General features: G+C 39.3%; 1 protein-coding gene and 2 pseudogenes across 2 annotated transcripts; 1 reads left to right on the top strand and 2 right to left on the bottom strand.

Moving 5' to 3' along the window:
* Positions 1-83,087: 83,087 nt before the first annotated feature.
* Positions 83,088-84,067, top strand: LOC116894304 (annotated as a pseudogene).
* Positions 84,068-165,902: 81,835 nt separating this feature from the next.
* Gabrb3 (gamma-aminobutyric acid type A receptor subunit beta3) lies at positions 165,903-401,890 on the bottom strand. Of its 2 annotated transcripts, none has more exons than XM_032893497.1 (9): positions 401,065-401,234; positions 400,848-400,939; positions 400,584-400,651; positions 231,010-231,230; positions 208,601-208,683; positions 205,228-205,365; positions 182,640-182,792; positions 178,461-178,705; positions 165,903-170,313 (listed from the first exon to the last, which is right to left on the bottom strand). In XM_032893497.1, the coding sequence occupies exons 1-9, from the start codon at positions 401,142-401,144 to the stop codon at positions 169,972-169,974; spliced, it is 1,422 nt and encodes a 473-aa protein (XP_032749388.1). In that variant the 5' UTR covers positions 401,145-401,234; the 3' UTR covers positions 165,903-169,971. The 2 variants fall into 2 exon arrangements, with proteins under 2 accessions (XP_032749388.1, XP_032749389.1); XM_032893498.1 differs by lacking the exon at positions 401,065-401,234 and adding an exon at positions 401,768-401,890 and having other exon boundaries at positions 169,827-170,313.
* An 8,346-nt stretch (positions 401,891-410,236) lies between these two features.
* LOC116894305 lies at positions 410,237-411,037 on the bottom strand (annotated as a pseudogene).
* Positions 411,038-479,942: the final 68,905 nt, after the last annotated feature.

Here is a 479,942-nt window from a genome sequence, read left to right on the forward strand (position 1 = left end):
ACACATACACAAAATTATTTGAATGATTAATAGCCTGCAGTACTGCTAACTGAACAATGGCTGCCTATTAACAAAAATCCTAAGAATCCAGTAGTTTCTGATTCCATGAGGTTGGATTTCTCAACTGATCTTCAGTATATGGTGTTTAGTCCTGAAGAAGTAGGTTCTAATGCTAGTGAAGGACTGGACTTGCTAGCAAGGTAGGGGTAAGCAGACAAACAACAAAAGCTTCTATCTTGTCTTTCTATAGGCTCAGAAGAAAGTGTGTCTTCCTGCCTGAAAATTCAGATTAAAGGCATGCTTCTTTCCAGATCAGAAGATCTGAATTAAAGCCTTGTCTTCCTATCTCAAAGATATAGATTTGAAGTGGATCTTCCTATTTCAAACTAAGCAAAAATCCCTCACAAGTCTGCACTCAATTTTTGGATTTTAGTTAATTGTAGATGTAGTCAAGTCAACAACCAAGAATAGTCATCATAGTGTCCAGTAACAAGTACCCTCCAAGCAAAACAACCAAGAATAGCCACCCCAGTGTCTGTTCACCTCAAATAGTCAATTCATGCTAAGAATTATTGCTTTCATCTCTGTGTTATTGGTCTAAATAGGTTTGGAGTTCTTATAACTGGAGGAACAATGTTTCTACCGTAGAACCCATCCTCTGGCACCAAAGTTGAAACTGTCTCTATGAAGCTATAAATGCTACTACAAACACACGAAGCTACAGAATTAACCCCAGATACATATGTAGCATAGGATGGTCTTATCACACGTCAATAGGAAGGGAGGGAGGTTTCATGCTCCAGGGTAGGAGGATGATAGAGGAGAGAGGCAGAAGTGGGTGAGTGATTGGAGGAGCAGCCTCCTAGAGGCGAAAGGGAAGGAGGAGACAGGGGTTGGGATTGGTGGTTTGTGGAAGAGTAACTAGGAAGGGGATATCATTTGAAATGTAAACAAATAAAAATTATTAATAAAGAAAGAACAAAGATACTTAAAGTTTCAATGAGTGTGAATTCACTCGATATGAGGTGCATGGGGCAATAGGACTTAAAATTTCTCTATGTCTCATTTGTTTTCCACATATACATAGAAATATTGGATACTGGGGGAATGGTTGATCACATTCACCTACTTTTGCCCCCCTGATCCATTCCCCTTTTGTGTTGTTGAAACCTGGGCAGTCTTCTCTCTGGAGTTTTCGGAGGTCTGATGTGTTTACAAGGATGTAAAAAGCAGCTCTCACACTGACTCTATGTCAGGCTTCCAGGACAGCAGTAGATATGTGCCTTTTCAAGAATCACTCTTCCAGTATCCCAGTGGAAAAACCATGCCTCTCTCTGCGTGTACCCTTTCAGGTATCTGCTGGTTATACCCTCCTCTTCTTGGTGGACTTGGGATACTTGCTGTTCTTTGCTCTTTTCCATTTCCTTATCCAAGTTATCACAAATAGTGGTTCCATTAAAATCTTCCTTAATGTGCCAACTGTTTCCTGTGAGAAGACAGATTGAAAATATTACAGCATCATAAATGCCAGGAAAGCAAGGGATCACAAAAACAGGAAGGAAAACCTGTTTCCCACAGCTAAAGCTTTTTTCTCATCTCTTCTACTGGAAGCTTTTGTTAAGGTTGACTGAAATAACTTGAAGATATAAATAGAGTGCAGAACTGAACAAATTCACCAAGTTGGGTGTTTACCCCTAAGGGCTCCACAGGGAAGTTAAGACATCAGGTCTTAACTGAGCCAAATGTGCCTGACTGTCCTTCCAACCCTACTATAGAGTATTTATAGTTTCCATATGACTCAAAGAATCAGTTTTATCTTTTACTTATCAGATATACATGCTAGAATTCCTTCTGAGAATCCAGTCATGCTAGGGAAGGTCTCCATTGTTTTTATTTCTAATTATCTTTTTCTTGGATATTTTATGTATTTACATTTCAAATATTATCCCCCTTCCCTCTAAGCCCCCTCATTGTTATTATAGAGCAGGTAATAGATGGTGATCATTTAGTCCCCAAAAGAATTTGCTCAAGGACTCTCAAGAATACCAAGGCATGCAGCTTCTCATGTGATTTATGTAAAACTGACAACTTAGCATAGAACCTCAGTGTATTTTTCCTTTATGCTGTAGTTTACTTATAGTACATAATGCAGTGGAGACTTACATAGTCATTACAGATATCATTTCAGAAATTGCTAGAAAGTCCATCTGTGATAATCTATCTGAAGTTGGTTATAGACAGTCAACTGTAATATTAGCCATCGTATGATTACCAGCTGAGGGAAAAAGGGACAAAGATCTAGGACTAATTTGTCTTTCAAACCTCCCTGAAAAAACAATTCAGGGGGCTGGAGAGATGATTCAGCAGTTAGGACTACTTGCTGGTCTTCCAGAGGTCCCAAGCTCAGTTCTCAGGACCCACATCCAGTGGCTAACAACCACCTGTAAGTTCAGCTCCAGGGGCCTCAGATGCCCTGTTTTGTACAGGCATGCACAGATGCCATGCACCTACATAGAAAGACACAATTAAAAAAAATGAACTTAAAAAGACAATTCAGGAAAATTGGTTTAAAATTAATGATGCTGGAACTGAAAAAATGGCTCTTCAGCAGCGCTACAACTCCAGCTATACACACATAGACGTATAGATACTTAATAAAATACATGTCTTAAAATATTATTTTAAACAACAAACAAATTAGAAAATATAATTGAGAGCAAGTGTTTTAAACGACAAAGGAAGGTTTGGAATAGCATGTAGTGCTTTGTTTGTACTGAAAGTGCTAGAAGATGCAGAAAAGAAAGATGAAGCATTATCAGGGTGACAGTCTGCAAGGCCACTGCATTTGCATGTCACAGTTTTCTAGTCTTGGATTTTCTATATGGCAAATGTTAACTTAGAATGGCTTCTGACACATACTAAATTCTCAATGAATATTTGCCACATAGAAGAGTGATGTTTCACTTTAAAATTGGGTTTTTGAGTTTAATAACTCTGGAGGAATCAGCAGGGCTTATGATCTTGTGATATAGCATGGCCTTCCTTTATTTCCTGGCATACACACCTGAAAGTCCTTGTAACTGTCAATATGTTACATCTTTTGTGTGCCATTAAACTAACTGATGGATGACAGTCTCTGGATGCCTGAGAATGTAGGCTAGAAAGATCATGGCAGATTGAGACTGTTAGCACCATACCAGACGTCAATGACTTCATCAATCTCACCTGTGTAATGAATCCTCCCTGAAACATCAAATTGCCAGAGCTGGGGAGATTATGCAAACCAAATTTACAGAGAATAGCAAGTCAAGAGGTTTTTTAAGCCCCACATGTATTCCTGGCACCTACAAATTTCTTCATCTTTATCCCTCATAACACTCTTGATAGCACACCATGAAATGAGCTTCCTTTTGTTCTGTGAGCAGGTCTAGCAAATTAATCAAGTGTGAAACTGGGTATGGGAATCCCTGTTTACCGCTTGAAGGTAGGAGGCACACCTGGGGTTTATGATTGACATCTGAAGTGTTGGGGTGTTATTCTTGGCATCCAATCTCTCAACTTGTGAGAACTAACCCTGTCTCCAGGCATGTAAGTGTTAGAATTGAATTAAATTGAGGGATTCCCAGCAGATGTTAACTGTGGAATCACTTTCTTGCTTACTGGATTGGGAACCTGCCCCCAAATAAGCTAGTTCAGAACCCTGTTGCAAATGCATAGTGAGTTTGAATATGACTTTTTTCCATTTATTTTCAGACAAGATTTTTTTTTAAATCCTAGGGATGTGTAAAACAGTTGAATTGTCTTTATTGCAGTAGAGAGTGCTAGGAAGAACTCCACCATCTCTTATGTGGACAGAGTAATCCTGAGACAGTATCTCAGGGTCTACTCACATACCACATACATGAATAGGAAAGGCAACATAAAGAAAGGGATGTGAGAGGTAGATTGTTAGGTCACAATCCTACCAAAATGGCAGTGCTACTGAAGTCTTCCTGGATGATGTCTGGGCTCAGCTCAGGCTCTGACCAGGTAAACAGAAGGATGACTAATTAAAAACGGAATTCCTCAAAAAACCTTGTAAAATGGCTTTCTGTTTTCCAGAATAAGCTATTACTTTAAAATGGCCTCTACCAATCCCCTACCTCTGGAAAGAACATCTAGTTCCTTAATCACTCAGACAAGCCCCCAACGCAGTGGTTTCCCCCCTCCCTAATGCTGCAATCCTTTAATACAGCTCCTCATGTTGTGGTGACCCCCCCCAAATAAAATTATTTGGTTGTTATGTCATAATTGCAATTTTGTTACTGTTCTGAATCATAGTACAAATATCTGATATGTGACCCCCAAAGGCGTCATGACCTACAGGGTAGGAACGACTCCTCTAATAGATCAAAACCTCACATTACTTCCCAAGATGTTTCAACTAACTCTCTTAACTCTAGAAGCAATATAACTGCTTATAACTGGCAAGATTCTACCATTTTTGCTATTCTCTCTGTCCCTCAGAGCTAGCCTTGGCAGTTTTAAACTCCCCAAATAAGCATTTCTTTATGTTCATATAGTGGTCTAGTTTGGTGTTTTTACTGCATAGCCCTGTCAACACTTAAATTTTGTTTAATTAGAGTTAGGGAATTGTTATTGTGTCTCTGACCCAATGATCCTACAAGGTAATGGGACATCCTTTTTGTTTTCTTACCCCAAAGCTGTACACACCTAGATTCACTGGACCTGCATAAACCCATCTCCAGATCTCCACTTTGCCCAGAGTATCCAGAGTACACAATGTCTATTGTAAAGTTTTGTGCAGAGATAACCTGCTATCAGTGCAGTCTGTGAGAGTTGAGCCATGTTTTCTTGGCTGCATTCCTTTGCTTGGTCTTGCTCATGCCAAGATGTTTGAGGACAAAATCAGTTTTCAAGTGAACTACATCACTTCTAGGTATAAGATAAAGTTTGCAGTGTAATCAGAAAGGGCCAAATTTACTTGCCAATTTCTCTGAAGTGACTCTCTCAACTCAAGCTATTTCATAGTAGCTAAGAAGGTGTACTTCTCTATGAATGTCAGAAATTGCAGGCTGCTTGTGTTCTCAGACCCAGAGCAAAAGCATTATCCTGGATCTGAAGCAAGTATATTCAAAATGAAATCGCCTGCCACCGATAAAACAGGAGACTGAAACCCACATGATCAGTGTTGATAGCTATGGCACTCTCAGTTGCTACAGAACGTTATTTCTGTAATAATTCATAAGATTCTTTAAATATAACACAGTGCATGACATACAGTTTTGTACAATAAATCTTACAAGGGATGCTACTGTGACTACTGAAAATTTATTAATAAATGCTCAGATTCAAAAACAGATAGACACTGAGAATGTTGATATTCATTAGCTGTGCTTCCTCTCTTCACAGAGTTTAAAGTTTTTAGACTATCAGCACAGCATGATTTCCTGGGGAGTTTTAGTTAATGGGTGGTGCTGGGATTGCAGAGTCTTAGGCATGGCAGGCAAATAAAGTGCTGAAAGCTGGTACCTGCTTTGTCAGAACACCTGAGTGTTACCTGGTGTACTTTCTCAAAGCTCCTGGGATGACTCAACATCTTGCTTCCAGGCAACAAAAATGAATTCAAAGATTAAGTTTTAACATCTCAAAGCCCCTTAGCTCTGTCTCATGAGAGGCCACATTCAAAGTCTCTTCTAGAAAGTACCAGGTGACAAATAACTGAGTGGACTTTCTCTGACAAGTAATTACTTTCAATGGGGGAAGATAAGGTTGTCAGTGGCTGGAAGGAGATGCAGGGAGGAAGGGCATCTTGCCATAGCGAGGAAGCCCTGGTGTCTGGCTTCATCTCAGTTAGTTTGCGGTAAGCACAGTCTCTTTCTGAAAATAGTACCATCAAATGAGCTACCTTGAGCAAAACCAGAGGCAGAACTGCCTCCTCAGCACAACTCTCTTCCTGAGCATTATTGGTCTCTAGAATCAACTGAAACCACGTTTGATTCAGAACTACATTCTGCTTGAATCAGGACTTTTCTGTTATTCTATCAGAATTCCTGGATAAAATTCTAAGCTTTAAAAACATATTAAGGATCCAGAAAATGTATCTCTGTGGGAAATTACAGAAGTTATTCTTACACCTTTTATCTATATATTTATGTATACACAGAACACACATTTTCTCCCATTTAAAAAAAATCTGTAAAGGTGCCTGAAATTTTAACCACTGAAGAAACCTTTATATGATTTTGACCAAACTGTCAATGAAAATCTGGCCTGTGAAAGAAAAACACTTTCAAATGAATAGTTTAACATCTTCTATACTGGAAACTTCTGCACATAGCACTTTAAATACAGACTTGAGTAATTGAAGTAATAGTGGCCTTGCCAAGAGACAGTCTAAGAAAGCAGGTCCTGATCCACCTAGAGGAACAAAGTTGCCAGCATCAAATGAAGGGAAAAGCAGAGTCTCATCAGGAACCCATCCAGTGCTTTTTGTTCATATTGTGGAGAATTCACCCAGAAGTTGTTGAGCTCATGACTTTGGATAAACAGGAATCAGGCCCAGAAAATTGATCAGCTCCTTAGAAAGAATTACCTGGCCTTGAGAGGAAAATCTAGGTTATACCCAATACCTACTAAATGTTTCATATTCTCACTGATTCCGCCTCCTCTTCATTTCCCTCTCTCCTTTTTCCTCTTCCTCCTCTCTTCTTTCTTTGTCATTTTCTTTTTCCTTTTTTTCTTCTTGATGGCATCTCCTTAGAAGACTCAGGCTGGTCTAGAAAACACAGACCTGGAAACCCCTGCCGCAGTCCGCTGAGGCTTACAGGTATATGCATGACCATAACCTACTATCATTTTTGTTCATTAATATTTTGAAAATATGAATAGGGCTGTGCTTCTACATCTGCGCATAAACTATGTTGTGTAACAGAGCACTGTAGGTGACTAGAACAATATTCAATGAGAATATCTCCAACCATAACATTTACAGACAAAATACCATAGAGAGTTTAGCTACTAAACGTAAAACTGCCAGAAATTCCTAACAACTATTTCTATAAGAAAGTGCTTAGCAATTGTGCAAGTTATAGAGTGTGTGTAGCAATAATTAACTTAGAAATAAGGAAAGAAAACATTTTAAGTATTGTGTGTTGATGGGAAACATTATAGCACAGTAACATCAGTAGATTGAACCAGTGTAATTCTGAAACTCAGTGACTATAAACAGACATCCAGTTAGAAGCCAAGTCTGGCCTATTTTATATTCCCAAATTACTAGAACTGTTTGTATTGTAAAAATAATAAAGACCACGTTAAAGCCAATCACTGATACTGCATGCAGGCCTGAGGAACGTATTGTCTAGGGTCATGGTTTGAATGAGAAATGTCCCCCATCAACTAAGGTATTTAAACACTTGGTTCAAAGTTGGCACAGTTTAGATGTGTTATGGAATAACTAGGACATGCAGCACTGCTTGATGAAGTACATCACTGGAGCAGGTTTTGAAAATTTGAACTCTTACCCCTTATAGTGGTTTGAATAAGAATGGCCCCCATAGAATCATATATTTGATTGCTTAGTCCTCGTGGATTGGCACTACTTGAGAAGGTTTGAGAGGTTTGGTCTTGGAGTAGATTCACAGAAAGTATGTCACTAAGAATGGGCTTCGAGGTTTCAAAAGCCCAAGCCAGGTCCAGTGATATTCTCTTCCTGCTGTGTCTAAATCCACAGGCAGAGCTCTCAGGTACTTCTCCAGCACCATGCCTGCATATGTGCTGCCGTGGACTAAACCTGGAATACTGTAAGCAAGCTCCAATGAAATATTTTCTTTTGTAAGAGTTGCCTCTGTCGTGCTAGCCCTTCATTCTCTCTGTGCTGGGGGCCTGTCTAGGCTCTTCTTTCTTGTTTTCTATTTAGGCAGCGGAGGGGAAAGAGTATCAGAAAGAGACAAGACTTGGTCTTGAAAGATGTTGGGGGTTGCTGTTTAATAATGAGCATGTACCTAACTTAAGTCTAAATCACTTTGCTACTGTAACTGACCTGCCTGAGTTCCTTTAAGACCAGAAATTGTAGTCTCTGGCTTCAAGGTTAAACAGCAGAGGATTGAGTAAAGGATTAGTTGCTAGAGTCGTTTCCCTCTTGTCAGGATGCTTCTCTCTTATCAGGCTAGGAGAAGGCTTGGAGCAACAAACTTCTATTGAACCAGAGGAGAATCATGCTCACAGAAGGAAAACTTTTACACAAACAGATATGGATTAAACTCACATAAATTCATATACAAATTCATGCTTGCACATTTATACATCGCCATTCAACTCCTATCCACAGAGCCACTTACCACTACTTCTGTTCTGCTTTAATATATTAATGTAGCAATATATTAATTATTAATTAATATATTAACTATATTTGATATATTAACTCTAGTGTTACTGCAAGCTCATAGACTACTAAAAACTTGTGTGCTATTATATGGTCAAGTATTTCCACTGACCCACAGACTACTATAGCCTCAAGTAGTACCATAAGCTCATGGACTATCACAGAATCATGCATTAGGGTAGGTTCACGGATGATCACATGCTCATAAACTATTATAAATTCTCAGAATACTGTAGCCTGACCTACTACAACAGGCTCATGGACAATCATAGCCTCATGGACTTCTATGGGTTCATGAACAACTATGAGCTCATAGAATATTATAGCCTCATGGCCTACCACTGGCTTGTAAACTTTGAGTGTTTTCCAGAATCTCACATCAGTCAGAATGGCAATAGATGCTAGCGAGGATATGGAGAAAGAGAACTCCTTAATTGTTGGTAGGATTGCAAACTGGTGCAATCACTCTGGAAATCAGTCTGGAGGTTCCTCAGAAAATTAGACATGGTACTACCTGAGGACCCAGCTACACCACTCCTGGGCATATACCCAAAAGATGTTCCAACATATAACAAGGACACATGCTCCACTATGTTCATAGTAGCCTTATTTATAATAGCCAGAAGCTGGAAAGAACCCAGATGTTCCTCAACAGAAGAATGGATACAGAAAATGTGGTATATTAACACGATTGAGTAATATTCAGCAATTAAAAACAATGATTTCATGAAATGCTTAGACAAGTGGATGGAACTAGAAAATATCATCCTAAGTGATGTAACCCAATCACAAAAGAACACACATGGTATGCATTCACTAGTAAGTGGATATTAGCCTAAAAGCTCGAATTACCCAAGATATAATCCACAGACCATATGAAGCTCAAAAAGAAAGATGACCAAAGTATGGATGCCTCAGTCCTTCTTAAAAGGTGGAACAAAAATATTCACAGGAGGGGAAATGGAGGCAAAGTTTGGAACATAGACTGAAGGAACAGCCATTAAAAGCCTGCTCCACATGGGTACACAGTCCATATATATACAGCCACTAAAACTAGATAAAATTGATGAAGCTAAGAAGTGCATGCTGACTGGAACAGGATATAAATCTCTCCTGAGAGGCACAGCTAGAGAATGTCAAATACAGGGGTGAATGCTAGCAGCAAATCATTGAACAGAGAATGGAATGCTTAATGGAGGAATGAGAGAAAAGATTGAAGGAGCTGAAGGGCTTTGGTAACCCCATAAAAAACAATGCCAACCAACCAGAGCTCCCAGGGTCTAAACCACTACCCAAAGACTATACCTGGACTACCCATGGCTCCTGCTGCATATGTAGCAGAGGATGGCCATGCTGGGCACCAATGGAAGGAGAAGCCATTGGTCCTGCCAAGGCTGATGCCCCAGTGTAGGAGAAGGTCAGTGGGCATGTTAGGGGAGGGGAAAACCCTTATAGAAGAAGGGGAAGTGGATGGGATAGGAGGCTTATGTCCAGGAAACCTGGAAAGGGGATAAAATTAAATATAAATAAAAATACCTGATAAAAAATTTAAAAAAAACCTCAGGTGACAACAGATGCTGGCCAGGATGTGGAGAAAGAGGAAAACTCCTCTATTGTTGGTAGAATTGCAAGCTGGTACAACCACTCGGGAAATCAGTCTAGAGGTTCCTCAGAAAATTGGACATGGTATTACGTGAGGACCCAGCTAAACCACTCCTCAGCATATACTCAAAAGATGTTCCAGCATATAACAAGGACACATGCTCCATTAAGTTTATAGCAGTCTTGTTTATAATAGCCAAAAGCTGGATAGAACCCAGATGCCCCTCAACAGAGGAATGGATACAGAAAATGTGGTATATTTACTCAATGGACTAATATTCAGTTATTAAAAACAATGTCTTCATGAAATTTTTAGGCAAATGGATGGAACTAGAAAGTATCATCCTGAGTGAGGTAACAACTCAATTACAAAAGGACACACATGGTATGCACTCACTAGTAAGTGGATATTAGACCAAAAGCTCGGAATACCCTAGATAAAATTCACAAACCCCATGAAGCTCAAGAATTTGGAAGGCCAGAGAGTGGATGCTTCAGATCTTCTTAGAAAGGGGAACAAAAATATTCACAGGGGGAAATACAGACACAAAGTGTGGAGCAGAAATTGAGAAAAGGGGCATCCAAAGATGGCCCCACCTGGGCATCCATCCCATACATTGTCACCAAACCCAGACAATATTGGGGATGCCAAGGAGTGCATGCTGACAGGAGGAGGCTGATATAGCTGTCTCCTGAGAGGCTCTTTCAGAACATGACAAATACAGAGTCAGGTGCTTGCAGCCAACCATTGAACTGAGAATGGGGTCCCTAATGGAGGAATTAGAGAAAGGACTGAAGGAGCTGAAGTGGTTTTCAACCTCATAGGAAGAACAACAATTTCAACCAACCAGACACCCCAGAGCTCCCAAAGAATAAACCACCAACCAAAAAGTATACACAGTGGGACCTGTGGCTTCAGCCACATATGTCACAGAAGATGGCCTTATTGGGCATCAATGAGAGGAGAGGCCCTTGGCCCTATGAAGGCTCAGTGTTTCCATGTAGGGGGAAGCCAGGGCAGGGAGATTGGTATGAGTGGGTGGATGAGTGGGGGAACACTGTCGTAGAGGCAGGGGGAGGGTGACAGGGGTAGGGGGACTTCAGAGGGGAAATTGGAAAAGGGAATAACATTTGAAATGTAAGTAAAGAAAATATCCAAATAAAAAAATAAAGGAAAAAAAGAACACATTACTAAAAATTCAAATATCATATCCATTCAGTATGCTTATACTTCATACCTCTCTGTGCCTCAGTAGAGGTATGTGGACCCTGATAGAATAAATAGATAAGCTTTATAGTTTAAGATTATATCTACAAATTTTATTTTCTAAACAGGTATTTTCATAAAGCATATACTTTAATAGTTTGAATAAGTGGTTGCAGTAGAGGAACAAAGTTGACATGGACTTTTAGTTGGCCATTTCAGTTTGGCCTAATTTTTCTCAACACTTGCAGAAGAAAACTAGAGCTCCTCAAAGTGTTGCTATGTTTGTCTCATCATCTACTGTCTAATTTTCTATAAAAATGATGATGCAGCCAACATTTCATCTAGAGATTGCTAATTGGCTATTAACAACTTCTCTGCCATGTGAGCTGAGTAAGATAAGAGGATAGGTAGGTCATTAATTATTGCTGTGTGGGACAATGAAAGACAGTTCCCAACTACTAGTTCTCTAGTCTCCTCTATTGTCTTCAACACTCATTCAGAAGAAAAATGAAAAAATAAAAGGATTTCTTTTTAGGTTCCTCAAATTCCAAAATCAGTGGTTATAATAGAACTTGGGTGACCTTGAACTTTTACCTGTGAGTGGATCTATGTCTAGTTTACTCCAAGTCCTGTCTAAGCACCTCAGTAAGCATAAATCAGATTCAAGAATCAAGTCTGGTTTTCCTTTCAAGACAGTAGAATGACTGTTTGTGTGGCCATCTTACTATTGCCAGGTACTGTTTTTATTGAAGGGAACCATGTGGGAGAATAGAAATATGCACAAAGGAGAATACTTTAGTATTAAAATAAATTAAATTAAAGCAACTTTACCTGTTGCTGATGTTATTTTTTTTCTAAATACAGGCTTAGTATAAATTATAAGCAGAACACTGCAATTCTCTTTATTTTCTTTCTGCTGCCTTTGTATTGTTAAAAAAAATATAGTTGCACCAAGAAACAGTGATCCCATGTCCATAGCCTCTGAACCTTTGTTCTTAGCAAAATCCTACTCCTTATCCTCTGCTGTGTCAGCTCAGGATACTATCTAGTTACTTTGTTTTTTAATCTTAAAATATTTATGTAATATAACTGAAAATGATTATTTAAAAATATCTTTCTTGGGGTTTCTGGCTGTGGCCAGAACTTCTCTGATCCCAGCCCATAGCTCCCTGATCCCAAATCCTGTGGGAGAGAGAGCTAAACACCCAGAAGTGCAGGCAATACTGAGACTGCAGGGCAGGAAAGACTGCCACTTCTGCCCACATTTGCCCACATCCTTGCTCAGGAGGAAACTGCATAGTGCCACTGGACACAGGAATATAGGAGCAGTCAGCTGCAGGAGCCCCACGGTCCAGATCTGTGCCCAGACCTGAACTGAACGGGTCAAACAGCTCCCTGCGCCCCAATCCCATGGGGAGGGGGAGAGCTGGACCCTCAGAGGTGCAGACACTCCTGAGAACTCAGAGGAGACTACTCTCTGCTCACATTCCAAGCAAGAGGAAAATGCCTAGTGCCACCTGTGCACCCTGCTCACAGGGACCTAGGAGCAGTAGGGGCAGGGAACTTCTGGTTGCTGCCAAGAGCTGAAAGCCAGCCACCAGGAGCGACTACACACTTGAGACCAAAACACTCTGTTCCCATAAGTGGCCCAGATCTCCCACTAAAGCAAATACTGGATACCCAAATACACTGGAAAAGCAAGATTTAGACTTAAAATCACATTTTATCATGAGGATGGAGGACTTTAAGTAAACAAGTAGAAGCCCTTAAAAAGGAAACACAAAAATCCCTTAAAGAACTACAGGAAAATACAATCAAACAGGAGAAGGAAATGAAGAAAAATACCCAGGAGTTAAAAATGGAAATAGAAACAATAAAGAAAGCACAAAGGGAGACAACTCTGGAGATAGAAAACCTAGGGAAGAGATCAAAAATCATAGATGCCAGCAACACCAACAGAATACAAGAGATAGAAGAGAATTTCAGGAGCAGAGGATACCATAGAAAAAAATCAACACAACTGTCAAAGATAATGTAATCTGGAAAAAGCTCTTAGCCCCAAACATACAGGAAATCCAGGACACAATGAGAAGATCAAACCCAAGGATAATAGGTATAGAAGAGAGTGAAGACACACAACTTAAAGGGCCATGGCATATCTTCAACAAAATCATAGAAGAAAACGTCCCTAACCTAAAGAAAGAAATGCTCATACAAGAAGCCTACAGATCTTCAAATAGATTGGGCAGAAGAGAAATTCCTCCAATCACATAATAGTCAAAAGACCAAATGGAGAGAACAAAGAAAGAATATTAAAAGCAGTAAGGGAAAAAGGTCAAGTAACATATAAAGGCAGACCTATCAGAATTACACCAGACTTCTCACCAGAGACTAAGAAAGCCTGAAGATCCCGGACAGCTGTCATACAGATCCTAAGAGAACACAAATGCCAGCCCAGGCTAGTATATCCAGCAAAACTATCAATTAACATTGAAGGAGAAACCAAGATATTCCATGACAATACCAAATTTACAAAATATCTTTCTCAAATCCAGTCATACAAATGGAAAAGCCAACACAAGGAGGGGAACTATATCCTAGAAAAAGCAAGAAAGTAATCTCTTTGCAACAAAACCAAAAGAAGAGAAGAATACAAACATAATCCCACCTCTAAATAAAAAAATAACAGGAAACAACAATCACTATTCCTTAATATCTCTCAACATCAATGGATTCAATCCCCCAACTAAAGGACACAGATTAACACACTGGATATATAAAGTGGACTCAGCATTTTGCTGCCTACAGGAAACACACCTGAGAGACAAAGACAGAGACTACCTCAGAGTAAAAGGCAGGAAAACCAATTTCCAATCAAATGGTCTGAAGAAACAAGCTGGAGTAGCCATTCTAATATGAAATGAAATTAACTTTCAACCAAAAGTCATCAAAAAAGGACACTTCATATTCATAAAAGGAAAAATCCAATCCTAAGTAAGAAACCTTACTAAAACTCAAAGCACACATTGCACCTTACACAATAACAGTGTGAGAATAGTTGAATCTCCACAATAGTTGGAGATTTCAACACCCCACTCTCATCAATGGACAGATCATGGAAACAGAAATTAAACAGAGACATTGATAGACTAACAGAAGTTATGAACCAAATGGACTTAACAGATATTAATAGAGCATTCTATCCTAAAACAAAAGGATATATCTTCTCACCACCTCATGGTAATTTCTCCAAAATTGACCACATAATCTGTCACAAAACAGGCCTCAACAGATAGAGAAAGATAGAAATAATCCCATGCATCCTATCGGACAACCACGGGCTAAAGCTGGTCTTCAATAACAATAAGGGAAGAACGCCCATATATACATGGAAGTTGAACAATGCTCTACTCAATGATAACCTGGTCAAGGAAGAAATAAAGAAAGAAATTAAAGATTTCTTAGAATTTAATGAAAATGAAGGTACAACATACCCAAACTTATATATAGGACACAATGAAAGCTGTGCTAAGAGAAAAACGCATAGCTCTGATTGCCTGCAGAAAGAAAGAGGAGAAAGCATATGTCAGCAGCTTGACAGCACACCTAAAAGCTCTAGAACAAAAAGAAGCAAATACACCCAAGAGGAGTAGAAGTCAGGAAATAATCAAACACAGGGCTGAACTCAATCAACAAAAAGTACTATACAAAGAATCAACAGAACTAAAAGCTGGATCTTTGAGGAAATCAACAAGATAGAAAAACTCTTAGCAGACTAAGCAGAGGGCACAGAGAGTACATCCAAATTAACAAAATCAGAAATGAAAAGGGAGACATAATAACAGAATCTGAGAAAATTCAAAAAATCAGCAGACCTTACTACGAAAGCCTATATTCAACAGAACTTGAAAATCTGGAGGAAATGGATAATTTCCTACACAAATACCAGGTACCAAAGCTAAATCAGGAACAAATAAAGCATCTAAATAAACCCATAACTTCTAAAGAAGTAGAAGTATTTATTAAAAGTCTCCCAACCAAAAGAGCACAGGACCTCATACCAAAACTGTACAAACTATTCTATAAAGTAGAAACAGTTGGAGAACTATCAATTTCCTTCTATGAAACCGCAATTACTCTTATACCGGAACCACACAAAGACCCAACAAAGAAAGAGAACTTCAGACCAATTTCCCTTATAAATATTGATGCAAAAATATTCCATAAAATTCTTGGAAACCAAATCAAAGAACACATCAAAGTGATCATCCTACATGGTCAGGTAGGCTTCATCCCAGGTATGCAGGGATGGTTAAATATACGGAAAACCATCAACGTGATCCATTATATAAACAAACTGAAAGATAAAAACCACACGATCATTTCATTAGATACTAAGAAAGCATTTGACAAAATTCAACACCCCTTCATGATAAAAGTCCTGGAAAGAACAGGAATTCAAGGCCCATACCTAAGCATAGTAATAGACATATACAGCAAACCAATAGCTAACGTTATACTAAATGGAGAGAAACTTGAAGCAATCCCACTAAAATCAGGGACTAGACAAGGCTGCCCACTCTTTCCCTACTTATTCCATATAGTTCCCAACGTCCTAGCTGGAGCAATCAGACAGCAAAAGGAGGTCAAAGGAAGGGAAGTAGTCAAAATATCACTATTTGCAGATGACATGATAGTATATTTAAGTGATCCCAAAAGTTCCACCAGAGAACTACTAAAGCTGATAAACAACTTCAGCAAAATGGCTGGGTATAAAATTAACTCAAATAAATCAGTAGCCTTCCTCTACACAAAAGAGAAACAAGCTGAGAAAGAAATTAGGGAAACGACACCCTTCATAATTGTCCCAAATAATATAAAATACCTCAGTCTGACTTGACCCAAGCAGGTGAAAGATCTGTATGATAAGAACTTCAAGTCTCTGAAGAAAGAAATTGAAGATCTCAGGGAATGGAAAGATCTCCCATAATCATGAATTGGTAGGATAATATAGTAAAAATTGGCCATTTTACCTAAAACAATATACAGACTCAATGCAATCCCCATCAAACTTCCAATTCAATTCTTCATAGAGTTAGAAAGAACAATTTGCTAATTCAGTTGGAATAAAAAGAAACCCAGGATAGCTAAAACTATCCTCAACAATAAAAGAACTTCTTGGGGAATCACCATCCCTGAACTCAAGCAGTATTACAGAGCAATAGTTATAAAAACTTTATGGTAGTGTACAGAGACAGGCAGATAGACCAGTGGAATAGAATTGAAGACCCAGAAATGAACCCACACACCTTAGGTTAATTGCTTTTTGACGAAGGAGCCAAAACCATCTAATGGAGAAAAGATAACATGTTGAAAATGGTGCTAGTTCAACCGGAGGTCAGCATGTAGAGGAATTCAAATCAATCCATTCTCATCACCCTGTACAAAGCTTAAGTCCAAGTGGATCAAGGACCTCCACATCAAACCAGATACACTCAAACTATTACAAGAAAAAGTGGGGAAGAGTCACAAAATCATGGGCACTGGGTAAAATTTCCTGAACAGAACATTAATGGCTTATGCTCTAAGATCAAGAATCGAAAAATGGGACCTCATAAAACTGCAAAGGTTCTGTAAGGCTAAGGACAATGTCATTAGGACAAAAGAGCAACCAACAGATTGGGAAAAGATCTTTACCAATCCTACATCTAATAGAGGGCTAATACGCAAAATATACAAAGAACTAACAGAGTTAGACTCCAGAGAGCTAAATAACCCTATTAAAAATGGGGTGTAGAGCTAAACAAAGAATTCACAGCTGAGGAATATTGAGTGACTAGGAAGTACCTAAAGAAATGTTTAGCCTCCTTAGTCTAAAGGGGAATGCAAATCAAAACAACCCTGAAATTCCACCTCACACCAGTCAGAATTGCTAAGATCAAAAACTCAAGGGACAGCAGATGCTGGCGAGGATGTGGAGAAAGAGGAGCACTCCTCCATTGTTGGTGGGATTGCAGACTGGTACAAACACTCTGGAAATAAGTCTAGCAGTTCCTCAGAAAACTGGACATTCCACTACCTGAGGACCCAGCTATACCTCTCCTGGGCATATACCCAAATGTTGCTGCAACGGGAACCCCATTGGAAGAATTAGAGAAAGGACTAAAAGAGCTGAAGGTGCTTGTGACCCCATAAGAACAACAATGCCAACTAACCAGAGCTTCCAGGTACTAAACCACTAAACAAAGACTATACATGGACTTCCACAGGACTCCAACTCCATATGTAGCAGGGAATAGCCTTGTTTTGGCACAAGTGGAAGTGGAAGCTCTTGGTCCTGCCAAGATTGGACCCCCATTGTAGGGGATTGTTTGGGGGGCAGTAATGGGTAGTGAATGGGTTGGGGAACAGCCATATAGAAAGGGAGGGAGAAGGGTTAGGGGCTGATGGACAGGAAACTGGGAATGTAAATAGAAATGTAAATAGAAAATACCCAATTTAATAAAAATGGAAAAAATCTTTCTCTGGTATAATAGTTTTTTTAATATCTCATTTGCTCTCTTTTTCTCTTCCTTGCTGACATCAGCATTTTTGACTATTTCAGCCTGCTTACATTTCTGGTACTGACAGGACATGTGCAATGCCACTTGTTTGCTCTCTGTCATTCCCTTCACTTCCTTCTAATGGACTGGGCTCTGTTCTTCTCTCTCTATACTTGGTCTCAACTCTGAGACTTCACTTTCAAACTCATGAGCCACTAGCATGACAACCACATCTTCTGTGGAGCTGGTTTCTCCTATCAAAATAAACTCTATTCACATTTATATAACCCTCTTCTGAAGCCTGTGAAACTCTGCTGTAGCCTTTATTAATCTTTTATATCCCTTATCCTATGCATACAAAGATTTATTCCCTGTGAGATATGATGTGTGATATATGAGTGAATGTTAGTAACTAAGTTATGTTTAACTTGCTCTGGTTACCGGAAATGCCAAGAATTATTTGGGAAATTGCTGCCATTAAAACTGCTATTCCTCCATTGTTGGTGGGATTGCAGACTGGTACAACCATTCTGGAAATCAGTCTGGTGGTTCCTCAGAAAATTGGACATTGAACTACCTGAGGACCCTGCTATACCTCTCTTGGGCATATACCCAAAAGATGCCCCAACATATAACAAAGACACGTGCTCCACTATGTTCATAGCAGCCTTATTTATAATAGCCAGAAGCCGGAAAGAACCCAGATGCCAGAGGAATGGATACAGAAAATGTGGTACATCTACACAATGTAATATTACTCAGCTATCAAAAACAATGACTTTATGAAATTCATAGGCAAATGGATGGAACTGGAAAATATTATACCAAGTGAGGTAACCCAATCACAGAAAAATACACATGGTATGCACTCATTGATAAGTGGCTATTAGCCCAAATGCTTGAATTACCCTAGATGTACCAAACACATGAAACTCAAGACAGATGATCAAAACGTGAATGCTTCACTCCTTCTTTAAAAGGGGAACAAGAATACCCTTGCCAGGGAATAGGGAGACAAAGATTAAAACAGAGGCAGAAGGAACACCCATTCAGAGCCTGCCCCACATGTGGCCCATACATATACAGCCACCCAATTAGACAAGATGGATGAAGCAAAGAAGTGCAAGCCAACAGGAACCAGATGTAGATCTCTCCTGAGAGACACAGCCAGAATACAGCAAATACATAGGCAAATGCCAACAGCAAACCACTGAACTGAGAACGGGACCCCGTTGAAGGAATCAGAAAAAGGACTGGAAGAGCTTGAAGGGGCTGGAGACCCCATATGAACAACAATGCCAAGCAACCAGAGCTTCCAGGGACTAAGCCACTACCCAAAGACTATACATGGACTGACCCTGGACTCTAACCTCATAGGTAGCAATGAATATCCTAGTAAGAGCACCAGTGGAAGGGGAAGCCCTTGGTCCTGCTAAGACTGAACCCCCAGTGAACATGGTTGTTGGGAGGAGGGCGGTAATGGGGGGAGGATGGGGAGGGGAACACCCATAAAGAAGGGGAGGGGTGGGGATTAGGGGGATGTTGGCCTGGAAACCAGGAAAGGGAATAACATTCTAAATGTAAATAAGAAATACTCAAGTTAATAAAAAAATAACATTAAATTTAAAACTAATATATAGGCGCATGCTAAATGACCTTTGGTTTTGTTGTTGTTCTAAAGGGATTTTTTTATAGTGAAATTTGTTGTTACAGTCCCTATACATAGAGCCTCACAATATGTTGATTAAGCATTTCTCTCCTGTTGAAAAGTGGCTATTTTAAAGAACATTTGCTTTGTTGGACTGTTATGGAAATCCTTTAAGGTTAATCCACACAAAATGATAGATCTACTGCAAGGACTTTCTCTACAAGGTAAACGGTTGAAAAAATTAAAAAAAAAACAAAAAACAAAAAACTGCTATCCCTATGATGGTCAGTAAATTCTGACATTATGAGAAGACAAAAATCGTATCCATCTATATTTCTAACCAAATAAACTCACAAAATTAAGGATGTAAGAAAATCAGTAAATTGTGCACTGAGAGAAGAGGTCATACTACAATAATACTAACATGAAAACCAAAATTAGAATCACAGTATCATTGAAAACTATACTAAATTAAGTGATATTCTTAGTTTTGACCCAAATAAAGCATAAAATCTTTATTATAATTTATAAAAAATAACCCTAAATCTCATGTCAAAATAAAAATGAACCATGATTGTGGACTGAAAGATTCAGCATAGTAAGACATTTGCTTCTTGACTCTGAGATGTAACTCAATGACACAATATTTTTCTAGCATATACAGGGTCCTGGGTTCTATCATTAGCACTGAAAGAATGAAAAAAACTTTAGTTCTTACTAAATTGATCAGTAGGGTTCATCTGATTCACCAAAATGTTATAAAAATTGTTGGGTTTTTGTCATTGCAGATAAGCTTATTTTTATATCTTGAAATAGAATATAGAATATTCAAAGTAGTGTTGATAAGAATATGGTCGGTGCTTACCTAGTTTTCTCAGGGTCTTAAGGTCAACCTCTAGCAGGAGCAAAAATAATTGTTATCTAAGCAATAAACAAAGTCAGAGTAATCCTTCTTCAGTTGAATAAATTGTCTATACTCTGCAAATTCTTGGGAGATAAACACTTACAAAATAAAATAAAAATATTGAGGCCAGAAATCAAATAAGTATTATCAATTAAAATTTTCAAAGATCCGTATCCTTGGACATACGTAAGTGTTAAAATCCGGTTATACGTTAAGTAATTCAATATCGTATATCAGAGTGGTCCTTCAGATGGCCTTTATTTAAGAGTCTATTTGTAATCAGCTTTTGACTCCATTTTGAGTGTGGAAGACAACTATTCTCCTAGGCAGATATGCAAACACCACCATCTGTCCAGAGTCATCCACATAGCACATACTAATAAATAAATTATTACTTGCAAAAAAATGTGCCAAAGTATAAGTTTATCAGGGGTAACTTGGTCTGTAGGAGTAGGCTGGCTTATAAAAATCATATCAAGAAAACTAGGCACGGGAATTTATTGGAGACACCAGGCTGAAGAAAGAATGAAACCCTTCCATCTGGACGCCATAAAGAGTACACCTAACACAAAAATGGCAACAAACCTGCGGACCAGCTATTCAAACCCCAGGCATGTAAATCTAGGGACACATCGGAAGAGAACTCTGTATTACTTTAGGGGCCGCAATACTATCACCTCAAATTGCTTTCTGTTCTTGAATAAACCTAGTTGAAAAAAATTTAACACGGGAAATAAAAATAGGACATGTGGGACACTATGAAGAGAGTAATTCTAATAATTAAAGAAATAATTAAATAACTAAAATTAGTAACTTGAATAATTAAATGAATGGATGAAGAAAAGAAATCCAAGATCAATAACTTAGACCAGATCTTCAACAATATTATAGAAGAAAACTGCCCCAAAGAAAGGAAAGGCATATACATGGAGATACAAGAAATACACAGAACACCAGTAGTGAAAACCAGAAAAGAAACTCCTCAAAAATGTATCATACTTAAGACACTGGTCATGCAGGATAAAGGGTATCAAAAGCAACACAAGTGAAATATAAAGGAAAACTTATCAGAATGACAGCTGATTTCTCAATAGAAACTTTGAAAGGCAGGAGGATCTAGAGCAGTGGTTCTAGTGGTTGTGACCTGTGAGTCACAACCCCTCCAGGTGTTGAATGACCCTTTCATGGGGATCATCTAAAACCCCATATTTGCATTGTGATTCATAAAATAGCAAAATTACAGTTATGAAGTAGCCATGAAAATAAGTTCCAAATCATGAGGAACTATATTAAAGGGTCGCAGCATTAGGAAGATTAAGAACCATTGGTCTAGAGCAAAAAATTTCAAGACCTAAAAAACAGATGACTTCCATCCTAGACTAATGTAACCGGTAAAACTATCTCCTACATTAAAAGAGAAAGAACTCCTCCCCATGATTTATATAACAAAGCAAATTATATTCAAAAGACCAAGGCTAAACAAAATACAAGAAGCAATATTTCTGACTGAAGAATAATAAGTGTAATGAAAAGATTGTATAAACAAAACAAAGGAAGCTATAATTACTAAAGCACAAAGCACCACTGAGAACATAATCAACAACAAAAATACAACACAATGACTGAAATCAACACACAGTTTTTTAATATCAATGATTTCAATTAAACCGTTTCTTCAGTTAAAATAAAAAGCCCTGCTCGATGAATATAACACAAAACCGTCTTTAAAAATCTTTTAACTTTCTAAAAAAAATTCATCTTAGTTTTAAAGATTCACCTTAGAATGATGGACTTGTCAAACATGGGAGGAGAGGCCCTTGGTCCTGGGAAGGCTCAATGCTCCAGTGTAGGCAAATGCCAGGGGAGAGAGGTGGGAGTGGGTGGGTTGGTGGGGGAGCACCTGCACAGAAGCAGGGGGACAGAGAATGGGATAGGGTCTTTCCATAAGGGAAACTGGGAAAGGAGATAACATTTGAAATGTAAATAAATAAAATAATCAATTAAAAAAAGACTGAATAGACAAAAGGAATTCAGTCAAATGAGACAAGGAAGCAAGCAAACATTGCTAGCCTAATGTGTGACAAATACACTTCCAACTGAAACTAACCAAGAGAGTAAAGAAGGTCAATTCATTGTAAATACAGAAGCAATTAACCAAAAAGTTTTAACAATTCTTAACATACATGGATGAAACCCTTGTGCACCCAATTTCATAAAAAGTGTACTACTAAAATTAATGACACAAATTAACATCCTTCTATCAATAGTAGGTGATTTCCATACCATACTTTCTCCATTAAACAAGTCTACAAAATATTAAGCAGAGAAAATTCAAAATTAAATGATATCATATGTTGAATGGACTTAACAGATATTAATTGAACATTTCACCTTAACAGCAAAAAATATGCCCTCTACTCAGCAACCCATAGAAAGAGCTCTAAAACAGGGAACATATCAACACACACACACACACACACACACACACACACACACACACACACACACAACACACACACACAACACAAACACACACAAAAAACACACACAAGCAAATTTAGTAACACTGAAATAGCTCTGAGTACCTTATCTTTTAACAATATGGGAAAAACTAAAATTGACAGCCAAGTATGGAAAATCATGGAAATTTTACAACAATCTGACAATGGCCATGCCTTTTACCTAGAATTACACCAAGTTTCTGTGAATCTCTTCACATTACCAGAAAGTTAAACATCCCCAAAGTCCCCAAACACCAGGTAAGGTGGAAAGAAAATTAATGCCACACACACAAACAAACTAAGTAATTTTCTTACTGTTTTCATGAGAATCTGATTACTACCCAGGCTTCAGGTGACCTATATCCTTTAAAACTGAAGCATGAAATGGCCTTTGTATTAAAAATTTTGACCTAATTACAGTGTCCCTTGCGTTATATGAAGCTTTGCAATTTTATTAGGTCTTATTTGTCAATTCCTGATCTTAGAAATCATTGGTGTTCTGTTCAGGAAATTTTCCTCTGTGCCCATGTGTTCAAGGTTCTCCCCTATTTTCTCTTCTATTAGTTTCAGTGTATCTGGTTTATGTAGAGGTCCTTGATCCACTTGGATTTAAGCTTTGTACAACACAGTAAGAAGGGATCAATTTGACGTCCAGTTGAACCAGCACCATTTGTTGAAACTGCTGTCTTTTTTCCAGTTGATGGTTTTACCTTTTTTGTCAAAGATCAAGAGTCATTACGACAAAACTGCAGCAATACATTGGGAAAATATCTTTACCAATCCTACGCCTGATAGAGGGCTAATATCCAATAATAACCCAAGAAGTTAGACTCTAGAGAATCAAATAACCCCTTTTAAAAGTGGGCTACAGAGCTAAACAAAGAATTCTCAACTGATTAAATGGCTGAGAAGCACCTAAAGAAATGCTCAACATCTTTAGTCATCAGGAAAATTCAAATTAAGACAATCCTGAAATTCTACCTCAGGTCAGTCAGAATGTCTAAGATCAAAAACTCAGGTGACAGAAGATGCTGACAAGGATGTGGAGAAAGAGGAACATTCATCCATTGTTGATGGGATTGCAAGCTGGTACAACCATTCTGGAAATCAGTCTGGAGATTCCTCAGAAAATTGGACATAGTACTACCTAAGGACCCAACTATACCACTGGCATATACCCAACTAATGTTCCAACATACAACAAAGACACATGCTCCACTACATTCATAGCTGCCTTATTTAAAATAGCCAGAAGCTGGAAAGAACTCAGATGCCCTTCAACAGAGGAATGGATACAGAAAATGTGGTCCATCTACACAATGGAGTACTACTCAGCTATCAAAAACAATGACTTCATGAAATTCTTAGGGAAATAGATGGAAATAGAAAATATCATCCTAAGTGAGGTAAACCAATCTCAAAGGAGCACACATGGTATGCACTCACTGATAAGTGGATATTAGCACAAAAGCTCAGAATACCCAAGATACAATTCACAAACGCCATGGAACTCAAGAAGAAGGAAGACCAAAGTGTGCATACTTCAGATCTTCTTTGAAGGGGGAACTAAAACTACTCACAGGAGGAAATATGGAGATAGTGTGTAGGGAAGAGACTGAAGGAAAAGCCACCTAGAGACTGCCCCACTTGGGGAATCCATCCAATATAAAGACACCAAATCCCGACAATATTGCAGATGCCAAGAAATGCATGCTGACAGGAGCCACATATAGCTATCTTCTGAGAGGCTCTGATAAATACAGAGGTGATTGCTCGCAGCCAACCATTGAATTAAGAACAGGGTCTCCAAAGGAGGAGTTAGAGAAAGGACTGAAGGAGTTGAAGAGATTAGCAACCCCTATAACATGAACAACAATATCAAACAACCAGACCCTTCCCACAGAGCTCCTAGCATCTAAACCACCATCCCAAGAGTTCACAGGGATGGACCTAGGTCTCCAGGCGCATATGTAGCAGAGGATGGTCTTGTCCAGGGCATCAATGGGAGGAGAGGCCCTTGGTCCTGTCAAGGCTCAATGTGATACCCCATTATAGGGGAATGTCAAGGATGGGGGTGGGAGGGAGTGGGTGGGTGGGTAAGAGAGCACCCTCCTAGTAGCAGGGGGAGGAGGGATGGGCTAGCTGATTTCTGGAGGGGAAAGTGGGAAAGGGTATAACATTTAAAATGTAAATTAAAAAAAGTATTTTGATTTTTCCTCCACAGATCTTGGTGAATGTATCCTGCCCCTCTCCCATACATGGGGCTTCACAAGACACATAGTTAATAAGCTTCTATCATATCTTCTGATTTACTGACCCTCCAAGACTACCCAGAAGACTGGGTGGAGTTCAAAAACTCTAAGCATTAAACCTCTCCAACTTACCTTTCCTGGATGTCACCTGGTGCTCCTCACCACCTCCACTGCCATTAAGCCATCAGTTCTTATCTCTTGGATTCATTTATTCAGATTGAAGGTGGCTCCCAGACCCTAGAGACAACACTTGTAGGAAGTAAACTGACACATACTCAAAACACATAAAGTAGTACATTTGGTCTTAACCTGGAGATGTATTTCTCAAAGAATGACCAACTGGTTAAGTCTATGTACTACTATGATCTCCTGGAGAATTTCAAACTCTTACTGAAAAACAACTGAGTGAGAAAATCTCCTTCGAAACTGTCCCTGCTTCTAGTATCCTTGTATGGATAGGTATAGGCCTTCCTTCAGCCTCTCCATCTCTGAAATTTAGACAGGGAGGATACTCAAATTTCTGAATTATAAGAACTCATAACAGTTAGCTACTGGGATTTCTCAGAGGTCTCACCCTGTTCTAAATCAGGTCCCTCATTTTAGCCCTAGTTTACCTTTGATTTATAATATCTCTTTTCTCCTGCTTTATTCCTTCTTGTTACTTCACTTATTTGAATCTAGTAAAGAGGATCCCAGTTCTAAACATCCTCAAGCATATTTGTAATCTTGCCCATCATTTAGTAATTCCATCACTGTTCCAGCCAATGATAAGGCCGATCTCTCTTCTCATTTGAACACACAACCTCCCTTATTCATTTGTTGGCTTGGATAAATTCAGAGGCATCACTATGAACATAAAAGGAAAACAGACCTACTTTTCCAGAGCTGGACAGATACCACATATCTCTAAAAGACCTCAAAATTATAACACATATGTGCAAAATAGTTTGAAACTTTGTGCAGTTATAACCAACAGCATCCTTCTCCTCGTTATTTACACTTCTTTTGTGGCTCAGGCTTACCTCTATTTCACAATGTACCTTATCCCTTGATAGGACATTTTAGTAATGCTATAACATATTTTATTTCAAGTCATACAAGAAAGCCTTGACTACATTGCTCAGCACCTAAGAGGAATCCAGCATTTGGTGCATTCCTTGGTAGCAATTACATTACAAATCAAGAGAGGGCTACATCTCCTGATGGCAGAAAAAGGAAAACTTTGCCTCTCCTTAGGAGAAGAATAATGCTCTTATGTAAATCATCCTGGTTTTATCAAAGACACAGAAAAAATATTAGTTGATCATGCTTCAAAACTCCAACAATAGTGGTCAGAATCAACGAATCACGTATTTTCACAACTGAGCTTGGACCTCCTGACTTACACTTGCATTCTCTTATAACTATTTAGATTCGTTCATCTACATACTTTACTCTAATCTCTGTGCTGGCCTGATTTACCCAGGCTACCATCCAACACACTATACAGACAACATGTGGACAACATATGTAACCTTAGAATACAGATACCAGCCTTAACCCAAAGATTACACCTTGATTGTTATTTTATATCTCTACTTAAACTTTATATTCATTTTTGGTTCACTTTTATAAATTTATGTATGTCCAGCCATTAACAAATTCAACTTAAGTTATCTCATGGGTTGGCATAGCACCTTATGTAACATTTTTCTAATCCATTGCTTCTTTGTGATGTCCACCATGGTAATTCTTGACTCTTGATCTTATAAGGCTATGTGTGTTCACCTACTATTAGCTGCTTTGTTGGATCTTTTTGTTACTTCAAAAGAAATGATATTTTTTGTTCCCTATAGTCCTTTCTTGTGTGTGAGAGTGACTTTTAATTTTCTGCAGTGAAGCTTCTGGAATCACTCATCACAGGGTCCAGCCTTGGATAGGCACAATGCTCCTGCTCACCAAGACTGGGTAATTTTGGTGTGCTTTTTTGATACTTTCACCCTAATCTCATTGAACATCTGCTGATCTGCATCTATTCTTATCACACCCAACTATTACCTTCCAGTAATTGCTGGCTAAATCATGTATTATTTTAAACAATTACTTCAAGCATACATTGTTCTGGAGTCTGATTCAGTTGAACCCAGGCACCCTGGCAATAATAGTGAATCAAGCTTTCTCTGTACTCTGGTACATAAACTGGGATCCAGAGGATGATGGTTTACTCCCTGCTGGTTACCTCCTGTGGATGTTTTCTGTGTGTCAGCATTTCATGAGGTAGAGGAACCGGTGCCAAGCTGCCTACATCACCAGCTCTGAATTTTCCACAGCTGGTCACAGGATATGGTATGGGGTCATGTTCACTGTAGCCAATACTACCTGTTACAGACCAACATCAGAAAGCCAGAAGCAATTGAAGCTGCCTTTCAGTTTCAAAGCTCACTGGAAAAGGTCCTTTCTGCACAGAACTATCAGGGAGAAGGCACTGTTCCCTTCCCCAGTTTCCTTTCCCTGATCCTCCCACATAGCAGATGGGAAAAACTGAAGGGCACACTTACAGTGATAGGCTCTTAGAGAAGACATATAAGCCTTGCTGTCCATGGACCTGTAGAAACTAGCATCTTCTAATGTGTCAGAACTACACAGCTGCACGGAGGAGCTCTTCCCATCGGGGAGCTGAGGGCATTAGAATCATAGCTTAGCTAGAGAGGCCATAGAAGAAGTCATTGTACAAGAAAAACTGAAGACCCGGGTATTTTTCCTGCCCACATGAAGCAGTCTCCCTGTGGTCTAACAGAGTTGGCATCACTTTCAAAGAATAGTTGGCTCTCAATTCATTATAAACGATTTTCAATTAGTCGCAATGCCTTTGCTTAAACAGAAAGATGTTGCATGCTGCCTTAACTGTTTAACTGTAGTAATACCCATCTACCCATGAGAGGCTTCCTTGGAAGCCTTATACTAGTATAGACTACATTTTGTCTTTATTGTGTTTTTTCTCGTGTCATCTTTTAATCGATGGAGATTAATAAAAGGCCAGAACCATTTACAATAATATTTGAATGTTCCTGTATAAAACCTGTGACTCATTCATCTAGATATTACTTTGGGCTATTTTATTTTCTAAATTGTTAAGATTAAGAAAAGTCCTCATGATTTTTCTTTTACCGCACACACTTGATAAGCGTAGGCTTCTGTGCCCATTCCCAGCTGATTTTGAGTTTCCTCCAGCTCCAGATGCTGTCTGCTCCATGTGGGCTGCAATTACTAGCACAAATGACCACGCCCCACCATCAGCCATTGTAGGCTAGCTTTGGGAGCAAAACAAATCTATTTTATGTTATCGCTATTAGATTTAAATTGAGATTCTTCTTGATCCTTACACATCCACAGCAGGATTGTTCTCTCTCTACCCTTACAAACACTGTACAAAGGATGACAGTCACCATCTGTGAGTGTGAGTATGAAATCTTCACTTCCTTCAAGGAAACATACCAAGCAGTGTAAACGACTAGGGGTCTCCTGTGTGTTGAATACCCACGAACTGAAGGTCCAAATCTTTTACCCTTCATCTGTGCAGGAAAATTAGAGACAGTTTGATGGCCAGTATGTACCATGGACTACTCTTCAACTTTGGCTTTTTGAAAATTATAATAAGATTCAGGTCCTTTAAGCCTCTTAAGTGTATACACTCTTAACCTGAATATTGGTGCTGTCTATAGCATATATAACTTCTAGCATGTATCTTACCAAAAAGGAAAGTCCACTATAGTGTACCCCTTAAACTCTTAATCTGAGATCTTTGGATGCCATTTGATTTTGGAAGAGACCAGTATTAAAACCTTAGATTTTTTTCTGCTAGATGAATGCAAGATTTTCTTATCCTTTTTTTTCCAATTTTTTTCTTTCTTGTTGTTTTATTTGGGGACGGGCATTAATATTTATTTTAATGGCAATCAACAATTATTGAAGTTTTATGTCTTAACTCCATTATGTTCAGCTGTATATATCATGATCCTCCAAAATATCATTTCGCATAGCTTAAAAAAACATTCTAAATTATTAAAATACAAAATATTCTTAAATTTTTATTTTTTGAGTTTTTATACTTATTAGTTTATTTATTCTGATTCATAAGTACCACCAATTGGCAAATTGGTTCCGCAGTTTTATAATCTAAAAGTCCAAGGTTAAACTGTCATGAGGGGAAGATGGGTTTTTTTTGTTTGTTTGTTTTAATTATTTTTATTTTTGTTTTTGATTTTTTTTTCTGAAGACTGGGTAGAGTCATCCATTTATTTGTTTTTTCCTAAGTTATGGTCATTTGCTGACAGACTTTGGCATCACTTGTCTTATAAAAAAAAATCACACTACCTTTATTTTTATATAGTATTCTCCCTGTGTGGAGGGTGAATTCAAATTCTTGCCCTTTGAATGAGCACTGGTCATATCACATTAGGGGCCCAGCATACTCTATTATTAGTAATTGTCTTCATAATTAGGTCTGTAATGACTTTGTCTTAAAGTGTTTACATTGTGATTAGTATTTCAGCATTTGAATCTGGAGTGGATAAAGTTCAACTCAAAGCCCTCAAGTGATTTTGTTTATATAGTTAGATTAAACTGCAAACTATGAGGAAATGGAGGAATTGTAAAAGATGCACTGTTTTCTTAGATATTCTTGCTTATCAACTTGACTACATCAGAATGAACTGGAGAAGATTCTGATCTCTTACAGAAAACCTGCAAAAGATTTCTGCTTGGTTTGAAGAGGGTAAATCTAATTCTAGTCTGGACCTTTGGCATAGGAAGACACATGGCCCCCACAAGTTCATATATTTGAATGCTTGATCATTAAGGAGTGCCACTATTATGAGGTGTGTCCTTGTTGGGGGATAGATGTGGTCTTTTTGTAGGAAGTGTGTCAACAGATGATGGGCTTTGGATTTCAAATGATGCTCAAGCCAAGTCCAATTTCCCTCTGTGTCTGTGTCTGTGGCTGTATCTGTGTCTCTCTCTGTCTCTGTCTCTCTGTCTGTCTGTCTGTCTGTCTCTCTGTCTTTGTCTGTCTGTCTCTGTCTCTCTCTGTCTCTCTCTCTCTCTCTCTCTCTCTGTCTCTCTCTCTCTCTCTCTCTCTCTCTCTCTCTCTGTCTTGCTCAAGCTTTTTCTCTTTCCCCCCCTACTTTCCAGTCTCATATCTTACCACATGTTGCTATTCTGCCTGATGTGATTTATGACAATGGATGAAGTTTTTGAACTGTAGGCCTTCCTCAAGTCAATGATTTACTTTACAGGAATTTCTGAGGTCATGATGTCTTTTTACAGCAAAAGAAACTCTATTAAGTCAACCATCATACTGAATTTTCCCAGAAGAAATACTTCTCTAGAATGTGTTCAATCCACTACAAACTACATGCATGCCTATGTGATATGCACTGATGTGCCTGTAGTAAAAATTTGGGTTTCTAAGAGGAGCCATTCTCTTTACCACAAAATAAACAAGAAGGAAGCTCACAAATTCCAAGATTGGAAACCTAATTTATCAACCACAAAATTGTCAAATCCCTATTTCTCCTTATAGAATATGCTTAGAAAATCCATCTAAGTTTTAAATTATCATGTGGATTTACCCTGAAAAACATATCAAATGAGAGTGAAATGTCACCTCTTTTAGGCTTTTGTAAAATATAGCCTTAAAATATATGTCCCAGGCTCTGGAGATAAGGAAGACTCAATTCTTTTCATTTCTTACCAAGTTCAAAATAAAATTGGAGGAAATGCTACCAAAAGTCTCTAAACCAGAGACTAGAGTGGAGTGTGTGGAAGACTACATGAATTGGAAATCCCATGGCTCACAGCGAGCCTGACCATCACCTCTTATGCTGGTGCTCCTACCCTAAACGTGACAGAGCCCCAGACGTGGGAGTTCACATGCTGGAGTGGACAAAGGAAGATAAAAGAAAAGTTCAGTATTGGACAGAGTGAAAAGAACTGGGATGTCTAAGGAACTACAGTGGATCCTTTATTGTTCTCCATTCTCTCAGCAATTAATATAGACAGTGCTTGCTCTCCTGGTTAGAATGGATGTGCTAGGACTGCCCCAATGTAGCACCCTTAGAGCCAGATATGTTAATCTGGTCCTTACAAAAAATTGGAACTAAAATCTGGTATCAATATACCCGGAAAATGCCAAAGTAATGAATTATGTCAAGACAAGACAATTCCTGAAAATCAGGCCTGGCAAGATCTTTGGTCAGCCAGATGATGTCAGTCTTAGAAGAGCTGTTTCTGGACAGCTTCAAATTCTATCATTTAAGTTGCTGTCTCCTCAAGTTGTGAGACTGCTGGCTATCAATATTTCTGTGGCACTGGAGATAAGATAGTATGTGGGAATAGAATTTAAACACTTATTTTGTATTTATACTTGATATTTCCCCACACAAATTTAACTTTTAAAAATATCTTTATTATTGAATTCTGGCAGTGCTCCATAGGGGTGCACATGCATTTTTTCTCAGGTTTTCTTCATCATCATTTTTGCATAATTGCACTATCATTCTTGAGTCATTATCTCAGTCTTCACTAAGTTCTTCAGACATTTTATTATGGAATATTCCTTGAGGACAGACTTTCACTTTATCATTTTTCTATAAAATCTCCTTCAACTTATTATGAATCTTCACCTTATCATACAGGCAATTTACCTGGATTCATAAATGAACACATTTACACTATTAATGCTTTAGGTCAATGATATAAACAGATTGATCTATGAGATAATCAGATATGAGTGCTTTGTGATATAGTGTGAGGATGTATGAGCTAGTTATATTTTTTCAGATGTAAACAGATGGACCAATGACAAAGTCACATAGTAATGTTTCAGATTTATGATACAAACTGGTAGATTTGTAAACTAGTCATATATCCCATCATTTTTTTTTGTGTTTACAAATGAAGTTTTACAATGTTCAGTTAAAAATGAACATTGGCGCCTGGAGAGGTGGCTCACGGGTTAAGAGCACTGGCTGCTCTTCTAGAGGACCCAGGTTCAATTCCCAGCACCCCCATGGCAGCTCACAACTGTCTGTGACTCCAGCTCCAGACACTGGAGTTCTGGCACCCTCACACAGACATACATTCTGGCAAAATACCAATGCACATAAAAACCTTTGGGAGATATTTTGCACCATAAAAAAAAATGAACATTGGTGAATTTTTATAGCTGGATGAAAATATAGCTACAAAAATTATGGCTGTAAGCAGAAAGCATCGAAGGTGGGTGTGGGAAGTTACCAAAGAAAAAGGTGGCCTTGAGACAAGGAAAGGAAATCTGTCTTTCCTACAGAAGTATCCGTTTTGTAGTATTGATGTCATTGAGAGATAAGCTTACTTTGTATTTAAGCAATTATAAATTTGGTACTCACTATTATAACCAAGTACTATTAAATCCCTCTGCCTTTTGAACATTAATGTAAAGATATTTAGACTGTGGTACATGGAACATTTTCTCACAAGCCATTCCATGAGGCCTTAAATTTAGTAGGTGCTCTGATGATATTTTGTAAAAACATTTTATTAACTGAACAAAAACAAAAAGGGACAGATTTGCGACACCGTAGTTTCCCAGCAGACACATGGTTCTAGTTTTGATGCTCAGCACTGCATAAACAGAGTTCACACCTGTAATCCTAACTTTTGAGAAATGGCCGGCAAAAGAATCAGAATTAGAAGGAAACCTTAAGCTGCACAGTGAGGTTGAGGCCAGCTATGATACCTGAGCACATGTCTTAAAGAACAAACACAACAAATTAACAAAGTCACTGTACAGAATTAAGTTTGTCATAGAGATTTCATACATTGTGCTAAATTTTCTTTTAAGTTAACTAATTATTTTTGTACATATGCTAGCCTGTGTGGATATGTGTGAGCTTTGTATATATGCATGTGAGAGTGTGAGTCAGGTGGCAACTTTCAGATTTGGTTCTCTCCTTCTATTGTGTATTGAACTCAGGTCCACAGTTTTGTTTGGAAAATTATTTTACTCACTGAGCCATCTTGATAGCTTTGTACTAAAATCGTACTCTTCTTTCTGTGATGCAGTTAAAAACTATAAACGTAAACATTTTTCTTGAGACTAGAGGATTTTACTTTTATCCTAGAGTTCGCTAAGTGGCTATAACACACACACACACACACACACACACACACACACACACACACACAGGGACATACATTATTTTTCTTCGTTTTGGACACCTGTTGATTTAATAATTTCTGAGAACCCAATTTTAAAAAATTTAACCCACTCACTAATTTCTATTCTCATTAAACATTTAACATTTGCAATTTCCTTTCTGTGTATATGCTGGATTATTAATTGCTTGTGAATCCATTCAAGAAAAGTCTTGTTGATTAATTATTTAGCAGTTAGAAGATGTGTTTCTCTATGAATCCATAGTTTGGTTTAGTGTTCAACTTTGAGGTTGAGAGTAAAACTTTCTACTTTCCCTGGTGGGTTTTTTTGGGGGGGGGCTTTTTGTTTTGTTTGCTGTTGAAATAGAGCCTTAAACTATGGTCATCTGATGAAATGTAAAGGGCTGTTTCAATATTCTTCTATCTACTGAAGCTTGTTTTATAACCAATTACATTGTCAAATTTTGAGAAAGTTCCTTGTGGCGCTGAGAAGATGGAATATTTTTTTTGTTTTGGTGGAAACTTCTGTAGAAATCTGTTAGATCATTTGGTTTGTAACTTCTGTTCGTTTCATGATGTCTCTGTTGACTTTCTGTTTCAATGACCTGTACATTGGTGAAAGTGGAATGTTTAAGTCCCTTACTATTATTGTGTGGAGTTCACGTGTGTTTTGAGTTTAGTAATATTTCTTTCCATCTTGTACTTTATTCCCACCTCTCTGATTTACTCACTTTTTTCCCTCTCAAATTCATAATCCCTCTTCTTTCTCTTCATATATATATATATACATATATATATATATATATTCTCCTTTTTTAGGGCAGGGCTTGTGTACCAAATGTCATTTATTTTATGCATTTTGGTTAGTGGATTTCTATGAGGAGCTCCTCCTTCATCCAATCCAAATAGTTTCTTTCTGTAGCAGGTAGAAGCTATAATAAACATCCTGAACAAAATATTGCTGAAAAGGTAATAGAAAATAGAGGAGATCCTACTAGAACGTCTTTCCAAACTAGTGAATTTTTGAACTTTGTTCTAAATATCTATTGTTATATATTGTTTTATATATTAAATATCTAATATATATATTGTTATATTCACTGGATATATATTCAAACTCTGAATCAAAGGAGTTTCTTTTTACAACAAATGGAGGAGCCCATCCCTAGTGGTTCCGATGACACTGTTCATTGTTTTGCTAATGGAACCTCCTTAATTCACTTTGCAATGAAATAGTAAAATCAACAAAGAAAAGAAAGTGTGGCTATGTCAAAATCATAGTCACAGTCTCAGCAATTTTATGCTAACTTACTTATGGCTGTCTTAGAAGTTCAGATGCAGCAGTGAACACCAGCCTCAAGTTCAGTTCAAACACTGAGAGTAAAATCTTCTTCAGTATAACTCAGGTCTCATATGTGCCTCTTTTCTCAGACAGATGCTCTTAAAGTATTCCCTGTGCCAACAATAGTGACCTGTGGCTCTTTAAATGGCAGAGCACTTTAGTAGGTGCCTTCTGGGCTTTACTTGTGGAAGAGCACTTTTCTGCTATTGTTATTTCTTCCTCTGACTTATATGTTTACTGATCGTTATTGTCTGTGTTCTCTCACAGTGACAAAATGAATGAGAATGTCAACTTAAGTCAGAAGGATTTTGATAGACTCACAGTTTCAAAGACTGAGACATCTGTGGTCACTTGAGAACAATATTCCTGAATGATGATAAAGCATAACATCAAGGTAGGATATACACAGTGGGGCAGAGCTGCTTGTCTGGAGCTGAGTGGAACCAAGAGAATGGAAGAGGAAAGAGGAAAGGGAGGGGCAAGTGAGGGTAAGAAGGGGTTTAGACAATGAATAGTCCACAAGGACACAGCCACAAAGACCCATTTCCTCCAGTTCCCACACTTCTGGTTTTTAATCTTTACCCAGTAGTCCATAAACCCATGAACATATTAGTGAGTAAATCCACGGAAGAAGCCAGAGCCCTAATCATTTCCACAAAAGACCCTGCCTGTGAACACCTACCATCTTGAAGAAAAATATAATTTGCATATCTCACTCAAGAATCACAGAGCCACTGATTGCAAGATGGGTTTTTCTCTTGAAACTTTGTCCATTTGCTTTGGAAAGAAAGCTGAAAACTTCTTGCCATAACATTTCTATCTGTGTCATCATTGCCACTGGGCCAATTCCAAGATTGCTATCCCTCACAATTACATTCTAATCATAGACTTGCAATGGACATGAAGTTGAAAACTTCCTATCCAGACAGCTTTCTGAGGCTCTAACAAGCCACACCACAAGAGTTGTTAAATGGCCTTTCCCAGAATACTTAGCTTGTGCTAAATACAATGTTAATCTGTGCTCTGTTTGTATCCATGTCTCTTCCTGTGGTTAGGATTTTATTTTGTAACATTTCATTTAATCATTAGTGAAAACCAGTGGGCACTTAAACTACAAAGTAAATAAATGAATTGAGCAGTGGATAAGTCTATTTGTAAATTAGTCAATTAGTCACCAGAAAACAAATAAATACAAAGATATGATGGGTTTAATGATTTGTGCTTGTAACGCAGAGGTTGAGTGACCTCCAGTTTTCACTTCTCGTCTTTTCCACTGACTGAAAATGGTAAGTTATAACTCTTCTTGCCACTTCAGGGGTGGTAGAAGTTGACAACTTCAGGACATGATGGATATTTTCCTGAGAATGCACATCAGTCACCTTGACTTCACTATAAGACATGCCTGATGCAGACTATTTATGCGGGGTAAGTTCACTGAGCTCAGTTTCAGCAGCTAAAGTATCACAAGGTTTATCTCAGGCTCCTGAAAGGCAAGAGTAATACCTGTATTAATCATGGTGTAGATGGGTAACAATGGTGCCAAGAGGTGCAGGAGCAAATACATTCTATGCCTCACTTGGATGGGTGGATACCAGCCTATTTTTATTACACTAACCTTTTGCTGAGAAGGGGTTAAACATGAATTCCCTGAAAAGATGCTCTCTATGACTCCAAATATTTTCTCCTGGTCTTTAAGTTTCCAACACTTCTTAATAGTGGCACCTCACAGAGTAATCAGTTGACAATGACCTTGAGAGAAATAATCAAGCCATGTCCAAAAGAAATCAATATGTCTTATGATATGCTGTTATAAATTTAAATAAACAGCAGAAGTATTTTGAACTGAAATTTTGCAAGCTTTTGTGGTTCTATGTGTAAGAGGCTTGGGCAGAGGAACTGGAAGTTCAAGGCCAGTCTGGACCATTTGTAAACTTTGTCTGAAGTAAAAGTAGAGATGGAGATGGATATAGCTCAGAGGAATGCTCTCACGACCTGAAGCTGTAGAATCAATTCCCAGTGCCACAAACTATTGACAAGCAGGACCTCATGAAAATCAAAAGCTTTTCACTCCCAGAGAAACAATCACTTGAAGATGAAGATGAAGATGAAGGCCATAAAATGGAAAAGATTATTTGTCAGTAATACATCTGACAAAGAATCCATATCCAGAATGAACAAAAAAACCACTCAAAAGACGCATTTTAAAAAATTGGATAGTGGTTTCTCATAAGAAGAAAAGAGACCAGTTTAGAAATAGATCAAAAAATGTTCATTGCTATTCTACTTAGGTTTGTTGAAGATTTGAAGATAAGAGCTTCCTATAAGTGAGAACTTGCTACATTTGTCCTTCAGACTCAGAGTTACCTCAGACACTACAATCTTTTCTGGTTCTATCCATTTATCTCCAAAGTTCATGATTTCAGCTTTTGTCATAGTTGTATAGTATTCCATAATGTATAAGTATATTCACTATCCATTGTATTAGTTACTTTTCTATTGTGGAGCAACATCAAGTGCTCCCTCCAAGAGCCAAAGACCACCTATCAAAAACTCTAGACATGAGAAGTCCTCTTTTGAGCTCTTGGGCAGGACTCCCAAAGCATACAACCTATTGTTCTTGCATTTTGTTATCCCTGAGAGATGAAGGTAAGTTCCTATTACAAAGGGCACAATGTACTTCAGCAAAAGGTCCCAGAGATCCCTGAACTTGACTTTCCCTAAGAACTAGATTTCATGGAACAAGAAGGCAGCATGCAAGGTTAAAAGCAGGGATATAGCTTACAGTCTTATCTAGCTATGATGCCCGTGAACCCTATCAATGACAAGGATGGCCTAATAACACTACAAGTGCAGTAGAGACATACATACCTTAATGTTATAAAACAAAAATGAGAAGAAAACAAACAAAATCCATAATTGTACTTAAAACCCATTCAAAAAGAGAAATCTCATGGTTGGTACTAGAAAACTAACTAAACTTCATTTTATGTAAAGTCATGGATTTTGGAGGAGAATGTACAACCTCCAATTTACTAAACCAGCAAAGTATGTATGCTTTCTCTGCAACGGATGAAGACTACTACAGAAAACCACAACCAATCAACTGTAGTGGCATGGAGTGCAATTGCAGTGTTTAATTCTACAGAAACATTCTAAACCTAAGGCTTAAGGAGAAAAGGTGAAATGATTATAAGCCAGAGATAAGAGACTGCTCTGAGATTATGACATCTAGTAACATAAAAAATATACCTCTAAAATCTCACCAACAGGACTGCTTAAATGTGAGCAAAACTAGTATCAGATCTCTAGTTTGTAGCATAGTTATCTGTATTTTATGACTAATATCCAGTTATATGTAAGTATGTACCATGAGTGTCTGTCTGGGTTTTAGTTGCCTGATTCAGGATGATATTTTCTAGTTCCATCCATTTGCCTTCCAATTTCATGATATCATTGTTTATAATGGCCTAAGTAAATGTATCATGTTTTCTTCTTCTAGTCTTCTGTTGAGGGTCACCTAGTTGTTTTTAGTTTCTGGCTATTGCAAATAAAGTTGCTATAAACATACTTGAACAAGAGTCCTTGTGCTATGGAGGACCTTCTCTTTGGGTACATGGCCAGAAATTGTATAGCTGAGCCTTGAGGTTGACTATTCCCAATTTTCAGAGAAACAACCAAATTTATTGCCAAAGTGGTTGTATGTGTTTGCACTCCCTTCAACAATGGAGGAGTATTCCCCTTATTCCACATCTTCACCAGCATGCGCTGGGACTGTTGAGTTTTTGAACTTAGCCATTCTGACTGGAGTAAGATGAAATCTCAGACTTATTTTGAGTTGCCTTTCACTGATGACTAAAGATATTGAATATACTTTTAAGTGTTTCATGGCCATTAGATATTCCACTGTTAGAGTTCTTGATTTAGATCTGTATCCCATTTTTAAAAATTGAGTTCAGTGATGTTTGGATTCTTGAGTTCTTTATATATTTTGGATGTCAGCCCTCGGTCAGATGGGGAATCGATGGAAATTTTTCCTGTTCAGTAAGCTGCCATTTTGTCCTTTGACAGTATCTTTTGCCTTATGAAGCTTTTCAGTTTCATGAATTCACATTTATTAATTGTTGATCTTAGTGCACAAGCTGTCATTGCTCTATTCAGGAAGTTGATTTTTGTACCAATATGTTCAAGACTATTTCTCATTTTCCCTTCTATCATGTTTAGTGAATCTGGTTTTATGTTGAAGTCTTTGATCCACTTGGACTTGAGTTTTATACAGGGTAAGAGAATGAATCTATTTACAATTTCTACACACCGACACCCAGTTGAAGTAGCAATATTTGTTAAAGATGCTTTCTATTTTTCATTGTATAATTTTGGCTTGTTTGTCAAACTCAAATGTCCATAGGTATGGGAATTTACTTTTGGTTCTTCCATTCAGTTCCATTGATCACCTGTCTGTTTTTACCCCGGAACAAAGTTGTTTTTATTTCTAGTGCTTTGTAGTGCAGCTTGAATTCAGGGATGGTGATACCTTCAGGAGTTCTTCTATTGTACAGTATCACTTTAGCTAGCCTGTGCTTTCTGATTTTCCATATGAATTTAGGTAATGTTCTTTCCAGATCTGTAGAGACTTGTGTTGGAATTTTGATGGGAAATGTATTTAATCTGTAGATTGCTTTTGGTAAAGTGGCCATTTTCACTATGTTAATCCTACCAGTATATGAGCATGGGAAATTTTTTTATCTTCTGATATCTCCTTAAATTTCTTTCTTCAAGGATTCAAAGTTCTTGTTGTACATGTCTTCTCCATGATTGATTAGAGTTTTATATTATTTGTGGATACTGTGAAGGATGTTATTTCCCTAATTTATAACTCAGTCTTTTTATCACTTGTATATAGAAGGATGCTGTCTTTTTTTTTTTGACTTATATGTTGCATCAATTCACTTCATTTAAGGTATATATCAGCTGTAGGACTTCCTTGGTAGAATTTTGGGGGACACTTGAGTATACTATCATATCATCTGGGAAGAGTGATATTTGGCTTCTTCCTTTTCGATTTGTATTTCCTTGATCTACTTTCGTTTTCTTATTGCTAAAGCTAAAACTGCAAGTACTATATTCAATAGATAGACAGAGAGTGGGCATCCTTATTTTGTCCCTGATTTTAGTGGAATTGCTTTAAGTTTTCTTTCCATTTAATTTGACACCAGTTATCAGCTTGCTGTATATTGCTTTTATATGATTTTGTATGTCCATTGTATCCCTGCTCTCTCTGAGACCTTTATCATGATGGGGTGGTGGATTTTTGTCAATTAGCATCTAATGAGATGATCATGTGGGCCTTTTTATTTTAGTTTGTTTACCAGGAGGGTTATATTGATGGGTTTTCATATATTGATCCATCCCTGCATCCCTGCAATGAAGCCTACTTGATCATGCTCAATGATGTTTTGATTCAGTGTTCAAGTATTTTATTGAGTATTTTTGCATTAGTGTTAATTCTTTCCTTTTTGAGTCTGTGTAGTTTACATATGAGGGTGACTCTTGCCTCATCCATTTCATTTAGATTATCCAATCTTGTTGAGTAGAGATCTTTTGAAGTAAGACCTAATCATTTTTTGGATTTTCTCAGTGTCTGTTATTATGCCCCCTCTTTTCATTTCTGATTTTGTTAATTTGGATATTCTCTCTCTGCCTTTTACTTATTTGGGGAAAGCTTTGTCTGTCTTGTTGATTTTTTTCAAAGATCCAACTCTTTGTTTCATTGATTCTTTGTGTTGTTCTCTTTGTTCCTAATTTACTGACTTCAGCCCTGAGTTTGGGTGTTTCCTACCATGTACTCCTCTTGAGGGCCTTTGCTTCTTTTGGTTCTAGGGTTTAGAGGTGTTCTGTTAAATCTCTAGTATGAAATATCACTACTTTCTGTATAAAGGCACTTATTGCTCTGAACTTTTCTCTTAGCACAGCTTTAATTTTGTCCTGTAAGATTGGGTATGTTGTGCAATAATTTTCATTGAATTCTAGAAAGTTTTTATTTTTATATTTATGTCTTCTTCGACCCAGAGGCCATTGATTAGAGAGCTGTTCAGTTTCCATGTGTTTGTAGGCTTTTTGCTATTTATGTTATTGTTGAAGTCCAGCTTTAATCCATGCTCATCTGATAACATACAGGGGGTTATTTCAATTTTCTTATGTGCATTTAGCCTTTTGTAATAACTGATTATTTGGTAAGTTTTGGAGAAGGGTCCATAAAGATGCTGAGAAGAAGGTATATTCATTTGGGTGAAGTGTTTTGTAGATATATGTTAAGTCCAGTTGATTCATAACCTTGGTTAGTTCATTATTTCTCTATTATTTTCTCTCTGGATATCTTCTTCAGTGCTGAGAGTTGAAAGTTGAAGTACCCTGTTATTATTGTATGGGGTTCAATCTGTGATTTAAGTTCTAGTCTTTTTTTTTTAAACAAATGTGGGTGCCCTTTCATTTGGGACATAAATATTCAGAATTGAGACATACTCTTGGTGGATTTTTCCTTTGTTGTATACGAAGTATCCTTCCACATCACTTTTGATTAAACTTTTTTCCAGCCATTTACTCTGAGGTAGTGTCTGTCTTTGTTGCTGAAGTGTGTTTCTTGTATACAGAGAATTATGAATCCTGTTTTGCACCCATTCTGCTAGCCTGTGTCCCTTTATTGGGGAATTGAGTGCACTGAAGTTGAGAGATATTAAAGACCAGTAACTGTTAATTCCTATTATTTTGACAATAATGTTGGTTGTGTGTGTGTGTGTGTGTGTGTGTGTGTGTGTGTTTCCTTGATTTGTTTTTGCTGATGTTAACTTATTTCTTATGTTATCTTGGGTGTAGTTAAGCTGCTTAGATTGCAGTTTTTTCTCTACTATCTTCTCTAGGGCCATATTTATGGATAGATATTGTATAAATTTAGTTTTGTCATAGAATATATTGTCTTCTCTGTCAATGTTGATTGCAGGTTTTGATGGGTATAGTAGTCAAGGTTTGCATCTCTTAGATAAATGTCTTAGACTATAAGATATTTGCCAAGGCCCTTTTGTCTTTTAAAGACTCTGCTGAGAATGTGGGTGTAAATCTAACAGGTCCAATATGATATGTTACTTGACTTTTTTCTCTTGATATTTTTAACATTCTTTCTTTGTTATGTATGTTTAATGTTTTGATTATTATGTGCTAGGAGGATTTTCTTTTTGTTTTAATCTATTTGCTGTTCTCTGGGGTTCTTGTACATTTATAGATAGCTCTTTCTTTAGATTAGGGATTTCTTTTTGATGATTTTGTTGAAAATATTTTCTAGTCTTTTGGTCTGGGAATCTCCTCCTCCTTATTCTTATTCTGTTCTTATTATTCTTAGGGTTTGTCCAAAAATTTCTGCATGTTTTATGTCAGAAAATTTTTAGGTTTAACATTTTCTTTTAGTGGTGTATCAATTTCCTCTATTATATCTTCTGCACCTGAAATTCTCTCTTCCAACTGCTGTATTCTATTACAGATGCATCTGTTGTTCCTGTTCTCTTTCCTAATCTTTTTATCTCTAGGATACCCTTGGTATTGTTTTTAAGAGATTTATTCATTTCCTCTTGAAAGTCTCTATCATCTTTATAAGATTTGATTCAACATTATTTTTCTGTGTGTTAATATATCCAGGGTTTGTAGTGCTATATTAGCCTGGTACCTACTGATTTTGTTCATATGTTGACTTTTAGCCATCTGGTTGTCCCTGTTGCCAGCAGGCTTCTGAGAATGCAGGCAGAATTTTGAACTAGAAAACAGAACACAGGAAACAGAGGAAACAGAGTGCAGTTTCCAGTTGTTGAGACCATTTTAGGAGGACTTGGCAGAGAAGGCATTGGGGGGGGGTATGCTGTGTCCTGTATGGAGGGATGATGTGGCATAATTCCTGCTCCTAGGAGCAGAGCTAAAAGGGCATGGTCTTCCATGAATGGTAATGATTTCTAGGGGTAAGGCTTGTTTGTATATTTTATTTTATGTTTTTCCTTCAGGGGAATATCTTCTCTGACAAGGTTAATGACTCCATGGTAATTAGAGACAGCATGAGTCCAGAAAATGAGGGTATATCTAATGTCTTTAGCAAAATGGTAAATGCTGTGACCTTTAGGACAGCCCTCAATGCTGTGGGAAAGAACTCTAAAAACATGAGTTCAAAACTATGTAAACAGGAGTTCTCAACTATGCAAAATGTAGATGCAATATGAATTGTATGAGGGGCTTCATGGCCCTAAAAGAACAAAGGCAGCTGCACTGTAAGCCACCTTGTCAGAAAGATATTAAAGAAAGAAAGAGAGAGAGATTTGAGGATTGGTGATCAAAGAGCCAGATCCCACACAGCTAAGTTTATTGTTGTTGCTTATGAAGGCAGGCAGATTTCTAAGTTCAAGGTCAGCCTGGTCTTGAGCAAATTTATGTCCAGCTGTGGTGGGAATGGTGATCTCAGAGCCAGATCCCATCCAGCTAGCTTATTGTCTGTGCTTAGAACGATAGACAGAACCATGAGTTCAAGATCATCCTGGGACAGAGGCAGGCATACTCCTGAGTTCATTTGCTATGTTAAAAAAATAGTACTTGCTATCTTTTTCAAAGAATCACAGGTCTAGGGTCATAAAATGCTGATTCATGGGATAACGAAGAGAGTACCCAGGTAAACTATAGAACTGATATTTAAATAAAAGACTAGGCTTTTGTCTGCAAGAGCTAAGCTGTCAGGAGATCTCTGGAGAGCTGTCTGGAGCAGAACACAAACTGTCAGCTTGACATCACATTTGACCTTGACTCACTTCTTTTGCTGTTCCCAAATACCAGTTACTCAGAACCTCTCCCTAAGCTGAGGCTGGTGCTTGGCAGGGGTTAGGTCTTTTCAAGTTGTCCCTGGTGTCTGCAGGACTTCAGGAATACAGACAGAAGTGACCAGAAAATGAAACTCCAGAGATAGGGTACAGTTAGCTTTTGGTGTGTGTGCCCTAAGTGGGACTGGCAGACAAGTGGCCTGGGACTGGGTCTTACCTGGTTGTCCTGAATGCTGGTAGGCCTCCAGGAATACAGGACAGGTTGCAACTCACCACTGTTCGAATTGACCCAGGGAGACTGAGTAGTCACTGAATTGGAGGAAGATGGTTCTCTCCTGGTTGTCCTAGAGAAGGTAGACCTCCTGGAAAACAGGAAGAGTTATGGGCTGGAAAATGAAGTGCAGGGGACAGCTATTATATTTTTTTAATTTGTCTTCTTTCTTCTTCATTACATGATTCATCATATGCTATAAGAACATCTCAAGTCATTATTCATTAACATTTTCAAATTTTACATCCCTAAAGTCTTGAAGCAAATAAATTGTGTCAGAACAAAGCTGTAAATACATAATATATATATACATGTATATATATATGTATAAATTTATTTTATTAGTGTCATTGGTGTATATTAATTATACATAGTGATGAATTTCATAAGGTCTATTAGTTTCAAATATGTCATGTACTATGATCATAGTCATTCCCATATTCAGGTTTTTGTATGTTTTCTCCTTTCCACTCTAATTTTATCAGTACCATTTGTTGAATGTCCAATATACATTTTCATCCTCTCTTTTAAAAACAGGCTCCTGTGAATACAGCTGCAATGTCTCTATTCTATTTATCCTCTATATGTGTGTTTTGGCAGCAGTCTCATGCTGCCATTTTAAATAATTCCGTCATATTATAACATGAAATTAATTATCGTTGTACCTTCAGGTTTGTTCTTTTTTCCTCAAAATTTCTTTGACTATGCATTAGCTTTTGTGTTCCCATAATTGATGCTTGCTTCCTTGAGATACATCATGGGGATCACTATGGAGATTGCATAGAATCTGTAGACTGCCTTTAGTAATGTAAACATGTATGCAGTATTCATTTTGTGACTCTGAGCATAGGAAGTATTTCCATAGTCTAATGTTTTCAAATTTGTTCTTTGAAGTTTCATAATTTTTTTGTATTCTTCCATTTTCTTTGTTAAGTAATTCTTAGGTGTTTTTAAAAGAATTGTGATTTGGCCTGTTTTCTTGATTTTTTTCCACCACATGTTGGTAATTGGAATATTGAAAAACCTTTTATACAGTTGTATATTTTGCTATTTGTTGAACTTTTTAAACATAATGTTTAATTGTTTTCTCCTGAATTCTGTGGGGCACTGTATAGGAAGCACTAGCTGCAAGAAGTGATAATTTACTTTTACTTTTCTACTTTTACCAATTTCTGTCTTAAATAATTCTTTGCAATGGACAAGGAAAGTTTCTAAGTTATAGACACACCAATGCTCTACTCTTCGAATCTTGAACAGTTGTGAATTTTGGTAATAATCTCTGTTTGCCAAGGGAAAATTTTTCTTTTATGTAAGGTGAGAACTACATTTATCTGTAGATATAAAGATAGATATTTAGAATGATGTTATAAATTATATTGGTTTAGAAAAGAGAAAATTGTAGAGACTGTGACATCATCAGCCACAAGTAGTTGGTTAGGTTTACTGTATTGTATAAATTCCCTCCTTTGGATTCTTACCTTATGTCCAATTAGATGGCGTTTGTTTACCAAGATAAAAGCGCTGCTTATGTACCACTGGGAATGTCTTGTCCAGCTTGTCATTGTTGCTGTTTGTAGGCATTACAATTGAATAGAATTATTAATTATTTTTCTACCTTGGCAACATGTGTTGTACCTTGTAATCCTGTGAGGCCTATGCTTCAAAAAGAAGACATATAGTTTAGCTCTTATTGGATTCCTCTAAGTCTTGTGTCTGAAGTGTGTGATACCACTTTAATGATAAGGTATTCTTGTTAACATCCAAGAGCAATGATTATATCCTATATTGGTTTGGAAGTCTTTTGGACTTCTCCAAGAAACTACTAAAAGGAAGGCTTCCTATGCCTGGTAATAAAAAGTTGTTAGATATTCTGTTTTTTTATTCATTTTAATTAAAAATTTTCAAGGAGACACATATCTACTTTCATTCTTCTACATAAAAATACTAGTTGTCTCAATACGAATTCTTTTAATTTTTTTTCCTTATTCACTTTACATTTCACTCACTGCCCTCCTCTTAGTCAGCCCCTCCCACAATAATTCCCCCATCCACCTCTCCTCATCTGAGAAGGTAGGTGTCCCTGATTATCTCCCCACCATGGCCTCAGTACCAATTTTTATAGAGGCTATTTCTCCATTTGGGTGTGTATGTTTTGAAATTTTCATTAAAGATCAGGTGACTGTAAGCATCTGTACTTAATTCTGTGCCCTGTGTCCTGTGCCATTTATCTGTTCAAATATGCTTAAACATTTCAATGATGCCTTTGTTGCTTTGGATATTTATATGATTTGAAATCATGTATTAAAATATCTAGCATTGTTGGTCTTTCTGATAAATACACTATCTGGGTTATTATATACATTTGATTAAATTTTAGAATTGTTTTTTCTATTTCTGTGGAAAATATGGGAAGTTTGATGGAGGTTGGATTGAATTTATAAATTTATAAATCTATACTGCTTTTGATTATGCACCAATTTTTACAAGGTTAATTCTACCAATTCATGAGCTTAGAGAATCTTTTCATATCTAATAAATTCTGTAGTTTCTTTCTACTGTGTTCTAAAATTTTCATTGTAGATGACTTTCACCTCCTCACAGAAAGTAAATCTGAGGTACTGTCGGAATCTCTTGTTAACAAGATTGTTGTCCTGGTTCTTTCTCAACATGGTTATTAATGATTTGCAGAAATGTTAATTGACTTTTCTACACTGATTTTATATCCTGCTCCTTTGATGGAAGTGTTAGTTCCAAGGGTTTCCTTAAGCTATTCTTTTTTTTTTAATATTTCTTATTTACATTTCGATTGCTATTCCCCTTCCCCTAGAGCGTAGGGGACCTGCCACTCGAGTGCCCTCCTTAAGCTATTCTTACAATCTCTTATTTACAGGATCACATTGACTACTATTAGAGGTAATTTTGCATTTTTCTTTCCTATATTTATTTATTTTATTTAGTTTTTGCTTTCTATCTGAGACTTTATACAGTATATAAGAATTAAGAAAGTGGAGGCACTTGTCTCGTTGCTGGCTTTACTATGAAAGCTTTGGACTTTTCTTCATTTAGTATGATGTGGACTGTAGGTCCCTTGTATGGAGCCATTATTATAGTAAGGTATACTTGCTTTACTCTGTTCCATTGGGGATATTTTTAATGAAAGAACATTTGACTTTGTCATAAGTCTTTTGTTTGTCTATTGAGATGATTGTTTAGTTTCTGTCATTGAATCTAATAATGTGGTCTGTGTGTCTTGAGAGATCCTTCCATTGATGGAATAAAGCCCACTTGGTAATGGTGAATGATCTTTTTGATGTTTGGTTGAACTTCATCTGTATTTTTGCATTCAAGTTCATTAGGGAGATTGACCTACAATTTTTGTATCTTTATCTGGCTTTAATATCAGAATAATGCTAGATTAATAAAAAGATTTATTTCTGTTTTGTGAAATATTTTAGAAGCACTGATCTTATTTCAAATGCCTCCTAAAATTCAACGGTGACTATCTGGGCTTTGAGTTGTTTTCAGATGGCACGCCTTATTATTGTTTCAGTTTCATTTCTTGTTATATATACTTTATTTATTTATATCATTTTTCTTTAATTTTATTAGATGGATCATATGTTTCTAGAAATATATCTATTTCTTTAGACTTCATAATTTACAGGAATATAGTTTTCCAACATATGACCAAACGACCTTCTGAATTTCATTGCTTTCTATTGTATTGAATCCTCTGTCAACTCTAGTTTTATTAACTATCCTCTCTGTCTCTTCTCTCTCTGTCTCACTCTGTTTCTGTCTCTGTCTCTCTGTCTCTGTCTGTGGCTGTGGCTCTGTCACTGTCTTTCTGTCTCTCTCTTCCTCTCTCTCTGTTAGCTCCACTAAGGATTTGTCAACCCATTTGTTCTTTCTCAGAACCAGTGTTCTGTTTCTTTAACTCTTAGCATTTTTCTTTTACTTTTTCATTTCCATTTCATAACTTTCACCCTTATCTCTGTTACTTTTTAATCTACTCATTCATAGATTACCACATTCTTGCTTTTCTAAAACATTGAGATAATATGACCCATTATGTTATTTCTTTAATATTTACAACTTTTTCAATGTATATATTTATAGACATAAACCTCTCTTAAATTTACTTTCTACATTCTAATGTATTGTAATTTCAGTTCTATTCAGATCTAGGGAACTTTCTCCCTCCACTTTTTTTTTTAGAATTATCCACTGACCATTTAGTAGTTTGTTGTTCCATCTTTGTAAGTTTGTATATTTTCTGTAGAGTTCTTTGCCGTTGATTTCTAATTTTATTGCATTATGATACGGTAGAATGGAGAGATATATTTCAATTGTCTGACATTTGGTAAGATTTGTTCTTATCTCTTAAAATGTGTTCTCATTTATGAAATTGGGTGTGCTGAAATTCAGTGCATGCACATTTGAATTGAAGCATCATCCTGATGGATTGTACCCTTGGCTAATGTGAGGTGAGCTCTTTGTTTCATGTGCCGATTTTGGTTTGAACTTTCATTTTGTCGGCATGTAGCGTTGTTGTTTCTGCCTTCTTTCTAATCTCACTTGTTTAGAAGCCCTTTGCTTTTATTTTTCATCTTTTGACCCCCCCCCCAAATTATGCTTCTCTTTGCTAGAGCAGAGATTTTGTTTTTCCAAATCAATGGGTATTATTTTAATTTTTTTGCTGGTGTTTCTCTTTTGACTAGAGAGTTGAAGCCAATAGTGTTCAGAGTTATTAGTGAAAGTCACATATTAATTCTTGTCACTTCAGTGTAATAAATTTTGGTATTTTCCTAATCTCTATTTTTTTATTCAGTGTTTATATGATTTATTCTTTCTTGTGGCCTCATGGATATGATAAACCTTTCTCATAAATGAGTTGATTTCCTTGAAATATCATCTATTGTTATGGCCCAGCATAAATTCCTCTAGTGTATGTTTATTATAGAAAGCTTTTATTCTTCATTTATGAAGAACATGTTAACATGACTTGACAATTATTTTTCTTTGAGAGTTTGAAATAAAAGATACTTCAGACTTTTTAGAGTTTATGTTGAGAAAAAGTTTCCTCTGAAATGTTTACCTTTGTGTGTTATTTGGCACCTTTCTCTGACAGCTTTCAATGTGTCCTGTTCTGCAATGTATACATAGTGTTTTAACTATAAAATTAACTGGAGAACTTCTTTTATGTCTTCGTCTGACTAGTCTTTGAAATACCTCCTATAACTTGATGGCCAACATTCTTTTCCCTAGATTGGGGGAATTTCATATGATATTTTCTGTGATCATTTTGTTGAATACTTTTTTAATTTTTAGTTTGAACTCCTTTTCTATGTTTGTAATTTATGTATTTGGTTCTTAATGATGTCGCATATTTCTTCTATATTTTGTTTATACTTTCTTATCTCTTGATCTTTGTCATTGCCTGGATGCTCTAATTTCTCTTCTCTGTTTTTAAGCCTGACATTCTACCTTCCATTTGATCCATTTTATTGGTAAAAACCTTCCATTAAAGATTGATTTGATTTATGTTGGTTTTCACTTCCAAAATTTTAATTACTTTTTTCAGTTCTTTGGAAGTTTGTGTCACTTTTTATTTCTTTGAATAATCTTTACCCCCTTTTTGAATTCTTCAGCACTTCATGTAAATTGCTCACAGTAGAGTTCATTATTGAAAAATTAGTTACTTTTTGAGACCCATGTCTTTCATATTCTTTATATTTTTGCACTGGGTCTTACAGAACTGTGGTTATATAATTGTTTAGATTGTTATTTTCCTTTTTAATTTACTTCTTGTATATGGGTGTTTCCTCTCTATGCATTTTTTGTACCCACATACATCTGTGATGCTTGTGGAATCCAGAACAGAACATCAGAGGTCAAGGTCTTTTCTCATGTGGTAGGTTGCTGTTTTGTCATGATGACAGTGTCCTTTGCCTTACAGAAGATTTTAAGTTTGAAATACACATGATACAACTCACAGACCATATGAAGCTCAAGAAGAAGGAAAATCAAAATGTGAATGCTTCAGTCCTACTTAGAAAGGGGAACAAAATAGTCATGGGAAGTAGAGGGAAGGAGGGTCCTGGAAGGGAAAAGAAAGGGGGAGAAATAAATAGGGACATATCAGGTGTGAAAGAAGATGGGGGAGAAGTACATAGAGTCAGGAAATTGAATGGAAGTATGTAGCAGTGAGGGATGGAACTGGAGGTAGCCACTATAAAGCCCCTGAGGGCAGCAAAGCAAGAGGCTCCAAAGACTCAATGGAAATAGCATTATCTGAAATTCCCAACAAAGGAGAGAAAGAACCTGTATAGACCATATTTAGAGGTTAGCTGTGGCCCCCAATTGAGGGAGGGTGCCAACTACCGATCTCAAAAATATTAACACAGAATTGTTCCTGTCTAAAGGGAATTCAGGGAGAAAGAGTGTGGTAAAAAGTGAAGGAAAGTCCATCCATACACTGCCACACCTAGGGATCCATTCCCTCTGCAGAGACCAAAGCAAGACACTATTGCTAATGCCAAGAAGTGCTAGCCGACAGGAGCCTGGTATGGCTGTCCCCTGAGAGGCTCTGCCAGTGCCTGACCAATAGAGATGGGGATGCTCACAGCCAATCATCAGACTGAGCACAGGGACACCAATGGAGGAGTTAGGGTAAGGACTGAAGAAGTTAAAGGGGATTTCAATTCTGTAAGAATGAAAGCATTACAAACCAACAAGACCTGCCAGAGCTCGAGGGATTAAACCACCAACAAAGAGTGCACATGAAGGAACCCATGGCTCCACCTACTTATGTAGCTGAGGGTTGCCTTATCTGGCATCAGTAGGAGGGGAGACCCTTAGTCCTGTGGAGACTTGATGGCCCGACATAGGAGAATTCTAGGATGGTGAGATAGGAGTAAGTGATTGGGTCAGGGAGCTCCCTTATTGTTGTGGGGGGAGAGAATATGGGGTAAGGGGTTTATGGAGGGGAAACTGAGAATGAGGATAATATATGAAATTTAAATAAATAAAAAACCAATAAAAAACCAAACTTTCCTTTAACTCAAATTTGAGTTGGGGAGATAAGGTAATAAGTATCATAGAATGTATTAAGATATTTTTTGGTAAGGCTAGAAGTTCAAAGGAAGTAAATGTTATCATTACAAATAGCACCTAACACCAGAACACCAAGAAATGGATGAGAAAGAAAAATAAAATAGAGGGGGTCAGTGAACATGAAGGAGGGAGTTAAGACAGCTCTAACTCAAGGTAACATGAAGGAAAGCAATTCCAGTACCCATAAGGCTGATGCAGAGAAACTCCAACACCAAGGCAACGAATGTTCCTTGGGAAAGCCAGGAAAAGGCAAATACAATAGAAGGACTGAATAAACCTGTTCTACTGATTGAAATTATAAATTAAATAAAAAGTGTAAAAGCAAAGGACCAGAAATTAGGCAGTGATTCACAGGTTGTTTGCCATACCCTGTCTGGGTCCAGGGGCTGAATATGTCCATACAGTCACACATATATTTACAGGTGCTTTTGCTCATGAGTGTTGAGTCTCTTTACTCATGTCACTGTCTGGGCCAGGTTTGCCTCTATGTGGCCCAGTCTAGTCTATGACTCAGAAAAGATTTCGGTCCTTTGAAAAGCTCAGCAGTTTTAACCCAAAGCTTTCTTTGCTACCATTTAAGGACAGTTTGCAAGCTCTCTCTGAATATAGTCCTGTGAAACCTTTTCTCTTTCCAAGAGTAAGCACTTCAAAGGATGACCCTTGCCTCCAATGCTACATAGCTGACTTAGCTCAAATTCTGCTTTCAGTTGTAAATAGCTCTACCCTCTGTCTGGATTGTGCTTTTTATTTTTTTTTCAGAACAAATACTTTCTTCTAATCAATCATATTATGTAAAATTTAGTAGCAATATTAGGTAAAAATGTGGGTATTAAAATTTGATTCATGAGTCCTATTAAAATATATGTTAGCTTTGTTGCCAAATGTTGTGAGGTTACTGGTGACCAAAAGTTGAAGAAAAGCCTTGGTAAGGCATAAAATAGTAGAAAGATATTTATTGCCTGCATTAGGTCTAGACTGCACAGTGGTTATTTCCCAAGCTCTTCCCTAACAAAGGAAATATAAGGGTTTTTTTTCTTGAAATAGCAGATAGAGTGGTGACCATATTCCATAGTATCTGCAGATATACAGCACATTTCTGAACATGCTCAGTTTAAGACCATAATTTAACAAAGAAAGACTAGAGATATATTTTGGAGGTGTCTTGGACATATGGATTTTTGTTTTTATTTTTTGGTTTTGTTTTTTCAGTTTTCTTTTTTTAATTACATTTTTATACTTATTCACTTTACATACCACTCATTATCCCACTCCAGGTCACCCCTTCCCACAATCCTTCCCTCGTTCCCCCTTATCTTCTCATCTAAGAGGGTAGAGGCTCCTTAGGGTATCCCTCAACCCTGGCACATCAAGTCTAAGAGGGTAGGCACATTCTCGCCCACTGAGGCCAGACAAGGCAGCCCAACTCAAAGCATATATCTCACATACAGGCAACATCTTTTGGGATAGCCCCTGATCCAGTTGTTTGGGATTCATGTGAAACCAAGCTGCACATCTGCTACATTGTGCAGGGAGGCCTAATTCGAGTCCATGTATGTTCTTTAGTTGATGGTTTAGACTCTGACAGCCCCAAGGTTCCAGGTTTGTGGACTCTGTTGGTTGATCTTCCTGTGGAGTTCCTATCCACTTCAGAACTATAATCCTTCCTTCTAGTCTTCTATAAGAAGAAATGATCATATGGGTTTTTTCCTTGAGTTTGTTTATATACTGGATTCCATTCAGGTATTTCCATATATTGAATCACCCTTGCATATCTGGAATGAAGCATACTTGGTCATAGTGAATGATTGTTTTGATGTGTTCTTGGATTCGGTTTGTGAGAATTTTTTTTCATTTTTATTAACTTTGGTATTTTCTATTTACATTTTGATTGTTTTTCCCTTTCCTGGTCTCCGGGCCAATATACCCTGAAACCTTAACCCTCCTCTTCTCTATGGGTGGTCCCCTACCCATCCTCCCCACATTACTGCCCTCCCCCCAACAATCACGTTCACTGGGGGTTCAGTCTTAGCAGGACCAAGGGCTTACCCTTCCACTGGTGCTCTTACTAGGCTTTTCATTGCTACCTGTGAGGTCGGATCCCAGGGTCAGTCTATGTCTTTGGGTAGTGACTTAGTCCCTGGAAGCTCTGGTTGCTTGGCATTGTTGTTCATATGGGGTTTCAAGCCGCTTCAAGCTCTTTAAGTCCTTTCTAAGATTCCTTCAATGGGGGTCCCATACTCAGTTCAGTGGTTAAATGATGGCATTTGCCTATGTATTTGCTGTATTATGGCTGTGTCTCTCAGGAGAGATCTACATACTGTTCCTGTCAGCCTGCACTTATTTGCTTCATCCATCCTATCTAGTTTGGTGGCTGTACATGTATGGGCCACGTGTGGGGCAGGCTCTGAATGGGTGTTCCTTCTGTGTCTGTTTTAATCTTTGCCTCTCTATTCCCTGCCAAGGGTATTCTTATTCCCCTTTTAAAGAAGGAGTGAAGCATTCACATTTTGGTCATCCTTCTTGAGTTTCATGTGTTCTGTGCAACTAGGCTAATTCCAGCATTTGGGCTAATATCCACTTATCAATAAGTGCATACCATGTGTGCTTTTCTGTGATTGGATTACCTCACTCTGGATGATATTTTCCAGTTCCATCCATTTGCCTATGAATTTCATAAAGTCATTGTTTTTGATAGCTGAGTAGTATTCCATTGTGCAGATGTACCACATTTTCTGTATCCATTCCTCTGTTGAAGGGCATCTGGGTTCTTTCCAGCTTCTGCCTATTATAAATAAGGCTGCTATGAACATAGTGGAGCATGTGTCTTTGTTATATGTTGGGGCATCTTTTGGGTATATGCCCAAGAGAGGTATAGCTGGGTCCTCAGGTAGTTCAATGTCCAATTTTCTGAGGAACCTCCAGACTGATTTCCAGAATGGTTGTACCAGTCTGCAATCCCACCAACAATGGAGGAGTGTTCCTCCTTCTCCACATCCTCGCCAGCATTTGGTGTCACCTGAGTTTTGATCTTAGCCATTCTCACTGGTGTGAGGTGAAATCTCAGGATTGTTTTGATTTGCATTTCCCTTAAGACTAAAGATGTTGAACATTTCTTTAGGTGTTTCTCAGCCATTCGGCATTCCTCAGCTGTGAATTCTTTGTGTAGCTCTGAACTCCAGTTTTTACTAGGGTTCTTTGTCTCCCTGTGGTCTAACTTCTTGAGTTCTTTGTATATTTTGGATATAAGCCCTCTATCTGTTGTAGGATTGGTAAAGATCTTTTCCCAATCTGTTCGTTGCCATTTTGTCCTAAAAACAATGTCCTTTGCTTTACAGAAGCTTTGCAGTTTTAGGACATACCATTTATCGATTCTTAATCTTATAGCACAAGTCATTGGTGTTTTGTTCAGGAAATTTTCTCCAGTGTCTATGTGTTCCAGATGCTTCCCCGCTTTTTCTTCTATTAGTTTGAGTGTATCTGGTTTGATGTGGAGGTCCTTGATCCACTCGGACTTAAGCTTTGTACAGGGTGATAAGTATGGATTGATCTGCATTCTTCTACATGCTGACCTCCACTTGAACCAGCACCATTTGTGGAACATGCTATCTTTTTTCCATTGGATGGTTTTGGCTCTTTTGACAAAAGTCAAGTGACCATAGGTGTGTGGGTTCATTTCTGTGTCTTCAATTCTATTCCATTTGTCTATCTGTCTGTCTCTGTACCAATACCATGCAGTTTTTATCACTATTGCTCTGTAATACTGCTTGAGTTCAGGGATAGTGATTTCCCCTGAAGTCCTTTTATTGTTGAGAATATTTTTAGCTATCCTGGGTTTTTTGTTATTCCAGATGAATTTGAAAATTGTTCTGTCTAGCTCTATGAAGAATTGGGTTGGAATTTTGATGGGGATTGCATTGAATCTGTAGATTGCTTTTGGTAAAATCGCCATTTTTACTATATTAATCCTGCCAATCCATGAGAATGGGAGATCTTTCCATCTTCTGAGATATTCTTCAATTTCTTTCTTCAGAGGCTTGAAGTTCTTATCATACAGATCTTTCACTTGCTTGGTTAAAGTCACACCAAGATATTTTATAATATTTGGGACTATTATGAAGGGTGTTGTTTCCCTAATTTCTTTCTCGGCTTGTTTCTCTTTTGTGTAGAGGAAGGCTACTGATTTATTTGAGTTAATTTCATACCCAGCCACTTTGCTGAAAGTGTTTTGTTTATCGGCTTTAGTAGTTCTCTGGTGGAACTTTTGGAATCACTTAAATATACTATCATATCATCTGTAAATAGTGATATTTTGACTTCTTCTTTTCCAATCTGGATCCCCTTGATCTCCTTTTGATGTCTGATTGCTCTGGCTAGAAGCAAGAACTATATTGAATAAGTAGGGAGAGAGTGAGCAGCCTTGTCTAGTCCCTGATGTTAGTGGGATTGCTTCAAGTTTCTCTCCATTTAGTTTAATGTTAGCAACTGGTTTGCTGTATATGGCTTTTACTATGTTTAGGTATGGGCCTTGAATGCCTATTCTTTCTGGGACTTTTATCATGAAGGGGTGTTGAATTTTGTCAAATGCTTTCTCAGCATCGAATGAAATGATCATGTGGTTTTGTTCTTTCAGTTTATTTATATAATTGATCACATTGATGGTTTTCCGTATATTAAACCATCCTTGCATCCCTGGGATGAAGCCTACTTGATCATGGTGGATGATTGTTTTGATGTGCTCTTGTATTTGGTTTGCAAAAATTTTATTGAGTATTTTTGCGTCGATATTCATAAGGGAAATTGATCTGAAGTTCTCTTTCTTTGTTGGATCTTTGTGTGGTTTAGGTATAAGAGTAATTGTGGTTTCATAGAAGGAATTCAGTAGCGCTCCATCTGTTTCAATTTTGTGGAATAGTTTGGATAGTATTGGTATGAGGTCTTCTATGAAGGTCTGATAGAATTCTGCACTGAACCCATCTGGACCTGGGCTCTTTTTGTTTGGGAGACCTTTAATGGCTGCTCGTATTATTTTAGGATTTATGGTGTTGTTTAAATGGTTTATTTGTTCCTGATTTAACTTTGGTACCTGGTTTCTGTCTAGGAAATTGTCCATTTCCTGCAGGTTTTCAAGTTTTGTTGAATATAGGCTTTTGTAGTAGGATCTGATGATTTTTTGAATTTCCTCTGATTCTTTACTTATGTCTCCCTTTTCATTTCTGATTTTTTTAATTTGGACACATTCTCTGTGTCCTCTTGTTAGTCTTGCTAATGGTTTATCTTTCTTGTTGATTTTCTCAAAGAACCAACTTTTGCTTTTGTTGATTCTTTGTATAGTTCTTTTTGTTTCTACTTGGTGGATTTCATCTATGAGTTTGATTACTTCCTGCCATCTACTCCTCCTGCGTGAATTTGCTTCCTTTTTTTTTCTAGAGATTTCAGGTGTACTGTCAAGCTATTAGTGTATTTTCTCTTCAATTTCTTTTTACAGGCACTCTGAGCTATGAGTTTTTATCTGAACACTGATTCCTTTGTATCCCTTAAGTTTGGGTATGTTGTGTCTTTATTTTCATTTCATTCTAAAAAGTCTTGAATTTCTTTCTTGATTTCTTCCTTGACCAAGTTGTCATTGAGTAGAGCATTTTTTACCTTCCATGTTTGCGTAGGTTTTCTGTTGTTGTTATTGAAGACCCACCTTATTCCATAGTGTTTTGATAGGATGTATGGGATTATTTCTATCACCTTTATATATTGATGCCTGTTTTGTCAATTTCTGAGAAGGTACCATGAGGTGCTGAGAAGAAGGTATATTCTGTTGTTTTAGGATGAAATGTTCTATAGATGTCTCTTAAATCCATTTGGTTCATTACTTTTGTCAGTTTCACTGTATTTCTGTTTAGTTTCTGTTTCCATGATCCCTTTATTGACGAGAGTAGGGTGTTGAAGTCTCCTACTATTATTGCGTGTGGTGCAGTGTATGCTTTGAGCTTTAGTAAAGCTCTTTATGAATGTGAATGCCCTTGTTTTTGGAGCATAGGTGTTTAGAATTGAAAGTTCATTCCGGTAGATTTTTTCTTTGATGACTGTGATGTGTCCTCCCTTACCTTTTTTGATAACTTTGGGTTGAATGTTGATTTTATTTGATATTATAATGGATACTCTAGCTTATTTCTTGGGACCATTTTCTTGGAAAAAAATTTTCCAGCCTTTTACTCTTATGTATTGTCGGGTTTTGTTACTTAGGTGTGTTCCTCTTGGCAGCAATATGCTGGGCTTTTATTTTATTTTATTTTTTACATATCCAGTCTGTTTGTCTATGTCTTTGTATTGGGGAATTAAGTCCATTAATGTTTTTCTTGTACAAACTCAAGTCCAAGTGGATCATGGACTTCCACATAAAACCAGGTACACTGAAACTAATAGAAGAGCAAGATTGAAAGAGCCTCAAACACATGGGCACAGGGGCAAATTTTCTGAACCGAACACCAATGGCTTAAGCTCTAAGGTCAAGGATCGGCAAATAAGACCTAATAAAATTGCAAAGCTTCACAGGACAAATGGCAACCAACCAACAGATTGGGAAAAGGTCTTTATCAGAGCCAAATAACCCTATTAAAAATGGGGTAGAGAGCTAAACAAAGATTTCTCAACTGAGGAATATTGACTGGCTGTGAAGCACCTAAAGAAATCTTCAAAAGACTTAGTCATCCAGGAAATGCAAATCAAAACAACTCTGAGATTCCACCTATACCAGTCAGAATGGCTAAGAATCAAATCTCAGGTGACTGCAGATGCTGGCAAGGATGTGGAGACAGAGGAAAACTCATTCCTTGTTGATGGGATTGCAAGCTGGTACAATCATCAGCAAATTAGTCTGGAGGTTGCTCAGAAAATTGGACATAGTACTACCTGATGACCCAGCTATACTATTCCCAGGCATATACCCAAAATATGCCCCAACATATAACAAGGACACATCCTCCACTATGTTCATAGCATCCTTATTTATAATAGCCAGAAGCTGGGAAGAACCCAGATGTCTTTCAACAGAGGAATGCAGAAAGAAATGTGGTACATTTACACAATGGAGTACTACACAGCTATTAAAATAATGACTACATGAAATTCTTGGGCAAATGTATGGAACTAGAAAGTATCCTGAGTAAGGTAACCCAGTCACAAAAGAATACACATGGTATGCGCTCCCTGGTAGTGATTATTAGCCCAAAAGCTTGGATGACCAAGATACAATTTACAGACCACATGAAGCTCAAGAAGTAAATGTGGATGCTTCAGTACTTCTTAGAAAAGGGAACAAATCCTCACAGGAGGAAATACAGAGACATAGTTTGGAGCAGAGACTGATGGAAATTCCATCCAGAGACTACCACATATGGGTATCCATCCCAGTTGCAGTCACTAAACTTAGTCACTATTGTGGTTTCCTAGAGATGCATGCTGGCAAAAGCCAAATACAGCTGTCTCCTGAGATGATCTGCCAGTGCCTGTCAAATACAGAGGAGAATGCTAGCAGCCAACTATTGGACTGAGATTGGTCAGCAATGGAGGAGTTAGAGAAAGGACTGAGGTTGCTGAGGGGCTTTGCAACCCCATAGGAAGAACAATAACATCAACCAAACAGACACCCCAGTGCTCCCAGGGACTAAACCACTGACCAAAGAGTACAAATGGAGTGACCCATGGCTCCACCTGCATATGTATCAGAGGATGGGCCTTTTCAGGCATCAATGTGGACAAAAGGACTTTGGTCCTGTGAAAGCTTGATGCCTCAGTGTAGGGCAATAACAGGGTGGAGAGGGGAAGGTAGTGGATGGGTGAGAGAGCACCCTCATGGATGCAGGGGGTAGAGATGAAATAGGGAGTTTCCAGAGGGGAAACCTGGAAGGGTGAAATATTTGAAATGTTGATAAATAAAATGTCCAATTAAAAAATGGGGAAAAAAGGCTTTAAGACCCATTCTTGTTGACCTACTTGTTCTGGTGATTCTATATCTCTTAATGGTTCCAGAGTCTTCCCAAAGCAGCTCTACCAGCTGGAAGAAAAAGTGCTCCAACAAATGAACCCATGGGCACAATTCATAGTCAAGCTATAGCACTAAAGTAAAACAATAGCAAGGCATCTGTCACCATTTGGGGAGTGTTGGACATTTTGAAAGTTGATGGTAAGATACCCAAGTTACTCTCATCTCCGTCCTGTCAGCCTTGAAGAAGGATCAAAGAGTCATGCATCATTGCTTTTTTAGATTCTCTGTGCATGATTGTGTGGGAGTAAGAAGAGGCCGGTCACAACAAAAAGAGATACTTACAAATGGACAGAGATGTCTTAGTGACTTATAGAACAGTTAGTGCTTTTTAGAATGAGCAGTGTCTAAGTGTCTGTTAGAGATGTTCTTTCATCTTTCTGCCTCTATCTTACTGCTAAAAAAAAAAGAGGTATAGCATTTGTAGCCATAGCAGTCACCATGGTACAGCTAGGGCAAAATAATGAGTTGATAGAACTCAAGGTGACTTATGTTCTCTTGTGCTTCTTTAAAGGAAAAAGGCAATGCACCTCTCTAATATTTCCCATTATCTGATGCTTCCTTTTCTATAGTTTGGGGCACTAGTGACCAGCTGAGGTTGGAAAATATTGAGTAAAATGTTTTCAAAAATAAACAGTTCATAAATTTAAGCCTGATGCTGCTCTGAGTACTTTGTAGCACACTGTTTGAGAGAGGAAGACAGACAGAGGTGTCAAGATAGGCTAAATGACTTTTGTCATTACAGTGTATTGTTAAAATTGGCCTATATTGCCATTATTTTTGACAATGTCTCACCATATGAAATTTATAAATTGAATTATGTATTTAAGAAAACAGTCATCACAGTCAAGATTTAATACTACTCATGATTTTATAGAACCACCCAGTGTTTTATAATCATTCAGCTGCAGACAACACAGAATTATGGTAAAATTGTTCATCAGCTAGATATTCTGGTCTTCCCTACCCACTCTTAAATGTAATGCTGACTAAAGAGTTTTATAAAATTTACTCGTTCATTTAAATTTATATGTAATTATAGTGCAGTATAAGGCAGAATTCACAGTTTTGTCCTTGAAGTCATCTAATCATGGAATTCTACATGTATTAAAGCATGTGCAGGAAGGGAAATGAGTCCCAGTAGACCTACACTCACTTAGCTACAGCAAGTTAAAGTGGAAGTTGTTTTTTAAAAAGCACAAATATAAATATTTTCCCATTGTGTATTCTATCTCACTTTAAAGATGTAACACTTTTTCAAATTATTTTGGAGTTTTAAGTCAGCTGAGGCCTGATCAGCATAGAAGGTGGAAAGTAGTCTGTTTTCTTATGGAAAAATCTATGTGTAATCTATGTGGACTGGACCATTTGCTGGCTAATTTTATTATTTTATTTTTAAATTTTTATGCAATATATTTTGACCACTTTCTTTCTTCTCCTTCATGTATGCCCTTCCCACCAATTTCATGTCATTTAACTTGCCATGACCTGGGACTACATAGAAAGGGAGGCTCAAGTGAGTGGGCAGCCAGATCCTAGACTCATAGACACTATGGATATATCTGTGGGGTATTTACTGTCTTGATGTTTAGTTACTGTGGGAAGACACAGCCGGTTGTGGGTGGAATGTTTCCTAGTTTGTGGTCAGAGACTGTATAACAATAAAGAGGACTAGCTGAGTACTAAGTAGCCAGCTGGAACATTAGAACATATTTACTCTCTTTTTGCTTTTGAATGTAGATGTCATGTGATTAGCAGCTTGAAGTTTCCTCTTTGATTCCTCGTGATGTAACATAACCTAAAATCACAAGCTAAATAAATCATTACCTGTATTTGCTTTTGATCAAGGCATTTGTCACAGCAACAGAAATGGAATGAAGATACTGTGTCAACCAACAGTTCTAAAATATCTAAAATATTCGAAAGCTTCTTTAAGGGCCCTTCAAGGTAGAAATCAGAGAGGCTGTGATCTATAACCCTTGACTTGAAAGGGAAGAAAGCTGATGTGTTCACACTGTGCCTTGTGATTCCAGGTGTCTATCATCAACTTGAGATACTGTAATGCCATCACACTCCTTTTGTTTTGTTAAACTCTTGAAGGTTTTACTTCTTATGAAGACTCCATTACTCCAGGTGTATTTAGGCTGGAATTCCACATCATAGTATTATTATTTACTCATATTCTGCCTTAGGGATTCTTACATTGATTGTCTACGTGTGGACATATCATATCTTAAATCTTATAGCCATTCTCATACTTAAAAGAGATCCTTTGAATATTTATTACACAATAAATGTTTCTTTACAGATTAATTTTTACTTGAGTGTACTAAAGAAAAAATTCAATTCAATAAAGCACAAGAATAAAGATTTTATTCAACACCATGATTCCAAGAATGAGGACTACTGTGATAGATTTCTGACATGAAAGAGAGCATCCATACTCAACTCCCAAATACAGTATGGAGATATGGGATATTTGAATTGAATAGGTTGGGGGATGCATGTAAATTACTACATATATGTAGTAATGCATGGTAAATTTCTAAAAAGGACAAAGGGTATCATGAACAGGCTGGCCTAAATATAAGGCCTGAGTGATCATTTATTACCAGGGGTATGAGAAAATAAGGAGCCTGATCTTACAGGGTAGTCACTAACCTGATATGACAGAACTCCTACTCAAACTAGATTTTAAAAGACAATTTTACCAAGAGACTGAAGAAAATGTCCAGAAACCCAACAAAAGGTTGACCAAGCAGAGACCCAGTGTCAAGTAATGCACAAGATGTTACACATTATCTTATAAAGCATTCATATATATTAGGTATTGATCTCTCTGTCACTGCTGGTAGTGGCTGAAGAGATCATGAAAACAGTCATTGGAGACCTCTATCCTGTGTTTCTAAGTTCTTGGCTTAATAAAAGAAGAGATTCCAAATGAAAACAATGTATGAGATTAGCATAAAATTTATTATTAAGTAAAAGAACACACTTAGGAGAGAATTAACTATTTCCAGGAACACTGCACAGACCTTCATTGGAGGTTTATACTAATTCTAAAGGGCATGATATATGTTACATGGGCAGTTTGGAACAGGGTGATTTGATAAGGGATACTTCATTTTCTATGATGTCTGGACAAATTAAAAGGTTAGATCCTTTATGAGTTACTTGTCTCACTGTTGTGGTAAAATAACCTTGCAAAAGCAATAAAATGGAGAAAGGGTTTATTTTGGCTTGTGGTTTTCAGACATAGTACATCATGGTAGGGAAATCATTGAGACAGCTGGTCATCTGTGTCCCCAACGGGAAAGAAGAAAATTATGAAATTATGAAAGCTTAGAATCTGCTAGCTTTCCCTTGTCTTCTAGTCCAGGACCCAATCCTGGGACCATGTTCTGTGGATTGGATCTTTTACCTTAATTATATTAATAGAAATAAACTCTCAAATGTGTGCCCAGAGATAATATAATCTAAATAATCCCACACAGGCATGCCTGGAGGCTTGTTTCCTAAGTGATTCAAAATTCTGTCAAATTGGCAATCAATATTAAGTATCAGAAGTTTACCCTTTGTCAACATGATACTCAAACATATTACTTTTAATCTAAAGTATTCCATTCTTTGCTATTTATCTCACAGTTTGAGACCCAAATTAGATTTTGAGTTGGAATTTTAAAGTGTTTGAGGTGTTAAAGACTATGTGGACTATTGGGTTGAGTGGATATATTTTTCTACTCTAATAGGGTCACAATATTTCCACTCAAAGTTCAAAAGTCTTCATAGTCTTTAACTACTCAAACACCTTTTAAAATTCCAAGTCCAAATCTCATTTAAGACGCAATGCAATCCCCTAACTGTGATTTCCTACAAAATAAAATCCAGTTTTATACTTCCTACACAAAATGTCACAGTAAACATTTCTACCCCAAAAAGTTTTATAAAAGAATTATCGAACCAACCCAACAGGGCAAATACCAAATGTTGAAGGTTTTTATCTGGAATCAGGGCCTATGATGGAATATTTTCGGCTTTTTCTTACTTTTTTAAGATAGTAAGGTTTTGGTTCAGAATTGCAAATACACTGCCCTCTGCTCTCTGTGCATACACTTTTAACGTTGGTTACACATGATTTTTTTGCCCAAACTTTATTTTTTAAACATCCTTTCCTTCTATTTCATGCTAAATGAGTGCATGCTTCAATAACCATGTCATATTCCTCTGTGAAACAAATTAGTTTACTGCTTCTGCATTCAGCTTCACTCAAGTCCTCAGGACACAGGTAGAATGAAGCCAAGTTCTTTTCAAGAATATAAAATAAATGGTCTCTAGTCTGGCTCTGAAAAGAGTTTTTTGAAAACCTCACAAGCTTGATGTCCACTGTACAATTTTCTACCAGGATTCTTGTTTTTTCAAACTTCCACAAGAATGACCCATTTATTTCTTCTTGCAGTATTTGAGAGTTTTTCAAACCCAAAGTTACAAAGTCTTCCATATTCCTTTCACAGAGGCGTAAAAGCCCCATGGTCAAGTTTGTCACAATAATAAATCAACTCTTAGTGACAATTCTATGCATCAAATATCTGTTTTACTATGATAAAATATTCTGACAAAGCAATTTAAGTGAGAAAGAATAATGATTTATTGTGACTCACAAATCCCGAGTGCATTTCTTTATGACAGGGACATTGTTGAGACATCTGATCACACTGTCTGTAGTCTGGAAGGAGAATGCAGTGAATGCCTTATTCAGCAAACTTCCTGCTTTTTTAAGCAGTTCAAGACCCAAGCCCAGGTAGTGGTGCCACTGTGGTGGTGAGTCATACATCAACAGGTTCACAGTGATTCCTCAAATGTATATCCAGACACCAACCTAGTCTTAAGTGCCAGTGGACCTGGAGGTTTCTACTAACTCTGTATATAGTACATATACTGTCAACTTAGCATTCAGTTAGTCATCACAGACATAGGTGTAGATGCAGGGTTTTCTCTTGCAATAGGAAGCCTACTTCAGTAGCTGCTAGGCCTGTCTAGACACTTAGGACTTACTATTTATCAGTTCTTGGGTTTATGTTTCTCTTCTTTGTCTTTAATTTCCTCTAACAAATTTCCTCCCTTTAACTGTTTTGTTCCCTGGAAAGTCTATTTCTCTTGAGTATTTAAAAATACTTTATCTTTTAATTAGTATCTAAAATATTAGGTTTCATTATGGAATTTTCAAGTGCAAATTTTGTTGATTTTCTTTTTCTTTCTCTCATCCTTTGGTTTGCATTGTACTCTTTCCCCTGTAACCTTCTTTCCACAGGTCAGATGTTCTATTGTTCTTCCTTCTTTCGTCAATACCTCTCATGGTCCCTCTTACAGTTTGATGAAACACACACATGCACACACACACACACACACACACACACACACACACACACACACATACACACATAAGGCAAGTGTAGATTTACATATGAGACAGAACACATGGCATTTTTGGTCATTTTGAATCTGGGTTATATCATTTAATAAAATAATTTATAAATCCATTTCTCTTTTTAATTCTTGGTAGCATCAAGAATGAAATACTTGATATCTTTAATACTTGGATCTCCCTGGTGGAGATCACTGGTAGATAAAAGTTAATGCTTATCTGCAAGAAGACTGATGTGACCATAGCTCTGCTCTTCCTTATCTGCTCCACCAAGGCAAGCTCTCCAGCACTGCTCCATCAAGATTATCCAATTTCACCCTTGGCAGGAGGCAGGGTCAGCTCTCCTAATCTCTTGGCTCACTGCCCCACCCACACCTCTAAAATCAGCTCCATTGTGCTGCCCAGTCAACATGCTCTATTCCCTCTCCAAGTGCTATAGTCTGTCAGGGGGCAGAACAGCTCTCCAGCCCTCACATTCTGTGCCAACTTCACCATTAGGGTCAGCTTCACTGTTTCCAGACAGGGTACAAGGATCACTCTCTTGAGTGTTAAACCTACTGAGGGGTCAATGGCTAGCTCTCCCACTCTTAGGCCCTCAAGGTCAGCTCTCCAGATTACCACAGGTGGGGAGAAGGAGGGGTGGAGTACCACCTCTGTACCCATGATACCACATAGCAGATGAGTGGCAGGGCCAGATCTTCATACTCTCACTTTTGGCAACTTTTCTGTACTTTTTTGGTCTGGGCCAAAATTACTGTGCTGCCCAGGTGAGGTACAAGGCCTGCTCTCCTGAGTACTGCAACTGGAGAGGGACAGGGCCAGTTCACCCCATCTCATGATCTAGTGGTCTGGCTTCCCAACTGACTCTGGGTCTGAGGGAATAGAGGGCATCTCACTCCCAACACAACCCACTATGCCCAGGCTAACTTGCGACAGACAGCAGAGGAGTCACAATTCTCCTGTGCTCTCACCATCTGTGTTGGTTCATGTGATCCCCAACCACAAGGGTAAGCTCTGTTTTGTTCAGACAAGGTCCAGGGCCAGTTCTCCCAAATGTTGTCACCAGTGAGAGGTAGGGTCAGATCTCCAGAGTGCTGCAGCCAGTGAGGGGCAGAGATAGTTCCACACAGTCCCCAAACATCCATGTGGTCCCTGGCAGCTTCACCAAACAGGGATGTCCCCAAGTTCTCTAGTGAACCATGGACATTGACACATGCCCCAGCTCAGTATGGGACCTTACCATGGACTCAGGTTGGGGACTGGCCACCAGCCACACACAATAGTTTACTCCTCTCCACTATGCTCAAGCTATCCAACTACTTTTTCTCTCCAAATCTTATGGAGAAATATTCTTAATTAATATTTATTATTCTTTGATAGCTCTACCTTATGTCAAATTGTTAAAAATAAAGCATTCAAGCCAGGGTTCTGTATGTTATCCCATACACTTCTTTTTGGTGCTGACACATTGATCTCAACTGCAACAAGTTTGGCTCTCTCATAGAAAAGTTATAATCTCTCAGGAATAGTAAATAATGGACTGTCAAGTACTATGATTGGCTCATCCTAGAGCAGTTACACGGTTATTTAAAATATGTACCAAATAAATATGCATTATACATCATGAGGCTCCATAATCTTGCTAGATTTTAAAACATTACATCTCATAAAATAAACTAGAGATCCTAAAAATTCCTGTGAGTCCCATGGTTGTATAGTGAGGAGACACTCTATGGTGCCAGTGGAAGACCCACAAGGCCAAAGGTCATTCATCTGCAGGAGTGCTTCTCTTCTGGAGACTTCAGAAAGTGGGAAAGGCTCTCACAGAGGCTTCCGGTCCATGAGGTTGAACGTTCTATAGGGGGACACGTCTGCATTAATTTACCCAGTTTGTCCTTTCATTTTTAACATCTTTGGAATTTCTTCCTGTCTTGTCAAACTTTATTACAAATGAATTTTCATTAACTCATGACAGCTTCTGACTCTAAATATTTCATTGTTATTTATTATCATTATTAGCATAATGTACAATCCTACATCATCTTTCTTGAATCACTCTTCAAACAGGGCTGACATTTTATTCTTCAAATCTAAATAGGATTGCTCAGTGTATACAGTGAGCAAAAACAGAGAGGTAGTCCAATAAGTGTGAAAAATGTCCACAAAATGGCCATGGTCACTCCATCACCTACGGAGTCATCTGGAGTGCATCTATCACTTTCTCAAGATTGTTTAGTGTACTTTTCCAATATATTTTATTTTTAGAGCAACTTTTCACAGAATAATGTGGCAAAAACTATAGAGATTTGCCCTATGGCTCTGGTCCCACTATTGTCGACACTTGCAATAGGGTCTTTGTTACAGTGGATGAAGCAACCTGAACTATGCCTGTCATCCCGAGCCCATGATCTATATGAAATTTCACTTCTGGGAATGTACCTTCTACAACTAGACCAAAGGTCAGTGATATGTATTTAGCATCACAGGACCATGTGGATTTTACTGCCCTGAAACCTCTGTGCCCTCCCCATTTTTGCTTTTCCTACCACAAATCTATTTATTAACTGTCATTCAGTGACTAGTTGGAAGCCAGTGGGTTGGTTTTATCTACATTGCTGGCTTCTCAGAAAGAGGAAACACTCAGTAAACCATTTGGGAAGGAAAGAACAAAGGAACAGTGAGTGGATTGGCCAAGATGATTAGGAATGGGACCAGGTTGCACCATAGACTGGGATACAAAAAGAACACCACCAATACTGTGCCTTTGCATGGCTTGACTCTTAGAACACTGTTTAAGATTCACAGAGAATAAAAAAAATGGAAGACATGTAGATACACAAAAGCCAAAATGGGGTGGTCTGGACCCTGATGGAGAAACAAAATACCTTATAACCTCAAGGTGTAGATTATATATAGGGAACAGGGAGGAGAGGTTATTGCACACAGCTGAAAAAGAAGGCTCAGTTATTATGTACAAATGAAAAGGAAGAAAGGTTATTATGCAGCTGATCAAGGAGGCAAGCTTAGTTAATCTCAGTGGGAGACCTCTATAGGAAGCAGTCTCAGGCTATATGCCTTCCACAGGAGGAAGTTGTGGATGAAAGTTTTATTGATAGTTTATTCACTGTCAAGATTTAAACTTGGATGGTAGAAAAGCTTTATCATTCTCCCTGAGCCTTATCTGAAAAGGGGATTCACTAGCATTCTTTTCTCTTCTCAATGAAAAGATCCTAGAAGAAACTCTCATTTCTTTGGAGATTGTTTTAATGATCTGAAACGTTGGCCGAGAAACACAATTGCCTCTTTAGAATACCTTTGCTTCTTCCAGACTTGCTACAACACCACTTCCTTTTTCTTTCTTAAGTTTGAATTTTTATTCTTTTTTATATTAGATATATTTCTTTGCTTACATTTCAAATGTTATTCCTTTCCTGGTTTCCTGTCCATAAACCCCCTTCCACTCCCCATCCCCCATACGGATATTCCTCCATCCATCACCCTTATTGCCTCTCCCCCATATTTCCCTGCACTGGGGGTTCAACCTTGGCAGGACCAAGGGCTTCCCCTTCCACTGGTGCCCCCACAAGGCTGTTCTCTGCTACATATGCAGTTGGAGCCCTGATTTAGTCCATGTATAGTCTTTTGGTAGTGGTTTAGTCCCTGGAAGCTCTGGTTGGTTGGCATTGTTGTTCGTATGGGGTTGCAAGCTCCATCACCTCTTTCAACCCTTCCTCTAATTCACCCCAAGGGGTCCTGTTCTCAGTTCAGTGGTTTGCTGCTAACATTGACCTCTGTATTAGACATGCTCTGGATGAGTCTCTTAGAAGAGATCTATATCAGATCCCTTTCCAGCATGCATTGTTTTAGCTTCATCAATCTTATCTAGTTTTTGTGGATATATATATATAAATATATATATATATATAGATAGATAGATAGATAGATAGATAGATATAGATATAGATATAGATATATATAGATATATATATATCTCACATGTGGGACAGGCTCTGAATGGCCATTCCTTCAGTCACAGCTCTAAACTTTGCTTCCATATCCCTTCCTATGGATATTTCTTCCCCCTTTAAGAAGGAGTGGGAGCATTCGCATTTTGGTCATCCTTCTTCTTGAGCTTTCTGTGGTCTGTAGATTACATCTTGGGTAATTTGAGCTTTTTGGTTAATATCCATTTATCAATGAGTGCATACCAAGTGTGTTTTTCTGTGACTGAGTTACCTCACTCAGGATGATATTTTCTAGTTCATTCCATTTGCCTATGAATTTCATGAAGTCATTGTTTTTAATAGCTGAGTAGTACTCCATTGTGTAGATCTAACACATTTTTTTGAATCTATTCTTCTGTTGAATGGCATCTGGGTCCTTTCCAACTTCTGGCTACTATAAACAAGGCTGCTATGAACATAGTGGAGCATGTCTTTGTTGTATGTTGGAGCATCTTTTGGGTACATGCCAAAGAGAGGTATAGCTGGGTCCTCAGGTAGTGGAATGCCCACTTTTCTGAGGAACCTCCAGACTGACTTCCATAGTGATTTTACCAGTTTGCAATCCCACCAACAATGGAGGAGTGCTCCTCTTTCTCCACATTCTCATCAGCATTTGCTGTCACCTGAGTTTTTTATCTTAGCCATTCTGACTGGTGTGAGGTATAATCTCAGGGTTGTTTTTATTTTCATTTCCCTGATGACTAAGGATGTTGAACATTTCTTTAGGTGATTATCAGCCATTCGATATTCCTCAGCTGAGAATGTTTTAGCTCTGTGCCCCATTTTTAATAGTGTTATTTGGCTCTTTGGAGTCTAATTTCTTGAGTTCTTTGTATATTTTGGATATTAGCCCTCAATCAGATGTAGGATTGGTAAAGATCTTTTCCCAGTTTGTTGGTTGCTGTTTTGTCCTAATGACAATGTCTTTTGCCTTACAGAGACTTTGCAATTTTATGAGGTCCCATTTGTTGATTCTTGATCTTAGAGCATAAGCCATTGGTTCAACACCACTTTCTTAATAAGCACCAACACTAACTTGTTAAGATCATCATCGATGCCTTTTTCTGGGTTTCGGAAATTTACAGTTGGTTATCAAACCCCTACCAGTAGTGTCCTGAGTAGAGGCTGTTTATTTTACCCATGTAAATATTTTTGTACAACCCTTGTTTTTATGTTAATTTATGTCTATTGATATCATCACCTTCCATTTGATATGCATGCAAAATTTTGTTCCCTGTGCTTGACAAAGTATCAATGATGTGCTACAGAGAATCATCATATCCAAGCCTCATTACCATAAACCCAAGGGTGAGAATAGGAGAACTGGCCCTTCATCCTGCCTGGACAAAGGGAGAGGGGTGGCCTTGGTAACACAAGTATGGAAGAATGGGTGGGTTGACCAACTCAGTTTCCACCCAGGCCCGGATCCAGGTCTCTGAGATAGCCCACCTCAACCTCCACCCTATGTATGAACTGCCGGATCATGTGAAGGGGTAATTCCAAAGCTGTAGTTCATGACATAGGAGAATAAAAGGATTTCCAAGAAGAGGCCTGGTAAGGATCCAGTATTGGTAGTGTAAGAGATGCCAGAGCCCTCACGCCAGACCAATGACACATTGCAACATAGATATGCAAATAAAACTGCTTAGGCTAAAGGGTATTCTATGTGACTCACTGTGAGACAGTGCAGCTACCATGGCAATTTGTTTTTTGTTTGATTGCTTTTTGCTTTTACTTTTATTTTTTGTTTTTATTTTTATTTTTTGTTTTCTTTTGGTGGGGAGGTTTCAAGGGTGGAGGGCAGACATGGAGAAACAGGGAGATGAGTAGGATTTGGTGCATAATGTGAAATTCCCAAAGAACCAATAAAAGTTTTTTTAATATCAAAACAAAATGCACACATACAAACAAACAAAAATCACAGAGTTCATTTTGTGTTGACTACTGGGCATGAGACCTTCCTTGAAGTATGGTTGACATAGCCAATGAAACTCCAATGAAAAAATTAATATTTCTTTTCCCAGCAGCTATCACCTGCATATTGTTTCTTGGTCAGGGGTAGGGCTTTGTGCTTACTTCTGCTTCTCTATACTATGGTTTTGTCCGAATTGAAATGTGTGTGTCTTATGTGTGCTTTCACAGTCTCTGTAAGTTCATATGTGCATTAATTTTGTGTCAAGAAGATTCTGCTTCACTGGAGTAATCCATCACCTCTAGCCCTTAAAATCTAATTTTCTTCCTATCCCTGAGCCTTGATGGGAGAGGTTTAATAAAGAAATTCTATTTAGGACTGAGTATTCCAAGGTTTCTCAATCTCTGCATATTGTCCAATTGTGAGTCTCTATGTTAATTACAACCCAGTGATTTAAGAAACTTCTCAGAATACAATTCACAGACCACACAAAGCTCAAGAAGAAGGAAGACCAAAGTTTGAATGCTTCAGTCCTTCTTAGAGGACTCACCAGAGGAAATATGGAGAGAAAGTGTCAGGCAGAGACTGAAGGAATGGCCATCCAGAGACTGCCCCACTTGGGAATTCATCCCATATGCAGCCACCAAACCCAGACACTATTGCAGATGCCAAGAAGTACATGCTGACAGGAGCCTGATATATCTGTCTCCTGAGAGGCTCTGCCAGAGTCTCACAACTACAGAGACAGATGCTTGCAGCCAACCATTAGACTGAGAATGAGCCCCCCATGGAGGAGATAGGACTGAAGGACTGAAGGGGTTTGCAACTCCATAAGAAGAACAACAATATCAACCAACCAGGTACACCATAGTTCCCAGGGACTAAACCACCTAACAAAGAGTACACATGGAGCAACCCATGGCTCCAGCTACATATGTAGCAGAGGATGGCCTTGTTGGGCATTGATGGGAGGAAAGGCCCTTGGTTCTGTGAAGACTCAATGCCCTAGTGTAAGGGAATGTCAGGGTGAGGAGGAGGGAGAGAGAATGTGGATAAGGGAGCACTCTCATAGGAGCGGGGGTGGGGGGTCTGATAGAATAGGGATTTCAAGAGGACAACCAGGAATGGGGGTTTGGAGTGTAAATAAAGAAAATATGCATAATTTTTCTTAAAGCAGGCTGAACCAAAGAGGCTAAAGCAGAAATCCCATTCCTCCATGCTCTCTTTTGGTTCCTGCTTGAGTTCTAGCCTTGACTTCCCTTCATGATAGACTGTGAGTTGTAAAGTGAAATAAATCCTTTCCTCTCCAATAAATAGATAGATAGATAGACAGACAGACAGAAAAAGAAAAAGAAAAAAGGAAAAAGAAAAGAAAAATTCTCTAATGAAGTTTGAGTAAAGTTCTGATATATGGGTATTAAAATATATCTTTAGTAGTCATTTACTAATATATTCTTTTACCAGAACAATAGTATTTGGTTATCCACTAGACCCATGACCTATTAAACCTTGCATTCTTGGCCACCCTAGTAGTGTTGAGGTTTCATCTCATGAAGTGTGCTCTAAATCCAATTTTTAAAAATTTCTAGTTATTTCCATGATGTTTGTGCTACTAGTGTACTGTCAGAGGCCACAATAGGACAAGCTAATAACTAGCAGGTCATCTTCCTGAGATGGTCTGCTTCAGATTAATCAGTGACAGATTTGCCCTTCAATGTCAGGTCCAAGAGAATTCATTTCAGGAAAGATTCCTGCTATTAGTACATATTTCCTGTCATTATTAAACATATATAACAATCACTGGGTATTAGCCCACCTCTTTTGAGCAGATCTCTGCAGATGTATGAAGATGTACTATTTTGTAGTGATGCTATTAGACAAATAGTTGACTTCTTAAGTATTAATGATGATCCTATAAGATTCCTAAAATTATATCAATGATTATTAACCTTTTTTATAGTAGGACTGTAGTTAGGTCCTTTTCTGATAGTCAAACTAAAATGAAAACTCAGTCTCCCATGTGTCACCAGTTAATTGCCTCTTAGATAGTAACCAGATTTTCTCCTACTCAAATCACATACAAAGAGGTTATAAAACAATTAACCAAAGGTCATATGAAGAGAACTAGTGATTTATTATAGGTGCTAAGACAGAAGATAAAATATTGACTGGCTTCATCCATACAAAGCTTCACTAATAATGTATGTTTTTTAACTTTCTATGAACCTCTGGAGCTCTGATAGGTGATGGATTTTTAGCCAGATACTCCTAATGGATATGCATGTAAGCATTCTTTGTAATTGTAAACTTCTATTTCAATTTATGATTTAATTTTATATGTGAACTTGTGATGGAATTTTTAACATGTGATCATGTATACTGAAAGATGTTCTAAGTGCTGAGGACAAAGAGAAGATTCAGAACTGAGCTAAGAAGAACTGAGTATGTAGGGAACTGAGCTGAGGAGAACTTTTTAGACAGAACACTTTTAGACAGAACTGAAATTAAGAACTTATAAGTATAGCCATAGCATTGGGAGAAAAGGCATTGAGAGTAAGAGCATTATTGTGACATCAGAACAGGAGGAAAGAGCAAGATTAGGAGTGTGAGTAGAATAACTTAGAAACTATAGATTGAGAACAATGTGCAGAATGAAGAGGGAAAGAGGAAAAAAGGTAGAAGCCACAGAGAGCAGAAGGAGCAGGCAGGATTCTCCGTACTGTGGGACAGAACAGGTCCTTTCTTAATAACAAGGCAGGTTTAGTCTTATCAAAAGGAGTAAAGTGTTTTTCTTACAAACTTGGGTTTAATTCATTTAGCATAAAAAGGATAGAAGCTTTTTCTTTACCTGTGTAATAAAGATTGGAGCACATTTCTCATCCAGAATGAGTTAAGTTCTTTCTGCATAGGTGCTTGGTCTTTTGTGCCATATGCACATGTAAGTATAGATATATGTATGTAAATATTAATTGTGAGAATGCGAGCAAGCTGAGCCCAAACCGTACAATGGAAATGTATAAATATGCATGCATGAATCTGTATATAAACTTATGTGAGTTTATGCATATTTGCTTATGTAAAAGTTTTTACTTCTGCAAGTTTTATTCTCTTTTCCTGGTTCAATAGAAGTTTGTTGCTCCAAACTTCCCCCTAGCCCAAGAGGCATCTGAAACAAAAAGGACTTTCATGGGTATCAACCATCCTTGGCACATCAAATTGCAATAAGACTAGAAACATCTTCTCTTACTTTAGGCTAGACAAAGCAGCCCAGTTTGAGGAAAGGATACAAAGGCACATAGCAGAGTCAGAGATAGACCCTGCTTCCATTGTTAGGAGTCCTACATGAAGATCCAGCTACACATCTGTTACATACGTACAGAGGGCCTAGGTCCATTCCCTACATGTTCTCTGATTGGCAGTTTAGTCTCTATGAGCCCCTATGTACTAGACTAGATAATTCTGTAGGGGTGTGTGTGTGTGTGTGTGTGTGTGTGTGTGTGTGCTTGTGTGATCTTTCTGACCTGTCCAATCTTTCCTATCCCTCTTTTGTGGGATTCTCCAACCTCCACCTAATGTTTGGCTATGAGTTTGTGTATCTGTTTCTATCCGTTGCTGGGTGAATTCTCTCTGATGGCAGTTATGCTATACTGCTGTTGGCAAGTATAGCAAAATATTATTAATAGTGTCAGGGGTGGACTTCCTCTTATGGGATGGGTTTCAAGTTTGACCAGTCTTTGGTTCACCATTCCCTCAAATTCTGTTCCATGTTTATCCCTGCACATCTTGTAGGCACAACAAATTGTGGGTCAAAGATTTTGTGGCTAAGTTGGTGTTCCAGGCCCTCCATTATAAGTCTTGCCTGGTTATAGAAAATGGTCATTTTAGGCTCCATATCTCCCTTTGCTAGGAGTTGACTTGTGTCAACTTTATAGATTCCTGGGAATTTTCATTATCCTAGTTTTCTAGTTTGTCCCACAGATGCCCCTCTTCATTCCAGTTGTCTTTCCCAGTACTTTCTTCCTCTGCCCTCCCTGTACCTGATCCTTCTTGTACCCCTGCAGACCCCATCCCCACCCAATCCCCTCCCTCCATACAAAATGTCCCATGTTTATTCTGTTTCCCCTTCTCAGTAAGATTCAAGATCCCCTTTTTGGCCTTCCTTGTTACTTAGCTTCTTTGGGTCTGTGGATTTTAGTATGGTGATACTCAACTTCATAGTTCAGAAAACCAAACATGGTATGCACTCACTAATATGTAGATATTAATTATGAAATGAGTACTTTTCTTAATACTACACAAGAGGATTTAAATTCCCACCCTTTTAAAATAATTATAGTTTTCAGTTAAAACACTGAGAAATAATCAGTAACTGAGTTAGTACAGCATTAATTATCCCAATGTAATGAAATAATTGAAACCTTTGAAAGACCACATCAGGTAAGATTAGCAGTAAGGAGGGAAATAAACTGACTCAACAAGATATTTAAAGTTTTATACTCCACCTACACAGTGAATTCAACAAGAGAAAGGTTGGATAAGAGCTCCTAACAGAGATATCATCTAAATAAAAATGCAAAGGTAATTTTAAAATTTATTTGTTATAAAACTGCATGTAGCCAATGAACATGATTTGATGATTTTAGATATAAACATATACTTAAGGTACAATAACTACAATCATATAAATAAACATACTTACACCTTTTAAAGTTTCCTTATCTTATATGTATTTTTGAAAACATAAATATTTTTAACTAAAATATTTCCAGTACAATGAAGATGGAGATTCCCATTTAAACGAATGAAAATGTTTTCTGTGTCACACTACTAATGACTCATAGGCAAAGGACAACAAATTCAGGAGTTATGAAGAGTGAAAGAACACTGGAATCTATAAAGAGTAGAAAAGATTGCTAAAAATATTGAGAATTTGAAAGGCACCATAGAGAAAAGTGAGAAACAGCCTGTGACTTCAAACCGGACTTCTTGAGAAGAAGACAAAAAGCTAAAACTACAGGCACGAGTAGCCTAGAAGAGAGATTCATGGTCAAGTGAACAAAATTAGAGTTCTTCAGAGTGAATGTCTTACTAGGAGCAAATGAGTAGTTCAAACTAACAACTATGTAATAACACAGTTGACTCTGTGACACCATTCAAGTCTGAATTAAAGGTATTCTGAAAGTTTCATGATTACTAATTCTCTGGGGCCCAGAATCAATAAAGAATATGTCTTAAATGTTTGCTTTTCAGTGTCACAGCTCTCTGTACCCAGATCCCACTAAAAGAAAGCTGTTCTCACAGGAGGGCTGACACACCTGAGAACACAGGTAAGAACACCACTTCTTCAAGGGACTGGCTCGGAGCCATCAGGACACAGGAATCAAGGAGCAGTCCAGAACACAATCCTTCCTGATTCTGCCTGCGCCTGTAGCTGACAGAGCCACAGGTCTCTGTACTCAGATCTCACTGGGAGAGAGCTGGATTCTCAGAAGTGCTGACACTCCTGAGAGCACAAGTGAGACCACCACTGCTGCTCACATTCCTAGCTCAGAAGGAACCTTCTGGAGCCCTCAGGACACAGGAATATAGGAGCGGTCTGGGACAGGATCCTTCTGCTTTATGTCTGTGCCCTGAGATGACCGTGTACCACAGCTTTCTATACCCAGATCCTGCTGAGAGAGAGTCACTCTCTAGGAGTGCTGAGACACAGGCTTACAGGAGGGTCAAGACACTGTCATAGACAGCTAGAACCGCTAATACCAGAGATAAGAAAAAGGCAAAAGGCAAGGGCAAGAATTTAAGCAAAGAAACTAAGGCCACTTGGCTTCATCAAAACCCAGTTTTCCCACCAAAGCAAGCCCTGGGTACTCAAACACACTGAAAAAAAAAAAACAAGATTCTGATTTAAAATCACAACTCATGGTGATGTTAGAGGACATTAAGAAGGAAGTAAATAACTCCGTTAAAGAAATACAGGAAAACACAGATTAAAAAATACAGAAGCCATTACAGAGGAAACACAAAAATCAACCAAACGGGTGAAGAAATTGAACAAAACCATTCTGGATCTAAAAATGGGAATAGAAACAATAAAGCAATCACAAAGGGAGACAACCTTGGAAATAGGAAACCTAGGAAAGAGATCAGGAGTCATAGATGCGAGCATTACTAACACAATACAAGAGAGAAGAGAGAATCTCAGGGGCAGAAGATACCTTAGAAAACACTGACACAACCATCAAAGAAAATGCGAAACTCAAAAAGATCCTAACCCAAAACATCCAAGAAATCCAGGACACACTGGGAAGATCATACCTAAGGATAATAGGAATAGCAGAGAATGAAGATTTCCAATTCATAGGGCCAGTAAATATCTTCAACAAAATTATAGAAAAACAATTTTCCTTTAACCTAAAGAAATAGATGCCCTTAACAAACAACAAGCCTACAGAACTTGAAACAGATTACACCAGAAAAGGAATTTGTCCCATCACATAATAGTCAAAACAACAAATGCACAAAAAAGAAAGAATGTTAAAAGCAGTAAAGGAAAAAGATCAAGTAACGTATAAAGGCAGACCTATCATAATTACACCAGACTTCTCAACAGAGAATATGAAAGCCAGGAATTCTGGGCAGAGGTCATATAGACCCTTAGGGAACACAAATGCCAGCCCAAGTTACCGTATACAGCAAAACTATCAACTAACATTGAAGGAGAAACTAAGATATTCCATGACAAACCAAATTTACACAATATCTTTCTATAAATGCAGCCCTACAAAGGATAATAAATGGCAAAGCCCAACCCAAGGACAGAAACTACGCCCAAGAAAAAGCAAGAAAGTAATCTCCTTGCAACAAAACCAGAAGAAGAGAAGCACAGAAATATAAACCCACCTCCAAATACAAAAATAACAGGAAGCAACAACCATTATTCTCTAATATCTCTCAACATGAATGGACTCAATTCAGCAATAAAAAGACACAGATTAACAGACTGGATACATAAAGAGGACACATGATATTCATCAAAGGAAAAATCCACCAAGATGAACTCTCAATTCTAAATATCTATGCTTCATATGCAAGGGAAACTACACTCATAAAAGAAACCTTACTGAAACTCAAAGCACATATGGCACCTCACACAATAATAATGGGAGACTTCAACAGCCCACTCTTATCAATGGACAGATCATGGAAACAGAAACTAAACAGAGACATGGAGAAACTAACAGAAGTTATGACCCATATAGATTTAACAGATATCTATATAACATTTCATTCTAAAACAGAAGAATATACCTTCTTCTCAGCATCTCATTGTACCTTCTCCAAAATTGACCATATAATCAGTCACAAAATAGATACAAGACTCAACAGATACAAGAAGATTGAAATAGTCCCAGAGATCTTATCAGATCACCAGGAATTAAGACTGATCACCAATAAAAATAAAAACAATAGAAAATCCACATACACTTGGAAGCTGAAAAATTATTTACCCAATGATAACTTGGTCAAGGAAGGAATAAATAAATTAGACTTTTTAGAATTTAATGAAAATGAAGGCACAGCAAACCCAAATTTATGAGACACAATGAAAGCAGTGCTAAGAGGAGCACTCATAGCTCTGAGTGCACCCCAAAAGAAGCTGGAGAGAGCATACAATAGTGGCTTGACAGCACACCTAAAAGCTCTAGAACAAAAAAAGAAGGAAACACACCCAAGAGGAGTAGACTGCAGGATATATTCAAATTCAGGGCTGAAATCAACAAAGTAGAAATGAAATGAACTATACAAAGAATCAACGAAACCAGAAACTGTTTCTAGAAAATCAACAAGATAGATAAACCCTTAGCCAGACTAACCAGAGGGCACAGAGAGATTATCCAAATTAACAAAATCAGAAATGAAAAGGGAGACATAACAACAGAATCTGAGGAAATTCAAAAAAAATCAAGAGATCCTATTACAAAACAGGAAAATCTGGATGAAAGTAAAATCAGGGTCAGATAAACCATCTAAACAATCCCATACCTCCTAAAGAAATAGAAGCAGTTATTAAAAGTCTCCCAACCAAAAAAAAGCCCAGGACTAAATATGTTTAGTGCAGAATTCTATCAGACTTTCAAAAAAGACATAATACCAATACTGTCCAAAATATTCCACAAGTTAGAAACAGAGCTCTGCACAATTCCTTATATGAAGCCACAATTTCACTTACACTTAAACTACACAAGGATCCAACAAAGAAAGACCAATTTCCCTTATGAATATTGACACAAAAATACTCAATAAAATTATTGCAAAATAATTTCAAGAACAGATCAAAATGATCATCTATCATGAAAAAGTAGTGTTCATCCTAGGGATGCAGGGACAGTTCATTATATGGAAGTCCATCAACGTAATCCACTATATAAACAAACTCAAAGAGAAAAAAACTACATGACCATCTCATTAAATGCTGAGACAGCATTTAACAATATCCAACACCCCTTCGTGTTAAGAGTCTTAGAAAGATCAGAAGTCAAGGCCAATACCTAAACATAGTAAAAGCAACATACAGCAAATCCGTAGCTAATATTAAACTAAATGGAGAGAAACTTGAAGCAATCCCATTAAATTCAAGAACTAAAAAAGGTTTCCCACTCTCCCTACCTTTTCAAATAGTACTTGAAGTCCTATCCAGAGCAATCAGACAACAAAAGGAGGTCAAAGGGATACAAATTGGAAAGGAAGAAGTCAAAATGTCACTATTTGCAGATGATATAATAATATACACAAGTAACCCCTAAAATTCCACCAGAGTACTACTAAGTCTGATAAACAAATTCAGCAAAGTGGCTGGATATAAAGTATTTACAAATAAATACTCCAGAACCTGAGAAATCTTTTTCCTTCTTGTTCTTTTTCATTCCTTCTCTCCTTTCTTTCCTTTTTCCTTCCTTTCTTGAAGTAATCTCACAGAAGTCAAGGCAAACCTCATATTTTCTGTCCTCTTACTGCATTCTGGGAAGATTACACTTACATCTGGCTACATTTTTCTTAACATCCCATATTATAGATCACATGCTATTTGAGAGTCCACAGGCCTATAATAGGGGTTATTTCAAGGTTCTCATGCTTGCTGATAAAATATCTTGTCTTGACCCCAATTTACTAGTTATCTAAAGTAACTTAGTTCTTGAGCAACCTGTTAAATATCTTTCTTGTTTTTCTCAGGCCAGGAATGCAGTTTGGGAGCTTCTTTAACTTTCTTTGCCTCCATATGTTTTAGTTAAAGATACTAGAAAGCCTGTGCAAACTCTCCTTTTTTCCCCATTTTAACCTTATCCTGGGGAAAACACCTGTAGGATACTTCTCCTGTTATCCTGCCTCAGATCTCTCAAGAAAAAACAACAACTGGTCAGTTGTATTTGCTGCATGGCTTTGTGTTGGGACAGGATGCTCACTGGATCAATTGCGTGAGATGAATTTGGACTTGCAATGAGTATATGAGGACATTACACCTTCATAAGTCAAGGAATACCTGCACCTCTCATGTCTGTGTGAATTTACCTTCCATGAGGATGTCATGAGTAATTAGTCTATAGAGGCTAATAAATAAAAAATGTGTGAGGTATTGATAATACAGCGACAGAATATTAAAGCAAACACAGAGAAGACAATAAGATATCCATTTTTAATCAGCTTTCTCCATCTGAGAATGCATCCTTCTACTCTGTAGTGATTTTAGTGAGACTGCCCACTACTTTTGTCTCAGATATTAAAGTATCTGGTGGGCTATTTGCAGAGGTTTAGTCTTGCTGGAGGGGCATACCACTGGAGGTGGCTTTTGAGAATGAAAACCTCTTGTCACTCCTAGTTCACTCTTTCTGGTGTGTGGTCACGGGTGAAAATGTGAGCTTTTAGCTTCCTGCTCCTGCCACTTGTAACTATGCTTCACCATCAGAATGGACCCTTATTCTTCTGAACCTTTACATCAAAATAAACTCCGTTTTCCCTTCTATCACAGTGTTTCCTCACTGAAACAGAGAAGTGATTATCATGCATTCAAACAACATATGGACTAAAATGCAACATATTCAGGAATATTAGTGCGGTATAATGGCAAATGATTCTGTACCATTATAATATAATCTCTGCATAAATAGTAGAAGGAGGTTTGACCACGATCATTTCATTAGATGCTGAGAAAGCATTTGACAAAATTCAACACTCCTTCATCATAAAAGTCGTGGAAAGAACAAGAATTCAAGGCCCATACCTAAACATAGTAAAAGCCATATAAGGCAAACTAGTAGAAAACATTAAATTAATGGAGAGAAACTTGAAGCAATCCCACTAAAATCAGGGACTAGACAAGGCTGCCCGCCCTCCCTCTCTCTCTCTCTCTCTCTCTCTCTCTCTCTCTCTCTCTCTCTCTCTCTCTCCTTATCTCTCTCTCTCTACTTATTCAATATAGTTCTCAAGTCCTAGCCAGAGCAATCAGACAAGAAAGGAGATCAAAGGAATGCAGATTGGAAAAGAAGATAGTCAAAATATCACTATTTGCAGATGATATGATAGTATATTTAAGTGATCCCAAAAGTGCCACCAGAGAACTACTAAACCTGATAAACAACTTCAGCAAAGTGGCTGGGTATAAAATTAACTCAAATAAATCAGTAGCCTTCCTCTACACAAAAGAGAAACAAGGCGAGAAAGAAATTAGAGAAACGACACCCTTCATAATAGTCCCAAATAATATAAAATACCAAAGTGAGACTTTAACCAAGTAAGTGAAAGATCTGTATGATAAGAACTTCAAGCCTCTGAAGAAAGAAATTGAAGGAGATCTCAGAAGATGGAAAGATCTCCCATGCTCATGGATTGGCAGGATTAATATTGTAAAAATGGCCATGTTACCAAAAGAGATCTACAGATTCAATGCAATCGCCATCAAAATTCCAACCCAATTCTTCAGAGAGTTAGACAGAACAATTTGCAAATTCATCTGGAATAACAAAGCACCCAGGATAGTTAAAACTATCCTCAACAATAAAAGAACTTGTTAGGGAATCACTATCCCTGAACTCAAGCAGTATTACAGAGCAATAGTGATAAAAACTGCATGGTATTGGTACAGAGAAAGGCAGATAGACCACTGGAATAGAATTGAAGAACCAGAAATGAGCTCACACACCTATGGTCACTTGATTTTTGACAAAGAAGCCAAAACCATCCAATGGAAAGAAGATAGCATTTTCAGCAAATGGTGCTGGTTCAACTGGAGGTCAGCATGTAGAAGAATGCAAATCGATCCATTCTTATGACTCTTTACAAAGCTTAAGTCCAAGTAGATCAAGGACCTCCACATCAAACCAGATACACTCAAACTAATGGAAGAAAATGTGGGGAAGCATCTCGAACATATGGGCACTGGAGAAAATTTCCTGAACAAAACACCAATGGCTTATGCTCTAAGATCAAGAATCTACAAATGGGATCTCATAAAACTGCAAACCTTCTGTAAGGCAAAGGACACTGCTGTTAGGACAAAATGGCAACCAACAGATTGGGAGGAAGAGGGATTAGGAGTATGTTTGCCTAGAAACCAGGAAAGGTAATAACAATTGAAATGTAAATAAGAAATACCCAATTTTAATAAAGATGGAGAAAAAAAGAACAATAACAAAAAAATAACAGACGGGGAAAAAAAGTAGGAGGTTTGAGAATTTGAGGCTTGCTTGCACTGTAGAGTAAAATTTTATCTGAAGGAAGGAAAGAAGTGAAGAGGGAAGCAATGGTGGGAAGGAGAAAGGGAACGGAGGAAAGGAAGGTCCCAGCAGATTAAAGAAAAAATGGACAATAAGAGTTGCATTTTCAGTGTCTCCTCCATCTGTGTACACACAGTCTGCCAGGCTAACAAGATGGTTAAGCCCATTGCCAAATGCAGAATGACTCCACGATTTTCTCAGCCGCATTACCTCCCCCACACACTATACCTGGCTGTACCAAGAGCAGCTGAAAACAGCTATAGAGCTGCAAGGTACTGATTCTTCAAGGAATGGGACATAAGACCCCAAAGCCAAAAGAGGAGGCAAAGAGTAGACTACACCTCAGCATGATATCATACATTATTCAAAACTACCTGCAAGCCTTCTCACCATAAATAACAGCTTATGAAAACAGTAAACAGAATTGTTCCTGTCTAAGAGAAATGCAGGGACAAAGAATGGAGCAGAGCCCGAAAGAAAGGCGGTCCAGAGACTACCCCACATAGGGATCCATGCCATCTGCAGGTAACAACCCAGACATTATTGCTGATGCCAAGAAATGCTTGCTGACAGGAGCCTGGTATGGCTGTCCCATGAGATGCTTTTCCAGAGCTTGACCAATACAGATGCTGATGTTTGCAGTCAAGCATCAGGCTAAGCACAGAGAGGGGAAGGATTGAAGAAGTTGAAAGGGTTTGCAATTCCATAGGAAGAACAACTGTATCAACCAACCAGGCACCCCAGAGCTCCTGGGATTAAACCACCAACCAAAGAGTAAAAATGGAGTGACCCATGGTTCCAGCTGCATATGTATCAGAGGATGGGTCTTGTCAGGCATAAATGGGACGAGAGGCCTTTGGTCCTGTGAAAGCTCGATGCCCCAGTGTACGGCAATGCCAGGGTGAGGAGGGGAAGAGAGTGAGTGGATGGGAGATCACCCTCATGGATGCAGGGGATGGGGGGATGGAATTTGGTTTCCGGAGGGGAACCAGGAAAGGGAGATAACATTTAAAATGTAAATAAATAAAAATAACCAATAAAAAATATTTTCAGGGTAGTCGGGGGCTGGCAGCTGACAGGACGGGGCTAGAAGCCGGTGAGACAGGGTGAGCAGCCGGCGGGACTGGTTTCGGAGACCGCACCTCTTGCTGCAAGTTGCCATGGCTGCTTTTGACAGCTTCTACCTCCTGTACAGGGAAATCGTCTAGTCTTGCAATTGCTGCATGGAAGCACTGGTCTTGGTGGGGGCCTGGTACACAACCCGAAAGAGCATCACAGTCATCTGTGACTTCTACAGACTGGTCAGGCTGCACTTCATCCCTAGCCTGGGGAGCAGGCGCCATCTGATCAAGCGGTATGGAAGATGGGTGGTCATCAGTGGAGCTACAGATGACATCGGAAAGGCCTATCCTGAGGAGTTAGCAAGCCATGGACTCAATATCATCCGGGTCAGCCAGGAGGAGGAGAAGCTGCAGGCTTTGACCAAGCACATAGCTGACACCTACAGGGTGGCGACACTTGTCTTGGTGGCAAACTTCAGCAGAGGCCAGGAAATTTATACTCCAACCGAAAAGCCCTGAGAGACAGAGATATTGGCATCCTGGTGATTGACGTGGTTGCATTCTACCCCTATCCACAGTATTTCAGCCAGTTTCCTGAGGACACACTCTGGAACTCATGAACACGAACATTGGGGCTGCGAGCCTGATGGTTCACATGGTGCTTCCTGGGATGATGGGACGCCATAGCCACAGTTTCTTCCTGTTCCTGCTGCAAGCCCACCCCACAGCTGGCTGCCTTTTCTGCGTTCAAGGCCTATCTGGACCACTTCAGCCAAGCTCTGCAGTATGAGTCTGCCTCTAGAGGGGTCTTTGCGCAGAGTGTGATCCCCTTCTATGTGATCAGCAGTGTGACTGCGCCTGTCAGCTTCCTGCACAGATGCGGGTGGCTGGCACCTTAGCCGAGAGTGTATGCACAGCATGCCATGTCGACCCTGAGCATTTCAAAAAGGACTACAGGGAACTGGTCTCATTCTATTCAGTTCCTTTTCGCACAGTATATGCCTGAGTGGCTCAGGGTGTAGGGTGCAAACCTCCTCAACCTCTCCTTATGGAAAGAGGCCTTATCCTGCCAAGCCTGAACAGGGAAGCTTGGGAGAAGCTTGGCCTAGTCACAATCATCTAAGGTATTCTGGCATTTGGAAGAACACATTTATTTGACTTGTGTATCATCTCTTACTGAGTACCTAGTGTACTGCCATCCTTCATGACACCGACTTTTAAGTGTGTGAGAAAACCTCAGGGACCACGTGGGTGGCCCAGGGCACATGGCCATGAAGCCTGAGAACAGAACCGGATATTTCTCCAACATTTAGAGTGTGTCTGGCTAGCTCCTGTAAGATCTTGTGTTGGCTTTTTTTCCTTGCTCTTATGAGAAATAACCTGTTTTCCTTTCATAGGTGGTTGATTATAGTATTGTCTTTCCAAGTGCCCATTATGCTGGGTGTGGTGGCTCATGCCTTTAAGTCCAGCACTTGGGAAGTTGAGACAGGCGGATCTCTATGAGTCTACCTGGGCTACGTAGTGAGTTCCAGGCCAGCCAGGGATATGCAGTTAAACCTATCATTTAAAAAATATGATGCTCATCAGGAAGACAACAGAAAAGTGTTATTTTCAAACTGTGAACTGTGAGTGTAGGTGGTGTTAACAGTAGACGTGTGTCATACCACATAGTTCCATGGGGAGGGGGTGTCTGTGTGTACACGCTGCATTTCCCTAAGGTCCCCTTAGTACCATGTGTGTGCTGCATGTCTGAGCAAAGTTATTGACAAGACTTTCCTAGAGACTTTGTCAGGAGAAGGTAATGGGGAAGCTTTCCCAAGGAAAACATCTGGGTTATTCCCTTTCCTCTCCTGGGCTTGCCGTGTCAGACACTGCTTTCTTGGAGTGGTTTTTGTCTTTCTAATTCTTTATGTAGGTTTCATTCCTAGACTGGGACACAAAACAAGTTGTCTTTTGATTTCTAAGGTAATTGTGTGGCTAAGTAGTGATTTTTCAGCGTATCCATATTTTAACTGATCCCCTTCAGAGCTTGTTAGAGCTGGTTTTCATATACTTTTCTAAGCAATACAACTCATCCCAGGAGCATTGTTGATAAAATCATCAACTGTTTGTGGAATAGTGGGCAACTTCTGTGTGTGGTACCAGGCAGTTGTTGAAGTGATTTTAGAAGCTCATTTTTAACCTGTGTAATGAATGCGTACATTACAGGAAATGCTTTTATTAGTGAGAAAGTACTTTACATAAATCTCACAACACGGGTGCACACTGAAACTTTAATTGGGTCTTATAAAACCAACCTCTTGAAAGGGTCTCATTCCTAACACTTGGGAACCCAGAAGTCATGGCAGCTTGTGCAGAGTGGAGATTGTGGCAATTACTCTTGTGGTGCTGCTACTGTACCTGGGAAGTGAAAATGGGTGACATGCTGGGACTTATGTGGTGTTTTTAGTGACATCCCATCACCTGTAGGCCCAAGTGCACTTTGCTCAGTACCTCAGATGTGGCATTTTCAGCTGTGACTCAGATCTAGAAGGTCAGGGTCTTCATGTCTTCAGTTATGTCTTCAAAAACATGTGCAGAACACCATGCTTGGCAAGTGCTCTACCACTGAGCTAAATCCCCAACCCCATGAGCTAAAGCCCCAACCCCTGAGCTAAAGCCCCAACCCCTATTGACCTCCTGAGAATGTTTATTCTCTTCAGATTGAAGTATCCTTCTCCTCTATAAATCTGGTTTAGCTGTTACATAATAGAAAGTGTTTTTTTTTTTTATCATCACACAATTTTAAAGTATTGTTTTTGTTGAGTATAATTATCTGTCTGGATTGACAATTGCAATATTTGAGAATTTAGAACATAGTTTTCCAGGAATTTATGGCTTTCAGATTTTCTGTCAATCAGGTGCTGTTCTAATAGACTTTTGATAAATAAATGACTTGAACTTTCCCTCTTGCAGCTTTCAACAAACTTTCTTTAGTTTGTATTTTAATGTTTTAAATATAATCATGTCATTTACAGCATTATTTCTATTTCATTTTCTTCAGCAATTCAAACACAATTTTAATGTCTTAGTTTGACTTATGTCCTTTATCTCTTTGTCTTTGAGTTATTTGAACAAACTATACTTGTTCTTTTGTACTGTGTGTCTGAAATTTCTTCTGTGTCATTTTCATTGTGACCATTACTATGCTGTTTACATTTTGGGAAAGTGATGTGTTATCTTGGTTTTTCATTTTTGTTTGGGAATGTGTGTTGTGTATGTGTGTTAGAATTTCCACATATGAAACTAGTTTATTTGTTCAGGCTTGGGTGTTTTGTATATTTGTTTGTTTTTGGTTCTGGTTTACAATTAGAGATCCAGGCTTTCATCCTGGCCACATATTCCCTCCCTTCTCTCCTCTCAGTTCCCACCCCTACATTTCCTCTCCTCCAGTCCATTTCCACTCGACTTCATACTCAGAAAAGAACAGGCCTCCAAGAGACAGTTACAGTCAAATAGGACAATACAAAATACAAGAAGACAAATGAAAAGCTCTCATATCTAGGACAGACAAGGCAAACCAATACAATGAAAAGAGTCTCAAGAAGGGGCATAAGAGTAAGATAAACGTCCACTCGCAATATTAGAAGCTCCCCCCTCACATATAAACAACCTAACAAGTATAATATAAACAAAGAAAAATGGTGCTGGTTCCCTGGTTATTTTCTCAGCCAATTTATCCTTTGTATGTAAGAGGGCTACTAGGCTACTGATTTCTCTTTTTTAGTTAATTTTCTATCCAGTCACTTGGCTGAAGGTGTTGATCAGCTGTAAGAGTTTCCTAGTAAAATTTTTGAGGCCACTTATGTCTACTATAATATAATCTTCAAAGAAAGATACTGTGATTTCTTCCTTTCCAAATTTTATTTCCTTGATCTCCTTCAGTTGTCTTATTGCTCTAGCTAGGAACTCAAGTATTTCATTGAGTAGATAATCAAGAGAGTTGACAGCTTTGTCTTGTTCCTGATTTTAGAGGAATTTCTTTGAGTTTTCATCCATTTAATTTGACTCTAAGAAACTACAGATATCAGCCCATATTGTTATGTCCAGCAAAACTTTTCAATCAACAGAGATGGAGAAAATAAGATATTTTATGATAAAATCAAGTCTAAACAATATATATCTATAAATTCAGCTCTATAAAATGTGCCAGAAGAAATAATCAAACGAAGAAATTAAACTATACCCAGAAACACAGGGAATAAATAATCTTACATCATCAAAACCAAAAGTAGACACACACACACACACACACACACACACACACACAACCACTACTACCACCACCAACAACAACAAAATAACAAGAATTCAGTCATTGATAGATGATATCTCTCAATGTCAGTGGCCTCAATTCCCCAGTAAAAAGACATATTAATAGAACTGATATGAAAAGAAGACCCATCTTTCACTTGCATACAAGAAACTCATGTCACTGCTACTCCAAAGGCTAGACTGGCATCAGGGACCCTAAGTGAGACCCTGTCCCCATGCCTGAAAAGACCCTTTAGAGCACACCAAACAGTTGTAAACCGTACCTCATCCCCTGGCTGTATATTCAGTGTTTGGCTGTGAATTACTTGCATCTGTTTCTATCAGTTTCTCAGTGAAGCCTTCTCTGATGACAGTTATGCTAGCATCCTGTCTGCAAGTATAGAAGATTATCATTAACAGTTTCAGGGACAAACTCCCTCTCATAGCTGGGTCTCAGGGCTAGAAAGATGGCTCAGTGGTTAAGAGCACTGACTGCTCTTCCAGACGTCCTGAGTTCAAGTCCCAGCAACCTCATATGATGTGGGTATCAAGCTGGACTAGTCATTGGTTGACCACTCCCATGGGTGACCTCTCCTTTACTGAAGAGACTGGGAGTAGAATATGGGAATAGAGGGGGAAGAACTGGAAGGAGAGGAGGGAGAAGAAATTGTAGTCAGGAAGTAAATTAATTGATTATTTAATTAATTAAAAAATTTACTCATAATTTTCAAACTTAAAATTTTAAATTTTAGTTAAGATTTTGTAATAGCTTTCAAAAATAATTTAGAAATACTAAAGGAAGCATCACTTAACTAAAATAAATTATTTTAGTAATAATAAATATAAAATAAATATTAATTAACATGTGAACAACTGTTTTAATGGTTCTATTAAATCTTTATGTACACTTGTATTGAAATGGATCAATATTTTAACTCTAGTGTATAATGCTTTATCAAAATTAAGGGACAAAATTTTAATTAGCAAACTATGATATTAGCACAATTTTTGTTCATTTAATTGCCCAACAGTGTAATCACATTTTTTCACTTTTTTGACAAAAACAATGAAGTATGGAATGGATAATGCTGGATTCCTTAAATACCATGTCTTAAGATTATAAAGGAAGGAAGGAAGGAAGGAAGGAAGGAAGGAAGGAAGGAAGAAAGGAAGGAAGGAAGGAAGAAAGGAAGGAAGGAAGAAAGGAAGGAAGAGAGAGAGAGAGAAAGAAAGAAAGAAAGAAAGAAAGAAAGAAAGAAAGAAAGAAAGAAAGAGAAAGAAAGAAAGAAAGAAAAGAAAGAAAGAAAGACAGACATACCTCAAAATAAGGAAAGACTTTACTCCAGGGAGTTCACTGGGCTGGGACTCAGGTATGTCATTTTTTTTTAATTTTTATTAGACATATTTCTTTACTTACATTACAAAAGTTATTCTCCTTCCTGGTTTCCTGTCCTTAAGCCCCCGTCCCCTCCCCTACCCCTCCCCCGTACAGATATTCCCTCCATACATACCCCTTACTGACCCCCCCATATTACCCAGCACTGGGGGTCCAACCTTGGCAGGACCAAGGGCTTCCCTTCCCCTGATGCCCCAACAAGGCTATTCTCTGCTACACATGCAGTTGGAGCCTGGGTCAGTCTTTCGGTAGTGCTTTAGTACATGGAAGCTATGGTTGGCATGGCATTGTTGTTCTTATGGGATTGCAAGATCCTTCAACTTTTTCAATACTTCCTCTAATTCCCCCCAAGGGGGGTCTTGTTCTCAATTCAGTGATTTGCTGTTAGCATTGACCTCTCTATTGGACATCCTCTGGGATGTGTCTCTCAGGAGAGATATATATCCAGTCCCTTTCAACATGTGTTTTTTAACTTCATCAATCTTACCTAGCTTTGGTGGAGATTATGCATATATATGGGCAACATGTTGGCCAGGTCTGAATGGCCGTTCCTTCAGTCACTGCTCTAAACTTTGCTTCCATATCCCCTCTTATGGATATTTTTCCCCTTTTAAGAAGGAGTGGGAGCATCCACATTTTGGTCATCCTTCTTCTTGAGCTTCCTGTGGTCTGTGGATTGCATCTTGGGTAATTTGAGCTTTTTGGCTAATATCCACTTATCAATGAGGCATACCAAGTGTGTTTTTCTGTTATTGAGTTATCTCACTCAGGATGATATTTTCTAGTTCATTCCATTTGCCTATGAATTTCATGAAGGCATTGTTTTTGATAGCTGAGTAGTAATCCATTGTGTAGATGTACCATATTTTTTTTAATCCATTCCTCTGTTGAAGAGCATCTGGATTCTTTCTAGCTTCTACTGTTATAAATAAGACTGCTATGAACATAGTGGAGCATGTGTCTCTGTTGTATGTTGGGGCATCTTTTGGGTATATGCCCAGGAGAGGTATAACTGGGTCCTCAGGTAGTGGAATGCCCAAATTTCTGAGGAACCTCGAGACTGATTTCCAGAGTGGTTGTACCAGTTTACAATCCCACCAACAATGGAGGAGGGTTCCTCTTTCTCCACATCCTCACCAGTATCTGCTGTCAACTGAGTTTTTTATCTTAGCTATTCTGACTGGAGTGAGGTGGAATCTAAGGGTTGTCTCGATTTCCATTTCACTGATAACTAAGGAAGTTGAACATTTTTTAGGTGCCTTTTGGCCATTCATTAATCCTCAGCTGAGAATGTTTTGCTTAGCTCTGTACCCCATTTTTTAATAGGGATATTTGGCTCTTTGGAGTCTAACTTCTTGAGTTCTTTGTATATTTTGGATATGAGCTTCTATAAGATGTGGGATTGGTAAAGATCTTTTTCCAATCTGTTGGTAACTGTTTTGTCCTAATGACAGTGTCTTTTTCCTTAGAGAAGGTTTGCAGGTTCCATTTGTTGATTCTTGATCTTAGAGCATAAGCCACTGGTGTTTTGTTCAGGAAATTTTCTCCAGTGCCCATGTGTTCAAGACCCTTTCCCACTTTTTCTTTTATTAGTTTGAGTGTATCTGGTTTGATGTGGAGGGCCTTGATCCTCTTGGACTTAAGCTTTGTACATGGTGATAAGAATGAACCGATTTGCATTCTTCTACATGCTGACCTCCAGTTGAACCAGCACCATTTGTTGAAAATGCTATCTTTCTTCCATTGGATGGGTTTAGCTCCTTTGTCAAAGATCAAGTGACCATAGGTGTGTGCGTTCATTTCTGGGGGTCTTCAATTCTGTTCCACTGATCTATCTGCCTATCTCTGTTCCAATCCCATACATTTTTATGACTACTCCTCTGTAATACTGCTTGAAGTCAGGGATGGTGATTCCCCCAGAACTTCTTTTATTGTTGAGTATATTTTTCCCTATCCTGGGTTTTTTGTTATTCCAAATGAATTTGCAAATTGCTTTTTCTATCTCTATATAGGATGTAGTAGAAAGTTTGATGGGGATTGCATTGAATCTGTAGATTGCTTTTGGCAAAATGGCCATCTTTACTATATTAATCCTGCCAATCCATCAACATGAAAGAACTTTCCATCCTCTGAGATCTTCCTCAATTTCTTTCTAAAGAGACTTGAAGTTCCTGTCATACAGATCTTTCACTTGCTTGGTTAAAGTCACACCAAGATATTTTATATTATTTGGGACTATTGTGAAGGGTGTCATTTCCCTAATTTATTTCTCAGCCTGTTTATCTTTTTGTTAGAGGAAGGCTACTGATTTGTTTGAGTTAATTTTATACCCTGACAATTGCTGAAGTTGTTTATCAGTTAAGTAATTCTCTGGTGGAACTTTTAGGGTCACTTAAATACACTATCTTATCATCTGCAAATAGTGATATTTTAATTTCTTCCCTTCCAATTTGCATCTCTTTGTCCTCCATTCACTCTCTGATTGCTCTGACTAGGACATTGGGTTCTATATTGAACAAGTAGGGAGAGAGTGGGCAGACTTATTTAGTGCCTGATTTTAGTGGGATTGCTTCAAGTTTCTCTTCATTTAGTTTGATGTTAGCTACTGGTTTGCTGTATATTGCTTTTACTATTTTTGGATATGTGCCATGAATTCTTGATATTTCCAGGACTTTTATCATGAAGGGGTGTTGAATTTTGTCAAATGCTTTCTTAGCACCTAATGGAATGATCATGTGGTTCTTTATTTTTGAGTTTGTTTATATAGTGGATTACATTGATGGATTTTCATATTTTAAACCATCCCTGTATCTCTGAGATGAAGCCTACTTGATCATGATGAATGATCATTTTGATGTGTTCTTGGATTCAGTTTGGAAGAATTTTATTGAGTATTTTTGCATCAATATTCATAGGGGAATTTGGACTGAAGTTTTCTTTCTTTGTTGGGTCTTTGTGTGGTTTTGGTATAAGAGTAATTGTGGTTTCATACAAGGAATTTGGTAGTGCTCCGTCTGTTTCTATTTTGTGGAATAGTTTGGACACTATTGATATGAGGTTTCCTATGAAGGTTTGGTAGAATTCTGTACTAAATCCATCTGGTCCTGGGTTCTTTTTGATTTGGAGGCTTTTAATGACTGCTTCTATTTCTTTAGGAGTTATGAGGTTGTTTAGATGGTTTATTTGTTCCTGATTTAGTTTTGGTACCTGCTATCTGTCTAGAAAATTGTCCATTTCCTCCAGGTTTTCCAGTTTTGTTGAATATAGGCTTTTGTAGTAGGATCTGATGATTTTCTTTTAATATCTTCAGATTCTGTTGTTATGTCTCCCTTTTCATTTCTGATTTTGTTAATTTGGATACACTCTCTGTGACCTCTGGTTAGTCTGGCTAAGGGTTTATCTATCTTGTTGATTTTCTCAAAGAACCAGCTCCTGGTTTTGCTGATTCTTTGTATAGTCCTTTTCATTTCTACTTGCTTGATTTCAGCCCTGAGTTTGATTATTTCCTGCCTTCTACTCCTCTTGGGTTTATTTATTTATTTATTTATTTATTTATTTTTGTTTTAGAGCTTTTAAGTGTGATGTCAAGCTGCTGACATATGCTCTCTCCTGTTTCTTTTTGCAGGCACTCAGAACTATAAGTCTTCATCTTAGTACTGCTTTCATTGTGTCCCATAAGTTTGGGAATGTTGTATCATCATTTTCATTAAATTTTAAGAAGTCTTTAATTTCTTTCTTTATTTCTTCCTTGACCAAGTTGTCATTGAGTTGAACATTGTTCAACTTCCATGTACAAGTGGGGCTTTCTGTCATTATTGTTGTTATTGAAGACCAGTCTTAGTGTGTGTTGACATGATAGTATGCATGGGATTATTTATATCTTCTTGTATCTGTTGAGGCATGTTTTGTGACTGATTATATGGTCAATTTTGGAGAAGGTTCCATGAGGTGCTGAGAAAAAGTTATATCCTTTTGATTTAGCATGGAATGTTCTATAAATATCTGTTAAATCCATTTGGTTTATAACTTCTGTTAATTTCTCTATGTCTCTGTATAATTTCTGTTTCAATGATCTGTCCATTGAAGAGAGTGGAGTATTGAAATCTCCTACTATTATCCTGTGAAGTACAATGTGTGCTTTAAACTTTAGTAAGGTTTCTTTTATGATGTAGGTGCCCTTGTGCTTGCAGCATAGATATTTAGGCTTGAGAGTTCATCTTGGTGGACTTTTCCTTCGATGAATATAAAGTGTCTTTCCTTATCTTTTTTAATGACTTTTGGTTGAAAGTCAGTTTTATTTGATATTAGAATGGCAACTCCAGGTTGTTTCTTTGGGGAATTTGCTTGGAAAATTGTTTTCCAGCCATTTACTCTGAGGTAGTGTCTGTCTTTGTCTCTGAGGTGTGATTCCTGCATGCAGCAAAATGCTGGGTCCTCCTTATGTACCAGTCTGTTAGTCTATGTCTTTTATTAATGAATTGAGTCCATTGATGTTGAGAGATATTAAGAAATAGTGATTGTCATTTCCTGTTATTTTTCTTGTTAGAGGTGGAATTATGTTTGTCTGTCTCTCTTTTGGTATCATTGCAAGGAAATTACATTCATTTTTATTACCCTTCTTGTCCTACATTACAATGTTTCAATTCTCAATTTTAGCCCTTAACAACTGGCTTGCAGGTGTCCCTCATCCCACCTAAACTCCATTACTGGAGATTCCAACTTGGTTCTGATGCTTGGCATTCACAATTTAAATCCCTGTCTCTCTAGATTATTCTTTGTCTATTGCAACCTACATTCAGGAATCTTCTCCTGCCACATCTACACCCCCCCACACACTGGAACTCACCTCATAGTGTGACAGGATCCTTTTAGCTCTTCCAAACAGCCACCACACTTTCCAGACCCATAGGCCATAGATGGCAACAAAATAACAAGGAATGAACCCAACCCCAAAACAAAACAAAACAAACCCAAATATAACAAGACCATATTTCAACACCTGAACTAACCTTAATCATATAGACTTTGCAAATGATCAGCCCAATATGTGTGCTGATGCCCAGGAATAATTAGGCTATAGTATAGTGGCAGAAAAGATTCACAGCTGAGGAATATTGAATGGCTGAGAGAAACCTAAAGAAATGTTCAACATCTTTAGTCATAAGAGAAATGCAAATAAAAACAACTGTGAAATCCACCTCACACCAGTCAGAATGGCTAAGATAAAAAACTCAGGTGACAGCAGATGCTGGCAAGGATGTGGAGAAAGAGGAACACTCCTCCATTGTTGCTGGGATTGCAGACTGGTACAACCATTCTGGAAATCAGTCTGGAGGTTCCTCAGAAAATTGGACATTGAACTACCTGAGGACCCAGCTATACCTCTCTTGGGCATATACCCAAAAGATGCTCCAAAAAATAACAAAGACACATGCTTCACTATGTTCATAGCAGCCTTATTTATAATTGCCAGAAACTGGAAAGAACCCAGATGCCCTTCAACAGAGGAATTGATACAGAAAATGTGGTACATCTACACAATGGAATACTACTCAGCTATCAAAAACAATGACTTTATGAAATTCATAGGCAAATGGAGGGAACTGGAAAATATCATCCTGAGTGAGGTAATTCAGTCACAGAAAAACACACATGGTATGCACTCATTGATAAGTGGATATTAGCCCAAATGCTCAAATTGCCCTAGATGCACAGAACACATGAAACTCAAGAAGGATGACCAAAATGCAGATACTTCACTCCTTTAAAAGGTGAACAAGAATACCCTTAGGAGGGGTAGGAAGGCAAGGTTTAGAAGAGAGGTTGAAGGGACACCCATTCAGAGCCTGCCCCGCATGTGGCCCATCCACATACAGCCACCAAACTAGATAAGATGGATGAAGCAAAGAAGTGCAGGCTGACAGGAACTGGATGTAGATCTCTCCTAAGAGACACAGACACAATACAACAAATACATAAGTGAATGCCAGCAGCAAACCACTGAACTGAGAATGGGACCCCCATTGAAAGAATCAGAGAAAGGACTAAAAGAGCTTTAAGGGGCTTGAGACCCCATATAAATAACAATGCCAACCAACCAGAGATCCCAGGGACTAAGCCACTACCCAAAGACTATACATGGACTGACCCTGGGCTCCAACTGCATAGGCATAGGTAGCAATGAATAGCCTAGTAAGGACGTCAGTGGAAGGGGAAGCCCTTGGTCCTGTCAAGGCTGGACCCCCAGTGAATGGGATTCTTGGCGGGAGGGCGGTAATGGGGAAGGATGGGGAGGGGAACACCCATATAGAAGGGGATAGGCAGGGGTTAGTGGTTTGTTGGCCTGGAAACTGGAAAAGGGAATGACATTTGAAATGTAAATAAGAAATATCCAATTTAATAAAGATGGGAAAGAATAGCGGCAGAAAAGGTATAACAGCAGTAAGAAGCCATCCTTAGGACCCTGAATTTCAAAGTGTACCCATCACAGCCATGCAAATTAGTGGGCCATCCTCAGAAAATGCATTTGCTTCCCTTGGCCTTTTTTGACAGAAAGAACATCTTCCAATTCTTTTCATAAGTTCACAATTTACAGAACACCTAGACTATACAAAGACTCCCCCTCCAACCCAAAAAAAGAAAATTACACACTATTTTCCTTTTGAATGTAGATGCAAAAGTTATCAATAAAATACCTGAAAATCAAATCCAAAAATATAGCAAAAACATCATGCATAATTAATATAACCTATTGAATGAACAACCTAATAGAAGCACACACACACACACACACACACACACACACACAAACACACATCCTTTGACAAAATCTCACTTCATGGTTAAAGTCCTGGAGAGTCTAGAGTTACAAGGGAAATACTTCAGTATAATAAAGGCAATGTATAGTCAGCCCAGGGCCCGCACCAATACAAACAGAGAGAAATTTAAAGAAGGTACAAGAATAAGACAAAAATTTTTGTTACAGGGCATTTAATCACACTGTGAACTCCAGCATTTTCTCAATTGAGGTTTCCTCCTCTGATGATTATAGCTTTTGTCAAGTTGACATAAAACTAGTCAGTACACATCTCCACATATGTTTAGATAACCACACACAGAGGCACATAATTTAAAATAATGGGATTATCTGATTACGTCTAAAAAGACTTCAGGAGCTACACTCACCACAATTTGTTTTGTATGTTAGAGGATAGAACAGGATTTTCTGGTGTGCAACATAGTCTAAGGAGGCTGGGCATTAATTTTCAATATGAGTCCCTCATATGGCTACTTGAAACTATTCTCTTACATCACATTAATGAAAGTCAAAACCAAAATACAAATAAATAAGTCTAATGCCTTGTAGACAATGTCTGGTGGGGGTTGGGGATTTAGCTCAGTGGTAGAGCACTTGCCTAGCAAGCACAAGGCCCTGAGTTCGGTCCCCAGCTCCGGAAAAAAAAAAAGACAATGTATGGTGATGATAGGCATGCTAAAAAAGAAGATAAGGACATACCCAGAGTCACAGGTGAGGCCACAACATCTGCCCCAATAACTGGACTGACTGGGAACCCCAGGATCCAAGAATGCAGGAACCTCTGCCCAGACATGGCTTCCACATGGTTTGTACCTGTGTCCAAAGTTGACCTGGGGTGCTGCTGCCCCACCCACTCCTATAATAACCAGAGGAAGCTCAAATCCAAGATGCTCTGACATACCCGAGATCATAGGAACACAGAGTAAGCTTGACTCCCAAAGATCTAACACACCCAAAATCACAAGTGAAGCCACAATATCTGTTCCAACACCTAGTGTAACTGGTACCCCCACAAGAACTAGGGGAGAAGGAACCCCCACGCAGCCAGAGGCACACATTTCTTCTAAATTGCACCTGTGCCCAGGACAGACCCAGAGTTTTGACTTACCACCCATTCCTGCAACACCTAGAGAAAGCTTGACTCCAAGGAGCTATGACAAAACAGGACCTCAGGAGCTCAGACCACCATGATCTTAGGATACAAATGACAGCTTGACTCCCAGGAGCTCTGCCACACCCAGAATCTCAGATCCAAAATTCACTGGACCACAGAGACAGCTGGATTTCCAGGAGTTCTGAAACAACCAGGATCACAGAAGGAACAGGCTCCAGTCAAAGACAGCAAGAAAGGATAGGAACAGAGGGAGAGAGTCAAGTGCAAGACCATAAACAACAATAACCAAGGCTATTTGTCAACATCAAAATCCAGTTCTCCAACCATACCACGTCCCAGATACCACAACATACCTGAAAAACAAGATTTAGATACAACATCCTGTCTCATGAATATGATAGAGGATTTTAAGAAGGACATAAATAACTCCCTTAAAGAAATACAGAAGAACACAACTCAAGAGGTGAAGCAACCATCCAGGATCTAAAAATGGAAATAGAAAAAATAAAGAAATCACAAAGGGTATCAACCTTGGAGATGGAAAACCAAGGAAAGAGATCAAGAGTCACAAATACAAGAACCACAAACAGAATACAAGAGATAGAAGAGAGAATATTAGGTATAGAAAATAACCAAGAGGACATTGACACAACAGTAATATAAAATACAAAAAGCAAAATGCTCATAATTCAAAACATTCAAGAAATCTAGGACACCATAAAAAGACCAAACCTTATAGTCATAGGTATAGAGGACAGTAAAGACTCCCAACTCAAAGGGCCAGGAAACATCTTCAACAAAGTTATGGAAGAAAGGTTTCCTAATAAGCCTCAACCAATTCAATAAGATTCAATTCATCCCATGAATTCTATCAGATCATACTGGAAGAAAGCTGATCTTCAACAACGACAACAAACAAACAAACAAAAAACCAGAAAGGTCCCACACACGGAAGTTGGACAACACTCTACTCAATGAAAACTTGGTCATGGAAAAAAATATAGAGAGAAATTAAAAGCTTTTTAGAACTCAATGAAAACCTATGGGACACAATGAAAGCAATGTTAAGAGGAAAACTCATAGCTCTGAGAGCCTCTAAAAATAAAAATAAAAAAAAAAACCTGGAAAGAGCACACACTAGCAGCTTGACAGCACACCTAAAAGCTCTAGAACAAAAAGAAGTAAATATCTGAAAGGAGTAGACTGCAGGAAATGATCAAACTCAGAGTTGATATCAATCAAGTAGAAACAAAAAGAACTATACAAAGAATCAACAAAACCAGGAGCTGGTTCTTTGAGAAAATTAACAAGATAGATGAACCTTAGCCAGACAAAGGGTACATAGACAATACACAAATTATCAAAATCAAAAGTGAAAATGGAGAAACAACATCAGAAACTGAAGAAACACAAAAAATTATCAGATCCTAATACAAAAGCCTATATTAAAAACTGGAAAATGTAGATGAAATGGATGGTTATCTAGACAGATACTAGATATCAAATTTAAATCAGGATCAAATAAACCATCTATATAGTCACATAAACCCTCAGTAAATGGAAGCCCTCATTACAAATCTTCCAACTAAAAAATTCCCAGGACTGGGTAGTTTTAATACAGAATTATATCAGGCCTTCAAAGAAGACCTAATACCAATACTTCTCTATTTCATAAAATAGAAACAGAAGGAATATATTCTATGATGCCACAGTTTTACAGAAACCTAAAGCACACAAAGATTCAACAAAGAAAGAGAACTTTAGATCAATTTCCCCCATGACTATTGGTGCAAAAATATTCAGCAAAATTCTTGCTAACCAAATCTAGGAACATATAAAAATGTTCATTCACCATGATCAAGTAGGCTTCATCCCAGGGATGCAGGGATGGTTCAATATATGAAAATCCATCAATGTAAGCCACTATGTAAACAAACTCAAAGATAGGAACTGCATGGTCATTTCATTAGATGCTGAGAAAGCATTTGACAAATTTAACACCCTTTCATGATAAAACTCCTGGAAAGATCAAGAATTCAAGACCCATATCTAAACAAAGTCAAAGCAATATACAACAAACCCGTAGCCAACAGCAAACTAAATGGAGAGAAACTTGAAGCAATTCCACTAAAGTCAGGAACAAGACAAGGCTGCCCATTCTCCTCCTATCTATTCAATATCATACTTGAAGTTCTACACAGAACAACTAGGCAACAAAAGGAGGTCAAAGGGATGCAAATTGGAAAGGATGAATTAAAGTTATTATTTGTAAGTGATATGATAATATACATAAGTGACCCCCCAAAAAAAAATCCACAGGAGAACTCATACAGCTGAAAAACAACTTCAGATATATATATATATATATATATATATATATATATATATATAACTGGATATAAGGTAACTCAAAGGATAATGGACTGAGAAAGAATTTAGGGAAATGAATAGTCACAAATAAATATAAAATGTCTTGGTGTGATACTAACCAAGAAAGTGAAAAATCTGTATGACAAGAACTTCAAGTCTCTGAAGAAAGAAATAGAAGAAGACTTCACAAGATGGAAAGATCTCCCATGCTCATGGATGGGGAGGATAAATATATTAAAATGACCATCTTACCAAAAGCAATCTACAGATTCAATGTAATCCCCATCAAAATTCTAACCCAATTCTTCACAGAGATAGAAAGAGCAATTCTGCAATTTATCTGGAATAATAAGAAAAACAGAATAGCAAACCCATTTTCAACAATAAAAGAACTTCTGGAGGAACCACCATCCCTAATCTCAAATTATACTACAGAGCAAAAGTGATAAAACCCACCTGGTATTGGTACACAGACAGACTAGTAGATCAATGCAGTAGAAATGAAGACGTAGAAATGAAGTCACACACCTTAGCTCACTTGATCATTGACAAAGGACCTAAAACCATCTAGTGGAAAAAAGACAGCATTCTCACCAAATGGTGCTGGTTCAACTGGTAGTTGGTTGGCATGTGGAAGAATGCATATTCTTGTTTCCTTGTACAAAGCTCTAGTCCAAGTGGATCAAGGACCTCCATATAAAATCAGATATGCTTAATAAAAGAGAAAGTGGGAAAGAAACTTGGACACATGGCACAAGGGAAAATTTCCTGAACAGAACACCAATGGATTATTTTCTATGATCAACAAATGACAAATGGGATCTCACAGAATTGAAAAGCTTCTGTGAGGCAAATGACAATGTCAATAGAAAAATAGAACACTGTCAGCAACCCACAGATTGGGAAAAGATGTTTACCCACTATACATCTGACAGATGGATAATTTCCAAAATATAGAAAGAATTCAAGAACTTAGATAGATTCCAGTGAACCAAGTAACCCTATTGAAAATGGGGTACAGATCTAAACAAAGAATTTTCAACTGAAAAATCTTGAATGACTGAGAAGCACTTGAAGAAGCGTTCAACTTCCTTAGTCATCAGTAATGCAAATCAAAAAGACCATGAGATTCTACCTCACACCAGTCATAATGGCTAAGATCAAAAACTCAGGTGACAGCAGATGTTGTCAAGGATATGAAGAAAGAGGAACATTCATCCATGACTCAGGTGGGTTTGCAAGCTGGAACAACCACTCCTGGGCATATATCTAAAAGACATATGAGATGCTCTATTAGAGGCTGACCAATACAGATGAAGTGGACACAGCCAAATATTGAAGTGTGGGGACCTCAAGGGACAAGGTATGGCAAGGACTGAAGGAGATGAAGAGGTTTGCAACCCCACAGGATGAATAAAAAGTATCAACCAAGAAGACTCCCCTAAGCTCCCAGGGACTAAACCACCAACCAAAGAGTACACATGGTGGAGGGACACATGGCTCCAGCTGGATATGTAACAGAGAAGATTACCTTATCAGGCATTACTGGGAGGGGAGACCCTTCATCAAGTGGTGATTGGATGACCCAGAGTAGGAGAATTTTAGGGCACTGAGACAGGAGTGGTTGGGTGGGTAGTGGAGCACCCTCATAGGGTCAGGGGGAGTGGGTTGGGGATAGGAGGCTTATGGAGGAGAAACTGGATATGGAGGGGGATAACATTTGAAATGTAAATAAATAAAATAACCAATTTTTAAAAAAGAAATATATAATACAAAGGAAAAAAGAGAAAAGATAAAATATATTTTTCCAGCAGTGGTCCAGTTGGAGACCAGATGAGGGTGTTTCTTTGTTTTCATACCACATCAGTTCTCAAATACTAGAAAAACAGTCAGAACACAATTAATGAATTGCTACTTGCAAGCTATACAATTATAATCCTGTGATGATCATTGCTATTCTACCAAGCCTTTTTTTTTTTTGGTAAGTTCATTCATTTTCATCAAGCTTTATAATTACAAATCACATAGCATCGTTGCAGGTATTCTGAACAAGAAATAAGGAGAATGCTGTCTTCAATAATGACTTGTGTTTATCAGTCAAAACAAGTTAAGCTTACACTGCTATAACAAACCATGCAACGATCTTAATGTCTTTAACATAAAAATAAAAATTCTATTTTTATCCCAATGCTATTTCAAGGAAGAAATAAAACTGAATAAAATTATCCTAAATGCTATTCAGAGGAAGAAATAAAACTGAATAAAATAAAAAGTGACAAAACCAAAAGAGGTTTTACAACCTTAATACAATATTTTCTTTTCAATACTAGAAAATTAATGTAGCCACTGTTTCATAAAACCTTAATATACTTCTCTTACCATATACTTAGGGACATTTCACAGGTTATAATGATATCAAAGATGAAGCCACCACCAAAGAACAAAACCTTCACTAAAACTAATATATTAACTTTCATTGTATCTCAGATTCTTTGATGTAACTAATCAAGACAATATGACCTAAATGCCAGGAACTCAATACCAATGAAAAGTAAAGAAACAACTCACTCGGATTTCCTACCTCCTCAACTCCCCAGGCAGTGAAAAAGAAGTCCCCACTAATGTTTGTGATGTTCATGTCCACAGGCTTGGGTTTGAGATATATCTGTCATCAACCATCCAAGTTCTTACTATTCTCTAGCAATAAGTTTAGCTACACTGCTTTGTGCTCCCAGTGGGTTACACACTTCCAGCACAAGAACTGTTTGGCGGGGTTGGGGATTTGGCTCAGTGGTAGAGCACTTATCTAGGAAGCGCAAGGTCCTGGGTTCGGTCCTCAAATCCAAAAAAAAAAAAAAAAAAAGAACTGTTTGGCTCAGCAAATGAAAGACACACATATATTAGCTTAGTTTTTAAATGCTATGATTTGCTCAAAGGTTGGGCAGTTCTAATTCTTTATCTGCTACCCCAGGCACAATCAGATAAGTGACCACTAGTATACTTACCCAAATTCTCACATGGCTCATTGGCTCACTTTCCTCCAGTTCTAAATCTGATCTGTCTCCCCCCATACCATGGAGATCCTCCGTCTCCTTTTCCCCAGTTCCTAGCCATCATAAATCTGAGGATCCTGCCCCATCTTCCTTTGCCCAGGCATTGGCTGCTGGCATCTTCACTAGTCAATCAAAAACCAATTGAGGAAAAGGACTGTTAACATTTGGACACACAGATTCTCAATTAAATCAAAGCGTTGGAACCAATCCCCAACACCTCACCTTTTCTGTTCAAACTTTTTAAAAAGAGGCCTTCTCTCATGTATAAATTGAGCATAATCATAAAAATTAAAATATAGAGCATAATTTACAATTAACAGCCAGTTCATCATATTTATCATAATTTGTCAATTAGATAACGTACTCTACCATCATATCCTAACTAAAAAGATTAAAATTCTATCCCTGAGTTATGTTTTGATTTTAGCCTGTATCACCATCTGAAAACCATACTTTCAACTCTATATCATATCTCTCAATGGTAAACAATTTAAGTTGGCTTATGAAACTATAACTAGTCTTCAACCATGTGAGAAATCCAAGAACAAATTACCTAAACATATAAGAAGCATAAAAACATTGTTTACAAATCTTAGATAAATTATAGAGACAGCTGACTGCCTGGACAGTCCCCTAATTTCTTATAACATTGGAGCATCTGTCATAGCCATTTGGCAGACCTGGAAATATGAAAGACTAGCTTACCCTGTCTTGGCAGAGCTTAGTAGTTGACCATCCCACTTCTGTTTTTTCTTTTTGGACAGTACTTTGTCTGCAAATAAAATAGACAATTTCTGCCCAGTGAAGCAGAAATTGCCACGATAGGCAAATTTTTCTGGAGGTAAAGATGCTCAATATCTTCTTTGAACTATGAACAGGGTACTATTAGGAGCAGACATGTCTGTAGTCAAATTTTCTAGTAATAATGAAGTGATTAAACATCAGATTCTGTGGACTTCTTTGTTTTTGAAGACTATATATGGCATATCTGAACCATTAAACCTTGAATACGTCTAGCTATTTCTAGTTGAATAATATTGAAAACACCTTAGCACAATTAACCAGAATTTAATATAACCATAAATTGACTATCTGGGCCTTAGCTTGTGTTACTTAGTCACCCTAAACAGTTGGTATTAGGAGCTATAAAAGGACTGGGTCTAAGCCTTGTGTTCTTCATTGAGATGTATAGGTCTACCTAAGAGTAACAAGGTTAATTTAAATTTTTAATTCAATATATGAATTTATACCAATGAAAATATTAATTATCTATCAATATATAAATTCTGTACCAATGGAAGAAATAGAACTTCAATTTTCCATCAATTTCAAAGATTTCTATCAATGTAAGGTTATAGCTACACAATGCTTTGCTCATTAATAAATTTAGTAATCCATCCTATCTGTTTCCTTCCTGTTCAAGATTATGACCATTCCCAAATTATCCCTTTAAATGACAACCTATCCATAGTTTGTAAAATAAACAGAACCAGAAACCCAAACTCAAGGAATCAGGGTGACAACCCTCTATGGCTTCTTCCTGCTGAATAGGGGTGAAGAGAAATTCTTTAAAAAGGGTGGGAAGGGGTAGGAAAAATAGAAAAGTTAGTGAGATTTAAGAAAGCTAGCTTTAGCTTCTGTTATTTAGACTCTGTATGCTTAGAAGCCTTGTGGCTTGACTGAAATTCTGAGTGGATTGGTGTGAAAGATTGGATGAGGCAAAATTATCTGGAATCAGTAGCAATTCCTGAAATTCTGCAACAGTATCAGGAAGCAAGAGGCTAGAGCAGCATCTCTAAGGATGAATCTTGCCAAAGCTGTACATTCAATAATATATGAATCTTACAACAAAAACTGTACCATTAAGAATTTGTATGGATTGTGCAGTATGTATAAATAAGAATGAAACTTTGCACCCTGTTTGAGCAGGTGAAAGACAACTGTCTTTTTATGACTTAATTTTGTCAATAACCAATTTAAATAAATCTTCATTCATGCCATATGAAGAAGGGCATGAAAAATTTTAAGGATTTCATAACCAACAAGATTGATTGTCTCATTTAGCTGAAGTTTTGGATAGAGACATTTTTATGTCTAAACCAGTTACTGAGCTGTTTCCATTTGGAGGAATCAGCAGATCAAGTTACTTTTCCTGTTTGATTTTCTTGAATTTGTCAAGAGCTTCAGGGGGTCTTCCCATGACATATCTGATCCATATCACTCTGGAAGGGGTCCAAAGCCTTTTCTCCTTTCCTGTCAACATAAATGCTCTCTCCCCAAATAGCATGTCCTCGGTCCAGTAGCCAGGGATCATTAGAGGTATAGATTGAATTAATTTAATAGCTTGTCCTCTCTCCCAGAGGAATTTTATTATAACTATTAACTCATAACCACATACATTTTGATAATTGAAGCAACTCAAAGCATTTAAAGTAATCTACACAAATATTAACCACTGAGACAGTACTCCTTCATCACCTCCTGCTTTTCGAACTATAATTTAAGGTTAAAAAAACCCCAATATTTTAACATCTATGTGGCTTACTGGGTTGTGTATATTGTGTAGTTATCTCTCAGGGTGGGACAAAAAGGTACTGATGGCACCTAATATCAGACTCTGTTGATGGCCGATATTTCCTGGCATAACCTGGGCACTGATGGTATACAATATTAGCAGCTAGGCACTGATGGCACCTACTATCCACCCTTCTGATGGAAGCAGGCAATTAAAGCCAGAGCCTATGGCTCCTGGCTTAAACTGGGCACTGATAGTACCTATCAGATGCAGCTAGGTACTGGTGGCATCTAGTGACTCTTAAATTTTCTTAAAGCACTTTTTCATTCAATCTCCCTAAATTATCCCTTTTGTCTTTAAAACAATTAGATCAAATACATAAATCTCTATCCTATATTTATCTTGTAGTTGGAGGCAGGGAGCTTTTATTCTCTGCTTCTCCCTATCTTCTTCCTAGCACCTGGTTAGGAAACCAACCAGCCTCTTTTCACAGCAGGAACTCCAAGTATCTCAGCCAAACGCTATCTGAGGCAGCTAGAATCCTTTAAAAAGGGCCCTGGGTAAGTCCCCTCCTCTGGTGGCTATATTCCTTTGTTCTAGTTTCACAGCTTGTACAGAAACCAGGTGATTTGTGACTCTCTGGGTGAGAAACTAATTCTCTCTCCTCCTAAACTATATCATTGCATGTGTGTATTCCATCTGATAATCTATAAATAATTTTTTTAATCTTTATTAACTTGAGTATTTCTTATTTACATTTCGATTGTTATTCCCTTTCCCTGTTTCCGGGCCAACATCCCCCAATCCATCCCCCACCCCTTCTATATTGGTGTTCCCCTCCCCATCCTCCCCACCAGTACCGCCCTCCCCCCAACAATCATTTTCACTAGGGGCTTCAGTCTTGGCAGGACCAAGGTCTTCCCCTTCCACTGGTGCTCTTACTAGGCTATTCATTGCTACCTATGATGTTGGAGCCCAGGGTCAGTCCATGTATAGTCTTTGGGTAGTGACTTAGTCCCTGGAAGCTCTGGTTGCTTGGCATTGTTGTTCATATGGGATCTCAAGCCTCTTCAAGCACTTCCAGTCCTTTCTCTGATTCCTTCAACGTGGGTCCCATTCTCAGTTCAGTGATTTGCTGCGGGCATTCGCCTATGTATTTGCTGTATTCTGGCTGTGTCTCTCAGGAGAGATCTACATCCGGTTCCTGTCGGCCTGCACTTCTTTGCTTCATCTGTCTTATTTAATTGGGTGGCTGTATAAGTATGGGCCACATGTGGGGCAGGCTCTGAATGGGTGTTCCTTCTGCCTCTGTTCTAAACTTTGCCTCCATATTCCCTGCCAAGGGTATTCTTGTTCCCCTTTTAAAGAAGGAGTGAAGCATTCGCATTTTGATCATCCTTCTTGAGTTTCATGTGTTCTGTGCATCTAGGGCAATTCAAGCATTTGGGCTAAAAGCCACTTATCAATGAGTGCATACCATGTGTGTTTTTCTGTGATTGGGTTACCTCACTCATGATGATATTTTCTAGTTCCATCCATTTGCCTATGAATTTCATAAAGTCATTGTTTTTGATAGCTGAGTAATATTCCATTGTGTAGATGTACCACATTTTCTGTATCAATTCCTCTGTTGAAGGGCATTTGGGTTCTTTCCAGCTTCTGGCTATTATAAATAAGGCTGCTATGAAAATAGTGGAGCATGTGTCTTTTTTATGTTGGGGCATCTTTTGGGTATATGCCCAAGAGAGGTATACCTGGTTATTCAGGTAGTTCAATGTCCAATTTTCTGAGGAACCTCCAGACTGATTTCCAGAATGGTTGTACCAGTCTGCAATCCCACCAACAATGGAGGAGTGTTCCTCTTTCTCCACATCCTGGCCAGCATTTGCTGTCACCTGAATTTTTGACCTTAGCCATTCTCACTGGTGTGAGGTGAAATCTCAGGGTTGTTTTGATTTGCATTTCCCTTATGACTAAAGATGTTGAACATTTCTTTAGGTGTTTCTCAGCTATTTGGCATTCCTCAGCTCTGAATTCTTTGTTTAGCTCTGAACTCAATTTTTTAATACGGTTATTTGTTTCCCTGCGGTCTAACTTCTTGAGTTCTTTGTATATTTTGGATGTAAGCCCTCTATCTGTTGTAGGATTGGTAAAGATCTTTTCCCAATCTGTTGTTTGTATTTTTTCCTAACAACAGTGTCCTTTGCCTTACAGAAGCTTTGCAGTTTTATGAGATCCCATTTGTTGATTCTTGATCTTAAAGCATAAGCCATTGGTGTTTTGTTCAGGAAATTTTCTCCAATGCCATGTGTTCGAGATGCTTCCCCACTTTTTCTTCTATTAGTTTAAATGTATCTGGTTTGATGTGGAGGTCCTTGATCCACTTGGACTTAAGCTTTGTACAGGGTGATAAGCATGGATCGATTTGCATTCTTCTACATGTTGACCTCCACTTGGACCAGCACCATTTGCTGAAAATGCTATCTTTTTTCCATTGGATGGTTTTGGCTCCTTTGTCAAAAATCAAGCAACCATACATGTGTGGGTTCATTTCTGGGTCTTCAATTGTATTCCACTGGTCTATCTGTCTGTCTTTGTACCAATACCATGCAGTTTTTTATCACTATTGCTCTGTAATAGTGCTGGAGTTCAGGGATAGTGATTTCCCCCAGAAGTCTGTTATTGTTGAGGATAGTTTTAACTATCCTGGGTTTTTTTGTTATTCCAGATGAATTTGCAAGTTCTTCTGACTAACTCTTTGAAGAATTGGATTGGTATTTTGATGGGGATTGCATTGAATTTGTAGATTGCTTTTTGTAAAATGGCCATTTTTACTATATTAATCCTGCCAATCCATGAGAATGGGAGATCTTTCCATCTTCTGAGGTCTTCTTCAATTTCTTTCTTCAGAGGCTTGAAGTTCTTATCATACAGATCTTTTACTTGCTTGGTTAAAGTCACACCGAGGTATTTTATATGATTGTTTTGATGTGCTCTTGGATTCGGTTTGACAGAATTTTATTGAGTATTTATGCATCGACATTCATAAGGGAAATTGGTCTGAAGTTCTCTTTCTTTGTTAGGTCCTTGTGTGGTTTGGGTATAAGAGTAATTGTGGCTTCATAGAAGGAATTCGGTAGTGCTCCATCTGTTTCAATTTTGTGGAATAATTTGGATAGTATTGATATGAGGTCTTCTATGAAGGTCTGATAGAATTCTGCACTAAACCCATCTGGACCTGGGCTCTTTTTGGTTGGGAGACCTTTAATGACTGCTTCTATTTCGTTAGGAGTTATGGGGTTGTTTAAATGGTTTATCTGTTCCTGATTTAACTTCGGTACCTGGTATCTGTCTAGGAAATTATCCATTTCCTGCAGATTTTCAAGTTTTGTCGAATATAGGCTTTTGTAGTAAGATCTGATGATTTTTTGAATTTCCTCTGATTCTGTAGTTATGTCTCCCTTTTCATTTCTGATTTTGTTAATTTGTACACACTCTCTGTGTCCTCTCATTAGTCTGGCTAAGGGTTTATCTATCTTGTTGATTTTCTCAAAGAACCAACTTTTGGTTCTGTTGATTCTTTCTATGGTCCTTTTTGTTTCTACTTGGTTGATTTGAGTAGCTCTGATTTTGATTATTTCCTGCCTTCTACTCCTCCTGGGTGTATTTGCTTATTTTTGCTCTAGAGCTTTTAGGTGTGCTGTCAAGCTGCTGATATATTTTCTCTCCTCTTTCTTTCTGCAGGCACTGAGAGCTAAGACTTTTCCTCTTAGCACAGCTTTAATTGTGTCCCATAAATTTGGGTATGTTGTACCTTCATTTTCACTAAATTCTAAAAAGTCTTTAATTTCTTTCTTTATTTCTTCCTTGACCAGGTTATCATTGAGTAGAGCATTATTCAACTTCCATGTATATGTGGGCGTTCTTCCCTTATTGTTATTGAAGACCAGCTTTAGCCCATGGTGGTCCGATAGCACGCATGGGATTATTTCTATCTTTCTGTATCTGTTGAGGCCTGTTTTGTGACCAATTATATGGTCAATTTTGGAGAAAGTACCATGAGGTACTGAGAAGAATATATATCCTTTTCCTTTAGGATAGAATGTTCTATTAATATCTGTTAACTCCATTTGGTTCATGACTTCTCTTAGTCTGTCTACATCTCTGTTTAACTTCTGTTTCCATGATCTGTCCATTGATGAAAGTGGGGTGTTGAAATCTCCTACTATTATTGTGTGAGGTGCAATGTGTGTTTTGAGCTTTAGTAAGTTTTCTTTTATGTATGTAGGTGCCCTTGTATTTGGAGCATAGATATTTAGGATTGAGAGTTCATCTTGGTGGATTTTTCCTTTGATGAATATGAAGTGTCCTTCGTTATCTTTTTTGATGACTTTTAGTTGAAAATTGATTGTATTTGATATTAGAATGGCTACTCCAGCTTGCTTCTTCCAACCATTTGCTTGGAAAGTTGTTTTCCAGCCTTTTACTCTGAGGTAGTGTCTGTCTTTGTCTCTGAGGTGTGTTTCCTGTAGGCAGCAGAATGCAGGGTCCTCGTTGCGTATCCAGTTTGTTAATCTATGTCTTTTTATTGGGGAGTTGAGGCCATTGATGTTGAGAGATATTAAGGAATAGTGCTTATTGCTTCCTGTTATATTCATATTTGGATGTGAGATTATGTTTGTGTGCTTTTCTTCTCTTTGTTTTGGTGCCAAGACGATTAGTTTCTTGCTTTTTCTAGGGTGTAGCTTGCTTCTTTATGTTGGGCTTTACCATTCTTTATCCTTTGTAGGGCTGGATTTGTAGAAAGATATGGTGTAAATTTGGTTTTGTCATGGAATATCTTGGTTTCTCCATCTATGTTAATTGAGAGTTTTTCAGGATACAGTAACCTGGGCTGGCAATTGTGTTCTGTTAGGGTCTGTATGACATCTGTCCAGGATCTTCTGGCTTTCATAGTCTCTGGCAAGAAATCTCCTGTGATTCTGATAGGTCTGCCTTTATATGTTACTTGACATTTTTCCCTTACTGCTTCTAATATTCTTTATTTTGTGCATTTGGTGTTTTGACTATTATGTGACGGGAGGAGTTTCTTTTCTGGTCCAATCTATTTGGAGTTCTGTAGGCTTCTTGTATGTTTATGTGCATTTCTTTCTTTAGGTTAGGGAAGTTTTCTTCTATGATTTTAAGATATTTACTGGTCCTTTGAGCTGGGAGTCTTCACTCTCTTCTATACCTATTATCCTTAGTTTTGATCTTCTCATTGAGTCCTGGATATCCTGTATGTTTTGGGCCAGTAGCTTTTTCCGTTTTACATTATCTTTGACAGTTGTGTCGATGATTTCTATGGAATCTTCTGCTCCTGAGATTCTTGCTTATATCTCTTGTATTCTGTTGGTGATGCTTGTATCTATGGCTCCTTGTCTCTTCCTTCGGTTTTCTAAATCCAGGGTTGTTTCCCTGTGTTCTTTCTTCATTGCTTCTATTTCCATTTTTAATTCCTTCACCTGTTTGTGTTTTCCTGGAATTCTTTCAGGGATTTTTGTGATTCCTCTCTATAGGCTTCTACTTGTTTATTTATGTTTTCCTGCATTTCTCTAAGGGAGTTCTTCATGTGTTTCTTGAAGTCCTCCAGCATCATGATCAAATGTGATTTTAAATCTAGATCTTGCTTTTCTGGTGTGTTTGGATATTCAGTGTTTGCTTTGGTGGGAGAATTGGGTTCTGATGATGCCATGTAGTCTTGGTTTTTGTTGCTTGGGTTCCTGAGCTTGCCTCTCACCATCAGATTGTCTCTGGTGCTACTTTGTTCTGCTATTTCTGACAGTGGCTAGACCATCCTATAGGCCTGTGTGTCAGGAGTGCTGTAGACCTGTTTTCCTGTTTCCTTTCTGCCAGTTATGGGAACAGAGTGTTCTGCTTTCGGGTGTGTAGTCTTTCCTGTCTACTTTTCTTCAGCTGTTCCTGTGGACTTGTGTCCTGAGTCGACCAGGCAGGTCACTTGGAGGAGAAAAGTTGGTCTTACCTGTGGTCCCGCAGCTCAAGTTTGCTCGTGGGAGACTGCTTTTGTGCTCTCAGTAAGGGCGGCAACCAGGAGGGCCTGCGTCGCCTTTTCAGGGAGACCCTGTGCACTGGGTTCCCAGATGGCATTAGTTGTTTTCCTCTGGAGTCAGAAATGTGGGCAGAGTGTAGTCTCATCTGGCTTCCCAGGCATGTCTGCCCCTCTGAAGTTTTAGCTCTCCCTCCCATGGGATTTGGGTTCTGAGAACTGTTGATCTGGTCCCTTCAGGTCTGGGCGGTGTCTGGTGCGCGGGGGACCTGCAGCTCCAGTACCCCTATCTTCTGGTTCCCAGAGGCCCTATACAGTTCCCTCTTGGGCCAGGGATGTGGGCAGGGGTGGGCAGTATTGGTGGTCTCTCCCGCTCTGCAGTCTCAGGAGTGCCTACCTGTCCAGGTGGTGAGCTCTCTCTCCCAAAGGGTTTGGGAACAGTGAGCTGCGGGCTGGGATCAGCAAGGTTGGGGCTCCAGCTAAAAACCAGAAGTGTCCGGTCCCAGAGAAATTTTGCCTCTGTGTGTCCTTAGACCACCAGGCAGGTTGCTTGGAGCAGAAAAGTTGGTCTTACCTGTGGTCCCGCAGCTCAAGTTTGCTAGTGGGTGGTTGCTTTTGAGCTCTCCATGAGGCCCTGCCCCGCCTTTTTCAGGAGCCCCCGTGCACAGGGGTCCCAGACGGCATTAGATGTTTTCCTCTGGAGTCAGAAATGTGGGCAGAGTGTAGTCTTGTCTGGCTTCCCAGGCATGTCTGCCCATCTGAAGGGTTAGCTCTCCCTCCCACAGGAATTGGATGCAGAGAACTGATGATCTGGTCCCTTCAGGTCCGGGCGGTGTCTGGAGTGCCTAAATAATTTTTAAAATGAGTTTTCACCCAGCACAACTGAAGTGATGAGTTTAGCTACACAGATCTGTGCTCCCAAGGAGTCATGTGCTTCCAGCCTCCCTTACAGAAATTCTTTGGATCAGTGAATGACAGGTGCACGTGCATGCACATGCCAACACACACAGGCACACCCACACACACTAGCTTAATTTTGAAATGTTGTAATTAACTCAAAGCCTGGGCAGTGCTAATCCTCTACCTGCTACTCCAGGCCCAATCAGGGAAAAGGCCAGTGGCCACTTATACAAATTCTTACATGGTTCATTAGTTCTCTCTCCTGCAGTTCTAAATTTGACAAACCCAACACATCATCACAATCCTCCATCTCCTTTTTCCCAGTTCCAAGCCCACAAAAATCAAAGGTCCACTCCCATCTCCCTTTTCCCAGTCAATGGCTTCTGGCATCTTTATTGATCAATCAGAAGCCAATTGGGGACAAGGAACTTTAGCATTTGGACATGCAGATTCCTGATTCAATCAAAGTATAGAACCAATTCCCAACACTATTCTCTAACTTTTATTTTTCTACTGTGACTAGGCAGAAAACAGTGATGAAATATCCCCTCAGTGATTAAATATAAAACAATGTAAAGTCAATGTTAAAATAAAATCACCATAAATCCAGTCTGTAACATATTTATTTGAAAGGCCTGATGAATTCATGTGGTAATTATAAAATGCAATGTATTATTTTATTAAAAATAAGAAATGCTAGCCAGACATAATTGTACATACCTGTGATATCAGTACTAGAGAAGCTGAAGCAGGAAGTTTGCTATGAATTCAAAGCCACATTGAGCTGTACAGTACATTATCAGGCCAAACATGGCTACATAACAAGAGTCTCCTTCAAATAACCAAAAGCAAGCTTTTAACGAACAGAAGTTGTTTTGTTTTATATACATATATATACATATATATATATATATTTCTGAACAATGGAAATATATTTATGTATATAAGAATACATATTTTTAAATTTTATATATTTTTATTTTATCATAAATATATAATTATGCATGTGAATATATATATACATATATATTTATATATGAAAAAGAAAGCTAAAAACAAAGCCTAAAATTGATCCAATTTAAAGTGAAGACGGGTATATCGATTTCGTCCTTTTGTTCTGCTCTCTACATTTGTATACTAACAGAAGTGGGCTCATAGGAAGCAGGCCTGCCGTTTCTCATTGAACGTGGAGCCAGACACAGAGTTGAACCTTTGCCAAGCTAAGCACCAGAAGCTCTTTGTCTTCTCTCTCACCAGCTACCCCCTTTCTGATACTTACAGGTGCATTTCAGATTAGTTGTTCTTTAAATTGCCATGGTGACCGTTCTAAATGATGAGTGCCTGGGTAGGCAGGCATATAACTAATAGGGAAGAAAACAACTGCTGTGAGGTCTCATTGACACCTAAGGCTCTAGATGCATTTAGCTTTTACAGAAGAATTTCAAGACTAGAAAATCATGCATTTGATTCCCTGGGAAAGAGGCCTAGTTGCTATTCAATTTTTCATTAATTCAATTTCCTCAGCAAAGAACCCAGTGGAATAAGAGGTATGATGTGTCCATCATTATTAAGCCACATTATTTTCTAGCACATATATTTTTCACTGTACATCCAACTTTCTTTGCTACAAGGAAGCATCACTCTGTTTTCTCAACACAAAGACCACATTAAGCTAGGCAGAAGAGCTCTGCCTTGTCACCTTACCTACACAGCTTCTCTCCTGCATGTTGTCATCACATTGATGTTCGTATGTCCCAGGGTATATCATCGCAATGGATGTTGATAGAGCTGTCATGTGAAAGAAATGATGTCTACAGACAGATAAGCTTGAGATACAATGTAACATAAAGTTGGTAACATCCCCCTGTCCATACTCAAATCCCGATCTTTGAAGCAGAACTTATCCATAGCGTGTAAGAACTCTGTGTTTCCCCTGACTGTATCATTAGACTTTTGATCCATAGTGGCTCTGTATTTTCTCTGGCATACTCAGGACTAAGACAATAAGAGATGGAGGAAATTACTATGAGGCACTATTAGCATTTCCTTCATAAAGACATCACATGTTTTGAGACACAATTCTCCCTTTCTAACAAAAAAGGACAAAAAAACCAAACAACAAACAAAAAGCCCTCACATGCACAGTAAGAATGAGCAGCATTTAAAGATAAAGCTTCCCACCAGGTAGTGCACGGAATTGATTATACAATGAGGAAGACACCTCATGGGAAACGGAGAAGGCAGTCTTTGCTTTTACTCTTCAGTTCTGATCTTGTGTGGAAAATTTAAACCATATATATACACACACATTATTCCTGGTCTTTTGTGATCTTTTTTGATACTGCTGTTTAGATCTTCTCAATTCCCTTTTATTTATTATCAACTTAAATGACAGCAAAAATCCTATGCCAAAGGCATGAAATTCATAAAGCCACAGTTTTATATGATTATGGGACCTAGGTATTCCCAGGTCAGGGCATATAATAAGCTTGAATGACCTTTTTACTCTAGACAGAAGTGGCACTCACTGAGAAATACTGGCATTTCTTGTTAATCCATCCTCTGTTTAATGTGTAATATAGGACAAGCATGGCACTGCGATCCCAGTTTAGTATGCCACAAACTAGAAGCTTTTGGTGACATCTCCTGACTTATTAGTAGCATGCCTATCAATATCTAGAAGTATTCAAGCTCATTAAAGTCTAAGAAGAAGAGACTGTCAACAATTCTCTAAGATCCCTAAGAATTTATTCAAGCTACAGTGAAGGCTTTGAAGAAACTATATACACTAGGGCATTTTTGGTTAGATTCTGTCAGCAAACTCAGCTGAATGTACATATAAAGAAAGGTAAATAGCTATCAATCGACCATAAAATTTATTCTTGGTATCATAGGCAAGCATTCCCACCCTTTTTCCGTTATTTATAGGATAGGAGAGATGATTATTAGAAATACGGCTGCTGGGATGGAGCGGAAAGGATGGTGGGACTAATACATTGTATATCTTTCTCTCTTTTTTTCTTGGATTTTTTAATTTACATTTCAAATGTTATGCCCTTTCCCCCACCCAACCACCCACCACTTCCGGCCATCCCCGCCATAACATTCCCCGACACTGGGGTGTCCAGCCTTGGCAGGACTAAGGGCTTCTCTTCTCTTTGCTGCCCAACAAGGCCGTCCTCTGCTACATATACAGCTGGAGCCATGGGTCTGTCCATGTGTACTTTTTGGATGGTGGTTTAGTCCCTGGGAGCTCTGGTTAGTTGATATTATTGTTTTTCCTATGGGGGTTGCAAACCCCTTCAGCTCTTTCAATCCTTTCTCTAACTCCTCCAATGGTAACCCAGTTCTCAGTTCAATGGTTGGCTATGAGCATTCGTCTCTGTATTTGTCATGCTCTGGCAGAGCCTCTCAGGAGACAGCTATATCAGGCTTCAGTCAGCTTGCATTTCTTGGTATTAGCAATATTGTCTGGGTTTGGTTGCTGTATGGGTATGGGCAGGCTCTGAATGGTCATTTCTTCAATCTCTGCTCCAAACTTTGTCTTCATATCTCCTCCTATGAATATTTATGTTTCCCCTTTTAAGAAGGAGTGAAGCATCTGCACTTTGGTTGTCTTTCTTCTTGAGCTCCATGTGGTCTGTGGATTGTACCTTGGGTATTTCAAGCTTTTGGGCTAATAACCACTTATCAGTGAGTGCATACCATGTTTGTGTATCTTGCTATGTCTAGGAAACATGATGCTATCAGGGAAAACTGGAGCAAATAAAAAGTGTGCTAAACACTGAAAGTAGTCCTGATTTTCTTTATTACAACTCAATCTAGCAGATTTGAGTAGCATTGAAGGGTATAAATGTAGAAAAAGAACAAAGAACCCCAAATTCCCTGTTGATGGGCATGGAGTTTGAGAGTACATGTCTAATAGCAAATAAGAGGCCTGAGGCCATCCTCCTGGTAAGAGGCCATAACTGTGGACACTTACTTGCACCCACACTAAAACATCAAAGTAGAATATAATGGACCCATGGGAGAAACAAACAGACAAACAAACAAGCAAACAGCAGCAAAAACCTGACCATTATCAATGGACTTAGAGCTCTAAAGGAAACCTATCACTAACACCAACCTCCCCCCCCCACAAATGTTATTGGATCCAAGGAAACCCATAGACTAGGTTTAAATCTAAAACACAATTACCTGGATCTTTGAGAAGATGGTACAGATAGCTGAGGCCTCATCTCTTCAAGAGCACCTGTGATCAAGCCTTGATGCCCTTAGTGTTCTGATGGAGGTTGCAGATGGAAGGAATTATAAGGGATCCTGATTGACGAAACAAGAATAGCTGACCCCAAGCCAAGGATGTAATGCGTAGGAACCTAACAAGTTAAAGGACGGGATCTTAAGCACAAAAGCAGCCACTAAAAAAAGAGGGTGCTTCCTAGAACTGTTCTGCAATGCTTGATTTTCAACCAAAGGTTATGAGATAAATCAGAAAATATGAGCATGGACAGGAAATAAGCAAGACTTTAACGAACAGGACCAGGAGCTAAAGAGAACTGTTTACAAAATAAAGACTGTCACGAAGGAAGTAGAGGTCAGAGAAATAGCTCAGCCATTAAGAACACTTGCTCCTCTTCCAAAAGTGCTGGTTTCAGTTCTCAGCACCCACATGGCCGCTAACAATACATGGTAATTTCAGTTTCAGGACATCCAATGCCCTCTTCTGGCCTCTGTAGGTACTGCCTGCATGTGGTGTACAAATAAACATTCACTCAAATCACCCATATGCCTACAATATAATTTTGGGAGTTCAGAACAGTTCAGAAGGCTGTTCAATAATCTTGGGTTGGAACAATTAATAAATCAGATGAAAGACTTTCTGAGAACTTACACAATAGTTTCCAACTGACAGAGCTCGTCACAAATGTCATTGTAGAAACAGTGAAACACAAGAGAAGAATATGAAAGTCTGCAGGAAGGATTGTAAGAGTACTGCTCTCTAAGCCTGTTGCTGTGATAAACACCTTGACCAAAAGGAACTTGGGGAAAAAGCTGTTTATTATAGCGTATAGCTTACAGTCTACTATGGATAAAAGCCAATCCATAAACTCAAGGCAGAAAACTAGTGGCAGAAACTGAAGCAGAGACTCTAAAGGAATGCTGCTTACTGTCTCGCTCTGTTCCATGACCTGCCCAGGCTCTCTCATACAAACCAAAACCACCTGCTTCAGGGTGGCACTGCCCACAGGCCCATGGCATCATTTAATTAGTAATTATAATATTAAAATTAATCTCTACGGTCATTGCCGAAGAAGCTGTGGAAAGACAAAAAAATTAATCTCATATCAATCAAGAAAATACCCCAAAGACATACTACAAGAACAATCTGATGGGGAGGGGGCACTTCTTCATTTGAAGTTCCCCCTTTTTTAGGATAGTCTACTTTGTGTCAAAATGACAAAAACTAATAGTATAGAGATATGAAAACTGACATATGAAGTGACATATAGCATTGTTCTGCCTGCTCTGTCTTCTTGGTTGTTCCAGGTCTTTGCTTCTATGTGAATTTCTGCAAAAGATGCCATTGGAACTTTGGTGGGAATTTTAAACTCTTCCTTATTGTTCTGTACTGACTTCTTTGCTCCTTTTGTAGCCTTCTGTGGGTTTAACTGAGTACTTCATATAGTTCTACTTTATCATACTGATTATGCTGATTTAAAAAAATCATTGTTGCCCACGAGTTGGTAACACACACCATCAGTCCAGTCTTAAACTACACTATAAGATTTCATATGTACCCCTAAGTCTCAGAGTAGAGCACCACAATCTTCTCCCTTGTCCCTCTTTTAGGCACCACCATTCACTTCACGAAGCCAAATTCTATCCTCTCTAGTGTGTCCTGAAGGCATTTATTTAAATGGCTCTCTGTTTAAGAGAAAGGAAAATGAAAGGCCTCATATCACTGTCACTCATTCCATCTATGATATGCTTGCTTTGTTTAGACAGATCCAATTTCTTTTACTTACATTATTTTTTATCTGTTTGGAGGAATTTTAGCACTTACCTCAGAGGAAATCTGACTGTGGACAATTCTTTCACTTTGTATTTGACAAAAGAACATTGTGATTTTTCCCTCTTCTGTTGATGGTTTATGTCTTTTTCATTTCCTGGTTATCAAGTATTTCTCTACACTTTCTTTTCCCTTGCTTGGCTTCTGACAAAGTATCACTTGCAGTTGTTATCCTTGTTCTTCAGCAAAGTAACTCCACTCCCTCAGAGCACTGTCACCCCCCTCAGAGTATTTCCCCATGATTTATTTTCTACACATCCAATATGCTTATATTCTTGGTGTTGGTTCCATAAATGATAGCCCTACTTGCCTGTGGACCTCCTGATTTAGCCTCTGCCATCGCACTGGGAAGGTTCTCAGTGACGATTGCATGCAATTCTTTTCTTCCCCTCAAGTATTCCAGTAATATATATTTTACACTTCTTAAAATTGCTCTACAGTTTAGGGTTTATTTTGATGAATTTGCACAGTTATTGGAATAGTTGTATACTTTTTGGACAATCATTAGCTTTGTTTTTGCATTTTACACTTCTCCACTTTGAATTTTAATTTGGCATGCTTCTGCTGACTTATTGTCAAGTCCTCTAATTCTTCCTTTGGTTGCATCCACTCTACTGATGAGATTCTAAGGGATTCCTTTCTGTTAACTCTTTCCTCGTGTACTTTTACTGGAGCATATTTGTTGTACATAGTAAAGGATTTCAAAACAACACTTTCCTGTAAGTATATAGTATACTTTAGACCTATCCATTCCAGGTGTCCTCTCCTTTCTCTGTCCCCTTCCCACCACTAGTCACCCAACTCTGCAAGTCTCATTTCTACATTGATGTCACTTATGTGAATTCATGATTTCATGTGTCTATATGAAATTTGGGATCCATAAACGAAAGAATGAAAGAAAACACATGGCATTTGTCCTCTTGAGGTTTTCATCCATTTTCCAGCAAATAACGTAGTTTTAATCTTCTTTATGGTTGAATAAAATAGTATGCATGTATACCACTTGTTCTTCATTTAATCATCAGTCAGTGAGTACCAAGGCTGATGCTTTCCTGTAGCTATTGTAAAAAAGTGCTCCAGTAACTGCAGACCTGCATGTAATTTTGCTTTGTCTTAACTTACAAACCTCCAAGGACTTTCCCAGAGGGATGAGTGTGGTTTCATTTGGTAGTTCTATTAGTTTTTGAGTGTCCCTACTGATCTACATAGTAACTGAACTAATATACATTTTTCACACATCGTCAAGAACATTTTTTGGTATTTGTTTTGAATGATAACCACCTTAACTAGGATAAGAGGAATCTAAGCATCCTGTTGAGTAGATGTCCTTAATGGCTAAGAATATTGATTATATTTTTATGTGTTCATTAACCATATGTATTTCATTTTTTAAACTCTTTGTTCATTGATCTACTTACTGACTTTTTAAAATTCTTGATATCTATCTTTTCTAGTTCTTTGTATATTATAGATCCCAATACTCTAATAAAATGTATAGTTACCATAGATTTTCTTTCTTACTCTGTAGACTACCTTAGCATTTCATTGTTTTCTTTGTTGGGTGGGAGCTTTTGGACTTTATAAAATACCATTTAGCAAGTTTCATCTTTTCTTCCTAATTGACTGCAGTGTTTTTAGAAAGGACTTTGTTCTCCCTACATCTTGAAGCATTGTCATTATGGCTTTCTCTAACAGTTTCACAAATGTACAGTATTATTATCTACATTTCAAATATCCTCCTTCCCAGTTTCCCACCCAGAAACATTCTATTCCATCCCCCCAGCCCCTGCCTCCATGAGGGTACTCCCCCACCCAACCCCCAACTCCCTCCTGCCTCCCCATACTGGCATTCCCCTACACTGGGGCACTGAGCCTTCATAGGCCCATTGATGCCAGACAAGGCCATCCTCTGCAACATATGCAGAGAAGCCATGGGTCGCTCCATATGTACTCTTTGGTTAGTGGTACAGTCTGTGGGAGCTCTGGGGTGTCTTGTTGGTTGATATTGTTGTTCTTTCTATGAGGTTGCAAACCCCCTCGGCTACCTTGGTTCTTTCTCTACTCCCTACTTGGGTACCCCATGCTCAGTGCAATGGTTGGCTGTGAGTGTCTGCCTCTGTATTTGTCAGACTCTGAGCCTCTCAAGAGACAACTGTATCTGGCTTCTGTTAGTATGCACCTCTTCACATCTCCAAGTAGTGACTGCATGCGGAATGGATCCCAATGTGTGGCAGTCTCTAAATGCCCTTTCCTTCAGTCTCTGCTCCAAACTTTGTTTCCATATCTCCTCCTATGAATATTTTTCTTCCCCCTTCTAAGAAGGACTGAAGCATCCACACTATGGTTGTCCTTCTTCTTGAACTTCAGGAGGTCTGTAAATTGTGTCTTGGGTATTCCGAGCTTTTAGACTAATATCCAGCCGTGTGTGTTCTTTTGTTATTGGGTTACCTCACTCAGGATGACATTTTCTAGTTCCATCTACTTGCCTAAGTATTTCATGTAGTCATTGTTTTTTTTTTTTTATTATTAACTTGAATATTTCTTATATACATTTCAGTGTTATTCCTTTCCGGTTTCGGGCAAACATCTCCTCCTCCCCTTCCTTATGGGTGTTCCTCCCCACCCTCCCCATTGCCGCCCCCCCCAACAATCACGTTCACTGGGGGGTTCAGTCTTAGCAGGACCCAGGGCTTCCCCCCCTTCCACTGGTGCTCTTACTAGGATATTCATTGCTACCTATGAGGTCAGAGTCAGGGTCAGTCCATGTATAGTCTTTAGGTAGTGGCTTAGTCCCTGGAAGCTCTGGTTGCTTGGCATTGTTGTACATATGGGGTCCTCGAGGCCTTCAAGCTCTTCCAGTTCTTTCTCTGATTCCTTCAATGGGGGTCCTATTCTCAGTTCAGTGGTTTGCTGCTGGCATTCGCCTCTGTATTTGCTGTATTCTGGCTGTGTCTCTCAGGGAGCGATCTACACTTCTGCACTTCTTTGCTTCATCCATCTTGTCTAATTGGGTGGCTGTATATATATGGGCCACATGTGGGGCAGGCTCTGAATGGGTGTCCTTCAGTCTCTGTTTTAATCTTTGCCTCTCTCTTCCCTGCCAAGGGTATTCTTGTTCCCCTTTTAAAGAAGGAGTGAAGCATTCACATTTTGATCATCCGTCTTGAGTTTCATTTGTTCTAGGCATCTAGGGTAATTCAAGCATTTGGGCTAATAGCCACTTATCAATGAGTGCATACCATGTAAGTCATTGTTTTTATAGCTGAGTAGTACTCCATTGTGTCGATGTACCACATTTTCTGTATCCATTCCTCTGTTGAAGGACATCTAGGTTCTTTCCAGCTTCTTGTCTTTTATTCTGTGGCAGTGTCCATTTTTGTCACTGAGATTAGTTTCCTATATGCAGCAAAGTGCTGGGTCCAGTTTTGTATCCAATTAATTAGTCTATGTCTTTTTATTAGGCAATTGAGTCAATTGATGTTAAGAGATATTAAGGAAAAGTGATTTTTGCTTCCTGCTACTTTTGTTGTTAGAGGCGGAATTATGTTTGTGTGGCTATCTTCTTTGGGGCTTGTTGAAAGATTACTTTCTTGCCTTTTCTAGTGTGTAGTTTCTCTCCTTATGTTGGAGTTTTCCATCTATTATCCTTTGTAGGGCTGGATTTGTGGTAAGATATTGTGTAAATTTGGTTTTATTGTGGAATATCTTGGTTTCTTTATCTATGTTAATTGAGGTTTTGCTGGATATAGTAGCCTGGGCTGGCATTTGGGTCCTCTTAGGGTTTGTATGACATCTGCCCAGGATCTTCTGGCTTTCAGTTTTTGTTGGGAAGTCTGATATAATTCTAATAGATCTGCCTTTAAATGTTAATTGACATTTTTCCCTTACTGCTTTTACTGTTTTGTCTTTGTTTCATGCATTTGTTGTTTTGATTATTATGTGACAAGAGGATTGTCTTTTCTGGTCCAATCTATTTGGAATTCTGTAGGTTTCTTGTATGTTTATGGACATCTCTTTCTTTAGGTTAACTTTGTTGAAGATACTTACCTGCCCTTTAAGTTGGGAATCTTCGATCTCTTCTATACCTATTATTCTTAGGTTTGATCCTCTCATTGTGTCCTGAATTTCCTGGATGTTTTGGGTTAGGAGATTTTTGCATTTTGCATTTTCCTTGAGCATTGTGCCAATGTTTTCTATGTTATTTTCTGCACCTGAGATTCTCTCTTCTATTTTCTTTCTTTTCTTTTCTTTTTTCTTTTCTTTTTTTTTTTTTTTTTTTTTTTTTTTTGAGCTGAGGACCTAACCCAGGGCCTCGTGCTTTCTAGGCAAGTGCTCTACCACTGAGCTAATTCCCTAACCCCTATTTTCTTGTTTTCTGTTGGTGATGCTTGCATCTGTGACTCCTGATCTCTTTCCAAATTGTTTCTATTTCTAGTTTTAGATCCTGAATGGTTTTGTTCAATTGCTTCACCTATTTGATTGTGTTTTCCTGTAGCTCTTTAAGGGATTTTTGTGTTTCTCCTTTAAGGGCTTCTACCTGTGTACTTGTGTTCTCCTGTATTTCTTTAAGGGAGTTATTCATGTCCTTACTAAAGTTCTCTATCATCATTATCATGAGATGTGACTTTTAAATCTGAATCTTGCTTTTCCAGTGTGGTGGGGTATCCAGGACTTGGCTGTAGTGGGAAAATTGGATACTGATCATGCCAAGTAGCCTTGGTTTCTGTTGCTTATGTTCTTGTGCTTTTCCCTCAACATTTGGTTATCTTTGGTTCTACCTGCCCTTGCTGTCTCTGATTGGAGCCTGTTTCTCCAGTGATACTGGTTGTGTCAGAACTCCTCAGTGTCCAATTGTCTCTGTGATCCTCTGATTATCGGATCTTGTGATCCTAAGATCTTGGGTGTGTCAGAGCTCCTGGGAGTCAAGCTTTCTCAGGGTGTTGCAAGAGTGGGTGGGAAGCCAGAGCCGTGGGTTTGCTCTGGACACAGGTGCAAGCTGGAAGGTATCCGTGCCTCTGGCTGGTGGGATTTGGATTTCTCTGATTCCTGTAGGGGTCCCAGTTTTGCTGCATATTGGGAAAGATGTTGTGGTCTCAACTGTGACTTGAGTGTATCAGAGGTCCAGTGCTCGTGGTTGTGTCTAATCTCCTAGGAGTCAAGCTTCCTGTAAGCCTGTGATCCTGGGAGTTTCAGAGCACCTCTGGTCATGTGCATGTTAGAGCACCTGGGAGTTGGACTTCCTCTGGGTATTATGTTCCTCTGATTGCATAGACAACACCCAAGGTCTGCTCAGGGCACTGGTTCAAACAGGAAGGACACTTTCCAATATTATATTAAGGTCTTTTATCTACTTGGAGTTCATTTTAATGCAGGGTGAAACAGGTGCTGTTCATTCTGCTACATACAGATTTGGACTACCACTTGCTGAATGGTTTTTGATAACAATGCAAAAAATTATCCTGATTAAGCTGTATGGATTTAAATTTTAGACAACCATTCTATTCTTTTAATCTATGTATCTGCTTTTATTACTATGGCTCTTGAGTATAAATGGAAATCAGCTAGTACCAGCATTTTTCTTTGTTCTCATAATTGATTTGGTGACCCCTTCTGGGCCTTAGGATATTGTCTGTTATCATATGTTTTATTACTGTTCTAATACTATTACTTATTACAGACCTATATAAGTTCTTTATATCTCTTCCTTTAAATTTGGTAGGGAATAGGCATTTATAAATTCATATATTTTTTAGGCTTTTAATTTATTAAAATGTATGTTTTAAAAATACTTTCTAAGTATCCTTTGAACTACAATGGTTTCTGTTATATCACCTTTTTGTGAATCTCTAATTGTATTAATTAGGTCTCCGTTGCCATTCTTTTGGCTAGTTTGTGTCAGAGTTAATCTTGCTTATCTTTTCAGTTAAACAAGTCAGGCTCTGTTTCCTTCTTTGTGTTTTTGTTTTATTTTTTTCATTTTCATTTCATCAATTTCTGCCCAATTACTTATTTTTCCTTTATTCTACTGGATATTCATTTATACTGTTCTTGTTTTTCTAGAACACAGATGTGGACTATTAATATATTTGCTTTTCCTCTGACATTTTGGTGTAAGCACATATGGCTATAAACTTCCCACTCAGAGGTGCTATCATATTGTCTTATAGCTTCTGATATGTTGTATCTTCATTTTTGTTCACTCCTAGAAAATTTTAAATCCTAATTTCTTAATTTGCCCACTCATCATTTAACGTGTTCATTTTCCAAGATTTTGGTATTTTCTATAGTTTCTACTACTGTCAACTTTATTTTTCTTTCATGGTAACCAAATATAAGACAAAATGTTTTACTTTTGTGATATTTGTTAAGACTTCCTTTGAGTCTTAAAATGTGTTCTACTTTAGAGAAAATGTGTGTTCTTTATTTGGGTAGAATATTACATAGATGCCTCTTAAGTCCAAAGGTTTTATAATGTATTTTTGTTTGCTTGTTTCTTTCTGGACATTTTGCTAATTGGGGTGAGTTATTGTAGTAGCCTGCCATTGTTGTATTGAGATCAGCTTGTATTTTTACATCTTTGGTGAAATGGGTACACTAGTGATTAAAACATTCATGGTACAAGTTGTTCCTGTTGACGAGATTTTCCTTTAATCACTGTGAATTGATGTCTGTTGTCTCTTCTAACTTTGTTTGAAGTTTGCTTCAACATATGTTAGAATAGGACACTTGGTTTTGCCTAGGTCCACCTGCTTGAAATGCATTTGTCCCTCTTTTCACCCTAAGCCTGCATTTGTCTTGGCCGATGAAGATATATTTTCACAAACTATTAGATGGGTACTGGTTTTCTAACTTTCTAAGTCTCTATTTTAATTGGAGAATGGAAGTCATTAACATTCAAGGCTATTATTTTTTTTTCTTCTTTTTTTTCGGAGCTGGGGACCGAACCCAGGGCCTTGCGCTCGCTAGGCAAGTGCTCTACCGCTGAGCTAAATCCCCAACCCCATTCAGGGCTATTATTGAAAGACGTTTATGAATTCTTCTCATGTTGCTGTTTTGTAATGATTGATGTTTACTTAAACTCATTTGCTTAGCAACTGTTCTAGAGCAACATGTTCTTTTTTGTGACCTCATGGATTTATTTTAGTATGTAAGATAAGCATCTTATGCAGTTTTAGCTTAGAGGTCATTCATTCTCTTCAGCGTTTACTACAAAAATTTTTATTTCTCTTTCAATTATAAATATTACATTCAATCATGAATAAAACATGGAATGCTGTAATTTGAATAGACAGTTGTCATCCTTCAGAGCTTATAATACGCTGCTCTTTGTTCTCCTGATTTATCTGGAGTTTGCTGTTATTCTCATATGCTTATCTTTATATTTGACTTCATGTTTCTACTCTTTTCACTATTTTTGCTTTGCCCTGTATACTTAACATTTTGACTGTAATGTGACTTGGACAGCAGGTATTGATCTTGTTTCCCTGCCATTACAGTTGCTTGCTATATCTGGGTAGCTTTCTCTTTCCCTAGATTTGAAATTTTTTCTCTGTCTTTTATTGAACATACTTTCTATGCATTTTATTTAAACTTTTCTCTTTCTGATGCTCATAACTTGTAAATTTGATCTTTCATGTGCCATGTAGATTTCTTATGCTCTGTTCATATGTTTATCATATTGCTTAAATATTGTAACTCATCTACTTTGTTTTCAAGACTTGATATTGTTTTACTAAGTAAAAAGTAGAAGAAATAGGGACTAAGACAAAGAGAAAATGAGGTGATATTAAAAGGGGAAATTTATGGTTTGTATATAAAGAAAACATGTTAGAATAAGTACAGAAGCAGAATTATCGTAAAACATAAGCAATTGATATAAAAATAAGAAAAGCAATAGAGATATGTTTATACAGTAGTGAGGGCAGTGAATGTGTTTCTTCTGTAGACCAAAATATGAAGAATAACTCATTAATACATTGCAGAAGACAGTGAACTGGGCAGTTTAGAGGGCCACTTTCATGGACTGGTGATGTGTGTTCTCTAAGAGAACTCTTATAGTTGGAGTGAGTTATGTGCACTTTCCTATGATGACTAGGATACCATGCAAAGAAGTACAGTCCATATCAGCTGATATGGAGTTCTGGGAGGTAGACATGAGCAGTCAATAAATGTAATTTCCAGTGTATAATCTGACATACAATAAGGCCATGTAAATCAATTCTGTACAAACACAAAAAATTCAAATCCATTAAAATCCTGTTCTAATCAAAACTTTGGGTAACAGAATACATTGACTACAGTTCTTTAGTGTCAGGTTGCAGCATTCTAAGGTTCTTCTGATAATTCTGATTATGGAATGGCTTCATTTCCTGGTCTCTTAATAATGAACTTCTTTCCATGGAATATCTATGTTGGATCTCTCCCCTTTCTGAAATGTCTTAGAAATCATACTGTATCAAAGAGAGACTGCTTGTGCTTTTAGGTTAGACAAGTTGAACCAGAGTAGTTAGTTTGAATAGTTGAGGTGGAATTTACAAAGTTTGCTATGACACTGTAGCAGTCGGCGATTCTGCAGAAGCTGCTGTCTACGTTATCCCATAAACACCAGTTCCCAAGGGATGGGTGGCCATGCCCATGTGGTATGTGGTTCCTTTTAGTTATGCTTCTCTTATCCGTGTTTGCTCCAGTAAAAGTAGTTCAGAGTAGCTCAGCTTCAGAAGGTTCTGTGACTGTCCAAGACTTGGAGGGGAGAGAAGGTTCGCAACTTTGAAGACTTGGTTATTCTGTTTTCTCTTTTCCTGTTCCCCTTTCCAGAAGAGCATTTTGCTCATAGAGTTTTCATGCCTCCCTATTCTAGTGTACTTGTCATTTTTTTATTGCTGTGATAAAATGCAAAATCTGAGAACAACTTATAGAAGAAATAGTTTATTTGAGCTTGAAATTCTTTACCTATTTTTCTATAGGGCCTACTTTTCTCTTTAAAATATTTGTTATATTAATGTGGTTACTTAAAATATCTATTTGATAACTCAAACTTCTAATTCTGCCTATTGAGTTGTCTTTTATGAATATATATATATATATATATATATATATATATATATATATACAACCTTTTTCCCTGCACATTGTGACATTCTTTTCTTTAAACCTTACCGCAGAATGGGTAAATTGGTTTTATAGTCTTTAGCAAACGAATTTTTGAAGCAGGCTAGGAGTTGTTCTGTGTTTAATATTGACAGTATCTATTGGCTTTTTTTCCTCAAAAAAATTTGTTTCCATTTTCTCTCTTGAATTTGAATTTTTAAAGAACTTTTTCTTAGGAAGGGTCTATAACTCGAAGAATTCACTTGTAATCCACCTTTACAACATTAGAATAATTTGTTACAGTAATAGGTTGTGAGTTAGGGACGAAGTTCTATAAACTACGGTCAAATTACAGTTTATACATGAAACAGGAAGACTGATGGAGTGGGAGCGAGGAGACTGTTGTTCCCCTGCTAAGATACATCTTACCGTACATTTCCCACAGAGAACAAATGTCAATTATGGAGAAGTGTTGGAGTTTTGATTTCTGCTTACATGGGAATTTGCATGTCCAACACAGGTCCATGCCAAAAGTTGGATTTTTGACTGATTAATAAAGAGCCAATGGACAATGGCTAGGTAGAGGGATAGAGGCATGACTTTGAGGAGACACAGGACAGGAGAAGGGTAGAATCACCATGACAGGGAAGCAGAGAAATCTGATTTAAAAGCCTGCTGACAAGTAAAAGTAAGGGAAATGACCCCAGGCGCCACTGTCCCAATTAGGTCTGGGGTAGCAGAGATAAATTATAGATTTAACAAATATTTTTAGGGGGAAGAAATTAGTATACTTTATTATGCTGCATGATAGATACATACAATGGCAATAAAGAGTAGACAGTTGTATCATTATTTCATTGTTTATTTAGATTTATTTATTTATTTTTATTAGATATATTTCTATACTTACATTTCAACATTAGTCCCGTTCCCAGTTTCTTGTCCATAAGCCCCCATTCCCTCCCCTCACCCAGACAAGTATTCCCCCTCCCATCCTCCTTATTCCCCCACCCCCCATATTCCCCTGCACTGGGCGTCCAACCTTGGCAGGACCAAGGCCTTCCACTTCCCATGGTGCCCCCAAAAGACTATTCTCTGCTACATATGCAGTTGGAGCCCTGGGTCAGTCCATGTGTAGTCTTTCAGTAGTGGTTTAGTCCCTGGAAGCTCTGGTTGGTTGGCATTGTTGTTTTTATAGGGTTGCAAGCTCCTTCAATTCTTTCAATACTTCCTGTAATTCTCAGTTTGGCAGTTTGCTGCTAGCATTGACCTCTATATAGGACATGCTCTGGATATGTCTCTCAGGATAGAACGATATCTGGTCCCTATCAGCATGCATTTTTTAGCTTCATCAATCTTATCTAGTTTTGGTGGCTGTATATATATGGGCCACATGTGGGGCAGGCTCTGAATGCCCATTCCTTGGTTTCTGCTCTAAACTTTGCTTCCATATCCCCTCCTATGAATATTTCCCCCCTTTTAAGAAGAAGTGGGAGCATCTGCATTTTGGTCATCCTTCTTCCTGAGCTTCCTGTGGTCTGTGGATTGCATCTTGGGTAATTCGAGCTTTTTGGCTAATGTCCATTTATCAATGCGTGCATACCAAATGTGTTTTTCTGTGATTGAGTAACCTCACTCAGTATGATATTTTCTGCTTCATTCCATTTACCTATGAATTTCATGAAGTCATTGATTTTGATAGCTGAGTAGTACTCCATTGTATAGATGTACCACATTTTTTTGAATCCATTCCTCTGTTGAAGGGCATCTGGGTTGTTTCCACCTTTTGGCTATTATAAATAAGACTGCTATGAATATAGTGGATCATGTGTCTTTGTTGTATGTTGGAGCATCTTTTGGGTATATGCCCAAAAGAGGTATAGCTGGGGCCTCAGGTAGTGGAATGACGAATTTTCTGAGGAACCTCCAGACTGATTTCCAGAGTGGTTGTAGCAGTTTGCAATCCCACCAGCAAGGGAGGAGTTTTCCTCTTTCTCCTCACCAGCATCTTCTGTCACCTGAGTTTTTTATTTTAGCCATTCTGACTGGTGTGAGGAGAAATCTAAGGGTTGTTTTGATTTTCATTTCCCTGATGACTAAGGATGTTGAACATTTCTTTAGGTGCTTTTTGGCCATTCAACAATCCACAGCAGAGAATGTTTTGTTTAGCTTTGTACCCCATTTTTAATAGGGTTATTTGGTTCTCTGGAGTCTAACTCCTTGAGTTCTTGTATACTTTGGATAATAGCCCTGTATCAGATATAGGATTGGTAAAGATCTTTTCCCAACCTGTTGGTTGCTGTTTTGCTCTAATGACAGCATCTTTTGCTTCACAAAAGCCTTGCAATTTTATGAGATACCATTTGTCGATTCTTGATCTTAGAGCATAAGCCATTGGTGTTTTGTTCAGGAAATTTTCCCCAGTGCCCATGTGTTTGAGACTCTTCCCCATTTTTTACTCTATTAGTTTAAGTGTATCTGGTTTGATGTGGAGGTCCTTGATCCACTTGAACTTAAGTTTTGTACAGGGTGATAAGAATGGATTGATTTGACACCCGCGGATCCCGGCCCGCAGCAGCTCTCTGCTCCCAGAACCCGTGGGAGAGATACCTTACCGCCTGGTCAGGTGGGCACTCCTGAGGCTGCAGAGCAGAAGAGACCACCAACACTGCCCACCTGCCCACATCCCTGGCCCAAGAGGAAACTGTATAAGGCCTCTGGGCTCCCGTGGGAAGGGCCCAGGTGAGGCAGGAGCCCTGCCTGAGACACGCGGAACCTGAAGGGAAACAGACCGGATAAACAGTTCTCTGCACCCAAATCCCGTTGGAGGGAGAGCTAAACCTTCAGAGAGGCAGACACGCATGCGAAACCAGAAGACGCCTGAACTCTACACACATTACTGCTCTCCATGACGGATCGGCTTGCCATATAGAACCCTGGTGCACGGAGGCTCCCGGAAGAGGCGGCGCATATGATCCAGGGCGGTGACAGGACTGAGGGCCCGTGCGCAGCAGACCGAAGACCAAAAGAAGCATTGGAAAGAAAAAAAAGAAGAAAGGAGACACCGCAAGTGAACAATAGAGAAAAAAACATATCTGAGAAGCAACAGAGGCAGAATCCCTCTAGGACCAGGCACGTCCTGTGTTTACCGGAAGTCCCACACCCGCGGATCCCGGCCCGCAGCAGCTCTCTGCTCCCAGAACCCGTGGGAGAGAGACCTCACCGCCTGGTCAGGTGGGCACTCCTGAGGCTGCAGAGCAGAAGAGACCACCAACACTGCCCACCCCTGCCCACATCCCTGGCCCAAGAGGAAACTGTATAAGGCCTCTGGGCTCCCGTGGGAGAGGGCCCAGGTGAGGCAGGAGCCCTGCCTGAGACACCGCCGGAACCTGAAGGAAACAGACCGGATAAACAGTTCTCTGCACCCAAATCCCGTGGGAGGGAGAGCTAAACCTTCAGAGAGGCAGACACGCCTGCGAAACCAGAAGAGACTGCTCTCTACACACATTGCTGATTCCAGAGGAAAACACCGGAGGCCATCTGGAACCCTGGTACACGGAGGCTCCCGGAAGAGGCGGCGCAGATCTTCCCGGTTGCTGCCACCGCAGAGAGCCCATGGGCAGCACCCCGCGAGCGAACTTGAGCCTCGGGACCACAGGTAAGACCAACTTTTCTGCTGCAAGTGACCTGCCTGGTGAACTCAAGACACAGGCCCACAGGAACAGCTGAAGACCTGTAGAGGGACAAAACTACACACACGAAAGCAGAACACTCTGTCCCCATAACTGGCTGAAAGAAAACAGTAAAACAGGTCTACAGCACTCCTGACACACAGGCTTATAGGACAGTCTAGCCACTGTCAGAATTAGCAGAACAAAGTAACACTAGAGATAATCTGATGGCGAGAGGCAAGCGCAGGCACACAAGCAACAGAAACCAAGACTACATGGCATCATCGGAGCCCAATTCTCCCACCAAAACAAACATGGAATATCCAAACACACCAGAAAAGCAAGATCTAGTTTCAAAATCAGATTTGATCATGATGCTGGAGGACTTCAAGAAAGACGTGAAGAACTCCCTTAGAGAACAAGTAGAAGCCTACAGAGAGGAATCGCAAAAATCCCTGAAAGAATTCCAGGAAAACACAATCAAACAGTTGAAGGAATTAAAAATGGAAATAGAAGCAATCAAGAAAGAACACATGGAAATAACCCTGGATATAGAAAACCAAAAGAAGAGACAAGGAGCTGTAGATACAAGCTTCACCAACAGAATACAAGAGATGGAAGAGAGAATCTCAGGAGCAGAAGATTCCATAGAAATCATTGACTCAACTGTCAAAGATAATGTAAAGCGAAAAAGCTACTGGTCCAAAACATACAGGAAATCCAGGACTCAATGAGAAGATCAAACCTAAGGATAATAGGTATAGAAGAGAGTGAAGACTCCCAGCTCAAAGGACCAGTAAATATCTTCAACAAAATCATAGAAGAAAACTTCCCTAACCTAAAAAAGAGATACCCATAGGCATACAAGAAGCCTACAGAACTCCAAATAGATTGGACCAGAAAAGAAACACCTCCCGTCACATAATAGTCAAAACACTAAACGCACAAAATAAAGAAAGAATATTAAAAGCAGTAAGGGAAAAAGGTCAAGTAACATATAAAGGCAGACCTATCAGAATCACAGGAGATTTCTTGCCAGAGACTATGAAAGCCAGAAGATCCTGGACAGATGTCATACAGACCCTAACAGAACACAATTGCCAGCCCAGGTTACTGTATCCTGCAAAACTCTCAATTAACATAGATGGAGAAACCAAGATATTCCATGACAAAACCAAATTTACACAATATCTTTCTACAAATCCAGCACTACAAAGGATAATAAATGGTAAAGCCCAACATAAGGAGGCAAGCTATACCCAAGAAGAGGCAAGAAACTAATCGTCTTGGCAACAAAACAAAGAGAAGAAAAGTATACAAACACAACCTCACATCCAAATATGAATATAACAGGAAGCAATAATCACTATTCCTTAATATCTCTCAACATCAATGGCCTCAACTCCCCAATAAAAAGATATAGATTAACAAACTGGATACAACGAGGACCCTGCATTCTGCTGCCTACAGGAAACACACCTCAGAGACAAAGACAGACACTACCTCAGAGTGAAAGGCTGGGAAACAACTTTCCAAGCAAATGGTCGGAAGAAGCAAGCTGGAGTAGCCATTCTAATATCAAATAAAAATGAATTTCAACTAAAAGTCATCAAAAAGATAAGGAAGGACACTTCATATTCATCAAAGGAAAAATCCACCAAGATGAACTCTCAATCCTAAATATCTATGCCCCAAATACAAGGGCACCTACATACGTAAAAGAAACTTTACTAAAGCTCAAAACACACATTGCCTCACACAATAATAGTAGGAGATTTCAACACCCCACTCATCAATGGACAGATCATGGAAACAGAAATTAAACAGAGACGTAGACAGACTAAGAGAAGTCATGAGCCAAATGGACTTAATGGATATTTATAGAAAGTTCTACCCTAAAGCAAAGGATATACCTTCTTCTCAGCTCCTCATGGTACTTTCTCCCAAAATTGACCATATAATTGGTCAAAAACAGGCCTCAACAGATACAGAAAGATAGAAATAATCCCACGCGTGCTATCGGACCACCACGGCCTAAAGCTGGTCTTCAATAACAATAAGGGAAGAATGCCCACATATACGTGGAAACTGAACAATGCTCTACTCAATGATAACGTGGTCAAGGAAGAAATAAAGAAAGAAATTAAAAACTTTTTAGAATTTAATGAAAATGAAGGTACAACATACCCAAACTTATGGGACACAATGAAAGCTGTGCTAAGAGGAAAACTCATAGCGCTGAGTGCCTGCAGAAAAAACAGGAAAGAGCATATGTCAGCAGCTTGACAGCACACCTAAAAGCTCTAGAACAAAAAGAAGCAAATACACCCAGGAGGAGTAGAAGGCAGGAAATAATCAAACTCAGAGCTGAAATCAACCAAGTAGAAACAAAAAGGACCATAGAAGAATCAACAGAACCAAAATTTGGTAATTTGAGAAAATCAACAAGATAGATAAACCCCTAGCCAGACTAACGAGAGGACACAGAGAGTGTGTCCAAATTAACAAAATCAGAAATGAAAAGGGAGACATAACTACAGATTCAGAGGAAATTCAAAAAATCAACAGATCTTACTATAAAAGCCTATATTCAACAAAACTTGAAAATCTACAGAAATGGACAATTTCTAGACAGATACCAGGTACGAAGTTAAATCAGGAACAGATAAACCAGTTAAACAACCCCATAACTCCTAAGGAAATAGAAGCAGTCATTAAAGGTCTCCCAACCAAAAAGAGCCCAGGTCCAGACGGGTTTAGTGCAGAATTCTATCAGACCTTCATAGAAGACCTCATACCAATATTATCCAAACTATTCCACAAAATTGAAACAGATGGGGCACTACCGAATTCCTTCTATGAAGCCACAATTACTCTTATACCTAAACCACACAAAGACCCAACAAAGAAAGAGAACTTCAGACCAATTTCCCTTATGAACATTGACGCAAAAAATACTCAACAAAATTCTGGCAAACCGAATCCAAGAGCACATCAAAACAATCATCCACCATGATCAAGTAGGCTTCATCCCAGGCATGCAGGGATGGTTTAATATACGGAAACCATCAACGTGATCCATTATATAAACAAACTGAAAGAACAAAACCACATGATCATTTCATTAGATGCTGAGAAAGCATTTGACAAAATTCAACACCCCTTCATGATAAAAGTCCTGGAAAGAATAGGAATACAAGGCCCATACCTAAACATAGTAAAAGCCATATACAGCAAACCAGTTGCTAACATTAAACTAAATGGAGAGAAACTTGAAGCAATCCCACTAAAATCAGGGACTAGACAAGGCTGCCCACTCTCTCCCTACTTATTCAATATAGTTCTTGAAGTTCTAGCCAGAGCAATCAGACAACAAAAGGAGATCAAGGGGATACAGATCAGAAAAGAAGAAGTCAAAATATCACTATTTGCAGATGATATGATAGTATATTTAAGTGATGCCAAAAGTTCCACCAGAGAACTACTAAAGCTGATAAACAACTTCAGCAAAGTGGCTGGGTATAAAATTAACTCAAATAAATCAGTAGCCTTCCTCTACACAAAAGAGAAACAAGCCGAGAAAGAAATTAGGGAAACGACACCCTTCATAATAGACCCAAATAATATAAAATACCTCGGTGTGACTTTAACCAAGCAAGTAAAAGATCTGTACAATAAGAACTTCAAGACACTGAAGAAAGAAATTGAAGAAGACCTCAGAAGGTGGAAAGATCTCCCATGCTCATGGATTGGCAGGATTAATATAGTAAAAATGGCCATTTTACCAAAAGCGATCTACAGATTCAATGCAATCCCCATCAAAATACCAATCCAATTCTTCAAAGAGTTAGACAGAACAATTTGCAAATTCATCTGGAATAACAAAAAACCCAGGATAGCTAAAACTATCCTCAACAATAAAAGGACTTCAGGGGAATCACTATCCCTGAACTCAAGCAGTATTACAGAGCAATAGTGATAAAAACTGCATGGTATTGGTACAGAGACAGACAGATAGACCAATGGAACAGAATTGAAGACCCAGAAATGAATCCACACACGTATGGTCACTTGATTTTTGACAAAGGAGCCAAATCCATCCAATGGAAAAAAGATAGCATTTTCAGCAAATGGTGCTGGTTCAACTGGAGGTCAACATGTAGAAGAATGCAGATCGATCCATGCTTATCACCCTGTACAAAGCTTAAGTCCAAGTGGATCAAGGACCTCCACATCAAACCAGACACACTCAAACTAATAGAAGAAAAACTAGGGAAGCATCTGGAACACATGGGCACTGGAAAAAAATTCCTGAACAAAACACCAATGGCGTATGCTCTAAGATCAAGAATCGACAAATGGGATCTCATAAAACTGCAAAGCTTCTGTAAGGCAAAGGACACTGTGGGTAGGACAAAACGGCAACCAACAGATTGGGAAAAGATCTTTACCAATCCTACAACAGATAGAGGCCTTATATCCAAAATATACAAAGAACTCAAAAAGTTAGACCGCAGGGAGACAAATAACCCTATTAAAAAATGGGGTTCAGAGCTAAACAAAGAATTCATAGCTGAGGAATGCCGAATGGCTGAGAAACACCTAAAGAAATGTTCAACATCTTTAGTCATAAGGGAAATGCAAATCAAAACAACCCTGAGATTTCACCTCACACCAGTGAGAATGGCTAAGATCAAAAACTCAGGTGACAGCAAATGCTGGCGAGGATGTGGAGAAAGAGGAACACTCCTCCATTGTTGGTGGAATTGCAGACTGGTACAACCATTCTGGAAATCAGTCTGGAGGTTCCTCAGAAAATTGGACATTAAACTGCCTGAGGATCCAGCTATCCCTCTCTTGGGCATATACCCAAAAGATGCCCCAACATATAAAAAAGACACGTGCTCCACTATGTTCATCGCAGCCTTATTTATAATAGCCAGAAGCTGGAAAAGAACCCAGATGCCCTTCAACAGAGGAATGGATACAGAAAATGTGGTATATCTACACAAATGGAATATTACTCAGCTATCAAAAACAACGAAGTTTATGAAATTTGTAGGCAAATGGTTGGAACTGGAAAATATCATCCTGAGTGAGCTAACCCAATCACAGAAAGACATACATGGTATGCACTCATTGATAAGTGGCTATTAGCCCAAATGCCTGAATTACCCTAGATGCCTAGAACAAATGAAACTCAAGACGGATGATCAAAATGTGAATGCTTCACTCCTTCTTTAAAAGGGGAACAAGAATACCCTTGGCAGGGAAGAGAGGCAAAGATTAAAACAGAGACTGAAGGAACATCCATTCAGAGCCTGCCCCACATGTGGCCCATATATATACAGCCACCCAATTAGACAAGATGGATGAAGCAAAGAAGTGCAGAAGTGTAGATCGCTCCTGAGAGACACAGCCAGAATACAGCAAATACAGAGGCGAATGTCAGCAGCAAACCTCTGAACTGAGAATAGGACCCCCGTTGAAGGAATCAGAGAAAGAACTGGAAGAGCTTGAAGGGGCTCGAGACCCTATATGTACAACAATGCCAAGCCACCAGAGCTTCCAGGGACTAAGCCACTACCTAAAGACTATACATGGACTGACCTGGACTCTGACCTCATAGGTAGCAATGAATATCCTAGTAAGAGCACCAGTGGAAGGGAAGCCCTGGGTCCTGCTAAGACTGAACCCCCAGTGAACGTGATTGTTGGGGGAGGGCGGCAATGGGGGAGGGGGGGAGGGACCCATAAGGAAGGGGAGGGGGAGGGAATGTTTGCCCGAAACCGGAAAGGAATAACACTCGAAATGTATATAAGAAATATTCAAGTTAATAAAAAAAATGGAAAAAACAAAAACAAAAAAAAAACCCAGAAGACCCCTGGGTTCGGTCCCAGCTCCAAAAAAAAAAAAAAAAAAAAAAAAAAAAAAAAAAAAAAAAAAAAAAAAAACAAAACAAAACCCCAGAAGACATGGGACTGAAGAGATGATTGAGATTAAAAGTCTGTACTAGGGCCTGGGGATTTAGCTCAGTGGTAGAGCATGGCAAGGCCCTGGGTTTGGGCTTCAGCTCTGGGGGGGGGGGGGAGTCCGTACCATTGCACAGGACCTGATTCAGTTCCCAGCACTCACAGTGGGTGCAGCTCCTTGGCATCCAATACTCTCTTCTGACCTCACGTGTCCATACCCGTTGACATCATTAAAATAAAGTCATGGGGGCTGGAGAGACGGCTCAGTGGTTAAGAGCACTGATTGCCTGCTTTTCCAAAGGGCCCTGGCTCAATTCCCAGCACTCACAAGGCCGGTCACAACTGTCTGTAACTCCAGGGAATCTGACACCCTCATTCAAAAATAAAAGGAGATCACTAAAAGAAAAAAAAAAAGAGAGAGAGAAAGAAAGAAAAAGAAAAAAGATACGATGCTGCTTCCCCTCCAGTCCCACTCCCCTTCCTTGGGACAGGGCTTCTCTGTGTAATTCAGCTAAACTGTAACTTGACCTGTAGACCAGGCTGGCCTTAACTGAGAGATCCTGCCAAAACTGCCGTCTGTGCTGACTGGTTTTATGCCTATTTGACACAAGCTACAGTCACAAACTATAGGGAACCTCTATTGTCAAATGGCCTCCATAAGATGGGCTGCAGGCAAGCCTGTAGGGCATTTTCTTAGTGACATAGAAGGTTACATCCATGGGGAATGGTGCTACCCCTGGGCTGGTCATGGGTGGTTTAAGAAAGCAGGCTGAGCAAGCCACAGGAAGCAAGCCAGTCAGCAGCACCTGTCCAAGGCCCCTGCTTCCAGGTTCCTGCCAGGTTTGAGTTCCTACCTTGGAATGTGTAAGCTAAATAAACCCTCTCCTCCCAAAAAAAAAAAAAAAAAAAAAAGAATGGATTGATTTACATTTTTCTACATGCTAACCTCCAGTTGAACCAGAACCATTTGCTGAAAATGCTATCTTTCTTCCATTGGATGGTTTTAGCTCCTTTGTCAAAGATCAAGTGACTATAAGGGGTGTGGGTTCATTTCTGGGTCTTCAATTCTATTCCACTGACTTATCTGTCTGTCTCTGTACCAATATCATACATTTTTATGATTATTGCTCTGTAATACTGCTTGAAGTCAGTGATGGTGATTCCGCCAGAAGTTATTTTATTGTTGAGTATAGTTTTTGCTATGTTGGGGTTTTTGTTATTCCAAATGAATTTGCAAATTGCTCTTTCTATACCTATAAAAATTGAGTAAGAATTTTGATAGGGATTGCATTGAATCTGTAAATTGCTTTTGGCAAAATGGCCATCTTTATTGTACTAATCCTGCCAATCCATGAGCATGGAAGATCTTTCCATCTTCTGAGATCTTCCTCAATTTCTTTCTTCAGAGACTTGAAGTTCTTGTCATATAGATCTTTCACTTTCTTGGTTAAAGTTATACCAAGATATTTTATATTATTTGGGACTCTTTGAAGGGTGTCATTTCCCTAATTTCTTTCTCAGCCTGTTTATCCTTTGAGTAGAGGAAGGCTACTGATTTGTTTGAGTTAATTTTATACCCGGACACTTTGCTGAAGTTGTGTATCCGGTTAAGTAGTTCTCTGGTAGAACTTTTGGGGTCACTTAAATACACTATCTTATCATCTGGAAATAGTGATATTTTGATTTCTTACCTTTCAATTTCTATCCCTTTGACCTCCTTTTGCTGTCTGATTGTTCTGGCTAGGACTTCGAATACCATATTGAATAAGTATGGAGAGAGATGGCAGCCTTGTCTAGTACCTGATTTTAGTGGGATTACTTCAAGTTTCTCTCCATTTAGTTTGATGTTAGTTACTAGTTTGCTGTATATGGCTTTTACTATGTTTAAATATGGGCCTTGAATTCTTGATCTTTCCAGGACTTTTATCATGAAGGGGTGTTCAATTTTGTCAAATGCCTTCTCAGCATCTAATGAAATGATCATGTTATTCTTATCTTTCAATTTGTTTATATAGTGGATTACACTGATGGATTTTTGTATATTAAACATTCCTGCATCCCTGGGATGAATCCTACTTGATCATGATGGATGATCATTTTGATGTGTTCTTGGATTCGGTTTGCAACAATTTTAATGAGTATTTTTGCATCAATATTAATAAGCGAAATTGGCCTGAAGTTCTCTCCTTATTTGTTTGGTCTTTGTGTATAAGAGTAATTGGTATAAGAGTATTTGTGACTTCATATAAGGAATTCGGTAGTGCTCCAACTCTTTCTATTTTGTAGAATAGTTTGGAAAGTATTGGTATGAGGTCTTCTATGAAGGTCTGATAGAATTCTGCACTGAACCATTCTGTACCTGGGCTCTTTTTGACTTTTAATAACTACTTCTGTTTCTTTAGGAGTTATGAGGTTGTTTAGAGGGTTTATTTGTTCCTGATTTAACTTTGGTACCTGGTATCTGTCTAGAAAACTGTCCATTTCCTCCAGGTTTTCCAGTTTTGTTGAATATAGGCTTTTGTAGTAGGATCTGATGATTTTTTTTTAATATTTTCAGATTCTGTTGTTATGTCTCCCTTTTCATTTCTGATTTTGATAATTTGGATACACTCTCTGTGCCCTCTGGTTAGTCTGGCTAAGGGTTTATCTATCTTGTTGATTTTCTCAAAGGAACAGCTCCTGGTTCTATTGATTCTTTGTATAGTCCTTTTCATTTCTACTTGCTTGATTTCAGCCCTGAGTTTGATTATTTCCTGCCTTCTACTCCTCTTGGGTTGGTTTGTTTGTTTGTTTATTTATTTATTTATTTATTTATTTTTGTTTTAGAGCTTTTAAGTGTGATGTCAAGCTGCTGACATATGCTCTTTCCTGTTTCTTTTTGCAGTCACTCAGAACTATAAGTTTTTCTCTTAGTACCACTATCATTGTGTCCCATAAGTTTAGGAAAGTTGTATCATCATTTTCATTAAATTTTAAGAAGTCTTTAATTTCATTCTTTATTTCTTCCTTGACCAAGTTGTCATTGAGTAGAGCACTATTCAACTTCCATGTATATGTGAGCTTTCTGTCATTATTGTTATTATCGAAGACCAGTCTTAGTGTGTGGTGATCTGACAGTATGCATGGGATTATTTCTATCTTCCTGTATCTGTTGAAGCCTGTTTTGTGACTGATTGTATGGTCAATTTTGGAGAAGGTTCTATGAGGTACTGAGAAGAAAGTGTATCCTGTTGTTTTAGGATGGAATGTTCTAAAAATATCTGTTAAATCCATTTGGTTCATAACTTCTGTTAGTTTCCCTATGTCTCTGCTTAATTTTTGTTTCCATGATCTGTCCGTTGATAAGAGTGGGGTGTTGAAATCTCCTACCAATTCGTGTGAGGTGCAACATGTGCTTTGAGCTTTAGTAAGGTTTCTTTCATGAATGTAAGTGCCATTGCATTTGGAGCATAGATATTTAGGATTTAGAGTTCATTTTGCTGGGTTTTTCTTTTAATGAATATGAAGTGTCCTCCCTTATCCTTTTTAATGACTTTTGGTTGAAAGTCAATTTTATTTTATATTAGAATGGCAACTCCAGCTTATTTCTTTAGGCCATTTGCTTTGAAAGTTGTTTTCCAGCCATTTACTCTGAGTTAGTGTCTGTCATTTTCTCTGAGGTGTGTTTCCTGCATTCAGCAAAACTCTGTGTCCTCTTTATATATCTAGTCTCTTAGTCTATGTCTTTTTTGGGGGGAATTGAGTCAGTTGATGTTAAGAGATGTTAAGGAATAGTGATTGTCACTTCCTGTTATTTTTCTTGTTAGAGGTGGAATTATGTTTGTTCGTCTCTCTTTTGGTTTCACTGCAAGGAAATTATATTCTTGCTTTCTGTATGGTGTAGTTTCTCTCATTGTGTTGGAGTTTTCCATCTATTATCCTTTGTAGGGCTTGTTTTGGAGGAAGATATCGTGTAAATTTGGCTTTATCCTGGAATATCTTGGTTTCTCCATCTATGTTAATTGAAAGTTTTGCTGGATACAATAACTTGGGCTGACATTTGTGTTCTCTTAGGGTCTGTATGACAGCTGTCCAGGGTCTTCTGGCTTTCATAGTCTCTGGTGAGAAGTCTGGTGTAATTCTGCCTTTATATGTCACTTGACCTTTTTTCCTTACTGCTTTTAATATTCTTCCTTTGTTTTATGCATTTGGTGTTTTAACTATTATGTGACAGGAGGAATTTCTCTTCTGGTTCAATCTATTTGGAGTTCTGCAGGCCTCGTGTATGTTTATGGGCATTTCTTTCTTTAGGTTAGGGAAGTTTTATTCTATAATTTTGTTGAATATATTTACTGGTCCTTTAAGTTGGGAGTCTTCACTTTCTTCTATACCTATTATCCTTAGGTTTGATCTTCTCATTGTGTCCTAAATTTACTGTATGTTTTGGGCTAGGAGCTTTTTGCATTTAACATTATCTTTGACAGTTGTGTTGATGTTTTCTATGATATCTTCTGCCCTTGAGATTCTCTCTTCTATCTCTTGTATTCTGTTCATGATGCTTGTATCTATGGCTCCTTGTCTTTTCCTTTGGTTTTCTATATCCAGTGTTGTCTCCTTTTGTGCTTTCTTTATTGTTTCTATTTTCATTTTCAATTCCTTCACCTGTTTGGTTGTGTTTTCCTGTAATTCTTTCATGGATTTTTGTGTTTCCTCTCTAAGGGCTTTCTACTTCTTTGCTTGTGTTTTCCTGCATTCTCTACAGGAGTTCTTTCTGCCTTTCTTAAAGTCCTCCATCATTACCAAGAAATGTGATTTTAAATCTAAATCTTGCTTTTCTGGTGTGTTTGTATATCCAGTATTTTCTTTGGTGGGAGATCTGGGCTCTGATGATGCCAAGGAGTCTTGGTTTCTGTTGCTTAGGTTACTCAGCTTGCCTCTAGCCATTGTGTTGTCTCTGGTGTTTGCTTGTCTTGCTGTTTCTGAGAGTGACTTGATCCTGTTGTAGGCCTCTGTGTCAGCTCCTGTAGAACTGTTTTCCTGTTTTCTTTCAGCCTTTCCTGAGAACAGGTGCTCTGATTTCAGGTGTATCAGTGCTCCTGGAGACTGTCTTACAGCCCTAAGTGTGGGCAGGAATCAAAGGGTCCTGCCCATGATTGCTTGTGTAGGTCCTTGCACCCCAAGGACAGAGTTGGCACTATGCGATTCCCTCTTCGGTCTCAGGATGTCTGCACTCCTGGGTGGTCCACTCTCTTCACCATGGGATTTGGGTGTAGGGAACTGTGGAATGGTATCAGTTCACTTCTAGGCAGAGGGAGAAGAGGAAATGCCCTTACCCAGAGGACTTCTGCCTCTGTGTATCCTGAATTCACCAAGCTGCTCACTTGGTAGCAGAAAAGTAGGTCTTTCCTCTGCTCTCCTCTGAGGCGGCACTCCTGGACACTGTCTTCTAGCTCTAGGCAAGGGCAGGAATCAAAGGATCCTGCCTGTGATTGCTTGTGTAGGTCCTTGCACCCCGAGAGCACAGTTGGCACTATGCTATTCTCTCTTGGGTCTGGACTGTGGGCAGAGTACCCTCTGCTTCTGTGGGCAGAGTCTCCTCTGACTTCTCAGGAGTATTCACACTTTTGCAAGTCCAGCTCTCTCCCCCACGGGATTTGGGTTCAGGGAGCTGGCTGGCTGGTTCAGTTCGGTCCTGGGCGAAGACCAGAACTATGGCTACCGGCAACTGTCTGTTCCTATATCCCTGTGTCCAGAGGCACTGTGCAGTTTTCACTTGGATCAGGGATGGGGGCCGAGGTGTTCAGAGGTGGCAGTCTGTGCTGAAGCTTCAGGATGTCTGCCGATTTAACAAATATTAACTCAGGAATATTGGAGGGGAATGTGTTAGCTACGTGGAATTTCAGGAGAGGGCCATCCTTTGAGCAAGTAAGGCGTATTAAAAATAACACTGCACATGTGTGTCTTTCATTTGTGATCCTAGAACTCTTGGGCAGGTGCAGAGCTATGTTCCCTGGCTGGGAGCATAGAGCAGCTTTTAACTATTTACCATTACAGAGAAGTAGATGGCCACATATCTTAACAACTTCATATGCTCTTCCAAAGTCACTAAGGGATCTTTTAGATTTTTACCAAAAGAAAACGAATGCAAATGATTAACTTTTTTACGGTTGGCCCTCTAAATATGGAATTTCAAAACACTTGTCACTGGCCTTTTCCACATTCAGCTTTATCACTTAAAAAATTGCCATCTAAGCATCCACACTGCTCTAGGGCTGAAGCAGCCTCTGCTTCATGTGAGAACATTGTTCCCATGCCTCTCTAGACCCAGGGTTTTTTTTTTTTTTTTTGAACTATGATCCCAGCATTTTGGTGTATTCAAGAAAGGACAGTTGTTTTCAGTATTTCAGCATCTGTCATTTTTTATTCAAAGGAAGTCAATGGCAACTTCCAAGTTCTCTCTGTTAAACTGGAGATCATAGTGTATGCCTGTGCTTTATAATATGCTGGTTTAGAATGAGACATGAGAGATTATTTATTGCCCACACTTATAGAAGGTTCTAGAAAAATACCATTGGCCATGTATTTTGGACTCATCCCAGGAGGCAGAATCTCTAAAACAAGGTTTCAGAACTTAGTAGGCACCTAGACCTTAGCACAACTGACTCTATAATGGAAGTGCCATTCAGGTTAAAAACCCAGCATGTAGCCAGCACCACCAGCCAAAATTAAAACAAAGACCTAATCTGTTAAAGTCTATAGTTCTGGGAAATACTATAAATGTACTAACCTTGCTTTTTGGATTTTTTAGTCATTTTGAACTAAACTGTTCTTTTGACTATTCTTCCTAACTAAAGTGTGTCAACTCAGAACAAGGTTGTTGTGCTTAAAAGTTCATCCTAAGAAAGGCTCAGGGCTACATTATTAACCTGAACACTCAAAGTAGTCATGAGCTAGACTTTTGGTTTAAACCCAAGAAGAATTTTCTGGTGGATAACTTTTAGAAAAGCGAGCCTCAAAGTGCTAAGTAATTAATACACATAACGTCATACTTGAAAATATCGGTGGTTACTTGAATTACAGAAAATTAAAATTAGTAAATGACTAAAATCTGTAGTTTTGATGGGTTATCCTTATATTATATTGATAATGTATTAAGGAGATAAACTTCAGTCAGAGAGACCTGGATTTTCACTTGTTAATTCTAGATCATAGGAGACATGAAGCTCTTCAAGAGATGGTTAGAAGCTAAGCACACCCATAGTATTCAAAGAGATCATATTGTCCATATTCCAGGCTTGCTTTCCATGAGAAGACTGGAGACTCCACTATGAATTTCAGTTGAATCTCAATTCTACTCTTATGGTCTCACACACAATGATTATGTTTTCTGATACTGAATGAGAAATATGAGGAGGTGTTAGTAAACTGGTTCAGATATAGCCCAGTTTGGATTTCCACAAGAATAAAAGCCTGTCCATTAGGCATGGAGTTCTTCTGGCCAGCTCCTTGAGTTGCTGTCTGGGAGTACCGAACGTATTTAAAATTTAACTTAGATGCGCTAATCTTGGGTTTGATTTGGCAGGACATGGCACTTTTTCTTAGTTACAAATATAACTTCAAATCTATAAAATTCTTAGGACAAAATAGAGTCAATTTACTGAATGAAGCTTTATCCCAATCTTCCAATCTTTGTTTATATTAATCTATTGATTATTAACTTGATTGTTGTTGTTGTTGTTGTTGTTGTTGTTGCTGCTGCTGCTGCTGCTGCTGCTACTGCTGCTGCTGCTGCTGCTGCTGCTGCAGCATTCATGTTTGGGCTACTGGGCTATATGGCCAGTCCTTACATTATTATAGTATCACAAGCTTTCTCCACACAAAAAAGTCACTGCACTTTTATTATAAATGTTTGATACTAGAAAAACTTATGAACATAAAATTTGGATATTCTCATTCCCATCTTTTTATAAATTTAAAATTCTAAATATCCTATCAAGTTTTTAAATGGGTGAGGAACTAAATGTATCATTTTCTAATGCCATTCAATTAAATCACTTCTAATTGAAAAAGTTAGACAATTTAATGAAGAAAACTGAAGATTTGTGTTCTTATGACATTTCATGATATTTGGGCATCCATCTTTTTAGATCAACTAATCACTATACTAATTAAAAGCACATAATGTTTGCAAATGTCAAAACTATCACCTACATTGTCAATGTTCTAGTCACATAACATTAACGAAACAGACCGTATTTCATCAGCAATTTTCTGGCATGAAAATATCTCAGAACAGTGTCGATGACAAAAGGCCTTGCCCCACAGAATATACTATAAACTCAAGGTGGCTTGGTATACACATACAGAATACCATTGGGCTTAAGACATTGGCCAGTCTACACAGCTAATTGCCTACTCAGACAGGAAGAGTGCTACCTTGCAGTCAGAACTTAAAAAATTACCAAAAGGCTCGTTGAGCCCTTCCATAAAATATCCTGTTTAGTAGGTCCATTTGGGGATGTGGAGTTTGCATCAACAGTCTCCTCTTGCATAGCCTGAAGATATTAATTTATAGTATGTGTCCTTGGGCAGGGGGCCTTTATCAGGGATTTTTTTCCCTTAGTTTTTATGTGCATTTCAGGAATCAAACTTAGGTTTCCAGGTTTGCTGAGCAAGTGCCTTTGCTCACTGAGCCATCTTGGTGGCCTGTGAACATCCTTTATAAGGAATTTTGATAATTGTTTTATTGTTTTTATAAAATAGACTTGGAAAATGGATATAAGTAATGCATTCGGAGACAGCATATTTGTTTTCCAAAAAGGACAAAGTAATTGCAATATGAAAAGTTCTTATCTACCATTCATGAGAGCCCAAGTTTGATAGGGTCCTGTTCTTGGGTGGTCTTTATGAGCCTGAGGTTTCTCACTCACTCTTAGAAGCCAACAACTGTCTTATGAGCCAGGCAAACATTATCGTGGTAAGTTCAGTTGCATTTCCTTGCAAACAAATTATTCCAGATAGGTTTGTTTACTGTGTTATCTCTCATAGAGTAGTGGGTATGGTCACAAAACCCTTGCCTAAATATCTAGCCATTCCTTGAAACCTGTTTTGTGCAACTCTGACTCAATTTTACATAACCTTACTGGGAAGCTAGAGTATATAGGCAAGGAAGAATAGGGATGTATAAACTAACAACAGGACTGCTACATGGTATGTTTTAGGGGGAGGATTTTATTGTAGATATGAGAGAGAGAATAGTCAGACGCATCTGGAAATATCCAGAGTAGAGAAAGGAAGAAATAAACTGAAGTTGACTAACATCCTGGACATAGTTAGGGCTCTTTGTGTCAGAAGGGAGAAAGAAGGGAGAATAGAGAAGACATAGTAAGAGAAGCATAATTAGAGCATGGATGGGGGTGCATGGCAAGACTATCAGAATTATAAGGGGAATGGGTAGCTGGGGAAAGAGAATCCTGGAAGCAGGAGGGAGTTTAGGGTAGGAGAAGAGATGAGGAGGGCTAGGCAGCATGAACTTTGAAATGCATAATTGGGGTTTGTAAGGGAGCCTGGAGGCCAGAATTAGCATTGATATGCTTATAGACCACAGATAGCCATATATTTTTCTCTCAGAAGTATAGGAAGTGACTCTCTTTGATTGAGGGGAACTGGTTTCTCAAGTTCATGAGAAATGCTGGCCATTATGTAACTACCAGAAATCCTCCTATAACCAATGTTGAGCTCATTTCTGGGTATTTTGACTGCCGTTTAGAATTTGGGGAATTTGAGGTCCCTTTGGACCTGACAGTGGAGAGCCAGGGCTTTATCCATGTGACTGGGTAAGGCTTTCTAGGAGCAGTGGATTGGAGGTAGAGTACCAACATCCCTAGAAATAATAATAATTTACCTTAATTCTCTATAAGGAAGCTCAATAAACTCATTGGTTCTTCAGAGTAAACTGGTAAAATTGTGCCTTGGTTTAACCTTGGAACGTTAGGATGAGGAGTAGATATTGTCTACATACCACTCCCAAAAGCATTTTAGCAACAGAGACCCATTACATGCATCAGCACAAACACGTTTCCCTGAATCAACTAAGACCTACAGGACATAGGAAAGTACACGCATGCCTTGTGTCTCTAGATTGCTTTTCAAATTAGTGGCTGCTGCATAATGTGATAGTGAAGGTACAGTCAACTGCAAACCGATTGATGTCCTAATCATTCAGGTAGTGCTTACTTTTTTCCTCTGAAGATATGAATTGTCAGTAGCATCCATTTAGGCACTGAACACAAGGCAACAGACTCTCTTCGGTATCACACACATAAGAAAATATACTGCAGGAAGTCCTTGTGTATGCACACTGCCTTAGGATACTGCCATCTGCGCAACCATAATCTCCAGCCTTCTAATTACACAGGAGCAAATAAATAATTAGGACATCAATCACCTTTTACTCATGAGCAACATCTAATTCATTCCAGGTCCATACTTTCCCAAGGTCTGCAACTCCTCTGCACATTTGGCAAAGCAGCTACAGGTTTATTTGACAAGTGAAGCTAATAATGCTTATCTCCCATAATTGCTCGAAGGACTTCAGAGAACAAATAAAAATGCATATGAAGGCCGCAGCACAGTGCAGAGTACCATAATTGAATGACATCTGAGACTGAGAAGTGCTTCTTGACTACATTTGAAGCAGTCACATTGGAAGCAGTTACTTAAGCCCTGGTCTGGGGTCTGGGTTCATCTGTAATATAAAGAAGAAACAGAAGTCAGCCCAAAACCTTCTAGAAAATCAGCCTCCATTATTTTTCTTAGAAGTGGGAGTCACTGGGGAGAATGAATGCCCCGAGCAACATGTTTGGAGTCTTTTTTATGCAGTTGCTTTCTGCCTTCTGGAGCTGGAGCATTGAGGATGCTCATTCTTTTCTTGATGTTAATCTTCTCCATGGAGAAAAAAACTGCTATATCATCTAGGACATCAATTTTTATTTACTGTGGTAAATAAAGTCCTGAAAATGGACATTCGTCCCACCTCTTGTCCAGAATATCAATGGTTAAAGCTCTGGGGAGGTAGCCCATAAGTTCTTTTCATGTTGAGGAACAAGAACAGACTCAAGCCCCTGACTGGAATGGATCATTGACTGCAACAGTAGGTGATCAACTGTAACAGGCCACTTCCTAGCAGTTCACACCATGCTCTGCATCAAGGTTCAGGGAGTAAGTTCCCAAAATATGTCCTCATACTTCCAGTAATCCCTGTACACAGAAAGACCTTCCAAAGTGTTCATCCTTTCATCAATTCACTATCACCTCATAAACTCAGTATCCTCACAACAGAGGCTTTCTGAAGTCAAATGTTCATTGATAGCTCATGCTTTGAGATCATCCGAGTGCTGGGTAGAGAAGGCAACTGGTAAAAAGTGAGTGGAAACCATAGTGCTACCAGAGTGGATATAGCTTCACCAGTAGATATTTTTTGATGTCCTTATAATGTGCTTCTGGAGAAACACCTATGGAAATTCTCCTATCTTGCAAATGCCAGAAAGACAATGAAGCAGGAGGGTCTGGTGCAGCTCTTTGTCTGAAACACTGATGTAGTTAGAGTTCCATACAGCAGAGCCTCAGACCCAGCAGACCAAGAAGAGAAGTCTTTGTGGGACATACAGGTCAAGGTCATAGGGCCTCTTCCCATCCCAGAAAATGAGTCATTAACAGTCTCAATAGGATGGCCTGGTTGTGCATCAGTGGGAGGAGAGGCCCTTAATCCTGAGAAGGCTCGAAGCCCCAGTGTAGGGAAATGCCAGGGCAGGGAGGCAGGAGTGAGTGGTTGGGTGGATGGGGGAGCACCCTCATAGAAGGGGGAGGAGGGTTGGCATAAGGGGTTTCCTGAGAGGAAACTAGGAAATGGGGTAACATTTGAAATGTAAATAAACAAACTATCCAATAAAAGAAAAGAAAAAAAAAAGAGTGTCTCAATATGGCTAAGGGAGTATAATTCTGCTTTCAAGTCAAGGTCTCTGTAGCAGGAATCACTCTTTTATTATTAAACAAGTTTCCTTCTCCACTGCTCTCTTCCTCCACAGTCTTTGTTATTCTCATGGGTAGCAGGAATGTTCCCATAAGTATCATAGTTTGGGGACTTTGTACATTGCTAATGGTTACCATGGCAACTGAAGCCTTGTAAGCAGAGCTGCAATGAGAATGTTGTTATGCTCTCATGGTCATATTTCCCTAAGATTCATGACAAAATCTTGGCCCTCTGCCTGACGGTGTTGAAGGCGGGGTCTTTGGGAAATTACTAGGCACCGGAGACTTGCCTTATCATTTTAACAAATGAAAATATCACTATGGTAACCAAATTATGACTCTGAAAACATCCTGCATGTTGAACTGAAGGTTTAGGTCTGTGGTAGAGCACTTCACAACATGTACAGGGCACTAGGTTCAACCTACTTCCATCATCACAACAATGAACAGGTCTTCAATTTTCCAACTTCCTGTGATGAAAGACATAAATTTCTATATTATACAATACATTGCTTATGATATTTTCTTGTAGCAACCCAACCAAACTATAATGAAAATCAATGTGATCCGGTTACTACTTTCCAAGGTATCAATAATGTATCAAAAATGCAAGGTCATCTTCCATATATCTTTGAGGAAGAACGCCATCTTATGCTATATGCTGACAACACTACACAACTTCTATACTTACACTGATTTAGCTGCTTAAGTGGATATAGTGGGCATATCTGGCCAGGCTTGTGACCCTACAATCTTTCTTTCTTCCATACAATCCAGGTTCTCTCAGACCCAAGCAGGACCCTGAGCAGTATCTTCTGCCAAGCACCAGCCTGGGCTTGGTGAAGGGTACTAAGCAAGAGGTGTCTGGGAAAGGTGAAACACATGACTTGAAGTCAAATTGTGGGTCTAAGATTATGACCTATGTCCTACTTAAGACAGCTTTCCAGATTGTTATCTCTAAATTCTGCTCTCTCTGGAAATCTCCAGACATCTCTCTCTCTCTCTCTCTCTCTCTCTCTCTCTCTCTCTCTCTCTCTCTCTCTCTCTCTCTCTCTCTCTCTCTTCCCCCACCCATACGTGTGTGCGTGTGTGTGTGTGCATGTGTGTGTTCTGCTCCTGCTCATTCTCCAAGCAATTCTCTTGTCATTATGAAAACCTCTCCGGATAGCTTATTTTTTGCAAATCATAAGCCTAGTCTTTTATTTTAGAGATTAATCTAGTCACTTACTCCATGTTTCCTTTGATTGTCCTGTGAATTGACTTCACCCCATGACCCCTAGCCCTTTAATTCTTAGGGGACAGCAAGCGCATATTTTCTTTTAACATTGCAAAAAGAATTCAGAGATCTGCCTACCTTTGTTAATCAGACAATAAGCTAACTGGGTGGGAACCTGGCCTGAAATTATTGTTTCAGCTACTCATGGGACTAACCTAGCTCTGTCCCAGACTGACCCTGAACACAGGAATCTGTCTAGCTTTGTAAGTACAAACAAACAAACAAACAAACAAACAAACAAACAAGAACAAAAATCTTAGCTGGGTGAGATCTCACATGATCATCACTCCCTAAATCTCTTTATCTCCTTCTTCAGTTTCTTTCTGACAAGTTGGCTCACAGCCCAGCTGCTTTTGTTCCTTTAGATTTGTGAAGCCCCTCAGATAAGTCATATTGAATCCTTATTTTTATTTGAGAAATTATGTTTTTTTAAACCCATGTTTTTATAGTTCTTTTCTACAGCCTTAAGGACTGTCCTGAAGGTCTCAGCATTTACCATTTCGCTGAGACCATAGTCACACCTTTGTCTCCCAGAATCATGCTGTTCCTGATTTTCATGGAGTCACTGACATTAACCAAGAGGACATCCCATGAAGGAAGAAAGTAAAATATGAACATTACTATACAAAAAAGCTTTACACCCACAGTAGCCATTGATATCTCTGGAGGCCCATACCTGGTAGCCCTGTCCCAGGGGCAGGAACCATGTCATTCTGTCCCTACCATGGACATGCCAGGTTCCAGTATACAGGAGTCAGTCAAGTATGAGCTATAAACCACTCATGTCCATTTCACCGGAGTATCTTTGTAGTTAATAGCAAGTTTTGCTTCTATGTCCTAAGTCAAGTCCATCTCACCTCTAATAAAACTGAATCTCCAGTGTTATAAGATTTTGTTTCCTTTTGTTGATGATTGTTTTTCTATTTTTAAATATTTTTTTCACTTTTATTTTTGAGATTACAATGTAATTATATCATTTACCCCTTCTGTTTACTCATACTAACTAATTCTGAAACTTGGGCAGCTGGAAGTCAAGGCTGTAATTTTGCAGCAAAAATGTTGCCATTGTTTGGAAAATTATGGTAATTATGAGACCATTAGCATGTACATGTTGTTGGCAGCACAAGCTGAGTTCATGACAACATGCTTCAAGAAAATCATCTCTGTGGACCATCATATATAGTACAAAGTGTATTTCACATTTCTCTTTGCAATAACACCACAACAACTTATATGCTTGAATTCTCAATATTACAAAGGCCATTTTTCAGTTGGACCTTTAGTACACACAAGCTACATGGGAATTTACTTTCTGTGATCTACCATAAAACAGATCTCATCACATTGTCATTGACTCTTCACACTTCTCCTGGACCAGAGTAAACAAAGCTCTTGTTCATTACAATAAACTACTTAATTAAAAACAGTTGTTGAAATGTCAATAAATATTCAAAGGGAAGCTTTCTGGAGATCATTTCAAATTCTAATGATCTGGCCATGATAAATGAAAGCTGAAGGTAGGATATTATTAGTGTGCCACCAGAATTCACTTATGACTACCGTCATATGACACAGAGAGTGATGGGACACAGTAAAGCCCTTGAGAGGCTAACCTGGACAAGTGAACAGAGAGGAAGAGAATCAGACTACCCATTCCTAGCCTGTTCAGTTGTAAGGTTTCTATATGCTTTCATGAATTAAATTAATTAATTCCTTAATTTCCATTCTGAGTTGTTCATTATGTATAGTGAAAGACAGTATTTTTTTTATCCTGCATTCTTTATTAGTTCTGTATCTCTGTAGTGAAAGTAAATTCCTTAGATTTGGCACATATAACTAAGACATCAACAAATAAGAATAAATTATTTGTGTGTGTGTGTGTATGTTTTATTCCTTCTTGTCTGACTGCTTAAAACCTTTATTATAGTGTTGAATAGAAGTGGAAGAAAAACATACATGACTACTGCTAATTGTTCAGGGGAGAAGCTCTTCTTTCACTACTGAATGCAACGTTGTCTGTGAGTGTTTGAAGATCCTCTTCATTGGGTTGAAGAACTTTCCTTTTATTTCCAGTGTGCTGATGTGAGGTGTTTGCTCCTTCTATCACAAGTATTGGATTTTGTTAAATGCTTTTCTGAATTTATTGGAATGAACTTCTGGCTTTTAAAATGAATGTGCGTTTTTAGTTTTTATTTTTATTAATATAATATTTACTTATGCATATATCTTTTTTACTTTCTAGTACCTTGGTTATTTAAAATTGTTTCACATTATCATATTCTTTCCCATCCTCCGATTCCTGCCAGATCCTCTGTACATCATATTAGGCCCAACTTTACAATGTATCTCTCTGTCTCTCTCTGTCTGTCTCCCTGTCTGTCTTTGTCTCTCTGTCTCTGTCTCTTCCTTTCTCCCTCTCTCTCTCTCTCTCTCTCTCTCTCTTTCTCTGTCTGTCTGTCTGTCTGTCTTTCTCTCTCTGTCTTTCAAAAAATGTAAAAAACAGGAGTCAACCCAAAAAAATAAACACCAATAAGACAAAAAGTACCGAAACAAAGCACACACACACACACACACACACACACACACACACACACACACACACACACTCTGTCTTTTATGTTGGCATTCATCCTGAGCATGGAACCTGCCCTGAAGTATGGTTGAGAAATCTAGTGACATTCTGTTAGATTCTACTCATTTCCCCTTTCCCAGCAGATACCAGGTACAGCTAGCTTCTTAGAAGCGGAACTGTGGCTATAGTTCCCCTTCTCCACGCTTGGATTCTGTCTGCTTGAACTTGTGAAGTTTCTGTGCCTGCTTGTCACAGTTTCTGTGAGCTCATATATGAATCAAGCCTGTTATGCCTACTTCAGAGCATCATTCAACCTTCAGCAGAAAGTTTTCGCTAAGTGAAAAATTTCCACAGGTAATTAATTTTGTTTTAAATAGATGGGACTGAGAAGCAGAACACAGGTCAACAATAGCCAAGGACTGTACATTTCTCTTTGATTAATGTTTCCCTATTATTTGAAAATAATAGTTTTATTTTTTATAATGACTCTTTGTATATGAAGCCTCTAAATGACCTAAGATAATAAATCCCCCAAAAGAGAGTCTTCTCCTTCAATTAAGAAGTCGATTCTTTCCTGAGAGAGGCATCACCAGTTAAGGGAGTTCAACAGTGATTTAAAGTCATTTAGGTAAATTAACTTTGATTTGATGCTATATTATCAAATAATTGTCCATGGCTTATTTTAATTATAAGATCAAGTTTTTATTTTTAATTCTCACTACCAAATTATCTTCTAAATGATAGTGTGCTGCTTAAAAGCTGACTTAAGAATCTGTAAGTCTATTACTTTTTATATATGTATACTTATATATTTATTTTTTATATTTTATATACTTATAATATTTCAACAACTTTACTGTATTCAATCTATAATAATGAAGATATGAATATTTTAAGAGAAAAACTTTGGGGGTTCAAGGTTACACTGTCATTTTATATATGAAGCTAACTTGTTTCTGACTGCAGGTTCACCTAAGAAGTTATCTGTAAAAGCTAGAAAATAATGTTGGATTTTATCATCCATGCAATCTCTGCCACACTTTCAACTTTGCCATGGTAACATGAAAGCAAATGTAGAAATTATGTAGCTGGGTACAGCTCTGTTCCAATCAATGCTGAATGTCAAAGTCTGGTACTGATAATTTGGCTTACTGGCTGAAGTTTGGCAAACCCTGAATTAGATGAACATGTAACTAAGACTAGCTTCGTCAGGGTTTCTATTGCTGTGAGAAAAGCCATGGTCAAAAACAACACAAGAAGGAGAGAGCCTATTTGAACTTATGATTGTAGTTTAGCATAAAAGGAAGTTAGGGCTGAAGCTCAAGCAGAGAAAATAACCAGGAAGCAGGAGCTGATGCAGAAGCCATAGAAGAATGCTGCTTATTGGCTTGTTCAGCATGCTTTCTCACAACATCCAAGACCAACAGCTCAGGGATGGTATGTCCCGAAGTGTTCTGGCTTTCCCAAATAAATTATCAGTCATCAATTGGTAAACGTATCACAGGTCAAATTGGTAGAAGCATATTTTTCAGCTGAGGTTCCCCCTTCAAAAATGATGCGAGCTTCTATTGATCTGACATAAAACTAGCCAGTATGAAGATAAGTAATGAAATAAACTAAGTCTCGTGGGATGACTTTCTAATTTTTCTGAAAGCATACCCATAATGCACTTAAAAATTCATAAGTATTTGAGTGAGTCTTCGACTCCCCTCATAAGTAAGAAAATCAGAAAGACAATAAACTTTGAGGTAAAGTTAATTATAGACTCAGTCAGACAGTTAAAGAAGAAAAGGAGATGGCGTCCCATAGAAAAAAAAGAAAAGAAAAAAATGAAAAAAACCTTATTTGCAAAATGTAAATTTTAGTCAGTAAGAGAATGTTATCATCCACGCATGTGCAGAAAGGATACTAGCAGATGAGGCAGACACAAGCAATAAGCTGAGATGTTACTGGAAATATGCATTAAAAGCTATCATCCCCGTTTTGTGAATTGGCAAATTAGTAAAATTCTTCCCTTCTCTCTTCACCCCATATGGTATACATTTTATTACCAGGATAAAACTGAGTAGCAAATGAGTAAGTACAACAGCAAAAAAATATATATTTACTGGCTTTCTCAATAGAGAAAGTGCCTTATTAGCAGGGCTCCAGTAGACCCAAAAGAATGTTTTATTCTGACACATGTGGTCCTCATATCCAAGTTTGCATTCTCTTTGCTTTCCCTAAAATAAATCATTTCTTTTAACATCCCCAAAAGCATATTCAGACATAAACCAAACAATATTGATAATTTAAGTGTGGTTGTAGATGGAAAGCTAGCTCAGGCATTTATAGCATTTGCTGTTCTTCTAGAGTATCCAAGTTCAATTTCCAATGCCCAAAATAGGTAACTCATAACTGCTTCTAATCCCAGCTCCAAGCGATCTGAAGCCCCCTTTTCTGGATTCTGTTGGCACGTGTGACACTTGCAACATACACAATCTCTTCTCACTCCCTTTCTCCTCTCTTCTCTTCTCTCCATCTCTGTCACTTAGTAGAGACAGAAATGGAGAAGAGACAGAGAGACACAAAAACAGAGATAAAAGTTTCGTTAAAATAAATCACAAGGAGGGACATAAACATCTCTTAATAAAGCCAGGAAAATTTAAATAGTTCCTTGTACCTTATCTGAGGACAGTGGAATAGAACTCCATTTCAATAACAAAAGGAAGCACAGGAAATGTGTACTGTTGTGGAAATTAAACCACACATCTCTGAATTATAATAGATCACTGAATAAATAAAAAGGAAGCTGAAAAGCTCTTAGAATCAAATGAAAGGAAAAACAGAACAGACTCAAGTCTATCAAATACAATCATGGCAACCCTAACAGGCAACTTTAGAACACTGTGTTTATACATAAAAATCTGGAAAAGAACTAAAATAAACAACTTAATGATACACTATAAAGCCTTAGAAAAACAAGAACAAAAATCATTCAAAAGCAGCAAGCAAAGAGAAATAGTCAAGAGGAGAGCAGAGATTAGCAAGATAGAAATAAACAACACACAACTCAAAGAAAGGATAATTGAATGAAGAGTTGGTCCTTGAAAAGATTACCAAGGATAGTAACCTGAGAAGATCCAAATTAATAAGATTAGAGGTAAACTGGAAGATACTACAATCTATATGGATGAAATTCAGAGAATCATAAGTATATACTGGAAAACTTATTCTACTAAACTGGAAAATGTAAAAGAAACTGATGTGACCTAACGCGGTTAAACCAAGAAGTAAATCATTTATACAGACACATAACAAGACAGAAAGGTTATTCTAAATCTCCTAAGTAAGAAAAGGCCATGGGCGAGATGGATTTATCACAGATATCAATGAACCGATACAATTGTCTCATAAAACAAAAAAGCCTCCCAAATTCCTGTTACCAGGCAAATAGTATCATAATATTAAAATCAGATAGAGACCTAACAAAAAAAGAAGATGTACTGGGAATCTTCCTGAAGACCATAAACAAAACACTCTGAATAAAATATTTACAAACTAAATTCAAGAAACATAAAAAATATTATCAAGCATAATTAAGCAAGCTTTCTCCAGAGATGCAGAGCAGGTTAAACAGACATAAATCAATAAATATAATCTATCACATAATGGGATCCATGGACATAAATCTCATGATCACCTCAGTAGATGCAGAAATGGCCTTTGATTAAATTCTAACTGTTATTAAAACCCCGAAGAATATGGGAAATACAGGAACATTAGAATATATGACAGTATTTGGCATAATGGAATATAGGCAATATTTGACAGGCCTGCAGCATCCATAATGGTATCATTCACAATAAACTCAGAAGGAAACAAAGTATCTTGGAATAAACCTAACCCAGGAACTGAATGAATTGAACAGTGGAAACTAAGATGACAGAAAAGTAAACAATAGATACCAAAGAAAGAAACCGAAGAGGACACCAGAAGATGCAAATGCCACCAATCATGCTCATGGATATTGTAAAAATAGTAATCCCACCAGAAGAAATCCACAGATCCAACCAAATACCCATCCAATCTGAAACATATTTCTTAGCAGAAATTGAAAAAATAATCTTAAAACAAATACAGATGGTCAGGCATGGCAGTGCATACCTCTAATCCTAGTGTGTGTGAGAAGCAGAAACAAGCATGTTTCTGAGTTCAAGTTTATATTTTAGTTTACATAATGAGTTCCAGAACACTAGGATTATGTAGAAAGGCTGCCTCAAAAATTAATATAGAAACAAAAACAGACCTAGGATAGCCAAAACACTTTTGAACAATAAAAATTCTTGTGGACAGATGACTATTCCCAATTTTAAACTAAACTACAAAGCCATATTAATAAAAGCTACATGGTACTGCCATAAAAACAGAGACACCATAAGACCTCATGAAGCTAAAATGCTTTTATATACTAAAAGACACTATTCTTTGAATCCAGAGGCAAGCTACGGCATGATAAGGCAAAACATCTTTACCAGATTTACAGCTAAGTGGAACCAAACAGAATTGTCAGAGGATAAAATACAACTGTCAGAGAAATAAGCCTTAGAATATTTATCATTCTTAGTTATCGAAAAATATAATTTAAAATAACTTTGAGATTTCATCTTAAAGATCCTGAGATCAAAACCAGCACGACAAATGAAGTGAAACCCTGACCTGGGTTCAGGGATGGGGGTAAGGAACACTTATTCTTTATTAGTGGAAGTGCAAACTGGTGCAGCTACTTGGAAATCAGTGTGGAGGCTCTTTTACAAAACTAAAAATAGATCTACCATATGACCCAGCTATATTACTATTAGGTATGTATCCAAAACCTCAAATCTTATTAGAGAGATAACTGGTTATCCATATACACTGATGTTCTGTGTACATAACTCAGGACATAGAAACAACATATATACTCATCAACCATTGAGTGGAGAATAAAATGTGGCACATACACACAGTGGAATCTTATTAAGCTCTAACAATGAGGAAATTTCCGGGAAAACAGATGAAGCTGGCAATAATTCTTTTGGATGAAGTAACTCAAGCCTAGAAAGGCAAACCCTGTACCTTCTCTCCCTTATATTGATTTTAGTTTTAAGTCTTCAAATATTTGTGTTTAAAATGGAGTACCAATTGATGACAGCAAAATTGTAAGGGTCCATAGTAGTGAATGTCCACCAACTGAAGATAAAATGTGCGTTTTAAGAAGGGGATGGGAATAATGGAGCAAGGAGGGTTAACTAGGGAAATAAGAAAGTAGGGTGGACAGAGCTCCAACTGCATATGTAGCAGAGAATAGCCTTGTTGGGGCACCAGTGGAAGGGGAAGCCCTTGGTCCTGCCAAGGTTGGACCCCCAGTGCAGGGGAATATGGGGGGCAGTAAGGGGGATGTGTGGGGAATACTGGTATGGAGGAGGGGGAGAGGAGGGGATGGGGGCTTATGGACAGGAAACCGGGAAGGGGAATAACATTTGAAATGTAAGTAAAGAAATATGTCTAATAAATTTAAAAAAGCAAACTATTAAAAAGTCAAATAAAATAATAAAAACTGTAATAAAAATTTAAAAGAAAAGAAAGAAAGTAGGGTGGAGGAAAGTGTATGGAGAGGGCTAACACTAAATACCTTTGGTAAAGACAGGAAAGCACAATAGCTTAGAAATGTCCTAAACGTACTTAGGATGGTTACTTAGAAAAACCATACCTAGATGTATACATATATTATGTATGTACATATTTAAATATATGTGTACTGTGTGCATGTGTGTATTTAATTCAAAGGCAATTGCTCCATGGCAGGAGGACAATGCCCTTCCAGGACAACATAGGTTACTGAATGAAAAACCCAGTGCTAGGGATTTGCCATCTCTCTTAGAGACTTTTGTCAGTGGGATCCCATAAACCTTCCAAAAGTTTCAGACTGTTTCCATTATTCTTAGTTATCTTTTAGAATGATGATAAAATCCTATCCTTGAAGATTCCAAGTATGTATCAGAGGAGTTTATCAAGCCCTACCCCTAGCTGAGGAGCTACTGACAACTGATGGTTGCTGAAGGAAGGATGGTCAGTATAAGGATGTGGCATCCATGAGGTTATCCATCTTCCAAGAACTTCACATGCTCTATGATCCCATACATGGCCTCAGTATTAAAGTAAGAACTCAGAGGGATTTTATTTTAAGAAAATTAATACATGATATTGGGAAGGAATACAATGAGGGTGTAGGGAGGAATTGAAGGGGAGATAAATGAGAATTCGATGGTTCATATTTCTAAAAAAATGAAAATTAAATTTTAAAAAAGTTTAAAAGAAAGCAAAAATTAAAACAAAAGAAAATAGCAACATATACCATGGAGAGTGACTAATATTTTAAAAAACCAAGCAGAAATGTTGGGAAATACATGTAAGAATTTAAATTGTTATATGCAAGTGTTATTGCACAATGGCTAAAAGCACTATCAAACTATCATCTGAAAGTTTCACAAAGTTGAACACACACTACCATAATATCTATTCTCGGGTGTTTACTTAAGAAACGTGAAAGCATTGGCAAATACAAAGGCTAGTATATTCATGCTCATGGTAGATAGGTAAGATTAAAAATGAAAGAATGCAAAGAGCTATCAAGAAATGAATGAATGAGTACATTGTATATACATCCAATGGAATACTGTCCAACAATAAAATGAAGGAACTTCTGATAGACACGTGAGAGAATTAATTTTATATTATGTTGGGAAAATAAAGATAACTCACATTGTTTGATTCCATTCATGTCACATGTTAGAGAATTCTGCCAAATGTTTTGTCTACTGATAATTGAGAATACATTAGCTATTGGTCAGATAATGGGAATATGTTCACAATTTAGATGATTTTTCACATTCCAAATTTTATTCAAGTCCATACTTTAACTGTAATTTTTGACATTATTTGTCATTCTAAAATGATACTCAGGAAATGGAACAGAATTGTTAAAAGGCAAAGTAAATTTCTCAGCACACATTACTCGTAGACCATCTTCCTCCCATATAAAACAGTAGGAAAAGACCTAAAACAAATGAGAAACATTATACACCAGGAGCTGCTATCCTCTGAATAGGGCTTTCTGCTACCCAAGCTCCTGCTGGTTAGTTCCTCAGAGGGGAGGGTGGGAACCGCTGGGAGTGATTTTTCTGGTGGAGAAGTGGGAGCTATTGGAAATTCTTTTTCTTGTGGGACTAGAGATTCATTATGCTTTGCCACCAGGACATGAATAAAACACTTTGGAATCTTTCTCCTTTGTATATTTTTCTCTAGTGCCCAATTTCCTCCTCTCTCTCTCTCTCTCTCTCTCTCTCTCTCTCTCTCTCTCTCTCTCTCTCTCTCTCAAGTCAAGAATTGAACAATCATGTAACTCTCACTAAGTGCCACCACTGGGGCTTGTCAGTCTCCAGAGCTTTGAATGAAAATAAATCCTTGTGTATTCTACTATGTCAATAGAAAATTGAGAAAAATGAGGAGCAATCTGGTAGTAATCAAAATTACAGGAGAGAGGATGAAACTTTCTTTAAAATAGTAGAAGTGAACTGTTCAAAGCTAAGAGATGCAGGCCTTAGGTTTGCCTAAGATCCAACACAGTAATGAAAGATTTACAGTAAATATCTACCCTGTGAAGCTGGAAAGATAGTCCTTGGATTAGAAGCAGTTGTGTTGGGTGTGAAAACAGGAATACACGTGGCTAGGACAGAGGAAAGCATAAGGGAAGAAAGTACTAACATTAAGGTTATTTGAAAAAGCCATATGAGTAGTATTGTCTTGTGTAGATGTACCATATTTTCTTTATCCATCCTTTAGTTGAGGGACACCAAGGTTGCTTCCAGATTCTGGTTACTACAAATAAAGCTGCTATGAACATAGCTGAGCAACTGTCCCTGTGATATAGTGGTATGTCTTTTGGGTGTATGTCCAGGAGTGGCACAGCTGGATCTTGAGGTAGACCAATTTCCAATTCCTATAGCTGATGAACACTTAGATGTACCTCAACTGAAGAATGGATAAACAAAAAGTGGTATATCTACACAATGGAAGACATTCAGCTATTAGAAACAAAGACAGCGTGAAATTTGCAGGTAAATGGATGGAACTTGAGAATATGATTCTCAGTGAGGTACTAGAAACTCAGAAAGACACGTATGATATGTACTTGCTTATAAGTCGATAGTAGCTTTAAAACTCAGGATTAGCATGCTACAATCCAGACCCAAAGAAAATGGGTAATAAGGAGGGTCCAAGAGGAAGATGTATGAATCTAACTCAGAAGTGGAAGCAAAATAGCCATCTGAGGTGGATGGAGAGAAAGAACTGGATGGAACAGAGGATGAAGAGGGGTTTGGGGATAGAGAGCAGGTGTTGGGGGTGACAGAACATGAGAGGTCTGGGTGTGAGAATGGAAATTGATGGTAGTGAGGCATCTCTGGGACTAACTGGAGACTTGGTTTAGGGGAGGCTCCAGGGAGTCTAGGAGGTGATTCTAGATGATATTTCCACTGGAGGGGGATACCTGGGCTGAAGTGGCTATCTCCGGTAGCCAGGCACAACTTACAGTGGGAGGCGGGGGACATCAACCTACCCACAAAACCTTCAATGCAAAATTTACCCTGCCTACAAAATGTGCAGGGATAGAGATGGAGCAAGGGTACAGTCAACTAATGACTGGCCCAAGTTGAGACCCATCCCATGAGAGACATCTAAATCGCTATACCATAGATGATACTCTGTTATGCTTGCAGATAGGAACCTAGCATAACCATCCTCTGAGAGGCTCCACACAGCAGTTGACTGAAACAGATGCAGAAACTCACAGCCAAACACTGGATGGAGCTCAGGGACTCTTAAGGAAGAGTTGGAAGATTTAGGGCCCTGAAGGGGACAGGAAGACCAATCGAGTCAACTAGCCTTGGGGGTTCTCAGAGATTGAACCACCAACCAAAGAGCATGCAGGAGCTGGACATAGTCCTCACACACATTTGTAGCAGATATGCAGCTTAATCTTCATGTAGGTCCTCTAAAATTTGGAGTGGGAGCTGTCTTTGTTGCCTGCCATTGGATCTCCTTCCCCTAGTTAGACTGCCTGATAGGACCTTGGTGGGAGAGAAGTGCTTAGTCCTGTTGGGACTAGATGTCCCAGAGTGGGATAGTAGCCAAGAGGTGCTTCCTCTTCTCTGAAGGTGAGGAGATAATGGGGGGATTTGTAAGGGCAGGACTTGGAATACAGGAGGGAAGGGGCTGCTATTGGGATGTACTTTGAATAAAAAAAATAAATTATGAAAAAGGAAAATCATAAGGAGATGTATATACTAAGCTTTCCGAATATATATTCATATAGAAGAGTTCATTGGCATTAATTCTACACAAAGAAAAATGGGCCCCCAAGGGGTCACGGACTGCCAATAAAGACGTTCAGTGCCTGATTTGAGACACCTTCTCTCCATTTCTTTCTCAAAGATGGTTTTTATCATTGTTTTTATTTGCCCATCAGAACTTAATGGTAAGATCCTATTGCTGAAGACTCCACACAATCTGGTCACAGGAAAAGAAGATATCTTCTTTGGAAATGAGCAGGAAACTTCCACTGTAATGGCCAGCTTTCAAAATAGGCTTCTGAGGAAACTGAATTCTACAAACACAATAATTGGACTGCATAGGAAAATAGGTCCATTAGTGAAGCAATGACATGAAAGTTAGGGAATCATCACATTTTTATTAAATATTTAACTTAATACTCATACACATATTTTTGATTAGCTTTAAGGCTCACTCAACAAAAGTAAGCCCATAACTTTTTCTGTAAGTCCGGATAAGCACCATACTTAAGGAGCCCAGAAGATCCAATGATAATTTATTATTATTCTACTGAACGGATATAGTGACAATCTGTCCTCTAAATATTTATCTCTATCCATCAATTAGTACAGCTGTATATCTCATCAGAGTTGATGTGCTGGATGATGGTTACTGTGGAAACTCACAGCTGGTTGAAATACAAGGAAGAAGTGTCAGCAGAGTAATCATCTACCTCCGAGGCTTTGGAACCATTGAAGAAGAGAGGGTGGGTAGACCAAAAGAGCCAGAGGTTTGGGCAAGATAACATCATGAAACAAGGTCTTTTGGCCATGACAGGACCTCTACACTTAGAATTTCAGCAGCTGTGGTTGCCCAGATAAGACCTGTCTAAAGTAAAGCCAGTCAATATCCTAGCATAAATGAGGAGGAACTCCTGACTGAGGAGCTATTCTTGGAGAAGGAGAAGTTTTCTTTGTTGATGTGGCACATGTATGCAGACCACTCTCCGGAGATGGGCACATGCCCTTGAGTATGTAGGCAGCACAATAACTCTGTGTGTCTTTTTTTAAAAGACAATACAGAATCGGGAGATTTTAGGGGAGACGGAGGAAGATTAGGGAATACATGAGGATGGATACGATTACAATGTTATAAGAAATTACCAAAGAATTAATAATTGTGTTTTAAAGAGAATGTCTGATATCACAATTGTTATCAGCCTTACTTCATAACAAATACAGCAGAATGGAAGTGTCCACAAGCCAGGGGAAATTCTCATGCACAAGTCAGCTAAACACACATAAAAACAAGGAAGAAAAGTGAGGTATAAGAAAATCTTTGGTCAAGTAACACTTTCCTGGAACATTACCTCCATATGAATGGAGGAGTTCTGATGGATAGTGACAGGAACAAGGGAAAGAGGAGCCAAGAATCTTAAAGTTACTCTAAGGGCTAAATGGACTGAAAGAAATGAAGCTGAGTCTTGTATCCAGTCCCCCCAAATAAGCAGATTTAAACAGCATGGGAAATCATCAAACAGCAAGAGCATATTTTCATGGAGAAAACTGGAGAATATCTTGATACTCGGTCTGAAGTGATAGACAGGAGTAGGTTCTTAACATGCCTTTCCTCATTAAGAAAAAGTAAGATGCAGGGTGAGCCTCATGGTTCACCTGTGGCCGCTCTGGGCTATGCACTGAATTCCATGCCAGCCTGAGATTAATAAGGAAAGAACCTCAAAATAAAACGGGGGGATATAGAGGAAAGGGGGATAAAGGAAAAAGAGGAAAGAAGGACAAAAACTAGAACCAATAAATACATATGATAAGTAATCCAACCCAGGGAAACCATGCCATGTGCTGTAGTTTGAATTGATTGGAAGAACTTTTTTTTTTTAAAAAAAAAAAAAAAACATAACCCATTTATCTGGACCTTACTATGTCTGTTTTCCTTTTATTTGAGGTTAAGACCTGAGACTTAAAGTTTAAAGGAAACCAAGCTAACTGGTTAGAGTTTCCTCAAATATTTGTAAAATTTGAAATCTCTAAGTTGGTGATTACTTTCATTTTTAGAGAGAAATTTCTAATTAAGTTCCTCCAGGATGGAGTCCATTGAAGTGTGGCTCATAGATGTTCTCAGTTTTTCTTGGGCCATCAACTTTTTAGACAGAAACCTGCAATGTTTAGAGTGATTCTCTTTTCTATTTTGTCATTAATGATTTATTTTACATATTTAACAGGAATAATAAGCCTTTAACCGTATTCACAAAGTGCAGTTCAAAAATGTGAGTGTTAGTTCTCAACTTTCATGAGAAGTTTGTAAACATAATATTAAACACTGGCATCTTGTGACTGCAGGCAGAGTACAAATATTTTAAACCTTGATAACATAAAATTAAACATACAGCCAACAGAATATCGGAGGTGGAAAAGAAGAGAAAGCCATTTAAGGATAGAGATGTTAGTGATTTTTGTCTTAAAAAACTAGTGCCTTTATTTCTGTACCAAGTCAAGACATGGAATCAGAATGACCTAGAATCAACAGATGAAAGGATAAACTGTGTCCTATCCACACATTATCATTACCTAGCATGAAAAACAAAGATGTCCTATCTTTTGTATCAAAAATGGATTTGGAACTGGGGGATCCTGAAATGACATCAACCAGATGTAGAATAACCCTCTTACATGTGGAAGCTGCAAAATTGATCTTAGAATAGAAAAGAGGAGACTAGTGATTGCCAGAGGCTAGGAGGAGTTGTAGGAAGATGGATGGCAAAAGGCTAGCCAACCAGCATAAGCTCAAGTGTTCTGCAGCACAGTGGGCAACTATATTTCACAGTAACCTGTCACACACTTTAGGAAATACTAGCAGAGAGGAATAATCAGGCTCTAAATATAGAAAAAGATGAGGTTAATGCACTTAGTACACAAGGTAACACTGTATTGTTACCATTACATGCTAAAGTTGAAAGCAAAATGACAAAAATTAATTAAATATAGAAAGCTAGAGGCAAATACCTAAACCAACTATAATAAGACATAGAGACTTAACTTATTAAGAGATGTTTTTAATCACCTAGTAGTCAGAGTCATTAATCTGTTTCTAGAAGCACAGAGCCACCTAGGCACACTGTGTTCTCCCATTTTAGTGCTTTTGTTTCATTCTTTATCCTTGTTTTGTTTCTTAGAGACACTGGAGACTGAATTCGGGGTCTGGGGTATGCATGCACCATAGCTCTGCCCAGCTGCAGTTGATTGCATTTTCAGCATTTGTGCTTTCTCTGTTGCTGCCTGCTGCTTCTGAGTTGAACTTACTTATCCAAAAGCAAGAAGTGTCTCTCTAACACTAGAAAGACCTTAGTCAATAATAACGGCTGCTTTAGTCTACCTGGTTCAAGTCTCTACCTTAAAAATTGAAAGTGCAGTCTTCTCTGCAGTTCATCTCCATGGCGAGAGGCAGTGATTAGGCTCATCCTTTACAAAGTAAGGGACTATTAAACAAGAACTGAGAAGCAAACACATGTGAGTGCAGGCCATGTTGGGGAATGAACAGTCTGGATGAAGGTTCCCTAGGGGGCCACTGGACCCATTGGCCACCAAAATAGGTATGAAGTAAGAAGTATTTAGTGGTCTTTTAAGTTTATCACAAATTGGCTCAGACCTAAGTGAGAAATGTTCCCACAGAAATGTTACCTCAGTTAACAATTCAGTTTAAGACCCCAAGTCATGACCCCAGAGAAGACTTGGAATACAAAAGACTTGTTTATATACAAGAACAATGGTTCAAAATGTCCCTTGTCTCACTCCTGACAGCTTTATTTCCAGTTGCTATACATGGATGTATATCTGCTGAGCTGATCAATCCCACCTTGCTAAGAGCATTATGAGAGCCTCGGGATCCACAGGAGTAGTACATGGCTCTCAGTAACCTGTCTGCATGGAAATGTCCATAATTTGAATGCATTTATTCATTTATTCACTCATTTGTTCATTCTATGAGATCATCTCACCTTCACACTAGAAATTCAACAAGGGAAGGTGGCTACCTCAGAAGTGGAAGATTATTCCCTAGCTTTTAATATAAAAATGTGTAGTCCTTAAAAGACTAGAACAGATCACATCTATATGGTTAGTTGTTCTTTGAAGTTCAATTTCCAAGCTAAATTGTCACCCTTTTTCTTCAGTACAAAGGACTGAACCTAGATCCTCACTTAAAAATCACGTAAATTGTGATTTTTTTTGAAAAATAAACAGTTTAGCTGTTCTCTTAAGCCATCAGCTTGAGTCTTCAAATTCATGTTCCTTTCACATAACCTAAATGGGCATGTGTAGTTAAACAAGGTTAGATTAAAACAATGACAATATTCATCAACAGATAGACAAGGAGAAAAAAATCAGTCTTCACATTTATCAGTTAGTCCTTTTTTAATAAATTTGAATTCATTCAACAAGTTTCATATTGTATCTGTCACTCAATTTTGCTGTTTTTTTCATGTCAAATAATACCAAAAAATTACATCAATGTGCTTAAGCAAAACCGGGTTTAAGTTTATCTTTACAATGAAATGAAATTGACGGGGATATCAATCAGGACAGCAACCGCCTATTCCTACGAGAACAATCCTGTACTTACCTTGAACACATCTACTGACTTGGGAAGTAGAAAAATGAGTCACGAATGACATGTTTGTGGGCCATCCCTAGGAGAGGTATGGTTCGTGAGCCACTCTGGGAGGTCACTTACAAGTTGAGGGGGATTTAGTCATTCAGGAAAACATGGCACCTTTCAATGCAGTAGAAGAGGTAATCAGTCCAAGGCACACTCGCCAGTGTCCAGGGAAATTTACTCCACCAGGGCAGTTCTTTGCCCAAAGAGTCAATGTTACTCTGATGGAAAGTTCACACTGACATGAAAGCCAGAGTTCATTCCAAAAGTAACAAAATATTTTACCATTGGTTCAGTTGGCTTACAGAAAATGGCCGGAAATATGAACTCATCTTTTTAGGTGGAGGGTTAAAATATGAGTTATAGTAGGCTTATGCTTTTAATCAAGGAGATTCAACAGTGGACACATTTTTTCAGAATGTGTTTACCTGGTTCACACACCTACAGCTACAATGTGCCTGTCCCCTTCTGAGATCATCTCATTGGTGAAATTGTCAACTCCATGTTTCAAAAGAAGAGAACTACTTTTCATGGGAACAACTGAAGATGTCCTCATGTTGGCATCAAACACACAATACTGCAGATGGACATGTCACTTAAAGCCTAATGGGAACGTTATTATGATATACATTTTAGTTCATCTGAGATTCAGGGGCAGTGAGTGGGTCATGGCATTGACAACACAACCCCTTAACAGTCCTGGGACTGGTGAGCAGGAGTGACTTTCATTTTAAAGGTAATTCCACTCTGGTGAGTCGTTTCTCTGCTGGGACTGATCGAGGAGGGCTATCGAGTTGTCACAGACATATCTGGAAATGACTAATAAAAGGGCTGTCCTCAAGGCGTCAACACCATGAGCCCTCTGCGAAGCATTTCATTTTGGAAAGACAGTACTATTGAGAAAATGAATGGTTTATTGAATTGGTGAGAAGTTAAATTTTTCTGTTCTTAAGAGCTCTGGGCATGGGTAACAGCCACCTCCCATCAGAGGTCCTGGTGGAATCCCTCTGCAGCCTCACTTACTGGCTCAAATGGCTGCTGTAAAGTCACTAGAGGTCTCTTCCCTAGATAGGGATCAGATCCCACTCTTCTGCTAGCACAGCCAGACTTCTCTTCTCAACACTTCTCATAGCTTTAAAAAATAGAGAAGCCATAAAATAAGTTATTAGAAGAAAAATACTTTTCTTCTGAAATGGAGTAAAGCAAACACATACCCAAGGATCTTAGAAAGGATTTTTTTTTTACAGAATACAGTATGTATTTGTGTATGTGTGTGTATGTGTGTGTGTGTATGTATGTGTGTGTGTAATTACAAATACTACTTAGAATCTAGCTACTATGGTAACTTCATTGCAGTGTCTATAAAGTTGTGGATCCCAGTCTCGGTGCCAAATGCATATAAAAAGCTCAAAAGCTATTATGACTACACCATGCAAATTTATATCCAGAGATTCCCCGGGAGTGCACTGCTGCTCTTCTGAGCCCTGTGGGGTCTCTGCCTTGATATGTGGGTATCTCAACTATGCATCAAAAAAGCTGAGTCACTTCCCCAGAAAAAAATGTCACAGTTCTGAGTATAATAAATTATCCGTCTCTGACTGTTTCTGCCACACTGCTGCATTGTGGAGTTCCTCGTGTACATGTGGCATTTACATCTTGAGTTACAGGATACAGAGAGAGAGATACCTGAAGTATTGAAAGGGATAAGGTCTTTGCAAACGTTTGTTTTCTTTTAACATGTTACAATGATAAGGCCACTTACAGAATTTTTTTTTTAAAATCTGTTTAACTTTTTGTCTCCTCCCACTGTTACCCATGAAAAAGAAAATTTCCAGAGAAAAGCCAGAGGGCAAAATTCACAGGCTCAACTCCAGATAGAAAGTAAAACGAAGGAGCAGTGATTTAAAGAAGACTTAGCAGAAAAGAATGGAGGAGGCAAAGGGTATAAAAATCAGTAACTGTCCCTCACATGGATTTTTGTGGATTTAGCTTTTATTTAATGTTAGGTTAGAACAGTCAGACTCCCACATATTAGAGATTGCAATGGCCACCGAAAAATCAAGTAGTGCCAGTCCATGGTGACAGTCCACACCACACGCATCCTGGGGAGGGTGGTGGTGCTGCCTGTGCGGAAACCGATGGTGCCAGACTTGAAGGTGCCGCATGTGTGGGATTTGGGGGTTATTAATTTAGCAGTTCTTTACTGTGTGTTTTGTTTTGTTTTTTCCTGCCTTCCAAATGCTTCGCTGTGACACCTGTTTACACAACTGCAGTCTATTTATGGATGCCTGTGATAGAAATAGTTTACAAAAAATATATCATCTTTGTTTTTCTTTAGAAAGAGCTCATCTAAATAGTAAGTTAAGGTTGCATCTATGAAACCGGTGCACCTTGTCTTGTTTCTACGAGCTTTAAAAAGTCCAAATCCTGATGAGGCTGTGGATCAGAAGGAACCAAAAGAGACTGTATTTGTGTCAGGTTGCCCTCCTTGCCTCAGGAACGGTCATGGGTTGTTGTGTGATCATGGTGTATACTGGAAGTGTTCCTGCAGAATCCTAGTCAGTCTAGGAGGAGTTGGGTGTGCTTATGAGATAAGTTAGTACAGAAATAAAGGCTGTGAGGATGTTTCTTAAGTTTCCAAAAGTGAACAGTAGAAATATTTTAGATTCAATCCTAATTTCTAGATAACAGAAAATAGTTACATCACAGAATGAAAAATATGACGTCGCATGCTGCCATGAGAGCAAGCAGAAGAAACAAAATCTTGGTAATATACGTAGGTATGCATATTATGCAAATATATTTATATTAACATACAATGTTATAAGAATGGTAACATAACTGCAAGGGAGGAACCACTCTAGATGGTTTTGCCTTAGAGTAACAAAGAACCTGAGACGTCTATGCTTCCAGTTAAATAGCAGACCTAGAAATCTGGATGAGATGTGGAGCACATTTCCAGTGATTGAATGTCATTATCAAAATGTGCCACTGTGTTCCCACAGACAGTTAAGCTGGACCCACTTAAGGTTAACAGAAATCTCCCACATGTATGGGACAGTGGAGTACTTAAAACGGGACACCATTTGCTCCCAGTGAGTTTTAAAAGATGAACATTCAGACACGAGAGTAGGAGCTACCTACCAGTAAGAGTCAGGTAAGTGCATTGCCAGCAACTCATCTCATATGCTAACCCACTACAGAACAACACACCTGATGAAACACGCCCATCACAGAGAAGCCAACAAGCCTCGGTTGCAAACTGAGAGGGTATGAGGTGTACAACTACCGCTGTGGGAGTGCCCAAAGAGTAACTAAGAATTCCGTTTTGATTCTTAAGCAAAAAATATCTAACTTATGATAATAAAAGACACACTTTGGGATGACTGTGTTTCACGCCCTCATTCTTGAGGCATAATATTTAGATACTTGTCCCTTTCAATTAAAAAAGAAAAAAAAAGCTATGACTTTCTTTAATATGCATCCTGTGTTAAATTGTCCATAGTTGCAAAATGTATGGTATGTATGCGTATTTGTGTTACATACACAGGCACTCTCGCCTGTGTACATAAACATATACACATACATTCTCATATACACGTGTATTTTATATATATGCTGAGAAAGTTCACATATATATACAATTGTGTGTGTCCGTGTATGTGTGTGTGTGTTTGTGTATGTGTGTGTCTGTGTGTGTGTGTGTGTTTGTGTGTGTGTGTATACTGGTATAAAAACTTGACAGGCAGGGTAATATTTCACTCAGTGTTAAATGAAGTCTTTGAAAAATCAAGTACAGTCACTCAGTTAACATAGTACAGCCAGTAAACTAAGTTGAAGAGAGAAAAGGTGAATGGAAACACGATCCGGGACCATCTGTCTATGGCATTCACATCGGTTAGATCAGGGATTTTGATTTTGAGCTGCGAAGACCTCCTCCGTAGGTGCGTCTTCTTGTGCGGGATGCTTCTGTCTCCCATGTACCGCCCATGCCCTTCCTTGGGCATGCTCTGTTTCCTATACTGGATTCCTGAGTTGTCAAAGGATATTGCTGAATTCCTGGTGTCACCAACGCTGCCTGCAACCTCATTCATTTCATTGTGAACATCCATCGGTGCTAATAGGATATTCCCGTGAGCATCCACCTAATGGGAAGAAAACATACACTTTTAGGAAGCTGGAATGCCCATCAAATTTTAATATGCAAGACCTGGACATAATGATGTTACATAATCGTGCAACATAGTTTATAAGAATCTGTGTGTCAAATCCATGCCTCATTTTACAGGAAAATACTATTTTGCAAATTTAACTCCAGTTTTCAGAGTGTATTTCCTTTATCCGAAAGTTCTTATAGAGAAAAGAAAGGGAGTTTTGGCAGATTGCTATTTCACATTATAGAATCCCTACTGAAGAGAAAACTGAAAGGGTGAATCCCTTGCAGGATTTATTTCTCTGTGAGTGACAGCTTATAATAGTGCACTGAGTGGAAATGATATAGTTCTCTCTGTCTTGTCTGCAATACAACAGGTATCATCTAGATTTGGCAATGCCACATTACCTATGTCACGCAATCTCTCTTCCTAGTGACATGAGTATTGCGTCATCAGACCGCTCCATCAGAAATGGAGGTGAGCACAACACATACAGGAGTGTTGCTACAGAAGACCCATGCGCATAACTTTCATTGAAGTTCATTGTTAGGATTCCTCCATTTTCTTACCATGCCCTGCTGTTAATTTCTTACTGCGTCTACTGATAACGTAAAGTTTGTCTTAGGCGTGAACTAATAGGAGTGGCAGAGTACATGTAACATTTGCTGCCAGCTATAGTTTCAAGTAGATACAGGGATTTTCTTAGGAAGTTAGCTTGTTCTATTTTGAATGTTTGCACTGGATGCAAAGCCAACCTCTGCGAAGTATTCTCTCTGTTGCTCCATATATCCCAGCCTGCTAGCCCTTCCTCTGATGATTTAAACTGCCAGATTACTGTGAGGAAGCACAGGGACAATCATGATGGTGCTCATGGTGACTGCTGGGGTAGAGCCAGATGTGGGCCTCTGCTTAATGTGACCCTAGAAGAAGTCCTCTTTCGCAAGAGCTCCATTTAAAGTAGCAAGTCTCTTTCCACTGTGAAGACAAACTTAAAAATAATAAAGTTTTATTCTTTGTTAAATATAACTGCAGACCTTCATTGGCAATACCTTTGATCCATGTGTTTATTGGTTTGCCACAGAATTTTTCAGCAGCCTCCCTGTGGCTGAGAGACCATGCAACTTAAGGAACCTGGGATGGGGTCCCTGGTAGAGTTGCAATAGGGATCATACTGTAGTTGCTGTGGCCTGGTTCTCTAAGCTCTCCATGATCCCATCTGTGTCTATCCTTTCCCCTGGAAGTCTATATTCCCTTTTCTGTTCTTTCTCCCTGGACAGTCTACTTCTTTTAGCACTAGATTGTTAGTTGATGGATTTTTCCATGAACCATTAGTTATTTTGTACAATGACTTACTGATATGTTAACTTGAGTCTTTCCAGCTTATAGATAGAAATTCCTTTCATTAAAGGTATTAAGTTCAATGTGAAGGTGGTAAGGTAGGCAGGGAGGATTCCTGAGCCTTACACAGGAACAGATAGGGAGACATATGAAACATTGAGCAGAATAAAGAGCCCCAAATCAAAGCTACCAACTCCAAAGTGCTCAAGGCTCAGGAAGGACTGCAAATAGTAGAGGACACTCAGTCTCTTGCCAGTGAGTTGATCACACTCTTGTTTGAGAATACCTCTGAAGATAACTTAAGTATATGTTAGTATTGCTCAATTCTCATGAGCAATAGCCTGTGAGCTGGCTATAAGAGTCTGTGTAGATATAATTAAGGGTACAGTCCTCAAGATAGTTAGTTCATTTTAAATTATTGGGTGGCCACAATATCATCATGTATTCTTTCCTAAGCATAATAGAGAACATTTCTAGCTAGAAACAGATGTCAGCAGGCAAATACCTGGTCAACTTGCCTCTGGTAGGAAGAACTGCAGGAACAGGTTCATTAAGACGGAATAAGAAAGTCTATAGGAGTAAAGACTGACACCAGAGGACAGCCAAGCCAATTCTATAACACAAGGACTTAACTTGTCCAGCCACCTGATTGTGCAGTGCTAACTCAGAGAAACTTTGGTTTTATTCTGTATGATAGAGGCAGCCCCATCCTACCCCTACTCTCCTAGTATTTTTGACCTAAAAGATGTCTGCTAAAACTGTTTTGCCCTGTTAAATTCGTTTTATTTTGCCATAGCAACATTCAAAAAACCTATAGGATGAGGGAAAACATGAGATCTACATTTGCCTACTACATTAAAGACCACAGGCAGAAAAAGAGAGAACTTTTCAGGCCAAAGTATGAAGCACATCAAATACCCAAAGTCAAGCACTCTCTGTAAGGTAAGCTAGCTGGATAAACTCAAGGTTTCAAGTTAATAATACAGCTAGTTCTGGAACCATGCTATGCCTCTTGGTGGGTAGAATGTGCGCTGTTTTTTCTCTGTTATTGTCATCTTTCTACAATATAATGGTAATAATAAAGGACATGTAGTCATGAATGTGAAGGTCGATGAGAGCCTGGGCTGAGTAAGGTTTTCTGTTTGTTATGCTAAGACACTCCAAGCCCATACTTTTAGAACACAACACAAAAAGTCAACTCTAAGCAGGAAAACAATAATGTAGAGTACACATCAAAGGGATCGAGAATAAAAAGCTAAATCTGAGATGTGACAAGGGAGACCATTATATAGGTCTCCATCCTAGTAGCAGTCGGAAAAGAAACACTAAAGGTCAGACCAATGGCCTCTTCCTGCTTTTGTTCTCTGGTGCCTACTGTGTGTGTAGCAGCAGAAGTTCTGTATTTTTGCCCATTCTGCTTTGTGTTCGTTTCATTCTCTGTTTTCTGAAGCAGAATCCCAGTCTAGCCTAGGCTAACTAACAACTCACTTAGGAGCACAGAATGGATTCGAACTCATGGCAGTCTTCTTTCTTATCTCAGCCTCCTTTGTGCTTGAATTACAGGTAGGAGTCACTAGGCTTGCCCTTTATCTTAGAAGTTGTAAAGGAAGAGAGAGAAATTTCCTCTCTCTGACTCCACCTAGACTTGATAACTTACAAGGATTACATCTTAATCTTACAGGGACTGAAAAAGTTAGGATTGGGTAGGATTTTGTGTTTTCTCTCTAAGTTTTTGTTTTTCTTTCTATTTTCCCCTGGAATGATCAACAATAAACACCTCTCAATGACAACTGTTTGTCTTCAGAGCCAGAAAGACTGTTCCAGAGACTTTTCAGACTGAGTTGTTAGTGGTTGGTTATTTGTTGTTAATAGTTCCAGCAGGAAGAGATAGCCAAAGCCACAGATGACTTTTGCCATAGCTGAAACATAAGGGGACAGGAAAGGGTTGTGTCCTTCACTTCACTTTCACTGAAGCACGGCAGTAACAAAGTCCAGCTGTGGGAGAAACTTGTACACACCAACTCTACCTAAGAAAGGGCACCTTAAACTACCTATGGCTGGGCAGGAAGGAACCTATGAACAGATAACTTAGCTAATATTTAAATAAAGATGTACAGGTCAGGGCCTATCTCACTGGTGCTGACTTCTCTTCCTGACACAGCCCACAGTGTTTTATGGCATTACGCAGTGAGCAGGTCAGAGATGAAAGGGCCAACAGCATCTTGGCTTGGAAAGTGGTAGGGAAGGGACATAGCCAGTTGATCCTGCCATTTAGTTTATTTCATTACTTCATTTGACTGCAGTGAATTGGCATCGTTCAACCTGGTACCTATCGGGCTTTACATCATGGAGATGGTACACTCTCTCACCATGTATTTAAATAAAGTTGCAGTCACATTAAATATCTAATTTGGTTCTTTTTCTATGTTCAACATTTTAAACAAATCTACCTTCATGGTAAGTTGACCTTTTTAAAACTTCTTTGTTCCTAAAATTGAGCCAAGAAAGCCCTAAAGAGAGAGACACTGACTTTTTAAAGTACTAATGTAGAACTTATACTTTTCTATAATAATAACACATCCATTACAGTAGCTACCATCCTAGAAAGTTCAAAAATTTCCCTCCAAGATAGAAAAAACACAGACAACATTAGTAGCTATTAAAAACATTCCTTATAGCCTTTGCTATTTTTAAAAGGGAAAACGGAGAGATGGACGACTTGTGGTCCACCCCAGTGCCTCACTGGGGACAGAGACAAACAGTTTGCATCACTTGTGGTCATTCATGGAAACTGTAAGTACACACCTGTTTACCACCAGGGTCATTCACAGTCTAAGCTATGGACCATGAAGATGAACGCAGGGATTCCTCCTTTCAAGCAGTCTAGTAGGTGGGAACTTCTAACGATCAACAAATACAATCTTTTATAAAAGAATTTTAAAACATGTTCCCAGTTATCAAAAACATAATATGAAAAGTTCCTTTTGTTTTTTTTTATCAAAATCTGTAGAATTCAAATTAAAAATTATGTGACAGGGTGGAGCCTACCTGTCCAGTAGGAGCAGATTTACAGTGATAAATACCACCAGACATGAGCAGTTGCCATAACGGAGTCAGCCTCTGTGTATTACAGTAGGAGCAAGAGACTCAGTGCAGCCTGATAGTGGAAATAACTTGGATGACCTGCCATTGCATGTACAGAGAATGAACTGGAAAGTGAAAGAGCAGCAACAAAAGCAGTGATTCTGCCTAAAGCAAGATGCAAACACGAATGGGGAAGAAATAAATTAGACTCTGGAAAGAAACACTTGACTTGGGTATTGAAGAAAGGGAAGATATAAGTCATGGGATAAGTGACCAGAATAAAGGAAAAGCAGAGATGGCATGTGTAGCAACTCAGAATATATTCAGGCTAAAGAAGATATAAAAATAAGATTGATATTCTGACATCTAGGGACAGATCTGTCAGCCAGCATTCTGTCTTTTCTAGTCCCTTCTGGATACAGTTGTGTGTCTGGGAAATGATCTAATGACAGCAGAAATCTGTTTCTTCGGATTTCAGTGAAAGCTTAGTCTGAGGGAAGCCATTCCTACTTTGGAACCTTGCTTGTAGCTTACAAATGAAAGAACTTGACCAGTTGGTTCAGTTCTCTTGGTTCCTGTCAATGTTGATGACAAGCCTACAGCTGTCTCAGGACTGAGACAGAGCTCAATAATCAATATACAATTCTATTTTAGAAAGGTTACATCCATGCAATGGAAACTCTATTAGAAATAATACTTATTCTGGCATGCAAAAGAGTACAAACATGCACTGAATTATGATCATAGTTTAAAATAGCTTGGCTGCTTTGCTTATGGATTTACTGTTACATGGGTCTCATTTAAACATGAACCAATGTACAGAAAATTACTCATTTTTTTGTCCAGAATGCTTAAAAGGTATTATATCTTATTAACTTTTAGAACTTTTAAAAATCAGTGTTTCTAGAAGAGACAGTAACCTCTTCCTCTCTTCCTTACCTCTAAAATGTAGGTCTCAGAATAGAAATAGGTGACTGAAGCAAATCTCAGCCTGAAATGTTTTTTACAGAATGACAGGTGGCTTGTAATTTTTAAATTGTTTCATGAATTCTTGTTATTTTGAAGGGTCCAGCTCACACCGACTATAATTAGAGCCAATGACTTCAATGTAGGTTTTCCTTCCGCTCGGAACCTAGACAGGTGCAGCTACCCAAAATTAAAATCACTTCATCCAGAAAAGATCACATTTTTCTTCTCTAGACTACGTCACTAGATTGGCACCTAGTGGCTTTCTCATTCTTTACCACTTTCCACATTCTAGTTAAGTTAACATTCTAGTTTTAGAAGAACAAGACAGAAATTGCAATTTGTGGGTGGCATGAGATCTTCCTTCTTATTAAGAATAATATTGAATCTTTATTTATAAGAGTATGTCTATGCCTAGCACATTTTAGGTATAAGATCAATTGCTAGTAAAACACACACACACACACACACACACACACACACACACACACACACACACACACAAACACCATACACAATTATGGGTGTATCGTGTGATTACATTATAATACCATGCCAACTGGTCAACTCTTCAGATATTACAAGATTTGCAAATGTAATGTGTACACTATGACCAAAGGATTGCTCTTAGGTATAGAGGAAATTCCGTAATAAACAGGAAGTATACATAGATGAATCAAGGTTTAGAGACTTACACTATACCAAGATGATAAACTGAAAGAATATAGAAACATTCTGAGCATTTACGTATCAGCCGCTAAGCTCCAATACTGTGTAACCACTAAGTATATGAGGAACCTACTCATGGTTTTACAGCAGAGTCAGTAAAACCCTGTGTCTTATGGTCTTGTAGTGGTTGTTGGCAGCTGATTGTCTGCAATGCCTGCAGGACACTCCCTTGCCTATGACATGCCCCATGGGACAGTTAACTTTATTCAGGAAAGACTGTAAGAAGCAGGTTCCTTGCAGTAATTGGACAGTTTCCCTGCTAGAGAAAACAGGGCTGTGGCTCTACACACTGGTGACCAAGTGTCATCACTGAGAACTACAGTGGGACTGTTTCAATGACTGTCACACTCCTGTCCCTCCTGCTGAACCTGTTCTGTCTTGTATGAAGTGTGTGACTCCTGTTTCTTATATTCTTATATTCTCTACATCCCTTTAAACAAATGTTTTTAGGAAGTCGACTAAAAATCATCACTAAATTCTTAAGTGAGGGAGGAATAACTTTTAATGATGAACTGTAAGAGCATCAAGTAGATGTAAAAATGAGAATGTTTGATGTTCGTATGTTGCTTTTAAAATCTAAGAACAATCATATATTTTGAAAAGTGCTAATATATAAAGGTCCCAGTAAAAGTGCTCAGAAAAGAGAAACAAGATTTAAAACGTACTCAGGAGTCAACTTAAATTTCCTCTACATCTAATCTGTATTCTTTCTGCATTCTGATAATTTTGTTTGTGAATGTTAGAGTTTTTTCTTTAAATTTTGTATTTCATAGTCAAAAAGATGTTTCTGAGTAATGATGATTTGCCTGTTTTCAGCAGTCTCATTTAGAGAAATGAAAACAAAGCTGCAAAACAAAGACAATAGGAATTGGGAAAGAAACACAGTTCATATATGCATCGATACATATGCTTGGCCACAGAGAAAACATGTGATTAATTCTAGTTTCCTTAGAAACAGCAGGACCAAGACATATTGTGTATTCAGAGTATGGTAGGATCTCCATAGAAACATTAACAGTCTGGCACACAGTAGATTCTTCCAGTAAGATATCACAGATAATTTTGTCTATGGAAAACCTATTTCTATTCAGAGACCAACTTCATTTATGTTTTACAGATAAGAAGAGGTCATTTCCACTCACTGACAGGTCTGCATCAATTCGTGGACAGTTGCCACCCCAGGTTAGGCAGCATTACAGATCTGTGTTGGCACAAATATTCAGATGCATGAAAAGAGACTTTCGAGGGCTTGAAAAAATGTGTGGGTTTGACAAGATTGATTTGAACAGTGTAACAAGGAAGGACGGAAGGGAGGAAGGAAGGAAGGAAGGAAGGAAGGAAGGAAGGAAGGAAGGAAGTTTGGCCTTTAATCTGGTAGTAATATATCACTGAAAATGTTAGATGAAAGTGCAATAGGGCACATTCAAAAAACTTTATATAAACTGTACCATTTCATTAAGATTTCATGAATAATTATAATAAAATAATTATTATAATTATAATAAAATAACACGTTATGAGCAAACGTGTCCAATGCCAAGTCCCTCTGTGACTGGAAGGCAAGCATTCCTCAGCTGGGATATGGCTTTCTGGTGGAGTGGGAAGCTGTGCTGTGCAAAGACCAAAGCCTATGAACTTCTGAGCCTACAGTACTTGGGGCCTTAATGCTTAAGGTTCTCCCTATGGACCATGGAGGTGACTGCCTACTGCACTACCCACCATGGAGGTGAGCTGGATGAGAGAACTGGTAATCTTACAATTAAGAAAATATTGAGTTCTTTTAGTACGTTACTTTTCCCATGTGCGGTAAAAGTCCCACATTCCGGAGTATCAATCTCTCAGGATCCTCCTCTGTTCTTCTAAAGAACAGTGGGAAGGGAAGCTGAGCTTTTCCCCCACCTACTCCAATGTTAGTTTAATAAGAAACTAGGAGGCATGCCCTAGGAACCCGCATAGATCCCTGGAGGTGAATCAGAAGGCCAAACTGAATGGCTGGAGTGCCCAGGCAGTGGAGAGCCTACCCGGTTGATTTCACTCTTGGACCGATCATTCTTGGCCTTGGCTGTCTTCTCCGCAAGCTTCTTCTGCCTTTGGGGACCTCGTCCAAAGAAAATATAGTTGACAAAGGCATACTCCAGAAGTGCCAGGAATACAAAGACGAAGCAACCCATCAGGTACATGTCGATGGCTTTGACGTAGGGGATTTTGGGTAGAGTCTCTCGAAGGTGAGTGTTGATGGTTGTCATGGTGAGCACGGTGGTAATCCCTAAAAAGCAAAGGTAGTGTATGAGTACCTCCAGATCACAGCCACGCTCCCACTGCAATGTTCTCTAAGATGCTGACCGGACTGGAATGTCACTGGAATATCTATGTGTCTTATGGCAACATATCACACTTTAGAGCAGCCAGCAAGTATCTCCCCTTGGAAAGGAAGCCTGAGAAGCCTCAGCCAGCCACACCTATCACAGTTCAGGGTGTCTCAAGAGAGTGAAAGGCAAGATGTCTAGGACATTTAGGAAGAATGTGACTCCTTAGAGTATTGGAACAAAAGCAGGAAGTTCCAGCAACATAAACACTGGGTGCCTGGTCACAACACACCAGGAAGTCCACAGTGACTTATGTCTACAGGGACCTGGTCACCAGGTGGCTGTTTGTCTTATTACAAGTCTTGCTGGAAGGAGAGGTTGAGGATGTGTATTAATTAAGGGGAGACTCAGTTCTAAGCTGAAAGAGGGAGGGCCAAGCCCAGAGGGCAGATTCACTCTGGACCATTTCCTGTAAGTAGGAAAAAATGCATACAACATAGGTGGGAAGGTTAGCTTGGATAGAAGCATGAGAATTCTGAGAGTCTCTCATGTTCTGACATGAAGAAGCTCCTCTGTAAGAATTCTGCAGAATTCTTTAGATAGTTCTGTATAGATGATGCATGTCTGTGTAGAGAAGTTGGTTATAGTCTTTAAGATCACCATAGCAGCATTTTTTGTAACCTTACCTCACATAGCAAGAGACAGAGTTCCTTCTATACAGGGATGATAAATTAAATGCTGTGAGGCCACAGTGACCAAAGAGTATGCTGCGTAGAGAGTGACATGACCAGGGTTTGTCGAACAGAGAGAGGTAAGTTGTCTTTGGGTTACCAAACACTGAGTGCCACCGCAGAAACAAGCTTAGAAGCTGCCTCTGCTTGCTCTGTTGCAAAAGTAAGATATTTGAAGGAAGTGCTCAGCTCTAAAGGTCAGGCTTTTCCATGAATTCAACCAACATCCTTGAATGTGGGCAAAATAGTTCCTTTGCATTCTTGTGTTAGGGTTTACTTGCCTAAGAGGGCACTCAAAAGGAAGAGGCTGGCAATGATTTTTTTTTCATCATCACTAGCACACACACACACACACACACACACACACACACACACACACACACACACACCAATGATGGGACTGAGGTAGCACTGGCATGGTAAAGTTTCTGGGGTACAGCCAGGGCTGTAGGGGAGGGTTTATATTCATTGTCTTGGTTTTTAGCCCTTTGGATGCCGATTTGGTCTCAGAAGCATGTTTGTTCACTCTGTGTTTCCCAGAACCGGCCTGGGGCTATGGCGCTCTGCCCTCCACAGGGAAAAATAGCAGAGAAGCCAGGTGAAGACTCCATCTGTACTCTCTCCTGATCCTGACCCTAAGAGACTACTAACAGCACAGAACAGGCAAGAACCAAGAAACTATTTTTATGCATAATTGCAAACCACAGTTGCTTGTGAAGCGTTTGGAAATCTCAGATGTCAGAATATTTTAAGACTCCCTTTAACATTACATTCATGTGCACCTGGAGACTTTTAAAAATTTGAATGTGGCAATGGGATAATTACAGTTTACAAATAAATGTGAAAACACCACGCAAAAGCTACAGAATTAGACATTCTCACCATTCTTCAGAAAATTTGCAATGTTCACCACTACTGTTTTCCCCACTCCCAAGAGCTGGTCACCAGCATCTATCTGCTCAGCACTGATTAAAGGATGTCCACCTTGGTGGCCTCCCATGATCAGTGGCATCATGTGGCTATGCGTGTAAGTGGGGAAGATGACATAGTCATTCAAGAAGTCAAGTGGCAGGGCAAGGTCAATCTGTTATAATACCTGCCTTTCAAAAGCTATTACACATACACACACACACACACACACACACACACACACACACACACACACACACACACACACACACCGGAAAAAAAACCTTCATAATCTCTTCTAAAGTTAATTCTGTCAATGACCTGCTAGGTTCTTACCTGTACAGCTCCCACTGGCCGAGGAAAACAGCTGTCTGTGTACCTCTGGGAATCAGGTTCCCTGGACTTCTGTAAATTCTCAATCTAATCTAAGCCTGGCTCATGCCTCTCAAACTTCTAATGCTACTCCGACAAGCACCATGCCAGCAGGGTCACTAAGACTTGAATTTGGCTTGAAACAGCAGGATATCAAGAGAACATGAAAGAAATCCAGTTCCTCCACCAGATCAAGCTGAATTGCTAGCATCACTTCTGACAGACTACCTGCTTCGGGATGTGACATTTTACAAGTAAGCAGGTACAGAGTTTGTAGTAGCTGGCAGAGTTCAGAGGGTCACATCTGCTGTATGGTTCATCCCGTGCAAGCCCGGATAATTACATCTCTTTGGTTCGTTCTAATTGCTGTAACAACTGCTCAGCAGCAGGGTCACTGTGATGCTCCTGGCATTTCAGTGTAAATGAGCCTTTTCCAGCCTCAGAGGGGGTTCCAGTCATTTTTCATTTCTCTACTTTTTTTTCATAAAGAGAGAACCTTGGAATTATGCCTATATATAGAATATAATTTCTAGATAAAGTATGTTTTTATGTAAATGAGTTCTAGTTGTTATCTGATGCCATGCTGTTCAGAATAGAATTTAAAGTATTATTCTGTCCTAGAAATTAAAAAAGACAGAGACAGAGACAGAGACAGAGAGAGAGAGAGAGAAGAGAGAGAACCTCAAATTGTTTAAATCAACAACTATGGCGTTTAAACCGGGTCCTACAAATTGTCTCTTAATTTTGCAAATGCAAAGAGAAAAAAATATCAACTACTCTTGGGAAGGAGTGGTCTACTGTCATCAAAAACTTGAAGATCTGTACATGCCCTCTGCCAGTTGAATAGATACCTAAGATTTTTAAAAAAAAGTATCCTCTAGACATACATAAAAATTTGAATATAAAATTCTTAGTGTTTTTATACTTGATACTATCCAGAGTACTGTTTTATGCACATGAAGACTTCAGGAACCCTGGTAGAGAGAATCCAGAAGGCAGGTTACATAGCTGAAGGTCTAGCCTCAGCACTCACACATGCGCACTGGTTTAGGAAATAAGACGGCAGAAGATGGAGAACAGAAACACATGGCGAGAGGGTGAACCCCAGCCTTGAACCACAATTCCCTGCTAGGTGCTTTACTGGCAAATATGTTTCTAACTTTTCCCTACATTTTTTAAAGCTTCCTTTGTTAGTTCCATCAGCAGGAACTGACTTGAACCCAGAAGGACTGGCCTATGCATGGCTCCTCTTCTCTTCTACTGATGTATTCACATGATACTTTTGTCCATGGTTTCATAAATAACTAAGTGAGCAGAGCACGGTGCTCCTAAAAGCGTAAATTTTCCCTTAATAACCAAATTCTAAAAGTGCTCTCAGAACTTCCAAGCTATATTGTATATCAACTAATAATCTCATCATCAAATAACCAATGGACAGCAAACCAAACTAGGGTTCTTGGGTATGACTCATAATTAGTTGCTTATTTAACGGTCATTAAATTGTGTAATTTCAATTATACGCTATAATATTTGGTGGTTTCCTCTTCTGACTTCAAAAAGAAGAAAGCTCACTGTGGAATCATTTTGACCAGGATATATTGATCCCTACTTTAAAATCACCTATCAAAAATAGTTATGTGATGCAAATATTCTAAAAACATATTTTCCTTTTCATAGGCATGAAAATTCACATTTAAATCTTACAATTAAATTAACACATCAAGAGATTCATGCATGAAATTACAGTTTCAAGATAAAATGTGACTACACAGGTGAGGCTGATGTCATGACCTAGCTGCACTCTGGCTTTTAAGTTTCCTTCAAACTGAAATGATGTGATGATCACTTTACATTTTAGCTAGGACTTAACCGTAGCACATACCTAGGGCAACTCGAGCAGCAGATGCATCATAATTGATCCAGAAGGACACCCATGAGAGGATTGTGATCAGTATTGAGGGCATATACGTCTGAAGAATGAAGTACCCAATGTTTCTCTTCAACCGAAAACTCAATGAGAGTCGAGGGTAGGCACCTACAGTAAACACACAAGGGGACAGTGAACAGCCGTGGCAGGCAGTCAGCTCCAACATCCAAGCGTCAACAGCATGCACGTGGAAACTCCATGAACTGGGGAGCCACCCACTACTGTGCAATTTGACATATTTATAGGGGACAGGAAGAAGGAGTGCATATCCGTTTTGCAAGATAGGGAACAATGGGGGTTGGGGACTTAGTTCAGTGGTAGAGCGCTTGCCTAGGGAAGCGCAAAGGCCCTGGTTCGATCCCCAGCTCCGAAAAAAAAGAACCAAAAAAAAAAAAAAAAAAAAAAAAGATAGGGAACAATGAGAACATTGTTCTAAGGCTAAAGGCTCAGCTGAGAGCTGTTTCTGGGGAAGGTTTTAGGCATGGAGAACAGAATAACAGCCAATGCAATGTTCAGTCTTTCATCGATGGCTGTTTCCTTTTTATCCTTTGTAGAGAAAGAAAATTTGGGAGAAGACTTTACTAGGCAGAATGACTGTTACAAGTCATGCTGTCTGCATGTTCAGAGGATTGAAGCCACTGGCTCTAGACTACTAGAGTAAGGATAGTTCAATTACACACGAAATTGGAGGAGTAGGTAGCAAATGCAGGCCCAGAGAGAGCTGTAGTGCACACTAGGGTGCCCTGCTGGCCACAGAAATAGCATCAAGAGGAACCTTAGAGAAGCAGGTTGTAGCATTCAAATTCTAGTGTACATCCTGGGTTTTGTATTCTGGATTCTAACCACTACTTCCACCAAAGTTGCAAATGTAGAGCCTTAGGATGTCACATTAATGTGGCATTTGTTCACTCTATTTTATATGGTTTTTCTCACAATAAGGCAAACACAACCTATGCTTTCTCCTGTGCATTTCAACACATCACCAGTTGTAATTAGTGTAATTGTCTCACTTCCTGGTCTGCTGGATTGGAATAAGGTAGGTAAGAGAGAGAGTCCAAAGGACCCTCTAACATCCAATTCATGACCTCTCCCCCAATCTGTTTATCAGCAGGGGTCTCTCATACCAAGATGGCCTAACTAGAGCATATTACACATTTCCACACCACTTTTTCTTCCCTGAGAAATGTCTGCCTGCTTTCAGGTATAAAGGGTTTACTGAAGATAAATCATTAGGACATTCAGTTTAAAACACATTTTTCATGCATATAATTTTACTATTTATCGAAGTGAAAAGCATGTTTGCACACCAGTAAGAGGGACACAGTTGTTCATGGTTACATTAAAGGACTGAATTCTGGCTGAATATTGATGCTGCAAGGCAAAGAGCATCATGGATGGTTTCAGAGTTAAGGAATGTCTTATCCTCCATGGCCCAAGTGCACAACATTGGAAGCATGTTTATGGTCATCTTTGAAAGTTAGGAATTCCATCCCAAACTTAAGCCCAAATTTACATAAGGAGTTTTATGAAACTCAAACAGCACTTTAAAAAACTAAACGCTCAAACACAATACAATCCAAAGATAATAACTTAGTACTTACATCCATGGAATAATGGTATGAAAATGTGAAAAAAATCCTTTATGCTCCATAATAACATCATTATGTTTCCCTAATGCTGGGAAACTCTGTATGTGCAGTAAAATATCCTGATGTTCCAAACATACAGTCCTGAATCTGAACCCAAGGGCATTCAATTGGCATCACGTTGGGTGACAGCATGCACAGTGCAAAGGTGTGTGTGTGTGTGTGTGTGTGTGTGTGTGTGTGTGTGTGTAACCAGAGTCACACTAAAGTTGTGCAGCACAGCTTACCTAAGCACTGCAATAGACACCATAGATTCCTTACAGAGTTGACCTTGAGTTAATTTTGGTCACTGCACATTTAAGAAGCTTTTACTATAGAAAACCTCAGTGTGGGCTGTTGCCATGGCCTAACTGAAGCTTCAGGTGCCATTGACTTTTCAAATTCACTTTTACTTCAAGAATCCAGGTTTCTACTCTCCTGCTGCCTGTACGTGTCTTCTCTCCACTTTGCTCTGTGCCACCATATATTTGTCCCAGAATTCTTTCTGCAGCAGGATCACTCATTCATATGCCTATTATTTGATGGGGAAATGGCAGGTGTTTGCCATTGACTGCCTACTTCACTGTTATCCACAGTTCCTGAATTATATAAAAAGAAAGCAAACCATTTACGAAGCTCAACATTTAAAGACTAGCTGCCTGGAATTTCCCCCGTTGTTTCTTGTTTCTCTGTGCAGTTTGCTTTGCAAGGTCTGATCAAATGCATACATCACATTGTCAACATAACATCAACACTGTCATAAATGACACAAAATATATGTAAACACAATTCAGATTCTTCCCAATTTTTCATGAAATACATATACACGAAAACTGGTTTATAAATAGAAGTTTTCAAATGTTTTAAATTTTGGTGATTTCCACTTTTGCAAAACCTATAAAGAGGATTCTTAGGAGCTTCATGCAGAGCTCTTGTGTTAGACTTATTTTTCTAGCACTACCAGGCGAGTGCTTGGGACTTCATTTTGAGTGTTACTAGCTTTGCAAAAGGAGCCTAATCTGCATTGTTCCCTATCATCAGTCTCTCTAGTTGCCACCTCACACTGCAAGTGTGACAACGCTGAATGCTTCTTTAACTGATTCTCTTAAGATAAAACATGACATTAAAATCCACTTATCTACCACTGAGCTACATTTGCAACCTTATTTTCTTTAGTCGAATAATTCTGATGTATTCATTTGTTCTCTCTAGTTAATCTTATTAATTATCCTGGAATCACCTTCTCATTTCAGTTTTTCGTGTTTCTTTCTTTTTTTTCCTTTTTTCTTTTCTTTCTTTTTTTTAAATTTTAGACATGTCTGTGTAAATCCTCACTTGGATTGCAGGTAAGCATTTCCCTAATTGTATGTTTTAACATGTCTAATGGGTTTAAATGGAGACCTAGAAATATTTACTGTGGTTTGTTTTAGTGCATTTTTATCTATCTATCCATTTATTTTACCCTAGTAACTGCTGTGGGTTGGATCCAGGGGTTCAGCTCTTTTGGGAAGCACCCCATGCTGAGTTCTAGCTCCAGCTGTGTCTCTAAAAAATGTTTTCTATGTGGACTCAGTGTCTCTATAGGTTGCTAAGCCTGACTTTGAATTTGTGATATTTCTTCCTCAGCCTCCCAACAAACTAGAATTACAGGAAGGCGCCATCACACTGGACTTCTTTTTCAGAAGTTGACATAAAATGGAATTCTACACTGAATTTTGTTTCATTTTTCAAACACTATCAGTGCATTGAAAATTCTAAGCAACAGAAACTTCTAAGCAGAGATGCACTCTCCACTCCAAGGAATCATGGAATTTTTCCATTCTATGTCAGTGAGGAAACCCATGCACGCATGCTATCTGGAGGCCACAGACCCTCTATTCCACCTACGTTTTCAAAAGCATCGAAGTATAGTACTCTAGGTAACACTCAAACTCTCCTATGAGGAACAACAGAGTGAAATACTTGAAAATGAAGGTTCTCATGTTCCCATAACAACTTGCTTTATTTTTTTAACCATGCCTCTCTATGAGCTTGCCAGTGTCCAGTCAAGGATATTGTCACTATCTCCATATTTGTCTATTACTCCCTGATTGCAGATTCACAGCCACTGTCTTTAGGAGACACCTTCCCCTAGCTATAATAAAAGTTACTGACCAATTCAATTTACATGAATCCTTACTGGGTACTCCCTCCAAATGTCAGTGACCGTCTTGTGTTGTTAAAATATAATTACTGATATTCACCCAAGGTAGATCTTTGTTGGCAGGTACACATTCTCCAAGATGCCTGTGAAGCCATGAAATTGCAACACTGAGCAAAAGCCTGCATTACAACCCAGCATCCATGCACCCACATATAGATGGGTTAAAAAAAAGTAATGGCATTTACATCATTCCCTGGACACTAATTGAGTTTAATACACAAAACATTCAATAGCTTGACTGTGTCTTAGTTTAAAGGACATGACATCTTTAAGATCTTAATGAGGTCATTTCAATACTGACTCTGTTGGTAACTTGATGTCAGTGTCTGATCATGCCACTTACTTTAGTATGTGTGCTGCCGAAGCAAGCACTGATCATGCCATTTATAAATTGTGTTCCTTCTTTCTACACTGTAGTGAAATAGTCTTTGTTTCAGTCAGCACATGGCAGTAATAAACACCCCAAATCTCAGGAGTTTCTAAAATAAAATCTTTTTTTCCTTTTATTGGATTTTTCAATTTACATTTTAAATGTTATCCCCTTTCCCAGTTTCCCCTCCAGAAACCTGCTATCTCATCTCCTCCCCTGCTTCTATGAGGATATCCCCTCACCCATCAACCCACTACCTCTCACCTGCTTGCCCTGACAGTCCCTTTCACTGGGGCATTGAACTTTTACAGGACCAAGGGCCTCTCCTCTCATTGATGCCCCACAAGGCCATTCTCTGCTATATAGGGAGATGGAGCCAGAAGTCCATGTCTGTGTTCTCTTGGGATGGTGGTTAAGTCCTGGGAGCTCTGGGGGTCTGATTGGTTGATATTATTGTTCTTTTTATGGGGTTGCAAACTCCATAAGTCCTTCCTCTAACTCCATCTTTGGGATCCCATTATCAGTTCAATGGCTGGCCGCAAACCTCAGCCTCTGTATTAGTCAAGCTCTGGCAGAGCCTCTCAGGAGACAGCTATATCAGGCTCCTGTCAGCATGCATTCTTGGCATCTGCAATATTGTCTGGGTTTGGTGTCTATATATGGGATAGATCCCCAGGTGGGGAAGTCTCTGGATGGTCTTTTCTTTTTAGTCTCTGCTCCATACATTGTCTCTAAATTTCCTTCTGTAAGTATTTTTGTTCCCCCTTCTAAGAAAGTTAGGGAAATGACACCTTTCACTATAGTCACAAAAAATATAAAATAAACCAGTGTGGCTCAAATAAAGTAGGTGAAAGAACTGTATAACAGGAACTTCAAGTTTCTGAAGAAAGAAATTGAAGATTTCTGAAGATGGAAAGATCTCTCATGCTCATGGATTCACAGGATTAATATAGTACAAATAGCAATCTTGCCAAAAGCAATCTACAGATTCAATGCAATCCCCATGGAAATCCCAAGTCAATTCTTCACAGAGTTAGAAAGAGCAATTTGCAAATTCATTTAGAATAACAAAAGACCCTGGATAGTGAAAACTATCCTCAACAATAAAAGAACTTCTGGGGGAACCAGTTGCTGTATTAGAGAGCAATAGTGATAAAAAACTGTATGGTATTGATACAGAGACAGGCAGGTAGATCAATGGAATAGAATTGAAGACCCAGAAATGAACCCACACACCTGTGGTCACTTGATCTTTGACAAAGGAGCTAAAACCATCCAGTGGAAAAAAAGAGCATTTCGAACAAATGGTGCTGGTTCAACTGGCAGTCAGCAAGTAGAATAATACAAATTGATCCATTTTTATCGCTTTGTACAAATATCAAGTCCAAGTGGATCTTAGACCTCCACATAAAACCAGATACACTGAAACTAATAGAAGAGAAAGTGGAGAAGAGTCTTGAACACATGGGCACAGTTGAAAATTTGGCTTAAGCTCTAAGATCAAGAATCAACGAATGGGACCTCATAAAACTACAAAGCTTCTGAAAGTCAAAGGCCACTGTCAATAGGAAAAAACGGCAACCAACAGATTGGGAAAATATCTTTACCAATCCTACATCCAATAAAGAGCTAATATCCAATGTATACAAAGACCTCAAGAAGTTAGATTCCAGAGATTCAAATAACCCTTTTAAAAAATGGGCTACACAAGAATTCACAACTGAGAAATATGGAATAGCCAAGAAACACCTAAAGAAAATGCTCAACACTGTTAGTCATCAGGGAACTGCAAAACAAAACTCTGAGATTCCACCTCACACCAGTCAGAATGGCTAAGATCAAAAACTCAGGTGACAGCAGAAGCTGGCAAGGATATGGAGAAAGAGGAGCACTCCTCCATTGTTGGTGGGACTGTAAGGTGGTACAACCACTCTGGAAATAAGTCTAGTGGTTGCTCAGAAAATTGAAAATAGTATTACCTGAGGACCCAGTTCTACCACTCCTGGGCATATACCCAAAAGATGCTCCAACATGTAACAAGATACATGCTCCACTCTGTTCATAGCAGTCTTGTTTATAATAGCCAGAAGCTGGAAAGAACCCAGATGTCCTTCAAAAGAGGAATGGATATAGAAAATGTGGTGCATTTATACAATGGAATACTACTCAGCTATCAAAAACAATGACTTCATGAAATTCTTAAGCAAATGGATGAAACTTGGAAATATCTGAGTGAGGTGACCCAAATACAAAAGAACACACAGTGAGTGGTATGCACTCACTGATAAGTAAATATTAACCTAAAATTTCGGAATACTCGATATGATTCATAAACCACATAAAGCTCAAGAAGAAGGAAGACCAAATTGTGTATGCTTCAAAACTTCTAGAAGAGGAAACAATGAAATCTTTTTAGTGCTTTCTGTGCAAAAATTGTGGGATGCTACGATGAGGTGCCACAGACACTTAACACCTATTGTCAACCTTTATGCTATGAGAGCGAGGATGTTTATTCCTCTTCCGGAGAAGAGCAGCAAGTACCTTTAAGTGCAATTAGTTTACCACATTTCTCAAATTTTATTTCCCTATTACAATTTTTAACATTTTCTAAAGTACAACATACACACAAAAATTCCAATACAACCTGAAACTAACACACAGGAATGTAGAACCACTTAAGTTGTGTGAGAAAACTGCCATCAGCCAGCATGTGACAGACAGAATGTGAAGACAACATTTATCCCATATCAAATTATATATATATATATATATATATATATATATATATTTGCCAAGACATAGAATTTAGAATTAAGAAGATATACTATTTTGTAATATATTTGTCTAGAAAATTTATTCTGTTTTGAAAAAGAACACTTTTTTTTCAAAAAACCATTTTAGCATTTAACACCTATACTTTAGACAAGTATAAGAAGTACGCGGATGGCATAAACACATGGTGTACACTCAGGGATAAGTAGATATTAGCCCCAAAGCTCGGATTCTCCAAGATACAATCCACAAACCACATGAAGCCCAAGAAAAAGGATGACTAAAATGCACATGCTTCAGTCCTTCTTAGAAGGGGGAACAAAAATATTCATAGGAGGAGATACAGAGACAAAGTTTGGAGCATTGACTAAAGGAATGGCCATTCAGATCCTTTCCCACGTGGGGATCCAGCCCCTATACATATATCCACCAAACCCAGACAATATTGCTGATGCCAAGAAGTGCATGCTGACAGGAACCTGATATAGCTGTCTCCTGAGAGGCTCTGCCAAATCATGACAAATACAGAGGTGAATGCTAGCAGCAAGCCATTGAATGGGGTCCCAGTCGGAGGAGTTAGAGAAAGGACTGAAGGAGCTGAAGGGGCTTGCAACCCCATAAGAATGACAATGCCAACCAACCAGTGCTCCCAGGGACTAAACCACCCATGTGTGCAGCTGCATATGTAGCAAAGGATGGCCTTGTTAGGCACCTGTGGGAGGAGAAGCCCTTAGTCTTGCCAAGGCTAGACCTCCCAGTGTAGGGAAATGTCAGGGCAGAGAGGTGGGAAGGGGTAGGTGAATGGGTGGGGGAACACCCTCATACAAGAAGGGGAAGGAGGATGAGATAGGGGGGTTATGGACCGGAAACTGCAAAAGGGTATGACATTTGAATTGTAATTTAAAAATCCAATAAAAAAATTTAAAATATGTAAATACATAAAGTATCCAATAAAAATGTTTTGAAAAACAAAAAAAGAAGTAAGCAGAGCTAGCATGAAGAAAGCAATGTCCAAGTCCAAGAACTCCTTCCCCATGTCAGCAGACTCTGACAACAGTAGTCTGGGCAATCATGCCCAGGGAATACTACAAACAAACTACATTAGACATGGATATACATGAGATTTGGTCATTTGTGTTTCCCACACAATGAAATCGAATATGCATGAATGATTAAGTTCCTTTTGATAATGAGAAAAGAAGTTCATAAGGAGAAGAGCCTTACCAATGTAGAAGATGCTAGGAATAAAATTCCTGGAGGCCAGTAAGCGAGTATTATGAGAGATGATAGCTAGGTAAACAGTAGCCTTCTGCTAACACATATGTATCTTACAGAATGTAGAGGTTCTCATGTAATTCTCACAGATCATGGCCTGATATTTTCAAGTTTAAACACCCCAGCACATGCTGCATCTGGGGGAAAATTCCCAAGGAGTCATAGCCAATGGCTAATAACTTAAAATTGAAAAGCACCGAGTACCCTTCAAAACAGCACGAGAAGCTCCGAGATGACAACACAAATGCAGATGTCTGGTCTGGTGCCTGTGTGCCAATGCAGATATAGGCAGGTCCCCAGTAGATGCTGAGTCAACAGGCAGAGGTGCAGTCCCTGCACAGCACACTGTTCCAATTCAGGGCTTGCTTGGCAAAAGTATCCAGCAAAGATGCTGATCTCAACCCTTTTTCCCTAGATGCACTGAGAGCCATGCCAAAACCAGGCTCTGGACCTCCAATTCTCCTATATTTACATCACTATCTAGGCATCAATATTTTTGAAAATCTCATTAAAAATGTGCACATACAGTGTCAAGATAGCTTTGCAGACTGATGGTAGCCACTCCAGGGTATCTGTAGTGTAACAAGATAATAATTCTGTAGCTGATGCAGAGTGGATCTACGCACTTATGCCTCCTCCTTTCCAGGCAGCTGCTAAAGGACTCTCATCATGGCCTTCTGGAAAGAGCACCAAGGTTATTTCTGGGTCCTTTATCATGATATCTTATTCACTTGTAATTTACCTTTTACTTTGTAATACAGCCCCACATTAAAAATAGTGTGCTTTCAGTACAATGTGCATACCTGCAGTTTCAATACTCAGCAGGAGTTGAAGGCCAACCTAAGCTACACAGCCACAACTTAACAAAAATGGAAGGAGGGGATAGTGTGACTAATTTTCTTCTCTCATTACTCGTCAATATATGCAGATAAAAAAAATCTAAGAAAGAGAGGAAAGGAAATGTGTGAAATAGAAGAGAAAGAAAAAGAAAACAGAATTCAAGTTGAACATACACCTTGAGCAGGCAAAGAGTCCTCGTAGTCTTCCATAGAAAAATGTAGTTTATTTGGCTCATGCAATGCTGCCACAGTGAACAGGTACTCAAACGGTACAGCTTCATAGTTTACTTGGATTGCTTGTGAGGCTGTCCAATCTCACAGGCCTTCTGTTTCCTTATGCACAAAATCAGCACAATAATAAAACTACCAATAGAAGAAAACGTGGTAAATTACAATTAATTAAAATGAAAAACTATTATGGTGAAAGTGAATACCATCAGATACATAAAAAGATAAGCCTAAGGATAAAAACAAATATTCCTAAGGCATATATCTGATATCTAGAGCATATGAAGAATGCTTACTCCTCCTCAAAAATATCCCAGATAAATAACCAAATAGAAAGATGGGGGAAGGGGCTGGAGAGATGGCTTGGTGGTTAAGAGCACTGACTGCTCTTCCAGAGGTCCTGAGTTCAATTCCCAGCAACCACATGGTGGCTCACAACAATCTGTAAAGGGATCTGATGCCCTCTTCTAGTGTGTCTGAAGAGAGCAAGAGTGTATTCACATATATAAAATAAATAAATCTTTTTAAAAAAGATGGGGGAAGGTCTAGAATAGGTTATTTCTGTAAAAAATGAAAACAAGGACATCTGCTTTGTGAAGAGATTCTTAGCTAGATTTATCATCACAAAAATGTAAGTCAAATGCACAATAAGAAAGCACTTTATTACTACTAGGCCAGGTATAATCAGATGACACTATGAAGGGGCTACCCAAGATTTTGTACATGTTGCTGGTATAAATTTAAAATGCCTGGATCACTTCAGAAAACAGTTTGAAAGTTCCTCCAAAAGTTAAAGCATCACGCTGATTAATAATTGTACTTCTAAATATGTGAATTCACTTTTTGAGAGAATAACATCATGTCTATGCTTTGGTCAGTTAGGTCTCCAAAACAACATATTGCCCTTAGTTACCCAGCATAACTAGATCATAGGACCTATGACTAAAAATACTAAACACATTGGTTACAGAACACAAAGAAATCAATTTCAAGTCCCTTGTGTTCATAGTGTCAGAAGGTGCTGGGCAGGTTGAAAAAACACTCATGGTCTTAGTCAGCACTGGCTATAAGCATGGAATGCATGCTACAATACTGACTTGCTTGGAAAGGTCTCCCCATTGGTATAATAGTAGCACCACTATTATTGGGTAAATAAATGCTTTCTGATTCCATTATGTTTATACCCATAAACTTAGTTGGTAGCAATCAATAAAGAGATGCAAAACCAGTCAAAGTGCTGAAATAAGAGACTGAGGGTTCAGCCCTAAATGTGACATCTCCATTAATCCTAAACCTCAGAGATTGTTAAAAGAAGAGACGGGAGAAAGAAGAAGAGCTGGAGAGTTGGAGGAGTGCTGTGGAATGATGTATTCTGGACTGGTATGCATGGTTTTCACATTAATAAACTCTCAGAAGCTATGGTCCTACAAAAGACCTACAAAAGACCATTGCAGTTAAAACCCCAGTGTAGACATGGTGGGTGATCTCTAGGCTGCATCCCTTACTAAGGAGCTATCGACAGGTGGTAGCAGCTAAATATGATCATTCTTTTGTGGAAATATGGTCACTTATAACTTTCTCATGCTCCAGTGTGTGGTTTCATAGCTATTCACACTAATTAGACTTAGTGTGTAATGAAAAATAAATTATTTAAAAATAGATATTATTATACTGCAGAAACTGAATATAAGTGAATAAAGAAAAATTGTTTTCCATAGTAAAACATGTACACAGATATTCACAACAATATCATTTTAAATAGCCTCCACGTGGAAATAACAAAATTAATTGCTCAAAGGATTAAAAAGTGCCAAATCCATTCATACAATAGAAGAGTTTTCAACAGTCAAATGTAATCACGAAATGACACACAGCACACCATGAGTGCTAAAAAGAAAAAAAAAACTTACTTGAAGGCAGCCACTTACAAAGAACTCTATTGTGTGACTTCATTTACATGAAGTCCATGGAATAAGCTCACAGAGAGAAAAGGGAAGTGGGTTAGTGACTGGGCATGGGGAAATTACTGCTAAAGCTACATGTTTCTTTCAGGGGCAGTAAAATTTAAACTCTATTGTGTTTAAGGTTTCAGAGGCCTACAAATACATAAATGCCTGGATCACTTTTAAATCCAGGCATTTTAAATACCACTGAATTGTAGACTTTAAATGGGTGAATTATATTGAATTTGAATATCTCAATAAATCAACAGATAAAAAAGAGAAAATATGCTATGAGTCTATTATAAGGAATTATATGCCTTAACTGATAGTAAGTAAAAGATGTATTATATTGCCAATAAATACATATTCTTTCCCCCTTTTCCTTTCCTTTCCTTTTCTTTTTGCAAGCAAAGTGCACTCAACATTGAACATATTTAGACATGTTTGTTAGAGTCTTAAAGGTAACCCCAGTAGATGCGTGTAGACAGATACTTTTATAAGGATGTACGGTAATGAGTTTTTGAAAAACTGGCTTCTGCAGTGAGACATATATCAGGAGATCCTAAAGGCAAGTGCTTTCACAGCAGCACACTCACATTCAAGCTGCTCTTCAGCAGAGGCTGCATGCATGCTCGGAGCCTGCTGTCTAGAACTCAGCAACTGGAGGTGAATCCAGTCTAGAAATGCAGGTGAAGGATGTTCAAAGAAAGAAAATGGGGAAGGGAGACAGGAAGGGCAATTCCTCACTGAGCTCAAGAGGAGGGTAAATCCTTAAGACACAGATGTTAATGCATCTTTCTGCTTTGTTTCTCTATACCCGTAATAGCTTTACAAATAAAGAACTAATGCTAATATTTTGTCAATATGAATTCAGGAAATTAAAAGTTTTGGGTCCATAAACAAACTCTTAGAAACGTGTGTGTTAACAGTGGGACATAAAGGAGACTTTAAAAGAAGATCAGAAGATCAAGTGTAAAAGAAGATCAGTTTGCCATAGTCTCTAGTGAAGAAGCAAGACAGTATTTTTGAAAATGGACTTAAAGAACCCATCAGTTTCTCAATCAGATATCTCAGTTTTTCTCCATATTTCAAAATCTTTTGAAACAAAGTCATAATGCCCTGATCTACTTGAGTTCCAGAAAAAAAAAAGAGAAATCAAAATATCACACAGCTAAAGTTGTATATTAAATATTTTGTTTTCCGTGGATCATGAAAAATATCTTAAGATAGTTTTCAATGCAAAGAATACTAAAAAACAATAAATTTTTGGCAAAAGCTGGACATTACACTCAGTGTGCAGGACAGACACTCAGAACCAGTGTGAAAGATGCAATGCTGACTTGGTTATGTACAAGCCGAGGGTTCTAGATAAGTGCTCCTCTCTCCTGAGTTGAGCCCATTTACTATGATCTCCTTAACTCGGAATTTCCTTAAACTCAATTCATTGCCTTGATTGGAATTTCCATGCTCTGTACACATTTCATAGCTCATTAGTGTTACAAGCACAGACTCCAGCCCCCTGACTTTAAACTTCAAAATATTTTCCTCCAAAAGCACACTGTGCTAGATGAAGCTTCCTCCAAATGGTACCAGAGAAAATACAGACATATTTAATCCATTTTTGTGTAATATGAATGTAAGCATTGTGCCCCCCTTTTTACTTTCACATTAATAATACAAATGAAATAAGTAGACGTTGCAATCTTCTAAAAATGAAGGAGATGGATATTAAAAGCACTATTTTGATACTATAAATAGATAATGCACGTTCCAACAGGGCATGTGTCTGTGAGGAATAGGATGTCTAGGATGTTATTAGACATTGAAACTCAGGGATTCACAAGTTCCTCTGTAAATTGGAGCTGTATTTTGACGGAACCTACAGACATACTCCCATATTCTTTAAATCACCTCCAATTGGCTTCCAAGAGTGAATAGTACACAAATCGTCTGTCCTCTTCTTGAGACAAGATCATGATCTGTAGGCAAGCCTGGCCTTAAGCTTGTAATCCTCTTGCCTCTCTTTTTCCAAATGTGGACATTGTAGCATCTACTGTCACAATATCCCATTTTAAGTAAAAATTTACTTATTTGATAGTGAAATTACAAGAAAAAGAGAAGCAGGAATAACTAAGCCAAGAGCAATAAATTAAGAGTGAAGAGTGGGAAGGATGTTGCCAACTTAAAGCAATTGATGTAATGAGCATTGTGTTGAATAAATAAACCAATGTATAGATGAGCTATCAGAGCAGACTCTCATGCACACACAATTTCTGAGAAGGGTGTTGCAGTACACACAACCTATAACACAATGGGTCTGCAACCTTTTCAAATGACAGATAATTCACACAAAGACTTTCACAGGAAAGTCATCAAAGATGCTTACCAACAGGCACCAGAAAGCACATTCAACCTCATTATCAGGAAGGCAGATGGAAGATATAAGTCACTTACATCCAGTGGGTGAGGACTGTATCAAGTGTGGGGGTCAGGGACCTCGGGCTGGCTGATATGTGTGTACCATGGTATGACCAATTTGGAGAACAGTTTGGCATTGCCAGTTAAGTTTGACCATTTCCACTTCTACTCTAAGGCATGCAAAGAACATTAATCTGTGCATATATCTGTAGTTATATAAGCAACTTTAAGCCTTTCTGTGCTTAAGAAGCAGAGCATTTCTACACATTAAGAAGAAAACAAATGTACCAAAGGAATCAAGTCTCCAAATGTGAGGTTGAAGTAAATACAGTTGCTACAGGCAGACTCTATTATCCTGTAGATGATGCTCAAATCAGGTGACAGTGGCTATATTTTCATAAGACAATAGCTGTTACCAAGGATAAAGGGAAAGAAGTTCAAACAACGAGGTAGGAATAGTTACTTGAGCAATCACTTCAGGCAGAGTTGTTTAGATTCACACTTGTACTTGTCAAATATTCTTATTTATGTGTTCAGAAAGAAAAGTTATGAATATTAAAGTTACAATCATATTTTTATAGAAGTTTTGATACTGAACCTTTCTTCATGGCATTGTCTTACCTCCTTCTGTCGAGTGTATTGGATTATTTACTAACTTAGGTTTGACAAGCCACTAAAATATCTCAACCCCTCCTCATATCTTTTTTCTTCTCTTGTGTTTTCTTGTCTTTTCTATCCTTTCTTTTCCTATCCTTCCTTTTCCTTCCCTTTTCTTTTTTCTTTTCCTTTTTTTTTTTATCATTTTCTCTATTATTAAGAATGGATTCCGGGGGCCTTGTTCACTTAAACACCTCTACTCTTAAGCTGAACTCATTCTACATTATTACTTCTTTTTTTGATGAACTGGAATCAATTTGATTTGACATTTAAAAACTTAAATATTAATTAAATGTTGTTGGTATATCCAAAATATTTCAGTAACCTTTAAATTTACTATATGCAATAAAAGAGAAACTAGGTATAATAATGGAAAAGATTATTTTGTTGCTACTCTGACCAAAATCAACAGTCATATATGAGCTCACCCAGAAGTTCTAATCATTGCCTTATTAATTATTTCATTAAGAGAAGTGCTCTGATCCATTTGTTAAGTGATAGTATTTAAAAGTAAAAGTTCACCTGCCTGTCTCCCTACCAATACCATGTGGTTTTTGTCACTATTGTTCTGTAGTACAGCTTGAGGTCAGGGATGATAATTCCCCCATTTCTTTTACTTTTGAGAATACATTTTTGCTATCCTGGATTTTTTGATATTCCAGATGAATTTGAGAATTGCTTTTTATCTGTGTGAGAAACTGTGTGGGAATTTTGATGGGGATTGCATTAAATCTGTATATTGCTTTTGGTAAAATGGCTATTTTTACTATGATAATCCTAGCTATAAGGATTAACATGAGCATGGGGATCTTTTCATCTTCTCAGGTCACTTTCAATTTCATTCAGGGATTCAAAGTTCTTGTTGAGCAGATTTTTTTCATTTGCTTGGTTAGAGTTACAAGGTATTTTATATTATTTGTGATTAATGTAAAGGGTGTTGTTTCCCTCATTTCTTTCTTGGCCCAGTTATCGTTTGTATAGATGAAGGCTACTGATCTATCTATATGAGTTAATTTTATATTCTGCCACTTTGCTGAAGTTGGTTATCAGGTATAGGATTTCTCTGATAGAAATTTTGGGGTCGTTTATGTATACTATCATATCACCCACTAATAGTGATACCTTAACTCCTTGCTTTCCAATTTCTACACATTTGACTCGTTTTTTTTTGTTTTTGTTTTTTGTTTTTTTTGTTGTTGTTGTTGTCTAATTGCCCTATCAAGAACTTCAAATACTATATTGAATAAATAGGGAGAGAGTGAGCAGTCTTGTGTTTTCTCTGAATTTAGTGGGATTGCTTTAAGTTTCTCTCGATTTAATTTGATATTGGCTGTTGGTTTGATGTATATTGCTTTTTATTTTGTCTACATATGTGCCTTGAATTCCTGATCTTTACAAGACTTTTAACATGAAGGGATACTGTATTGTGTCAAAGGCTTTTTCAGCATCTAATGAGATGATAATGTGATTTTTTTCTTTGAGTTTGTGTATATAGTGGACTATGTTGATAGATTTCCTTATACTGAACCATCCATGCATCCTTGGGATGAAGCCTACTTGATAGTGATGAATGACATTTTAGTGTGCTCTTGAAATGTTTTGCCAAATTTTACTGAGTATTTTTGCATAGATACTCATAAGTGAAATTGGTCTGAAGTCTCTGTGTTGGGTCTTTTTGTGCTTTAGGTATCAGTGTAACTATGGCTTCATAGAATGAATTTGGTAGGATTCCTTCTGTTTCTATTTTGTGGAATAGTTTGAGAAGTATTGGTATTAGGTCTTCTTTGAAGGTCTGATAGAATTCTGCACTAAATCATCTGGCCCTGGGATTTTTTGGTTGGGAGAATGTTAATGACTACTTCTACTTCCTTAGGGGTTGTGGGACTGTTTAGATAGTGATAGAAAACCATGTGGAACAGAGACAGACAGGCAGATCAGTGGAATAGAATTAAAGACCCAGAAATATATCCACATACCTATGGTCATTTGATCTTTGACAAAGTAGCTAAAACTATACAGTGGAAAAAGGAAAACATTTTCAACAAATCATGCTAGTAACTGGCAGTCTGCATGTAGAAGAATGCAAATTGATCAATTTTATCTCCTTGTACAAAGCTCAAATCCAAATAGATTAAAGACCTTCACATAAAACCAGAAATGCTGACTCTAATAGAAGAGAAAGTAGGAATGACCCTAGAGCACATTGGCAAAGGGGAAAATTTCCTGAACAGAACACCAATGGCTCAGACTCTAATATGACAATTGACAAATGGGACCTCATGAAACTAAAAAGCTTCTGTAAGGCAAAGGACACTAACAATAGGACTAAAAGGCAATATTCAAAATGTACAGAGAATTCAAGAAGATAGACTCAAAAATAAAAACAAATAACCAATGAAAAATGGGGTACAGAGCTAATCAGCTAATCAAAGACTCCTCAACTGAGGACTCTTGAGTGACCAAGAAGCACCTAAGAAATGTTCAATGTCATTAGTCTTCAGGGAAATGCAAATGAAAATGACCCTGAGATTCCACCTTACACCAATCATAATGGCTAAGATAAAAAAACTCAAAAGATACCAGATGCTGTCAAGGATATGGAGAAATAGGAACACTCCTCCATTGCTGGTGGGATTGTAAGTTGGTACAACCACTCTGCAAATCAATTTGGAGGTTCCTCAGAAAATTGGACATAGTCCTACCTGAGGACCCAGCTATACCACTCCTGGGCATATACCCAAAAGATGCCCCAACATATAACAAAGACACATGCTCTACTGTGTTCATATTAGCCTTATTTATAACAGCCAGAAGCTGGAAACAGTTCAGATGTCCTTCAATGGAAAAATGGATACTGAAAATGTGGTACATTTACACAATGGAAATTCAGCTATTAAATTGAATTGTGTAAATTCAGCTATTAAAAATGGCGACTTCATGAATTTTGCAGGCAAAGAAAAGGAACTAGAAAATATCACTCGGAGTGGGTAAACCCCAGACCCAAAAGGACATACATGATATGTACTTACTAATAAGTGGATATTAGTCCAAAAGATCAGACTGTTCACAATACAACTCACAGACTAAATTAAGCTTAATAAGATAGAAGCCCAAAGTGTGAATGCTTCAATCTCACTTACAAAGGGAAACAAAATAATTATGGGAGGGAGAGGGAGGGAGAGACCTAAGTGGGAGAGGGGAGAGGGAGGGGAAAGGGGGAGCAGGGCCAGGATAGGAAGAGATAAAAAAGAAGTCCAGAGAGCCAGGAGAATGAATATAAATATGTAACAGTAAGGGAGGGTACAGGGTACGGGTAGGGGAGGGAACCACTAGAAAGTCCCAGATGCCAGGGATTCCAAAGGCTCCCAGGACCCAAAGGGTATGACATTAGCTTAAATATCCAACAGTGGGGAGATTGAACCTGAAGAAACCACCTCTAGAGACATGATCTCCATTTGAGGTATGGGGCCACCACCCATCTCAAAATTTTTAACTCAGAATTGTTCCTGTCCTAAAAAAAAAAAAATACAGGGAGAAAATATGGAGCACAGACTGAAGGAAAGGCCACTGAAAGACTGCCCCACCTTAGGATCCATCCCACCTGAAGATACCAAGCCTGGATACTATTGCTGATGCCAAGAAGTGTTTGCAACAAGAGCCTGGTATGGTTGTTCTCTGAGAGGCTCTGCCTGCACCTCACTAAGACAGATGCAGATACAGCCAACATTGGACTCAGCCTGGGGATCCAATGGAGGGTAATGGGAAGGACTGAAGTAGCTGAAAGGGATTGCAACTCTATAAGAAGAACAAAAATATCAACTAACTGGGTCTCCCCAGAGCTCCCAGGAACTAAACCATCAAAGAGTATACATGGGTGAGTCCATAGCTCCTGCTACATATGTAGCAGAGGACTGCCTTATTTGGCATCAACAGGAGGGGAGGCACTTGGTCCTGTGGACACTTGGTACCCTAGCCAAGGGTGATGCTGGGGGTGAGGCAGGAGTGGGTAGTGGAAGCACCATCTTAGAGGCAAAGGGGATGGGGGTGGCGGTGGGATTGTGGAGGAGAGACCAGGATGGGGGAAACATTTGAAATGTAAATAAATAAAATGATTAGTAAAAAAAAAAGTTAAAAGTTCAGGAAATGAAGTACTTACAACACACCCGAAATTTGTTTAGGAGCTCTAATACCATTTTAGGTCTTGACCAAAAGAATCACAGAACTCTAGAGATGTTTGATTTCTACTTATTCCTGGAATTTCATTGTGAAAGTTCACAGAGCTGGACAGACATACACTTACTAAGCCCATGGACATGCTCATTGTTTTCAGTATGTTTTGCAGGCGTGAGATGCCATGCAGACTGGAACCTACTGAGGACAGGATGACGGTGTGAGATGATCCAATCTCCTGTCACCTCGTTTGTCAATGTCCTTATAGGTCTGTCTCTTCTTCCCATGCTTCTGCACTTTCTTAGAAAGCACAACAATGCACACATCTGGATTTGAGCTAAGATTGCTGCTTGTAAACCCAGAGTAATATGTGTATAAGCACTTTCATAAAAATTAGAATTCAGAATGAGAAAATAATATAGCTAACAGACCTTGGATTTTTCAAGAAGTAAGTTGCCTAACTAAGTATTTAATGAATATAGTCCACCTTCTATTTTCTTATTCTTGAGGGACTTTCCTGGGAGAACCTAATGTTTGGAGTTTGGTTAATTTGTCAGAACATCAAATACATGGTTAGATACAAATACATTTACTCAAGAGATTTTATAGAGCATTTGATGAAATGTGAGATTAATACTTGACAACTGACAAACATTATACCAGATGTGACTCAAAGCTTTTCAATGAAAAAATAAGGAACTGAAGGAGAAGCACAAGGAAGATGAGTAGAGGCAGTGGGGGGAGAATCACTCACTGGACAGGACGAATGGACTGCATTAGTAGAAGACGAAAAAAAGGAAATATATAAAATGGAGGCTAAAATCTGAACAAAACTTTGGAGGTAAGATAAAGAATGAATGGCAGGAGAAAAGAAAGACAATTAAATGCTGTAACCAAGATAAAAGTTTAGAGTGCTAAACTGAAGTGCTCATGAGTCAGGAACTGAGGCCATGGGAAATGTGCTATTCAGTGGCTTGAAGAGTATGGGAGCCTCAGGCTAACAGAACAGTGGAAAAGAGTAGGGCTCAGTGGCAGGTTTTTTCATTTTTGTCTTCCATAACTTCTTGGTATCGAGTCAAGACATTCCAGGGTCCTGGATTAGGATGTGGGGGCTTCCATCTCGAGTACCAGTTCTTAAATGATTGCATGGTAGCCCAACTCACCTAGAACACATGGCCTTTGGTACAAGACTGCAAAGGAGTCAGATACAGTGCCACACAATGGTTCAGTAGATGTTGCTTCTCCCAACTTCATACTTTGTACAGCTCTTTTATAAATGGAATTACATGTTTTTATAAGAAAACACTTAATATAAAAAACTGGAAAACGAAAACTTAGAGTTTAGAAAGATTAGTGATGGGAAGGTCAAAAATAGAGCATGTTTGGTAAGCAGGAAGAACCTTGACCATCATGGTAGCTGTACTTCAATTTCCCTATTTCAACATCACTTCAATTTTCTAATTTGTTTGTTTGGGGTTTTTTTGCAGTGCTAGGAATTGACCCTGGGGCTCATGAACATACTTGATGCTATGCTATTAATCAACATCATTGACTTCTAATTTTTCTATACTTTAACATAAGCTAATACATTGGAACAATATGGGCTCCCAGGGACATTAGTAATATAAAATTGACAAAAAAATGTTACTGTGATGGTTGAGTTAGTACTATGCAGCCTGGCTTCCTTTTCAAATCAAATCAAAACACTGTTCAGAACATTGGTATGCTAGGAGCCGAACTGTTTTTGGCACTAATGAACCCAGTTGTCAACCCATAACATACAGCAATTCTAGAGCATGGCCACCTCATTACAAGTGGCATAATCCTTAAGTCCCATTCAGGAACAGGGGGGATTTATGTGATTGTTTTGACACATGGTATTTTAATCCTTGATTATAGAATGTCACTGGGTTTTGAGTTATCTCTTCTGTGTAAAATATTTATTGAACTATCTCTTCTGCAGAAACAATTCATTTTAATATATACCTACCAGACAGTTATACTCTGTAGGTTCAACAGCTATGCATGACACAATCTACTTTTCAAGTGGACATATATTTTTGTTCCCTCCTAATCCTTGTGAGACAGTCTGTGTTTAGGTGATGAAGGCTTTTGTTCCAGATTACCGATTGGAATTGCATTAATTCACAACATCAGGGAATAGCAAAACCTTCGGATTGCATTTAGCTTTAAAATGTCTTTAAGATGACAAGGGCCATGGTATTTTTTTCTGTATTGGTCAGAGTAATTCGAACGCACAAGTTCTTTGGGAGTGAAAGGTTTTATAACTGATATCAAGTGGCATGCAGCATTTGGTGGATATAAAACTCAAGTCAGGCTACAAGAAAGACAGTGTTGCATTTCGATGACCGCATGGGTCAATGCATAGCTAAAAGACTTCCTTCTGTTCCTGCAACTTGCATGCTTAGGAAGTACAGTCTGACTTCCATCTCTGAACAAATAAAAATACAGGTGCTTAAAAGAATAGTTCCAGTTCAAGTCAGATTACGTGCTGCCTAGTCTCTACTATCTCTGGGTGTCTGAGACAGTATTGTAAGAGATTCTTAGGTAGGCAGCTTTGGGTCACAAAGCCAACTTTGTTGACAAATGCAGACATGGGCAGGATCTCTCTGTTGTGGGAACACTACCAGCAAACTCTGAGCAGACCTTTTGCATATAAGGCTTGGGGCATAGGACTGATGACACCTCAATTTTATACATAATAAATGAGCCGTTTTCCTCAATGCAGCAAAGCAATTTTCTTGATTTTGCACATATGTCCTTGATGTTAAGCCTCAGATTTTGATGTTTCTCACACCCCACACAAGAGACTGTGTCTCCATAGATCTGCAGGCGACAGTTTAGTAGTACTGCATGCAGACAAACCTGACATAAAACTTCAAGCTTCTGTCTCCACTAACACTGCCTGGTAGAAGCCAGGTTGGAGAGGAGAGATACGGTAAAAACTTTGAGCCATTATGCAGGTACTCAATGACTAATGTTCCAATTAGACAGGAAGTAGGCTGGGGGGGGGAGAGCTGGGTATGCTGTGAATAGGACCAGTTCCTCCTGGGAACGTGCATTCTTGCTGTCAAGGGAAACAAACGCTGAGGGTAGAGATGGACGGGGATTGCGAAGGTATACAGCAATAGCCAACTCAGCCAGGATAGCTGTGGCAGTAGGAAGAGGGCAAAGTGCCTCCTAGAAAAAAGCAGCATGAAGGGGAAATGAACCAGACCTAGTTAGCAGAAGAGACACACACATGTCCTAGGCAGATAGCAAAGGGCCTTAATGCCATCACAGCCTGAGACTGATTCATAACTGTTAGGTTTTTTTGAAGTGTATGGACAGTTCTGCTTTCCTTTAGCATTTTAAACACTGCTGGTACACATGGCTATTCTTTACATTTTGAAAAACACTTTTATTTATCAATCTGAATTATCATGCAGAGCATGCACCAAAAATGAAAAGCAACTGAGATATCACCACAGCCATAAACTATATGTGACAGAAATGTAATCAAATCTCAGCAGGCACAGACAGAGAGCTTGGATAAGAACGGTGGTGAAGCTCAGGCCATGACAACCTTAAGCAGACAGCATTCAGAGAATGCTGGGGTGCGGAGAGCAGCACAGGCCTCTGTTATCCTGGATCACTAAAGCTAGACTGAATCCAGGAAGTGAAAAAGGTGGTAGCTTTCGGAACATCTCCTATAATCCCTGTCCTTTTCTTTTTGTCTCCAAGGCCATCCAGCCTCTTCTCTAACGAAGGATGGAATATTAGGTATGGTATTAAACAGGGAGCAGCTACTTTCTCATCCACTGTCTGATTCACCACAGCATACGATGGGGGAGTGTCTCATTATCAGATATACCTTTCTCCTTATCACAGGATCCAATGCTTTTAACACAAACGCTAAAGCAGTTCATGTGATGGTCAATTCCTGACAGTACATGGAAGCCAGCCAACGTACACTTTACTAAGAGACCATACTGTCATAGCATCTATCTTCTTAAAAGGACTAAAAGTAGACACAGGATCACCTGTGGCGAAGACAACATTCCTGGAGACCAGACGGTGCTCCACAATGGAGAACTGTGGGAGCTCGATCCTTTCCACGCCAGTAACAGCCTTGTCCCCGCCACGCCAGTAAAATTCAATGTCATCCGTGGTGTATCCATCTACCAGGAGAGAGAAGCAGGAACATGGTGGATAGGAGACACTGTCACTTCAAGAGCAATGTATAGCCCAAGAAATTATTTTTGTTAAAAGGACTAACAGAAGTAATGGTTCTATTAAGGTTAAAGAATTATTTAATGTGCACAACTGTGACAAATGTGAATTAGCTTTCATGTGTCTCTGTGTTACCTCAGCAGTCTGATTTGTACCAGAATGATCCTGAAAGGCAGAGAATTGGGGTTGTGGGATTAGACCAGAGTTCTGTGTGTGCAAAGCATGATATTCCAAATACCGGGGACATCATCTAGTGGAGGACTTTCACACATCTTTACAGCGAGGAGTACGATGCTGGGGGAAACAGGTTTGAAGATTCAGGAATGGCTACAGAGACTAAGGTCCAACTTTCCCAGTAAGAGTCTAGTGACAAGAGTTCTTTTTAAGGTTAAAAAGCCCATTTTAGAAAAGCCCTTTGCTGGGACACTCCTGTGCCAGATACACTGGCATAGGTGTCCTCCTCACAAAGATTGTTAACAATAAGGATTGTGTCTTTCACCCAGTTCATATTCACCTGAAAGACAGGCAGTGCTCCTTGAGAATGAGAGAATCAATGAGAAGCAAAGTACAGCCTAATCTCACCACACAGAGTCACCCAGAAGATCACAGCAAACTGCGTATTTATTTCCATCTCTCTTTGTAATTTTTATTTTTCTTTGTCTCTTTTCTTCCTCTTTTCTTTTGTCTCCCCTCCCTTCTTCCTTTACTTCTTCTCCATCCTCCCCTCTCTTTTTTTCCAACCCTCTTTCTCCCCTCACTCTTCCCATCTCCCTTCCCTTACTTCCTTTCTTCCTGACCTTCTTGTTTGTCCCTTGAGTCAGATCTCATGACCCAACACCTTACCTATGCCATCTAAGTGCTGGAGTCACAGACCATCATATCCAATTGGATTTTCCAATTAGATCAATAAAACACAAATTTGATTTAAAAATATATCATTGCAATGCAATAGAATTTTGTATTTGAACATATATAAAACAAATCCAATGCTTTCATAGGCCAGGACCTCAGCTTGTGCAGTGTTCATCATGTCCCTAGAGCAATCTGCTGTCCTCTGGGTGGACCATGGTGTGGCACCCACCTCTTTCTGTCTTCCTGACCTGACAATTCCTTCACTAATAGAATACTCACCTGATATAAATCCCACAGTTGTTTTCTATGTAGTATTTTTTAAAAAAGCCCAAATTTCTCACAAAGACCTTAAGAACTCACAAGGTGAACCCCAATGTGATGCCCTCCGTCTCCCATTACCATACTAGGTATGCATGCCTCTTACTGCTCAGTGCAGCTCCTGTGCCCAGACCAGCTGCATTCTCTGCAGGAGCCTTTCTCAGGTGTTCAAATAGCACATCCTTCTCCAGATCACAAGATTGACTGAAGGCTTTCTGCAGAAGCCTCCATGAAACCCCACCTCCTGAGTAACCCCACAAACACCCACAGTTCTTGTATTTCAAAACACTTGTTGCTCTTTCTACCTGTTTCACATCCCTCTGGGTCATATACTCCAGGCTGGAAAGCATTTTGCCTCTGTGCTCTATATGTCCCTGTACTTACAACAGTTGATGCACAGGGTCAGAGTGCAGCTCTATGGTAGAGTGCTTGTTTCACATCTGTGAAGGCCTGGGTTTAATCCCAGAAACAGAAAACAAAATCAAAGCTAACTATCAGCGCTAGCATACAGTTGAACCCTGCAAATTATGTGAGGGATAAATTAAAGAAAGAACAAAGATACAACTTTTCCACTCCACCCCCAGTGCATATAAGTCAGTGGAAAGGAATTCCCTACTTGTCCTTAGACACTCTCAGTCTGGAATTCTGTAGGACAAGTCATCCCTTACCCAAGAAATCTCTTTTGCCCAGCACCTGCTGAAGTCAGGTCACTCAGAAATAATGGTCACACCCAGAGGTTTGTGCAAGCAGTTGGAGCTGAAGCAGCTTCCTAAATAAAAGCTCGATTCACTTCCTAAAATGTCCACAGTCTCAGCAGAACCATGGCCTCAAGTCAAATAGAAGGCATTTGACTTTCTAGGTCAATCCTAAGAACTATAGGGATCATCATCTTTCCTCTGAGCCTTTGCATGTCCATGGCGAAAGTCCTCTAAAGTTCCAATTCTGCATCGTTGGATATGACTCTACATTCCTGATCTCGGAATTCACAGATGTCAGGAAGATAGCATTGATCAGTATAGCAGAGAAGGGTACAGTGTGACCAGCTGCAGCTCCCACTTTGTAGTTCCTCATTGTGCTTAAGATCTATATACTCTCCTCAATCACAAATACTTCCAGGGACACCACAAAAGCAACTTCAGGTAACCACCCAAATCTCAGTAGAAGGCCAGTGGAGATGAATAATAAACCAGGCTGTGACAGACTCAGTACAAACACTTGTTGAGCCTAGGAATAAGGCTGTGTATGACAGGTAAGAATCAACAGGCAGAACTGTTCAGGTGGCAGAAGGCACATCTTCCTGCTAGAACTCTCCCTGTAAAGGCACGGAGCACTGAATTATCAATGAGGCATCTGAGCACTCCTCAAATTTGAAGAAAATTGCCAAGATGCAGAAATGGTCAGCTTGTAAGGCTGTGATTCTGATGGGAAATGAGTTTCACTCCAAATGCCCAGGGTCCCAGCAGTCCAGCCACTCAAGCATGATAAAGCAGATTGTAAGAAAATTGCATCTCAGTGTTTCCTCTGTTTTTGCTGAATGGTTTGAGATGGGGAACATTTGTTTTCTTTTGTTTTCTCCTATTTCATCACAGAGAACAGACTATCTAATCAGATTAAAATAAAGGACTTTTTGATACTGAGTTACACACACACACACACACACACACACACACACACACACACACACTCACTCACTCCTGTCTTTCAATCAATATGCGTCTCTCTTGCTTTCTCTTCCTCTTTTTATATCTGTCTTTCTTTGTGCTCACTGTAAAACTGGTAAGACTTAATCCTCTAATACTATATTTTGTTTCCTGTGTTGGGAATAATACCCAGGTTCTTGTGTGCAGAAGACAAGCATTCTACCATTAAATTGCCTCCCAGCCTAATTTTAAGATAGCTATAAGAATGATAAGCACATTGTGAGTGCTTTGGCATATATACTAACTTACAATGACAATAACAAAAAACTTATAATTCAAAAGACAAAATGTGAAGGCATTGTAGAATACACACAGCTTTCAATTTCCAGGGTGCAGTTTTGCTCATCCAGTGGGTATCTTCTGAGGTCCATCATGCAAGCTGCTGTGGTGGTGATCCTGAAATACACAGCAGGAGTGGCATTAGAGGTGTGCTAAGGAACAGAGGAGGGAAAATGCCTCTAGACAGACATAAGTCACATATACATAAGCCCCCCTTCCCAAAGTCCACCTCAAGGTATACTGAGAATTTTGAATGAGTAAGAAATTCCTTAAATGCACTTTTTGAATATATTACAGATCAGATTTATTAAGAAAACAGAGTCATACTTAATTTTACTTCCTTTACCTGTTCTAAGTTGACAAGTAAAATATATACATGCTAACAGTGTGTGGAGTAAGATTTAGAAGTATGCATGCATCATAGAATGAAAGCAAGGACTACATTCCATCTATAATCCAAAACTAAATACATTTTTCCATATCATGCAATTATTTAGCCAAACATCCCATCTTATTCATTAGAACAAATTCTGTAATTGGGATTATTATTTTCTACTACCTGTTTTCTTATTCATCTCCCCCAAACAAACTGAAGGCACATATCCATGAATGTACATGTACATTGGCCAGGGCATTGTGTTTAGGAGCCTCCCACTCATGGTGACACTATGTAGAGTCAGAATGACAATTATAGAAACTGGATGGGGAAGCCTGAATAAGTCCAGAAGTAGGTCTTTCCTGCCATCAACTGTTTCTGACATGTAGGACTTATCCAGATTTTCCCATTTTGCTGCAATAATGATCCTTTTTATCTTATTAACTTGATAAATAATGCAAAATATTGTCAGGAGCCATCAGGGAAAGGGTAAAGGTTATCAGGTGATCTTCCTAAGATGGCTCCACCTTAGATTAATATCTATGATGGATTTGTTCTGGCAGGCAAGGCCCATGAGAAATTCATCTCAGGAAAGATTCCTGCTATTAATATTCTTTTCCTGTTATTATTAAACATATATAACAATCACTAGGTATTATTCCACCCTTTTAACAGATCTCTGCAGAACAATGCGGTGATGCTATATAGACAGATAGATGATTCCTTAATTCTTAATGATTATCCTATAAGAATAATTTTCTGATAGTCCAAACTGCAATGAGAACTTTTCCAGTTTCCAAGTGTCATGAGTTAATTGCTTCTGAGATAACAAGCAGGCATCTACTGCTCAAAGTACATTTCAAGAGGTTGTAAAACCATTACCCAAGGTCATAAAAGGGGAACTAAAGATTTACTATAGGTGCAAGGAAAAAGATAAAATATTGACTGGGTTTATCTATACAAAATTCACTAATATGTTAGTCATGAAAGTTATGGTATTTAACTCTCTATGATCCTGTAGAGCTAGCAACAGATGATGAATGTTTAGCCAGATAATTACTCCTAATGGATATGCATGTTGTAAACTTATTGCCCAATTTATGATTTCAATTTATGTGTAAACTTATGGTGAACTTTTACCATGTGATCATATATTCTGAAAGATGGGTAAGTATTGAGGACAAAGAGACAAGACAGAACTGAGGAGAAATTTTAATATAGAGCTGAACACAAGAAGAATTTAGAAGTAAAGGCATTGGGAGTAAGAGCATTGCTACATCAGAGCAGGAGGAGAGAGCAAGATTAGAAGGAGAATGCAGAGGGAAATAACTTAGAAACTATACACCAACTTAAAAATTAAGTAAGCAACATACAGAACACAGAGGGAAAGAGGAAAAAAGAAGCTGTAGAGAGAGCAAAAGTGGAAGGTGGACTTCTCCTTACCATGGGGCAGAACAGATCTTTTCTTAATAGAAAGGCATGTTTAGCATATTAGAGAGAACAAAGCTTTCTTCTAACAGACATGGTTTTAATTCATTTAACAATAATAGGGAGAAGCTTTTTCTTTCCCTATGAAATAAAGATTGAAGCTCATTTTTGATCCAAAATGAGTAAGTTCTTTCTGCACTGGTGCTAGGTATTTTGTTCCATATACGTGTGTGTGTGTGTGTGTGTGTGTGTGTGTGTGTGTGTGTGTGTGTGTGTGTGTGTAATTATGAGATAGTATAAAATCTTGGCAAAACTGGTTTACATGGTGATTTGAGAATGTGTGTATATGAATCTGCATATGAATTTATGTGAGTTTAATCCATATTTGCTTGTGTAAAAGTTTTTCCTTATGTGAGCAGGACTCCTCTCCTGGTTCAACAAAAGTTTATTACTCCAAACTTCCCTCTAGTCTGACAAGCTCGAGGCATCTGGACAAGAGGGAAATGACTCTAGTAATTAATCCATTACCTAATCCCCTGCTGTTTTAAGATGAGGTGTTAATGCCAGAGACTGCAGCTTCTGGCCTGAGAGGAACTCAGGCAGGTCAACTACTGCAGCAAAGTGACTTAGACTTAACATAGGTAAACATTTTATTATTATACAGCAATCTTAAATACCTCGCCCCCACCAATACTCATCCCTGTTGTTGGCTTACCTTCAAGATTGAACCAGAAAGAAAGAAGAACAGCCAGGGCATGGCCCTGAGCAAAATATGTATTCACTACACTTTTTATTCTTTGGAAAAAAAAATACTTAGAAAGCCCCATGACCGTAGAGACAGCCTGCATGCTATAACAGGAAAGCATCCAAGTGAGGGGTCTATGAAAGATCAGGCTTTGTTGGGCTGCAGGTGAAAGAACAGTTAAGGCAAGGGAAGGTATGGGAACATGAAGAGAGAGGGAAAGGCTGTTCAGCACAGCACTGCCTCTTCACTTAACTCAGGCTAGGTAAGTAACTTGAATGACTGAGGGGAACTTACACCATTGAGCTCTAGCAGAAATGAAAAGGACAGGGAGTTTCAAACGAGCTGAGTGCTCAAGCCTATTGAATGAATCTGGTCAAGATCGATAAGCATCAATGGCATCATAGGCTCTGTATTTGTTCTATATTACCCAGTTCTCCTATGTAAGTCCTGTTGGTTAGCTTTCTGTCTCTCTTCTTTTTTTCTCCCTCCTCCTTCTCCTCCTCTTTCCTTCTTCTTTCCCTCCCTCCATCTTTCCCTCAATCACTCTCTCCTTGCATTCTTATCTCTCCCCTCTTTTCTTACTTTCCCATTTTGTTCTGAAAGGAGAAGGACCACCATTATACCTGTTATAGTCTGAGAACTACACTCCTATTTCTAAGGAATGATGGCAACAACCAATTGAAAGTGAACCTCACGGAATGAGTGTGATGCTTGGTGTTAGCTCTCCAACTTTACAAAACTAACTTTATAAAATGTAGAATCAGCAGTGAGAAGGGTCTCTAATCATATCTTTGGATGATTTTCTTACTTGAGTTTCTTAAGATGTGAAGACCATCCTGAAAGAGAGCTGTTTTGTAGGCTGGGTCCTGGCCTGAAAGAAGGAAGAGCCAAGGACTAGCCTGCAGTTTTCATGCAGATGCAGTGTGGCTCTGGGTTCTGTGACGTCCCCTTCCCAATGGACTAGAGCTTGAAACTGATCTGAAATAATATGAATATAACTTAATTTTCCCTTAAATTGCTTTGGCCTGTATATTTTATCACAGTCATAGGAAAAGACACCAAGAGAGTAAAATTCTCTGCTCAGCAAATTATTTCTTTAAGGTTTTCATTTTTCTCTTTTTGACTGAGACAAAATATTGACTGGAATCTTTCTGCTCTAGTGTATGCTTCTGATAGAAAAGCAGAGATATATGGACACATAATAGAAACGATGAAAGCTGATGTCCTGGACAGTGAGAGAGTAAATCTATTGCCATCCACGAGGCTGTCTGTTAGTTCTGTCCTCTGTCTTCTGTCTGTCTGTCTCTGCTCCCCATGTGTAGAAATAGTGATATGAAAATAATATTAGAGATGTTATGTTAAAATGATATATATGTATAATTAATATATTCATTTGTTCCCTTCCTGTGTTTTCCACTTTCCTTTCTTCATTCACTTCCTTTTCTTCTCTCTTGCTTATTAATGTTCTTTAAATTTTTTTTTGTACTCAGACATCAGCCAGTCATTGCTGTGCCATGCATGTCAACAAACACTTCACTATTTGCCAACTGCTTAGTAAAGTTTATTATTATCATTATATATTATTATTATTATTCCCATTTGTAGATGAGCAAGCAAGGGTTATAAAGAACAACTCCCTCAGCGGTCTCAATGCTCTAGAAGGCAGATATATCATAGAACAAGGCAGCATTCCTGTACAACTTAGTTAGTTCTCCATGCCTCTTTACCTTTGTATTCGTGGTGAAGAAGACAATTATGAGTATTAATTTTAATGTCCCCAGCTGATTACGTGGTGGCAATATCTTTGCCAGCTTTCTCAAATACAGTCAAAGTTAAAGGACTCTGGCACTGTGGTCACCTTGCTTCACATCAATGCATTCATTGCATTAAGAATATCCACCTGACTTTTGACTGTTTGGCTCTTTGTCTACCTTGGTTTGAGTCTTTAAAGTCAGAGCTAAGCTTGTCCTGCCTACAGCAATCTGTTAGTATCAGAACAGTACTTCTCACAGCAAGTGATCCACAAAAACTCACAGAATAAATGACTTGGAAAGACAAGGGACCAAACTAGGTTGAAATTGTCAAAGAAAGATACCCTGGCTATTTTTGGCTTCAAGGTGGTGGATATGAGACAGCAAGGGATGACTGCCCATAATCAAGCACTCTCAGGAAGAGCCCTAAACCCTCCTAGTAGCCAGGATTTCACTGTTCAAAAGGCTCAGAGGATCCCCTTGCCCAAGATCAAGTGGTTGCTGTGAATCCTTTTGCTGTAGAATAAAACTCTGCGGAATCCAGTCCACTGTCCACCATGGGCATGAAAACATTATTTCAATGAAGATTACAGTGAAACGTATCTTTGGTTCTAACTCCAACCTTGTCACACTGACAGGACTAGGGAAGGATCACCGTAAGTGTTCTAGAACTGAAAAACATTATCTGTGGCTGAAGCAGTACCACATAGCAGCTGTTGTTTTCGAGCTAACCACTCTTTCAAGCCCTTTTGTTGTCTATGCTAACTCTCATGCTCTGCATTGCAGACTGTCTAGAAGCCAGGTGGTTTTGGCTACAAAGGCAACCATCATTTTTAAAGGTCTAAGAACTCAGGTGCTTAGACTGAACACCTAAGCCACATACCACAGAGAACATATTCTTCTTCAGCAGGTATTTACAAGAGAATTGTAGAGGGCACAGGACATGGGTGAGTTTTTCAGTTATCCAACCTTTTGTTGTGTTTTATAGAGTATATATGAAAATACATTTACAGGAATGTCCAACGCTTTTTACTATGAAGATTACTTGAGGTTGTTACTTCAAAAATCATCAGAGCAAGCTAAGTGTGCTATAGCCTTCCCCTTAGCTTTCCTAGATAAGCTTCACTACAGAGGCATTTTTGTCTCTGTGAACTATGAATCAACCCCGTAACCTGCTTTGTCTGATGGGTGGCAGATGTGACAGCTTGGTATCACAAGAGTAACTGGTCTCTTATGCGTCATGTTCTGCTATGCAAAAGCTATGCCAGTAAGTCTGCTGGTTCACAAGAACGGACAAAGGGACAGGATTGAGGTGCCACAAGCACATCTCAAACACCATCTCACTTATCCTCAACCTATGGGTTCGCTAGCCAAGGCCAGCAAACCATACTTGTTCATCCTTCAGACAAATGAGCGATGCATATATGTGCATTAAGGAATTCCAGTTGCTTATTATATTGCAGTAATGTTGGTAACTGCTCTTCACTGGAGTGTTTTCCTACAACAGAGGTATTTGATTCTACCTAGAAGCATCAAGGATAAGGCCTTTATGTGTTACGTTATTTCTGGCAGGTGAGGCAGGTTTACTTCTCTCCTATCCATTTGTAAATGATCTGAGAGCAGAGGACCACATTGTCATTGTACTGAAAAACTAAATTGAGAGCATATGTTCTCAACTCCCTGCCAGGAAAGTAGCTACCCAGGACCCAAGACCAGTGAGTTAATAAAGAAAACACCTTAGGCTCAGCACTCTGGTGAGAAAGGGAAAACACTAGGAAATATCAGAAAAGTAATTTGAATCCTTCCTATTATCTTGATCTGATTAGGATGCTTGGGAGCGAGTCTTTCTAAAAGCACACCTACGCCAACTATGTTGCTTTAACTATGTGTTTGGGGGCTGCTCTTCTGTAATTACTGTGTTCTTGGATGCAAAGACGTTCCTTGAACATTGCAGTTATTCAATTTCTGGTTTTGGTGGGAATTTTTTGTTTTTTTTTTCTTTTTTTGTTTTGTTTTTTACCTCTTGGTTGTATTTCTGATGTTGTAGTCAAAATTCAATATCCAGTCCAGTCTCATACAGGAATTCCTATTTTGTTCTAAGAATTGTATAATTTTAACTCTTAAGATTTGAATCCATTCAGTTGTCTTTTGTAGTAGTTCTAGCATCACTCTTTCACATATGACTTCCAGTTTTCCTACCATCATTTGTTAAGAAAACTTCACTTCCTACTATCTCATGAATACTATTGACATCTTTGTCAGAGTTCATGGAGTTGGAGAAATAGATCAGCAGTTAAGAACAAATGTTCTGCAGGAGTCCTAGAGCTCAATCCCTAGTACCCACATAGTGGCTCATAACTGTCTGTACCTCTAATTCGAGGGGTAGGGGATCTGGAAATTGTTTTTTGGGCTCCACAGACACTGCATACAAGCAGTTTATGGATAAACATGCAGAAAACATGACCAAACATATAATATAATAAAAAAGGAATTTATAAGTAATTTAAATATGTTAAGATTTATTCCTGGGTTATCTACTCTATTTTACTGTACAGTGTGTCTGCACTTATGACAAGTGGTTTGTTTTGACTAACATAGTTTTGTTGCAAATTATAAAAATACACACTGTGAGGCCTCCATCTTTCTTCTTTTTAAAGAATATTAGAGACATTTGGAATCATTTGGGATTTAATTGGGAATTAGAATAGGTGTTTTCAGTCATACGAATACTATTATATTCTGATAGGGTTAGGCTGAATGTGGAAATGTTTGGGGACTATCCTCTTTGGAGAGAAGATGTTAAAAAGCAAACATAAGTTATAGTGAATCACACCAGTAGAATATGAAGAAGATAGACGCATCACACAACAATTCAGAAAAGCCTGGGATATTACCTTTAGGGGTCGAGAGATGGCTCACCAGTGAAGAGTGGACACCGTAGCTCTTATAGAACCCACATCTGGTAGCCCAAAACCACATGTACCTGCAGCTCCAGGGGATTTAATGCTTCTGGCCTTTGCAGGTAACTGAATTCATGTACAAGTACCTCCACCACCACCACCCACAATTATACTTTATTGAACATAATTTTAAACCTTATTTAAAAAACTAAATATTTGTCTCGTTAGATGATAATCTGAATGGATCTGCTCTTTTACCTGCCTTTTAAGACTGTTCAGTGTTACACAGAAGTACAAATTCTTATTGTTTCATCCTCCACAGTTTTGCTGACTTCACTTTTAGCTGTAATCGACTGGAGTATTTATACAATCCTTGGGCCTTCACATTTGATCCTGCCATCTGTGAATGAGTAGGTTTGCGCCTTTCTTTCCTACTTTTAATAGAAGTGACAATTGGGTATCATACTTTTGATTTTAGGATGAAATTTTCAGTCTTTCACCATCATGATTTTATGCATTTTCATATACAATTATATCATCTAATAAAGTTTAATCTGTGTGTACTGCAAGTTCTTTTCATGAAAATCTGTTAAAATTTTCACGGTTGGTCTGTTTGAATTGAAACGATCATGTGTGTTGTTTTCCTTCATTTTATTAGTGTAGTATATTACATGGATTTTCTTGTGAAATTATTTTGTACTGTTTTTCCACTTGACTAAGGCTTATGTTGCTAGATTTGGCTTGTTAGTATGTTGTTAGTTTTTCCATAAGTATTCATAAGGGATGATATTTGCTGACTTCTCTTCCTTAGCATGCTGCTCCGACTTTAATGCAGCTGTACTGCTGGCCTCACAGAAGTATGAACTAAGAAATCACCACTAGTGTTAATTTTAATTTTCAGTGTCTGAGAGAATGAACCAGGGGAACCATCCAATGTGGAGATTTCACTTTGAGAGGTTCATATCACCTATTTTCTACATGATTTCACTTTGGTATGTTTAAGATTTCTAAAATTTAGTTCATTTCATCCAATTTTTAATTATTTTATAGTACATAAAATTTATTGTTTACCTCTTGTTTGTAAATAATTGTTATGAAAACCCCATATTTAAAAAAAACTCTGACTTTAGTTATTTGCATCTTTTGTCTTTTTCCTTGTCAATCTAGATAAAAGCATGTCAGTGTGTTGGTCCTAACAAAATACGTAATTTTGGTTCCATCCCATTATTTTAAAAAACAAGATTGATCATTTTATTTTTTTTGCAAAATACTGAAAATGCACATTCACAATTCATGGAAACATGCTTTTATTCACTGAAAGGTTTTCTCCATGAGCATTTAAGCTTATACTTGGCTTCATGGTCTGACTCGTTGCAAGTGTCTCATTGTTTTAAAAAGCTTACAACAGGGAGGCCTGCAATGAGAGCACAGGGACTTTCACTCCCAGACCTTCTACCCTAACACAAAATTTTGCTTAAATCTCAAATCTCTTGGCTCATGGGAAAACGAGAAAATCTCCAGCAGCCCAGTAGATGACAAAGAAACCACAAAGCAAATGTAAGTCTGGAGCTTTGTTGAGCGCCCTCCCCCGACCCCAGGAAAAGCTTCAGCCATTTCTATGGACCGTCACTGAGCTTCTGCTCTACTCTGCTTCCGTTTATCATCATTGTACTTCTAGCTTTAGGTTTTGGCTACCACTTCCCTCTTTTTCAGTTCCTTAAGGTCACTGATGTGAGAAGATGCATCTTTTCAGTACACATGCTAAAAGGATAAGAACTCAGCACAGAGATTGGTATGGTTTATTTCTCTCCTTTTCTTTTTATAGCGTTTGACTTCCAATAGTTCATCACTCTGATGTTTAGTATGTTCATGGTTGTTATATCTCCTTGCCAGCCCTGAAGTAAGTATCTAGTGTTTTGTCTTTAGCTATAGTTCTTAACTTAGAGTTCTTAACACCATCACCTCACGTCTTTGGCTACTATCCTTATGGAATACACGCTTTCACCCTTTCACTCTGAGCTTACTTGGCTCTTGACTCAGATCTGCATTTAGACATTTGTGCAAGTCTGTGCTTCTAGAGTACTTTTTGTAGACTGTGTATAATTAGATCCTGATTTATTTCTAGATGCTCTGGATCTGTCAGTCTAGCTTTTGATTGGTCAATCCATTTACATTTGAAAGGGACTGCTAATAAGAAAGGACAGGCTACCACAGCAATGCCACTTGCTTTCTTTGTGTTTGGGGGCTGTTTCCTTCCCTCATTTTTAAAATCTGTCTTATTCGTTGTTTAGTGGATTTGTTAGTATGATTTGATTTCCTTCTCACTTTGTTTGTGGTTATTTCACAGATGCATTCTTTTTCTTGTAACCATGCATAGTAAATTTGCTATCTTGAATTTATAACAACATACTTCATCCTAATACATTATCTTCAATTAGCTCTGCACCCTTATACTACTGGCATTACAAACGATGAACATTGCACGCCAAAACAACTACTTGTATGCTTATTTCTTTTGGGGAAGGAACAGTGAGAGAAGGCATTGCCATGTGCCAAAGCTAACCTAGGCCTTGCTACAGCATAGTGCAGGCTTGTGATTTGTCCACTTCAGCTTGCAAAGTGCCAGGGAATTTGTCATTTAAGTCATGTAGTGAATTAAAAAATTTGAAAGGGAGATTACAAGTAGCTTAGTACTGGACATCATTACAACTTCATATGCTTTTGTGTCAATGTCTAGTAACTTTTCCTTTAAATTTGAACACTTCCATAGAAGTGGACCTTTTTAAACAGAAACAAACTGTCTTGAGGTTTACTTATCTTGGGGAATTTTCATTTCTTTTAATTATGAAGAGCTGTTTGTACATACAGCATTGTATGTTGCAGCTTTTTTTTCCCTACCATACATATTATCCAATTGGCTTTGGCCTCCAATGTTTCTGGAGGGAAATGGGCATGTAATATTTTCAAAAATCCCATATCTGGGATGCATCCCTTCCTCTTGATACTGTCAAGATTGTCTCTAAATTTAGTGTCTGAAATTTTGGAAATAATATGTCTCGACATAGATCTCTTTGGTTTTATCCGCACCGGACTTCTCTGGGAAATTTGGATGTGTATATTTATATCACCCATTAAATTGGTGATGCTTTCAGGTATTATTTCTTCAAATATACTCTCTCTATCTATCCCACTCCGTCGCTCTCCTCCCTCCATTGGACTCTATCTCTCATCTTCTGAAGATGCTATACATTTTGTATTAATATTGTCTTCTCACTTGTATATTGGGCTCTGTTACCTTTTCTTCTTTCTTCTCTCCTGCCCCTTAGATTTGACAACTTTAATTGCCATATTTTCAAGTCTATGAACTCTTTTTTCTGTGTGTACAAATCTGCTGTTCAACCCTGCTGGAAAAGTCATCACTTTAATTATTAGAGTGAAGGGGCTCAGCACTTCTGTTGGGTCCCTGCATCATTTCTAATTCCTGGTTGGTTTTGTGTAACTCATTCAGCTACAGTCATCTACTTCCTCAGTTCTTTCTTCACCCTTTCTCATACCTCTTACATGGGACATGGAGATGAACGAGTTAACATTTTATCTAGCAGATTTTGTGTCTTAGTAGCTGTCAATTAATTTTCTTCCTTTGAGGTAAGAAAATATTTTCGCTTTCTTTGTGGGCCTTTTGTGGAATTTGATTATAAAAATGTGATGAATGAAAATCAGATCCCTTCTTGTCTCCAGTTCCCTCATTCTGTGCAGACTGCATGTTCACTGCAGAGCAATGCAGCCATATAGGTATGCTTGATTTCTGCCAGGACATTAGTCCTAAACAAAGACGTAGGGTTACTTAGAAGTCTTAGGACTGCATGCCTTGCCTAGAAATTATTATAGCTTTCAAATTGTCTTGCATATATAAATAATTTTTCTTATTTGCTCATTTTCCTATCTTTCACTTTGTGCTTTTTTTTTGCACTTTACTTCATATCCTCTGTAAGGGAACCTATGTGCCACCGTCAGTTTGAAGCCTTTATAAGCTGTGACATTTTCTTTCCTTGTGTACACTCTGAATCAGATAGAACACAGTACTCATTGCTTCAGTCGACTTAGTGTTCAACATACAGTTTAAAATACAACTTGATAGCTTTAAAGATAGGTCCTAACTCCTCCGTCTGTTGTTACTGAACAACTAGGGAATGGAATGCGATGTTGAATACAGTTTCTCTTTGTTAAGTATTTGGGCAGTTGCTATGTACTGAGAGCTGCTTTTTTGGTGACTATACAAAATTGTGTGAGAAAGCTTCTATCAGTTTCCAGGTTTCTTTGGGGAACAATATCTTGGAGGCTTTTTGTCTCCATCCCTCCATGATCAATCCCTTGCAGAATCTATCTCTATATAGAGATAGGAGGATTTTCATGAAAATGGAGTTGAGATTGTTAACATTTTAGACAGTAAAGGTAAACGAAACAAAACCATCAATCCACCCCCAAAGTATTTCACTGTGTAACATAGGCTGACCTTTAAACTTTGGCAACAGCACTGCAACTGCCTTCTGAGTCTTGCAATTATAAGAGTGGGATTAAAGCTTCCAAGCTTGGCTTGAAATAAATATTTTTGACATCAGAAAAGAAAATAAAAAAGAATATAATAAAGCAATATGGTTGTAGCGGATACTAATTATTAATTAGAAAATATAAGCTGTTTTCCTAAACAATATGAATTGTCATAACAGAAAAAACACACTGAAGAGACTATAAACATAATAGGAGAATTCAAATCACTGTGATTTAAAAAAGATGTTCTGTGAAGCATTACAGCAGACATTTGAAAAATCATAAAAATAGGAAAATAGTCCCACCTACAATATGCCCAATATGAGTAGCGTGGCCATTACTAAGGAAATAGACTCCACCATTTTAACATGTTGGAACAGGTTTCTTGAGGTAGGGATTCTCACAAGGAAATCTGATAAGTATTTAAGGATGAAATTAAACCTAATCTTGGTGCAACCCCCCCAAAAAAATAAAAAGCAAAAAACACCAAATTTCAAGCTATACAAGAGTTATAGTAATAAAAACAGCATGGTACTGGCCTACAATAGACTTATTGATCAGGAGAAAAAAATATATGCTGTATAAGCCAACATTCCTACAGGCACATGACAAAGAGACTAAAAATACACAAGAGAAGGAAAAACCAAACCAAACGACCAACCAACGAACCAAACAAACAACACCATCATCTTCTAAAAACGGTTTTAATCAAACTGAACAGCTACAAGTTGAAAAATAAAACTGGATACTTCTTTATCTCTCATCCTTCATAAAACTCAGCTCCAATTGGATTAAAGATCTCAAAGGAAGTTCAGATAACCTAAATCTGATGGAGAACAAAGTAGAAAATTCAATTGAACTGCTTAGCACAGGAAAGAATTTTCCAAACAGGGCACTAATGGTGCAGACATCAAGACCTACAATTAGAAAATGGAATCTCATCAAGGTAAAAAACTTCTGTGCCCGAAAGATGCCATCCTTCAAAAAAGTCAGCAGCATCCAGAATGGAGAAAAATCCTTACCAGCTACACATCCCACAGAGAGTACCTAGATTATATAAAGAATTTAAAAATCGAAACCTCAAGGAAACAAACAGTCCTACTAATATTGGGCATGGAACTAAACACAGAGATCTCAAAAGATAAAATATAAGTGGCTGAGAGACATTTTGAAAAAAAAAGTTTGACATTTTTATTCATCAAGGACATACAAATTAAAACTGCTCTGAGATTTCTTCTTATTCCAGTTAGAATGCTAACACGTTGGGAAAGAGAAATGCTTACCCACCTATAGTAAGAATGCAGCTTGGTGCAGCCACATTAGAAGTGCAAGAGTCCTCCAAAGGCTAGAAAAAGATCTACTACATGACCCAGTTAGACCACTCTTCAGCATATACCAAAGCCTCTATATCTGACTATAGAGAAAAATACTCATCCATGTTCACTGTTGCTCTCACAATAGCCAAAAACTGAAACCAGCCTTGATGAATGAATATTAGGTTGCTAAGAAAAACAAAATCATGAAATTCTCTTGTCCATGGATAGAACTGGAAACAATCAATCTGCACAAGGTACGTTAGGGTCAGACAGTATAACATCCATGTTTTCTCTTATCTGTGAGTATCAGATTGGAATCATCAGGTATGTGTATTTCATTTGGAATAGCTATAACTGCTTGGAAATTAGTAAGAAGCCATGGAGAAAGCTTGCAAAGGAGGAAAACACAGTGATATAAAGAAAGAAATGGATGGTGCAAAAGGAAGGCTTAAACAGGGAGTGGGATGGGAGTCAGGGGAGGAAAGAATATGCAGAGGAATCAATAACTCTAAAGATCTTTTGAACACATATAGAAACATACAATCGTAGAAGCTTTCTAATGGACACATATACAACACACACACGCAAACACACAAACACACACACACACACACACACAGAGAGAGAGAGAGAGAGAGAGAGAGAGAGAGAGAGAGAATCAGACAGTTAAACTGTTATTACATTCTAACAAGGCAACAATGTACTTACCAGAAACCACAGGCTAACAAATAAAGCCAGTGTCAGGAAATGGCTCCCTCATTTAGAGGGAGGTGGTGGTCCTATAGACCTCAACATTACCAGCTATTGACGATATTATTCATTATCCTTTAGAACTTGTTCTTATTGATGAAGAGGGCATATATTTGAGTCATGGAACATGGAGAAAACAATCTGCTACTCACCTGAAGCTTCATCTCAATTGATAACTTTCATAATGCTAAAAGGTACATTACCAGAGATTGCAGAGACTTGATGTGCTAGGGTGGGATGATAACGGGGAGGGGGAGGACTCTACACTCTCAGAGTAGAAGTGGAGGGAGATAGGTGGAAGGAACTGTGTGAGGAAGGGACTGAGAAGAGGGGGGCAGTGATTAGGAAGTAAAGTGAATGAATAAATTAATGCAAAAATAATAATGAATATTTACCCATTGTAAACACTGTAAGCTACAATAATGATCTCCCCGGCAAAATATACCTCCTGGTGCAGTCATGGCAAGAACATGGGATAAAACAACTACATTCTGACTGGATTTAAGACCAGTTCCACAAGAAAAAAATCATTACTGGCACCATTATCAGACCAAGAACCTGAGGTCAAACAGGAAATAGGCCCATTCTACTAAATGGGCATAGCGTTAATCTGACTTCTTAATGAGGTTTCATTATAACTATAGATTAATGTACCTCTCACCCCTCATTAGAGAAGATTCTTTTTGCAATAGATGGAGATTAACACAGAGACCCACAACTGACAAAGGTCCAGCAAATTAATGTTGGCCAAATTCTTAGCCTATATTCTATCTTTCCTCCAACAGCTCAGGGATCATTTGGAACAGGAAGTAGGAAGACTATAAAAGTGAGAGTTTGTAGATAGCTGCAATGAAATAGTGCTTTCTGTACATAGTACAGAACAGCACAGCAGACCAAATGTTATCATCAATAAGAGAAGTGGCATATCTGACAGACTGTTGGCAACTGTTAGCTGCTGTGAGAGGGAGAATCAGTTTTCCTGAAAGTATAACCCTGATAGGTTGACCATATACTAGTGGGAGGCCAAATAACTACACAACTTAGACATGATTATTTTTTTAAAAAAATAATTAACTTATTTTTATTTTATGTGCATTGGTGTTTCGCTGCATGTGTCCATATCTGGGTGTTGGATACCTTGTAAGTGACAGACAGTTGTGAGTTTCAATGTGTATGCTGGGTATTGAACACATGTCCTCAGAAGGAGCAGCCAGTGCCCTATCCTCTGAGCAAACTCTCTAGCCAAACTTAGTTATTTTTTAAAGGACATAAAGTTGAGTGGGTATAGAGAAGGGAGATAGATTTTGGAGAGCATTCTGAAGTATTTTGAATATTCAAAACACACTGTACAAAATTCTTAAAGAACTAAAATATCTCAAAGAATAAAAATCTGCCCAAAATATTTCCATATGAAGTCTATATTTACATGCAAATATTTAAAGGGACATCGACATTCTTAGAAAACCCTGTATCATATACAGGGCATGCAGAAAGAAATCTTGACTCATAATAATAAAACACAAGAGAAATAATGAAACACATATTGGACACTGGCATGATTAGTACAATGTATGTGACATGCACACACTATGACATACATAGCAGACACAGCACTACAAACTCTCTAATGTATATAAATAAGCCCTTAGAAAATTTCAATTATTTAATATTTTCTGGAAATTTCTCTACATCATGAGTTTTAACAGGAGTCAGATTATTGAAACTCAGAAAACTTTAGGAGTGTTTATACTCATATTTAAAGGAGCCATGTCTCAAAATAAGACGAACACATGGACAACAGACATATGAGGATGCTATCATGAAAATTAGGAAGAAGTATTGGCCAGGATGTGAAGAAAAGAACCTTGTGCTCTGGTGGGGATGTAAATTAGCACAGCCATTGTTCAAAGTGTTATATAGGGTGTTCAAATAACTAAAAATATTAAATAAACACAAGAACTAGTAATTCCATATTTACCTGAAGTTTTAAGATCAATTTGTTAAAGAGATACCTATACTCCTATGCTAAATGCAACACTGTTCACAATTGTGAAGTTATAGAATCAACCAAACAACCATTAAAACACATTAACAGAGAAAAAGGTGTGGTCCAAACAATGAGACATTGTCCAAGTAACAAAAACAACAACAAAAAAGTTTTTTCTTTTGTGACAACATCAATGTAATCAGAACACGTTATGCTATAAAAATAAGCCAAGCAGAGAACCATGTAGTATGTAGTATCTAGGCCAATCAAACTCAGAAGTAAATAGTAGAATGGGAGAAGAAAGAAGAGGATAATAATAACAAACCAAACCTCAGAAAGGAAGATTACTTTTTAGATATACTACACAGCATAAAGAATAAGCGTACTGTAACAACTTTGAAATTGTTAGATATAAATTCCTAAAAGAATATTTCTAGTGTACTCACCACAAAGGAGATTAAATAATTAAAAAGCAATGTGATACCTGATTTGATTCAATTAATGCATGCTGCATGAACAAATCATGACATCATTTTTATCCCATGAATCGATATAATTATAAATTGTTAATGTATAATAAACATTTAACAATGAATCAATATAGAAAATTAATATATGACTGTCACAGCAAAGGGTCATACAAACATAGCTTGAAGTGATAATATCTACCTCTGATGTTTACCGTTGTTCAATATCATTGTTAAATATAAATGCTGTAACTGCTGTATGTTTCATTGGCCAGATTTCAATATATATTATAATTTCTAGAAAGTTCTTAACAGAACTTCTCTCTCTCTCTCTCTCTCTCTCTCTCTCTCTCTCTCTCTCTCCCTCTCTCTCTCTCTCCTCTCTGCCTGGGAAGTAGTAGAATACATAGATACTGGCTCCCCAAAATGGAAAGTACAAACCTCTGTGTCATAGGAAAATGAGCTAGGGATGTACACTTTCAGCACATTGCTGCTCAGGAAATCAAACTCAGTGCAGTAGAACATGAAAACAAACTATTTTAAGTGAAGGAAATATCAGTGCAATAAAAAAATTAAGTATAAAACTAAAATGTTAGGAAGGATTAGCTAAATTATTGGAAGTAAGAAGAGATTAGCTTGGTTGGATGTTTTTGGATTCTTGGTGGTTTGAATGAGAAATGTCTTCCATAAGCTCATATATGGGATATATACCTGGTGCCCAATTTAATGGCATTGTTTGGAGTGGTTATGGTACCTTTGGAAGGTGTGGCCTTGCTGAAAGAACTATGTCATTAGGGGCAGGTTTTGAATGTTGGTAGCCTGACTGGCACTTCCAGTTTTATGTCTTTCCTTGGTATTTATGAATAATGATGCAATCTCTCATTTTCTTGCTCCTGGCTTCCTGCCTCCATGCCTCCCTTAACAATATGGCCTCTCCTTCTGGAACTGTAAACCAAAATCAACTCTTTGTCTATATATCTTTTCATGTACAGTGTTTTATCACAACAATAAAACTAATGCAGAAGTTGGTATTAGAGACTTGCTGTTGTGAAAAACCTGACCATTTGAATTTGGAGAAGAATATGAAAGGCTTTGAAACCTTGATCTAGAAAAGCTGTTTTTGTGATGTTTGGAGACTATAAGGAAGTAGAGCCTATAAAAATGTGGGAGAGAGAGGTTGCATATTTCAATATAAGTGACTGGACTAAATATTAGTCATGGGATATCTTGACAAATAATGTAGATGCAATCTGTCCTTGACCTAAGATCTTGCCAAAGGATTCACTGAAAATATTAAACATTTATTGATTGATTGATTGATTGATTGACTGATTCGGCATAATGTTGATTCTGTGGATTGGTTAACACTGAGAACTATTCTGCAGATGCATAGTGAAATAGAGTTTTTTGGACAAAAGAAATACAAAATGTACAGTTTACAGAGAAAAAGAGAGCCTGTAATATTAAAGAGATAAGGACCAGTAAGAAGTGACTGCCTAGGCAGCACCAGAACAATGAAATTAGAATCCTTAGGGCAAAATACCAACGAAGTAAGCTTTCAACTTGTGAGGAAAAGAAAGAGCATGAAGAGTTTCTCAATCCCAGGAAAAAGAACAAGAAGACAAAAAACAAACAAACAAACAGAAACCTGCATACAAAAGGTACTGCTAATGTGGTCCAAAGTGGGAAGAATCCATCCCAAGCTTGGCAGAGCAATCCTTTTAGAATTGGTTTTGGAAGCATGAAAATGCAGGAATGAAGATATCAGATTTTTCCTTCATCTTTCAGAGACTTGTTGCGAACAGGCATGGTTTACCAGATAATACTAAAAACAATGCCATGAAGGGCCATTGCATAAAGCTGAAGACTGAGGATGGGTTGAGTGGAGACCATAACACATTGGAGGCCCCAGTGCCTCTAGGAAATCAGAAGTTTTTATGTTGTAAATAGATAGTTGAACTGAGGGACCATAAAAAAAAATACAGCTTCAGAATAAAAAGCAAAATCAATTATAAGACTCAATTTGGATCTTTTGAAATCTATTCTAAGTTTGATTTAATATTGCTTTTAAACTTACAACTGGTTACATTAATAATTTTCTGTAGTTTTTAATAGCATGTGGTAACCTCACAATGTATTGTCCAAAATATTTCACATTTCCCATCAAAATATGCTCACAGGCTTTAATGATCATCATTCAAACTCGGGTGCTTTATAGAGCAAGTGACATTTTATTTGTAACCTCCTTATTAACACCTAGCAGAGAGCAAATACCCAATGTTTAATGGGGCAAAGAAAGACAATAAATAGCAAAATAGGACCCAGAAATTGAAGAGAAGCTAGAGAAGGAGAGGGAAGATGATCAATCTCTGACAGGTAGCAGGGAAAAGCAGAGCAGCTATGCAGGGGCAGAGGAGGGCAGCCAAGACCTTCCCAATACCTTGAAAGGCATGACTACTCAAAGGAAAGTTTAAAAGGAACATGCCTTGTCACGACAGCAATGTGCCTCACCCAGAGATTCCTAACACCTTAGCTAGCTAGGCCTGCGCCACTCAGCCTGCCTTTGCGGTCAGCTGTGCCAAGTCAGTGACCATTAAGGAACACATGCAAAACTTGATCTCAAGGAACTGGAGAAGTTGGAAGAAACAGTCCCCAGTGTCAGTAACCTTTCACTCCATCAGCAGAGTGAAGGATCAATGCTTTCCCAGAATAAGGCTGATCTGACGTACTAATGTATGTCACTTCTGGTCTGTAGCCAAACATCTTTATCTTATCCAGAAATTTCAGAACCCCCCCATGACCTTGATGATTCATGGCTATATGTGGAGGAAAAGAAACTCAGAAGGAAAAAGTAGTGGCAGATCCCCAGTGGAAAAATAGCTGGAAAGACAGGATGAGGACAAGCTCAATATCCAACTGTTGGAAAATTCAACTGCAAGTCTCAGGAACAGTCAGTCCAACTTACACCCAAAGCCCAGAGGAAATTGTCCCCATCTTGGTGGGACTCAAGAGTGCAAAGACAGCAAGGCAGAATTTTGGGGAGTTTGCTCTGTGTGTGTGTGTGTGTGTGTGTGTGTGTGTGTGTGTGTGTGTGTGTGTGTGTGTGTGTGTGTGTCTCCTCTATTCCTACACACAATACAGAAGATGACTGATGAAGAAGGTCAATCTTAGCTTTCTGATGTTTTTGTGTAAAAGCAAAATGCATTCAGGAGAGAACTGTCTTTAGATGTTGAATTTTGCTCTTTTCTCAGGAGCCTCTATTATGTTGCTGGGCATCATAAAAATCCACAATTCCCAGTCAGCCTCAAGCTCCAGAGACAGCTAATGTGCACAGGTAAAGGGTGACACACTGAGATGCTATCAGCTGGGTGGATTCTGTACATTATAATTACAATATACTCTGTAGAGTTAATAAAGATATCATAGTACTGTAAACTGAGGAATGTCTGATCCTATTTACCAAAAGATGCAGTGTATAATCCAGACGTGAGATACTGGCATAGCCTTGGCTTGTTACGTTATCACCATTACTCAGTAAGTGTAACAATAAATGAAAGAAGAGCCGAGGGTAGGATATAGAATGATACTGACAAGAGAACCTGTGCTTTATTTTATAAAGAAACATTACTTATATTTCTATATGGAAGACTGGAGTACATTTCATAGACTAGCCCAGGGGGAATAAATGTATATATAAACTTTAAAAAATGAGTATCTTTAATTATTAATGTGCTTCTTCTGAAAAAGCTCAAGTTAAGGATTATGAATGTATACTCTTTTAAAATATCAAGAAAGAAATTTGTAGACTAGCCAAGTTCCATGAAGCCAGATGACACAATGCAGAGGTTGCATACATAGGACATGCTGGTCAGCCTACAGCTATGATGATTTGTGTGGATCCACAGAATTTCTATTACAGAAATAGAAATTGAAACACACATGACAATTGTTCTCGGAAAGGAAAAGGCTTCATGGAAAGCTGCTTCCTAATTTCAGGTAACTGACAGAAATTCAACTGAAAAGATTATCTTTAGATCACTGTACAAAGGCCAATACAAAAGGTCCCCCTAACTTATTACTACATTACTATTTTATTTCAAGGCCAAGTGTGAGCTATAGATACTATTTTTAAAAGTATACTCTTGTTGGTTTTTTCTGTCTTGTCATTTATCACTCTTACATATTGTTTGGCACTAAATTTAACACCTTTAAATGAGATTTGTAAGCTTATTACACCACTTGCATGTGTATTATATAACTCTATTCCCGTTCCCTGAAGTTAAAGTCCCTTGATTTTAATAAAGACAAATTGATATACTCTACTGCTGGCAAGAAAATAAAGAATGCAGGGCCAGAAAAACAATTCACGGGTCAAAAACCTCACCACCAAGCCTGTCAATCTGAGTTCAATTCTAGAAGCCCACACGGTAGAAGGAGGGAACCAATTCCTTCAAGCTGTCTTCTTCCCCTTTGCAGGAATACACAACTAATACATACATATTACCTTGGTTTCTTGAGACACAGTTTCTCTGTGTATAGCTCTGACTATCCTGGAACTCACTCTTTAGATCAGGCTGGACTCACTTGCCTCTGTCTATAAAGTGCTGGGATTAAGGGCATGCACTACCACCACTCAGCAAGATTATGTTTTAAATGAAGAAAAACAAATAAAATGAAGAGAACCCAAAAAACGTGTTTTCTTTTAAAAATGTCAGATATCAATTTTAGTTGATATATGCTCTTAGCTTTTCCCCATTAGACACACACACACACACACACACACACACACACACAAACATTAACACTCATGTACACACATATAGAGAAAAGTATGGCACAAATACATATTCCCTGCCTCTGCTGTGGTGAGGGAAGGGGACAGGGAGGTAAATGGCTTTCCACTTAATGTCCTGGAATGTCTCACCACTCTTCTCTGTGACCAGAGTCCTCTCAGAACTTCTTACACTGAAACCAAGTGTCTCACTGTGTTGCAAAAATATAAAACATTAAACCTGGCCGCAGTGATATCAGACTAGACTTTTGGGAAGTATCACCATATTTTTTGGCATATGCCCTTACTCCCTTATATTTAGAAAGGTCTTATTTGGCAGAAATTCCAACATTTGCTCCAATACTGTGGTTTGTTTAAAAAGAAAGAAAGACATTTAGCATTTTCCAGGGAAGGCAAAGTTGAGTAAATGCCTCTCCTTATCTAGAGGCTCTCTCTATACGTCACAGTGTGTAGATTCCAACACCTCCAGTTGGGGGTGTACAGTCAGCTATGAGAATCTTCTGACAAAGGTCTCAACTCAAAACCTGAGACAGATTTTCCTCCAAGAGACTCACATGAGTTCTATTAAAAAAATGTGGGGCTCTCCTAGAAGGCTTCAAGGGCACTTCTAGTCTAGGGCATCAAGAAAGCTAGACAGGCACATATATAATTCTATACTAAACAACAGCCAAAATCAGTATGAAACCCATTTGGAGACAGAAGACTTAAGAATATCATTCAGGAAAGTTATACAATTACTATGCAGCGGAATGGAACAGCATAGGAAGGTCAGGTTATTTCCTGGTAATCAGAGAAGCCCTGGGCCTCCTCGGTGCAGCTCAGGAAGCAGCTTGGTTTTCAGGTGAGGGACCACATCCTAAGCCCTGAAGACATGCTATGTCCTGAGGAAGGCTCTCAGTCTCTCCATAAATATCAGTGGCCCTGACTTCATAGAGTACCACTGACACTGTACCTTAAATCTTCACAGTAGATATCTTCTAAGCAGTAGCTTTGAAAAGAACCAATTAAAGCTTCTCAAGTGTCCTGGCAATATTAATTACAGGTCTAAGTGCTATGATATGGAAACCTGCGCTCTTCGATATATATATATATATATATATATATATATATATATATATATTTATATATTAAGACTACTTTGCAAATGTTCATGACTATTTATAGTAACAGTAATGACTCACATCTGAAAGTGATGATTTTTTTCTCTGCAAAGCTAGGAATACTTCACAGATATTTACCAATTAATTTAAGGACGTGGTCTCACTTACTAGAATTATCTCAAGTGAGAAACGCAATGCCAGTGCATCATATAACTTCAAAACTGGCCCTGCAGAGCAGATAGACAGACCTGAGCCCATACGCAGCCCTGCAGAGCAGACAGACCTGAGCCCGTACAGCACTGTTCCATCAGGGTGGAGGCGGATCATGCGGTTTTTCACTGTCACTCCGTGCACAAATGACTTTTTGTCATTTAAGAAATATGTGTCAGGCACCCAGAGCTGGTCAGCCACTCGATTGTCAAGCGTGAGGTTGAGAGGGATCCCAGAGTAGGCGAGCCTTTTATCTCTCCAATATTGTTGGAAATACATAGTTAAGGTATAATCCTGGGGGGAAGAGAAAGCAAAGAAAGAAAATTAGTTTGTGTTCAACACAAGTATAACTCCAGCATGCAATGACAAACTCAGGCTGAATCCCATGTCCTGAAATGGGCAGAAACAGTGCTGCTTCCTTAGGAATGAAATCGTTGTGTTTAAAAAGCATAATGTGTAAAGACATACATAACACACATAAAATTGTACTTAACTTAGTTAAGGGTACCAGACAGGTTGCATTTTGAGGCAATCATGCAGCAATATAGAATAAGAAACCATTATTGTAAAATCAGATGGCTGGCAAGGAACTTGATTGGATCCCTAGGTACATACTTTTCCACCAAGCAAACAGCATTTTAACCAAGCTCTATGGTGACCTCTATTTATAAAACCATCTATGTAGTTGCAGCTACTTTCTTCTGCCTTTACAAAGACTACAAATACAGGCCTTCCGGAAACATCCACTGGAGATGTAGTGGCCTTTGGGAGGGTTCTATGCCCCAGTGTTCACATGTTCTTTTCCTCTCAGCTCACCCTAACTATCCTACACTAACCGGTCCATAATCTCAACTGCAAATAACATGATGAAAGAAAATTTGGGAGCCTGAGACAAAGCAGGGCATGGGAGAAAACCACAGCCCTGATACATGCAACCAACAAAACCAATAAATGCACACCCAGGGAACCATAAACTAACTTTTACATTTTGTTTTGGCAAAACAGCTAATTGGAGTGTGTGTGCACAATCCAAAGGCTGAACATAATAAAATCAGGAATAGCTACACACATACATACATACATACATACATACATACATACATACATACATACATACATATATACATACATACACACATGCATACACACATATATTGCATATATGTAGTATATATCAGAAAATGAGTCACAGGCCATTCTGGATCCTGTTCTGGAAGGACTGAGCTGAAAACTTGAAGGCATGTAGGTATATTTGAGAGCAAGGGAGTCCACAGGCCAGTTGGTCAAGTCTACAAACATGCCCATTTTATGGGCAATAAAAGGTGAGGAGCAAATCTGTTTCAGAATCCATCCTGAACAACATGTAACATTCTCTACTACTTTACATAGCAGGTCCTCATGCTATAGTTTATGTCTCATTTGAAAACATATATATGTTATACTTAAAAGTGATGAAGCAGAGATGTTAACCTAGCCTCTCCAGATGTGTCCACCAAGAGCTTGCAGGAAAACTCATGCATACTTAACCAACTCTAAACAAAATGTAAATTTTGGAATGTATCTAAAGCTCAGGGTCAAAAATGCATGCGTAGGATATGTGTGCCTTCATAATAACAAACAAGACTTTCAATGCTATAAAGGCCCAGAAAAACTAGAGGAGAGATGACAGAAGGCAAACCCAAATGGGCGAGATGTACAGGGAATTTTATTTGAATTTTAATGAGGTTGAGAAGTAGGGATTTCTTAGAGGAATATCCAGGAGTAGAACTCTGATCCTAGTACATCCCATACAGATTCTCACTTTCATCTCAACCACAACTCAAAGGTTTTCATGGAGAAGCTGTCCCTAAACTTGGGCCTCTGGAAGGTAGGTAAGAGGGCAGGGAGCATGACAAACCTGGGACCTGTTAATTTACAGTATTTACTTATTTGCAAGTCGGCAGAGTAGGCAACAAAACTGGACCTTACACTAGTGGCTGAGGATCAGGGACTGGAACATGAGCATCATATAGTAAAATACCACATGGTTTCATGTGTTTGGGTAACTGCCAGCTACATTAAACCCTGTAGCTTAATTTTTGTGTGATTTGACATCCAGGACCCTGCTGAGAGGAATCAGCTGCCCCTTTCAGGGTTACTAAGTTACTACACAGAGTGAACAACTTACAGGACTAGCACACTTTCATATCCAAGACAACAATTCCAGAACCCTAATACTCCTTTATGGAGACTGGACATAGCAGCCAATGATTCACAATGGCCTAGGTCTAAATACCAATTCACCAAGAAGAACCTCTATGGTTAGGAGTCATTCAGTTAACTAAATTAGACAATTCTGAGATGTTTACCGTGATTTATCTCTCTTTTTTATAGAAACCACAATAAAGGTCTTTACTTAGAAGCAACCTTTCCTTTCTGTCATTTGACTCATATTAGTACATTCCCGTGCCCCTCCCCCCTTGTGTAAGGTGTCACAAAATTCCCCTCCTTTTGTAGCTCATTCTCTGGTAGCCATCTCCTAATATGTTTGCCTCCCCATACCTGAGTATCTTGTGATGGCAAATATTGTCAACAGTGCCAGATCTAGATCACCTAGGAAACAAACCTCTGGGCATTATGTAACGAAGTTTCTAGACAGGATTAATAGAAGTGGAACAACCTACTATAAATATGGGTAGCAGCATTCTATGGGTTGGGTGGGATTTTCAGCTGTATAAGAAGGAACAATTGAGATAAGCATCATCATTCAACTCTACACTTCCTAATTTTGAAAGCAATCCTCTTGCCACCAAACTATGGAGGTCATTAAGTCCTGAATGCTCAAACTACAAGCCGCAATATGCTTTTTATATATTTATCATAGATATGAGAAAAATAACTTCCATCATAGAAAACTAGTATTGAGAAGTAGGACCACTTGTTAAGTTGCCCACCACAATTACACTGGGCATCCTATACTGGTGAGTATATGGGAAGTACAAATTGGATTTGGGGATTGGGCTATATGGTTTTAAGTCAGTTAGAAAACCCATTAAAACATCAGAAAAGAGAACTTAATGAGTCATTCTCCTGGGAATTCTGAGAGAATGGAGGTCCAGATCATGAAGTTTCACAGGGGAACAGGGACTCTCCTGAGAAATGAGCTAGGCAACATTTAGGTCATATTTGGAAAAGAATCTGCATATTCTCAGCCCTTGTCTTGAGCTTGAGTAAAGTTGAATTCAAAAGTAATGGACTCGTAGTTTGGTGGAGGAAATCTCAAGGCAAGCTAGCATTCATGATGAGTCATGACTATTGTTTTCAACGATTCTCCAGGTGTACAGTGAACGATTGCTACAAATGGAGCCAAATGGTATGAAAAGTGTGCACTTTGTTCAGGAAAGGAATCAACATTTCAGACAAGAAGGACGAAGAGAAAATAGTTGCAGTTATTAAGGAGATCAACCCCAAGGAGTAGCTGCTTTCTCAGCACTGGGGCAGCTGGAAAGATGCCCTTAAAGAGTGCAGATCCCTAGCCATTCAAGGATACAATTGTGAAAATACAAATTCATCAAAAAGAGAGGACCTAAACTAGAAAAGCTGCTGAAGGGCTTTCCTGATCAAAAACAGCCACCTATGGAAGCATGGCCCAGTGTCAGCTTGGACAGTTAACAGAGGCCACTACAGTAACTGGCCCAAGCAAGCCAGGTTATTTCTCATGTTTACAGCAGAACCTGGCAGGTAGTCCAAGTTATACAAGTTATAGATACATGAAAAATGGAAGAAAGAAAGTCAGACATGGTAATGCTCACCTAATTCTTGCACTTGAGATGCAGAGGCAGGTGGATGTTCAAGGACAGTCTGATCAACTATATATATATATATATATATATATATATAGAGATATATATATATATAGAGAGAGAGAGAGAGAGAGAGAGAGAGATCGAGGACAGTCAAGACTACATAGTGAGACTCTATGGGGGAGTGATGAAAAAATCAGGAATGGAGGAGGCTTAAGGCATTGTTTCAAAAGGAAGGCCTGAGGGTCCATTGCACGAACAGCGAAGGAAAAGCCCAATTTCACTGGAGACTCTAGGAAAGTAGCCATGGTAGGATCCTCAGATATTAGCTTGGGAATGTTGCACGCAAGGAGTAAAGTTGAACTATGTGTGCTCCAGGCTTGCAAAGCTGGAAGGCGAGGCTGCTGTCGTCCTTTGGATCACAGATGATTCTATCGTGAGCTCCAGCTGCCAAACACTGAGCTGAAGGATTTCCATTAGTCTCCCTTGTTTTGAGTACTGCTTGGGTCTGATAATTCTTTGCTATGTCCTCGTGTCTCCGTTTTGTAAAGGGAACATTTTGTCATTGACTGTTAAAAGAACGTAACTTTTTTGTTTATGCTATAGCAACTCAGAGTTAAGAAACTGCCGGGGTCTCAGAAGAGACAACACAAGTACTTTCATAGAGTGTTAGAACTCTTAAAGACAACAGAGACTTTTCATGTTGGATGAAATGCATTTTGACTATAGATGGTTTTGACAAGAGACGGAAAGCTGTGACTTGAAAATGATCTACTTGAGTTTCTGTTTGACATGGTGTAGAGTTGTAATAGTTAATAATGTCAACATGATGGAATCTATCTTAACTAGGAGACAAACCCTGGGCATGCCCAGGGTGAGCGTTTCTGGATGACATTCAGAGGAAAGGCACATCCTTAATGTGGATGGCACCATTCCAAAGGCTGGGTCTTAGACTAATTAAGAAGAAAGGGTGAATTCAAGAATTCACCTCCCCTTTCCTGTTAACAGTGGATACAATGTGACCATTACTTCAAAATTCTCTGCCATTCTAGACTGTGCCCTCAAACACTGAACTAAAATAAACTCTCCTTCTTCACATTCCTCTTGTCAGGTTTTGTCACAGTCCCAGGAAAAGTAACTAAGGCACACTTCACCTACAGTCTGAGGCAGAGAATGTGAGTAGGGAAGGTTGGTTATGCAACTGAAATCTCAATTCATGGGGTGGGGGGCAGTCAGGGGAGTGGTCAGAGATGTAGAATGGGGCAAAGGACCTATTAAAAAGCACTATCTTGTTGGAAACAGGAGGACTGGGTGTAGAGCAGCATTGGAGGTCCCTTAAATGTCAGACACTGTACTCATCCAGAACAGCAAAAGAATGGACCTCCACACTGCCTCTAATAACATGTGATGAAGAGGCATGTACATAGCTCAAACATGGGCAGTTGTGGCAGCATAGCGACATAGGAATAGACAGCATTATTAACTCAGGATTTCTTGTGTGCATAAGAATATTCACACTAGCAGAACAGAAAAGTTTCACTCAATTCTTTCTTTAACTGCCACCTGCTTTCCTACTCCTGAGTCATGAAGTCTAGCACTCCCCACAGAGGCCCCTTCAGACTGGCTTCACAGGGTTTGCCATGAGGAAACAGAAAATGTTATCTGTTTGCAATGGGAGCCAGCTGTAATTCACAGTCTGAGGGCTCAGGATCAGGTTTTATTTTAGATGGTGTTGCTCTCTGTACCATTAGCAGCACCTCCTAGTTTGGCCTTAGGTGTTTGCTAAAGTAATCTGCAATGGTAGGAAGAGTTTAAGAAGCCAAAAGAAGAAAAATCTACTTAAATTCAAAGTCACCGGAATCTGCTCTGCCTTATAAGGAAGTAACAATTCCATCAATGGATACACTAATCAATACCATCTTTCTCTTTGCAGACATTGGAGGATAAAGAACAACAAGTAGCAGATGATGGAACGGCCCGATATCCCCTCCATTAGCTTGTCCTATTATAAGGCAGTGAAAAGATAATTCTATTGCTGAGAATTGATACTTCTGGCTGGCCTCATCATGGATCCAAGACCTTGGTGACAAAGCATTCCAGAACACATCCTCATTCTTTCTTGTATTTAAATACAACACAGTTGTTACCATTATTTTTAAAATCCTGCATAGACCTAAGCAAAAATGAACAGAACTGACTTAACCTAGCCATCTTCTGCTCCCTTCTGCCACCTCTTTCTGAGACAAGAGCAACTGGCTTTGAAGTTCGGGGTGTGTCCTCTGCAACATAAGTGTCTGATAGTAGGGAGCTAGAAATGTTTGTACATTAAAGTGGAGTGAGTTTGGTAGGAGGTTTGTTTTTACCCCCTGCCAAGAGAGTGGAGAACCAGGACCAAAGGCATTCTTCAGAGGGAATAAAACTATGGCAGCCCCGTCCTACTGTAATTATAACCGTTTAAAAGTGTTCCCAAGGGTGGAAAAGGAGAGTATTTTTCACAGGTGAGGTCATGAGCAAGACACAGAAAAAGCCACGTGTGGAATGGAGGATGCACCATCAAAATTTCAAGCCAGTTCTCAGCAACCAACTAAGACTATCAGACTCCAAGAATCAATAGGAATATTGCCTGTGGGGTATTGATGAGGATGCCTACATTAGATGCCAAAAGACAGAGATGGGGCTGGCACTCTGGAAGGGGCAGGGCTACAAGATAACCTTTGGTGTTGTTCCTTATATGACTACCTTGGCTTGTGATACAAAGTTTCTCACTGATCTAGTGCTTGCCAATTCAACTAAGCAAGAGAGCTAGTAAGCCCCAGGGAGCCCCTATCTTCTCATCACTGAGATTTTAAACTTATTACCACACTCACCTTCTTCATGTAGGTTGAGGAGATCACACACAAGTCCTTGTGCCTGCATAGAACAATCTATTCACTCCTATTTGTTTTTTTAGGCAAAGATAGACAGTGAAATCTGATTATGAAGTTGAGAGTGGCTAGCGATGTTGGAGTACATCAAAGAACAGTCATTTAAGCCACCTCAGTGAGGGACAGATTTACTGTAGACCAATAGGTTTCTAAGAAGCATGCAGGGTAGTAGCACTATACACAAAATAAGGGACATACACAATATCATAGAAGCAACCTAATAGGTAAAACATGATATATCTCTGCTAATGCGGTTGACAGCTTTCTTTTACCAGACCTTTAGATTGCTGGACACATCAGTTTATTGGGGTATTTATTTAACTACTGCACAAATATTTACTGAATGACTAGCATGTAATGGTGAATGTTGGGGACTGGTGGTGAGCTAAATGCAATAAATATATCCCCTAAGGGATTGGCCATCAGACTGAAGCAATCTGATTTCGGGTGTCTATAAATCAAAAGCAATTGGGGTAAAAAGCTACACTGAACAAGAATACACATGGGAGTCATAAAAGAAGCTAATTCCAGGAAGGAAAACCAAAGGAACTTCTTGGAAGGGGGCCTATGTGACATTGAATGACATAAGCCTTGAAGAAGAGGTAATGGATCAGGTCATCACCTCATAGCCACTGATATCACCATTGCATTCTCAAAACTTTCTTCTCAAAGCTTGGTGACAGATGGCCAGGCAGCACAGGATTAACACACACCCTTCTGGAGGCATGGTCACCTCAAACATTCTGCAGGTGAGGATGCCCCTATCGGGAGGATTTGAGTCAGTAGAGGTCTAAAATTAACTATCTGCAAAGGAAGGCTCCGAAGATGCTGCAAGTCAGAAGCAGCGGTCCTGATGATCGGTTTGGCAGTGATGATATACTAGGGTTTCTGCTCCTTGTTAACTCAGAGGTCCCATGTCCCCTCTCTGAAGAAGATTTTTTATTTTGTTTGCTTTCTAGTGACTGATGTGCATGAGAACAAGGCTAGTTTTCAGGGACTTAGCTCACTGATCTTTCCGAGATACCACGAGTATCTGAACAAGGAGAGTGGGCGATGACTATGGTTTTCTTTTCCACTTCTGCCATTTATGGCACACCTGGTGGATCCCAGAGAGGAATAGGGTAGAAAACACCAGGAGTCAAGAAACAACAGAATGTGATGGGTTCTGAGGAATGTAAGGAAAGGGTATACTGTGGACATCAGGTCAGAGATGTGGGTATCTAAAATGAAGGCATGCAGGTAGACACAGGTTCAGGGGAGGAATGGGCCTCATGGAAGAGGAGGTCAGTGGAATAGAGAATGAGGACTAGAACTGTCCATTGTGGTCCATGGATGGCTAGATGAATTAAATTAGCACACAGTGGGGGAAAGACAGGCTGTGTCTGGACCTATGTTAAGCAATAGTAGACTAATTCTTTCAACACATCTAGACCTCTCATTAACAGCAAGAGGAAAAGGGAAAGCCAGAGTATGGTTGTGTGTCTAGAAGGACTCCTGTCCTGGGCTGCGGTTTGAGTCAATACAAACAAAAGATCTATATAGCCCCCACCCTGCAAGACTGGTTTACATTTTACACTTCTATCAGTCCTGATATGTGATAATGGGATGGGACTTGGATTCAAAATAAGGTCTGGGTCAGTCAAACATTTGTAAAATGCTCCCTCTATGACATGATTGACATTGAGAAGTGTTCTGGAGTCTCATCAGCTCACCCTCATTTCATCCTGTCCATATAACCCTAGGCAGTATGGAAACACTTGGTTTCTAATGAGGCTGCAGTGTCAATTCAGAAATATGACTGGCACTAACTACATAGTCAGAAGGATACCGTATTCATTTCCTGGCACATAGCATCCTACAGCTTTCCCCTCAAATGCACATAGCTGTTCAACCCCAAATCCTCAGTCAGGACAGCTGCTGGAAGAGACAACTGTCCTGGGATTCCTGGATCCATCAGAAGACCAGCCCATCTCTGAGCATGAGAACTGAAGTTCAACCAAGACTGAGGCACAGTTGAAAGACAGACAACTAAGTGGAGACATGAAGAAGAGGACAAGGGAAATGAGGAGCAGGAGGAGGAGGAGGAGCAGGAGGAGGAGGAAAAGGAGGAGGAGGAGGGAGAGGAGGAAGTTGATCAGGATGAGGAGAGTGCAGCCTTCTCTAGTCTAGATGCAGAGCAGACCACCTATGTCAGGAACACCATCACTATTAACATTAGTTAAGGCAATTGCCTACATGGAGTCAACATTCTATTTATATAAAGTTATTTCAAACAAGAATGCAAAAATAACAATGAACCATGCTTAAGATCTAAATGTATATGGCCGTCCAGTATGGCCTTTCTCCTTCCCAGATGTAAACCTGTAATTTTCTAGGAATCTGACCAGAAAGAATCACTGCTCCCTAACCTTGCAGATTGCAGTCTTGTCCAAGGTTACTTGAGTGCCCCCCTATAATCTCAATTATTGAAAAAGGTTAAAAAAAGAAAAAGAAAGAAAGGAAAAAGAAAAGAAAGAAAAGACAAGTCTTTGAGATATAACTGGAGCACCACTAAAATTGTTATGTGGCTAAGACACCTAAGTTAAGCCTCTTTATAAGTGAATAAGTATGTGTCTCTTTGAATACCTTTCTTTCTTACAACCCACATGGTTACGCTTCTGTTGAACTACCCTTTTCAGTTGAATAAAAGTCTTCCAAACCACTTCATAACCAGTATGGAATTTGAGCATGCACTGCACTCTGCCATTGCCAGCAATACCGCCATTGCCAATGACATCACTAGTGCTGAGACTTTCTGGGTTTCAGTGCTATCAAGTTTATGAACATCAGAGAGTTCTCTGAATTAGGACATTATCCTCCATCTCTTGTTTACATCTTAATCAGTTCCTGTGGGCACTATTGCTGTGGACTTTAGACTGGACAGTGCATTCAGGAGTAATGAAAAATGTTCATATACATCTTCTTCCAACATTATCCAGAGCAGTGACAACTATAACTCTTGGATATACTGTGCAAATGAAAGAAAGTATAGTTGATTTTATTTGACCTGAAAATGCTAATTTATCTGAATCTTCAGATATCTTAAATCAATACCTCTCTGTGTAATATAAAACTTTAAGAAGACTACAGAACTAGCATAAAGAATGATTCAGGAATTACATTTAAAACAAGGAGTCTTTCTTTTTTTTTTTCATTCTTTTTTTCAGAGCTGGGGACCGAACCCAGGGCCTTGCGTTTCCTAGGCAAGCACTCTACCACTGAGCTAAATCCCCAACCCTCAAGGAGTCTTTCTTAAAGAGAACCATATAAACAAAACCAATGGAAAAGAGGCTCATTTTTTTTATTTATCACTAGCTTCATTGATAAGCTGATGAAATAATTACATATATCTTCCCTCTCTGTCCCTCTCTCTCTTTCTTTGTGTTTTTCTTTTTTTCCCCCTCTCTTCCTCTTTCTTTTGCTCCCCCTTTATCTTCCATTTTCTCCCCCTTCATTTTCTTCTCTCACTTCTCTACTTCTCCATTCTTCTCTTCACCTCCATCTCCTTTTTCCTCCTTATTTCCTTGTTCCTTACGTCAGTCAATATAAAACACTAAAGTACAGATGATAGCTACTTTTATTTGATAAAATTGCCTGGATGGATCAGTAGCAGTATTAGTAAGGTAAGTTCTTCAGATTTGTAAATCATGACTTTTTATCATTAAAAAAATGCTAAAGCGGTTGTCAAGATCCACTCCTGGTTGTAGTAGTTCATGATGAGCAAATGCCAAAAGCACTGGTCCCTAGATGAGATACCAGGGATAGTAGGGTCCCTGGTTTACAGCCAAGCTATTGTTCCAAAGTGCATGGAGAAGGGATAGGACTGGCGGTCATTACCTAGGAGAAGAAAGGCAAATAATGCTTCCTTCTCCTATATGGAGCAGAAGGCTCCATAGGATTGATTGATAACTGATTTTCTGAAAGTGAGCCACTCATTGATGAAGCTATTGTCCTTTGACAATCCCATGAGAATATATAAGTTGAAACTATAAGAAAATAACTCAACTCTGCTCAGCTATTTAAATAAACAACAAAGTTTCCTCCTGGTGGTACCAATCTCTTGGCATTTCCCTCATTACTGATAGCGATGCATATCTGGAAGTAGAAATACTGTTTTTTTTATTGTGTAGTTAAGTAATTGACTAGATTCGTCAACACAGGAAATGAGAAAACATTTACTATCCCTGAGAAAAGAAAGCAATCTCTAAACTAAATTTAAACATGTACCTGCAACTGTGAAAGCCACGGGACATCTACATTTGCATCTGGTTCAGCAAGTTTATGCTACCAGATCTTACAGGTAAGGTGCTTCCAGGTCAAGGAAGATGAGAACTATTCCAAGACATAGTTACATAAGCCCTAGGTGGTGGCTTTGTCTACAGACGTTCTATCCTAGGTAGAACTGGGTAAATATTGGCATTTCTATTAACACAGTGTGTTTTAAAATTCTAATTTATTCCCTTTAATGATTAAAATGAGTACCCAACATTTCTACCATTCCTTGTCCCATAAAAGGCTTGAATGATGTCTTAAGGTTCTATTCATTGAGTTTGCTTGGTGGTATTCAATGATACAGTCTATCTTCTTCCCTTCCTATTCATCTTCCTCCTTCCTGTTTGTTCCAAGTAATCATCAAATGGCTACACATCATAGACCAAGAATCCTGACAGGGACTCAGACCCAAAAATGAAGGAAACATCACTGGTAGCTCAGAGGATATTGGAAGACAAAGTGAAACAAAAACTAGAGTAATTTAGAGACGAAGCTTTAGAGTCAGGCATGCACAAATCTGAACATTAGCTTTCTACAGGCCTGGGAAACCTGAGAATAAACTTGTTGTAACTCAAAAATTGTAGCCCATAACAAAGACCTCAGGAAGAAACTCAAAACACAACTTTCTATCCAGCTTCTGCTGTTTCCTATTTCAGTCTGTATACTCCTTCAAGGCAAAACTCAGAAAGTAGTTTGAAAGAATTCCTTACACAAGACAAGTCACAGGATTCTACTTTTCTTTATAGACACAGATTTTGAAATCTACAAACATGGGTCTCTTCCATCTCTGTGTAGAAGTTGATCAGAGGAAATTTCTTGACTCCTTTATGGTAGGTCATGATAGTTTCCTGTTTGAAAGAATACATTTCTCAGATCCCTTTGGACAATATACAAGTCATTTTTGCTCCTATCAGGGGTCACATCCCATCTTCTTCTTTAGGCATTTTGGCCATCCACATGTAGGTGACAAAATGCTCCCTTTCCATGATCTGTCTAAGATCAGACTAAACATGTCTACCTTCTGTCTCTCTAGAGCTGCCTTTTACACATGTAGCAGAAATGCAGCTCCATCCCCATGTGGATCCACAACAATTGGAGAGGAGGCTCTCCCTAAAGCTGTAGCCTCCCTGTGATATCCCCAACAGGGCTGCCTTGACTGGCCTCAGTGGAAGAGGATGCACCTAACCTGGCATAGACTTAATCAGCCAGGGTGAGTGAATATCTGGGGGTTTGAGGTCCTCTCAGAAGAGAAGAGAATGGCGAATGGGAGATGGGGGAAGAAAGATGAAGGAAGGTCTCTATGAGTGGGAACTGGGAGGTGGCACAGTATTTGGGATGTAACTAACTAACTAACTAACTAACTAAATAAATAAATAAATAAATAAATATTTTTTTTAAAACAACAAGATAGGAGTATGTTTTTCCAGAAGTGTTCCTGCCATGCACTGTGAAAAAAAAGGACTGCTACATGGAGGGCCTGGAAGATTTTGAATAGATGGCTGTCACAAACTTCTCTCCACTCCCACTCACTAGAAAACTACCTCTTGGTTCCTTCATATATCTACAGGGCTGATCATGCTATATGTTCTTAATCACAGATGAGCATACTTCACCCTGGATCTCCAGGTCTACAATCTGTAGATTTTTGTGTTATATAAGTCTACGATCTTAAAAACTTGTTATGATTTTCTCTTGCTTCTGCTAGAGCATGTAGCCATTACTCCTCACTACAGGATTTGGTCTTTCTTTGTGATGCTATACACATCACTGTCCACAGTCCAACCACTCTCACTATGAAAGATTGTTTATCACTGATATGAATTGAATTAGGAAGGGTCAACCTGGATGAATCAAAGATAACACACAAGAAGTATACACTGGGAGGGTTTCTGACTTCTCCATACCCAGCAGGAGGTCAGGATGCTGGGTTCTGAAAGGGAGGCCAACATTCAGTGGTTTCCTCAACTTTCTGTAGCTCATCCTCCAGGTGAAAGACTCTCTCAGAGGAGAAACCCCCAGTGAATTAATTTCTCCCCACCTCTTGAAGTTTTCATAATAGCACCATAGGTTGGTGATCAGGCTTTAAACACATAGGCCTCTAGGGGACACGTCCACACCACCAGCAGGGCTGTTCTTGTCCATCTTCACAGCTATTCCAGTCTACTTCCCTGTGAACACATCCAGCTGCCTTCTGAATTTTCCCATACACAGGCCTAAATTGCAACCTAATTAAGCTCAATTTATCCAACACTAACTCTCCACCTTTCTGCTCTGAACCTCTTCCCATTATACACGCCACCTACCCACTTGCTCACCCAAACTAAAAATAAAGGCTCTATTGGCCTTTCTTAACCTAATTTTCAAAAGCAGTCTAGCAACTACATTATTGATAGGAACGGTTTCCTAAACCTCTTTCATATCTAACACCAGGCCAACAGGCAAGCAGCAGCAGCAACAAGAGTTAGTGTTCCCATTGATGCTGTCATGACAACTAATTAGAGGAAGAGCTCATGAACTAACAAATTATATCCCTGAGAAAGCTTAGTCAGGGGTCTAGAACACAGTGAGTCTAACTTAGATCTCAGACATGGGAAGTATGCAACACACACAGTGACAACATAAGCACACGCGTGCGCACGCGCGCGCGTGCACACACACACACACACACACACACACACACACACACACACACACACCACAGACAACTTGCAACATTTTACCTAGCAATAGATCTTCCAACATCAACAAACAAACAAACAAAGAAACAAAATCACTGCAAAAAATGAATTCTTAGCATATGCTAGGAAACTGGGCACTCACTACATATTATCCTTTATTTAAAAAATTTCATTTGAACAGTAGTCATTGAAGAAATATTACATAGACTTAAAGATCTACAAAGATACATGCCTATGGGGTGTGTGTGTGTGTATGTGTGTGTGTGTGTGTGTGTGTGTGTGTATGTGTGTGTGATTACCCAGAGACCATATTTAATTAATATGCTTTAAATTTGGAATGCAATGACCTCTAAATTACATTACCATCCCAAGGTGCACTGAGAACTGGATGTAGAAAACAGCCACAATACTTAGGAAATGTGATGTTTAAACTCACACAACCTAAACCACATCCTTCTCAGTCCTTCTAAAGAAATTTCACCAATAGAGCAATGCTGCTGCCACTGGTGAATGAAGAGTAGCTTCTGTCTGTTCGGACCAGGCAGCTCTTATTAAGCTCTGTGAGCCACACCTATGCCTACCTAATTGAGCATCTCACCTGTAGATTCTGATCATGAGGTTGAATTGCATAATTTTAGATAGGGAAGGATGTGGCTTAGGTTATGTGAGTTATAGTGTTTATATCATTACATTTGCATGACCACACATTAGTTAAAATTAGTTCTCTTTGAACTACAAGAGAGCAGACAACGTGCATGAATGCTAATGCAGACAAAAGCCTTAAATTTATCATAAACCAGAGATGAGCATCTCTGCTTTAAACTAAGACACCACTCACATAGGAATACTCATGAGATCTTACTGCCCGTGGAGTGATAATGGGCTTCCTCATCAGGGTTTTTCAGTGTATTTCCTCCCTTGAAGATAGAGCTCATGCATCAATGATGACACATGTTGTAAATGACTTGCCATGTCTAAGATGATTGTTTTATTTTTCAGACCCAAGCATGTTCATCTCTGACATCATGTATCTTTCTGGTTGCTTTCCAGAACTTCCTGGATTGATGATGCTGTTAGGAAAGTTATGATAGTAACAAAGATAGACTACACTAAACTGAAAAACAATTACTGTTTTCTGATAACATTAATTTCAGCAGGAATATTTAGATGATACCTCTTCGTGGAATTGAATAAAATGTTTCTTTCCTTTGAATCACATTTATTTAAAGTTGAGATTTTTATTCCTTTTCCTAAATAGCTGAAATAAAAACAAATTAAGGGGGGATTTATCTGGTTCTAGCTTTTAGCCCACAGTCATCTTGTCTCATTGCTACAGGCCTGCCATGAAGCAAAGCACCATGACAGCAAGGATATGCAGGGTGACCAAACCGTTCACTATGTCATGACCAGGAATCGGGATAGTAGGAAATGTCCAGAAGCAAGGCCAGTCTTTGTAGCTCACACCTTCAGTGACATACTTCCTTTAACTAGGTGCTACCTCTCAAAAACATCATATTAGAGTTTCAGCAAAGGATTAATTCATTTCTTCAGAGCTCTCAAGATGCAACCACTTCTCAATACTTGGATCAATCAGGTGGGGAACCAAACCTTTTCTAAATCTCATTTACGAACCAAATTAGTAATGAAAGACAAAAATCTACAGTGCATATTTTCACATAATGAACCAAAATATTGGAAGAGTAACTGACTATTGACTCTCAAACTATAGATTAATGAAATTCCATTCCCACTTTTTAAAAAAAATGCCCAATCTTTTTACTCTACATTTGTCTTCTTAACTTGTGTAGCTGGTCTTGGTGTGAATAGTAAAGAAACCATTCTCTCTAAACTATAAAATCCATGTCTTCTTCCAACATTCAGGAAATGTAAGAAATCTAATTCCTTGGCATAGAACCCAGCAAAATCTATAATCTCTTACAGGGTCTCTCCAACTGATTGCCTGCCTAATGGGCACATGTCCTTCTCTAAGTCTTTCTTTCATTCTTAATGTCTGAGAGTCTAAGACTCTTCAATTTCTACTACTTTCTAGTATATATATATATATATATATATATATATTATATCCTCCTCTATCTATATCCATAACCTGAATGATTGTTCATAATGTTATGGCTTTGAAGTCCAGTTACATTTCAGAATTCCTAATTTGGATCTCCACACAAGTTTAAAATAAACTCCAGAATCAATTCAACATGTGTCAGGAACTACTGATCATACATTCCAGATGCACAAACTTCTAGTGTTCTAAATTCATACCATGGCATTCCATCCTTACAGGATTTCAATCCCAAATCCCTGAGGATACAAAATTCACCCATATCTCACTTTCTGAGACAAGGCATCTGTAATTCTCCCCTTCCCCTCTCGATGATGAGTCTGTCCTGAATGTGTTATGGTCAAATGAATATTAGAGTAAAAATGGTGAGTTTTGGAATTCCAGGAAAGTAAGTTAGAGAACTGTGGCTGGCTGTGCAATAGTGAAGCTGAATAGTTAAGAGGAAAAACAAGCTCTAGGAAAAAGAAAATGCTGATCTTGGTAGGCTCATATCATCTCCATAGAAATCCCCAACAGACACATGAGTCAGGCATTGATGCCCTTTCTTTTAGTACACTTATCAGCTTTCAAGGTTCAGAGTAGTTATACATACATACATACATACATACATACATACATATATACATACATGTGTGTGTGTGTGTGTGTGTATCTAATACATCTAATTGTAACAAAGTGAATTATGATTGAGAATGGCTTCGACGAAAGCTTCCACCCATTATTCCAGAAAAGGAACCACCTCAGATATCTCCAGAGGTGGACAAGAGGAAAATAAATGGGGGAGTCAAGACTCTAAATTTAGATACTTGAGGCAGCCTCTATGCTTGATGCTCAGCTTAAACCACTTTCCACCTCAGAGCATATGCCATGATTTGGTTTACTTGCCTGCTGAAATAAATCTTGACTTTTTTCTTAGTCGATTTGTATCTGGTATAAATTCCCCTTTGGTATAATTGATGCATAGGTATCAAAACTACTTTCACAATTGGGATACAAGGGAATGAGAGAGAAGGTATCTCTCTTCCTCTATAATAGGCCCACTATTTCTTATCCAGACATTGCTAGAGATCAAGTCTTCCTTCTCCATCCCTACTCTAGCAGCCTACTAAATGGCAACTTCTATTCTTTTAACATAGTCTCTTTCCCAATAGAGCACCATGAGAAATGTTTTTGAGAATATATTATATCATTTATCCCTCAGTTCAACATTATACAATGGCCCAATATGCTATTATACATATCTGCTTGCTGCATGTATGATGCCTTATCCAAATACTGTAAACTTTGTTAATTCTAGCAGCAATAATATTTGTTCTGTTCTTCATTAAACCATACATCATACCACTCAGACAGACTCTGTGCATTTTCCTTCCTGCTGGCTGACTTCCTTAGCTCAGTTTTTGCTCAGGTCTCCTTTTCAAACAGCTTAACCAGCTATGCAACTTTTACCCCCTGCACCTAACCATCTGTGTTTTGTTTTCCTTTCTCCCTAGCTACTCCTGCTCCAGGCATGCAGCAAGGTCCCTTTCTGTTTCCCAGACATATATTCAGCACATTGGACAGTGCCCAGCACAGATGGGAAATTGCTTAAAGTTTTGCTGAGCAAGTGAGAAGAAATTCATTGTATCCTAGGTATCCCAAGTGTCCCTTCAAAAGTCTCTGTATGCTTTCACTTAGAGATTCATATTGGTTGGCAGCATTGGATCACTTCTAGTGACAATTTTTCTGTTGGATAAAGTCAAACCTTAGATTCACATGAGTGCTAGCAAGGGATATAAATTCTCAGGGCAGATGTCTTCTTGGCCACCTGCAGTCTTGGAAAGACAGGAGCACTCCCTTGTTAACACTCTCAACACTTGGAGACTGATGCTCTGCAATTCCTTTTCTAAATAGCTACTGTGACTGGTTCTATGAAGACCCAACTCAAGCCTCTGTCTTGTGGAGTCCATAGTTCTTAGATCTTCTGCCTTTCTGGTAGCCCACACCCACAAAGGAAAATATCTTGCCAGGTGTACCTCGTAATGCTAACATTCTCTACTTTCTGTCCAAATTTGCATCTTTTCTCATGGCTCCTGGGGCTGCCCATTGATACAAATAAGTAGTATATGTTAAAATTTATTTAACATTTATAAATGTTATCTATGGGGTATCTGCTCTTAATCACGAATGGTGAATATGGAATTTTCTCGAACCTCAGCAGCCCTTCTGTCTCAAGCCTGGTGCCAATGAGACAGTTTCTTGATCAATAAGGACACTTCAATTTTGGGCCTCAACTGAATTAGCTCTAGACAGGGGCAGTAAAGAAAAAAGTAGGTCCTTCTTAATTCTCTGCTCACTTCTAGTCAGCCTCTGTGCTCTATTGGCTGGTGCAGAGTCTGGGAAACCTGTATATGACTGGCTACTCTCACCTTCACATGACTAGATGACTCTTTCTTTCTTCCTGCCTTCTCTCTTCCAAGGCAACATCATGAATTACTAAGATGGTTGACAAAACCCACAGCAATAACTCCAATTTCTAAGTAAGAAATCAGGGAGCTTTCAAACGCTATTCCTTCCTTCCCTTACCCATCTTCTCTACTGACAGCTCTATTTTGGAATCTCCTTATCACGTTCACCTTCTCTTTTATCATTCTTTAATCCAATCATAGTGTCTACTCTAGAAGCATTGGGTCAGAAGCACATACCCATCTTTATACCATTCATACATATTTTGATTTAAACCTTTAATTTCATCAAAAGGTAGGAAACTCTTATTTCCTAAAATGAATGTCCTATAATTAGGAAGCAGGCAATTGTGTACTAAAATGCAGGCAGAAGGACTGTTCTTAAAAAGCTCTATCATGGTTGGAGGAGAGTCTGTTCTGTTGACTTAGGTTGCTGGTACTCAACTGGTTGTCAACATGTAATTCCTGCAAATGGCTTCAGTTTGTTACCCCCAAAGCCATTAACACTACCTCACCCCTGGACAAAACAGAAGGAAGACATGGGACATGGCTTCAGCACCACAGGTTTTCAGCTCCTAGCAGATGACTGAAAAACAATCTCAAAAGAGGCACCAGTCTTATCCTATGGTTCAACGCTGTAAGTAGCCATGATCAGTAATCCAACATGTGGTTGCATATTGCTTTTATCACATCACATTGTTCAGAGTGACTTTTGTGGTTGTATATACTATACAGGAACTGGAAGAATCCAGGGTTACAGAATAAATGTCCCTGCCCCTAAGGCTGGGCTTTGACTGATGCTCATGGATGCTGCTACATCAGCATGTGCTTGCAGTAATTGACTGACATATTGGACTCAGGCTTGGCTGGTGGGCATGCTCATTACCGGTTGCTCTTTGTCAACCTGTATCATTTGCTATTCTATTTCCAACACTGCATAGCGGTCAGGCTTTACTGCACAGTGAAAATTGAGACTCCTCTATTTCAGGATGGCTGAATGGAGAAAGATGATCTTATGGGTCAGACAAGACTTACTGGTCTCCATCTTAACCCTCTTATTTTAGATGTGAACCTGACCAGGTTCAAAACAGAGAATCCCAGGAGGCTTGGTACTGGAAATGTCATTTGAAGACTGTCTATGGTGAAACAGGGCAGATAGCAAAGGCTTGTGGTTTTTGTGGTTTGTGAACTCATGAGGATGGTTAATCCTAGTGAAGAGCATAGAAGCCCAGAGACATGTGAGTACTTAGATACAATAGAAAAATCAGGTCAAAGGTAGTAGGACCATCCAGAGCTTATAAATTTAAGAAATTGTGTATCAGATGGAATATTCAGATGTTGGTGAGATATATATATATATATATATATATATATATATATATATATTCATGATACTCAGATGTTTCCATGCATTCATTTTCCCTGTTCTAATGAGTGACAGTTTAGTCTATTTGAATTCCTCTAATATTTGCTGCTGGTGAATGTAAACAGATGTTTGAATTAGTCTGTCTCAGTACTATGCTGATTACACATCACACATACAGATAGAAGATTTATTGTGCAGGAAGCAAAAGCCAGTAGGGCTATCAGGAGTCACGAATGGGGAATTTTGACTGGAGAACTGTCCATAGTTTGGACTAGAAGCTGGTAAAGAAAAAAAATATTTGAAACTCATAAAGAAGAGCACTGTTTTAATACAGCTTGGGACATCTCAGTTGGGGAGTTGGGGAGTTTCTATTAAGTGTAAATAGAATATCTGATGCTGTTCATATTGGAGTGAGTCCAAAGGAGTTCTGACATACGGCTGTGGCCCAGCCAAGCTGATTCAAGACCACAGAAAGCAGCTCGCATGTAGTATCCAGATGGCGATTTAAAGTACCAAAAGATCTCTACGCCATAGGTGCTGGTTACAGCATCAACAATCAAGCTAATTGTATATTTTCTTGATTTTGTGAGTAATGGTAGATATTAAAATACAGGTTTTCCATATGTGAGCTGCCTCAAGCTGAGTAGTAGTTTGGCTATTTTTAGTATGAGAACAATAAATCCAAGTGTCCTTTGTATCCTTGTGCATTTGTAGAGACCCCACAATGAGGACTCAGCCACTAAGAGGATGGTTTCACAACCCATAGATACATTTTCCTCCTTCCTATAAATTTGAATTGTGTGAGCTGGATTTAGTTATAAGATAACAAAACATGCCAATTAACTAGTTGCTCTGTTGATCAGAATTACAGTTTATAATTTATCGGTGATGTGTGTTCATTAACCCCCTGGACGCGGACCCAGGAAAAGAAGGCAAAATGATTAGAAAGAGAGGGAATGGATGACTCCAAGGAGACAGTGTCTTCCAGACACAACATAGTAATGCATATATAAACTCATTAAGTATGGCAGCATGCACAGAGACTGTACAGGTTTAAGCCAAACAGAGCTCCCATGACGAGTGCAGAAGTAGATATGGGCCCCACACTTAACCTGACTGAAAAGTAAAAAAAAACAGTTTTCTTTAATAAAGTCACACTGGGTATAGAAACCACAATTAAAGGTGGCCGTAGCAGTAGATAGATAACACAAAATGAACTCAAGGGCATTTTCATAGACTTTTTGTCTCGTTTTTGCTTTTTTGTTTTTTAGGCTTTTTTTTTTTTTGGTCTTACTAGACATTTTTTGTTATGGTCTGATTTTATATTTTTATGAGTTTTGTTCGTATATATCTTTCTTTTGTTTTTTGTGTTGTTGTTTGTTTATCCTTATTTAATTTTTTTAAATTTGTTCCCCTATTTTCTTTATAAGAGAAATAGAAAAAGGAAAGGCATGGTATTGGGAAGTGCAGAGGTGGGAAGAATCTGGAAGGATTTGGGGGATGGGAAGTGCTGATCAGAATATCGTCTTTAAGTCTCATTTAAATATAATTTAATGCTGGTAATTAAATAAGTTGGGGTCCACTTGCTTTATGACCACTTTGTCACATAAAATGCATAAGTGATATGATGCCATGAAGCAACAGTGATTTTGTCTGTCTTTTGATATTATCTGACTCTGAATCTGTGTCCTAAGGAGGGCATTTGAGACAGGATTAGCTCAACACTGCTGAGCGGCAGACATCTGCAAATAGCTAGAGTCTCTGTTCCAGTCTTTTGAGTCCATTACTGACCTTAACTTTAGTTACATGTGCTTGCAAAGATCTGATTGCCTTCTAGCTTCTGACAAGAGCATACAGAATTATCTAAAAATTAATCACGGCAGGCTAGACTTCACAAAGCTGAAAAAGCTATCAGCACCACTGGGTGGGTCTGTTCCAGTGACCCTATTTCTTTCTTATACTTTGTTATGTCTTTCTTCTGGGACTGGTCAGACCAAAGAGAGAATATGAGAACACAGCAAATGAAATTGACTGGCATAGCTGAGGTCCAAAGACAAGGGCACTGAAATATAAGGGTCAGTGTTTTTGCTGGGAAAATACAAACTCCTGTGAAAATTAAAGGTTGAAGAATTGTATTTTGTCCTGCAGTTCTTCATGTCTCCAGATGCTAAGCTTGACAGAAAAGTCATTGCTGTCTCTGGCCAGCATCTTCAGCATTGCCAGGAGCCACAGTTAAACTGCTAACACCAGGATACTAGTCATGGCTGACCTGGGGCCCTATGTCACTTGGTTTCCTGACTGAAAATAAGGATCACTGAAAGGAGAACACATATGCAGCTACAGAGTGCCCTGCCATGATTAAGTGGCATCAAGCATAAAAAACAGAAGAAATAAATAAGTAAATATGTATATGTGTACACATATACAAGCATGTGTCCCCTGATATTTATGGAAGTCTAAATATAGGACCTCTGAAAATACCAAAATCTGTGATTGTACATCTTGCTCCCATAAGGGAATTCTCATGTATAAATTATGCCCACCCCCTGTGTTATAGATTTCTATATTTATTACTTATAATTCCCAATACCAGGCAACTGCTCTACAGAATAGTCATACTGCAATCTGTGGGGAGTAACAATCAAATGTAAAACAGCGACTATAAAATATGTATTTTATCCACATTAGAATACATATATATGTATATATACGTATATATATGTATACGTATATATATGTATACGTATACTATATATATATACGTATATATATATATATATATAGTTACACACACACACACACACACACACACACAAACACATCAGTATGTAGAAGCTGAATCCACAACAAAATAAAGAGAAATAAAAAGGGCACTTTCAGTTACCGTTCTCATAGTTAAAGGGTCTGATATTCTATACCAATATATACAAACTGATCTATCTAACTACATGCTCATACACACCACCATTATAACTATGACAGGTGAATACACTGGTACAGATTTATTAGTATCATTAGTAATTTGCAAGAAGGATTAGCAGTTAGTCAATATAAATTTATTAAATAAATCCATTTATTCATTAGTGCACTAATTCAATAGTTTTCATTCATTTTTTAAATTCATTTTACACATACTGGATTGGTAAAAAAAGAATTCATGTCAGTCCTTGGGTATCTGAAATGTATAAATACACCCTTCAAACCCATGACACAGCTTTGCTCAGGTCTTGCTTTCACTCTTACTCAGGAGATGCCTTCACTGCCACAACTTGGACATTGCCTGGTCTACTTTGTCTCCAGTCCTTGTGGACCAGCCTTGCAATATTGTAGGACATATTATAAAAAGACAGAAAGCGGGTGACCATAGCACGGCCATCTGCATGCCTTGAGTGTCCAGAATTTCCCAGGAACTTCACTGAGTGATTCTGATAACAGGTGAATTTCTGCCTCAGTGATCTACACCAGCAGATAACCTGGTGCAGAGAATGTCATTGCCAGAGCTAGTCCCCTCTTCTTCCCAAGCAGCTACAGTCACTTCCTGGCTACTATGTGACCTCCAGCTCTGGCTGTCCACACTTCCTTTGAGCTGATTTCTCTACTGTATCTATGTACCCACATGTTTCTGGGCTTCTATGCTCTTCTGCAGGATGGGCCATCCTCATGAGTTCACAAACCACAAGCCTTCGCTATCTGTCCTGTTTCACTGCAGACAACCTTCAAATGACATCTCCAGTATCAAGCTGCCTTGGGATTCTCTGTTTAGAATCTTTCCAGGTACACATGTAAGATAAGAGGTTGAGATGAAGACCAGCAAGACTCATCTGACCAATAAGATCTTTCTCCATGCAGCTATCCTGACATAGAGGAGTACCAGTTTTCATCTCAACCCAGAACCTGAGCCGTATGCAGTGCTGGAAACAACAGCAAATGATACAGAATGACAGGAAGCAACCATCAATGATCATATCCACCAGAGAAGCCTGAGTTCACCAGGATAGTCAATTACTACAAACACACACTGAAGTATAAGCATCAGCCAAAACCCAGCCTTACAGGCAGGAACATTTGTGCGTGCGTGCGTGCGTGTGTGCATGCGTGCGTGCGTGTGTGTGTAGGTGCCTATGGGCTGGGAGAATCCAGACCATTGGTCCTTACATGACAGCAGCAGAATAGATAACCTTAGACTGTATTTAAAATTAACAATGCTTTTTCTATTCTATACTCTTTAATTTGCTCTTGTGATAAACATTACTGATGACCCATGTGGGCATGAAAGAACCTTCTGTTACCACTTCCTGAAGTTTGAATAATTTCAATCTATAGAACAGTCAATAGAGAGATTTACAAAAGAGAAGGCCTATAAATGTATCAATATGCACATTGAAGGGAGTTGCACAGTATATGGGAACTCGAAGGAGTACTGGTTGAAGTTAAGTAGCATTCTGGGTTAGAAAATAAACTTGTGGCTTAGGAGCATGTAGGGACATGGTGGCAGGACTTGATAGGAACCTGGGAACTCTGGCAGGAGGTAAAGGCCATGGGAAGACTCAAGGAGGAAAAGCATATCAGGTGAATCTACCACATTGTCGACCAGGTTCTTCCAGTAACATCCTAAAGGAGGAGATAGTTTGCTATTGCAAAACTTCTCAGGGCAACACCTCATATTTCTGGGCTCATTTCCCAGTGAGTTAACCCTTTCAGGTTAGTAAGAAATCAGGAGGGAGTACACACTCACTGTAATCCTTCCAGGATGGTCCTTAGTAAGTCCAGGGAACCTCAGAGGACGCATCTGTCTTTGCCTTCCAAAAGAAAGAGCTAGAAGATAAGAGAAATACTGAGACTGCCCCCTTAGCATGTACTCTTAGTATGTCATATACCATGATCTGGGTATTATTTTCTGAGTACCTACTGCACACTGTTGTTGATAGATAGGCTGAGAGGCCAACAGAATTAAGAAATATGTCACTTTAGGCTCCTGCTCACAGTCTAAGAAAAAATAAAACAAAGTGAGGAGTTGTAAATTATAAGTTTTGACTTTTACCTCTCCTAGTGCTGCAGATAAAAGACGCAGAGGGGATTTTTGGAGGCTAGTGAGAAAGACGGATACTAATAGACATTCACAGGATTGTCATCCTGGGACAGATGTGGAGGACCTAGGCAGCTTCCTAATGTCACAAAAGTGAGGGTACCCTGGGCCAGATGTGAGAGAAGAGAATAACAGGCCACCAAGCAGAGGCTGAATCACTGGAGGATGAGTGAGTGGGTGAGTGGAATTGTTACTCAATGTAGGTTCTAAGCGTCTTTGCTTTTCTTTAGAAATCATAAGGAAGCAACAACGTATTTGGAATTTGCATGAAGAGTCTCATTACTGTAGAATAAATGGAAGTAAGCACCTATTGCTGCTTGCCTAGAGATTCATTTGTTGAGCCTTGATATCCAAGGACTGCAATGAATATGATCTTCTTTATAGACAGTCTTCCTGAAAGTGACTACATTGGTGTGAGGGCACTAAGGAGAGCCTTTACCCAAGATGAGTGGTACCCTTTGATAAGGGAAAATCTAGAAGAGATATGGACACAGGAGAAGGATCTTTTTAAAGAATATCATAATGATTCTATGAGGCAAAAACAAAAGTCATAAACGAAGAAGTACTGGAGGGACCTGGAACAGACTTGCCTTCATGGTCACCATATGCAATTAATATCGCCAACATTTTAGTACTGGGCTTTTTCAGACTCTTTGCCACTACAGCTGTGAGATCACAAGGACTTTCAATTTTACTACTAATGAAGCCTTGGCATGGAATTATGCTGCCATAGAGGTCACGAGAAGGGTGATATCCACAGATGGATGTGTATATGCCTGGGTCTTCATGGGACTCATATGTGGAACATAGTTACATGCATGTAACATGTATATGCAGGGCACACAGGTGAGGACTGGAAGCATACACAAGTGAGGCAAGGAAAGAAAGTAATTTCATCTTAGAGGATACATTGGCATGTGATAAAGTGTCAAGAAGAATTTCGTATGTTTGTAGTAAATGTTTCTAATATGTTGGAAAACAAAATTAATGGAATCTCTAATATCTCTAGTCAGAGCACTGTTGCTTCCACTGTGGTGCTTCTCCTGTGTAACAGTATCTATATTCCATATACGACCCCCAGAAAATGGGCTGTTAGTAACAATTGATCTGTATAAGCATGCCTTGCATTTAATTTAAGAGTATATTTAAAAATTTCCTCACACTAATCATGAGATAAATGCCCATCACCACCACCCTCACAAAAGACACCATCTGTCCATTTTCCCTGAGCCTCCACTCGTACTCCACCATCCACAGAAGTCGCTAACCCACTGCTAGATTCTTTTCCATTTAAGGAGAACAATGCTATGTTTGGCATTTTTGCCTGCTTTCTTGCACTTGCCATAATAGTTTTGAAGTCTGTCTACATTGTAATATGAGTCACTGTTTCACTCTTTTTGCTGTCAAAACTTATGATACTGGTGCCAGATGTGGTAGCACACTGTAATAGTCCTCATACTCAGGGCTGAGAAAAGAGGACCATGAGATTGAAGTCTACCTGGACTGCACGTAAGTAATGTCTGGAAAACAAAAAGAAATGAGGAGGAGACGACTGCTCTTTATTCCATAGTGTGGTGGATAAACCAGTTGGTTCCTGCACCAACTGCATCCTGAGATAGTGAGGATGAGAAGATGTTCACCATTGTCCCTGTACCTGCAAGCGGATAATATACCTTTCCCCCAGTATATCTCTTTGAGCAGAATTGTTGGACCAATGGGGCGTATTGCAAACCACCAAGCTATTTCCAAAGCAGGCACAGCCACTATCTTAACTACACAACAAATGAGATGTGCATCCACATCCTTCCCCAACAGCTAGTTTGCATGTATCTTATTGTAGTGCGTGCCTGTTTTAGAGTATGCCTAGTTGTTAGGGGCATCCTAGTGGTAATGGGACATGTCTCACTGTCATTTAGACTTTCCATATCTAATACTGATACATTGCTTAGCTGTGCATAGGATTTCGATGGAGTAAAGTCTATTAAGATCAATTGACAGTATTTTTTTGGCAATTTGTTTTTTGTGCTTTCTCTGGGTTGTAAATGTTATTTATTGAGTCTATATACAGTTCACTTGTCAATTATGTGCATAAATCTGTGTCCCTGCTTGGACACTGTATGTCAGTGTGTTTGAAGTTTTAAATTTTGATGAATTCAATTATTTCCTTTTCTCACTTGGGCTTTGATGTCATTTAAGATTTGTGTACTGGGTCCCAAATCAGGGATATTTAGTTCAAGGTTGCTGTGGGAGATGTTTTTCCTTAGTTTTTTTTTTCTTTTTTTTGGCGGGGGGGGTAACTTTGGTTTATAGCCCATAGTCCACTTTGACTGTTTATTATATAGAGATCATATTCCATAAATTTTCTACTCTAAAAAGGGAAGGGCTATTAATCAATTTGTAACAAAAAGCACATGTACTGAAGCTGCACTTCAGTTTGTGAGCTGACAGTCCTAGCTGCAGAGAGCAGGGCAAACCTCTAGTAGATGGAATCATAACCCAGTACGGCAGAAACTGCAGGCTATAAAGGAAAGGCAGGGGCTGGGCCCAGGCAAAGAGAACCAAGTATGTGGCCCATCCCAGAAGCTGATGGCTGTGTACCAGTCAAGGGTTTACTCAAAATGCAGACCATTCCTAGGACACTGTGCTGGTCAGGAAGTGGACACAGCAGAGAGGAGGGGAAAATCATGCTGAAGTCTATTTACGGTTTCAGTAAAATACAAATGATATTTGTCAGCCAAACCATCCTTCACACACCTCCCTATCTGTAAAGGAGAGGATGGATTGGATACTGACTCATCAAATAAAGCTACCAAGAAGGCAATGGGTGTGAGAGATACTGTGAAATGAAAAGGATCCATAAGGTTGGGCTGCAAGAGGTCATGGGGACTTCATAATACAAGCACCCACAGCACTACCATTCATATCTGCAATGCTCAAAGACACCCAGCAAGTTGATGGAAGCTCAGAATTGTGGCTGTGAAAACCCTGGGTAGTATGCAGGGCAGTCCTCAGTTGTGCATAGCTGGTGGACACCAGGAAATCTGGAGCTACTGATGCTAAAGAGGAGACACAGATTAGAAAAGCCGAAATGGAAAAGCACAGTAGAGGAGGCAAGAGCCAAGAGAAGGCTCAGAGGCCCCCCCATGTCAGGCAGGAGTTAGTGAATTCAGTTTCTGTCTCTGCATCTCCATCTTGTAACAAGAAGCTGAACCATCTATTAAGGTGAGAGGAACTATTGCAGCTCGAATGGAGGAGTCCTTCATATCCCTACCCTTAGATACAGGATTAGGAAAACAGCTGTCAGGAACTTGACAACTAATTTTTTCTTTCCATCTTTAACACAGCACTTCCCTCTCTTCTCCTCAAATGGCGTAAGGGTGCGATATCAATGTCATCTTGCTGACATTGGAACTATAGTCTCACTCTGTAGCCCAAGCTGCCCTGGAATTCATTATATAGCCCAACTGTCCTCAAGCTTCCAGTGATTCATCTGCCCCATCCTCCCAATGAATTCTGGAAGGACAGGTTTAAACCAAATAGAAACTGCACTGACTTTGCTGTGGATGTACCTTACAAACTTTAAGATGTTTCTATTATGTATAAGCTACCCGTCAGTTGTAATATGCTACACCACTAGGACTGAACTAGGACAGACATGAACTGAAGTGGCTTGCAGAGACATTTGGCTTTGGAATGGCAGCTATGGGCAAAGTGAGCTGATGAGAAGACAAGAGAAGTTGCTGCACTCACCAGAAGAAAGCCTGATGGTTATAAATGCACCTAGGCACTGAGGCTGGAGTACACTGAGAAACGGGTATGAAAATATATTAAAGGATGGAAGCAGAACTACTTCTCAGGTGGGGTCAGGGAGTTTTACTTTTAAAGTTTGATAGTATTCTGCAATTTCTGAATTTTGTACAAAGGGAGTTTTTATTATGAAGACAAATAGTTGAAGTCTATGCTTAGATATAATTGAGGGTTCACCCTCATAGAAGCAAGGGGGGGGTAACCAGGTTTCTGGAAGGGAAACTGGGAAATGGAATGACATTTAAAATGTAAATAAAGATACAAAATTAAAAAGGAAAGAATTGGGCAACAAAAGAAAACCAAATGCTTAGTGGTGTTTAGAATCCAACAGACTAGAACTGTATTTCTGTGTAGCCAGTCAGCAAGTACATGGCTATTTCCATGCAGCCTCTGAGCCTAACCAGAAGCAGTTGATCAACAGTATCAAAACTGCCCATCCATGCCCAGCCCAGAGTCATGCTGAGTGCCCCATAGTAGTGACTCTCACCCACAACTCACCTTGCCAGCACACCATGAGCACCTGAAAAGAAGGGAAATGCAAATCAAAACAACCCTGAGATTTCACCTCATACCAGTGAGAATGGCTAAGATCAAAAACTCAGGTGACAACAAATGCTGGCGAGGATGTGGAGAAAAAGGAACACTCCTCCATTGTTGGTGGGGTTGCAGACTGGTAAAACCATTCTGGAAATCAGTCTGGAGGTTCCTCAGAAAATTGGACATTGAACTACCTGAGGATCCAGCTATACCTCTCTTGGGCATATACCCACAAGGTGCCCCAACATATAACAAAGACAGGTGCTCCACTATATTCATAGCAGCCTTATTTATAATAGCCAGAAGCTGGAAAGAACCCAGATGCTCTTCAACAGAGGAATGGATACAGAAAATGTGGTACATCTACACAATGGAATATTACTCAGCTATCAAAAACAATGACTTTATGAAATTCATAGACAAATGGATGGAACTGGAAAATATCATCCTGAGTGAGGTAACCCAATCACAGAAAAACACACATGGTATGCACTCAATGATAAGTGGCCCAAATGCTTGAATTACCCTAGATGCACAGAACACATGAAACTCAAGAAGGATGACCAAAATGCGAATGCTTCGCTCCTTCTTTAAAAGGGGAACAAGAATACCCTTGGGAGGGAATAGGGAGGCAAAGTTTCGAACAGAGGCAGAAGGAACACCCATTCAGAGCCTGCCCCACATGTGGCCCATACATATACAGCCACCAAACTTGGTAAGATGGATGAAGCAAAGAAGTGCAGGCTGACAAAAACCAGATGTAGATCTCTCATGAGAGACACAGCCAGAATACAGCAAATACATAAGCAAATGCCAGCAGCAAACCACTGAACTGAGAATAGGACCCCCGTTGAAGGAATCAGAGAATGAACTGGAAGAGCTTGAAGGGGCTTGAGACCCCATATGAACAACAACGCCAAGGAACCAGAGCTTCCAGGGACTAAGCCACTACCTAAAGACTATACATGGACTGACCCTGGACTCTGACGTCATAGGTAGCAATGAATATCCTAGTAAGATCACCAGTGGAAGGGGAAGCCCTGGGTCCTGCTAAGACTGAACCCCCAGTGAACTAGGCAGTTGTGGGGAGGGCGGCAATGGGGGGAGGATGGGGAGGAGAACACCCATAAGGAAGGGGAGGGGGAGGTGTTAGGGGGATGTTTGCCTGGAAACCGGGAAAGGGAATAACACTCGAAATGTAAATAAGAAATACTCAAGTTAATAAAAAAAAAAAAAAAAAGAATACTGGGAGTCAGTGGAGTCAATGTGCTTGAAATGGCCAGCATTTGAAAAGGAGTGACCTTAATCTCGGCCAGATGCACTTATCCCTACCTGAACCGAGAGGGGTTCTGCGACTTAGAAAACTAGGATGGCTATAAACTAGGATATAGAATGATACTTAGGGAGGAAATTGAACTTGAAAGGAGGGAGCAGCAAGCCTCACAACCCAGGAGAGCCAAAGGAGTGAGGAAAGTGAACCAGAAAAATAGCTGCTGGAGTCCTGTGTGCAGAGCATGAAGCCTCTGCCTCAAACACAAGCCTCAGGCCTTACTTTCTGCACAGACTATTCCTACCTGATTTGCTAAGATCACCCCATTGTTTATTATAACCAAGTATTTTTATTGATTTAAGACACAATTGGGTTTGAAATGGGCTTCATATCACTTATTCATGAGTCAGAATTAACTAACACTTGTTGACCTCATACTTATACTTTAGCTTCTAATATTCTGTATAATAATCAGATTCATGCCCGCTTATTGCTCTCTCCATAGGACCTTGGGACACTTATCAAGGTGTGAACAAGAGCAGAAGCAGTGTGGGGAACCACCTGTCTCCTCTGGCTACAACAAAGTTTCTCAGTTGCCACCATGCCTTGGAGCCCAGAGATGGCTGTTAGGAAACCATGATTCTCATAGACTGACAAGAACTTTCTCAAACTGTATATCACCTGTCATGAATACGGTGTTTTAATTTGACTAGATTCATTTGATCTCTTCCTCAGTTGGAAAGGCGGTCTTACACTGACCTCCTCTTAACGGAGCAGGAATATTGGATCCACTACCTTGGCTGTACCCCTGTATTCTCACACCATTCCTCTGTGTGTTTCTTTCTCCTTGTCTACATTTCCTCTGCTTAAAAATCTATTTTCCCTTCTTGCTTCAAGTAATATTTAAGGTGTCAGTTTGCTGGGAAGATCTATACAATTGTGCTTAATATATAGTTGGCTTCTGTCCTAGAAATGATTCTTTTACAACATCACAAAAAAAAAGTGCAGGCTCGGCACTTAGACCTTGTGCACTGTGCAGCCAGAGAACTCCTTGACTTGGATTTCCCCAGCTACAAGACACCTTTGAACCTTTCTCCACTGCTCCAATCAATGAGAAAAATGATCTTTATAAACTGCATTATTGTTCACAATTTTGACCCCTAACTGCAGGTAAGTCCTTTATCACTGCAGATTTCTGCCAGTGATCCTCTTATCTGTCAGGTATTTGGGTTATTTATATATTTAGTTTAGAGCCAGACTTACTGTGCAGTTAAGGTTGGCCTCAAACTTGCAGTCTTTTTTTTTTTATTAGCCTCAATAGTGCTGAGATTATATATATGACTTGCCATGCTCAGTGTCTCAACTCTCAGTTGATATCAAGCTTGGCCATGGGTCTTTCCCATGTGAAATTAGGGGTCATAAGTAGGAACACTTGCATTGTGCTCAGGTGACTGGGTTCAGTCCTTGCACTCATCTTTATGTGTCCCGCCAAGAGCATTAGCCCATAGGACCAAACATGGTATAAATTTGGGTCTCATTTTCATCTGGGAGACAATCCCTTGAAATTAATCTGCTGATGTGTGAACTTACAGACACTGTATTTTATTCACATTGTTATGCAGCAGGATTGTGGCAGTAGACAGCAAATCTCCTGTGGGAGATCTTGAAGTAAGGCTGGTTCAAATCTATTTCATTTAGAAATACAGTGAGGCTACCCGAGACTTGTAATTAATGAGTAATGACATTCTCTCTCTTTTTTATGAATGAGTCTACTCCTCAGGTTATGGTTCTATTAGCTGCATCACAGCCATGCAAAACAACACATCCTAACATGTAGGACACATTTCAACTTTATGGACAGTATCCTAGCCTTCTCATAGCTCATGTTTGAACTTTCAGGCAGATTTTCCAGGCAATCCTTCAGACTGCTCACATCTCTGGAAAAAACTACATAATCTACACTCTCTGCTATGACTAAGGTATGGACAATTGTGACAGAAGACCTGATTGTCAGGATGGCAATTGAGAAGTTGGGCCTAGTGCAGGATCACTGGGCACTAGGATCATAGAGCACTCTATGCCACCTTTTAGCAGTTAGCAAGACAGAATAGTTATATAATATATGTCTTTCTCACCTAGAATCCTTCATCGGGATCCCACTCAAAATATGACCATTGCTTGGTACATGTTCTCGACAGGATCCTTCCCACCATTCCTCTAAAGTGATGGGGCTACCTGAACTTTGACCTGAATTCTAGAACTGAACTGATCCATTCCAGATATTTTGTGTGAGTGATGAAAAGAGACGTGAGTAGCATTAAACTGTCACCACTAAGGAGGCAAGGTGAGCACTATTCAGAACCTTAGTGGTGAGGAAGGTTCCAAGTAAGAGTCAATGCTCAAAATCCAAGAGAAAGGTTTGGTAATGGCTAATATTAACACCAATTGTGACTATCCAGACGGATAATAAGCAGACAAACAACAACCATTTATGTTACACCCAAAGCCATTTTGAGGCCCAACTGTTCATTTCAATAAAGAAAAATGAGACAGACAATTAAAGGAGCCATGATGAGAAAACCTTGTTTGATCTTTAATTCATATGGCCTGCCCCACCCGACTACTCACCAGACCAAATCTCTGCTTTCTCAAGTACAAGAGAGGTAGAAAACCATGTAGTACATACACAGGAAAGGTATCTTGCAGCTTGGGTGGAGGTTTGTTTAACTGAACACGCAATAGATTTGGCAGGTAGTCATATGTTCAGGTTTTAAAGTCTGTTATAGGTCCTTTGGAAGGATAGTCAAATCCACTCCCTTAATCACTCAACCACAACTGCCTTTGACGAATATTCAATTTCACAGATAATACGTAACTAAAGAAGATAATTGATATTTCATTATGCCATTCATTGATAATTATCAAATGCTTAAACATGAAGTCAGTATCATTGACTGATGCTTTATTTGGTATACCAATGAAGGCAGAAATAGATTCTTTTCCTAGGATCTGTTCTCATAATAATCTTAATTCCATGACTGGGTACGAATGTTCCTCTCATCTGCTATTTCCCTTGTCTGCAGTGGAGACAAATTCCCTCCATCCTGAGCAAGTCAGCAGACAAGCTCCAGGGCAGAGGGCATCAGCATGCAAGATGCTGAGGATGGCCCAATTAGTTGGCCCCAACTTAATTAATTTGAGCATGCCTAGCTTCCTCTGGGTCAGTGTGTCTCCCAGCTGATTTTTCAGTCATGCAGGGAAAAATCACACAGTCCCACAACTCTGCAGAAAGCAACCACGGGGCTAGAAGAGATTTTCTTAGCAAAGTACTAGTGCCTAGAAGCAGGAGGTTTTAGAGCTGGAAAGGCTCGCAAAGGAGCCGACGAAGGAAGCCAAAAGAGCAATTGAGACAGAAGAACGTAGGAAAGGAAGCGATCTTCATGGGAAGCCTGGCTGAAACGTCAGAGAGGAAAATGCTGATATTGAAAACAGAATGAGTAGTTAGCCTCTACGGTGCATACCTGTAGCAGACCTAGGAAAGGCAACCAACTGGAGAAGTTCAGAACACACACACACACACACACACACACACACACACACACACACACACACACACACACACACACACACACATTCTCCTCTCTGTCTCCTCTCCCATCCACTTTCCTCCCTCCCTCTGCCTCTTATAACTATTTTGCTCCCCTTTCTAAGTGTGATTCAAGCATCCTTGTTTGGTCCTCCCTTCTTAACTTCTTTCGTTCTGTGGAATGTATCGTGAGTATTCCGGTATTCTTAACTTGCTATGTTTATACATTTGGCTAAATTTAGGGAGTTTTGCCTATTACATCTCCAAATATTTTTTTTTGTCTTTTCTCTTCTATTACACTCTTCTAATGTGAATGCCAGCTCCTCTGTTGCTGCCCGAGAGGTCACTAAGATCCACCCACCCTCCCTTTTTCTCTGTCTCTTTGGTGTTCAAATCGGCAAACTCCGGTAAATTGTGCCCAAGTTCATTGATCTGGTTTGGTTGGTTATGTCATTGCTTCACTAATATTAAGTTTACCCAGCAAGAGCCTTTTAAATGTCCATTATTTCACATTTCCACCCTATCGTTTCCTTTCTTTAAAGTGCATTCTTATAAATCTTTGGCTTAATTCACTTTTGCTTTCTGATTTGCTCCAGGATGACGTGATTGTGAACTTGAGTGCTTTATATCAGCTTCTTTGGGATCCTTGTCCTACAGAGTACACGTCGATGCTTTTCAGGCGTGCCTGTTGACTTTTATTACTCAAGTCTTGATGTCCTGGTTCATGGTATGTAAGAGAGAATTTGTCGTAATGAGGCAGCTAATTAGGAGACTACAGGTCATATTTTTTTTTTCTTTTCATGCAAGCAGTCTCCATGCTGAGGTAGAATTGAATAGGTGTAGTGGAAGAAGGTGTGAATGTTAGGTTTCCCGCTGGCTTCCACACAATTGACTAAGTTGTTTAGTTTTCCAGAGACTGAACTGAGGTAGAAGGCCAGATGCCTCCTTGGAGAGAAGGAGCCTGGATGTTCCTGACTTTGTGAATTGGGTTGTAACACGAAGTCTCCCTAAAAGCTGGGTGGAAAGTGCTGTAGCCATGATCTGCTTTCTTCTGCTATAACAGAGAACCATAGACCATGTCTCCTATAAAGGAAAGTAATTTATTTCTCCAAGCTCTGCAGGCTTAGAAATCCAATGCAAAGTTGTTATGGCCACCTAGTAAGGGTCTTCCTGATGCTTCATCCCGTGACAGGGGGTAAGAAATCATTCACAAAAGAGAGCAAGAAAGTCAGGCTGATTTGTAATAAACCTGCCCTTGTGGTAACTAAGCCAGTACAGCAAACATAACTCTAACCAAAACATGAGGTCAAATGACCTTAACCACTTCTGCAAGGTTTACCTATCAAGTCTGTTCCACTGGGAACTAGGTGTCCAGTACACAGACTTGAGAAACACACTTTGGCCACAGGAGTTCATCATCCTGATTTGAAGAAGGAGATTCAAAGTGAAATTCCAGCCTCGGGGAGCCAGGTTACAGGGTATTGGGAAGAGGAAAAACAGCAGCAGTTAGCCTGCTTTCCAGACACTATGTCCAACCTCACTGCTGATCCACCACAAAATAACCAGCATCCTCCTCCTCTCTTTGAGAGCCCTATGTGTGTATGTGTGCAAGTGTGGTTCCTCGTTCAGTCTTACCACTGGGGTATGGGAACTACTCCAGGCAGATGAAATGCAGAACTCTAGACTACATTTTACCCTAAGCCACCATCGGGTGCTGGATTTGTGGGAAGTGTGGATATACCACTCAGCCAGTAGAAAAATGCAGTCCAGCCTGGGGACCTCAGCCTGAGTGAGAAATGACACAGACTGAAACCAAAGCTGGGGTTCCCTGACTCCACAATATCCAGACCCCACTGGAAATCAAGAGGAGGAGTCAGGAAAGGAAGGGGTCACAGGCTGAGGATGATGAGCTTGGGGTGGGGGTTGGGGGCACTCTGGCTTAGCTTAGCCAGAATTGTTTGGGAACACTGAGGGGCCTCCTGTGGGAGACTTAGGCTGTAAGGCTCTGTAGATGAAGGCTTCCTCCATGTTCCCCACGGCAGTTCTCGATGAGAGAGACAGTCCATGCTTATCCATATCATTTATTGACTGTTCATCATGGAAAATGGGTGCATACCACTTCCTCAGGGTGGACCTTTTGCAGGAAGAAATGTTTGGGAAGGGGAACTTATTGGCTAAAGCCCCAGGGTCCATCTAGATACCTCATTAGCATGGAGAACTCTGTTCTATGCTAAGTGACCATTGGTCATGTCTATGTGGTCACATATTCCAGGCTAGGAATCGGATGGGAAGCAGGGAAACACCTACTGTCCTCTCAGATGGGAGGTGGTTTCTCTGAACCCACTCAACCTTACCAAATTTCCTAGCATGGTCCACTGACCCACATACAAGGACTTGTAGTTAGTTATAAAGGCTAGGAGTCTGGGGACTGCTGCATCTTAGCCAGAAGCAGAGGCAATGTATAATAGCATTAATGCAGTTTAACACTAATTCTAACACTGGTGTCAACTCAGAGTCGATTCTGCTTTGACTTATTTTCTTTATTATAGATAGGCGTTCTGAGTATGCCTAGTAAGTTTCAATTAAATTTCAAACATAGTGAGTTTCACCTTGCTTTTTGCTGGCTGTTTCATTTTCCTAGAAACAGTCTTGAACTTTCTGCACTGCAGTGTAGCTATGAACAAACAGCATGCTCCTTTAGGATTTGTTACATACCATCAATTAAAACAAAAAAAAATTAGGGGGCTGGGGTATAGTTTAGTCTTAAAGTTATTACATTGCATGAATAAAGCCTTAGATGTGACTCAAACCACTATAATAAAGTAAATAAAAATAGCATTCCCACTTCTCGGAAAGCTGAAACAGGAGGCTCACTTGAGTTCACAAGTATAGGATGAGCCCAGAGTAAGTAAGGCTGTTTCAAGCTTAAGATTAAATTAAATAAAAATTTAAATTTAGAAATATTTATAAAGTATGCCCGAAGTAGGACCTGTGGTTGAATGACTCCCTCTCCTCCCAATATCGTTTCCTGTTTTGCTGTAGGGAACAGGTGGGCCCAACTCTGTGAGCTGCTGGGCACTTGACCCCTGTTTTTCTAGAGTCACTTAAACATGTATGACCAACTGAATTTTGTATCATAGTTGAATAGGATCTTCTAGAGACCTGTGGATCCTCTGAATAGGTTCTTCTCAGCCTGCCCTAGGGTCATCAAGCAGTTTCAGTCCCTCCAGATTTTAAGCTATGCCATCTCTGCCTGGGAAGACTAACAGAAACGGCCTGGCCCCACAGTATCCCATCCTGAAGATGCTCTCAAGATAATGGGGAAGGCAGCTCTACCATATGACTGGCTTTTGCTTCTCACCTCATAGGATCATGGAGCATGTTGATTTGTCAATGCCCAGCATCTCCAACACTGTACGGGTTATGTACTTAGGAAGGGTGAAGAGGATAGGCAGAATAACTATTTGAAGGGAAGAAGCAAGTATCCTTCTATTCCACAATTTGTATTAATTGTCAGAATTATTATAAGTTAATGATATTCTCCTTCCTTTAGCAGTTTCTTTGTCTTTCTGTTGAGGTTTGGTCTGTTGCTATGTATTATAATACTAAATACTGGCCCCCATGGACAAGAGAATCCTCACAAACACCAAGTGATGATATGTGAGCTTGTTCCTTAATTTAAAACTATTGGTTGAGAATTTCTCTTGTCAAATGGAAATGCAGGGACAAAGAGTGGAGAAGAGACTGAAGAAAAGGACATGCAGAGACTGCCCCACTTAGAGATCCATCCCATCTGCAGACACCAAAACCAGACACTATTGCTGATGCCAAGAAGTACTTGCTGACAGAAGCCTGGTATGACTGTCCCAAGAGGTTCTGTTACAGCCTGACCAATACAGATGAGGATGATCGCAGCCAACAATCAGACTGAGCATGGGAACCCCAATGGAGCAGGAAAAGGACTTACGGAATTTCAGTGGTTTGCAACCCCATAGAAAGAAAAAAATATCAACCAACAAGAGCCCCCTCCCCAACCCCAGAGTTCCTGCGGTTTAAACCACCACCAAAGATAATGCATGGAGGGGCCCATGGTTCCAGCTGCTTATGTAGAAGAGAATTGCCATATCTGGCATCAATGGGAGGGGAGGCCATTGGTCCTGTGAAGACTCAGTGACCTAATGTAGAGGAATGCTAGGGCAGTCAGGCAGGAGTAAGTGGGTAGTCAGAGGAGGGGAAGATGGGATGGGGGTTGCAGAGGGGAGACAAGGAAGGGGGATAACATTTGAAATGTAAGTAAATAAAATAACCAATAACAAAAGATGCCTACAGCTTATAACTGGGCAGAAGAGAGGTAAAAGGGATTTTGGTTCCCAGACTTTGGAAACCAAAGAGGAGGAAGTGAGAGAGGTAGAGAGAGGAGAAGATAACATGGAGATGGAATCCTGAAAACATGGCTATGAGGGCTGGCCAGTCCAAATAAAAATTGCCTAGACAGAATATGACATGTCAAGAGGATATATTTGCCTAGCTCTAGTGCTGATTAAGCCTTATTATAAATATAAAAGATTGTGTGTCTTTTATCTGAAAAGTGAATGATCAAAGGCAGGGCAGAAGACCCTGACTGAGATTAAATATATACTACAACATCTTTCCAAATATTTACACATTTTATCTCCTTGGTTGCTCCATAGTAGTCTGTGGGATTGATTGGCAAATGTTTCACAAATGATGGACAAATTCAGTTTATATCACAGCTGTACCTTGAGTTTCTTCCCAGCCATGCAATCAATGTTGTGGTTGTGCAGCCTGATCTCAAGGCAAGTAGTGGAATCGTCTAGGTTAGGTGTAACTCTTTTCCTGTAATTGCTTCTTGACCGTCCCAAATTTCCCAGGATAGGACCTATGTGTTAACTTCTGTTAATTACATTGTGGCTTTTAAAAAGGACAATCTTCATACAGAATGGTAAATTTTGCCTGGCCACTGGCCAGTAGGAACACCAGGTGATGTCAGCATCCTAAAAGGTGGGATGCTCCCTGGTCAGAGTTTCTACTTCCTGTGGTGGGATTAGAGGATGTATAAGAAATGCTCATCTCTTCTTAAAGCTCAATTGATGCTGGAAGCCCCAACAGGGGACATTTTTTGAGAGAAAAGATAAACTACATAAAAACAATTACATTATACAAATCAATATCAATGTTGTGTTTTAAGTGAAAGTAGCTCTCCACCCTCAGTATGAAAGAAAGAAGAAAGAAAATAACTGGGTCACAAAACATAATAATGGAAGGGACTTGACTACAATTCCATTCCTATATTCACTCGAAGCCAAACGTTTTTGTAGATATTTTTAAAATCTTCCACCAGACTATATAATGCCACAATGCCAAAGCCACAAACTTGTACTTTCCTGAATGGATAAGCGGTATTACTAAAAGGAAACTTTAAGGAGACTAAAGGCACACATGTCAACTGTAAAATTCTTATATCTATCTAGTTAATATATCACCACACATGTCTACACTTATACATGTATGATAGCACTGCTTGCTTTCCACCCTGCTATCAAATTTCTTATAATGTGCTATTAGTTCTTGTTTTCACTGGAGCTACAAAATGTATTTATCTTATAACCAAAAGTTTCAATCTGTTTACCAACACTAACATCATCCATTTACCTGTGGTAAACATGCTTTAAATCAAGTTTTAAATCAAGTTTTGTCCCATTTAAACCCCAGGTAGAAAGACAAACCTAGTGTCTAAGATACAGACATGGTTTATCTCAGACTCTTCAACACAGGACAGGACTATGCCCACTTACCATGTTTATTCTACAGCACATTCTGCATAAAGTAAGTCCCAAGAAGAACCTCATTGCTCTCTTTGGTGACAGTATTTGGGAGCTCTGAGGATTTTAAGGCTATGTAAATTTCACAGGGCAATTCTTCTGACTTGTATAGAAATAGAAAAATGTACAGATGCTTGCCTCCTCATATGAACCTCCTTATCTCTCTCTTAAACAAAAGCACTGATTCATGGAAAATAATTTTATGGACTATACCATTTTTACCTAAAATATCACTACCCTTTCACAAATGCGCCCTGCTAGGTTTCTAAATGCTAAATATTTTAACCATATAACTCAGCATGCTCTGGATTATTGAAAGGATGTTTAACAATGAAAAATCAAGTTCATGAAGTTTCTTTCAAACAGAACTTGGCAGCATCTACTTTTAATCCCAGCATTCAGGAAAAAGAAACAGGTAGATCTCTATTCATTTAAATCTAGACTGATATACACTGTGAGTGGCAGGGCTACATAGTGAGTGCCAGGACTACATCATGAGAATCTATTTCAAAAAAGAAAACAAAGAGGGGGAGGAAGAGTTTGGGAAGGAAGAGGGGCAAGAGGTGAGGAGGGGATCAATGGTGAGAAGAAGATGAAGAGAAAGAAGAGAAGAGGAAGGAGTTGTTCTTTTCTATTCTTTTCAGAATAGCAGGCAAGTAGTAACTGGGATGGTCTTTGAACAAATCTGCTGAGAGCTATCAGTTATGACACATCATCTTGTCCTGTGAGATTTGCTGTGAAGGAGGCCGAAACTTTCAACACAGACTGTAATTCCTGCATGAAAGTAGGAGCAGTTCATTATTTTATAGTAATGTATTTCGAAAGTCCAGAAAAGATAAGAGAATGCAGACAGGGAGTGTCGAATGCTCCCAGCTAGAGGAAGAAGTCACATTAGTAGCTTCATCACCAAGTGGCTTTATGGTGAAGGGCATGCCAATTTAATTAAGAGGCAGAGAGCGGGAGAACTCCCCTGGGGGAGAGGGACATGGCCAATGGGAGACTCCTGCAAAGAAGGGATGCTTCTGTAGAGAGGCATGGGTAGTGTATATTCAACAGTAGCATTTTGGAAGAGCTGTGAAGAGAGTGAGCCCTTGACAGACAGATGAAGTCTTGGATAGAAAAAGACAGCACAAAATACAGGGACAGAAAATACAAGGGATATACTGTATTCCAAATGAGTTTAATGCAAAAGCAACTGCAAATGAGTAGAAGGGAGAAAGCAAGAGTAGCTGGGCTATACTGCTCTGTCCTGCCGGGCACTCTCCCTGCCTTTTCTCTCCACAGTCCTCTTTCCTCCTTCATTCCTCTCTTCTCCCATGCCCTTTCTCTCCATGCCCCTGTTTATTCCCCCTCCTTCTCTATGTTGTCTCTCCCCATGGTCCTCTGTTCATGCTCCTCTTTCTTCATGCCTTTTCTTTGTAGCTTTCAGTATCTTTGTGTGTAATTGTTCCCTCTGCTTGCAGACATGATTAAATTCTTCAATCTGTCTTGCCTGTACACATGTTACCAGTGCAACCACCTACTTCAAGCCACCATTAGATGTAGTTCCTGTAGAACCCCTGTGACTTGATTTGGCCATTCTGCTGGTCTAGGAAGGTAGTCATGTCTTTTCTGCCCAAACATCAAGACGTGGTGTGTAATTTAAGATGTTACCTTGTTTGTTCAACATGGCTAAATGACACATGTTCAGAAAGAGGTCGTTCCCATATTTGTAGGGTGATCTATTTTTGTGAATTTTATACATTATGTAGTATATGTGGAGAAAACAGGTGTGCTTTGATAACAAACATTTAGAAGCAGCTTTAATGTAAGCAATGTGATACTTGTAAGTGTCAATTTGACAGGATCTAAAATCACTTAGGAGATTAGACTTTAGATGTGTCTGGAGAGTTATCTTGAGTACTTTAATTGATGTCAGTAGACTGATTTAGTTGTAGATAGGACAACTGAATGATCTCACAGACTCAAAGGAGAAATAAGAAAGGTCTCCTGGAATATACAACAGTGAGATGGGAAATAGCAAATGGAGGGAGAGAAAGGAAGGAGAGTATACTGAGCACAGACGTGTGTATTAAGCTTTTTTCTTTTGACTATGGATGAAATGTTACTTCTCCACCATGGTAGACAATATCTTAAACTGTGATCTAAAGTAAATAATTTCTTCTTTAAGTTTCTTTTGTGAGACCATTTTATCACAGCTACAAAAAGAAACTAATAAAGCAGTTGAGGAGAGCAAACCACTTCTTTCCCCATCAGACATAACTATCCATGTGTATAAGGTCTTATATATACACATGGTGTTCACCGTGTAATGCATACAAGGAAGATTATATGTAAGTGTCAAAGAAACAAAAAACAAACTAGTATTTCTAGTTAAAGTTAGGGCATGGTAAAAACCCTCATTCATGAATGTTGCTTCCTGAACTCAACATGTTTTGCGACCTTACACTATTATAAAAATATTATGTATACTTATGATATCATAACATTGGAAAAAGGAATTCATAAAAAGGTGTGCTGCACAGGTAATGTGAGTTGCCAGTTGTATCATATGTTTCTGGTTTAGTGGCTCCACTTCTCCAAGTGATGATGTTTCACTGCCAACCACAGGAAGGGGTCAGCTTTGCAAACCAGAAGCACTACCTCCTATATGCTTTGAAAACATGTGGAATTAACAAGTATAGGTATGTCCAGGAATTCTTGTATTAAAGTAACAGATAATTTAGTTCCCTTGGCACATCAATCAAACCACACTCAAGATGTAAAGAGCGAGAAATTCCACATTCAGTTAATATGACTTACAATGGTCACAGAATTCCACACTGTTTCCATGGAAACAAAATGAATGGTTTCAGATGAAGACTGTCATGTTCTAAGGAAGTAAATGCCATTTGAATTTGACAAGACAGTTGAAAGAAAATACTTTAGGTAACTAAATGAACTATTCAGAAACTCCAAGATCTTCTCTAATGTTGCTTTACAGGTCTACAAATATAAACTCATTCAGTCTTTAGAAAACATGTATTTTTGGAAATTGAATAAGAAATTCTTCTATCTTAGAAACTTTTAGAAGATTATTTAAAGTTGGGAAAATATATAATTACTTCTATGGAAATACCAAGAAAAGCTAATTCTTCCTTAAGCTTACTTTATCTGTTCTTAAGATAAAGATAAACAGAGCGTGCTGCTAGAGCATTATTCTTTTCATGATAAAATTTGTTCTGTTAATAACAAGTAAATATATGTTAGTTTGAATGAATTGTGCAGTGATCATCTGAACATAGAAAGCATGTATCATGTCTGCAGTTCCTCACCTTTGCTGTTTAAAGGAAGGTTCTACACTGACTATACTACAAAGCCCTCAAATTTTATCGCATTCTAAGGAATGCAGCCCAGCTACTTTCAGGTGAGCTACCTATGAACATCATCAAATCTCTTCCCAAACCATACAAAGAAAAAGCTACTAAATGTCATAGATTGTCATCAGGGTCCTACATGTCTGTATAATTTCCTAGATGTCTTTCATGAGCTATCAACACCGCCAACCCACCAAACTGCCAATGCTATAATTAAATCCAAAACCTCACTCCAGCAGCATATGTAGCAAAGGCTGGCCTTGTCCGGCATCAATGGGAGAAGAGGCCCTCGGTCCTGTGAAGGCTCAATGCCCCAGTGTAGGAGAATGCCAGGGCAGGGAGGCAGGAGGGCGTGGGTAGGTGGGTGGGGAAGCACCCTCATGAAGGCAGGGTGTAGGGAGATGTGATAGGGGATTTCCAGAGGGGAAACTGGGAAGGGGGACCTATTTGAAATGCAGATAAAGAAAATGTCCAATAAAATATTAAAAAATAATAAATCCAAAACTTCACCTGTGCTACCAAGAGCTCTCCCACTGAACTACATGTTCGGTCCTATCCAAATGTAATGCTTGTGTACATAGAGATGGAGACTCCATATCACATCAGGACTAATTTCAGAGTGCCTCTGAATATTTTCTGTGTTTAACACCCTTTTATGATCTTGCTAAGCAGCCCAGATGCCAGGAGCAACTAGAACATACAACTCTGACCACATCCAACTCAGAATATCTTAGGTCACGACCCCCTCTTCCTATGATCTCCTTGTTGGGCTATGAGTCCTTAGAGGAACAGTGACCATAATCCTAAGTGCCCATGATTCCTTAGCTTCCAGATCAGAACTTCCTGGTGAGTGGATACCAGAATCTTTATTGACAAGGAGTTACCACTGAGACAGAGCACAGTTCTGCAACACAGCAAGAATCCAGTGAAAGCTATTTGCAGACAGCACTCTACACTCCAGAGAGGAGCCAGTGTAGTAAAAGAAACTATAAACCAGTCTGAAATAAGTGAAGGAAACATGTCAAGGTTCTCTGGAGCATGGGGCACAGACCAAGAGTCACTGCGTCAAGATGGTGATAACACAGAGGCCAGATGTTGATAACACAGAGGCCAGTGAATCAGATAGATGTTCGTAAGCCTCTTAGGCAGCTCTGTGTAGAGCCAGCAAAGGAAAGAAAAGAAACCAAAACTACAGACAAGGAGGCAGATAAATATCTCTGGGGAAATTCGCCCAAAGAGGGAAGGGGTGGAATAAGGAGTAAAATGATAGCACGCAATGTAGAAGAACCTCACATGCTTCATTTAACTGGTGGCTTTCTGAGATGCCCCATTGGGCAGGCGCCACTGCAGGAGATGCTCAGATAGACTGGGCACCATCAAGACCCCTTCCAAGACGTCAAACAAATGGAAAACAAAAGCTATATATAGAAGTCAGTTGCTTTAAAAAACATGAAGTAGATGGAGAGAATGGAGAGTAATGGTGCAGAAGAATGCTATTTTGGATGTGTTGGGCAGAGGAGGACTCCTTAAAAATATAAGTCAGACCCAGACTGGAACCAGGTGAGGATGGGCACTCTGAGTGGTGCTGGAAAAGATGATGGGCAAGGTAAGGACAAGGTCAAAAGTGTACTCAGAAATTTCACAGAGCAGCCCGATCACAGTGGAGAGTTCAGAATTCTTCCAGAGAAAGAGAAGCACACAATGTAAACACGAGGCAGAAGAAAGCCTGGGATGGGAGACTGGCTGGTCTCCATGTGTGGCTCTGAGGAGTGGGCATAGCCTTAATTTCTGGGAAAGTAGCTGTACAGCTATTCAGAAAATACAGAACGGAGCAGAAATAATCCCCAGGGATGTGGGACCAGTATTGGCTTTGCACTCAGTGAAGCCAATCTCTTGTACCAGTACATTCTGCACAGAGATTTGTCTACCTCTCATGAGATGAGATAAACAGACTTAACTGTCCACAGTACATCTGTGGGCATCATTACTATTCAGGGGCAACCTCTGGTTTTAATTTCAGTGTTCCTCTCAAAGCCCCAATAGTTGAAATTTAATGCCATTTTGACACCATGAAAATATAACTATGCTGGGTGACTTCTGTTCTCTAATATAGTAATACTAGTATAGAAATGCATGTATTATGAAAATGAAGATCCTTTCTCTATCATTTGATTCACAACCCCTACCTGTGATAGCTATGGCATAAAGAAGAGTGAAAGCTTTTGCTTGGGGATAGACACTGAATGTTGGACTTTGAAGCCCATTCAACCAAGAGTCTATAAATTTTATGTTTCTCATGGACTCCTCTCCCCCTTTTTTCTGATGCAATGAAGAACATACTTCTGTACTTTTGATAGACAACTAAAGGACACGAGGGGCCACTGGCTGAAGTCTAAACTCTCGTCTCTTCTAGCTCTTCATTCACATCTGTCTTGCGAGTAATTTGAGAGAGCAGTCCACATCGGGCCAGTGCATGATCAGAATGTGTGAAGTACCTACCTTGCTCTGGATCTCTGGAGAATCAGCTGACAAAGGGCAGGTACTCCCGCCAAGCATTCTTTAGTGAGACCCTAGCCTGATCCATGTAGTCTTCTTCTAGCAGCCCAACTGCAAACAGTTGCACTCTACCTAGAGAACCACCTGAATACATAGTTTTTCCAGATGAAAAAGTCTACTTGGAGGGGATCAAATTCTTTGAGATCTACTGATACAAAGCCTGGTGCTGTTGTCATAAGGACAATCTTTAAATCTACTCTTATAACAGATAATAGTGGAGACTCTCTCCCTTTTTATTATGCCTGAGGGATAATAATTTGATTAACACCAGCAATTGGAGGCAGCACTCCACCTTCTGCGAGTATTATTCAACAGATAAACTGTTTAATTATTAAGCATTTTACATTTAACAATGAAAAGACCTTCAGAACAGAAAGAATCTTTGCTCAGCGATTTAGAGAATGACTGAGTGGCTCAGAATCCCGTGGGGATGACACTACTTTGTATACTATTCTGTATACTCTGCAGAAAGCAAGAGTCTCTAATTCTAGATCAAAAGCAACATTCTTAGGGCACACTGAACAAAGTTGTCTATTTGCTTCCAAGACAGGGTCTCATTGTGTAGCCATAGTGACCTCAACCTTGAGATGATACTCTTTCCTCAGCCTCCCAAGTACTAAGATCACAACTGACCTACCTTAGAACTGCACCTAAGTTTTCTCCCCAGCATTAACAGAAGACACACACACACACACACACACACACACACACACACACACACACACACACACACACACACACAAGGCTCAAGAAATATTTTCTATTGCTATGCATAATGGACATAGGTGTCCATTTCTACACATAAAGGACATGGGTGTTTCCCAAGTGATGCTTCATGCAATAAAACTAAGAATACATCTGAAATAATTTTATTTCTCAGAAACAACCTTTATACCATGAAAATTAATTCTATTGATCTCTGGTTTCATATTCTCATTTCTCATAGGTTTGGGAGACCCAAGAACCATATTCTGTGTGGGGCCCAGGTTCTTTTCCAGTCCCAGGTCCTTTTTAAAATCAGGCTGCTTTACTGAGGCCCCACACTGGCAGAAGGAGCCTCCCTAGCAATCAGCAGCAGCTCACAGAAACATTTCAGGAAAGCCTTGTAATCTGTTTATAACTTGACATCCAGCAAAAGACTTCAAAATCCCAGTGGAGAGCTGGAGGGCTTGAGCCATGCCAAATCCACACTCAGTAATCAGATCTGGGATGAACTGCAACTCTTTCCTTACACACTCATCCCCATCCTTCAGGATCTATTTCCAGAATAGCCCTGGCACATCCTCTAGTTATATCTTTTCCACAGCTTTGGATCTGGGATTTGAGCTCTCTTTTTCAGAAGAGCATCCTTGTGCCCACCCCTCTCTACACTTCCTCTGTCCCCCTTTCCCTCTGCTCACTGGAGGCAGGCCAATCCTGGCAGCAAATGAGGATCGTTGACTTCGAAGCTGCTAGCCTTTCTTCTTCCCTAGGACATTCCCCTCCCAGCTCCCAAAGTCAGTCTCCCCAGGATCTGCCTGAAGCCAATACATCATTATCTCCTCTACATCTTATTTTCTGGGCACTTCCATTTAACTTTCATTTTAAAAGACTTAGCAGAGGAAATCTCTTACCTCAGGAATGGATTTCAAAGTAGAGCAACATAAAGGATTAAATTTGAGTTGAGACTCAAATGGAAGATTCAATCCTATGTTGAGATGGGTGTCAAAATTTAGGGCTTTTATAGTGAGATCCAGAACAGAAAGCACATTTATATTCAGGTTTAGGACTATTCTACTGAGATCTGTTCTCTTATCACCATGCAAGCCAGCAGAGTCACTAACTCCCATCCATGCATTTAATTTAAAATGGCTATTTAAAAATGTGTACATTAACTCAGGTTTGTCTGTTATGAAAAACTATCCACCTATAAAATCATTTTCTCGAGAAAAAAAGCTCCAGTTTGATCAGTCAGCTTCGGTAAGCAGTGAGTGTTTGCGAGGCTGGTTCTGGCTGATCCTGCACTGAGCTGTGGATCTAGATCTGTGTTGACTTTCTGTTAGACAGAAGGCACTGTGAATGGAGATAAAGAGCTGAAGCAATATTACACAAACATGTACATTTCTGTATCTGAAAAAAAAATAAGGAAAGTTCATGTTACCATGCTTCAATCACAAAAGAAAAATTAAAGAGAAAAGAGGAGAGAGTGAGAGGGAGAGAGAGAGAGGGAGAGAGAGAGGGGGAGAGGGAGAGGGAGAGAGAAAGAGAGAGAGAGAGAGACCTACATGTGCTCACACCTACATTGCCAGCATTTGGGAGGCCAAGATGGAAGACTAATACAAGTTTTAGGCCAACTTGGGCTAGGTAGTCAGTTCCAGGTCAACTATTGCCCACCATGTAAAACCTTTTCTAAAAAGGGAACATGTATACAGTCAGTAAAACTCTTTAGGCTCCCTAATTTGGCCAATATTTATAAAATGCTACTGTCAGCCTGGATGTTAGGGAAATAAAACGTTTTTTCAGAGAATTCCAATCTTGCAGAAGTGAATGGAAATAATTCATTTCACATCAATTTCTGTATCATCAACTATATATGATTACGTGTCATGGAACTCAGAGTGTACAGTGGGAAAAATTCCAGTACATTCAAATCTGTGTAAAGCTTCTTGAACCATGGTGGTTTTCCATTGAAGGAACATCCATGGGCAGAGCCATCTCATAGATGCAAGAGACAGAGGGAAAGAGGTTTACGAGGGGAAGTCAACCTTCCATGTGCTTTCTTTACTTCACCCAGGACAAAATAGAAAAACACCCAGGAAGCCATCCCAGCTATCTTTTGTGGCATGGTACATGTGAATAGATCTACAATCCATCTAAAACATTAGTTTAATTTTAACATAAATATAACAAGCGTACACTGATACTATAAGTCTCTTCTGGAAACAGCAGCAGAGACCTGTGCATGAGCCTACTTAAATACTTAAATACTTAAATACTTCTTTTACTTTTGGAGGCCAGGATCCGAAGCTCTGGTGTTCCCTAAGCCATTTTCACTACTAGACTGACACTAAATAAAACTACACACGTGCTATGGTTGGGAAATTGTTTTGGTGTGCCCTGTCAAGCTATCTGAGCTGAAATTGAATCCCTATTTTCAGATACTGAAACCATAGGAAAATACTGAAGACTTAAAAGCTACAGCATTTGGGGGGTTACTTAGATGTCAAGGATATGAGCGCCATGACTAAATTCTGAAGACTTTTCCAGAAAAGGGAGAAACACTAGACAAAATAGGGGATCCCTGTGTTTCACCAGAGGACTCTGTGCTATGTCAGGATCCTACCAGCACCAAGTATAGACCATCAACATATTCTGAGCCTCAGCAGTTGACCAAGAAACAAAAGCCAGAATAAATATCTTCCCTGCATAAAATACCCTCCCTCAAGTATGTTGCTATAGTAAAAGAAATGAATTAATCTGTCATTCAAGGTATCTGGCCCATTATTATATTGGTTGTATTGGTCAGGGAGATATATATATATATACGCGCGCACGTGCACACACACACACACACACACACACACACACACACACACACACACACACACACAGGGTTTGTTAGAATGGTTTGCTTCCAGGTTATTGTCAAACTATTCTAACAATGAGTCTACCAATGAAAAGTTCAAAAATCCAATAGTTACACAGTCCATGAGGATTGATGTATCGACTGGACTTTAGTATATTCCAGAATCCCAAAAAAGTAGGCTTGAATACCAATAAGGAAATTAACTTAACAGTGAGAGGAAGGACAAACAGGCAAAAAAACAAAAAAAAAAAAAAAAAAAAAAAAAAAAAAAACTAACTCCCTTCTACCAAGGTGTGGCCCAGATTACAGATCGATTTTTTTTTTTCAACTCAAAAGATCCAGCTATAGGGTCTCTTCCTACCTCAAATGATTCCATCAAGAAAAAAAATCCCTCAAAGTTGTACCCAACAGCTTGGGTTTTAGTTAATTCTTGATGTCAAGTTGACAACCAAGAACAGCCATCCCATAGTTATTAACCTTTGTTAAAAGCAGGAAGCTGAGAAGCAATACATTGCTTCACTATTTAGAGAGGTTCTCCTAACAGCTCTTGGGAATGTTAAAAAGTGTTAGAGAGGGGCTTAATTAGATTATGAACTGCAATGTTTTTAAGTCTGAGCAAATTCAAGTAAATATCAAATGCAGCAATGCTAGGAACCTTCACCAATGTGACGCTCAGGCCAGCTACACTCCTGCTACCTGTAAAACTTACACCATTAATGTACACAATCTGATTAGGTCAAAGTCACTAACTGTGGAGCAAATTGAAGTACTCTAAAATGGTCACATTTAGAATTTAACTTTGAAAAGTGCATTTAAATTATTGCATTCCTTTTTGACATTTAAAAAAGACTGTCATTTCCTATGGAAAGCAACAAATCTTACAGAGTATTCAACACTCTAGTGAGTTGCTTTATATTTTTGTATTTAACATTAAGTATTTTTGGATTATTGTTCTGTGTGCTTTGTTTCATGAAAAATTGAATTTTAACAATAATTTAAAGAGCTCCTATTATATGTATGGTCTGTTATATAGCTATGCTACAAGTCATTTAAACCTCCCACTGTGAGTAAAAGTAATAGAGTTCTGTGGCAGAAACAGAAATATTGCTGGCTGACTTTGGGGAAGGAGCTGGGGAAGCAGATACGCATCTTGCAGCAGGAAGCAAACAGGCGATCCCCTACCTCTGTCTGCTTCATCACTCAGAAGGCAGAACTTCCAGCCTGTCCATGAAGCCAGGCATCAGCTGGAAGATCAAATTGTAAAAGAGTACTTGGATCGTGGGGCTCTGATATGGTGAACAGATCAATCCACTGAAGGATTTATAATTTGATGGTATTATTAACAAGGAAGTGGTCCAGGTTGGAAGTACCAGCTTTATGCCTCTGTCTAGTCTATCCCTGGCCCCTCTCTTCCTCTCTCTGTTTGCTGGCCTTGAGGCATTAAGCAGACTTCTTTACCACACACTACTATCCTCCTGACACTCTGACTCACCTCAGGCCCAAAGTAGCTGGTTGACTACAAAATGAAGGAGACTGTGTTAAAAGGAAGCCTTGCTGCCTTAGGCTTTTCCCCCAGGTGTTCTGGGCAAAGAAAAGAAACTGAATGATGTGGTGGTGACTCATCTGTTTGAACCCCACTTTCTGCACCTGTGAAATGTGGGAGCTAGTGGTCCATCTCCCTCAAACCACTTCGCCCAGAGCTCCAAAAGGACTTCAGTGCAAGAAACAACCCTCAACCCATCCTTTCTAAGTTTCTGACTAAAGAAAGTTGTCAGTTAAAATGGAATGATACTTACAACAGTCTGAGCGTTTCACAAGCCTGGGAGGCATGACTTGCTTGTCACAAAATTAAGATTTGTTTGTTTGTCGTGTGTGTGTGTGTGTGTGTGTGTGTGTGTGTGTGTGTGTGTGTGTGTGTCTCACCATTAGATGCATGTGGAGTTATAAAAACTTGCAAGAGTTGCCTCTCTCCCTCTACTATGTAGGTTCCAGGGATCAAACTTTGGGTTCCAGACTTCACAGCAGGTGTCTTTAGTGTCTGAAAGCCCTTCTGTGCTTCAAGGTTAAAATTTTGTATTAAGTATTTTAAGAAAAATTAAGTGTTGTTAATTTTCCTCTGAAAAAGTTAAGTAAATAATTTAGAAAGATTCTTGCCTAAGCTGTGATGCCCCTGTTGTTCTAAGTGCCAGCAAATGCTATTTCAAATGAAGATAACCAGAGCACTCTGCTCTGACTTCAGGAAGCAGAACTACCACATGTAGTTCGCTCATCGTTTCTGAAGTATTCTTCAGGTTCTCACTGTGGGCTCAGGAGTCTCTTCTCTCCTCATCTTTTACCTTAGCTTGCATTAGAAGTGTGTGTAATGACACACATTCAAAACTACAAACAATTCTCCAACTTTAGAAACCAGGCCACAGGTACTAGCAGCTTGATCATTCCTGGCTGATGATATCTTTAAGTAGACTTAGAAACCTAACTCCTAATGACCAGTGAAACCTAAGCAACCCATGTCATAAATACACTGGTTACAGGATAATGAGATGCCCACCCACCTATATCAGAGTCCACAGATATGGCAAGACTGTGTAACCTCTTCTGTAATTACTGTGACAACTTTCCACTGATCTTTCGGCTCTATGACCCCTTCTCTGCATCTACCCAGTGCTTTCCTCTAGGCATGAGTACATTCTCTCCTTGTTTCTTATGTCCTGAAAAAGTCTTTTGACACCTATACCCTTGGCTTTGCTTGTGCCATTCTGACTGGCATAAGGAATTTGGGATATATAGTTTATTGTAGATGAGGTATGGGTATCATTTGTGGTAGACTTTTAGTTTCTGGTGGCAATGAGTATCTTACTTAGTGCTCTGTTTGATCAAATTTTTGTGTTCTTAGCATCTAAACAGAGTCCAGCTTCATCTCAGTTACATTCATAGGATATCAAAGGAAACTGGCCATCCATGATATATTATTATTATTGGATTATTATTCTCAACTCTAAGAAACTCTAAGAAACTTTAAGACAATTTGACACTGAGATTTTAACACCTTATAACTAGTTTTTAGTTATAGGGATGTGTTAACTGAAATCCAGAGATGATGAGTTAGTTGCCCAGTTTATTTAAATGGGAATGAGCTCTTAGAAAATAATCATAGACCTGAAGATCAGAGAAAGAATGTGGCTAAGGATGTGTTTTCAGACACTGGTAGGCGCTTTAAATGAACAAGTACACTGAATTCTCACAGCACAGGAAGAAGTTTGTAAAACGTCTTAATTTTAAAGTTTTCTTAAACCAGGCAACTAGTATTTTGAGGCTTGAAGTGGTGTATAGATGTGTAAGGAAAACATTCGTGCTCTACTTGGCACAGTTAGACGTTGCATGGGAGCTCTCACAGAGTGAGAACTTTAGTACTCACATCAATTGGCCTCTGAGTGGCAAATTATCATTTTCATTTCAAACACCCTCGGTCTGCCACCATCAACCAAAGTGAAGCATTTGGAACTAAAATTTAACAGTACAAGGGGCCTTGGAGTACCTGTCTGGAACATAGTCTTTGGTGAGAGGAACTATAGTAAATCAGTTGTTTCTGCAAACTAATGAATTCCCGTGCCTGAAATTTATTTCCAAATCACCACAGAGACCCTGGACCTCTATTTTCATGAGACTTACAGACACAGGGACTCACACAACACACACACACACACACACACACACACACACACACACACACACACACAAGCATAGATACACCTATATGGACAGACAGAAGTGAGACCCGAGTGCTGCCAGAAAAAGTAAAGAGCACACAATATGGACGTCATGTTGTTCATTGTTTGCTCTTTTGTTAAAGGTTCACTTTGGGATGGAAAGCAAAGAAAACACCTGGTTTTAAAACAAAGTAAGCAAGGTAACAGCAAAGTAAAAAACGGTTACATTGAATTTCCAGCAAAAATGCTTCAAGTATCACATCTTCAAACAAGCCATCTTTAGTTTAAATATAGAACATAGAGAGTTGAAAATGAAGAACATTAACTTGGCCAGGAAGAGCCCATCAGTGTAATCAAACACTTCCCGAAGGAAGGCAGCATCTATAGTGGGCACCAGCTTAAAGCAGTCCAGAAGGCTGGGGCACAAGCAAACCCTGAAAGCACAGTGCAATTTAGGTCCCTTGCTGCCCACTGTGGCAGAAAAGGTGGAAGAGCCTTTTGAAAAGTGCACTCCAGGGTGCTTGGGCCTCTGAGGGAAAAGTGTGCATGGAATAAGCAAGTGGCATTAAGACCCTCCAAATACGGAGCTAATAATGAGAACAGTGACTGTCTCCATAGCAACTGAATGTGTGTAATAAAAAGGTTTGCTGTACTGGGGTTTAAGCCACCCAATATCAGATGGTCAGGGAGTTGTAAAATCCCAAGTCAATTTCCTCCATCTCCATGAACTTCTACATTGAGTAAACATATCTGAGTAAGAGTTGCCAAATTTAGAACAAAAATCAGCTGGCAACTGCTTGAAATGCTTTCACAGCAAAACGTATTCCCCAAATCTGGCTAAAATCCAGTCCTGCTTAACATGCAGTGAGCAGCCGCTGTACGTCATTCAACATCTGTAATCCACCGGGGTATGGGTGGCTGGAGTTCACAGTCTTCTGAAAGTCTCCGTTTCCTCAGGTATAAACAAAGGGAGATGGGAAATGCTGGACTCACTTAATACGACTGTAGCGGAGGTGTAAAAAGCAAATGTAGCCAGGTGTAATGAGGCACTTCTGTAATCCCAACACACAAAAACCTGAGGCAGGAGGGTCATGGCTTTCAGGTATAGCATGTAAATGCTAGAGGTGACAAAAAGCACTTGCAAAGATATGTCCTTACAGAAACCAAAACAAGTCCAAACAGAAAAGCAGGACAATTTGATATGAACATGGTGAGACTCATGCTTCTACTCTTCAGCTGGAGGCATAGGAAGGTATGCTTACCTGTGCACCCTGGAACACACATCGAACACACATGTATAATATTCACACATGTACATACCCACACAGCCAATACACATATAAATGCACATGCTTACCTGGGAGAATGCATGAGCACTCCTGCACATACACACACACATACATGCATGCATACACACATGCATGCATACACACATACATACACACATACATGCATGCATACACACATACACACACACATGCATACACACGCATGCACACACACTCATGCACACACAGACACACACATGCATGCATGCATATATACATATACACGCATGCATGCATACACACATACACACACATACATGCATACACACACACACACACACACACACATACACACACACACATGTCTGTTGGCAGGCAATTGGCTCTAATACTTTGTCTTAATTTGGCTCCCAAAACCTGCGCCCCCAGCTGGCTTCAACTGGTCATAATGAATGGCCATAAGCCAATGGCTGGGCAAGAAGAGAGAGGTGGGACTTTTAGATTGCACTGGTAAGGGACCGAGGGAGAGAAGAACAGGCAGAATCACCATGACAAGAAAGAAAAGAGAGCAGATTTTAAGGCCACCCTCCATGTAAGAACCCAAGAAAGCGGCTCTAGGGGGCCACCCCCTGATTACGTCCAGAATAGTAGAGATGAAATATAGATTTCAAAAGATGCTAACTCAGGAATGCCAGAGTGCAGTGTGTGCTAGCCACCGAGAAAATTAGAACGGCCTGGCCATTGAGCTAGTCAAGGTGAGCGTGCCTGTGCGAGTCTTTCATTTGCAAATCCAGAGGAAGCATGAGTGTAACAGCCAGGAACAAAAGCAGATTAACTATTCACTGCTACACATGTGCATAAGTACAACACACACACACACACACACACACACACACACACACACACACACACACACACAGAGTCTGAATGAGAAAAATGTCTGAACAACAAAAAACACTCTATGCTTTTCCATAAATATTTCCTCCCAACTGTTTTTCTGATGCTTTTTGACCATTATTGACAGTTCCACAAAGAAAATAAGTGTTTCCATTAGCATAGAAAAGTAACCATGTGAATTCTTTACTTTCAAAGATTGTTCTGAAGAAGATCTAGCTGATACAAATGGTTAATGTTGTATATATGGATAACAGAAGAAAATGGAGTCAAACAAGAATGTTCAGATTCAGCCCCATCCACCAATAAAAACCTTTCATCTCTGTTGCTGGGTTTCCCAGCTGTTACACCTGCACCATTACACAAATGGCCCTATTTTTAGCTTCATATAACTTGACTAAAATCTCAGAACAATTGGGCGTAATTACTATGCCTCTTACTGTCAGAGTGCCTTTCTGCAGACTTTGAAGGCCAGGAGACCCCTGGGCCTGTATCCCTCACCAATACCTTTGCTTCTGTCCTCACAAGAGACAAGAGGGCTTCATATCTAAAATGCGTACCTTGCAGACTGTTGCTATAACAATCTCATCCCAAACTTACCCAAAAAGAGGGATGCATTTGTGTGATGCTGGAAAGGCACTGCTAAACACAGGTGTGAATCTGTTATCTTGCTGCTCTCCAGAGTGCAAGAAGTCTTCATTTGTTTTAAAGTCATTATGAAATAAATACAAGGCTTATAAAATAAAGAACAAAAAAAGGCAGGGAGGAAAGAAGGAGGAACTGAATGAGGGAAGGAGAGACAAAGGGAGGAAGGGACAGAGGGAGAGATGTTTAATGTACCCCAGACACATTTTCCTGAGTTACTAAAGTACAATATCAAAACAAAAACACTGAGGTTGATCCAGGCAGTGAGATCACACCAACTCTATAGGCATGTGCATGTATGTGTAGTTCTGCATGATCTCATTTGTAAAGATCTGCAGTCAGGACACAGAACTGTTCTGTGGCCGCTGGCCTCTTTCCCAGGTGCACCAGCTCGTCTGCCTCCCCCTCATTCTAATGTCTAGCAATGGCTGATGAATTCTGCAACTTTTCAATTTCCTTACGTTCAAAAACATCATGTGGCTTTCTGTGTGGAGTTCTACAAATTATCCAGTCAAGAGGCATCTCTGAGAGTAAAATAGTTCTATTTTTTCTTTCATCTGTAAGGGCTTTAGCTACGTAAACGTTTTCTAGTCAATGCACACTCTATTCCTCAGTCTCCTTGATAGACTTCTCATTGCCATGCAACAGCCTGCTCCTCAGTCTTAATTGCTTGCTCTGATAAAACCACGGTCTGCATGGATTTGGAGAAATAACACTTTCACTCTGTGCAACACACACCCAACTTTTTCTTCTTCTTCTTTTGCTTTGTGTCTGTGGTTGTTTATTTATTTGGGGAGCAAAGTCTCCTCTGTAGTGCAAGCTGGCCTAAAACTCAAAAATAGCCCAGGCATGCAAAATATAGCAATCCTCCTGCCTCCTGGGATTATAGGCATAAGCAACACATGTGGCCACCATCTTACATTCAACCTACCTATACTTTATATTTAATGCTTAGTCTCTTAGAGATCACATATGGTATATGCATGTTATTTTTTTCATCCATTCTGGTGATTCCTTTCTTTTATCTCCTGTTTAGCCATTTTTATTTAAGGTAACTGTTTGGGAGAAGCCTGAAATTTGTTTATTTATTAACTATATCCCCTCTTCTCTCACTTTCCCTGTCACTCTGTCTTTCCTCCTGTTCCTTCTGTTTGTTAAATTTTTTTCTGCGTTCTCCTTGTTCTTTTCTTCCTAGTAATTAAATTATTTATTCACTATACATCCTGATCACAGCCCTGCTCTCCACATAGTCCCTGCCTCATAAAGTCCTTCCCACTTCCTCCCCTTCTTACCTGGGTACCAACCTGACTTATCAAATCACTGCAGACCTAGTCAATCCTCTCATAGCTGCTTTTCCCTGGGCACCAGGCCCAGAAAAAACAACCTGCCTTTCAAGCCCACAGGACCAAAGCCCGCTGTGCTTCCTGGTATGATCTACAAAGTGTTTTCATTATTAAAAACAGAGCGTGGGAGGAACAGGCTACTCCTGGCAAGAGCTCAAGGCCACTTGCTTCACTTGTAAATTGACTGACCTCAGCATCATCTCTTTCAGGAGGAATTGTTAAAGGCCACTGAATTGAAACCTCTCACCCTATAAAAGTAAAATGGATTCACAGTGAAAACCTTCAAAGGGAGCATAGGTTGTCAAAGTACATGAAAAGCCTGAATGTAACCAGCAACTAAGCGCTGAGATGAAAGCATGAATGGAAACCTTGAAACAATAGAAAGAGTCCAAATAGGAGTTAGTAGTACTCATAGTCACGGTAATAGCGAGTGAATGCACTTTTCTTCGTACGTAATGTCTATTCTGCTTAAAGTGACAGAGGAAGAAGAGGGCGTAGTCAGGTAACGGCCTGAAAGCTCATGCCAACACCAGTGCGGAAGCTTTAGAAAGCCATTTTATCTTTCTGGTCCACTGTCTCTTAATTCTCACAGTAGAGATGATAAAGCCATGTCAATGTGCCACACAGGATAAGACAGGTAGTTTTTAATTCTTGAAATGTTAGCTAGCTGCTTTATGTGACAGCAAAAGGAAATACTGTAACATGCATTCTAAAAGGAACACTCATTCACTATGGGGAAGAATGCCAACTGACACACTCTTTCTGGAAGTCATTATGGAGAATCCTCAAAAAACAAAACAAAACAACGACAACAACAATCTACCATATCACCCAACTATACCTCTCCTTGGAACATGGCCAAAGAACTCCATACTCTACTCCACAGGTAATTGTTCAGCTGTGTTCATGACTGCTCCATCGACAACAGTGAGGAAGTGGATACAGCCTAAACTCCTTTAGCTGATGAAAGCACATGGTACATGCATACTATGGAATAGTCCTCAGTAGGAAAAAAGGGAACTCAGGAAACTTGCTGGTAAAGAAATGGGCCTAGGAAAGATAGTGAGTGACTTAACCCAGACCCAGAAAGACATCTCACTTTTCTCTCTCATCTTCGCTCCTAGCTCCGAGTCTTCAGGTGAGAGTATATAACATGGAGTCAAACCAGAAACTGGGAGACTATAATGGGACTGTAGCAAGGAGGCTTGAGGGAAATAGCAGGATGCAAGTGATATAGAGGGGGGAAAGTGAAAGAGGAGGACTCAGAGTTGGGGAGGAGGGAGAGATTTCAATGCAGAAAGAAAGAAGGAAAGAGGGACAAATAACGCCAAGGCTTCAAGGAATCATTATTTTATACTTATCTAAACTTAGATGTAATTCTCTCTCTCTCTCTCTCTCTCTCTCTCTCACACACACACACACACACACACACACACACACACACACACACACACACACACACACCTTAAATGAAGTTACGCCACTTGAGTTAACAATGCTCCCCACAAGAAGCAAGAAGCATACACTAACAAAAACCCCAGTACTAGGTATGAAAAATCTCCTTTGAGTGCTTGCTCAGGACAGTCCAAGTGACTCTCTGACTCTCCAAACACAGACTATTGCTCTTGCCATTAGTTGTCTCTTGGTGGTTGGAGTCTGTACTGCTCAAGACAGTGCATATTTAGGACACAGTACTTGGATGATTCAGATTAGATCTAATCTTAATGGTCTAGCATCTCTACTACCAGAAAATACTGTGCAAACTGCCAAGGGAGGAAAGAAATAATAGTCTTATCCAGATATGAACCACAATGACCAACAAGGCAAGATATCTGAAAAAAATGATACTGACACATTAGCAGTACTCAATAGTAGCTGTCTGATTGGATTTAAAGACCACTTAACAAGATGGAAATCATACCTAGTACTAGAAACATAACCAACTTCTAGGGCTTAGGGAGGTAATGGATCTTAGAAAAGAATCTACTGCAGCACTTTGGTAGATGAGCATAATTTCTAACTACGTGATAAATGTTATCCTTATAGCCACTGATAAGTAAACATGAAACAGAGAAGCTTCTCTTTACAGCAAATGGATACCATCACAGAAAACCATAACCGGATGCTGTACAGAGATCAAGGGATCACGGCCAGTCTAGTCCCAGTGGATACGTCTGCAGCACCACTCTTGCTTCCATGGCGCAGGGAACACAGCAGAGGAGGGAGTGGAAAACTTGTAAAGTCCAGGCTACCAGCAAGTCTGCTCTGAGTCTCCTAGAAACCACTGCATAAAAGGACCCGAACCATGACAATATCAGTAGACATGCTAACTAACAAGAAATCAGGAAAACATCACCTGTTACCACCCTTAGACAAAGAACTATAGGTAATTAATGGCTGCCAAAAGAAAGTGAACTAGCCTCTCCCAGAAATGAGCTAGCTAACGGTTTACCCAATGCAAAGTGATCAGCTATGAAACCATATATACAAATATGTCAGCAGGTGGTACAATTGTATTCATGTTTGTGCAAGGATGTGGGTAACAATAATAAAAAAGGCTGTATATTTGGGCTGGGGGAGGGGAGCTTGGTGGGAGGGTCCATGGAAGGGGCTGGGGGTGGTGAAGAAAGGGGGAAATGAAATAATTATATTTTAATTAAAAGCATGCTTCCAAAATGACACATGCGGTTAACCCACCCTGGGACAAAGAGGCTTCTGGCATAACCCTGTAGCACCGATAATTCAAAGTTAAGCCTCCTGCCTTAGAAACACACACAAGTGCACAGAGCTGCTTTCAGCCGAAGCCACTGTTCAGAAGAAACGGGCTTACGTAAGTACAATAGCATTGAGAAGTGGCCTCTCCGAAGCACTCACAGGCTTCCCACGTGTCACACTATTTTTAGGTTTCAGGGAAAATGAATTGCTCAGATGAAAGCACGGCTCCTCCATTCTACCGAAGCACCATATTACTCATGGCCAAACAATTTCCACGGCCCCGACTGAGAGGTGCATTTCTATTACACAGTACACAGGAAGCAAGGCGAGCAAGCTACTCTTTCTGCAGAATTTTCTTGGAGGTCATACATTTGCATGCATCGGCAACCCACCGTGCTTCTTGCCCATGCAGAGCAAGACTTACTCTGGACTTCAATGTAGGGGAAAGATGTAAGCTGCAATGACCCTGTTGGTAGCCACTGGCCGCTTACTGTTCCACATGAGGCGGTGAGGAACTCCAGGCAGAGGAAACGATATGGGCACATCTGGAGCAAGCTTCACAGGTACTACTTCTAGCATTAATGTCCTGTGCAGGTCAAAAGTGCAGCCTGAAAGCAGGAAGTAAGGGGGCGCTCCAGTGTCTCCTTGAGATTTTGAAGATGCCAAAAAGACAGGGTGCCTTATGGGACTCAGAACATCTGTAGACCCAAAACCTAGGGAGATGGGATGGTTGGTGTACAAGCAGAATTCATAGTCTTAAGAAAAGGTTTCTCCATTCCCCTAACCAAGTTTTCAACAGCCAAAGTTAACTTCAAATAGGAGGACCAAGGTTCACCATTTCCTTTACAAATTGTTCCCCAGACTACAAATCCATCCCGTTCAGGGATGCAGGAAAGCCAACCACCTAATTTAAAAATAATCACGGTCATCAAAGAGCACACACCTCTCCTCAGTGCACAACATTCATTCTTGTCAAAGAGTGACTGAGTCGTGGACTAGAGGCACAATGCTCTACAATCTGAGGGCTCCTTCTCTTTATTCCTCTAAAATTGAAGCTGGTAAGGTTTCCATCCATTTTATAATGGAGAAAAAAAAAAACATAAGTTTCACATCTGGGTAAAAGCAGCAACTTCAGGCAATGTCTCCAAAGTAAAACTTAAGAGGTAGTCTGTGAGGCAGTGTGATATCCCAGGATAGCCAAGGACTTAGGCCTTAGAGTTCTCCTGTCTCTGATAGGATCTGTACAGAAACTACTTCAGAATATTATCCACGTCCCCTTTGTCACTAATATTACTAAAATGTGTGGGTCATAGAGGCTACAGGGGATCTGTTCAGGGTGATGACTTTCTGACTATGCTACAGTAAATAGAAAGGGTAGACTCTGAAGACAGTATTGCCAATGGCTATTTAAACTGCGCTGGTATTGCCAATGGCTATTTAAACTGCGCTGAGTCCTCTATAAAAGTTGTAACTCCATCAGGTTTTTCTTTTAATTTTTAAATTTAAAATATGGTGTTTGGTACATTTGGAATCTTATCTGTCCTCAAAATGTAACTTAAGAGAAAGGATTTGCTTTGGCTCACAGTCTGAGAGTGCCGTCCATTCTGGCCCGGAAGCACAGCAGTAGGAGACTAACACAGAAAGCAGAGAGGTGAGTGACTGTGCTCATCATGATCCTCAGCTTGACTGCAGTCTTTTCTCTCTCTATGCAGGACAGGGGCCTGGGCTATTGTATGGTGCTGTCTACATTCAAAGAGGCTCTTTCTGCCCCATAAAATGTTCTCTGAAAGCTCTCTTAAAGACACAATCAAGGGTGTCTCCAAGTGATCCAAATGAGGTCACCTTCACAATGATGATTTGCCATCACAGATATGGGAAAGGGGTCATTCATAACTACCAAGTTTCCACAGTCTTATTTCAGTCTCTGTCTGAGGTGTGATGTTCAAACAGCAGCATTAACACACCCACACCTGCTCTGATGGGTTTAGATGAAGACTCTCAAGAGGGACCCAGAAAGCTCTGTGAGACGAAGAGTTCATGGCACTCAGATGTGCACTGCAGTTTACTGCTAGGCTTAGTATAGAACTCAGTTACAAAGGAAGCCAGTAACAGGCTCGGGGATGCCAAACCTTGCCCTGTCTATGACAGTGTAGTAATCCAGAAAATTGAACAGGCAAATCATCTATACTTGGGAAAGCTGTAGGAGAGCAGGAGGCCCAGCTGCTGCATTAGATGTGCCTGCCTGGCAAAGAGAAACAACCTAAAAAGCAACACTTGAGAACAAAAATTCTACACAATGGAGACAAGATATCCTGTTCAATTGTGTGACCCTGGCCTTATCCACAGCGGACTTGAATAATACATGTACCTCTCTGGCAGATTCTTAGATTAATGTGTATCACACTGTATCCCAAAGAATGCATGACTACAATTCACCAATAAAGGAGGGTGAGAGTCTAGAATTTTGTTCCATGTGTCTATCCATAGGAAAGATACTGCCTGATGAAAACGATGAGACTGCACTTACCGTACATGGTAGGCAGGTCAGGAATGGTTTCCACAGAGGACACTGGACATAGGCAGAGGTGCGGGCGGGCAACACTTCAAGAAGTACAGAAGCAGGACTGGCAGGGGACGGCAGCAACCCTAGAAGAGTCTGGGGTGGCACAGGTTGCTGTGTTTGATTATGTGTTAGGTTGAGGCATCTTCGCTCTCAGGTGAGTAGGACCCTTTGACCTCTAGCAAAACTGCTGGGCAGAGAGTGGGTGTGATGTCAGTGACTATCTAGGCCATAGACACACATAAAGGTGCTGCAGGTAAAGTAGGAAGAGAAGTCAGTGGAATGTGTGTGGTGTCTGAGGAGATGCAAGCCAGACCAACTCCCCGTACTGCAGGCGCTTTGGCAGCATTCAGTGCACACCCCGGCCCAGCCATTCTAATTGTCAAAAATTGTCAAATGGAAATTAAAAAGCTGAGATGTAAAACTGTGATACAACTGTGACACAAAATCATATAGAAACTGATGGAAGCATATTCTGAGGACCCTGAGGAAACTGGCAAAAGAAAGAAGCCTTTTCCTAAGCCACCTTGGTTTCTGTTTTTTTTAAGCCATTGACTTTTCATGAATGTCGGGAGGATGACTGGCCACTTAGAGCTCAGAAAATGTTTCCTCCTCTCTTCCTAACTCTCACCTCTTCCTCCTCTGTTAGAATCTCTTTTGAACTAAGGTATCAAGCATCATCCTTTCCACTGAATGCAGCTGTATAATACAGAGATATTATTCTATTTCACTTCCATCCTTTTGTGTAAAGGTAAGGTCTTCATTAACTGCAGAGGGGTGATTTCTGCCTCATATTGACCAGACAGGAATACAGATGAGAGGACAAAAATTGAGGAAAGGGGAGAGGAGAAAGGAGAAGGGCAGAGGCAGAGGCAGAGGCAGAGGCAGAGGCAGAGGCAGAGGCAGAGGCAGAGGCAGAGGCAGAGGCAGAGAGAGAGGGAGAGACAGAGACAGAGAGAGAGACAGAGACAGAAACAGAGCACTTTAACTTGCTCTATCTCCTTTCTTGTTCAATCTTCCTTTGGTTCATACACCCTTCTGTATATATGGTTTTGCTCCCTTGAACTTGACCATAAAATCAAATAAGTTCTTTGTGTCAGGGGATGTATACTTTTAGAGCTATAATATCACCAACAACTTTTATTAATAAAATGTTGATATTTTTCTGAGTATCCATGTTCATAACAGGGGTGACCACCTGACCCTCATGATTGGCCTAACTCCCTTCTATCCCACACTAATGTACGAGTCTTTACCAGTTAGATGAGAGATATAGGCCTGCTGTGGGATAAAGCTGAAGTCACATAGCAAATATGAGCACTGGGACATATAATGAAAAGATAAGAAAAATGATTCATCCTTTCACAAAAGAAATAAGGGCCCCAGTTCCAGAGCATGCCCAGATCCAAGTCCACATAACTGACCAAGCCCTTTTGAATTGCTGGTATCTGTTGCATTTTCTTCCCATAAGATAGAATACTCTTTGTAGAATAAACTTCTATCACTAAGTGGATGGAAATTAACAGAATTCATTTTTCTGTTGAGGTATTTCACCAAGGAATCCAAACCCATTTTCCAAATGCATCTAAGAAAAAGTACTGAGTTGAGATGTTTCAGAGAGTAGCTGTCTATACCTGAAACCAGAAATGGTTTCTTAACTGTGTGATAGGCATGCTGCTCCAAAGGCCCAGTGGAAACCAAGCTGCTGGGGGAGACTGCTATATGGTGGGTGCCTCTTTTGCTGCCACACAGAGTTTCTCGCAGGCATGGGGCACCAATAGACACTGCAACACAGCTTCGTGTGTGCCTTGGGGAGGGGCACTAGGATGAGTCGTATAAAGAATTACTAATTCCTTAGTTGATGAATCGGAGGTGGTTTTACTGCTAGAAATGCAAACTTTGTTGTGCTTCATCAGTTTTATGGTTGACATGCTTTCAATTTACTTTTCTCTATTAAAACCTTATATGAGTATTTGGATGTAGACACACACACTCCTCTCCCCACCAAAACCAACAGCTCAGGGCAGTTCTGAGTCTAAGCACCTTAAGCAGATCATAAGGAGAAAGTCGGCATTCATCTGCTGGATCTTCAACAATTTCATCTCACTCAATCTGGGCGAGGTAGGGGTAGCTTTCATTTTCACATCTAGTATTTGCTAATTTTTCTCTGACATGCATCAATATATCAATATAATTTCACCATCTGAAAAGGAACCTTGTCAATTAAGAAAAATTACTCTATATTCCACCTGCTTTTTCTTAATTTGTGGTATATTTCTTTCCCTTGCTCTCCTCGCACCCCTCTCCCTCTTTTCTCTGACATACTCAAAATGTGCTTCACTAGAATAGGGCTGCTTGGGGCTGGAAACATCAAGTTCAGCTCTCTTCTTTCAAGCCTGAAAGGCGGAGTTTGGCTTCAGAAAAGTAAAGAAGTGGGCACTAGAACTCAGAGGACACCACCTGTCTCCTCCACATAAGGAGCTAGAACAAACTTAGTAGCCCTGGGAACCTCTCAGGGTGAACCTCTCCTTTGAGGTCAGCCTTGGTCCTTGGCTTCTTCCTTTTAGTAACCCTGGAACATGAAGTACCTCATATGAATTACCATATGAAAAGGTCAGTTTCCTGGTTTTATTAAGGGCCAGTTAACTGGCTCATTAAGGGACAGTTATTTCCTCTTGGTCAAAAAAAATTAGAATCCAAATAATATACCTCTGGCCCTGTGTGAATACTTGATATTCTGTTTTATTCCAAAGGTTCAAGTGTACAGACAACTATCTCCTCCTTCAAAAGTAAACCCAGAATAGCCTGGGAATCACAGGCATGAGTATACCCTATAGGAAGATTCACCTGAAGATACACTAGTGAGATGGGAGGAATAGTTATTGTTGACAGAAATAATGTACTTATCCTTCCTAGAGGGCCTTCTGTCTGGACAGCCAATCACAGAGCTTCCTTCCTGGCAGCACTACTAAGCCCACCTACTTTCTTTGAATCTTAAACTGAAACAGACTACTTTCCCTCATTGTTTTTCCTATCTCTTTTCCTGATCCTGACCTAAAGCCTAAGCATGCTTTCCCTAAGGCTCTGTAGGCTTTCTCATTCTTTCTCTGCAGACTTTCTCTATTCCCCCATAAAGCTGTTTACAGACAGACCTCCACTGCTGAACATTCTGGGTTTCTCAAACCCAAACAAATCAGTGTTCTCTCTTCTTCAATATTCCCTCTCTGAGGAATTCACTAAGATTTCCAGTTTGTGTGCCCTATTCCTTTTCTCAAAAACGAAAGTAAAATTGCCTTCAAGTTTCCTTGCAAGTTCAGTTCTAAATAATTTTATTAATGAAAAAAAAACATGAAAGAGAACTACAAATCTTATTCTTTCCCAAGACCCGTTTGCTCTCACATAGGTGTCCTTTCTGTACAATCTGGAGTTATTTAAAAGAAGAGAATCTCAGTTCAGAAAATGTCTGTGCACAAGCCTGTTGGACTATGATGATGATGATGATGATGATGATGATGATGATGATGATGATGATGATGATTAAAGATTGATGTGATGGGGTTGAGGATTTGGCCCAGTGGTAGAATGCTTGCCTAGCAAGTGCAAGGCCCTAGGTTGGTTCCCAGCTCCAAATAAAAAAAAAAAAAAAGATTGATGTGAGAGAGCCCAACTCACTCTGGGTGATGCCACCTCTGGACTGGTGTCTCTGAATACAAAAAAAAAAAAAAAAAAAAAACAGGCTATGCAAATCCAGACAAACAAGTCAGTAGGCCACACTCCTTCATAGTTTCTATATCAGTTCCTACCTCCAAGATGACATCTTACATTTCTGTCCTGACGTTCCTGGAAGAGGGATTACAAGTTATAATGTAAAATAAACTCTTTTCTCCCCAATTGCTTTAAGTCATGGTGAAAGCATCACAGCAATAGAAGCCTGAACTAAGACACTGTCTCTCTTCCGTTATTCATATATGATATAAGGTCCGAAATCTCATTCCTCCCGTATGTGAGGTTTCTGCGCACATAAAACTATGAAACTATAAATAAATTGGTATGCATGTTCCTCTGGTATGGTTTAATTTAAAGTCCCACAAGCCCCACAAGCCTAAAAGTACAGGAAAATCTTATGACAAACCTACATTAGCCAATAAAGTGTTTTCTTGGCAGAGCTCTCTACTTAACACACACACACACACACACACACACACACACACACACACACACACACACTGGTAAGGTTTTCACGGTGGAAAGCATTTCTGGGTTTCAAACAGAGTGCAAGGCAGGGCTTGATGTTTATGAGGATACATGAAAGCTATACCATAGTGTCAGCAGCCATGGGAAAAGAGCTGGAGACAGTTCTGCACTGCCACCTAAGGCAAAGGTTTACCAGAGTTCGTCAGTGAAGGCAAGACTCTAAACTTCGGCACAGAAAAGAATTTCAAGATATGTCAATTAGCAGTGTTGTAGTTTATTCAGGGGAAAATATTTAGGATAGATGTAAGCATAGGAGTCAATAAGAAAGACAAAAGTAGTACCCTTTCCTATCTTCAAAGGATCAAAGTGCTCAAGCATGGCTGTGGGCTCTGGCATAGGGTGTTTCCTGAGGTAAAGCGGCTGGCTACACTGGATAATGCAAGGGTATGAGATGGCAAGGGAAGTGAAGATGTTCTCACTGTGAAAGAAAGTTATTAATCTTGTTTGCGAAATCCCAGAAAATACCTGGAAAAGGAGTAAGGCCATCATATTCAGGGTCACATACACTCAAGCCTTACATATGTTTTATTGCCATTTTAACACTGTTATTTAAAATATCTCTACGTAAGAGGCACATCACACACTCTACGTCAGCTACTATCACAGCAGGTATTCTGGCCACTGTGCTAGGACTCTTGGTTCTCAGCTGGTGAGAGGTTTCATGCAAGACTCTGGGGTGATGGTCTCCTTTACATCAATTAATGAATTTAACTAAGTTTTATTTAGTTTGTTCCTGTTTTTACTTTGTTCCTGTTTGGTGTGGTTGGTTTCTATGTTATATTTAAGAGCACAATTTCTGGATTTTTTTTTACCTTACCTTTAATGTCATATAGTTTTACATGGAGAGAGTACTGGGCTACATTAAATACTATTTTTATTTGTTCATCTCATTCTTTTACAGCTTTATTGCATGCTACATTATTCCTTTGACTTTGGTGTGTATTTGAAAATAAGGGCTATTCTCTGGCTATTAGGGTTTTGAGGTTAACATATTTCTATTAGTTTTGCTTTTAAATTAAATTTATTTTTTATATTTTTTAATATTTTTATTTATGTGTATATGTGTACATGTGCCACATGTTGAGGGCAGTGCCTGTGAAGCCTGAGTATCAGGCCTCCTGGAGCTGAATATACAAGACTCTAGACTTTGGTACAGAAAAGAATTTCAAGATAAGTCAATTAGCAATGTTGTAGTTTATTCAGGGGAATGAAGACTAACACATACATTTGCATCTTCTGTAACCATAGAGACTAAGAGGATCACAATGAAAATAGTTACTGAGACAGGTACTTAGAAGCTGCTTTTCTAAGTAGTTCATTTGGGTCCACAAGTTAACCAAAGCCAAGATGAAATCCTGGCATTGCTCTGTTTTGTGTCTGCTAGCCTCATTTACATGGCTGGAGGCACAGGGAACCATCAGGGTATTAATCTGGTACGTGCCTTGTGTTTCAGGAGTAGTAGAACCTTGCAGAACAAACCCACCCACCACTCACCATGGATGAGGGCTCTTATACCTGTGGTAGAGCTGCATCCTGGAGACTGTGACCTGCACTGATCCCATCAAGTTCTAAGAACTTCCTGGAACCACTTTACAGGATCTGAGCTGAGACAATAACCAACTTTACCGCACCTAGACCAACAGTGCCTAATTATATATACTTAACCTTTGTCCTACTTCCTCTATAAGAAGATAAAGTTCATTTCATTACCCTGAAAATGGTCTTCAGATTCCTGAACCCCTTTATTTGTTCTTTTAACTCAAGTGGTGACTCTGGATAAATCTATCTGCCTGGGATGGGTAGTGAACACTTGCTTGTTGTCTCAGAGTTTTACTGCTCTGAATAGGCACCATGACCAAGACAACTCTTCTAAGGAAAACATTTAATTGGGGCTGGCTTACAGATTCAGAGGTTCAGTCCGTTATCATCAAGGATGCATGGCAGCATCCAGGCAGGCATGGTGCAGGAGAGGCCTTCAGATGAAGGCCTCTAGGAGAAGACAGGCTTCCAGGCAGCTGAGACCAGGGTCTTAAAGCCCACACCTACACACTCTCCAATGAGGCCACACCTCAAATAGTGCCACTCCCTGGGTCAAGCATATTCAAACCAACACCACTTGTTAAATTTCCAAAAGCCCAAGCTTATGCCCAAAAATCCAGTTCCAATTCTAGTAAGAATCAGGAGGGAAGTGGAAAGGTATCCCTAAGTAGATGCTTTAGAACAGTGATGTGGAGTCAGGTGCTCAAGCACAGACCTAAAATGAGGACACTGGAAGCTACAAAACTATGAGCAAGGATTTCAGCAGAAGCTTATAGCTATGTAAGACTGAAAGCACCAAAACTGCCTTTCTGCAAGGAGTATCCTCTGCAGGATAAAAGGGTATAGCAGAATGAATGCCTTGGCTGTAGAGGACATCATAGTCACTCTTGAGTTTACAGAATATTAAGGAAACTAAAGTACCACACAAAGGGTTAAGAATTTGCCTTCCCTATCTCTGAGATGCTAGCATCACACTGAAGAAGCTGGCGGGCCTTCCTGTGAAATAATTACTTGTGGTTTCAAGTCTCAGGAGTCCCTGGGTCTCTTAATGAGGCACTGAATATTAAATTACACTCAAGAGCGCTGGCTCTGGTTGAGATCATGGAGTTGATTTCTCATGGTACAGCTATTTCTTTCCCCCAATTTTCTGAACGACAACATCAAGTTATAGATCTTTCGCATCATCTAAAACAAGGCTTTGGTTCACTGCCCCGCTCTGCTCCAATGGAGACTTGCTCTGAAGCCTGAGATACAACTCCAGCATTATTCCTTATAAGAACAACTAAAGATATGACCTCTCAGGGATGGGGGGATTTACAGAGAGAGAGAGAGAGAGAGAGAGAGAGAGAGAGAGAGAGAGAGAGAGAGAGAGAATGGAGGGCTGGTGAATTGAAGTCACTAAGGAGGAAACAAGGAGGAAATTCTTTATACACTGACCCGGCAGGAACCTCAGGTCAGAGTCAACAGTCAATACCCTACAGAAGATGAGTGAGGGATGGGGTGTAATGGAGGAGCCTGATGAATTATCTGGGGTAATCCAGTTCAGAGTGGGAACTGAATCAATCTGATTTAAGGGAGCTCCTGTGAATCAGGTATTTACAGATATTTCTGGGAGGGGGCATGATTTTTCCCTTGCTCTGACATATTTGTTTCACTTTATATGTATATATCTGCCTTCTTTTAGTTTAGCTGAAGACATAGAAATAAATTTTCAGAGTAAACCTGAAGTCATCTTGGATTTTAGAAAGATTAAAACCTCACAGGCCAGGCCAGCCTCCCACCCCCTCATGAGAACAATTATGTTACACTCTGGAGTAGAAGCAATCTTGTAGAAATCAGTTAGACACTCTCAAAAGAGATGGGCTTTGACCACCTTGCAGAGCAAGAATTGCAATAAAGATCAACCAGACTACACATTGACCAGGATTGTTTTACTATGCATATTGTGTGCAATAACTGTTCCAATTCCTTCTCCACTTAAAGCTCATTTTAGTATTCCAAAGATAGACTTATGTCACTCTACCCTTTTGTCTGTACCTAAGTGGTTACAGCAAACACATCTGTTCTGAGCTTTACTGTTACTCGTATCTCATTTGGTGTATTTGAGACACATGCCCAAGCCTGTTAGATAACAGCCCAAGTTTTTAACCTTAAAAGTTTCAGTTCCAGCTAGAGAATACAGAGATCAACACAGATGCCCAAGTTCCAGGACCAGGAAAGAGGGAGGAGCCTAGTAAAGCTTGAACAAGTAGAGAATCTGTAGTGATAGTGTAATACTCATCTTTAAGAAGAAGTTCACACAAAGGTAAAAATTCCTGCCACCCAGCTAATGACCTACTACGCACAGTTGCACAGTGAAATCTTGTCTCAGAAAGCAGTCGAGACTCTACAAAACCCTCTTCTTTTGTTTAAATAAATGCAGAATATATTTATCAAGAAACACACACTGTTAATCTACAAATTCCCTAGGCCCAGATTGTAACTACATTATTTAAATTAACTTTTACTTCTCTTTTGTGACTGCAAGCAGATTCAGAACAAGGAAACTGAAGCCATGTATCCCAAAGAATTAAAACTCCCTTAGGAATCTCATTCTGAGGCAGGGAAAGGAAAAAGCCTGTTGCCACACAGAAGAGGAACTTTTCTACCAGAGGGAGGTTTCAATCAACTCTGCCAAGTTATCACACAGTTAAATTAGCATGTGCATATTTCCTAGCTTTTGTTTCATCCTTTATATGAAATACTGATACAGGTACTGGAAATGCTGGAACAAAACCTATGAATCTTTCTCTCATTGTATTGGCCAAAATGTAAATAAATACATTCTGCTTTACCAATTTCTGTTTTTAATTTTCTTTTGAAATAGTAGGAAATTAAAATAGTCTAAGTGGGGGTTGGGGATTTAGCTCAGTGGTAGAGTGCTTGCCTAGCAAGCACAAGGCCCTGGATTCGATCCTCAGCTCCGGAAAAAAAATAGTCTAAGGGCCTAAAATCTTGGAAACTATTTGAATTTTTTTAAATCTGATTTCTAAAGACATTCTTAGCTTTTATGGCTTCCTGATCCTTTATGGTCCAAACCTGACCAGCCAGCATATACCACTATCTGTGTACAGACAATGAATAGTTGTTTCCTCGAAGTAGCAGAGATCACCCTGCCAGCAAACAGAAGCTATGAAATTCAAGCTACTCTTTGGACACAGTGAAATTTGATAAGGGACAGGACAGGACAGATAAGGGCACTTTGTATTATGCATTATAAAAGCACATCTGTGCTGTAAAAGGAGTCTGCATGAACACATTACAAACAGACCCATAAATGCACAGCTCTCATGGTGTGCTCTGAATTAACCTCGTAATGCAGTGGAAACTCGGGACTAATGCAAGATCCAGCACCATTGCATAGGTGAACAATCCAAGATGCAGAGAGAGCTGACCAGGAAGGGAATGTGTGGAAGAGTAAGAAGGAACACATCAATTCTAAGGACCTCAGCGACACGGGTGGCTGCCTGACTATAGAGTCAGGGCCAAATTCGGGGATGATTAGTGTCTTTGTTTTAGTTTCCTATAAATATGAAATGATTCAAAGAGAACAGATCTTTTCGGGTGCCAATCAGATCCATCTTCCCAGAACATCTCTTTGCATAGGCACATGAAATCATGCCTGCCATTTTTCTGTGAGTGGTAAATTCCTTATTAGTAATGAAGCTTAAACAAATTGTTTTTTTTTAAAAAAAAAAAGCCCATCATGTTGGTGTTGCTTATAACTCAAGAATTTAAAAGACTGAGACTAAAGGTTTGTTCTGATTAGTAGTTTCTATTGTCAACTTGAGAAAAACTAAAGTCATCTAGCAAGAGGGAGCTTCAACTGAAGGATTGGCTCTATACATGGCCTATAAGCATGTCTGTGGGTGCATCTTCTTTATTGCTAATTGATATAGGAGGGTCCAGGCCACTGTGAGCAAATCATCCCCAAGCAAATGGACCCAACTCCCACTGTATACAAAATGTGGTGATTTGAATGAACATGTCCCCATAGGCTCATTTGTTTGAACTATTGGTCTCTTGTATATAGAATTATTTGAAAAGGATTAGAAGGTATGTTCTTGTTGGAGAATACATCTAACTGGAGGAACACTTTGAGACTTTGGACACCTATGTGCCTTGTGCTTCCTGCTTGTAGTTGGAGGTATGAGCTCTCAGTTACTCCTGGCCCTGGGCCTTTGCTCCACCATCACGAACTCTAACCATAAGCCCTACCAAACACTTCCTTTTATAAGTTGTTTGATTCATGGTGTTTCATCACAGCAGTAGAAAGGTAACTAACTAATACCAAGTGTAAAACAAACGACCTGAGCAAACCAGGGAATCAAGTTGGTTGTCAGCATTCCTCCTTATTATCTGCTTCAAGCTGCCGCCTAGAGTTTCTGCTTTGGCTCCCTTTGATGATATTCAGCAACCCATGAAATAAACCCTTTCTTCTCCATGTTGGTTTTACATTTTATAATAGTGACTGATAAGCCAACTCAGACAAGGGTCTTAATTTCCAGTCTAGTCAGGGCTCTATAAAAATACCCACAACTAATTAATCTATACATCTGTTAATTAAAATAGGATCTTTTGTCTCAGTGACACAAGTTTAAACATTCTAGGCAAATTTGCCTAAAGGACCCATGCTTGAACATGGAGATATTTAGACCAGTAAACAGGTTTAAGGTGAATGAATCTTGTTAATACCGTTTCATGACTCCTTCATAACCTGCCTGATATATTTAAGCATGGATTATGTTAAGCAAATAATAATGTCAAGATAAAATAAAGGGTTATCATCTCCACCTCATGCCAGAGATTGTGTCTAAATAGTTTTTCAATGTATGCCACTTTTCACAGCTGTTTCCATGTAAATGTAAACGGTGATTTTGGGCTAATTAGAATTAGTAAGTCATAAGGACAATGTGCATCTCTGTGAACAGAGTATCACAGGCCAGAGACCTGGGAAGGCTGTACCCTAGCTGGAATAGCTATGAATAGCAAAACAGCCAAATACTTTTCAAGGCTGTCTCCTTTTATTTCTAAGGTACTTTTCTCCCCATCCTAAGGTGAAATCTAGGGTCCCCTGTCTACACTAAACTTCCCCTCAAAGTAGATTTCTTTTTTATTCAGCTCCAACTAAACACACACAAAAATTAAATTCTTTCTTGCAAAAGGACAGGACTAGAAGCAATGGTGATCACAAACATGAATACTATTCTGACTTCTGTCTAAGTAGGATATGCCCCCAGTCATGGAGTTAGAGCATCCCTCTCTCAGGACACTTCAAATATAGATGACCTAGAGGCAAATATACATAAAAGCCTAATTCAAGCACCATTCACTGACCTAGAGTTGACAAGCTGGAAGTTTTCATGTTCACTGATTTCTCCTAGAGTGTGTTTATCAAAGCCTTTTTGCAAAGACAGTTTTGTGGAAAAAGAAAAAGTAACCAAAAATAAGGACTAAGGACTTGGGACTCCTCTTAGCCATGTCTCATCCCTGGAAATACACTGAGGACTTCATGAGTGCTAAAGCTCTACCCTGAATTTGACTAAAACCTCTGAATTTCTAGAGATTTAGCAGAAGAAAGAAACCATTTGCTTCTCTACATTCCAAGGAAATAGAAAAAAGGCATTTTAAAGCAATGTGACCCAAAATCACCACCGAACATGAACATGTGTTCTGTGGTTTCCAGCTCTGTCTTTGCTCCTGACTTTTATACTTTGAAGTTGACTCATAAAGCTGCTTTAATAATTAATAGCTGTGTTCCATTTCTTCAGTCTTTGAGGGCCAAATTTAAGTTCCCATAAGAATATGTAACTCACGGGGGGAGGGATGTTCTAATTTCACCCTAATAACAAAATACACAAGGGTGATGAGGGCAGTCACGGAAGACTCTATCTAGCAGTCCAAAGTGCTATTTTCAAACGACTGGATCAATGGCTCACTGAAGAAGTGATACGGAAGGGCTGAGTAAGCACCAGTGTGATTTGATTAGGACCAGAGCATGTTCAGAAAGCCAGTGAAAGCAGGACAGGTTCTTCCCAGGACAGCTGCTATTGATCTGTGTGGAAGCGAAAGCTGGGAGGTGCCCAGCTTCCAGACCTATGGCATCAGCTGTGCCCAGAACCAACATTGCGAGGAAACCAACTCTTCAGATTCACAAGCCAAGAGGCAACCATGTAAATTATTGGACTTGCCAAATGTTTTAACTAAGAAGAATGAAAACAAGCATATCCATGTGAAAGTTCCCCTCTAAACTCCCCCTGTGCTCTTCACCCCCACCCCCACCCATCAAGCAGAGTGGCCACACCTCCACTGAAGAGCTGATTTCTAACCTCATTATGAGTAGTACTGGCTGACATCTGTGCTTCTAAAATAGCCTGCTAACCTCTCGGAATAAAACAGTGAGAATCACACTCACCTGCTCTTGGGATTCACACATGCTCATTAGCATCTCACTGGGATCTGCTGAAGAGCACTGCCCTGGGATGCATGTCTGTGATACCTCAGCCCTGTCTGTCCCTTCTCACACCTTCCCTCCCACCTTTGAGTTCAGATCTGACTCATTGATGTTACTGTGTTTCAGGAACACTTACTTGGGCTTGCCTCAGAAAGAGACACTGGAGTTGTTGATGATCGCAAACTACTGGTGACACAGGTTAATGATGATTCAGGCAAATATGAAGTAGGACCAGACTTGGAGTGTCAGAGTCAGTTGGATGCACTCTGCTTAGTCCACTGGGGATCCCCTGCTTCTGGGAGAAGACTAGGAGAGCACGGGAGCATGCTACCTCACGGCTGAGTCAGCTTGCTCTTCCCTCCAGCAGACAAGACATAGCCCTGCAGCTGGCACTCCCAAGCCTGCTTTCCTCCTGACCCACAACTTCAGTCCTCAGTCCTTAAGATATGCCGCAGATATACTTGGAAATACCCAGCCAAACTGACGTTAGGCTGATTTTATTGTGCAGATGAACTTTAATCTCTTTGCTCTGTTCCTTCTGCATCAGAGTTCTTTGCATCTGTCAACATGGCTAGGCGATGACCCTAGTCTAGAGGCTGCTGTAAAGATAGCTTTCAGAGAGACCTAGCAGTCAATCCAATAGGCTGTGGGTGAAACAAATTTATGTTCTATAATGTGATAAGCCTCTTCTAAACAGATACAGGAACAATAGATAAAAGACTGAAGCCTTACAGAGAGAAAGGCATCTGCTGAGCTTATATTTGAACTGAAGCATCAGTTCTTCCTTGGGTCTCCAGCTTGATGACCTTCTCTGTAGACATCAGACTTGCCAGCCTCTATAGGTTTTTTAAGTTCCCTGCAATAAATCTCTATGTGCATACAAGTGTGTATATGGCCTTTTGCCTCTCTTTTTGAGGAGAATGTTGGCATATAGTGTCATGATACTTCATTACTATTCTTCCTTTGTAACTACACAATGGGATTAAATCCTCCCTGCACCCTATGCTCCATTTACAGGCTAACATAGTGATATTCTTGCAGACCTAAGACATTAGTTGTTAGCCTTCTATCTAAGCTCCACCCCACAGTTATCTGGCAACAGCCAAGTATGCTCCTGCCCCACAGTTACCTGGCAACAACCAAGTATGCCTAACATTATAAAAGGGGCTGCTTACCTCCTCTTTGCCCTCTTGTTCTCTTGATCTCTCCTTGTTCTCTCTTGCTTTTTTATTCTTACCCTCTTCTTTTTTTGTCCCTTCTCTCCCCATTCCCCTCCCACCTCTTTCCACATGTTCTTGGCTGGCGTCTATTTCTCTGCTTCCCTTCCCTTCCCTTCCCCCCTCCTCCCTCTCTCTCTCTCTCTCTCTCTCTCTCTCTCTCTCTCTCTCTCTCTCTCTCTCTCTCTCTCTCTCTCTCTCTCTGCCTTTCTCTGGTTTTACTTCCTCTTAATAAACTGAATTTGCCCTGAATAAACTCTATTCTACACTATAACTTCCTGTAGCTGGTCCCTCACTGGAAAGAATGTCTTAGCATGGGCCCTCAAAGGGCCCTTTCCCCATACCTCACCACACCTCCATAGTAAATATCCCTCCTCTCTTTGTCTTTATGTAAATACATAACTCGTTAGTTCATTTCACTTTGCTGAGTGACATGTCTTCTGACACAAAAGATGCATGTTTATATAATAAATCCCATCTTTCTTCAGTGATTAAGTGCCAGGGCCTGATAATAGCAATAAGGACCTATGATAGAGTGTGGTCCTCTCTCGAGGAACCAGCAGGAGGCAGGATTCCTAAACCTGTATCTGAAGCCCCACATCCCTCCCTGTCCTGTCTGCCCATGCACCGAGCACTAGAAAGACCTGAGCTAAGTATGTCTCCATCTTCCTGCAGTAGTTACAGCTCGCAGGCTAAGATTAACTTTCCCTGTGTTTCCTCATTACTTTCCTTACCATTGCTTTCCTTTAGGCTTGATTTCAAACCTTTCTCTTAAAAAAAATCGTTTTGATCATTTCCTGGTTTTAAGTCATCTTAAATCTTTAGGATGTGATGAAAAATAAACAAAGCAGTCATCAGTGAATGGAAGCTGTCCCATTCGTCATGGATTTACTGTTCATTTGGCTCAGAACAAAGACTCAATAAATTCAGATGAAAGGATGACACACTTGCTTTTTATTCCCTTACTTGGGGAGAAAAATCAATGCAAATTTCTAAATGCCTATTATTTGCCTCAAAATTGGATTATTAAGATAATAAATAAATCCAAACTGATATTCCAATTTTCATGTGGGCAAGACGGTGCATCATCAGACACAGGCTGCTAAACGGCTGCAAGTGTGACTCCCATCATGCGTTGTCTATGCTAAGCTTGTGCAAAGTCAGAGCATCTGAAACTCCCAACTCTCACAAAGTCAATTACCACCCTTATTTGTTTCCAGAGTCTGGGTTATGTAATGTTCCACATTATGAAACAGACATTATAAGGTTATGTTGTTTCTAATTAGTGTCAGACACCCCCAGGACTTGGAAACATTATTTATGATGACGTAAACAGTCTCTTAAAAAATTATCTTGGCATTTGGAGAAATAGCTCAAAATGGCTCCTACGTTGGATTGATTTTTTTTTTCATTTCCTGAACACTTTCCATTTTTCTTGGATGAATGGTTAAATGAAATTCCTTTCCTTTATCCTTTCAAAGTCCAATGTTACTACCCGGTCTTCCATTTCTTCATTTCTCTCCTGTCCCTAGAGCAGTAGTGATTTGTCTATAGTATGAGAAAGCTGATTTTTTTTTCACCTTCACCTGCACAAAATCATCAAGAAAGTCCATGTATGGTCCTGGGCCATGTCAGTACCTCCTACTTCCATTGCAGCCTAGTGTAATCAGCCTTTTCCATAGTAGTATCCCTAAACTTCCATATTAGTTAATGGAAGAGTACACCAGGTTAAGTTTAAAGCTGTATGAGACACAAATAAAGCCAGCAGAAGAGCCCCCCAAGTGCAGGACCTGAGTCCTTCCTTCCTTGGAACAAGGAACAAAAACACAAAACTATGCAGAGCTCACTCTACCACAGCAACCTGAGGCTGGTATACAGTGGTGAATTCTGTCCCCTTCCCCTTAAGTAGTAGGATAATTTGGAGCCGATTATATCACTTACATCTTAATGTTCAGGCCACTGAGATGGGTTTTTACCAAGTTAGAGATCACATTCCCTGTCTCGGGGAGCAGTATTGATACTCCATGGAGTGAGTACTGATGAAGTACCTGAAGACCCTATTCCTTCTCTCTGTGAGCTAGGTGACCATTCTCTAGTTCAGAACATCCTACCCTGCAGAAAGTCATGTTAGCTTGGCATGGGACCATTGGTGGGCCCAGGATAAAGCAGGTAAGTTGCAACACTTGCCCATTCAACACTTGAAGGTATGGATCCAGCACCAATGCTCTGATTTCACCTCAACCCTCAGTTTCAGGGGTTCTCAGCACCAAAGATGAGGTTTTGTATCTTGTACCAATGAGGGTCCCAAGAACACATGGTGAGTGCTACTCAAAATGCCACTGAAATGTCAAGTGTCCCAAGTGCTGAAGCCAAGTGCTTCCATGACAGAACTTCTAACCACCTGTAGAGAGGAGCTGCCCTCTTGTGCAAAAGGTTAACAGCATTGCTAACAGCATTGCTATAACAGTGTTAACAGCTCTGATGACATGTGAGTTAGAACTCTGTCAAGATACCAAGATTCTCCTTAATTCAGGAAGTTCAGAGTTCTCCTTGTCATCTGGTTTCTTAGCAGGAAATTACCCAGTCCTGGATTGAGAACAGGGATCTGCTGAATGTATTTGAGGGCAGCTCAGTATATCTTCTGTATTGGCAGTTCCTAGCCCAACCCCTACATAAACTGATGCTCTAATATTACTGTCAATGAATGAGTACATACAAAAAGTTAGCAACTTCTGCTTTTAGCAGGAAACGCATTGCTGTAGGAAAAGATGCAAGTAAGCCATGGAAAGAGAACTGCTCCCTTTTCATGTGCGCTCTAAAACGCCGAGGAGTATGCATACTCATCCAGTAGGTAGACGTGCTGGAAAAATTACAACTTTCATTTTTAAATACTTACACTTAAAACAAGATGTAAACCATAATAAAATTAGGACTGTTATGAGTATGCGTCTTGGGTCCATTTTCCACAAAGGAAAAATAAACTGGTGGAAAGAATACACATGTGTATGATGGAGAGCCGTTAAGAGAAGAGTCCTATAGTGAGGGATTGAGAGTATGGTGGCACCACTGTGATACTGGAAAGGGAGGCACAAGCCACTCTCCAAGTTTCCACATGCTCTGGAGTTACGCTGGGGCGAAACTGCTGAGAGGGAATACCCAGAGCAGAACCAGAGTGTGATTTAGGAAAAAGACATGGTAAGTTAGTAACGCCTCAGGGTATGCATGTTCAAATTAATATAGTCATTTCCTAAATGAGTAGCTTCAAGGTCTCATTTTGCAACCCAGTGAATGGAGAGAGACACAATTTCATGAAGCTGAGGATGTAGCTGAGAGGTAGAATTTGTGAGAAGCAGATTAGTTAAAAAAAAAAAGGTTCACGTTCCATCCCTATCAAGCACAACACAAACCTACATAGAAGGCAGGCACAGGCAGTCTGGATGATGACAGGAATGAGAGCAGCACAGAAATTCGCATATCATTATTTCAGTTTCCCCTTTCGCAGCCTTCTTAGCTGTCTTCCTGGGCATGTCACCCAGTACCTTCCTGTCTTCTACCATCAGGGAACTGAGGTGTTGACTTTCATTAACTCCTCCCTGGAAATGGGCACTGTCTCCTGGCTTGATCTGTCCCCCAGGAATGCTAGATTTCTATCTTGGGCATTTGTCACCTTCCTATGCAAGAAAAACATACACAGTGTCATTCCCAAAAAAACATACAAACACACAGGAAAATACATTGGGCTTTACTCAGTGCTTGTCAGAAAAAATGAGAACAGGAGGAAGATAGGGCCTAAAAAGAAACTGACTCACATATAAAGAGTCAGAGACTCCAAAATCTCAAATTAAGGTGGGTTATCTTTGAGAGGAGTGAAAGACAACCAAGAGACCCAAAAATATGAGTTCTACTGCAAAAGAGGAGGGGCTCAAGCTCATGTTCATGATAACAGGAGATCTAAACCTTGGGCTCTTGCTATGAGCCACAAATGTAGGACTGTTGGTCAGGATGCTGGGCTATGTCTGTAATGGTCTCTGTGTCCTAAAGTAGGGAACGTGACCTAAACAAAAAGAAGAGAAGAGTGGCCACCAGGCTAAAGCCCAGAGCATGAGCTTTCTCCACCTAAGACTGAGATGTCATTAGAGTTCTCAGGGCATTCTTTCTCATCTGATGTTAAGAATATTCCAAAACCTAAGCAAACTGCACATCAATAAACAGCAGCAAATAAAATCTATGACTGTACAAAAGCTCTTAAAAGCCATACAACTTCTCCCAGAAAAGAATAATGAACGATGACAACTGGGAAACATTGAAAAGATCAAACTTGAACTTAATAACATGTTTGAGCACTGGAGACTGACATTAGGGCTCAGGCATGCACTCAACCACTAAGTTGCCTCAAACCCCGAATAACTGATCATCTAACAGCTCAGCAGCTCATGAAAGTCTATGTCAGGAAATGGATTTTCTACAACCGGATGACAGCATGTTGGCGGGGTGGTTCACATCACAGGAGCCATGCTTCAGGGAGAACAAAAGTGCAAACACAGCAGCTGCAGTGAGCTGACACCTGGTGCCACTGGGTACCAAGATGATTGTTCCCTGATCCCACTGAGTAACTGATGTGAACCAGCAACCCTACCTAGGAAGAGGTATGCTTGATCCAGTTTGGCCTGGAATATTATATTCCCCCTCTGGGAGTGGAAGCTCTTTTATTAATACCAACCACATCTGGCAAAGCGCTGAATTGGATAAACCATATCTACAGAAGACAAAGCCAATGGTCACAAAACTATCCTGTAGGTGCAAGCCCCACACAATACTGTGGGCCTAATGTAGGAGGACCATGACTTGACTCTCAGGCTTAAGGGGATTTCCCTGCGTTTATACTAGGGGATGAGTGTAGGGACATAAGTCTGTTCAGGTACACAGTCGTTTTCTTGCCAAAGTCATTGTATGTCTTCTTCCTTTGTTTCATTATAGTACCTGCCTCCTTATTCTTGCCAGATACTTTCCACCCTGTGTTCAGAGGGTCTTCCATCAGCATTTATTTATACAGAGCTTTCTCCCTCAGGTTTGATTCTATAATTTATGTCGAAGGTATTGCACATAAAACATACCTATGCCACCTTTTGGATGAGATTTTATATATGTGTAGGTAGTTACCAAGTGCCTTATGAAGTCATGAATCCCTCTAAGCTAGCTGCTTATGCAACCAAATTCCACTTTAAAGAATCAGGAAAAGCCTTCCAATAAAGTTCACAGCAATTTCCCAAATCAGAGCAGGCCAAGATGCAGTCAAACTTCTTTCAGAAGCTTCCTGTTTTTCTCTTTCCATCCTTACTGTCCTCTCCTACACCCTACACCCTCTTTCTCTTCTTCCCTCTTCAGTGGTTTATTTTTCTTGTCTTTCTCAGAATAATAAAAAGTAATGTACAGTATTTACAAGTGTCAAATCCCATTTTTGTTTTGTTTTATTCAATTGATAACCATCTGACTGAAAGAAGCAGATTGTAACTAGTTTGTATTTTCCAACCAGATTTATTCTGCTGCCCTGAGGGTGTCTGGTCCTGTTTAATTACACCTGCTGGCTGAGAATTTTAATAAGCATTTCTGTGATTGCTGATTTTCACATCATTATGAAATGTGTGTTTAAGAAGACTCCCTACTGCAAACCAAATAAACATATAGAATAAACATATTATTTTAATGGTTCATAAGTTACAAGTCACTGAACCTCTTTTTTGTTCTCTCTCTCTCTGTGTTGTGTGTGTGTGTGTGTGTGTGTGCACATGCACACACAAGCATGCACACGCGTGTAGGACGTGTAGGCATACTATGGTGCTTGTGTGGTCAGAGGACAACCTTAGGTGTTTGTCCTCAGTTTCCGCCACACTTGAGATACTATCTCTTCCTAATCACTGCATACAGAAGGTGACCTGGCCCATGACCTTCTGGAGAGTCACCTATCTCTGTCTCTCCCCTGAATACAGGAGCACTGGGATTACAGCTTCATACTATCACATCTGATCTCACATGAGTTGTGAAAATCTTGGTTCAGATCCTCATGCTACCTTAGCAAGTATTTGCCTACTGAGCCACCACCTCCCTAGGACAAGTCCTTGAATCCTAATAAGAATTCTCACATTGTTGGAATAATCCGTTGCTTAGACGACACTGACTCAAGATATTTATTACCATTAGCTAAAAACCACAAGAAACTAAAATTGGAAATGAAAAATGTCTATATTGCATAAGGATCCCAGGAGTGGCAACATGGATAGAAAGCCCAAACTGTAATTATTACAAACTCAAACAAAACATGAGCTCATTTAAAGACACAGGCATCTAGTACATTTTTGAGTACCGTAAAGGCTACATATTAGCAAGATTGCTCTGTGGGAAGCTGGAATACCAGACTCAGTGATGATGCAGAGAGGAAGCCAGCATGCTCACAGGATGATGAGAGCAGAGCTGTCTCCCTGGCATCAGCTCTGGAAAGCCACACTCTCCCTATTAGAAGGCTCAGATGTATACTGGTCTGATGTGGGCTCCTTCAGCAGGGATCTAGGGTGGACTAGTTGATCGGTAGTTTTAATTTTCTGTATCATTGGTTGAGGGTCAGAAAAAAGTGAGAGACTTAAGGCATTCCCTTAAGGAATTAGATTAGGAAGGCCACAAGGTTTGCTGCCAATGTCATTTATGCTTATGATGGTGCACATTTCAATGAAAGGGAATGACCCTCATCTCCTGCATTAATTCTAAGAATGTAAATCATAGCCTCTGTTCACAAAGAACAACTGAGAAACTGGATGCCATGCCACTGGTGAAGACTGCCCATAGAGAACATCTGACCACTCAAAGAATCCTAAAATCGACAGGCCATGTAAGCTACAACCCACTTTTCCTAAACTGTGGCCAAGCTCTTGATAAAAGTTTAAATCACACATGACACAAAATCTCCGGTTCTTTGTTATCAGATTTGTTTTAAGTGGCCTCATTTTCCCAATGCAAAATTAATCTCTGAATGTAAGACTATAGCTTATTTTCTTGCATATTTCTGGAAGCAGGAATGCTCTCCACAAGTCAATGTAATTTCCATTCTATATCTGGTCTCTCAAAAGCCTAGTGAGGATCAGGTGGATCCAAAGCATTCCAGGCTTGAATTTATGATAGAACTTGGCCTTTCCCAGCCAGCACATGCAGGCCTGGGTCTCTTTTTCCCTGGCCTCTTGATCTTCACTCCGAATTCTGTGTGATGTTTCAAGTGCTAGTACACCTTCCCCCGCCCACCCTCTCTCTCTATGTCAGCATTCTACACCATTAACCTAGCAGCTCGTGATGGTGCCCAAACTGAAACATCAGCATCACTCCATTACATGTTGCTCCCATTTTCACCAACCCTGGAAAAGAGAGTAAACTGAAAGTCTTGTGGAAAAAATAGTTTCCAAGAATTGGAGACAAATAAACTGGAAGCTTTATTGTTTCACTCTAGGAAAACACGAAGGATTTGTTTCTTAAGGAGAACATCCAAATTGGTGGGTTTTTCAAACTGTCTTTCTGTGTAGTTGAATCATCTATGACATTTTTGTTGTTTTTTCCCAACATTTTATTCACTTATTTGGAATAAGGTGCACATACACCATAGTGCCACATTTATCTGAGTCCTATCATTCAGGCATTTTGATGGATTTTGTTGTTGTTGCTTTGTTTGTTTTGAGACAGGGTCTTCCTATGATATCCAATCTGGCCTTAAATATTTGATATTCTCACCCCTGACTTTCAGATGCTCAAAATTGCTTTTTAATTATATATTACATTTATTTCTTTATTTTGTGTGTGATTCTGCATTTACAAGTCGTGGCATATATGGAGGTCAGAGGACAATTTGTGGGAGTTAGCTCTCTCTCTTCCATATAGATCCCAGGAATGGAACTCAGATCTTCAATATTGGATGCCAACTTCTCTAGCCATTATTCTATCTCAAAAGCCCATAAATGATTTCTTACATACTGGAAAGGTTTATCCTGAGTCAGGTATGTAAATCAACCTTCAGCCCTGGCAGAGAAATAGTGTATTAACATTGGTATAAATGTTGCACTGGAGATAAAGTTCCACAAAAGGCAAGGAAAGAGGAGCATTGAAAGGAGTAAGAGTTTTGATTCTTAGTATGAGAATCTTACCAACCCATCTTTAAAAGGTGCAGTATCACATAAGCACAGTGTTGTTCCTCATAGCTTACTCCCCCTGCCTTTTTATTCCATGCAGAATCACCAGCCCAGCAAGGGCACTACCCACAGTGAGCTGGGTCCTCCAACACCAACTGTTACTCAAGAAAATACCTCACATGCTTTCCCACAGGCCAACCTGATGGGTGTGTCTTCTTGATTGAGGATTTCTTTTCTCAGATGACCCTAGCTTTTGTCACATTGACATAAAATCTAGCTTGAACAAACTGTAACCATCTTTTATGTCATTGTCATAAATACCCAAGGAGGTAAAATGACTACTATAGAGAAACTACTGCATCTCAACAATTGTGGAGATTTCAGTACAGAATTGAGAGGACTGTCTGCTGTGGCTAGTGGGGAGGCAGTACCAGTGAGGAAATACATGGTGGAGTGAAAGGAAAGAGGAAGATACGGTAGCCCCATCATTCCCTGCAAGGATATACCAAATTACCTAAAGATTCGCGAGACCGCCGCTCTTGATATTTCTACCAACTGTAAGCACCAAGCCTGGAATCAAAACTGTAATAAGTAGGCGTTTGGGCATATTTTATCATCTAAAAGACATTTCCATCCTCTGCCTATTGTAGCCCAACTCTCTATGTTTGTGGATGTTTTGTTGTATGTAAGTTTTGTGAAAAAGCAAGGTGACTTTACATAGTTATACATGTTCCTGTAAGAGAAACAAAAAACAATGAAGAAGGCAAAGAAAAGAAAGAAAAATAAGACTGCACAAGGAAACAGAAAGCAACCCCCTGCCTGAGTTTAAACATCCCCCAAGGTGTCTGGTTCCTATCAGGCATCACCACCATTTACACAGAAGAGAGGTCCACACTCAGGCAGAAGTCTTGCTACCCAGATCACAGAGCAAAAGTAAATGAACCTGATCCATGGCTAAGGAAATTTGCAAGTGGATGTTCAAGGGAAGCGATGAAGAATGGAGAATCTAATCACAGCCTATTTAATGACCTAATCACTCTGAAAAAGAAATGATAAGGAGTAAAGTTATTATTTGTTCTCCCCTGGAGCTTCTATTCCCTTACTTAATTAATTTTTCAGAGTAAGGCATTCCAAAGTTCTCAACCAATTAGCAGAAGAAACAAATAAGCAAAGGCCTTGCTAATGAGTCACTAATCTGCCTCAGTAACTCTGATGCTTACATGTATATAATGATATACCAGTCAAATCTCTGAGATCCCACAAATGCAGGGGGGACATCTGTGAGGGTTAGCATCTTCTCTGTTCATCAGAGTCATGCACCCAAAGTTATGATTTAAGTGTACATAGTTAGAACACTACATTAGCTTTTCTTACTGCTTTGACAAAACAACTAACAGAAACTTAAGGCAGGATTTATTTTGTCTCACAATTTGTAGCAAAGCAGGTAGAGGAGGTAGCTGATCATACTGTGTCCAATGTGAAAAGAAAGGGAGGTGGATGCTGGTGTGTACTTAGTCCTAGAACCTAAGCCCATGGAATGGTAATGTCCACATTTAGAATGGCTTTTCCCGTTTGGGTAGATCTTCCCAGAAACATCTACAGTAGACTCGGGTATATTTCCACGAGTGATACAAATCCTGTCAAATCTATAATCGAGATTAATTACTACCATCTATCCTGGTGCACTGAGCACCCTATCTACCTCCCAAACATCTTCTTTGCCTTCTGAACATGAAAGATCTTTGGAGGCAAATATCTCCAGCCATAGACATCATATTCTGCCTTGTTCTAGTCCAGATGATACACTACCCACATGAAATCTATTTCAACAATAAACAGACATGATTGGCCAAAAGGAAGGAATTAATATCAGCTAAGTATCCATCTCTTGGTGCAGTAAAACCATTTCAGGCAGTTGTTTAAAAATGACAAAGTTCTCTTATGTACTTAATTTCTTTTTACCTATAAAGTCAACTACCAAGATAATCGGTTTTTACTCTGGTATGTTCAGTATCCTGTAGGTTCCAGTGAAAAATGATCCAACTGCATTTCCTTTATACTACAGAATAACTTCCTATCTCTCCTAGACTGAAGTCTACCTGAAAAACAGTATTTGGGTCTACCTTGGCAGCAAAGATGACATTAAATTGTGAAAGACAATTTATTACTTTTTTAAACTAGAGAAGAAAAAGGAGTATGTTTTTTTTTCTACATAGCTAACTGCTCACTGGGGAGTCTCTGGTAAGGATACTGTGATGCCTCCTTTAGTCACAAGCTTTACTTGTGATGAGGATCATATTATCCTCAAAGAAGGTAGAAAAAAAAGATCTTCAAAGCCTTTCTGTATTATTTGCATTAGTGTAATAATGCCACGAAAAAAAGCAGATGAATTAAAGTGTTTTGTAAGCCACAACTATGTCAGGGTGGGAAATTAGAATTGTGCTGAACAATTCTAATTCTTCTGAAAGTTCATACTTTTAAAATTCTGTGTATTTATGTGTGTGTGTACATGCATGTGCACATGCGTATCTTAATGCTTGTCTAGGGTAAAGGGCGTAGGATCTCCTAGAACTGGTATAACAGGCAGTTGTGAGCTACTCAGTGTAATGTGGATTCGCGCAACCAAGTTGGAGTCCTCTCCAAGAGCAGTGCGTACCGTTCGCCACTGACAGTGACCACCACTGCAGCCTCTATTTATTTTTATCCATTAAAAAAATGATATTTTTACTGGAAGAAATTTCTCTATGGATCAATGTTGTTGTAAAATTATAAAAAAATAAAAAGCTATTTCCCCTGCCCCACTAGATCCAGCACCACAGTGCCACAAGATATCTGGTAGATATCTTGCCAGAAGCACACATCCCAATTCTGAAGCGGCCAGTGTCTCTAGCCGCCGCACATTCTCTTACACTTAAATCACTACATGAAAGAACACACAGCACAATAACCTCTGATCCAATTGATAAGATATAATTGCCCACCTAAACATACAAAGCCCTGTACACATCCATCCCTTAAGAATTTTCATAACAACCTGTAAATACACAGAGTGGAATCTTAACATCAGCCTCCATGTTCTCTCTCAACAGATTCTCTCAGTCTCCTCCTTTCTTCCATCCATTCCAGTCTCCTCCTTCTCCCTCAAACTTTTCTCCTGCCCATCCTTTCTTCTCATCCAATGACAAGCCTTTTTCTATCCTGTACCCGCTCTCACCTATATGACATCTTACAGATGAAAACATTTAAATACTAGTTTTTTGAGTCATACGTCAGAGCAGATTGTAACTCCATAGCAGCATACCTACCTAGCAAATGCCACAACCTGGATTTCAGTCCAAGTAGCACACATACAAAATGAAGGAAACAAACAAACAAATCAAAAATCACACAAAGACATGAGAAAAAATCAAATTAGCTGTCTGCATCTGTGGGATAATTCTTAGATTAAATCAACCTTGGATTGAAAATATTTACAAAATGTTTTCTTCTGGGAACTCTTGCCAATATGCTCAACACAGACCAATTGTCTGTGAACTTTTGCCACTGGGATGAAATGGACATACCATTAGTTGACATTATCCTCTAAAGTCCAAGGAACCCCATACAATAATGATCTGTACAAGACTTAGGGTATACAAAAACTTGATCATTATATTTAAGAGACTTAAGTACCTATGAATTTGGTTAACTGTAGGACTAAATCCTTACAGAGAACTTGTACATGCAGAAAGGAGTAGCCACAAAGGCCAGGGATAGTCAGAATATCCCTGGGATCATGCCTTAAGCCTCAGATAATTTAAATGTTGAGAATTATTATCACCATAGGTTCCTTGACCAACATGAGTACATAGAAGGAAATTCTATGTACTGGTTTTTCATAAGAGACAACATATTTGCCTGTTGTCTTCGCAACATCTTCCTTCCTACTAGAGTTGAAACACAAGCACCAGTACCAAGGTTCCCAAGTAGGTACAAAGCATGGTGCCTAATTATTGCTTTTTCAGTTGCATCCCCAAACTGTAGGCCAGAGTGGCCAGATATTTGTAGCACAGGCCCCAAATATTCCCAAAAACCCAAAATAGAAACAAAGAACACAGAAAGAAGATGAAAGCGATTTGTCCTGGGAGACTATTTCAGTAGACCTCTAGCCTAGGATGAGTTCTCCATCCAAACAAGATCCTGCCACCAAAGAGTTTTTTTTTTTCACAGTCCCAGAGGAAAAAATCAAATCTACTGTTTCTACCTGAATATGCAAATAACGAAACAGTCACACTTCTGTTTTCCAGACAACCAGATGAAATACAGATCATAAACTCTCACTAGATCCAGGCAAGAACTGAGGACACAAAACAAAATACCACCCAAAAATACCACCGAAAAGAAAAAAAAACTGCAGACAGGGACAGATGAATACAGAGAATCACAGCTCACTGGAGCAAAAGCTGATCTTAGGGACAACAGACGCTGGAACAATTAGACAGTGCTAACTACTGGAAGTTGAGTATGGTCTACCTTGAAAGTTAAAGACCAAGAGGTCTCGATCTTAAAAGCCATCTAGTTCCCAGGAAGAAGAATCCATGTGCTTCCTACGAAGAGAGTAAAACAATCATTTTGAAATCTGCCCTGGGTAATCTTTATCCCTTTAATAAAAACAATATTATAATCATGTATCAGATATGATTTAATGATAATCACTGTATTACAGAGTAACCAAAGAGTGTAGAGACACAACTCTGGGTTATCCAGTCCCATGTAAAGGTGGGTTCATTAAGAGGAGAAGAACTGATGAAGATTGCAGCCCTCATGAAATCCAGACTTTCTCATAAGACTAAAAAACCCTTTGCTATGACACTCTGCCACTGTTTCAGCAGGGTGCCCCTTTGGGAACAGGGCACTTGTAAGCTCTACTTCTGAAGAACCTGATGAGCTAAGTGTCACCTTGACATGAACTGTAGGTTCCTGATACTCAGGAGCTGAGGACTAGAGAATAATTTTAAGTCAGAAATTTGAGATAACCCTTGGCAATATCTATCTGGGCAGTCGTGGGATAGAGTTAAAGAAGGTCCAATGACTGAACCCCAGTGAACTAGATTTTTTTTTTTGGGGGAGGGGCGGCAAGCGGGGAGGATGGGGAGGAACACCCATAAGGAAGGGGGGGGGGAGGGGATGTTTGCCCGAAACCGGGAAAGGGAATAACACGCGAAATGTGTATAAGAAATACTCAAGTTAATAAAAAAAAAAAAAAAAGAAGAAGAAGGTCCAATGACATTAGCTGAAATCTACTATTTATAACTATATGTAAATTCTAGAAACACAAAAACACCATGAAAAAAATGTATTCCATTCCTAGGAACTCTGGTTCTTAGTACAGACACCTGAGGATTCCCCAGTTCTGTTTTGTTTTTTCCTGCCAACCTCTACAGATTTTCCTTCTTCTGTATCTCTATTCATTGTGTTACTCACTAAAACCCACAAAATCACTCTCTACCAGAAACTTAGCTGCCACACTAGGTTAAGATTCAGTAGAGAACCATTTTATCTAGATTGTCCTCCATTACTGTCTCTCCAGACTTGCCTCAGCCTGCTGGAGTCTCTGCCATTTCAATTCCCAGGGATTCTGCTTCTTGATATAGACCCAGGATCCCCCTATTTCTTTCTGGCGGATTCTTTCAGCCTTTGTTTTTAGCTCATCTTCATTTCTGTGCAAAAAGTGCTACAGAAACACTCTCTATGAGAGATACTCCAGTCATCACACTTGCTTAAGATCCACATTGCACAACAACAATCACAAAACAGAGCACCTACCCTATAAAGATACGATTAAGCATATGCCAAGAAACATTGTAACTCAAATTGTAAAAAAACTCATAACTTCAAAAACCCTAACAATACTTAGATCCGAGTGCAAAATAAGCATTATCAGACAGTATAACAATATACTGCAACCTATTGCAGTAGGCCCAGAGAAAATGAATGGCTCAACCATAGAAAGTGTTAAATCTAAAACAACTCAAGCACAAAATATCCAGGAAATCTGGGACACTGAGAAGACCAAACCTATGATGAATAAGGATATAGGAATAAAATGAAACGTGAGTCAAAAGCACAGAAAGTACTATTTAACAAAATTATAGAACAAAATATTCCTAATCTAAAGAAAGAAATGCTCATCAAGGTAGAAAATGCATATGGAATATGAAAGAGATAGGAAAGAAACTCCCATGACGTATAATAATCAAAACCCTAACTGTGCAGAGCAAAGAAAGAATAATTAAACTTGCCAGGGGCAGGCCCATCAACACCTAACTTTTCAGTAGAAACTCTGAAAGCCAGAGGGGCATGAACATATGTTCGAAAGTTCTTAGGAACCATTGATACGATACCATAGCTATGCCCTACAATACTATCAATTGCAATTAATAGGGAAAAATAATTCTCTACACTAAAAACCAAATTTAAGCAATTGCTATGTAAGAATCCAGCTCTAAAGAAGGCACTAGAAGGAAAACACCAGTCTGAAGGAATCAACTATACACAAGAAGACACATGAAATAAATAATCCCAGAACAATAAATCAAAAGGGGGAACCTGCACTACCCCACCAAAAGAGCATGAATCAATAAACACTGCTCAATGATAACTATCAATATTAGTGGTCTTAATTCCATGATCAAAAGGCACAGACTAACAGAATAGATTAGAAAACAGAGTCTAGCTTTTGGCTATATCCAAAAACACACCATAAAAGACAGACATTACCTTGGGACAAAAAAAAATCAGTGCCTTGTTCAAACTTTATCATAAAAGCTTCTTTTTATATTATATAGATTTAATACAGAGACATATAATTGAACATTGTGCAGAGAGTGACAGACTTTCTAGCACTCAGCCCTAAATGGAATGTCTTCATCAATCTCCTTACCCCTCAAAGATTTTTGGGTGAAGAGGAAGCAGAAATATTGTATGAGCCAGAGATGATGGATGACTCCAAGGAAATAGTGCCTTCCAGACAAACAGGACTAATGTACATATGAACTCACAAAGACTGTGGCAGCATACACAAGACTGCTTAGGTCCAAAAAAGACATGGTCTCAGCACTAACAAGAATTGAGCATAAGTTAGCACTTCCAGTGAAGAAGTTATTTGATGGAAAGGAGAAAGTCAGTTTTCTACAATGAAGTATCATTGAGTATGCCCACAACAGTAGTTCGCCAAAAGAAATCTCATGCTTTTTGTGGACTTTTTGTTTCATTTTGGTTTGGGTTTTGGCCTTACTGAGTTTTAATTTTAGTTTTGTGCATTTCTTAAAATAAAGAGATTAAAAAATATATAGTTTAATGGGTAAAGAGGTAGGAGAATTTGGGAGGAGTTCAAGAAGAGAAAACATAGTGTATGGAAAAATGGACAGTTTTTAATTATAAAAATAAAATGGTGAAAAGATAAGGTGATGAATGCCCTGAGTGTACTGGTGAGTAGAAGAGACAAAGTTTAATAGTGAAACCACAAGCATAAAGATAAATAGAGGCTTGCTACCACATTGGAACCTGAAGGAAGAGGAGTAGCAAAAGCAGGAGGAGGAATAGGAGGACTAAATCATCTACAAAAGGTGCAACAATCATGCAATGCTAACACCAGAAGGATAAAGAAAGGAACTTAGAAATACTGACACAGTGATGGTGAGAAAAAGTCACAGAGATCCCAAGCAGCACAAATAACAAATGTATACCTAGGCTTGCCATATTTAAACTATAGAAACCACGCACCAAGAGTCAATCTTCAATAAGAAAACGGGAACATGGATAACGAGTGACAGCAAACTACTCTTTAGAAGCCATGAGAATAATAAGTGAATCATTAAAAGAAGAGAATTTGTGACCTAGAATTCTCTCCTAAGCAATATCACCATTCACGTGTGATGGAATACATAGTGGGAGAGAGACAATCAGGGAATATGTAAAGGTAGGCCTGGAGATTCTTGCACAGGAAAGGGGAGAAGGTTGGGATGGAGTTCTTCATAAAGGAGAGCATTAGAGAAAGAGAAGTGGCTTTAACATGAAAACATATGTTGTGATTACCATGAATTGACCTGAAAGTTCAAATTAGTAAGACTAGATACCTATATTAGATGGAGACATGCACAAAACCTCCCTGGCATCCCTCCTGGAGCCCAGGGGCTGATGCAGAGAAAAGTCTTTCCCTAAATCATAAGACATTAAAGCAAGAGATTTGACTCTGTCTCAGTTTGCTCTCTTTCTGATATTTAGGAAAACTCCTAAAAAAACTAGTAAGTGGATTCCACATGAGAAGCCACAAACTAAACAAAACCAGAAAGAAAAGTCAATGACATCATCAAGCTGAAATTATTTTCCCCTAAGGTGGAAATGTTATAGCTATTGAGGTCTCACTACATGTGAAACTTCTAGGACTCTGAAGTTATAAACATCCCTCTCTCTGTTTTTCTTCCCCATTCAGTTATTCCTAAATATACAGCTGATAAAGAAAATTGTGCTTTCTCTCGCTCACCCAATACTCTTCACTCTCTCATGTCAGTTCATATTTTTCTTTTTCCATTCTAGTTCACGTTTCCTGTATAGTAGGTATTGTGTTAGGCATTTTGTATCCATTTTACCATGTAAACTTTGCAAGCTCCTATAATCACTGATACTATTGTTGTTTATGCAATGAATAAACTGAAGCTAATTACACGGTAGTAAAAACGTACACACTTCCTGAAAGTATCTGTAATTCTCTGCCCTAGCATGGAAGTCCATCTTCTCCAAGTATGGGGAAATGATCCATGACTGGTATAAGCCCAAATACACAAGCCTTCACACCTATCCCATTAGCCATGCTCAGCAATTCCCTATATTCACAAGGCCCCTGACCTTGGCACCATTCCAAGTACATGGATTCTCAATTTTGAGAAACTGGTTGAGTTAGTTCACACTGAAGATGAGTCCTATAAGAAGTCTTAGACAGCTCACAGCTCTATCAAAAGTAGTAATAATACTCCCCAGAGGCAAGGAAACTTCCATGTTCATGTGACCCTAAGAAAAGTATGCATGGGGCATGCCTTAGGCAGAACTCAGCAGACTATCCAGCACTGTATGGGTATCCCAGAAAACAGGCAACATGCAAAACGTCATGAAAACATTGAATTAGTCGATAAAACCAAAGTCAGTGACTAGAAAAATAAGAGAGAACCTGAATGGCAGAAAACACCCAAGAGAATCTTGACCTTGACGCTAATGTAGTGAGGCTGTGTTTGGGGAGAAAGAAAGAATGGGGAAACAAGGAAGACGAGAAGAAGATGGTGGAAAAAACTGTCCTTAAAGCACAAGTATATACACATACACATATGTTGCTAGGAAAGTTGGTAGGGTGCAAGGCTCTCTTGGAAGCTTCTAGCCACTAATGGTCAGATCCCCACAGATTTTTAGTGAGCCAAATGCAAGGGAAGTATAGCTCTAATGTTTCGGTTTATTTTTAAGCACAAGGATTAGGAAGACACTGCTGGAGAATACATTATCCTGATTGAGAAATGGCCTGTTTCCAGACATGTGCACTTTTCCTTACTATGAAAACAATGTGATTTTCCTTTGAACTCCTTGAAAAATAAACATGACTTGTTTTTCAAGTGACACAACTGGATTTCTGCTTTAGGATAAACACTAGTGCAAAGCAGTACGGTCTTCAATAACCTCTCATCAGCTGAACGTGTTCTCTCTCTATTCCCTCCTCCTCCTCCTCCTCCTCTTCCTCTTCCTCTTCCTCTTCCTCTTCCTCTTCCTCTTCCTCTTCCTCTTCCTCTTCCTCCTCCTCTCTTCTTCTTCTTCTTCTTCCTCTTCTTCTTCTTCTTCTTCTTCTTCTTCTTCTTCTTCTTCTTCTTCTTCTCTCTCTCTTCTCTCTCTCTCTCTCTCTCTCTCTCTCTCTCGAAGCACTCCAAATAGTCTTTTAAAGTGATCATGCAAGAAGGTCCTTTAAACTGTAGGAGCTGAAGGGGTTTGCAAACCAATAGAAAGAACATCAATAACAACCAACGAGACCCCCTAAAGTTCCCAAGGATTAAACTACCAACCAAAGAGTACACAGGGGTTGGGGGGGAATAATGGCTCCAGCTGGATATGTAGCAAAGGATTACCTTATCTGGATCACTGGGAAGGGAGCACCTTTGTCCTGTAGAGGCTTGATAACCTGATGACCCAGGGTAGGGGAATGCTAGGGCACTGAGGCTGGAGTGAGTGGATGGTGGGAGAGCATCCTCATAGAGGCAGGGAGAGCGAGGAGGGGGTGTTGTGGAGGGAGGGAAAGTGGAAAAGGGGTATCATTTGAAATGTAAATGAATAAAATAATAAAAAATGAAGAAAAAACAGAGAAGGTCCTTTGATCACAGAAGAGCATATATCCTGGACCATGTTCTACCTCATTTGATCTTCCTTCCCCAACCCAGAGCTAGATTGGCTGTGTAGTCTTTTTCCTTGGTTACAAAAAGACATGGAGCTATCTCTCCTAACCACCAATGTACTTATATAAGTTCCTGACCTATGAATCAAACAAACCATGGCTGAAGAAAAATTCAGTGATGGGAGTCAAACCCAGGGCCTTGAACATACATGACAAACACCATGTAGCTGAGTCATACTCACAGCTTTTGTTTTATATTATGTATTACCATCACCAGCCAAAACTTATGAACTTCCTGCCTTGGCTTCCTGTAAATTATCATTATAGTCATGCATGACCATGGGAGGAGCCTAATAATAGTCTTGAATACATGTTCCTTGATGACTGTATGGTTCTTGTGTTGATAAAACGCCTGGCAAAAGCAGTTGGAGGAGAAGTGGGATTTATCTAGGCTCACAGTTTGAGAACACCAGCATGGTGGGGTAGGCATGGTAGCATCAGAAGGATGAGGATACAAGTAGATGCAAGCTGCTACATTCTTATTCAGTCCAGTCCCCAGCCCATGGGATGGTGCTGCTCACATTCAGCACAGGACTTTCCTGGTCAGTTAAACCTTTCCAGAAATAAGGTCATAAACACACATAGAGATGTGCTCCCATGGCAATATTAAACCCCCTACCAACTACTCAAGATTAATGGTAGTTACCAGGCACTAGAGTTCTGATCATAACTGTTCCTTTAGTCACAGCTTCTCCAAGCAGTTTACATCCTTTCTCAAGACATCCACACTCATTTGTATTTTTCTGTTAAACTACAGGTCTAAGAAAAAAATTAGAAATCACCTAGGAGAAAGTCAGTCCACCTCTCTTACAACATCAGAATGAACATCAAAAAAATGTTCTTAGGCTCCTTGGTTAAGTTTGCCTCCAGGAGCCATGCCCAGAAAAGCAAAACAGCCCTGCGCATGCTGCAGAAAGCACATAGATGCTGCCAGGTTAGCCTCACTAACTGTTAAAGAAACGTTACCTAATTATGCCTTGGCAGGAAAAGGGAACAGATGGATTGGCATGACTAATGTCATTGTTCTATGCTCCTCCAGAAATAAAATGTGTTGACCTATAGACTTCACTGAGGTAAAGGCTGGGTAATGCAATGGCTTGTTTCTTGCTAGAAGACATTTATTCGTTATTACACATCCTTCCATTTCTATTGTGGACTGACTGCAACTGCTGGGGGGTCGTATTAGGATTCAATTGATTGCTGTCTGCCCACACTCAGGAAATCACAATTACAATGCATTGACAGAATATTGTTCTCTGAGTGTAAACATCTCACTGGCAAGAGACTTATACCAGAGAAAGAAAAAGAATCTAAAATGATTCCAAGGGCAAAAAATAAGAGGAAAAAAACAGAAGAAAAAACATTTAAGAAAGAAAAGATGAAATAGGAAAAGGAGGAGGAGAAGGAGAAGTAGGAGAAAGAGGACAGATATTAGAAAGGGATTCAGGGAAGTAGAAAGCATTCACAGGGCCACCCCCTGCCCTACACTCATGTCTTCCAGCACTGTGTATCTCCTGTTAACAGGAGCATGTTCATTGTGCCCTACTCCACCGCCAGAAACTTCATTAATAGAAAGCCAGCTATGAACACTGCAAGGGGGGAAAGCTGGTGTGGAAAAGCTGATTTCAAAGCCACCACACCAAAAGCATAACAAATACTTGCAAGAGCTCTGTGGAAATCCTGATAATAGTTATATCACTGCCAAATTTAGAATTAGAATAACTAGAACTCAAGGAAACTAAAACACATTATCATTCTTCATACAGTGTGATGAATTATTGAGTTTATGTTCAGCTAAGATACTAAAATGGAAAAAGGAAAACAGATACAAACGCCGACTTCAAGTCACAAAAGTTAGCATTATTACAGGACTCGTTGTCAGAGAGACTTTGTAGGCGGAGACTGGAGGCTGTTTCCAGGAGAGCAGTTCACAGACGGGCTGTTCGGTGATGGGGAAGGTTAAACAACATGGAGCAATACCTGCACCTGAAGGGCACGATCAAAAAGGTTTGCAGTGCTGCAGGAGGCATAGGGATTTATAAACCAGTACCCAGAAAGTGAAAATCCCCCATGACTGAACTGCAAGCTGGTTACCAGACATAGAAAGAGACATGAGAATACAGTAAATAATGAGAAAACGCTTCTATGAATACAAATGGATCAGACCTGGCAATTTACAAGTGCTAGACCAAAACAAGTGTTCAAAAAGTTACTATAAGATTCACCCAAATATTCAAAAATTCAAGTAGTGTACAGAAAAGCCCAATACTGAACCTTTTGATGTGAAAATTGGATTAGGATAGGAAAAACAACCAACCAGACCACCCCAGAGCTCCCAGGCGCTAAACCACCAACCAAAGACTAGACACGGAGGGACCCATGGCTCCAGCTGCATATGGAGAATGGCACTGTCTGGCATCAATAGGAGGAGAGATCCTTGGTCCTGTGAAGGCTAGTTTCCCCAGGGTAGGAGAATGCCTGGATAGTGAGGTAGGAGTGGATGGGTGGAAGCATCTTCATAGAAGCAGGGGGAGGGAGGAGGGAAAATGAGGGGGAAGGAAAACATTTGAAATGTAAATGCATAAAATATTCAATAAAAATAAATTAATTCAAAAAAGAAAATTCGATAGGGGTATGGCTGAGTAGCAGAATGCTTGGCAAATACATGCAAGAAACTACCTCTGAAAGGGAGAAAGGAGGGCAGGATGAGAAATAGAGTAGCTGTAGGCTATTGTGAAGTTGATGATGCTTTTGAAAACATGGCAACAGAAATACACAAACTAAATTATAAATAGGAATAGAAATTTAAAAGTGAGAGAAAATAGGTATTAGTTCTTATTTAAGTGGTTTTGTAGGTCATCTTATGGTGTCCTTGACCCCTCTAGCTCCCTTAATCCTGCCCTGTCCTTTTTCAAGACTCCCCAGGCTCCCCAAAATGTGTAGCTGTGAGTCTATACATTTGTTTCCATCAGCGGCTAGATGAAGCCTCTCAGAAGACAGTTATGCTAATCTCCTGTCTCCAAGCACAGAAGAGTATCATTGATAGTGTCAGAGGTTGGCTCTCTCCCATGGGATGGGTCTCCCATGATGGTCAAGTAGGACCAGTCATTGGTTGACTATTTTCTCAATCTCTGCTCCAAATTTATCCCTGCACATCTTGTAAGCAGAACAAATGTTTGGTCAAAGGTTTTGTAGGTGTGTTGTCTTTCCCCTCGCTCCACTGAAAGTCCTGTCTCATGACAGGAGGGGGCCACTTCAGGCTTTATAATTTCCACTTCAAGTAATCTCAGCTAGGGTCACCCCCATAGATTCCTGGGAGCCTTCCCCATGCTAGGATCCAGCTCATCCCAGAGATTCCCTGCCCATCAATTTCAGTTCTCTTTGCCTGCTCCCAGTTCCCACTTTCCTGACCCTTGGTCCCACTTCCATTTTCCTCCACCAGTCCCACTTAGATCCTTTCCTCAGTCCACCTTGAAAATCTATTTTATTTCCTCTTCTGAGTGAAATTAAAGGCATCTTCCCTTGGGCCCTCTTTGTTACTTAGCTTCTTCAGATCTCTGGACTATAGCATGGTTATTGTGTACATTATGGCTAACATCCACTTATACGTGAATACATACCATATATGTCTTATTGAGTCTGGGTTACCTCACTCAGGATGACATTTTCTAGTTCCATCCATTTGCCTACAAATTTCATGATCTCCTTTTTTTTAATAGCGATAATATTCCATACTGTAAATGTACCACATTTTCTTTACCCAGTCTTGTCTTGGGAGACATCTACTTTAGTTCCAGTTTCTGGCTATCACAAATAAAGTTGCTATGAATATAGTGGAGCCAGTACCCATGTGGTACAGTGAATTATCTTTTTGATATATATCCAGGTGTGGAATAGCTGGGTCTTGAAGTAGAACTATTCCTACTTTTCTGAGATACTGCCAAATTGATTTCCAAAGTGGTTGTACAAGTTTGCAATCCACCAAGCAACGGAGGAGTATTCCTTGTGTCCCAAATCCTCATCAGAATGTGCTTTCACTTGAGATTTTGAGCTTGATATTCTGACAGGTGTTAAGATAGAATCTCAGAATAATTTTGATTTCCATTGACGAAAGACGTTGAACAGTTCTTAAAGGTGCTTGTCAGGTTTTAGAGAATCCTCTGTTGGAAATTCTTGAACTCTGCACCCCATTTTGGGATATTTGGGTTGTAAATGTTGGATTTCTTGAGTTCTTTAAATATTTGGGGTATTAGCTTTCTGTCAAATGTAGTCTTTGCCCATTGTGTAGTCTGCTGTTTTGTTGTCCTCTGCCTTACAGAAGTTTTTCGGTTTCCTGAGGTACCATTTATTAATTGCTGGTTTTAGTGCCAGAGCTATTGATATTCTCATGGATCAATAGGATTAACATAGTAATAATGTCCATCTTACCAAAAACAATCTACAGATTCAATGCAATTCCCATCAAAATTCCAATACAATACTCTACAGATCTTGAAAGAGCAATTCTCAACTTCAGATGGAAAAAATAAAAATCCTAGGATAGCTAAAACATCTCTGTATAAAAAAATAACTTCTGAAGATAACTCTGCCACCGATTTCAAGCTGTACTACGGAGTAATAGTAATAAAACCAGCATGGTCTTGGCATAGATACAGGCACGTTGATCAATAGAACTGAATTGAAGGCCCAGAAATAAATCCACACAACTACAGACACTTGATTTTTAACAAAGAAGTCAAAGCCATACAATGGTAAAAAGAAAGCATCTACAACAAATGGCTCTGATATAACTAGCTGTCTGCATATAGAGGAATCCAAATATATCCATATGTATTACCCTGTATAAAACTCAAATCCAAATGGATCAAAGAGCTCAACTTAAAACTGGACACACTAAATCTAATAGAAGAGAAAGTGGGAATAGCCTCGAACATGTTGGTACAGGAGACAATTTCCTGCACAGAACACCAACAGCTCAGGCACTGGCATCAGCAATTAATAATGGGACCTTAGGAAACTGAAAGGATTCTGTAAGGCAAAGTGGGGAGTATTTTAATAAATGTTCTACCTCATTGGTTGTTTTGGGGTCTGATTAGATGATTTACTTATCCTTTATTTAGCTTTTGTGGGTCAAAAGCATTTGGAAATCCATTCATTTCTTTTAACTTTTCCAGTTTAGTGGAATATATATCTTTAAAGTATATCCTCACAATTTCATTTATATCTGTAATAACATCTCCCTGTAAGTATCTTATATTATTAATTTCGGTGTTTATTCTCTCTCTCTCTCTCTCTTTCTCTCTCTTTCTCTCTCTCTCTCTGTAAACTTAAGATTTTCAATCTTGTTTATCTCCTCAAGAACTGATTATCACTTGAATTGTTTTTTTCCATTTTAATATGTCAATGCTGATTTTGAGTATCTCTTCCAGTGTACTGTTGGGGTGGTTTTTAATGTTTTCCTAAGGCATTTAAGTATATCATTACATTATTAATTCTCTCTAAGGTTTTGGTGAAGGCACTTACTGTATGAACTTTCCTCTTAACACTGCTTCCTTTGTGTCTCAGTTTTTGCAATATTGAGTTTTCTTTTTCATTTAATTATAGGGAATTTTTAATTCCTTTCTTGATTTCTTCCTTGACTTGATTATCATTTGCCCATGTGGAGTTTGGTTTCCATGTGTTTGTGTGCTTTATGTCATTTCTACTGTTATCAATACCCAGATTAATTTTTTCCTGCTGCAGGATGTTACTTCAGTTTTCTTATATCTGTTGAAACTTGCTTTGTGATCAGGGTTGTAGAAAGTTCCATGGGTTACTGAGAAGAATGTGTATTTATTTAGTATTGGAATGGAATGCTCTAGACATGTCTGTCTGGACCATTTAATTTATGTTGTCATTATCTCCAATGTTTTTCAGTTTACTTTTTGTCCTGGCTTCTCTTTGGTTCAACTCTCACTGCATTATGGTTACTCTAATTCTTTATCTTTTAATATTTCTCTTATGAAATCTTGTCCATGTGCATTTAGTGCTTATATGGGTAGAGTTCAAATATCATTTTAGTTGGTTTTTACTTTATTGCTATATTTGGGTTGAAACATATGGTCAGTCACTAGAACACCTGCTTACTTCTTAGTACTATTTGCTTAGAATACATTTTCCATCCTTTTACCCCAAGGTGGTTTCCATCTGGGATGGTAACTTACATTTCTTGAAGGTAACAAAAAAAAAATCCATCCTGTTTTCTAATCCAATCTGTTAACTCATCATTTCTCTACTAAGTTATTAAGAATATTAATATTAAGAGTTATTACTCAATAGTGTGTATTATTTCCCATCGTCTTCTTAAACCTCTTTTGATTGACTGTTTGTTACTTTCTATTTGTTCCTTGTGTCCACTGGGTATCTTTTTCCTCCTCTTCAGATCTAAGTATCCTTTCAAGTATTCTCTGTAAAAGTGGGCTTTGGGCCATATTTTTCTTTTATCTTTGAGATTGTGATTATAATTACATCATTTTCCCCTTTTCTTTCCTCCCTCCAAAACTTCCCATATAGCCCTCCTTGTTCTCTTTTGAAATCATAGACTCTTTGTTGATGAATGTGTATGTATATGTACATTTAACATATATAGAAAGATATAGATAGATATGTTACATGTATATATATACATACATATACACACACATGTGTCTAAGACCATATATATGTATGTATATACATATATAGTCAACATGCTTGATCCATATTCTGCCAATTTTATATCCATTTTTAGAGTTGACCATTCAATTTTGGGTAATCAATTGATGTGCTCTTACCTGGGTAAAACTATTTATCCTGCTCTCAGTATTTCTTAGTTGCCTCTAGTTCTTTCTGTGCAGCTGAGGCCACCCTCAGGGGCTTTTTTCTGTCCTCTTTAGCATATCTATAGTTGTCCTGTTAAGCTCAGTTAACACAGACATGTTGGTTAGACTTTAGGAATGCAGCACCACTAATTACTAGGAGAAACAGGCTCACAGCAAACTCTCTAATTCTCTGGATCTTAGAATCTTCCCAGCCCCTCTTCCACTACATTTCTTGAGACTTAATTGTGGGAGCTGAATTATAGATATAGCCAATGGGACTGGACTCCAAAACTTTGCATTTTTATTGTGATTTTTCTATAATGATTACAAAAAGAAGTTTCTTTGTTGAAGGGTGGTGACTACACTTATCTGTAGTAATCAGGGAAAATATTTAGAATGTGGTCAGAGATTATGCTAGTTTACTAAAGTGGTAGTTGTAGGTTCTCCAGGATATATTACTTGACTTGCCCTGGGTTGTCCCTTACATCTAACTAGAGAGCTGCCAGTTATTGCCAATGCATGCTTGCCACTACTGGCTTACTATAATATGTTATCACTGTGATTCACAGGGGTCATAGCTGGGTAGGTCTGTTAGTTGCTTCCCTTCTATGGAAGCTTGCACGACATCTTCTGCTACTATGAAAACTAGTCCTCAAAAAGGAGGCATTCGTGTCGATTCTATCTCAAGAGACTCTGGGCCATATTTCTGAAGTGCATGGTATCTTCAACAATTGGGACAATGATATCTCAAACAAATTGTTCAAAACAAACTGTAATACAAAACAAGAAAGTACAATGATTTTACACAAAGAAGATGTTAACCAAAGCAAACAGAAAATATCTCAGTTGACTGAATGCTAATGAACTTCAGCCCATAAAGTTTCTGCAAGGAACAAAGTACTCTGGTAGCAAAGAAAGAAGCCAGGGTTCTAGATTTGAGACTTCACAAAGAACAGAAATGATGTCATGCTCATCTCCATATGTTCTGTGTCTATATATTAACTGCAGAAGGAGGGAGGAGGAGAAGAAGGATGAGGAGGAGGAAGAGAAGGAGTCTCACAAAGACAAAACAAACAAATGAAAAACCAGCCAGGCACAATCTCTGTGTGACTGGAAGTAACAGAGAGAAACGTGGACAATGGCACAAGGAGCAGTCACATTCATTAAATCTCCACGAAAGGTCTTCATACAGAAATGTACAAGAGTGTGAGAAGTTTTCTTTGGAAATTCATACTTAGTTATCTTATAAACACAAGAAATATTCATTCAGATTAGAATATTACAAACTATTTTTGGGGATGGGTTTGTGTCTAGGTTTTGTTTTGCCTGCCCCCTTTTTATTTTATGGCATGGTATGTCTTGATAACGTGTTCTGCCTTAACCAAGCATTAATTAACACTGACTGTGTAAAAAGAAATGTACTGACATAGTTAGACAAAAGTTAGCTCCTTTTTCTGGAAACATCTGCACTAACGTTTTTAAAGCAGTGTAACCTAAAATAACTAGGAAACAAGAATGAATGCATAGACAAACAAAAATAAGTATCATCCAAAAAGAACTCCAATGAAAAAGAAAAATGAATAAGGTTGGTCCTCTCCAGCATTTTATGAGAAAGAGAGAATGTTATATCAATGTTATATCATTTATTCATATGTACATTCATTCATTCAATGAAGTTTTGTTTTCCCTCATCTATAATCTTTATTATACTGTAGAATAACTATGTATACTGTTTGCATGGTGATCATCAAGCCCTTAGCAAATCCCACATTTATGAAGCTGTTTACATCTAAGCAAATCCTACAAATCACACACACCAAAAGGTGGCCAATCTGTCCTCCCTTCCCCCAAGTTCCCACTCAGACCCTGAGAATGCCCACTCTACTCCATCCTGTTGCAGACTCCTTTAAGAGCCTCTGTTCCCGTTCTTGGATGTGCTGCTCCACTCACAGTCTTTCTTTCTCTACTTGGTCATGGAAGGCAATAACTTTGGAATTCTCATGTAAAGACATCCTCTGTGACATTAAACTCAAGGCCACTGCATCACATTCTCATGGCCACCTCCCTTAGTAACAATTTCTCATCCTAGATACACAGGACAGACCTGACATTACCAGGCACAGACTGGGTCAAGAATATTGAATTTTGGGCTGGAGAGATGGCTCAGAGGTTAAGAGTACTGACTGCACTTCCAGAGGTCCTGAGTTCAATTCCCAGCAACCACATGGTGGCTCACAACCATTTGTAATGGGATCTAATGCACTGTTCTCTGTGCAGTCTTTTTTTTCTTTTTTTTTCAGAGCTGGGGACCAAACCTAGGGCCTTGCACTTGCTAGGCAAGTGCTCTACCACTGAGCTAAATCTCCAACCCTCTTAATGCACTCTTCTCTTGTGTCTGAAATCAGCTACAGTGTATTCGTATGCATAAAATAAATAAATTTTTATAAAAAAGAATATTGAATTTCATACAAATGCATATATTATTTTATCATCTTCCCCATAAACCCCTCCTTTATCCTCTATTGTCCCACTTCATCACCCATTTAATTATTTTTCCTTCCTCACACATTCCCCTTTCTACAGCCATGGTGTGTGTGTGTGTGTGTGTGTGTGTGTGTGTGTGTGTGTGTGTGTGTGTGTGTGTGTGTGTGTGTGTGTGTGTGTGTGTTTCAATGCATCTAACTAGGGTTACTTGCATAGGATGAATAGGAACAGTTATTTTCTTGAACAAAAGGAACTTAGCATTGCTATACAACAAAAGAATATGATTCTTCCTACCACAGCAGCCATTAACTTGTCTATAGCTTCAGAAAGATACTTAAGCCCATCTCATGACCATACTGCAATGTTCATGACCACAGCCTTCTTCGGGTCTTATGTAGGTAACCATAGCTGCTGTGAATTCGTGGGTACAGCAGTTATGTCATATCCAGAAAATAGTGTTTCACAGCATTGCTTCTCATCCTCCAAGCTCTTATAGAATTTCTGACTCCTTTTCTATGAAATTCCCTAAACCTTTGAGATAAGGGTGATAGAAATGTCCTATTTAGGGCTGAGCATTCAGCAGTCATGATCCTAAGCACTTTGACAGGTTATAAATCTACATTAACTACTGCCTATTGAAAACCGAAGCTTCTCTGAAGCGGGCAAAGAGCAGCCTTCATCTCTGGGCACGAATACATATCTTTAAAAGGCAAATTTGACCATGCAAAACCACCATAGCCGATTCCATCCTAGAGATCATGGCCTCCTAAACTCACATGCCATGGGCTTTTTACCACAGGCACAATTTCAAGATGTAATTTCCTCCTGTCTATGATGCGGGCCTAACATCCACCCAGAAAGCAGTTGGTTACCCCAATAACTGTCATGTCTCTATTGTATCAATCAATAAGTACTTCCTGACAGATTAACAAAGATTTGTTAAACCAATACATCTTATACCTATGTCTACAGATATCTGCATGAAAACAAAAGGGATTCTCAGACTTCACCATCCTCCTTTATCCTCAGTGAGTTCAGCAGATAAAGGTTCAGATTTGGCTGATACATCCATTTACTTGCTGTGCTAGAAATACATAACATAATGTATAAAGGAATGGGTGTAGTATTAGAGTTGGCATTTTGGAAGTCCAGTCTATGAACAACTGTCTTCATTGTTTGTGCTGTGGCTTGTGAAGGCAAAATACATCATGACTGAAATATACATACAGTGGAGCGAAACTACTCTCCATATGCCAGTGAATAAAAGAGGCAAGGAAGAGGAGAAGGTGTCACAATTCTTGAAATATTTCAGTAACCTGAAGAGTCCCCACAGGCCCAATCGGTAAAGGCTTCAGCACCTCCTATTAGTGCCAGGTTTGAGGCTAAACCCAATACAGTTACTTTTGGTGATAATTTTATTCCTAAACTACAGCAGCCGCCTATCCATCCTCCTTTATGCTACATGAGTAATTAGAAGTGGAGGTTGAAGTGGAAGCATAGAAGGAGTGAAGATATATATTTGAGAAACATTGCTGAAGCTACAATTCCGAGATAATGAATGCACTAAATGTTGGAAAGACAAAGAAAGGTGCAAATATCGTTTCGACCATAGAGATAACCAGAACAGTTCCAAAATGGAAAAGAAAAAATGCACAATTACACACATATGGTAGTTTAACAAAAATGTGTCAGGTGCTTTAGTATCATAGAGGAGAAAGTCTCTATAGCTATAATGTGTCTAAGATCGAGTGCTTTATAAATAATAGATGTTTATTTAGTTCATAGCTATTGCCAACCTCTGGTAACAAGGGAAAATTTTTGTTATTTGTGTTTTCTGCACTTTAACATGATAAAGAATATCAGATATTAAGGCAGAGCAAGCATGTAGAGGTCAGAGATATGCATGCCCTCATTTTATGTTGATGCAAAGGGTTTAAATTCAGGTCTGCTTGCTTTCACTGCAAGTGCTCTTACCTATTGATCCAGCTCCCCAAACCTTTACTTCTTTGCAAAATTACAAAAGACATAATGGGGGCCCTAAACTCATGATCTCTCCTTACCTAATTACCACAGCAGCCCTACCTTCAAGTCCATTCATGTATAACTTATGAATACCTTGTTTCCAATGTATTTAGTTTCAGAAGGCACAGTTATACCACAACCACAAGCCATAAGGTAAGACCAAGGGAAAAATATTTTTAGCATGATATTTGCAGCAAAATTAGAGATGGAAAAACAACTGGGAAATGACCATAGTCCATATAGGGAATAGAAGATGCTGGGTTGCAACAGTAGGACATCCCAGAGTGAAAGCCCAGGCTTAGAGCAACTGCTCAACATGCACAGTGCTTTGGCCTCAGTCTCCAGCTGGCAGCTAGGACTAACACAGAATAAAGACTTCAGAACTATCTATGATACCTAGTCTTCTATCGAACTGTAGTCTCAAGTTTAGGACAAGAGACAGAGAACTGGGTTTCTGTCTCAGGTGATGGTTCTAGAGAGAAAAACATATAGTAAGGATGGGAAATGGTAAAATGAGGTCATGGATACCAGTGGTGGGTGATTGGGAAGGGAGAGTCCCAGGCACTGGGGCAGCATGGAAGGAAGGAAGAATGTTTACAAAGAATCAATATGAAGTTCCTCTGTTTTGTAAGTCTATCTTCTAAGCCACACTGCCATCTTCAGGAGTTCAGCTGGGTCTGCTTATAATTGATCGAAGCTAGATTTGAAGAATGTTAATGCTCCTTTACAGAAAGAGGGAGCATGGTGGGTTATGGGACCCTGAGTATACACTGCTCCTCCTAATCCATTTTCTGTAGTTCTGCCCTAATTGCACTTGGGTTCAGAATTACAGAGAAGAGCTAGAGTATATAAGTGGGGAAGATCTAGGAAGGGGTACCCTATCTACACCACCATGGAGGATCATCATCCACATTGGGTATAGATCTTCCAGTGTGGCTCTTTTAGGGCCATCCATGCTGCTGTCCATATCTTATTATCCATTGCTATCCAAGTAACCTATTAAACACATTGGCTACCCAAAGTGAAGTTTGTTGGAATAATACCTCAGTTTGTCATAGGGTAGAGAGACTTTGTTATCTCTCCTCCAAAAAGGATTTTTGGAACATCTTGAGGTGCTGGAATAGTTCTGGGAATAAGACAGACAACTTAAACACAGTAACATGGATGGTAGTTTGTGAAAGAAATTTTGATATGGTGGTTTATCCTTATAGAACCTATATAGAGAGATACTGGCAGGGAACTGGTAAGTTTAGAGAATATCAAACCATGTACCTAAGGTGAGACAGGAGATATATGTAGAATAAATCCCAGGTTGGCATTCTTTTTCTAAGTTGTATGAAATGGCATACCTGCTCAATGGACATGGTCAACCCAGAGTGTATGAAGATGTTTTGAAAACATAGAGAAAAATTATAATCCCTGGGAGTAGTGAAAGCATATTTGACAGGGGATCAATAAACAGTTGAAGAGGCAGCCTGGTCACTGCTGTAAATAGCAAGAGATCTAGCTGAGGACCAGGTCACCAGTCTGGAGGGAAGCTGCAGATGTAAAAGAAAAACTATAATAGAGAGACATGTGGCTGATATCCTCTGTATTAGCCTCTAATTTAGCATTAAAAGTCGATTTCAAAAGGAGATGGGGATAGAAATTGTTACTTCTCACAGCTGGGAGCCAAAAGAAAAACCCTAAACCATGTGTGTATTAAGAGCCCTTCTTGCAACCCCATACCCTAGAATCTATGGAGTAGTCAGTTAACAAAGAGGAAAAGGGAGAAAGAGAGGCAACAGAACAACCCTTGAGTCTGACCTTTGATGTACAGACAAAGGAAAACTCCATAATCCATCATGTAGATATTGTCAAGGAGTCTTAAGAATGGCCTGCTGATGGGGATAATGAAAATCAGAATAACCAGAACTGGAATTGAAGTAAAATTCATAATGGACTGACTCATGAGCCACTAACACCAAAGAATTTTGGGATGTGTATCAGGGACAGGGGACAGACATAGGCACTACCAAGGAAACTATATATGATGGATAGTGCCTGATAGGAGATTGTTCACCAAAAACTTAATGAAGAAGTGGATCCAGCTAGGACCATGAAACAGACATGGAGTTTTAACAGCATTGTTGAGCCCTTTAGTGGAACAGGATCTGTAGGAAAAGGCTTTGAAAGATCTAGGTGATTTAGACCACCATGAAAAGGGGGGCTATGCAGTAGGAGAGCAGTCTAGAGAAAAGAGAAATGCAAAGCAGATGGGGTATGTCTGTTTACTTGAGGAAAAATATGACAAGACTTGTATGGAGCCTAAGCTCTTAAGTAAAAAATTGACAGAAAACTCAATTCTGTGCTGGTGGGGCTGCTGAAGGCTTTAAAGCTCAAGTAGTAGTTCACAGACAGCTTCCAAGATAAAACAATACAGGTACAGAAGAGAAATTCAATAGCATGGATGGATAATTATCCTACCAACACCACTATACAGGATACCTTTCTCTCCTGCAAGAGGGAGGAGATGATTTGATAAACTAAGACCTCCACAGTAACTAGGTTTGATAAATGGATATCCAACAATTGAATCACATTGTCAACCAAGGGCTACTTGGACACAGGGAGCCACAAGGTACAGCAAGATTTTGCCTCACTTTTTTCTTGGCCTTGGTGAGGAAGGTTAAAGAGTTTGAGCCAGCCCTACCAAGTTCATCTGGAGAAATCCAGAAAAGTTCCATAGAAGAACTCCAGGGTATGAATGGAAATGGAATGGCTTAGAATTACTGAAGACTCCGAATAACTAAGTTAGGATCTCCTAGTCATGGTATTATATCCAAAATTTATCTACTGAGGAAACATCCGATACAAATGGATAAATGCATCCTTGTATCTTATACTTTGCTTATGCTTGACTTTAATATCTTAGTTTCAAAGTTCTGGCACACCCTGACATTTGGTGAAATACTTTCAGAGTACTTGTGGTGGTTTGAATAGGCATGGCCCCCAAAGCCTCATGGGTTTGAGTGCTTGGTCCATATGAATTGGCACTATTACGAGGTGTGGATTTGCTGGAGTACGAGTGGCTTCGTTGGAGTAGACGTGGCCTTGTTGGAGGAAGTGTGTCTCAAGGCTTCCTGCTTCTTGCTAATTAAGTTGTAAAAGCTCAGCTCCTTCTCCAGGAGCACGTCTACCTCCACACTGCCATGCTTCCATTCATGGTGATAATGGACTAAACCTCTGAAACTGTAGCCCAGCCACAATTAAATGTTTTCCTTTTTAAGAGTTGCCATGGTCATGGTACCTCTTCACAGCAATAAAGACCTAGCTGAGACAGTATTTCACAGAGGATGGCTTTGTTGGGCACCAATGGGAGGAAAAGCCCTTGGTCCTGCCAAGGCTGGTTCCCTCAGTGTAGGGGAATGTCAGGCCGGGGCGGGGATTGGGGGGTGGTGGGTTGGGGGAACACCCTCATAGAAGAAGGGGGAGTGGGGAGGGAATGGAGGTTTATGTATGGGAAACTGGGAAAGGGGATAACATTTGAAATGTAGATGAAAAAGATCCAATTAATAATAATAATTATTATTATTATTGTTATTATTATTATTATTATTATTATTCTACTGTAAAAAAAGACAGTACTTTACTAAGGTTATCTTTGGTAACCCACTATTCTTAATGAAATGATGGTTCAAGATATTGCCTTGTCCTGCCCATCTTCCTGAAAAAGGTATTTATTATATAGATGGCAGGATGCACTCCTATGAATGTTTTAGAGACCTGAGTCAACATAAAGGAGCAAGGTTGGGAAATTAGCTCACAATGCGTACAAGGATAAAGTGCACTGTGTAGGAGCTTTATGTCTACTTGAAGCGCAGTTCCAACACATTAACATGACTGAGAAACGGCTGCAATACACTGGGTCTGTAAATGTTAAGGAGTAAAGAGCAGTATCTGGGAGAAACAGATGTTTTCAGAAGCTATAAGGTTTCTGATTAAGAATTTCAGGGCCAAGAGTGTGTTATGTCATTATGGTTGATAGCCTGTGGAGGCTCCTCAAAGATAGAGTCTATTGCTAGTGCTATTGGCTATGTTCCAAATCTAAATGGTAAAACCATAGTGTGTGGGTGTGGGATATGGAGAAATAGGGAAAGGATTGAACCAGAAATGCCCATTCCTTGCAGGATAGTAGTTCTAGGAGATGCTACTAAAAAGGCTCAAAGAAATTAAGCCTCAAAGTCCTACTAAGATGTGGACCCTGTACACTTGCTAATGAAGTAATAAGTATTGATACAGATGTCCTAGTTGTCTATGAGTAGTTGTCACCCAATGCTTAGGGACCCTTGTAAGCACCCAAGGAAGGGGTTCAAGGGACCATTCCCAGTCACACTGACACCATCTTTAAGTATCTGGCTAAGGCTTTTCACAAAACATCATCATAACTGAGATCATCATATCTGGGCTTATTGACTTCACCTTTTTCTCTTTTCTTATTTTTATTGAAAAGAACCATAATTATACAACATATTCTGATCAGGAGTTCTTGTCCCTCCAATATTCTCAGAATCTCTCCACCTCCCCATGCACACAACTCCACAACTCCACATGTTTCCCTGCCTCTACCCCTCCCCCTCCCCAACTTCCCCTCTCTCTCCCCCATCTCTGTAGAAAATAAATGAGCCATAAGGAAGAAAGAAAGAAAGAAGGAAGAAAAGAAAGAAAGGAAGGAAGGAAGGAAGGAAGGAAGGAAGGAAGATCACAGAAACATACACATGAACATACAATATAGACATACACACAAAAAAATTCCTTAAAACACAGAATCAGACACGAAAATCCATAATATACAAGCAAAGGGCCAATAAGATGGAAAATTCTCAAAGAAATCAACATGAAACAAAGTCTACAAAAATACTATTGAGTTCATTTTGTGTTTACATATACTACTGGGCAGGGGGCCTATTTCTAAGTGTGGTTTATATTCCTAAATAAAATCCATTGAGGAAATATAATTTTTCCTTGGCAAATGGATGTTAATTGGAAATGGCTTGTTAGTTAGGGACAGACACCATTGTCCATTTCCTCCTCTCAGCACTAGAATGATGATTGGCTTGAACCTGTGCAGGTCTTGTGCATGCTGCCCGAGTCCTTATAAATGTATATGTGCATCACTGTGGTTGTACCTGGATGACATTTTTTTTTTCTTGAAGCCATCTGTCTGCTCTGTCTCTTACAGTCTTTCCACTTCCTTTTTAGTGTAGCTTCTTTAGCACTGACAAGTGGGTTTGATAACGACAGACTATTTAGTCCTGCTTATAAAGAAATCTCACTGTGTGTTGTCCAGTTGTGGGTCTCTGTGTTAGTTTCTCTATATACTGGAAGAGAAAGTTTCTCTGATGATGGCTAAGTGAGGGGCTGAGCTATGCGTATAGAAGAATGTTATTAGAAATCATATCATAATGAACATAAAAGAATTAAATTCTATTTTCAATCATGGGTTATTACTGCAGTCTGTGATCTTTTGTATATTTTTCTGTTTCCCTGTCTTTCTCCTTTTATTCATTTGTGTTTTATAGTAGGAGGAATACATGCAAGCTCACCACAGCAGTGATGATCCAGAGACCAGGATACTAAGGAGAGTGTGTGAGGACTCAGTACCTTATTGGATTTGGAGGAGTCAAGATAGGACATCTATGTCACCCCCTCCAATGCTTAGGGACCATTGTAAGCACCCAAAGAAGGGGGTGAAGGCAATATTATACAGGACCATTCCCAGTCACACTGACACCATCTTTAAATGTCTGGTTAAGGCTTTTCACAAAACATCATCATAACTGAGATCATGATAGCTGGGCTTATTGACTCTTCACCTTTTCTCTTGCAAGGAGGAGGCAGGGAGCCAGCCCTACCATTTCCAATTGGTTTTATGCAATTCTGCCTTAATTGCACTTGGCCTCAATGTCCCTCAGGAAGGTCTAGAGTATAGGTGGGAAGAATAGAAATTATAATGAAAGGACTAGGGCAAGGGAACCCATCTACCCAGCTATGTGGGAATCATCATGCATGCTACACGCATATAATCCAGTATGGCTACATTATTAAGGTCAGCCATCTTCCTGCCCATGAGCCCTCACCTATTGTTCTGTAAGTAACTAATAAACTCATTGGTTCCCCAGAGTTAGCTTTGGTGAAATCGTAACTTAATTTATCATTAGAATTACAGGCGGAAATAAATGTTGCTTATGTATCCTCCTGGAAAAGAATTTTAGCATCAACTCCAAACTGAGAGGCCATTTTCTACAAAGAAGACTATTGCCTGGATGTTTTTAAAAAGAGAAAATGTACATGTGAATGCCCTTAGAAGGAAGAGATCATTCTGTGTGTGGGGTCATCCTAAAAGTCTATGCTGCTGGAATTTCAACTCTGACTCTACCAAAGACAAGTCCTGTGACCTCATCTCCCTTGTCTAGGAGTAAGGATGATAACACCCCATTTCATAGACAATTTGGTTGGATCAAGAAAATACTGTTAGCTTTGTGACATTTTGACAAAACACCTGAGACAATCAACTTCAAAGAAGAAAGTGAAAAGAGAGTAAAAAAGAGGCTGCTGCACAAGATCTCACTTCTTTTTTTCTATGAATCACCCACCTCAGGCTTCCAACACTTCCCAATAGTACCAAAGGCCAGCACCCACACATGTAACACACAGGCTTTGGAGGAAATATTTAAATACAAACTGTAGTCCCAGTTAAACACAAAACACACACATTATTAGTATTGCTAACTGTTGCCACCATTATTGTTACACATTTTGATAAAATCCTCTATGTTCACTAGAATATGGAAGCATGTAGATTTTCTACCTATATAAAATAACCTTCATTATAGTTTATGTATATAATAATGATCAATTCTAAAAGTAATCCTTAATGATTTTATTATTTGTATGCAGTCAGATCACAAAAATGTCCTTTAAACAATTTTTTAGTTTTTCCACTTGGCAGAACTAGGAATGTTTTGATCGATCATCTCGCTATACAGGTTTACTGTTTCAGTACGAATGAAATCACACACTACATCATCTCTTATGTCTAGGTTTTTTACCTTATCAAAGTGTCTAGAGACTCATCAATATTTTTGCATATGCACTGTCTTCATGGTCAAGTAGCACTAAACAGCACAAATCAGTCTGATTGGCTTATCCATCCATCAGTTGATAGACATTTGAGTTGGTTCCACTTTATGACTGATGAACAATTCTGGCAATGCTTGCAGAGACATGCCTGTGTGGGCACAAATCTTCGTATCTCTTGGGAAGATACCTGAGAGTGGAATTGCTGGGTCAGATGGAAAAATCTTTGTTTAAGTTATTAAGAAGTTGTCAAACTAAATTCCAGTGTGTGTACCACTTTACCTTCCTACTAGCAATGAAGGAAGGACCTATTTTTCCACAAGGCGTTTCCAAACACTCAGGAAACTACTGGTCTAATGTTTTGCCCAGTTTTCAACTAGGTTCAACTTACATTATTGCTTTAAAAGCACTAAGCTTATTTATGTTGGTCATACATTTTTAAATGTTTTCCACTGAAACAGAATTACACCACTGCCCTCTCTTCTTTCTTTCTAGTCCCTTCTAGTTACCCACCCTGGAAAATCTTTTCTATATGCTCCAATCTCAACTTGATAGTCTTTTCTGTGACTGTATTTGCTACCTATGTGTGTTTGTGCAAATATGTCTAAATGAAACTTTCTAGGTCTTTTTTTGTTGTTGTTGTTCATGTATATATGATCTCAAGGATGATTACTGTGCATTACACAACCAATAATAAGCCTCGTACCTGGTAGAAGCTTAATTGTACTTCTCCATTCAGTTCCAGGTCACTTGTAGTTCTTTGAATAGGAGTGGGACTCTCTAAATTCCCCCTTCCATATCAGCATAGCCACTGATAGTGCTCCTTTTTCACGATTACTTATGCAGCCGTTTCCTGGAATGACTGTCTCATATCAGGTTCCTGCTACTCTGACTCATAATCTTTTCACTCAGAGCATTTGGGATTCCCCATGATTTGTTCATCTCTGTAATGTGTTAGCTTGTGGTTCTCTGTCACCATGGACATACATTTTTTATTTAAGAAACATTTCAAAAAATTATTCTCTCAGTTCTCTCTTTCTGATTTTATACAATATATTTAAGTCATATTCTTTCCTTTCCTACAATTCCTCTCTTATTCTCCCTCTTCTCTATGCATCTAATTTTATCTTCTTTCCCTTTCTTAAAGGAGAAATCAGTGTTCTCCAATGGAGTATCATTGGGTATATCAACTACACTCAGGACAGACCTCATGCATATGAGTAGTTGACCAATACAAAACAAATTACATAGATTTTTTTTTTAATCAACCATTTTGTTTCATCTTGACATTTTTTGCCTGTTATTGTTGTTTTTTGTTTTTGAGGTTTCTGTGGGCTTTTCTAGAAAGGAAGACAAAGATCATTTAGGTAGGGTCCAGGAGGAGTTGAGAGAGAGGTCTAGGAGGAATTGAGAAAAGCGAAAAGATGATCAAATATATTGTATAAAAATTAAAATCAAAACATGAATAAAATAGAAATTTTGGTTATGTCAATTGAATAAACAAACAGAAGCCTGTATGTATGTGCCTGTTTGCATGCATACACACACACACACACACACACACACACACACACACACAAAACCCATATAGTCCATTTTGTTATGGCCACCTACTTCAGAGCATGAGACCTGATTTCCTTAATAGATTTGCTAAATTTCTGTGACAGTAACAAAATATCTGAGATAATCCATCTAACGGGGAACTTTTTTGGGGGCGGGGCCCATAGTTTCAGAGAGTTGAGAACACAGCCACCTTGCCCACCACTCAGATAGACATGCCTGAGCAAAACTATACACATTATGCATGCAACTGGGAAACAATGGGCAGGGAGGAGGGACTGAGGGACCAATATTTCCCTCACAATGCCCATAAGGACTGTCCGCCCATCCAGTCAACCCTACCATATATTTTACTAACTCCCAAAAGTAGCACAAACTGTTAGTTTATTCCTTAGCATATGTCTTTAGGGTTTATTTCAGATTTAAACCATTACAATGGCATGGTTTTTTTTTCTTTCTATCTCTCAGTTGGTGTTGAACATATTTTATCACTCACTTTACCAATTATCATGAGTTCTTGCTTATGGTATGTTGACACCTTATACTCTTCTTGGTACACTGTAAGTTCAGAAAAAATCTATTTTAAAAGAAAATTCCACATTACCATGGAGCCAGTTTAATGCCAGATGGATTCCACCATAAGTCTTTCAGGAACAATGTTCTTACTCTATGTTAGTGAAGAAAAAAAATTACTTCTAGTCCTATTTTCTCAGAGATAAACATCTTGGATAAATATTCAAGATGTAGAACGTCTTGAATAAAACCAAGAACTCCACTTTTGAAAGGATGGTCACTGATCTTGGGATCGGAACTGACCATGAATTTCCTGGTGGAGCTGTCTTTCTCTGTAGAAACCCTCGTGTGCTTCTCTGCCAGCTCCCTGATACATGGACACTTGTGAAAATCTTACAGCTTTTTCATGCATGCAGCATGCTGCTTTCCCTTTGCCTCAGAGTCCTAAGAAATGTATTCCAGTATGTTTTATGACAGCAATTTTGACAGGCTCTGGCTTGTCAAACAACAATATCAACAACCACACTTAATGCCTACCACCACCCCACATTCTTCTGGGCCTAGTATGTGAAATCCATGATAACAGGAGGACTGCCGCTGGGAGCTGTAGGGAGAAAAGAAATCATTTCCTTTGTCATAGCAACAGTAAGCAACATAAGCCACCTGCCTCAGTGAATCATATTCAGATGGAGGAGAGGACAGAAAGCAATAAACAAAAAATCGCGTAATCTCAACATTCTTAAAGTGGAGAGAATGGCAGCAAAGTAAGAAGTAACCCAATAGAGCATTTGAATGCTGGGGAGAATCCTGTGCAAAATAGGTTCAGAACATGCTGAGAAGAAACACAAACTCAGAAACACCAAAACCCTGAGGAACACACAGACATTGTGCATGGGTGATATATCAGAAAGGTAATCAGTGTGCCGTACAAGATTAAGGGGAAAATGACACTTGATGTGGTCAGGAAGTTGAACAAGGAGTTGGCAAAGAATGGAGTGGTAAGGTTTGTGAAAGTGAAGGGAATAATAAGACTTTCAGTGCTCACTCTTTCTGCTGGGCAAGGAGCAGGGAAAATGAGCAGAAGCATCCAGTCCGGTTATGTAGGTCCAGATGGAGACAACGAAGCTGTGGGTGAGCATGAGATTGACAGAAACCATGAGAGAAGACAGAAGCTGTGCAGATGGAACTGGCAGCCTCTGTAGGAGTCTGACCAGACTACAGAGAAAAGGGAGCTAGAAGCCAATGGAGTGTTGTTTGAGGCACTGTACATCTACGATGTTCCAACTCCCGGTGTCCATTTAGTACAAATCTATTACTCAGAAATGACAGTAGCTACTCTTCCATGGGGGCTCTGTCAACTGTGTGCAGGTGATGTTGGAGATGGGAAAGGGAAGAGAACGCAAAGACTGGGGCACTGTTCCCAAGCGCCGACCTTGGGAGGGCAGGGCAGAGGCTCCTTGCTTTTAGACCATCACAGATGGCTTAAAAGTAGAGTAGACACGTGAGTCGCAGCACAGCTGAGGAAGCGTGCACCGAGCAGTGAAGTAAGTGGCAGAGAAAGCTGGCAACTGGATACAGAGTTCAGAAACGCCACAGCATACGAACCAGGATCCAGGGTAGCAGATGGAGGTCATTGCCAGAGCAAAGATGGGGTGAGAGAAGTCCTCTGAATAGAGGAAGAGTATTCAGTTTTGACAGTGCTTAACGTGGCACAGCAGAGAGAAGAGAATAACTAAAGTTGAGCCACATTTGTAGAAACAAGGAAGTAGTCAGAGGACAGCCCAGGGGAGGACACCAGTGAAACCTTTTGGATGCTTTCTTGTGCAGCTCTGCAGAGCCCAAGCATAGAGAGGACTATAGCACACTGAGCAACACAGGCTGGGAAGGGAATGAGGAGGCCTTGAGGAGGGAAGACACAAAGGCCTGAGCAGCAATGCTAGTACACAGATCACCAAGTCACCATGCAAAGTTGGGCATCTCTGCTAGTCTTGAATGCAGTGCTGTTCAGAGCTGTGACATGAGATATGGTCCAAAAACTGATCATGGAGGCATGAGGGATAAAGGAAGGTTCAGTAAGGTAACTGCTGTCATGGATACTGAAGAGCTCTTGGCCATCTTGGAGATGGGACTGGGGCGAGAAGATTGTTAGCAAGAGACAGAGTATGGCTCTAGGGAAGACGATCACACTGTTTCTACCCATGAAGTGGGTAGAAAGAGGAAGCTGTTCTTCTCTAACTTGAGCACTGACTGTGTGGGCTCAGGTGCAGTCATAAGCTATCCAGTATCCACTCAAGGGTCCTTCACAGCAGGAGAGATGCTGCAACCACAGCAGAGTCCTAAATATTAGGGGAGAATGCACAGAAGCCTGTATCAGAGAGGGCTGGTGCAGGTAGGGTAATGGGGAGATGGAAAGAACCTCCTAGTGGTCATCTTACTGTAGAGAGGTCGAGGTAACTGACGCCAGCACTGTAGCCCAGAAAGAAACTTTTAACACACTCAAGCAGCAGGTATAATGACAATGATCGTAGACTTGTTCTTCTGTTCCAACACCCAGAAAGCTCAGCCAAGGAGGATGTGTGGGAAATCTTCAGCAGTTTCCTTAATCACTGCAGCATGCTGCTTCTCTTCCACAGAAAGCTCTAAAGTACCCCAACCTTTAGAGAAGGTACGAGGGCGAGGAAGCAAAACATGTAGAAGCCTTGGTATGATGACTAATATATGATATATACCTAGAAGTCTCAGAATGATGAGTAATATATGATATATCCCTAGCCCAGTACCTAGCACTAATATCATTTTTTACCTACTTTTCAATTAGTCTTGGCTCACAGAACTTTGGTAAACAGTATTCAGGGACAAATATGAAATCCACATAAAATTCTATGTTTTTAGATGATTTCAAGATCAAAGAAAAACATGCCTCAGGATGATAAAAATACATTTCAAAAAGGGAGCCTGTGAAAAGTGCACTTAGCCATACAATAGCCATGGAGAAAAACAAAGTGCCTAAAGACTGGATGGGATGGCCCATGAGGACACAGGTAAAGGGACTCAGAAGTGGCACACAGGTGAGCTGGATAAAGAATGCCAATGCTCTCCTAGACCAGTAAGCTTTCAACATCTTCCACTCAGAGAGCACAGGAAAGACAAATAGTGGAAGCCAGGAACTAGCTATTAAAGAAGCCAGAAAAATCTAGAGGAGGCATCAAAGGGTATGGCTTGAAGCCACCATATCTGGGACAAAGTCAACTATGAGTCTGGAAGGTTTTCAGATACATCTCTAATGTGTAGGGAACAGAATGATAGGATGTTTCTCAGGAAATGTTTCTTCTTGCAGCTGTGCTGTCTGTGGGATGTACTACATTTCAGAAGATCTGGACTATGTAATATGACTTGCAAAGACTTACCCAGTTGTAACAGTAGGTCCTTGAGTGCCAAGTCAGGAACTAGATGCATATGACAGCAGCTGGTGTTTTCTGGTAAACACACCATAAAATAAGGGCTCTTTATCAACATTATTCTCTTACCAATACTGATCTCACATAATTTTCTCTTGAGATAAGAACAGATATAGGAGTGAACTATAGCTATCAGCATACACACAGAGTTGGTAGGATCAGACAATGTGATTCCCTTATGATAAACAGATTACTCCAATGGGCTCCTGTTAAAAGATCTTTGTTATCCTATGTGAAATGGTATCTTTGCTAATAAATATTAAAATGCCTTCTGCCTAGCATCTTAGTATTCCTTATGCAACTTCAGCATTCTTCAGATTGCTTTGAAAGTTACAGTTTTGCTATATTTTTCGCACACAAATCCTGAGATATGCTGGGAAGAGGCCATGGTAAGAACAAAAGCCACTGTGGAGGCTGGTTTTCAGTTGAATGGCAAGCTGAGCCTACAGGAATTCCCATACCTCCTAATCAAATACATGCAGACAAGGCTCCACATCCACAGATCAATATTGTAACTCATGGGAAGGAAACAGGAAAGCCTCATCTTCACTATGCTAAGACAATGATTGATTTTTCTCCTAAAGTCCCAGAGAGTACAAACTGCAAAACAGCTTTCAGCAATGGAATAATGCAACCTGCAAACCTCCTTCTCACTGAGCCAAGTTGTGTGTAAAGTCTGTGCTATCCAAGAGCAGGAAATCTACCCTCAGTGCTAGGGAAAGGATATCAAAGCAGGTACAATAAGGATCTGCATGTTGCTTGCTGACAAGGCTGCATTCAAGTTCACTGTCACTAAGAGTGCCAAAAGCTATGGAAAACTGTCAGCAAGGTCTTCCTACTGCAGTGCAGCATGACTGCATTCAGGACACTCTGTTCTCTTGCTCTAGTCCATGCATGCAAGAACTGATCATGGCCATGTAGCACATAGCAACAATTCAGTTAACGTCATGTACAATAGTGGCTTTTCAGATAGATAGCAAATGCCACAGAGTCACAGCAGTGAACTAACACAAGGAGAGAATCATCTAATAGTATATTTCTCACAATTCATAGTATCAGTAAATGGGAAACCATAACTCAGAACCTCATAACTGCTTTGGAAAATACATGCCTAGACATCTTTGACAGTGTCCAAGGTCTCCCAATGAATTCAAATCCTACCTCTCCTGCTTCAGCCTTGAAACCTGTCAACAGATATTGCTTGGCCTCTTATTACAGCTTACTTCACATCAACTTGCAAATCCCATCTCTCCTAGGGGATCCTCCAGTTTTTCCCGCTACTACCTTCATCTCCTCAAAAAAAAATACAATTCTTAAGGTCATCTGGTTCATCTTTTGTGTCCATTCGGTTCATAGACAAACCATCACTTCTGACAGTAAGAGATTCTTGTTTGTTTGTTTATTTGTTTGTTTGTTCACTGTTTCTCTGTGTAGCCCTGGCAGTCTTAGAACTCACTCTGTAGACTAGTTTAGCCTTGAATCCAAGAGATACTCCTGCCTCTGCTTCCTGAGACCTGGAATTAAAGACATATGCCACCACTGCCCAGCCATTCTGAGCTTCCAATCTTGAGAGACCTCAAAGGCCATATGGTTATGGATCTAACCTCATATCCTAGAGTTTTAGTTCTAGGTAACTCTTTGTTACCCTATGAGGCATGCTGTGGATTCCAGCAGCTATTGTCATAGCTGGGTTTCTGTTTCTATAACCGAATACAATAGAGCAGCTGATAAAATAGAAAGGTTTATTCAGTTCATGGTTTTATGGGATAGAAGTTCAAAAGCATGCCACTTGGATTTTGCTCAGTGACTAGTGGGGCCTTCGTGACTCATAAAAATATAAGAAAGGGCACCACATAGTGAGTCAAGCTTGTCATCTCTGGAACTTCATTCAAATGCACCCTGAAACCTCATGCCTTTATTGTTCCCAATTGTCTCTCTAAAACATAACTTCCCAATACCAGAAACTTCCGGATTTAAGCATCCAACACTTAACTATAGAAGATACCATAACAAACTACCCTATGACCCTCATCCAAACAATTTCTACTTAGTAAGGCTCAGATCTGAAACTCTGCTGCTGTTGCTGTTGTTGTTGTTGTTGCTGCTGCTGCTGTTGTTGTTGCTGCTGCTGCTGCTGCTGTTGTTGTTGTTTTAGCATACCTTTCAGATATGTTAATTAGACACGGGATTGCCCTCTCCCACACAAGATCTTTCTTTATCTCCCAGAATGTCAAGATTTCATGCTTCTTCTTTGGTGTCTATTGCACTCCCTGGTCACACTCTCTCCTGCTGTCCTGTCAGGCAGTGGTCTCTTACAGGCACAATGGGTCTCCCTTTTCTGAGGTGGTAATCCATTAGTTCAGCAGACATCAGTAACATTCCAGAGGCACATTAAGCATGCTAAAGGCAGAGATTTCTCAGGACTCTAAATGGGGTCGCCCATTAATCTTTTGAATGCTCAGTCCTCAATTACACAAACCTATGCGTTGCTTCCAACCACACTGAAAAATAACAGTAGGATCCCAAAATTGCTCCATAATAATCATCTATGATGGCATTTCATTTAGTGATCTTTTCTGTAAGTTCTTATATAGACCAAAACAAAACCAAATGTGACTATACCCCACTTGAAGACCTAGTCCTAGTGCAAAACAAGAATGAGCAAAGAGAGAGTCATGAGAGTTTCACACCACACATGTAGTAATAGAAAAAAAAAAAGCATGCTGACATTGCAAAATATGTGTAATGTGTTGCATACTTACTGGTGCACTGGTCCATGGATCGTCTTCAGCTGGCGGTAACCCTCCTTCCCTAATGGGAGTCTTTTGAGTGTTTGTAGCTACTTCAAATTTCAGAACACCATTCACCATCTGCCATCCTCTACAAAGTAGCCAGCAGGACTTTCCAAAAATGCCAGCGTAATCCCATTACTCCTGGAGCTATATACCTCAGTGCTTCCAGATTACTAAAGTTTGCCACCAGGGGCACAGGTTGTAAGCTAGATGTGAATGGGTTTGAACCACGTGATCAATTTCTTTCCTATCATGTATCCACAGGTGCACTCTGGCAGTCAACTCCCAAGCACCACCCTAGCAGCCACAACAAGTTATTTTTTTCTGCCTATGATTTCTTCTCCTGCCTCCCCAATAGGACCATCCTTTAGATTTCTGCCAAGTAACTTTCCACATCTGCCCCTGATACCATAGTTGGCACTGGAGGCAAACACAGAAATATTGTTTGACAGTGTCCTTTTCTTCAGAGTCTACAGCAGCATTGAAAATTCCTTGCTCTTGTTCTGCTCACAAGACTCTTATCACAAAGCACATGGAAGGACACCACGAATGTTTGCTGCACTGATCAAGGGCTAGCTACACAACACTGACCTTTCTAGAAATTCGTACACCCACTGATGGGTCCGGTACAGATATTCTTGCAGTGAAATAAGCTTTGCTTCCATTTACCATTTCAAACTAGGCATGGAATCACTGTATGAAACTGGCAGGTCACAATGATATGGATCAAACTGTTGTTAATAATCAAGTGTTATTCACAACCATTCAACCATGTTCCATTGTATAGCATTCATATGTAAAAGCTAAGCTCAAATTACTCACCTTCTAACAGTGACAGTATACAACTCATTCAAACATAGTGTATTAAAATGTGATGTTTTGTTGGATCATGTTGCCCCACATTGACAACTGTTTCTGACATGAAATAGAAATCTATCTGTTTGTCCTACTGAATGCAACTGCTCTGAGAATGACTAGCTTCTATTATAAAATTCACAGATCAGTTCAAAGTACCATAGACAGAAGGTGAAGGAAAGGGTCAAATGCAACCATGAACCCAACAGTTGAATATCATAATCCGATCGACAATTCCTAAGCCTGGCTGTCCTTAACACCCATAATAGCTGTTTTCTATGTCAATTTCCATTTGTCAGTATTTATATATTGGATTGGGGCTCACTTCTTCAAGTATACAGCATAACTTGGAAACTCAATGTGACTAACATCTAATGATAGGAAAAGATCCAGGCCCCCACAGTCATTCACAGTACTGTGACACACAGAGGATTATTTTCAAATGTAAGCAGGTTTAAAGGCCAAGAAATTCTCCATCAAAAGACATAGATTTTTCTTAGACCACAAACAATTTTTCTTAGGAATACTGAGAAATCTTCCATTCACAGACTATTAGCAACGTCACCTCTTCTGAACCCTTACACATATAGTAAGCTATGTACACAGTCCCTGAAGATCTTGAATTACTTCAGTTGGAAGCAAGACTCTACAAGATAGAAACATAAAGAGTACATGAAGGAAGATCTGGCAAATATTGATAAAATGCAAATATCACAACATAGAAATGAAACATCCCTTGGACCATGTCACTTGCCAATTCGAAAGATTCTCTTTACCCAAAATTCAAAAGTTTTCAATCTTGTCATAGAACAAATTAAACATTCCAAGATAAAGAAAGACTGGACCCTGCTGAAGAAGACAGTGTCTGGGCTTTGCAAGTGTCAGTAAGTGCCAGCTGTTGTTATCAAGGTCTGTGGCTTCTCCACTTCCGGCCCCTATCACTTCCAGGGAACACCCAAGCTGTTGGATAGTGAGGCAAGATACTAAAAGGGTGGAGCCTTCCTCCACTCTGCTAGGAACTGAACCTCTCATGCAGAAATGATTTGGAAGTCCTTAGTATGAAGAATTACATTCACAGAGTAGAAGTCACATTCCTAGAAGAAATTTACAACTCTAAAGGACCCTCCATTTATAGGTCATCTACTTCTGTCCAAAAGAGGGATCCCCTGAGCTTCACAGAAGAATAGCTTCATCTTTGTTTACCTGCTTTCTTGGTCACCTTCCTTCAACTGTCTCTCCCACCTTTTGGGTTGTTTCAGATAAGATGGTATATAAGTCTGAATTTAGTGACACCTGGGACTTGAAACTTAATCATTTTTCTAAGCATATTATTCGAGGAACACAAGGGATATACATCCAACTAAACTTGGATTTTTCACTCACTTGTCTTTCATTCCAGAGATCTGCTCCAGTAATAACTATACAGGAGAGAGAAGACACAGATTTTCTTTTCTGTCTTTCATGACATGGGGAAGATAGCCTGAGCCATAAAAAGAAAAGAATAGAATCACAGCCTGCCTTTAGGGCACTATTTGTCATCACAGGAAGCTACAAAAAGAGCCAGACCAGCAACCAGAAAAAACAGAAGTTTCCAGTAATCCTACCTATGTTTCCATAGGACTTGATAGAAATACTGAAGAAAGGTAGGTCACCCATTGACACTTGATCCAATAATGCTACTAGATGTCATGCCAGGTTATTTTTATAACTGTTGCTCTGCACCTACCTAGTTTTCCATCCATTCAATAGCATTTGGAAAAGAATTTTACATTCTTCACACTGGGCTTCATTCTAAAGCTTAATGAGTGAGCCAATCTAAGAATCTTAAGTGTCTTCACCTCCTGTGATTTCATGCATTTCATGTTTGTTTTCTTTAAAATAGTTTGCTATATCTACTAGGCTATTCAGCATGACACTGGAGACTCTACAGAATAGCCTGGAAAACTTTTAAACAGGTCAGGAAGAACATATTCACCCAGACTGGGTAGTAACCTGATCCATGGGGCTCATCTCTTAAAAGGGTTTTTGTCCAACATGATAAAAGCTTGAGGCTATGTCATGGGGCTCTTCCGGTCACTGGACTCTGTTTTTACACCCATCCTCTCAAAAAAAAAAAAAGAACCAAAATGGAACAGCATTGGTTCAGGGCACTTAAAATACTGAGGACTTCGTGCAGGCCACTCCAGTGAGGGCTGGACTTTGACATGGTTAACCTTTGCCAATCAGCACCATGAAAACCCATCCACAACTCCCCTCTGCTTGAGAACACACCCCAGTCCTTTTTCTCAGCACCAATATGATTCTGAACTTTGATGTAACTATCAGCCTCCTTGGGGTTTAAAGAGATAAATGAACCTACCAGTCTGTAAATCTCAGAGCACATTTCAAAGATCATTTGAATCTCTGTTGTTCAATATTGCAAACCTAATGAGTTCAAGTGAATGTAATTTTCTTTATTCTTAGCTATCTTCCTTTCATCTTCATTCAAAAATTTTAAGGGATAAGTTTTAGGAATGAACAATGCATGGCTAGCAGTTTATATGCACACCCAAGCTCTCTGGTTGCTTGCTTCTCTGGGCCAGTTGGCTTGTTGGCAAAACAGGCCACAGGTAGAAAAAAAGAACAAGGAATGTAGTATAGAAATCAAAACTGGCCTCCTCTTTGGTTTTTACTGTGATTTGAGTTAAAGTAGAATCCGAAATTGGCCAACTCATCCACTTACATCAGTTTGCATCCACAATATCTACTTCTAGTCTTCTAAGAGAGCCACAACAGTGGCAGTGCCAGCAGCTTCATATGACTATTGATTTCTAGATGGGGACTCAAAGCCTTACGTAAGGCAATTCACTAAAGAAACTAGCTTACAGGAGTCCTCGGAGTTTGGGTGTTTTAGTTCCTATAGCATGCTTCGTACTTTTTCAAATGGAACTCACTCAGGTCTTCATGTGCCCATTACCTCACTGTTCTTTGCTCTGTAATGGTTGCAGCTGTATTTGGAGCCCACCACTTTGTCTTAGGGACCTATAAGCTTCATACTATGCTTCATTTCATGAGTCATTCCCTAAGTGTGATTTTCAAAATAATCTCAAGCTTCCACTTGCAGACATTCAGAGTAATTTCTACAAGGTCCTTCAAGTGGACCTCTAAACTCCATTTATAAGACTTACAGTTCTCCTGTGTCACAGAGAGAGCTTAATACTCACAGGTAGGAAGTAGAGGATGTTAATGAGGACACATACCTGACCTATGATCCCCCTTGAGAAGACTTTAACTTCTTTGTTCATGATGAGCAAGTACCTTGATAAAAATCTGACAGGATAAGTCATGAAGTTTGAACACTTACAAGTTGACAACATGAGAATGTGTATGCTCTGATCATGTTCACAGATAATAAATGGGCCTATGGTAAAGTGACACAATCCTTGTAGATGCTATATCATCTGTCCACTGAAAGCAATCTTTCTCATCCTACATGATGCTAAGACCGGACTGACTAAAATAAACCCTACCTAGGCTAGTTTTTCATACACACACACACACACACACACACACACACACACACACACCTTCTATAATTTTGCAATGAATTCATTTCTTCTGTTGAATTTAAACAATTAGCTCTCTGTGAGTGTGTGTGTGTGTGTATGTGTGTGTGTGTGTGTGTATTGCATGCATATACAATGCTAAGTAGAACTCATAGGTAGAAAGCAGTGTGCATATATGGACCACTACACAGTCTAGCAGAACCACTGTGCCTGATACTATGAAACCTCCCAGATGTTCCAGTTCATTGACCAAAGCATTCTGAACTGTCAGCTTGTAATGTGTAAAGTTTAGCTGCGAAATGATGTAGTCACCAGGAGTGTGAGTTGCACACTGCTGAACAGAACTGCCTGAGAAGGAGAAGGTCATTGCCTAGTTTACATCTCTCTGCCTTCCTGGTACTGGGATTCCTTAGACTCCATGGACCTTTTGTAGAGTGAAGGAATTGAGCAAACAGCTAAGAAAAGAGGTGTGCCTGAGTCCCCTGAATTTTCTTGTCAAAGGAAGATTAACACCATGTTAAAGCTTCTCCACAACATCATGAGCAAACTCTTTAACAATCCACAGGGCACTGCCAACAACACACACACACACACACACACACACACACACACACACACACACACACACACACACACATTTCTTTGGCTGCCACAATACACATTCAAGTCACACTGTTCTCCCAGGTATTGTTTGTTCACCCAGTCAGACTTCCATGGCCACTTTGCTTTCCTTCTACAAAACTCTTTACTCACACTCTCCTCCTGCCCAGGAGGCTTCTCCCCATGTTCTTTAAATGCTACTTGTTCTGAAAGCCTGCTCTTCCAAATGCAAAATGCCTCCAAGAAGATAAATGGCTCCTCTTTGAACTCACTGTGGCCAGTGGTTTACTTGGGAGGCTTTGGCATACAATTGGCCTTGTATGATCAGGAGATGCACCCTTCTGGAGGACAGGCCTATTTCCTACCATTCTCTTCTTGTCCTCACAGTACCTGTCACTGTGCCTAGGACAAGGACTCAACAGACATCTGGAGAACGAGTTGGTTCCCTGCGAGTGAACAGAAGTCAGTCTGGATTTCCGTGGGCTTGTGAGTGGTTTCAAACAACTGAACTGGAACTAATTATAACTTCAGCTATTTTTTGATGCTTAACACAAAAAAATGTTCAAATAAGCTTATGACTCCAAAACAGCAAGTTAAATTTTCACCTCAAATATTAGCATTTTACTTGACTAAATAAAATTGCCCAAACCAGAAAATCCCCATTAGTACCATATTATTAATAATTTACAGACCATAGTCCAATTAATGAACATGCCACATCAGTACCTTTCAGGACAAGCAACGCACACTGAATTTAGTAATGTTCTTGAATCTCATTTGCTTCTTTAGTTTTTCTGGGTCTTCTATATCTTGACAATTTTAGTATTACAGGAAAGGTATCTTATAAGATGTCTGTAATATGTGCCGAGAAATAATGAGTTCCTAAGTTTTAAATAACTTTCTTTGCTTTCTAGTAATAACAATTTCATTTTATTATTAGCCATTGTTGTTAATATCTAACTGCATATCTTAAAATCAAACTTTACTATAGGTACGTATTGATATGAAAAAAACAAAACATATAGTTGTTAATATCTGCTGATTGCAGGCATCCACCTGGACTTTGAGTCACTAGAAAACCTAACGATGAAGGATGACCACTGCATGTACAGATGACTCTGCTCCCTGGCCTGGAGAACAGTGAGCATGCCTGTCTCTAGTTGGTCTATGCATATATAGGTCAATAGGCCTTGATGCCCTTACTTGCAACCTGCCCTATGTCCCTGTCCAGTCAGCATTTCCTTATTCCCTTCCTCAGTCACATGGTCTTAATGGGGCAGGTAGCATTATAATGGCTGATCTCCCTAGTACTTGCTGAACCCAGTTCTCTGGTCATGCTGAATGAAGGCACCAAGCTAATAGCTGGAGTCTTTAGACACCTGAAGCTTTTGACGACACCTGCAGAAGAAACCATTAGGCTAGTTAAATAATCCTAAAGCTTCCCAGAACCAGACCCCAGCATCCTCAGTGACTGACAGATGATGAAGAGAGGTAGATTCTACTTTTTCAAATTTTCACTTTTTCTCCCTGAAAGATCCAAAACTGATTAGTTGCCCCTTTACTTTCTTAAGGAAAGGTTTGCACTTTGTGTGTGTGTGTGTGTGTGTGTGTGTGTGTGTGTGTGTGTGTGTGTGTGTGTGTGTATTTGTCATTGTAGAGCTCTTACCCAGAGCATCTCATGTTCTGGGCAAGTGCTCTACTAGTGAGCTACATCCCAAGCCTAGTACTTTCTGGTTTCTGTGCTGTTGGTGTATTTTTTCCTGGACACTACCTAGTTTTTTCCTTAGCCTTCCCACATGTATGACCCAATATCATCTTATAGTTAGGTCTTTCTTAGGCATTTTGTATCTATAATCACACAAGCTTCACAACATATGTAGCTTCCAACATGCTGAATCTTCATTTGCATATGTGTTTGTGTCAGTAGTTCTAGCCAGGCAGGACTTTTCTCTGACTTCATATAACTATAGAACCCAGAACAGGGCTTACACAAAAAGACTGTGGTCACTAAGACTGTAAAATGGATACTGCGTACATAGCTTGGCTGCTTCCCATGGGAGGAGTTTCATCACACAGAGTGGTCTTAAACCATACCATTATGCTTTAAGCTTCTATTTTCTATGCTCACCACTGCCTGAAAATGTTAAATGTTAATTTTCAAAAATAAGAAAATTATAATTTTTCAGTTGTTCACTATTAAGAGGAATATGATGAAAACCCATACTGTCCTCCTCATCCATACCTGGGATTTGAATCATCCCTGTCTTCAGTGTAGTCATCCTGTTCCCTAATGCTAGGAACACAGTAGTCACCTCGGTTACACATGATGTATTTTAGTAATTTCTGTGTTACTGTGATAAAACACCATGACCGACAGCAACTTGTAGAAGAAAGGATTGTTTGGCTTATGATTTAAGAAGGAGAGCTCATAATGACAGGTGAGCATGAGAGCAGAGACAGAAGGCAGAGAGAGCACATGCACACTAGAAATGGAAAGACAAAAATGCAAGTGGAGTACGGCTACAAACACTCAAAGCCCACACCTACTATGTCCTCCAGCAAGGATCCTCATTCTAAAAGGTCCATAACCTTTACAAATAGCACCATCAACTGGAGACCATATATTAGATGGGCAGTTTTCATTAGAACCACCACAGGTATTTCTGGTCCTAGAACATAAAAGTTGTAATGCTGTCAATTGGAGTCCACTAGGAGAAATCATGAAGTGGTTTTTATAAGTAAGAAAGGGACAGTTTATCATATATCCACATGGAGAAAATAGTACATTAATACTGTTTATGGTTTAATACTGTTCATGGTTTCAAGCATCCACTAGGAGGCTTGAAAAGTATTCTCCTCATATACGTGTATATTGGTTACTGTTCTCATTATGGTGACTAAATAGACAACAAAAACACCTAAGAATTTATTCTGACTTATTCTTAAGGGGACACAGTCTGTCATGATAGAGAAGGCATGGCAGCCGAACCAGATTCTGTTGATGTCTATAGGAGTCTGAGGCTGCTTATCCACATCTCAATAGATAAGGAAGCTGAAGAAGCTAAGGCTCGAAGTAGTGTGGTACATCATTCTTCCATCTAGTCCTCATGTCCAAAACTTTCCACAACCTGCTTCAATAGTTACACTCACAGCGTGGGACCGAGTGTTTACATGTGAGCTTATCAATATTCATACAATAACATACTATCCATGGACTCCATACTCTCATGGCCATCAAGTCATACAAATGCATCGAGTTCTGCTTCCAAAGTCTCCAGAGTTTTAATAGTTCAAACACAGGTCCATAATTCAAAGTCTAAGCCAATGTCTTTCTTGAGATGATATGCATTTTGGTAATTGTGAGCTTCTATAAAGTAAAACAAAATGTTACATAATTCCAATGTACAAAGGCATAGATAAACATTACCATTTCAAAATAGGGGCAGTCCCAGGGAAGATGTGATCAAAGGAACAATAAAACATATCTAGACAAATACCAAACCCTTCAGTTCCACATCTAAGACTCAGAGTGGCACCATCTGGTCTTCAATAGGATACGGTAGTCTCACCCCTACAGTTCTGCTGCCTATAGCACATATGGTGCCTCTCAGCTGGTTCCATTCAGTGTTGGCAGCTTCTCCAACAACTATTCCACATTCCTGCCATCTTCAACATGCTGAGGCCTCTACAATAATTTAGGCTTCACACTTATAACTCATGCATAGACCCTCAGAAGTTCTGTGCAAAGAATCCAACTCTGGTATACAGTACATGGTCTAAGCTTCTTTCTACAGGCTTGGTGAATGCCTCCCAGACATAATAATCTTGCATCCCACAGACCCACAAAACCATTACAAGAATAACAACACTATGTTCTGCTGCCAACTCAAGCTATAGACACACACACACACACATACACACACACAAACACACACACACACACACACAAACACACACACACACACACACACACGCAACATGCCCCCTTGGCACATATCAATGCATGAACTAGTTAAACATTTCCTTCAGTGGTTCTGATGGAACAGGCATTCTAGAACTTTCAGTGAATGAGATCTTGCCGTCAAGGCACCACTCCTATTTTCTTAGGACAAAATAAGAGATTTCACTATAGAGAAGCTCAACATTTTAACAAGAGTAACCTCATTATCCACACTTGCCTGGTCCCCAACTTTAAAATCTCTCACAACCGTTTTCCTATCAAACCACATTTTTCTACATCTTTTTATTCCATTTTCTGTTTTCTCTTACTGTAAGTCTAGATTAAAGCAGTGAGCAATTACCGTATTACAGCCTTACTGAAACTATTAGGAAATTGGCAGAATGTAGCCAGCTCCTTTACCAGAATGTGACATGAATGACTTTTAGTCAAAGTTCTGATATAGACCTTGTGCCCCTCTGAAACCATGTGAGTAATATTTATTGCTTTATTTCTTTCCTCACTTTTTATCTTCGCGCGTGTGTGTGTGTCTTCATTTGTGTGAATCTGGATGCCTGTGCATGCCACATTATACAAATAGAGGTCAGACAATGATTCACTGCAATGAACATTTGTTAGTGAAGATGTTTGGACAGGGAGTATATTGTCAAACACATTGTAGGACACACTACAACTTTCCTGGTGTTTTCTATGATTTATTTTGCTTTGTTGGTTTGTTAGGTTTTTGTTTTTGTTTTTGATTTTTGCTTTCTATTTTCTTTTTAGAGGGAGGTTGCAAGGGTAGAGGGTGATGTGATAATGGGGAGATGAATAGGACTGGGGTGCATGATGTGAAACTCACAAAGAACCAATAATTTTAAAAAAATTAGAGGTCAGAAAACAGTCTCCTATGTTAGTCCTTGCCTTCCACCTTATAAAGGCAGTATCTATTTGTTGTTTTAGGCTGACAGCTCCAGGATAGTTAGTCTGCAAGCTTCATGAGATTTTCTGTCTCTATTTTGTATCTCAGTAGAGAAGCACTGTGACACCAGACATATGCTACTACGTCTAGCCTTACATGATTTCTGGAGATTTGAACTCAGGCCTTATGCTTGTACGGCAAGAGCTTTAACCACTGATACATTTATATACACCACTGCCTAGACGTCTATCAGCATTTTCGTCAACAGGATTCCTACAAGAGTCATTTATTAAACTCTACTTAAAGCACTCATGGTTTCTCTAGGCCACAATTCAAACTCTTCCATATCCTCTTACAAATCATTTCCAAAGAACTACCAATAAAATGGTCTTTCTTATCATGACAATGGCCTCACTCGTGGTATTGAATTTCTATATTAGTAACTGTTCTTGTCACTTGGCCCAAATATTGAAGAGAATCAACATAAGAAAAGGACTTATTCTAGCACACAGTGCAGGTGATACTGTCCCATGAGGAAGATGTAGCAGTGGGATGAGCTCCATGGTGGCAGCAGGACAGAGTTACTTGTTTACATCGTAACTGATTAGGAAGTAGAGAGTGACCTAGAACCCTCAAGCCCCACCCCCACGTCTTGGAAACTATTAGCTAGGCTCTATGGCCAAACAGTTTAACACATTTCCAAAATACTAGAAACTATGAACCAAGTGTTCAAACACATAAACCTGGGGAAGACATTTCATATTTACGGTATGCCAAGGAGTGACTGCTACTGGGGAAGGCAGACAAAAATATATCAAAATCAAAACTTAGAAAAAGCTTACAGTCCAAATGCACTGAATTAATTCCTCAGGAGTTGATCATTTTAACAACACAAGCTGAATACACATGCTGTTTTTCTGTTAGTTGAGTTTCATCTGCTGAAACTCCCATGTCCAAAAACTGTGATGAACAAGAGCTGGAACAATAAGTCAGAATGAAACAATAGTTTCCCGGTAAATACTCAAAAGCCTTTTGGGTAAACATGATCATGTGGAAAGATCTGCACAAGGCCTTGGGCCTGTAGGTGGCAAGAGTAGGCAAAGCTTTATCAATGTGTCTTGTCTTGTCATTAGCATTTTCTGGTTTTAAGATGAGGCCATTGTAGAACATATACATTAAATAATAAATCACCAAGAACTATAGTAAGTGTAACATGAGACAACCACACTACCAAACACATATAAACAGCAGCTCTGTAGTACAATGGTCATTGAACAAGTTTTCAATATTTCCTCCCACTACCAAGACAATTATTTTCTCTTATATCCATCTGGAATGATATCTCTGTCTGAGTCTTGAATTAGTAAGATACTTACTACTACCTTGACCTACACTTAAGAGTTGACACCAAGAGGTTCTACCTCATTAGGGACATAAGGAAGCTAGTAGATACAAATTCACATGCACAAACACAAAGGCTGGGTATGAAAACCAGACCTCCTTTGTATCTTCCAGAAAACTAACTTGTGAAAACCAGGAAACCAGGAAAAGATTACAGGTTTTATTCCTTCATGTTTGTATTCTAAAATTCTGCACTTTTATTTCCACACTGAATGTCTTACAGCATGATACTAACTGCAGCGTGTTCATTCACAACTCATCAAATGCAGATGAGTCTCAAAAGGATTCTAGACAAGAAACATAGACAGTGTTTACTACGCTGCCCTTTTCACCATGAAATCTACATAATGAACACATGAGTATCCCTAATTCCTCCTCATTTTACCCATTTGTTGAGGAGGTAAATTTTTTAAAAACCAGCATGAAATGTTAATAGATCATCAAATAAAGCTAAGTTCTGCAAGATCCACCATTGTAAGGCAAAACCCGGAATGTTAATGGAGAGAGATATAAAGAATACTTTTGTCCCCACCCCATGGCCAATTGTCACTAATCCTTGACAGCAGCATTTGGAATGTGCCTGTCAGTCTGTCTATCTGTGAACCTATCATCTATCTATGTATTTTCCTATGCTGAGGATGGGACTTGGTTCTTCTACACCCTAGGCAAGCACTCTGTCACTGAGCCACACTCCTAGCCTCAACCAATTGTCATTGAAAAATGAAAATCTGATTGATTCAGGTTGGTGCAGCAATATGTCCAGAAATGAAATGGCTGCTGATCAATGTCTTATATATGGAAAAAAGAATCAAAATGTATAAAATAGAGATTTATTCTTAAAATATTCTCCTCATGACTAGTAAAAATAGGCCACCCCAGCAACTCATTAAAAGACTAACTCTCTTCTATGTCATGGAATCTAAATCTCTCTAAACCAGAAATGCTCCCTGTCCTACCCACTAGTACTTCAATTACATTTCTTGCCTGTGAAGATTGTTTTATCTGCTTCAGTCTCATTTCTATTATGATGGAAATGAAAGTGTCCTATATCCAGAAAGGCAGAGCAATGACTGAAAGAATGGGTAACAAGTCCACTAACTTGTATATATCACATTTATGAAATATGCTTCTCTTTACCATCTAACTTGCAAAATAATTATTCATAACCTACTTCCATTACCCCCAAAAATCCATAAAAAATAGCTACTCAATAAAGGTCACACAAACACTCAAAGCTCATACTAAAAGCTTTTCATCTAAAATTACAAACAAATCCAGGCTATAGAGTCCTGGAACTAACAGGCAAGAAAAAAAAAAGGCCATCAAATCTGAATGGAGGATGCATTGCTATATGCAAATGATATGACCTTGTGTGTGGAAACTTCTGAAGGTACATACAGGGTGGAGACTCATGGACACATGAATGAAGGATACAGTCAATAATAATTTGAACAGGAAATTACAAAATTATATCACTTACAATAGCATCAATAAAATAATTGTATCAGAATTAACCAAAGAAAAGACATGTAGATTACAAACTATAAATTAAACTAGAGGTAACATCTTAATCTTCAACCGTGACCAAAGCGACTTAAGGGAGAAAGGGTTTTCTGTTAGTTTATATTCCAAATTACAGTACCTCATGGACAGGAAGTCATCAGGAGCCTGAAGCTCAAAAGTCATAAGAGAGTCAAAGGTCATGAGAGAGATGTGAATGCTCACATGTGGGAACTCAACTCACTTTCTTCACTCTTTTATTATCTAGGAGCCCCTACCTAAGAAATATTACTACATACGGTAGATTGGTCTTCCTACCTCAATTAATGTAATAAAAATGATTCACTATAGCCATGCCCAGAGGTCCATTAACCAGGCGGTTATAACTTCTGTCAAGATGTTAAATAATCATTACGGTGGGCAAATGATTTTTGAGAAGGTTGTTAAGACTACTGAACGGAGAAAAGTGTGGTGTTGTTAACAAATGCTGCTGGGGTAGCTGACTATCCACCTGTAGTAGAATAAGTTCTACCGTTATCAAAACCTTATGCAAAAAAATGGTATGAAATGGTTTGAAGATTTAAATACAAGGAAAAAAATAGAGCAAAGAGGTATTTGTGCTTTCAAGACTATATCACTGTGTTTCATAACAGCTGAAAGGTTAAAAACAACCCAGGTAGATGAATGGGTAAGAATACAAGTTTAAATACACAAAGTGATATTTAACCAATCTTAAAACAGAAAAAAATTCTGAGACACCCTACAATGTGGGGAAAATTGAAGGCCTTTTGGTGATGAAAATAAACCAGTCACAGAGACAGAAGTTGTGTCATTCCATCTGTGTAGGACCTAAAGCAGCCAAAAATCACAGAAATTATAGACAGAACTGTGATTGCTGGAAGCTGGGAGAGAAGAGTGGGAAGAGGGGCTTAACTGGTCATGTTTTTGTTTCATATAATGAAAAGAATTATAGAGACCAGCAATAATAACCAGACCAGAATTCCATAATGAAAGGTGGCTAAGATAGCAAATTTCACACATTTAACAAAATAACAATAAATTATATTTTAAATAACCTACTTACATGAGGCAGAATTATATCATGTTTTTTCTCCATTAAGTATAAAGATGAACAATATATCATAAAATTGTAAGCCGCCGCTTATTCTTTGTTTTAATCTGGGTTAAAGGGAATTTCCTCAACCCAACCATTTATAGGGAAGGAAGTAATAAAACATGACAGAAATGGCTGTCTTGAGAGTCACTCTCTCAGAAATCGTTAGCTACACATTTATATACAGTGCTCATTCTCTGCAGTTCAGTTGAAACATTTTGCAAGGTCACTTTCATGGGCAATCCTCTGCGTAGACCACACAGGGCACGGAAAACTGAGCAATCCTGTGTCAGGAATTACAGGTCTGTGGATCTGAAGCACAGAACAGTCTGTGTCCTAGAGCAAAGCATCTGTCATGAATCCCTAGCTATTCCAGAGAGACACATTCCAGGTGTGTGTCACTAAGGAATATGACCTTATGTGACCACTATCTTCACTCTTAGGTTGCCCACATGTCCTCACCTGCAGGTTGCTGGAATATGGTTCCACACTCAGATAACTCTACACAGGAATAAGCAGACAGCAAATTGTCAATGAATGTTGATGGAACCAGTGGGTGACTAAATGACAACTGCTTGGACTTGGGAGGGAAATGGAGCTAAAAATTTTTGATCAGTAAATTAGTCTATGCAAATGGTCAGTTCTGATAGGGAAAGAGCAGCTTTCCCTACAAGGACAGATGGAGAAGTGTAGCTTTTTCCCGGGAGATTAATCTTTGGTACTTTCTGCCTGAATCTTGTGTCAGCCCCAGCCCTCCAAGGAGAAAAGGCATCTCTAAAATGCTGCCTCACTCCAGCAGGATACCTGTACTTCTGTTCCCACAAAGCATCTGAAGCCACAGTACCCTGAATCCTCAAGACTAATAATATTCAGGTCATTTAGTTGTAAAAGCGACCTATGTGTATGTGTGTAGAGTCTGCAGTGTGCTTCAGAGGGCTAGCACCACACCACCATACCCCGGGGCAGAGATGACTAAACTAACAGCAGAAAGACCCCTCAAAGCACTGATCATGGAAAATGAGAATAGAGCTAGATGTGTTTGTTTCTTTGGCCATGCAAATGTAAATATTCCCATCAAGAACACTACAAGTCAAGAGGAGCCTTCTGGCCAGTACCTGTGACTGTGTATTTTTAATAAATGGATTTAGGATGAGAAAAGCGAGGGGAAAAATAAAGACCAGAGAAACTGGGAAATAGAAAATTAATACATAAAATAAAATTTGTATTTTCTTCCAGTTTGTCTAGATGAAATATTTTATTTCTTATTTTAACACATACTCACTGAGAAATCCCTGAATATGTGCGATGCTTGAATATTATAGTGAGGGTTCATTTTATTCAGACGTGTATACGATTTCATATCTTACATTTTCACTTAACATTATATGAGCATTCTCCCACCATAAAATAGCTTTAATGATGGCATTAACTTTTACTGCTGTGTAATAGCCTATCCTTTCAATTTGCATTATCCATTGAATATTTGATTCTACCATTTGTCACTAAAATGAGGAAAAGATCCAAGTGTCTGAGCCCAGGCAAGCATCTTTGTGGTGGACTATTGGGAAAGAAATCGCTGGGGACAGGTTAGAAATTTAGCGAAGGGCCTTGTAACTTGTGCTGCAAGTGACGGGCAGATGGAGTTGTTCTGCAGCCGAGGCAGCTTCAGCTAGCTTTGTTGAACAAACCCACTTACTTGCTAATAATATTCAGTTGCTCCAGATGTGTTCACAAATTAACCGAACATGCCTAAGACAGCTTCATTCCTGATTTCTTGTCTTTGAGATAATTACAATTTCCTTTCAGGCCAAAACGTACTTAAACAATCCAGTAAGCCATACTAAACATTGGCAGGGAGTGAACACGGAGCCAGGAGTAGCTGTTTTCACCACTGAGCTTATCAACAGAACGGGCTGAGTCTCAGAGGACAGGGCTGCCCGTGGCCGCGGCCTGTGCTTCATCTTTATTCTATGACTCGGGCTTCATGAAGTCCCCTCCACAAGTGACATTCTGCAGTGAAATTAAGAAAAACTGAATCTCAGTCTTTGGGTAGATTGATGCACTCTCACTGTGAATATTTCCTGACTCCCTGAGCATTCAGATCCAACGATTTAGCTGTGTTTGCCTATGAGCGATCACAATATATCATTTAGTAGAAGAAAGGGAGATTAATATTCAATATAGCAGACATAAGGGAAGGGGAAAAGGAGCCTAGAGTGACATATGTGATTGTTTGCTTCTAGCAGCATGGATTATTTGTTGCAATTTTTCTTTTTGAGACGGTGCCTTCCTAGGTTGCTCAAGCTGGCCTCAAACCCCTAAGATAAAGCTGTTGTCACCTCAGTCGCTAGGGTTGAAGTAGCCGATAGCTCTGGAACACAGTTATCAAATATGGGAGCTCATATTTAGTCTAGGGCAGTGACAAGCTGACTTAGCCCTCACAGCTACCAACACACACACACACACACACACACACACACACACACACACACGTATACACATGTGCACATAAAATTCATCAGCATTTTGGTGCTAGCTGCTCCACGTAGCACAGCTCCCCATGGACCAGGAAGAAGGCAGGCCTCCCCTGGACCAGCAGGTCCTGTTTCACAGGCATGCTACCATCCTATATCACACGAGGGCAGGAAGCATCCACAGAAACCAAGCAGGCTGCTCTCACGCAGCACAGCCCCTGACACTCTGCTCGGCATCCCTGTGTCCACGTGTGCTGGAAGCGACAGGCAGACGGAGTTTTTTCCAGAGCCAAGGCAGCTTCAGCTTTGCTGAACAAACTCACTTACTTGCGAATAATACTCAGTTGCTCCAGTATTGTTACCGGAGAGTAGCGATGTGGTTGGAGTCAGTACGTTTTCAGCAATATTTTTTTTGCATGGATTTACTACATCAGTTTATCCATTTTATATCCCAGAACATGGCCAGGTTGCATGCAACAGCTGAAGCTGCTGGCAGCATGAGGTGCAGCTTGTCTCACTCACCAGGTATTTCTAAATAATAAATACTTGGTATGCTCATATATAGAAAATATGTTAAGGAAAAAAAACAAAGAAATCTATAAATAAAAAGGGGGAAATAGTTAAAAGTCTATTGTATCTATGGAAAATACAAGAGGTACATGTGAGAAATGTCCTCCAGACAACCTCCTCGCCGAGACTTCAGAGACTTGGCAATCTACTGCGTCCATGCCTGCACAAGCAACTCACTTGTCTCCGGGAGATCTGACTCCTCTGTTTCTAATCTACTTGCCAACAAAGCCATCCTCCTGCAAATCAATTTGATTTTTCTCACACAACACTTGAGCTCCATCAAATGACTCATGCCCGCACCTTGTCTATCTAAGTCCCAAGCCAAGGAGTTAAGATTGAGCTTGGAGTAAATGTAGAATGGGGCTCAATTTACTTTGGCTGTACCAGAGAGGGAGTGCTAAAAATGAGAAGACGGGACTGGGAAGCTTCTCCGTACAAACAATGGCATTGTGCAGTAGAGATCTGTGGCTCTGGCAAGAAAACATCCTGAAGTAAGGCTTCCAAAGAGTCCTTGCATCTAATATATACAACAGCAACAGAGTATGAGGTCACTTTGCAAGTCCATCTCTTGTTTCTTCTGGGTCACACCAATGTTATGGAAAGACCCCAGTGTTGCCCTATGAGCACTCACAGGCCTCCCCTCGTTCCATGTCGGGGTCACTCCTCACAGGATGGTTCCTAATGTGTCAGAAATCAGACAGGAGGGTACTGGTTCCACTTTATCCAGACAGCCTGAGCTCACTTCTGTTTGCTCCAGTCCAGCACCAACAATATCCTCTTTCATTCTGAGTCTCATTGTATAAATGCTAAGCTATGAAGAACCGTTTAAGTTTCCCAATACATATAGATGCATGCTTGTAACTACTGGAACGACAGATGTCAGGACAGCCCACAACCAAGGTAAAGAAATACTACAGAGCTGAACTCCGGGTGGAAAAAATACTAAGTGCTTCAGTTTCTTCCCCCATGAAATGAAATGATACCAACAGTGTTTACCTGCAGAGCTGAGGAAACAGTGTGTATGTCCCTGTGTATGCACATGTATAAAAGAGTACCCAACACATATCTAGCCCCATACGGACTTTGCCTTGTTACCTGATGGTGATGGTGCAAAGGCCTGGGCCAGAACAGAGGAGAGGCAAGCCTGCATGAACTAATATGCATGTTAGTTTCTGGAAGCCTTTAAAAGAATCAAACACATAATGCAAAAATCTGGTGAATATCTTACCTGTCCCATTCACACACCATACACACGCTTATTCAACTTACACTCATACTCTGCATAAGTTGTGGCCAATATTTGTAGACTGTATCATGTGATGTAGGCATCTTGTCTTTTGAATGGCTGCACAATGCCCACTTTTGTAAAAGTGCCCACAAGCACTAAGCTGCTTTCTCACTGTGGGGCATCTGGGTACTTACAGTTTCTCACTATTCGAAACCTCTTGGCAACAACTGAACAAAGGTTTTTCGAGTAAAATTCACTGAACATAATTTCCGGCCTAAGAAGATATAGCTTTTAAATATCCTATATACTGTGCAGAATCAGACTCTTACAAATGCCCACCTGCAGGCGACTTTGAAAAGCATGGTTTCCTACAGTGTTAGTAATGCTGGATCCAAACTGCATGCCCCTCTGGTTTTGCTTGTATTTCTCTACCTGAAGCTAGGAACTGTCTCTCCAGCATCACTATGCATGTTCTCGCTATAACTTGTCTGTTAGGTCCAGGATTCTAGGAGTCATTTTTACTACAACTTTGCCCTGATGATGTCAACTTTTACTCACCTTTAGTTTAACTCTTGTCTTTATATTGGTGTTTTGATAGAATAAGAGAGAGAAAGGAGTGATAAAGATAGATGGGAGGTGGTGCTGGCCTGTGACCCTAGCACTTGGGAGGCTGAGGCCATCTCTTCAGAGTGACCGCCAGGACAGCTTGGAATATAAAGGACAGAGTCAGTCTCTCTATTCCAGAAATAACACATGCTCAAGCTGTACTGAATTCTCTTGTATAAATGCTCAAGCCTTTGCTTCACTCTATATTTTATCCAAGAATTAGAAAACTAAAACCATAATGTATAATGTGTTCAGGTCAAACCTAAATTATTCCTATGCCTCAGGCCTTACAGCATCATCTCTGCTAATTGCCAGAACCCCACAGAGAATATGTGTGATGCTGGACTCCTCTTTCTTCCACTGATTTATACTATCCATGCTATGGTTTCTCTGCTCTCATTCCACACTACTGTTTTTGACTTTGCTTTTGTTTTTCTAAATACCTCATGGGGAAAGTTTAAAACTAAAGTTTTCTCCCAAAGTTAATTTTTATTCTTATTCACTGATTCTTCCATATCAGCTTTATTAATTTATCAAGTTCCTATCAAAATGTAGGAATCCAGGACTTGTCTACCTCCAAGAGCCATCAGCAGTTAAACAGAAGCCGATGTGTTAGGTTTATACTTCCCCTAGGAATTATGGGTTTGGGATGTGGCACTGGCAGAGATTCTCAAAACAATATAGGCCATTGTCATTGCTCTTTGTTTCCTAATAGAAATTACAAGGTAAGGCCCAACTGCTGAACATATTATACACATTAGTTACAGGATATAAAGAAATCAAGCCAGCACTGACCTGGAAACTTCCACCTTCCTCGATAACATTTAAGTGCAAGAAACATGTTATCTATGCATGGAGTAGGGGATTAATGCCATTAGCCAGTGTTGAAACCTGCATTTTATAGTTCTTACCTGACATGCAAGGTTTTCCCACTGGTATAGTAGCGACACGAATCTTATGGGAATAACCAACAACTTTTTGAAGCCCACTACAAAGGAGGAAATTCATGCTGGTACTATATGCCTACTCAAAACCTCATAACTATGGAGGTCATAGATCCTATAGGGGAGCCTACTACAGTAAGGATTTTTCGTTATTGTTTTGGTTTTCTTTCTTTTTTGCTAAACAGAAATGTCACCAAAATATCTTCTAAATATTTATGCATATACTCATACATTATTGTGCTTTTCTAGACTAGTCTGAAGTTAATGTACATATTTATAACTGGACAAAATGCTTATAATAAGTAGCTGTTGCATGTTCAGCCCAAAACAGGATATCTGTATCACCCCCTTGATCACAAAATATAAAGGAAATATCAAAAAAAGAGGTGGATAAAAAGAATATCAGAGCAAGAGGATTGGGAGGAATGTTCCAAATATTATCTTCTGGATGTATCAGACCCACTGAACTCACTAACTCATAGCAGCTATGATTATGTATGCAAGACCTATAAAATGACAGGCCAATCAATAATTCCAGCACGAATGAGGATGACTTCATGAGGACCACAACTAGCTGTGGCAATATTTGAAATTAATGGCTGCTGGGGAAGCAGAGAGTCATTTCTATTCAAAGTTATAGCAACTGGTATGTTTCCTTTGTTTCGGCAAACACACACACACACACACACACACACACACATGCTAGTGCATGCACATGCTAGAATGAAGTGCACACAAACATACACCATGAACATACAAGGAATCCTTATTAAGCTCAGTAGACTATATACATATTTTTTTAATCCACAAATGTAGAAAGTAGATATACTATGAACAAAGGTTCTAGAGTGAGGAAGGGGGTAAGCTGGAAGAGTGGGGAATGACGTGAGCAAAATGCATGTATATGAGATCATCAAAGAAAAAATACAAAGTTATTTTTAAATGAAGTTGAGCCTCCAGTTGGGGCTACATATGTCAAGTGGGGGTGGTGCCCATCACACAGGAATAAGCCTTCCCACATCCTCAGCACACTGTCATAGTGTTCATCTCACAAGCCTCTTGATTCTAGATTGGGAAGATTTCAAGTCAGGATTAAAAGTGGTTCCAGGAAAACCATGTGGCTTAGAGCGCTGAACTCCATGCCTTTGACCTTCACATTGAGAAAGAGACCGTTGTGTGTTACAAGTGAGTATTATTACAAGTGCTTTCTAGTTCCGAATGAAACAGAACACAACTAGCTGTTCCCACACAGAGTTAATTACATTGACGACCATCCTTGCCAGAGCAACGAGGACCCAAAACTTGGAGGAAAGTGAACATCACATTACTTTCCCTGTTTTACTCATGAGCAAAACTCAAGATGACAGGCTCATTGGAGGAACAAAGTAAACTTCCTGGCACTGAAGTGTTTCTATTCCTCATCTTGCAGCTCAGGCCTGTTGATGAATATTTACCACTTCCCATTTTGATTTCTATCCAGCAAGAAACTGAGTCAAAGTTATGATCAGGTTGATCTCCAGGGATGAACATATGTATGAAAACATCAAGAGCAATCTGTATGCTTGAGACAGTCACCAAGCATATTCCAGGAGTCTCTGAAACAAACCTTCCTTTCAGTCTCCCCATTTAGTAGAAAGCAGAATGAATTTAGTTTGAGACAGGAAAGCTGGGTGGGGGTGAATGAGGCATGTCACTCATTTGGAACATAAATTTCTTCTTCATTCTGAATTTCCCGATCAGTGTACTCTAAACTCTGTCTCCCACCAAAATACCAGGTAGGTTCAACACCACAATTTTAGCCAGGGTTAGGGCTTCTGAATGAGGCCCACAATAAGAACACAGTCTATCTGAGCCTACCCATGAGATTCACTATGAATCACTAGCTGCAGTCAATACTAAAATAGAACACAGAAATTTTCAAATATTTCCCTTGGAAGGCTGCAAACAGACTTGTTGGTAAAGGCTGAACTTTGAGATTACTCCTGTGTTCCAGATCCATCCTTCAGGAAGTTCAGAATCACAGATATTTTCTCTGAATAGAGAGTTCATCTTTCACCTTCTTCATGGAGTCTTGTCTCCTAATTTTCTTTTTATTACCTGAGCTTTGGGTGTTAGTGCTAGGAGCTCTCCTTCTAGCCCCAGGCTGTCAAAGCACTCTTACTGCCCACCCATTTAGTACAAAGTCATGTGTGAGACAGAGTATGATTGACATGCCTATGCTTCACTATTGAATTGCATTCAATCTGATGTGAAAAACTGGCTGAACTTTACCACAGCCCTGCTGGGAAGCCGTTTCCCCACTGACAGTGCTGAGCCTGCCTATTCTCTCTCTTTTTCTCTTTTCTCCTCCCAGTTGCTTCAGAGATTTACAGATTGCCTGTCCTGTTCTTCTTCCTCCTAAACTCCAACAAAAATTTCCTTGCGTTTCTAAAATACAATTAATTAATTATGCATATAATTCTTAATGTAATTAGCTAATTATAAAGGTGAACATAAGTTGGGAGAGAGATAATGATATGGGGGTGTCTGAGGATGGAGTTGGAGATAGGAGTGGGGAGTGAATATAACTATGACAGCCTCATTAGAGGAATAAAGTAAATTTCCTGGCACTGAAGTATGTATGCAACTTTCAAATAGATAAAATCAATTTTTAATTAAAACATTAAAAATTCTTAAGAATCATGGTTGAGTATTCTGATGAACATCTATTCTTAGACTCATTATTCTATTCTACTAATCTATACAGCTGTGTCTCCATTGGTAGCACAGCCACAGTTCCTCAGGCTCGATAGTACTCAGAGACACTGCATGAATGTCTTGTGAAATGCTCCTCTATGAGGACACTATTCTAGCTGTACTTGCACTCGCATCTTTCCAAATCAATATGAGAACATGCCCCGCCCCCAGAAAATAAAACAAACAAACAAAAAAACTCTTTTCTGGGAGTTTACATGGATTTCAAACTCATGAAAACAAAATGTTTCCCACTTAACTAAGTACACACATTCTGTGCCTATTTTACTAAACATATACCTAAGTATTTTACTTTCTTAGAGCTGACAAATGTTTTTATTCTTGCTGCCACAAATTCTTTATTAATATACAGATGTGATATTATGTTAATATTAGATATTGTAATTTTGCTGTATTCACGTATTAGTATCAGTAGGTTTTATGTAAAGTGTTTAAAACTTTTCAGTAGACAGCCATAACACAAGCAAAGAGGGGTCATTTTCATTCTTTCAGCTCTCTGCACAAGTTTTACTCTCAGTGCCTACTACAGTGGCTGGAAGAAGAAGGGCTTAATGATTCCTGCCATGTTTTCATGCTTAGGAAGTGTGAAATACTAGAAATACTTTTCAAATGTACTCCTGTGCCCATCACTTTCCTCTTTAGTCTATTGACATGTGACTATTGACTGTCATTCATTGCATACCTAGAAAAGACCACATTGGATCAGGGTGTATAATTCATGAGCATCTTGATGGACCTGATTTGTGAATATTCAGGATTTTTGTGCCAACCTTTTGAGAATGCGTTCTTCATTTCCCTGTGTGTACTTTTCATGGTCTGTAACACTGGCTTCCTGAAATGACTTGGGAATGGTTCTCTTCTATTTTCTAAAGGAGATTGTGTGTAATCAGTGTTAGTTCCCTAAATGAACTTTAGAGCTCACAATGAAATTATCTGGGTCCAGAGATTTCTTTTTTGGGAACTACTAATTACAAGTTCACCTTCTTTACTCATTAGTGGACCACTCAGATTATCAATTTCATCTTGGGATTTTAGTCAGTTGTAGTTTCTTACCCCCTTAACTTGTGTGTGTGCGTGTGCGTGTGTGTGTGTGTGTGTGTGTGTGTGTGTGTGTGTGTGTAAGTTGGAATTCACTTCATAGGCAACACCTTCTGTTTTGTAAAAGGGTCTCTCACTGGCTTCAATATGCATAGGTAGGCTAGGCTAGCTAGTCCATGTGATCCAGGAATCCCAGACTGAACTATGCTTTTCGTTATTAGCTTTTAAGGGTTTTTTTTTTAACATACTAGGCATGGAGGCCAGTGTCTCACATCTCCAAAACTAAGCTCTATTCGTGAAGATCTCTCATTTCTATATTTGAAATGGTGTCTCATGCAGTCTAGCCTAGGCTATAACCTCATGTGTACCCAATGATGACCTTGAACATCTGATTCTCCTCCCTTTGCTTCCTGAGCTGCCATAGTTCACAGCATGTGATGGTTTGAGGCATGAGTCCCCCAGCCTCTATGCCTGTGTGGTGCTGGAGTTGAAGCATAGGGATCCATGGACAGTAGACAAACACTCCTCTAACTGAGCTACTAAATGGTGATTGCTAAGTACTTGGATTTATTGTTCTCAGAGTTCCTGACTATGGATACTCGTAAGTGCTCTTCACAGCATTCTAAATCCTCACTCACATATAGAGTGGGCAGGTCAGTTTCAGAGCTTCTGAACATCAGTCAGTGTCCACGTCTTCTCCTTCACTTCTCCTTGATGTCCATAAGCTATTTCTACTTTTTAAAAGCCAGTACTTTATTCAGTCATTTGGTTGTGGCTTTCAGACACTTTCATTAGTTTCTTGCTTTGGTTGTTTAGTTGGTCTTGGTACCAGGGATGAACCTGAAAGCCTGAGACATACGCTAGTGGAGCATCCTGCCACTGAGCTGAATCCTCTGCCCTTCAGTTCCATTTACTCCCACTCTTACCTTTACTTCCATTTGCTTTGTTTGCCTTGACTTTGTTCCTCCTCTTTCAATTTTTTGAAGGCTTACCCTTGAAAGCTTTCTTTTTTTAAAGTCTAAGCACTTAGTGCTGTAACTTTCCCATTCACGCTGCTCCCTCTGTGTCTCCAGCTGCAGTGCACTTATTTCTATGCAATGCTACAGATCCATCATCCCCCTTGAAATTTCCTTGTGGCCCTAAGGATCATTGGAAAAGTTATTTTCTATTGTTTGGAGATTTCCTGCTGTCTTTTTGAATTGGTTTCTAGTTTGATCCCATTATGACTAGAAAACAGTGACTGTTGATGTGGAATTTTTGAATCATGTTGAGGTTTAGCTTCACAACACAGAACATGGCTTCTCTTGTGCAGCCCTCCATGGACACATGAGTATGAATTCTACTACTAGAGGCAAAGTGCTCCAGAATATCCATCAGGTTCCATGAACAGATCCATTCCTGCAGGGCTGCTTCTAGTTTCTTTTTCTCTATGTGCAGACAGGCTAGCATACTGATAGGACACAGGGAAGGCAATGAATGGATAGGCTGCCTTCTTTCACACTCTAGTTCTGATGGCCACTTACCATGTTATATCTAGGTTCTTTTACCTGATATAATTAGAACAAGGGAGAAATAATACTTCTCCATTTCAGCCAGAAATTGAAAGACTGTTCGGAAATATTTTCTTATATATTTTATTTATATTTCATTTGCATGAAGTATATGCCCCATGCCTTTGGAAGCCAGAATGGGAAGGAAGTCAGAAATGAATGGAAATGAGCCTCCATGTGGACGTAAGGAACCAAACTTAGGACCTCAGTAAGAGTAGCAAGTTTTCCTAACTGTTGAGATATTTCTCCAGGCCCTAGAAATATTTTTAAAACAATCAGTGTCCCTGTTTTTCATTCCCTCTTCTCATTCCCTATGTATTCCTGCTCCTTGATCCTGTCCATTAGCATTTCTGCAAAAGAGATGGCCAAGGGGAAGAAGAAGAGAGAGATGGCCAAGGAACAGGGAGCTGAAGTTTAAATTCATTCCGTTGGTAGCCCTGGAAGAAGTTTCATGAAGGAAGGTTACTTACTATAATGAAGCCCTCCATAATCTGTGTTTGTTATAATCCCTTCATATTAAGGCAATGTTCTTCAAATGGTTTCTAGATAGGCCAACTCAGAGAAGGATAAGTACTCCCTGCTCAAACCTGCTGCATGATGAAATAGTTGTGTCAACTCTTTTGTTGTAAAAATATTACAGGCTGATGACGTTTACTCTGCATCTGTAGAACCCACATAAAGTGGGTTGCTCCTAAGAAAGGAGGGGGGTAGGAACAGAAGAATCCCTGGATACATAAACTGTGGAGATCAAAGAATGGATGTGGTCTCAAACAAGGCAAGGGCTGACACCCAAAGTCATCCTCTGACTTAAACACATGGAAAGTAGCACATAAGGACCACAAGCACAGGGCAAAAAAAAAAATAGTCATTGTGAATTTAAAACCCCTTTGCTTTGTGTTAGGCAATAGGGCTAGCAAGTGTGCTGTCTGCCTTGTTTGGGCTTTACTCCACTAAATAAATGACAACTAGGCAGCACAGATGAACAAGAATCAAGATTAATAAAAATATGTGTCTGAAAACTTCAAGGGTAAAACAGTGAGCAGGATACATACCCTACTTAAGTCCTACCCTTAAGGTCATATTAGAAGAGAACATGGATCTTAGAGCCCAACTTACAACTTTGAGTTTAATAAATAAAAGTCTTAGTGAGGTTTCTATGGCTGTCATATGACACAATGGCCAAAACCAACTCAAAGAGGAAAGGGTTTAGGAAAGAGAAGGGAAACCATATTGGGAACTCAAGGCAGGAACTCATGTACAGGCCATGAAGGAATGATGTTTAGTGACTTATTCTCATGGCTTGTTCACCTTGCTTTCTTATTGCTTTCATGACTGACAGTCTAAAAGTGGCACCAGCCATAGCAAGCTGGGCCCTTTCCCTTCCCATCAAATGTCAGTCCAAAAGAAAAAAAAATGCCATGCAAAATTGCATATTGGCCAATCTTAGAGAGGCATTTGCTCAATTAAGATTCCTTCTTCCCACGGCCCTGGCAGTATTAAGATCAAGGTGACATCAAGATCCATCAGCACATCACTATAATTCTGAACTACATTTTAAGATTTATCCTTATAACCACAGAGAAGTGTAGCTTCCATTCTTCATCAAAGAAATGTATTTTTGCAACAAAAAACCACAACCAATGACAATGCAGAAAACAAGTGACCATGTCGAGGTCAGTCTAAATTAATATATTTTCAGCATAGCACCTGTACCTAAGGCTCAGGGAACATCACAAAAGAGGTGTAGAATGATTGTAAGAGTCAAAGGGAGTCAAGTGTGATGTGAAGCTGTGTCTCCTCAAAAGATCAAGAAAGGTACACCCAAGAAATATTAACACTTTGGTTTCCTAAACAAGGATTACATCAACTAACAAGCTAACACAGAAAGGGGAAAGCTCAGGAGGCCTAAACCCTAGACAAAAAATTATTGGCAATTAAAGAATGCCGGGGAAGGGGTGAGAAAAATAGGGTTGCCCAGGAAAGACCCCTCTTCCCAATTGGTTGTCCAATACCAAATGGTCTGCCCTAAAAACATATGCATACAAGTAACGATAGATAGATAGATAGATAGATAGATAGATAGATAGATAGATAGATAGATAGATGGATGGATGGATGGATGGATGGATGGATGGATGGATGGATGGATGGATGGATGGATGGATGGATGGATGGATGGATGGATGGCTAGATAGATAGATAGATAGATAGATAGATAGATAGATAGATAGATAGATAGATAGATGGATACACACACACACACACACACACACACACACACACGAAATAGAAGCCATAAATTTGAGACAGGGAAAGTGAGGGTACATGGAAGAGGTTGTAAAGAAAAAAGAAAATCAAAGAAATAGAGTAATTATATTTTCAGTTCTAGTTTTTTTCATTTTTTTAAAAAATCTATGTTTGCATTAAATTAAATAAGCCACCTTTATGAAGAGGACAAGCTCATTTACAGTCTCATGCTTCTATTAAGAAACAGTTTTAAAGTGTGCTCTAACAAAACAATTTTTTTTCCAGAAAGTGGTTTCGTGAACTGCTCAGCTCATAAATGTTAGAGAACTGTCAGAAATGTGAGAAAGTGGAGCCCACATGCAGCACAAACCCCTGAAAGGGAGCTCCCTGGAACCCTGCCCAGGGATGAAGTGAAATGATACCCTACACTTTTCCAGACAGTTCACTAGAAGTCAGAACATCAGGACCCTGTTACCTTTTCCAAAGGTCACTTATCTCCAAATGTCATTAGGGTATAATCTATATTCTTTAAGACATTTTTTAAAATGCCGGCATGTGGCACGTTTTCAACCTCACTTCTATCTGATACCATCATCAAAAAAATTGGAACTAGTATTCAATACTGAGATCTCTCTAGATCTTTGAGCACCTTATCTGTCTTGTTTTATTTGAAAGAGGCTCTTGCTGTGTGGCACAGATTGGCCTTGAGCTCTTGGTCCTCTTGCAGAGGTGGGTCACATACCAAGATTTAGATTTCTGTAATCATCCTTGATTATGAAACATTAAAGAACTACTGCAATTGAAAATCACATACTCTACACTGTCAAAAATTATCCAAAATTTGTGCTTTTGCAGTTTTCATATTAGGAAGCTGAGGGAAAGAATGGTTTTCTATGATAAAGCACCCTAGAATTTATAGGATCTCTCTTTAACACAGCACATTTTACAATTCACTTTAATCAAATATTAAACATAAAATAATCTTTTTGAACATCAACTGGAAAATTTTCACTGCAGAGATCAAAGCAGGGAGATACGCAGGAATGTGTGCACACCAACTGTGGGCAGAAGTTCAGAGGTTCCAAGACTCTGTCTGGGCTCAGAATCTTGGAAAAGGGCCCAGGAAAGGAGCAGCAATGATCACACTCCTTTGTGCTGAAGCTGCACCCTCTAGACAGGGTTCCTGAGACCTGGCTTCTTACCAACCTCATCCTCCTCGTGTGTAGGTGGATGCTTGGCTCCTAATTTTCCTCACACCCCAATACTTTCAAAGCACCTTTGGAAAGGCTAATGATAAATCTAAGTCATTTTTTATGAGAACCATATGCCACTGTGTGGTAAGATCCCACCAGATGAATTTTGGTTAGAGCACAGGATTGCCCCTTCTGCAAGTCTCCTAAAGCCATGTTAACTTCTTTTCCTGCAAATTGCAGATTGGTCTGGTGATTTGAATGAGAATGGCCCCCACAGAGGCTCACAGATTTGAGTGCTTCGTCCCCAGCAGGGAAAATTGTTTTGGGTAAGGATTAGGAGGTGTGGCCTTGTTGGAAGAGTCGACTTGGGGATTTCAAAAGCCCTGGCTAGCCCAGTCTCTTTTTCTGTGCCTGCTGCTTGTGGATCTGATGTAAGCTCTCAACTACTTCTCCAGGGTCATGCCTGCCTTTTTGCTGCCAAGCTCCCTACCAAGATAGTCACTGGCCCACCTTCTGAAATAGTAATTAAGCCCCCAAATTAAATGCTTTTATAAAATGCCTTGGTCGTGGTGTCTCATCAAAGCAATACAAAAGTAAGACAGTAGATTTGTTTTTAGGAATCAAAGCTAGGCACTTGAATCCTGTTCAATAAACTTGCATCCCTAACTCACAGCTACTCTGCACAATTGTTATAGGTAACTGACAGGGGAAGAACAATAGAAATGTATCATTTGTATGCCTACATTTGATACAAATATAGGCATTTAGGTGAAGTGCTATCCTGCTCCCTCTCAACATGTAAATTATTCTATACTTTTTGTTTTGTTTTGGCTTTTGTTGTTTGTTTGTTTGTTTGTTTTTTAAGACAAGGTCTTTCTGTCAAATCTTGGTTGGTCTGGAACTTGATATGTAGACTGGGCTGGCCCAGAATTCATAGAGATGTGCCTGCCTTTGCCTTGGAAATACTGGAATTGAAGCCACCAGGCCTGCCTGTTTTATGCTTTTTTAAAAACACACTTGAAACACATATTTCAGTTCAACAACTCAATATTGCTTACCAGGCAGAGTAGCAGTACTTTCTTCTGGTTCTATTCTAACCATGCCTTCACCTAGGTGACAGTGTTGGCTAGAGGAACAAAGGCTCATTGCCACCTTCCAATCATCTGCACTTCAGTCACCTTGCCTGTCACTCAGCTCTCATTCATAAGCCTCTTTGACATGTACGTGTTTAATTGACAAATAAAATTTGTAATACAAAGTGGTGCAAGTGTCTTGATTCTAGGATATTCCTCAAAAAAAATCTACACTACACGTGCTCAGCTCCCTTCTGTAAGATAGCATAATACACAACCTATTCAAACCTTCCTGAGTACTTCAAGTGACTTTTAGTGATTTAAATTATGAAGTACAATATAAATAATAAAAAATCATTCTTATGATATATTGCATTTTTTTATATTTTATTTTTGTATTCTTATGCTATTGAATTATTTTATTTTAAGTCATATTTGTTTGAACTTGTGGAGGCAGAGCTTGTGGATAAGAAGACCAATTGCATTTATAGTGTACAACATGGTATTTATGCATACACTGTCAGATAATTAAGTCTCACTGATAAGCATATCTATTACCTCATTCTCATGTTTCTGTAAGAACATTTAAGTTAGCCTAACCACCATGCTGTACTATGCTTAGTTCCCAGTTGGTAGATCATTCATCCTCTGTTACTGTTCCCTTAGACCAATATATGGTTCTATGTTGACCTTAATACCTTAATGCTTCCTTCTCTGGGTGCTGGCCTGGAGTGGTCCTATTTTGGTTGGCTTTTTTTTTTTTCCCTTGGCCATCTCTCAATTAAAATACTAACACTCCTGTTTAAGGTGTCTATTGTTCTTCTTTGCTCTACAGTTTTCACTAAAAGCAGCTCAATTTTTATAGTAACCAAAAACTAGGAGACCCTCCAAGCTTCCTGCATTGCCATCTGTGGCTTGGTATGTTTCTACAAGCATCAGAGGCTGATCAGATGTCCACTGCTCAGGCCATAGGTATCCTTCCCCCAGATTACTGAGCTGGTCCTTAGCCCAGCTGCCTGGCACTTGTCAGTATGACTTCAGTGACTTTATTCTACCAGGTCTCATGCAGTCATGCTGTTAGTGGCCTCAAATCTTGGAAACAACAGAAAAAAGAGAGTCACGGCATTGGGTGTACAGAGACAGAGCATAGGAAACTACAGATACTTGTGCTTGAGGACTTCAAATTAGGGAAATGGGAAAGGAATGTGTTTCTATATGGTATTAAAATTAGTAGGCAAGCCTGTATGATATACTGGTGAAAAGAGGAATGAGATGCAATTTTGCTGAGACTAAATGACAATTTAATCACCCAACTTGGGTGGGCTCCACAGCAACAAGGGTCCAGACCAGGCCACAAGTTTATACTGGTACAGAAAGAGCACCCAGAAATCTGTGATCAAGGAAGGAATCATGTAAAAAAATTTCAACAATCGGCGACAGGTCGCGAATGAAGAGCTTGGGGTAACTCTTCTTTAAAGACATTTGGTACCCCCAAGTATCATGTTGAAAAGCAGACAATGAGTGTGGGTAGACAAAAGGCCAAAATCACAGAAAAGGGGATGAGTCAGCAGTCCCTGATGGTGGTGAGGAAGAGGAGAATCTTAGAGAAACAGAGGGTGGGATGGGGGCAGAGGAGTAAACATCCAGTGCTCTTAATCTTTAGGGAAAAAGAAGTTTGCATTCAACTACCAGGAAAGAGAAGTGGCAAAGGAGGCCTGACAAAGAAAGAATGTGCTGACTTCTTGTGAAGACAATGAAGATAAAGTAATGAACTTGTTGCCTAGGAAACGCTTGTAGCTAGAAACACTTTTCTCTAGCGTGTAGGTTTGCTATGACATTTCAAGCATTTTTTTTTTTATTTGAAGGCTGCTCTATTCAAAGCTGTCCATGTCCATGGTTTCAAGAGCAACAGAACCTTGAGACGGTTTTCTTCTGCCTACAGCTAGAAGCAGGGCCAGGGACTTGAGGACAAGTTACACTAAAATTATCCTTCCTTCTTTCTTTCTTTCTTTGTTTCTTTCTTTTCTCTCTCAAGCTTAAGGACAAGTTGGACTAAAATTATCCATCTTTCTTCCTTTCTTAATTTTGTTTTTGGTTTTTTGTTTTGTTTTGTTGTTGGTTTGCTTGTTGTTGTGGTTGGTTTGTTTTTAGTCATAGTTTTAGACAGTGTCTCACTCTGTAACTCAAGATGGCCTTAAACTCATGATCCTCTTGCCTCAACATCCCATAAGCTGGGATGATACGCATGTAGCACCCTGCCTAACTATAAAACAAAAATTTCTGGCAAAGCAAACGGTACAGAAAGGATGGGAAAGATACAAAGATTTCAGAAGACTAGACCAAAGGAGTCTAGGAAACACACGGAGTCGTTGGTCTAATGGGGAACCTTGGTACCTCTACTCCAACAACAACAATAACAACAACAACAACAGCAGCAGCAGCAGCAACAACAACAACAACAACAACAAATAGGTACTCTCATTCCTGGGCAAAGTGAAGGACTGAAGTCTAGGAGGAAAGGAAAACAGCTAAGTGTAGCTCTGTCTAAATTCCCTTTCCAATTAAATGTTAACAGCCACTTAGTGATTTTTTTGTCTGCATTAGTAAACCAAACCTTGGATAATGTTAAAAGATGTCTGACTTTTTCTTTTCTCACAAACTATATTGAAATGTGTCTCTCAAAAATTACTTCTGTGGGGAAAGCACACTAATGGGTCACTGAGTAACTTTCCGGGAGAATCACCTAACTGTGTCTGGCTCTGAGAGGCATCACTGTGCTCCTAACAGATAACAAGGCACTGCCATTCACTAGGCCTTTCTCCCAGATAACAAATGTGGTGTGGGACTTTTCTGGAACTATAAGAACTCAGCCCTCAGTTTTCCCACATCTTCTTCACCAGCCCAGAGGATCAAAGCTCAAATCGGTTGCTAAGATTAAGACTGCGATTTAGCTGAAATTACACTGGCAGAACCTGGCCCTACAAATGAAAATGGCTAATTGTGTCTTCCAAGCCCCAAAGCACAATTTCTGAGAAAATTCTCTTGTGCAAATTTATGTGGACAAATTAACACTGATATTAATTCATTCCAGATGACAACTTTAACTTGTATTCTCTATTGCTTATGTATCTCAGAATACCAAACATAAGATTCAGATCAAATTAATTAAAATATAAGACTAGGTTGCATGTACTTCATAACTACTAGTGAGAGTGAATTAAAATGTTGGTAAAATTAAGAACAATCTGAGGATTGAATTTAGTTTAGGCTTTAAATACTATCATTTTTTGTAAAATTTGTTATCTCTCTACTCACAAACAGAAATTTATTCTATAATTATGGAACATTCTTAAACAATTCAACAGAAACAATAATGGGGAGCTCTTGTCTTAAAAGTTTTTTAGTTAACATGCACCAAAAATCTTAAAAACTGATTTGATTCAGAAATTGTATAGAAAAAAAATATATTGAAAGGAAATGATTCACAACAATTCACACATAAATATATGCACCCAATCTATAGTCAACAATAGGTGACTACTAAGGACAGTGTTTTATACATAGGCCATTGAGGTGGCTCAGTGACAAGAGGGAATTACTGCCAAGCCTAATGGCCTGAGCTTTATACCTAGGCCTCACACAGTGAAAGGAGAAACCAGCTCCCACAAGTTAACCTCTGACTTCCATATACACACCAAATCGGGGGTGACGGGGTGGGGGATACAAATCAATATATAGATATAATTTAAAATTACATAGATAGGTAAAGCATATTATTCAGAAGTGCAAGAGAATATTATATAAATCTTAAAAGAAATTTAATAGTCTCAAATTATCTATAAGCATGAATGATGATAACCTATATATATATAATATATATGTGTGTGTGTTATATGCACATAAAAACTTTTCATGCATGTAATTGTATTTTTCTATATATTCAACTTTTTTCTTTGTAAGACAAAAGCTTTTTTCGTTTTGGAAAATTCTAAAATATGACTTTGTGAAATTACAACAGGTACAGGAAGTACTCAAAGTCCTGATGGATAAGTATTTTGTCTACATTAAACAAGTGAATCCTTGTGAAGAACATAGACTACCTTACAAGGAAAAAGTTCCTAAGCAAGACACAGTGCTAAATAATCTAGAAATCTCACATGAGGTGAAGGTTTATCCCAGACCTCAGAAGACTGAGGCAGTGGGTTAGAGAATAGAGAGTTTGAGGCCAATCTGAGCTACCATAACCAAATAAAAAATAGAATTCATTGCAGTGTTCTGTGTCCCCAAACCAGAAAGAAAAAATAGAATTCATTGTAGTGTTCTGTGTGCTCTGTTCAAAAAAACAAACAAACAAACAAAAATAGAAAAACAAAAAACCATGTGAGTATTGTCTCTGCAAAGTTCCATCCCAGATAAGAGAGAAGGTGTGCCTGCCCTTTGACCTCCCCAGTCTCCTTCCTGTTTTCCTCCAACTAACATACACCAGGCTTGTCACTAAGTCTTACAGCACAGGCTCCTTTGGGGCTGGCTGTCACTCTCTTAAAGAGCATGTACCTGAAACAGCTGCCCAGAGGACAGCAACAGCATCATTTCAATAGCACCCCCATGGCTCCACCTTTGTCCAGTATAAAACCCAAAAGAACTGGAATAAACAGAATTTAATTATAGTGCATAGTACAAACTAGTGTGCCTTCTGTAAGTGTGAATTCCACCAACCATGAACAGAAAAATACTGGGGGCGGGGGGTGTAGAACCACCTGTAACCAAACATGTAGATTTTTCTTCCTGACAGTATCCCTTGAACAAAACAAAGTAACAACTATATGCACATCAGCTGCATTGCATTAGTGCAGCTTTAAGAAATACAGACATGTAAATCCTGCCCTCAGGAGAACTTGGAGTTCTTGGCCAGGTCAGCCTGGCCAAATAAATACAGTGATCTGGGCATTGCTTAAGTATATAGAAGGACATGCACCGGCCACATGCATGTAACAGAGCATTCTGTAGGAAGGAATTGAGCATCTCCAAATTCCGGAAGCTGCAGGGTTCCTGGAAGGAATCCCCCATGGATACTAAAAGACAACTGTAATTCTATTTTCTAATTAAGTCTGGCAACATATCCTAATATTCTAAGTAATGAAACAAACAAAAATCCTTTCTGTTACAAGGACTTTGCCATCTTTTTTTTCAATGTTTACTTCATCTGCAACTCCTTAAGTCATTTCCGTGCCCTTGGAGTCTTCTGTGGAGTGAACGTGCAACCAGGGTCTCCAGTCTCCAGATATCAGGATTGGACAGTGAGGTATTTTAAAGGTGTTTGGGTCATAATGGTTGAAATTAACACAGGCCCAAACACACGCCTTTCTTGTAGAAAGGTTCTAACCACATAGTCCAGGCAGGTCTAGGACTCACAGTGCTTACGAGTATTGTGCCCTTGCTACATCTTTCTGAATAAGTGCCTTCTGAAGTCCAAGGGGCTCTGGTCTTTCTGCCATGTGATAACCCAGCAGCCTCAATCTGTGAACTGGGAAAGCCTCACCAGGCACTGAATCTGGATTTCACATCTCCATGCTACAGACTGCTTAACCATGGGAATAAATATCTGTTGTTTAAAGCTGCTTAGTTTGTGTCCCTCTCCATTTTTCCCCAGGCTCCTTTGCAAACTACGATAATGTCTGACTGTACGTGGCTCAACCCACCCAGCCCAGCACTGCCATCTTCTTCTACTCTTTCCACTCAATCATTGGAACCATGACTTGCACCTGTTATGAACTGATCATGATTGACTCCTCCAAGACTCCTAAACTGTCTCATCAGTGGAAGCTCAGGTGATCATACTCAGTCCCTTCAGTAACAGTTCTTGGCCATGATATCTCTGCAGTACTGTCCCTTTGAAGTCATATAGGCAAAGCTTACACAAGAACACGTTACTGACCATAGACTACAAACCATGGGCAGCCGAAAGCTAGCTTTGTTGGTGTCAGTGGCTCAGTCACTCACAGATAAGTCAAGCCACCTTCTAAACCCCAAGTATTCTAGGAGGAAGGGTTGGAAAAGGCAGAGGAAGAGGACACAACTCCACGGCACAACTGAATTAAAATCAGTCATCCATGGAATCATCGCTAGGTGACATTATCTACTTTGAAAGTTAAAACAAGAAAAGTTCACAACTTTGACTCCTTCCAGCTAGCTCTGGGGGCAAGCTAAAAAAAATGTCCTTTGGGAAACATGGAATTCTTCAAATCTGTGCATAAAGCCCAGTTTGGAGACTCTTGCTGAAGCCTCAGTGTGAAGCATGAACACTAGTGACTTTCCTCACATATTTACAAAACCAGTCCTGTACACTCCATTTCTCAACTGCCCCAAGGGGCTCTCTTGTCAGGTTGAGGAAATTCTATTACTATGTTTACTATTTCCAGCAATTGTTGTGTTCACTATTGGTTTTGAATTTTGGTTATAATGAAAACAACAACAAAAGAAAAATCTCCATAAAAGTGTTGTGCCCTAGAAACCCCTCTCACTACTGTGATAATTCACACAGGAAACAGTTCTCTAACAGGGGAGACAGACTGCAAGGCCCTCCTGCTGGTTAAGTGGCCAGGGTTATTATAAGCACTATAGGATGGCAAGTTCCCAGCCTTTTAGCTGAACATTAGTGCATAATCAAGTTTGGATTGCAGCAAAGGTGGGTATATAGCAGGAAATTAGATGTTGGTTAATAGATGCCTGGTTTCCTGTCAGCCTTTGGAGAATTTCTCTTCTGGGGATGTGAGAGAAGAAAGGAGAACCCTTTACAATTGTGTTCAAATCAGAAAGAAGGTGAGACCATCATTGCTTATCTCTTAATAAGAGGGAGCTGTCATCCTGGTCAGCCTCGGAGAAGCCAGGCTGGACATACACTACTTTAACTGGCCCTTCCCCCTTTATTCCAGTAAACTAAGCTGTGCTGGGAGCTGCACCCACCCAACCTTTCAGAGAGCTAATCATCCTCTATCTATGCTAATTCCATTAAACTTAGAAAAAACAATTTTTTTTGATTCTTTGAATGCCTGAACTTTGCATGAGCAGCAAGAGAATAAGAGAGATTTGCAGACTGACAGAGCGTTTTCAGAGCACTTTTGTAGCACGCACAGGGCTAGCCAACGTTGTAGTGTCACAAGGAGAAACTGTAAAACTGCTCACTATTTACCACAAGCCATTATCACAAGGCGTATGATGCGTATGATGAAAAAACAAAGAAAGGTTAACACTTTGAAATATTTAATTTGTTATGATTTCACTGGAATCAATAACAGCTTCCAAATGTGAGCCACACCATGAATTGATTTACATAATCTTAAATAGGTAGTCTGAATTACATAAGAATTTGAACATCTGAAATTCTTCTTTTGCAGAATTAAATAACTTACAAAAGTCAACAATTTTACTTAATGCTTTGCATATATTGCAGGGAAGACAGCATCTTCATCCTTAGTACAATTTACAAGGTTAGATTTTGTGCATGTAAAATTCATTTTTTTTTTTGAGATTAGGCATCAAGAGAAATTAGAACATGGCAAAAAGTTGGGATTTCACAGTAGATATGATATACAAATGCTACCTTTTAATTCTATGATTCCAGTTGGGGTTCCAGAACCTTACACATCCTAGCTGGTTTTTGCCTCTCAACTATCTTCTTTAAATGCAGTCTCTTCATCCTGATTTGGTTAAGTACAATAGTACATTTAATAAAAGGCAAACCTATGTCTTCTTCTCATTGATTTATATTTACAAACTCCATGAAAAAATGTATGAAATTAAGAAAATGCCACAAAATACTCATAAGGAAACATTAAACATATGTTGATTCTTAATTCTGACTATGGACACGTTTGATAACCCACAAATTTAGCTATCTTAGAATAATAACAGAAAGATGTTTTAGCTACCAAAGACACATCCACAGTCCATTTGAAGATGCACAACAGATCGAGATCCCTGTTTTCTATTTGCTAAAGCAATGTGGCTCACAGTCCTGACTCCAAGCTCTCTCCATCACAAATAGCTAGGTCTAAACTGGCATAAACACTTCTCTTCCTAAGTTATTTCTTCTCAGGTACTTGTTCACAGAAATAAGCTATAAAGGAAGGATTTGTCCAAGTTCTCGAAAAACACTCTGTGACCTAAATGTTCTGACAGATAACTTTTTCCACAGCAAAAATGTTCTTGCAAGTTAAACCTCCAATGGCTTCTGTGGGTTAACTTCCTTAGGGTGTGGTGAAAATTATCCATGCAATTAAAGTTTCAGTTTATAAGGTAAGTTCTCAAGTGTGGGCACACAGTTCACAATCATAAAATAAACTCATGCAATATGATATAACGGTAAGTAAGGCAAACCATAGGAAAAAGATTGTTGCACAGATAGATGTTACAAAATAGGCACAGATAGGAAGATAATAGATGCTGAGTAGATAGAAAACAGGTAGGACGGTAGATGCTGGATAGATAAGAATATGATAGATAAAAAGAAGATAGATAGATAGATAGATAGATAGATAGATAGATAGATAGATAGATAGATAGATATGCAGATGAGTATTCTCTTTCTAAAACAAGAATCCTGAGAGAAAAAGGAGAAAGGGTGGGAGGATGTTAACTCTGTGCAAATACACACATATGTGTGAAGATCCGAGATTGACACAAAGTGACCTCATTCACTTCTCTCAACTTTAGCTTCTGAAGCAGAGCCTCTTACAGAACTCAGAGCTCATCAATTAGCTAGGCTAGCTATCCATTGAGCCAGGGATCAATGGACAGGGACTTTTCTGTCTCCCCAATGCCCTTCCTCTCTCGCTCCTGCCCTTACCAGCTCTGGAGTTATAGACGTATACAAGCATTTCTGGCTTTTACATGGGTGCTAGGGTGAGGGAGAATGCAGCCTTATGCTTGCATAGCCAGTTCCTGACTTACAGAGACATTCCCCCACTATGAATCCCCCTCCTTTCTTGTGTGTGTACATGAGTATGTGCAGGGGTGTTTGGGGTTGTGCATTGGTGGGGGAAGGTATGGTGTTAGCATGTGAGTGTGACTACAAGAGCATATGTGTGCACATGCAGATGCCAGAGAAATGTCATTAGGTAGGTATCTTCTGCTATTGGTCTTGTTGCCCTGAAACAGGGCCTCTCAGTGACCTGGAAGCCTTCTTGTTTCAGCTCGGTTGGTTGCCAGTGAGCACTCAGGATTCACCTGTCTCCACTCCTCAGTACCAGGTAACAGGCCTGTGCAGTGGCGTACAGGTATGTTCCCTGGATACTGGGGACTTACAGATCCTGACGTTTACAGAGCAAGTTCTCTTGCACAGTAACACTACTCCACAGGCTTCTGTCTTAAGCCAGTCTTCTGTGCTTCTAAGTAGCAAAAACCAAAAACAATTACAGTTGAAATGTTTCACTCATTACATTTCTGGATCTACTTTGATTTACCCAACCACTCATACCAGGTTTTGGTAACTCCTGAGCCATACACATGCCGCCCCTCCCCCCCGCAAGGGACTTTCTAGCTAAATCAAGCGATATTCCCGTCCTATGGCAGTATGGCCTGTGGAAAAGTCTAGAAATATAACTGTGCTCTGAGTTACTGCCACTGACTCTTCATAAACATGAATAGGAAACTTAAAGAACTACACAGAAGTGGTCACCTTGTAGTGGAAGGTTTTTTGTTTGTCTGTCTGTCAGTCTGTTTCTTAAATTGCTCTCTCAGAGACATTTTTAATATTGCTAGAAAGTTTTATCCAGATAGAATCTTATTTTATGCAAAAATAATATAAATTGTATATGGAGTCTTAGTCCATAACAGAACATCTGAGCCTTGGTAAATTATAAAGAAAATGAATGTGTTTCCATTGGAGGAGGCTAGAAAATTGAAGGTCAAGACACTTGCAAAAGTCTTCTTGCTACATCATTCCACAGAGGCCAGAAAGGGTCAAACTCACCCTTTTATCAGAAATCCAGTACCATGGCATTTATATTGATCACTGCTTAAAAGTGTCATATTTCAACACTATTGCATTGGGTACTAAAGCTCTCACACACCTGCACTTTGGGGACACTTGCAAACAAGAGTACATGAGGTCGAAGGAAAAACATAAATGTCAGAAAGTCTGGGTATGAAATGTAACCTGTCCAATCATAGAACAGGACTTTCCTATGGGATACAACACTGAAGCTTGCCTGCCCCCTCCCCCATTCAGCTCCAATAATGTATCTCCAGAGCTCTATCACTTCTCTCCAGAAAGCAGGCCAAGCCAGCAGCCACAGTGAGCCTATTTTGTTCTCAGAACTAGTCTGCTGGAGCTCAGCATAGAGTATTTTCCTTCTATGGAATAGGGCCTGTGTTCCACCCCCAGCACCTCCACTACAACAGTAATAATAAGCCTTTTGAGCCTTTTATTTTTCAATACATTCATCCTTGCCACTATTCAAGTTGTTCCTCTAGCACTCTGAAGAAAAAAACAGAGACTTAAAATTAACAACCTTCCCCTGGGCATGAAAATCTGTTACTGTGAAACAAAGGACTGTTTTGTTTTTGTTTTGTTTTGTTTCTAATTGGCCTATGGGAAAAAAATACTTAGTGTTGTGTGCACAAAATATCACCTATAACCATCATCGATAACAAATGAATTCCTATTATGTAAAATTTTTGCAAAATTCATAGCACCTGATTCCCAACAGGAAAATTATTTCTTTTGTATTAACAGCAAGAATGACAGCAGGATTATATACATATACGTGTGTGTGTGTGTGTGTGTGTGTGTGTGTGTGTGTGTGTATGGATGGACGGATGGATGGATATTATACAATTATTTAATTGTGTTTAACAACTGTGTAGAAAGTATTTTAACTTAAGTATTTGTTAATCATTTCAATATCACATTTTCTTTTAAAATTTAATTTTTGAGCTAGAAGTAGATGGAGAAAAATATGTGCTGATATAATCAATGGAATCTATATCTTCTTTCAAAATGAATAAAGAAGCACAAACTGGGGCTTTTAAATGAGTGTGGTTTTATTCACATCTTAATTTTATTCTTATTCGTCTGTGAGATTGTGAGAATCACTCACACCGGAGCTTTGATTGTTGGCTGTGTGATGTTTGAGCTTCGTGGTAAACTACAAAGAAACACAGTAGCTAGCACTTAGTGGTGGATTGATTCCACGTCACAATGCAGTCTTTGAAAAACCTACAAATAAGGCAAATCTTCACCCCAGCCCCGGAAAGCAAAGCTCCACTCTGGTTTAAATTGATGCTAAGGCATGTCTCCAAGAGACTGGACCTGTCTTTGTCCTTCCGAATTCTGCAGATAGATAATTCTCTTAATGGCTAACATAAATGGTCCTAAAGTACACAGCCCTAAAAATCAGCAAGCAACTGAAAGCTACCTCATCTCTGGGTAGAACTGCTAGGAGGAAAGGGGAAGAAAAAGCATGGCCCAAGGAATCTCTATAAAAAGCACAATTGCGGCTCCTCGACTGCCTGGAAAGGCTCATGTGCTTTCTAAGCAGAGACAAAATTCTGTGTCAAAACACAGTGATTGGTTTAGAATTACCCACACCAACCCTGACACAGGCTGAATTTTGTGGGGCGAGTACAAGCTTTTACTCTTCTCTCTGCTTTGAAATCAGCATAAAAGCTCCCCGGTGACAGAGGTAGCAGCTACAGAAGATTTTATTTGCAGCTTATAGTATTATATATAGTACAATTATACACATTCTGACTGAATAACGTCTCCTGAAGTTAAAAAAAATGCATACATATTTGTCTGGAAGATTCTTCACAGGTGCCCAAGTTTTAAGTTAGAAAAGTATCTTCTTGAAAATGTTTATAACTATTCATGCACTTGTATGTACATTCATGCTTTTTTTTCTTTTAAAGCAAATATCTAATAGGCACCTCTCAAGTAGCAGGCAAAAAGCAAGCACTACTCACAGTACTCAGACACAGGCCTGCCTCACAGGGCACGATCTAATGGAGAATCGATGGGGAAAACTGCACAAGTGAGACAACCAAGGAAAGTCTAAAACTGTGATAAATGTCAGGAAGAAAGCATATGGCATCTTAGACAAGCTTACGGTGGCAATCTTACTGACCCCTGTACAGAGAATGGCTGTCACTCTCTAGTAAGGTGAGTTGGGAAGGCCGCCGAAGCAAGACCTGGCCCCAGCCCTCCTGCTCACTGCATTTGTGCTAGTTTGCACAAACTTCCTTATCTGAACTTTTAATACTTTGCCGGGCTGACTGGCCCTTTGGAAAAGCAATACGATGTAATAGTTGAAGAATGTAAAACAAGTAAATAGTAAGACTGCACAGTGATGTGACTAGTTTGCACTTCAAAAGATTTCAACTGTCCCATGTGCTTCAGTTACCTCAGAATACAGTGATGGGTGCACATTATAAAACACAGACCCATGTGACAAAAAGGAGCGGCTCTGTTACCTATGCTGCCACATTGACCAGACTAAGGTAAATGACAAGTACTGGATCCAAATCGCTTGACAAGTGAAAAATCACAAAATCTACAATCTGACTTAAGCTTTTTTATTTTTGTCTCTCTTTTTCTCGGAGTCAATACAGTCGCCCCTGAACCCCATGTTTTTTTAGCTCCTGCATGCAGTCCCATGAAGGGACTACCTTCCCTCTTTAAGCCTGTGTCAGTCTTCCTTACACACTCACCAACTTTGACAAGGAGTACAGACAGCAGCAGCTACTTATCCAACTGCTTTCATTTCCTGTCATCTAAGAAAACATGAGCAGAGGGTGTGCTTTTGGAGGCTGAAGACAGAAACTTGTCATAATTTTCAACAAACTCAGTCTCCGTGAATTTCCTTCCAGATAGAATTAGTCGTTAAACGTGCATCAGCTAAAACTAAATATTTACACGCAAGGCACCATCAGCAACCGTGAGAAGGCTCAAGAAGGAAGCCATTCAAAACAAGAAAATGAGGGGAAGATCCACTTTTTTAAAGAAGCTCTAACAATGCAAGCTTTACAAGCTCCCTAGAGGGAAAGACGAAAAGCATTTGCCTAGGGCTCCCTATACCGTCCGTGCTAATATTAAACACAAGCCTCTCTTCATAAAGAGGGTTACGTAAGGGGCCGCTGTCATCTATTTCCTCAGTTCATTTATGCTTTCTTATAAGTGCCTGGCATTGATGTGCGCTTATGGCTTAGGTATGAAACATACTGGCAGTGAAAAGTATTGTTCTCAATGAACACCCAGCCCTCTATGCACAACAACCTAGAATCAAACAGGGACACACTCTGTGGACCTTCTGGAGAATGTCTTCCTGGTAAGCAGCTTTCCGTCCCACAACTGGGTCAGCAAAACATTCTTTCCCTGGCTGAGTCATACCCAACTTTCTTCTCCATTGAAAACACTAGCACATTTCCACCTTTGAACTGCTTGTAGCAATTCTTATACAGCTCTGAATGTGGACTACGCCTGTAGTAGAGGAGCAGCAGACAGACGGCTCCCTGATTTGGATAGCACAAGTGTTTTGACTACAGTTTTCTTTCCAGGGCCCTCCATGAGCCAGTGTTGGCATCCATGTGTGTACTGCAGGCATGGGGTCAGTGAGTCACCTGAGACCAGAGTTGATAGAGTTAGGAATGAAGCCATAGCTTCTAGGCCTAGATTCTTCCTGAGTGCCCTAAAATTCCTCTGCAATTTAGCCTCCTGCCTGCAAACCAGCAGAGTGCAAGATTGTACTAGGTAGGGGCTTAATCAGCAATCATCAACAGCGAGGCAACTCTGAAGAAAGGGTGTTAGACAATTCCCCAAACCCTTGATTCTAGCTTACTCTAGCGAGAATAGGTCTGCTCTTTCTTCTCTCATATGGAAAAAATGTCAAGAAAAATGAACTAATAGTATAGGGAACGTGTATTGTGTATCTGAGAATAAGTGTGTGAGAACATAATATGTAACTTGTGTATGAACATGTGTGAATGTATGAAAATCACGTGTGACTATTAGTATATGCCCTTATGTTGTTTTATAAGTACCTGGAGCTAGCCATTGCACCACTGCAGTTCTGCTATCCTACCTTTCTTTGTAACATGAGTAACAATGTTTCGATTTAATAGTTAAGAGATTCCAAACAGCTTCCTGAAATGTGCTCAGACTGTGTGTGTTCTTCTATATTCTACTGTCTTTACACCTAGATATATACAAGTGGATTTATGAAGGAGAAATGCGACACGTGACTCATTAATGTGACAGGATTCATTTTTTGTCAACTTGAGGAAAACTAAGGTGAACTGGGAAGAAGGAATCCTAATCAAGAAATTGTCTCCCTGGGATTGGCCTTCAGACAAATGTGGTGCGTTTTATTGGCTAATGGTTGACCTGAGAAGATCCAAATCACCATAGAGAGGTGGTTCTAGTTCTCTAACAAGGCAGAGAAAGCCAAGGCGAGCAAGCCAGTAAGTAGTGTTCCTCCATGCCTTCTACATCAGCTTCTGGCTTCTGGTTCCTGCCTTCAGTTTCTTATCTGACTTCTTTCAGGGACAGAGTGTGACCTAGGAGTTGTAAGATAAAATGAATCCTTGACTCCTTGGGTTGACTTTGGTCGTTTTTTTTGCCATAGTAATAGAATCCCAAACTAAGACAATACCCATGGACGCTGCCTAACTACAATAAGGACAAGACACGGGGATGATGGCTTATAGGTGTGTGAAACCAGAAAAGAAAAAAATGATCCAATATCTCCATTTCCATTAGGACTGCATTGATTTTAAAGGAATAGCAGTTTTAGTTAAATCGTAGATATAGTAATAGAATTTCTAGAATTCAGATCCTATGTTCCCAGAACTTCATAGTGAAAAAGAAGGAAGTGCAATTTACACTATAAACTAACAAATTAATACCCGTTTCAATAAAAGGCTCATTTAGAATACACTAAGTACATGTTACTTTTCCTTATACTTCCTATATTTCAAACATGTATTCATCCGGCTATCTAGTCTATATGCTTCTTACGCAAAGACTACAGTTAAGCATCAAAACCACAGCACAAACACGATAATTTTCGATACATAATGTTCTCATATACAACCTCTCAGAAATCCATGTTAAACCTCAATAATTATATTACAGTGTCTAATTTTAAGGATGCTTGAAGTTTTAAAGCAGGATAAGAGAAATAAAACAAGTTATATCAAAGAAAATGATGTCCTCTGATCACTGTCAGGGATCAAGGAAAGAAAAACTGAAAGACAATAACAAATAAATAAATAAATAAATAAATAAATAAATAGTATAATCGCTCCAGTAACCATATATAAAGTTGTGGCCAAAAGCAATTCTATGTATTAAAGTAACCAAATCCACTGCAAATTATTTGCACACAACACCAAAAAGGGAAATCGGATAACACGTCCACACACATAATTTGTTTAACTGTTTGTCTGAGATCCGGGGCTCCTTGGGGGCATCATCCACACATCTTCCAGCAGGTACGGACGGAGCTTTACACTTGCTTAAAGAGAAAAGCACAGTATCGCCACTCAGCAGCAATGGCCCCAAAAGCTCAGAAAGAAACGCATTTTCATCTCCCCCACATAGCAATACATGCACTTCTATACAATCTAATTCAAAGTACGTGCAAACTCTATTTCATGAACTGTATATTTTTTAGAACTGTCTATGAAACTGCTGAGGCAGCTCAGTGCTATAGTGCTTGTTACTCCTGACTGTAATTCCCGGCACTGCAAACACATACTTCTGTGTACATGTGTGTGTATGTATGCATACGTGTATGTGTGTGTATGTATACTTAGGATTGTGTTTAAGTGTGCATGTATGTATATGTGTGTATATATGTTTGTGTCTAGATGTGTGTGTGTGTGTGTGTGTGTGTGTGTGTGTACATGTATGTGGATGAGAACTTCAGGAAAATTTACAACAAATATATGACATTTCAAGATCATTTATCACAATATCTTTAATTCTGCCATCCTTATTCCTCACCATTTTGCTCTTCTGTCTAAATTTAAATTGTTACCAAAATATTGTCAATTTATGGACGCCTATCTTCCAGCTCGTGAAATCTTCCACCTTGTGAAATCTCGGGCATGATGTAGAAGGGCCTAGGCGGCTTATGTGTCCTCTGTTCTTTAACTTGCACTCCTCTGGTTAGAAGCTCAGATACTGCTCATGCGGCCATTCTTACCTTTGCTATCCTACCCCCACCCAGAGCATCCTCCACTGGCAACATCAGACAGTATCCATGCCTACCCAGGTTAATTCTACTTTCTTTCATGACGCTTTCCGCATCAAAAACATTTCTCTCCACCTTCTCTCCCCCAACCTCCTTACCCCCTCTCCCATCCCTCCCCCTCCCTCACTTTACCCTGCATGTCAGTCATCAACTTTAGTGGTGCTTGCCATGCCCTAGATTTTGAGTGCCATTGTTACTTCCAATAGCAATAACACTCTTAAAACAAAACTACTCATTGTTTAGTGATTGTTTCTTTATTCGTAATTTATAGTATTTGGTTTTGTGCCCTGGTCAAGCCCTTAACTGAATAAAATACTTCCAAAACAAATGGCTGCATGAAGGGTGACCGATAAAATAATAACCACATTTGAGGCTGTTTTGAAAATAGGTCTAATGGGTCATGTGTCATAACTCTTATGTACATGCATGTTCTACAGGACAATGCTGGTTAATCTGCTTCTGTGGGGAAGAAAACTTTACATGGCCACCAATCATGTCCGTCCAAACACATTTGATCCCCAATGCTACTACACTGTAATTTGTATTCAAAATAACGTTATGTCTCCAAAACCAGAAAAAAAGTACTCCCACGAGAAAGCAAAAAGGAGGAGGCATAAAAGAGCACACTGTGGCTATGCTGTGCACGGTTATTGTTACACACTTTAACGCTGCTCTATATTGAAACTTATATCTTCATTTCATCTATCAATAAGTCTAAAGACAGAGCACCTCTACTCATGGACTATGGACGAAAACAAATAAGTAATATTTTTACATGTATGAACCGTAAGCATAGCATCACAACAACTGGACAATGAACTCATGAGATGTGCAATGGCTCCCACTACCACTCTTTCTTCATTGCTCTGATCTTTTAATACTGCGTGTTCTTAAAGCACCATCCCGTACACTTGGCCTCTATTTGACATACAGTGATGTTTGACATAGAGACACACGAAATATCCACATAACTAGTTTTCTCAAGAGATCTTGAAATTCCCCACTGAAATTGTTCAGACAGTGGATCAGGAATAAATGAAATTGTTCCCACCAGGCCACAAAACACAGTTTGAATAAAAGTATACTGTAGAGTTAGAAATAAGTTCAGTGTGCATGATGTTTATTTTCAGTGTACACTGAAGTCATGTCCCTCCTGTGCTTCTGTGTTTCATGTTGCACTACCTAGACACACCGATGTCCCGAGTGCTATACTTTGGGGGAAAAGAACAGTTTAAAAACAAGAACAAAACAAACAAGAAACACTTTTGCTTCTCTTTTTTTTTAAAGGTGCTGGAGACCAGTATTGTTTATCAAAGTCAGGACCTGGTGAATATTAGGTAGGTTTATGCTACATTCCTGACTGAGAAGTCCAGCTCCTCATGTTGTAATTATATTCTTTTTGAAAATTATAAAAATTAGTTTGGTGGGACATATTTTCCTATAAACCCCAAAATACATTTATTTAAACATAAATCTTAAAATGTTTGAAGAAAACTGTTCTCATTTATTTGTACATATTATAGCTCTATAAATTATTGTAAAGTTTCTCAAAATGTTGTGCAAAAAACACCTGTTTCAAAATAACCTGACGTACTATCCTTAAATGTGAATACCCCAGGACACCCCTCTAGGCCAACTCTGTCAGAACTCCTTGGACTGAGGCACCAGAGAATATGTGTTGAAAGCAAGTTTATCTATGAGATTCCAATGTACACCACGTTAATAAGAAAAACATACCAGCTCATATTCTCAGCATTGTTTGTTCAACAGAAAAGTTGCCAAATGATTGCACCATAAAAATATTGTCTCCAAATACCCATTCTTAGAATTTCTACAGTGCCACTTAACAGAAAGATCAAACCTGTTTCCTAAAGTCAAGGTATCACTTAGCTACTTATTTTCTGGCTCATTAAGGGGGGAGGGGGAGCACCATCTCCACATCTAGGGCTACTGACCTCCTCTTTCCACAAATCAGAATATTGACTCTTGTCAGCATATGCATAAACCCTGACACTGGAATGCCAACCTTCCAGAGCCCTGACAAGGCCTCCCTCCAGAGCGCGGGGCAAGGATCCGTCAGCACCTAGGACAGCGCCCGGCGGAGGGAGCCGGGCCTCAGAATAGAGACTGAGGCTGGGAAACCCACCAGAGAAGCAGAGACACAGACTACAGCCACTTGGTCCTCTCTCCGGCGATCCGCAGCTCTTTCCAAATGACAACAAAGGAAATCCTAAGTTCCTTTCACCTGGGGATGCAAGCCGCCCCCACACCCAGTCTCTTCACAGTCCTCGGCGCCTGTTGCTAAGGGAGGGGAAAAGGCGCTCTGGAAACCTCGCGACCAGGTGACAGCCCTCCTGAAATGCCTGTGTGCATCGGGTAGCGCTGAGGACCGGGACTCTGGGCCAACCTAGGACCCCGCGACAGGCCCCGCGCCCACGAGCGTGCAGGGAGCGGGGCGGGCAGGAGCCCAGCGCCAGAGCGCGCGGCTTCCCCTGCGGGCCAGGAAGCCCAGGCCAGTCCGGGCCTCCAGCCCAACACGGGAGATATGTATGGCTCCAGGCGGCCGGGTAGGGCCTGGGACAGCTTGGGGAAGCGCAGGCACTCACCATGTTGACTTCAGAAACCATGTCGATGCTGGCGATGTCGATGTTCATCCCCACGCAGACTGGGGGACCTGCGGGAAGCGCAGCATACCGTGATCAGCCAGGCTCCAGCAGGGGCTACGGGTGGCTCTGAGGATGGGGGGTTCGCAAAGGACCACCCAGCCCACCCCTCTGCAGCTCCGTGGAGGCCGCCCCCGCCTCCCTCTCCACCCAGACCGCCAAACGGTGGATCGCGCTTCCCGCAGCGGTCGCGCGCATCCCACTTACCCCCGAAGTCCGGTCTCAGGCGAATGTCGTAGCCTTTCAACAGCTTGTCGACCGTCTCCTTCACAAAGGACATGTTCCCGGGGTCGTTTACGCTGAAGGAGGGGCACATGGCACAGAGAACAGGGTCAGGCAACGGCTCACCCTCCAGCGCCCGGCGCGCACACAGCGCGCCAGCCCGCGCCCGGCCCGCTTCCCGTCAACCCACCAGCGACCCTACCTCTGGGCGCAGCAAACCACCGCCACCAGCACCGGGGCCGAGAAGATGCCGAAAAGCCTTCCTCCCGCAAAGCCCCACATCCCTTCGCCGCGCCCCGGCACGGGGGAGGGGGCGCCCCGCCGCCGTCGCGACCCGCAGCCGGGGCTGCTGCTGCTGCTGCTGCTGCTGCTGCCGCCACCGCCGCCGCCGCCGCGCTGGCCCGGAGCGGAGGAGGCGGAGGGGGAGGGGGAGGAGAGCAGGGGGGAGGAGCGGGCCGGGAGGGAGGAGCCCTGGCGCGGGAGCGCTGGGCGGGCGGAGGCGGGGGCGGAGCCGGACAAGAACAGCACCCGCCCCTTCTTGGTCCGCGGTCGCTCCAGGGCTCCGGCGCCCTCCCCAACCGCGGCAGCGGCCGCACCGGACTCCCGGGGAGGGGCTTGCCTGCGGCCGCAGGTCCGAGATGGACACTGCAGCCGAGGGCCACGACTGCGTGGCGCCTTGCAGGGGGCGGGGGATGGGCCACGAAACCAAGACCTCCGAGCTTGCCATGGCCAGGCGAAGGATGGGAAGCAAAGCACCAGCACCAAAGACATTTCTCGCCCTATCCCACCCTCCACCTTCAACCCCGCCCTGCTAAACGGGAGAGCCAGTGGGCACCGCAAGGAACCTTGGCGCTCTGCCTGGTCCGGATCCAAGCTGCAGAGCTTTGAGATAGCCCCATCCTCACCTGCTGGGCTCAGATCCTCGGATCCCCAGGGTCCAGGAAAGCCAGATTGGCAGTAGCAGGGCCTGGAGCCCGGAGCACATGGCGCTGCTCCTCTAGCCTAACCTGAGTGGGAACTGCTCCACTCTACCGTCACTGAGCTAGGAACCAACAGCGACGTGGGGATCCCCGCCTCCCCCCCACTCCGCCCCTACCCCCACCCTCGGGCTTTCCCGCCTGACCCATCTTCCAGCCCCTTGTATGGCGGCAAGATTATCTATTTATCAAACGTGACTATGAAAAGCAGTCTCCTTAAGCTGCGCCTCTCCTGCACAACCATATGAGTGCTGAATCCTTCCTGCTCACGTAAACGCATTCATAATGAACCGTAAAGAGAAATCTTGTCGATAAACTGCGATCCAAACCACACTGATGAGACCCTAGCTGGTCATTACAAAGATAAGAAATAATGTGCTTTTTCTGGTACAGACCAGAAACATTCACCCTTACTTTAAGGTAAAGATCTTTGTTGTTGTTGGTTTTTTTTTTTTGTGACAAGACTACATCCTTTAGTGGTCACTAGAAAACTGCTGGAATATTGGTCGAAAACAAGCACCAGGTGGTACACACTCTGATTTTGTATCACCACTGTTCACTCCCTGGTGCACATCCCACCTGTATATCACTAGAGCACACCCACTGGTGCGTGCGCCCAAGGAGTGCCTACTCTTTTGTGGACACGGGTTGCCCGTTTTTCTACAGTTACACCATCCCACCATTCTCAAACAGGGAGCCCCACAGATCAAGTCTGTTTCTCATTTCTTTAGAGTAGTTCAGGCGTCCAGGATGTAACGAGTGCTTAGTAATATATGACTACTTTCCAGCATTGATTCGGGTTTTTCCCCCTACATCTTTTGTTTTTCTGTCACCAAGATTTATGTAGGTAAATATCTAAATCTAGACTTTTATTCTCAAGCTGGCATGGTTTTTTGTGCATTAATTTTAAATATCGTTGCTTTTCTGAAAATCAGCAGTTTTATTTTTAGAGCTGTGGATGTGACTGCATTACCTGGAAGGTTCAGAGATAAATATAGCTCCCTAATTATTTTCTGGAGAAGTCTGTTCATAAGTGCTTTGTATCCTGCGCCCTGGTAGTGTGCACTAGAACTATTGCAAAGTAGCACCTTCGTTATGACACACATTTATGATTAGCCAATCGCTCCTGTTTTCATGCACTAGCTTCAGTGTTAGATCCTGCTGGGAATCATTGCTAAGAAAAATAAAGAATGATCAGAAGAGCACGTGAACAAGCCAATACCATAACAGGGCCTGTCTTCCTCTATACTGGTTTAAATGTTCTGCAATTGGCCGAAAAGCATTACTAGTCAGCTGCGGCCCACCTTAGATCTCTGCTTCCACCTCTTTCTGGAGTTCTTGACTTTATTATCACCAGCTGGTACTCTAGCACCTAACTCTGTGACAGCTCTGATCAACCTTAGATGGGAGCAGTCCCTCAGTTTTATGTCTTGTCCATGTCCACAATTGATGCGGAGAGAGGATAAAACACTTCCTGCTCCAAATGGCCCTACTCAAAATCCAGCAAGTCAATAGTCCTAGGATGGATTTTTCTGCCAACAGAAAGAAGGGGCCAATGTATATACACTTCTTTGTTTAATTCATTTTTATTGGCTATTCTATGTATTTACATTTCAAATGTTATCCCCTTTCTCCCCTCTCCCATCCCCCCTCTTGCTTCTATGAAGATGCTTCCACTCCTACCCACCCACTCCCACCTCAACACCTTAGCATTCCCCTACACTGGGGCATCAAGTCTTACAGGACCAAGGGCTTCTCCTCCTATTGGTGCCAGAAAATACCATCCTCTGCTACATATGTGGCTGGAGCAGTGGGTCTCTCCATGTGTACTCATCGGTGTTGGTTTAGTCCCTGGGAGCTCTGGGGGTCTAGTTGGTTGATATTGTTCCTGTATATACACTTCTTAATGCCTCTTAAGAAGCATGGCTCAGCCTCTCAAAACTGATCCTATGAGCCATACCTCTCAGCTCCTCAGGCTCAACCTTGGCCTGTATGCTGGCAAATCCTTCTGTTCTCCCTTTCAAGGTCTCAATCCATTTTCCTTCCATTCATGTTTTCATTGCTGCTGTACAACAGAAGTGCCATTTTGCCTTGGGATATGTTTTCTGGGAATCTAGGCTAAACCTGGAACTACCCCAGTAAGTCATTAAAATTACCACTTAAAATACAATCAATCACCTTAAAATAGAAAAAAAACTTTAAAGAATACACTCATGTAACCACTGCAATTCAAGTTGCATGGGCCAATGATGTGTTCACTGTCTTGGTCATTGCAGTAACTTCCTTCTATTCTCAGCCTACTTTATGAGGTATGCCAAAAAGCTGGATGAACACTGAATACCATAGACCTTGTCCTTCTGTCTTGCTGAAGTTTCTAAAACCAAAACTTTGTCACACCTGGATCAACTGGGTGACGATGTGTTGGTCAATTCAGGAGGAAAACCTGGCTTAATCAGCACAAACTGCATGCAAAGGATTATGGGAGAGTTCAAAGAGCACAAAGTAAAAGAAAACCAAATCAATTTCACCTATACTAACACATCACTTCCTGGCTCTATAGCTTATTTTCTTGTTTCCGAATGGAACAAGGCTCATTCATGATAAAATATATTGTTTCTTATTATTGTGTATTAAATGTACAAAATAGAGAGTTTCATATTGGCATTATATAACTTTTATTTAATTATGACCATAAGACGAGAGGACGTTAGGAGTCCACAGTAGGTAAATGCTCATGACAAGATAAAGAGGCCAATGGCAGATTGTTCATAGCTAAGCAGAGTGAAGCAAACTAGGTAGGATTCCTTGCTATCTAGATCCTCAGGTGGAGGGTTGGAAGGAGGTCACATTAAATGGGAAGTAATCAGGCCATTGATAGAAGGACCTTATAGAAGAGTTCTTATGAATCTGTTATCTGAAAGATCTGCTGCAGACTGAGCCAATCCTCCCCAACCCCGCCCCACTCTAGTTTTCTGCCTCACCATGTGGTGTGTCTGTTTTCACATCTGCCCGAGTCACCCATGATGCTACTTGGCATTAGGTCTTCTACCTTTGCACCTATGGAACTGTTATGTAAGGTCTCTCTTTCTCCCTCTCCCTCTCCCTCTCCCTCTCCCTCTCCCTCTCTCTCCCCCTCTCCTTCTCCCTCTCCCTCTCCATCTCCATCTCTATCTCTTTTTCTCCCCTCTAAAATGCTCATTTTGTGTAGTTAGCTGTACTTACAGATGTTCTCTGAGGCAGAAAGGAGAAATGGAAGCAAATACCTACATCATACCCCGCCCCCACTCTGTATGTGAGTGCTTTGGATAACCTAAACACCATGAAACAAACCATGCTTTATGTATAGTTATCCATTACTTATTAAAAAATACTGGGAGGAGACAAGAGTAAGGAAAGAATGCAAGCAAGTTACATGATATACTTGTATGGTAGATATATATGAAAATGAAAGGATATTGGCCTTTCTCAAAGATACACGTGACAAGATCATGTAATTTGTCACTCTGAGTCTATCATATTACATTCATGAATTCATATGTGTTAAATTATCCTTTTATCCCTGACTCAGTCATAGTATATGATTTTCTTTGAGTATTCCTGAATTAGCTTTGCAATATTTTTATTTGTTCATTATTACATCTATGTTCACCAGGGGAAAGATCAGTATCTCTCTTCTGTTTTTGTATTCTTATCTGGATTTAGTATTAAGGTGACACTAACTCCATAGAATGAGTTTTGTAGTGTCCTATCCCTGTATATTTAATGCAATTTGGTAGTGATTCTGGGCAGTCTGTGCCTTTCTTTCTTTATTATGACTGCACTCTGATTGGCTGTTATAGGCGCTCTCTCTCTCGCTCTCTCTCTCTCTCTCTCTCTCTCTCTCTCTCTCTCTCTCTGTGTGTGTGTGTGTGTGTGTGTGTGTGTGTGATTTAATATTGTTAATGTAGTGGTTTAATAAAAATGACCTCCATAGGCTCACATGTTTCTATACTTCTTACTCAGTTAACAGAAATGGATGAGGAGGTGTGGCTTTGTTGGAGGATGCATGTCACTGCGGCAGGGTTTGAGGTTTTAAAAGACTCATGCCATCATCATTGTACTCTCTGCCTCCTACTTATTGTTAGAGAAGTTGGCTTTCAAAAGTTCCTGCTGCCATGACTTCACTTTTCCTTGGTCAAGGTGTTTCATCACAGCAATGGAAAAGAGGCTAATACAAGGTCATGTATGCATGTGGATTTATCCTTTTCTTTTGGAATTTCTACATTTTTTAGAGTACAAGCTTAGTGGGTATGAAGGAGCATTCCTGACATGAGCATGACCATGTCAAAGACCACAGCGTCTCATGCCTCAGGCTTATGAGGATGGCACAACCTTCCTCAGATAAGGCTCAGGGAAATTGCAAGGCCTTCCCCTGGTTCCTGTGCAGATGTTGACAGTGTGTGCAAAGAGACATCAAGCACAGCTTCTTCCCTCTAGATGACAAAACCCCGAGACTGGCCCTGCTGCAGAGAGGTTCTATCTACCTAGATTAGCTAACCCAGGTGCTCATTCCACTGTATCTGATAAACTTGCTGAGTGTCTGGGCTGCTGGTACATCTCCATCACAGTGCACAGCTCACCCAGTCTCAGCTTTTCTGTATGTGTATCTCATTTCCTGACATCTAGTCAGACCAGTCTTAAACCCATGTAGATCAGGACAAGATTTTCCAAGTATTTATTACTGATTCTGTGTATTTCATTACCATCTGCAGTAGCACTACCCTTTTACAGAGTTTGACTAATTTGAGTCTTATTTCTCTCTTACTTTAGTTAAGGAATTATCTATATTATATATTCAAGGAGCCAGTAATTTTCACCTTCTAATTCATTCATTTCTGCAGTGAACTCCATTGTTTCTTTTCATTACCCTGCTTTTCTCTTTGTCTTGCTCTTGTTTATCTAAGACCTTGATGTATATCATTAAAGTATATATTTGAGATCTGTTTAATGTAAACACTTATAGTGGCAAACATTCTTCAAAGAACTGCCCTCGTGGCATCCTAATGGTCCTGACAGCTGTGTTTTCATTGCCATTCAATTCTAAAATTGTAGGATTTCCTCTGGTTTCTTCAATGGCACTGGTCATTTCAGAATGGATTGCTCAGTTTCCATGCATTTCTGCTGTTTCTTCATTTATCATGCTATAAATTTGTACCTTTACTCTGCTATACTCTGATAGGGATACAAGGAACTGTTTCTATTATTTTGTATTTGGAGAGATTTGCTTTATTTTGGCCAAAATATCATTTATTTTACATAAAGTTCTATGAGCTACTGGAAGGGAGTGTGTTCCTTGACTGCTAGATGGAGTATTCTGTAAATATCTGCTGAATCCATTTTATCTATGATGCTGACTTATTCTGAACCTTCTTAATTTTTAGTCTGACTAACCAATCTATTAATAAGAGGGGAGTTTTAAACTAGCCTTATATTGCTGTATCGAAATCTACCTATTCTTTTATATCCATTATCACTTATTTATATAGCATTGGAGGCTCTAAGAGTCAATATACATGCACTTCAATTGTTAATTTTCTTCATGGATTTGTCCTTTGATAATATGCAGTGGTCTTCTTTACTACTTCTGATGATGCCGAATTGTAGTGACTGTGTCAGATTATAAATGTTATCCAAGCTGCTTGGACATCTATTTACTTCAAAAATGCTCGTCCATCCTTTCATGTTCAGCTTGTGTCTCGCCAATTGAGGTAAATTTCTTAGGGACATAAGACAGTTGGATCTCATCTTTTAAATGTAATCATCTGGTCTGTGTTCTTAAATTGTAGAGTGAAGTAAAGGCCGTTTAAATTTAGACTTATTGAGAGCTTTGCTGATTTTGGCAATTTTCTGACTGATTGGATTATTATTTTGGTATTTTTTTCTTCATCTATATGAGGAGTTTTGCTGGTTGATTGTGTTGGACATGATGAATTCTTTCTTCATTTCCCTTTGTTCATCTGTTGCTCACAAGAGATTTATTCTTTGCTCCTTCCCTTGGTTGACTTTCATTTTGTGATTCCCTTAAATACCTTGTGCAGGGCTGGCTTGGTAGTTATGCATTGCTTTAGTTTGCTCTTGAAGTGTCCTATTCCTCTGTCAAATTTGAGAGACAACTTTGCTGAATGTAGCAATTCTGGTTAATGTTATCTATTTTCAGACTTTAAGACGTATCTTTTCTTGGACTTTAAACCTTTTTAAAGATTTATTTCTAATCCTATGTATATGTTATATATGTGTCTATTGTTTGAATATGTGCATTTGTGTGCAGGTGACCATGGAGGACAAAATAGTCAAATACCATGAAGCTGGAGTTAGAGGACATTGTACACCATACTATATGGATGCCAAGTACCAAACTCTGATCCTCTATAAAAGTAGTACGTGCTCTTAGACACTAATATTTTTTTTAATTTTTTTTCTAACACTTGGTCATGGCTTTAAGTTTTTGTTTTAAAGAGATCTGGTAATATTTTTAAAGATTTCTTTGTATGATTCTTTAAATATAAATATATATATTCTTTTATATAAAGAGTTAGGATAGGTGCACATGAGTGAAGACACAAGTGGAAAACAAAGATATTGGATCGCCTGGATCTGGATATAGGAGGATATAGGAAGTTATAATCTACCTGATGTGAGTGCTGGGAACTCCTTGATGTGAGTGCTGGGGACCAAACTCAGGATCTCTGTAAGAGCAGTGTGAGCTCATAGCCTCTCAACAAACTCTCCATCAAAGTGTTCTGATATGTTAATTTTAATAGGTAATTGGAATCTTTCTTCTACAGCTTGCAATATTGTTTCCCTATTGTATGAGATACATTTTTGTCATCTTAACTATGATGTGTCACAAAATGGTTCTTGTCTGGTCATGTCTATCTGGGGTTCTAAATGCTTCTTCATCTTGTTCTGAATGTCCATTTATTTCCTGTAATGCAGAAAATATTCTGGCATAATTTTATTGAATAGGTTTTCTACAGTATTAGTCTTTATTCCCAGGTGTCTATTACATATATATATATGTATATATATATATACATATATATATATGTATGTATATGTGTGTATATGTATGTGACAGCCTTTCACTATGTAGTCCAAGATGACAACAAACTTGATATCCTCTTACCTCAACCGTCCAAGGAGCTGAAATCACAAATTAGTCTTAATTCCACCACCACATCCTGGCTACCTCCACAAATTCATGTAAGCTGTCACCTGATTGTTTCATAGTGTTCTTGAAAGTTGTGATCATGTTAATTTTGTCTTTATTGATATTAGAATGTAATATAGCATTTTCAAAAAATTTTGTCCTTTATCGCTGGATCTTCTTTGGCGCGGGTGCTGATGGAGGGGCTTGTTCTAATTAATGGGAATGTGTTCCACAGAGTTTTTACTTGAATTTATATATTTATTTCCAGCTTTTCTATTTGTTTTGTTTTCTTTTTCAAATCCAAATTCCCTTCCTGAATTTCCCATGCTTGTTTTTGATGTTCTCATTCATTTTCTTATCTACTTCATTTGTTTGTACAATCTTTGAAGCTATTGATGGCAGGAAAACTGTGAATTAAGGTCAAAGTCTGCCATGACGGGATAGCCTCTGGCCTAGGCGCAAGATAGAAGACTCCCTTCATTAGTGGGTCTTCTTCTCTGACATAATCTGGGGAATTCAAAACTCAAAATCCCCTATCTGAGAAATGTCATGTAGCCTTAGTTTGATTACAGGATCAGTTTCCTTTTTCCTGATAAAACCTACTTAGCCAGCACTTGAGAATGCTGAAATGCTTCCCCAGACTAATGGGGGACTCCAAGTACCCTGTGCTCCCAACCAATGACCTTTGCCCATCCTGGATGTCCTGAGCCTCAGGTCCCCAAGACCTCAATCACCCTAAGTAAAGTTGATCTGCCTGCTGATTGCTGGTCCTGGTGTGGTTTATTCACTGTACATACTCACAGGGTTCCTGAAACCACTATTTGATGTTTCTCCTCCCACTGCCCTCCTGCATTGTATTGGCTAATGATCTATGAGAGAGGCCCACAATTATTGTTCCAAATGAAACATTGGAATTGTTCATCTGCCCACTTCAGTAGCTTTGAAATCAGTAGTTGAGAAGTTACATACATTTGTGTGAGTTTCCCGACCTTCATTTTTGAGTTCCTCTGTTTCTTCTCTTGCTACTTAAGGGCCTGTTGTCTTTTTATCTTTCCATTTTTACTTGATGTTCTTCCTTTTTTACTCTTTTCTTCCTTTTTTATTAATAAAAAAATAATTAAAAACAAAAACCACAACAATCTTAAATGCAGAAGAGCAGTTAAATAAAACTGCTACTGAATTCAAGGATGTACCAAATGTATATGCTTCCTCACTGTGAGGCATATGACTGTGAATGTAGGCAGATAGGTAGGGAAGTGTGTGTGTGTGTGTGTGTGTGTGTGTGTGTGTGTGTGTGTGTGTGTGTGTGTGTGTCTGTATATATAAAACCAAGAAAATCTGGGAAATGGAAACCACTATGGGGCGGGCAGAAAGCACGAATTTTTCATTATGCAATCCCAAAATGCTCTGCTCTTTTTCTTTTCTTTGCCTCAGTATTCTCTGTGGTTCCAGTTCCAGCTGAACTTGTCACAATTCCAAATCTCTCCCTTCATTTCTTCAGCTTCTCATCATCCTCAGACTTTCTAGAGATGGAAGAGACATTCAAACCAAATCTCTGTGCTCTTTTCTTTAGTTTATCCAGGTTAACCGTAGGCTTGGTGTCAGATGATAAACTTTTGTTGGAACAGAAGAAATTCCAAACCTAGCTGCACGAGCAACCTTCTTACTCTCCAAGCTTACAGGCACATTGAAACGTTCAGCCCTCTTCTGCATTCTCTCAGTTTGAGGTATTCAGATGTAATTTTTACCACCTTCTTTTCTGATGACATATCAACAACTTTTTCGGGAGGTTCTTCCTCTTTAACAGGCAGTTCTACAGGCTTTGGTTCTTCTTCCTCAATTTCATCTCCCAGTACATCATCTTCATTTGCTTCTTCTTCAGCATGTTCTTCAAGAGATGCCTATTGATAAGATCTTGTTTCATTCCCTTGGTCTCTAAAGCATGAGCAAGACATTCTTGCTTTAGTTCAGCAAGCTTCAGCTTGTGGAGCTCCGGTCTCAGTCGCCATCTTGCTGCCCTTGAGGTTCTTCTTAATGGACAGAGTTTACCCTTAGGATCTCAGCCCTTCACTATGGCTCCACCAGCTGCTCTTTGATAATCTGCTTCCTTCTTTCATCCCTGGGTAACCCTGCAGCTAGAGCGGTAAGACTTGTTTCTCTTATGCACTTACCTTTCGGTTTCTCTAGTTTTCAGTTAGCCCATAACTCCATTTGCAAATGACTATTGCCCTTCCCCTTTTCCACTTTCAAAAGTTGCCTATTTTTTCTCATGCTAATGATCCTTTCCTTCACCACAGCACATGGAGCAGTTTTTTATTCCTTTGAATGTCTCTACTTTGGTATTCATTTGGAGACTGGGTTAAATCTAGGACCCTGGGCACGCTGAATCTGTCTTTCCTGGTATTTTGGCCAAGGAGGTGGGTCTTTGTTGCTTTTTTTTTTATTTTGTCCTGTTTTCTTCTGCTAATATTTCCTGGTTTCTGAGGTCTATAGGACTCAGCTAAAATTTGTGTAACAAAAAGGAATCTCAGGAAACCTCCTCCTAAAGTGTCATTCATGAATTGTGACCCACATGTCATTTTCTATAAAATTTGTAGTGATACCTGCAGTGTCACTTATTTTTGTGTGTATTATGTGGCCCTTTTTACCTGTGGTTAAAAGTAAAAAATAATACAGGCGCATGGCAAGTTCCACAGCTCTCAGTGGCTTCTGTCAAATCTGGGAACCAAGGGTGAAGCCAAACATGACCTCAGCCTAGCCCACAGGCCCAAAGGCACTTCAACAAAAGCTGTTGAACTCAGATACAGAACAGTCCTGAAGCTAGGCAAGACCATCTTGGGGAGTTTGGGAAGGTTTCACACTGCAAGGGTTAGGAGGAAACTGTGGACCCACGGTGGAGACAAGACCTAACTACAGATGAACTCCATTGGTCTCAGGGTAAAGGACATGGGGAAAACCTACTGGTACTAAGCAGGAAGCATCATCCCGAGCATTCATAATGTTGGAAGTTTCTACACCAGGGAAGAAAAGGCCTAAAGAGTCTCCCCTAGCCGTAATACTGGGAACTACGATAATGATTATCCTGGCAAGATAGTCCCACTGGTTTATTAGCGACACAAAGGCTATGACAGTAACATAGCACTTTCTGATTGGACTTAAATCTTTCTCCACAAGGTGAAACTGATGTATGCTATGGTTAACTGAACCCGAAACTCAAAGTTGGCTAGGTCATAGGTCCTTAGAAGAACCCAATATCAATATTCTGCTAAAGAAACTACCCCCTAGGAAAAAAATATACATAGGATGTGATAGGGTGGCAAAGTTTAGAGCAGAGACTGAAGGAACAGTCATTCAGAACCTGCCCCACATGTGGTCCAAGTATATACAGCCACCAAAACTAGTTAAGATGGATAAAGCTAAGAAGTGCATGCTGACAGGAACCGGATGTAGATCTCTCCTGAGAGTCACAGCCAGAACATGTCGAATACAGAGGCTAATGCTAGCAGCAAACCACTGAAATTGAGAACAGGACCCCTGTTGGAGGAATTAGACAAAGGACTGAAAGAGCTGAAGGGGCTTGCAACCCCACAAGAACAACAATGCCAACCAACCAGAGCTTTCAGGGACTAAACCACTACCCAAAGACTATACATGGACTGACCCTGGGCTCTAACTGCATATGTAGCAGTAAATAGCCTTGTTGGGGTACCAGTGACAGGGGAAGCCCTTGGTCCTGCCAAGGTTGGACCCCCAGTGTAGGGGATTGTTGGGGGAGCCGGTAATGGGGTGGTGGATGGGTAGGGGAACACCCATATAGAAGGGCAGGGGAAGGGGTTAGGGGACTGATGGACAGGAAACCGGGAAAGGGAATAACATTCAAAATGTAAATAAGAAATACCCAGTTTAATAAAAATGGGGGGAGAGAAGCTATACCCTAAGCTGTCATCTTTATATCCATAAACTAGAATGGCTTCTTTTTACAGTAGATGCTGATTAATACTCACATTGACATTCAAATAGTCAAATAAGAAACTTTGGAGTCCTCAGCTGTAAATGTGATGCATACATCACACTCCATCTTACCGAAGCTTATATATAATCATGGAAGAGAGGGAAATGATTTTAAGAGCCAGAAGGAATGCGTATCTACCATGAAATAGTATTTGTTGGATAGAACAATACCAATGCACATGACAACTTATAGCAACCAGGATTACATGTACAATACCTGCACAAGGACAAACCAGCCAACATCTCAGCGTGTTTGGATCATGAAATCTACCTTTAGCTGAAGAGCTATTGGCACCTGATATCTGCTCAGGAAAGGAAAGTCAATTTTTGTTATTGATTGGTTCCAGTAGAGGCTACCCATGTTTTAGTAGATGGTCCATACACAATCAGGGAACTCTAAGTAAACTCATTGATTTAAAAATAATAAGGGAAGTAGAAGACATATGAGGGAATGGTGGGGGGATGATGAAAGAGAAATTACAATGAAGGGAATGGGGATAGATTTATTGAAACACATTATGAGCTTATATGAATAATGAAATATTTAAATAAAGAATGGGAAATAGTACATTTGCTCCACCTTAAATAATGCATTCACTCGTTACCCTTGGTCTTTCTGTACAATATTTTAAAAATATTTCTGTCATTTCAGCTATTAAAAGAAGACAATAAAGAAGAAAGATAAATGCCTGTATTTAATCTTCCATGTTTAACTCTTAGTTCCATTAATACATTTGCTAATATTAGATCACTCACACATTCCTGAAATAAACCATAACTGTCCATACTACATCACTCTGTTTTAATTTATGTGAATCTGTCAATATAACTTTCATTATTACTTCTTTCTCAGAGCATAATTATAAAGTTAGACGGGTATTTAACACTTTCACTGAGCTAGCTGCTTTCTGATTCTTTCCTTCTCAAAAGATTTGCCTCTTATTTTTTCCTAAGAAGAAAACTCATCAATTTCTATTTATTTTTAAATGGTGTTGACTATGGTTTTATCACTAACTACTACTTTGTGAGCAGAATTTTCTGTCTACCCATAGTTTTTTATACCCATGTGATAATAAACCTTCATGCCTTGATGACAGAAGTTCAAACTTTCAAATACCTTTTCAGGTATCTGGAGCATTTAATGGGCTGTCCACCCTGTAGAAGCTCTATGCCCACTTCAGGTTGGACTTCAGGAGGCAACACTCATGGAAAAAATGGTTTGTTCTTTCCTCATTGAGTTGTACTAGGGATTGATCATTCCAGAACAGGCTACTAAACTGTAAGTCACACTTGCCACTGCAAGGAAGATACATACAGAACAACAAATGGTCAAATTACAACACAAAAACCTATCAGGCATTGAAAATCAAGGCATTATGAGTGAGTCCTCATGATAACTCCTAAACTATGAAACTCACACATGCTGTAATAGATAAAACACAGAGAAATATTTTAAGGATTTCAAAGAAAAAAATCAGTAACCTGAACACACACACACACACACACACACACACACACACACACACACCAAAGTAAATAGTGTTAACTTAGGATCAGGAGCAGAAAGTCAACAACATACGAAAGTCAGGAAAGTGCATGAAAAGTTAAGTGATATCAATTAAATCATCACATAGAAGAAATTCAGGAAGGCAATCAGTATTTTAAAAACAAGAAGGGAGGAGGAGGAAGAGGAATGTTAGGAATAAAAAAGTTCAATGAACCAATTAAAAAAATGAGAAGTGTCACTAATAGGGTTGACCAAGCAGAAGAAAAAAACACAACAATGAAGAACACTGTGCCAGCCAAGCATCAAGAGGGAAAGAAAAGTTCGTAACCATAACTATAATATCCAAGAACTCTTGGATATGATCAAGAACGTGAAACCAAGAATCTAGGTAGGAAAAAGCAAAGAGAATCTATTTAATGACATAATAGTAGAAAAATTCCTAAATCTAGAGAAAAATTTAGTTTTGAAACATAAGAAGCTTGTGGAACCCAAATATACACAAAGAATCTACCAGTGATACATTATATTCCATGTATAAAACAAAAACAAAAATGAACAAGCAAACAAAAAACCAGAAACAATAACTATAAGTTGTAAGGAAAGATGACAAGGACAACATTTTCTTTTAATCCTTCTATTCCTGATGCTTGAGTTTAATCCCCAGAACCATATAATAGAAAGAGAGAACAGACTTTTGTAAGTTAACCTCTACCCTCCAAAAAATGTACCTACATATATGCAGGCAAGTATACATAAAAAGAAACTACATTAAAAGCTGTAAGAGAAATTTCAAGCTAACATACAAAAGCAGAAACACAGAATAACATATCTCTTGCTTCACTTTAAAAGCAAAGAAAATATAGAACTTTCAGGTCTTTCAAACCTGAAGAGTAAATAACCCCCAACCAAGATGGCTTTATCCATGTTTAAAGTTGATTGGGAGAAAATGGTACTTTAAGGTAAGCAAGATAAGCATAAACTAAGGCAAATAATGGTCATCAAGCCAGCACTGCTCAAATTTAAAGAAATACCACATATAAAGAAGGAAAAAACCAATCTTAACCATGACAGAGCAAAACTAAATGAATTTCAGGAGAGGACTATGGGAACAAAGGAGACTAGGAAGGCATCTACTGAAATCCACACAGCGAAGTCCAAGCGCTAACAGGTGAAAAACAAGAAAACAATCACTCTACCTGAAAAGCAATCCAAAATAGCAATCCAAGAATGAAAAAAAAACTTAATGTAAATGTAAATCTTAAGTGTACATGGCCTCAACTCACCAATAGAGATGAAGACTGAGAGGAAATTTGTTTTTTTAATCTATTTGCTATTGTCGCTGAGAAACACAGCCCACTGTTAAAAGCAACTACTGAGCCAACAGAAACTAAATGCAGGCTGATGTAATTATCTTATTATACAAGAAAGTTGATGATTTCAATTAAAAAATAAAAGGGATACATAAGGATACCATATATGAATCAAGCAATAGTAAATATGCATGTTCTGCACGTTGGGTTCCAAATTTCATAAACCAAAAGCAAACTAACACTAAAGGACAAACAGGTCCAAATGCTATAACAACAGGTCATTTCATAACCTGCTCCTATCTCTATGTAGATCAACCAGACTGAAAACCAAAGAATTTTCAGAGCTAAACTACAATGTAGATTGATGTTCTTAACAGATTCATAATGAACATTCCATCCATGAAATGTAACATCTGTTTTCTTTTTTGAAAAGATTTATTTATTATAAATGAGCTCACTATAGCTGTCTTCAGACACACCAGAAGAGGGCATCAGATCTCATTACACATGGTTGTGAGCCACCATGTGGTTGCTGGGATTTGAACTCAGGACCTCTGGAAGAGCAGTCAGTGCTCTTAACCACTGAGCCATTCCTCCAAGACATAACATCTGTTTTTGTATTAGCTTAGAGAATCTTACATAAAAATAGGTCATAATCTAGGCCATGAATAAATACTTAGCAAATGCAAAAGGGTCAAGATAATTTATTGTACCTTAGCAGTACATACAATAAGAAAACAACAAATCAATAGCAAGAAAAACTACAAAAGCTGAACAATACGCTCTGGACGAACCAGTAGGTGTTGTGTTAGTTACTTTTCTATTGCTGTGAAGAGATGTGTAACTCATGAAGGAAAGAAATTAATTGAGGAATTCCTTACAGTTTCAGAAAGTGAGTCAATGACCATCACAGCCAAGATAATGATGATGGATAGGGAGGCATGATGCTATAGCAGAGTAGTAACTGAAAGCTTATATTTGATCCACTAGTCTAAATCAGAAAAAGAGAGAGAATAGGAGAGACAGAGAGACAGACAGAGAGAAAGCTTTTGAAATCTCTAAGACCAGTCCCCAATGACATACCTCCTCCAACAAGACCACACCTTCTAATTCTTCCTAAACAGTTCTAACAACTAGAGACCAAGCATTCTCATATATGATCCTATGGGGGTCATTCTTATTTGAACCACCACTTGGTTGGGGGGTAAATTGTTAGAATCAAATGAAAAGTAAAAGTATAAAATTTCAAAACCTTCAGGACCCACTTTAAAGGCAGTTAAATTTATAGTGTAGATGTTTATAGTTTTAAAAAATCCGAATGATCTCCACCCAATAACTAACAAAAAACCTCATGGTTCTAGGGGGAAAAAAGAAATCAAACATTACAGAAATGACAAAGATTGTGTCAAAGACTAATGAAATAAAGAGAAAAGGTTAATGCAGAGAATCAAGTGAAGCAAAGTATTGATTGAAAAACATGTAGGCAAACTAAGTAAACTAAAGAAAGACTCAGATCAACCAAATAAGGAATTGAAAAGGCGGAAGTTATTATAGATTCCAACAAAATCCATAAAAACATTAGGGATATTTTGAAGTCATGTTTACCAAAACAACTGGAAAATATAAGTGATTGGGGTGAATTCTACACACATATGACCTACCAAAAAGAAAACGAGAATATCTAAACAAACATATCTCTAATAGCCAGGATTGAACAAGATTGAAACTGTAGTCTTAAAGGCTTCTCAACAAAGAAGCCCAGGACCATATGCACCAAATGCCAGATTCTATAAACTGGTAAAATAAAAAAGGGACAAAGAAAAAATCCTAGTGCCAATGCTTCTTACACTATTCCATGAAACAGAAAGGAAATCATCACTACTCCACTCATCCGATAAAGCCAACATTGCCCTGAGAAGCACAGAGAAACTACAAAGAAACCATAAACCAACTTCACTGATGGACACAGATGAAAACAGTTTCTGAGAAAGAGAATCCGACAACACAAGAAGACCGTATTCCATGACCAAATTGGTTTCTTGCCAAAAGTGCAAGTTTTGGTGCCACATATGGAAATCAACAAGTGTAATTCAGCACAAACATATACTTAAGGGTGTAAATTACAATGACCTCCTCGATGAATGCAGAAAGGCTATTGAAAAAGTTCAACAGTCCCGCATGGTCCCTAAATAAACTAGGGACAAGGAAACAAAACTGAACAGAACATAGCAAATCTGTGGTTATCTTTATACTAAAGTGGAAAAACCTGGCACGATTCCTCTAAGATATAGGAAATGAAGTGAAATTGCAGATGACACAATCCTGTATTTAAAAGATCTATAGACTTTTTCTGGATAATCATGGACCCAGTAAACGCTTTCTACAAAGTGGTGGAATACAAAGTCAACACAGAAAAGTAAGTAAGAACGTGAGTATTAAGCCTCTAGGAGATTTGCACGCTTATCAGAAGTAGTGATTCAGGGAACTGAGAGACATCACGACTTAGCATCAGAGAAATGGTGCTGGGAAATGTTTAACCATTAATAAGGTAACAATTTCACTTAAAGCAAAATTTTAATACTTAATTAAAATGTTCCTGATATCTATGAATTCACAAATAAAATGAAGCTTTTTGAAAATACAAATATATAATATAAAATATTTTATAAGTGAGAAGTAGTTAATACTTTCTGGTGTAGTGTTATTTAGTAACAAAACACAAAATCATAGTCACTGGGATTGTAGTGACTGAGACTAGGAATGAAACTGCGAAATCCTTACTTGGGGAGGGGGCATACATTCAAAGACTATGTACTTGACAGTTTCGATAATTTATTTATTTAATAACTGGTAACATTTTTTTTTGGTGTATGGGGTCCCTTTTCTAGAGACAAGAACATGTGTGACTTCTAAGTCAGCAGAGATGAAGATGAAAGAGTGGTCACGTCCCCATTGCCAAAAACACAGGAAGAACAGCCATGAAGCAAGAAGCACGTAGTCATCAAGCTAGATCACCGAGGTGCAGCCAGAAGATCACTGGAGCCAAGAGAAGTAAATTGTAAGAATTCTTCTTCTGAGGCAAAAAGCATATATCCTGACAGAAACATCCATTTAAATACCAATGCTTACCAAGGTGTGTGACACGCAGTGAAAATGTTATGCTGTCTTCTCCCTACCACGTGTCGCCTGAGCGAGCTTGGGAATTATATTTAACATACCTGAGTTCACAGGGCCTTACTTACAGGACAGGAACGACATTCTTGTATCTTAGAACATGGTGTGAGTATGACCATTTATTCTGAAGCCAAATCTCATGAAGGATATCTGCTAGATGCAATTTCTTTTCACATCACACACACACACAAAAAGCAAGAAGCAAAAAAAAAAGTTTAAAAACAGCTTTTCTGTTGAGGGGGTGTTCTGCCTGTCTCCCATAGAGAGTCTGGGTGTGGCTTGAATTTATTTGTTCTTGATTCTGTGAGTATTTAGTCTGAGATAGCATCCCTATAGAATGGCATAAAATACACATACCCCTACGCCAACCTTTGGTCCTTGGGTCTATTTGGGAATCATATCCTGGACATATGGATATAGATTTATAATTGAGTAGTTATGTTGGCTGTAAAATTGCCATGGTTTTATTTCATTTTCTCTCTGTACTGACTTTGGAGTGATTTTCTAGGTTTAATCTCCAGGACAACAACACTGTCTTCATATATTTAGATTCTGAATTTTAATGTAACCGCAGAATTTTTCAGTTTAGCAGACTATGTATTTTCTATTCTGAAACCTCACTTGGTCATTTGCTGTCATTCATATTGGCTTTTCTTCATCTCAATATTATGAACATTGTCAAGTATTCAGAATATTTTTATTTGATTTTTCAGTGTAGTGTGATATACATGTGTGTGTGTGGATAGTTGTCCGTGTGCACATGGATGTAGGAGCAGGAAATCAATGTTGATTGTCTTTCATTATTTCACTCCAGCTTACTTTTAAGGTCTCTCAGTGAACCTGGAGATTACTGTCCACCACAGATCCTGGTCACTGAGTATCCGGGATCTGCCTTTTACCATCTTTAAATGACATCATCATATGTGTGTACCATAGTGCCCCAAGAAAATCAGGCTTTCATGCTTATACAAGAAACGATTTGCCTAGTGAGCCATCTCACCAGCCCCTGAAAACATTTTTATAGTGAATGACCTAATATACCCAAGACCTAGACTTTGTAATTGCAGTTACCATCTTATAAAATGGTTACTACTTTATCAAACATCTGTCTATTCCTGAACCTGCCTGTCTCCATGGGCAGCCTGAATGTAGCCTGGCTTTATTTGTTCTTGATACTGTGAGTATTTAGTCTGAGATACCATGCCCAAAATATGGTGAAAAAATATTATTTATGTCAACATTTGATACAAAGTAAGTTATATTTTGCTTCCAGCTAAGATGATGTAACAGAAATCTGAATTACTTTGTTGGAAATAAGGAAAGGCTATTATGCTACATGATCTATGAAACAATAGTTTCCATCAATACCTGGAACTATTTTTATTTTTATTTTTTAAAGATTTATTTATTAGATATAAGTTCACTGTAGCTGTCTTCGGACACACCAGAAGAGGGCATCAGATCTCATTCACATGGTTGTGAGCCACCATGTGGTTGTTGGGATTTGAACTCGGGACCTCTGGAAGAACAGTCAGTGATCTTAACCACTGAGCCATCTCTCCAGCCCAGAACTATTTTTAATAAGTCTGATTCTGACTGGAGAACAATGATAGTTTTGCCAAGATTAGGGTGTAGCTCAGAGGTAGAGCATTTGACTAACAAAACTGAGGTCCCAATTTCCATCATCAGTGCAGAGTATATATGCATGTCTGCTCAAATTGACAAAGATCTCCAACATTAGGCTATTTAATTAATTCTTGTGCTTAATTAAGACTCGATAATTAAATACACGAGCTATATGCTTCTCTGTGACATTACCAACACTAGGAAGGACTCTCATGTACTGCTGAACTGGTGTGCATTCCACATTCTTCATGGAACTAAAGACATGCTTCTTCCCTACTTGAGTCCTACGTGTGAGAACTTAGCAATTATCAGCGTTTCCCAGAAAGGTTGGCTCAGATTCTCTAGGCAATGGTGCAAGTCTTCTATAGTCAACTGTCTCTCAGAGAACTGGGGCAACATTTAGACCCATAGGATTAATCTCTTCCTATTTTCTTTCTTCCTTACTCCTCCTCCCTTGCTTCTTCCTTCAGTAAATTGAATAAAGAGTGTTTGGCAAAGGACTAGGTTTTTATATGTCATTAATAAGTTCATTGCTAATGCCTCTATAGATTATTTTGTTACAGAAAGATTGTGTGATTAGAGCATTTACTTAGAAACTGATTTTGCTAAAAAAAAAAACCAAACAGGAACAGTGAAAGCACTTGTGTGTGTGTGTGTGTGTGTGTGTGTGTTTGTGTGTGTGTATTTGTGTGTGTACTTAATTGATTCTTGTGTTTAATTCATATATAAACATATAAACATATATAATTCATGTATGTGAAAAAATATGAAATTCACATATGTATAAATACATGCAAACGGTTGGGATCGCTGTAGTGGCTTTTATCTGCTTCAGAAAGAAGCTTCTTTGTGGAAGAGTAAGAGATATATTTAACTGTGGGTATAGAAAAATATTCAGAATACGGTTGGAAATTACATTAGTTTAGCACAATAGGAAGTTCTCCTTTATAGTTATGACCTCTCTAGCCATGAAGCGTTGGCAAAGTTTACTCTACCAGCAATGTGTTCCCTCTTATTGAGTTGGCCTTCAATTCAGTTGGACAGCTGTTGGTTAGCCCCAAGATAAAAATGCCACTAGTGCATCCTTGAGGATAGCTTGCCATATTAGCCATCATTGTGGCTTACAGACTTTACAGGTACTGATTACATTTCCCCTTTGGCAGTTTACACAGTGCCTTATGATACTATGAGAGCTAGTAATCAAAGAACAGGCTTCCAAGTTGATACTGATTTTATTCCTCTAAGTTTTGTGTTTGAAATATGTGGTGCCTTCAGCAATGGGTTATTACTTTCAAGTTCTGGAAGGGAATCAAGAGCAATGGCAATAACCTATATTGATTTAGGGTTCTCTGGGACACCCCTGACTAACAACTTGAATAGAGAAGTAACTTCTTCGCTTGGTTCTGGAGGTTTTTGGTATTATCACTTCATATCATATGAATTTCACTTAAAATATATTATTATTTGTATATAGATATAATGTATTTTAAGAAAGATTATAAAATAATATGTTTCACTATGGCTTTTTCAAATATCCCTAGTGTTATTTATTGCTTTTCTCTCCTTCTTCTGTGTTACCATCCTCTCTCCTCAGGTAAGCCCCATATGGTTTCTCCTCTTAGTCTTTTTATAGCAACTGTGTTCTATGTTCCTCTCTACAGCTCCATTTCTCTCATAGACTCTTTCTATTTTCACATCTTCTGTCGTAACTTCAAGTTTTATACTCAAGTCTAAGGATTTGGAGCTAAGATACACAAGTAAGTAAGAACATGCAACATTGCGTTTCTGGTTCAAGTTACCTCAGTTGTAACGCTTTCCAGTTTCATTCACTACCTGAACATTTCACTTTATTTTCTAGTTGAGAATTCCATTGTGCAGATGTCTCACATTTTCATTATCCACTCATCAATTAATTGACATCTAGGCTGCTTTCTAGGTATTATGAATAGAGCAAAAACAAACCTAACATATAGTAGGATACTGAGTCTTTTGAGCATACGCTAAGTAACGGTAGAGCTTAGTCATGTGGTAGATCTACTTTTAGCCTTTTGAGAACTCTCCACACAAATTACCATAGTGTGTGCACCAGGACGCAATATCAGCAACAGTGAATAGGTCCCCATTCCCTGAATCCCCTTCAGCATTTGTTGTCAGGTGACTTTTTTTTTAAGATTTATTTATTTTATTTATATGAGTACACTGTAGCTGTTTTCAGACACAGCAGAAGAGGGCATTGGATCCCATTACGGATGATTGCGAGCCACCATGTGGTTGATGGGAATTGAACTCAGGACCTCTGGAAGAGCAATCAATTCTCTTAACCACTGAGCCCTCTCTCCAGCCCGTCAGATGACTTCTTAATCTTAGTCATCTTGGCTAAGGTAAGCAAACTCTCAAGGTAGACTTAATTTCCCATACTGTAATTGCTAAGGATGATAAGTACTTTGAGATTTTGTTCACCAATTTTACTTCTTCTTGTGAGAAGCCTAAGTTCAGATCCTTAGGCAATTTTTGATTGTGTAGTTATTATTATTGTTGTTATTGTTATTATTATTATTATGTTTTAGTTCTTTGTTATTATGAAAATTAATCCTCTCTTAAATGTATACCTGACAATGCTTCTCCCACTTTGCAGGCTTCCTCTTTTTCCTATTATTTCCTTGGCTGCTCAGAGCATTTTAATCTAAATCTCTTTTGTCAGTTGTTGACCTTAATTCCTGAATGAATGGAATCCTATTCAGAAAGTTCTTTCCTACACATATATCTTGTAGATACAGGTGTGTTTTCTTACAGATTTGTCTGGTTTATTTTTTTAGAAGCTTTAGAATTTCAGTTTTACATTGTGGTATTTCATTTACTTGGAGCTTTTTTTGTGTGCAGGATAATGTGCATGGATCTAATTTCAGTCTTCTAGATGTGAACATTCAATCTTTTCACACCATCTGTCTTCATTTTGTGTGTGCCTATCTGTTTAACGGTGTGCCAATCACCTGTTTAACTGCATTCGTGAAGCTATTTCTACATGTGAACATCCAGTTTTCCTAGCACTCCTTGATTAGGACTACAACATGTGAAGAGTTTAGCAACATCATCACCCCACCCCCTACAATGTACCTCTTAACCAGCTTACACTTCCTTTACAGAAGGAAGGAAATTATTAAGCTGGGGAAATGTTGAGTCAGTGAACCACTTGTCTTGAAAGCGTGAGGAATTAAGTTTGACCTCCACAAACCAAGTTAAACAAAGCAAAGCACAAACTCAAGAATGGAAGTGATTAATCTTAATCCCACACCTGGGTAGTAGAGACAGCTAGAGCCCAAAAGTGTCTTGGCTAGCAGCTCCACGCAAATGAATGACCTGTCTCAAAAAAAAAAAAAGTGTATGGCATTCCTGAAAGGCACACTTAAAATAGTGTGTCCTACACACACACACACACACACACACACACACACACACACACACACACACACACACACACAAAACACACACACACACAAACATAATGTATAAAAATTAAAGGAATAATTAAAACATATTTTTTTTACCTAATTTTAGACTTTGCTACTCATTTAAGGAATATCTTTCTAAAACACTGGAAATCTTAATGCTTTACCAAAAGGTACAAAGAAGAGAAACTGAACTGTCTTAATTCCAGCTTTTACAATGCCTTATTCTAGTCTCCTAAAATGTTCCTGGATGTCTGTAGCCTACATCTTAAATCTGCTGCCACTGTGGAATCTAGGGACAGCAGGGTCTTCATGGCAGCTTACCTCTAGCGACAACAATCATCTCTAGGGACTTGAATTATTTCCTCAGGTGATAAGCCTTTCCAGAATGCAGTAAGGAACCAGAACTGCCCAAGACTGCTTCGGAATACAGTTCTCAGCTGGCCCCAACTCCTCCTTTGTTTATAGAAGATGTTCAAGCCAGAACCTGAAGAAGGGATGGCGTGTTGACTTTCCATCTACTCAACAGAATTCTTTAGATTAGAGCCCTTTTCCTGCTTTTCACTCTGATTTTCATTTGCTCTCTTTGGAGTAAGTGGTCAGATCTGACACATTGGAATGCCAGAGTCTGGCCTGTGACTTCAGTTCCAGTTAAATAATCATTAACAATTGCTGTTCTTTTCCAAAGTGTTTTGTTGTTGTTGTTGCTGTTGCTGTTGCTGTTGTTGTTGTTGTTGTTGTTGTTGTTGTTGTTGTTATTGTTGTTTGTCTGTTTGTTTTGGCTGTTGCTGTTTTGTTTTAATCTTTATTGTGAGGGGCACATACTGGAGCTCTTCCCAAGCTCCAGTCAAAAAAATTTCTTTGGGGGAACAATCTTTGTACAAAGTAAGCTCCAGGCTCCAGGCCTATGTCATCATAGGCAATGTCCCCTTTCCTACTGAAACCACCAGGGACTCTTCAGACCTTCCCTTTAAGGACCCTGTGACCAAGGGGAAATCCAGAAACACTGGGCCATCTTCCAAGACTGAATGCCTCAGGATTCTCTCCCCCTCAAGGAAGTCCTCAGGCAGTTCTTTCAAATATGAGAGAATTGTTGCAAGAGTTTCTAGCCCCAAATGCCTGGCAAAAAGAAGGAATCTGTGAAGGGAAACAAGCCATTTGCTCTAGGACTCTATTGGCATCTCCTGCAGCTGAGAGTCAAGATTCTCATCACCACTAAGACGATCAAGACTGTCTGCAGAGACAGGACTCCCTTCTCCATGCGACATCGCCATGACCTCTTCTTGCTTAGGCCCAGAAAGGTAGTTGACCCATTACACACACACACACACACACACACACACACACACACACACACACACACACACACACACAGCAACTGACATCTGCATTTATGAAAGAAAATAAAATTCATGGTAGAAGAAAAGTAAATAAACCCACTCATATTTTTACTTCAGTTTCAAGCTATGTAATGATTGAACCATTAAATTTTCTGAGCATCATCACGTCAAAGGCTAGAAATCACAAAGTGACCATTAAAACACTTGGCCATCTCATTCCACTTCTTCACATACTTAGATCTAAAGAGTACAGTGTTATCCTCTATCTTTGGGTAGTAACACAATTCTTCTGCATCCTGATCTGGCCTCAAAGTGTCTTCTGCAGCAGAGTCGAGTTATTGATTTTTACCCGGTGGTCATCCCTGAGCTTCATATTTCTGAGATACAAGTGGCAGAGGTAGGCTGTGGTACCCCAGTTGCCCCTGAAAGCTCGGGGGGGGGGCTGTAGCATCAGCCCCACCAAGCAAACCTCACATTCTCTGAAGCTCATCATCTCAGACTTCTAGAAGTGGTTTTCTCTGTGTTAACAGGGGTGTGCTAGCCTCCACAAAGCTGCTGATATAGAATGTTCAGCTCTTTGTTGGTGGATAGAGCAGCAATTCCTTTCAAGTTCCTTTATACTTCATCGCCAAAAATCAGAATCAGTATATTACTTAATTAAAATCAATCTTTAGAATGGCTATACACTCCTAAAATAACTTGCATACATTTTGTATCTTAATGTAAACTCAGGTTGAGTTCATAATTAAAATTTTAATATAAGGGCAGGGAAAACAGCTCAGTCAGTAAACTGCTTGCTATTGAAGTTCAAAGACTTGAGTTTCATTCCCCCACCTATGTTTAAAAAGCAAGTTAAGCATAGTGCTGTGCAGGTATAAACCTAGTTCTGGGAAGTCAAGAGAGGTGGATCCCTAGAGCTTGCCTAAGGCATCCAACCTAGCCTACCTGGTGACTTCCAGACCAGGAAAGAATCCCTTTCTCAATAAGAATAAAAACAAGCAAACAAACTATAGATAGATTTTTTTTATCTATTTATCTAAATGGATAGATAAGTAAGCAAATAAGAAAGAAAGAAAGAAAGAAAGAAAGAAAGAAAGGAAGGAAGGAAGGAAGGAAGGAAGGAAGGAAGGAAGGAAGGAAGGAAGGAAGATGGATAGTACCTGAAGAATGACATCCGTGATCTGGCCTTTACAAGCACATGCACATGTATGCTTGGTTCCTAATTCACCCCTAATATGTGTAGCCAACGAACACACTCAAACACAAAATAAAACCTTTAAAGTGTGTGTGTGTGTGTGTGTGTGTGTGTGTGTGCATGTGGAGGCCAAAAAGTAACATAGGTTATCTTCCTAAGTCATTCTCTATTTTACTAAGTGAAGAATGGTCCCTTGAAGAGCCCAGCCCTCACAATTCAGCTAGTTTAGCAGGCCAACAATGGAGAATCTGCTGTCTCTGCCTCTCAGCCACTTGAATGATGAAGAATATACCTTCCTGGTTTTACATGAGTGCCAGAGATACAAACTCTGGTCCTTACCGTCCAATAGGCAAGTGTGTTATTCTCTGAGCCATCTCTTCAGCCTCACATGTTTTGTAATGTGAAATATTGACTCACTGAGAGCTTCCATTTATGTATTGGGATATAATAACAAAAATGAACCTTCAAAAATAGTCTATGCTAACCTGATCATTTAGTATTATTGCAGCATTCTTAGTTTTGTAGTCCAGTGAGCTCAGCATGACCAGACTTCAAAGAACATATTATTTGTTATAATTGAAAACAGCAAATATAGTGCAAAATATTATATACCAAAACTAAATATTAACTATCCCCATATTGCTCCTGTTCATATATTCTTGTTCTTATTTACTCCTTTTCAAATTATGGGAATAATAAGTTCACTATACCAAGATGAGTATATAACTGATCCTCAATTTTAACATAAAGCAGTACTTTTATTACAGCAAGTACTATTATTTGCAAGGTACACCTTCATACAAACTATTCGTTTTTTCTTTGACGTTTATTTTCAGACAGGGTTTTAGGTAGTCCAGACTGTCTTCACACTTCTTATACAGTGGAAGATGAACTTCCATTCCAGATCTTTCTACATAGCCTGGTAAAACTACTCTTAATAAAATGGGATAGTATGGGAAAATTGGTAATATAGGATTTCATAGCTTGTCTCTTAGCAAACTAAACAATATCAATTACCAAAAATTAACACACCTCAAAATCATTATTGATTTTTGAATAGCAGTCTATATATAATAATCTACTTCAGTAACCTCTCATAATTGGTTATATAACTAATTTTTTTCCTACAACAACTACACAGAGATGTTTGTATGTTAAGACAAAGCTCCCTGTGTGGCCCTGGCTGGCCTCGAACTTGCAGCCTTGCTGTGTGGTGGTTTAAGGCATTGGTACCACCAGGATTCATTGGTTATAAAGCACTCCTTTTCTCTTGTGTACTTGTCTATTTAGAATGAAGTTCTGAAACTGGATTGGGAGTTCAAGTACAAATGGCATGACTCTTTTTGAAGGTTCCATAAGAGAGCCTCAGGAAGAAGTTGACAGCATCTTTTACACACAAACAGCAAGTTTGCAGGTTTGCTCATATGGCATGAAGAAAGCAACCATTTTTAATGAGTCCACATTGCAATAGGATTCCATCATAATTTTATTTGTTTTATTTTATTTTTACTTTCTCGAAGCAGAGTCCCACTGTGAGTCCAAAGCTGACTTTAAATATATAACCTTTTGCCTCTCTTGCCTAAGTTCTGAAATTGCGAGTAGGCATGTACCACCACATTCTACCAATCAACATTTTAACTTGCTCTTCATTATTATATTTTAATATTCATTTATTTAGTACCACATATTTATTTTTATAACATTCATATGCTCCTCATATTTGACTTTCATTTCATTTGTCATTGGCTATTCATTTGCTCAGGTTTCTGTGATACATTCATATTTCCTTTTAGTAATTTATAAGGACATTTTACAGACAAGTAAATATCTGTCCTAGTCATTTAATTTCTGGGATTAAGCGTTAGCATTTATCAGGTGGGTTTTGCATGTCCAGTTCTTCATCTTTCTCCACACAGCATCTTACCCCACTGTGTGATGGGCTAGCAATGGCTTTATTGACACACATTGAAGACACTTGAGTGTCAGGAGTTGAGCAGCACTGGAGTGAGAGTGAGTGACAATATTGGCTCTAATCCTCTCAGAATCTCAGGTGTTTCTGTGGAACACAGACACTTAAATATTCATATCCATGTCCTGTCTGTTATGCTGCTTGACTGAGGAAATTAATCATGACCATTCAGGCTTTCCTACTATGAATTCTGATTAACCAAAACTGTACACATATCATTCTTTATGTGATCATTATGTGAGTTCTTAGCTTGTTTATTATTTTAATGATTTCATAAAATTGGGAAAGTTGTATTCCTTATTTCTAAGGTCAACCACTGTGAAAAATAAACAAACAGACACCTTAGAAATGAACACTATTGAACATTCTCTTATAAGTTCTGGTTCTTGATTTATTTCCCTGGTGATGCCAATAAGATGCTACACTGTAAATGATTACAATGAACAGCAGTGGAAGGTGAGTTTTAAAGTTAACAAAATTGTCAGTAGACATTCTCTCAGAATAGGTAAGAATAAATTTAAATACCACCTGTGAGTGTCATCATTAAGCAGAATCACATACACAGTGTAAACGGGAGTTTTATACTCAGCAAGTCATAGTCACCTATATTGTGAAGAAGGAAACATGTACACAACTTTCAAATGCAGAAAACAAGTAGCAACGGCTGGTGCTTGCAGAACAGTAGTCACAAAGATGGCAAATTAATTCTTCTTCACTAAGACACATGAACAGCCAAATAGCTACTAAGAAAGAAGAAAGGACCTACAAAATTGCTACTCAAAATGCCCTTATTTATATAAAATCTGTTGCCTTGAATCAGCTTTTAAACAACAAATGATGAAATTTATGAAATATTTAAATCGATACATTAGTAAAAATAATATATAATAAATGAGAAAAAGAGAGTGTGTGGAGCTCAGACCATATTCATTCAGTTTGTATATGTATTCAGTTTACATGTATGTCCATGCAAGTGTTAGTGTACATATGCACACATATATGTAGAAATTTAGAGCCTATTTATTTACTTTTGTGTATACATATATAAGTATATGTATGTGTATTGTATATGTATATATGTATGCTTGTGCATGTGCTAGTGCATATGTGTTTTTGTGTGTGTGGGCATGTGTAGGTCAGACCCTATTTATCTTATGTGTATATATGTATTTTTATATCCTAGTGCATGTATGCACACATGCATGCAGAGTCCCAGACCCTATTTGTTTACTTGTATATGTATGTTTGTGCATGCCCTAGTAGCAAGACTTAACTGACTGCATCATCACCCACCCACTCATCACCTGCCATTCTGTACATTTATGAATTTTCCTTTAATTTATTCATTTCCATACACAATCAAACTTTGAACTGGAGAGGTTTGTTATATTTATTTCTAATTTTTACCTTGAAATACTACCAGAATAAGTATCTGACACATGCATCTTACTGAGTGAAAATTAGACTAGGAATAGAAGTGCTGACTACATACACTTTCAAACTTGTTACTCTCTGCCAATTATATTTCAAAGCATTCATGACTTGCCCTGCATCACCTGTTATCACCTGCCATGACCCGCTATTAGGGGGTCCCTCTCACTAGTGTTAACCTTGTGTTCTCCTGTCTCTACCTCATGTCCATGCTTGGCATTATCGAATTATTACTTTTATAACCTAGCAACATACAGCTGTTCAGTCTTAATTTTTCCAGTTTAAATGTCATACCTTTAATGAGTTTACAAGTGCCTAGGATTCTTTTAATTTAGAGATCAATATTGATATACTTTCTCCATTTTAGCACAAAAGGAGATTCTGTGCACTTACGTACATGCATATGAGGGCATATTTATGTGTTCACTGATTTATCTCGCTAAAGGTTGTGAGGATTTTCTAGTTTTACATTTTTTTTTATCCAGAAGTGATTTTGGGGATAGTCAAATTTCTCAGGCTTTTCTCTTTTAATGTAGGCCATTGTGCCTGCAGTTGGATGAACTCGTCTTCTGCCATGATTACCATCAAGAAAGGTTTATAGTATGTTTTTCCTTGTTCCATCTTTAGCCTACCTGGTGCTAATTCTGTGTGGGTATGAGATGATACTCTGCCCATCCACAGCTAGCTGTCATGGCAACAAATATCAAAGTTCAAGATGCCCTGTCTGTTTGAAAACAAATATGGCCCCACATGTATTCCTGACACTTCACCATGTATCCCTGTATCCTTGACACTTTGCTCTTAGAATGTCAAACCCAATCACTCAACTCATGAAGTTTTATCTATCTCAGCTCTGAGACAGTACCCAAAGCATAGTAGAAAGTCTGTTTTTCCTACCTCTCTAGATGCCTTGTCTTAATTCTTTGTTTCCTTATATCAGTTTTCTTATCACTAAATCACAAACATCCTAGGTAAATCTGTAGATTTAAATTTATATTAATTTTAGAAGAATACTAACTTTATAATTTATTATATACAAGTGTATAATGTAATAATAATTACATTGTAAATTGAGGTCTATTATTTATGTTAAAAGTGTGGGTATGCACGTGTGTTTGTGTGTGTGTGTGTGTGTGTGTGTGTGTGTGTGTGCGCATGCCTGTGCACACACAAGCTTCTATGCTCAGGTACATGTGTCTACAGAGGCCAGTGAAAGATATCTCGTATTTTTCTCTATTGTCTCTTACTTATCCTTTGATACAGGGTCACTCTCTCTGAACCTTGCTCATCAGTTTGGTAGAATAGTTGTCCATTGAACTCCAGGGACCTGTCCTGTTTCCTCTGAGCTATGATTATAGGTGTCTATAACAATGATCATACACAGTTTTTCTAAAAAAAAAATACATAGGTGCTAGAGACCCAAACCGAAGTCCTCATGCCTAAGCGGCAGCACTTGACTAACATCTCTCTAACTCGTCTTTTCTTTTAGTAAATTGAGTCTACAGATTTGCACTTGCTAAGCATGCATCCTGCTTCTGAGTTACACCACCTGCCAATATTGAGATATAATATTGATGTGTCCAAGCTGCATTTAGTGGCCATGATTGGTCTCTTGGAATATTGTTTTTGAACTGTTTTTTTCTCACAGAGATAGGGGATTCCTTCCAGCGTTAATTTAGCTACTATTACATCTTCTTTCTAGAGTCTACTGACCACTGCATAATTTCCTGTTGTCTCTCCTAGGAATTTTACGAATGTCTATGTTTCTTGGCCCTGTGTGATAATGGAGGTACTCTTTTTCCTTATTAACTCCTCTGCCCTTTATCCTTACTTCAAGTTCTCCACTACATGGCCATACAGAGTTTTATTTATCATAAATGTAGATTGAAGTTCAGATATAGCCCAAGTTATGTTTCTGAAGTCTCTTGTCTATCTGCGGGCACACTGAAACTCTTGACCCCAGGGTTTGATAAGCTGTCCCCCACCTCCCTTCCCTTCCTTTCAAGCCCCTAAGGCTGCTGCTTTCCTTATCTCTGCCCATTGGGCTATCTGGTCCTTTCCATATCCCTTCCTTTCAAGCCCTTAAGGCTGCTGCTTTCCGTATCCCTGCCCATTGGATGATCTGGCCCTGAAATTTTCTTATGTCTTCCTTTTAGAAGCTCTTAAGATTCACCAATCTATGTCATACCCTTTCATTAAGCATTTTCATCAAGGGCACTGGAGCAGACTCTGATAATCCCAATCCCTTCTATCTCTCATTCTTGTCATTCAACTTCATCCTATTATGCAGCTGTTCTTCCTTTGATCAGAAAGTGGCCCATGGATCATCGGGTTTGCTTGACTTCCAGGGATCACAGTTATGTGCCTATCAAAGCCATTAGTAGAGGGATGGCTGCCAGGCTATTCAACAGAACCACAGCTTCTCTGTGTTCCTCTCACATATTCCTTTCTGAGAGGACACAGATCTGATGTCATGAAAAGACCCGAGGTAGAACTTCCACGCACTATGTGTTTTTGAGACATCCTTGATGTATGTTAAGCACATGGTCTACAGAGAACTCTTATTTTAAAACTTCTAACACAAAATTTATAGTTTGGCAAGAAGTGAGGAAAAAAGATATAAAAATCGTCAAAAATTGTGATTCTTTTAGCTAATCTAAAAATCATAGACATACACAATGTGCAGTGGGGCATGGGGAGCACATACTCTTCCAAGAAGGAGCACTCTCTGTGAGTAGTATCATGATGTATCAGATACACATAGCTACGGATGAAGCACAGAGCACAGCCAGTATCCAGTTTGGGCATGACCTTGGGCTTTTTCCTCCAGGGTCTTGAAGATGTCACACTGCAGGAGGTTGGCAGTAATCACCAAGTGCCAATAGTGAAGCTAAGTTAGAACTATCCAATACCCTTCTTTTTACTGAACAGAGAGGTGGCAGACAGCTCTGCTAGGTATCTCATACACATGGGTAGGAACAAGATTTCCTTCTCTAGGAGACAATGTGTTGGATTCTGCCTATGTGGGGTATAGGAGTATAACTACTCTGACCATTCAGGATGTAATGATTGGCAGTATTGCTGCTGAGCATAGATGACATGAGAAGCACAGGATGGTGCAGCATCAATAAGAAGGTTCCATGGGGATGTATGCAAGGGTTTATATATATCCTACACGGGTTTATTTTTCTTTCAACTTAACATTAGCAGCAAGATCCAATATTAGATTTTGACTCATTTAGCACAATCATTGTCGGATAAAATTCTGTGAGCTTTATTTCTGCTATAAGTATAATTAAATTGAATGGCAATCCAATAGATAGACCAGTCTCCCTTGTGCCCTTAGGTGATATTCAACTGATATGCAAGTCTGCAGATTTGAGACACACTGCCTACATGAGGATTCAAAGGCAGAGAAATCCAGTACAGGGAAGGCTTTGTCTTCTCTGCTCACTGGAAACAATCATCTCTAAATAACCCACTTTACTTCAAAGCTGCTCATTAACCACTCTGCTTCGTTAAGCTCCTCTGGAAGTGTATCCTATCCTCAAAGACGCTAGTTTGACCTGTCCCAGAGAACTCTTGCACGTGCCAGGGTTCGCTTTAGCAGTTGCTACTTCTACCTTATTGCTGCTGTTGATGTCTCTTCTGCTCTTGGTACTGTTGGGACCATTGATGCTGGCTGTTTTCCCTTCTTTGGGGTTGTTCTTTCCAACAGAATTCAGCACAATAGTGTTGCAGTGAGGGAATTGGAACTTTCTCTGATCTTAAAAAATTAAATCCCATCTGCACGAATGTGTTGTACAAAGACTATTGTTATTGTTAGCATGTGCAGTCAGAAATACTTGGTGATACTTGGGTCATCAAGTTACACTTTTCTTCATCTCCATTCCCAGAACTCAACATAAGAGTGCCTCCTCACTGCAGATTGGCTCTGGCAATCTCCAAACTGTGCAGTACATCCTCAGGTCAAGCCACTGCTGCGTAGATTCTGAGCTGCCACCTGCCAAGTAAAGTCAACCCAGATAGAAGCAGCAGGGAAGCTAAGTGTAGCATTTGGGGGGCTCCTGGTAAAAGTGCACATTGACACCTGCTACTCAGATGCTTCTGCACATGTGTGAAAGCTGACATCAATGTCGGTGCCCAAGAGAGAAACTGAGCTCAGAGCAAGCTTCACACCAAGATCTTCCAATAGTATAGCTCTGCCTTGGGCTAGAATCAAAGCAGAGACCATCAAAAGTCTGCAGGTGTAAGTAAACAGTGCAGACCAGGCCAGACCATCCTCTTGGCACATTGCATCTTGTCTTCAAAGCAACTCCTGCAGTGAGTATCTGCTGGGCAAGAGCTGCAGTTTTCCTTCAATTTCTCATTAATAATCACAGATTTGAAATTATTACAGGGCGGGCTTTGTCTTCTCTGTTCACTGGAAACAATCATCTCTAAATAACCCACTTTACTTCGAAGCTGCTCATTAACCACTCTGCTTCGTTAAGCTCCTCTGGAAGTGTATCCTGTCTCCAAAGATGCTAGTTTGACCTGTCCCAGAGAACTCCTGCATGTGCCAGGATAGCCTCTCATACCTGGAATACCAGTGCCTGAGATGCTGAAGCAGAAGGATTGCCATGAGTTTCAAGTCAGCCAGAGCTACAGAACAACCCCTCTCTAAGAATAAAATAAAAATGAAAATAAAAGAGAAAAATTAAAAATGAAGCAGCGGGAGTTTTTTTTTTTTTTCACAGAAAAAGAACACGCAATCAACAGCATATGAGTTTTTGGAGGATGCATGCCTAATGAAAATTGCTAAATGTAACTGAAACTAATTGAATAACAACAATCTAAATTTTAAATCAATAAAACTATATTGTAGTGTTCAGATACATAAATCACTGAACAAAATACTTTTAGTATTCAGAGAATAATGTTCTAAGTTTCAGATCATAGCTTAGATCATAGCTCATCAACCATGGCTGATAAGTTGGGGGAGGGGAGCAATACTCCTGATTAGAACAGGTATGTATAGAATTTGGGGTACAGTGAAGTATGAAAGTAGTCAGGATTTGCGGCTAAAGTTCTGGAAAGAAAGCTGTCTCACTGGGATGCATGTGACCTTCAATGTAGGCTTGCTTTACTTCTACTCCTAGGTCTATGTTTTGTTTGGAGAAATTTTAAGTAGCCATTCAGTGTATCCAAGTGTCTGGTGTAAGGATGTGGGACCTTAGCCAGTTGCTGTTCATATGAGCAAGGTCTACATTGGCTAAGGGCAGGAAGGATCACCAGCAAAGCTTTACTCCCGCGTTTGCTCTGAGAGTTGGTATGAAAATACAGTAAACTCCATAGCTACTGAGCTTGATAAATCTGAGGTGTGCATTTGTATCAGCTCGTTTCTATATGAATGAGTCAGCTACAGGTGCTACTACAGTGATTGGCCTACTTTCTCTTCTCTGTACTGACTCCCCATGTCATGCCACTGTAACCTGGCTTCACCAAATAAATTACTTGTACTCTGGTATTTATGTAAGGATCTATGCTAAGTGACCCTGCTGATAAGATAAGCATAGAGTGGGAAGATTAATAACAGAAGTAGCTGCTAAGGGTCAGAAAGGTTGGAAAACATATTTGATATCTTGTAGAATTGATAGGCTACAAACTGAAGACCAGACTGCCAAATAGTTAGTATCTGAGAGGACAAAGTCCTTAGAAAAGTAGCAGCGGAAAAAAAATGAATTCACAAGTTTGACCATATTTCATTTATCAGTTCCTAAGGTGCATGGAACATGGGGCAGAAAGGCTGAGCACACAGTGGGAAGTAATGGGTCTGAAACTAAGTAACAAAAACTACCAGGACTTTCACTACTCTGAAGAGGTGACAGTTAGGATAATACAAGTAGGAGACATCTCTGTGTATACACTGGGCTTTCATCATTGATCCTGGGATGGTAAAGATTAAGAGAAAGATGAAGCAGAAAAAATACAAGGCACTGTTTATATTGACAGCATCAAAATGAGCTCCTAGTTTGTTATTTGCTAAGTGCTTAAAAAGAAAAGAAAATGAGGAGAACTACAATAATAAAATTAGAAAATATTCCATAAAACACACCAAAGAAATGTAGAAAATCATTAGGGAATACTTCTATAATCCTCTAAGTTGGAAAGGCTTAAGGAAATAGATGAATTTTGAGATACAATTGAACCACCAAAATTATACCAACAAGGGTCAACAAATTAAACAGACCCCTAATAAATGAAGAGATTGAAATTGGGGACTGAGGGAAGCCTTCTTTTTTTTTTAAGATTTATTTATTATATATAAATACACTGTAGCTGTCTTCAGACTCACCAGAAGAAGGCATCAGATCTCATTACAGATGGTTGTAAGCCACCATGTGGTTGCTGGGAATTGAACTCAGGACCTCTGGAAGAGCAGTCAGTGCTCTTAACCACTGAGCCATCTCTCCAGCCCCCTGAGGAAAGCCTTCTTTAAAAAAAAGAAAAAAAAAAGAAAAAAAAAGGACAAGGTCCAGATGAATTCACAGAAAAGAAAAATTGCAACCAATCCTGCTTCTCAAACAGGACATCTTGGTTCTTACAAAGAGAGTACCACTTTAATAATAAAGGTTGGTAAAGACACAACAACAAATACCTAGGACACTACCTCTTGTGGACATTGATGTAAAAATTATCAATAAAATACTTGCAAACCTAATATAGGCATATATCACAAAGATATCCACCACTAAATAGTTGGTTTTAACTTGCCCAATCAGGACTGTTGCAACATACATAAGCTAACAAATGTAGTAAATCATGTAAATGTACTTGAAGATAAAAATCATATGGTTATCTCGAAAGATGCAGATTTGCCCTCATGACAAAAGTCCTTAATAGGATGAATTAGAGGGAACATAACTCAACAAAATAAAGGCTATACATTATAGTCCTACAACCAACATCTTCCTAAACGGAGAGCAATCATGCTAAAATTGAAATGGGACAGGGCTATCCATTATCTTCAATGCTTTTGATAGTGGTTGAAGCACAAGCTAGAGCAATAAGGCAGGAGAAGAAAATTAAAGGAAGAAAAATGTGAAAGAATAAGCTAAATTGTACAATTATGCATAATTGAAGAGGATATATTATAAGCAAGAGATACAAAATTATTCCACCAGAAGACTTAGAGAAATAATCAACACTTTTAGCAAAGTGGCTTACAAGTCAGTTTAGCCTTCCTATACAACAATAGCAATACATGCTAAGGAAGATCGTGGAAGCAATACTACTCAAAAGAGATTCCAAACACGAAAATAAAACAAAGCATCTAGGGATAAACCTACTCAAGGAGGCGAGAGACTTCTACAATGAAAACTTTAAGTATCTGAAGAAAGAAACTGAGAAAGACACGAGAAGGAGAAAGGACTTCCTATGCTTACAGGCATGTCGAAATAATCATGTGAAAATGATCCAAAGCTTTGTACAACTCCACTGCATTTCAACCAAAATTCTCATAACATCATTCATAGAAATGCAAAATATCATTCTGAAATTCACATGGAAGCACAAAAGACACTGATTATCCCAATAAATCCCAAGGGAAAATGAACAACGCTAAAGAGATTATTATATCAGATTTCAAGCTATAATTCTGAGCTATAATAATAAAAACTGCATCTACTCCACAAAAAAAGACTAGTGGATAAATTGAACAAAATAGAAGACCCAAACATACGTGCACATAGTTACTGTTTTCTGATATTTGACAAAGAACTCAAAAACACATACTGGAAGAATATATCTTTAAAAAATGGTGACTGAAAAATTGAGTATTCACATGTAAAGCAACAGAATTATCACCTAAACAAAAATCACCACTGGATATATCAAATACTACAATGTGAAATCTGAAGCATCGTGGTATACAGGCGGACATAGTGTTGGCGAAGCTGAAAGCTCTACATCCGGCAGCAGAAAGGGATTGTGTACCACATTGTGCATAATTTGCACATGGGAGACGTCAAAGCTCACTTCACACAGTGAGACACTTCCTTTAACAAGACCACACCAACTCCAAGAAGGCTATACCACTCTATGGCCCACTCTCTAGGTGCCAAGAATTAAAACGCATGAGTCTATGGGATAAATTACCTACCTATTCATACCACCACAGATGGAAAGATTCTAAGAATCAAAGGTCCATGGTACTGGCTACAAATGAAGTATGCTACACCCATGACACGCAACAGTATGACTATCTAAACAAGACATCATAATAATAATAGCATGACAGCATGTAGTAGAAAAATTCACAAGACTTAACTACCAGTTGAATAGCTACAGGCAGTCAATGATTGCAAAGAGAGATATGGTACTCAATAACAATTGGTAAGCCCTAACCGCATGTTCATATGAGCAATACTAATTAGACACAATACATTGTTTTCTGTTTTCCCTTCTTTTATATGTATATGGAAATAATAATAGAAGAGGTCGTGACTTCAAAAAGGGCATGAGAAATATGGGGGAAGCAGGAGGGGAAGTGAGGAAAAATTAAGTAAGTATTGTTTATTATATGAAAATCTCAGAATTTTTTTAAAACACAGAGTAATTTTTGGAGGAAGAATAAAGACAGGAAAGAAAATAGGAGTTCACAACTAGGAGAATAAAAATGTACATGAAATAGTAGTCAGTACATATTTAGAGAGAGAGAGCAAAGGTAATTCGGGAATGAAAATTTTTTAACAAAAGATGCTAAAGCGGGCTGGATGGCACAGTGGTTAAGAGCATGGACTGCTCTTCAGAGGTCCTGAGTTCAAATCCCAGCAACCACATGGCAGCTCACAACCATCTGTAATGGGATCTGATACCCTCCTCTGGTGTGTCTGAAGGCAGTGACAGTGTACTCACATACATAAAATAAATAAAACTTTAAAAAAGCATTGCTAAAAAAAGTTGCTAAAGCAATTATTATCCAAAACAGAGGTCTTACTCTTTCTAAAATAGATTGGAGATCTAAGTATATAATAAAATACACAAATCCAGAACATATTATTTAGAAAAATATATATGATATTGGAATTTATGCTAACATTTTAGAATGTACACAAAAAGCATAACCCAGGAAAGAAACAATTCTATAGTGAGTTTCATTAAAATTAAATGTTTTGCCCTGTGAAAAGTTACTATACTTAAAACACACAAACAAACAAACAAACAAACACACACAGAGAGAGAGAGAGAGAGAGAGAGAGAGAGAGAGAGAGAGAGAGAGAGAGAGAGAGAGAGAGAGAGAGAGAGGGCATGTCTTTACACAGATGTGTCTGATAAAAACTGTTACCCAAAATATCCAAATATCCAAAATGTCTCTCTAAGCTTAAGAGTATGAAAACAAATAAGCCCAATTAGAGCAGTAATGAGTCTCTGTCTGCCTAGAACACACACACCTACACAAAAGGTTCCAATTACAAGTTCTTTTTATTCCTACCATGAGATGATCTACACAGAAAGAGCTTCACTGGCCTCCTGGAATGTAAATCTATAGGGGGCCCCTCTTCTTGATTCAAAGTCACAGCGGTGCACCTATTCTCCAAGGCACTTTGATTTTTTTTAAATAAACTAAACTCCCCAACTATTATGATTTGTAGCACTCACTTGATTTCAAAAATTATGTCTACATAATGTCTGTTCGAGAATATTTATAGCAGTAGTTTCATCCATAATTTTCAAATCTTGAGCACAGATCCCTTACTTTCAGCATGTAGCCATAAACGAATTCTTATATACCCACCCAATGGAGGACTATTCAAATGGAAAAAATAAACTATCAATTAAAAAAAAAGGTAGACTATGAGCATGGTGGTAGTACATGCCTGTGATCGCAAAGCTTGGGAGGCTGAAGCAGGTAGCTATATTCTGAGCCTCAGGTCAGCCTAATGTGCAGGAAGAACCTGTCTCAAAGATCAATCTAAAACAAACAAACTTACAAGAGAAAAATGCATGGGACAACCTAAATTCATATTGATAAATGAAAGCATTCAGGATGAAAATGCTACATAATGTAAAAGTGCACTGAAGGGATTTGAGTACCTGGAAGAGGTAAAATGATGGAAACCTGAAGGAAAAGATGAAGAAAGCTGAGAACAGTGGTGCACAGACCAGAGAAATTCTCTGTTGGATACTTCCATGGTTTCTGTGACCGTAATGCCAATATTTATTTGTCAAAGGACATAGAATGTACAACTTTAATGGAGACTAAGGATTTAACAACTCGTAATAAGAAACAGAAATAATATTGGAAGAAGATGAATGAAAGAGTACTTCTGTCACCATCACCAAGCAAATAAATTAATTAATTACAACATTTTAAAGCCTACAAGACAGCAGTGTTATCAGTGTCGGGCTCTTCTTCCCAGAAATGGCCCATTTTCACCAGGGAACATGTTAATAATTCCAATAAAGATACAGGTTGGGCTCTTGTGTGCTGGAGGAGGCAGTTGCCTAGTTGGATGGAATTTGAACTGACCCACTTCACTGTCAGAGGAAGGAATCTCAGGACATTTACTCTCGGTTACTTTCTGGATGACCCACTGTAGCTTCCTTGATAAGGACTCACACCATGTTGAACTGTAATTTTTCAGGTAAAGAAAAACAGTCGAAAGGGTGATGATAATCTAAGACAGATTGTTTGGGATACTGGCCCTTCTGCTTTGCTGTGGGCCAGCAGAAGTGATGGGGAGAACATTTGAAATGAAGGGTATGGTGTTGTCTCATTCATGTCCGCTGTGGTTTCTGAATAATTGCAGCATTGTGCGCTGTCTAAAAGTAATTCGCTCCTTCCAAGGAATTGTGAGCAAGATCCCAACCTGAGACAGGAGGCTATTGGCTACCTTTCAACAGAAAAGAACAAGATCTGGGGTGGAACAGAGTGAAGCTTTTGAGGTGCCACTAATATTTTGTTCCCAGTTGTGTGAGGTGGCTATGAAGGTGACATACACAAGGAAACTTGGGCATTGGAATTATAATGCAGATTTTTGTACAAACTTATTTTTGGAAAAAGAAAGGTTTTTTTTTCTTTTCTTTTTTTAGGAACTGGGGACCGAACCCAGGGCCTTGCGCTTGCTAGGCAAGTGCTCTACCACTGAGCTAAACCCCCAACCCCTGGAAAAAGAAAGTTTTAAATTTGCACCTCCACCATAAAATTCTATGTTTAAGAAATTGTTCTGAGGAAACATTTGGATGAGTAAATAAAATTATCTACACACAGTAAATGATCAGAGATTCTTACATGTTAAATGGTACTCACAAAATATGTTATGTAATGATTTGTGTTATTGATGAATTGTTAATAAAAGTTGTGTTTAATCATAGATCACTATCTACACCAGAAATATCTAATGCTTAGAATCTGGATATACAGAAAGAAAGGGCAAGGAAGGAAGGCAGGGTGCAAGGAAGGAAAGGAGGGAAGAAGGAAGAGAAAGATGAGGAGGAAGGAAGAAAAGAAGGAGGGAGGGAGGGAGGGAGGAACCAATGGTTCCTGCAACCCCTGATGCTCTAACAGTAGCATCAATAAAAAGATGAAATCTTTCAATAATATATATTATTCATAATAATTATCAAATGAGGTCTCTTAGGCTTACCTGGTTTCATAAATGGCATAAAGTTTTCCATGTTCTTTGACTGCATTCCTGAAAAAAATACAAAGAGAGAGATGATGTAAAGTTTTAAATTGTAAGGTCTAAAATTGCTCTAAACAGATATGTATCGGTTTGCATTTACTTGCTGAAACATTGGTACTGGCTTTTGGAGAATCTGAGAAAGACCATTTAAAGGAGCCATGCATGTCCTTAAACTTGTATCAATATAGCACTCACTTAGCTCAAGCTGGGGTTGCTGCTCTAACAGTAGCTAGGAGGACTCTGAACCCATGGCTAAATTCTACAGAAAAGAAAGGGAAGAGAGAAAGGCTTCCAAATTAGGGTAGGTAAACTGATATAAATTAAACAAAACAAGATAATAGAAGGGTTCTTGGGAGAAGTCATGCTAAATAGGACCTCAGAAATGCATCATAAATGAAACATTTTAATTAGAATCTGAGCAGTTAAAAAAAAAAAGCCAACACTGAGATGTGTAGGAAACCTAAGCCACAGAATTTACTGCTTTTACAGACAGAACATACCAGGCATGCTTGATGACATCCTATGATCGCATACATTGATTGTTATGTATAAGGCATTGTATATGTTATGCTGGAATACAATGAAGATGATTAAACTAAATCGATATAAGTGGCCTAATTGAAGCAATAAAGCCATGAATGACAATGAGTCAGCTATGTGTGATGGGGAAGGACACTACCCATAGCCAGATCCTTTGCTTCTAAAATCACTAAATACACAAGAAATGAGAAGAAGCAGACAACATTTTCTACCTGAGATGAAACTGCTAGAAAAGATGGGACAAGAAAATGAAACAAGCAAAATAAACACAAAAGCATCAAATATTAGTAGTGTGGAAAAGGTAATAAGAAAATTAAAAAACCAAAAAAAATCTAATGAAGTGTTAGTTATGAACTATGTAACTGTTTTAAGAAAGCATGCTAAGGATGAAGACATAGAGGGCTCCTTCTGCATACACATGGTCTTGGGTTCAAACCCTACGACCACAAAACGAAAGTAAGCCAACCAAACAAAACCCTCCTACAAAACTTTGGTTTTTGTATAGAATAGAGTTTATTTAGGGCATGGGGAGGGGAGATAAGAGGGTAGTAGGGGCAGAGAAAGAAAGGGAGGGGGGAGGGGAGGGGAGAAGAGGAGAGGAGAGGAGAGGAGAGAAGAGTCAGGCCATGAACATGTGGAGAGAGGGGAAGGGAATGGGGAGAGAAGGAACAAAGGGGGAAGAGAGTAAGAGCAAGAGTGCAAGAGAGCAGAAACTTTAAACTGGGGATGTGGCTCAGTCTCTGACCGGGTAAGTAGAATATGCAAATCCTGTGGCTCAGTCCCCAGCACCACAGCATATTTTAGAAGAGATAAACGAAATGTAAGTGGGCAAAGACTAAGTGAATAAGTTGGAGGACCATGACAAAGTTGACAACCTGGGAGAACAGAAAATGGGATGTAACTGATACTGGAATGACAACGCAGTACTAGGGACCACCAGGGTATAGGGGACCTGGGAAATAAATAATGTAGTGAAAGAAAACATGTTTCCGAAAATTAAATAAGAAATAGTTTAAATTGGCTTGTATAACATGCAAAGCATGTAAGGTACGTATGCCGAAAATAATTAGATTAAATGGAATGACAAAAGGTCTGATGACACTTGAACAGATAAAATTGTTATTCTAAGCAAACGGTGAAAGTCAGTGTTTGTTTAGAATATACATATGTATATATATACATATACACACATATACATATATATGTATATAATACAAGTACTAAAATGCATATTCAAATTAGGTAGAAATACATTCAGACATATCAATGCTTATATTACATATAAATGGCCTAATATGAAGATTAGAGTATAGCAACGACCCAAACCATGCAGCAAGCCAGCTTTACAGATTTAAGAATATGTGAATGTAGGCACACATTCACTTATCAATGTGCTGGGGTTTGAAGCCTGAGTTTCTCCTATGACTGACATGCCTTCTATGCATCTGCATGTCCAGACCCAGGATGCTAACTTTACATATGAAGACACAAATAGATTTAAATGATGAGATGCATAATATTATACACATCCCAACCAAAAACAAACCAGAATTACTGTGTATCTCAGAGCAGAGAGAATTTATGATGATAAAGACGATAGAGATACAATGATCTATGGTGTCCTCATGCACACTCAATAATTCTATGTGTCTTTACTCCTAGCCATAGGCATTCAACACAAGAATGTAAAATTTAAAGCAGAAGGAGATGACCTACAACCACTTCTGGTTTCCTTGCAGGAATGAACAGGCTAGGTCAAGGAGGAAATACTTCCAACCAGTGACGCAAATTAGTCTACCAATGTACAGGAGACAGGCTACAGAGTAGAGAAAAGTGTTTCAAAATAGATGTCCTAGTGACATGCATGTAGATGGAGGACTGTCAAAACCCAATAGCCAAAATTCCCAAGCCTTAGTTACAAAACAGGAAATGCAACACATTTCCCTGAACAGGATACATGACTGTAAGCACTATATAAAGACAATTGGCTATGGGTAGGGCACAAGTAGAATGCCCATGGAATACTGTAAGCAAGTATGGTCTATTAATAGACATGCTGCTGGTTATTTTTCTTGGAAGCCATACAGTTCTTTGAATTTGGAGTAACCACCAGTGATTAGTAAAGTCTTCAAAAGGCCTTAGTTACTGATACAGAGCTGCTCTTTAGTATCTCCTAATTCTTTCCCATTTTCTCCAGAGGATCTGAAACTTTCTTAATCTTCTCAGTGATGATAGAACTCTTGTTTTTGATATTTTGTTTCTTTTCCTATTCACTTATTTGTTTATTTGCTTGTCTGTGCCTTGCTATGGAAAACATCTCCGGAGTAAATAACTAAGAAAATGAATTTTCCTCTCCCAGCAAGTATCAAAAGCAAAGAGCTTCTTGATTGGCAGTGAGACTGTGATCCTTTATCTTTCTCCAGATTTGATTTTTTTTTCTGGCTTAAGTTTGAGACAGGCTGACACCATTACAGGCTTCAAATTCAGGAGACTAGACCTAAATCACTGTTTCCAAGAACTGGGCAAGTCCAGGCCTCAGAAGCTGCAGCTGGCCTGAGGCAAGGACAATGGGGTCTGCAACAGTTTCCAGACTTCCTCAGCAATAGTTTCCAGACGTGCCCAGCAATGGTTCCTGTATGTCCCTAGAGATAGAGCCAACAGTACAGGTCACTTACCCCTCCCTAGAATTTCTCCTAATGTGCTTTGAATCTGGCCTATGAGCTCACTTGAGCGTCTCCATTTTGGAATGGAAGACCTCAGGATGCTGGACTTCTGCTGAATAAAAATTCTTTGCATTTATATACTATTTGAGTTCAGGGTATGATTCTTAAATGAATTATGAACCATTACATGTTTGCCCAGGTCTTGTGTGTGCTGGCACAGTCAGATCTCTGGGTTCATGTGTGGGTCAGCACTGTTGTATCTGAAAAACATTGTTTCCTTGAGATTTTTTTTTAGCCACCATTTCTTACACTCAGAGATCTATGAGCCTTATGGGAAGGGATGTGGTAGATATTTCCAGCACACTCCAGTGCAGGCCTCCTGATCTAGAGTGGTTCACCAACAAACTTCATGATTTTTGTGAACCTTTTGTTTTGGTTGGTTTGATTTGGTGTAGGGGTTTTGTATTCTTTTGAAAAAGTAATAAGTTGGATGGGTAAGGAAGAATAGGATTTAAATATTTTGTATAAAAAGTTTTAAGCTAATAAAAATATATTGACCTTCTTTGTCTATCAAATCCCCTTTAATGGAATTGATACAATATAAGTAGTGGCTGCCACTCACAAAACAGTCAAAACTAGAGTCTCTCTTTGCATGGATTAAAAACCTAAACAGACCCATAACAAATAAGGAAATTGAAATAGTAATAAAAATCCTTCCAGTTTAGAAAAAAATCCCAACCAGATGAATTCACAGCAGAATTCTACTAGATATTCAAAGAAGTTCTAAAGTCAATTCTTAAACTATTCCCAAAAGCAGAAACAGAAGTAGTTTCTCCCAAACTCTAGAAATGACAAATTCAACAGTAAAACAGGATTAAGTAACAACTTGCAACAAATCAATAGTTTTTTGTACACGAACAACAAACATACAGAAAAGGATGCCCCTGGCACATTTCCATTCACAATGGTCTCAAAGAAAATAAAATATCTAGGAATAAATCTAGTCATGAAAGTGAAGCACCTCTACAATGGAAACTTTAAACCTCTAAAGAGAGAAAGACACTATACATTGGAAGGGATCCCATGCTCATGGATTGGTGAAGTTAACATTGTGAAAAATGGGCATTGCACAGAAAGCTATTTTCAAATTCAATGCAACCCCAATCAAAATCCTCATTTTATTCTTTGCAGAAATAGATATAAATATCCTATAATTCATGTGGAAACACAAAAGATCCCAGATTTTCAAAACAATCTGAGCAAAACCAACAATGCTCAGGGACTGCTAGGGACTGAGAGTCTAGATCTTAAGGCATATTACAGAGCCTTAGTAATAAAATCAATATGGTATTGACATGAAAACAAACTTATAGAACAACTGGAACAATAAGTACTTAATATTTGAAAAATACATCAAAAACACACACTGTGGATAAAAAGGCATCTTCAAGAAATAGAAAAAAGAGAAGCTGGAAAATTGGATGGAGAAAAATGCAATTAGATCTGTATGAAGGAATGAAATTAGATAAGTATCTATCAACTGGCACAAAAACTAACTTCAAACAAATCAAAGAACTAAACCTGAAACACTGTTGCTAATTCATCCAGTCCTGTGGAAATCAGTGTAGAGAATTCTCAAAAATCATCCATATAACCTAGCTATACCACTCTGTCATATGCCCAAAGAACTTGATTTCCTACTCCAAAGATGTTTGCTCAGTCATATTCGTTGCCTCTCTATTCACAATAGCTATGAAATAAAAAGTCCCACAATCAATTAATTCATAATGAAAATGTGGTACACACACTATGGAAGACTATCCATCTGAAAGAAGGGATGAAATCATAAGCTTTCCAGGTAAACAGCTGAACTAGAAAAAGATCATAGTGAGTGAGCTAACCCAGACTCAGAAAGACAGATGCTGCATGTTCTCTCTCATTAGTGACTCCTACTTTAAATCTTCAGATGTGAATGCATAGCCGGAAAGTAATAGGCAACCATTGCTGGGATGGGGTGAAATGAGCAACACACAGAGAGAGATACCAGGTACAAGCGATCACGAAAATGGAAGAGCTATGTCTCTTCATGCAGGGAAAAAGGAATTATCAGGATACAAGTGATCTCTTAGGGGAACTAGAAAAGGAGGAGCACTTTACAGACTGGAGAAAGAGGCAAATACAGTAAAGATGAGGGAACTAGGTAGAATAGAAATATGGGTGGGTGAAAAGCCACAAGAGAATTGTACTATTAATTATTTAAAAATAAACAATGCTCCTATAACACATGTAATTCTATGTATAAATATACATACATAGTATTTTTCTTCAGTGGAGACAGCAAAAAAGATGATGTACTTGCATGAGTTTCAGTTGACCACAGTTGAAAGCAGAACTAGTCCAGAATGCCAAAGATCCAGAGCAGAAGGTCAGTGGGACTACTTTTGGTTGTAAAGAGAAGGCAAAGACAGTCAGTTTCTCAGGTGATCTGGGCAGGAGGATGTTCCAGGTCTGCTGAGAATTCTTATTGACAGCAGCCTACAGTCCATCAGTTGTACCAGCATCCCAGCCTTCCTCATCCCTTACTTTTGCTCCTGCAGGCTTCATGGGTGAATAAGCTAATTTACTCTGCCTCATCTTGCTTCTCTTGCTCTTCAGCCTGAGAATTCTCTTCTGTCACTTCGCTCTCCTGGTACAGAAGTTTCAAGGAAGATGGCTCTAAGGCCTAGAGCTACATATATAGTTTTAATGAAGTTTTCTCATCTAGGCTGATGGTACTCCCTCCAAGAGCCAAAGAATACCTAACAAAAACTCCAATACCAGGCATGAGAATCACTCCTTTTAGTTGCAAGCTAGGGCTGTCCAAGAGATTCCCCAAATATACAGTCTATTGTTGTTGCCTTTAGTAACAGGAGCTAGAGAACCCTGAGACAGTCCTTCCCTGAGAACTATCTTTTGGGTGCCAGAAGGCACCATGAACACTTTCAAAGGAGAGCGGAGGCAGTCTACAGTCCTGTCCAGTTATGACACCTTTGGACCATACCAAGGGACCAGCACGGCATAATAACCCTAAGGTTGCAGTAGTAGACTTAAGACCTACTCGACAAGAGGAATATCATAGCTGGTACTGGAAATATAACTAAGTACTCAGTGCTAATGAAATCATAGTTTTTAGGAGAGAATCTACAACCTCTAATGTACTAAAACAGCATAACCCATACCCCTCATCAAGAAAGTTCTCTTTGCAACACATAGAGATCACTACAGAAAACCAATCAAAATGCAAATTGTGGAGTCAAGTCCTAATGGATAAATTTATAAAATACTCCCATATCTAAAAGTAGAAGAACAATGGAGGGGACAAGTAGATAGTAAGCGTCAGAGGGTCAGAGAATTCTCTGTGAGATTGTGTCTTGTAGTAACATCAGGAGCTGTAACCATAAAGTCTGAGAAGCATGTTTCCCTAAATGTTAACTGAAATAGGACAAGACTAATGGGCATGTCAAACAAAGTTGAGAAAAAGCCCACAAGGTCACAAGGCCTCAACCCTTCACAAAATTTTACAGATACTGAGTAAAGTTGAGCACAGGCTATATTTAGGAATGTATATACATATGTACATATATACTTTTATTTATTTATGTTTTCATATCCATATCCATTTATATGCAATAACAATTAATGAAACAAGAGGAAATGAATTTGAAGAAAAGTGGGGAGTAGACTATGGAAGCTTTTGAAGAGAGGAAATGAAAGGGTAAAATAATGTAGTTATATAAAATCTTTATCTATATATGCACATACACACATAGATATTTTCAACCTGAAGAATAAAGTTTTATCGTTTACTAGAAGATATATGCAAATTAAATCAGTCATAGACATATTTTCCCTTCATTTGCACTTACTTTATTTTATATAGCTACTGAACTATGTATCCATATAGGACATTACAGCAGAAGTGAACAGAGGGGAATGATAGTATAGGGAAAGAAAATGGGAGGGGCTGATATATAACATATTTTTGCATACTAATATTAATACTAATAATAATAATAATTCTGGGCCATGTAAGTAGAGACTGAGCCTTTGATGCATAATCTTTGCAATTAAATTTACGACTTATTATTTTATCTATGACTATGACTATGGTGCATACAGAGGTATGATAATCTTTACTTCTATTTCTCTTGGCTTATTTGTATGCTTGGAGTTTCCAATACAGATTTACACAGTCTCTAACAAACGGAAGCCACAGGCTGCTTTGGTGGTAAAATGGAAGTGGTACTTCAACTGCTGCTGATTACTAGCAATCCTTTGAAGGCATCCCGCATTTCTTTCTTGCCTTCCCTTCCCATCATCTTTGGATCCTTACAGCTCCATCTTGGTGCAGCCAGTCTCACATATTTCCTGTCCTTTCTGCTGCAGACCACACTGTCCTAACACAACCCCTTTGTGACAGTGTTATCATTTGAGAAACAGAAGATTCCACTTCTTTCTTTCTTTGTTTCCTCGGACTATTTTTTTCTATGTAATTTTTTATTGACAGCTGGATAACTTAGAGGATGTATAAGGACAAATATGGGACATAGTACAGAGGTAAATAGCTATTACTCTGGGAAGGTATTCGTAGACACTAAGTGAGGGCATATCCATGGATGAAACTCAGGGACTCTACAGTTTGAATCTTTTATCGAAAACTTATGCCCAGATTTTTTTCTTCCTATGATAGCACAAGGAGGGGAGACTTAAAGATGTGTTTATCTGTGAGGGCTGCCCCCTCATGACAAGTCCCTCTACACAGTGGTGAGTCTCACGAGATCAGGATCTTTCTCCTTCTTATTCCCCATCTCCCTTGGATTGCCACTGGCCAAGCAATACACTTGTATCCCATAACAATGCTGCCCAAGGCCCTCACAACATGTTGGTCTTGGATTCTCAGACTTCACAATTGTGAAAAATACATTTTCATCATTATAAATCAGCTAGCCTGTGGTAGCCTAGAACAATAACAGAAAGTGGGTCAAGACAATCTTTCAGTTCATTCAGGATATCTAGTTGAGGTTTAGGTTAGGCCCATAAGGACTCCCAACCCCCTTCCTCCTCCTCTGACTTCTCCCTCCTTGGTCACAAGCACTTTCTGTGCTGGGCCACAGCAAAGGCGCATATTTTTCAAGTTGCTTATTATAGTTGCTTATTTGCTTGAGTTGTTGATCTGATTAAGAATAATTGTTTATTCTTATGTGTTCTTATTATACTGCAAGTGACATCTATAACTTTTTTTCCTAGGTGCTGGTTCATAACCATTACAATTTGCTTTTTCATACTTAGAAAGAATATAGTAAATGACCGGATTACTTCTGACAACCTCTCAAGTTACCTTTCAGTTGTCATGAGTAAAATACCTGAGATGATCAATTTAAAAGGATAATAATAATAGTAGTAATAATAATAAAAAATCAACACACAGTAAGTTCAGTTTGGACATGATTTCTTGGCTCTTGGCTGTTTTGCTTTTGGGGCCTAAGTCAGCACAATATGACAGAGAGTGCATGGGGCAGGAAGCAGACAGGACACAAATAGGCAAACAGGAAGCAGCCGTGTCCCAATATCGTCCCCAAGGGTATCTACTCATTAACTCAATGTAATCCTACCTGGCCCTACCTCAAAGGATCCAGCAAGTCCCAAAGGCATCATAGTGGGAAACCAAGGTTTTAGTTCATGGACTTTTGGAGAGATGCTCCACTGTTACCTGTGTCCAGTCCTTACCATTATTCCTCTCAGCTTATTGGTGAAGTTCCTCTAAGAGGTTCCTAGAAGGAGAGAAACTGGCTTTCCACATCCGACACTATAGGCTGGGTACTGTAGATACGTGTAATTTATGAGAAGGCAGCACACTTCTCCCACGATGGCCTACCTTTTCCTGCTCAGTTCACCTTCTCAGAGCACTTGGTCCTTTTAGTTCTGATCCATGTGTATTCTTGTACCTCACAATCCATTTCACTAAGAACCTAGGTAAGTGCTGATACCTTTGTATATTTCCTCATAGAAGATGGTAAGGTGCTTATGCATATACCTTGCTTTTTAAATATGATTTGAAAGGTTCTTGTACCTTCTTGAAGTAGGTTTGCTACTCTACACATATCTTGAAGGCGTGTCTGCGCTTCCTTCATGTTTTTTTCCTCTTTCTAAGTATGTTAAATCTCTCTCTAAGATGCTATCATGATTTAAAGCAACACCTCTTTAGCAGGTTTATCATATATTTCATGATATATGAATTTCTTTGATCTGGTTCCTCTAAAGACCCCTAGCTAATAAAGTTAGGGTCAACTTTAATTTCACTGGAGTCAAAACTCACAAAAGGTGTAGCATGAGTTTTTAACAATTCATTGATAAATTCTTCCTCTGAGATGTGGTTGCATCTCCTGGAATGTGGCATGAAGAGCGTATACATCTCTGGGTCTGGTTGTTGCTTTTCATGGAATCTAAGGCCTTGCTCTAACTGATTCTAACTGATTCTATCCCCTAGTTTTGTGATCCAGCAAATGACTAAATAGAGCAAACTCGTGTATTCTTTTAACAAGTACATACCAGCTATCTGGATCTGTTCATCATCCTCAGGGTGATTCTCTTAGGCCTTGGCTCTATGAAGCAAAGAGCTGCGCGTTGTGTTGCGTTTACTCCCCAGATCACCAAATTTCTACTCTGGCCCTCCTTATTTCCTGTGATTCTAGAATTCCTCTCTGAATTGAACATTGGGTTTCTTTGACATGCTCTGAGCAGCAGGAACCTAGAAGCCAAACTAGGCCCCTGCCGTTAGGGCCTCTGGCTTTTTCAGCAAGGAATTATTAATAATCCACAGAAAACCAGAAAAGGGCCGCTCCAAATTGGCTGATTGGCAGTTTGTTTCATCATCTACTGGAACCAAGCTATTTAGGAAAGTTCTTTGGATAGCCACAAGATGGCGCAATGAGATGGCGCCAATAACTTTAAGGGAAGGACCATTGCACTCCGATGGAAGTGTAATTAGGAATAGATGCAGAGTTGGCTGGAGATGGAGAGGTGGAAATAAGAGGGTTCCCTAGAGGGAGGAAGACGGGCTATGTTATATAATTTCATCTTATTCTCTGTGTGAAACAGTAAATTGTTTTGATTTCGAAAAGATTTTATTGGGTTCTCCATGGAGAAGAGATTGGAAGTGGAGAGATGTGAAAGGGGTAGTAAAGAGACTAGTTAAGAGAAGTGATGTATGAACCTTGGGGGTCTGAGAGTAGGTTTGAAGTGTCTGATCTTATCCTCTGAGTGTAAGTCAATTACAACTAAAGGAAGGAGTTGTACAACCTTAATTCACCTTGGGAAGAATACTATTTCTATGTGTCTACAAGCATCTTCTCCTACCTTCCTTCTTCTGTGATCACTATGAATGTCAAAAATCAGAAAAGATATAAACACATATATGTATGGAAACGCATGCATAGTGCCTCTATTGGGCATTTCAGTATACAGCAAGTCTTTCCTTAGACCAGTGGCCTGTCAAATGTGTAATATACTAGTCCTTTCCTTGGTGAGAGCAGACAGTAGGTGATGTCTTAGTGCCTACTCTTCCATTTGAACATAGCAAAATAAAAATTGTGAAAATCTACATAATTTAATGTTTTCCCTGAATAAAAGGACACACCATTCTTCTTTTATTGCATTCTTGTCTTATACTATTCAATGAATTGGGTTTTTTTTTTTGTGATTTTATTTGTTAACAAATATCCTTATATTTTCAGAACACCTACATTTATTCCACAGCGTATTCTTAAACATGTTTTTGTGAAGAGTGTTCTTCTTTTGTTGTTTTGAGACAGGGTTTTACTCTGGAGCTCAAGATGGCCTTGGCCTCATATCAATGCTTCTGCCTCAGCCTCCTCAGTTTAGGGATTAGAGGTGTAGGTCATGGATATGATTTTACCTTGATAGAATCATCCGTGCTTCCCTTGGAACACACACTAATGAAGTACCTAGAGATGTTTACACTTCTAAGTTGCTTCAAGTACATTCCAATGTTTATTTCAGCTTATCCTTTGGGGCTTTCTATAAATATAATTATGGCATTTAAAATATGTAGCAGTCCATAAAAATACTTTCTCACTTGAAATCAGCATGCAACTTTGTATTCTTCCTTTTCTTGCTTGACTGCTTTAACTTGTATACTAAAAATGATGGGTGCATCTTTAATAGGAATATATAAAAAGGAAATTGCATATGGTTCAAAATTAAATGTAATTTTTTTCCATTAATTGTGGGTAATAAAAACAATCCACTTAGAATAAAGTCATTTCTGTATTGATTTTTAAAAACAAATACAAATTCCAACCGCATGATATCTATATAAGAGTTACTTCTGGGAGCCCAGGAGCCAGCAACCAGTCAGCAAGTGAGCCCTGGAACAAGCTGAGGGAGCAGGCACCATACTGTGCAAGATGAACATCCTCATCTGCTTGCAGGTCACCATACAGCCCAGGCAGACAGCCCAGGCAGGCAGACCATGCCTCAGACGACCTCTGCTTCTGCTCGGTGCCACCTGGCAGGGGCAGGGCATAGCACTGAGACAACCCTGGACACCCAGAGACTAGAGGTGCCACTAAGGTCAGCAAGTAAATGGTAGAGAGAAGGAAGAAAAGGGGACACAGAAGGATGTGCACACAATGAAGAGAGGCAGAACTGGTGACTTGAAGGTAGTGAAGAACAGCGTGATGTAAATCTCAGGCAATGACACCTAAGGCTATGGTGAGGTTCTGGCCTGTACTGCCACTGACGTCTGTGGCCCTGCGGCAGCGCGGGTCTGTTAACAGGAAAGGCCAGACAGATGTCCTTGGTTTGGGACATTTTTGAAGACTGAGCACTGGGTAACGCTGGCTCCACCCCTTTCCTAGGCATCCTGGGAAAGCACACCCTGGAAAGCATGAGAGCAGGAGAGTCGGCTGCATCCCATTCTAGCACCAGCACTTGGAAGAGTGGTCCCACCTCACTAATAAGTACAGTGGAACTGGCCTTGGTTGCTGGGGTTGTGGGCGAGCTAGTCCTGAGAGTATGAGGATTGGAGAGCAGGTCTTGCCTCTTGACTGCCGATCGATGGCACGGGTGATGGAGAGATCTCTCTTCTACACCACTATTCCTCGGCCCTGATGGTAGATAGAGGAGCTGGCCCCAAGGTCGTGAGAGCTAGGGAGATGTCCCTGGTCTTCACTGATGGCAACACTCAGTAAAGCAAGGGCCCTGCACCTGGTGTGGGCAGCAAAGTAGAGCAGGTTCAGTTGATATGGACTCAATTTAGCCAACCCCAGGGCCAAGAGTTGGGAGAGATGGATCTGACCCTTGTTGGCTGCAGCATTGGGTGAGCCAGCCAGGACATGCTAGAGAGCTTACCCTTGGGGTGTGGTAGAGAAGGCAGACTGTCCAGCTTAGCTAACACCCAAGCCCAGATCCAGAGTTCTCAGTTGACCCACTCCAACCTCTACCCCATCTATGAACTACTGAAGCATCGGAAGGGACTGGTCCTACATTTCCAAGGCTGCAAATTCTCCATGACACAGAGCAACAACAGCATATCCAAGAGGATCCAGTGTTGATAGAGTATCAGAAGCCAGAGGTTTCAAACCAGACAAAATGAGTGAGTCACTACAATGCACATTTGCATGTAAAACAGTGTGGACAAAGTGCATACTGTGGAACTCACTATGACACACTGCAGCTTCCACAATGAGATTTTTTTTCTTTTGTGGAGGGGGTAGCAAGGGAAGAGAGCAGGTACTAAGGGAAGGGAGATGAGTGGGATTGGTGTGCATGATGTGAAATTCACAAAGAATCAGTAAAAGTTAAATAAAAAAAAGTTACTTCTGATGCAAAGATACACTGATTGCCAATACTGACCCCTTTATATCAATATAAATACCACTATTTGATCACCACGTGATGTACATACATGTTTTAAAGCCTTGTGCGCTATCCCGTAAGTATGCAGGATTATATATCAACTAAAAGAACCATAGAACTTTCAAAAATGGCAATTTCAATGTTTAAAGAAAGGACATGAAAATAAACAGGAAACTATTGAGAATGTGAAAGAAGAAAAGAAGGGGAAATAAGAGAGGTAGAATACGATTAAAATTAGTCAAATCCATGAAAATATAATGAAGTTAATTACTTCATACAATGAACACGTGTCAATAAAAAGAAACGGTGTCCACATCAAACACAACCTAACTTAACAGCAAGGTTACTGTAATGAACATGGTTATTTCTGACAGCTTTATCCAAGAAACCTTAAATGGACCTATTTGTATCAGACTAAATAAATTTAAGCTAAAATCACCATATTAGACAGATTTTTTGAGAAAGAAAAATCATCTAATGGACTGTAAAAAAATCACTTAAAATATACTTTCATAAAACAGTGTGTTAAAAGATACGAAGCAAGCATTTACAGAAATAGGAAAAGAGATTAATATGCAACAATACTCACAGAACTTTAATATATTTTCCATATCTATCAATAGAAGCAGATAGATTGATAGTGGACTATAGATAGTTCAATACCCTTGCTAAGAAGAAACTATCTAGAACATGTGGAATACAGGACACGCTCACTGTAGTCACTCTGGAGATATATTGTCTTGGTATTACACTGTCAAACTGAATTCATTTCCGACATTTTCCAGAGAAGACACCATACATACTTTCCCCCAATGATGGGATTCATTTCAAAATCATTGGCAAAAAAAAATGCAGCAAAATTTCAACCTGATCAGAAATTTACCCATGGATTAAAGAAGAAATGGGGTCTTAAAATTTAGAAAGTATATTAAAAACTATTAAACTTTGGACATGTAACTGAAATTGAAAACTATAAGAGAATGTATAACCCAAATTTGTATTGGAGAAAGAGACTAAGAAAGATCAGATGAACCCAATCTACCTGAAGTCAGAACAGAAAAAGGTATTTTCAAGTCAAGAATAAGAAATATAATTAGCAGATACTGGATAAACATTGAAACATAAAATTAAAAGTAACAGAGTCAAAAGTTGGCTCTTTGAGAGACAAAAACGGGGCCATTTCTGGCAAGAACATGACAAGGCTAAGACAACTAAATATACACAATTTGCAGGAAGAGCAAACTCTGCTGCGGGACCTGCAAGACCACCAGAAAGGAGCTGTGAGGCATCGTGCCCTAATAGTCTCTGAACACGGAGATGAAAAGAACACTTTTCCAAGTAAACGAAACTGTAGAAGAGCAGCCCAAAAACAAAACAGGGGACATTCAGCTGGAAGAATGCGGTTGATAGCTTCACCTCTTTATCCTCCTCACTTTTTGTCTGTTTGTGCATTTGATAGTCTTGCCTAGAGTCAGGAAACGCAAAGTAACACAGTGGACACGGGGAAGCTGGGCTGCTGCACACTGAGGACAAACAGGAGCTGCTGTGAAGTTTACAGAAGGAAGGATCTGGTCTGACCTGCAAGGATAGTGCCCAAGACCAATAGCCACAAAGGACCGCAAAAAAAAAAAAAAAAAAAAAAAAAAAAAAAAAAAAAAAAAAAATTCATCTACAAAGTGTAGGTGGCACAAAATCACGAGCTTTCCTACCCACCATGCCCGTAAACAACGCAGCAAGGAGACAAAGCTAATAATGATTCTGAAAACACGGATAACAGAAAAACCCCAAAAGGCGTCAAGTTACTAGAAATGTGATTTATGGAGCACATCGACAGGCACAGGATCCTGGAATGACCAATGAAGCATTCCACTCAGAGAAAAAGATTCCCATAGGCCTTAATGAGCTCCAAGGTGCCGTGTTGCAAGCCCCAGCTCACAAGTCCACACCAGCCTCCATCCCCAGGGGCAGAGGGACAAGAACCGAGGTCACATACCTCTAACACACAAGACCAACTCCATGGCATAAAGGGGCCTGGAGAAGGTTTGCAGGAACTGAACAGCATCTGACAGTGGACATGCCCATCAGGAGAAACCCAACTAGGAAAAGCATTGCTTTTGAGAATCTCATTGAGCACCTGATGGGCTGCACCTGCCTGCCTGCAGAGCTCCGGTCACTCCAGTGCTGCTAGGTAGCTAGCCCTGGGGTTGCCCCCCTCCACCCGCTCTTGTGACCAGAAGTAATTGGATGTCATTTGCCCCATATCTTAACACATTTCCCCTTCAAAAAGGACCTGAATGTACCTTGACTTTCAAGCTCTAAATGAGCTTGTAGCAAGTCGAAAGTACCATCGGAGTGGGAACACCCCTGACCACAGTGGGATGGAGTGTATACAAACATTCAGGGGGCTTTGCACGGAGACCTGTGCTCAGGGAATCCAGGGATAGGTGTAAATTCAAAGTGTGCAGGGGCGGGGGTTGGGGGACCAGTCGCACAGCGCATGGTTCAGGACCCTAAGAAAACTATGGTCCATCATCTCAACCCAAATACAAAATCTAATATTTTTAGAATGATTTTAAAAAGAGAAACTATGTGCTTGATGGAAGTTGGGGAAAGAGTCAGAAGAATGAAGCCCGGCAGCAGAGAGACCGTAAGAAGCAGAAGCGAAAACTACGAACTCCGTGTGGTAGACATATATCTCAGATTGCCAGTGAAGGCCCAGGAAACATTCATGCCGTCCATCTATTTCAATCCTCTTGCTGAAAACACACTGCATACACGGAAGAAAGCGTGTCTGGAAGGCTAGGCACCGTACGACTCCATCACCATGACATCATTGAAAGGCAGACTTACTGAGATCCTTCCAAGACAAGCAGTTGCCAGCGACTGAAGGGTAGAAGAGGCGAATAAGCACAGGAGACTTTTAGGTCAGTGAGACTGGTTTGCACGTAGTTTCAAAGGTGTGTAGCTGATATTTAACGTAGTCACAATGCCTAACTCATATCAGCTGCTAGCAGTGAGGAAGCCATTACTGGGAGAATCGGTGCAGGGCTTCGGCTTGCACAGTTTCCTCAATTGCTTTTCAAAACTCTTCGTTACTTTTAAAGATTGGAGGAGTTGAAATTTTGATACCAAGATATGTATGCAGTCTAAGAAAAAGTACTGAATGAGAAAAATAAAGAGCATTTTGTTATAAGAAAGGCGACATTCCTCCAAGAATAAAGGAGTTATTTTTATCAGTGCACAAATTAAAGTAAAATTGTTCGGCACAGAAAGTTCGAGTTCCTAGTGTTAATAGAAACTGACGCTAGTACACATTAACACATTGTGCGCAGGCAAATCCAGAATAAAAACCAAAACAGTAGTTAGGATATAGACGTGGGGCCGTGGCTCAGTGCTGCTTTAACTCCCAGGAGAACAGAGTTCTGCTGTCAGCATCCACGTGACTCACATCCACGTGTATCTTCAGCTCCAGGAGGCCTGATACTCAGGCTTCACAGGCACTGCCCTCAACATGTGGCACATGCACACACATACACATAAATAAAAATATTTGAAAAATATAAAAATAAATTTAATTGAAAAGCAAAACTAATAGAATAGAAATACGTTAACCTCAAAACCCTAATAGCCAGAGAATAGCCCTTACTTTCAAATATACACCAAAGTCAAAGGAATAATGTTCCATGCAATAAAGCTGTAAAAGAATGAGATGAACAAATAAAAATAGGATTTAATGTAGCCCAGTACTCTCTCCATGTAAAAGTATATGACATTAAAGGTAAGGTAAAAAATATCCGGAAATAGTGCTCTTAAATATAACACAGAAACCAACCACATCAAACAGGAACAAAGTAAAAACAGGAACAAACTAAATAAAATTTAGTTAAATTCATTAATTGACGCTAATTAGCAAGATAGACCATATTAAAATATAGAAATGGTCCTTAATGGCCATTGATATTATTAAATTGAAGTTAATTTTGCTCTCACAAAAAAATAAATGTCTTCGAATCACGTTATACAGGCCTAGGGATGAAGCCCATTGATACAGACTTGTCTAGCAAAACCTACATGAGAGGAAGTGGGGAGAGGAGTATCAATGGGAGGTAAGAAGCCGGGAGAAGTGGTGATAAATGGCCCACTGGATACATGCTGTGTGTGAGCTGCGGCCACCATCCCACCCCACTGCTCTGGCACTGCTACTGCTGAGTGCTAAATTTCCTGAAAAATGGCCTGTCTGGATGTTCCAATGTGCACACTGACCTGTGAATTAGTTCTGACATGCACATTGAATGGCATTCCTGGGAAACAGGGCACAGCCTAAAGCGATCTCAGGCTGCCTGTCCACAAAGCTCCAACCTCAAGTTAAGGTCCGGGTGTGCTCATTCATGAAAATTGGACATAGTCCGTACCTCCAGAGGGGTATGTGGAAGAAGGCTGTCAAATGCTGATATCTCTTTGGAGCGTTCATATGCAGTTGGTGCTTGTTGGTATAGAAGAGTTGGTATGTTGATTTCTAGGGTCCTGCCACACTCACCGTGTCATGCCCAGGTGACATCCCCAGTACACAGAGAGTAATCACATGCAGTCCGTGACTGACTCCTGGTCTTCCCCAATCTGCATCAGCCCCACACACCTGGCTGCTAGCCTGTCAGTAAGTTCTTTCCAGGCCTGTGTTCACTGTCGCATGGGATTTCTGTTGGCAATGCGTTCAGAATCTAACCTACCACACAGTCTGCGAAATGCTTCTTAGGAGCGGGTGTCAGGGCTGAGTCACCTCAGGAACCACTGCACAATTTGTTTCTCTTTTATGCATTCATATCAGTCTGAGAGACATCATGATTATGTATCTCTGCAGAAGATGATGAAATTGCCAGGCCTGGCGGGACATACCTCTAATCCTAGTACTCAGAGAGGCAGAGGCAGGCTGACCTCTGTGAGTTTGAGGTCAGTTTCATCTGTACAGTACGTTCCAGGCCACACAGGTGAATCCCCTGTCTCAGAGGAAAAACAAAAACAAAAACAAAAACTAAATGAGGAACTTACTGGAGTCCAAACTGTATTTTTTGGAAAGGATTCTGCTGTACTAAAATGTCAGCAGACATATGGTACACTGACAAAAGTGTGTTATGATCCCTGTCGCTTTCGTCATGCTTACAGGTTTCCTAACAACTCATACATGTTTCTCATGGATCCAGTGCATCCGTATATTCAGGACGTTGAGGCACAGAGCTCACATAGCTGCCAGTTCACATCAATCTGTCTCCGCCTCTCAGAACCCACTTTTGCTTCTTATGCTGAATTTAAAATAAAAAATAAATCACAAATGAGAAGACTGCCCAGACAGTGACTAATTCCCCGTCATTACACGGGGCATGGCCTCCATACACAGCTGACTTTTACTTCTCCCCCGGATGAAAGCTCCAGAGAGCACTGTTTTTTTTTTAGCCGCAGATGAAAGCTAAACCTTAGGGGACGATGATTTGAACAATATAAATGACGACTAGGAAAAAAAATCGATGGATCAGAGTGACGCTTTTCACTAGCTGTTCCTCTTTTCTCTTCCTTCCTTCCTGAAAAGACAGATGATGGAATGGTGCTCTGCTTGATCTACAGCAAGGGACAATGCTTCTTAGGTTCTCTTAAAGAGCACATGCTTTGGGAATTGGCTGCATGTGAATTTTTTGTTGCAACTGTACATTTGACCCCCTTCCTCTATGTTTCGGTATATTGGATATCTATATGAACTTGCTTCAACAAGTGATAAAATGGTGGCCAGTGAGGTGGTGGAGAGATTGCAAAAATCACGTGTTTCAGGTGTGTAGACCTGAGTTCAGATGCTTGCAAGCTGCATGAGCCAGATGGTAGCAAATAGAGGTGCTCCTTCATCACATTAGGAGATGGAGAAAGCATAATCCCTCAGTCCCTGCAAGTCACTCAGGATAGTATCTACAGCAGGGAATAAGAGCCTTGTCTCAAGGTCAGGGCCAACACCTAGGGTCGTCACATGAACCAGAGGGGGGGGAGAGAGAGAGAGAGAGAGAGAGAGAGAGAGAGAGAGAGAGAGAGAGAGAGAGAGAGAGAGAAATAGTTCGTGAAGCATTTATAGCTGCTATCAAATGGGTCATATAAACACACTGTCTTTACATTCATCATTTTCTCCTTGCCTTCTCCCAGGAGGCACCCATCTCCACTCATGTAGGTTTGAAGATACATAAGCCCCAAGTCACTTGTCTAATGTCACTAGCCTAGTAAGATATGCTCTAGTGTCAGCACCTGGCCTCAAATCATTCTAACCCCAAACCTAAAATCAGGTCAATCTCCACTGCTAATTCAATTCTGCTTCTGCAGGAACACACAGTACTTCCTAAAGAATTTGGTTTCCCAAGGTGTCATCACAGGCCTAGTGAGACAGCTTCTTATGGAACAGGAATTTCAAGACTTCTTTACAGGAGTTAGAAGAAATCATGGTTTCTTTGTGATGTGTGGGTCTTTGGTGTTAATTTCTTCTAAGCAGTTAAAGTGCCTTAATTTATGTTCCAATTAGCATGACATTATTTCAAAAGATCGCAGTAATTCACAATTCTGAAGTCTGGAAAACATGCTATGAGAATAGGCTGGCAAGCTCACAGAGGTAACATCGCTGTGGGAGGTACCTTTCCTCTGCAGACATACACGCTCCACTACAAAGACCTCCCTATCCCATCTGGAAAGTGGAGATCTTAACCACATTTAGCAATTATGGCTATAGAGCCAGAGACTGAAAATGGTGACTGAAAATGAAGGAGGTTAGTAGACATGGTGGAAATTTACCATTGTGTGGTGACTATCCCAATTCTGACTAGATCAGAGCAGAATTCAGATCCCAATACACTGCTACCCCAAATAATCATGCATCAGATCTTCCTTTGATCCAGAAAACTATTTTTCAAATGTCATAAAAATGGACAGGCAGATGGTTCAGTGGTTAACGAGCTTGCTGGGCCATCACCAGTGTAATTTCCTAGCATCCAGGTAAATGCTATTCCAGCTTCAGAAGGCACAGACAAAGGATTGTTATGGTGTCATGACTGTCTCTAACTACACAGAAGTCTCCTTACTACAGTGTATAAGACAGAAGAGTGGGGGAGGATTGATCATAGCATTCACCCCATCACACTGCACAAGTGCAGGTGCACGCACACTTACATCGGAAAATGGAGACAAATGCCATAGATAGGCTTCAGGTACCATCCAGTGTCGTGTGTCTATAACAGCTCGTATATCTTATTCCAGCTTCTTTCCTCAAAACACACACATCATTCCAAATTTTCTGATACTTTTTTCTTTTAAAACTTTCATGCTGACTAAATCAATTTGACTGAATTTGATACAATTTTGATGTAATTTAGATCTGAAATATTTCTTTTCCTTCTGGGTAACATTTGCATTCTTTCAAACCCTAAACTCATAATTCTCACCTAAGAAATTCTGACTGAGAAATATATCTTTTTACTTTGAGTGAATGTTGCATGAAAATACGTCTCATCTTGCATCAGAGGCTCTAGGAATGTATTTGTTTATGTTTGGTCCATGACAATATAGAGCAGAATAGCAGACTAATTCAATCTAATTCAATTTCTCTTGCCACACTGTCCTCAGTCCAGAGCTGTTGCAGTTCTTCCGAAGATACTGATTTCTACCTGATGTGACTAAGAGGCATCTATCTGCAGGGTTCCTCAGGAGTCCTTCAAAAAAGTCTGGGTGTCCATTAATATGAACTTGGACACATTGTAAGATGTCTACTGTCTAGTTGCTAAGATTGGTTGTTATTAAACAGATGCTGCAGAGAGGAACAATTGTCAATTTCTTCTTCTTCTTTCTCTTCTTCTTCCTCTTCTTCTTCTTCTCTTCCTCCTCCTCTTCCTCTTCCTCTTCCTCTTCTTCTTCCTCTTCTTCTTCTCTTCCTCCTCCTCCTCCTCTTCCTCTTCCTCTTCTTCTTCTTCTTCTTCTTCTTCTTCTTCTTCTTCTTCTTCTTCTTCTTCTTCTTCTTCTTCTTCTTCTTCTTGTGTTTGTTCTTGTTTTGTTCTCATTCTTCTTCTTCTTGTTCTTCTTCTTCTTGTGCTTGTTCTTGTTCTTGTTTTGTTCTCATTCTTCTTCTTGTTCTTCTTCTTGTTCTTCTTCCTCCTCCTCCTCTTCTTCCTTCTATTTCTGCTTCTGCTACCTTCTGTTTCTACCTCTGCTTCTTTCTGTTCTTATTATTCTTGTTCTTCCTGTTCTTGGTCTTCTTATTATTATTCTTCCTCTTCCCCTTCCCTATCCTCATCCTCCTTTCTCCCTCTCATTTCTCTTCTGTTCTTCTCCATCCTCTTCTTTGTCTTTCTTTTTCTCCCTTTCCTTCTTCCTCCCCCACTCTGTTCTCGATTCTCATTTTACTTTTCTTTTTGGGAGACAGTCTTAAGAACTGTGTAACCCAAGCTAGTTTCATCTTACAATCCTTCTGCACCCAGCTCCAGAGTTTTATGTTTGTAGGCATGAACCACCACCTCAGCTAGGGCTTTTCAATGCTGCACTCTGCTCAGCTGCTTGCTAGATCCTTGCGCATAGTGGGTGGTCAGTCAAGTCATCTGCCCCAGATTAGCCTACACCCTCTGTTTTTCCTCATACATTGATGTGAATGTGACTTTTCCCTCAGAAGTTCATGTGCCAGATTCTGGTTCCTCATTGTGATTATGTTGAGGTGACTGAACCATTAATAGATGGGGCCTGGTGGAAGGTAAGTAGGTCATTGGTGCCATCCTCAGAGGGGACTGGTATAGTTTTAAGGGGACCTTCAGAGTTGTTATGAAAAGAGAAAGCCTATTCTCTGAAACCCTCTCTGCTTTTTTTCTCATGAGACTTCTTGTTCCTTTGACTCATACTTCTACCATGACATTTTCTACCACATTGTACGGTGCCCGAAGGAATCTCAACACAGGCCACTCAGGAGAGTCAATCTGATCTTGTACTCACAGCATCCTTATCTATGAGTTACCTTACTTTATGAGGTACCAAGCCCTACGTGGTTTGCTATAACAACAGAAAATTGCCTTAGGCATTCATTTACGTAAAGTATATGTGTGCATGTCGTGTGTGTTTAATTTTCTAGATACTCAAAACTCCTTCCTATGCCTATCCTTTCTTTACTGATAAAAGACAAACTTGTAACTTTTTAGATGGCCATTTTAAAATGGCTATTTAGGAACAAAATATGCAGGTCTGGAGACAGAAAACAGTGTAAAACACCATATTTTGCAAACAAAACAAGAACAACAAAAGCCTTCTGTTTCCTTTATAAGAAGCAAAACATGTTTATATCTTGAGGTGTGTGTGTGTGTTTCTTGAAAGTTGTGTTTGTGCTCAACAGATGCAAATTAGCACAGAAACACATGTGCCTTTTAAAATACCGCCCTAGGGTGTGGAGTTGGCTCTGTACTTAAGAGCATAGACTGTTCTTCCAGAGTACCTAAGTTTTATTCCCAACACCCACAGGGTGGCTTACAACTGTTAGTGACTCTAGTGCCAGGAGATCTAATGCCCTCTTTTGGTCTCCATGAGCACCAGACACATATATGGCACACAAACATACATGTAGATAAGGCACTCAAACATATAAAATAAACAAATGTTTTAAAAAATTAAAAATCTGCAAATGATGAATTATTACATTGTTATCATCATGAGTTTGGTTGTGCAAACTGACCAGAATTGTGACTAATTGTTTTTCTTACATAATGTTCTAAGTTTTAACTATAATAAGTAAAAACCTAGAAATTCCTTCCTTGTTGTTAGGATCTCCAGGACTGACATCTAAGTGGAGGAGCATTTTTAGAACATGCATTTGAGTTGTACCTCACCGCAGCACAGTACAGGAAGCTCCCAACAGGTGCAAATGTCGCCTCTCAATTATACGGTGTTCTAGGGGGTCCTGCTCTCTGATTTTTTTGTTCTTAGACCATACAGCACTGTCACAGGCCAATGGAAGACACTGTTTTTGAAACAACTGTAGATATTGGTTTTTAAATGCAAAGCACTCATTAAAATTTTTTTCCATATGCATTTTTAAATCTTCCCTTCTTCTGGATTAGGAGTATCGAACCAGAACAAACTTCAAACTCTGTGAGATCGAAACTACTTTCATCCCTTCACCCAAAAGAATCTCGCAGTTGGCTTGATGGTGAATGGCCATAATCTCAGCATTCAGTTCCAAAGACTGAGACAGGAGGATTGAGGATCGCATTCTCAGCAGACAAGAGTATGCTGTGAATTTTAGAAAAGACTGCAATATGTTGAAAACACCACTCTTTCATCTTGCACACAGAATGAATCATTTATCAATATAGAATATGATTTTGGGGTTTTCTTACAAGTAACACTGAGTGGAAGGAAAAGAAAGGACAAGAATTGAGCAACATGGATGGTCTGGGCTGGAGCTGGGTGTGAGTTATTACTCCTTGTGTTTTGTGCCATTTCCAAATCCCCTTGCTCATTCTCACAGAAATACCATTGTGGATACATATAGCTACTTTCTTTTGATTCTGAAAACATAGATGCACACAGAAAGGCATACAAAATGAAAATGTTTACTGTGATAACTTATTAAAAAAACAAACATCTGCCAAAAGACCATCTTGTTTATGTACTTCCTTACATGTCTAACAATTTCTATTAATATTTTCTCAGAACATCAGTTTGAGCTAAATTTTATATTTTATTTACTCTGGCTTTAGCTATACTGTCTTTTGATTTGTTTCTTGACTAATGATTTTTGAAAACAAAATAAGCAAAGGTAAAATTAAAAAAGAAACTACTCAAGCATCTTAAAATTAATTCCAAGGAATCTGAATGTATTTTATTTTTAAAAAATGTATTGTTGTTAATGGTGCTTGTTATTGAACCCAGGTCTTTCAGTTGTCAAGTGCTTTCTCCACCAATGAATTATGTGGCCAGTCTTTGAAAGATGAACTTAAGTACTTTATCTTTATAACAGATATTTAGTTAGTTTTGTTTAAGCTTATATGATACCTTTATCTCATTTGTATTAACACTATTTTTATTATTACTAAATTTAATTTTTAGATTTTTCTTTGCCATTTCTCTTTCTGACATGTTAATTACATAAAAATATGCTGGTCACTTTCAATAATTATGGAAATATTTTAGCTATCAATTTCCAATTTAATTTTCATGTTGTCAGGACTTTGAATTGATTGTTCTGATTCTCTATGAAAAGACTAATGAGAAAAGGATCTGGGAAGATGGATTTTTCTTTGCCTTTCAGACTTACTGGCTTTTGAATAAAGCACAATTTAAGTATTCAGATTCCTGGTTTCTGTTTATATTATGGGAGCAGGCAGTTCACAGCTCCTCTTCTAGGCTGTACTGGGAACAAACCCACGATATCCGGGACAAACCCAGACACTGAGACTCAAATATACTAGGCATGGGTAGCAAGCTGAATTACTTAGACTCAGAGAGCTTTAAGGGGAAACAATAGGAGTTGGACACTCCTTTCTATCCTTGCTACTCCCCCATCTTAGAGTTGCATGGGATTGAATCCAGGGCTTCCCATAGACTGCGAAAGCACTCTACCCCTGAGCTACATCTCCACAATTATTTTACTTGAAATAGATCTATATCATTTAGACTTGTCTCAAGCTTAAACTTCCCCTGTCTTAACTCTCCAGATGAGTGCTATGATTTCAGAATTCCACTGCTGTAACTCTCAGCCTTCTCTTTTAATCCCTTTTTCCATGTTTATCTGACTTTTTAAAAAGGCAAGACATGGTGTCCCACACCTGTAATGCCAGCACTCGAAAATATAACTGATGTGCTCATGTTTTGCAAATGGAAAAGAACACCCTTTAGAAACCTAAATGTGGTTGTTCATATTTTAAATACACACACTGTCAAATAATGACAAGAGATTAAGGTATGTACATCATAAAAATGTGTGACAAAAACCAGAATACATGTAATCACCATCAAATAGAGGGATGGACTAACCAGTTCCAGACCTTTGTATGGTCTTCTCAATGTTTGCTTGAACTTGTTTTATAAGAATAGTGTAGAAAATTTGTGTGTCTGTGGGCTGTTCCGATGGGATGGAAACTCATGAGCTTTTCCCCAACTATGCTGAGATTTTGAGTGTCTTGCCATTGTGAAACTTATGTGTACGCAACTCCAGTTGTTGAAAGTTCATCTGGACAATGGCTATGCCATTACCTGTAGGTTGATGTCATTATGCAGGTGTGAGGAGGTACAGGATAGAACGAAGCCAGTCATTGGACAAGAAGGAAGGATGGGTAGGAGAAAAGTTTTAGAGGAAGAGATACTGGAGTTAGAGGAAGAGAGGAGCCAAGAGAACATGGTAACAGACGTTAAGATTTCTCTCTGCACATTTACAGGTTGTTATGACTATTCTTAAGGGATGGATGTGTACAGCATTTTGTGTGTCTAGATGAGCAAACTGTGTCTTATCTAGGTGGGCAATTTATATCCTTATCAATTGGTTGTAAGTTAATTGTATGGATGTATTGTAGATTGAGCATTTAACATATGAACCTGGTTACTGGGTTACAGTTTGTTGAGTTATGTCTTTACTTGATTGTTGAAAGCATGAACAGAGTCTGTGACAGGAAGCCATGCTAGGCTATAGAATGCTTGGGGCTAGCTTGGGCATGGGACTATGCTAGCATGGCCCACAGAAAGCGATGTGAGTCTGAGGCATGGTAACAACCTGCCTGGGGAACAGTGTGTAAAATTGGTAACAGAAACAGAGCACACTGATTCTTGTGGAGTGGGAACTCGGGGGACCAGGACGAGCGCGCCTTTTTAAAATATATTACAACAATTACCAGCAAATATTATTTCATGGCAAATGTATGCTCCCTCTGATTCTTACATCTCCCCCTTATATAACAATCCCTGAGCCTTATAGGGAGGGAGGATGATATAGATGTCTCATGAGTACTCCAGAGTCTCTTACTCTTTTCATGTTGGCCAGTCTTGGGTTTCTACATTAGCTGTTTTTACTGCAAAAGAAGCTTCTCTGATGAGAGCTGGGAGATACAATAATCCGTTCACAAAAAGATGCAAGCTTGAATTACCCTAGTGGCCTAGAACAAACGAAACTCAAGACGGATGATCAAAATGTGAAGGCTTCACTCCCTCTTTAAAAGGGGAACAAGAATACCCTTGGCAGGGAAGAGAGAGGCAAAGATTAAAACAGAGACTGAAGGAACACCCATTCAGAGCCTGCCCCACATGTGGCCCATACATATAGAGCCACCCAATTAGACAAGATGGATGAAGCAAAGAAGTGCAGACCGACAGGAGCCGGATATAGATCGAACCTGAGAGACACAGCCAGAATACAGCAAATACAGAGGCGAATGCCAGCAGCAAACCACTGAACTGAGAACGGGACCCCCGTTGAAGGAATCAGAGAATGAACTGGAAGAGCTTGAAGGGGCTTGAGACTCCATATGTACAACAATGCCAAGCAACCAGAGCTTCCAGGGACTAAGCCACTACCTAAAGACTATACATGGACTGACCCTGGACTCTGACCTCATAGGTAGCAATGAATATCCTAGTAAGAGCACCAGTGGAAGGAGAAGCCCTGGGTCCTGCTAAGACTGAACCCCCAGTGAACTAGACTGTCGGGGAGGGCGGCAATGGGGGAGGGTGGGGAGGGGAACACCCATAAGGAAGGGGGGGGGAAGGGATGTTTGCCAAATGTACATAAGAAATACTCAAGTTAATAAAAAATAAATAAATAAATAAATAAATAAATAAATAAATAATTGAAAAAAAAAAAGATGCAAGCTATGTGCTGAAGAGATGGCTCAGTGGTTAAGATAACTTACTTCTTCTGTAAGAGAGGACCTGTGTTCTATTCCCAACACGCCCAAGGTGTGACAACTGTCTGTAATTCTGGTTCTCCAGTTTATGGGATTTGACACCATGTTCTGGCCTACACAGGCATTAGGCACACATGTGGTAGATATCCATACATGCAAACAAAACATTCACACTCATAATTTTTTTCAAGTCTTAAAAAAGAAAAAGAAAACAGTGGGCAGTTTAATGCTATGTCCATTATACTGAGAAATAAGGATTTAGCCAGCCATAGGGTAGTGGCCCAGTTAATGCTGAGAAGAAAGCCTCAAATCCAACCAGAAAGTGTTTGGTTGCTCTGACAATTTTCACACCACTCCTGTACCAGTGAGTGTTTCTTGTCAGGGATGCAGTTACTATAGTTCACAGGGCTAACAGCTGGATGAAAGTGTTGATTATTTTTCTCTCTTCTTGCTTTTAGATATATTTCTGATGTAAATGTTGTTTAATATATCATTTTGTTCAAACAACTCTAATTTTAAGAAGCCTATCTAAGTCTCAGTAAAGCTCTCTGTTGCTTCCTCCTTGAATGTGCTCGGGACTTGCTTTGGGTACTATTGCCCTTACTCTACTATCTCCAAGCACACTCATGAATTCTTGAAGGCTCCCTGATATTCTTTACTTGGTACCTTAAATACCCAAATTAGAATGTCAATTCTTCATAGAGATAGAAAGAGCAATTTCCACATTCATTTGGAATAACAACAACAAAAAACAAAACAAAACAAAAAACAAAACAAGGTAACGAAAACTATTCTCAAAAATAAAAGAACTTCTGGGGGAAATCACCTTCCTTTTCCTCAAGCTGTATCAGAGCAATCATGATAAAAACTGCATGGTATTTGTATAGAGACAGGCAGGTAGGTCAATGGAATAGAATTGAAGACCCAGAAATGACCCCATATGGTCACTTGATCTTTGACAAAGGAGCTAGAAAACATCCATTGGAAAAAGACAGCATTTTCAACAAATGGTGCTGGTTCAACTGGAAGTCAGCATGTAGAAGAATGCAAATTAACCCATTTTTATTTTCTTGTAGGAAGCTCAAGTCCAAGTGGATCAAAGATATCCACACAAAACCAAGTACACTGAAAGTAAGAGAAGAGAAAGTGGGGAAGAGCCTTGAACACATAGGCACAGGGGAGAAGGGGGAAAGGGGATAACATTTGAAATGTGAATACATAAAATATCCAAGAAAAACAAAATTAAAATATGTTTGATCACTAATGGTTGCTAAATGTTTTCTGCAATTACTAGAATAAATATAGAATATAGATCCTTTGCATTATAGATGATAGTAAGAAAGAACTTTCAAAGACTTAGTTGACCTTAGATGGACCTGCCATCCGCTACTGCTACTCGTGGCATTGTCTAGTGCTCTGTGATTATATCACTCAGCTACACTGTTCGTGACTTTTTCTTTTTCACCCACCCCTTTTTTTTCAAATAACATTTCTGGCTTTAATAATCTTGCAAATTTTTATTTCTTATTTTATTTCTCTAACAGAGACTAGAAAATACTGCTTTTAAATTGAAAGTGTTTCATAGGTGCCAGGCCTAGAGCTTTCTTTATACACTTTAATTACAGATTCAGATTTGTTATAAAGACACGTGATACATTCCTGTTTTTCTTTCAAATGTACCAGTTAGGAGAATTTTATTCTTTCTTTTTTACTTAAAGGAAACCATGCTTTTTACTTAAACGCATAATCTGATCATGTGATTTCCTGTGGGAGTGTGGTTTGTAGCATGGGTATCCTGTACTTCATTTATGCAACTGGGTCTTCATGTGGGAGTCCTGAAGCAGGAGCAGGGACTGTCTCTATTTTGTCTTTCTCCTAACTGGGGTGTCTAGCCTCAATGGAAGAAGATGCTCCTAGTCTTACTGTAATTTGATATGCCAAGGCTGCTTGATATCCTTGGGAGTCTTTCCCTTTTCTGAGGAGAAAGGGAGGAGGAGAGGATTGGGGAGGAGGTGGTTAGAGGGGCATGGAGGAAAGGAGAGAGGGAACCTGGGAATGGGATGTAAAGTAAGCAAACAACTTAACCAAAAATAAATAAGTAAATAATTTTCGTTGATGTACAGGGCCAAAGAGCTGTCTCGGCAGCGAAGAGCACACATTCCTCTTGCAGAGGCCAAGCTCAGTCTTCGGAATCCACATAACAATCTACAAATCTTGCGATTCGAGTTCCAGGGAATGTGATGCCCTCTTCTCTCCTTCACGTTCACCAGGAACACACATGATACATATGCATACAGGCAGGCCAAACATTTATATGAATGAAATAATAGAAATGAAAATGCTTAAAAAGGGGGCTGGAGAGATGGCTCAGCAGTTAAGAGCACTGACTGCTCTTCTAGAAGTCTGAGTTCAATTCCCAGAAACCATATGGTGGCTCACAACCATCTGTAATGGGATTCCATGCCCTCTCTGGTTTGTCTGAAGACAGCTACAGTGTACATATATACGTAAAATAAATAAATTTTTATAAAAAAGGAAATGTTTTTAAAAAGCAAAGAACAGGAAATTTCCTCCCCTCTCCCCGATATGAATTTGCATGATGCTGCACTGGTTTTAATATTTGGTCTAAAAGAGCATGCAACACACTGAGGCAGAAGATACATGAATTCTACATGAACAGTTCACTATCATAAGACAGAGTCCGAACAGATGTCGCTCATCTCACAGAAATTCTTTAATGTACAGTTATTTGAACAAAACTAGTATGCAAATTATTTTTAAATAAAAAGCATCTTAAAATCCTACTTTTATTTCTAGTATATTTAAGATAATAGCTATAAGGAGCATTTTGAATCGGTGGAAGGCTGAGGGATGGTAATTTAGGATTCAAAGCTCAGTGGGTGATAAGAACCAACATGTTGGCAAGTGCAGTCTACTTATTCCTGTGTCCCTGTTGCCATGCAAATTGTTTATCATGAAAGCAAAATACTGGAATTAACCTACAGGACCTTCAGCAAAGGGAGGCGATTGGGTAGTCACTAAAATGATAGGAAGAATTATTTCCTCATAATGTGTCACATAAACATGGAAAAATTGCGCTTTTATTTTGAATTTTGTCATATCTAATAGTCAGTGTTTATGTAGAAAGTATATTGCTTATACAGAACACATAAACACAATAACTTAATTTTAAATAGTCCATTTCAAATAATAGGATCGAATGGATGCAGAGAATAAGCTTGAAGCTTTAATGTAATCAATAATATATTTCTGAAGGTCATTGGTTAGTTTATGTATTATTGTTTTCTGTTGCTATAACAACCTACTCAAGGCTACATAGTTGTGAGGCAAAAAGCTTTACTGAGCTCACCAGTGTATAAGTTTAAGAATGTGGTCTTGGTTTCTGTTCAGTCCTGGTTGTGGACATCTGACCATATCACATCACGGTAGAGTGGCAACATAGTGAGAGTATGAGTGAAAAGAAGACATCATTCAGCAAGCCAGGGAGTCTGGAAGGATCAGTGCCAGAGCTAGTGCCTTTGAATATTCCCAATGACCTAACTCTCTACATTAGATGTTCTATGTCTTCACAGTCACACTGCCTGCCAGCAATCCCACACAGTAGGCTTTGGAGGCTTCACCCAAACCATCTCCATTATAATAATTAACTAACTTATAAAATTTGACCATATTTCATTTATTTTTATTTTGCACATTTCTATATTGATAAACTTATGCAATTAATATTGTACAAATAAATAGAACTACAGATAAAAGAAAACCTCTATCATCTATCTATGTATCTATGTATCTATCTATGTATCTATCTATCTATCTACCTACCTATCATCCATCTATCTATCTATCTATCTATCTATCTATCTATCTATCTATCTATCTATCTATCTATCTCTGTGTCTGTGTCTGTGTCTGTATCTGTATCTGTATCTATATATTTATTTATTCGGAGAAAAGGTCTCTCTTTGTAGTTCTGGCTATCCTGTAACTTGCTGTGTACACCAGGCCAACCTCAAATTCACACAGTCCCTACCTCTGCCTCCCCAGTGGAGTTGTGGGATTAAAGAAACACCTGGCCTAGAAAACCATGTTTAAAGGTTTAAAACATACTGAGCTGTACAGTTGACTAGAGAAGAGTGCCAGCACCACAGGAGGAAGAAGAGATTAATTAACTCAGGAAGCATCTCTCTGAAGAAAGTTGAAAAGTGAGACTTACAAAAAAACTTTTTTAAAAAAAGATTGATTATAAAAGGACACCAGAGATAACCTAAGGTTCAGCTTACTCATGGCAGTACCATCTTTACTGATGATAGCTTGTAGCTCTGCTGGCTGTTTTTGTCAACTTAACACAACATCAGGTCATCTGGGAAGAGGAAACTCAATTGTGAAAATTCACCCATCCTGTTGGTCTGTATAAGTCTGTGGACATTTCTTAATTCATGACTGATGTAGGAAACAGCACCCAAATATGAGTGGCTTCACTACTGGGCAGGTGGACCTTTACTGTATGAGAAAGCAGGCTTTACAAGTCACTAGGTTCAAGCCAATAAGCAGTGCTTCCCCATCGTCTCTGTTTTATTTCTGCCTCCAGGTTCCTACCTCGACTTCCTGCCTTGACTTCTCTCAGCTCTAAATAGAAATAAATCACAATAAATATTGGTATTTATTACAGTAACAGACAGGAAACTAGGACCTACCCTCCTTTTGACCTATGCTATTGTCTGCCTTTCTGTTTTGAGACACGATCTCATTGTGTAGACAGAGCTAGACTTGAACTCATAATCTTTCTGCCTTAGTTTCCAGAGTGCATGGATTACAGGTGCACACCACCATGCCTGACATTAGAGGAGTTTTCTAATAACCAAAAATAAATAAAACAATGCATATCTATGTATGGCAAAAGTCCCTTTTTATTTCATTGTCATAAAGGCCCACAGGAGAAAATTACTACACATGCTCATCAGAGTAAGTATAGGGGATCATAGTGAGATAAGTGTAATAGGATTCAACATATCCTTTATAAAAACCTAGAAAATCAGACAGAATAATACCTTAAGTAGCTTTCCAAATGCTAGACAGGTGTACATAGACACAAGGTCTCAGTGAGAAAGTAAACACAAGGAGAAAGCCCAACACCCCAATTTCTACTATGGGGGCCTCTCAGACCAGATCAGCCAGCTGTTAGAGACAGTAACTGGAACTTGTAAGGTAAAGTATCAGACAGAAGGAATAGTAGCAAGTAGTAGCTGCAGAAGTCTTCAGAGATGCTGGTAAGTGTGGCCAGGAATACATTGTTATGTATTCATGCAGGAAACCCCAGGAAGCTGAATAATGCATGGCCAGGAAGCAGTCAGATGAGCAGCTCCCAGAAAGCACCTTTCCTTGGCATAAGCTGAAGAAACAGGATCTGTACACCCCAGTCTTGGATGGAGCCACTGAAGGGAGCACACATTCATGAGGGACTAAACTACTCCTATATTGAAGCTACTGCAAATTAGTTACTGTAGAGCTTAAAGACTTGGGATCGTGTGCTGATTTTCAGGTGGTTTAACTTCCTTTCCATATTAAAATGCATAGTCTTAGTTTTTAGTATAGATGTGTGTGGTGTGTACATGTGTTTACAGTATCTACACGTGTTCATATGTGTACCGCGTGAATGTTAGTGATACATGCATGTGTGTTTGCATGTGTGTGGTGTGTACAGGTATATGTGCATTATGTAGTATGTGAATGTGTACGTGTATTATATGGAATATGCATGTTTGTACTGTGTGAATCCACATAGGTGTATAGTGCTGTATGTTCACACACATGTGTGGTTCGTGCAGAAATGTGACATGTACATGTATGTGTATATGTATATTCCAATACATGGACATGTAGATTCTAAAGGTTGATATCACTGTCTTTCTCTACCACTTCCGTCTTATCTTTGAGACAAGGTCTGCCAGAGAACCTGGAACTTGCCATTTCTGCTAGACCAGCTGGCTACCAAGTCACCAGGAACTCTTGTCTCCATATCCTCAGTGCTAGAGTTAAAGGTGGACACAACTCCTGCCTTTTTTTCCAGAGGCTTGAAGTCTGAATTCAGATCCTTACACTTGTACAGCAAGCTCCCTATTCATTTAGCCATCTCCCTAGCTCCAAAGGACACAAACGTTAAAGGAAGACAATCAGACCACACTCTTAACAAAAGATTCATAATCCAATACAAAAATCAGCAGCCAGCGCACATAACAGAAAAATATGAGTCATAAGCAAAAGAACTAGTAACCCCAGCCTTAAACACCATCAATAATGGGAGTTACAAATGCCACTAAATACCTATAACAAATGTCTGCTGAAGTTTAAGGCAAAACATCACATGGTAACTGGGGGTATAGACAATAAAAAGATAAAATCTGAGAGATGAGATATGCAATGGCTGAAGTAAAAGGCACACTAGGTAGATCAGGGCCCTTCAGCCTCAAAAGGAAAGGTTATTAACCTAGGCCTAGGAATTCAAAGTGTCCAGAGAAAGAAGTTAAGCAAATGTTCCATGACCTGTGGAGAAGGCAGGAAACAGAGCAGGATATAAAAATCGGGATTGAAAGAAGTAGTGGATTTAAAATGCTTTTAAATTTGGTGAACATTTTTAGCTAACATAACCAAGGCTCAAGGCTCGAAGATTTTAAATCAAAACTGTGAGGGAAAACGAATGAATGAGAGAGAGAGAGAGAGAGAGAGAGAGAGAGAGAGAGAGAGAGAGAGAGAGACTGAAAGTGGTAAAGTGGTCATCCAGGGGAAATTTGAAAGTCAGACTCAGGAAAGGGCATATAAGAGGATAACAGTTGGTTTCTTATTAGGAATGGGATGCATCCAAATGCAGAGACACAGACCCTTAGTCAAGACAGAAACACCTGCCAGGCTGGTATTGAGAAGTGATTCTAAAAGAAATACTCTTTCAAGTAATGCATGTTCACAGAATTTATTATAAAAGATCTGTTATGTAGAAATGATAAAAAATAAAGTTTCTCTGAGAATAATTAAAACGATTCGCACTGGAAACTTTCCTGACTGAAAAATCCATTAAACATTGATTGATAATCTAAAAAATAATCGGTGGAATATAGAATTAATCCTACAAAGTAGGACAGGAAAGAACAGTGGGTTGGTGTGTAAGATTCACACGCTACATGACTTGTCTGTTCACATACTATCATACACACCTAAGTATAAGAAAGCCTTTATCAGTTGTATCCATGTTAGAAATAAAAAGGCAGAATGTTACTTGAGAAAAACAGAGAGACCTGAAGGTTATCTGTTGAACGTTACAAACACCATTTCATAAAAGAAAGTCAAGACAGCTTCCACTGTGCTAAACAATGAATATAAAATGGAAAAAAAAATAGACGTTTCAACAGCTCTCATCAGCTCTAAGTCCCGAGTTACAGAAATGAGGTCTTGAGTAGAGAACCCAGGCTCTGTTGCTCTGAGGAGCGCATTCCAGAGTAAGTGAGCAGAGCTGGGCAAGAATGTGGAATGTGACAATGTAATAAAATCTGTGTGATAATTTTTTCATTTTGTAAATGGAACCTAGAAATCTCAACATATGCATCCATCTATTCATTGATATAAAGATCGGGTTTTAAAATACTATCTCTATTTTAAACCTATCCTAGCTAATTACAGAATGGCTTATGTGTATGTAGTCTTCAAATGACGAGTTCCTCCACTCAAATTTAAATAACACAAACCCCAAAGGAACCAAGTACCAGATTGAAGGCAGGCACACTGTGCTTTCTCCTCCATTGTTGCCTTGCTCTCTGTCATCCTTTGCCCCTGCTGCCCGTATTCATTGTCATGGTCAATCCACTGTTGCTTCCCTACAAATGTGCCTGCATCTCCTACGTCAGTCTCACCCTTTCTGTTTCCCTAACAACCAAACCATCTTCCATGTGCTCAGAGTGCTCACGTGTTGCATGTACAGACATGTGGCCATGCTCTTTCTGTCAGTGAAGTAGCAGCTGCAGAAGTGCATGCAGGGCTGCCCTGTGCTGCCTTGCTGCACCTGTTTGCTGTTAGGCTAGATTTCCCTCTCCATGCTTGCCCTGTGATAGCTGCCAATGTGATTCTTGCTTAGTCTGGCACTTGTGACAGAACTTTCAGGAATAAGTCATTTCTTCATCCATGCCCATCTCCTTCCCAGACTCTACACATCTCTTCCCAGCTCACGTCATCTCTTGTGACTTTCACCTTGAAATTGAGTCTTTGTAATCACGCAAAGAAAGCACATACAGTTCCATAAGTGGGTCTCTCATTCCACACGCATGTACTCTTAGCTTGTAGACTACTGCGTGCCTTCACCAGGCTCTGCTTGATGGGCTTTTTCTTTGAGGTATCACTGATAAGTGAAATGCTATGCCTTTAAACCGATCTACTTTATAATTTGGAATATGCATACACAGGTAATTATAAATGTGTGCACTGCCTCCTTCAGTCTCATCCTTGGTCCTTCTGTATGGTTGGGAACTCTTAAAGTCCACCCTCTCAGCAAATTTTAAATGTATAACACAATGTTGCTAGTAGGTGTCACATACATATTTCATATTTATATACTAATTCCTGCTCACATACGGGCAGATGCGCACAGACATATACATATACACATAACCACATATGTATGGTAACATCTTAATATAGCATCTCCATCCCATGCAAGCTAATCAAGTTCTCCTTTAGGTTATATTTCCACGCCCTCTATTTGGAGGATATATCTGAAAAAAAAAACATAATGCTCATTTTGAAAAGATATTTGGGTCCCTATGTCCATATTAACATTTTTCATAATAGTTAAGATATGGAAGGTAGCACAAATGTATGCTGATCATTGAAAGCATAAAGAAAATGTATAAATTATATGAAATATTCTCTAGCCCTAACAATGAAGGATGTTCTGCTGTTTGTAACAACATGGATGAAACTGACAGAGATGCTAAGTAAAATGAGCGAGGCATTGAAAGAAGATGCCACATAGGCTCGCTAATGTGATACACCTGTCATGTTTTAGGTAACTATACACTATACAGCATCCATCTACATAAGCATAGCTACCACTCAGCCTATTGTACATGTAGTGGTACTCTGTATTTATTGGTATATGGAGTCAGTGCTTCTTTTGCTAAAATGTCCCTCCATCCATTACACAGCTACTCTGGGAGTAACTATTTTAGGCTTTCACATTAGAAATAAAATACAGAATGAGCCAGCATGGGGATTATGTGGAACTGGGGTGCCCTCTACTGTTTTCCAGACTTAAAGCTACGATGTTTACTTTCATTCAATAAAAGGAGAATTGCTAATGAACAAACAGAAATGTGGTCAGGACTATAGGCCAGGACAAACACTGCATTCAAAGTTACCCCAAATTTGTTGAAAGGACAGTACGTAGACTTCTGGAATCGAACATTTCTGTAAGCCTTGGGTTCTTGGTCAGAATTCCTTCAGCCCCATCTATGTTGATTATCTTATAGCTGTGTTGAATATCATGTAAACATCCAGGGGAGAGTGTGACAACACTTCATCACAGGAAGGGAGATGGAACTTAGGCAATATGATCACACACAAGGGTTCTGTTGGTGATGACTGGATTTGGAGGTAGTGTCACCTGGGCTTACTTCAAATTCACGATTCGTCTCCAGCCGCCCAGGTACTGGGCTTAGAGGTGTTTGTCCCATGCTCAGTTAAATAGTTTTAAGGAATGGATTTTATTTTTCGTAATTTTCGTTTTTATGTTTAAAGGTGTTGTTATGAAACTGGTGGTCCAAAACATTAAAATAGCAAATGTAATCTGTCAAAAGAAAAGGTTCAGACACAGTTGATATTTAGTTCATGACAAATTAATATTCATAACTATGATAATACAGAAGTTATCCTATTAGTACATGGAGTTGCTTTTTTTTGTTTTTTTGGTTTTTTTTTTGTTTTGTTTTGTTTTGCCAAAATAGCCCTAGCTACTTTGCGTTCAGCTTTCTACTCACTAATTATTTAAGTCTTCCTACTTGCATTATGCTGTTTAGTCAAGAGGATAGCAGATGCCTTGGCATTTGTAAATCTAGAATTAACACACAATAAGTGAAAAGCACATTAAGCTAGTTATAAATTCAAATCGACTTTTTAAAAAGTTCAGTGATTTTTATTTATTATGTTATATTTGCAACACCATGAGGAAAGAAGTCAGAATAGACAGCTTGCAGGAAGGAAAGGTCCTTTTGGGCGGAGTCCTAGAGATTTCAGTAGCGTTGCCTCTGAGTTTGTGGCTACTTAGTCCCTTGTGGCTGTGAGTTCAGGATTCAGGACGGTGCTCACCAGGAGCAACAAGTCAGAGGGGTTGTCCCCCCATTCCCTTTCAAAAACACACTTCCAATGGCCCAACACTTAACACCAGTCACCTCTCTTCACCAGTCTCACTGTCAGGTAACCAAGACTCTGGAACTTGAACCTTCAGAGTTCATTCAGAATCTTAAGTATAAAAAATACTCAGGGAACTTTTAGTGCCATATCTTCAGAGAACTCGGCAAATGGAGAAATGCATGTGTTCATTTTATCCATCTTAGAAAAGCCACTTGAAAGAATATCTTCTATTTCATGAAGAACTCCTTGACTCGGAGTTAAGACTATGGCTAACTGTATAGTTATGGTAAACACTATTACAGGTGCACAAAAGGTAACGTTTCTATTCTGTTTCTGAAATAACTTTAAAGTTAATCATTTTGGGAAAACCAGAATTTCGGTAATGTGTAAAAGTACCATTAGGTACTTTGAAAAACCCCGTGACTAACAAAACTGGAGAATGAGTAAAGGCTTGGGTGGGTTTTTCTGCTCAACGTTGTTAAAAACGGATCCAGAAGGAAGAGATAGATTTAACTGTTCTTGCTGTCACTTAGAAGTCACTGAACAGTCTGTGCCCCACAAAATTTGCAGCACCAAAGCAAATTCCGAGGTTTCCCTTTAAGTCTTTTCTGGTGTTTTGTTTTTAGACAGGTTCGCATGTATCTCAGGTGGGCAAAGACTTCTCAGTATAATGCACAATAACCTTGGTCTTCTGCTCTGCCTCCTGGGTTCTGGGATTGCAGGAATTGCCAACCATGTAGGGATTACGTAGTGCAGGGAATGGAACTCAGTGCTTCCTGCACGCTCAGCAAGCACAAAGCCTACTCCAGTGGAAACAGCACA

The sequence above is a fragment of the Rattus rattus genome, chromosome 2, assembly GCF_011064425.1.
Source record: "Rattus rattus isolate New Zealand chromosome 2, Rrattus_CSIRO_v1, whole genome shotgun sequence".
In the NCBI taxonomy this organism is placed as follows: Eukaryota; Metazoa; Chordata; class Mammalia; order Rodentia; family Muridae; genus Rattus; species Rattus rattus.

Coding starts and splice junctions, on each gene's coding strand:
- Gabrb3 (XM_032893497.1), bottom strand. CDS start 401,144: ATGTGGGGCTTTGCGGGAGGAAGGCTTTTCGGCATCTTCTCGGCCCCG. Junction 231,231..400,583: donor TGGTTTCTGAAGTCAACATG/GTGAGTGCCTGC, acceptor TCTTCCCCCCAG/GATTATACCTTAACTATGTA. Junction 208,684..231,009: donor ACAGTGCTGTACGGGCTCAG/GTCTGTCTGCTC, acceptor TGTGTATTTCAG/GATCACCACCACAGCAGCTT.